The following is a 576,716-nucleotide window of genomic DNA, read 5'->3' on the forward strand; positions in this document are numbered from 1 at the left end:
TGATGGTAGTGGTGGACGGAGACACCAGGCCTTCTCCAGCAGCCTCAGACAGCTGCCCACTGGGGATGCTGCTGACAGTTGTTGTGGCAGCAGCTGGGCAGGTGGCGGTGCAGATGGCAGTGCAGGTGGCAGTGCTTGCGGCGGTGCCTTCAGCAGGGGTGCTGCCGGTGCTGGCCGTGGTGCAGGTGCTGGTAGTGGTGGAGGGAGACACCAGGCCGTCTCCTGCAACCTCAGACGGCTTCCCACTGGGGATGCTGCTGCTGACAGTTGTGGCCGTGGCGGTGCAGGTGGTGGTTCAGGTGGAGGTGCAGATGGGAGAGCAGGTGGCAGTGCCTGAAGGTGAGCCCCAGTCCCTCACCTGGAGCCTCCGAGGCCTGAAGTGCCTTGCTTTGGGTTTTCTTCCCCTTCCTCACCTTGGCAGATGCTGCTGGGACCTTGGCACTGGCAGCTTGAGTTTTGGAGGAGTCCTTGCTGGGTGGGTCGTGCTCCTTGGCTGTGCTACATGTTGGCCCCTTCTTCACCTTCGCAGGTGGTGGTGGCACACTGGCTGCCCTAACAGGTGCCTCATTTGATCCTCTAGGACTTGCAGGTACCACAGCGTCCGCCGACTTGGTGGCTGATGTGCTTGCCTGGGATCTGGACACCCTGGCCCGAGGGGAAGGACAGGGGGGGAGAAGTGTAGGGAAGAGGTCAATGTTTATCAGAAAAAGTTTTTTAGACACACTGGGAAGGGAAGATGGAGAGGGTTTGGGAGTGGAGAAAGAGGGAGTGGTTGTAGGATGTGTACGTCTGCTGGGTTTGGGTGAAGGTGCATGGGCTGGATGCAGTTGTGAGGTGGAAGGCTGTTGGGTGGGTGGGTGCTTGCGTTTGTGTAGTTTGGGAGGAGGGGGTCACAGACACACTGGGAGAGGACATAGGGGATGTGTGCATGGTTGTGGGGTTGATGACTGCTCGTGAGGGCTGTGTTGTGATCGGCGTGCTGGTGATGGAGGTAGTGGATGAAGATGTAGTGCATGTAGGTGTGAGTGTAGACGCTACTGGGAGGGAGGTGGACGAGGAGGAGGAGGGGGACACGGTGGAGGCAGTGGATGTTGGTGTGTTTGCATGGGCCTGGTGCTTGTGTGAGTACCTGTGAGATGAAGTGTGGTGCTTATGTTTGCCTGATCCACTTTTGTTTGGTGATTTGGGTGCATGCTGGTCTTAAGGTGTGCTTGGGATAGGCTGAGGGGATTGGTTCTGGGTAGTGGAAGTTGGAGGTGGGAGGCGGGACACAGGGACAATGGCTGCCATCAGTGCTGAGGCCAGAGCCTGAAATGCTCTCTGTTGGGCTGCCACGCCCGAGTGAATGCCCTCCAGGTATGCATTTGTTTGTTGCAAATGCCTCTCGACACCCTGGATAGCATTCAGAATGGTTGACTGCCCAACAGTGAGGGATCTCAGGAGGTCAATAGCCTTCTCACTGAGGGCAGCAGGGCTGACTGGGGAGAGCCTGATGTGCCTGGGGCGAAGGAGATGCCCACCCACCTGGGTGAGAGGCATGGGAAACACGCTGAGGGGCTGCTGGGAGGGCGGTGCTGGTAGGGGAGGATGGTGGCTGTATCTGTTGTTGGGGTGGGCACAGAGGTGTCTGCCACCGCCAGGGAGCTTCCATCGGAGGAGGAGTCGCTGTCAGTGATCTCCCCTCCCGTCCCCTTCGTGGAGCTCCCCTCGCCCTCCGTCCCACTGGCACCTTCACCCTCTGTGGATTCGGCCTCCAGGCCCATGGGGATGCAGCTTCCTCCGTCGCCAGTCCCTCTGCTCCTCCGCGAGATGATGCTAATGCACACAAGCACAGGGCTACAAAACAAAAAGGGAGGGGAGACAGAGGATACACTTGGTCAATGCCAGCAACACCACTACCATTGACATACACAACACACAGGGAGCAGCCCTATGCACTAGGCCACTTACACCATTTACTGAGACAGTCACCAGCCCATGGGGTACAATGCCTAACACAAGCATCTGCACACCTGAAACCCACAGGACCCTGCACAGTAGTAGATGGCTACTTACACCATTGGGGTAGGAGTGCGCCATAGCCTGCCCAACATGGGCCTACCCTGCCATGATCTCCCCGGACTAGGGGCACCCACAGCCCACATCCCCCGCCCAGCAACCTCCTAGAGCGCGCAAAGTCAGCTTTCAGAATCTATACTCACCCCCTTGTGGCTGCTGTGATGCCCTCAAGTTCCCATCCAATTCCGGATAGGCCACCGCCAGGATGCGGAACATCAGGGAGGTCATGGTGCGACGGGCACCCCTTCCACGTTGGGTTCACTATCACTCTCTGAATGTGCAGATGCTGTGTTTGGCGGACCAGTACATCTCCTATGTGAATGCCAAATATCCTGGCTCTGTGCATGATGCCTTTATCTTTTGAGGAATAGAAGCATCCCATATGTGATGGGCCAACTCCAGAGGCACTGGGTGTTGCTAATAGGTGAGCCAAAGGTCCCCACTGAGTATATGTTGGTGTCTGGGTATGGGATTGCCCCTAAGGGCTAGTGTGTATCTAACAGTTGTCACCTTATTTTTGCAGGTGACTCTGGTTACCCCAACCTTTCATGGCTACTGACCCCAGTGAGGAATGCCAGGGCAAGGGCAGGGGAATGTTACAATGAGGCACATGGGCATACAAGGAGGATAATTGAGAGAACCTTCAGCCTCCTGAAGGCCAGGTTCTGGTGCCTCCATCTGTCAGGTGGGTCCCTGTACTACTCACCCAAGAAGGTGTGCCAGATCATCGTTGCATGTTGCATATTGCACAACCTGGCCTTGAGACGCCAGGTGCCTTTTCTGCAGGAGGATATGCCTGGAGATGGTCTTGTGGCAGCGGTGGAGCCTGTGGACAGTGATGAAGAGGAGGCAGAGGAAGAAGATATGGACAACAGAACAAATATAATACAGCAGTACTTCCAGTGACACACAGGTAAGACACTGTAACTTCACTTAACATTTCAGCAATCTGTTGAGCATTGTACAAGGCAGCCTCTTATCCTATGTCTATGGCCACTGACTGTTCCCTTTGGATTCTCTATTTTGAGATCTCTGTGCCCCATTCTGAATCCTGCTATATGTGCTGCTGCCCACCAAAGGTCATCCTGTAGCATTTTCACTGTACATATACGTTGCAATGCTTTGAGAATGTTGTACTAATACATTTGAGATTCATTACACTGACTTCAGTATGGTATTTGTTTCAAAGATGTATTTATGTGCCAATAAGTATAGGGGTATGTGCAAGGGGCTGGGGTGATGTGGAGGAATGTCCAGTTAGAGTCCAGTCTCTTGGTATCACAGGTGCATTGTCCAAGGGGCCATAGGAAGGGGAGCAATGGCAGTTCAAGGTGGACTGGGTAACAAAGTGGGACAGAAGGGTGATTATCAGAAGAGTCCTATTTCCTGGTGGGGGCCTTGGCAAAGTTCTCTGTCTTCTGCCTGGATCGCAGGGACTATTTGTGGGTTGGTTCTCCTTCTGAAGGGGTGGGGTGCTGGTGGCCTGTTGTTCCTGTGGCGGGGCCTCCTGTCCACTAGCACCGGCGGAGGTGGAAGGCTGTTCCTCGGTTTGGCTAGTGTCAGGCGCCCTTTGTTGTGCTACTGCCTCCCTCATGGTCTTGCCCAAGTCAGCCAGGACCCCTGCAATGGTGACCAGGATGGTGTATATTTTTGTTAGGTCCTCCCTGATCCCCAGGTACTGTCCCTCCTGCAGCCGCTGGGTCTCTTGCAACTTGGCCAGAACCTGGTCCATGCTCTCCTGGGAATGGTGGTATGCTCCTAGGATGTTGGAGAGGGCCTCATGGAGAGTGGGTTCCCTGGGCCTGTCCTCCCCCTGTTGCACAGCAGTCCTCCCAGCTTCCCAGTTTTCCTGTGCCTCTGTCCCCTGAACCGTGTGCCCAGTGCCACTGACCCCAAGTCCCTGATCGCCCTATGTTTGTGGGGTTGCCTGGGGTCTCCGTAGTGGTGGACACACTGCTGATTGACGTGTCCTGGGGACAGTGGCATGGGCCCGCTGGGTGGGTACTGTGCTGGTGTTTCCTGAGGGGGCAGCTCTGTGGTGGGTTGGGACTGTGGCAGGGGAACCGACTGTCCAGAAGCCCCTGATGGGCCAGGTTGGTCATCCTGATCCAGGCGTGCAGAGCTGCTGTCATCATGTGGGCCTCTTCAGGGGGACCGGATGTAGCTGCCACTTCCTCTCCGGTGACATTGAGTAGGGGTCTTGTTGTGATGCAAATGCATTGTTAATGTATCTGCGTGTGCCATCTTTTACATGGGTGTGTTTCCCTGTATGATTGTTCTTTTCCTGTTAGCTTGGCCTTGTGTGGATGGTGAATTTGTGGGCTGGGTGAGTCTCCCTACTGGGCATGCTTTGGTGATGGGTGTCCATGCAGGTCTATGATGGGTGTCCATGCATTGGTGTTGCATGCAGGGCTTGGTATTGGGATGGGAGGGTTGTGATGGTGGGGTATATGTAAGGTGATGGAGTGATGGGGGTGAGGGTAAGTGTGGGGGTATGTGATGGCATGCAGGTAGGGTGGGGGAGGTACTCCTACTCCTGCTAGTTCCTCAGGATGCATTATTGCCAAGACTTGCTCCTCCCATGTTGTTATTTGTGGGGGAGGAGGTGGGGGTCCACCGCCAGTCCTCTGTACAGCAATCTGGTGTCTTGCAACCACAGAACGCACCTTCCCCCGTAGGTCATTCCACCTCTTCCTGATGTTATCCCTAGTTCTGGGGTGCTGTCCCACGGTGTTGACTCTGTCCACGATCCTCCGCCATAGCTCCATCTTTCTTGCAATGGGGGTCTGCTGCACCTGTGATCCGAATAGCTGTGGCTCTACCCGGATAATTTCCTCCACCATGAATCTTAGCTCCTTCTCAGAAAACCTGGGGTGTCTTTGGGGTGCCATGGATGTGGTGGGAGTGATATGTGTGAGGATGTGTGGAGTGATGTGTCGTGGTGTATGCTGTGATGTGAGTGAATGGTGTATGGGTGAGCGTGTTCTGGCTCCTGGCTTGTCTCTCCCTGCTTGCTATCTTTCTTTTTTCTCTGTAAGGGGTTGTGGGTATTGTGGGTGTGGGTTTTATATTGGATTGGGTGTGTGGGTGTGGTGTGTGTATGTGTGTCAGGTGTGTGTAGGTTGAATTGTCCAATGTGGTGAAGTTTTATGAGTGTGTGTGTGTGTATTTTGAGCACGGCGGTACATGGTTTTCCACGATTGAAAGACCGCCGCAGTGATTCGTGGGTCGTGATACTGGGGGTGTATTGCTGTTGGCGTAATGGTGGGGGTTTTGGTACCGCCAGTTTATCACTGACCTTTGGTCTGGCGGACTTGTGTGGGGGTCTGTACAGTGGCGTAATTCTATGTGTGGTTCATAATACCCGTGGTGGATTACCGCCGCAGTGACAGTATGTTGGCAACCGTCAGTACGGCGGTAGATGGCATTTACCGCCAGGATTGTAATGAGGGCCTATATGTCCTACCTTAACCGTACACTGCACCCTGCCCTTGAGGCTACCTAGAGCCTAACTTAGGGGTGTCTGACATGCAAGAAAAGAGAAGGTTTATGCCTGGCAAATGGGTACACTTGCCAAGTCGAATTTACAGTTAAAACTGCACACACAGACACTGCAATGGAAGGTTTGACACATGAATACAGAGCTACTTATGTGGGTGGCACAACCAGTGCTGCAGGCTCACTAGTAACATTTGCTTTACAGGCCTTGGGCACTTCTAGTGCACTGTACTAGGGACTTACTAATAAATCAAATATGCCAATCATGGATAAGCCAATTACATACACATTTTGTAAAGTGTTGTGGGCTATTTGCTTCCAACAATGACCACAGTCACAGTACTGTACTGCATGGGTACTGTGATGGATTCATGCTGTTATGAGCAACCTCTGAAACACCGCCCGCATAACTGTGTGATCTAAATAGGCTTAGCGAGATAACACTGTCAAGATGGTGATGAAGGGCCTACTTGTCAGAACTGGTGTCCGCTGCGTCAGCTGCGGGATGCAGCTGGTGCAACGGGGTACACTCTGTTGTAGTGGTTTTGTCTTAGCCGCAGTGCATCTAAATTTGGCAGGCATAAGACCGCTGACTTGATGGCCTTTCCGGGCACTCCGCTGATGCTTCTTGGTGGTAATACTGACAAGATCTAAATCAGGCCCAATATATTGATCTAATAAACAGCGGTCTTCACTGTGTAGTTATAATTAGATCAGAGTTTCCATACATGGGTATGGCATTTTTTGTTTAGTAAGTAGATATGTTGCCGCTTTATGCATCTGCCTGAAACGTTCTAAAAAAAGTTCATCCACCTCAGCTCCTTCCTGAAATGTTTTGGGGTGATGTTTGAATATTCAGACTTTTTTTCTCACGTGGTTGAGGAAGATAGCGTGAAAATGTGCTCTCATTTTAGCTTCCGGATCCCCTTCATATGAGAACTCATGAAAGTATTTTTTCTCAGACATTTTTCATCAAATCCCAGCAGAGACCAAAGCATTTTTCGTAGGTAAAATCATCTTACATAACACCACAATTCTTAAAGTTAGTTTATTTTCACCAACAAATGATGTTGTGACTAAAATATTTATCCTTTTAATGTACTCCCTTTTGTGATCCTCAGAACAGGCTTTCACTTCATGCACTAAAATGTGGACCTCCAACTCAGCTTGAATTATCATTCAAAAACCAACTTTAAACACATTTTTTAAGTCAGATACCATTTTTCATTTTGAACAAACCAACTCCATTGTCCAGAAGCTAAACCTTTTCTGAAAAAACATACTTTTTGACTTTGAAGTATCACTTTTAATTTTTAAAATTACACAGGCCCCAGACATCAGCTTATCATTTTATTGAGTTCTCACATGTACAAATGCCTTCACCTGGACAGATTTTCTTTCAAATGTCCATGTATTATAATTATACATCTTCAATGTGCACCATAATCAGGGCCACTATAATTTGGCAGCATGGTAGGGCAAAATTATGCTGCAAGGTTGAGTAAATTATGCGGGCAGAAAATGTTAAATATGCAGCGTAATGCAGCACATATTACGACCGTATTACTTCATTATTTTGTCATTTTCCACTTGGTAGCGGAGTCTTGGCATTGGTTGCACCCCATTACTACCTGTTTAATGCCCAAATATTGCAATAAGCAGCAGAAAGGTGACCAGTCAACCTTTGCAAAGGGCTTTCCACTGAGCTGCAACCTGTATCACTGTGACTGCAATACTGGAGAATTCCAGCAGGCCTGACCATAACACCTAGGATGCTTACTGTATGTCAATCCTAACTAATATATGTCATTAATAACTAGACCAAACATGCTCCAAACAGTCAGGAATTACCATTATTATGTGATTGGCACTATTATGACATGAGTGGGCGCAACTGAAACAGGGATGAACCCCTTACGATGCAGGGTAGCACTTACTTTTGGTGGTCCTTGACATCAGGTATAGCTTCTAGGGGGTGACACTGTTCATTAAGAAGGGACACAATGTCACATACGTACACACAGATAAATGTGCCCTGATGCATAACGCACACATGTTTGAACATGACATTGTTAATTGTTTTGGCTCTGGATCCATAACCTGCTGACCTTGGGCTGATCACGTGTTCACTCTGCCTTCCACAGTCCTACATTTCAGTGGTCACCACTAGCTATGGCTGGGGCTAATGCTGGCACTCTTCTTTCATGGTCCATTGTTCACACAAGGCACGACTTATACAGCAGGGCCTTTAACATGCCCAATAGACTGACACAGCATGTGTTTCATTGTTATCATGAGGCCATACTATTGCTTTGGCTGGCTGTCACTTTAAGGGCCAAAAAAGGAGCAATACTGCCTTCTTTAACTAACACAGGCTCTCTAAATGAATACTGGGCTCTTTAAATGAAGTACTGGTCTTGGCTGCACCTCTGGGAGCTACTTCCGCAGTGCTGATGAGTACCAGTTTGGCCCGAGGTATTGTTGGGCACCACTGATCTAAATGTCAAGGGCCGAATGTACAAACAGTTATCACCCATTTTAGGTCTGTTGCACATGCAGTGATGCATAAGGACCAAGATTACGAGATGACTGTATCATCAGTGACATCATTTTAAGGTCATATGCTTTTCATTAACACCCTTCATGCTTTTCAGGAGCTGTCCTGTCTTTCCCACTGGATTGGTTTGAGTAACACATCAAGAATGTGTAAGAATGGGAAGAGGTGGAAGGAATATGACCCCTCACCACAGATTTTTTAGTGAGGGAGGCATAGGGAAAAGACTTGGTACTAAGCAACCAACATTATATCACGTGGTTTCTTTTCTCTGTAAAACAAAACTAACAACGTCTGGGTTCCTGCCTCTGCAAGACCTATTGTTGCCCAGAAGTATCTCAGGGCAAACAGAAGTAATGTTACCTCACACTTGTATGCCCAACCGTTGCCAGAGGAGTGCAGTGGTTAGTGCACAATAGCACTATCACGTTCTGGATCTGAGAAACAACAAAAAGCGTAGGCCCAAATTTAGGAGTGTCTACTGCCTCATTGCACTACATTAGCATAATTTTTTTTATGATGCTAATGAAACTCACGGGGCCAAATTCGCTGCACCAGACTTACAAAGTGGCGAATGCATCCTTTGCACCACTTTGTAACTCCTTGTGCCACACTATGCCTGCGTCAGGCATAATGTATGCAAGGGGGGCGTTTCCCTGTTAGGGGGACCGCAAAAATGGCACAGTGAAATCTATGAGATTCCACTGTGCCATTTTAAGCGCCAGCACAGAGCAAGTGTTAAAAGGGGGCACACCATTATTTATAATGGGGCCCTATGTACCTTGCGGGATTAGTGTCAATATTGTGGCGCTAATCCTGCAATGCACTACAATAGCGTCAACAATTTTGATGTTATTGTCCCTAACCTGAACCATGGTGAGCCATATGTTTAATACAGCACACACATGGTGGCATTAGAGGGACACTCATGGGCGCCAGAAAAGTGGAGCTGCATATAATGAAGCACCACTTTTCTTAAATTTGGGCCTTAATAGTCACTAGATGAATCACACAACGTCCTACATTTCAGCATTTTTAAACAGTCTTTCTAATCTGAATAGACATTTGCTTTTCTTTTGAATTAACTGTGGAACATCCTGAAAAACATGTACATTGGAGAGTATGTCAACCAAGCAAAATGTAAAAATAAAACTAGAAATTAGGTTCACTGTCATAATTCCAGGGGTCTACAGCCTTTCCTGGTAATATTTGCTGCTCATGTTAAATGAAAATCATCCTGGGCTACGAATATTAATAGTGTTATAATAGTGAACACATCGGATCAGTCTAAATTAGTGACCACCAGGTGCAAGATTACTAGTAGCCAACAACCCAGGGCATCAGACATGTAAGAAGGGTTTGCCAATTTCAGAAGACTCTGTCAAGGTCATAGCTCTACTGTCTCTTACATCAAGACAAAATATTGGAAATAAGTCTTCACATGATTTATCATTCAAATATCAACTTTAAATATATTTGGAAATTCCATTTTTTTTTCTCGTAACATCAGCTTACGAGTTCTGAAAATAACCAGATGAAATTTTCATCTTGAATACATACTCACAACTTTTTAGTAGGCTGCACTGCACACAAGAGAGCTACATACAGGTATCTGGAGAGCTTCGGGAAGCTCACAAGCTACTCACTAATAAAGGCTGCATTATACTTTAGGATGACTAATGTTTGTTTGTTTTTGGAATATGGCCAGCTTGTTTCAGAAATGTTGAAATATCTCTATTTAAGAATTGTTGTGTATCTTTATACATAACAATTGTAAAATAGAGAAGTTTCAATGTTCAAGAGGAAGACGTACAACAGTCCAGCTTTACTTCTTCTAGCTCATACTCGAATAAAAAAGAAAAATCACAAGTTATGCAACATGCATGCAAGGCTGAGGGTTGGCAATAACGATTTCTTGAGCAAGTCACTTGGGAAGCATAATTTGTACCCACTACATTGCAGCTAAAGTAGCTTGAAATCTTTACTTCCCTATTTGGACAATCTTAGGCAGATGATCGTCAGCTATTTTCCCACTTCAATTATCTGCAAAACATTTTAGAGTGCCTAAAAGGTATTCTGTTTGCACTATGTGCTACAAATGCAAAAACAACTAGGTGATAATGATTAATCTCAGCCATTGGCAAACTCTCTGGCCCACACACCAATCCATACTTTTTGCCCACCATGCTACCTTAGTTTAGACCCAGCCATATGCAAATCAATCTTGACCCAGCTCCTCATGGGAACAGTCCGGCCCAAACTGCCACGTCAGGTCCTCCCTGAACCAGAACACAAGCAATCTAGGACCAGTTTAACTCTAGTTAGGGCTTGTCAGCCAGATATAGCTTAATTCCAGTGAAGCCCATGACCCACATCTGGGCATACCTGGCGCATTTAGGGCAGCAACTGCAAACACAACAAGAAGGTGGATGAAAAGCTCAAATTAATCTCAGCCACTGGCTATCACTGTGGGCCACATTCCAATCCATGTTTTTTTGCCCACCATGCCACCTCAGTTTGGACCTAGACATTTGAAAATCAGTTTTGACCCTGCCCCTCAGGGGGATAAGTCCAGCATGAACTGCCAGGCTATGTCCTTCCTGAACCATAACACAAGCAACCCATGACTGGTTATGTCCTAGTTAGAGCTGTTCATCCAGGTATAGCTTAGTTCCAGTGGCACAGTGAACCCAGAACCCATGTCTGGTCCTATCTTGCACATTTACGGCAGCAATTGAAAAAACAACAAAGTAATGAATGGAATGCTTAAATTATTCTGAGCCAATGGTAATCACTCTGGGCTGCATTCCAATCCATCAGTTTTTGCCCACCATGCCACCTCAGTTTAGACCCAGCTGATCCTGCTCTGTAAGGAAACAACTCAGCCTGAACTGCCAGGCCAGAAGCTCCCTGAACTGGAACACAAGCAACCTGGGCTTGGTTTTGCCCTAGTTAGAGCTCTCCATCAAGGTACAGCTTAGTTCCAGAAGCACAGTGAGCCAGGGACCCACGCCTGGGCATACGTGGCACACTTAGAACAGCAAATGTAAAAACAGCAAGGTAATGGATGAACTGCTCAAATTAATCTCAGCCACTGGCAATCACTCTGGGACGCATCTCAGTTTTTTTGCCCACCAAGCCACCTCAATTTAGACCGAGCCATATGCAAATCAGTCTTGACCCTACTCCTCATAGAAACAGTCCAGCCAGAAATTCCAGGCTACTTCCTCCCTGTACCAGAACACAAGCAACCTATGCCTGGTTTTGCCTCGTTAGGGCTCTTCAGCCAGGTATTTTTTGTATAGTTTAGTGAGTCGGCCTAAGTGCAATGGGTATGCTGAGACGTGGATCCTCCGCACACTGTTACTGGACTCAAAGTGTACCTGGCTGTTGAATCCCTATCTAGAGTGAATCTAGTCCTGAGTTGCTTGTGGTCCAGTTCAGAGAGGTCCTGACTTGGTAGTTTACGCTTGACTGTTCCAATTGGAGCAAGGTCAAAACTAATTTGCATGTGGCTGGGTCCAAATGAAGAAGATATGGTGGGCAAAATAACAATGGATTGGGATGCTGTTCTGAGTAATTACTAGTGGCTGAAATGATTCTGCATTCCACCTCTCACTTTGCTTTTTTTATACTTTAGTGTGCACTAGGGGCTATGCAAGGAAAATGTATTAAATCACAATGAAGCAATGTCAGGTTCTCCAAAGTAGTAACTTGTTTCTACATAGTGCATTACTCAATAATCTGCTGTTTGTAAGTACTATAAATTGCAGGTGTTCTTGTCACTTAAGTTAATGGTACTCAATGTACTCACCTCAGAAGGAGCTATAGCTGAGTTTACTTTGCTGGTATTTTAACTTGAAACCTGCAGCTCATTACATGTGTATGCAGTTTTCATTGCAAATCTAATACATTTTATTTTTCTTTCATATACTTACAGATATGAGGTTGTGATTTTTTTAGCTTCTATTACTGGCACTAGTTTTTCAACAACATCTTCAATCAGGAGAAACTGCAACACTCTTCTGAAATATTATGGTCAGGACTGTAAGATTGTAAAATTCCCTTTGTGACTGCATATTTTCATCATTTTTAGGGGGTTGCTGTCAACACTCTCAAGAGGGACCCAGGCTCCCTTTCTTGGTGCTATTCGGAGATGGTATTTTACAGACCTCTACTGTCAAAGGCCACCCCTCGTGTTATGTTCACAGAGGCTTACGTAGAGCTATATTGCTATTCGTAAGGGCTTGCAGGGCTGTGATGCATTAATCTGTACGAAAGAGCAAAAATTGATAAAATACCAAAGGATCTTTATGTGTCAGTGTTGGACGTGGCCCTTTTTGCAGGGTTATCCCCCATCTTTTTGTCTCCTTCCTCCTATTTTTTCTGATCTGTATTTGTAAGCTTTAGGACTCTAGGCGCTTTACCACTACTAACCAGTGCTAAAGTGCATATTCTCTTTGTGTAAATTGTATTGTTGATTGGTTTTCCATGATTGGCATATTTGATTTACTAGTAAGTCCCTAGTAAAGTGCACTAGAGGTGCCTAGGGCCTGTAAATCAAATGCTACTAGTGGTCCTGCAGCAGTGGTTATGCCACCCGCATTAGTAGCCCTGTAAACATGGCTCAGACCTGGCACTGCAGTGTCTGTGTGTGCAGTTTTAAACTGCCAATTCGACATGGCAAGTGCACCCACTTGTCAGGCCTAAACCTTCCCTTTTTATAAATGGAAGGCACCCCTAAGGTAGGCCCTAGGTAGCCTCCTGGGCAGGGTGCAGTTTATGTTAAAGGTGGTACATGTACTTATGTGTCTTACATGCCCTGACAGTGAAATACTGCCAAATTCAGTTTTCACTGTTGCAAAGCCTATCTCTCTCATAGGTTAACATGGGGGCTGTCTTTAAATATCATTGAAGCGCAGATTCCCTTTGGGAGCAGATAGAAATACAGTGTTTAGGGTCTCTGAACTCACAATTTAAAAGTACTTCTTTTAGTGAAGTTGGTTTTTAGATTGTGTGTTTGAAAATGCCACTTTTAGAAAATAGGCATTTTCTTGCTCAAACCATTCTGTGATTCTGCATGTTTGTGGATTCCCTGTCTGGGTCAGTTTGACAGTTGGGCTGTTTGCACCTCTCCTCTAGACAATGACACAAAGGGAGCTGGAGTGTAACCTGCATATCCTGATGGGCCATCTGGGCTGAGGGGAGGGAAGGAGTGGTCACTTAGACCTGAAAGGGCTGTGCCTGCCCTCACACAATGCAGTCTCCAACCCCCTGATGTGTGTCTGGGGCCTTGCCTGAGCAAAGGCAGGATCTTGAAAACAACAGAGACTTCTCTACGAAGTAGTCATACTTCAAAGGCAGAAAGGGGTTTAGGAAGAGTACCCAAATCCCCTGAAAATCAGATTACTGCTGAACCAAGAGGAACCTCTGCCCGGGAGAAGAGCTGGAGAAGCTGGAGGAGGAGTACTGCCCCTTTGCCTGTGACTGTGCTTTGCTGGGTTGGCCTGCAGTAGCTGCTTCTGCCTGACTTTTGTGTGACTTCCCACTGGTGAAGAATCTCCAAGGGCTTGAACTGAGCTTGCCTCCTGTTGTTGAAGTCTTAGGGAAAACAAAGACTTCTCTCTGCTAGCACTTGGGCTTTCTGCTGAAAGTCCTGCCTGCCAAGTGGTGCCCTAACCTGACTCTGGGCCCTTGAAAGGTGCAGCTGGTGGAAAAGGACAGAAATCCACACAACGACAACCGTGCGGGGACATTTTCGATGCACCACCCACCTTGCGGCTGCTAAACAACGCGCCGCCGTCCTTGCGGCTAAAATCAACACTCAGCCTGCATCGCGGCTGTGATATCGATGCAGCGCGGCTGGAGAAACGATGCGCAACACCTGCAGCGGCTGCTAACGACGCAAGCCCCCACGCAGCGCGGCTTTCTTGACACCGTGCAACCGGATTTCAACAGAGCGGAAAATCTATGCCCGAGGTGCCCGTCCGGAATCGACGCCTCGCTCTCTGACGGGAGAGAAGGTACGATGCACGCCAACCTGACCGGAGGAGGAACAACGCATGGTCTCGCTTGCGAGTGGGAAATCAATGCAACGCTGGCCTTTTCCAATGCACACTCGCTCGTGCGGATTTATTTTGACGCTACCCAGGCACTTTTGTGGAATAACAGCATTCTCACTATTTTCTAAGCATTTGTGTATGTCAGATTTTTATCGTTTTGTTCTTGTTTTGTTAAGATAAATATTACCTATTTTTCTGAACCTATGTTGTGTCATTCTGTAGTGTTTTCACTGAGTTACTTTGTGTGTTGGTACAAATACTTTACACATTTCTTCTGAAGCTAAGCCTGCCTGCTCGTGCCAAGCTACCAAGGGGGTGAGCTTGGGTTAACTGAGGGTATTCTCATTTACCCTGACTAGAGTGAGGTTCTTTGCTAGGACAGAAGGTAACCTGACTGCCAACCAAAGACCCCATTTCTAACAGTCAGCAAATTAAGGCACTTCTTAAGAAAACTATGAGTAATTTCAGCTGTGTCTGGAATAAATGACATAGTTTCATAGATGTTGTGCCACCAACTCCAGTTTAGTTTTACAACCCTTAACACTAAGCTTTTGTTTCATAGCAAGGAGAAGGATAGGATTTGTTAACTGGGTAGTGTAAATTGGTACAGTAATACGTGAAAGCTTTGAGGAAGAAGCAGGGGTCAAAAGACCAACAAGGCTATGTTTTGTTTTGTGTACACACAAAACCTGTCTCCTTCTGCCAGCTGCTATTGTTTAACAGTGTCGGTAAGAGCTCTAATGGTAGGGCCATTGCTCCAAGCACTATAGAGTGCAGGGAAGAATCAGACAGAAATGCTTAGGACACCAATATCAGCCATGGACCTTCTACACCCTTTGGCTCAAAAGTGCCACTTATATACCCCAGAATGGAGTTGTGTGCAAAGACCAGTCACTAGAGGAAAACATAATCAGAAAGACATACCTGGTACAAAAGTTGAGTGCCGCCTGTCTCAACATTCTAGCCAGACTGGTTCAACCAGCAATTCTGAGGGCCTAAACTGTAGCCTGGCACTGATGCTTACCAAATTAAGATGGAAAGAGAGAAGTAATCAGGGAAGTCCAGGTAAAAGGAGAAGTAAGGGATTTCAGGACTTTTCACCTGCCTTGCACCTTTATGGCCTGGTCTACAGACACTCGGGTGGCTGCCCACAGATGCAAGTCAGTCCAACAACAGATAGGTCCACCTGGATAATAGAGTTGCTATCCTCTACAGCATAGAATGAGAAGACCCTTTGGACTTCAGGCCCTGCAGCATCAGAAAGCACTGTCACGTGTTCTGCAAAATCCACACGAAAAAAAAAAAAAACATGACAGGGTTTTGCAGAAACATGAAACTGGGTGATTCAGGCGGCAGCTACACAAGTAAGCTAACCCACTCTGCGCTGTTTAATGCAGCTTGGAGAGTAGAAGCAAAGCTGGATGTGGTAGAGAAATACTTTAGTGAGGGTTTCAACTAGCAGTAACTTCTCATTACTAGATGGCTCCATCAGTGTGAGTTAATTTCTCCTAGCAATGCCTTTTAGGACTCGGGGAATCTAGCAATGTGAGCATCTTTCAAAAGTGTCTTCTCAGCGTTATGTGATCCCCATGTAAAAGGTAGAAGAGTAGCAAGAGTGCCAAGGGCTCTGTCTCAAATAGGGAAAGTGCCCCTTTGACTGCTATTGGGTAGTAAAATACAGCAATTATCAGGGTTTAATGAGCTCCTGCCTTTGAGCCCCGTACCACTGCACATGCTGCACCAGTAGTAGCTACCCTCCTATGTGAAAGCCTTAGCTGTGGTTTTGTGATCCCAGGAACTATTAGCTCCTTTCAGCAGTACTTTTTGAGCTGTAAGACACGTGCAGCGTGGGCTTTTCCAAAGTGTCTGCCAGTGTTACAGGAAATACTCAGGGACTGGTTTAGAGTTTGGCAGATGGGTTACTCCATCACAAATGGGACGGATATTCTGTCCACTGTAGTACAAGTTCCATAGGTTATAATGGGTCTTTTAATACAGCAGATGGGTTAAGCCCTCTGCAGAACTCTAAATCAGACCCTTAGTGTGATCCTCCTACATCCTTCTCGGTGCCCTAGGATACCAGTTAGGATCCCAGGTAGGATCAGATTTCCCCGGCAATGCCAGGCGACAAAGTTGTGAAATGTTGCTACTTTTTAAACTATTACTGTTTTACACATTTTCCCTTCATTTTCACATCAAAGTTTATGATTTTTCATTTTTTGTGGATGTTTATGAGTACTTCCAGATTTGAGATGTGTTGGTACTAATGACCCAAGGCTTTCCCCAGTGACATTGCAAGGTTGCCAGCGACCCTAATGCAAATAAAGAAAATAGCGCCCACAACTTTTGGTGCACAATAAACAAGCATTTGCAATGCAATAGGTCTCGCATTTGCTTGAGTTAGAGCTATTGGCATTGTGGATTCATAACTGGACTTTTCTTGCCACATAAGTTGGTCAACCCTGCCTCATAATTTTGTCTTTTGCTGCCATGTAATTCCAGTGGCCCTAAATATAACTAAAGCACCTTCTTCCTATATATGTAGCAACAAATGAAAATGTTGCTATTTAGCATCCTTATTTAACTCTGCATGCTAATTCCAATAGAATACCACTTTCACCACTCCAGTATCAGAGTTGCCGTCTGGCTAACACAATTCCCCCCAAAAAAGACACAAGAACGTCACAGGGTAGAAATAAACTAGAAGGGTCACCCCAAACAATTCAAGAGCGTTCAAACAGTCAGAGTGTAAAAAGGATGTTACGTTCGCCTGAATCATGGTCATAATTGTAGTAAGGAGAGAATATTAAAAAATACAATTATCATATAAACCTTTATCAGAAATAAGCTTTTGGCCTTAGACTTTAAGGCTCAAAACAGCCCCTAGAGAGACCATAACAAAAATAGCATTTGTAAGAAACATGGTCATGTAACCACATTGTTAGCCCCTAAAAGGCATAACATCATGAAAAAAAAAACAACAGGAAAAAGTAATGTAGTGTAACCATATACCTATCCCCTAGAAGTTTATTTTACAGCTAGTGGGCCTACTGCAATGATATGACAAACTAGACCTTTAAAACAAAACTTCTCCCAGCTGTAAACCAAATGTTCTAGCCATGAAAACACTGAATGGTGGAGTGGTTATTATTTTGGGGTCCCAACTAACCTAGTGTGGGGACCCAAAAACGATGTAGACAGAATGAGCATTTTGAAGGTGGTCCCATTGTCCTAGCACCACCACAGGCTGAGTTATGAGCAAAAATGTTTCGTAAAAGTAATGTCCTGCAAAGCATTATGGGGCACATTTTCATGCTAACAATATTGCAGTATGGTGATTACACTGCTTAGAACAACCCCTAGATAACACCACAATTCAAACAGCATTTAGAAATAACATGGTCATGTAATCATATCATAGGCTCCTAAAGCATAACCGTCTGAAAAGAAATAAGAAAAAGTAGTACAAAATAATCATACTTTTAGCTCCTAGAAAACATACTACATTACATATATTCAGAACTAGCAGACCTATTATAATCAAAACCCATAAATGATAACTTCTCTCAACTGTAAAACAAAACTTTCAGCTATGAAAGAGTTTAAAAAGATAATGAATGGTGGTAGGGGTTATTATTTTGGAGTCCCTACTAACATAGTGTGGGGACCCAGAGATGATGTACACAGAAAGAGCACATTGAGATCAATGTTTTGAAGGTGGTCCCATTGTCCTAGGACCACCACAGGCTGAATTATGAGCAACATGTTTTGTAAAAATAATTCCCTGCAAAGCATTATGGGGCAAGTTTCCATGCCACAAATATTTTAGTATGCTGATATGACTGTAATGCTTAGAACAGCCTCTAGAGGACACCACAAAGAAAATAGCATTTGTAAGAAATATGGTCATGTAACTATATAGTTAGCCCCTAAAAGGCATAACCACACAACAAGAAAAAAAAGTATTAAACAATGCAGTGTACCATACATTTAGCCATTCATTACACATTTTCATCAATAGCAAACCTATAACAATGATATTACAAATAAGGCCCCTACAACATAAACTATTCCCCACTGTAAAACAAAAGCTCCAACCATGAGAGCACATAAAAAGGCACGGAATAATGGGAGGGGTTATTATTTTGTGGTCCCCACTAAACTAGTGTTGGGATCAAGAGATGGTGTAGACAGAAAGAGCACATTGTGCGGAATGTTTTGTAAGTGGTCCCATTGTACTAGGACAAACACAGGCTGAGTTATGAGCAAAAATGTTTTGTAAAAGTGATGCCCTGCAATGCATTATGCGGCAAGTTTCCCGAGTGCAGTGAATATTGTAGCATTGGTTCTCCTACTGAGCCGGGAGAGCTGCTTTTGCTCTGAGAATTTCTGTTTTACGTAACACATTTACCAATTTCAAGTGTTTTAAGGGGAAGCCACAAGAAATGACTCTGATTAGGTAACTGTGAACAATGTGACCAGCGCTCCTATACCGCCGATCGAGTTCATGCTGTTGTGCCTGTTCGCGCTGTGAGCACCATGGCCACCATGTAGCACGAAGAGGAGAGACAAAAGAAAAAATGAGTTCACCCACACTGAAGTTTATCGGCAATTGTGCAATAATCCATGTAACACGGGAAGTCTGCAAGGCGTAACAAAAACACCCTCAAGGCGGGACAAATGTAAAGCATTTATCAATGACATCAAGTAATTTTTGAAAGGCAAGCCCACGAACGAGTGAAAGTGATGAGCATGAGATGGGTGTGTTTAATTGCCCACAATAAGTACAACAGGTCAAAGCGCTTGTGCACTCAACCTAAAAACAGCCACAACTGAGATGCAAAGGGTACCTGTGGTGGTTCACACAGACTTCGCAAACAGAATATTAGATATTATATCCCACATACATCAAATCTGTACTTTATCCTCCGTGTGAATGACATCTTTGCACACAACAATTGGGGACACATAAGGAGCTTAAAGAGGCCCTGTGGGACCACTGAAGTCAAGGAGCTCTCCTCCTCGAGGGGTAAGCTGTCTGTGGATGAGTGCAAGCACTTCTGTCTTGGATGATGGGGTGCGCCCCTCGTTCAAGTGGATGCTGCTATTGTGTATAGGGCAGCTCCACATTCAGCCCAAGATGTGTTATTTCTTTTAAAGAGTCTGTCATGTTGAAAGATGATGTTATTTTAAGTTCCATTTTGAAGTAAATTATTAGTCTTGATGTTGAGACAGTTTTTTAAAACTGAAACTATTTTGAAAGTAGAGTAGAAGACTAGAAACTGCAGGTTTCAAATATTTTTCTTATAAAAAGCAGTGTGATTAAAACATATCTGCTGAATGTGCGTAGTTTGGAAAAAGTGACACGCACTTTGTATTCATAACTCTTTGGAGAAGGGCACAGTGAGCAACTTGATCTACTTTCCCAGTTCAGGACTTCCCATGCTGTAGTATTCTGAGCTACAGGAAAGGACAGGGATGCTGATAGTACAAGTGCTGGAGTGTCTGGTTCAAGCTCCCGGGATGGTGGATATGGATCTGATAAAGAGCCTTTGCCAGGGAAAGAGTGTTAATGGAGCAGGATTTTTGCAGCATTTGGGGCTCAGGCTCTGATAAGGGGATTTCTTTATCCGGGATAGCTGCCAATTGGTCACTTCCCACTATGAACCTCTTTACTAGAAAGAATGTTTGTTTGCTTCCTCAAAAAAAAACTGGTTACCTTTTTTTAACTTTAAAATAAGATGTCAAGTTCAGAATCCCATAGTTAATATGCCATAGTTGCTAGAGAGCACAGAAAGAACAGCATTATGTGCTTTTCTATGCCACATAATTAAGTTAAGCTTGAAGCAGTGCCGCTTAAGTCTAAATGCCCTTTCTATACTACTCAATTAGAACCTATATTAAGTATTGCTAATTTAAACACTATTGCTTTAACTCTTCCAAAATCAGTTTATAAGTAAATAAGGCGATAAAATAATAGCCTAGGATAATCCTCAATACAATTTCTAGAAACATTGTATGCCTATTTACATATATTAGAACACATGTGAAATAGCTAAATGCTGATCCTTGTCCACTAATCAACAAATAATTTGGAAATTATGATTTAGGCTTCATTTGTCTAACAAAAATGAACCTAAAATTGAGAAAGCATCTCAAAGTGATGAGTAAATAATCCCGAACCAATTTCATTTTCTTAATGTTTATAAAGTAATCAGATAGTCATACTCGAATCATCCTCAAGTCATCAGGAACAATCTAATCTTGAGAAATAATCAAACACTCTTCCTCAGATCGTCAGGAACTATTCCATCTGGTCAAGTCATCAGATACTCATTTCCAAGTTATTTCCAAATCATCAGGTAGAAATTTCTAAACTCTGTTGATGACTTTAGGAGGTTGATGATTGATGATGTGGAAGTGACTTCTACAGTAGTTGTATCATCATCTGGGATGGCTTCTAAAGTAATTCTTTTTGACCCGAACTTAGAGCTCTGTGTCCCGGTGCCATTACACCTGTTGCACTGTTGGGAACTACGCCCAATGACCTCCCTGTTCCCTCAGAATGTCAGTGTCTCTTGCGCTCATGCAGCAAGCACGGAAAAGGAAAACCCAGAATAAAAACACGGGGCTCTCTCTGACATGGAGCCACCTTAGTCTAGAAAGCTTTTAGAACCTGCACTAACCAGGCAATGCACTGTATAGCCAGACCTAAATTAACAATAATGCGTCCACAGAGACCTTTCAGTTTAATTTGCACTACCCTGGCAGAGTGTTACGCCTCTGCAAACCTGTTCTTAAAATACTTCTTAAGAATGTGGAAAAGATGCTGTCATGAGGTCGTAATACTACTTCGTGGCATCTCTTTCATACCCAATTCTTCCTAAATTACCGACGACATATCTATAAGGTCTAAACGCACCTTGATTCTGCAGTTAAATATCTCGATCGATAAGCCGGGGAGGCATGGAGGGGGTGGGGTCTCTGTTAGTAAGCTTTAATGAGACAGACCCACATAAACACACTCCAGTGATGCCAGTTCAAAAATGGCGACGTGTGCCCACCTGATATGCGGCCTGGAAGTACACTCCCTGCCCGTCCGAGGAAACCTAGCGCCTGTCTGTCTGAATGAAGCGCATGGGCGTTGGCATGAGATGGAAGTCCGATGCAGATGAACAAGAAATAGTTCTCATCTTGCAGTGAGCGCGCCCCGTGGGGAGGCGGGGGCTTTTATAAAAAGAAAATCTAAATAAGAGGAACCATTCCGGGATGGAAGGAAATGTCGAAAGAGAAGTAGTGCTCCAAAGGTGCGTGGTTCACCCTCTGCGAGGAAGGGAGGAAGGATACAGTAATCTTTAGAGCGCTTCTGAATGCTTATTACAGAAGTTTATGGATTTTCTGTTCATTACAGGTGTTTCCGTATTTCGTGCTTATTACAGAAGTTTATGGATTTTCTGATCATTACAGCTGTTTACGTATTTCGAGCTTATTACAGGAGTTTTAATCTTCAAGTGCACTTTGCACTGGTGCTAGTGAGACGCAGACTGGTGGGAAGGGACGCGTGTTATTTATGATCCAGCGCAAAAGGTGTTTTGTGTTGGAAGAGTGATCTTTTCACTTTACATCAACGGGATGTTACTGGGGTGAATCAACGCAAATACCTGTAGTTTATGATGCAAAACCCAGCCTACTAAAACCGGGCACTGCGCAAAAACTGAGTACTTGAAGCAGGCTCAGAGAAGGGGGGAAGTGTTAATTCCAATACCAAAGGATGCATTGTGCATGTACGACAGTGCACAGCAGACACCCAGTGCACGGCTGCCTTCAGAACTGGTCTACACATAGGAATGTCTATGGTATTGAAGGGTATGTCTCCAGTACAATTCCTGTGCTAAACAGAGCACACTCATTTCTGCACCATGGTGTAGGGCTGTGCGACGTGCAAGGCAGCTTCGTTAGAGCGCAGGGGACGATAGCAGTGGCTTAGCTAGGTTGCGGTGGGCCCTAGTGCAAGCAAAGAAACTGGCCCCTTCACTAGAATGAAATATTAGTTAGCAGCCCCTGAACCTCCTTGAAGAGAGTCTCCACGTCTGCCCTATCAAAACTCACTACCACTCTCATACACACAGTATTGTATGACTGGTCTTTGTGTTCGATTTCTGCCAATCCAAGCTATAACCCTGAAAAGCATTACCAAAACCAATAGGTTTGACCCTGGTAAAGTGCACGCACACAAAGACCTAAGATGCAGGGACCCCAAACTCACACTGCTGCCCTCTCAGAGGAACATTACTCATGCCGCAATCATACAGACATATGCCTCGTGTTGCACTTACACAGGCACAACTTTCGACCTATAGAACTACTTACCCTGAACTCACAAAATAAAATGTTATTCCTACATTCACACGGGCACATTCCTCTCAATGCACTCCCAAAACATGGTAATTATCCTGCCCTCACACAAGCATGCTGCTCATACACAGGTACACCGCACATTAGGAAGGATAAAGTTTGGAAGACGGGGGCATGGGAGACACAGATTGAGCATCTGGTGCATCTGTTCATTTGTGTAAATCAAAGTCCTTGGAGTAAGCTACACTTGGATTAGCTGCAGACTATGGGGCACTTTTCTTGCTCCTTTTAGCGCCACCATGTGTGTGCCGTATTTAATATATGGTGCACCTTGGCAGTAGGAACTAGCATCAGAATTTGTGATGCTATTTCGGCACTTTGCAGGATTAGCGTAAAAAATTCTGAGGCTAATCTTGCAAAGAACCCAGAGGCCCATTGAAACCAATGAGCTCTGAGCAGGCTTTAAAAGTGCAGAAAAAATGACGCGAAGAAATCTTTTAGATTTTTTTGCACAATTTGTTTGGCCCCTTTAATGGGGAACGACCCCTTTGCATCCATTATGCCTGGCACGGGCCTAATGTAGCACAAAGGGTTACAAAGTGGCTCAATGCATTCTTTGGTGCTGCAATTTTGGCCTCGTTGGGACACATTAGCGTAAAAACAAATGACACTAATGTGAAGCAAGGAGGCACTAGGGGCTCTTAAATCCGCCCCTATGTGAGTTAGATCTCTTTGGACTTTTGCAGGGAAGAGTCTTGGCATTACATAAAGTCTCACTTGCCTTTTAGAAAACAAGTTGCTGGTTTTCTTTGTAGTGACAGTATATGCTAAAAGAAAGAAAAAACAAAATAAAATAAAAATATGCCAACTAAATGTGAAGGACGTGTGCTTCAATAAAACTATTAACAAGCATTTGTAATGCAAGGGGTCTCGCAATTGCTCATGTTAGAGCTATTGGTGTTTTAAATTCCTAAGTGGACTTTTCTTGCCACATATATTGAAAATGAAGTGTAAAATATTTGTTGACATTAGCGAGCTGATTTAAAGTGCCATGGCCACCATTAGCATGAGCACAAAGGAGAGACACAATAGGAAAAAGAAGTTCGCTCACACTCAACAATACTGGCAATCGTGCAATTATCCATGTAACGGGGCAGTCTGCAAGGCTGTATCAAAACCGTCCCAAGATGGGACAAACGTAAAGCATTTATCAATGATAAACGATTTTTGAAAGGCAAGCCCACGAATGAGTTAAAGTGCTGAGCGTGAGGTGGCCTTGGTTAATAGCCCACAATTCTTACTACAGCTCAAAGCGCTTGCACAGTCGACCTAAAAACTGGACCCCGAGATGGGTTACGTGTGTTCATGACTACAAGGTGGAGACACCGAAATGCTGGGCAGCAGGTGGTACATCATTGGCCTGAACTGCCCTTGGAGTGTCAATCGAAGGGGATGTGATTTTTATACCGAGATGTAGCATATTAAACAGCAGATGCGGTACCGTTTAGGAAATTAAATTAAAGAAAACTAATCAAATGACTGATATTGTGCTAAAAAAAAGAACATTAACTGAGCTGGGAAGTCACGTTAATTCAATAATGTGTAACTAGCTAGGCACAGCAGCAATAAAAACCGTGCATGAACAATCATCCGAAATAAAGAAGAAATATCTTTACAAATTCTACTGCGCAGTGACAAATTTGCAATGGCTTGTTGACCATCGGTATAGCAAAAAAAGACATCAGCATGCAGTACTCACCAAACAGCTTTAATGTGACAGTTGATGACAAAACATACGCAGGGCTTGTGGAAGTATGCGTTTCTGAGGCAGCAGTTTTTTAAAATCATATTTATTGATTTGTAAATATAATTAGCTGCTGCATAATCTGCAGATTTTAACAACAAAAATGAATTCTAACTCAAAGGTATCAAAACATAAAAATGTGACGATGAGTGTTTGAATACAGGGGACGGCTCTTCGAATAAGTTACCTGGTCATCTTTCAGTTCCTTACTTCTGTATTGTTTCTATCTTTGATCATTCAGAATTACCAATGTAATTCTGAGACCTGCACGCATCTGGATACCCCCATAGGGTGATTAGCCGCACTTTATAAATCCTGTTTGATTGATTGATTGAATGTGTAAAAATGACAAAATAATGAAGTAATATCAAAAAACTTGACTCAGCCACGATCATGTGCCTTTTCTTGCTGCATAATTCGGTTATCCCCTGCCGCATAATTCCAGTGGCCCAGATTATGTATAACTATGTGTGCTAAACGTGCAAAAATCACAAATTAGAGAATATGAACGTTAATGGTCCGCACAAATAAAAGGCATGTTATATTATGGTATCTGTACTGGGCACAATGTATCATTTTGTGACAACAGAAGCACTTTCAAAGGAGTGGAAATCAAAAACCAAATGGAAACTGTGTGTTGCCCTGATGCCCTCTGTAATGTAACAGAATGACCATACATAACGCTGCTCACTGTACAGTTTAATCCTATATCCAGACACCTGGGATCTAGTCGCCTTTTTTGCGACAGGGAAAAAAAAACAACCATTAGGTCCCTTAAAAGTTTGTGCCTTTTACATGAACACCTCTGAGTATTATAAGCAGTACAAAATAGGCATCAAGTTGTTTAAAAGCTGGACGGGAGGACTACACATCACAACAAAAACAAGACTTGAATAGGTAGCTTTATCAGTACATACATACGCATGCACAGAAGCATTTCACAAAGGATTTTATTACCATTAAGATTTACACATACATCGGCAAAAGAAAAAAATCATAATTTACGCATGACATATTTAAATCCGATTCTGAAAGCGTGGATTTGGTAAATGCAAACATTGTACGTCTCTTCAAGCCTCGGGAAAAACTGTGAAATGTTGCCACTTTTGCAGGTCTAATGACTTCAATTATCCCCAACTATAATGCACTCAACCAATGAACGGGTCACCAAAAACGATTGGCCACCAAGCTATTATCTAACAAAAGTCAAAGGTGAACCTGTACACAGTTCTTTAAGTTACATCGATGACTCCGGGGCAGTTAGGGCCAATGAGACGCGTGGTGCCCTGGCACAGGAGCCTGTGCTTTACACGCACCATGTCCTGCTGTGGTACCCCTTCAGTAATGCACACAACTAGGGGCATGTGGGCATCAAGCGATTCATCGATGGCGCAAAAAAGGGAGGTGGCGCGTAGATCACAGACACAGTTGCTCCAGTGGTTTCTTTGGCCTGCAGCAAAAATAATATTAGCATTAAAAGAGACTGCTGTACAATACAAAATGCAGGAGTTGGAAAGCCTCCCAGAGAGTCTGTATTCCAAGAATTCAAGAAGTCAGAGTCAAGAATTCCCAGTCAAACGTTGAAACAAGCATGGTTAGGAAATCAACCTTAGTATCGAAGAGCATGTTTGTGGTAAGTGCAACTGGAGAATAAACACTGTGGAATCAACAAATTTAAGATTTCAGCCTAGATTAGCTCTTAAAAGATTAGCAGGTCAGACTCCTACTTGGCCCTCATAAGATCACTCGCTACCGTTCGCGGTGCGGTTTCATCATGATCTAAATAACAGGTCATAGTATTACCCATTCAATGCCACACACATCCACCCTGGGGGATGAAAGAGTAAGTGAAGGTGCATGAAGGGTTAAAGGGCAAGAAGATGACTAATTGCGCGATCTTGCCAGTTCATTGACAAGCTTGTGTTTCCTGAAAATGTGACGACGTGTATTTGCAGACAGTGGAAGGCTCTTCGAATAAGCTATCTGGTCATCTTTCAGTTCTTTCAGAGTCAGATGTGTGGCGGTCTTTCTTGGAATACAACAGACTTTCTACTAATAACAAAAAGAACAAATCATTTTTTTTAATAAAACCGTTCACTACACAGCTTACAAGAAAAAAAACGAAAAAAAAACAGCACGATCGCGCTGTACAGTTCACACAAAGTGCAGTTATGAACGTAACCGGCAAAAGTGCAATTAACGAAGCACTCGACTTCTGCCCAGCGAGATCGCCTCCAAAAACAGAGAAAAAGTAGTCCACAACCCCAGCGAACCTCGCATGTTTTCTGTACTTGGTTGCTGCACTCGAGGAGGGCTAACCACGGAAAACACATGACGTATGCATGCCTTCCACTAATCAAAAGAAGCGGATTCTAACAGGCAAGCCAACTTGCCAATGAAAGACACTGACGTGACGTCGACGGGGGTTCGAGCCCTTTTCTAATACCTAAAGTGTCTTGCTAGCGATACGCATGCGGAAGCACATGCGACGCAGGCTCGACCCTAAATAGGGATTTTTGCTCTTTTGTGCCATCCTGGAGCGGTACGCAGAATAGCATTTGTGATGGTGGCATGTATTTAAAGCTTCCTGTAGTGATGCCTGGCACTCTGCAATTGAAAGTCAGGGTCCATTAGCAATGGCAGCGGAGCTGCAGGTACTCTCATTGCTCTGTTAGTACCAGTTTGCATTCTGCTGGTGAGCTGCAGTGTGATGAACTAAAGGAAATATCTCCTCAGGTTGAACTTCTCTGGATGCAGAGTGACCAGGCAGGCTATTATTACTCAGATTACCTGACATCTTAAAGACCAATGATTGTTTACTAGGCAGAGCCAAATTTCAGCAACAGTCAATGGCTGAAGAGGGCTGATGCACTACCCAGCTGTATGCGGGCCATCCTAAAGGGCTGAACTAAATATATTAATGATACTCTGTCTAATGAATAACTGAAGTGGGTTTACCTAAGGACCATTTTCTCTAAGTAAGATTATGTGTTATTTACAAGAAACCATGAGACTGGTGAGGCAGCTAAAGTAGTCTTTTGATTTTACATAAAACATACAGAAATAGAGCACAGGTAGCAGGAACGTAAGAGGTCCTTTGCTCAAATGCATAAGACATAACAGCAATTCCTAAAAGGGACCTAAAAGATAAAATCTCCTATTATCTAATAGTGATGTCAAAGCTCCTATTCTAATCTTTGTATAGATTTGGGATATTCCTACAAAAAGGAATAGTTAAGTCACTCTGCTCAGTGACACAGGGGCGGAAGGCTGGGCTGAACCACACCTCCCAGGAGACCAGAGGGAAGAGGCCACCCAGGACGCTCTGACACGCCCAAAGGGCTTTAATTGAGACTCATGCTTCTGCTGTGGGCATCACTCTGCTCAGTGACACAGGGCAGAAGGCTGGGCTGAACCACACTTTCTAGGAGACCAGAGGGAGGAGGTCGCCCACAACGCTTTGATGCACCCAAGGCGCTTTAATTGAGACTAGAGCTTCCCCTACGCATTTCACTCTGCTCAGTGACAGGGGGTGGAAGGCTGGGCCGAATCACACCTCCTAGCAGACCAGAGGAAGGAGGCCGCCCACGACGCTCTGAAGCACCCAAGGGGCTTTAATTGAGACTTGCGCTTCTGCTGCGCGCATCACTCTGCTCAGTGACACAGGGGCGGAAGGCTGGGCTGAACCACACCTCCCAGGAGACCAGAGGGAGGAGGCTGCACACAACGCTCTGACTCGCCCAAGGTGCTTTAATTGAGACTCGCCCTTCCATTGCGCGGAATGTGTGCGGAATGCGCCCGGGCAAAGACCGGGCCAAGAGTAGGCCTGTCTGTGCCTGTCAGCGGCCGTCAGAGGCTGGGCTGGGCCCGCCCTCTTGTCTTTTTTACCTTTTCTGCTTCTATGCATTATACTCCTATATATTTATTGGCTTTCAGAAAACTCCTCAGTCATTAAGCTGGAAGTATAGCCCTGCAATCTGGGGAGATCTGGCTCCATAGTCCTAGGCTATTGGGTAACCTTCCCCCAGACAGAAGTTACCTACCCAAGGAGGTGGTAACTCTAAATCCTAATTATGGGTAAGAGGAAGGTGGGGGACAGAAGGCATATATGGAAGCCTGCCGTACCATGATTGACTCCTTTTTAGTTAGAGTTGTAGGGGTCATTTCAAAGGAAATTGACCTCGCCAAAAGGCATTTATCCTTAGGGGCAGCAGGATTGGGAGAAGGATTAGAGGGAACCCTCGTACCCCCTGAATATGCACCCGATATTCATCTCACAACCGATACAGTGGTCATGAGGAATGGGGATGCCCAGATAGAGCCTAGAACTCCACCCAGCATAAACCCTGCACCAGTAAGCTAGTCACCCATCATAAATAGGAAAAAACGATGCAGAAGGGGGCTGATAGTAACCTGGGTCCCACCATGTTTGAAAATATGGTATCTACAGATTGGAAATATTTCACATCCCTTCGTGATAACCTGCTTAAACCTATTGATGCAAAATTGGAAAAATTGGAGGGGGAGGTTGAAAAAATACTGGAAATTTGCCAGAAGCTCCCTCTGCCAATGGTGTCCCCACCCCCCCAGAACCCTGTGGCACAGAATACTACTCTTAATGAGTCATGTCATTCACATATATCACAGGGCCCAGATACCTTAGATCTACCAGGAACTGCATTGAGCACTGGTTTTAGGGCCCCTACACAAGGGCAAGTAAGGGAGGCCCAAAATATAGATCATCCCAGGCTAGTAAGGGAGGCCCAAAATATAGATCATCCCAGTGGGTGGTGTATAGTCTCTAAGAAGAGACCATTGGGTCGCACCCAGATGGCTTACGACTTATACAAAATCCTGAAGCATCTGAACGATTTGCCTTGAACTCCCAGAAGAGCGGGTCTGCCCGCTTACATATGATAGAAGAACTGCCTACTGTAAATCTACCCCCATATTCTTGCCCTTATGTTATAATTATGGCCAATGTCCCCCCCTCTACTGCCTGATCAGAGTGAGCAACAGGGGGACCTGAAGAACAAGGTTATGCATTGGCTAGTGCAGGACAATCTGGGGGTGATTCTAACCCTGGCGGTCGGTGATAAAGCGGCGGCTAACCCGCCAACAGGCTGGCGGTCAAAAAAATGGAATTCTGACCCTGGCGGGAACCGCCAACACAGACAGCCACTTTAACACTCCGACCGCCACGGCGGTACAAACAAACAGCGCGGCGGTCACCGCCAACAGGCAGGCGGCAGCCAATGTACCGCCCACACTATCACAACTCACCAATCCGCCACCTTTTCCGGGCGGAAACAGACTACGAATGGGAAAACGCTCACCACTACGCACTCTACGAGGAAGGAGGACAGCATGGAACCCGAATTGAACATCATACCTGCTCTCGTCTACCTTCTCATCTACCACGAGTACGAACTCCGGCGCAGACGACAACGGTGAGCACTGCACCTACGACACACAGGAGGGGGAGGACGAAAGGTTACGGCCACACACATATGCGACCCCCCCCCCCCAACTATGTACACACCAATGCAGAGCAACAAGTCACAGTGACACCACCCAAACACCCCTGAAAAATGCTATGACATAATCAAATTTGGAATAAGTATTTATGTACAAAAAAGCTCCTGAAAATTATCGTACAACCATGAAAAATATTTACAGTTAAAAAAAATATATACACATCAGTGTATAACTGAAGTAACAAGTCCTGCACATCCTACGAATTTATTATGTCCGTGGGCCAAAGTTTTGCGAAACAAGGGCAAAGCCCACACAGGAGACCTGAGTCCTTTGGAGAGAACACTGCAGGGGCATCTGATGTAAAAACTACAGGCACCTCAGGGGGAAGGGAAGGGGGGGGCACCACAGCCACATGAGTCCACGACGCCAGATCCACCAGGAGCCACCATGCCCACTGTACCATCCTGGGGAGTGCAAAGTCACAGTCTCTCAATGTCTCTACAGTGGGTGGGCTGCCCACTGCACCATCCTGGGGAGTGCAAAGCCACAGTCTCTCAATGTCTCTACAGTGGGTGGGCTGCCCACTGCACCATCCTGGGGAGTGCAAAGCCACAGTCCATCAGGTGGATGACAGTCTCCACTGGTCAAGGAGGAGGCATGGTGGGCACAGTGAACCATAAACAGTGCTTGAGATGATGGGCCCAGCGGAGCGGTGCTTGAGATGAAGAGCCCAGCGGAGCGGTGCTTGAGATGAAGGGCCCAGTTCAGCGGTGCTTGAGACGGCGGTGCCCAGTTCAGCGGTGCTTGAGATGATGGGCCCAGCGGAGCGGTGCTTGAGACGGCGGTGCCCAGCGGAGCGGTGCTTGAGATGAAGGGCCCAGTTCAGCGGTGCTTGAGACGGCGGTGCCCAGCGGAGCGGTGCTTGAGATGAAGGGCCCAGTTCAGCGGTGCTTGAGATCATGGGCCCAGCGGAGCGGTGCTTGAGATGAAGGACCCAGTTCAGCGGTGCTTGAGACGGCAGTGCCCAGTTCAGCGGTGCTTGAGATGATGGGCCCAGCGGAGCGGTGCTTGAGATGAAGGGCCCAGTTCAGCGGTGCTTGAGACGGCGGTGCCCAGTTCAGCGGTGCTTGAGATAAAGGGCCCAGTTCAGCGGTGCTTGAGACGGCGGTGCCCAGCGGAGCGGTGCTTGAGATGAAGGGCCCAGTTCAGCGGTGCTTGAGACGGCGGTGCCCAGCGGAGCGGTGCTTGAGGTGAAGGGCCCAGTTCAGCGGTGCTTGAGACGGCGGTGCCCAGTTCAGCGGTGCTTGAGATGATGGGCCCAGCGGAGCAGTGCTTGAGATGAAGGGCCCAGTTCAGCGGTGCTTGAGACGGCGGTGCCCAGCGGAGCGGTGCTTGAGATGAAGGGCCCAGTTCAGCGGTGCTTGAGATGATGGGCCCAGCGGAGCGGTGCTTGAGATGAAGGGCCCAGTTCAGCGGTGCTTGAGACGGCGGTGCCCAGTTCAGCGGTGCTTGAGATGAAGGGCCCTGTTCAGCGGTGCCTATCTTCACGGCGGGGCCCTGTTCAGCGGTGCTCATCCAGTAGGTCAAGGGAGCCAGACCTGTGCTGGACTCCCTGCTCAGTCGCCCTCGGACCGTGACGTTTCTGGACCCTTCGGGGACGGACTCCTGGGCTCTTTAGTGTCCTCCTTCACAGCTGGGATGTGACATGTGGGGCCCACCTGCTCCGCGCTCCTGCTGCCCTTCCGCTCCTTTGATGGGGCTCTCGGGCCCTTGCCTCCCCTAGATGTTGTGGCTGGTGAAGTGGGCGCACATTGCTCCTTGGGGGCAGCCGTGTCAGTCCTTGCACGGCGGCCCTTGTGTTTGCGGGTCCTCTTGCCGGGGGGGGGCTGGACGTGTCCTTACTGCTAATCGAAGTGTCACTGCTGGCAAAGGGTGGACTCCAGTACCCATGCACAACAGTGACACTCGAAGCTGGGCTGGTGGTGGCTGCGGTGCTCTTGGGACTCTTTGCAGATGGAGGGGGTAGGTCATCGGAGGGAAAGAGGTTAAGATTAGCCAGGAAAAGCTTTTTAGGTCCAAGGTAAAGGGAAGGAGAAGTGGTGATGGGAGTGGAGGAAGAGGATGTGGTTGTAGGAGAGTCAGGTGTGCTGTCATTGGGTGAAGGTGCAGGTGCTGTAGGCTGTCGTGAGGTGGATGGCTGTTGGGTGGGTGGCTGCCTGCGTTTGTGTGTCTTGGAAGAGGGGGTGACAGACACAGTGGGAGAGGACACAGGTGACGTGTAAATGGCAGTGGGGGTGGTGACTGCACGAGTGTGGACTGTCCTGGAGGGTGAGGTGGTGATGGAGGCACTGGCTGATGTTGGGGTGCATGCAGGTGTGAGTGTAGACGTCACAGGGAGGGAGGAGGGAGACAAGGAGGAGGGGGACACAGAGGTGGTAGTGACTGCTGGAATGTCTGCATCTGGGTGTTGCTTGGGTGAGTGTTTGTGGGATCTGTGGTGCTTGTGTCTGGAGGAGCTGCCCTTGGGTGTTGAGGTGTGTGCAGGCTGGTCTGATCGTGTGGATGGGATAGGCTGAGGAACAGGAGACAGAGACAGGCTGGAGGCAGTCAGAAGAGGGAGGCTGGAAACAGGGACAATGGCTGCCGTCAGTGCTGAGGCCAGAGCAGTGAACGCTCGTTGATGGGCAGCCTGACCCGAATTAATGCCCTCCAGGTACGCATTGCTCTGTTGCACCTCCCTTTGCACACCCTGGATGGCATTCAAAAGGGTAGTCTGCCCAACAATGAGCGTCCTCACGAGGTCAATGAGCTCCACACTGAGGGCAACAGGGGTAACAGAGGCAGGGGCTGAGGTGCCTGGGGCGAAGGAGACGTGCGCCTTCCTGGGCGAACGGGCACGGAGCAAAGGCTGAGGGGCTGCTGGGAGGGCGGTGCTGGTGCGCTGGGTGGCGGCTGTACCTGTAGAGGCGGGGGGCACGGATGTTGCCGCCACCGCTAGGGAGCACCCATCCGAGGACGTGTCTGTGTCGCTTGTCTCACCACCGGTCCCCGTTGTGGTGCTCCCCTCGCCCTCCGGATCACTGGTGCCCTCGGTGTCTGTTCCTGGGCCCACCGGGGCCTTGTGACCTGCAGCTCCCTCGTGCTCCGATGCCAAATCTCCTCCACCTGATGATGCTAATGCACACATGCACAAGAAGATGAAGAAAAAGGGTGGGGGGAGAAAAAAGAAGACCAGGTTGAGTGCATGCAATGTCAACACCGTTGGCGGAGAGGACAGACACAGGAGCCTCATGCACTAAGCCGCGCATTCGGGGTACACTACTCAGTACTACTGACTAGGACAACAGGTCAAGAGACGTCAAACGCGCACATGGGTGATGCTGGACCATCAATGGCTGTACTTGTCACCCTACAGAAGTGGGGGCCGGGGGCACAGGGCCATGCCTAAGGGAGAGGACTAGACTACAGAAAGCGCCCTGGTCTAATGTCACCCACAGCCCTCCTCCCCCACCCAGACGCCTCCACTGCGCAGAAAGATAGGAGAATGTGCTGATACTCACCCCCTTGTGTCTGCTGTGATGTCTTAAAGCTCCCATCCAATTCAGGGTAGGCCACCGCCAGGATCCGGGACATCAGGGGGGTCATGGTGCGACTGGCACCCCTCCTAGGTTGGGAGGCCATCCCCAGCAGTGATTCTGCGGTCTTCCTTGTTCCGCGGCGGATGTCCTCCCACCTCTTGCGGCAGTGGGTGCCCCGTCTGTTGTGGACCCCCAAGTTCCGGACTTCCTTGGCGATGGCACGCCAAATGTCGACTTTCTGATGGGCGCTGACCTATTTGACATGTACAGGGTGGAAAGGAAACAATCATCAATGACCTGCATGTTAGATGTGATTGCCCCCCCCCACCAACTTAGCTATATGGCACATGCTCTCATCTGTCGTGCGTTGCACTCCTCATTCGCCCCCCGCCCCACCGACTTACATCCACCCCAATCCACACAGGCATAGCCCATTCCATGTGCACCCGGTGTACTCACCTGTTGGTCTGGAGGACCGTAGAGTAGCGCATACTGGGGGAGGACCCCATCCACAAGCTTCTCCAACTCTTCAGACGTGAAGGCAGGGGCCCTTTCCCCAGTCGCAGCAGCCATTGTCACTTCCAGACCGAGGTCACAGCAGCACTTGCAGTATAGGTCCTCTCCTGTGGATGATCAGGTCTCGAGTGATCAATCAGCTAGGAAATGGCGGTCACGCCCGCGGCAGTGCGTACCGCGGCGGTGCGTACCGCGACCGCCGGCGCACATCGTCATTGGCTCCTGAAACCCATAGGCTTCAATGTTGACCAATGCGGCTTCGTATAGCGGTCTTCGACCGCCTACCGCCACGGTGTGCCACGCCAGCGCATTGACCTCACATCCCATTGTCCCACTTCACAGGTCAGGCAGCCGCCAATTCAAGGGGCTACATGGCTTAATTTTGACTGCGTCACACAGGCCTAGGCCTTGCATTGCCACACATACACGCCTTTCAACCCATTGCGATTCTTTAACTGTGCAAGCTGTCTGAACGTACCTGTGGTTTGCCTGACTCTGTGCTCCATGTTGTCCTTCCTAGGCACCGTCCGCTGGGACTTGCGAGGAGAAGGACGAATCCTCGCGTGTACCGTCCGCTGGTGGACCTGTCGACAATGATAGAACGCCATATAATACTACGCTACAGACTTGACCGTGCCACTATACATGAACTGTGTGCCCAGCTGGAGCCAGCCCTGATGTCCCCCATCCGCCAACCCACAGGGATTCCCCCTCTGGTGCAGGTTCTGTCAGTCCTCCATTTTTTGGCAAGTGGGTCATTCCAGACAACAGTGGCCATATCATCTGGAATGTCTCAGCCTATGTTTTCAAAGATTTTGAGCAGAGTGTTGTCTGCCCTGATGAAACTCATGCGGAGCTACATCATTTTCCCAGAGGAGGGTGATTTGCCTACAGTGAAGGGTGATTTCTATGCCCTTGGACATATCCCCAACATCATTGGTGCCATTGATGGGACCCATGTGGCTTTGGTACCCCCAAAAGACGATGAGCAGGTGTACAGAAACAGGAAAAATTACCATTCGATGAATGTCCAGGTGGTCTGTTTGGCTGACCAGTACATCTCCCATGTAAATGCCAAGTTCCCTGGGTCAGTGCATGACGGGTATGTCATGCGTAATAGCAGCATCCCCTATGTGATGGAGCAGCTACAGAGACAACGTGTGTGGCTAATAGGTGACTCTGGTTACCCCAACCTGCCTTGGCTACTGACCCCAGTGAGGAATCCCCGGACCAGGGCAGAGGAACGGTACAATGAGGCCCATGGGCGAACTAGGAGGATCATAGAAAGGACCTTTGGCCTCCTGAAGGCCAGGTTTAGGTGCCTGCATATGACAGGGGGATCCCTGATGTACTCACCAAAGAAGGTGTGCCATATCATCCTGGCCTGCTGTATGCTTCACAATCTGGCATTGCGACGTCAGGTTCCTTTCCTGCAGGAGGATGGTGCAGATGGTGGTGTTGAAGCAGCTGTGGAGCCTGCGGAGAGTGAAGAGGAGGAAGACTCAGAGGACGACACAGACAACAGGGACAGAGTAATAGAACAGTATTTTCAGTAGCACACAGGTAAGAATCAGCCATGCCATTTTACATTTCCTGAAAGCCTCCTGCATCTCAACTTTGTCTGTTTCCCCCCAGAACTTTTAACATGATGTTTGATTTTCCCTTCCCTTTTCAGTGCTGTATGAGCCACTGCGTGACTTCTGCTTGGTTAGCCCATGGACTAATGCTAAGTTACCTCGGTATGTCTTCATCACAAAGTTAACAGAACGTAATTGATATGTAATGTGTTATACATTTGTAAATAAGACAGGCTGAGTCCTGATTGATTTCAGTGCAATGAGTGATTTATTTTTAGTGCATAGATATTGGTACATGATAGTAAAACAGTGATGGGTGGGGGTGGAGTAATGTCCATGGCAGAGTCCAGTTCTCAGTCTGACAGGTGCATTGTCCATATGCCAGTGGCAGGATGGAGCAGGGGCAGTTCAAGGTTTGACAGGGTGGCAATGTGGAACAGTGTGAGGACTTCAGGGGGTATGTGATGCTGGCGGGGGTCTTGACATCCTACTCTGTCGATTTTTTTCCTCTCAGGCTCCTCTTGCGGGGTGGTTGTTATTCAGCAGGAGGTGGGGTTCTGGTGGCCTGTCGTTGTGGTGGGGCCTCCTGTCCACTAGCGCCGGCAGAGGTGGTAGGCTGTTCCTGTTCCGGGCTAGTGACAGGGGCCCTGTGTGATGCCACATGGTCCCGAAACGTGTCCTCTATACGGTTCAGGGCCTGGACTATGCTCCCCATAGCGGTAGAGATGTTGGTTAGTTGGTCGCTGAACCCCATGTAGCGTTCCTCCTGCTGTGCCTGGATCTCCCGGAACCTGGCCAGTACCGTCGCCATCGTCTCTTGTGAGTGGTGGTAGGCTGCCATGATGGTGGTGAGGGCCTCTTGGAGAGTGGGTTCCCTGGGCCTCTCCTCCCCCCCCCTGTCGCACAGCAGCCCTCCGAGTTGCCCGGTTTCCCTGGGCCTCTGTCCCCTGGACGGTGTGCCCACTACCACTGGCCCCAGGTCCCTGTTGTTGTTGGGGTGGTGGGTTAGCCTGGGTGCCCTGTAGTGGCAGACACACCGCTGCTTGACCTGTCCTAGAGACTGAGGCATGGGCCCGCTGGGTGGGAGCTGTGCTGTTGTTACCAGAGGGTTTTGGGTCTGCAGTGGCCTGTGTCTGGGTGAGGGGAACCGACTGACCAGAGGTCCCCGATGGTCCGGGCTGGTCATCAGGGTCCAGGTCGACAGAGCTGCTGTCATTACTAGGGGCCTGTTCCGGGGGTGGGATGGACATTTCTGGGCCCTCCTGACCGGTGTGTTGTCGTTCGGGTCCTGCATGGGGTAAGAGGGTATGGTTATTGTTTCTGTGTGTGCATTGGCTTGCGTTTTATGGGTGCCCGTGTCCCCCAGTGCTGGCATTCCCTTGGGGGAGGTGTTGTGAGGGTGTTTGGGGGGGGGGGGGATGGGTATGTGCAGTGGTCATGCTTAGGTGATGGGTGTCCATAGTTTGGGGATGGCATGCAGGGGTTGGTGTTGGGTGGGTTGTGCTGGAGAGACATTCTCAGGGAGGATGTGTGATGGGGGGTAGGCGGTGAGGGTGGGGGTGGGGGTTAGCATGCTGGGGGGGGGAAGTAGTTGGGCTTGTACTTACCAGAGTCCATTCCTCCGGATACTCCAGCGAGGCCATCAGGATGCAGGATGTTTAGTACCTCTTGCTCCCATGCTGTGAATTCGGGTGGTGTGGGTGGTGGTCCCCCGCCAGTCTTCTGCACTGCGATGTTGTGTCTTGAGACCATCGATCGCACCTTCCCCCGTAGGTCGTTCCATCGTTTGCAGATGTCGTCCCTATTTCTGGGATGCTGTCCCACCGCGTTGACCCTGTCCACGATCCGCTGCCATAGCTCCGCCTTCCTGGCTATCGTGGTGTGCTGCACCTGTGAGCCAAAGAGCTGGGGTTCAACTCTTATAATTTCCTCCACCATGACCCGGAGTTCTTGGTCCGAAAAGCGTGGGTGCCTTTGGGGTGCCATGGGGTGGTGTGTATGAGGTGTGGGGTGGTGTATGTGGTGATGTGTGTGTTGGTGTGTGGTGCTTTGTGCTTCTATGTGGTGTGTGTGATGGTGTAGTGTGCCTCTGTGTGTTGTAGCTCTATTTTCTCTGATGTGTCTCTCTCTCCTTCGTCTCTGATTTTTGGTAGTAGGGGTTTGTGGGTGATGTGGGTGTGTGTTTTATGGTGTAATGGGTGTGTGGGAGTGGTGTGTGTTTCAGGTGTGTGCCTTTCAAATTGTCCAATGTGGTAGGGGTTTGTAAAGGTGTGTGTATTTTGACCACAGCGGTGTGTACCGCCAATGGACTACCGCGGTTGAATGACCGCCGCGTGGATTTGCGGGTCATAATGGCATGGGCGTATTTCTGTTGGCGTGGCGGTGGAGGTTTGGTCATCTCCAGTTTACCACTGGCCGCTGATGTGGCGGACTGCAGTGGAGATCGGATTTTTGGAGGTTTTGCAGTTGTGGGTCAGAATGTCCGTAGCGGCTGGCCGCGGCGGTATTGTGGCGGCCTTCTGACCGGCGGTAAGCGGCTTTTACCGCCGAGGTCAGAATGACCCCCTCTATTCTGAATGGACTATACCTACCAGATAATTCTAACTCGGAGAGTAGGGTGGGTGGGCCCCTGGTGGGTAGGCCCCGGGTGAGTGGGCACCTCAGGGAAAGACCGTGGGGGTGATTGCATAATTATCAATTTTAGAAATCCTTGGCTGGTGAGGGATATCCTGTCCATGGCCTCTTTTCACCCCCAAGCTAGAAACACCCCAGAATTGCTCCCGCTAGGTGTATTCTATAGACATTTGCAAACTAGTCAGCCAGGACACAGACACTCGCCCCATATGCGGCCATGGTTTACAACGGCACACCCAGGCCCCAAACATACCGATAATTTACATTCTACCTCCCCGCTAACACTAAGTAATAAATATCAGGCATTAAGTTCACTGACAGATAATGACTGACTGCCATAAAAGGGTTCTGTAGACAGTGAGATGATGAGGGTATAGACAGAGGGAACAGTCAAATGTAAGATGGTTACAAGCCACAACAAGTCATTCATAGTTCACTAGGGCACAGATGGTATGGGCGCTGGGGATACAATGTACAATGGGGAACCGACTGAATTAGTTCCAAAAGCAGCCACCATCGGTATGGAAGAACCATGGATACAGGTGCTTGTCGACAACACTAATGGGCGCCACTACTTTGCAACATGGAATGTGCAGGGCCTAAGTGGTAAAACTGAGACTGAAGAGTGGGGTTCAATAATTAGCAAGTTAGATGTGGTTTGCATCCAAGAAACTTGGTGTGCTTCACCTGTTTATGTGCATGGATTTACCTCACACCCCCTGCCAGCTACACCATCACAATCAGGGAGGGCCAAAGGGGGCTCCTGGTGCTTATTTCTATTAAGCTCCCTGTAGTGGTTAAAAAGACTTATATGGAGACCGCACACTTCCAATTACTGTGGCTTAAGTATAAGAATATGGCTGATGTGGTCATAATTAATTACTATAACAAAAAATGTTATGCTACTCGTTGTAGGGTTGCCCACACCTTGGACCAAAGTTTAAATACGTTTTTCCGCCCTACCATCTCTAATCCCATTATTTTCTGTGCTGGGGTCTTCAATATCCAGCCTTACCCCCGCACCTCCTCTTGGTCCGATAGGCCTACCACCACGGATGGGACAGGGTTTGACCATTTTTTCCACAATGAGTATGGGGAGGCCCTTAATTTGATGCTGTCCATATTTGATTTAACGCTTATGGCACGTAAGCACGGAGATACCGGCGAGATAACCCCAACTCATAGGGGCCCCAACTCATTCTCTGTTATAGACCATATTATTTTGTCATCCTTTGCACTAAATGTCTGTGACACACCCTATACGGAGCTGACCCTACTCAGTGATCATGATCCGATCATTCTTCCAACCCTTTTTTGGGGGCCAAGGGATGTGTTTTATACCACCCCCAATCAACTGGCACCCCCAAGCAACTGCAATGCCAGCCACTTTAATTTTCTTTCAAAGACATCGAACAAGCATGATGCTACAGGGCCAGTAAGTGGCAGTTTGCTGCAAAGATATAGATCAAATGTTGTACTACAGAGCCAGTCCATGCTTCAGTCAATGCCACAGAACAAGTGTGTTACTGCAGGCCCAGTGCAAGCTTTTCTTCTAAGAGATTGAACATGTGTGGTACACAGGATGAGTGCAAGCTTGCTTCCAAACATGGGACAATTGTGGTATCCAGGTCCATTGCATTTCAACAAACAAGCAGCATTTCAGATGTGGTTCAAATATAAGGAGCAACACTATATATATATGTGCAATCTTGATTTACATGCACAGCTAAATTTCCACACATGAAACAGGTACAGCACCATGCAGGAGTGCACTTTTTCCTTCTCACCCATAAAACACAGACCGTTCTGGTCAGAAACAAGATAAGCTTCCCTCACATTCATATAACATGAACATCATCCAGTCCAAGCCCATGTGTAAACGCACACAAAGTGCAGCATTTGGGAGCAGTGAAAGTTCCTCAAGATGGTCATCAGCAGTGCAAGCTAAGATATCCTCACAGGTATTGAACTGCCCACAGCATATAAACTCATTTCAGACACAGAATGCCCAGAGTAAACAATAAAGGTGGGTTAGCCACTGAAGGCTCAAACAAGTTTAGCTTGTGGTTCTCTTGAGCCCAAAATGAGCTGAACATTCTAGTGGCTTCTGCCTGCTACCCACTCTGTAACCTCATGCACCAAGAATAAAAGACAACACATTAACCTTTGAATTGAAAACAGGAGCGAGTAAGAGATATCAATCTAGTGATTGAATTACACAATATGAGAGAAGAAAACCTGGAATCAGTCCTGACTTAGCCACTTAACTAAATTGTGTGATGCTAAGCAAATATTTTACTGTGCCTTCTATTTTTTTCATTATTGCATATGAGAAAACCTTGAAATTTGTGAGGATGTGTGCTGTAAAGAAATTGCTCGTGTTTGACGTAACAGCCTATAGTGCACATATAGGATGCACTTAACAATCGACTTTCCTCTTAGTTCACTAATGGCATTGTCTCTGGAGTGAGGGCATGAATGTTTTTAAGTACGTTTAAAGCTCTCACATTTAATAATTGCCTCTCATTGCAGTGATATAATATGTTCTAAGGTGAAACACTTGTCAAATAATTTTTTATTTTGAAGACACTTTATCATATGTTTATATATTTGTGGTACAATTCTCATGCCAAATGTTTCCATGGCTGAGCACATGCTAAGTCTCCTAGAGCCAAGACAGACCCTTGACACAGCTCTCCCTGTTAATCTGTTGTCTTTCTCACCTGTAATACTGTACTGAGCACTACAGTTACTGGAGTTCCCCCTACTCAGTATCTTGTTTCCTCAGATTCTGGCCAGTTTCCACAGGTTTCAGAAGAATACCTATTCTTCGTCTGGATATAATAAGGAAGAATTGTGCATTAGTGACCTAAAGGAATTTGTTTAAAGTTGCCTGTGAATTTCATTTGTGTAAAATGAAACAAAAAGCTCTCAAATCATTCATTTTCCCAGTTCCAGCATTCTGTCATGAGTAAGCCTGTGTTCTTTTACAATGTGCCATTGTCTGCTGTCCCCGATCAGGATCACAGCAGTGATTACTATGACAGTCTTGTCCTCAAAAGCCACCCAGCGGCATGAGCATAACTTCTTCTTTGACATCTGCTGGCATCATGCAGCCAGGATCAAATGTCTTGTTCTGCATTTACAAAGGTACCCTCTGCTCAGCCATTCAGTGGATGAACAATGAGCCTTTCGAGTGCCCCGTGGGTGCTTGGGTATATTCAGTAGATTCTGCTCTCTTGAGTCTGACTCCTGCAGCTGAGGAAATCCAGATTGCAATAACAGTAAGCTCCCAGTGCTGTAAGAGCTCTTGTGCCCTTAGTAGGCATCTGTGCTGGAACAATTTTCAGACTGGTGGTGTTGCCATTAATGTTACATCACTGAACTCATAGGAATTCTGAAAAATTCAAGCATTACACAAAGAATAAGTGTTGCAAATGAGCTACGCCCATTCAGCAAGAGTGTGGAAAGAGTGTAGCATGTAGCTGATGTTGCATTTAGGAGCACACTATCACACATGTTTTTTGAAATCATGGTGTGGTAGACACTGACATTCACGGATAGCACGTTTCCATTGACGTTGCTTCTTAGTTTGCACAGACATGCAGTTTTACAGGTAAAGTTACATAGCACACAAACAATAATGCATGGAAAATGGTTTCAGTGAATATTTGTCATTCACCCAAGCTCCTTGATCTGTTTTGATGCTATTAAAATCTTTGTTTCTATCACACTTTAGAATCAGAAAAAAACCAATTAATTTGCTCTTTTTTGCTTATTTATATTGAAATATTTGTACAGCTCATTTATAAGCATTTAAATATTGTGTGTTAGAAGAAAACAGCCTCCCGAAAGCTGCTCCTTTCACATCAGCAAGATTTTCATTAATTTAAAATCAGAGCTTGCAGTAAGCAAAAGAAAAGTAAACACCTGCCTCCATGTTAAAAAAAAAAAGAATAAGCAGCAATTTCCTAGAATACTAAACTGGCATTTGACCGCTCACTTTCAATAGCAATAAAGGCGGGACTGGCCATATGGGCATTTCCTGGTACTCTGTAGGGGTTGCTGCTGGGAGCCTATTGTGAAGCAGTGCAGCAGGTTTATAAGTACTGCAGAGCTCCTTGTATATCCAACAGTTTTCAGGCAACAATAGAAGTGAAAAGATAATTCTGGTGATTAATGTACCTGCTGGAGAGAGGTCGGTTGTTTTTCTAGTGGAAGTTTCGACTCATTTCTGGCAGAGCAGAGGGTTAATATGCCTGCTGCAAAGTAACATGTATTTTGCAGATTACAGAACAGTATTTAATGTGTGTAACTCAGTGGGATACTGCATTTGTCACAGAGCTGTTACTGTGCAGTTCATAAACTACAAACATAATCTAGCACTGTGAGCTATAAACTGCCATCAAACAGCTGCATGCAAACTGCATGGTACAGACTGGAAAGTTATGATTTTTCCCAGTCTTTGATTATCCCAATTTAGCTACAAAACAGGGTTTGTATGGGTAGAAATAAATTGCTGTTAGCAAAGTCAACACTACACACTGCCTTACATTGCAAACCTGGGGTTATCCTTCCCCAGACCAAGCAATCTTAAAAAATACCTACCAGTATAGATGGCATGTGAATCTTACGTCTTGCAGTCCCCTTTGTCAACATTTGCTATACACTGATGTACGCATGTATGATTCACTGTCTCCGTATGTGTGTGTGATGTAAAGTGCTCCAACACCCTACGCTGGTAAGAGAGGCGCTATGAAACAAATGAAATACATGTGAGAGAGGGCTATGGAGAGATAGGAGGCTTTTTCAGGGGGTGTAAGGTTATCATTTACTATTCTTTAAAAATGGATACAATTAGTATATGTGAAGAAAAATGTGTTGTAGGATGCACTGTTTTTGCATTTTTTTCCCAAATGTTCTTGAGGGGGAGGGAGAACCCTCCGAACCCCCATTCTAGTGATCAGGCTCGCTCGCTATGCACCTTATGGGGGTATGGTCTGACAAAATGTGCCAGGGCTGCTTTGGGTTCCCAGTATGGCCCTTATAGCAATGTGATAAGATAAAAGCAATTTTTTTTTAACTGCAGCATGGTTGCTTCTTGCCCGCTCAGGGCTCAAGGGGCTGTTGTAGTTGGGACCCCTCCCAAATCTGGGCTCCAGTGCATTACACCACTGGTTGCTACGACCCTCGACAATATCAGCAAATTACGCTTTGATCTATACTAAATCTAGTAAAACCGGTATTTCCACACTACGAAGGGTACACAAACTTTTCTGTAAGTATTGTTTCCAAGTCAGGCACATTTGTACCAGCAACAGCTGTTTTTTTGTGGTTTGTTAATAGTTTCCTGGATTACGAGACACAGTGGGCGCAGACGATTTTGGCAACCATATTGTACATGTTGTTTCTGTTTTGTCACATGACTAGTACTCTATAAAATGTGCTTAAAAACTTCAAATATGGTGAGTAGAAGCCCTGATATGTCATCAATTTTCCTGCTTGACACATCGAGGAAGTAAGAGGCAGTTTTAGACGACTGAAGTCTAGTCAGAATATATAAGGTGGCAACTGGCAAAAGCCACAGGTATCCAGGCTCCAAACAGGACAGATGCATAGAAAGTAGAGAGACATAGGAAAGGAGGGTTTAAACCAACTCTTCAACTCTTCCATACATACAATTTTTATTAGATCCTTGATGTATTGTATAGCCCCTGTCACGTGGAGGAATTTACCCCTAAAAGATTTTTCTTTTTCTTTTGGAGACTTTAAAAATCTGGCCTGAGAACTGAGTTGGAGCCTAATTCCCCAATCAAATAGGCCTCTGGAAGGACCATCCCGAAACGGACGAGAAAGACATCGAGTTACACTCATTTGGCAATCTGGAGCCACAGTGTGTTACTAATGGGGTCAGATTAATTTAGAGCATCTGCGACTCGTGCAGCAAGCTTTGAATCCCTTGCAGACAACCGTAGCCTGGCTTAAGGTGCCTATGAAAAAAGCACTGCCATAATCATATCTTGAGTCAACAATTACCCTAGTTAAGGTACCTCTTCTACCCTCTGGTAAAGACATAGGCCCTCATTACAACCCTGGAAGTCGGTGTTAAATCGGCGGTAATACCGCCAACAGGCCGGCGGTAAAAAAAAGAGATTATGACCACAGCAGTAACCGCCAACAGAAACAGCCACTTCAACACACCGACCGCCAGAGTGGTATCAGCCGCTGGGCTGGAGACTTCGGTCTCCAGCCTGGCGGGCGTCACAATCCCACGCTCGGGATTATGACCCGGCCCACAGCCATGGTTTTCATGCCTATCTTAACCACCACAAAAACCATGGCGGTAGGCACTATCAGTGCCAGGGAATCCCATCCCTGGCACTGATAGGGGTCTCCCCAACACCCCTCTCAATACCCAAACTCCTTCCCCACCCTCCCCTTCCCTCTGCTGGCCCCCGCAAATTTACACACCCACACGCGCACCCATATACACACATGCACACACGCATACCCACATACATCCACACCCGCATGCATGCATACCAAAACATACACACACACACACCCCTCACACAAAAAAGCCCCCCATCCCCTCTCTTGTCAGAGAAACGGACTTACCTGCTTGCAGGGGGTCCTCTGGCTGGAGACGGGTTGCGGTGCTGCAGTCAGCAGCAGCAGCGTCCGCCAGCAAAACACTGCTAGGCCGTATAATTGCTCATGATACGATCAGCGGTGTTTTTCTGGCCTGGCGGTGCTGCTGTCAGCATCACCACCTTTCCGCCGTCTGCCGCCATGACTGTCGGCGGTATTCCGCCAGCCTTCTGGCGAAATACCGTTGGCGGTCATATTACGCGTGGGCGGATGGTAGCCAAGGCGGCGGTATGTTGGCGCCTGTCGCCGTGGCGGTAGGTGGCAGTTACTCCCAATGTCATATTGAGGGCCATAGGCCCTCATTACAACCCTGGGGGTTGGTGCTAAAGCAGCAGTAATACTGCCAACAGGCCAGTGGTAAAAAAAAAGGGATTATGACCACGGCAGTAACCGCCAACACAGACAGTCACTTCAACACACCGACCGCCAGGGTGGTATCGGCCGCTGGGCTGTAGACTTCGGTCTCCAGCCCGGCCGCCGTCACAATCCCATCCTCGGGATTATGACCTGGCCTACCGCCATGGTTTGCGTGCCAATCTTACCGCCACAAAAACTATGGCGGTAGGCACTATCAGTGCCAGGGAATCCCCTTCCTGGCACTGATAGCAGTCTCCCCCGCCCCACTCCCAATACTCAAACTCCTTCCCCACCCCCCTCCCTCTCCTGCGCCAGCACATTTACACACCCACAACCATATACACACATGCATACCCACATCCACACCCCTATGCACGCATACCAAAACATACACACACACACCGTCACACACACAACACCCCCCACCCCCTCTCCTGTCGGAGAACCCGACTTACCTGCTTGCAGGGGGTCCTCCGGCTGGAGAAGGGACGCAGCACTGCTGTCAACAGCAGCGTCTGCCAGCAAAACACCGCCAGGCCGTATCATTGCTCATGATACTGTTGGCGGTGTTTTGCTGGCGTGGCAGTGCTGCTGTCAGCAGCACCACCTTTCCGCCGTCCGCTGTCATGAATACCATCGACGGGCATAATACGCGTGGACGGCTGGTAGCCACGGCGGCGGTATGTTGGTGGCCGTCGCCGTGGTGGTAGGAGGCAGTTACCGCCAATGTCATAATGAGGGCCATGTACATTGTAGCTTGACTTATTGCTTTAGTTATGGATAACTCAGTAGCACAGAAAAAAATAGCAATTTAACTTATGCTGTTGCTTAGTATCTATTTTTAACTCAGAAACTTTTATTAAACACTTTACACTCAGTGGATGATATCATCAGTGATGTGATCAAATGATGTCACTGGTCATTTCATGAGTGATGTAATATGTGAGGTCATAAGCAGTGCATTGCAGGGGCGTAAGTTATAGTTAGGTGAGGTAACTCTAACTGCTGAAGTTTTCTGTTTTTATAAGTTTTAAATGTTAACTTAACTACAACGTCCCTGTAACCCTTGCTTTTTTCAGTAAATTTCTAAAAAAAAAATTAACCCCTTCGCTGCCAGGCCTTTTCCACCTCAGGTGCCAAGCCATTTTTTGTCTATTTGGGGCAGTTCGCGCTTAGGCCCTCATAACTTTTTGTCCACATAAGCTACCCACACCAAATTTATGCCCTTTTTTCCAACATCCTAGGGATTCTAGAGGTACCCAGACTTTGTGGGTACCCCTGAAGTAGACCAAGAAATTAGCCAAAATACAGTGAAAAGTTTGTTTTTCTCAAACGAATGGGAAAAAAGGGCTGCAGAAGAAGGCTTGTGGTTTTTATCCTGTAAATGGCATCAACAAAGGGTTTGTGGTGATAAAATCACCAGCTTCCCAGCTTTCAGGAGCAGGCAGACTTGAATCAGAAAACCCAATTTTTCAACACACTTTTGGCATTTTACTGGGACATACCCCATCTTTACGATTTTTTGTGCTTACAGCCTCCTTCCAGTCAGTGACCGAAATGGGTATGAAACCAATGCTGGATCCCAGAAACCTGAAAAGTAGATGAAATTCTGAATTCAACAATGGGTAATTTGTGTAGCTCCTACAAGTGGTTTCCTACAGAAAATAACAACTGAAATAAAAAAATATTGAAATTGAGGTGAAAAAAACAGCCATTTTTCACTACGTTTTACTTTGTAACTTTTTTCCTGCAATGTCAGATTTTTTAAACCATTATACCGTTACGTCTGCTGGACTCTTCTGGTTGCAGGGATATATAGGGCTTGTAGGTTCATCAAGAACCCTAGGTACCCAAAGCCAATAAATGAGCTACACCTTGCAATGGGTTTTCATTCTATTCTGAGTATACAGCAGTTCATTTGCTGAAATATGAAGAGTGAAAAATAGGTATCAACAAAAACCTTTGTATTTCCAAAATGGGCACAAGATAAAGTGTTGAGAAGCAGTGTTTATTTGCAATTCCGGGGTGGCTATAGTAGCATGTGGATTACAGGGCATTTCTCAATTACCCGTCTTTTTTACGCACTGTCCTACATTTGGATATTAAAAAAGAAGAGAAAGACAAGGGGCAATAACACTTGTTTTGCTATTCTGTGTTCCCACAAGTCTCCTGATAAAAATGGTGCCTCACTTGCATGGGTAGGCCTGATGCTTGCAACAGGAAAGGCAACATGGACACATCACGTTTTTACATTGAAATCTGGTGTGCTTTTTGCAAAGTGCCTAGATGTAGATTTTGGCCTCTAGCTCAGCCGGCACCTAAGGAAACCTAGCAAACCTGCACATTTTTTAAAACTAGACACCTAGGGGAATCCAAGATGGGGTGACTTGTGGTGCTCTCACCAGGCTTTGTTACCCAGAATTCTTTGCAAACCTCAAACTTTGGCTAAATAACACTTTCTCCTCACATTTCAGTGACAGAAAGTTCTGGAATCTGAGAGGAGCCACAAATTTCCTTCCACGCAGCGTTTCCCCAAGTCTCCCAGTAAAAATCGTACCTCACTTGCGTGGGTAGGCCTAGTGCCCGCGACAGGAAATGCCCCAAACACAATGTGGACACATCACATTTTCCCAAAGAAAACAGAGGTGTTTTTTGCAAAGTGCCTACTTGTGGATTTCGGCCTCTAGCTCAGCTGGAACCTAGGGCAACCTACCGAACCTCTGTATTTTTGAAAACTAGAGACCTAGGGGAATCCAAGATGGGATGACTTGTGGGGCTTTGACCAGGTTCTGTTACCCAGAATCCTTTGCAAACCTTACAATTTGGCTAAAAAAACACTTTTCCCTCACTTTTTGGTGACAGAAAGTTCTGGCATCTGAGAGGAGCCACAAATTTCCTTCCACCCAGCGTTCCCCCAAGCCTCCCGATAAAAATGATACCTCACTTGTGTGGGTAGGCCTAGCGCCCGCGACAGGAAATGCCCCAAAACACAACGCGGACACATCACATTTTCCCAAAGAAAACAGAGGTGTTTTTTGCAAAGTGCCTACCTGTGGAGTTTGGCCTCTAGCTCAGCCGGCACCTAGGGAAAGCTACCAAACCTGTGCATTTTTTTAAACTAGACACCTAGGGGATCCAAGATGGGGTGACTTGTGGGGCTTTGACAAGGTTCTGTTACCCAGAATCCTTTGCAAACCTCAAAATTTGGCTAAAAAAACACTTTCCCCTCACATTTTGGTGACAGAAAGTTCTGGAATCTGCGAGGAGCCACAAATTTCCTTCCACCCAGCGTTCCCTCTGGTGTTTAGTGGTTTCTGCCCCCCCGGGGGCAGATCGGCCTAATTATATTAGGCCGATGGCCTAAAAACAATTTGACCCCCAGGGAGCGACCCTTGCTGAAGGGGTCGCTCCCTACACATAAAAGAAAAAAAAAGAAAAAAAAATTATTCCTGGTGTCTAGGGATTCATGTCTCTGCTGGCCCCCTCCTCCCGAGCGGAAGAGAAATGCTAAGCATTTCTCTTCCGCGATGGGAGGTGACCTCTGATGAGGTCAGCACGCTTTTGCATGCTGACGTCATCCTACGTCACTGGGGGGGTCGGGTGGAAGGGGAAGCGATTCCCCTTCCAGCCCTGACCTGGGGGGGTGGGGTTGCAGCCCTCAGGGGAAGCTCTAGCACTTTCTCCGAGGGTGGGTATATGGACGTAACGGTTACGTCAATGGCGCCACACGGGCGCAGCAATGGACATAACCATTACGTCCATGGCGCCGAACCGGTTAATTCTGTTTCGCCACTATAACGTCCCTGTAACCTCTGTTTTTTTCAGCGAATTTCTAAGGTTTTTTTAAGTTTGTTTTCCTGACTTTATCATGTGTGTAGCCTTTGTTTTCTAACTGAATTTCTTTTTTTTTTTTTTTTAAATGCAGTAGGGGGTTGAGCAGAGGGCCTGGCCTGTGGCTAGACTATGGGGGTCATTCCTACCCCGGCGGGCGCCGCCCGCCAGGCGGTGACCGCCAAAAGACCGTACCGCGGTCAAAAGACTGCGGCGGTCATTTTGACTTTCCCGCTGGGCTGGCGGGCGACCGCCAAAAGGCCGCCCGCCCGCCCAGCGGGAAAGCCCCAGCAACGATGAAGCCGGCTCCGAATGGAGCCGGCGGAGTTGCTGGTGTGCGACAGGTGCAGTTGCACCCGTCGCGATTTTCAGTGTCTGCTTTGCAGACACTGAAAATCTTAATGGGGCCCTGTTAGGGGGCCCTGGCAGTGCCCATGCCAGTGGCATGGGCACTGCCGGGGCCCCCAGGGGCCCCACGACACCCATTCCTGCCATCCTGTTTCTGGCGGTGAAAACCGCCAGAAACAGGATGGCGGGAAGGGGGTCGGAATCCCCATGGCGGCGCTGCTTGCAGCGACGCCGTGGAGGATTCCCTGGGGCAGGGGAAAACCGCCGGGAAACCGTCGGTTTCCCTTTTCTGACCGCGGCTTTACCGCCGCGGTCAGAATGCCCCCTAAAGCACCGCCAGCCTGTTGGCGGTGCTTCCTCCGTCCCCTGCCCTGGCGGTCCATGACCGCCAGGGTAGGAATGACCCCCTATGTGGCCAATCCCCACATGCTTTCAACAGCACACCATGAGGGAAAAACAAGGACAAGGCATCCAAAAAACATGGGAAAAAGCAAGACAACAGCAGTGAAAACTAAGGAAAAGGAAGAACACACACAAAAATGTGGGAGAAAGCTAGAAGAAAACAGTGAAAATGAGGGAAAATCATGGATAGGGCACAGAAAAAGCAGGCAAATAAGCAATATGAAAACAGTGAAATGAGAGAAGTGCAAGAAGAGGGCACACAAAAAGGGGAAAAAGCAAGGAAAAAGCAATGAAAACAGGGAAGGCATGGAGAGGGCTTTCAAAAATCGGCATGGAGAAAGTAGTGAATACGAGTGAACAAAGGAGAGGGCACACAAATGATGGGTGAAAAGCAAGGTGAAAGCAATGAAGACAAATGAAAAGCAAGAATGAGAGTACACAAAAACAATAAAAATACAAGGTGAAAGCAGTGAGGAGATAATATATTTTTATTGTGTATTCTTTATTTTTAGAAACCATTTTTTAGGATCCGTGGTTCCTCTGACGTACTGTAAACATAGAAGGGACATACTTTATGGTTTCTGAGCAGATCACGTGATTGTAATGTTTCTGCGGTTTCCGAATTGTGGATTTGATGATATATATATATATACTACAATAATTTCATGTAGAAGGTCAGTGTCCACATATATAAGTTTATACTTTTATAAGTATATATTTTTTCTAAGGAGTAGTCCTGCAACTACTTTGCCACAGATTCACCCGATGACACTCGGAAACCTTTTGTTATAATTGGCCTGATAACTGCTGCACCCATTTTTTTAGAGTCACACCCAAAATGTGTTATTTCTAACTAAACAGTGCACACAGCTACACTCCTAGGATTAAGGCTTTTGATTTTCAAGCTTTTACGGTTGTTAGAAGTCTTAGGGCCCGATTACAACTTTTGTGGTTAGACTGCCAAAACTGCCAAGGCGATGATCCAAAAATACCCCTGCGGTGGCGGTCCACAGAATGCTGTATTACGATGTATACAGGCAGAACCTCTGGGATCCTTTGCATCTCCACTGAAACCAAGATTTTATTTTGTTCAGTGAGATAAGGCACCCCTATTTCTCACTATCCCTAAAACACCTTTCACGTACTTTACTCCCCACAACACTTTCCTTTTATAAGTAACTTCCCCACCATTTCACATTTCAAAAATCCCCGTTTTTTCAGAGGATAAGTTGAGAGTTATGGTGAATAAAATCATAAGAGTAGAACCACAATTGTTTGGAGCCCAAGTTCAGCATACTCCTCTCAGTAGGAAAATGGAACTGCGGCAAAGGATTGTCAACAGAATAAATGCTGCAGGTACCACCTTGTGCACAAAGGAGGACATTAGGAAGATGTGGAACGACCTGAGGGGCAAATAGTGTACCCTGGCCTCCACGCATCAGATGCAGGCCAACAAGACTGGTGGATGGCCCCCCCAGTGCCCCATTACAAATAATTCAATGTAGGAGAAGGTCTTGGCCATCCTGCATCCTGAGGCCTTGACAATAATTCCTGGGGGAGCGTACTTTGGTAAGTTACAACACAAATACTGTTGCGAAACTGCAATGTCATGCATGCTCACAGCTCAGCTTTTGCCATTGTGCCATTCATTGACTTTAACAACATTCATTACCCAGCGTATATGAGATGTAAGAATGTCAATGTGTGTTGTTGGTCCTAACATCACCTGCTGTAAGTTGGAATGGTGCCTGTAAGTGTTTCATTATCAAAATTAATTCCAGGACTCATGGTATGACTACCAGCCTAGTGTTCACTTGCCCAAATACATCTGTTAGTGAACTCACCTGGGAATACACCATTTGTCAAGTGTTAAGAAGTGGAGGGAGTGATCTGACTGCAAAGCCCAATAGGCCCTGTTTCAGTAACTCCATCCACCAGCCCAGTGTCCACTAGCTCCAATACATTTGTTAGTGAACTCTCAAATGAAGTTCCTTACCTGGGAGTGCACCATTTGTCAAGTGTTGGGAAATAGAGGGAGTGACCTGGCTGCAAAGCCCAAAAGGCCCTGTTACTCTAACTCCAACCAAGTGAACAACCATCCCAGTGCTCACTTACCCAAATACACCTGTTAGTGAACTATCAAACAAAGTTTACCCACCTGGGAGTATACTGTTGTAAAGCTATTTTTGCCATGTTTAAGACACATTGTTTTAGCTAACTAAGCCTGCCGCTGTGCACTTTAGCTCAGTTACATTTTATTCAGCATTGCTTTATTTTCCTAGCAATAAGCCATATTTACGATTATGTTTTCTTTTCTTTATCTTATTGTACTTTCGCCTAGGAAAGCCTCCTGTTCTTAGTTGAACACATATTTCACTTTGTGCTTTCTTCAAGGCTACAGTCAGGTAGGGTTGCCGACAAACGTGGTATGCTGTGTCTCCAACATTCACAGAAAATACACACTCATACATGGGGAACATTTCTAAGAATGTCAGTTGTTTTCTTGTAAAAACACCCCTTCGTCCTAGACACGTTAGAGGGAGATTTCAGCCAGATGACCACGACTGTATGCTGATTGCTTTGCTGTGGCTACTTGTTTAGACGGCCGGACCCCTGATCCATACGGGGACAGTGTCTCTCTAGACTATAGGCTTCTTCCTCCAGTTATGAGGGATGGTGTACCCCCAGAGAAAAACCCAAAGGGCAGATTAGGCTTATTACGTTGTGCTCAAACATAGTGGAGGTAGGAGAAATTTATACATAACACTCCTAGTGAGAGTATGGTAAGACTGTTCTTGTGTTTTACTCTAATAGTCACCTGTTTGTGCGTTTATTGTGTTTTATCATCCTAGTTATTGCAATGCAAGCCTTTTTATGTAAGATGCAGTTACTTCAATAAATCCTTATTAAACTATATTCTGCCTCTGTTGTCTTTCCCTATATGAGACTTTCGGTAACTGAGAGAAAGGGATGGTATCTGATCGACCACGATTCCCCTGAGGAGTCGTCCTTGTCATGAGCCCAGTTGCCACAATCAGCACCAGTGGAGAAAGGCATCCACTCACCAAATCCTTGGCAGGATGAAGCACACTAAGCACACTGGAAACAAAGCCCCCTCCAGAACCAGTGGAGATATGCATCCACTCACCCAATTCTTGGCAGGATGAAGCACACTGGGCACAATGCCCCCTCCAGAACCAGTGGAGGAAGGCATCCACTCACAAAATCCTTGGCAGGATGGAGCACACTGGGCACAATGCCTCCTCCAGAACCAGTGGAGAAAGGCATCCACTCACCCAATCCTTGGCAGGAAGGATGAAGCACACTGGGCACAAAGCCCCCTCCGGAACCAGTGAAGAAAGGCATCCACTCACCTAATCCTTGGCAGGATGAAGCACATTGGGCACAAAGCCCCCTCGGGGACCAGTGGAGAAAGGCATCCACTCACCCAATCCTTGGTAGGATGAAGCACACTGGGCACAAGGCCCCCTCCAGACCAGCGGAGAAGGCATCCACTAGAGAGACTGTGGCTTTGTACTCCCCAGGACCCAGCAGTTGGCAAACCACCCACTTGAGAGACTGTGGCTTTGCACTCCCCAGGACCAAGCAGTGGGCAAACCACCCACTAGAGTGACTTGAGAAACTGTGGCTTTGCACTCCCCAGGACATCGCTGTGGGCATGGAGCCCCCTCGAGGAGCAGTGGCGGTATTCCATCTTCCGGCTGAGGTGCCCCCCCTTTCCCCATCCCCCTGAGGTGCCTGCGTGTTTACGACTTAATGGCCCTGCAGTGTTCTCTCCGTATTGAGGCAAGAGTCAAGTGTGGGCTTGGCCCATGATTTTTGGCCCAGTGGCCCACAGACATTTTGCATGGACAATGTACGGCCTTATGTACATATTGTATGTTTTCGTAAATACTTTTTCTCAAATTGTTACATATATCTGCCCATTTTTAAAATATCAATCATTTAACTCAATTCCTTTTGTCCTTGAGTACTTCCAGGGGGCTACGTGGTATAAATGTAATGCTGATTCATGTGTTTGTGTGTATGGTATTGGGGGTGAGCATGGGGGTATTGCGTGTGTGTGTCACTCTCTTTTTCCTCCTCCCCTCCCCTATGTGCTAGGTGCAGCACTCACCGTGGTTGTCGCCACCGCCTTTCATATTCCTGGTAGATGAGGAGGTAGACCAGCATGGGCAGGACCTGTAGCTCGGGCCCCATGGCGTCCTGGTTCTTCGTTGAGTGTTGAGAGATGAGTAGTTCCCTTCCAAGTCCTGTTTCTGCCGTGCTTTTGATGACGTTGGTACCGCCCCGGAAAAGCTGGCAGATAGGCGGGTTGTGATGTGGTGGGTGGTACATTGTCCTCCGCCTGGCTGTTGGCGGTGACCACTGTGGTGTTTGCTGCTACTGCCGTGGTGGTCAAAGTGTTAAAGTGGCTGTCTGTGTTGGAGGTTTACGCCGTGGTTGTGATCCCATTTTTTTACCGCCGGCCTGTTGGCGGTAATATCACCGCATTAACACCGACTGCCAGGGTTGTAATGAGGGCCTAAGTGTTCACATTCTTAGTCTTCATGTAACCTGGGAAGTGCCTTAATAAATTCTTTACTCAGACTAAGAGTGCTGCATTATTTGCATTCCTTTCACATTGTTCCCTCTAAGTCTGAAGTGAAGCAGAACACAGCTACAAACAGTTCAGACCAAAAGAGTGTTTAGCCAATGTGAAAGGGAACGGGCATGATTTTGGCCAAAGTCTGTGAAATGCATTCCCAGGAACAATCCATGTCTACTTTGTATGCCCAACAGCATGATGTACCTGCTAATGACACAACTCTGAAATGCCCAAATAAAGATCTCATGGTGAAGGTACCTGAACAAAGAACCAATCAAGGAGAATAGTTATGAAACCATACATATGACACAAGTGATATAGCAAATGTCTGGATATCAAACAAATATGATACAAACAAAGCAATATCATCAAAATGTGAATGGGTCAAAAACCCTTTGGCAGATTTTGCCTGAGCGTCAGCTCCCTAACTATTTCCAAAAATATACTCCACACACTATCACAACTACAGTTCATTGTACAGTCAAAGTAATGACATCTCATTACATATATACACTCATGAGAAGAAGCTGTCGATGAGATTTGTCATAAGTCAGCTCATTCCTCTTCATCACTATCATCTACATTTGGCATTTTAGGATTCTTACCCTGTGGCACTGCAGCTCTTCGACCTCTGGAATGTAAGAGATATTACGCTGCAGGGTGGTGTTATGGAGTATGCAGCATGCCACAGTATCTGACACACCTTCCTGTCTGAGTAGAGGAGGGCTTCCCCTGGCTTGTCCACACAGCAACATCTGACCTTCAGGTGCCCAAAAGCCTGCTCCACTGCCTGTCGTGTTCTTCCATTGAAGCGGACTTCACATGGTGTAGTTGAACTCCTTAGTGGTGTGAACAGTCAAGGACGGTTTGGATATGCTGAGTCTCCTATTTTGGAATGAGACATAAGTGCCACAATAAGTTACTCACTTTGTGATTGTAGCACTTGACATTGCACACACAAAATCAGGATAGATGCGACTTACCAACCAGCCAGACCCTCTTTGGTTGCAGTTGTGACATCAGCTGGGTATGGTGCTGTTCCACGTTACAAAGGAATCATGGGCTGAGCCTAGAAACTGGCCACTGATGTTTGAGATGTAGAGATCTGACAAGCAGATAACTTGCACTTTGATAGAATGGAAGTCCTTCCTGTTGTGATAGACTTGTTCACTGGGCTGTGGTGGCTCCAAGGCAATATGTGTGCCATCAACGGCTCCTACCACATGTGGGAGCCAACCAAAACCATGGAAGTCAGCCTTCACAATGGCTAAATCCTCATGTCTGGGGAACATGATATATCTGCCAATGTTTCATCATTGCTGATAGCACCTCCCTTAACACACCACTGAACATGGGTTGGGACATGCCACCAGATATGGCCACTGTATATTGGAAGGACCCTGTGGCCAGAAGGTGTAAACATTGTGTTGTGTAATGTGTGATGAGCCCTGGCTTCTCCTTCTGCTGCATTCATGTATCTAGGCAAGGAGACTTTGCAGCCATACAATGACATATCTTTGGATGAGATGTTTGTAAGTGGAAAACAACATGTATGTGCACTACAGCATGAGCTGTGTATGTATACTGTTTGAGTAATTTAATGACCTTGTTAGCAATGTGTATAGTCCCACATTTCACTCATCCCACACCTGGCCTTACCGAGCCATTGTATGAAACTCATGTAAAACTCACTGTGCCTTTCAGAGTGCCACACAACCCTGAACCCACATAGAAAATGGGTACAGAATGTACTGTCATACGTGGGAGTGATGGAAATGTGGATGTCATGTAGGTTCTGTATGCTCGGCCTGCAGAGACAGAGGCCTGTCAAATGGCTGTGGGGGTGTTACTCTGGCTATACAACTGTTGCAACAGTCCCACTCCCTTTAAACCTGCAGATACTTGGATGTGGCCAAAATGAGTCTTCAGTGGCAAAACGTGGTCTGACAGCCTTTGTTCATTGACAAACTTAGGAATGTGGGCATTGAACCTCATTGTCAAGGTGTGTGTTAGAAATGGGGTCTCCAGGTGGCAGTCAGTTTGCAGCCTGTTCAAGTAGGGACCCTCACTCTAGTCAGGGTAAAGGAGATACTCAGCTCAGATAATCCTTGCTAACCCCCTTGGTAGTTTGGCACAAGCAGTCAGGCTTATCTCAGAGGGAAATGTGTAAAGTACTTGCACCAACACACACAGTAGCACAGTGAAAACCCCACAAAAAGAATCCACACCAATTTAGAAAAATAGACAATATTTATCTAAATCAAAAAAACCCAAAATGGCAAACATCCAACATACACAAGCAAAGATATGAATTTTGAAAGTAAAAAAAGAGTCATAATCCATAGAAATCAATGGATGCGTTGTTTTAGCACAAAATAGCTGGTATGCATGAAAAATAAAGCTGCATGGGTGAGCGTGCATCAGAAAAGCAAGCAATGCGTTGATTCCTTACTCACAAGTGAGGCTGTGAGTTGATTCTTTCTCCGCCGGGTAAGCAATGCATTGGTTTCCGGACCAGCAGCCTCGGGTCTGTGCGGTGATGTTAAAGATGTTGACGCCCAGGGACGATGCAGCAGGAGGGAGTCCGCTCTCAGCTAGCGAAGCGTTGATTTTCCCAGTGCTGCGTTCATTTTTCAGCTGCTGTGCAGATTTTTTTGCTGCTCAGCTCTGATGCGTGGATTTTCTCTCTGGTTCTACCAGCTTCTCCTTCCAGAGCCCCAGGGACTGGATGTGGCACCACTTGGAAAGTCAGGGGTTCTCAGTAAGAGAGTCCAGGTGCTGGCAGATGAAGTCTTAGATGTCCCTGAGACTTCTTAACAAGAGGCAAGCTCAGTCCAAGTCCTTGGAGAATCTTCACAAGCAGGATACACAGCAAAGTCCAGTCTTTGTCCTCTTTAAGGCAGAAGCAGCAACTGCAGGCCAACCCAGCAAAGCACACAAAGCAAAGGGGTAGTACTCCTCCTCCAGCTCTGCAGTTTTTCTCTTTGGCAGAGGTTCCTCTTGATCCAGAAGTGTTCTAAGAGTCTGCGGTACCTCTCTGTATGCAAAGGGAAGGCATGGCAAGCGGATGTCTCACTTATGCCTCATGGGTTCTGACAGACCCATAATCATGCCTTTCAGGGTGTGGTTGAACCTTTCAACCAATCCATTCCCTTTTTTTGGGGGGTAGTGAGGACTGGTAAACTTTAGGTTACTCCACAGAGACTTCACCTAGGTAGATATGAAGTCGGTACCCCAGTCAGATACCACCTCCTTGGGGAACCTCATGTGAGTAAAAATCCCCATCAATGTACGCCCCACCACGGGGGCTGTCACTGACCTAAGACGGATGGCCTCCGGGTACCGGGTGCCATGGTCCACGAAGACCAGGATAAACCTGTTGTCAATGGCTGTCTTGGGGTCCAGAGGCCCCACAATGTCAATTCCTACCTGCTCAAAAGGGGTGCTGAAAACAGGGAATGGTTGGAGGGGAGCCGTGCATCTCACCCCACTGTTGAAAATTGCTTGGCAAGTCTGGCAAGACCTACAATAGGTGTTAGAGTGCCTGCGCATTTGGGGCTAGTAAAAGTGGGTGACAATTGTAGTGATATATACATGCATTAATATTATCTGCATAATGTTGGTAGCATGGTTGTACACATTGTAATCCCCATAATATAGTTGGTATGTTCCTACTCCCCTCCACTCTGTCATTCCATCTGTGTAGTCTCTCCAGAATGTGGAATGTCTTGGAGAGACTGGCAGGATCTGGGAGAGAGCGGAGTCAGCAGATCAAGTTGGTGGATGAAGTTTCCTATTCAAGGATTTATGTGGAAATAAACTTGCAACTGACAACATCATACAGCTTTTATATCCTTCTTCACCTCTGTGGATTAACCAGAGACACTACACAATCCTTTCAAAAGTTTTGTCCTGCCCCAAATGTCCTGCCAAAGGCACATCATGAGCCAGCCGCAGTAGGAAGGTTCTGAAGTATTCAGGTGCCACCAGTATATGGGCTGCCCCGGACTCATCAACCTTAGGCTCACTATACATGAGGTCATCCTCCCAGTAAATTCATTGTGATACAGATTCCTTGCCAGATGCCTTGTCTGCAGCCTGTCACCGCAAACCTTCAAGAAAAGGACATGACTTCTGCGCCTCGCAGAACTCCTCCCTGGTAAACCCCGTTCCTGCTGCCAATGGGTCAGCTCAGGCACATCCCCCAGTTCAGCCATTTGTTCCCCTGTAGGTTCTGGGGTGTCCCCCTCAGGTTCAGCCTCCTCTCGGCCCGTGAGAACTCCTGGGGTGGATTTTCCATGCCTCTTGCCCTTCTTCTTCCTGGTAGGCACCTGCACCACTCTTTCAGGCTTCAGGGCCTCCTGATCACCCTGACTGGCAGCCATAGACCGGGTGGTCACGCATGCCCATCCAGTCAGACCGAACTTCTCCAAGTGTGACCGGCATTCCATCTCACTCCTAGCAGAGTGGCATTCCATCTCACTCCTAGCAGATAATCAACAGGCATGACTGGACTCAGAGCTACCCTCAATGAACCTGTGATCCCCCCCCATTCAAAAGGAACCTGCTGCACCTGACACAGGCGCTCTGAGTTGGCCACGGCCACGACTTGGTGAAGCACATTGGTAATTACTTGCTCTTCAGACACCGGGTGACACCTGAGAGTAGTCACACTGGCTCCAGTGTCTCTCAGAGCCTCCACCCTCTGTCCATTGATGGGCACCCACTGCCAGTACTTAGGGCAAGCATGCATCAGAAAACCAAGCGATGCGTTGATTCCTTACTCACAAGTAAGGCGGTGCATTGTTTCTTTCCACGTCAATTTCACCAGTGCTGCGTCGGTTTTTCAGCTGCGGTGCAGGTGCTGCATCAATTTTTCTGCAGCTCGGCTCCGCTGTGTGGATTTTCTCTCTGGTTCTACCAGATTCCCCTTCCAGGGGCCCAGAGACTGGTTCTGGCACCACTTGGAAAGTCAGGGGGGTCTGAGCAAGACAGCCCAGGTCCTGGCAGACAAAGTCTTTGATGTCCCTGAGAGTTTTTAACATGAGGCAAGCTCAGTCCAAATCCTTGGAGAATCTTCACAAGCAGGATACACAGCAAAGTCCAGTCTTTGTCCTCTTTAAGGCAGAAGCAGCAACTGGAGGCCAACCCAGCAAAGCACAAACACCAAAGGGCAGTATGTCTCCTCCAGTTCTTCAGCTCTTCTCTTTGGCAGAGGTTCCTCTTGATCCAGAAGTGTTCTAAACGTCTGGGGTTTTGGGCCCACTGCTTATACTCATTTCTGCATTTGAAGTAGGCAAACTTCAAAGGAAAGTCTATTATTCACAAGATTCTGCCTTTCCCAGGGCTGGCCCCAGGCACACTCCGAGGGGGGGAGGCATTATGTGAGGACAGGCACAGCCCTTTCAGGTGCAGGTTTCTGCTCCTCCCTCCCCACTCTAGCCCAAAAGACTCATCAGGATATTGTCAGGAATCCCTAAGGTGCCTCCTGCGTTATCTGTCAGCACCCCCAGTGATTAGGGTTAAATCATATCTCTGTTCTTGGTTAAATCTTCATGTTTCTAAGTAAACATAATGTGCTGTGTTACACAATTGGTTTTATCAATGCTTGTTTTACCAATGCTTGTTTGCTAATGTGAGCAGGTGTAGACATGTGCTTCTAATTGGGTGTGGTGTAGCCATGTGCTTCTAATTTGGTGTGGTGACTCATCCACATGTGGAAACTCAACTGCTTTCCTGATTGGCTATAAATAGCAGAGTGAAGCATGCCTCCCTGTTTGGCTTTGTTTTGCTTCCTGATCTCAGCATTTGATTTGACAGTCCAGTCCCTGCTCTTCTCCTCGTATTGAGGACTTTTGAGGCAATTCTTTTCTTCATTCCTGTTCCAGCTGACACCAGGCATTCCTCCAGCACTCCGGAAAAGACTGCAGCTACGTGACTAGTATTCTCCAGGAAGTTTGTTCTTTGAGCGTCTCGCTTTCCTAGAACAGCTGATGTATTTCAGACCTCGTATTTTGGCAGAGTGCTTATCTTGAAGAGACAAATGCATTTCTGAACATTCTACATCATTATTGTAGTTACTTGTCTAAATGTGATTCAGGAAATCTGCTTGAGCTCAAGTACTCCAAAAAGTGACAGTGCAATTTTAAAATAGCATTTATGTGACTTTTTTTTCTCTAATAGCATAACTCTTGGATTTAAATTGTGTCATTCATGCCTGTGTTTCAGGTTTGAGGAATTTGCTTTCGAAGGGTTTTTCACACACACAGTGAAACCAAACCAAACTGTGCCACCCTAACTGTTTAAACCCAGAGTGAACATTTGTATTTCTTGGATTGTTTTTGTTCCTTTTAGTTTAACCCTATGCATGCAGGAAAGTTATATGTGATATAATGAATGCCCTTGTTTGTCTTTCTTGTGCATGAAAAGTGCAACCACAGTTCTAATTGTGGTGTGCAACAGTGAATCTCTGTGAAGGCAGCTCGAGTGTCACAGAACTTATTGTTTGTTATGGTACTCTGTTTGGGTTTTGGTAATGCAGTGTTAGTAATTGTGCCAACAGTTATTATTATCCAAGAAAAATTCTGGAGCCTCCCGGTGTTCTTCTACCGCTTCCGTGCCCATATCAGAAAGAGATATTCAGTTTCAAGGAAGTTGAGTGCACTAACTCTACTATCACTCTATCAACAATGACCTGCCCTCCCGAAGATACAGGGCGCCTGGTTGGACCGGCAAGACGTGGCAGTGTTTTGTCTTTTTCTCTTTCACTCCCCCTTTCCTTTTGGGACACCTGCCAGGGTTTTCTGTGTCCACCAAGAAGTGCCGAGAGGTGTTCCAGGAGGTCGGGGCATATCATCGCCCCTGCAGACATCCTGCTTTTCAGGTGAGTGGCCCGTCTTGACAGATATGGAGGACACACCTCAGCTCCCTTTGTGTCACTGTCTACAGAGAATTCACAAATAACCCAACTGTCCACCTGACCCAGATGTGGATTCCACAGGCAAGCAGAGGCACAGAATGGTTAAGCAAGAAAATGCCCACTTTCTAAAAGAGGCATTTTCAAACAGGCAATATAAAACTAAAAAACAACTCTACTAAAAGTTTTATTTGTAAATTGTGATTTCAGAGACCCCAAATCTATATCTCTATCTGGTCCCAATAGGAAACCGCACTTAAAAGATGCTTAAAGGCAGTCCCAATTTTAATCTATGGGAGAACTAGGCCTTGCAATAGTGAAAAATTAATTTGTCAGGATTTCATTATCAGGAAATGTTAAACACACCAAAACGTGTCCTACCTTTTAAATACACTGCACTCTGCCTATGGGGCTACCTAGGGCCTACCTTAGGGGTGAATTACATGTAGTAAATGGGAAGGCTTATTTGCCAGGTCGAATTGGCAGAGCAGGACTGCACACACAGACACTGAAATGGCAGGTCTGAGATGTGTTTACAGGGCTCCTCATGTGGGTGGCACAATCAGTGCTGCATTTGATTTACAGGCCCTGGGAACCTCTAATGCACTTTACCAGGGACTTACTAGTAAACCAAATATGCCAATCAGGGATAACCAATCATATTCACAATTTATACAGGGAGCACTTCCACTTTATTATTGGTCAGCAGTGGTAAAGTGCCCAGAGTACCAAAAACCAGCAAAACAAATTCCAGCACACAGTCAAAAATAAAGGAAGCAGAGGAAAAAAGACAGTGGAAACCATGCCAAGGATGCCAGGTCTAACAGTGTGTCATTGACTTATGACATGTCCCTTACTCCCAAAGTTCTGCTGTCACGTTTGCATGAGCCATATTTGGACCGTACAGGTGTATTGCCCAAGAGACAAACCTGCAGTGCAGATAGTTGGTTGATTCAGGCAGGCGCATGACATGTGACTCATTAGCTTGGTTGGATGCAACCAATCAGACCAACCATACCTTAGTATGTTGTATGCCATCTCTGTAGGATTCCCACATATGTTAAAAGGTGTTTTCTGTGCAACAAGTACATACCACACAAGCCCACTCTGAAGTGGTATGAGATTGCATTGGTAGATGACATGTCCAATCATGCACAGGGAAGAGACTTTCCGTGCAACCCATAGCAGCCTTTTAATTGTCACTAAAGTCTTAGAGTGTAGTCTATACTATGGTAGTTGCCTATAGGGACTTGTTAGAAATGGGGTTTCTGGTTGGCTAGGGTATGCACCTCAGCCAGGCAGAACTTTCCCACTCTAGTCAGGGCAAGGGAGTTACACGTCCAAGATAACCCCTGCTCACCCCATTGGTAGCCTGGCACGAGCAGTCAGGCTTAACCTGGAGGCAATGTGTAAAGCGTTTGCACAACACACACAACACATGTGATGCAATATCCCCACCACAACGGAAACACAACACCAGATTATATGAAAATATACTGTATTGTACACAAGGCAATTATCAGACCAAACATCACATATCAGTACTATCCTGCTACCTTAGCAGTTGTCAGAACGTTACACATCAGTTTACTCTGCAACCTAGCAGTAGTCACACATAACACACAGGTTACTAAGTATTCTGCAAAATAAGCAGTAGTCAGGAAAACACGTTATTACATCACAGCACTTGTCATAAGAATATCATAAAATGCCCATAGTAGGAACATTAGAAAACATATGGCAAGTTAGAAAGACATATTAGAAAGCATGTCTATAAAAGGAACATTTGCATACACATATGTAAAAACATCAAACGCAGGTAGGTAATATATGAATCAAACAAAAGTCTGTATAAAGAACTTTGGATTGCAACTATATTGGTCCTTTAAGCAGTACCTGGTTGGATGAAGGCACCTCCAGTGCCTAGAAGGCGAACAATGGGGCCCCGGTGCTCCTATGTGCAAAACGGGGGCCTCCCTTATACTCTGGGGTCAGAGGAGGGCGACATGCACCTCCTCTCTTTTATAGACAGGCCCCTCTGGGGACCGTGATTACTGGGGGCCCCCCAGGACCTCAACCGGCCCTCACGTGGGGGGCCAAAGCCAGCAAAAACAACTTAGGGCAGGAGGGGGGCACCACGCACCCCCTCCGGTTTAATGACAGGCCCCTCCCGGGACCCGTGATCTCTGGGGCCCCCCCGGGCCTCCACTGTCCCTTCCATCAAGGGGGGGGGGCACAATAATGCCCGTTTTACCTAACAGCAGAAAAGGAGCATCCTGCTCCTAACGCAGAGGCCAGGGGGCACTCCCCGCGCCTTCCCCTGGTCCTGCCGTGAAGCCACAAGAAGATCAGACCCCTCCTGGGGCCCGAGCAGACACTCGCCTGCACCCGATGTGGTGCGCGAGTGTTCTTCCAGCTTCCCGGGCCGCTGCGGTGATCTTATTTAAAGGGGCACAATGCAGCAAGGAGCCTACGAGCTCCCAAGGCTCCATAAGCACGCTGCAATCAGCGCTATGGCAGCCGCAACCACGGAGAAGCACTCCTTGTGAAGAAATCGATGCAGGGGTCAGGGGCCACAGCACCCTGCCCCTGGGGAGCAGAATCTTAAGACAAGGTCCTCATGTGGAGGGCCCAGCTACAGGCCAGGACAAGGGAAAGGCAGCAAGTGGCAAGTCCTTCACAGTGACCAGGCAGGTCACAGGTCAGCACAGCAGCAGTCCATGGCGGTTCCTGGTGAGTCATTTTAGCCTTTGGTGTCCAGTTCCAAGATGATTCCAAGAGCCTCCAAATTGTGGGGAAAATTCCCCTTTACTTATAGTCAGTTCTTACAGTGTTTTATAATGGTAGGGAGAGGAGGTTCCAGCCAGTTACAACTGGTTCTGGGAGTGCCCCCTCTCTCCTCTCAGCACAGGCTCCAAACATCAGTGGGGGGTTAACGACCCTATTGTGTGAGGCCAGGGCACAGTCTTTACAAATGCAGGTGTGCTCCGCCTCTCCCTTCTCTCAGCCCAGGAAGACTATTCAGTATGCAGGTGCACCTCTGTGACACCTCCACCCTCCCTGTGTACAGGCTGTCTGAAAAGTATGCACAAAGCCCCAACTGTCACTCTGCCCAGACGTGGATTGGAGTCAAGCTGCAAAACACCAGAGTCATAAGCACAGATAAATGCGCACTTTCTAGAAGTGGCATTTCTGTGATAGTAATAAAAAATACACCCACACCAGTAAGCAGCATTTATTATCACCATCACAACCATACCAAACACGCCTACGCTACCCATCATAAATCAGACAATACCCCTTACACATAAGGCAGGGCATTTCTAATGCAATCCTATGAGAAGGCAGCACTCACAGCAGTGAGACACCAGTTAGGCTGTGTGTCACTACCAGGATAGGCCACGCAACTTGGCACATTTCCTGCCTTTCTACATACATGGCACCCTGCCCATAGGGCTAGCTAGGGCGTACCTTAGGGGTGACTTAAATGTAGTAAAAGGGGAGTTCTGGGCCTGGCAAGTAAGTTTAGATGCCAGGTCCCTGTGGCAGAAAACTGCGCACACAGGCCCTGCGCTACCAGGCCTGAGACAGGTTTGAAAGTCTACTTCAGTGGGTGGCGCAAGCAGCGATGCAGGCCCACTAGTAGTATTTAATTTACAGGCCCTGGGTTTAGAGATACCACTGTACAAGGGACTTATAGGTAAATTAAATATGCCAATTAGGTATAAGCCAATCATAACAACTTTAGATGGGAGAGCACCTGCACTTTAGCACTGGTCAGCAGTGATAAAGTGCTCAGAGTCCTAGAGCCAACAGTGAGAGGTCAGAAAAACCAGGAGGAAGGAGGCAAAAAGACTGGGGATGACCCTGCGTAAGGCAAAAAGTCCAACAGGACTGTATAAATGTGTATGTCCAGTCAGACCCAGTGAGTTTGCCCTTCAGAAAGTCACAATGGTGTGTTGTGTTTCATTGTGGCTCACACAGTACATGTTGCTTGAGCCTAGGCTACCTGATGTCAGTGGGCTTGCTTAGTCAGTGTAGGCCTTGAGCAGGGTAGTGGTTTAGTCTGCAGATGAATCCAAAAGTGTATATTTCTCTCCTTGTTCTTATCAGCATGTGTGCTTCACACTTGTGGTATGTTGACAGTTACCATATTTTTGTGCCCGGTGATTTAGAAATGTCTGTAAAACAACCAGTTGGACAAATGAATTGAATTGTAACCTTTCCATGTGTCTTTTGCATCCATTCAGGTCAATGCCCATCAAAAAAAGGGATTTGGAGAGCCATCGCCTGGAAGGCCCTCTGTCGCAAGAGGTGGGAGGACCTAAGACCCTGGGCCCGGAAGATCACAGAAATCCAGCTGGGGCTGTCCTCCCAACATGGTCGGGGCACCTGCTGGAGCCTGCCCCTACCAGATGGCCCACATTCTGGCAGTTGCTTACCCAGAGCTTGATGGGCCTACCCCGAGCTTGATGGTCATTCGAGGAAAACACAGCAGCTACCAGGTGGTGAATCCTGGGCATTTTCCTGCCTGTTACATTGGCAAGTTGAAGTGTTAGAGTTTGCCATTTCCCTCTGAAGAATCGAGATGGGCAATGCGTGACACGCAAGATGAGTAATGGTTTGTGTAGGTATGGAAGTTGGTGCATGCTGATGTGCCTTGCCTGTTGGCCCAGTGACCTAGGACACAACAGAGTACAATCCACTACCAATATACTCTCCGTGGACAACACATTGCTGAGTACAGGGACCAATCAGGTCAAGTTGTTTGTTGTTGTGTGTGTCATTTGTACCCAACAGTCCACTTGTCTTCACTGTGTCAGCCCAACAACAAAAAACATGATGCAATAGATCCCTGTACTCTGCCATGTGTCTTCTCAAGCGAGTGTATTGACATCAGTAATCCACAGGCCACTTGCCTTTAGTGTGTGACGAGTACTGGTGCCTCACTGCTGTCTCACGTGTGAAGATGGCCATCATGCACGTGACAGAGCATACATTGCCCTTTGGGGGCAGTCACAGAGCAATACTTTTCATTGGTAAGTAGTGAAGGTCCACTGACATGATTTTGGTAACATCACTGTTGCCATCATTCCTTGTGCCTCCATGTTGGCATGTGTACTTTTCACTTTTGATATTTCATTTTCACTGTTGTTTCATGCATGGGCTACCTGTCTTCATGGAATGATGCCTGATTCACACACATATATGTGCATGCCAACATATGTTTGGATTTTGACATATATGAAGGGGCTTCAGTTCATGTGGTGCCACTGACAGGAGTGTGTCACCATTGCTTGGTGGCTCACAATGAGAGAGGGCCTCTTTTTGACATGGTTATCCCCCCACGGTTTACCTGATGTTGATGTGTCCTAGAAATTGTAGTGCCCAGGGCCCCTGCTAACGAGGTTCCCTGGGCCAGAGCTCTTTCCTTAAATCTGTTGTGCTGCATTGGCACAATTGGATACACCCTTAGCTACCACTATAAGTTCATAGTAAGTGGGAACCTACGTGCTCAAGGCATGGGGTACTATGGGTAGGCCCCTGAGGGCAGCAGCACTGATTGTGTCACCTTCTAGGGCCATGCATCCAGATGCACCCATCACTGCCATTGCAGGCTGGGAATTCTGAGGCAGACCAAAATACAAACTTGACATGGCATACTGCCTGTGTGCCTGTCCATCATACTCTGCATTTACTATGGGTAAGACACCCCTCTGGCAGGCCTTACAGCCCTAAGGCAGGGTGCTCTATATTATATGTGAGGACATAGCTTCATGAGCAATATGCACCCACTGTGTCCTTGCCAAACCTGGGACATAGTGAGTGAACAGAGCAACCATTTTAATACATGTGCTGTACACCGGTCAACACGAGTTTCCCAAGCTACATGATGGCCACTCAGAACCCTGGGTTGTTTGGTATAAAACAACTCAGAATAATAAATCAAAACTGGTGCCAGTATTGGATTTATCCCCAAAGGTACCATAGGGCTACCTTAGAGGTACCCCCTGCAAAAGCTAACTATCCTGGCATGGTTGCTGACTGCTCTTATCCAGCTGCCACCCCCAGACAGCCAATATACAAACCTTTGGGGAAAGCCCTGCCTCTCCGGTTTGTAAGACAATGCCCTTCCTGGGTGGAGGAGCTAACACCCCCTTCCCTCAGAAATGTGCACTGTCCTGCGGGGAGCTTCAAACGGCTTACCACCCTTGAAACTTGACCCCCAAGCCTGTTAATATGGGCAGCAGCTGGCACCCCCCTTTGAAAACCCCCACTTTTGGTGGGAGCAAAGGCGGGAAACCTAACAAAAGGTAGGAGGAGAGGCCTCACCTGGCGTACCCCACCCCTAAGGTGTTGCATGCGAGGTGGACCCTTTTTTTCATTTTCCTCCATCTTGCATGGAGAGAAAATAGCCAATGAGGTTTAGGGAAGTGACCCTTCCCACTGGAAGTGGTCACCATAGTGGATGAAGCCACCCAAAGGTAAGTGTCCCATTGGACACTACCAGGTTCCCCCTAAAATGCACACTTAATTCAGTATTTAGTGGATTCCCCTAGACCAAGATTTTAGATTCAAAAGGACAAACAGAAGACAGCACCAAGAAGAACCAAAGCCGTAGAACTGAGGACCTGCTGCACCAGAAAAGGTGCCAAACCCTGCCTCCTGCATCTGGGGCCCGACAATCGCCACTGCAGAGGAGCGATCTCAAGAAACCCTGAGGGCCTCCAGACTTTGCAAATCACCCAAGATCTCCCTTCTGAGTGGAGGTTCCACTTTGAAAACCAACAAAGAACAGCAAGCCAGTAAGGGTCACTTCACTGACTGGACAATAGCTCCCAAACCGGAAGTTGCAGATAGACCTGACAACACACCGACCAGGAAATACCCCGCAAGTGTGCCAAGTTTGGTGCACCCTCCAGTGGCAGAGTCGTGCCAGTACCCCAGGTACTTGTCAGTGGATGTCGGACACCAAGAAAACTAGGTCCCCCAGAGCTGAAACTGGACCAGGAGGAAACCCCAGTCAGGGGACTTCAGGAACACCCTTGACCTCCCGCCAGAGTGCCCCCTTTGTCCTGTGAGACACCCTCAATGAGGCTTACCTCCAACTCCAAAGGGCTCCATTGTGCACAGCTCCTGGGTCACCAACTTGCTCTGCACCCGGCAATGAGGAACCAGCTGTGCTCCAAGGGTCCCTCACCCCTTGCTACCTTGACTTACCAAGTGGACCCCAAGGCACCACCTTTAAAGCTGTAAGAACCACGTGTTTTAAGTCCCTTTGTGAATCGGGCCCTCTGTGTGCAGTTATGCAAGATAATTGCTGCTTGGAATATTCCTTTATGCTGTTACATGTTCAAAGCTTTTAGTGTCACATCAACAGAAGAACCAAGGCAATCAAGATATATGCATGCTAGACTATGTCAAGACAATGCATGGATTGTTCACTATGGAGAACTTTTCATCAAAAACTTCAATTGTACTTTCTGTTCTTTATATTGTATGTGTATGGTATTTCTACAGCACAAACCTACCTAAATAGCAACAGAGCACTGTATGTGGTCATAGACAAACATAAAGTCAGTGAGTAAGAGGATAAGATACTGGGTTCTAGATAGTTTATGCACTGTGATGTAATGTTACTTTGAGTCGTCAACACTTTCTTAAATTGGAGTAGTGTTGGGGCAGGCCATATGTTTACAAGGATTTTGTGCCAGATCCTGGGTGAATAGATGGAAAGGGCCTACTGTCTCATTTTTTACTTTCTTAAACTTCTTAGCAGTGGCGACTGGTGACATTTGAAAGTGGTGGGGCGTAAACGTTTGGGACGAGTGCCCTTTGTCAAGCAAGTGTAGGGAGCCCTACTGTCATAAAGGGATTTAGGGAATGGTTCTCCCCCTGAGGAAATCTTGAAAAAATGAGTGGGCAAATGGTGCTTTTTCAAGCAAATTTGAGAAAGCAACAAGGTTAATAAAGCAATTGTGAAATTGTAGGGGATACAAATGAATCAACAAAGGCAAGATAATCAATTTAAAAGAAAAACACATCTTGTCATGAAGGGCCATCTCTGTATGCAAACCATTAATCAACACTTTGGGTTAGTAAGAATGGGGGAGTATTGTCAAGTAGGTGGTGGATCTGAAAGTAAATTGAAATGTGTAACCGTTTTAGCCTCTCTGTTAGCTGTCATTTCTTGTGCACAGGGGCTTCCTATATTCTCCTCAGGTATCCAACTAGAAAATATCTCTAAACACCAGTTCACATTCTTCAGTCACTATAAATCATGTGTCCATCCTCAGAGAACTGGCACTTCAAATGATTTACACATCTTATAAAACATATTGCCATTGTTTTCCCGCTAGGGCTTATTTTTCAATCAGAAGGTAATACAAAATTAAACTGTATATCATTTTGTTCCTAGCCCTAATGTAACATTTGGCAGCAAAGGTTTGTGCTCTATGCCACAGCTCCTATGTGCAAAGACTTGCCTCACAATTCAGATTTGTGATTTTTCCTTTGCCTCTAATTAATATGTTTATCAATATCACTGTGGGAGAGCATCTGAATGAATCATTCATTAGCCTTTGCACAGAGCTTGTCGTCTTGATGTTGGTGGTGTGCCTCAGAAGCAGGCTGCACTTCCCAGTCACACCTCCTGAAGGGTAGTAAATGCTCAAGAATAATTCACACTGCCTTAATGTCTGTATTGTGATCCCCCTCTGGGATGGTACCATGAGGAAGTCCAAGGAGGGGCGAATTATAAAGTATACAAAGGTAGGTGAGATTATTGGTATGACCCTGTATGTCTGTTTGCTAGGGATATAAAAGCTGCTCCCGGATGGTGGGTGGGGTCTTTTATAAAATAAAGTAACATAATCACTCATCCGATTTTCAGCATGATTCTTGAGAGGCGATGAAGGGGTCATGCTATTCCCAAAGTGGGCCTCCACTCCAGCTTGTCTGCCCATTGTGCGCAAGTCTCAGCCTCCCCCAGCCTCACGATCACATGCGGAGTGCGGAGCACTTTAAACCTGCCCCTGGGCCAACTGAACACCACATTCTTCTGCGTAGGCACGGCGGAGTCCAGCATTCTAGAAAGAGGCTGCTCCCCACCGCATGATGGCGACCATTCTGGCGCTCAGTTAACTGTCACAGGGGACCCACCTATCCAAGCAGCCAAATGGAAAGCCTGGGTTGAACACTTAGAGACCTACATCAAAGTCATTGACGATGGCGAAGAGAGAAATCGCCCACTGCTGCTACACCTGGGAGGGGTAGACATCCCCAAAATATCCAAGATGGTTGCAGAAGCTAAACAACCACGCACATATACATGCTAAACAAAAACCACCATAACCGCGCACTTCCAGCCTTACGGCAACCTGGATTACGATTGTTTCCTTCTGTGGCAGCCATGCCAGAGACCAGACGAATCAGTGGATGTCTTCCACAGTCCACCCCGAGCTCAATCTAGGATAGCTACTATATCTCTGAAACATCCACAAAAGTGCCTCTTTCATAGTGAGGAGGTTGTAGCCCTCACTGTGAACAGCTGTCACAGTGCAAGGAGATTGCCAATTATGAAGCATGCAACCTTTGGTGTGTGAGGGAAATCGTCCTTAAAAATGGATATTCCATTACAGTAAGTTATTTTTGTTTCCTCTCTGTTTTCCTCTCTCCTTCTCTTACTAAAGACTCAGGTGTTCTTTTGTGTGTTATAATGGTATATTTTGGGAATTAACACATGCTGGTCTATAAATCTCAAGTGGTCCTCTTTTCTTGAGTTTGAAAAGTTAAACCAATACCACCAGTAGCCATGATTAATTCGAGTTAGAAATACATTAGCACTTACTCGCCATGTGTCCTTCACAGAGAACAGAACATTTGTGACTTTGCCTCAGGTGTGCATGGGAGTTCACCAGCTCAGCCCGCCAGTCCCACCCAGTGACTTCCCAGCCACTCTACGCTGCTCCTTTGCATGAAAGCAGTGTAAGGATTGGCTCGGTCAGGGGCTGCCAGCACTCCTTTTGAGACTTGGGGGCTGTGGATGTATTCCCTTGGGCTCCTAGCATTGCACAGGTAGGCAAGGATTCAAGTGCGCATGTTGAGCTGGTCAGAGCAAGGCACCCATCCTACCTGACATACAGACTTCACCCCAAGGAGGCCCAAGTGAACCTGTATCACTCAACCATTCAAGCTCCACCCAGCCCCCATAATTATATTTGTGCATGCTGTGAGTCCTGGTAAGGTGCAGTAAAATAAATGTCCTCATTAATTTTGGGCATTGTAACATCAAAAATCTATGGAAAAAAACATGACAATGCACTTTGGGACAATACCACTGCTGCTGCTATTGCTCCCTGGTAACTTACAAGGACTAAAAGGTGTAGGCAACACAGTACCTGCATACGGGGTAGAATAGCATTGTGCTTTGTGGGGGGATCTGTAGGCCTAGATGTAAATCAGCAGTCAATTCTAAAATGATTTGACTACTGAGCCTGTATTTATCAAATATCACACCCTCACTTTGATGGAACAGGTTTACCCCAACAATCCTCTTCTGTCTCCTCCTCTCCATACTAGCCAAAATCCATATCCTCCTTGCTGCCATTTTTAGACAGTTTTGATAGGTTGCACTTGACGACCACCTGATTGAAATTGACAATGATTGCATTTCCTAAAACTGCATTTTGCGACTAGTCACAATTAGGAAATGCTTTATACATACAAATCTTGATTTACAATTTGGAAATCCCTATTTGAGATTCCTTATTTGGAATTGCAAAACTATTTCTAACAAATAATACAGCTGATTTGTGGGTTTCTCAAAACATCTCCAATCTTTTTTCGAGAATTTGGAGATTTCTATTGGATATCAACTTTTATGTATTCATGTATTTTTAGATATTTTGTATAGGGTGGATTTTGTTACGTGGTAGATTCTTAAAGGATTGACACTGCTAAGTTCTTAAATATACACATTGGGTAGAAAATAAGTATCTGCAGCAGTCTATAAATTTCATTTTCATTAGGTTAAATGGATGTAATTGTTTAATGTGCTCTATGTTGTGGCCTTGTATGACCTAATACAGTAGACAAGGTTAAGGTTAGGTTATCATGTCATATATAACTCAGTAAAGTTTGATGTAATAAAAAAACACGGAGACAATCAATTGGCATTGACCACTAAATGGCAGCCAGGCATGAAGGGCCACTAACATGGATTACACCTGGTACTAAAGGAAAATGTTCCCAACGCACAGCAAACCAGGCTTGCTAAACAGTTGCCTCATCAGATTTGTACAGTGTCAATAAAATATATTTACAGGCCAAGTCACATGTCAAAGGGGATGTGCATCAGAACTAGCAGCCTGTCTGAACAAGCCAGATAAGATCTCAAATACAACCCAGAAATAACTTACCCATGAAATGCACAGCAATAGCCAGAGCCGAAGGTTGTCTCCATCCCTACAGAAGGCCCTCCACCCGGTCCTCGGCACCGGCTTCCTGGAAGCTGGTGCACATCCTGCAGCGCTGTATGCCATTTCTGAACAGACGTCAACACTGTCCGGCACTCCTTTGGGCTCAATGGAGCCACAAAGCTTCACACTCCTAGGGGCATATTTATACTTTTTGGTGCAAAACTGCACTAACGCAGTTTTGCACCAAAATGTTTTGCACCAGCTTGCACCATTCATGAGCGCCAGCCGGGCACCATATTTATGGAATAGTGCAAGCAGACGCAAAGAATAGGCTAGCGGAAAATAAATAATTATGTTAGCTGGTTGGGGGGGGTTGTATGGGAGAAGGGAGAATGGGAAAATGACCTTAGGCAGTTTAGAGTAAAAGAAAATGACTCTAACCAGTCTAGCGTCATTTTCTGATGCAAAACCATCCATACCACATGACTCGACAGGAGCCATGCCCACCACCTCAATGACCAGCACAAGGGACCAGGGTCCCCTGGGCATGGCCATTGCACCCAGTGCCATGTAGGGGGGCCCATTTCAGGCCCCTGATGGCACTTAAAAAAATACATACCTGTACTTACATATACTTACCTAGGATGGGGTCCTACATCCTCCGCTGTTCCTCTGATGTGGGTGGGGGTGTCCTTGGGGACTGGGGTGGGCACCTGTGGGCTTATTCTATGGTGTTCCACCATAGAAATAGACCCAGAGGTCCCCTAACGCCTGCCCTGACCCAGGCATTAAATAATGGTGCAAAGCAAGCTTTGCACCATTATTTGACCCCTCCTCCCCCCATGTGTGATTTTAGCATGGGGGATAAATATGGCACTTAGGCCATACAGTCATTGTTTGAAGGGGAAAGCCTACCTTGCATCTCATTGAGGCAAGGTTGGTTTCCTTGACCAAAAAATGACTTTAACTCCATAACTGTGGCGCTACACGGGTCTAGCACCAAAGTATAAATATTGAGTTAGTTTTGCACCAAATTTGCTAAAAAAAAAAGACGCAAATTCAGCACAAAACAAGTATAAATATGCCCCTCAATGCCCTTCGGGCCATTCCTTCAGAGCTGACGCCATACTGCTTTGACCCAACACTTGCCTTGATGATGCCACAATAGATGCAGTGAACAGCGCTTATACCGCCTCCACCCCTACCCTTCAACCAACTGCTCCATCCACGGATCCTGAGCCACTGGCACCACAGGCTGATGTTGACTCTTGTCAAGTTCACTGCCACTTCGACTTGGCATTTAAAACCTCTTAACAAGCCTTAAACTCTCTTTTGATTACATATAGGTTACCCCTAAGGACGGCCCTAGGTAGCCCACAGGGTGGGGTGCTATGTAACTAAAAGATAGGATTTATTTTTAAGTTTTACATGTCCTGTTCGTGAAAAACTTCCAGTGTCGTTTTTCACTACTATGAAAATTCAGCACAAACGGCACCATATGATGTGCTGAAAGGCTCAATTTCTTCAGTTTATTTTGCTGTTTGGGCAGGTCTTCTACATGAATGGCAGCCTTTTGACTCCAAACTGTTGCGGCCACCCATGTTGTAGAAATCCCAGTGGGTGCCCATCTAGCAAACCAAAAATCACTCTAGGGGATGCCAAATCTTGCTTGAGCTCGCCAACCTACTAGCTGTTGGATGAATTTGACCTGAACTTCGGATTACAAGGGTAACACACAGTGGACAAAACTCTGCCATCTCTGCCGGTGGATCAGAGTATTTCGCCCATCCAAAATCTATTTGCGACCAAGGACAATGCTCTCCTGCCTCACTTTTGCTCTCTGGGTCCCAATAAGGAGGCCTGGGCAATGGGTGCTTTCGGAGTAAGGTGGCCACAGGGTCCACTGTATTGTCTTGCTCTGATCTCACTGACTCCTCAGATGCAACAAAAGATTTGGGAGGATCAGGCTCAAGTCCTCTTGATTACACCAAAGTGGGTTTGAAGGCCGTGATTCCCAGTGTTGAAGGTAATGGCTGTGTCTCTACCATATTTTTTTCCGCCTCTGCAGTCATCCCCGTTGAGACAACCACAGTTGATTAAGGGTCACTCAGTCTTCTGATTCTGGCGGTTTGGCTCCTGAATGGGAGCTCTTGTCATCTAAATGTTGCCCTTTAGAAGTGGCAAAGGTTATTTAGCAGTCCCATGGACCATCTACATGAAAGTATTACAGTAGAGATTCAGCAGAATTTTGAGAAATGGTGCCTATCCAAAGGCTTATAGGCTTCTCTTTGTGACCCTGTTAGGATTTTGGATTTCCTGCAGTATAGTTTTAGTTTGGAATTGGCAGTTTCCACTATTCAAGTAAGATGGCAGCAATTCTGGCCTTTAGGGGTGAAGTTACAATAGGGATAGCCCCAGTTGCTTCACTCCAATTTAGATGTTTCTTACTTCAGCGTCCTTTGTCATTTCTCTGGTTCCTCCATGAGATCACCCTATGGTTCTGTGGGTTCTCACTCTTGCCCCATTTGATCATTAGATTTGGTGGATGTTAGAAATTGAGTTTCTGGTTGGCTAGGGTATGGACCTGTGCCAGACAGAACTCATCATTCTAGTCAGAGTAAGTCAGATACACACCAAAGATAACCTGTGGTCACTCTGGTAGCCTGGCGCAAAGCAGGCAGGCTTATCATCAGAGGCAATGTGTAAAGCCTTTGTGTAGCACACTCACACAGCAACACAAAGAATACACCACAAAAAGACTCCACACAGGTGTAGGTAGAAAATAAGGAAAATGCATCTATACAAAATAAGACCAAAATGCCAAAAATCCAGACATTAGATTCAGAGATATTCATTTTATAGTGTTAAATATCAAGGCAGTGCTAAATTCAACTGGACTGCTTTTAGAGCCTTTATGGTAACTCTCCTGTGTTAGAATGATAATGACCAGGTTGGAAAAATGAAACTCAATGCGACTTTACCCCCAGTTCTTCGGTTGGTGGATACATACCCTGGGGATGTCAACGAACCTCGCACACAGGGTCCGTGTTGCTGTAAGAGGAGTCGTGCTCCTGCAAAGCTCCATAGACAAAGGCGGGACTGTAAGAAGTCACAGGTGATGTTGGCAGGTCTTGCAACATGATGCCCGCGTTGCTGGGAGGTCAGTCACACTGCTGCATGGCTCAAAGATGCAGGTAGGCCTGGGGCACAAATGCCAATCAGGAGTTCCAGAGTTGCTCATGAGGGGAGTGCTGAACCTCTTATGCTCACTAGTCTGGATGTGCTGCTCCGGCCACATCTCGCCAACAGGCGCACTGCTCCCTGGGCACTCCTCACAGGGAGGGTGGAGTTTGGTTCTCATAAATGAGCAGCTCACAAATCCAGAGCGCTGATCGTCAGGTATGTGTGTAGCATGGAGTGCTCAAAAGAGTGGAACAGTACAAAGGTCTCCTATTAGCACTGTTTTCATGGTTCGGCAGTGTCAGTGTTTAAGAGGTGCATGGAAGAAGCCTGCAGATGGATGAGAGGGAATTGGTTGAAAATGAATGGGGATAAGACAGAGATCATGCTGTTTGGAATGGATGGCTCCATCTAGAATAATTGCTGGTGACCAGAAATGTTTATGAATTACCTATCCCTGTGAGAAGAGCTGAAAACCTTGGTGTGATGTTTGAAAAAGCTTTGGTATTTGACACCCAGGTTAATAGAACAGTGAGTTCCTGTTTCTGGTTGATCAAAATTTTAATTAAAATACTGTGTTATCTCCCTAAAAATCTCAGTGTGGCAGTGGTCATTACTCTTGTCACCCCTCGCTTAGATTATTGCAACACCCTGTATTTTAACGTCAACCAACTATCTCCACATAAGCTTCAAATTATACAGAATATGGCTAGTCGTCTGGTACTGTGACTTCCCAGACAAAGCTCTGTGAGGGATGGTCTCAGATCTTTGCACTGATTGCCAGTTAAAAAGCGTATTGCTTTCCAAGCACTTTGTTTGACTAATAAAGCCCTCTATTCGCAAGGGTCTCAATATCTCAGATCATTTCTGAATTGGTATGTTCTCACCAGGACCTTGAGATCAGCAGGACAGTTTAAGGGGCGGGTGCCACGGTGCAGGAAAGCGAGATGGGGATATCGGGCTTTTTCTGTAGCAGCAGCTAGATTGTGGAATTCTCTTTTTGGTCATATTAGGTGTGTGAGTTCGCACCTGCCTTTTTAGAAGTTAGTGAAAACATGTCTCTTTTCAGGTTATTCTCCAGCACAGGGATCAGTATGAGGTATGGTTATTTTCAGGTTTGACTGGACTGTTCCCCTGGGCCCAACGTGCTTTATAAATGTCAAAATACAAATACAAATACAAATACAAATAAAAGGGGAGTTTAGGGTTTTGCAAGCAGTTTTAAATGCTGAGTCAAAGTGGCAGTAAACTGCACACTCAGGCACTGCAGTGGCAGGCCTGAGACAGGTTTGAAAGGCTGCTTCTGTGGGTGTCACAAGCAGTACTGCAGGCCCACTAATAAAATTTAATTTATTGGCCCTGGGTATAAGGTATATCGCTTTAAAAAGGCCTTACAAGTAAATCAAATGTGCCAAAAGAATTATGCCATGTTTAGAGGAGAGAGCACATGCACCTTAACACTATTAGCAGAAGTAAAGTGCCCAGAGTCCAAAAGCCAACAAAAAGAGGTCAGAAAAATAGGAGGAGGAAGGCAACATGTTTGGAGTAACCCTGCAAAAAAGGCCAGGTCCAACAGTGGATCTCAAGTTATTAACACAAAAAGGCCCAGGTTTAAGAGGGCCTAGAGGTAATGAGGCGTTGGAAGGCCAAAAATCCCAGGCCATATTTACAAAGTGGCACGATGCTTGCATTGCGCCACATTGTAACCCCTTGTGCCACATTATGCCTGCTCCAGGTATAATGTATATAAGAGGCGCGTTTTGGTGCTAGGGGGGCAGAAAAAATTGTCAGTTTTATCAGCATTTTAATGCTTGCTGAGAGCAGGCGTTAAAGGGAGGCTCCCATTGTTTTCAATGGGCCTCAGGGTGATTTGCAGGATTAATGTCAAAATTTTTCAGAAATTATGATGCTAGTAATCCTAACTACTGCCATGGTGCACTGTATTTTAAATACAGCACACACATAGTGGCATTAGGGTGGTGCTTAGGGGTGCAAGAAAAGTGGCACTGCGCTAGGTGCAGCACCACTTTTATTTATCTGCCCCAAAGTGTTTTTAGTGGCCATTGTTTCCGGATGACGGTTTGGATCATACAGTCACATCCAGGGCTTATGCTTCCCTGTTTTGATGTGGCACACCGTGTTTTGGTGCCACAACTGCCTTCATGCCGGTGCCACCTCCACCACCTCTGCAGACCACCACCTTCAACTTTGGCTCCAGAGAGAGCGTCATCCACCCCACAGACCAATGTCGAGCCACTTGTCCATTCCTGCAGGGAAACCCAGAGGTTATTAGTAGAAGAGGCTTTCAAAACACATCTCCCAAAAATATTGTGCACAGAGTCAGACCCTGTGGAATATCTTTCCTAGGGTGAGACAAAAAGGAATCCTTTACAGGAATTTCAAGGCCTGTCTTCAGCAAGTGATCTGCATACTCCCCCATAAGTAGGCATGTAATCACCTACTGGTCCACCTGTGCCTGAGGTAGTGTATATGCTGAAAGCTGCAGGGAACTTGGATTTAAAAACTGCCCCCAGTGAAGCCTAAAACCAATATTCTTAGTGAGATTCCCTTGCCCTTGTCGGCTACTTCAGAACCATTGCTTCCCATTAATGAGGCCCACAGGCACCAGTCCTGGCAACTGTCCTGGCAGCTGGGGAGAAACTATGCCACTAGTGAATAGACTTGTAGACCACCAGATGAGCCAACATTTCTTTTCACACATCCCTTGCCAGAAAGCCTAGTCATCCAAGCTTCTTGCCTTCCTACTGTACCCTCGGACAGTGAGTATAAACATATAGAAGCTTGGGGCAAGAAGGCATTTTCTGCTGGAAGTATGGCCTTAAAATCTTTAAATGCCAATTGCCTCCTAGCCTGCTACATCCATGCTTTGTGGGACATGGCCCAAATGATGCTGCCGCGCATACCTGCTGACACAAAAGATAACTTTCAAGGAGTCCTAGCGGATGATCAGAACCCATCTAGACACATCATAAAGTCTGGGCTCGATACTGCAGTCTCCATTTACCATGTCACATGCACTTCCATCTCACTCCGACATCATGCTTGGCTTCAAACATCCAACTTTTTGTCAGATGACTAAGCAAATCATATGGATCTCACCTTTGACAAGGCTCTTCAATGCCAAAACATACTCAGCACTTGAGGGGTTGAAGGCTTCTAGACACACAGCCAGGTCACTTGACCTTCAGCTCTTTATCACCAGCAAAAGACGTTATATCTTTTCAACATTTTTGTGGCATTGGAAGAGGATCTTCCTTTGTACCCCAGAACCATCAATCACTCCAACAGCAGCCTAACCCATTTAACTGTCAATACAAGGGCTGCAGTAGAAAAAGGGGCCATGGATCCGCCTTGGAACCCTCCTCCTCTTCATCTTCCTTCACCCCTGGCCTTCCAGGAAAGCAGGTCTAATTTGTTTCCCCAGTCTTACACAAAGTCTGTGGGAGAGCAGGTGTCCCACTAGTGGGTCCTTTAAGTAATAGATAAGGTCAACACCCTTCCCCTCATTCAGCCTCCACCCTCCAACCCACCTCCTCCCTCCTCCTTGCCCCCTGTCATTTGACCATTCTACAGCCAGAGGTACCAGCTCTCCTTCAGAAACGAGCAGTGGAGTTAGTGCCAGACAAGGAAATAGGCCAAGGTTGTTAGACATACTGTTTCCTGATGCAAAAGGAGGATGGCCATCTGCATCACGTTCTAGGCCTAGGGAGACTGAACTCCTTCCTCAAAAAGGAAAAGTTCAAAATGCCGACCCTAGCTCAAGTGCTACTGGTGCTGAAGCTTAGAGACTGAATGATTTTCTCAATCAATCAATCAATCACAGACATTTATAAAGCGCGCTACTTACCCGTTAGGGTTCCAAGGCGCTGGGGGGAGGGGGGGGGGGGAGAAGACTGCTACTGCTCGAAGAGCCAGGTCTTGAGGAGTCTTCTGAAGGCGAGTAGGTCCTGAGTCTGTCGGAGGTAGGTAGGAAGCGTGTTCCAGGTCTTGGCGGCGAGGTAGGTGAAGGATCTGCCGCCGGAGGTGGTTCGTTGGATGCGGGGGACGGTGGCGAGGGCGAGGCTCGCGGATCGCAGTTGGCGGGTCGGTGTGTAGAAGTTGAGTCTGTCGTTGAGGTAGGAGGGGCCGGCGTTGTGGAGTGCTTTGTGTGCGTGGGTGAGGAGCTTGAAGGTGACCCTTTTGTAGACGGGAAGCCAGTGGAGCTCTTTGAGGTGGGGGGTGATGTGGCTGTGGCGGGGTGCGTTGGTGATGAGTCGGGCTGAGGCGTTTTGGATGCGTTGGAGGTGTTTTGCTGGGATTCCTGCATAGAGTGCGTTGCCGTAGTCCAGTCTGCTGCTGACGAGGGCGCGGGTCACTGTCTTCCTGGTGTCGGTCGGGATCCATTTGTAGATCCTACGGAGGGTGCGGAGGGTGTTGTAGCAGGAGGAGGTGACGGCGCTGACTTGTCTGTGCATGGAGAGTGCAGAGTCGAGGATAAATCCCAAGTTGCGGGCGTGGTCGGTGGACGTCGGAGCCGTTCCATGGGTGGTGGGCCACCACGAGTCGTCCCAGGCGGAGGGGGATGTCCAGAGGATGAGGATTTCTGTCTAGTCGGTGTTGAGTTTCAGGCGGCTATTTCTCATCCAGTCGGCGACTGCTTTCATTCCTTTGTGGAGATTGGCTTTGGCGGTGGCAGGGTCGTTGGTGAGGGAGAGGATGAGCTGGGTGTCGTCGGCGTAGGTGATGATGTTGAGGTTGTAACGGCGGGCAACTTGTGCGAGGGGGGCCATGTAAATGTTGAACAGCGTTGGGCTCAGGGAGGAGCCCTGGGGGACACAGCAGATGATGATGTTGGCTTCTGAGCGGAAGGGTGGGAGGCGGACGGTCTGTGTTCTGCCGGAGAGGAAGGATGAGGTCCAGGCTAGGGCTTTTCCTGGATGCCGGCTTCTTGGAGGCATGATAGCAGGGTGTGGTGGCAGACCGCGTCGAAGGCCGCGGAGAGGTCTAGGAGGATGAGGGCGGAGGTCTCGCCGTGGTCGAGTTGGCATCTGATGTCATCTATGGCGGCGATGAGGGCGGTCTCGGTGCTGTGGTTGCGTCTAAATCCGGTTTGTGAGGGGTCGAGGACGTTGTCTTCGATGTGGCGTGTCAGTTGAAGGTTGACAATCTTTTCTGCGACTTTTGCTGGGTAGGGGAGGAGAGAGATGGGGCGGAAGTTCTTGAGGTCCTTGGGGTCGGCTTTGGGTTTCTTGAGGAGGGCGTTGATGTCTGCGTGCTTCCAGCTTTCCGGAAAGGTGCCTGTTACGAAGGAGGCGTTGATGATCTTGCAGAGTTGGGGGGCGATGATACAGTCGGCTTTGTTGAAGATGTGGTGGGGGCAGGGGGCAGTCGGTGATCAGGAGTGGATGGAGTTCATGATTTTGCGTGTTGCGTCGTCGTCGACGTTGGACCAGGCGGTGATGGGGTTGTCAATGCTTGAGTTCGAGGTGGTGACGGAGGTGGGCGTGGTCGGGGTGTTGAAGCTGCTGTGGATGTCGGCGATCTTGCTGTGGAAAAAAGCGGAGAGGAAGTCGCAGAGTTCCTGAGAGGGCGGGATGTTGTTGATGTTGGCGCTGGGGGTGGATAGTTCCTTTATGATGCGGAAGAGCTCTTTGCGTTCGTGTGCGTTGTTGTCTAGGCGGTCTTTGAAGGAGGACCTTGTGGTAGTCCTGATGAGGTGGTGGTGTCGGCGGGTTGCGTCTTTGAAGGTTGCGTGGTTGTCCGGTGTGCGTTCTTGGAGCCATTTCTTTTCTAGTTTCCTGCAGGCGCGTTTGGAGGCCAGGAGTTCGTTGGTGAACCAGGAGGCTTTCTTGCTGGTGAGGTTGCTGGGGGGTTTCTTCAGTGGGGCGAGGATGTTGGCGCAGTTGTTGATCCATTGTCTGAAGTTGCATACTGCGGTGTCTGGGTCGGTGGGCTCGTTCGGTGGGTTCTGGGAGAGGGTGCTGAGGAGTTGTTCTTCTGTGACTTTGCCCCAGTTGCGGCGGGGGAGTTGGCGGCTGTGGTGGTGTGCGGTGTTTTTGTTGTAGGTGAAGTGGATGCAGTGGTGGTCGGTCCAGTAGGGTTCGGTGGTGTCGTTGAAGGTAACGTGGTCACTGGTGGAGAAGATGGCGTCCAGTGTGTGTCCGGCGGTGTGGGTTGGTGACGTGACGAGTTGTCTGAGTCCGAGGTTCTTGAGGTTGCTGATTAGCGTGGTGGAGTTGTGGTCGTTGTTGTTCTCGAGGTGAAAATTGAGGTCCCCGAGGAGGATGTAGTCCGTGGAGGCGAGTGCGTGGGTGCTTGCAAGGTCAGCGATGGCGTCGCAGAACTGGGCCCGTGGTCCGGGGGGTCTGTAAACGAGCGTTCCTCTGAGGGTGGTGTTGGGGTCGGTGTGGATCCGGAAGTGTAGAAGCTCTGCGGTGTTGAAGTGGTCGTCAGTGTGGGTGGTGATCTGGAGGGAGGATTTGTGGACGATGGCGAGACCTCCTCCGTAGCTGTTGATGCGGTCCCTGTGGGAGATCTTGTATCCGTCTGGGATGGCAATGGCAATGGCGATGTCTGCCACGGATGAGTCGTTCCACCATGTCTCGGTCAGGAAGGCTACGTCCGGGCGGTGCTGTTGAGCAGGTCCCAGAGTTCTACGGCGTGTTTGCGTGCGGAGCGGGTGTTGAGGAGTATGCAGCGGAGGTGGTTCGGTCTGGTGGTCGTTGGCTTGGAGGTTCGGTCGCAGGAGAAGTGGCAGTTGCGGCAGGTGAAAGGTCCGTGGGTGTGCTTCGGGGCGGCTTGGTAGCAGTGTTGGTTTTGGTTTCGGCCGTTGTTGAGTGCGTGGAGGGAGGCGGCGTCGTAGCTGAGCCTGGGCGGGGTGCGGAGCAGAGGGCGAGGTCCAGGGGTTCTGGCGCTGGGCGCGGTCCGGACGCAGATGGGCGCAGACAGGCTTGACCTCCACTAAGAGGGGGGGAGGGAGGGAGGAGGAGCTGGGGGCGGGAGGGAGCGGGGCCGAAGCGGCGGGAAAAACGGGCAAGGGAGCGGCGAGTGGGGAGGGGGGGTGGTGAAATAACGCTAGGTAGCTAGAGGGGAGGTGGGAGGGCAGGGGGTGTGGAGAAGGGGAAAAAAGTCAGGGAAGCGGGCGGATGGCGCTGGATTGGGGGTGGGGGGGTCAGAGGAGGAGGGAGACGTGCAAGGGGAGAGAGCGAGATGTGGATCAAGTGCACAGAGGGGACAAAAACAATACAATGACTACTAGGCAACAGATACTAGCACAGAGGATACGTGAATGAAATACAGTGAATACAGTGGGCACAACAGAGACAACAAGACAACAGAGACAAAACGAAGAGACAAACAAAGTGAATACAAACACGACAGAAGCAAACCTTACTGCCCACCACTGGGCCACCAGGGATGAGGCGCAGGCGGGGGCCTGCGGGTGGAGGAGGGCCTCGAACACGGGCAGCAGCGGCAGTCAGGGACAGAGCACCTGCAGGGTGCGCTGCGCGGTGGGGGAGCATCCTGTCCCGACAACAGGGTCAGAGAACCTCTTCCATTCTTGGATCTGCAAGGTGGGTACTTCCACATCCCTATCCTCACACCAAGGAAGGAGCTTTCACCTGTACCCACTGCCAGTTCTCCAGCAGTCACACACCAGCTGCCCCCCCACAAATACTAACAACTCCCTCAAAAACCCTTCCCAACATACGTACCACACAAGCACCAGCAACACCTATAGCCCCACCCTACAAAGCAAACCCTCATGTCAACACCCACTCACATGCATGCTTCTCAACACATTCACTCAGCAAACACACAACCCAAATATGGGACTTGCTGAGTAGCAATGCATCTAACATCCTCTTTATCATAAAGACCTGGCTCAACCTCCATCAAATGCAAAACATCCACAAAGAACGTTACCCCATTAGTGGAAAGCCTGCAGTTCAAGCTGACCACCCGGACCACAAACCACCTCTACCAACATCACCAAGTTCTTTGTTCCGCTCATCACAAACTCCATAGCCTACATTCTCCTCAGTTACCTTAATCTTCACCTGGAAGCCCAAAAGGACCCCTGCTCAACAGCACTCCTCGAAAGCTTGATCAACATCAGACTAACCTAGCTCATCTCAGAACCAACACACACCACAGGACACACACTGGATCCCACCTTCACCACAAGTGACAGCATCAAATAACACTCCACCACACTGCTCAAATTGACCAACCACTCCATCATCCACTTCTAAATCAACATACCTCAAGACATCACTCCTATCAGGTTCAGCATTCCAAGCCACAGCTGTGGCAAAATCACAGAAGCAGACTGGCTCAGCGCACTCAGCGTGGATCAACCTAGTCCTACAGGTAACCTTGACAAGGACATGAACTTCAACATACGGATCAAGAACTTCACGGACTCCCTTGCACACATCATTCACAAAAAACATAGTAGACTGTTAGACTTTTCATCCTTGGCGTGGTCTCCCCTAACTTTTTGCCTCTGTTTCCCAGGTTGTTGATGTGTGCTGGACTCTGTTTTTGCCTTTTGTGTTACACTGGGCACTTTACCACTGCTATACAGTGCTAAAGTGCAAGTGCTCCTGTATAAAATATGTATGTAATTGGCTTTCCATGATTGGCATATTTGATTTACTTGTAAGTCCCTAGTACAGTGCACCAGAGGTGCCCAGGGCCTGTAAATCAAATGCTACTAGTGGGCCTGCAGCACTGGTTGTGCCACCCACATTAGTAGCCCAGTAAACATGGCTCAGACCTGCCACTGCAGTGTCTGTGTGTGTGGATCTTAACTGCCAATTCGACTTGGCAAGGGTACCCACTTGCCAGGCCTAGACCTTCCCTTTTCTTACATGTAAGACACCCCTAAGGTAGGCCCTAGGTAGCTCCATGGGCAGGGTGCAGTGTATATTTAAGGTAGGACATATACTAATGTGGTTTATATGTCCTGACAGTAAAATACTGCCAAATTCAGTTTTCACTGTTGCAAGGCCCATCTCTCTCATAGCTTAAACTAGGGGCTACCTTTAAAAATGATTAAAGCATAGATTCTCTTTGGGAGCAGATAGATATGTGGCGTTTGGGGTCTCTGAGTTCACAATTTCAAAATACATCTTTTAGTAAAGTTGGTTTTAAGATTGTGTGTTTGAAAATGGCACTTTTAGAAACTGGGCATTTTCTTGATTAATCCATTCTGTGACTGCCTATTTGTGGATTCCCTCTCTGGGTCAGTTTGACAGTTGGGCTGTATGCACCTCTTTCTAGACAGTGACACAAAGGGAGCTGGTGTGTAGCCTGCATATCCTGATGAGCCATCTGTGCTGGGAGGGAGGGGAGAAGTGGTCACTCACACTTGAAAGAGCTGTTGCTGCCCTCACACAATGCAGTCCCAACCCCATGGTGTGTGTCTGGGGCCTGGCCTTAGCAAGGCAGGGTTTCACAAACAAGAGAAACTTTCCTTTGAAGTAGGCCTACTTCAAAGGCCAAAATGGGTATAAGAACAGCACCCTGGACATCAAGGGGAACCTCTGTCTGAGAAGAGCTGAAGAGCTAAGGAGAAGTGCTGCCCTGCCTGAGACTGTGCTTTGTGGAGCTGTCCTGCAGTTGCTGCTTCTGCCTGTGCAAGATGACAAAGACTGGACTTTGTGTGTCTTCCTGCTTGTGAAGAAATCTCCAAGGGCTTATCCTGAGCTTGCCTCCTGTTGTTGAAGTCTCAGGGCCATCAAAGACTTCTCCTGCCAGCAATTGGACTCTCTGCTGAGACTCCTGCCCTGCCAAGTGGTGCCCTATCCAGTTCCTGGGGCCTTGGAAGGTGAAGCTGGCAGACCAAGACCGAAAATCCACGCACAGACTGCTGTGCCGGGAAAAATTTGATGCACCTTCTGAGATGCGACTGGAAAATCGACGCATGTAGCTGGAAGAACGACACGCAAAACACGCTGACGCAGGCTGTTAACGTCACAACCCACATTGCGCGATTTTGCTGATACCGTGCGGCAGAATTTTTGGCGCAAACCTTGTTGGGTGTGGAAAAATGACACAACGCCTGCCCGGACCCGACTGCTGCCCCGATCGACGCATCGCTCCCTGCGGGGAGGTAAAATGATGCACGCCGACCCCACCGGAGAAGGTGATACGACGCACGATCTTGGTTGCCGGTGAGAAATCGACGCACCGCTTACCTTTTTTGATGCACACTTGCCTGTGCATGTTATTTTGATGCTACCCAGGTATATTTCAAATCTAACAGTGTTTTACCTGTTTTCTCAAGGATTTAAGACTCTTTTTGCTTTTTAACTAATAACTTGACTTGTGTATGTTGGATTTTTGTAGTTTTCGTCTTGTTTTGCTTAGATAAATATTTTTTTATTTTTTGAAACCTGTACTGTGTCATTTTGTAGTGTTTTCATGAAATTACTGTGTGTGTTGGTACAAATACTTTACACCTAGCTCTCTGAAGTTAAGCCTGCCTGGTCGTGCCAAGCTACCAAGGGGGTGAGTGGGGGTTAGCTGAGAGTATTTCTCCTTTACCCTGACTAGAGTGAGGGTCCTTGCTTGGACAGGGGGTAGATTGAATGCCAACCAAAGACCCTATTTCAAACATAGACCATCCAAGCAGGCCAGCTGGTGTACAGAAGACCTAAAAAACACCAAACAACTCTGTAAACAGCTAGAAAGGAAATGGAAATCCAGCAACAAAAACCACCAAGAAAACTACCTACCACTCAGACGCTTTCACCAGCAAATAGGAGACACCAAGAAAAAAGCACAAGTGGACCGCATTGAAGAAAGCTCCAACAGCTGCAAGGAGGGCTTCTTAATCGTTAAAGATTTCTTTTCGCCCTCAGCCACTGTTACCAACATAGCTGCCTCCTAGAAACTCTGCAACAACCTATCAAACTACTCCCACAGCAAAATGTCAAACATCTACAGCAACTTTGCACACCAACCCAACCCCAGAGAACTTGATGCTAACTACCCACTGTAGGAGGCTGGCCTGGCTGATAGTGGGTACCTTGTGGTACTTACACCTTGTGCCAGTTCCAGTTCTCCCTTATTAGTAGATTAGAAGTGTTCTAGCAGCTTAGGCTGATAGAGGTAGCTATAGCAGAGCAGTTTAGGCTGAACTAGGAGACATGCAAAGGTCCTACTGTACCACTTATATCACTTAGCACTATATCATAGGAGAAACAATACTCAGAGTTACTAAAAATAAAGGTACTTTATTTTAGTGACAATATGCCAAAAGTATCTCAGAGGATATACTCCCGTAGGAGGTAAGTAAAATACACAAAATATACACACAGAGCAAAATCAGGTAAGTAAACAGTTAGCAAAGTAGTGAAAATACTGTAGAACACAATAGAATGCAATAGGAGACAATAGGCCTAGTGGCAACACAAACCATATACTCCAAAAGTGGAATGCGAACCACAAATGGACCCCAGGCCTAGTGTAGTGTGTAGAGGGTCGCTGGGAGTGTAAGAAAACACTAAGGGTGACCAAGATGACCCACCCCAAGACCCTGAAAAGTAGGAGTAAAGTTACCCTACTACCCCAGAAAGACAGTAAAGTCGAGATAGGGGATTCTGCAAAGACAACAACTGACTGCAAGGGACTGAAGACAGATTTCTGGACCTGAGGACCTGTAAAGGAAGGTGACCAAGTCCAAGAGTCATGCAAGTGTCCAGGGGGGGGGCAGGAGCCCACTAAAGCCCGGATGAAGGTGCAAAAGGGCTTCCTCTGGGTGGAAGAAGCCGAAGATTCTGCAACAACAGAGGATGCCAGGAACTTCTCCTTTGGTCAGAAGATGTCCCACGGAGTGCTGGAGGATGCAGAGTTGTTTCCACGCAGAAAGACCGCAAACAAGCCTTGCCAGCTGCAAGAGTCACAGTTGAAGGTTTTGGGTGCTGCCAGGGCCCAGGAAGGACCAGGAGGTCGCCCCTTGGAGGAGGAGACAGAGAAGGCACTCAGCAACAGAGAGAGTCATGCATAAGCAGGCAGAACCCGTAGAAGCACCTGAACAGGCGTTCAGAAAATCTGAGCACAATGGTCATCTCAGCACAACAAAAGGGAGTCCCGCGAAGTCGGAGTCCAACTCAGCGAGTTGGGCAATGCAGGCCGGAGTGCTGGGGATCTGGGCTAGGAAGTCTTGCAAAAGTGCACAGAAGCCCTAGCAGCCGCAGTTCACGCAGTACACAGGATTACTGTCTGGCGTGGGGAGGCAAGGACTTACCTCCACCAAATTTAGACAGAAGGGCCACTGGACTGTCAGGGACACTTGGATCCAGCTCCTGTGTTCCAGGGACGACGCTCGTCAAGATGAGAGGGGACCCAGAGGACCGGTGATGCAGATGTTTGGTGCCTGCGTTGGCAGGGGGAAGATTCCGTCGACCCACAGGAGATTTCTTCTTGGCTTCTAGAAGGTAGACAGCCCTCAGAGCATGCACCACCAGGAAAACGTCGAGAAAGCCGGCAGGATGAGGTGCTACAATATTGCTGGTAGTCTTCTTGCTACTTTGTTGCGGTTTTGCAGGCGACCTGGAGCAGTCAGTGGTCGATCCTCGGCAGAAGTCAAAGAGGGAAGTGCAGAGGAACTCTGGTGAGCTCTTTCATTCGTTATCTGATGAGAAACCCACAAGAGAGACCCTAAATAGCCCTCAGAGGAAGATTGGCTACAGAGAGAGGTAAGCACCTATCAGGAGGGGTCTCTGATGTCACCTGCTGGCACTGGCCACTCAGAGGTCTCCATTGTTTCCTCACACCTCTGCATTCACGATGGCAGAGGTCTGGGACACACTGGAGGAGCTCTGGGCACTTCCCCTGGGGAGGTGCTGGTCAGGGGAGTGGCCACTCCCCTTTCCTTTGTCCAGTTTCGCGCCAGAGCAGGGCTGGGGGGGATCCCTGAACCGGTGTAGACTGGCTTATGCAAGGAGGGCACCATCTGTGCCCTTCAAAGCATTTCGAGAGGCCAGGAGAGTCTACTCCTCTCAGGCCCTTCACACCTATTTCCAAAGGGAGAGGGTATAACACCCTCTCTCAGAGGAAATCCTTTGTTCTGCCTTCCTGGGACTGGGCTGCCCAGGCTGCAGGGGGGCAGAAACCTGTCTGAGGGTTGGCAGCAGAGGTAGCTGCAAAGAAAACCCCAGAGAGTTAGTTTGGCAGTGCCCAGGCTCTATGCTGGAGCCCCGGGATGCATGGAATTGTTCCCCCAATTCCAGAATGGGATTGGGGTGACAATTCCATGATCCTAGACATGTTACATGGCCATGTTCGGAGTTACCATTGTGATGCTACATATAGGTATTGACCTATATGTAGTTCACGTGTGTAATGGTGTCCCCACACTCACAAAGTCCGGGGAATTTGCCCTGAACAATGTGGGGGCATCTTGGCTACTGCCAGGGTGCCCTCACACTGAGTAACTTTGCACCTATCCTTCACTAAGTGAGGGTTAGATATATAGGTGACTTATAAGTTACTTAAGTGCAGTGTAAAATAGCTGTGAAATAACGTGGATGTTTATTTCCCTCAGGCTGCAGTGGCAGTCCTGTGTAAGAATTGTCTGAGCTCCCTATGGGTAGCAAAAGAAATGCTGCAGCCCACAGGGATCTCCTGGAACCCCGATACCCTGGGTACCTAGGTACCATATACTAGGGAATTATAAGGGTGTTCCAGTGTGCCAATCAGAATTGGTAAAATTAGTCACTAGCCTTCAGTGACAATTTTAAAAGCAGAGACAGCATAAACACTGAGTTTCTAGTTAGCAGAGCCTCAGTGATACAGTTAGTCACTCACACAGGGAACACATATCGGCCACATACTTATGAGCACTGGGGTCCTGGCTAGTAGGATCCCAGTGACACATATCAAACATACTGACAACATAGGGTTTTCACTATGAGCACTGGGCCCTGGCTAGCAGGATCCCAGTGAGACAGTAAAAACACCCTGACATATACTCACAAACAGGCCAAAAGTGGGGGTAACAAGGCTAGAAAGAGGCCACCTTCCTACACCCACCACCAACGAAGACAACTACCTGACTGAATGGACAGCCCTCACCAGAAACGGCACAACAACAATAATGCAGACCATCCATTCGGGGGCCTCAACGGACCCTTGCCCCCCAACACATCTACAATCTGGGAACATCACCAAACTGACCCACAACATCAACACCTCCCTTACGTCTGCAACTTTCCCGGATGAATGGAAACTTGCAGAGACCAACGCCCTCCTCAAGAAGTCCACAAGCGACTTGAATCAACTGAGCAGCTTCCTACCTATTGCCCTGCTACCCTATCCAGCCAAACTGATTAAGAAGGCCGTCAACAAGCAACTCACAACCCACCTTGAACTTCACCATCTTCTAGACAACACTCAATCAGGATTCAGAAAGAACCACAGCACCAAAACACCACACATTGCAGCCACCAATGATATTCAAATCATTCTGGACCGAGGGGATATGGCAGCCCCCACCCTGCTTAACCTCTCTGCCGCCTTTGACACTGTCTCCCATAACACCCTCATAAGCATACTCCACGAGATTGGCCAACAAGTTTCCTCTCTTAAATAGATCTGTTATTTCCTCACGGGAAAAACCCAAAGGGCCAGGATACCACCCTTCACTTCAGAGACCAAGAAATGGATATGAAGAGTCCAACAGGGATTGTCCCTGAGCCCCATCCTTTTCAACATATACATGACACTGCTCGCCTACATCATCTGATCACAAGACATCATAGTCATCTCCTGCACTGATGACACCCAACTCGTCCTCTTCCTGACGGACAAAACAACCACCATCAGAACCAACTTCACCATCTGTATGGTAGCAGATTGGATGCAAACCATCTGCCTGCAGCTCAACTCCAACAAGGTAGAACTACTGGCATTCGACAACAAGACTTCCCCAGGGGACTGCACCTGATGGCCATCAGAGCCAGGATCAACACCCACACCCACAGACCACACAAGAAAACTAGGGATGATCCTAGACAACAAGCTCAACATGATGGCTCAAGTCACTGCAGTATGCACCTCCTGCTTCACATCTTACGCATGCTGTGAAAACTCTGTCTCACTCTCACTTGCACACATTCCCCGCATCTGCAAAAGGAAAACTGGAGGTTGCTCGTTCTCCTACATCACATCCAAGACATGCAATGATCTACCTCAACACATCAGAACGTCCACACTTCTTGAATTCTGCAATAATCTGAAAACCTGGTTCTTCATATAAGCACCCCTGCTCTGGATACCCTCTCAAGTGATAAGTGTGTTATACAAATTAACATAACATAAAATAGCATAACATAACTAACATAACATAACATATTCTTCAGTCTTATGGGAAGTACTTGCGATTTGTGGTGGGTTTCATGCACTACCAATTTGTGGTACTTCCCTTTGATTTGACATTGACACCTCACGTCTTCACAAAGGTGATGGCAGTGGTTGCAGCCAATCTCAGATGGTCGAGCATATCTATCTTTTCACATCCTTATCTTTTCACCCCAAAGCTACCTTGCCAGGTGTTGTGCCATCTGCAGTCAATTACATGTCTCCTGTTCGACCTGGACTTTTCAATCAACAAGGTAAATTCCCATCTATGGCCCTCCCAACAACTCCAGTTCATATGGTAAGTACTGGACATCACACATCTCCGCACCTTTCCTCCTCCAAAGAGAATCCAAGACATTGAGGAGGTGGTTCAATCAATTCAGCAAGGCGTGAGATTCCCAGTTCTGATAGTCCTGTGATTTTTAGGTCTGCATGCTTCCTGTTTTTTCCTAGTCACACATCCATATTGGCACATGTGGGCTCTACAGTGATGCCTGTGCAGGCAGTAGCTCCAGTACAGGGGAGACGTTTTGGACTCCATCGTTATCATCCCCAGTGCTGCAGTGGAAGTGGCGTCGTGGGGGAGTGATGCAAACCTATTTCATGTGATGGCCTTCACTCCCCCTCTGACACTAACTATGGTAGTGACCCTAGAGAGGAAAGCTCATCTGAGGATTTGAAATGAGGGGCCTGTAGTCCCCAGAAGAACTCCTCAGGTGGACATATTCTCCTTCTTAGAAAATGGTCAGTGGCAGCAGTTCTGCACCCCCCAGCATTGGGTCAGTGATTTGCAAGTCTTTGGCTGTCATCCCCAGTTCCCTACCTTCTTTCCAAACTAATTGGCATTGCAAAGCAGGGCTGTTTTCCTCTCTAATGTGGTCACTCCTTTCCACTTTGTCCATTCCATAACTCTTACAACCTTCTACCCTGACCTATTCCTATGAAAGATGAGGAACAGTTGCCTCGGTTGGATCCTAGAAAGATGGTATATTACTACTTGGACTGACTAATCCATTAAACTTGGTTTGTGCTAATGGTCACTCTGAGCAGATTCAATTTGACTGAAGTGATACTCCAGTTTTTGCAGCAAACCTGGGCATTCCTTGGTTACAACTACACAGCCCCAAAAATTATTGGGTCACAAGAAAGGTAACCCTAGATTACAAACATTTTTGGCATTCTTGTTATCAAGAATCTCTTATTCTGATTACCCCTATGCACTTCGCATCATCACTAATTCCAACAAAGATTGATCCACAAATGCTACCAGCACCCTATAAGGATTTTCATGACGTGTTCTGTGAGCAGAAAGCTACTCAGTTGCCACCCCACAGTTCATATTACTGGTGTATAGACTTACTTCCTGGGGTAACTTTGCCATGCAGTAGGGTTTATGCCCTTTCTGAACCAGAGACTCAATATCTTTGAGAATATCTTGATGATCTGTTGGCTAAGGGGTTTATACGCCGCTCTACATCCCAGTTTTGTCACCTTTGTTTTTGGTGCCAAAACGGAACGGTGAACTGAGTGTTTGCATTGACTATCGCACAGTGAACAAGGGAATAATAAATAGCTACCCTCTTCCATTGATACAGTACTACTGGATCAAGTAAGCAATTCAACTATCTACACCAAGCTGGACCTTCGAGGGGCCTATCACTTAATTTGTGTGCATGAAGGCAATGAGTGGAAGGCTGCCCTTCAGATAAAGTTTGAGCTGTACGAATATACAGTCATGCCTTTTGGCTTCTGCAGTGCTCCTGCAGCCTTTCAATTTTTTATTAACGAGGTGTTGCATGAGTTCCTTGATGTCTGTATTATAGTTTATATAGACAGCATCCTTATTTATTCTGCTTCTACTGAAGAACACGTTGAACATGTCAGAGCTGTACTGCAGCATTTAAGGGAACACCAGATGTTTGCTAAACTAGAAAAGTCAATTTTCCATGCTCAGAAAATCGATTTTGTGGGTTACATTATTACACCAAAAGGTATTTTCATGGATCAATCTAAAGTGCAAGCCATCCTAAACTGGGAGAGCCCAAAGTCAGTGAAAGAGATCCAATTATTCCTGGGGCTTGCCAACTTTTATTGGTGGTTCATATCCCAGTTTTCCACAATAGTGTCCCCAATTACCCGCTTACTGTGAAAAGGTGTGACCTTTCACTGGGATCAGAAAGTAGAAGACACTTTTCAACACCTCAAGGAGGCTTTTACTCAAGCTCCAATTTTTCTTCATCATGAGCCCTCACACCACTTGTTCGTGGAAGCAGATGCATCCCAGATAGCAGTGGGGGTGTCCTTTCCCAACATGACCCTAATACAGGCACTTTCCACCCGGTGGCTTATTTCTCTAAAAAACTACTCTCTGCAGAGTAGAATTACACAGTGGCTGAACATGAGTTGTTGGCCATTAAACTCACCTTCCAAGAATGGCATCACCATCCTTTAGGGGCCAGAGATACCGTAACCATCTACACTGAGTACTGTAACCTTCAATTCTTTCAAGCCACCAGAGCTTTAACACTCTGAAAGCTTTGGTGGTTGTTATTTTTTTAACAAATTTGATGTTGTTATTACTTACAGACCAGGATCAGCCCAACAAAAAGCAGACACACTATCTAGGTTAGGTTTCACACAAGAGGACACAGACTCAGAACAGGTTCATTCTATCATACCTGCTGAGAAGATTGTAGCAGTTTGTTCACCCCATGATTTTCTTCACAATCTACGTATGCTCAACAGGCAGCTGACTGTCCTCCAAACATTTCTTACAATGAGAATTCCTTTACCATGCGGACTATAACTTCCCACACCTGATCTGCAAGAGACCATCTTGCATTGAGGACATGATTCAACCTTAGCTGGCCATTTGGGTGAGAAAAAGACGTTAGACATCTGTAAAAGATGTTTATGTGGCCATCCCTAACGATGCCATGACTTACATCTGAAACTTCTCCTATCTGCATCCAAGCCAAGAGTCCTCACACTCCCACAGTAGGGTTTCTACAACCCTTACCCATCCCACCTGCTCTATGGTACACCATAAGCATGGATTTTATTACTGATCTTCCTGTCTCTAACGGGTACTCAATCATCTGGGTGGTAGTAGATTATTTAACTAAAATGGCCATTTTACTCCCTTGAAGAGGGTCCACAGTGCTTCTGTTCTTTCAAGCTTGTTTATTCAGCACATAATGAGGTTGCATGGTTTGCCTTCCGCGGTAGTAACTGATCACGGTCCCCATTTGTCTTCCCATTTTGGGGACGTTTTTGCTCAATCTTGGGTATTGATGTGTGTTTGTCCTCTGCTTCTCATCCTCAATCGGATGGTCAAACGGAATGAACTAATCAATCCCTGCAGCAGATTTTAAGATGATTTGTGCCCTCATGGTCCAGAGAATGGGAAAAGGCATTAACCCTGGTGGAGTTTGTGTACAATATTAGCAGTAATGCAGCCACAGGTCCCATTTTATTGTATATCTGGTCAACATTCTAGAATGCTTCCCATTTTAGATCCAAATATTCCCACCAAGGTACCTTCAGTACAAGAGCATCATGTTCAGTTACGGGAAATTCAATCACAATGCCCTCAAACAATTAGAGCAGAACAGTAAGCAAATGAATCTGCAGGCTGATAAACATAGACAACCAGCCCCGCTAATCAGAAAGGAAAGCAGGTTTGGTTATCCACAAAGAATCTCCGGCTAGCAGAATCACAAAAGTTGCATCCCACTTCATAGGCCCCTTCCCCATCACAAAAATCATTAATCCAGTAGCCGTTGAATTAGCCCTACCCTCAGACTATAAATTGCACCCTGTATTCCATGTGTCCTTACTCCATCTCAGTTCCCCAGACACTCGCCCTTCACCACCACCTCCCCCTTGAAGATAGCTGGGAACCTGGAATATGAAGTCACCAAAGTGTTGGATTCCAAATGCATCAATGGAGTATTACACTATCTGTTGGCCTGAAGGGGTATGGTCCCAAGGATAATTCCTGGGAACCAGCTAGTTCAGTACATGCCCCCCGACTCACATCAATTCCATCTCCTGAGTCTGACCAAGCCCCCTCCGGTTGGGCTTTTTTTGCTGAGGGGGACTGTTGTGATTCACTCACCTTTATCGGTTACTTGTTTTGTGTGTAATAAACTACCACCGGGTTGTTGGCTTGATCATGCCCAGTTTGGGTAGTTATGTTAATGTGGAATATTTACAGTTATTTGGCCAAAGTTTGTTGCCTTTGCAGACTGAAAAGTATGTACACCATGTTTTTACTAAGGCTTCTTTACTCAGTGTTGCTTGATTTTATCAAGGCTTGTTTACTCAACCTCCAGGAGGTTCTTTGGAGCACCTACAAGGGTTAATTAGAAACACCTGAGCCCCTGCACATTTTTGGACAGCTGCCTTCCCTGATTGTTAGGCAGCACTCTTGTTTCACGAGCCATGTGCTAATCGTGACTCATCACTAATGACTCATTGCTGCACAAATTATAAAAAGCCTCACAGGTTTAAGACAGCGCTTGGCTTCTTCTTGAAGCTGACATCGAAACCCTGCTCCTGGGAATTCCCTGCAAAGCTTCTATACCGTTGCTGGGCAATAAGAGAGGAAACAACTTCTTCAGCCTCTGTGCGCTCGCAGTAGAGGAAGCACGCTATGTTGAGTGAATGTTTTTTTTTTTTTAGATTTAGAACTTCAGTTTGTAACTAAATTACTTTATTTTCAAGAATGAACAAAAGTTTTTAGGTTAATTGAACGAGTGTGTGGAGGTGCTTTAAGCTTTGACATTTATCGTGCCTCTGTACCCTGCCTTTTTGATTCATTCTAAAATCGGAAAAGACATCAAAATGCAAAGAGAGTGTTTTGAGATGAACAACCTTCATATGTGTGTGACTTTCTAATTACATGTGTGTTTCTTCTTATGATAATGATCCTCATTTTGCAGGAACTCTTTTAGTATTGTCTAGAATTGATATTAGTGATTTCTCAAAAACAGAAAAAGCAGGCTTTCACTTGACTGTATAAATCAGCGTACGTTTATTCCTTTTTGGCCTCTTTGGAAATAGTTTTTGTTGTGTGTTTGTGTATTATACGTTTTCAGTGTGAACAACTACACCAAGAGTGTTTACTCTAAGCAGTGTGAGACAGAGAGAATATCCAGGCAATGACGGAGCATTCCTGTAAGTCCAAATGAGTGTGAAGGAAGTGCAAAGAACATGTTAAGTGACAGATGATTAGCTGAGATAATAGACTGTTTGCATAAACACTGTACAAGAGTGCCCTCAACATATCACTCATCCCTGTCCTTTCCCTTATAGCTCTGGACACTCAACAATTAATGTTGTCAGTGATCACCTGCACTCCAGAGCATTGGCAGCCCGGCTGGACCAGGCAGCAGAGGCAATATGTTTATTCTCTCTCTCTCATCTAATCCCCCCAACCTTTTGTGGACACTTGCCCGGGACTCCTGTATTATGTCAGCAGTGCTGAGAGGTGTCCTGGAAGGACAGGGGGAACAGTCATCGCCCCTGCAGACAACCTGCCTTTCTGGTGAGTGGTCAAGCTTTCACACAGGGCTGATTGGGGGCTCTCCTGGCATGCATTGTCCATTTTTGGGTCCTTGTGTTTTTTTTTTTTTACGCTAATGCTGCAAAAATGGCACGAACGTGGTTAGCGTAAAAACAACGTGCCGCTAATTGTACTAACGCCACTTTTGGGTGGAATTAGGTCACTTTCTACATATAGCAATGGAATTGCATTATTTTTGCGACTGCAAGAGCCATGTTTAGGTTTCAGATGAAATTGGATTATTGCGTTTTACTGCATGAGTCTGCGTAACACATCAAAATACCATTGCATTGGAATTGCAATTTGTTTGCATGGGAATGCTCACCGCACCCACGCAGGCCATGAAAAGTCCAACGGTAACTTGGACACAAGATATTTAACTCAGGACATTTGTAAATCTGGTCCCCTTAATCTTTACAGAATTCCAGGAATAAACAAATGGTTGTGACAGTGCATCATGCTTAACTATTTTTTACCACTGAGTGCTCAAAGAAAGCTGATGGGCAGAGTAGGGGGCTGGCCTGGATTATAGTGGGTACCAATGGTACTTACACCTTGTGCCAGGTCCAGTTATCCCTTATTAGTAGATTAGTAGTGTTCTAGCAGCTTAGGCTGATAGAGATAGCTATAGCAGAGCAGCTTAGGCTGAACTAGGATGCATGCAAAGCTCTGTCTATACACTTATGTCCTATAGGTTATATGTCATAAGAAAGACAATACCCAGAGTTACTAAAAATAAAGGTACCTTATTTTAGTGACAATGCGCTAAAAATATCTCAGAGGATATACTCCCTTAGAAGGTAAGTAAAATACACACAATATACACAGAAACCAAAATCTGGTAAGTAAAACAGTCAGAAAGTAGTGCAAAAACTGTAGAATACAATAGGATGCAATAGGCCTGGGGTGACAAAAACCATATATTAAGAAAGTAGAATGCGAACCACGAATGGATCCATAGGCTAGTGTAGTGTGTAGAGAGTCGCTGGGAGTGTAAGAAAACACTAAGGGTGTCCAAGATACACTACCCCAAGACCCTGGAATGTAGGAGTAAAGTACTACTATTTCCCAGAAACACACTAAAGTCGTGATAGAGGATTTTGCAAAGACCACAAGAGACTGCAAAGCACTGAAGATGGATTCCTGGACCTGAGGACCTGCAAAGGAAGGTGACCAAGTCCAAGAGTCGCGAAAGTGTCCAGGGGGGGCAGGAGCCCACTAAACCCCAGATGAAGGGGCAAAATGGCTGTCTCTGGATGGAATAAGCTGAACATTCTGCAACAACAAAAGGTGCTAGGAACTTCTCCTTCATGCAGAAGACATCCCACGGAGTGCTGGAGGATGCAGAGTTGTTCCCTTGGCAAAATACCACAAACAAGCCTTGCTAGCTGCAAGAGTCACAGTTGAAGAAAAAGGGTGCTGCCTGGGCCCAGTAAAGACCAGGATATCGCCACTTGGAAGAGAACACAGAGGGGGCCCCCAGTAACGTAGAGAACTGCAGGCTAGCCCAACAATGCACAGTCACAGGCAGGGGCAGCACTTCTCCTCAGCTCTTCAGCTCTTCTCCATTGGAAGAGGTTCCTCTTGATTCCAGAAGTGATTTAATTTGCAGGGGGTTTGGGTCCACTACTTATACCCTTTTCTGCCTTTGAAGTAGGCAAACTTCAAAGGAAAGTTTCTCTTGTTTGGAAGATCCTGCCTTGAGAGGCCAGGCCCCAGACACACACCAGGGGGTTGCAGACTGCATTGTGTGAGGGCAGGCACAGCCTTTCAGGTGTGAGTGACCACTCCTTCCCTCCCTCCCAGCACAGATGGCTCATCCGGATATGCAGGCTACAACCCAGCTCCCTTTGTGCCACTGTCTAGAGGAGAGGGGCAAACAGCCCAACTGTCAAACTAACCCAGACAAGGAATCCACAGACAGGCAGAGTCACAGAAGGGTTTAAGCATGAAAATGCCTACTTTCTAAAAGTGGCATTGTCAAACACACAGTCTAAAAACAAACTTTACTAAAAGATGTATTTTTAAATTGTGAGTTCAGTGACCCTAAACTCCATATTTCTATCTGCTCCCAAAGGGAATCTGCACTTTAATATTATTTAAAGGCAGCCCCCATGGTAACCTATGAGATTGATAGGCCTTGCACAGTGAAAAACGAATTTGGGAGTATTTCACTGTCAGGACATATAAAACACATTATTATGTGTCCTATCTTAAACATACACTGCGCCCTGCCCACGGGGCTACCTAAGGCCTACCTTAGGGGTACATTACATGTACGAAAAGAGAAGGTTTAGGCCTAGAAATTGGGTGCACTTGCCAAGTCGAATTGGCAGTTTAAAACTGCACACATAAACACTGCAGTGGCAGATCTGAACCATGTTTACAGGGCTACTAATGTCGGTGGCACAACCAGTGTTGCAGGCTAACTAGTAACATTCGATTTACAGGCCCTGAGCACCTCTAGTGCACTGTATTAGGGACTTACTAGTAAATCAAATATGCCCATAATGGAAAGCCAATTACACATACATTTTACATAGGAGCACTTGCACTTTAGCACTGGATAGCAGTGGTAAAGTGCCCAGAGTATCAAACACAGCAAAAACAGAGTCCAGCACACATCACCAACCTGGGAAACAGAGGCAAAAGGTTAGGGGAGACCACGCCAAGGATGCCAAGTCTAACAGCTCCCATACAAGAAAACTGTGTATGCACCTCTTGATTTTGGGGTGAGCCACAACTGTTTTAGAATTCTTTGGGATGCTGCCTGATTTCTTACTGATTTTGACTCACATTTTAGATTGAGCCTTTTTTTACTTTGCAAATTATTCTGCAATGTGCTTATAATTGACAGCCTTGATGACAATGATGTTATGCATTTAAGTGATTTACTATAGCTACACTCTAATATTTCTGTATTCTACCCTTTCGAATGTGTGTAATAAACCTTCATGGTTTTTTATAATTCTGCTCTGGGATTCATTTTTTGAGTGTCTTTTCCTTATCCTCTCTGCTTAGAAATTATACTTTTAGCCTTGATCTGGGACACAACACCTCATGATTAACAATGCCCCTGAACCAACACCTGGGCATGCCATGGAGATGTAATTTTTAAGGGCGATTGAGTCCACAGACATAACATGCACTTCTCTGAGGATTTATTAACTCTTGATAACACCATAACTACCAGGTGTTGAGCAGAGGTTTCCTAAGACTTCTACTGAGACCTAAGCAAGTTGTTTATTTTAGGTTGGTAAGGATCCCCCTTTCCCAAATTAGGAACTCAGTTTCTGATAAGTGGAACTGGGAGAGTATGTTGTAGCATTGTATAAAACAGAGTGAGTAACATATATCTTACAAATATTGGCACTCATTACAACCATGGCGGTAAATACCGCCTACTGCTGCGGCGACTGCCGCCAAAAGACCGTTGTCGCAGCTACCAGCTGTCTGCCGTGTTATGACTACAGCCAGATTCCTGCCAAAAGGATGGCAGAAATCCGACTGTGGCCATGGCCACATATGGCGGTAAGGTGGCGCTGCTGCGAGCAGCAGCGCCACGTCAGTAGACCACCGCAAATCGTGTCATGACATGAGACGGCCTGGCGGTGTTCCGCTGGTGTCCCGTCTCCTGCAGGAGTACCCCCTAAACACAGGTAAGTGGGTCCTCTGATAGGGGAGGAGTTGGAGGTGTTGTGTGCATGTATGTTTGTGCGTGCGTGTATGTGGGTGTGTGACGCATGTTATATGTGTGTGCACGTATGGATGGGTGGGTGCGTGTATGTTGTGTTGTGTGAATGCGTGTGTGATTGAATGTATGTCAGTGTATGTGAATATCTGTGTAAATGGATGTATGAAAGGGTGGATGAATGAGTGTATGTGTGTGTTTGTGTGTGCATGAAGGTGCATGTATGTGTTGGGGGGGCCTGGAGAGTAAAGAGGGGGTTGGGGAAACCTGGGGAAGAAGAGGAAGGGGGCGGGAAAGACCCCCATCAGTGACAGGGAAGGGATTCAGGGATTCACTGTCACTGATAGTGTCTACCGCCATGGTTTTCGTGGCGGTAAGGTTGCCACAAAAATCATGGTGGTAGGCGGGGTCATAATGAGGGTCATACCATTGTGGCGGGTGGAGTGGTACATTGGCAGTTTGGCTTGAGCCATACCGCCAATGTCTTAATATGGGAAAAAGTACTGCCAGCATGTTGGCAGTACTTTTCTCCATTTTACCGCCGTCCGCCGGGGTCATAATGAAGGCCATAATCTATACAAACTAATTAGGGTATAGACAATACCTGAACTAATAGTGTCAATTTTTATTTCAGAAGTAGAACAATAACTTGGGATGAAGCAGAAATTAGTGTGTTGGTGGGCACCAGAATATAAGGTTTAATTTCTCTTTCATTGAACATCAATGTACACAGGAATCAAAATGGTCAAGATTTTACTTGATTGAGAAAGATAACATACAAAAAAGGCAATCAGAATCCATGTCCCCTAAAATCATAGGGGATCATTTCAACCCTGGCGGTACAGGACCGCCAGGGCTGAAATGACGGAAGCGCCGCAAACAGGCTGGTAGTGCTTCTGAGGTCATTACGACTGCAGCGGTTGCGCCGCGGTCGCACCGCCGGGGCCGGCGGTTTCCCACCACATTTGCCCCGGCGGTGATAATCTGCCTGGGCAGCGCTGCTAGCAGCGCTGCCCAGGGGATTACGAGTCCCCAACCGCCAGGAAAAGGCTGGTGGTACGGGGAGTTGCGGGGCCCCTTGGGGCCCCTGCACTGCCCATGTCACTGGCATGGGCAGTGCAGTGGCCCCCTGACAAGGCCCCATGCGGCTTTTAGCAGACAGTGAAAAGCGCGACGGGTGCAACTGCACCCGTCGCACAGCCGCAACACTGCCGGATCCATTTGGAGCCGGCTCCCATGTTGCGGCCCACATCCTTGCTGGGCCGGCGGGGATGTCAAAATGGGCACCACAGCAGTGCGGCCGCATTGGCGGCCGCAGGGGGGTTACAAAGTTGTAATGAGGCCCATAGTGTTTTTTTTCAAGGTAAAAATATTTTCATAAAGTCACAGTACTTTGATAACACTTTGAAATAAAAGAGGCATGCTTAGAACATCAAAGGTATAAAAAGAAAGAAATATATGATGAATCTATGCAATGGATCACATAAACGTCCTAAATTAACATTTTGTCAAATGAATGTTGACAAAAAACAGGATATGGGAAACCTTTTAAAGGCTAGAACTAGAACAGTAATATCCCTGGGGCTGTAACATGATTGACTTTGCTGGTTGAGCGCATATGTGGGCATCTGTTTTTTTATGTACCTACTGTACACAAAATGAATTAATTTAACAGTATATTTCTCTGAGTTAGGCCCAAATTTAAGAAAAATGATGCATAAAATGTCTACAAATGTGATGCCGCATAACGACATTCCCTAGCACCATCCCTGTGCTGTATTTATAAAATTGCGCAGGATGGTGGTAAAGAAAGGTTAGCGTAAATTATTTTTTTCTAAACATTGTGACAGGTCGTAAATAAAATAAAAATGCAGCTAATGCTGCAAAAGTGGCATTACCATGATTTGCGGAACGTTTCTTGACTCTAATCATGCTCGCACCATTTTTGCAATACAAACCATGAGGACGCAAGATAGATAATAATCAGCCCAGTACAAGCCAGGATAGACAGGCAGACTTACAGGAGAAGGGGAAAACAAAGAGGTAGTGTTGTTTTGGTGAGGAGGAGAATACCATCTTGGCCAGGGAGAATACCACCTTGGCCAGAGAGGTGACAGAGCACCAACATCAGCTCTTTGTCACCTCTAAATTGCCAATAGGTAGGAAAGAGGCCATATGGCAGTCAATAATCAATAAAGTCAATAGTGTGGCAGAGGACTGTTACCGATTGTAAGAAGCAATGGCACGATTGCAAGCACAGAACTAAAGAGAAACTGGCCAGGAACCAAAATGCAGCACTGCAGATTGGAGATGGAAGTCTGGCACCCAAGGAGCAGCTGGATGAGCTGGAGGAGATTGTGACAGAGGTCATCCTGGAGGAGGTGGTCACTGGAGTCTCAGGACAGGACAGTGCAGACTTTCTTGTAACTAACAAATGGCAGAAGGGGGAGGCACATAGGACACAAATTGCAAAATGGTTGCGTGGGCGCACGGTAATGTCCAGACTCTTATAATGTGCTCTCACCTTCCGCCCTATATGCACAGACCATTTCCCAACCCTCACATCACTCTCTTCACTGTTGCTACTGAACCACCTGCCCATGTACTACACCTGTTGCACAGGGTGGGCCAGCAAGAACTGGGATACCCCTCCATGGACCATTGGGAATGGGCACAAAAGTGGTTATACACAATAAATGGGCATGTCTGTGATTACCATCTGTGTTGCTGCACAAGTAGCTCCCATGTCACCATGCTGCAAGGTTGCCTGTGTAGTGGGGATGGTTAGTGTCATGCACAAAGAGACACCTTCATGCATAACATCAGCTACAAGGGGTCTCACCAGTTCACTAGGGTCCATATTTACAAGGCCTTAATGCAACATTATCCTCCTACCGAATTATGACAATGTGAACTCAAGCTGCCCATTTCCCATTTGCTACAGTAACAAAGTTATGCAATGCATGGTGCATACTTTTTAAATCCTTGCACCACAATATTCCTGTGCCAGATATGATGTATGCAAGGGGAACATACCAATGCAGAGAGGGAAGGACAAATGGGGCAGACAATTCATATAGATTGCACTTTGCTATCTGTTATTCATATTTGTGAGACCTGCCAAAGGAAGATGTGAAAGTGATGCAACCATTGCACTCAATGGACCTCCCTGTGCTTTGCTGCACTAGTCCCATCATTTATGGGGTCAATGCAGTAAAGCACCACAATACTGCCATAACGGCAAAAACTGACCGGTAATGTAAATTAGGTGCATCCATGGTGTCATTGACTCGGGCAAGGGGGCTGGCAGGAAAGTGGTTCCTCTGGATCAATTCACCGTATATATATCAAGTTTAGCCTATATGTGCTGCACAATGCAACACACATTGAACAACTAAGTTCATAGGACATACTAAGTTGTTAGCTACCAGTTGTGACTCCCACACCACCCTTGAGTTTGTGGTCTACACTGAAGCAAACCCAGATGTGAAAATTTAGGATGGCATCAGAAGCTGGGTGGGTCACACGTGTTGCATGGAAAGTTCCCAACAATACATATAGAATCGCAACTACATGCAGTGTCAGGTGTGAGAGGGGCACATACGTACTAGGCCATTATAAGATATGCAAGGTGCCTTACCTTTGCATGCTAATTATGAGCTACGATTCTCCACCACTGGAGCGTAAAGTAATAATATATGCACTGGTAGAGCACTATGATGTCAGTGTCTGGATATTGTGGCACCACACATTGTAACGGTCAACCCCTCATGTGTATGTGTGCAAACAGGAAGGTCTCCCATCCTGCACAAAAACACTCAGTCCAGAAATGCAAGCATCCTTGTAGCCATGCTACAAGGAATCTTGTGCTCCACGGATGAGTGTTGTTGTGCAGGAAGGGAGAACTTCCTTTTTGCTCACATACTCACAAGATGGTTGAACCTAACAATGGGTAGTGCAGAATGCTGAACACATGACTCAATGTGACAAGGAGGATTCATGGGGACAGCTAACACCCTCACATTACTCTTACAACACACGTAGGGTGGCAGAGGAATCAGTCACTTACTTGAAAATCAGTAAGTTTGATTGCAACATATTCCGTATATCTCCATTTGTGGTGCATGCACTAATCCCTAACAATTCTTATTGCTTGCATATGTAACTGAGTCAAAGCAATGAAAGGGGTACATATGTAGAAGACCATGAGTAGTCATTCAAGTTGTGTGTAACACACTGTGAAATAGGGACTGGCAGATTGTGCCAGTGGTGACTTCATAGAAATGATGCTCAGGTGGCACAGTGTGCCTTTCAGGACCCATAAATGTGTGCCATGATGTGTGGTTCTGTACCATGTTACTAATCCACCAGTCTCAAGTATATAATGACTCATGTCAAAGGCCACTACTGTCCACGATTGATATTTAACTATCGCATTGCAGAGGATGATTCCTTACCTCCTGTGGGGATGCATGGCCTAGATTTTTCTGATGAATTTGTTGACCAGCTGCCAACCATCAATGGTGGCACTTTCCAGGATGTCCTGGGTTCCTTCCAGATGCCATCTCCAGTCACAGGGAGGACGCACAGCATTGGGAGGTCTCCACATGAACCACCCAACAACCAAAACACAGCACCAACCAGTACAGCCACATCCCTGGATGCTCAGGACCAAAATATTATCTTCCAAAAAACAGCAGTAGGAGTCCAGTAGGAGCTGGCACAGCAGGTGTGGGTAGGGATGGAGGCCATGGCGGCCAGTATAGAGGGAGTCCAGAGGTGCCTCAGTCCGAATAAGGGCACCTCTGCTGCCATCAGAGGCACCCATTCTCTGCTATGTGGACTCCAGCAGTCCCTGGACACCATAGCTTGTGTCCTGAGGCAGAGGGTCGAACAATTGCCCTCCCAAAGTAGCACCAGCTTGATAAACAACAGGCTGGGGGCTATCCAAAATGTCTTGGAGTCCATGCAGTGGATGCTGGACTCCCTCGCTGATAACCTGGCTGCCTACCATCGTGATGTTACTGCTGCTTTGCAAAACCAGCAGTTCCTCCTTGGTGTAGAGCTGCCTTACATTTTCCCACAAATGACAGCTGCCGGGAACTTTGATTCCACATCTCTATCCCCTGATGTGTGGGCACCCCCCATGGGCATTCTGACCCCCTTCCCGCCAGCCTGTTTCTGGCGGTTGTCAACGCCAGGAAGAGGCTGGCGGGAACGAGTGTCTTGGGGCCCCCTAACAGGTCCCCGGCCGGCTTTTCACTGTCTGCCTAGCAGACAGTGAAAAGCGCGACAGGTGCAACTGCACCCGTCGCACGGCCGCAACACCGCCGGCTCCATTCGGAGCCGGCTTCTGTGTTGCAGCCCTCCTTCCCGCTGGGCCGGCGGGCGCTAACATAGTTAGCGCCCGCCGGCCCAGCGGGAATGTCAGAATGCCGGCAGCGGTCTTTTGACCATGTAGCGGCCAAACGGCGGTTCCTGCCAGGCGGGCGGCAACCGCCGCCCGCCTGAGTCGGAATGACCCCCTCAATGCCATGGGCTCTCTCATGGGGTCAATATACTGTACTTTGTACATCATGTAAAATAAAACTTGCACATGTAAATACCTTTCTATATTACCAAATTAGCTGTTTTTTTCAGTGATCCATTAACAGCTGGAACTGTATGCATTGTGTGAAGCTATTACACTGAATACTGAACAAAAGGACATGTGTGGATTACTGTCATACACAAAGCCACACACATTGGCTCAAACATGATTAAGGTGACTGATAGCATTCAAGCATGTAATAAACAGATACCATGCAAGGTTACTTATGGCTTGTATGATACAGAACACAAGTGTCTGCGAATATCTTGGATAGTTGCACCAGTACAAAATTGATGTGACACCCAAATCAGACATATGTAAGACTGTGAGGGGCAGCCATGAGTGTGTCAGCATATATTTCCCTATTGAGGTGTAGTGCACGGTTCCAAACTTTTGACCAATGAATGTTACATTACTTTCCAACACAAATAGATGGTGTCCGATTACCTGTTTTGGAATTTGTATCCATGCACAATCATAGTTTCAGGTAGAGTGCTGAACAGTGTATTAAGTAGCTGATGTAATACCGCTGCCAATCAGTCGGGTAATTGGCAGTGGTATTACACCGTCACACATGTATATCACTACTGAATGTACACCCAAAGGCATTTGTCTAATGTGACCTGTGCAGACATGTTAACATCCAGATAGTTAATCACCATGGAGACCATATTGTAGGAAACTAAAAGCTTTATTGAGACTATAAAATTTCCACCTATCAAATACCTAAACTATACACTAACCATCATCATAAACATTTATAAAGCGCGCTACTCACCAGTGAGGGTCTCAAGGCGCTAGTGGGATGGGGTTACTGCTGCTCGAAGAGCCAGGTCTTGAGTTGCCTCCGGAATGCGAGGTGGTCCTGAGGTTGGCGGGGAGGGAGTTCCATGTCTTGGCAGCCAGGTAGGAGAAGGATCTCCCACCTGCCGTGGTGCGGCGGATGCGAGGGACGGCGGCGAGAGCGAGGTTGGCGGAGCAAAGTTGACGGGTGGGTGTGTAGAAACTGAGGTGGCGGTTGAGGTATTCGGGTCCCTTGTTGTGGAGGGCTTTGTGTGCGTGGGTGAGGAGTCGGAAGGTGATCCTTTTGTTGACGGGAAGCCAGTGCAGGTGTCTCAGGTGGGCGAAGATGTGGCTGTTGCGGGGTATGTCGAGGACGAGGCGGACGGAGGCGTTTTGAATTCGCTGCAGACGTTTCTGGAGTTTAGCAGTGGTTCCTGCGTATAGGGTGTTGCCGTAGTCCAGGCAGCTCGTGACGAGGGCGTGGGTCACGGTCTTTCTGGTGTCGGCGGGGATCCAACGGAAGATCTTATGGAGCATGCGGAGGGTGAGGAAGCAGGAGGATGATACGGCGTTGACTTGTTTGGTCATGGTGAGAAGTGGGTCCAGGATGAATCCGAGGTTGCGTGCGTGGTCTGAGGGGGTTGGTGAGGTGCCAAGGGCCGTGGGCCACCAGGAGTCGTCCCAGGCGGACGGGGTGTTTCTGAGGATGAGGACTTCTGTTTTGTCTGTGTTCAGTTTCAGACGGCTGAGTTTCATCCATTCTGCGACGTCTTTCATTCCATCTTGCAGGTTGGTCTTGGCGCTGGTGGGGTCCTTGGTGAGGGAAAGTATCAGCTGAGTGTCGTCGGCGTAGGAGGTGATGTTGATGTTGTGTTTGCGTACGATGTCGGTGAGGGGGCTCATGTAGACGTTGAAGAGAGTCAGGCTGAGTGAGGAGCCTTGTGGGACGCCGCAGATAATCTCGGTGGGGTCTGAGCGGAAAGGTGGGAGGTAGACTCTTTGGGAGCGGTTGGAGAGGAAGGAGGTGATCCAGTCCAGGGCCTGTCCTTGGATCCTGGTGGAGCGGAGGCGGGATATTAGGGTTCGGTGGCAGACGATGTTGAAGGCAGCCGAGAGGTCGAGGAGGATGAGAGCGACTGTTTCTCCGTTGTCCATCAGAGTTCTGATGTCGTCTGTGACTGAGAGGAGGGCGGTTTCTGTGCTGTGATTGGCTCGGAATCCGGACTGAGAGGGGTCGAGTAGGTTGTTGTCTTCAAGGAAGTTGGTAAGTTGCTTGTTAACGGTCTTCTCTATGACTTTGGCAGGGAAGGGGAGGAGCGAGATGGGGCGGAAGTTCTTCAGGTTGCTGGGGTCTGCCGTAGATTTCTTCAGTAGGGCGTTGACTTCTGCGTGTTTCCAGCTCTCGGGGAAGGTGGCAGAAGAAAACGAGCTGTTGATGATGGTCTGGAGATGCGGGGCGATGATGTCGTCGGCTTTGTTGAAGATGAAGTGAGGGCAGGGGTCCGAGGGGGTACCGGAGTGGATGGAGTTCATGGTGGCTTTGGTCTCTTCCGTGTTGATGTGAGTCCAGGCGTTGAGGGTGATGGCTGGGGTTGTAGGTTCTGTGGTGGTTGGCTGGGTCTGGTGTCCAAAGCTGTCGTGTACGTCGGTGATCTTACGATGGAAGAAGGTGGCGAGGGAGTTGCATAGGTCTTGTGAGGGCGTGATGGCGTTGGCGTTAGGGTTGGAGAGCTCTTTGACAATGTTGAAGAGTTCTTTGCTGTTGTGAGTGTTCTTGTTCAGTCTGTCTGTGAAGGAATTTCTTTTGGTGGCGCGGATCAGTTGGTGGTGTTCGCGGGTAGCGTTCTTGAGGGCAGCCATGTTATCTGCGGTGTGGTCCTTGCGCCAGGCTTTCTCGAGGGTGCAGCAGTTTTTTTTAGATTCCTTGAGGGTGTCTGTGAACCAGAGAGGTTTTTTGGTGTCGGTCTGTCTTGGGAGGTGTCTGAGGGGAGCGAGGTTGTCTGCGCAGTTGGTGATCCAATGCGTGAGGCTGAGGGCTGCGTCGTCGGGGTCGGTGGAGAAGGTGGTTTGGTTGTCGCTGAGGGTGGAGAGAAGCTGTTCCGCGTGGATTTTGTTCCAATGTCTGCGTGGTATGGATTGTGTGCGGAGGTGGCGAATCTTGTGTTGGAAGGTGAAGTGGACACATCTGTGGTCGGTCCAGGGTATTACGGACGAGTGGCTGAAGGATACGTGGTTGCTGGCGGAGAAGATGGGGTCGAGCGTGTGTCCGGCGATGAGGGTGGGGGTGTTCACCAGTTGCTTGAGACCGAGGTTGGCGAGGTTGGCGAGGTTGTCGAGCAGGGCGGTGGTGTTGGGGTCGTTGTTCTGTTCCAGGTGGAAGTTGAGGTCACCGAGGAGGATGTAGTCCGGCGAGGCAAGGGCGTGCTGGGAGATGAAGTCAGTGATAGAGTCGCTGAAGAGGGCACGTGGTCCAGGGGGTCTGTAGATGAGAGTTCCTCTGAGGGTGGTCCTGGGGTCGGTGTGGATCTGGAAGTGCAGGTGTTCGGCGTCGAGGGGGGTGTCTTCGGTGTAGGTGGTGACGTTGATGGAGTCCTTGAAGACGATGGCGATTCCTCCTCCTACTTGGTTGGTGCAGTCTCTCCTGGAGATCTTGTAGCCGTCGGGGATGGCTATGGCGATGTCGGGGGCCGAAGTGATGAAGGCGACGTCCGGTGCGGTGGAGTCCAGGAGGTCCCAAAGTTCAATGGCGTGCTTGTGGACGGAGCGTGCGTTGATCAGGATGCATTTGAGGTGGTTGTTGGAGCGTGCGCTGGCGGCCTGGGTGGTTTCGCGGTGGAAGGTGAGTTTGCAGGTGTGGCATGCGAAGGGTCCGTGGGTACGTTTCAAGTTGGCTTGGAAGTAGGCCCGGGGATGAGGGCGTTGAGGGTGATGGGGTTGTAGCGGTGCTGCGGGGTTTGTGAGTGCTGGGGGCCAGGGGTCGTGGCGCTGGGCGTGTTCCAGGCGCAGACAGGTGCAGACGGGCTTGCCTTTGGCACGCTAGCGGCACGGCCGCGCAGCGGCCGCCATAAGAGAGAGGAGGGGGGAAGAGGGGTCAGCTGGGGGGGGCTGGGAGGAGGCAACGAATGGGAGCAGGGGAGGCGGGGCCAAGCAGGAGGTGGTGACGGGAAAGCGGAGGGTGGGGGGGTCAGGTAGAGGGGAGGGGAGAAAAGATAGGGGAGGCGGGGTTAAAGGTAGAGGGGAGGAAGGGAGAGAGATAGGGGAGGGGGGGTTACAGAGGTGGAGGGGAGTAAGGAAGAACAGAGAGAATAGTCAAGAACAGAAGAACAGAAGAGAGAAGAGTCAAGAACAGAAGAACAGAAGAGCCAAGAAGAAGGGTAAAGAAGAAGAGGAGAGAAGAGTCAAGAACAGAAGAACAGAAGAGAGGAGAGCCCAGAAGAATGGTAAAGAAGAAGAGGAGAGAAGAGTCAAGAACAGAAGAACAGAAGAGAGGAGAGCCAAGAAGAAGGGTAAAGAAGAAGAGGAGAGAAGAGTCGAGGAAGAGGAGTCAGGCAGAAGAGGAGAGACCTGAGAAGCAGAGGGGAAAGAAAGAACACAGATGAAGAACACAGATGAAGAAAGAAGAAAGGACACGCCGGTCGGGGTGCAGAGGAGAAAGAAGAACACAGATGAAGAACACAGATGAAGAACACAGAAGAAGGACAAAGAAGAAGAGAGAACACGCAGGACGGGGTGCAGGGAAGAAAGAAGAACACAGATGAAGAACACAGAAGAAGAAAGAAGAGAGAACACGCAGGACGGGGTGCAGGGAAGAAAGAAGAACACAGATGAAGAAAGAAGAAAGGACACGCAGGTCGGGGTGCAGAGGAGAAAGGAGAACACAGGTTAAGAACACAGAGAAGAACACAGAAGAAGACCAAAGATGAAGAAAGAAGCAGGAAGAGAACGCGGTGAGGAAGAGGAGCGGGGCTGAGGAAGAGCAGAACACGCAGCAAGAGGGCTGCAGAAGAGGAGCAGAGAGCGAAGGGAACAAGGACAGCAGAGGTGCGGAGAGAGGTAGGAGGAGAGAGCGGAAGGCAGAAGACAGAGGTACAGGAGAAGAGAGGTGAATAGCGCGGGGCTGGGGGAGGGGCTGGGCGGGGGGAGTACTTACTGTTTTGTAGCAGGTCTTGCTGGGAGGTGTCAGGAGCCTGAGCTGGTGGAGCTGCAGCGGCAGGGGGAGCGACCTACCCTCGGGTCAAGGGTCGATAACTCTGTCGTGCAGCAGCCGCCATAAGAGGGAGGAGGGGGGAGGAGGGGTCAGCTGGGGGCGGGAGGGGGGCGACGAATGGGAGCAGGGGGGGCAGGCCGAGCAGGAGGTGGCAGCGGGAAAGCGGAGGGTGGGGGGGTCAGGTAGAGGGGAGGGGAGAAAAGATAGGGGAGGGGGGGTTAAAGGTGGAGGGGAGTAAGGGAGAGAGATAGGGGAGGGGGGGTTACAGAGGTGGAGGGGAGTAAGGAAGAACAGAGAGAAGAGACAAGAACAGAAGAAAAGAAGAGAAAAGTGTCAAGAACAGAAGAACAGAAGAGCCAAGAAGAAGGGTAAAGAAGAAGAGGAGAGAAGAGTCAAAAACAGAAGAACAGAAGAGAGGAGAGCCAAGAAGAAGGGTAAAGAAGAAGAGGAGAGAAGAGTCAAGAACAGAAGAACAGAAGAGAGGAGAGCCAGGAAGAAGGGTAAAGAAGAAGAGGAGAGAAGAGTCGAGGAAGAGGAGTCAGGCAGAAGAGGAGAGACCTGAGAAGCAGAGGGGAAAGAAAGAACACAGATGAAGAAAGAAGAAAGTACTAACCTAACCTATACTTACTAATCATAACTTATCCATACAGTTTACTAATCTAATCCAAAATGATTTAATACATGTAGTGCCACACAATAAACATTGACTCCTAACCCCCTCAAGAGACATCAGACGACAAGGACAACATTTACTAAAGCTAAACATTGACTAAATGAACCAATTGCCTAAACAAATATATATTTGTTTGTTTTTCTTTTTTTACAATTTAATTTTCAGTTACCCAAAAGCAAAACCCACCCCTCTAAGAGCCCCAAAACAGTAAAAATCCTAAAACCCACTGCCCCTAACTATACCAACTATGTCCTGAAACTAACCAACACTATACTAACTAATCTATGCCTACCTATCAAAAACCCACTATAACTATAAACTATTGAAACTAGGGGAAGGGAATGTACTGGGAAGATAAAATGGTCCAAAGTCAGTGCCTCTTCATCTTTTTCTTGAGGGACTTAGGAATTTTGCAATTCTTATATGTCTGTTCCTCCAATGTGGCCATCCTCAACTTTATCTCTGCCATGTCCTTCCACATTTCTTTTTCAAAATTCTGAGCCGTGATAGCTGGACTTGCCTGGGGACGTGATGGTGTTGGAGTAGGGCCTTTAGATGTTGAGAGGGCGGAACCTGCAGAGCCACCCCTGACCTTCTGTGTTGAGTTTGCACTTTTGTGCGTGCTATTTTCAGCCTGTTTGGCTGATCCTCCCTGAGGAAATGCCCACCACAACACTGATCATTTTTTGACTTTATGCCTCCTTGCCATCCTGCGGTTCACTTTCTCAACAGCACTGATGTGCTTGTTTCGCTCTGCCCTTTTTTCAAAAGCATGGTTCTGGGTATAGAGTCACTGTGGCAGCTAAACCATGAAGGGAATATGTCATCAAAATCTGCGTTGGGCAGAGTTAGAACAAGCATGAAATAGAAAAAGCATCCTCAGATATTCATGTTGTCCACCACAACTCACAAAACAACAGCAAGGCCAAAGTCAATACAATTGCATCCCAAACATCTATAATATATTGTTCATGTTGCAGAGGTAAAGGCTAACCAATGTTGCACACTAGCAGTGCACACGCTTGTAACATCTCCTAATTACCAGGTAAACACTCACAATGCACATCCCATACACCAGTGTTGTGACCATGTTCGGTCACACTCATCATGATGGGTAGATCATGTAGGTCCCTCTGCACACATCTTTTTGCTTTAATCCGTAGACATGTACCACACTCATCAGAAGAAGAGCTGAAACCTCCATGAGGACTCAAACAACTATGGGGCTTCTCAAAAAGCTTCTTGCGTAGCCGGTGCATCACTTTTTTACTAATGATAAGTGTAGCACTGGCAGCACAAGAGGCTTATTGCTAAGCCCTTTGGAGACCTCTTCACATGGTCAATAATGTTAACATGCCCAGAGTTACTTTGTGCTACGTGTGGCATACAGGGCAGTTTCATGTGCTGTGACCAATATGTTGCCAACATCCATACGTCTTGAACCCAGCACCTCTGCCACATATCTTGACTGACATCACTGTGTTGTTGCACATATTTACCTTTTTCAAAAACTCACAAGGCCTTTGCAGCACACATTGCCACCAGTGCATCATTTTGTTGCATTCCACATCCTCAACATGACATCAGAAATACTGTCAATACTCAAGGATAGATAATGTTGTCTTAATTGACACACATGCCATTTTATTATGGCATTGCACACATCATACATCACACACAACCCTTGCTCTACACATGAGGCACACAAGTTAACCCTTACTGTCAGCATCGGGGTCTGCAAATCTTGCAACCTCACCTACGGAGTAGGGGGTAGGTCCAACTGCAAAACATGACATAAAAACATAGATTTGTGATTGTTGAACAAAGAAAAGCATGGGCAACAGTTACATATTTCACATGTTTAGCTGCTTGACCTAGATGACAGGTTAGGGAAAGACCAACTGGCCCCTATAAGTCATGTCAAGTTGACAGACATTGTTAGCCCACACAAACACGTACAGATATGAGCTTGACCCATACGTACATGTCACAAATACAGACGTCACAATTTCCTGGGGACTGTACACTGATAAATGTGAGAAGCATAGCACTTTGATGAAAATATATGTAAAAATGGTGTTCCATCTCTGATGTCCCACTTTTTCGGTGGCCCCCTACCAGCACCTAATGCCGCCATGTGTGTGCTGTATTTGACATACGGTGCACCATGACGCATGTTAGGACAATAGCTGTGTAATCTTTGAAATTATTGTGGTTCTTTGCATGATTTGCACAATACAAGTGAATTGAGGCACATTGTAAACAATGGTAGTGTCCTTTTACCGCCTGCCTCAGGCAGGCATTCAATTAGACGCCTAAAATGGCGCAGTAAAATCTAGTAGATTTCACTGCTCGATTTTTGTGGGCCTACTACCGCTTGAACACACCCCTGCATTACTCATACCTGGGGCGGGCATATTGTAGCTAGGGTTTAAAAAGTGGTACAATGTGTGCATTACGCTACTTTGCACATATGGTGTGGCAATACTTGCCTCCATCTGCCACATTAGCATCAGAAAAAGTGACACTAATGTTACAATAGGAGCCGCTAGGCCCTTCTTACATACAGGTCATTGTTGTGTGACTCTGCACATACATGACTGAAGGAACCCACACATCCATGACTTCCTATACTCATGCATCATGTTTGGCATCACATAAACATGACTATGCAAAATACCACAGTGATCAAGCCCCTGATGGAGATGGAAAGTTGTGCCTGGAAAACATGTGTCCTTGCACCATGGCACATGTTTTCTTTTGTGCACCTCAAAATATAAATGCAATACACAATGTACAAAGACAGAAATGTGCTAATTGTCAGCTTCTCTGTGCATTGCTAACCTTCTCATGATTGCAGGTTGTCAGAGACACACTTCTTGCTATCCTCACTTTTGTCATGACATGGTGAAGTAATCTCTATGGCCTACAGTCATGAAAATGCAAATAAGGATGAGACTGCATTTAAGGGGCACTAACCAACAGTTCCGCCCACCTCACATTCCAGTTGATCCAGGAGGTCCTGTTCCCAGGAGATCAGGTCTGCCTATCGGTGCTTCAGCTGGTGGTCAGTGAGCTGGACAGAGAAGATCCTGGAGCAACACCTTGCCCCAGCTTCTATGCCTCCGTCAGGTAGCCCATGATCAAACAGCCACCCATGGCCACCATGTTTGATAGGTAGTGGCAGACCATCCATATAAACCCTCCCAGTCCATCACCAGTCATCCTCTTGGCCCTTCTCTTCCCTGTCATGTTGCACAAAACCTCCATTGCAGCCTTAAAACCCACTAAAATAAATTACTAATCCTCAACTAACCCCAACTACCCCACCAAACGTATTTACCCCAAAGACAAACACCTGACAATACTAAGACAATAACAGCACAAAATAGATTTTAGGACCAAAACACAGATAGCACACAGCACAGAATACTCCGAATGCACCACTCCTCGTACCAGCACAAGCACCACACAACCTCTACCAAGCACATACTGCAAGATAGTAAATTAAAAATGAACGTAAGTTCACTTTTCCATGTTTGTAGCAAGGAAGTCCTATTACATCTCTTCCTGTGTGTATGCGTCACGTTTTCTGATATGCATCATTTATTTTGACTCATAAAGCCCATACCTGAACTTTTTAAGGATGGCTGACAGGGCATAACGTTTTATTTTAGATGGTTAAAAATGACCGTATGCATCATATTTTTTGACGCATGATGGGCATGCATGATTTTTGAGGGAAGGCTGAAGGCACCCAGAATAACATTTCACAAACAGGTGCAATGCATCTTTATTTTTGAATACTATGGCAAAATAAAAATGCATGTGTATTACACTTTGTGTATGACACCTTTATCCACATACATGTTTCCACATGTGTACAATGTATGAACTGTGAGTGTACATATGTGATGAAACTCATATTGATAGTCTAACACAACGTGTTTCCAGGTTTTCCACTGTTGGTTTTACCACACAGCATATGATAGCTGGCCCATGTGCGAAACATGTGCATTCACATGATATGCTTGACAAATGTTTCGCTAAGGATGGTGGTGACATGGCCTGGTTTATGATCTGATAACCCATAACAATGTAAGTGTAAGTGTTTGACACACTCTGAAGTGTGCTAAGATCCAGACTTCATGATCTAGTGCAACACGTGTAATGTACAGATCCCCATGCATGAAATTCTTGAAGATGGTGTGCTTTCATGTGTCATGGTTAGTATGTACGAGACATGTTGGTGTGTGAAACGTTTTTTTCATATGTGATCAGTAATGCATTCTACAGTGGTGTTTTTAGGGCTATGACAACTACTAATGCTCAATTTCAGCATGAATATTTGTGCACCATTGTAGCAAATCTGCATTCTCATATATGTGTTTACTATGTTCCCTTTTGTGGAAACTTATGTACTGTACTTAAAAGTTTGAAATGTGATCTTTTTTAGACAGACCCCATGACGTATGCAGAATGTTCTCTTTTGTCCATATGCAAATAGACCACACAAAGCCTGGTCCATCTGGGTGGGATGAAATGTTGAGATAATATGGTTGGCACGTACACTTTGACTGAACAATGACTCTCCCTTTTGTTTTGCAAGACTTCCCTTTTAGCACACAATCTGTATGGCAGGCCTACGCTCAGAGAGTGATGGCAGCCTAGTCATCAGTGCTCCAGCAGCACTTTGTACGGCACACATCCCCATTGTTGCTGGTTTTGGCACAAATTAACTATGGACCCATCAGACACAGTTCACTCTACACAGGCAGCAGGCCCCTGACTGTGTCAAGAGTGGATGTAGCCCCCTCGGGGATGAGGGGTGGGTGTTTGCATCCTCAGTTTTATCATCAGCACTGCAATGCATAGTCAACTGCAGACATACAACTGCACAATTGCGGTTCCATGCCCAACTATGTCTTGGTGACTTTTTGGTTGCTGATATCAGGGTGCCCTATTATTTACTAGAGATTCACAGCTAGTTTGTGTTGGACATGTCTCATTATTTGCTATTGTTTGACATGACTATGTATACATATGTGAGATTATTCCTCTGTTGCTTTGTTAGGTCATTGATAGAATGTGTATCCAGCTCAGACCTGCAAACCCAGGTTACAGATGCTGTACATTGTCACTTACTTCTGTAACACTTGCTTATACTGGCCAAGTACACTGTTGCTGTTGTTGGCAATGTGACTAGAATATGTACTGACCTACACAATCTCTGTGAATATGTGCCTGGTGTTACTTGGCAACATTGTTGGTTGTACAGTGTGTATGTGTCAATGTGTGTTCCTTTACACACATTGAAGGCAGATTTTGTGAGGTATGCTTCTAGTTCAATGTTGCTGGCACACTTTCTGATGATTACCCTTAGTACACATCTTTGTGATCCTCACTGTCCCTTCATTCATGTACATCATAGTAAGTCATACTTGTCAACTTTATTGATGACCATAGCTTCTTCTATAGGCTAAGCAATATTTGCTCTAGCTTTGCCAGGGTTTGTAAGATAACACGCCTGACCCCCACACATCACTGAACACAAGCCACGGCACTTGCGTAGTGTCTGAGTCACCTGCACATATTGGATGTCATAGTTAAGTAAGGGAGGCTCTCTACCATATTCCTGGTCCTCAAGCGTGCTTCATTCTAAGCCCTTTCTGCATCAGTTTATGGGTTGCCAAATGGGGTCATGACCCATGGCTGGATGCTGTAGCCTTTGTCTACTGCAATAGAATGTGAGAAACAGTGTCAGACGTGGATATGTGTTTATACGTAAATGCCATGGCACTATTTTGTTTTCGGTGGACTGGTGAATGTGACTTGCATTTGGTATTGTGTATGTTCCTGTTTGAATGCATGGTTGTGTTGGTGTGTGGTAGTGTACTTTACTGTCATGGGTTGTGCCTGAGGTGCCTGGTGATAGCAGAATATTTTCAGGCATGACAATTTACCCTTGCAAAATATGTGTGGTGTTGTCTTTATTTGTCCCTTAGTCCTATTACTTTAGACATGCAGAAGAGTGATGTTGGCTAAATGTGTATCTATTTTGTGTGTTGTGTGCCATGAGGCAGGTGTTGCACCCAGTGTGTTGCATGTGAATCCCACCCCCTTGGATGTGGTAAACCTCCCTTGCACAAAGAGTTGTTGTAGCAAATTGCTGGCTAGCATGCATATTTGTATGAAGTGAATATGCACAGTGTGGCACAGATGTATGGGATGTAGTGCAACATATGCAACAAATCTACAGTCACATGTGGGACAGGACAGAGCATGAGTTGCTTTTCTGCACTGCCCTGCATCACCAGTCCAGCATATCAAAATGCCATGGCTCCTTGATATTGTGTGATTCTAACCTCTACCTGTGCGCTGGCAGTAGTCCAGCTGCCACAGTCCACTGTAGACACCCTTGTATCATGGTAGGGACATGTGGAATATATGGGTATGATTGTTGCTGTGATGTGAGGTGCCCATTCCTACACATGATCTATCAATGATGGTGATGTCCTATTTCAATGTGTGCTGCAATATGCACAACACATGGCAAAAGTAAACACTATGAGTATCAGGTATTTTTGGTAATATGTAAATGGTGATGCCACCACTAGGCTAATATTAATTGTTGGTGCAGCCTCAGCTTTCTACATCATGGTAAATGTGGAGCAGTGCCAATATGCAAGTTGTTTGACGGTGGCATGGCCAATGCAATACACATTGCTTATCTATTTCATGCTAAGTGTTATGTGCGATGGATCTATATCTTCAATACAACATGTGGATACATGTATCGGCTTGACACCAGCTTTTGAATGCAGAGGGGGCATTGCTCTAACAAAGCATCATCAAAAGTATCAGTGAGGTGGAGCTAGGAACTTGTACATGTGGCCATATGTGAGGGTGATGTGCACTGATTGCCTCCTTCTGTTACTGAGCTGGGATATCTGGAGATAAATCACTAACTCAGAGGAGTATCAGGCTAAATAAATTTACTTTACATGTTGTAAGCACATAGAAATAGGTGTTTGGGTCTGTACTGAGTTCATCATGACAGGATCTCATGTTTGGTGCCATATACATGGACTGTCAGATATGCTCACACAATGCAACAATATTTTACAGCAGTATGAAATACACAATGTAATGGAGCAATGAGAAGAAACAAAACAACCATATTCAACCCAAATCTTTTTATTAACTTTGACCATAATAGCTAGAGCATGATTTGCACTAAACACAATTAAATATATACCTAAAATAGGGCTCAAACCACCTCATATTAAAGCATTTATTACCAAGTTGAAATCACATAAGGTGTAGCTTTCAGTATGAGTTCTGTTGAAAAGCTGTTTGAACAGTCAGAACCTCTGTAACAGTACCAGGAACATGTATTCATCTGTTGGAGGGTATACTTTGTTGTGCCCACCAGAAAACAGTGTTTCTGGTTAGAATGCACAACATAGAAATGTGGTGCCATATTGCTTTTCTGATATCCAACTTCAGTGGTTGCTTTTCTAGGACTACAATGGTTCACAAGGGCATCAGTATCCGCACTTATAACAGGACTAAATACTCTGGAGAGCCTCAGTTCATTGCTATATTTGTCCTGGGAGTTTCAGGGGTACAGGCGTGGAGCATTAGGGTGAGGATGGGAACTGCAATAATGGCTCTTCAGGTGAGAACTGCAATTACGATTCTTTCAATGACTGATCTGATTGAAATTGGGGACACTCATGTTGCCCTGGGGTTTATAATTGAATAATAAAATGAAATTATAGAATAACATATTTCAAAATAATATGCGTGAGAGGAGAACACAGGTTTCAGTCACATCAGCACTTCCCAAAACAGCCACTGAGTCAACATTGAGAGTTATTCATCTGGGCTTGTTTCTTCACATGTATTTTCCTGTAGAATTTCTTCATATTCGGATGCAGCCTGGGCGCCGTCAAGGGCGGCATAGGTGTTGTCCATATTTTCAAAAAGATTCTGTCCCTGTAAAATAAAACATGCCTTACCTTCATTAACTTTGCTTTTAATGACAATCTCAGACTTTACTCGACATCTAGTGCGTATCTAAACTCAAAACGATTAGAAGAATTGCTTTAATTTACCCTGTCAGCAAATGTGCCAAATGGCCAGATTCACTATTTCAAGGCAAATATTGACAAAAACAATAGGTCAGTATTTCTAAGGATAGACGGAGTATTTTGTACAGATTGTTGTACTTCGGACAATGTATGGATAAGTTGCGTGACATTTATTTGTATTGGTGTGCTTTTTATGCTTATTACATGCATTTCTGTAGTAATATGTATATGAATACTTGAATGTTGTATAGGGGGACTATCAGTGTTATTAGCAAAAGGACAATGTTAGTCAGGGTAATCAAACATAAGACCATGGACTTTGTTCATGTGTCAGATGTTGGGCATAATATTGCCATGGAAACTGGGTATTCAAACCAGTGGTGTGGAAATGAACATGTACCCTACAAAGTTGTGAAACTTCAACCTTCATAAGCATGGGCAAAGGTGCATTTGATTTCATATAAGGAAAATTCTAGTATCACCTGTTTGGAAGAAGTGCTGTCTTCTGGCTGAAATCAGCTTGACCACCTCAATACTGCATCATGTTTTTAGGTCGCGCCTAGACAGTTCTTGCACTGTCGCTCAGCAACCTGTTGTGTATGCTTTGTGGGGTTGAAGTCTACCCATTGCTTGTCATTTGTCTATGTCAGTCTCCTTTAAAAATACTTTCTTGCTAATGGGCAATCCCTCCTCTTTTCCATCCTTTCTGACTTTCGTTTAGAGCCAGGAAGCAGAGACCAGTTTCTATCTCTTCATGCTATGAAACTTTATCTGTTTCTTGGAGGGAGTATTTTATTGTTCGTTCCCTGTTCATTTACATTTCGGGTGTGCATTTCCAATTCAGTGCAGCACCTGGTTCATGGCCGCTGACCTTCATTTTAACTGTGCATTTCCCTCAAGTGTTTGTATATTTTGGGCTTGATTAGCACAGCACCTGCTTCATGGATCCTGCAAGCCTTTTGTTTTTTTAATTATTTGTTTCCAGCTTGTGTCTTTGGTTGCATACCTTTGGCTCTGCTTGCTTTTCACTTCATCTCCAGGCAGCCCCCCATTTCCCGCCTGTTGCTGCTTATTTTCAGTGTTGACTGGATCCGATTAAAAAAATGCCTCCCGCATGGACCATTTTTTGGCTTTATAGTCTTTAAGAACGTTGGAGTGTGCGGGCGACTCTGAAATTATACAGTTTGTCAAGAACATACTTTTTTTTTCAACTCTTTTTATTAAACATTCTGGGGTGTCACTGGTACAATCGATCACAAATTGATCAGTTCTGGACATACATGTATATGCTTCTCATACGTACAGACAATATTATGCAGTATACACAGGTGGTTGTTGTGGCTTGTGTTGATAGATTGTGTCATTACTATAACATTCCTTAGAATTATACTCATATTGCATAGGTGGTGTCCAGCCAGAGCCCGCTCTGGTTGAGGATTATGTAAGTGTGATTGTATAAATATGTGCTCCCTTCTGTCCTCACACCTAGGTTATACACCAGAGCTCTGTTGTGTAGCACACGATTTCAAGGGATAAGAATGTGTCAGACGGGACTTGCCCTGTGTTTAGGCTGGCCCCTGCCATGTTCATGACGGCCTGACTGGCCACCCCATTTGCTCCCAGCGGAGCGCCAGACTAGATCTGCGTTCAGGCCTCTCCAGGGTATAGTTAGTCTATGGGTGGGGAGGAGTCTGTCATTTGTCCAGTGCAGCGTGTTATGTACCCTATTTAAGGTGGGTGTATGTCATTTTTGGCCTCCAAAGTGACAATGAAGACGCACCCATGTGTCAGAACCGCCCTGTGCTAGTCCACGGCGCTGGAGCAGACGCAGTGTAGATGCCTCTGCCTGCGTGCTTTGTATCAAATCGCGCAGCCAGTTACAGTAGGCCGGTGTGTGTGGGGCCTTCCAATGGGTCGCTATTAAGCGCTTGAAGAGCTTGAAAGCCAAGTCAGTGAATCTGTGTATTTGCTTATCCTTCCTGCTGCGGCAGCGTAGACCAAGCAAACATGATTCCGGTGTCGTTGATAGTGTACGGTTTGTGACCTCAGCTACGGTGTCTGTGACTCATTGCCATGCCACAGCCAGCGGGGAACAGTTCCATACCATGTGGTAAAAATCTGCTGCCGGCTGTGCGCACCTAGGGCATGTCGGGTCTGAGCCCGGGAACATACGTTTGATGAGGGCCGGTGATAAATAGGAGTGATGTATGTAATTAAACTGGGTGTATCCAAGTCTGGTATTTCGGGAAATTCTTTTGATATTGGAGAGCGCTGCCATCCAGGCGCTTCGAGATAAGGGAGCGGGAAGCACCTTGTCCCATCTGGCTTTGCGCGTGACTTTTTGGGACAGACCCGATCTAACAACAACAGGTACACTCTAGAGACTGCACCTCTTGTGTTTCAGAATGATAAAATCGATGTGAGCAATGGAGAATTTGAATGGCTCAGCATTGCCTCGTTCCCATGTGGTTCCCAGCAGAAGTTTGATCGCGCAGTAGGTAATGAAGGCTTGAATCCCTGCCGCAGTAGAGTCTGCATATAGCTCCCCTGAATTTGTTAGGCCCACTTCATGCCACGGGGATGTGCTGTGTTGTCTTATTAGTGTTTGTGCCTTGGGTAACTTAGTCCATGGTAGAATGGGGGAGTATGGCATTGGGTCTCCCCTATTGTGGACATATCTCTGCCAGCACGTCTTTGCAGCCACCAGCAAGATGGAGCTCCTCGTTAGTTGATTTGACCCGTCCAGCAGCCATGTAAGCACTGGAAGCGGTGCCAGCGTCATTATCATTGCCGTGCGCTCCGTCAAAGAGGTTTCACCCAGCCACAAGGCTGGCCATTGCAGTTGGGCTGCAGTGTAATACAATTCAAAATTGGGCATACCCAGACCTCCCTTTAACTGTGGGTACTGTGTTATGGATAGCGCCACTTTACGTCTGTCCTTACCCCGTAGTAAATCAGTCATGATGGAGTGCAAGGTCTTACAAAAAGAGTGGGGAAGAACTATCGGGAGTGCCATAAAATGATATAGAAGTCTCGGAAGGATGAGCATTTTTACAATAGCTATCCTCCCCATTGGAGATAAGGGGAGGTCCACAGCATGATAAATCTGTATGCCCAAATACTTAAAAGAGGTGTGGCTCCATGGTAGCTGGTAATGTGGAAGGTCCGAGCGAAGCTCCGGAGTCACTGGAGATAGGGGAAAAATACAGGATTTTGACCAATTGACTCGTAAGCCAGATTTGGTCGCAAAGGCGTCTAGTATTTCCATTACTCCTTCCATGGAATCAGCATTATCGCGTAAATATACCAGGGCGTCATCTGCGTATAATGAGATGATATGGTATATGTTCACCTCCGGGACACCCCACATATGCACACGTGCATGCAGCCGGGCAGCCAGTGGTTCCATGGCGATCGCAAAAGGAAGGGGAGACAGCGGGCATTCCTGTCTGGTACCCCTGCATTTCGGAAAAGACTCAAAGATAACGTGCCCCGTTTTCATGTGTGCCGTGGGCCTTGCATACAGTGTCTTAATCCACTGCACATAGCCAGCCCCGAAACCCATCACCAAAGTAGCAATAAGAAAATCCCAACCCAGTGTATCAAATGCTGTTTCTATATCTAGGGATAGGGCCACTGCGCGAGCAGGGGGAATATCTCTGTCACCATGTATTATACGGATTAGTCTCCTGATGTTGAGGAAGGTATTTCTGCCTGGTATAAACCCTGACTGATTCTCATGGATCAGATGCTGCATACACGGGAGGAGTCTATTGGCTAAGATTTTCCCCAACAATTTACAATCAGTGTTGAGTAAAGAGAGGGGGCGATATGAACGAACATCCAGAGGGTCGAGGCCAGGCTTGGGGAGCACAACTATAAGTGCCTCATTCATTGAGTCGGGCAATTCCGCTCTATTATATGCTTCATTAAACACCCGCATCAGCAGTGGCAGAAGATAGGTAGCTTGAGATGTCAGATACTCTATTGGTAGGCCGTCTGACCCTGGAGCCTTAGCGCAGGCAATCTGTGACAGTGCCAGACAAATTTACTCCATGGTGATCAGGCCATCCAATGCATCAGCCTGCTCAGGCTGTAAACGTTTTTGCGTGGAGGATATCAAGAAGTCGGCCATTTGTGTTATAGATGGAGGGGGTATGGGCGAGTATAGGGAGCGATAGTACCTGTAAAAGGCCCCATTAATGTCTACTTGTGTGTTTACCATCTGCCCACTGTCCAGCCTGATTGCGCCTATGGGGGAAGGCTGGGAGGGTTGTCGAACTAGCCAGGCCAGTAGTCGACCCGCTCTATCTCCCTCTGCATATTTACACATCATATAGGCCCATATTTATACTTTTTGACGCAAAACTGCGCTAACGCAGTTTTGCGCCAAAAAAATTAGCGCCGGCTAACGCCATTCTGAAGCACCATGCGGGCGCAGTATTTATTGAATGGCGTTAGCCGGCGTTAGCCGACCGGCGCTGCCTGGTGTGTGTGAAAAAAAAACGACGTACACCAGGCAGTGCCGGCGTAGGGAAAAATGGCGTTTGGGCGTCTAAAAATGGGGCAAGTCAGGCTGAGGCAAAAAAATCGTCTTAACCCGATTTGCGCAATTTTTTTACGACGCCCATCCCCCATTGAAATGACTCCTGTCTTAGCAAAGACAGGAGTCATGCCCCCTTGCCCAATGGCCATGCCCAGGGGACTTCTGTCCCCTGGGCATGGTCATTGGGCATAGTGGCATGTAGGGGGGCACAAATCAGGCCCCCCTATGCCACAATTTTTTTTTTTTTTAAATACTTACCTGGACTTACCTTAATGTCCCTGGGGTGGGTCCCTCCATCCTTGGGTGTCCTCCTGGGGTGGGCAAGGGTGGCAGAGGGTGTCCCTGGGGGCAGTGGAGGGCACCTCTGGGCTCATTCTGAGCCCACAGGTCCCTTAACGCCTGCCCTGACCCAGGCGCTAAAATCCGGCGCAAATGCGGGTTTTTTAGACCCGCCCACTCCCGGGCGTCATTTTTGCCCGGGAGTATAAATCCGACGCAATAGCATCGGAGTCATTTTTTAAGACGGGAACGCCTACCTTGCATATCATTAACGCAAGGAAGGTGTTCACGCAAAAAAATTACGCTAATTCCAGGAACTTTGGCGCTAGACGCGTCTAACGCCAAAGTATAAATATGGAGTTAGTTTTGCGTCGAATTTGCGTCGAAAAAAGCAACGCAAATTCGGCGCAAACGGAGTATAAATATGCCCCATAATGCCTGTAATCATGTCTACGTAGTCTAGAGTCTACTTCTCTACAGCTCACCCTTAGCGACTGTAACCCCACAGTGGCCATACTGCTGTTCCCTACAGCAGTCTCTGCTGTACGTAGCTGGTACTCCAGGGCCGAGATTTCTCTTGTCAACACCTGCCTCACCCCCACTGATGCAGCCATGCAGTGGCCACGTACCACCACCTTATGGGCATTCTATTGCACGGCTAGAAGCCGTACCGTTTTTTGTGGAGAAGTGAGTAAACATTGTGTTAGTTCAGCACAGAAGGGAGGGTCTGACAGAGCCTCTACCTGTAAGCGCCATGTGGGGATACGCGTGTGTGGCATCCCCCACCCCAGTGTCACATGCAAAGGACTATGGTCTGACACTGTACGGGCTAAGTAGTCCACTGTATGGAGTTTGGGAATCAATGTAGATCGTGGATGGGGGAATAAAAGGAGTATTCACTCTGTTCTGGGTGTCACATGCGCCAAACATCCCATAGCCCGTTGGACAACCTCCATGCAGTGAGTTTGCATGAGACACAACTGCTTGGGGCAGTCGGGAGTGGCGGGACGGATCTGACCATGTGGGCATCCATGACACAGTTAAAGTCCCCCCCCGATTCAGTCTATTGTTGGATCCCGGAGCAGGCCTGTTGACAGTGTGTGTAGAAAATCGAGCTGATTAAAGTTGGGGGCATAGAGCGCTATTAGTGCCAATGTTATGCCATCCAGATTACCCTCTAGGAAAGATCGGTGTCTGTTCTTTTTTATGCTAAGCTAGTCAAACTATTTTAATACACGCTGAAAATGCATTTTTGTTTTCCAGTGTTCCGTGATCCAGCAGAACAAATGCTACAGGCCTTACTGCACGTTTCTCTTCTAAGTGACCTCTAGAATCGGTAAATAATATTATTTATTTCTCTATTTGTGGGAAAACTTGGCTGATTGCAGAAGCCCCCTAAATTTGTGCCCCTATTTCTTACTCATACTGGTGTTTTTCTGACTCTTGTGGTGCCCTGGGCACTGCTAAACAGTCTCGGAGCCTGTGTTCTGATTCAAATGGAGATGAAAATTAGGCTAATTAATATTGACTGTACATACCTACTTATAAGTCCCTAGTAAATGGTAGAGCATGTAGGTTTAGGGACCAGAGCATAGCTAGTGCACCCATAGGTATACTGCAGTGGTCCTCAGAGTCATTCTAAAGGCAGACCTGCCTTGCTGGCTGCTTTTAAGTTAAAGTTAATCCCAAATTTGGCTTTGGAATTAAAAGTACTTCTAAAGTCCTAAAATACCTTATTTTACATGCAGGTCACCCCTAAGGTTTGCCCCAAGTGCCTCTAGGGTTGGGTGTAGTGTAACTATAAGCAGGGACTTTATAAAAGATGTGTTATAAGTCCTGGTGAGGGAAAAATAGTCAAATTATTTGTTCCCGATTGTAGTGAATGGGCTCCATACCCTAACATGGAGAGACTTTATTTTAAAATATTAACATCTTATTTTCCATTGTAAGGAGCTAGATATTGAAAGTTTAATATCAAATTAAAAGTTATAATAAATTCAACAACTTGCCACTGTTGAATTTAATATAACTTGTACTCTTGCTAAAAGTTTCCAACTTCAGCCCTCTAGTCCACTCTGATTGGTCAGCCTCTGGCCTGGGCTGAAACAAAGGAAGCATCTGGTGGGAGGAGATCTGCCTTAGCAGATGGTAGAACAGATGGGGGGAGAGCAGCCAAACTGGACTTCAAAGGAGGGAAGGACATTTGGGACAGGAACTGACCCTCCCTCATTTCCTGCAGCCAAAGACAACCAGGTGCCCCTGATTAAATTAGGAGAGGGCTAGAGAGGGGTGTGTTAAGGGAAACTTAGCCACACCAGTGGGTGGACTCAGCCAGATCTAAATTTTTGCCATTTTGTTTTTTGGAGGAATGCTGCTCCCTGGAATTGACTTTTGCCACACCTCCCTGGAAGTGTTTACTCTAAAGGGTGGTGGCCTGCACGTAATTGGACAGGAGCATCCACTGCTTGCCACTGCAGGATCAAGGATAAAATTGGCAGAGCTGCCCTACACTTCAGATCCCTACTGGAATAAGACAAAAAGAAAAATGACTGCCCTGATGGACCTCTGACCTACACCTGGACACTGAACTCAGAATCACTGCATCTGTTGCACACTTTAGGCTTCACCAAGAAAAGGACTTTGCCCTACTTCTACAACTTCAAGAAAGGACTCCCTGTAAGCTACAGGTAGCAAGGACCCGACCAGAGTTTCCTGCATGAATTCCTGCAAGAATATCCCAGCTAACCACTGGCCAGTGGTGATTTTAGGATTTGAACCAGGTGCATTCTGGCAGTTGGAGTCCTAACCTCCAAAGAGCAACTCTGGAACCTTGGGGCAAGTTGTGGATACCTAAACAACCTTAAAAGTATTTCTGAAAGAAGATCCAGAAGTTTGGAGAAACTTTAGAAAAAAGCTCCATAAGTGGATTGACCTGGCGACGTGAGTCAAGCCGCCCAACGTCACCCGTGACCCAGCCTGACTTGCAGGTACGTCCTGCTAAAAAGCTCCGGAGCCCCAAACTTCAAGGATTTGACCGGGGCACGTGCAAAGGCAATTCAATGACGTTGCATCGAAATTGGCTTGCTGTAGGGGGTCGTCCATGGTCAGGGGAAAAAAATCTCGAAAAAAGTTTCTAAGTCCGAAGGTATAAGTTTGACAGAGGCTTCCTATGCAGTGTATTTACTGAGGCTTCCATTGAGTTCGGCTTCAACTTTCGTCTTGGTTCTGGGGGAAGATTTCCATACCAAAAAAGTTTCTAAGTCGGAATGTAGGAAACTGGACTGAAGCCTCCAGCAACGTGTTTCCAAAGAGGGCTCCGGTGGGGACGGCCTCAACTTGTGTCATGACCCCTCAAACCTGCCAGTCTGTAATGGTGAAGCATCTAAGAAAAGCAATAAGGATGCAAGCAAAAAGGTATTCACAGTGGAGACAGCAACGTTCTAGCTGGAAGAAGGTTTTCCATGCTGTATTGCTTTTGTTACAAAGAAAAGGCCAAAGCGAGGGATCCAAGATGGCCGACGAGAATCCAGAAAGTTAGGTTGCAGTAAAAGTGTTGCATTCAGTTTAGTTGCTAGGTTACGCGCACGCTGCTTGGAAGCTTTGCACTTCAACTGTAGTCTGACAGGAATCCAGATGTGTGGAGAGAGCGCACTTTTGAGGTAAACGTTTTTGTGAGGAAAACTAGATGTCGCATGCGTTTTTACAGATAATGAGTTAACTGCAGATAATAATTCATGACAAATAAGCATTTACAGATACAGGAAGTTTTGACAGCTCTAAAGATCTTATGGAAGGAACAAACTATTAATGAACAAGCATTTACAGATACAGGAGGTTTTGACAGTTCTAAAGATCTTACGGAAGGAACAAACTATTAATGAATAAGCATTTACAGATACAGGAAGTTTTTGACAGCTCTAAAGAGTTTACGACAGGAACGGACTATTGACGAATAAGCGTTTACAGATTTAGCATTTAAAAGACAGTCAAGAGGAACTCGATACCTCACCTAATTTAACCATAAATGACTACATAAATATATATATCAACCCAAAAGAATAATTAAGAATATGTAGAGAAACGTATTCAGAACGGAAAATTCTGTCACATAAGTAAAGAAGCAGACAACTCTTCGTGTTTATTTGATAACTATTCCACGAAGTTCATTGTCATATCCATAATACTCAAATACACCAACAGAGAGAAGCAAGACCTCAGGGATCACAGGGTGAGTCAGAATAACATTGAATGTCAGAGAGAATAAAAGGTTAATTATTAAGAAAGTATAGTAACTGATAATAGTGTGTCCCTAGTGATTGTGAATTTGATTTTTGCAGGTGGCGTTATCCAGTCATATAAGACATGAGGTGTATAGGAGGCTGGCCCGGCTTATGGTGGGTACCTGATGGAACTTACACCTTGTGCCAGGACGAGTTATCCCTTATTCGTAGATTAGTAGTGTTCTAGCAGCTTAGGCTGATAGAGGTAGCTATAGCAGAGCAGCTTAGGCTGAACTAGGAGGCATGCAAAGCTCTGATTACACCACTTATGTCCTATACGTACTATATCATAAGAAAGACAATACCCAGAGTGACTAAAAATAAAGGTACTTTATTTTAGTGACAATGTGCCAAAAATATCTCAGAGGATATACTCCCTTAGTAGGCAAGTAAAATACAAAAAATATACACACAAACCAAAATCAGGTAAGTAAACAGTTAGAACAATTGTGCAAACACTGTAGAATATATTAGGATACAATAGGCCTAGAGGCAACACAAACCATATACTATGAAAGTGGAATGTGAACCACAAATGGACCCCTAGGCTAGTGTAGTGTGTAGACGGTTGCTGGGAGTGTAAGAAAACACTAAGGGTGTCCAAGATACCCCACCCCAAGACCCAGGAAAGTAGGAGAGAAGTACTACTATTTCCCCAGAAACACACTAAAGTCGTGATAGAGGATTTTGCAAAGACCACAAAAGACTGCAAAGCACTGGAGATGGATTCCTGGACCTAAGGACCTGCAAAGGAAGGGGACCAAGTCCCCGAGTCGCGATAGTGTCCAGGGGGTCAGGAGCCCACTAAACCCCAGATGAAGGTGCAAAATGGCTGCCTCTGGATGGAAGAAGCTGAAGATTCTGCAACAACGAAAGTGCTAGGAACTTCTCCTTTGTGCAGAAGATGTCCCACGGAGTGCTGAAGGATGCAGAGTTGTTTTTTTGGCAAAAGACCACAAACAAAACTTGCTAGCTGCAGGAGTCACAGTTGAAGAATAAGGGTGCTGCCCGGGCCCAGGAAGGACCAGGATGTCGCCACTTGGGAGAGGAGACAGAGGGGGGCATCAGCAATGTAGAGAGCCCATGCACGAGAAGGTGGCACCCACAGAAGTACTTGAACAAGGGTTCAAGAAGTCTGAACACGACGGTCGTCTCTACATTGCAAAAGAGGGTCCCACCCTGCTTCCAGTGCAGGGTGAAGGCAGACAGCCCTCAGAGCATGCACCACTAGGAAACAGTCGAGAAAGCCGGCAGGATTAGGCGCTAAAATGTTGCTGGTCGTCATCTTGCTACTTTGTTGCAGTTTTGCAGGCGTCCTGGAGCAGTCAGCGGTCGATCCTTGGCAGAAGTTGAAGAGAGAAGTGCAGAGGAACTCTGGTGAGCTCTTGCATTCGTTATCTGAGGAGACACCCACAGGAGAGACCCGAAATAGCCCTCAGAGGAGTATTGGGTACCTAACCAGGTAAGAACCTATCAGGAGGTGTCTCTGATGTCACCTGCTGGCACTGGCCACTCAGAGGTCTGTATTGTGCCCTCTCACCTCTGCATTCAAGATGGCAGAGGTCTGGGACACACTGGAGGAGCTCTGGGCACCACCCCTGGGGTGGTGATGGACAGGGGAGTGGTCACTCCCCTTTCCTTTGTCCAGTTTTGTGCCAGAGCAGGGGCTGGGGATCCCTGAACTGGTGTAGACTGGTTTATGCAAGGAGGGCACCATCTGTGCCCTTCAAAGCATTTCCAGAGGCCAGGAGAGGCTACTCCTCTCAGGCCCTTAACACCTATTTCCAAAAAGGGAGGGTGTAACACCCTCTCCCAGAGGAAATCCTTTGTTCTGCCTTCCTGGGACTGGGCTGCCCAGGCCCCAGGGGGGCAGAAACCTGTCTGAGTATTGGCAGTAGCAGTAGCTGCAGAGAAAACCCCAGAGGGCTAATTGGGCAGTACCTGGGGTTGGCTGGAGCCCCGGGGATGCATGGGATTGGCACCCAAATACCAAATTTGGCTTGGGGGTACAATTCTAAGATCTTAGACATGTTACATGGCCATGTTCAGAGTTACCCTTGTGAAGCTCCACATAGGTATTGACCTATATGTAGTTCACGCGTGTAATGGTGTCCCCGCACTCACAAAGTCCGGGGAAATTGCCCTGGCTAGTGCCAGGGTGCCCTCACACTTTCTAACTTTTCACCTAACCTTCACAAGGTGAGGGTTAGACATATAGGTGACTTATAAGCTACTTAGGTGCAGTGTAAAATGGCTGTGAAATAACGTGGACGTTATTTCTCTCAGCCTGCAGTGGCAGTCCTGTGTAAGAATTGTCTGAGATCCCTATGGGTAGCAAAAGAAATTCAGCAGCCCATAGGGATCTCCTGGAACCCTAATACCCTGGGTACCTAGTTACCATATACTAGGGAATTATAAGGGTGTTCCAGTGTGCCAATCAGAATTGGTGTAAATGGTCACTAGCCTGCAGTGACAATTTCAAAAGCAGAGAGAACATAAACACTGAGGTTCTGGTTAGCAGAGCCTCAGTGATACAGTTAGGCACCACACAGGGAACACATATAGGCCACAAACTATGAGCACTGGGGTCCTGGCTAGCATGGTCCCAGTGACACAGATCAAACTCACTGACAAATAGGGTTTCCACTATGAGCACTGGGGTCCTGGCTAGCAGGATCCCAGTGACAAATATCAAACATACTGACAACATAGGGTTTCCACTATGAGCACTGGGACCTGGCTAGCAGGATCCCAGTGAGACAGTAAAAACACCCTGACATATACTCACAAACAGGCCAAAAGTGGGGGTAACAAGGCTAGAAAGAGGCTACCTTCCTACACAGTGTGGCACTTAAAATTGGTAAAAATGGTCACTAGCCTATAGTGGCACTTTTAAAGGCAGAGAGAGCATAAGCACTGAGGTTCTGGTCAGCAGAGCCTCAATGACACAGTTAGTCAGTACACAGGTACACACATTCAGGCCACAGACTATGAGCACTGTGGTCCTGGCTAACAGGATCCCAGTGAGACAGGAAACAACTAACTTACATACATGTAAAAATGGGGGTAACATACCAGGCAAGATGGTACTTTCCTACACAACCCCCCTCCCAAACGAGGGACAATAAGGCGAACCTTGCCCAGATGAGTCTTCATTATCTAAGTGGAAATATCTGGAGAGTCCATCTGCATTGGAGTGGGTACTCCCAGGTCTATGTTCCACTGTGTGGTCCATTCCCTGTAGGGATATAAACCACCTCAACAATTTAGGGTTTTCACCTTTCATTTGTTTAAGCCATAATAGAGGTTTGTGGTCTGACTGAACCATAAAGTGAGTACCAAACAGGTATGGTTTCAACTTTTTCAGGGCCCAGACCACAGCAAAGGCCTCCCTTTCTATGGCAGACCAACGCTTTTCTCTAGGGGTCAACCTCCTGCTGATAAAAGCAACAGTTTGATCCTGGCCCTCAGTGTTAAGCTGTGATAGAACTGCCCCTACCCCTGATTCAGAAGCATCAGTCTGGACTATGAATTTCTTGGAGTAACAAGGGCTTTGCAGAGCACATGGCCTGTTTAAGCTCATCAAAAACCTTTTGACAGCTAGCTGTCCATAATACCTTTTTAGCCATCTTTTTGGATCTGAGGTCATCAAGTGGGGCAGCAATGGTGCCATTGTTCTTACTGAACCTTCTATAGTACCCAGTGAGGCCTAAGAAGGCTCTCACATGGGTTTGAGTTGTAGGGGGAGCCCATCCCATAATGGTTTGGATCTTCCCCTGCAGTGGTGCAATCTGTTCCCCACATACCAGGTAGCCCAGATAAACCACTTTCCCCTGCCCTATCTGGCACTTTGAAGCCATGATTGTGAAGCCTTCCTTTTGCAGGGCCTCCAAAACGTTCCACAGGTGGAGCAGGTCATCATCCCAGGTGGAGCTAAAGACAGCTATATCATCTAGGTATGCTGCACTAAAGGCTTCCCATCCCTGGAGAACTGTATTCATCAACCTCTGAAAAGTGACAGGTGCAGTTTTCAATCCAAAGGGCATAACAGTGAACTGATAGTGCCCTCCAATGGTTGAAAATGCTGTTTTGGGTTTAGCATCTTCTGCCAACTTAATCTGCCAATGCCCTGCAGTTAAATCAAAAGTGCTTAGATACTTGGCAGAAGCCAGTGTATCTATCAGCTCATCTGCCCTGGGTATAGGGTAAGCATCAGTTTTGGTTACTTGATTGAGACCTCTATAGTACACAGAAAACCTAATTTCCTTTTTACCATCTTTACTGTGAGGTGTGGGGACAAGCACTACTGGGCTAGCCCAGGGACTTTCAGAAGGTTCAATCACTCCTAGACCCAACATTTTCTGTACCTCTTGTTTAATGCACTCCCTGACATGGTCAGGCTGCCTATAAATCATACTTTTGACAGGTAAATTGTCTCCAGTGTTGATTATGTGCTCACACCAGGTAGTTGTACCTGGGATCAGTGAGAAGAGGTCAGAGAACTGATCTAAGAGATTTATGCAATTGTCCTTCTACTCAGCAGTAAGGCAATCTGAATTACAACTCCCTCTACTAAGCCATCAGCTTCAGCGGTGGAGAAGAGGTCAGGGAGAGGGTCACTCTCTTCTTCCTGCCCCTCATCAGTGGCCATGAGCAGGGTTAAGTCAGCCCTGTTATATTAAGGTTTCAAGAGGTTGTGATGAACCACCCTAAGGGGACTTCTGGCAGTGCCCAGGTCTACCAAATAGGTGACCTCACCTTTTTTCTCCACTATGAGATGGGGTCCACTCCATTTGTCCTGGGGTGCTCTTGGGGCCACAGGCTCCAATACCCACACCTTCAGTCGTGGGTGATACTGAGTCAGGTCAGCCTTCTGGTCATGCCATTGCTTTTGGAGCTCTTGGCTGGCCTGAAGGTTTTTACTGGCCTTTTTCATGTACTCAGCCATCCTAGATCTCAGGCCAAGTACATAATCCACAATGTCTTGTTTGGGAACTTTTAAAGGTTGTTCCCAACCCTCCTTTAAAAGAGCAAGGGGACCTCTTACAGACTGCCCAGAGATGGGTTCAAAGGGGCTAAAGCCTACTCCTTTTTGGGGTACCTCCCTATAAGCAAAAAGGAGGCATGGCAACAGGAAATTCCATCCCCTCCTGAGTTTTTCATGGAGTCCCATGATCATGCCTTTGAGAGCTTTATTAAACCTCTCAACCAGACCATTTGTCTGTGGATGATAAGGAGTAGGGAACTTATAAGTTACACTATACTCCTTCCACATAACTTTGAGGTATGCAGACATGAAGTTGCTACCTCTGTCTGACACCACTTCCTTAGGGAAACCCATTCTGAAAAAGAATTCCCAGGAGGGCTTTTGCCACTGCAGGAGCTGTAGTGGTCCTTAAGGGAATAGCTTCAAGATACCTAGTGGCATGGTCCACTACCACAAGGATAAACCTATTACCTGAAGCTGTTGGAGGGTCAAGGGGGCCAACAATGTCAATCCTTACCTTTTCAAAGGGCACCCCAACCACTGGAAGTGGAATTAAGGGGGCCAAAGGTGTGCCACCAGTCTTGTCACTGGCTTGGCAGGTCACACAGGAGCGACAAAACTCCTTGGTGTCCTCTGACATATGAGGCCAGTGAAACAATGGAACAAGTCTGTCCCAAGTTTTATTCTGGCCCAAATACCCAGCCAAAAGAATATCATGAGCCAAAGTCAGAAGAAACTCCCTATACTGTAAAGGGATGTCTAGTCTCCTGGCAGCTCCAGGTTTAGGGTCCCTTAACTCAGTATAGAGGAGGTTATCTTCCCAATAGACTTTATGGCTATCAGTGATATCCCCATTCTGCTGTTTGACAGCTTGATGTCTTAAACCCTCTAGTGTGGGACAGGTCTGCTGTGCTACACTCAGCTCTTCCTTAACAGGCCCCTCTGCACCCAAACGCTCAGCAGTGTCTGCTGCCAGCTCATCTGGTGCAGGTTCTGCACAAGGAGAGGATTCATATTCCTCAAAAGGGGGATCTTCTAGAGAGGGAGGGATAGTGGGCAAGGACTTACCCTTTCTACCCCTAGCGTTTGGGAGCACTTGGTCCATTTTTCCAGGATCCAAGTTTTCCTGTCCTCCTTGCTTCTGGGCCTGAGCCCTTGTGAGAGCACAGATATGCCCTAGAATGCCCAGCATTGCTGCATGAGACTCCAACTCCACTTCAGCCCAAGCTGATGTCTCCAAATCATTGCCTAGTAAGCAGTCTATAGGTAAATCAGTGTCTACTCCAACTTTCTTTGGACCAGAAAACCCCCCACACCCTCCAGTTGAGATTCACAACAGCCATGGGGTGGCTAAGCGTGTTGTTATGAGCATCAGTCACTTGGTACTGCTGACCAAGTAGGTGTTGTTCAGGGGGAACCAGTTTCTCAATCACCATAATGACACTGGCTCCTGTGTCCCTCTAGGCCTCAACCTCAACACCATTTATTTGGTGAAGTTGCTTGTACTTACCCATAATAAGGGGACAAGCAACCAAGGTGGCAAAGTCAATACCACCATCAGAGACTAAAACAGCCTCTGTGGTCTCCCTAACAAGACCAACCACAACTACATTACCAATGATGACCCCAGCTACACCCTTTGATTGGCCATTTGTAGTATTCTACCCACTACCACTGCTATTACTAGGGGCTCTAGGGGACGCAGGTGGGGTTGTGGTAGTGGGAGCCTTGGTTTTTTTCTTTGGACAAGTGGAATCACTTACCCAATGGCCTTTACTTTTACATAAATAACACCATGGCTTCTTTTGATTGTTTGAAGAGGATTTGGACCCCACCCTTGTCAGAACACTTACCATCCTTCTTCTTGCCATCCTTGTCACCACTTGTATGAGCTTTTCTGCTCACTCTTGTTCTGACCCATTTGTCTGCCTTCTTTCCCAATTCTTGGGAAGAGGTCAGATCTGAGTCTACCAAGTACTGATGTAACAAATCAGACACACAATTATTCAAAATATGCTCTCTCAAAATAAGATTATGTAGGCTTTCATAGTCAGTCACCTTACTGCCATGTAACCATCCCTCTAAGGCCTTCACTGAATAGTCTACAAAGTCTGTCCTGTCTTGAGAGGGCTCTTTTCTGGTATCTCTAAACTTTATCCTGTATTGTTCAGTGGTTAACTCAAATCCATCTAAGAGTGCATATTTTAAAACTTTGAAGTTGTTGGCATCACTCTCCCTGACAGTAAGGAGTCTGTCCCTACTTTTGCCAGTGAAAGATAGCCACAAGATAGCATCCCACTGCCTTTGAGGGACCAACTGTACCATACAGGCCCTCTCAAGTGCAGAAAACCACTTGTTTATGTCATCCCCCTCCTTGTAAGGGGGGCAATCTTATGCAGGTTCCTTGAATCTGTTTCTCTCACAGGATGACTATCAAGAACACTGCTGCTGCCACCATAGGGAACTAACTCCAACTTTTGTCTTTCCCTCTCTACATCTAGAGACTCCCTGTCGAAGGCCAACTGCTGCTGTCTCAGCTTCAGTCTGGCCTCTTCCAACCTCAGCTTTTTGAGTTCCCTGTCTAGGGTGTTACCCTCAGGGTGGGAGGCTTGGGAATTCTCTGACACAGAGGTGATGTGGGAATGTGCAGAAGTGGACCTATCTCTAACTACCTAAACTCTGTTTACCTGGCCTTTTGGAGTGAAAGGTGCCCTACTAGTGTGTGAGCCCCTCCCACTACCAGTTTCATGAGATGGCCTGTTAGTAGAAAGGTCTTTGGAGGTACCCACCCCAGAGTCCTCTGGGCCCTCCCCTGATTCTACCTGGGTACCCTCCTCCTCTACCTCCTGATCTTGGGTTTGACTAGACTGGTTCTGGTCACTTTCAAGCAAAGACTGAGGAGAAGATCTTTGGTAGGGTTCTTACCAATCCCTAAACCTCTTTCTATGCAGAGACCCCCTCAAACTTTTAAAGTTTAAATTGTCATAAGTTGTCTGTACAACTTTGGGAGTGGCCTCTACTACAGACATAGTTGCAAGAAAGAATTTAGGAAAGTGAGAAAAAGTTTAGCAAACTTTTAAGAAAAAGAGAAAAACTTTTCAAACGTTTCTGAAACTTTGTAGAAAGTTTTTAGAGAGAAAGTAAAACTGTTTAGGTTAACTGTGTATATTTCTAAGTATTTAGAATATGGTTTTCTTATGAAAAGCACCAATGACAAAGTGGTAAAGCAGTTACAAGTACTTATCCCACCGCTGCACCACCAACATAGAAGGCTGGCCTGGCTTATAGTGGGTACCTTATGGTATTTACACCTTGTGCCAGGTCCAGTTATCCCTTATTAGTAGATTAGTAGTGTTCTAGCAGCTTAGGCTGATAGAGGTAGCTATAGCAGAGCAGCTTAGGCTGAACTAGGAGACACGCAAAGCTCCTACTATACCACCAGTATTATATGGGTACTATATCATGGGAAACACAATACTCAGTGTTACTAAAAATAAAGCTACTTTATTTTAGTGACAATGTGCCAAAAATATCTCAGAAGATATACTCCCTTAGGAGGCAAGTAAAATACACAAAATATATACACAAACCAAAATCAGGTAAGTAAATAGTTAGAAAAATAGTGCAAACACTGTAGAATACAATAGGATGCAATTGACCTAGGGGCATCACAAACCACATAACTATGAAAGTGGAATGCAAACCACAAATGGAACCCTATGTATTGTAGTGTGTAGAGGGTCACTGGGAGTGTAAGAAAACACTAAGGACCATATTTATACTTTTTGACACAAACCAGTGCCGGCGCTGGTTTGCTTAACATTTTTTACCGCTGGCTAATGCCATTCCTACGCGCCATGCGGGAGCCTTATTTAAGGAATGACATTAGTTGGCGCTGCGGGATGCTCAGAGTAAAACAAAATGACTCAAACCAGGCAACGTCGGCGTAGGGGAAAATGGGGGTTGTGCGTAAAAAAATTATGCAAGTCAGGTTTGAGGCAAAAATCATGCCTCAAACCGGACTTGCACCCTTTTTTGACGCACAACCCCCATTGAAATGGCTACTCCTCTCAGGCCCTTAACACCTATTTCCAAAAAGGGAGGGTGTAACACCCTCTCTCAGAGGAAATCCTTTGTTCTGCCTTCCTGGGACTGGGCTGCCCAGGCCCCAGGGGGGCAGAAACCTGTCTGAGTATTGGCAGTAGCAGTAGCTGCAGAGAAAACCCCAGAGGGCTAATTGGGCAGTACCTGGGGTTGGCTGGAGCCCCGGGGATGCATGGGATTGGCACCCAAATACCAAATTTGGCTTGGGGGTACAATTCTAAGATCTTAGACATGTTACATGGCCATGTTCAGAGTTACCCTTGTGAAGCTCCACATAGGTATTGACCTATATGTAGTTCACGCGTGTAATGGTGTCCCCGCACGCACAAAGTCCGGGGAAATTGCCCTGGCTAGTGCCAGGGTGCCCTCACACTTTCTAACTTTTCACCTAACCTTCACAAGGTGAGGGTTAGACATATAGGTGACTTATAAGCTACTTAGGTGCAGTGTAAAATGGCTGTGAAATAACGTGGACGTTATTTCTCTCAGCCTGCAGTGGCAGTCCTGTGTAAGAATTGTCTGAGATCCCTATGGGTAGCAAAAGAAATTCAGCAGCCCATAGGGATCTCCTGGAACCCTAATACCCTGGGTACCTAGTTACCATATACTAGGGAATTATAAGGGTGTTCCAGTGTGCCAATCAGAATTGGTGTAAATGGTCACTAGCCTGCAGTGACAATTTCAAAAGCAGAGAGAACATAAACACTGAGGTTCTGGTTAGCAGAGCCTCAGTGATACAGTTAGGCACCACACAGGGAACACATATAGGCCACAAACTATGAGCACTGGGGTCCTGGCTAGCATGGTCCCAGTGACACAGATCAAACTCACTGACAAATAGGGTTTCCACTATGAGCACTGGGGTCCTGGCTAGCAGGATCCCAGTGACAAATATCAAACATACTGACAACATAGGGTTTCCACTATGAGCACTGGGACCTGGCTAGCAGGATCCCAGTGAGACAGTAAAAACACCCTGACATATACTCACAAACAGGCCAAAAGTGGGGGTAACAAGGCTAGAAAGAGGCTACCTTCCTACACAGTGTGGCACTTAAAATTGGTAAAAATGGTCACTAGCCTATAGTGACACTTTTAAAGGCAGAGAGAGCATAAGCACTGAGGTTCTGGTCAGCAGAGCCTCAATGACACAGTTAGTCAGTACACAGGTACACACATTCAGGCCACAGACTATGAGCACTGTGGTCCTGGCTAACAGGATCCCAGTGAGACAGGAAAAAACTAACTTACATACATGTAAAAATGGGGGTAACATACCAGGCAAGATGGTACTTTCCTACACAACCCCCCTCCCAAACGAGGGACAATAAGGCGAACCTTGCCCAGATTAGTCTTCATTATCTAAGTGGAAATATCTGGAGAGTCCATCTGCATTGGAGTGGGTACTCCCAGGTCTATGTTCCACTGTGTGGTCCATTCCCTGTAGGGATATAAACCACCTCAACAATTTAGGGTTTTCACCTTTCATTTGTTTAAGCCATAATAGAGGTTTGTGGTCTGACTGAACCATAAAGTGAGTACCAAACAGGTATGGTTTCAACTTTTTCAGGGCCCAGACCACAGCAAAGGCCTCCCTTTCTATGGCAGACCAACACTTTTCTCTAGGGGTCAACCTCCTGCTGATAAAAGCAACAGTTTGATCCTGGCCCTCAGTGTTAAGCTGTGATAGAACTGCCCCTACCCCTGATTCAGAAGCATCAGTCTGGACTATGAATTTCTTGGAGTAACAAGGGCTTTGCAGAGCACATGGCCTGTTTAAGCTCATCAAAAACCTTTTGACAGCTAGCTGTCCATAATACCTTTTTAGCCATCTTTTTGGATCTGAGGTCATCAAGTGGGGCAGCAATGGTGCCATTGTTCTTACTGAACCTTCTATAGTACCCAGTGAGGCCTAAGAAGGCTCTCACATGGGTTTGAGTTGTAGGGGGAGCCCATCCCATAATGGTTTGGATCTTCCCCTGCAGTGGTGCAATCTGTTCCCCACATACCAGGTAGCCCAGATAAACCACTTTCCCCTGCCCTATCTGGCACTTTGAAGCCATGATTGTGAAGCCTTCCTTTTGCAGGGCCTCCAAAACGTTCCACAGGTGGAGCAGGTCATCATCCCAGGTGGAGCTAAAGACAGCTATATCATCTAGGTATGCTGCACTAAAGGCTTCCCATCCCTGGAGAACTGTATTCATCAACCTCTGAAAAGTGACAGGTGCAGTTTTCAATCCAAAGGGCATAACAGTGAACTGATAGTGCCCTCCAATGGTTGAAAATGCTGTTTTGGGTTTAGCATCTTCTGCCAACTTAATCTGCCAATGCCCTGCAGTTAAATCAAAAGTGCTTAGATACTTGGCAGAAGCCAGTGTATCTATCAGCTCATCTGCCCTGGGTATAGGGTGAGCATCAGTTTTGGTTACTTGATTGAGACCTCTATAGTACACACAAAACCTAATTTCCTTTTTACCATCTTTACTGTGAGGTGTGGGGACAAGCACTACTGGGCTAGCCCAGGGACTTTCAGAAGGTTCAATCACTCCTAGACCCAACATTTTCTGTACCTCTTGTTTAATGCACTCCCTGACATGGTCAGGCTGCCTATAAATCATACTTTTGACAGGTAAATTGTCTCCAGTGTTGATTATGTGCTCACACCAGGTAGTTGTACCTGGGATCAGTGAGAAGAGGTCAGAGAACTGATCTAAGAGATTTATGCAATTGTCCTTCTACTCAGCAGTAAGGCAATCTGAATTACAACTCCCTCTACTAAGCCATCAGCTTCAGCGGTGGAGAAGAGGTCAGGGAGAGGGTCACTCTCTTCTTCCTGCCCCTCATCAGTGGCCATGAGCAGGGTTAAGTCAGCCCTGTTATAATAAGGTTTCAGGAGGTTGTCATGAACCACCCTAAGGGGACTTCTGGCAGTGCCCAGGTCTACCAAATAGGTGACCTCACCTTTTTTCTCCACTATGAGATGGGGTCCACTCCATTTGTCCTGGGGTGCTCTTGGGGCCACAGGCTCCAATACCCACACCTTCAGTCGTGGGTGATACTGAGTCAGGTCAGCCTTCTGGTCATGCCATTGCTTTTGGAGCTCTTGGCTGGCCTGAAGGTTTTTACTGGCCTTTTTCATGTACTCAGCCATCCTAGATCTCAGGCCAAGTACATAATCCACAATGTCTTGTTTGGGAACTTTTAAAGGTTGTTCCCAACCCTCCTTTACAAGAGCAAGGGGACCTCTTACAGACTGCCCAGAGATGGGTTCAAAGGGGCTAAAGCCTACTCCTTTTTGGGGTACCTCCCTATAAGCAAAAAGGAGGCATGGCAACAGGAAATTCCATCCCCTCCTGAGTTTTTCATGGAGTCCCATGATCATGCCTTTGAGAGCTTTATTAAACCTCTCAACCAGACCATTTGTCTGTGGATGATAAGGAGTAGGGAACTTATAAGTTACACTATACTCCTTCCACATAACTTTGAGGTATGCAGACATGAAGTTGCTACCTCTGTCTGACACCACTTCCTTAGGGAAACCCATTCTGAAAAAGAATTCCCAGGAGGGCTTTTGCCACTGCAGGAGCTGTAGTGGTCCTTAAGGGAATAGCTTCAAGATACCTAGTGGCATGGTCCACTACCACAAGGATAAACCTATTACCTGAAGCTGTTGGAGGGTCAAGGGGGCCAACAATGTCAATCCTTACCCTTTCAAAGGGCACCCCAACCACTGGAAGTGGAATTAAGGGGGCCAAAGGTGTGCCACCAGTCTTGTCACTGGCTTGGCAGGTCACACAGGAGCGACAAAACTCCTTGGTGTCCTCTGACATATGAGGCCAGTGAAACAATGGAACAAGTCTGTCCCAAGTTTTATTCTGGCCCAAATACCCAGCCAAAGGAATATCATGAGCCAAAGTCAGAAGAAACTCCCTATACTGTAAAGGGATGTCTAGTCTCCTGGCAGCTCCAGGTTTAGGGTCCCTTAACTCAGTATAGAGGAGGTTATCTTCCCAATAGACTTTATGGCTATCAGTGATATCCCCATTCTGCTGTTTGACAGCTTGCTGTCTTAAACCCTCTAGTGTGGGACAGGTCTGCTGTGCTACACTCAGCTCTTCCTTAACAGGCCCCTCTGCACCCAAACGCTCAGCAGTGTCTGCTGCCAGCTCATCTGGTGCAGGTTCTGCACAAGGAGAGGATTCATATTCCTCAAAAGGGGGATCTTCTAGAGAGGGAGGGATAGTGGGCAAGGACTTACCCTTTCTACCCCTAGCGTTTGGGAGCACTTGGTCCATTTTTCCAGGATCCAAGTTTTCCTGTCCTCCTTGCTTCTGGGCCTGAGCCCTTGTGAGAGCACAGATATGCCCTAGAATGCCCAGCATTGCTGCATGAGACTCCAACTCCACTTCAGCCCAAGCTGATGTCTCCAAATCATTGCCTAGTAAGCAGTCTATAGGTAAATCAGTGTCTACTCCAACTTTCTTTGGACCAGAAAACCCCCCACACCCTCCAGTTGAGATTCACAACAGCCATGGGGTGGCTAAGCGTGTTGTTATGAGCATCAGTCACTTGGTACTGCTGACCAAGTAGGTGTTGTTCGGGGGGAACCAGTTTCTCAATCACCATAATGACACTGGCTCCTGTGTCCCTCTAGGCCTCAACCTCAACACCATTTATTTGGTGAAGTTGCTTGTACTTACCCATAATAAGGGGACAAGCAACCAAGGTGGCAAAGTCAATACCACCATCAGAGACTAAAACAGCCTCTGTGGTCTCCCTAACAAGACCAACCACAACTACATTACCAATGATGACCCCAGCTACACCCTTTGATTGGCCATTTGTAGTATTCTACCCACTACCACTGCTATTACTAGGGGCTCTAGGGGACGCAGGTGGGGTTTGTGGTAGTGGGAGCCTTGGTGTTTTTCTTTGGACAAGTGGAATCACTTACCCAATGGCCTTTACTTTTACATAAATAACACCATGGCTTCTTTTGATTGTTTGAAGAGGATTTGGACCCCACCCTTGTCAGAACACTTACCATCCTTCTTCTTGCCATCCTTGTCACCACTTGTATGAGCTTTTCTGCTCACTGTTGTTCTGACCCATTTGTCTGCCTTCTTTCCCAATTCTTGGGAAGAGGTCAGATCTGAGTCTACCAAGTACTGATGTAACAAATCAGACACACAATTATTCAAAATATGCTCTCTCAAAATAAGATTATGTAGGCTTTCATAGTCAGTCACCTTACTGCCATGTAACCATCCCTCTAAGGCCTTCACTGAATAGTCTACAAAGTCTGTCCTGTCTTGAGAGGGCTCTTTTCTGGTATCTCTAAACTTTATCCTGTATTGTTCAGTGGTTAACTCAAATCCATCTAAGAGTGCATATTTTAAAACTTTGAAGTTGTTGGCATCACTCTCCCTGACAGTAAGGAGTCTGTCCCTACTTTTGCCAGTGAAAGATAGCCACAAGATAGCATCCCACTGCCTTTGAGGGACCAACTGTACCATACAGGCCCTCTCAAGTGCAGAAAACCACTTGTTTATGTCATCCCCCTCCTTGTAAGGGGGGCAATCTTATGCAGGTTCCTTGAATCTGTTTCTCTCACAGGATGACTATCAAGAACACTGCTGCTGCCACCATAGGGAACTAACTCCAACTTTTGTCTTTCCCTCTCTACATCTAGAGACTCCCTGTCGAAGGCCAACTGCTGCTGTCTCAGCTTCAGTCTGGCCTCTTCCAACCTCAGCTTTTTGAGTTCCCTGTCTAGGGTGTTACCCTCAGGGTGGGAGGCTTGGGAATTCTCTGACACAGAGGTGATGTGGGAATGTGCAGAAGTGGACCTATCTCTAACTACCTAAACTCTGTTTACCTGGCCTTTTGGAGTGAAAGGTGCCCTACTAGTGTGTGAGCCCCTCCCACTACCAGTTTCATGAGATGGCCTGTTAGTAGAAAGGTCTTTGGAGGTACCCACCCCAGAGTCCTCTGGGCCCTCCCCTGATTCTACCTGGGTACCCTCCTCCTCTACCTCCTGATCTTGGGTTTGACTAGACTGGTTCTGGTCACTTTCAAGCAAAGACTGAGGAGAAGATCTTTGGTAGGGTTCTTACCTATCCCTAAACCTCTTTCTATGCAGAGACCCCCTCAAACTTTTAAAGTTTAAATTGTCATAAGTTGTCTGTACAACTTTGGGAGTGGCCTCTACTACAGACATAGTTGCAAGAAAGAATTTAGGAAAGAGAGAAAAAGTTTAGCAAACTTTTAAGAAAAAGAGAAAAACTTTTCAAACGTTTCTGAAACTTTGTAGAAAGTTTTTAGAGAGAAAGTAAAACTGTTTAGGTTAACTGTGTATATTTCTAAGTATTTAGAATATGGTTTTCTTATGAAAAGCACCAATGACAAAGTGGTAAAGCAGTTACAAGTACTTATCCCACCGCTGCACCACCAACATAGAAGGCTGGCCTGGCTTATAGTGGGTACCTTATGGTATTTACACCTTGTGCCAGGTCCAGTTATCCCTTATTAGTAGATTAGTAGTGTTCTAGCAGCTTAGGCTGATAGAGGTAGCTATAGCAGAGCAGCTTAGGCTGAACTAGGAGACACGCAAAGCTCCTACTATACCACCAGTATTATATGGGTACTATATCATGGGAAACACAATACTCAGTGTTACTAAAAATAAAGCTACTTTATTTTAGTGACAATGTGCCAAAAATATCTCAGAAGATATACTCCCTTAGGAGGCAAGTAAAATACACAAAATATATACACAAACCAAAATCAGGTAAGTAAATAGTTAGAAAAATAGTGCAAACACTGTAGAATACAATAGGATGCAATTGACCTAGGGGCATCACAAACCACATAACTATGAAAGTGGAATGCAAACCACAAATGGAACCCTATGTATTGTAGTGTGTAGAGGGTCACTGGGAGTGTAAGAAAACACTAAGGACCATATTTATACTTTTTGACACAAACCAGTGCCGGCGCTGGTTTGCTTAACATTTTTTACCGCTGGCTAATGCCATTCCTACGCGCCATGCGGGTGCCTTATTTAAGGAATGACATTAGTTGGCGCTGCGGGATGCTCAGAGTAAAACAAAATGACTCAAACCAGGCAGCGTCGGCGTAGGGGAAAATGGGGGTTGTGCGTAAAAAAATTATGCAAGTCAGGTTTGAGGCAAAAATCATGCCTCAAACCGGACTTGCACCCTTTTTTGACGCACAACCCCCATTGAAATGGCTCCTGTCTCAGCAAAGACAGGAGTCATGCCCCCTTGCCCAATGGCCATGCCCAGGGGACTTCTGTCCCCTGGGCATGGCCATTGGGCATAGTGGCATGTAGGGAGGCCCAAATTCGAACCCCCTATGCCACTTTAAAAAAACATTTTTAAAAATACTTACCTCAACTTACCTGTACTTACCTGGGATGGGTCCCCCCATCCATGGGTGTCCTCCAGGGGTGGGCGAGGGTGTCCCTGGGGGCAGGCAGCTCTGGACTCCTTCCATGGTCAGAGACCATGGAAGTGAGCCCACATATCCCTTAACGCCTGGACTGACCCAGGCGTTAAAAAACGGCGCTATCAGGCTGTGCGCCGTTTTTTAAGGACCGCCCTCTCCTGTGCGTCAAAATGACACGGGAGTATAAATAAGGCGCACAGGCCATAAAGTCATTTTTTGGGCGGGAACGCCTACCTTGCATGTCATCAACGCAAGGCAGTTTCCCGCATCCAAAAAATGACTCACACGGAGGAATTTTGACGTCCGCAGGCTCGGGTGTCAAAGTTTAAATATGGTGCACGGTTTGCGCCGAATATGCATCAAATGTTTTGAAGCACATTCGGCACAAACAGAGTATAAATATGCCCCTAAGGGTGTCCAAGATACCCCACTCCAAGACCCTAGAAAGTAGGAGTAAAGTACTGCTATTTCCCCAGAAACACACTAAACTCGTGATAGAGAATTTTGCAAAGTCCACAACAGACTGCAATGCACTGAAGACGTATTCCTGGACCTGAGGCCTTGCAAAGGAAGGGGACCAAGACCAAGAGTCGGGAAAGTGTCCAGGGGGTGCAGGAGCCCACTAAACCCCAGATGAAGGTGCAAAATGGCTGCCTTTGGATGGAAGAAGCTGAAGATTCTGCAACAACAAAAGTTGCTAGGAACTTCTCCTTCATGTAGAAGATGTCCCACGGAGTTCTGGAGGACGCAGAGTTGTTTCTTTGGCAAAAGACCACAAACAAGCCTTGCTAGCTGCAAGGGTTGCAGTTAAAGAAAAAGGGTGCTGCCCAGGAAGGACCAGGATGATGCCACTTGGGAGAGGACACAGAGGGGGCCCTCAGCAATGTATAGAGCCCACACACAAGAAAGTGGCACCCACAGAAGCACTTGAACAAGGGTTCAAAAAGTCTGAACACAGCGGTCGTCTCAAGACTGCAGAGGAGGGTCCCATGAAGCCGGAGGTCAAATCTGGGAGTTGAGCAATGCAGGACAGAGTGCTGGGGACATGGGCTTGGTTGTGCATGAACGATTCTGTGGAAATGTGCACAGGAGCCCTAGCAGCTGCAATTCATGCGGTGCACAGGATTACTGTCTGCAGAGGGGAGGCAAGGACTTACCTCCTCCAAATTTGGACAGTTGGACCACTGGACATTTTGGGTCACTTGGGTCCACCACCTGTGTTCCAGGGGCCACACTCGTCAGGATGAGAGGGGCCCCAGAGTACCGGTGAAGCTGAAGTTTGGTGCCTGCTGAAGCAGGGGGAAGATTCCATCGACCCAAGGGAGATTTCTTCGTGGCTTCCAGTGCAGGATGAAGGCAGGCAGCCCCCAAAGCATGCACCACCAGGAAACACTTGAGAAAGCCGGCAGGATTAGGTGCTACAATGTCACTGGTAGTCTTCTTGCTACTGTGTTGCAGTTTTGCAGGCATCCTGGAGCAGTCAGCGGTCAATCCTTGGCAGAAGTTGAAGAGAGAGGTGCAGAGGAACTCTGGTGAATTCTTGCAAGTCGTTATCTGAGGAAAAGCCCACAGGAAAGACCCTAAATAGCCCTCAGAGGAGGATTGGCCACCTAGTCAGGTAAGCACCTATCAGGAGAGGTCTCTGACGTCACCTGCTGGCACTGGCCACTCAGAGGCCTCCAGAGTGCCCTCACACCTCTGGATCCAAGATGGCAGAGGTCTGGGACACCCTGGAGGAGCTCTGGGCACCACCCCTGGGGTGGTGATGGACAGGGGAGTGGTCACTCCCCTTTCCTTTGTCCAGGTTTGCACCAGAGCAGGGACTGGGGGTTCCATGAACCAGTGTAGACTGGCTTATGCAAGGAGGGCCTTCAAAGCATTTCCAGAGGCTGGGAGAGGCTACTCCTCCCCAGCTCTTAACACCTATTTCCAAAGGGAGAGGGTGTAACACCCTCTCTCAGAGAAAATTCTTTGTTCTGCCTTCCTGGGACTGGGCTGCCCAGACCCCAGGAGGGTAGAACCCTGTCTGTGGGGTTGCAGCAGCGGTAGCTGCAGAGAAAACCCCAGAGGGTTCGTTTGGCAGTACCCGGGGTCCATAGTGGAGCTCCGGAGATACATGGGATTGGCACAGCAATACCAGATTTGGCATGGGGAGACAATTCCATGATCTTAGACATGTTACGTGGCCATGTTCGGGGTTACCATTGTGAAGCTACATATAGGTATTGACCTATATATAGTGCACGCGTGTAATGGCGTCCCCGCATTCACAAAGTCTGGGGAAATGGCCCTGAACAATGTGAGGGCACCTTTCTAGTGCAAGGGTGCCCTCACACTTAGTAACTTTGTACCTAACCTCCAGCAAGTGAAGGCTAGACATATAGGTGACATATAAGTTACTTAAGTGCAGTGAAAAATGGCTGTGAAATAACGTGTGTGTTATTTCACTCACGGTGAAGTGGCAGTCCGTGGCTATCCAGTGTAAGGTTTGTCTGAGCTCCCTATAGGTGGGAAAAGAAATGCTGCAGCCCGTAGGGATCTCCTGGAACCCCAATACCCTGGGTACCTAGGTAGCATATACTAGGGAGTTATAAGGGTGCTCCAGTGGCTCCAGTGTGCCAATTGGAATTGGTTAAAATTGTCACTAGCCTACAGTATAGTGATTGTTTTAAAGGCAGAGAGAGCATAAGCACTGGTGTTCTGGTTAGCTGAGCATCAGTGACACAGTTAGTCACTACACAGGTACACACATTCAGGCCACAAACTATGAGCACTGGGGTCCTGGCTAACAGGATTCCAGTGAGACAGGCAAACACAAACTTACATACCTGTATAAATGGGGGTAACATGCCAGGTAAGATGGTATTTCCTACAAGGTGGCAGACTGAATATTTGACGAACCATCATCTCTGAGGCAGTCTCTCTGAATCCCATTCCCCTTTTCCCTTCCAGGGTGCTCAATACGAAGATTCTAACTTGTTGCGAGTAGTCTGGGTTGGGTCTGAGGATTTATAATCTGCTCCTGAGGAAATCATATCAAGGCACTCTGACAACTTGTGACTTTGTCCCGGTCGGTGCGAAATCTTCAAAAATTTGACTGAGTGTGAAGGTAAAACTTTGACTGAGGACTCCCGCTCAGTGTAGTCGAGCTGGGCTCCAGCGCGGTCGGCCTCAACTTTTGACTTCGCCCCGTTCGAATGCAATCAGATGTGTAGATTAGCACTTTTGATTTCTAAGCACTAGAAAACATTTAATATTTAAAAATTCATATCTCTGATTCTCTTTATTGGAGTTTTGTTTATTTAGTGTCATTTTAAAGATAAAACTATAATCTATTTTTTAAACTGTTTTTTGATTTTTATTATGTTTTTGTGTTTTACTTATTTATTGTTTTTTTATATTAAATGATTTACATACCTGTCTCCTAAATTAAACCTAACTGCTTGTTGCCAAGCTACCAAGATTTGAGCCAGGATTAAGTTACTGAGACCTTGACTGGACGTAGTGGGAGGTTTGGGGCCCATTGCTAAGTGGAGATACCTACCTGCCCTTACCAATGATCCACTTTCCAGCACTATTCTACCATGCAACATGAGATTTGCATGGCTCTTCGATCCCTGATTACTACTAGTGTTAAACTGACTCCCTGACCTTTGCCCAGCTTATCTGGAAACACAAAAAACTAGTATAAAACCCTTTGTGAGTTTGCTGGGGCAGATCCTTTGCGATTTGGAAGTGTGCTGGATAACAACTTTGGCACCCTATTAAGTCAGAGATGCCAGCACCTATTGCCCCTTTGACTCACTGTCTGGGAGCAATACACAAAGACCAGCTGCATCTAGTTAAGTGACCCAGGATAACAGCTGCAGGTACCAAATGGTTCTGACAAGAAAATACCAACTATCTAAAAGTAACATTTTCAGATTTGTGACTTAAAATCCAGTTTCAATTTAAGAAGATTTTAAATTACAATTCATCAGACATCAAACTTGACATTTTGCCTTCCCCCAATTGAAAGGTATGATTTAATAATTGTAATAAGGTAATCCAATATTATCCTATGAGCGATGTAGACCTTGCAGAGACATTTAAGAGTTTTTTACTAGCAGGACATTCAAAACATAAAGGTACATGTGCAACTTTTTAAAAACACACTGCAACTTGCCCAATGAGCAGTTTAGGACCTAACCTAGGTGTGACTTTATGTATTATAAACAAAGGTTTAGACCTGGCGAAAAGTTCATTTTGCTGAGTTGAAAAGGCAGTTTTAAAACTGCACACAAAGGCTGCAATGGCAGCTCTGAGACATGTGTTGAAAGTCTCCTCAAGGGGTTGGCACAATAAGTGATGCAGGCGCACTAGTAGCATTTAATTTACAGGCCCTTGGCACACGTACTACCACAGTAATAGGGACTTACAAGTAAACGAAGGGGCATATGTACAAGAAAGTGGTGCAGCAAAGCACAGGGAGGCCCATTGATTATAATGAGCATGCCATTTTAACGCCTGCTCCGATAAATTTATATTGGTCTAAATTACAATCTGGGGACTTTATGATGTATGTCCTCTAGGGCTACAATACGGTTCTGATGGAAGCAACATAAAGAGGGTGAGATAATATGTATGTTTCTGAAAAAACTAGATCTTTAGAAAGTATTAACAATGTAAGAAAAGGGGATTAGAGATTCATCGTGATACTATTCACTGTTAAATCTGGCCCAGGCATGTTACACCCTAATGACACCAGAGGGTGCTCTATGGCCACAATTTGGACGCTTATGCATAGGATAACCTATTTAAGTGAGTCATTTCAGCACCACCGGAGAGATGTAAGCAGTCCTCCTCCAGTATGAAAAAGAAGTGAGTGATGCTCGTTTTGCAGCCCTACAATATGTTAACCTTTTGCAACAAGCTCCACTAGACAAGGGCTTTTCTGGGACAGAGAGAATCCATAAACGAGGTTGTAATTTTATGTTTTTAATGCACTTAACTGTTTTACCTGTATGACAAATATAATGGGCATTAGACATCCTTTTGTTTATGAGGGGCTGATGCACTGTTTGTATGCATATTTTGTTAATGTTTGGAAGGGGCTGTAAATAGCTGCAGGAGACAGGATGTTTTTTTCAGGAAAGCGAAGCCGCAAATTCAGCTATAACATTCTGTCTAAATTAAATTATATAATTGTTTTACCATCAAGCTGAGCAGCTTTAACCCCTTAGCTGCTGGGCCTTTTCCCCACCAGGGCAGAGCCCTTTTTTGGCGATTTGGGGTAGTTCGCGCTTAGGGCTTCATAACGTTTTGTCCACATAAGCTAACCACGCCAAATTTGCGTCCTTTTTTTCCAACATCCTAGGGATTCTAATGGTACCCAGAGTTTGTGGTTTCCCCTGGAGGAGACCAAGAAAATAGCCAAAGTACAGTGAAAATTTCGTTTTTTCCAAAAAAATTGGAAAAAAGGGCTGCCGACGAAGGCTTGTGGTTTTTTCCCTGAAAATGCCATCAACAAAGGGTTTCTGGTGCTGAAATCACTATCTTCCCTCCTTTCAGGAACGGGCAGACTTGAATCAGAAAACCACATTTTCCAACACAAATTTGGCATTTTACTGGGACATACCCCATTTTTACTATTTTTGGTGCTTTCAACCTCCTTCCAGTTAGTGACAGGAATGGGTGTGAAACCAATGCTGGATCCCGGACAGCTAAACATTTCTGAAAACTAGACAAAATTCTGAATTCAGCAAGGGGTCATTTGTGTAGATCCTACAAGGTTTTCCTACAGAAAATAACAGCTGAAATAAAAAAATATTGAAATTGAGCTGAAAACAACAGCCATTTTTCTTTATGTTTTACTCTGTAACTTTTTCCTGCGATGTCAGATTTCTGAAAGCAATATACCGTTTTGTCTGCTGGACTGGTTTGGTTGCGGGGATATAAAGGGCTTGTAGGTTCATCAAGAACCCTAGGTACCCAGAGCCAATAAATGAGCTGCACCCTGCAGTTGGTTTTCATTCTATACTGGGTATACAGCAATTCATTTGCTGAAATATGAAGAGTGAAAAAGAGGTATCAAGAAAACCTTTGCATTTCCAAAATGGGATCAAGATAAGGTTTTGAGGAGCAGTGGTTATTTGCACATCTCTGAATTCCGAGGTGCCCATACTAGCATGTGAATTGCAGGGCATTTCTCAAATAGACGTCTTTTTTACACACTCTCTTATATTTGGAAGGAAAAAATTTAGAGAAAGATAAGGGGCAATAACACTTGTTTTGCTATTCTATGTTCCCCCAAGTCTCCCGATAAAAATGATACCTTACTTGTGTGGGTAGGCCTAGCGCCCACGACAGGAAATGCCCCAAAACACAACGTGGACACATCCCATTTTTTGACAAAATACAGAGCTGTTTTTTGCAAAGTGCCTACCTGTAGATTTTGGCCTCTAGCTCAGCCGGAACATAGGGAAACCTACCAACCCTGTGCATTTTTTAAAACTAGAGACCTAGGGGAATCCAAGATGGGGTGACTTGTGGGGCTCTGACCAGGTTCTGTTACCCAGAATCCTTTGCAAACCTCACAAAGTGGCTAAAAAAACAAGTTTTCCTCACATTTCGGTGACAGAAAGTTCTGGAATCTGAGAGAAGCCACAAATTTCCTTCCACCCAGCGTTCCCCCAAGTCTCCCGATAAAAATGATACCTCACTTGTGTGGGTAGGCCTAGCGCCCGCCACAGGAAATGCCCCAAAACACAACGTGGACACATCCCATTTTTTTACAAAATACAGAGCTGTTTTTTGCAAAGTGCCTACCTGTAGATTTTGGCCTCTAGCTCAACCGGAACATAGGGAAACCTACCAAACCTGTGCATTTTTGAAAACTAGAGACCTAGGGGAATCCAAGATGGGGTGACTTGTGGGGCTCTGACCAGGTTCTGTTACCCAGAATCCTTTGCAAACCTCAAAAAGTGGCTAAAAAAACAAGTTTTCCTCACATTTCGGTGACAGAAAGTTCTGGAATCTGAGAGGAGCCACAAATTTCCTTCCACCCAGCGTTCCCCCAAGTCTCCCGATAAAAATGATACCTCACTTGTGTGGGTAGGCCTAGCGCCCGCGACAGGAAATGCCCCAAAACACAACGTGGACACATCCCATTTTTTGAAAAAATACAGAGCTGTTTTTTGCAAAGTGCCTACCTGTAGATTTTGGCCTCTAGCTCAGCCGGCACATAGGGAAACCTACCAAACCTGTGCATTTTTGAAAACTAGAGACCTAGGGGAATCCAAGATGGGGTGACTTGTGGGGCTCTGACCAGGTTCTGTTACCCAGAATCCTTTGCAAACCTCAAAAAGTGGCTAAAAAAACAAGTTTTCCTCACATTTCGGTGACAGAAAGTTCTGGAATCTGAGAGGAGCCACAAATTTCCTTCCACCCAGCGTTCCCCCAAGTCTCCCGATAAAAATGATACCTCACTTGTGTGGGTAGGCCTGGCGCCCGCGACAGGAAATGCCCCAAAACACAACGTGGACACATCACATTTTTTCATAGAAAACAGTGCCTACCTGTGGATTTTGGCCTCTAGCTCAGCTGGCACCTGGGGAAACCTAGCAAACCAGCACATTTTTTAAAACTAGAAACCCAGGGGAATCCAAGATGAGGTGACTTGTGGGGCTTTGACCAGGTTCTGTTACCCAGAATCCTTTGCAAACCTTAAAATGTGGCTAAAATAACACGTTTTCCTCACATTTCGTGACAGAAAGTTCTGGAATCTGAGAGGAGCCACAAATTTCCTTCCACCCAGCGTTCCCCCAAGTCTCCCGATAAATATGATACCTCACTTGTGTGGTTAGGCCTGGTGCCCGCGACAGGAATAGATCACACAACGGTCAATGTTGGTCCTTACGTGAGGCAGCTGTTGACCCTGGGGTGATCCATTCCTGACACAGGCACTAGGTGTAGGCACTCAAGTGGGGTAGTGTTTTTATCAGGACAGGTGAGGAGTCACTGGGTGGTAGGAATGTTGTGGATCCCAGCATATTCCTGTAGTTTGTGTGACAGAAATGCAAGAAAAATTGAGGTCTTTTTCCAACATTTCAGCTTTGCAGGGTATTCTGGGTAAGAAAACTTTGGGGAATCCACACAAGTCACACCTCTGTGGACTCCCCCGAATGTCTAGTTTCCAGAAATGTTTGGGTTTAGTGTGCTTCTCTATATGGCTGCCAAATCCAGGACCAAAAACACAGGTGCCTGCCTTACAAAACCAGTTTGTTTTGCCATACATAATTTTGATGTCTCCACAATATGATTTGGGTGGTGGAATTTGGGGCTGAACTAAATTGGGGAGCTCCCAAGAGAGCACTCTCTCTCTCTCTCTCTCTCTGCTTGCCGCCGCATTCACCTGCTCTCTGGGTTGGCCTAACCCACTATTACCCAGTTGCACGAACAGCTTGCGAAGGGACAGCAGGACTGTCCTCATCACCTCCCTCATAATGTACTGGAAGAGGAGTTATCGAATGGGACTCCTCTGACTGAAAAATCACTCCCAGAGTCTGCGCCATTGTCCTATCCCTCAGATGCTGTCTCAGTATCTGATGTCTCAGTCTCTGATCCTATGTCAGAGCGGTCCTCTATAACCCGAGTGCAGGCAGCAGTCATCCATCAAGATGCCATCTCTGCTATTGGCTAAACTGTTGCTCTAAAACACTAGCCTACGTAGACAGTCACAAAATCGATGGTGTGTGTGAGATACGTGCAACAGTAGAGGCCACCTTACCTGCGCTTCTTCCCTCAATCAGCACGTACTTTCAAGACACCCAAAAAACACCTTGTCACATACCATTCATCACAGTCTTTAGCACCTCCTGCGCCCAGTCCAACAATCATTATTGGTGCTCCCACTCCCTCCTCCTCGGATTCCCTCATTACCACCCAGCAAAAGTGCCCTTCATCTCTCCATAGCCGCCCTCCACCCCGCACATACATTTCATTGGTATTATAGCGCAGGTAATGGCTGACTTTACTAATGTACTCAGCTATTTACATAAAATACAGATTTGCTCTTTGCAGTAGGCATATAAACCTTCTGCGCTTCTTTATGGCACTAAAACTGCCACTAGACAAGTCGGACCCTTTTCCCCCCAGGGAAACCACACACACATATTGACAAAAGTGATATATATATGACAGCCAACCACCTGAAACTCAACTCAAGCAAAACCGAAATAATCCTCTTTGGCCCACACAAAAACACCTGGGACCCCTCATGGTGGCCCACCACGCTAGGCCCTGCACCCACCCCCGCCAACCACGCACGCAACCTCAGCATCATCCTAGACTCCTCCCTCTCGATGACCCAACAAATCAACGCTCTCACCTCCTCATGCTTCAACACACTCTGTATACTGAAAAACATTCAAATGGATCCCCACAGAGACCAGAAAAACTGTCACTCACGCACTCATCAGCAGCAGGCTTGATTACGGAAACGCCCTCTACGCCGGCACCACCCTAAAACTCAAGCGCAAACTACGCGCATCCAGAACTCAGCAGCACAACTCATCCTCGACCTCCCCCGACACGAACACATCTCTCCACACCTCAAATCCCTCCACTGGCTCCCCACTGACAAAAGGATCACCTTCAAGATCCTCATCCTCACACACAAATCACTCCACAACACAGGCCCTGCCTACCTCAACGAGAGTCACCTTCCACACCCCCACACGAAACGTCCGCTCAGTTTCTCCCCAGAGTCTCCCCTTTCTTACGAGGCCTTCTGAAAGTGTTTCCTGGCCCCCGATCGCACAGCTGCGATCGGGGGCCAGGAAACACCACTAGACGCCAGGGATTTCACTTTGGGGGGGTTGGCAATTAATGGGTAATTTTGTCCCACATAATTTTTAAGTTATTTTTCTACTTTTAAATTGCCCTGAATCTTTAGGGTTCCTTTAGCTGTTTTTAGAAGGGGGTGCAATGAAAGTCTATTTGAGTAGCTTGGGTACACTCTGTAAGAGAAGAGATAGGCTACCACACATGTGAGGTCAAACATTAAAGTTGTATTAAATTCTTTAATTCAGACAAAAATGGAAGATCCACTATCCAGATTCAGGGCTTCCGTTTGGAAGGTAATTCCCAACATTCCTCATCTTTAGGGATTTGAAAGCTGAAAATGATAGTTTTAATTAAGGTGGTGAAGTAGAAGGAAAAAGATTTTGGACTATGTCAACCTTGATCACCTCTCGGATTTTGGAATTTTGTTCTGTTAAAGAATTTCATAAGCTCATCGCATTATTGTGAAAGGAACAGAGAACATTTTTCTGGGTTCTGGATTCATCAATTCTTGAATTTGTATTATCACTTATTATTATTATTGTTTTTATAATAATTATTATTATCTATATTATCACGCATTACTACTACTATTATTATTGACAATTATTATTAGTATTATTACTATTATTATTATTATTATCGTTGCTGCTGTTGTTACTATTATTATTATGCAGAAGAAGAACATATTTTTATCAGTCAATGATTATAATCAATAAGGAAGCCTCACGTGCTAACCAACTCCCTGGGTCTTTATCTCTTTACAAAATACTGAATCACTCACCCCATCATGACGTGGCAGCTGTTTCAATTGAGTGGAAACGTTGTTATTTTTCTTCTTGTTTCTGAAAGGGAAAATCATTGATATAAACTCTATATCCACAGTAATATTTACATCAACCACAGATATTGGACAACTGCATGTTTCCTGACTACTTGAGATCTGTTGCTGAGCTATTTGTTTTTTCTAGGTTTGAGGTAAAATTGTAAACAACGTTGGATGTTGTACTTAAAGGTTCGTGATGAGGGCACATGGGACTAGTGTTTTACACCCACTGGAACAATGGACATGTTTCTGCAGCTGATTGATTACAATGTTGTTATGTCCTTTCTTTATGTCAGCGGTTAAGTGGAATGTGCATTTGTGGTTTATGATGTCATGTTTCTAGGGTCACCAGAGGTGATGCTTGCACTGCTGCCTGCGGAGAACAGTCACACACACAGAGTGCTGTTTTCTTCATTATGAAATACATTTTCATTAGAACTCTACAGTGTTCCTCCCTCGCTCTTTTGAGAATACAACATAAATTGGCGATGAGCGGAAGAGGAATCCGGTACAATATCTTGAACCCACAAACTGCATTTAACTTGTCTGTGTTTGAAGAAGGTGAACGATGCGTGGATGAGTCCAGAGCGTTAATTACACAAGAACTTCTAAAATTATCATCTTTAGCAAGAGCATAGCTATATTTGAAGTGCATGCTGGCAGGAAGCTAGATCTCACACTTCTGATTCTGCACGCCTAAAACACATCTGCTCAGCGTGATCCCACACACTTCAGCCAGCGCATCTTTGATGTTTATGGGCACCCCCCGTGCAGAGAGTTCACGCTTGTTTCAGCCAGCGGGTATGTTCAGGTGTACAAGTGTACAATAAAGCTTGCACAGTGCCAATTATTTTTTAATTTCTACAATGCTGTGCCTTATGCTTCAAAGTACGCTCACTGCCTGCCATGCCCACGAGTTAACACAGTGCCTAACAAGTATAATTTCAAGATAAACACGCTTTAAGGAACAGTGGCTATAATAAAAGTTTTACAGTCACCAAGCTGAGTGGTTGCCTTCATCTCTTGTGCTGAAGACCACCCTCTTCTTTGAAGTAATTATTCTCTCTCAGGGTTGGTCAACATAATAGATTATTGGATGGGACAAATATTCAAAGTTAGTTTTATACCTCTAGCAGCATCCTTATGTGGTTTACCCCATAATAAAGTATACTTAATAACTGGGGTTTTTAGGGTACTAGTGCCTTACAAGTTATGTGCATACACAGGAATTTACAATGCAGACTGCTAATCTTCCAGTTTCATTTCACCAGAACCAGGCTCTCCAAGAATGAACTGGCAACCATAGTACTGGACATTTGAAAGCTATCATTTGGACATTGATGGTGCAAATTTCACTGCAGGTAGGAAAAAAGTGTTATTATACAATTGTTTGAGGACGGAAGGGCCTAAAGATTTTTGACCATCTACCACAAATATATCTTCTACCTAAAGTTGAATGGAATACATTTACAGAGGTAGTAAAAAGATTTGAACATCATGTTAAAGAGGAGTCCAGCCTAATTGTTAAAAAGCATGACTTTTTCACAAGAAAACAATATGCACACAAGACCATTGAAACTTATTTAGCTGAACTTCGCATTCTGGTTGCATCTTATGAATTTGTTGGTCCCATCAACCATTATTTAAGAGATCAGTTGGTGGTTAATTGCTATGAGAATAAAGTCCAGGAAAGAATTTTGTGTTCCAAGAATTCATCTTTAAGTGTAACAATAGAAACCACAAGAGGAACTGAAAGATCAGTGGCTGCATCAAAAGAATAAGGAAGAGCAAAACAAGATAATGCTGAAAGTGTAAAAGCTGTAAATTTGGAGGAAAACTGCATGTATCAGTCAAAAGACAAGTTAAAACCATTCCAATTTTTTTCAGGGAGTTTTTTCAGGTGTGGATCTAAAAATCATATGGCCAAGTCTAAACAATATCCTACAGTAGGGAAAATGCATTTAAAGTGCAAGTGAAATGGTAATTGTGCACGTCAGTAGAAACACACAGAAACTGAGTTATGTAGGTAGTCAAGAAGAAGCAGTTGTGGTGAACCAAGTGAGAGAATCAATTGACAAGAGCAGAGATTGATTGATTGATTGATTGAGAGTGGTGCTATCAGTGAGCAGAATTTCACCAGTTAAAATGCTATCAGAGGAGGAAGCTTCAGAATGCTCAAGAAAGACCCAGTATGTGAAAATAATTGGAAAAGCACTTTTAGGTCTCACAGTGGGTTCTAGTTCCCCAATAACCATTGTATCAGACAAGCTGCATGATTGTCCACCAGACATTCACACCGTGCCTTTTGGTGGTCAAGAAATTGACATGATTGAATATTTTTGTGAGGTCATCACTTATAAGGAAAAAACACTTGACATTAATATTTATGTTGAAAAGAGAGGTTATAACATTCTAGGGTGGAGAGATCAAGGGAGGTTTGGGATCTGGCATTTCTCATCCTATATCACTGGTGGGAATTGGAAATGGAGGTGTCGTCCCTTGCCGAAGTAATGGACAATCATAAACCTATTTTTAAAAAACAGATTGGGAGTGATGTACGGGTTCAACCATAAAAACATCCTTCAATCCAATGCCATCCCTGTAGTACACAAGATTCACAATATACCCCTGAGTATAGGAAGTAAATTAAAAACACATTTAGAGGAATTGTGTAAAGAAGTGGTTATTAAACCAGTACATTAATCACAGTAGATCCCATCTAAGAAATCTGGAGATAGACTATGGCCCTCATTACAACCCTGGCGGTAAATCCCGCTTTCCGCCGTCCTGAAGACCGCCAACATACTGTTTCGGCGGTGGAATTCTGCTACAGGTATTACGACCCACAGCTTGGAATCTGCCACAAGACAGACACCCACACAAGTCCACCACACTAAAGGTCAGTGATAAACTGGTGGTACCAAAACCTACACCGTCATGCCAACAAGAATACGCCCACACTATCACGACCCACGAATCAATGCAGCGGTCTTTCAACCACGGTAATCCATTGGCAGTACACACCGCCACGCTCAAAATACACACACATTTACAATACACAACCACATTGGACAATTCAAAATACACACACCTGATACACATACACACACCAACACACACACACCCACAACACTATAAAACACACACCCACATTACCCACAAACCCTTACAACCCAACACAACACCAGCACCCACAGACACACAACACCATCACTTATACACATCTACACACCTCAAACAACACACACCAACACATCCCCCCACACATCACAACAGACAGCACCTCACACATCACCCACACCACATCATGGCACCTCAAAGACACCCCAGGTTTTCAGAGGAGGAGCTCAGGGTCATGGTGGAGGAAATCATCCGGGTAGAGCCACAGCTTTTCGGATCACAGGTGCAGCAGACATCCATTGCAAGGAAGATGGAGCTATGATGGAAAATCGTCGACAGGGTCAACGCAGTGGGACAGCATCCAAGAACACGGGATGACATCAGGAAGAGGTGGAACGACCTACGGGGGAAGAGACGTTCCGTGGTATCAAGACACCGGATTGCTGTACAGAGGACTGGCGGTGGATCCCCACCTCCTCCCCCACAACTAACAACATGGGAGGAGCAAGTCTTGGCAATAATGTATCCTGAGGGCTTTGCAGGATTAGCAGGAGGACTGGACTCAGGTAAGTCATATCTTTACTACTAAATCCCCCACCCCACCTGCATGCCATCACATACTCCCACCCTTACCCTCACACCCATCACCCCAACAACCCACAGATACCCCACTAACACAACCCACACATCTCAAAATCAAGCCATGTATGTAACACAAATGCATGGACACCCATCACCCAAGCATGTCCAGTAGAGAGACTCACTCATGCCCCAAAATCACCAATCACACAAGGACCAAGCCAATAATGCAAGCACTGGAGTACAGGGTCACTCACCCATTGCACAAGATAGCACACACACATGCAATAACTATGCATTTACACCCCAACAGGACCCCTACCCAACGTCACTGGGCAGGAGGCACCAGACATATCCAGTCCCCCCACAGAAGAGGCCCACAGTGATGACAGAAGCTCTGCACAACTGGATCAAGATGACCAGCCCGGCCCATCAGGGACCTCGGGACAGTCGGTTCCCCTGACACTGGCACAAGCCACCACAGAGCCTCCCTCCTCAGGAAACACCACCACAGCACCCACCCAGCGGGCCCATCCCTCTGTCCCCAGGACACGTCAATCAGCAGTGTGTCCACAACTACAGGGAACCCAGGCAAACCCACCAACCCAAGAAAAGCAGGGACCTGGGGGCAGTGGCAGTGGGCACACAGTTCAGGGGACAGAGGCACAGAATAACAGGGAAACTGGGAGGACTGCTGTGCGACAGGGGAAGGACAGGCCCAGGGAAACCACTCTCCATGAGACACTCTCCAACATCATGGGAGCTTGCCATCATTCCGAGGAGACGATGGCAACGGTATGGGCCAAGTTTCAGGAGACCCAGCGGCTGCAGGAGGAACACTACCTTGGGATCAGGGAGGACTTGAAGTCCATCAACACCACCCTGGTCACCATTGCAGGGATGCTGGCAGACCGCACCAACACCAGGAGGGACACAGCGGCTCAGCAAGGGGCCCCTGACACTAGTCTGGATGATGAACAGCCCTCCACCTCCGCCGGCGCTAGTGGACAGGAGGCACCGCCACAGGACACCAGCACCCCACCCCCTGCAGATGGAGAACCATCCCGCAAACGGTCCCTGAGATCCAGGAACAAGACAGAGAACAATGCCAAGACCCCCGCCAGGAAATGAGACCCCCCTGAATGTCACCCTTCTGTCCCACTATGTCACCCTGTCATTGGTCGACTTCCTATGCCCCTTTGGACAATGCACCTGTGAAACAAATAGACTGGACTCTGCCATGGACATTCCTCCACCATCACCCCAGCCCATTTTACAACCCCCTCCACTTATTTGCACAGGAATAAACACACTTCACTCACAAAACAATCTGGAGTCAGTCTGTTCTTTCACAAATGTGTAATTGCAACAACTATAGAATATAGCAATGTCAATTTACTTGTTCACATACCAATGTAACACAGCTGTAGGCCAGCAGTAAACATAGCAGAGGGCACAAAGTGGGACCCAGATCTGTGAAATGGAAAGTCAAAGTGACAAGTCAGGGTCCATACACTAAATGAAAATGACACACTTATGCTAGTTCCAACAACAGAATGAGATGTGGGAAACAGTGGCATCTTCTTACCTGTGTCTCACTGGAAGTTTTGCCTGATGATGTTGTTTCGGTTGTCGATATCCTCTTGTTCTCCCTCCTCTTCTTTACAGTCCACAAGCTCTACAGCTGCTACAAGACCTCCATCTGGCCCATCCTCCTGCAGAAAAGGCACCTAGCGTCGCAAAGCCAGGTTGTGCAGCATACAGCAGGCCACGATTATCTGGCACACCTTCTTCGATGAGTAGTAGAGGGATCCACCTGTCAGATGGAGGCACCAGAATCTGGCCTTCAGGAGGCCGAAGGTGCGCTCGATCACCCTCCTAGTTCGCCCATGTGCCTCATTGTAGCATTCCTCTGCCCTTGTCCTGGGATTCCTCCCTGGGGTCAGTAGTCATGACAGGTTGGGGTAACCAGAGTCACCTGCAAATGTCGAGGGACAACTGTTAGACACACACTAACCCTTAGGGACAGCCCCATACCCAGACACCTATGTCAACTGTATTGGGACCTTGACCTCACCTATTAGCCACACACGGTGCCTCTGGAGTTGTCCCATCACATAAGGGCTGCTGCTATTCCTCAAAATGTAAGCGTCATGCACAAAGCCAGGATACTTGGCATTGACATGGGAGATGTACTGGTCTGCCAAACACACCATCTGCGCATTCATCGAATGGTAGCTCTTCTGGTTTCTGTACACCTGTTCATTCCTGCGGGGGGGACAAATGCCACATGTGTCCCATCAATGGCACGAATGATGTTGGGGATATGTCCCAGGGCATAGAAGTCACCTTTCACTGTGGGCAAATCGTCCACCTGAGGTAAAATGATGTAGCTGCGCATGTGTTTCAGCAGGGCAGCTAACACTCTGGACAACACTTTAGAGAACATTGGCTGGGACATCCCTGATGCCATGGCCACTGTTGTTTGAAAAGACCCACTGGCCAGGAAATGGAGTACAGACAGGACCTGCACTAGAGGGGGATTCCTGTGGGATGGCGGATAGCTGACATCAGGTCCGGCTCCAACTGGGCACACAGTTCCTGGATTTTTGCACGTTCAAGTCTGTATGTGACCAGGATGTGTCTCTCTTCCATTGTCGACAGGTCCACCAGGGGTCTGTACACCGGAGGATGCCGCCATCTCATCACCTGCCCCAGCGGACGTGCCCAATGGAGGAGAATAGCGAGCACAGAGTCATCCAACACTGAGGTATCACAATGTTTACTTTTCAAAAGCGTAACAAATCCCCAATGTGCCAGTATCTGTCTATATTCCCGGCTTAGATAGGTGTGACGCAGTTAACATCCATCCCATGTGGCCTCCTGAAATGGCGGCTACCTGACCTGTAAGGTGGGACAAGGGGATATGAGGTAATTGCGCTGGCGTTCTACACCGTCGTGGTGGGCGGTCGAAGACCGCAGCACTATTCAGCTTTGGTTAACATTGGGCCCGATGGGTCTCAGGAGCCAATGATGATGTACGCCGGCGGTGATGGTACGCACCGCCGCGGATGTGACCGCCCTTTTCTGTCTGTTCACTCACTTGATACCTGACCTTCAACAGGAGAGGACCTACACTGCAAGTGCTGCTGTGACCTCAGTCTGGAAGCGACGATGGCTCATGTGCCTGGGGAAAGTGCCCCTGCCTTACCTTCGGAGGAGTTGGAGAAACTAGTGGATGGGGTCCTCCCCCAGTACACGCAACTGTACGGTCCTCCAGACAAACAGGTGAGTACACTGTGAGCATGCTGCATGGGCAATGCCTGTTTTAAGTGGTGTGGATGGAAGATACATGGGGTTGGGGGCTGAGGCCTGCATGTGCGGATGAGGAGTGTATGTGCGTCAGGGCAAGGGTGGGAACTGGGGGGCAATGAGTATGACGGTCTGGACGGGTAAGTAATTTCCATTTCCCCCTGTACCATTCCTCTACGTCAGCGCCCACCAGAAGAAAGGTATTTGGCGTTCCATCGCCAAGGACGTCTGGACCCTTGGGGTCTACCACAGACGGAGCACCCACTGCCGGAAAAGATGGGAGGACCTGCGCCGCTGGAGCAAGAAGACGGCGGAGGCCCAGCTGGGGATGGCCTCCCAACGTGAGAGGGGTGCCCGTCCCACCATGTCCCCCCTGATGTTCCGGATCCTGGCGGTGGCATATCCGGAGTTGGATGGGCGCTTGAGGCCATCACAGCAGCCACAAGGGGGTGAGTACACTCTCATTCAGCTGACTGGGAGAAGTTTTTAGGCAAGGTCCCTTGTGAGGCAGGCTATGTGGCACCCCAACCCCAACAGTGGTAAGAGCCATCTACATCTAGTCAGGCTCCCGTGATTTCCAGGTGTGCAGCAATTGGTGTTAGGCTTGTACCCCATGGTCAGGTGAAATTTCTAGGAACTGTTAGTGCATGGCGTAGTGCAGAGGGCTGCTCCATGTGTGTTATGTCCGCCAACGGTAGTGGTGTTGCATGCACTGAACATGTCTTTCTTCTGTCTTCCCCCCATTTTTGTGGTCTCCCTGTTCTTGTGTGCAATAGCATCCTCAGGCGGAGGAGCATTGGCACCGGAGCAGGAGGGAGCTGCAACCCACTTGTCCCTGGAGGGTGAAACAACGAAATCTGAAGCCACCAGTGGGATGGAGGGCGAGGGGAGCTCCATGGCGCGGACAGGAGCAGACAGCAGTGACAGTGACTCCTCCTCTGATGGGAGCTCCTTTGCAGTGGCATCCACCTCTGTGCCCACCGCATCTACAGGTACAGCCGCCACCCCCTACCAGCACCGCCCTCCCGGCCTCCCTCAGCGTGTGTCCTGTGCCCGCTCACCCAGGAGGGTGGGCATCTCCTTCGCACCAGGCACCTCAGGCCCTGCCCCAATCAGTCCTGCTGCCCTCAGTGAGGAGGCTACTGACCTCCTGAGATCCCTCACTGTTGTGCAATCTACCATTGTGAATGCCATCCAGGGTGTCGAGAGGCATTTGCAACAAACAAATGCGTACCTGGAGGGCATTCATTCTGGGCAGGCAGCCCAACAGAGAGCATTCCAGGCTCTGGCCTCAGCACTGATGGCAGCCATTGTCCCTGTGTCCAGCCTCCCCCCTCCAACTTCCTCCACCGAGACCCAATCCCCTGTACCTCAGCCTATCCCAAGCACACCATCAGACCAGCATGCACACTCATCAACACACAAGAGTGGCTCAGGCAAACATTAGCACCACACACCCCACAGGCACTCACACAAGCATCATCCCCATGCAGACACACCAACATCCACTGCCTCCACTGTGTCCCCCTCCTCCACATCCTCCTCCTCCCTCCCTGTCTTGTCTCCACTCACACCTGCATGTACTACATCCTCAGCCACTGCCTCCATCACCAGCACGCCCATCACCACACACCGCTCACGTGCACTCACCACCTCGACTACCATGCACACATCCCCAGTGTCCTCTACCAGTGTGCCTGTGAGCCCTCCTCCCAAAGTACACAAACGCAGGCACACACCCACCCAACAGCCATCCACCTCACAACAGCCTCCGGCCCATGCACCTTCACCCAAATTCAGCAGACGTACACCTCCTACAACCACTACCTCTGCCTCCACTCCCAACCCTCCTCCATCTTCCCTTCCCAGTGTGTCTAAGAAACTCTTCCTGGCTAACATTGACCTCTTCCCTACACCTCCCCCCTGTCCTTCCCCTAGGGCCAGGCTTTCCAGGGCCCAGCCCAGCACCTCAGCCACCAAATCCCCTGCCACAGTGGTGCCAGCAACTGCGGGGTCATGGAGTGCGCCACCCATCAGGGCTGCCAGTGTGCCACGTAGTGAGGGCAAGGACATTCCGCCACCTGCCAAGGTGAAAAAGGTGCCCACATCCCGGAGGGAGAAGCCTAAAGTACCAGCCACCAAGGGCTCAGCAAAAACCAAAGGGGGTAGTGGGAAGACAACTGCGGCACCTTCAAAGCTGGGGAAGGGCCAAAAGCTGAAGAGCAGGTCAGGAGAGGGCATGGTGGCACCGACTGAGGGACCAGTGTCACACTTTCTGTCCACAACCACGCCAACCTGTACGGCGGCGCACACCGCTAGCTGCCCCGCCACCACAACCGCCACCACAACTGCCACCTGCACCATCACCTGCACCGCCCCCGGCATGTCTACAGCCTCAGCAACAGTCCCCAGCCTCTTCCCCAGTGGGCAGCCGTCTGAGGCTGTAGGAAACGTCCTAGTGTGTCCCTCTGCTGGTACTGACCCATGCACCGCCGCAAGCACCGCTGCGTCATACACCGCCACAAGCACCGCCACCTGCACCGCCCCCGGCACGTCCACAGCCTCAGCAACAGTCCCCAGCCTCTTCCCCAGTGGGCAGCTGTCCGAGGCTGCAGGAAACATCCTGCTGTGTCCCTCTGCAGGTGCTGACCCATGCACTGCCACCAGCACCGCCGCAAGCACCTCCGCAACAGACACCACCGCAAGCACCGCCATCGGCCCAGCGGCGTCCTCGGACACAGGCACCACCGCTGACATGGCTACCATCCCCAGTGGTCAGTCGTCTGAGGCTGGAGGAGAGTTCCTGGACCCTGGGCAGCTTCCATGAGGCATTTCTTCCATCAATGTTTACACTTGCAGGTGGAAGGCGCAGCCGCAGCAGTGTGGGGTATGTTGCTGCCACCATGGCATATCATGCTATCTGAACCTCACCAATCTCGTGGCACGCACGCGCAGGTGAGGGAATTGTACCGGCCACACTGCACGTGGAGCACTCTGGGCACCAAGCCCCCTCCAGAACCAGTGGAGAGATACATCCACTATCTCTGTCCTTGGCAGGATGAAGCACTCTGGGCACCAGTCCCCCTCCAGAACCAGTGGAGAAAGACATCCACTACCTTTGTCCTTGGCAGGATAAAGGACTCTGGGCACCAGGCCCCCTCCAGAACCAGTGGAGAAAGACATCCACTACCACTGTCCTTGGCAGGATGAAGCACTCTGGGCACAAGGCCCCCTCCAGAACCAGTGGAGAGATACATCCACTTGAGAGACTGCGGCTTAGCACTCCCCAGGATAAAGCAGTGGGCAAACCACCCACTGGAAAGACTTGAGAGACTGTGGCTTTGCACTCCCGAGGATAAAGCAGTGGGCAACCCACCCACTGGAGAGACTTGAGAGACTGTGGCTTTGCACTCCCCAGCATAAAGCAGTGGGCAAACCACCCACTGGAAAGACTTGAGAGACTGTGGCTTTGCATTCCCCAGGATAAAGCAGTGGGCAAACCACCCACTGGAAAGACTTGAGAGACTGTGGCTTTGCACTCCCCAGGATAAAGCAGTGGGCAACCCACCCACTGGAGAGACTTGAGCGACTGTGGCTTAGCACTCTCCAGGATACATCAATGGGCATGGAGCCCCCTCGTGCACCGGTGGCGTCATGCGTTTATCCGGCTGAGGTGCCCCCCTCCCCTTCCCGCTGAGGTGCCTGTCTATTTTCGATCTGATGCCCCAGCAATGTTCTCTCCGTTTCGAGTCAGGTATCATGTGTGGGCCTCGCCCATGCATTTTGGGCCCAGTGGTCCACGGACAATGATTAGTACACTATCCGGACTTGTGTAGTTGCTGTACATATTTGTATATACAGATTTTTGAACTTGCACTATCTGATTTTTCTTGATTACAATTGTTACAATCATTTCCTTTTGTCCTTGTGTTCTTCCAGGGGGTGGGGGGGTGTATATGTAATGTTGCTGCATGTATTTGTGTGTATGGTGTTGTGGGTTAGGGTGGGGGTGGGGGTATTGCATGTTGCGTGTGTGTGTGTCACTCTCTTTTCCCTCCCACCCTCCCCTGTGTTGTAGGTGCAGTACTCACCGTGGTCGTCGACGGTGTCTTTTCTGCTCCTGATACAAGAGGAGGAAGACCAGCATTGGTAACACCTGTAGTTCGGGCTCCATGGCGTCCTGGTTCCTCGTTGGGTGTCGAGAGGTGAGTGTTTTCCCTTCTGTGTACTGTTTCCGCTGTGCTTTTGATAGCGTTGGTTCTGCCCCAGAAAAGGTGTCGGATAGGCCTCTTGTAATAAGGTGGGCGGTACTTTGTCTCCCGCCTGTCTGTTGGCAGTGACCGCCGCGCTGTTTGTTTCTTCCGCCGTGGCGGTCGGAGTGTTAATGTGGCTGTCTATATTGGCAGTTTCTGCCACGGTTGTAATCCTACTTTTTTTTCCACCAGCCTGTTTGCGGTATTACCGCCGCTTTAACACCGACCGCCAGGGTTGTAATGAGGGCCTATGTTATTAAGGGTGTATATTCTGTTGGAGTATTCATGGCATTGTCGACAACAGCTAGAGCCTTTTCCAACTTTTCCTTATCTATCTTCCTCAAACATGCAGTCACGTCTATTTGTGAAAGCTTCCAGATCTCATTGTATACAGCGTACAAGAAAGTCTCAGAGTGGGGCTTTCTGGGACCTAGCAAGAAATCCTGCAAGTCCATTTCCTCTGAAATGAGATGAAGATGTATGTTCTTTTACTGATGTTAAGGAATTAGTCGGTAACCATTATTGGCACAGCTTACCCACACTGTATGTGGTAACTATACCTGAGTTTTGACCCGAGACGAAGCAAGGGTCTGGCCGGATAATCTTGAAACCCCCTGAGGAATTAACAAAATGCACTTGACACTCATTTGTGTCCATTGGCCACAATAACCGCCAACCGGGACTGAAAAGTGATGAATTATAGGTACCATCCTGAACCTTTGCATCTAATTCTTCCTCAGTGACATTTAGGAAGGATTGTCCATGGGTGAATTTGGCTGGTGTGGGGATCTTGGGCACGTTCAGTTCTTTTATTTTTGCTAACCCATGACAGGATGTCTGTTGAATTGTGTCATTTAAAGAGATCATTTGAACAGGAATAAGGCATGCTCTAAACCAAGCTTTCCGACCCTGAATATGCCAATGTTGTGATCCCCAAAGATTTTTTACATCAATAGTGTTCTTCCAGTATTCGTATCCTTCAACTGCAAGTCGGGAAACAAATGAATCTGAATAGATCAATTTACTGTTAGTTAGCAAAATGTTCCGTATTTTTGAAGGTGGTAACTTGAAGTAATATGACTCTGCATTTGTACTGGCATGCACAGAGAAGTATGCAAATGTATCCAAATAGTGCTTTGGGCTCCCTACAGGTGGAATTTAATAGTGTTCTGACTGTGTGTAATTCAAATCAAATCAAAAACAGACTTTATTCGGCTTTCAACCAGCTATAAAATTATCAATTAATAACACATTTAGTAATAAATAAATATACATAAAAGAAATAAGTAGTAAAAAGAGGGGAAGTACAAGCACATTCTAAATTAATTCAATACTGGTATATAAACCCCTAATAGATTTACACCAATACCAAGTCAAATGTCCTTACAGTTTTTGTTTTTCTCTTTTGTGTTTTCCATAAGGTAAAAAATTCCAAACAGTCCAATGAAATTAGTCCAAAACTCCCATAGACTTCCTTACAGTCAATACTGAGCATAAAAAGTTTGCTAAAATTCCACACATTTCAATTGAGGATAAAAGCTGTAAACTAAAATACGAGTCGCGGCACCAACGCAAATTAATCAACCTTAAAAGAGGCAATAAAAGCTGTTGTCTTTGTGAGTTATAAAATTTACAGAAGAGGACCACATGCATTGTAGATTGGGGGGCCTTCGCGTCACAAGGACAAACTCTTAAACTCTTAAAATTGTACTCCAGTCATTCATAGTCGGGAAAGTTACTAACCGATGGAAAATATCTAAACGGAGTCTTGTAAGAACAAATCGATGTCGGGGTTTACCACTCTTACTAAGTAAGGCTGGATGGCATCTGTAGACAAAATTAGTTGGTTAGACATTACGGTGGATTTTTTTTATTCCTCTTCCCATCTCTGTTCTTCCAAATGCTTCAGTGACAAGGCCCCTCAGTTCTCTCCTGGTTATTTGTTCCAGTAATTGTGGATTTGAATAGTAATCTTTGCAACCCATTTTTTTAAAAAAAAGTCATAATATAGTTCAACCAGGGATCTCTGAGCGAGTATGTTAGCCTTGTGCAAACAGATAGAATGGCCTTGTTTAGTCCAGTATATTCAGTGGTCCACACCTTGTGCCATAATAATAATGGCTGGACTGTGTGTAATTAAATATTGATCTATGTCTTGTTGCTCGGTGCAGGAAGTAATGTCCCAAATTATTATAACATAACATTTCCCCATAAATCTTTGTGTTAATGTACACATCATCAATTTCAAATACAGTGTAGTCTTGCAGCTCAACAAGCATTGACAATTCCATGCGACAATTCCTGGGGTTGGAGATCAAGTGATCCCCAACCAAGACAAGAGAATAGAATAAATCAAAGCAGCACATGAGGGTGTTGCATCCACTCATGCTGGTGTCGTAGCCACAGTATCACTCCTGCAGAAATGTTTCTGGTGGCCTGGTCTATGGAAACAGACCAAGCAATATGTTCTTTGCTGCAACATTTGCCAGCAGATAAAGGGCTCAAACATCAAACGCCCACTGCAGACATCCCTCTTAGTGTCCAACAGTGTGTATACCTGAACCATTGTGCTCCCTCACAACCTCATGGTACATACAAATACATCTTAGTCGCTGTAGATTCTTCTTTTAGATTCTTGTGGGTATGGCTTCAACGGTCGTCTGACGCTTGATTTGTCATAAAAGACTTGCTGATCTTTATCGGTACATATGCGGTTGCAGAATTTTATTCAGACCAGGGCCAAGCCTTTGCCTCTAAGACATTCAGGGACACCATGGGGATGATAGGTGTTAAACTTCATTACTACTCACCCTACCATCCCGAGGGTAATTTGGTTGTGGAGAGAAGGAATGGAGAGCTAAAGCAGTCCTTAATAGCTAGAGTATTAGGTTCAGGCTGCAGTTGGCTTCATCCCTTATATGGGGTCCAGAGAGCACTGAATAATTACCAAGACTCACTCCTTGCAAGGTCTTCTTTAGGATATCTAAGTATGTCTCAGATCAAGATGGCCCTTGTATGGTAGCAGCAGACACACCTTTTGACATAAATGAACGTCTCACTGTTTTACAGGAGCTTCACCAATTTTGTGATGATAAATCATCTGCCAGTGCTGCCAAAGTAGGAGTAAGGGATTTGCCAACAAACCTCTACAGGCTGGATTACTAATCTTGGGGATCTGGTTCATGAGAAGATTTCTTTGAAAAAGGAATTTGGTCCATCCTACAGAGCACCTATACCAGTCCTGGGAATATAAGGCACCTGAACTATCATTTTACCACCGCTGCCAGGTTCCAAAGGCAACAGATTTATCTCCATTGACAACATCAAATTGCACCGCGTGGCTTATCCTGCACAGTAGACCCTTGGTTAGTTCCCGGTTCCCTCTCACTACCCAACAGGACTTACCTCTTCAAAGAAGAAACAACAACTCTTCTGACTACACCAGCATGTACAATGATGCTACAAATACCTCCTTGAGCATGGGGAGGGTGGAAAATGAGCTTTTGCTGAATCCTGTTATCACTTCAATGACAAGAACTGTCCAAGATGTGGCTGTTTTCTACTCCAGTGCAACACAAGTTGACAACACTGTCTACTATAAACCCCTACACGAAGTGCACCTGTCCTCCAGTAATGCACTAACTCTTGTGTTTCCAGAAACTGCTTCATCCACTAAGATGACTTTTCTTCAACTTCATCCGCGCCTGCATATGAAACTGTTTCAAAGACACATAAACTGTACATATGGCTTAGAAATAAATATTTGGTTTATCCATATACTTATCTGTGGATATTCCTGACATTGCTTGCCTTTCTGATGTGGACTGGTTTTGTAACTGTTTTCTTTCTCTTGATAAATGGACATTATCTTCCTGAACACTCTTTTGCTGAGCCAGTGGATGAAGGTTTAACTCCATATCCTTCATCACAAAAGGTCCGAACAGAATTGTCCCTTGTGAACATTTCAGCAGTACCAATTCCACATGGGATTGTTTGGGATAAAGTTCCCTTTTTTATTTACGGGCCTATTGAGGTTATACAAATTCCTTATGTTTTCAAAGTTTCAATGACTGATGTAATTACACCTGCTGTTGTTTCTGATGACTGGAATGTTCAAGCTTTCACGTCAGCCAGAATTTCATTGTCCAATCTCATCTGAGAACGAGTCACTGCAGCAACAGAAGCCGCAGTTACTGTGGATTAGGCTGTTTCATCAGCCAAGGTATTTCCAATAACGTGTACTATTACACATAGATGACCCAATGTATGGACTGCATGAGTCTCAGTTAGCTTATCCTTAAGATCTGTGTTCAATGGGGTTCCCTTTTGATTCTCCGAACCCGTTAAACCGCTAAGGATTGAGATAATCATTGTAGGACAGGTCACAGTAGTACAAATCACAAACAATCAATGTGAGCTGTTCAGGATCCGTATGTTCCAGTGCCAAGATAAGAGCCTTAAGCTCAGCTAACTGTGCTGTGCAGCCCACTTGGGTCTGCGTTTAGGTACTGTGAAGGTGGAATACACCATCCTTCATCACTCCACTCCCAGCTGCGCAAGTATTGATGTTTTTTACCTACAGCTGGTTGTGCTAAACCATCAGTATAAATGACAGTTGATATCTGTCAAGTGGCAAGATGTTAAGAGGAACGGGGTACTCCTGTTAGTACTGGAGAAATTCTTGTGTTTGAAGTTTTGGGTCAAAGATGTAATGAACAACAGTGGCAGTCAGGGAGGTTGTTCATTGAATCCAAAGTGGATATAATGCTTTTGGTTATGAACAATTGTTTTGGTGATTGCCTCTAAAGCTGGCACCGGGGTAATGACGATAATGCGTTTGCCTTGGGCATGTGGCCTCTCCTTGATGACAGCCATTTGTGCAGCAGTTAGAATTGTCTCTGGTGCAAAGCTCTATTCTGCATTAGAGTATAAATGTGATTTATATGCTATTGCCAGTGTCGCCCTCATTAAAGGTGACATAGGTGAACTCAATGGCACCAGCAATTATTATGATGACCAAATTTGTTTTGTTGTCATGTGTGTAAGTGTTTGCTTCTAGCATGTCTTGCTCAAATCCTCAAAGGAAGTGCATGTGTTCAATTGTCCAGTTCCTAAAATTAAATTTGTAGCTAAAGTCTGCGAATCCTAGAGCGATCCGATCGACCCAGACAAGATGAATGTTGAGGTCGCCATCTCTGAGATAGATGTCATCCACATAAGACAACACCTCAGGGTCAATATCATGCAATATTGATGTTACACGGGCTGAGAACAACCCTGGGCTGTTCTTTAAGCCCTGGGGAAAACAACAGAAGCGTTTTTCTGAGCCAAATGAGAATGCACTCAGTTCCCGACTTTCATGTGCTAAGTTCTGGCAGTAAATACTATTGTGTGGTGTGTGAATTTTATATGTGTGTGTGTGACTGTTTAAGTGTCTGTGGTCTAAGACTATCTTATATGAATGGTCTGGCTTTGCAAAGTCAGAATAACGGGTTACTCATTGAAATGACATAGGGCTCTATTACACCCTGGTACTGAGGATCTCCCTCACTGGAGCTTTAGCCTTGTGTTTAACATGATACTGGGGCTAAGGCTGGGGTACAGACCTAATCGGTATTACATGGTAAGGTGAATCTCTATTCCACCCAAGGTTGTTGCGGTATAGAGCAGGTGCCTGCACCAGAGCCCAGTTGACATTGTGGGCTTGTGTTACCGCTTCCGGAACAAGATCAGAGAAAGAAGGCAAACTGACATCTTCCCCATGTGGGAGTTTACAGACGTGCTCGGGTGGCAAATCTTTTTCTGGCAATAAGATATCACAATTAAGATTATCCCTAAAGAGTACACTCATGGTGCTCTCTATGTCACCCTCATTTTGGATATTTAGAGCATAAACCCAGTCAGGTGGAGAATGTGTCTGTTCGCAATCTCGACTGCAAAAAAGTTGTTAGTTATTGATGCATCCAGATGATCTTTCAGACTCTGCGGACATATTGTGTTTTTTGCTGTGCTGTCCAGCAAGGTCACTGTCCCCGTCTTGTTCTTCAGCAATGTTCTCAAGTTTGCTGCCATGTGTAATTGAAATTGCTGCCACCATTTTCTTTTTAAACTGTAGCTTTTGTTGTGGGGACTTGACTTCTTTTTTGTCTGAAGACCTCTGTGAGTCTTTCTTCTGCTTCACGTAGAGAGGACGTTGCTCTGACCGGTCCACTCTCTTGCTACATTTCTCTGGTGCATCCTGAAAGGAACAAGAGCAACGTGAATCAGTATATCTGTCAGGAGCCCTAAACTTTTCCCTATTTCTGAAATATATCTCATTTCAGAGTTCTCCGGATGCAGAGAATCTGCTCTCTGACTTCGAACGTCTTTAATTTGTTTTTGTTTATAGCAGTTCTTTTTAGAACCCTCCTGTGCTTGTTTGCTACCTTCCTTAGGGGTGTTACTCTGAATGTCAGGTTTTTTCGGCTTGAATCCCAAACTATTCTGTTCTATACTAGTACAGGTGTCAAAAAATTATTTTCTGTAGTTGACGCTCCTATTCCAACTATGGAATCTCCCAGAGTCGTTGGCAATTAGCCAACGCTACTACTTCCCCTTTAATGTTACTCAGTATTATTGAGGAGACTGTGTCAAAGTTACACATCGGTTTCATCCCCAAATCAAGGGCTGGGGCATCGGTATGTTCATTTTGAATTTGTTTTAACACTTCCGGCAAATTGGCAAGTGTTGATGTACCATGAGTGATAGTGTATATTACAGCAAAGACTGTACCCCATGTGGTGCAGCAGTCCACCGAGGGAACCATTGAGAATTCTATCCCAGAATTCTATCCCAGAACAGGATTGTCTCTCATTACGTGGGCACCTTGCCCATGATAGGATGTACTGTTTGTGGGTTAATTGCAGTAACGGCCAACCGGTATCCAGCTGGTGCTAGTGGTGCTGGGTTTTCTGGTGTTGTGTTCAAAGTTTGTATTACAAATTGAACAAGTTGACTATATACTGTTACTAGCTCATTGTAAAGATTGTGTAGATCAGCTTCCTGCATGTTTGTACACCTCGGTGCAGTGTGTTGTGGCAAACAATGGCCACATTTGTCCGTCATTTCCTAAGGGACCGATTCTCACGGGTTGTATTACATGTGGTAGGGCGTCATTCAACCAGTTCTGATGTTCTTGATAAGTAACCACTATTTTAAGATACTGGCAAGCTTAGTACCACTGTGGTACGTTTGCAACTCTGTATGTGTGGAATGTGTATGTTGTAGAGTCTTCATCAAGAAAGGTGACCCAGGAATAGAATGTTTATGTTTAGTAAGCTGTAGGAGGCTGGCCTTGTTTGTAGTGGGTACCAAAGGTACTTACACCTTATACCAGGTCCAGTTATCCCTTATTAGTGAAATGTAGTCAGTGTCCAGAAGCCAGGCTCTTTAGGGGTAGTGAGGATGAGCAGCCAAGGCCTAACTTGGCCTAACTAGGAGACATACAAAGCTCATGCAATACTACTGTGTCACACAGTACTCACACACATGAAAGAAAATACTCAGTGTTACAAAAATAAAGGTACTTTATTTTGTGGACACATATGCCAAAAATACCATACAGACTATACTCCCTTAGGAGGTAAGTAATACACAAATAATATTCACTAGTATGCAGAAATAGCTGTAAGAACAGTTAGAAAACAGAGCAAATAGTGAAAATAACGATAGTTAGAAATGGGCCAAGGGGAAACACAAACCATATACTAACAAAGTGGAATGCAAAAGTCGGTTTCCCACCTAGGCAAGTGTAGTGTGTAGAGGGGTGCTGGGAGTATTAGAAAACACCAAAGGTAAGTAATAGAACCCACCCCAGAGTCCAGGAAAGCAGTAGTAAATCACAGTAACTTTCCTATAACACGAGAAAGAAGATTATGCAAGAACCAGAAGAGGCTGCAAGACACCAATGATGGATTCCTGGTGAAGACCTGTGGAAGTCGAAGAAGCACTACAGAGTCCAGGAAGAACAGGATCCCCTGCTAACCAGGATGAAGGTGCAAAAGAAGAACCACAGGTGAAGACGAACAGTCAGTACTCCACCCAAGAAAATGGATGCGGGTTCCTGGTTGGTGCAGATGATGTCCCACGCTGGATGGATGATTGCAGTCTGTTTTCTATCACTGGATTTCGCCAACAAGCCTTGGCACACGCAAAACTCACAGTAAGCGAAAAATGGCACTGCCTGGGACCAGGAGGGACCTGGTGGCCTCTACCCAGGAGGGGGAGACAGGGGGCTCTAAGCAGCTCAGAGAGCCCTCAGAAGACCAGGCAGCACACACAGGAGTGCCACAGCATGGGGACAAAGAAAGTGCAAAAGGAGGCCTATGCAGTACTACACAAAGGGATCCCTCACCACCGAAAACCACGCAGGAGGCTGTGAGTTGCAGGAAGGTATGCTGGGAACCAGAGCTGCATGGTGCACAAAGAACTTTGTGGAAAGATGCCAACAAGCCTTGGCAACTGCAAAATATGCGGTGCATGGGGGTACTGTCTTGTGTAGGGAGGCAAGCTCTTACCTCCACCAAAGTTGGACAGGTGGACGTCAGGACTGTTGTGACCACTTCAGTGCACCACTTGTGTTGCTGGATCCAAGTACTTCTTAAGGAGAGGGGACCCAAGCCACCGGTTGTCGCTGCAGAGGGGTGCCTGCTGAAGCAGGGAAGTGATTCCTTCACTTCAAGGGAGATTTCTTAATTTTTCTGGTGCAGGCTGAAGACTGGCTGTCCTCTAAGGATGCACGACTGGGAAACAGTTGTAGTTGCTGACAGGAGCATAAGATACAATGTTGCAGAAGTCGTCTTTGCTTCTTTGTTTTAGTTGTAAAGTTCCTGGAGAGTCCAGATGCAGTTTCTTCGGTAAGACTGTGAAGTAAAGGAGGAAGAGGATTCCTGCTGGAGTCTTGCAGTCTGAATCTGAGGAAACACCCGGAGGAGAGACCCCAAATATCCCTGAAAGGGGGAATTGGTCAGCTACACAGGTAAGCGCCTATCAGCGGAGGGCTCTGACATCACCTGCTGACCCTGGCCACTCAGATGCACCCAGAGGTCTTTACCACCTTGGGATCCTAAGTCACTCACCTTTCCTTTGTCCAGTTTCACATCAGAGAAGGGAATGGGGGTCCCTGAACTGGTGTACACTGGTTTATGCAGGGAGAGGACCATATGTGCCCTTCAAAGCATTTCAAGAGGCTCTGGGAGGCTACCCCCCCCATGCCTGTAACACCTATTTCCAAGGGGAGAGGGTGTAACATCCCTCTCCCAAAGGAAATCCTATGTTCTGCCTTCCTGGGCTTGAGCTGCTCAAGCAACAGGAGTGCAGAAACCTGTCTGTGAGGTGGCAGCAGCTGGGGCTGCCTGGAAAACCTCATAAGGCTGGAATGGCAGTACTGGGGGCCCTCACACACAGGTACTCTGAACCCAGCCTTCAGGGTTGGAAGGCCAGATATTTGGGTGACTTAAAAGTGACCTGGTGCAGTGAAAATGGCAGTGAAAGGGTGCATGCACCATTTCACGCAGGCTGCAATGGCAGTCCTGTAGAAGAGTTTGCATTGGCTCCCTATGGGTGGCAAAAGAAATGCTGCATCCCATTGGGATCCCCTGGAATCCCAATGCCCTGGGTACCTAGGTACCATATACTAGGGACTTATAAGGGGGGGAAGTATGCCACATTTGGGTGAAATACTGGGTTACCAGTATACAGTAACAAAGGAGAGAGCGCATAATCACTGAGGTCCTGGTTAGCAGGATCCCAGTGAACACAGTCAAACACACTGACATCAGGCAGAAAATGGGGGTAACATGCCAAAAAGAGGGTACTTTCCTACACAAACTCCCCCCACCAAACAAGGTACAATAAGGCGAACCTTGCCCAGATGAGTCTTCATTGTCTACGTGGAAATATCTGGAGAGCCCATCTGCATTGGAGTGGTTACTCCCAGGTCCACGTTCCACTGTAAAGTCAATCCCTGTAGGGAAATGGACCACTTCAACAATATAAGGTTTTCACCTTTCATTGGTTTTAACCATAATAGAGGTTTGTGGTCTGTCTGAACTATGAAGTAAGTCGCAAAGAAGTATGGTTTCAACTTCTTCAGGGCCCAGACCACATCAAAAGCCTCCCTCTCTATGGCTGACTAACGCTTTTCTCTAGGGGTCACCCTTCCACTCATAAAAGCAACAGATTGATCCTGGTCCTCTGAATTAAGTTGTGATAGCACAGCCCCAGCCCCTACCTCTGAAGCATCAGTTTGGACAATAAACTTCTTTGAGTAGATTGGGCTTTTTAGGACAGGTGCAGTACACATAGCCTGCTTAAGCTCATCAAAAGCTTTTTGACAGCTAACTGTCCATAATACCTTTTTAGGCATCTTCTTGGATGTGAGATCATTCAGAGGGACAATAATGGAGCCAAGAACAACCTGCAATACCCAGTGAGACCAAGAAAGGCTCTGACCTGGGTCTGTGTTGTAGGAGGAGAACAGTCTAAAATAGTCTGGATCTTCCCCTGTAGTGGTGCAATCTTTTCTCCACCTACCAGGTGTCCCAAATAAACCATCTTCCCCTGCCCTATCTGGCACTTTGAAGCCTTGATAGTGAAGCCTGCCTTTTGCAGAGCCTCCAAAACTTTCCAGAGGTGGACAAGGTGGTCATCCCAGGTGGGGCTGAAGACAGCAATATCATCAAGATATGCTGCACTAAAAGCTTCCGGACCTTGAAGGACTGTGTTCACCAGCCTTTGAAAAGTGTCAGGTGCATTCTTCAAACCAAAGGGCATAACAGTAAACTGATAATGCACTCCAATGGTACAGAAAGCTGTTTTGGGCTTTTAAAAAAGCATGGATCCTCGTTTAGATTTTCTGTCTTCATTTATTCTGGATAAGATATATGCATCCAAACCTTGGCAGATCACAACAGCAACGGAGTCCACCTTACAATCTATTTTATCATTCTAAATTCCATTCCTAGTTGCTAAGCAACTACCAAGTATACCTCTCTGAATACAACATATCTCCCTCCATATAATAACATTAACCAAAACATATTATGAATGAAATACTACAGAGGGAGAAACAAAACTAAATGCAACATAAAAAATATATCTATATACATTATTATCCACTAAATAAACATTATCACTTCCAACTATATATACATCTTACATACTGTAGGAAAGTACCGTCTTGCCTGGCATGTTACCCCCATTTTTACATGTATGTAAGTTTGTTTTTGCCTGTCTCATTGGGATCCTGCTAGCCAGGACCCCAGTGCTCATAGTTTGTGGCCTGAATATGTGTACCTGTGTGGTGACAAAGTGTGTCACAGAGGCTCTGCTAACCAGAACCTCAGTGGCAATGCTCTCTCTGCATTTACAATTGTCACTATAGGCTAGTGACCACTGTTATCAATTTCATTTGGCACACTGGAACACCCTTATAATTCTCTAGTATATGGTACCTCGGTACCCAGGGTATTGGGGCTCCAGGGGATCCCTATGGGCTGCAACATTTATTTTGCCACCCATAGGGAGCTCAGACAAACCTTAACACAGGACTGCCACTGCAGCCTGAGTGAAATGATGCACCCATTATTTCATAGCCATTTTACTGTACTTAAGTAACTTAAAAGTCACCTATATGTCTAATATTCACTTGTTGAAGGTTAGGTGCAAAGTTACTAAGTGGGAGGTCACCCTTGCACTAGCAAAGGTGCCCCCAAATAGTTCAGGGCCATTTCCCCGGAATTTGTGAGTGCCAGGACACCATTACACATGTGCACTACATATAGGTCAATACCTATAAGTAGCTTCACAATGGTAACTCCGAATATGGCCATGTAGCATGTCTAAGATCATGGAATTATCTCCCCATGCCAAATATGGTATGGGGTGCCAATCCCATGCATACCCGGTGCTCCACTGTGGACCCCGGGTACAGCCAAACCAGCTCTCTGGGGTTTTCTCTGCAGCTACTGCTGCTGCCAACCCACAGATAGGGTTCTGTCCTCCTGGGCTCTGGGCAGCCCAGTCCCAGGAAGGCAGAACAAAGAATTTCCTGTTAGAGAGGGTGTTACACACTCTCCCTTTGGAAATAGGTGTCAAGGGCTGGGGAGGAGTAGCCTCCCCCAGCCTCTGGAAATGGTTTGAAGGGCACAGATGGTGCCCTCCTTGTATAAGCCAGTCTACACTGGTTCAGGGAACCCCCATTCCCTGCTCTTGAACGAAACTGGACAAAGGAAAGGAAGGTGGAAGTGACCACTCCCCTGTCCATCACCACCCCAGGAGTGGTGCCCAGAGCTCCTCCAGTGTGTCCCAGACCTCTGCCATCTTGGAATCAGAGGTGTGAGGGCACTCTGGAGGCCCCTGAGTGGCCAGTGCCAGCAGGTGACGTAAGAGAACCCTCCTGATAGGTCCTTACCTGACTAGGTGGCCAATCCTCCTCTGAGGGCTATTTAGGGTCTTTCCTGTGGGCTTTTCCTCAGATAAAGACTTGCAAGAATTCACCAGAGTTCCTCTGCACCTCTCTCTTCGACTTCTGCCAAGGATTGACCGCTGACTGCTCCAGGACGCCTGCAAAACAGCAACAAAGTAGCAAGAAGACTACCAGCGACATTATAGCGCCTAATCCTGCCAGCTTTCTCAACTGTTCCTGGTGGTGCATGCTTTGGGGGCTCCCTGCCTTCATCCTGCATTGGAAGCCATGAAGAAATCTCCAGTGGGTTGACAGAATTTTCCCCCTGCTTCAGCAGGCACCAAACTTCAGCGTCACCGGTACTCCGGGACCTCTCTCATCCTGACGAGTGTGGCCCCTGGAACACAGGTGGAGGACCCAAGTGACCCAGACTGTCCAGTGGTCCAACTGTCCAAATTTGGAGGAGGTAAGTCCTTGCCTTCCCTCTCCAGTCAGTAATCCTGTGCACCATGTGAACTGCAGCTGCTAGGGCTTCTGTGCACCTTTCCAAGGAATCCTACATGCACAGCTAAGCCCATGTCCCCAGCACGCCGCCCTGCATTGCTCAACTCCCTGAGTTGACCTCCGGCTTTGTGGGACCCACTTTTGTAGTGTTGAGACGACCGCCATGTTCAGTCTTCTTGAACCCGTGTTCAAGGACTTGTGCAGGTGCTACCTTCTTGTGCATGGGCTCTCTTCATTGCTGTGGGCCCCCTCTGTCTCCTTTCCCAAGTGGCGACATCCTAGTCCTTCCTCGGCCCAGACAGCACCCTTATTCTTCAACCGTGACTCTTGCATCTAGCAAGGCTTGTTTGCGGTCTTATGCCAAAGAAACAACTCTGCATCCTCCAGCACTCCGTGGGACATCTTCTGCACAAAGGAGGCAGCCATTTTGCACCTTCATCCGGGCTTTAGTGGGCTCCTGCCCCCCCTTGACACTATTGCGACTCTTGGACTTGATCCCCTTCCTTTGCAGGTCCTCAGGTCCAGTAATTCGTCTTCAGTGCTTTGCAGTCTGTTGTGGTCTTCCTCTATCACGACTTTAGTGTGTTTCTGGGGAAATAGTGGCACTTTACTCCTACTTTCCAGGATCTTAGGGTGTGGTATCTTGGACGCCCTTAGTGTTTTCTTACACTCCCAGCGACCCCCTACACACTACACTAGCCTAGGGGTCCATTTGTGATTCGCATTCCACTTTCATAGTATATGGTTTGTGTTGCCCCTAGGCCTATTGCATCCTATTGTATTCTACAGTGTTTGCACTACTTTCTGACTGTTTTACTTACCTGATTTTGGTTTGTGTGTATATTTTATGTATTTTACTTACCTCCTAAGGGAGTATATCCTCTGAGATATTTTTGGCACATAGGGCCTGATTCTAACTTTGGAGGACGTTGTTAAACCGTCCCAAAAGTGGCGGATATACCACCTACCGTATTACGAGTTCATAGGATATAATGGACTCGTAATACGGTAGGTGGTATATCCGCCACTTTTGGGACGGTTTAACACCGTCCTCCAAAGTTAGAATCAGGCCCATAGTCACTAAAATAAAGTACCTTTATTTTTAGGAACCCTGAGTATTGTGTTTCTTATGATATAGTACCTAAATGATATGTGTATAGTAGGAGCTTTGTGTGTCTCCTAGTTTAGCCTAAGCTGCTCTGCTATAGCTACTTCTATCAGCCTAAGCTGCTAGAACACTACTAATCTACTAATAAGGGATAACTGGACCTGGCACAACGTGTAAGTAGCATTGGGACCCACTATAAGCCAGGCCAGCCTCCTATATATACTGCCACATTATTCAGTGTAATAATCTCTTAGATACTCTGGCCTCTTAACCACCCTCTTTTCCATATTCATCTTCTCCAGCACTTCCTCGTCTCTTGCTTCTGACTTTCCATACTGGTTTTCCATCCACCCTAGTATTTCCTGTCCACCACATTTAACCACACTCGCCATATTCCACCTCCTACCATCCTCCAAATCTACACTGAATCTCCTTACCCTGACCGCACGTTTAGGTTCTGACCACTTGGACAAGCTTTTTTTGGTTCCTTGCCCTAATCTCGTCCGCACCCAGTATCCAACAATCACTTTGCACTCCTTCACCTTACCTTTCATCCTTCCATCATATTTCCCTTGCATCCTCTCCACTCGACGTGGCAAACTCTTGCCATCCACCCTTATTTTTACCTGCCCTACCTATCGAACCAGGTGCAGCTTTAGTACAGGGTTTCCTGCCTTTCAACAACATAAACGGTGTCTCCAACGTCAGGGAATGTGGAGTAGTCCAATAATTCCACAATAAATTCTTTATCCCCCTCTTCCAATCTAAACCATTTTGGAGTGACAATTGTATATTTTCACCTAAAACCCTATTGGACCTTTCTACCAAACTTTTCTCTCTGGGGTGTGCTACTGGAGTTCTAATGTGCTTGTCACTGCATCCTACTAAATACTCTTCAAATTTGCAGGAAGTGAACTGGGGACCGTTATCCATCACCACCGCCTAAGGATAACCTTCCCTTCTTCATACTTCCTCACAGAACGCTATGATCAAACCTCCCTTAATATCCTTCACCACACTAACTTCTAGCCATTTAGAATGATAGTCAACCATAACAACTGCAAAATTCTTCCCACTTCCAACCAATTAAAATGGACCACACACATCCATTCCCAGCTTCTGGCATGGTATGCACGGGAAGGGGATAGGAACAACAGACGTTCTCTCATACTATGCGCACAACTCAAACAATTTCTCACATACCTTTCAACATCCTTATCCATACCTGGCCACCACAAATCTTCTCTCGCTTTCCTCTTCATACCAGACAAGCCCCCATCTCCATCATGCAAAATTCCTAACACATCCTGATCTTGCCGTTCGGTTTAAGAGCTAAAACCACTGGACTCAACCACTTCGAAGATTCAATCTTCTCTGTTACTCCTAACTCCAGTAATCTTGCCAGCTCCTCCTTCAAGGCATCTTTCAACACCACTGGTACATTCCTCAACTTATGCACCTTTGGCACCGCACCTTCCTTCAGCACAATTTTATGATGAAATGTTTTTAAACAACCCAATTTATTACTGAATAGGGTAGGAAAGTCCACCTTCCATCTTTCTGCCTTTTCCTGTAATATGGTCAAAACTTGTTCCTCATCATTGGGATTCAACAATATTTGTAATGCCTTTTGTTCCTTCCAACCCCAACAAACAACAACCATTCTGCACCACATACACCCAACACACAGTTTCTCTTTGTTTGAATACCACTTCTCCACAGAAACAACCCACAATTGGAATTTTGTTACCCCCATACCTCACCAATTCTATGTTTGAACTGGATAAATCACACTGCCCTAATTTGAGCCATGTCATTTTATCAATGAGTGTATAAGGAGAACACAAATCTGCCAACACATTCACTGACACACCACTGATGCTGATCACACACTTCGGAGGTTTATATTGATCTTGTTCCAACTTAGAAATTCTGTTTTCCTGAATTTGTTCACATGTGGAGATGTCATTAAGCATAAATACTGCTATAAAATCGTCAACATCCCCATCCTCATTGGAAGGACTATGGCCCTCATTATGACATTGGCGGTAAGTCCTGCTTACCACCATGACGACTGCCGCCAGCATACTGTGACCGCGCCAGTAAACTGCTATCTATATTATGTCCCACACATAGCAATCCGTCACTATGCAGACACAAACACAAGTCCGCCAGACCAAAGGTCAGTGATAAAATAGCGGTAGCAAAACCCACACTGTTACGCCAACAGAACTACACCCACAACATTATGACCCATGAATCACTGCGGCGGACATTCAACCGCGGTAAACCATTGGCAGTACATACCGCTGCGCTCAAAATACACACACACATACAAAACAACACCACATTGGACAATTCAAACTACACACACCTGACACACATACACACACCACACCCACACAGCCACACCACTATAAAACACACACACACGTTACCCACAACCCTTTCAGACTACTAACCATTTCCAACAGAGAGAGAGACACACCAAGAGCACCCACAGAACCCGAGCCACAGAACACCATCACACATACACCATCCATGCACCTCACAGCACACACCCCAACACATCATCCCACACACCCTCACACAGAACGCTCACACTACACCCATTGCACCACAGAGACACCCCAGGTTCTCAGAGGAGGAGCTGAGGGTCATGGTGGAGGAAATCATCCGGGTAGAGCCACAGCTATTCGGATCACAGGTGCAGCAGACATCCATTGCAAGGAAGACGGAGCTATGGCAGAGAATCATGGACAGGGTCAACGCCGAGGGACAGCACCCAAGAACAAGGGATGACATCAGGAAGAGGTGGAATGACCTACAGAGAAAGGTTTCAGTGTGTTCAGTGGTTGCAGGACACTAGGTAGCTGTTCAGAGGACTGGCGGTGGACCCCCACCTCCTCCCCCACAACTAACAACATGGGAGGAGCAAGGCTTGGCAAAACTGCATCCTGAGGGCCTGGCAGGAGTAGCAGGAGGTTTGGACTCTGGTAAGTCAATTCTCTATTACTATCACCACCCCTATCTGCATGCCATCACATACCCCCATCCCTACCCTCACCCCTATCACCCCACCACCTCACATACACCCCACCATCACAACCCACCCATCCCAATACCCTGCACTGTAATCAACAACAATACATGGACACCACTCACAGCCCTGCATAGTCACCTATCACCACAGCATGCACACTAGAGAGAGTCATCCAGCCCACAAAATAACTATTCACGCAAGACAGGGCAGTCACAATCATATAGGGCAATACACCCATGCACAAGATGTCACACGCAGAAACAATAACACTGCATTTACATCCCCACAGGTCCCCCACCCAACATCACCGGAGAGGAGGTGCTAGCAACAACCAGTCCCCCCCAGAAGAGGTCCACAGTGATGACAGCAGCTCTGGACGCCTGGATCTGGATGACCAGCAAGGCCCATCAGGGTCCTCCAGACAGTCGGTTACCCAGCCATAGTCCCATACCACCACAGAGCTTCCCCCTCAGGAAACACCACCACAGCACCCACTCAGCTGCCCATCTCTCTGTCCCCAGGACACGTCAATCAGCAGTGTGTCCACCCCTACAGGGACCCCAGGACACCCCACTAACACCCCACTAACACAGGACGATCAGGGACCTGGGGTCAGTGGCAGTGGGCACACGGTTCAGAGGACAGAGGCACAGGACAACAGGGAAATTGGGAGGACTGCTGTGCACCAGGGGGAGGACAGGCCCAGGGAACCGGCACTCACCAACATCCTGGGAGCATACCACCATTCCCAGGAGACGATGGGAAATATACTGGTCAAGTTGCAGGAGACCCAGTGGCTGCAGGAGGGACAGTACCTGGGGATTAGGGAGGACTTGAAGGACATCCACACCACCCTGGTCACCATTGCAGGGGTGCTGGGTGACATGGCCAACACCATGAGGGAGGCAGTGGCACACCAACGGGCCCCTGACACTAGCAAAATGATGAACAGCCCTCCACCTCCGCTGACGTTAGTGGACAGGAGGCCCCGCCACAGGACCAACAGGCCACCTCCACCCCTCCCCCTGCAGAAGGAGAACCACCCAGCAAACAGTCCCTGCGAACCAGACAGGAGCCAGAGAACATTGCCAAGACCCCTGCCAGGAAATACGACTCTCCTAATTGTCACCCTTATGTCCCACTCTGTCACCCTGTCTACCTTGAACTGCCATTGCTCCCCTTACTATGTCCCCTTGGACAATGCACCTGTGATACAAATAGAATGGACTCTATCCTGGACTCTCCTGCACCATCATCCAAGCCCATTGCACATCCCCATTTACTTCTCAGCAATTAAAAAAAAAACCTTTGAAAAAATACAAGTATGTAGTATGTCAAATGATTTAACTATGTATTCCTTTAGCAATCTGTATACATTGCAATTAGACTGTACAGTAATGTATACATAGGTATGACCTGTATTGTGCTGCAGTCAATACACCAGGTGCCAGAGTAGGGCACAGATATCTGTGAAAAGACATGTCAAAGGGTACAGTAAACGGCCATAGTAGTGGGAACAGCAGCCTGCCAGTGGAAATTTACAACACAAAACTGCAATGGAAGGTGAAGTTACAGGGTCTTACCTGTGTGTCACTGGAAGTACTGTTGAATGATAGATGTTCTGTTGTCCACATCCTCATCCTCTGCCTCCTCTTCGTCACTGCCCACAGGTTCCACCTCTGCCACACGCCCATCTCCAGCCTCATCCTCCTGCAGAAAAGGCACCTGGCGACGTAAGGCATAGTTGTGCAACATGCCACGATGATCTGGCACACCTTCTTGGATGAGTAGCACAGGGAACCACCTGTTAGATGCAGGCACCAAAACCTGGCCTTCTGGAGGCCAAAGGTTTGCTTTATAATTTTTCTTGTTCACCCATGTGCCTCATTGTAACGTTCCTCTGCCCTTGTCCTGGGATTCCTCACAGGGGTCAGTAGCCATGAGAGGTTGGGGTAACCAGTCACCTGCAAATACCGAGGGATACCAGTTAGCCAGACACTAACTGTTAGGGCCAATCCCACACCCATATACCAACATACACTGGGTGGGGACTATGGGCTCACCTATTAGCCACACCCGGTGCCTCTGGAGTTGAGCCATCACAGAGAGGATGCTGCTATTCCTCAGGATAAAGGCATCATGCACAGACCTAGGATACTTTGCATTGACATGGGAGATGTATGTTTCAGCCAGGCACACTATCTGCACATTCACAGAGTGAAAGCTCTTTCGATTTCTGAACACCTGTTCATTTCTCCAGGGAGGGACAAAGGCAATATGTGTACCATCTATTGCCCCATTAATGTTGGGGATATGTCCCATTGCATAGAAGTCATCTTTCACTGTGGCCAAATCCTCCACCTAGGGGAAAACGATGTAGCTGCGAATGTGTTTCATCAGGGCACACAACACTCTGGTAGGCACATTTGAGAACATTGGCTGGGACATTCCTGCTGCTAAGGCCACTGTCACTTGGAAGGAGCCAGTTGCCAAGAAATGGAGCACAGATAGGACTTGCACAAGAGGGGGGATCCCAGTGGCCTGACGGATAGCAGAGATCAGGTCTGGCTCCAATTGGGCACACAGTTCTTGGATTGTGGCCCAATCAAATCTGTAGGTGAGGATAATGTGCCTGTCCTCCATTGTTGCCAAGTCCAACAGGGGCCTGTACACGGGGGAATGTGTCCATCTCCTATTCATCCTCAGCGGTTATAATCTAGGGGGCAAAACGATGAGCAACTGGTCAGTTTCCGACATTTCCTCAGTGTACAATGCATTGCATGTTGTGACAGAAACAGTATGTTGATGTTTAGTCCCAAAATGTGCTTATGTCTGCTGTTACGCAGTTAGGTGCCATGGCCTGCCCCCCCTGAAGTGGTGGACGCTGTCCTGTGTGGATGGACGGGCGGAAATGAGGTAATGCCGCTGAGATTGTGCGCCGTTGCGGAAGGCGGTTGAGTACCGCCATGCACCTCCTCATTGGTTATCATTGGGCCCTATGGGTTACAGTATCCAATGGTGAAGTACGGCGGTGGTGACAGTACGCACTGCTGTGGACGTGACAGCCATTTTCTATCTGTTCACTCACTTGCTACCTGATCTTCAACATGAGAGGACCTACATTGCAAGTGCTGCTGTGACCTGTGTCTGGAACCGACCATGGCTTGAGTCACTGGGGAAAGGGCCCCTGCCTTCACCACTGGGGAGTTGGAGAGACTGGTGGATGGGGTCCTACCTCAGTACCGAATGCTGTATGAGCCTCCAGACCAACAGGTGACTACACTGTGAGCATGATGCATGGGGCATAAATGCATGGAGTGCTGTGTGTGAAGGCCTCGTGTAAGGGGGGTGGTTGAGGGGTCCTGGGCAGCTTGCCACGCGTATGGTGGGCAATGTATCTGCGTAAGGGGATGGGAGGGATATGGTGGGCCATGACTGTGACAGGCCAGACGTTATGACTGATACCATTTTCTATTTTTATTTTTCTGCAGGTCAGCGCCCATCAGAAAAAGGGTATATGGTGTGCCATCACCAAGGACGCGCGGACCCTGGGGGTCTACGGCAGACGGAGCACCCACTGTCGGAAACGGTGGGAGAATCTGAGATGCTAGGCAAGGATTACGGCGGAGGCCCACCTGGGAATGGCCTCCCAATGAGGAAGGGGTGCCCATCGAATCCTGATTCCCCTGATGTTCCGCATACTGGCGGTGGCATATCCGGAGCTGGATGGGCACTTGAGAACATCACAGCAGCCACAAGGGGGTGAGTACAGTTCCCACTGGTTCTGGAGGGGGCCTTCTGCCCAGTGTTCTTCATCCTGGCAAGGAGAGGGTAAGTGGACGCCTTCTTCTGCTGGTTTTGGAGGGGGCCTTGTGCCCAGTGTGCTTTATCCTGGCAAGGAGAGGGTGAGTGGATGCCTTCTTCCACTGGTTCTAGAGGGGGCCTTATGCCCTGTCATGCAGCACTTGGGGAGTGCAAGGTCACAGTCTCTCACCTGTCGGTCATACTCACAAGATTGGCAGTGGGCAGGATGCATAACACTCCATGGAGGCAGGACTGCAGTCCATCTGAGGACATATTTCTAGTTTTTTATCTTATTACACACAGTTAAATCACATCCTTTTGTCCTTGCATTATTCCTGAAGGGTACGGGGTGGATGTGTATTGTTGTTGCATCTATATATATGTATGTATGGTGTTGGGGTGGGGGATGTTGCATGTTGCATGTTAAGTGCGTGTGTCACTCTCTTTTCCCCCCTCCCATTGTGCTAGGCGGCAGTACTCACCGTGGTCGTCGTCGCCGGAGTTGGTATTCCTGGTGTAGGAGGAGGTAGACCAGCATGGGGAAGATCTGCAGTTTGGGCTCCATGGCGTTGTGGTTCTTCCTTGAGGCTCCAGAGGTGAGTCCTTTGCCTTCTGTGTGCTGTTTCTGCCGTGCTTTTGTTGTCGTTGGTACTGCCCCGGAAAAGTTGGTGGATAGGACAGTTGTAATACTGGGGGCGGTACATTGTCTACCGCCTGGCTGTTGACGGTTACCGCTGCGGTGCTTGTTGCTACCGCCGTGGCGGTCGGTCTGTTAAAGTGGCTGTCTGTGTTGGCGGTTTCCGCTGTGGTCATAGTTCCATTTTTTTACAGCCGGCTTGCTGGCAGTATTACTGCCGCTTTATCACCGACTGCCAGGGTTGTAATTAGGGCCTATGTTCCTCCTTCTGAACATTATTACTTATACAATGTACACTTTTCTTCCTATTTAAACTTTTCTTTTGGTTACACACTTTTGAAAAATGTCCCACTTTGTCACACAGGAAACACTTGGCGTCTCTCGCAGGGCAGTTCATTGAAAATGCCAAATGTTTTACACTTCAGCATCACTAGCATTTTTTTTTTCTTGTCCTCTTTACTGCTGTTAACTGTTTGTACCAACGAATCATCTGCAACATTTTTTCCTAACTCCTTAAAATACCTTGATGTATCCTTTACTCGTTCTGCCACTGCTATAGCTTCATCTTCAGAATGAGGCTTTCCATTTTGAGAATGAGGCTTGGGTACAAGCACCACTGGGCTGGCCCATGGGCTATCTGAGTGCTCAATCACTCCCAAGTCAAGCATCTTTTGAACTTCAGATTTAATGAAGTCTCTGTCATGGTCAGGCTGTCTTTAAATGTTACTTTTGACAGGTAAACTGTCTCCAGTACATATGGGCCCTCATTCTGACCTTGGCGGGCGGCGGAGGCCGCCCGCCAAAGTCCCGCCGTCAGGTTGCCGTTCCGCGGTCGAAAGACCGCGGCGGTAATTCTGACTTTCCCGCTGGGCTGGCGGGCGGTCGCCTTCAGACCGCCCGCCAGCCCAGCGGGAAAGAGGCTTCCACGATGAAGCCGGCTTGGAATCGAGCCGGCGGAGTGGAAGCTGTGCGACGGGTGCAGTTGCACAGCACAGCAGACAGTGAAATACATGTAGGGGCCCTCTTACGGGGGCCCCTGCAATGCCCATGCCAGTGGCATGGGCACTGCAGGGGCCCCCAGGGGCCCCGCGACCCCCCCTACCGCCATCCGGATCCCGGCGGTCGGACCGCCGGGATCTGGATGGCGGTAGGGGGGGGTCGGAATCCCCGCGGCGGTGCAGCAAGCTGCACCGCCGTGGAGGATTCAATGGGGCGGCGGTACACTGGCGGGAGCCCGCCAGTGGTGCCGGTCCGACCGCGGCTTTACCGCCGCGGTCGGAATCCCCATTGGAGCACCGCCGGCCTGTCGGCGGTGCTCCCGCGGTCCTCCGCCCTGGCGGTCAAAGACCGCCAGGGTCAGAATGACCGCCATGGTGTGTTAACACCAAGTGGTCTGACCAGGTGTCAGAGAATTATCCTAGAAGATTCCTGCAATCCTCCTTCTGTTCTTCAGAAAGACAGTCTGCAAGAATAACTCCTTACACTGAGCCAAAAGCTGCAGTGTTGGAGAAGAGATCAGGGAAAGGGCCACTCTCATCTCCCTGTATCTCATCAGTGGTCATGAGTAGGGTTAAGTCAGCCCTATCATAGTAGGGTTTCAGGCAGTTCACATGAAGTACTCTAAGAGGACTTCTGGGAGTGCCTAGGTCCACTAACTAAGTAACTTCACCCTTCTTTCCCACTATCAGGTGTGAACCACTCCATTTGTCCTGGAATGTCCTGGGTGCCACAGGCTCCAGTACCCACACCTTCTTTCCTTGTTGGTACACTGTCAGGAGAGCCTTCTGGTCATGCCATTCTTTCTGTAACTCCTGGCTTGCCTGAAGTTTTTGGTGGCCGTTTTCATTTACTCAGCCATTCTAGATCTCAAGCCAAGTACATAATCCACTATATCTTGTTCAGGGAACTTCAAGGGTTGCTCCACCCCTCGTTCACAACAGGTTGACCAAAAAGGAGTTCAAATGGGCTGTAGCCCACTCCCTTCTTGGGAACCTCCCTATAGGCAAAAAGGAGGCATGGTAACAGGACATCCCATATCCTTATGAGCTTTTCAGACAGTCACATAATCATAGCTTTGAGAGTTTTGTTTAATCTCTCAACCAACCCATTTGTTTGGGAATGGCAAGGTGTGGTGAACTTGTAGGTTACACCTCACTCTTCCCATATTGCTCTAAGGTATGCAGACATGAAGTAACTACCTCTGACTGACACCACCTCTCTTGGGAAGCCCACTCTGGAAAATATTCCCAGTAGGGCATTTCGCACTGCAGGTGCTGTAGTACTCCTCAGAGGTATTGCTTCTGGATATCTAGTGGCATGGTTCACTGTCACCAAGATAAACCTATTGCCAGAAGCAGTAGGAGGGTCAAGGGGGCCAAGTATGTCAACCCCTACTCTTTCAAAGGGTACTCCAACCACTGGTGTGGGATCAAGGGGGCCTTTGGGGGACCACCAGTATTTCCACTGGATTGGCAAGTGACACATCTCTTTTGTGTCTTATGCCATGTGAGGCCAGTGAAAGTGAGGGACCAATCTGCCCCAAGTCTTGCTTTGCCCCAGATGTCCATCAAGGGGAATGCCATGTGCAAATGTCAGAAGAAACTCCCTATACTGCAAGGGAACAACCAGTCTCCTGGTAGCACCAGGTTTTAGGTCCCTTGCCTCTGTGTATAGGAGATTATTTTACCAGTACACTTTGTGCGTGTCACTGACATCCCTTGCTTCCTGTTTCACATCTTGCTGTCTTAAACCCTCAAGTGTGTGACAGGTCTGCTGAGCCATTCTTAACTCCTCCCTGGAAGGCCCCCCTGCACCCAAAATCTCAGTTGTGTCAGCCTGAAGCTCCTCTGGTTTAGGTTCTGCACAGGGAGTAGACTCTTCCTCCTCAAAAGGGGAATCTTCAGTGGAGGGAGGGACAGTGGATAACTTTTTACCTGTTCTAACCCTACTTTCTGGGAACACTTGGTCCATTGTTCAAGGATCTAAGGGCCTGATTCTAACTTTGGAGGACGGTGTTAAACCGTCCCAAAAGTGGCGGATATACCACCTACCGTATTACGAGTTCCATAGGATATAATGGACTCGTAATACGGTAGGTGGTATATCCGCCACTTTTGGGACGGTTTAACACCGTCCTCCAAAGTTAGAATCTGGCCCTAAGTGTCCTCTTTGCTTCTTGGCCTGAGCCCTAATTACAGCAAAGATATGCCCAGGAATGCACAGCATTGCTACATGAGCCTCCAACCCCACCTCAGCCCAAGCGGAAATCTCTTGATCATTGCCTATTAGACACTCTATAGGTAGGTCTGTGGATACCACAACTTTCTTTGAACCAGTAACTCTCCCAGTTGAGAGGATTAACAACAGCCATGAGGTGGCTAACAGTGTTATTATGGGCATCATTCACATGGTACTGATGGCCAAGTAGGTCTTGCTCAGGGGCTAACAGTTTTTCCATAACCATTGTGACACTGGCACCTGTGTCCCTGTAGGCCTCAACCTGAATACCATTTATTGGGGGTTGTTGCTTGTACTTATCCATATAAAAGGGACAAGTAACAAGGGTGGCAAGGTCAAAGCCACTATCAGAGACTAAAACAGCCTCAGTGGTTTTGCTAACTAAACCAACCCCCACTACATTGCCCAGAGTGAGCCCTGCTACAGCCTTGGACTGGCTATTGGTAGTGTTGTTTTTCCCACCGTCACTGATATTACTAGGGGCACTAGTGGAAGCAGTGGGGATTGTGGTGGTGGGAGCTTAGGTGTTTTTCTTTGGACAAGTACTGTCACTTGCCCAATGGTCTTTGTTTTTACACATGTAACACCAAGGCTTTTTATTCTGTTGGTTCGAAGAGGATTTAGACCCACCCCCAGAGGATTTGTGTGTGCCTGATGAAGACGCCTTGTTATTATCCTTGTCCCCACCTTTGTCATGTGACTTGCCATCCTTCTTCTTGTCTTTGTCACCCCGTATGAGCTTTCCTGCTCAACGTTGTTCTGACCCATTTGTCTACCTTCTTTCCCAATTCTTGGGGAAAGGTCAGATCTGATTCTACCAAGGATTGGTGCAACAAATCAGGCACACAGTTATTTAAAATATGCTCTCTCAAAATTAGATTTTAGAGACCCTCATAGTCAGATACTGTTGCTGCCATGTAACCAACCTTCCAAATCCTTCCCAGAAAAGTGCACAAAGTCTATCCAATTTTGTGTAGAGTCTTTTCTGGTTTCTCTGAACGTTATCCTTTATTGTTCAGTGGTTAAGCCAATTCCATCCAAGAGTGCAGTTTTAAGAGTAGTGTAGTTGGGTGAGTCTTCTTCTCCGACAGTGAGAAATCTATCCCTCCCCTTGTCAGAAAAGGGCACCCACAGAATAGCAGCCCATTGCCCTTGAGGGGCCCTCTGAACTTTGCAGGCCCTCTCAAGTACAGCAAACCACTCAAAGATGTCATCCCCTACCTTGTATGGGTAACACTTTTGTGCAGATTTCTGGAGTCAAAAGTGTTCTCCCTAACTTCATAACTCCTGAAACCGCTGCTGCCACCATGGGGAACTAACCCGAACACCTGCCTTTCCCTCTCTACAGCCAAGGCCCCCATATCTAGGGCTAGCTGTTACTGCTGCAGGCTCAGCCTGGCCTCCTCCAGTCTCAGTTTCCTGAGCTCCGTATTTATGGAGTCATCACCTGGAGTTGAACCATGGGATCCCTCAGAAACTAAGGTAATATGAGAGTGGGCAGAGGTAGATCTTTCCCTAACTTTACTAACCCTAGTAACCTAACCTCGAGGTGTGAAGGGAGTCCTCCCGGAGTGACTACCCCTCCAATGCCAGCTAAACTAGGAGGTTTGCTAGGGGAAAGATCTTTGGAAGAGCACTCCCCTCAATCTTCAGGATGATTCCCTGACTCTAAGGGTATGGAATATTCCTCCTCCTCCTCATCCTGGCTACCAGTATGTTCCTGGTCATACTGAATAAGGTGGCTCAGAAGAAAGTTTTTGTTAGGGTTCTTCCCTACATTTAAGCTTCTCTCTGAGCAAAGCCCCTTTAGTTTTTTGAAGGTCATGCCCTCATAGGGAGTACCCATGACCTCAGAGCTAGGCCCAGACATGATGTATTGTGAGTGTTAGTGTAGTGTAAGGAGAAACCTACCCTACCTAACTTCTAGTCTCTTAGAAAGGAAGGTAAGAGACTAGACTAGGTATATCTATGTATAGCTCTAGGTACAGGATATTCTTTCCTGTGGAAAGCACCAGTGACAGAGTGATAAGGCGATTGCAAGTACTTATCTGGGTTCCAAAGGTACTTAACCTAATACCAGGTGCAGTTATTCTTTATTAGTGAAATATAGTCACTGTCTAGAAGCCAGGCTCTCTAGGGGTAGTGAGGATGAGCACCCAAGGCCCATGCAATACCACTGTAGTCACACTGTATTCACACACATGAAAGAAAATACTCAATGTTATAAAAATAAAGGTACTTTATTTTGGTGACACAAATGCCCAAAATACCATAGAGACTATGCTCCCTTGGGAGTTAAGTAATACACAAATTATATACACTTGTATGCAGAAATAGCTGTAAAAACAGTTGGAAAACAGTGCAAATAGTGAAAATTAGAATAGTTATAAATGGGCCTGGGGGGACACAAACCATATACTAAGAAAGTGGAATGCGAAAGCCAGTTTCCCACCTAGGCAAGTGTATTGTGTAGAGGGGTGCTGGGAGTATTAGAAAACACCAAAGGTAAATAATAGAACCCACCCCAGAACCCAGGAAAGTAGGAGTAAATCACAGTAACTTTCCTAGAATACGAGAAAGAAGATTATGCAAGAACCAGAAGAGACTGCAAGACACCAATGATGGATTCCTGGACCTGAGGACCTGTGGAAGAAGGGGCCCAAGTCCAAGAAGCACTGAAGAGTCCAGGGAGAACAGGAGTCCCCGCTAACCTGTATGAAGGTGCAAAGGAAGAACCACTTGTGAAGAAGAACAGTTAGTACTGCACCCAAGAAGATGGATGCGGGTTCCTGGTTGGTGCAGAATGGATGATTGCAGTCTGGTTTGCGTCGCTGGATTCTGCCAACAACGTTGGCACACGCAAAGCTAGCGGTTAGCGGAAAATGGTGCTGGCCGGGGCCAGGAGGGACCCGGTGTCCTCTGCCCAGGAGTAGGAGACAAAGGGGGCTCTCAGCAACTCAGAGAGCCCTCAGAAGACCAGGCACTGCACACAGGAGTCCCACAGCATGGGGACAAAGAAAGTGCAAAAAGAAGCCCACGCATCACTACACAAAGGGATCCCATGCCACTGAAGAACCACGCAGGAGGCTTTGCATCACAGGAATGTGTGCTGGGGGCGGGAGCTGCAAGGTGCATGAAGAACATCATGGAAAGGAGCCAACAAGCCTTGGCAACTGCAAAATATGTGGTGCACGGGGATACTGTCTTTTGTGGGGAGGGAAGCTCTTACCTCCACCAAAGTTGGACAGTTGTACATCAGGACCTTCAGGACCACTTCAGTCCATCACCTGTGTTGCTGGATCCACACACTTCTTCAGGAGAGGGGACCCAAGCCACCAGTCATTGCTGCAGAGGGGGGTGGCTGCTGAAGCAGGGAAGTTACTCCTTCACTTCAAGGGAGATTCCTTCATTCTTCTGGTGCAGGCTGAAGACTGGCTGTCCTCTGAGGATTCACAGCCAGGAAACAGTTGCAGTTGCTTGCAGGAGATGAAGATACAATGCTGCAGAAGTCGTCTTTGCTTCTTTATTGCAGTTGTAGAGTACCTGGAGGGTCCAGATGCAGTTTCTTCGGTAGGAAGGTGAAGTAAAGGATGCAGAGGATGTAGAGGATTCCTGCTGGAGTCTTGCAATCCAAATCTGAGGAAATACCCAGAGAGGAGACCCTAAATAGCCTTGAAAGGAGGATTGGGCCGCTACACAGGTAAGCACCTATCAGGGGAGGGCTCTGACGTCACCCGCTGGCACTGGCCACTCAGATGCTCCCAAAGTTCCCTACCACCTTGGAATCCAAGATGGCAAAACCCAGGGACCCTCTGGAGAAGCTCTGAGCACCACCCCTGGGGTGGTGATGGACAGGGGAGTGGTCACTCCCCTTTCCTTTGTCCATTTTCGTGCTAGAGTAGGGACTGGGAGTCCCTTAACCGGTGTAAATTGGATTACGCAAGGAGGGCATCATCTGTGCCCTTCAAAGCATTTCCAGAGGCCCTGGGAAGCTACCCCTCCCATGCCTGTAACACCTATTTCCAAGGGGAGAGGGTGTAACATCTCTCTCTCAAAGGAAACCCTTTGTTCTGCATTCCTGGACTTGAGCTGCTCAAACATCAAGAGGGCAGAAACCTGCCTGTGAGGTGGCAGCAGCTGGGGCTGCCTGGAAAACCTCAGAAGGTTGTAATGGTAGTACTGGGGGTCCTCTAAGGAGCCCCCATAGTGCATGGAATCATACAACCACTGCTTGCAAAAGCCATGGGGTATGATTCCAACATATTTGATACCAAACATGACCATATTTAGAGTTACAATTGTGAAGCTGTACATAGCTAGTGACCTATGTCCAGTGCATGTGTAAAATGGCATCCCTGCACTCACGAAGTCCGGGAAAATGGTCCTGGACGATGTGGGGGCACCTCTGCTATGTGCAGGGGTGCCCTCACCCACAGGTACACTTCACTCATTTGGGTGACTTATAAGTGACCTGAGGCCAGATGTAGCAAAGATTTTGCGCCTCGCAAACAGCGAAAATCACTGTTTGCGAGGGGCAAAAGCCACATCGCGATGCCCATTCCCATTTTGCGAGTCAGTAACGCGGTTACCGACTCGCAAAATGGGAATGCGAGTCGCAAATAGGAAGGGGTGTTCCCCTTCCTATTTGCGAGTCGCATCGCAATGCAGAATTGCTTTCTGACCGTGAACGCGGCCGCAAAGCAATTTGCAGTTACCACCAGTGTCACACTGGTGGTAACCCATTCATAAAAGAGAAGGGGTCCCCATGGGACCCCTTCCCCTTTGTGAATGGCCCTGAAAACATTTTTCAGAGCAGGCAATGGTCCTATGGACCATTAAACTGACACGTTTCATTTTTTCGTTTGTAATGCATCTCGTTTTCCTTTAAGGAAAATGGGCTGCATTACAAAAAAAAAACTGCTTTATTTAAAAGCAGTCACAGACATGGTGGGCTGCTGTCTCCTGCAAGCCACCATCCCTTTGAGTGCTGCGACTCGCAAGGGGGTCGCAAATTGCGACCCACCTCATTAATATAAATTATGTGGGCCTTTGCGACCCCTTTGCGACTCGCAGGTGGTGTCAGTGACACCATCCTGCATCCGGCTTTGCAACTCGCAAATTGCGAGTCGCCAAGACTCGCAATTTGCGAGTCGCAAAGCCGGAATTTGCTACTGGTGCAGTGTAAATGGCAGTGAAAGAGTGCATGCACCATTTCACACAGGCTGCAATGGCAGTCCTGTAGAAGCTCTTGCATGGACTCCCTATGGGGGGCAGAACACCCTCACCATCTTGTGAAAAAACATGAAATGTAAAATCCCTAAAACCCTCTAACCTAACGTGAGCTAGGTGTGACACACCTAATCTGCCAGTAGCAGGTCCATGAGAAGCACCTTGTTAGCTTGGAATGAGGTCTCTAGATCAGACTCCATAGTGACACGAAGGCTGGGTCTGAATCAAAGCGACGAGCAGCATAGATCGAGTCGATAGCATCTGGTAAGAATCCCTCTAATAACCTTGTCGGTGTGAGATGTACTTATACAGTTCTTGTAGGACCCCTGAAGCTTGTAGGACCCTTGTTCTCAAACAATAAATAAGAAGTCATGCTTAGAGCAGCATTTATAAATGGGAAAGTGAGTTGATGTGAATACCTACGTATTCTCACTTGACTTTAGCACTGATAAGGTCACCTTCACAGAATGGCACTGATAACGTAAATTCAAAACATTTCACTAACTTTAAGCATAGCAGGCATTTTGAAATAAACAATTAAATAAATAGGCTAAGAAAGAGCTAGCTAAGTAGGTGAAAAGTCACTAGGTGTCGAGGGCACAGGCCTGCAAGCCAGAAGGCTAAGCTAAACTCCTGATTCCCATTAAAACTAAATAGGATCCACTACAGGCATGCAACATCTCCTAAATGCAATGCAGGCTTTCACAGGGGAGAACGTCTTGGAAGTAAACCGTGAGAAATCTAAAACAATGACAAATTAACAGTGTCAAACAGAAATTCCCTGCTTGGTATCTGGGGACTACACAGATTCAAACTAGGTCAAGCTACAAGTAACTAGGTATTGAAATTGACAAACGCTCCATTTCACCAAGCAGAAGGAGGCAATAAAAAGAAAAGGAATGGCTCTGGCAGTGATGCTGAGGAACCTTAAACTGAAGCTAACTGGCACAATGCTGTCACCCGTCCTCCAGGCAGCTCAGCCAAAACAAATTGCAACAGTTGCCTATGGAATTGAAGCTCAGAGAGGTAGAGACTCTAAGATTCTAGACAGTACATTAGTCAGGGTTACAGACTCATATTCAATATTCCAAACTATTCCTCAGTGGTGCAGAACCAGTTGGAGTTCGGTCTAATGAAACAGGTTCTGGCAAGACAAGGCACATTTATTGTCTGCTAGCGCAAGATCAGGAATGCCGCTCCGAACCACTTGAATCATCTTTTGTAGCAAGAGCTGCAGCAGTGGAGTTCGTCGCCGGCCAGAAACTTTCTCCAGGAAGGTCCATTAAACACTGGGCTGGCACAGGCATGGGTTACACCAACCAGTCAAAGGGCCTCATTACGACCCTGGCGGCCGTCGGTAAGCTGGAGTTGTTCCGCCAGCTATTATGATTGTTGCTCAATAGCCACAGCCATACCGACAGCCCTTCCACTATACCGCCAGGTGGAAGCACTGCTGCCCTGGGGATTATGAGTCCCCAACCGCCAGGCTGGCCACAGCAGTAAACACCACCATGGAAAGGCTGGTGGTAAGGGGGACTTGGGGTGCCCCTGGGGCCACTGCACTGCCCATGCACTTTCTGCACCCGCTACACGTCAACATTGCCGCCAGCTCTATTACAAGCCGGCTGCAATGTTGATGTGACTTTTCTGCTGGGCCAGCGGACGGTAACACTGTTACCGTCCGCTGGCCCAGCAGAAAAGTGAAAATAGGGAGCCAGATATAGCGCCAGCATTTATGCTACTCGTGATGCTGTCCCGGCAATTTGTTAATTGGTATACCTTAGTTAATGGGTCAGGAAGTATAGCCTCACTGATCCATTGGTGTAATAAACTATGCCAATAGCCGACACCTCCCAACATTTTCTCATATAAATGTTAAACAATATCATGAGCTTTATGCTTTATTAGGGTATAATTATTCTTTGAAAAGGTACATATCTGAAGGAAACTGAACCACAATGGAGTAATCTGATCACCAAATTGTTGAATTAAAGAATCACAAGTTATGAGATTTGAGCCACTGTAAGAGTCCCCACATTTACTAAAACCTAGATCTTGCGATGCCTGGACTGCCTTACTAGAGAGATTCAGCCCCCAAACTTCGCCATCGAGCAATGGCATATTATCAATGACATTGGGTGATTTCCCAAAGTTTGAAAAGGATCTGCAGACAAGAAGCAAGCATCAGGAGAGTCGTATTTCGCAATTTCTTGGGGTGTTTGTCCATGCTAAGAAAAACAGGTAAACGTATTTGGCTCTCCTCAGTCATGAGACCCACTAAGAAATTGCCACAGACTGAGCAATTTAACAATATGTGGACCACCTTATCTATCAAGGCCGCTTGATAATATGTTTTAAAGTTAGGCAAGGCCAATACCCCCTGTTGAATATCCAGTCGCAAAACAGACATTCTGACTCATGCTTTTATTTTGCCCAGACAAAACTTCTAATTACAGCATCTAGCTCTTTAAAATAAGCACCCGGGTTTTTTAAAGGAAGATTTGTAAAGAGGAATAGAAACAAAGGAAGAATAGACATTTTAATTAATGCCACTGAGCCAACTAGGGAAAGGGGCAGCAAGGCCCACCTTTCCAAAAGTTCTTTGGTTTTGGCAAGGGTTTCACCATTAATTTAATGGGAATAACTGTGAAAAATCATACATCACGTAAATGGCCAGATAGCTTGTGGGGCGTTGTGGAACCTTCAGCAGAGCCGAGGGAAGTACAGTGTGAGGTGCATCAAATAATTGTTGATCGGTCTTAGCTTGATTGACCTTATAGCCTCCTATTCAGGTAAAATGACCAATTTCATGCATGACATTCATAATAATACAATCCTCAACTTTTATAAATAAAATCATGTCATCAGCGAATAGCTTGACTTTAGCCATTCCCTCCATAGGTGATGAAATAGTCTAATTCCAGTTAATCCTGGAGGCTAGGGGCTCTAAAAATAAAATAAAAAGGAGTAGTGCAAGGGGGCAGCCTTGATGGGTGCCTCGCTTAATAGTACCCACCCCTGCCTCATGGGCATTAATAATTATTTTAGCTTTGGCGCCCTGATAAACCCTCTGAATTATCTCGATTACTAATGGCGGGATGCCAAACTTAACAAGGCTATAGAAAAGAGTTGCACAATTAAAAGTCTTTTCTGCATCCATTATTACTATAGCTGCCTTTACCTTATTAATAGAAAAATAATCAATAGCTGGCATACATTGATGGGTGTTTGTAGCCATGGACCAGCCTGGCAGAAAACCATTCGGATCAGGATGGATTACTGAAATGCAAACCTACATGCCAGGATCTTCATAAAACGTTTGTAAGCAGCATTCAATTAGCTTATGGTGTGGTAGGAGCTATAGTTTTAAGGATCCTTACCCTGTTTTAAAAAGCTAATTACAACTAACTCTTTAAAAAATTTAGGAATGGCCTTTCCAACTTGAATGCTATGGAAAAGAGTTCGAAGAAATGGCAGAAGTTCCTCTAAAAAGGTTTTATATACCTCTATGGGATAACCCTTCCCCCCCACACGCCATTGTGTTAGCCATGCTATTAGGGGCTGTAACAATATCTTGAGGCGCTATCAGTCCCATTAATCTCTCTTTCTGGGAATCTGAAATTTGTGGAACCTGCTGCCCCTTTTCCAGTATATATTTATAATACTTAAAAAAGACATCTGCAATCCTAGAAGATTGTGGGGGTCATTCTGACCTCGGCGGTAAAAGGCGCTTACCGCCGGTCAGAAGCCCGCCATAACACCGCCGCGGCCGCGGTAAACCGCCACGGTCATTCTGACCCGCAACTGCCAAACCGCCGAAAACCCGACATCCTCAATAATCCGCCACACCAAAGGTCAGCGAAAAAATGGCGCTGACCAAACCTCCACCGTCACGCCAACAGAAATACGCCCATACCATTCCGACCCACAAACCACGCGGCGGTCTTTCAAACGCGATATTCCATTGGCGGTACACACCGCCGCGGTCAAAATACACACACCCATAGAAAACTCAGCCACATTGGTCACTTCGAAATACACACACCTGATACACATACTAACACCACTCCCACACACCCAACACAATATAAAACACACACCCACATCACCCACAAGCCCCTACCACCCAAAATCATTGACGAAGGCTAGAGACAGAGCACAGAATAGAGAATCCCACAACACAGAGGCACACAACACCATCACCCACACAGAATCCACGCACCAAACACCACACACCACCACACGCACCACACTCATCACCACAAACGCCACCCCACACCTCAACCACACCACCCCATGGCACCCCAAAAACACCCCAGGTTCAGTGACGCCGAACTCAGGGTCATGGTGGAGGAAATAGTCCATGTAGAGCCCCAGCTCTTCGGGGCACAGGTGCAGCACACCACAATTGCCAGGAAGATGGAGCTATGGCAATGGATAGTGGACAGGGTTAACGCGGTGGGACAGCATCCACGCAATCGGGAGGACATCAGGAAGAGATGGAACGACCTACGGGGGAAGGTGCGTTCCATGGTGTCAAGGCACAACATAGCGGTGCAGAAGACTGGCGGCGGGCCCCCACCTACTCCCCCTGAATTTACCGCGTGGGAGGAGGAAGTCTTGCACATCCTGCATCCTGAGGGCCTCGCTGGAGTAGGCGGAGGAATGGACTCAGGTAAGGCAAATCTTCACTACTGCTTCCCACCCCCACCCCACCTGAATGCCAAATCATACCCCCACCTTCACCCCCTCCCCCATCACACCAACCCCTAGCAAAAGCCTCACCATCACAACCCACCCAACCCAACACCAAGCCCTGCATGCGACCCCAAAGCATGGACACCCATCACCAAAGCATGCCCACTGCACACACACATCACCCCCACAAGCCACCCTCACAAAAGCCCCCACAAGGAAATGCCTGCAGATGGGTACACGGACACCCACCCATCACACAAAATCCCACACACAGAAGCAATAACCATACCTTTATACCCCTGCAGGACCCGAAAGCCACCACACCGCCACGGAGGGTCCAGAGATGTCCATCCCACCCCCAGAAGAGGCCCCCAGCGATGACAGCAGCTCTGTCTCCCTGGAGCCAGACAACCAGCCCGGCCCATCGGGGACCTCTGGACAGTCGGTTCTCCACAGACAGCCACAGGCTACACCAGACCCAACCCCCTCTGGGAACACCAGCACAGCTCCCACCCAGCGGGCCCATGCCTCTGTCTACAGGGCACGTAAATCAGCAGTGTGTCCACCACTACAGGGCACCCAGGTTGACCCACCACCCCAACAACAACAGGGACCTGGGGGCAGTGGTAGTGGGCACACCGGCCAGGGGACAGAGGCCCAGGGACACAGGGGAACTGGGAGGGCTGCTGTGCGACAGGGGGGGGGAGAGGCCCGGGGAACCGACTCTCCAAGAGGCCCTCTCCACCATCATGGGAGCATACCACCGCTCCCAGGAGACAATGGCGACGGTACTGGCCCGGTTCCAGGAGATCCAGGAACTGCAGGAGGAACGGTACATGGGGTTCAGGGAGGAACTGAGGAACATCGGTTCCGCAATGGGGACCATCGTCCTGGCCCTTACCCAGATCGTCACCACATTGCGGGACCATGTGGCACCCCAAAGGGCCCCTGTCACTAGCCCAGGCCAGGAACAGCCTACCACCTCCGCCGGCGCCAGTGGACAGGAGGCCCCCACACAACGACAGGCCACCAGAACCCCACCTCCTGCAGAAGAAGAACCACCCCGCAAGCGGAACCTGAGATCTCACAAGAAGACAGAGTAGGATTGCAAGACCCCCGCCAGCCTAAGATACCCCCTGATGTCATCCCACTGTCCCACATTGTCACCCTGTCCAACCTTGAACTGCCCCTGCTCCATCCTTCCACAGGCATATGGACAATGCACCTGTGCGACTGAGAACTGGACTCTGCCATGGACATTACTCCACCCCCAACCATCCCCGCTTCCCAATCATTTACCTATATCTAGCACTTTAAATACATCACTTATTCCACTTAAATAAACAGGAGTCTGCTTGTATTCTTAACAAATGTATTACACATAACGGTTCAATAATGTCCAGTTACTTTGTGATGACAACATACCAATTTCAATAAGCTTTAGTCCATGGGCAAACAAAGCTGAAGTCAGGCAGTGGGTCATACAGCTCTGAAAAGGGAAGGGAAAGTCACAAATCAGTTAACAGGAACTGGGGGGAAACACAGACAGTGGAGACGCATGAGGCCTCAAGTAAATGTAAATTGGGGTGGCTGTTTCTTACCTGTGTGCTACTGAAAGTATTGTTGTATGACTGTATCCCTGTTGTCCGTGTCGTCCCCGTCGTCTTCCTCTTCTTCACTCTCCACAGGCTCCACAGCTGCAACAACACCACCATCTGGACCATCCTCCTGCAGAAAAGGCACCTGGCGTCGCAATGCAAGATTGTGAAGCATACAGCAGGCCACGATGATCTGGCACACCTTCTTTGGTGAGTACATGAGGGATCCCCCTGTCATATGCAGGCACCTAAACCTGGCCTTCAGGACCCCGAAGGTCCTTTCTATGATCCTCCTAGTTCGCCCATGGGCCTCATTGTAGCGTTCCTCTGCCCTTGTCCTGGGATTCCTCACTGGGGTCAGTAGCCACGACAGGTTGGGGTAACCAGAGTCACCAATTAGCCACACACGGTGTCTCTGTAGCTGTTCCATCACATAAGGGATGCTGCTATTTCGCATGACATACGCATCATGCACTGACCCAGGGAACTTGGCATTTACATGGGAGATGTACTGGTCAGCCAAACAGACCACCTGGACATTCATCGAATGATAACTTTTTCTGTTTCGGTACACCTGCTCACTGTCTTTGGGGGGAACCAAAGCCACATGGGTCCCATCAATGGCCCCAATGATGTTGGGGATATGTCCAAGGGCATAGAAATCACCCTTCACTGTAGCCAATTCGCCCACCTCAGGGAAAATAATGTAGCTCCGCATGTATTTCATCAGGGCAGACAACACTCTGGACAAAACCTTTGAAAACATAGGCTGAGACATCCCAGATGATATGGCCACTGTTGTCTGAAACGACCCACTTGCCAAAAAATGGAGTACTGACAGAACCTGCACCAGAGGGGGAATCCCTGTGGGTTGGCGGATGGGGGACATCAGGTCTGGCTCCAGCTGGGCACATAGTTCATGTATAGTTGCTCTGTCAAGCCGGTATGTAAGTATGATATGTCGTTCTTCCATTGTCGACAGGTCCACCAGCGGTCGGTACACGGGAGGATTCATCCTTCTCCTCGCAAGTCCCAGCGGACGGTGCCTAGGAAGGAAAACATGGAGCACAGAGTCAAGCAACCCACAGGTTCGTTCACACAGCTTGCACAGTACACGAATCGCTATGCATGGAACGGCTTGTATGAGTGGCAATGCAAGGCCTAGGCCTGTGTGACGCAGTAGAAATCATGCCATGAGGGCCCTTGAAATGGCGGCTGCCTGACCTGTGAAGTGAAGAGTGGGATGTGAGGTCACTGCGCTGGCGTGGCACACCGTGGCGGTAGGCGGTCGAAGACCGCGGCGCAAAGCAGCATTGGTTAACATTGAACCCTATGGGTCTCAGGAGGCAATGACGATGTGCGCCGGCGGTCGCAGTACGCACCGCCGCGGTACGCACCGCCGCGGGCGTGACCGCCATTTTCTATCTGATTAATCACTCGAGACCTGATCATCCACAGGAGAGAACCTATACTGCAAGTGCTGCTGTGACCTCGGTCTGGGAGATACAATGGCTGCTGCGACTGGGGAAAGGGCCCCTGCCTTCACTTCCGAAGAATTGGACAAACTTGTTGATGGGGTCCTCCCCCAGTATGCGCTACTCTACGGTCCTCCAGACCAACAGGTTAGTACACAGGGTGCACGCTGAAAGGGCTATGCCTGTGTTGAGTGGGGTGTCTGTAAGATGGTGGGGAGGGGAGCGAATGAGGAGTGCAACGCACGACAGATGGGAACATGTGCCACATGGCAAGGTTGGGGAGGGGGGGCCACTCACATCTACCATGCTGAAAAGTGATGATATTTCCTTTCCCACCCTGTACATGTCAAATAGGTCAGCGCCCATCAGAAGGTCGACATTTGGCGTGCCATCGCCAAGGACGTCCGGGCCCTGGGGGTCCACAACAGACGGGCACCCACTGCCGAAAGAGGTGGGAGGACATCCGCCCCGGGACCAGAAAGACCGCCGAGTCTCTGCTGGGGATGGTCTCCCAGCCGCCAATTGACCCCCCTGATGTCCCGGATCCTGGCGGTGGCCTACCCCGATTTGGATGGGTGCGTGAGGACATCACAGCAGACACAAGGGGGTGAGTATCAGCACATTCTGCTATCTTTGCGCGCAGTGGAGGTGTCTGGGTGGGGGAGGAGGGCTGTGGGTAACTCAAGGCCAGGGCGCTTTCTGTAGGCTAGTCCCCTCCGTTAGCCATGGCCCTGTGCCCCCGCCCCCCACCTCTGTAGGGTGCCAAGTACAGCTATCCATGGTCCTGCATCACCCATGTGTGCATTTGTCGTCCATAGACCTGTAGGCCTAGTCACAAGAACTGAGTACTGTACCCCGATTGCGCAGCGTAGTGCAGGGGGCTTCTGTGTCTGTCCTCTCCGCCAACGGTGTTGCCAATGCATGCACTCAACCTGTCTTCATTTCTCCCCCCCACCCATTTTCTTATTCTTCCTGTGCATGTGTGCATTAGCATCATCAGGCGGAGGAGAAGTGGCATCGGTGCACGAGGGAGCTGCATCTCACATGGCCATGCAACGGACTCCGAGTTCAGCAGTGAGATGGAGGGTGATGGGAGCTCCACAACGGGGACCCGTGGAGACGTCAGCAACACCGACACGTCCTCGGAAGGGAGCTCCCTTGCGGTGGCGGCAACATCCGTGCCCACCGCAACTACAGGTACAGCCGCCACCCAGCGCACCAGCTCCGCCCTCCAAGCAGCCCCTCAGCGTTCGTCCCGTGCCCGCTCGCACACCAAGGCGGGCATCTCCTTCGCCCCAGGCACCTCAGGCCCTGCCCCAGTTACCCCTGCTGCCCTCAGTGAGGAGGTCATTGACCTCCTCCGGACGCTCATTGTTGGGCAGTCTACCCTTTTGAATGCCATCCAGGGGGTGGAAAGGGAGGTGCATCTGAGCAATGCATACCTGGAGGGCATTCATTCGGGTCAGGCTGCCCATCAGCGATCGTTCAACGCTCTGGCCTCAGCACTGACGGCAGCCATTGTCCCTGTCTCCAGCCTCCCTCTTCTAACTCCCTGCACCCAGTCCCAGTCTCCTGTTCCTCAGCCTACCCCATCCAACCATCAGACCAGCCTGCACACACCTCAACACCCAAGGGCAGTTCATCCAGACATAAGCACCACAGATCCCACAAGCATTCACACAAACAACATCCAGATGCAGACATGCCAACAGTCACTACCACCTCTGTGGCCCCCTCCTCCTCGTCTCCCTCCTCCCTCCCTGTGACGTCTCCACTCACACCTGCATGCACACCACCATCAGCCAGTACTTCCATCACCAGCACACCCTCCATTACAGTCCGCACACGTGCAGTCACCACCCCAACTGCCATTTACACGTCCCCTGTGTCCTCTCCCACTATGTCTGTCACCCCCTCTTCCAAACCACACAAACGCAGGCAGCCACCCACCCAACAGCCATCCACCTCACGACAGCCTCCAGCCCAAGCACCTGCACCCAAAGACAGCACACTTGACTCTCCTACAACCACATCCTCTTCCTCCACTCCCGTACCCACTGCACCTACCCTTCCCATTGCTCCTAAAAAACTTTTCCTCTCCAAAACTAACCTCTTTGCATCATCTGACCCACCCCCTCCATCTGGTAAGAGTCCAAAGAGCACCTCAGCCACCACCAGCCCTGCATCTAGTATCACCATAGTGCAGGGCTATTGGAGTCCACCAGCTCCTAGGGAAGGAACATCGGCCAGCAGCAAGGGGACAGCCAGCCCACCCCCTGGGAAGAGGACAAGAAAACTTAAGGGCCGGCGCGAAAAGCCTGAGATGGCTGCCACCACGGAGAGTGGCCTTGCCACGTCACCTGCCACATCATCTAAGGGAGGCAAGGGCCCGAGAGCTGCAGCGAAGGAGGGCAAGGGCAGCAGGGCGGAGAAGACATGCAGCAGCCGAGCGCACCAGGAGGGCCCCACCAGCCCCATACCGGGTGTGACGGACGACACCCACGGGCACAAGACTCCATCACAGGAGGGCCCCGCTACCGCAAGGTCGGAGGGCGACTAAGCAGGGAGTCTTGGCCAGGTCTGGCTCCCTTGAAAGACAGGACAAGCACCGCTGAACAGGGCCCCGCCGTGAGGAGCACCGCTGAACAGGGCCCCGCCGTGAGGAGCACCGCTGAAGAGGGCCCCGCCAAGACAGGCACCGCTGAACAGGGCCCCGCCGTGAAGAGCACCGCTGAAGAGGGCCCCGCCAAGACAGGCACCGCTGAACCGGGCCCCGCCGAGAAGAGCACCGCTGAAGAGGGCCCCGCCAAGACAGGCACCGCTGAACAGGGCCCCGCCGTGTAGAGCACCGCTGAACAGGGCCCCGCCAAGACAGGCACCGCTGAACAGGGCCCCGCCGTGAAGAGCACCGCTGAAGAGGGCCCCGCCGTGAGGAGCACCGCTGAAAAGGGCCCGCCGTGAGGAGCACCGCTGAAGAGGGCCCCACCAAGACAGGCACCGCTGAACAGGGCCCCGCCGTGAAGAGCACTGCTGAAGAGGGCCCCGCCGTGAGGAGCACCGCTGAACCGGGCCCCGCCATGAGGAGCACCGCTGAAGAGGGCCCCGCCAAGGCAGGCACCGCTGAACAGGGCCCCGCCGTGAAGAGCACCGCTGAAGAGGGCCCCGCCAAGACAGGCACCGCTGAACAGGGCCCCACCGTGAAGAGCACCGCTGAAGAGGGCCCCGCCAAGACAGGCACTGCTGAACAGGGCCCCGCCGTGAAGAGCACCGCTGAAGAGGGCCCCGCCGTGAAGAGCACCGCTGAAGAGGGCCCCGCCGTCTCAAGCACCGCTCCGCTGGGCCCTTCCTGTCAAGCACCGCTCCGCTGGGGCCTTCATCTCAAGCACCGCTCCGCTGGGGCCTTCCTCTCAAGCACCGCTCCGCTGGGGCCTTCATCTCAAGCACCGCTCCGCTGGGCCCTTCCTCTCAAGCACCGCTCCGCTGGGGCCTTCCTCTCAAGCACCGCTCTGCTGGGCCCTTCCTGTCAAGCACCGCTCCGCTGGGCCCTTCATCTCAAGCACCGCTCCGCTGGGCCCTTCCTGTCAAGCACCGCTCCGCTGGGCCCTTCCTCTCAAGCACCGCTCCGCTGGGGCCTTCCTCTCAAGCACCGCTCCGCTGGGGCCTTCCTCTCAAGCACCGCTCCGCTGGGCCCTTCATCTCAAGCACCGCTCCGCGGGGCCCTTCCTGTCAAGCACCGCTCCGCTGGGGCCTTCATCTCAAGCACCGCTCCGCTGGGCCCTTCCTGTCAAGCACCGCTCTGCTGGGGCCTTCCTCTCAAGCACCGCTCCGCTGGGCCCTTCCTGTCAAGCACCGCTCCACTGGGGCCTTCCTCTCAAGCACCGCTCCGCTGGGCCCTTCCTGTCAAGCACCGCTCCGCTGGGCACCGCCGTCTCAAGCACCGCTCCGCTAGGGCCTTCCTGTCAAGCACCGCTCCGCTGGGCCCTTCCTCTCAAGCACCTCTCCGCTGGGGCCTTCCTCTCAAGCACCGCTCCGCTGGGGCCTTCCTCTCAAGCACCGCTCCGCTGGGCCCTTCATCTCAAGCACCGCTCCGCTGGGCCCTTCCTGTCAAGCACCGCTCCGCTGGGGCCTTCATCTCAAGCACCGCTCCGCTGGGGCTTTCATCTGAAGCACCGCTCCGCTGGGCCCTTCCTGTCAAGCACCGCTCCGCTGGGGCCTTCCTCTCAAGCACCGCTCCGCTGGGCACCACCGTCTCAAGCACCGCTGGTCCATTGACAGTGCCGGTTCTGTGTCGAGCAGGTGTTCACGAAGCACTCTGGGCACCATGCCTCCTCCAATACCAGTGGAGTCGGTTATCCATCTGATGGACTGTGGCTTTGCACTCCCCAGGATGGTACAGTGGGCATGAAGGCCCCTCTTGGATCTGGCGTCGTGGAATCATGTGACTGAGGTGCCCCCCTTTCCCTTCCCCATGAGGTGCCTGTTGTTTTCTCATCTGATGCCCCAGCAGTGTTCTCTCCAATGGTTTCCGGTCTCCTGTGTGGGCTTTGCCCATGTGTTTGTACACATTGGCCCACGGACTATGGATATTGAACGGACTGTGCAGGACTTATTGACTATGTTTATACTTTGCACTATGTTCATTATTTCTTTTGTATATTTCATATGGCATATTTACCATGACTTAAATGAACCTATTTTATCCATAAATTTTACACTTCATTTGAATTATGTCTTTGCATTCTTCTGGGGGGTTTGGGGGGTGTCACTCTGACTTGTTGCTCTGCATTGGTGTGTAGGTATTGGGGGGGTGGGTTGGGGGTGTGTGTGTATCGCGTATGTGTGTGCCCGTAAGCTTTCCTCCTCCCCCCTCCCCTGTGTCGTAGGTGCAGTACTCACCGTTGTCGTCTGCGCCGGCGTTTGTACTCCTGGTAGATGAGCAGGAAGACAATAGCCAGTAGGATGTGTAATTCGGGCTCCATGCTGTCCTCCTTCCTGGTGGAGTGGGTCTAGGTGAGCGTTTTCCCGTTCGTAGTCTGTTTCCGCCGTGTTTTTATCGGCGGGGCTCCCGCCCCGGAAAAGGTGGCGGATTGGTGAGTTGTGATAGGGTGGGCGGTACATTGTCTGCCGCCTGCCTGTTGGCGGTGACCGCTGCGCTGTTTGTCGGTCCCGCCGTGGCGGTCGGAGTGTTAATGTGGCGGGCTGTGTTGGCGGTTCCCGCCATGGTCAGAATTCAATTTTTTGGACCGCCTGCCTGTTGGCGGGTTGGCCGCCGCTTTATCACCGACCGCCAGGGTTAGAATGACCCCCTGTGTCTCTAGGACCCCGGTAGTAGGGTCTGTAATTTTATTAATCAGTTGTTTATTTCCATGGGTCTTTGCTGCCTGCGCCAAGAATTTACACACCTGCTGACTTTCTTCATAGAGCCTCTGCTGATATGCCATTCCTCCTGCTATTTCATCCAAAAGAAGAAAATCCCTGAATTCTTCCTCTGCTGTACACACTTGATCCTGTAGTGCCTGACAGGCTAATGTAGAAAGCATCACTGAGCATCCCCCTTCAGCTCCTGGTCGTTTTAGCCAATTTTGTTTTGGCTTCTCCACAATAATTTGCCCTCTAAAAGGAGCTTTGAAAGCTTCCCAAACTGAGAAGAATGGAGCCAAATTAACATTGGTTGTAAAGAATTCATGGAAACATTGCTTAGTACCTTTCACCCATGTCTGGTCTTAGAGCAGTGCCCTATCAAACTGCCACTGAGGTCGTGCCCTAGGTTTGAAATAAAAAATGAAAGTTAAGGAAACTATTGAATGGTCTGAAAAAAGATGCACTCTTATCAAGAAAAAAATTCAGCTGAGAGGGTGTCTGATATCTTATAGAGTAGTAAGTATATTGGGATAACCCAGGATGGCACGTACATCAAGGGTTCTCCAAAGCAAGGTCCTGGTTAATTATGGCCATCAATTCAGCCATTCTTGGCTTAGCTTGCCTCCTGCACTTATTCAAGCTATCACGGCCCAAACTCTGAATGAAGTTAAAATCACCACCTAAAATCAGAGCACTCTCTGCCTTCAAAACCAAATCACAGATTTGTTGCAAAGCCTCTGTGTCATCTACTATAGGACATAGTAATTGCAGAAGTTAAGGGTCTCTCCCGATATACTTATTGCTACCCAGACCCATCTAACCTTATGATTCCTAAAAAGTGACTTTATCTCCCATGGGACTGACCGCGAAAGCAATACACCCACACCCACCTTCGTCGCCAACACATAGAAAGAGATAGAGTACTTTGAGGGAATATACAGCTGTATTATTTTTAAAGTGCGTTTCCTGTAGGTAGATCACCTCAGGATTAAAAGATGTAAGCCATTTCAATAATGCCCCATGCCTTCTTCATATTCAGCAGCCCATTCTCATTAAATGTAATAAGTTTTATCTGTTGAGCCATATTTTGAAACACCTATGACCCCTCAGCCCTCTTGAAAAATCCAGACCTCCACCCTGGGCATTCATTATTTTGTGTCTTTTGTGCCCAAATGTCTGCCTGCCTAAGACTATCTGCTTGCTTGCTGCTTGTGATACAAATACAGTGAACAAAATCTAGAGAAACCTGCTCAAGACCCTCTCCCACATATCGCTTATTTTTACTGCTACCATGCTCCCTTCCCGCTCCCCCTCCCTACTCCTATGGCCCCCCGACACCACTCTCCTAGCCCTTGGTTCAGGGTTTGGCACACTTCCCCCACCCCTCCAAGGTACCCCTTCCTCACCAGGTGCCGTCTCGTTACACCCTTAGACTCCTGTGAAAAACCCTACATCCCTCAAGACTCCCCTTGAAAAGAAAGTGCCGAAGGTATATCCCCCTACCAATTACAACTCCCAACTTGCCTCCTACAATGTAATACTAAAGCCTCACACTGACACATTAGAAAGACACCTTACTGACTATGATCCATAAACTGTCAATTAGTTTTTAGATAATTTTGACAATAGAGTCTGTGCCTCTTCCATTGTTCTGAGAATGTGAAATTGGCATTCACAAAGGATTAAGGCCCTCATTCTGACCCTGGCGGTCGGCGGAGAGACGGCGGTCGGACCGCGAACAGACCGGCGGTATTAAAAATGGCATTCTGACCGCGGCGGTCCCCGCCGTGACCGACCGCCACTTCTCCACTCCGACCGCCACGGCGGTCATGACCGCGGGGCTGGAGTTTGCGCACTCCGTCCCAAGACCGCCAAGGGTATTATGACCCTGCCTACCGCCGCGGTTTCTTGCGGGCGGGAACCGCTGTGCGAACCATGGCGGTAAGCACTATCGGGGCCAGGGAATTCCTTCCCTGGCACTGATAGGGGTCTCCCCCACCCCCCACTACCCACCCGAGTCCTCCCCCCACACCCTCCACCCCCCTGCCACCCCCCAGAGGTGGTACGAACCCCCTCCCCACCCCCACCCCGACATGCACATACATGCACCCCGACATGCACACACCCCCAACATGCACATATACACACCCCCTACACACACATACACAACGGGGACACATACCCGCACACATACATGCAGACATGCGCACCTGCCGAACAGCACACATTACCCATAGACACAGCAGCACCCCCCGCCCGCATACACGCACTCACACACCCCCTCTACACACTCACACGCACACCCCCATGCACGCCCACATCACACAACACCCCCCCACCCCCTCCCCTCACGGACGGTCAACTTACCTTGTGCGTTGGTCCTCCGGGAGGCGACGGGAGCCATGGGGAGGTGACCGCCAACAGAAGACCGCCAACAGAAGACCGCCACACAGAAATGTGGGTCGTAATTCTGTGGGCGGTGTTCTGCTGGCGTGGCGGTGGAGGTTGACCAGTCTCCACTTTCCCGCCGACCGCCAGTGTGGCTGCTGGCGGTTTTCCGGCGGAACGCTCCCAGCGGTCAGAATGCGCACAGCGGCATACCGCCGCGGTCGGCGGTCTTCACCGCGGCGGTAACTCGGCGGTCTTGCGAAAAGACCGCCAAGGTCAGAATGAGGGCCTAAGTCTAGATTTTTGTACTAAACAGGCTTGCACTCCTTTCGCTGGAAACTCTCGGATCATCCTCTGGAAAAACTCCCACCTTTGTGCTGCTACAACTGATAGGTCCAAAAAAACTTGCATCTGGCTAACGCCTGATAATGGTAATTATATCTTCTGAATATCTACATAGAGTATCTTTTCTTTTAATCTATAGTCCGGAAAGTTCACTATAATTGTCCGAGGGTACTTCATATGTGTATGGCAAAGTCCTGGAGCACTATGAGCCCTCATAATTGTTAAATCAGGGCGTGCATCTGGTAAAATATGTTGTAGCTTCTTTTTGGTTGTTACTATTTCTTTATCCATTGAGGTCAACTTATCCTTTAAATCCAAGATTCTCTGCTCTGCTTCCACCAATATCTGGGGAATTTGCGGAAGCTTTTGCTCAGTCAGGGATATCCTTTGGTTAAGTAGTTTTATCTCACGAGCTTGCTGCTGCTTCAAGTCCCAAATTTCTCCCAGAATAGTCTCAAGTAGAGTTTTACAGAGTTCCGGTTGACTCAATGAAGCCCAGTCCTGACTTTGATCACTAAATATTGGCCAACATAAGGATGGTGGGGTAGATGCTTGATTCTCATCTATTCGATCCTCCAGATTATGATCAGGATTCTCCACCTGGCCCACAGCTACCTCTTTTGATCCCCTCACCACCTCCTGTAATTGCATGCCAGTACTGGATTCCAGATACTTGTCCTTGTCTTGACGTAGCTTTATCCCCTCATCCTTATCAGAATGATCAGTCAAGAATTTATGAAACACTGAATAATATTTCAATTTATATGCCAGGGCTATAGTCTTAACACAAGTTTCAGTAGCTGGAACACTCTGCATTGGGCCCACCAGCTGTCTCCCATTTACCTCCTCCACTCGAGAAGCATCAACCACGGTGCCCACCCCCTTTGTCAGTGGGGGAGGAACGTCCCCTATCTCATCCATTGGGGCTTGTGGACTTTCCGCAGCAGATATTGATGCCATCACTTCAATTTCCATCATAACAATGCTTTTCCTGGCCATTGCCACTAGCCAGCCTTGCACTGTGCATCACTTAAACGTCTGTGTGGAATGTGCCCCTTGCGTGGCAGCCACTACTGTATTCAACCCTGATGCCACCTTTGAAGATACATGACTCATCTTGAGAGGCGCCTTAATAATGATACCACCACGTCTCATACAGTCTTTGCAGTTCTAGCACCAAAGTGAAGAAGGCAACCCACTCCTCTCATCCTCTACCTGGAAGGAGCCCTTGCCACAACTTCTCACAACAGACACTCACTCACCCTGGCGGTAGGCAGGTAAAGGACAAGCCTCACTCATTTGATACAAGCAACTCTTCACTGTAACCATGAGCAGAGGTATCCTTCTTTTGCCTCAGGGGACACTCCTTTCTCTGTGGCGAAGCTGATCCTGAGCTAGTGAGATCCCTTAAGCCGCTGTCATTCTAAGCTTTTGCTTGGGGTTCAATGCCTGACATGGCGTGCGCCATACTTTCCCTGAGCGCCGGTCGTCACGGAGCTGGGGGGGAGGGGAGTCATGCAAGTACGCTAGCGGCCGGTCATGTGGGCCGTCTAAACATGCAATATAAGTGGAGAATGGGGAATGGTGGTGCAAGAGGAGTGTGCCTAAGGTGAAAAGGGAATGTGGAGAGAACCAGGCTCATCAAAAAAACATTCATGTGTCCGTGGAAGGGAGGGAATTGTTCGGGTGGTGTTTGGACTTTGGTAGGTGTCAGAGAGGGGTGGAGAGTGAAGGAAGCAAAAGACCAGGAGCATTAGGGACCCCAGCAGACAATGGTAATGATGCTAGGTCTGACCACGATGCAGGAGTGGATAGTTCTCAGATGGGATGTGATGGAATTTCTGACATGTGTACAACCAAGTATTGGAGGAGAGATGAACAGAAGCAGGTAGAATTGCCCAAGTATGTGAGTGATTATTATATTCTATCATGAATGTTTTCCCCTTTTTGACCTTTTGGTTATCCTTATTACTTTTTGTTCCTTTACAGATTAGTTTTTTATTTCAAAATTTGCTGTTATTGCATTTCTTTGTTTTTTTTAGTCTGTGTATAGTCTATAGTCTTTCCTCTGTGTTTCATGCTTAGTTTTGTGTTAGTTTAGATGGGGGTTTGTGTGGGCTTAGTATTATTATTACTATTAGAAAAGATTTGCATGTCTGTGTTTGGAGGAAGGGATTTGTGAAATGTACTTTCTTTATGTCAGGGTTTAAGTGGAATGTGCATAGGTAGTTTATGATGTCATGTTGTCATCTGTACAACTGGCTCTGGAGGTGACGGTTGTACTGCTGACTGAGGAGAACAATTGCATCTATAGAGTGTTGGTTTCTTCATTATGGAATAGATCATGATTAGAACTCTACAGTGCATCTTCCTTGCTTTTTGGAGAATACAACAAATGTGCATCATTACTGCATGAGTTTTATGGAACTGCAGGTGATGGTACACCATCATAAACCACATCTTGTACAGTATCCAATTGAAGAACATCAGAACTAGACTGGGAAATCATGTGTATTAGTGTTTTATTTTTCCCATATGTCCCGTGGAAGCTGCCCTGGATGTATACGTTTTCTACAGTCTTTCTAGGCATGAATCTGGGTGTCTCCATCCTCATCAGGTTCATAACTAACTTGTGCTTTGCCAGATGAAACCATTTTTTTTTGCTAAAGAGCTAATATTTTTTTTTAAACAGAAACCCTGATCTGATGTGAACTGCAGCAAGAGCTGAATACAATTGCCTCTGCAAGTGACCCATGGCTTCCTGTGAACATATGCAGCCAAGAACAACTCTGTCATTTTAATGTCCCAGGTGATAGCAACTTTCAATACATTTTGATTGCCAAAAGGCTATATACCTTAAAAGTAATGTATAGATGGTTCATAAAGTTCAAATCTGATTTGTCCAAAATAGTTTACCAAGGTCTCTTAAGAAAGCATATTTGAGCTAATTCATAAAATGTATGTTTTTTTTTTTTTTTGGGCTAACGATTCCGACCCCCTGCCATTGAACACTCAGAATGCTGAGTAACAACTTGTTCAATAATGCAGATGAGGCTGTAAGCAGGGAGGGATCTGGGAAGGAAAGGGCTTCTTTTGAGCATAAGGGGATTATTATGACCCTTGCGGTCCTGCCGCGCAACACCGGCAGTGGTGGTCAGACTGCTGACAGCGTGGCGGTGCAGGACTGCCAAATTATGACCACTGCAGTGAACTGGCTGAATCGCAGCCAGTTCACTGCCTATACCCCCAGGGGGATGGGACCGCCTAACCGAAGGTTAACCACCTTTGGCCCAGCAGTCCACCTAACACCGCCTGTGGTATAATGAGTATCCTTACCATCAGGAATTTTGTGACAGCAGCCCCACCACGAAATCCCTGGTGGTAAGGACACTGGCGACAGGAATACCAATTCCTGTCACCACAACAGGACTCCCCAACACCCCCTCCATGTAGCAGCCCCTCCCCACCCCATCAGAAGTCCCCCACCCTTGCCAAGCAGTGATGCCCCCGCCCCGATTCCCGTATTGACCCCCTCGCCCCGGATCCATGCATGCACACACCACACATACAGACATAGACACACACATCCGCGCTCACTCATTCACACACACATGCACAAATGCATAAATGGCCACGACACTCCCCCTACCCACCACATACACGCACACATACTACCCCTACCCCCAGCATACACGCATTCACACAAGCACACGGACACTTGCACACACACGCACACAAACACACACAACACCCAACCCCCTCCCCTGTCAGTCGATCACCTTACCTGGTGGTCACGGTGGTCGTCTGGGAGGGAACGTGATCCATGCTGCTTGCTCCGCTAACACAACACCGCAGTGCCGTCTACAATGTTGTAATACGCCGGGCGGTGTTGTGGTGACGTGGCGGTGGCGATGGAGAAAGCTCCACTAGACCGCCGACCGCCAGTATGGCTGTTGGTGGACAGCAGCCAGCAGCCATAATATGGTGGTCTGAAGACCGCCAACACTGGTGGTCACATGGTGGGAGTGACTTCAGCGGTCTACTAAAAAGACAGCCAAAGTCATAATGAAGGCCTAACTCTCACCTTATGTTGGATTTCTGTCCATATATATTTGTGACCCTTTGAGGAAGGGTTAGCATCATTTGGTTGGAAGAAAAGCAACAGGTCAGTCATTATAGTAGCTGAGCCTCTGGAGCAGTTTATGTGATCAAGCTTTATTTTGCCATTAGTAGCTTAACGTCATAGTATCAGCAAGTGATAACTTTGCAGCTTTACTATTGAGTGACGCATGAGGTGATTTCCTCTCTCTCTGTTTGATTTATTGTATTATTATGTTTTTATCACATTTTATAAATTAGAGGGCTTATTTACAAGCCCACTGCGCCGCCGGTGCGTCCCTATTTATATGGGAAAAAGTGACTTACCGATGGCCAAAGGGCTGGTAAATAAACCCAGATGTTTTAGATGTTGCAGTGCTTTAGGGGGTGGTACTAACATTTTCTCGCAAAAGTCATTACAATGCAAGACATCTGATAAAGATATTGGACATGCATGTGAGCTTATGACAGTCTTATACAAGTTGACATAAAAATGTCACAAAAAAAACAGGGATGTTGATTATATGTTTAAAAGCTAGATTTCCTGTGTAGATTTTTTTTTAATTTTGTAAACAATGAAGTTTTAAAAAATTCAAAGTTTAGTGGAATTTGAATAAGGCAACAGAAAAACTGGCAAAATAATGTGTTCACATTGTAGCATCACAGTTCAGTATATACAATTATCCAAAAAAGCAATCACTGTGGGGAAAATCAGCATGAAAACGCATTAAAAAATAAACTTGAGCGGTGGACAGGGCCGGCTTTTGGGTGGTGCGAGCGGTGCGACCGCACCAGGCTCTGATCTCAAGGGGGGTACTGTGTTTAGCAATTACTTACGAAGCTTGCGATCTGAGTTTTGCCTAGTGGCAGCTTTGACACAATATAAAGTAGCAGAGAGGGTTAATAAGCCTGCTGCATAAAACAGAACTATGGGGCATGGTTAAGAAAAGTGGTGCTGCATACAATGCAGCAACACTTTTCTTGCACCCCTTAGTGCCCCCTAACGCCACCATGGATCATATTTAATAGATGGCTCACCATGGCGTTAGAGGACTAGCATCAGAATTTTTTACTCTACTCTGGCGCTTTGCAGGATTAGTGCAAAAAACATTAATATTGCAAAGCACCCAGAGGCCCATTGTAACCAATTGAAGCCTCCTTTTAATGCCTGCTCTAAGCAGAAGTTAAAAGTGCTGGAAAAAAATGACACAAAGAAATCTGACAGATTTCTTTTCGTCATTCTTTTGGCCCCCCCTAATGGGGGATGCCCCCTTTGCATACATTATGCCTGCCACAGGCATAATATAGCGTAAAGGGTTACAAAGTGGCGCAATGCATGCATTGCGCCTCTTTGTAAATATGGTGCAGCGATTTTGCCATTCTAATGCCGCATTAGTATATAAAAATGACAATAAAGTGGTGTTAGAATGGCACTAGGACTCTTAAATATGGCCCTATGGCAGTGTTTAATGTGTGCTTGTTGTTTCCAGTGCAGAGCACTGGCACTTATTTTTGAGGGCCTGCGCTTATTTTTCTGCCTCAAGCATTGACTGCGAGAAAAAGACACATATAGGAAAGATGGAGGAAAAGAAAAATGAAAACTCGTCACAATGATGAAAAAGCAGAAATCTGCAAGAGTGAGCTGAAGGGGCAGGGAGTGCCTGTAAATGGATTGAAGCGGCCCGAGATGGCTTCAGTATTGCGCTGCCTCTGTATTACGTGTTCACACATTTAATTGGAGCAGCTGCATGTTTAAGAGGAGGGCTTGGGCACCAGCACCTTTTTATTTACAAATTAGGCACTGCCTTATGGGGCATATTTGAAAAAAGTGGTGCTGCAGACAGAGCTCCGCACACTTTTGTGTGCCCCTTAGTGCCCCCCTAACACCACTGTTAGACCTGACAGCCTTAGGGTGGTCACCCCTAACTTTTTGCCTGCCTCCCTCCACTTTTTGGACACTGTTTTTGCTGGCTTTTAGACTCTGCGCACTTTACCACTGCTAACCAGTGCGAAAGTGCATATGCTCTCTCCCTTAAAATATGGTAACCTTGAATCATACCTGATTGGACTATTAATTTACTTATAAGTACCTAGTAATGTGCACTCTATGTGCATAGGGCCGGTAGATTAAATGCTACTAGTGGGCCTGCAGCACTGGTTGTGCCACCCAATTAAGTGGCCCCTTTCCCTTGTCTGAGGCCTGCCATTGCAAGGCCTGTGTGTGCAGTTTCACTGTCACCTCGACCTGGCATTTAAAAGTACTTGCCAAGCCTAAACCTCCCCTTTCTCCACATATAAGTCACCTCTAATGTGTGCCCTAGGTAACCCCTAGAGCAGGGTGCTGTTTGGGTGAAAGGCAGGACATGTACCTGTGTAGTTTACATGTCCTGGTAGTGTAAAACTCCTAAATTTGTTTTTGCACTACTGTGAGGCCTGCTCCCTTCATAGGCTAACATTGGGGCTGCCCTCATACAGTATTGAAGTGGTAGCTGCTGATTTGAAAGAGGTAGGAAGGTCATATTTAGTATGGCCAGAATGGTAATATGAAATCCTGCTGACTGGTGAAGTTGGATTTAATATTACTATTCTAGAAATGCCACTTTTAGAAAGTGAGCATTTCTTTGCACTTAAATCTTTCTGTGCTTACAATCCACGTCTGGCTGGGCTTAGTTGACAGCTCCTTGTGCATTCACTCAGACACACCCCAAACACAGGGTACTCAGCCTCACTTGCATACATCTGCATTTTGAATGGGTCTTCCTGGGTTGGGAGGGTGGAGGGCCTGCTCTCGCACGAAGGACTGCCACACCCCCTACTGGGACCCTGGCAGACAGGACTGAACTGAAAGGGCACCTGGTGCACTTCTTAGCCACTCTTTGAAGTCTCCCCCACTTCAAAGGCACATTTGGGTATAAAACAGGGCCTCTGCCCTACCTCATCAGACACTTGCTGGAGAAGAAACCTGAACCAGAAACTACATCCTGCCAAGAAGAACTGCCTGGCTGCTCAAAGGACTCACCTGTCTGCTTTCTACAGAGGACTGCTGCCTTGCTGTTGGCCTGCTGCCTTGCTGAACTCTTGTCTGGCTGTGAAAGTGCTCTCCAAGGGCTTGGATAGAGCTTGCCTCCTTTTCCCTTAAGTCTCAGGACCAAAAAGACTTCTCTTTTTCACTTGGACGCTCCGTGCGTCTAAATTTTCGACGCACAGCTTGTTCCGCGGCGATAAAAACGCTGCACACCGACGCTGATCGACGCGATGCCTTCGGGAGGACCGGAACTTCGACGCACGGCTTCGCAAGGACAACGCCGCCCGACCTCCAGAGGAGAAATCAACGCGACGCCTGCCGTGAGATCGAAATTTCGACGCGCAGCCCCGCAGAATGACACGCAGCCGGAAAACAAGCAGGAAAATCCACGCACAGACCCGGGACATCTGGTAATCCCCGCGATCCACAGAAAGAGACTGTCCGCGCGCCGGAAAACGACGCACGACTTCCCTGCGTGAAAAATAACGACGCAAGTCTGTGTGTGCTGGGGAGAAATCGACGCACGCACCCTTTTTCCACGTATCTCTTCTTCTGTAGCCCTCTGAGGAGATTTTCCACTCCAAACTAGGTACTTTGTGCTTGAAAGAGACTTTGTTTGCTTTTTAAAGACTTAAGACACTTTGGGGGTTATTCTAACTTTGGAGGAGGTTTTAATCCATCCCAAAAGTGACGGAAAAGTGACGGATTTACCACCAGCCGTATTACGAGTCCATTATATCCTATGGAACTCGTAATACGGCTGGTGGTATATCCGTCACTTTACCGTCACTTTTGGGACGGATTAACACTCCACCAAAGTTAGAATAACCCCCTTTATATCACTTTTCAGTGATATCTCTACAAATTCACATTGCAACTTTATTTGTTTTGACCTACAATTATCCTGATAAATATTATATATTTTTCTAAACACTGTGTGGTGTATTTTTGTGGTGCTATATGGTGGTATTGTATGATTTATTGCACAAATACTTTACACATTGCCTTCTAAGTTAAGCCTGACTGCTCGTGCCAAGCTACCAGAGGGTGGGCACAGGATAATCTTGGATTGTGTGTGACTTACCCTGACTAGAGTGAGGGCTTTTGCTTGGACAGGGGGTAACCTGACTGGCAACCAAAAACCCCATTTCTAACATTGGTGATCAGCGGTGAGGATAGGACTTGTATTTGTGCAGTGACATACAGTAGCTAAGTATTTCACTACCTACCCACAGTTGAAGGTCAACTTGATTTTTCTCTATTTTTGCAAATTCGTTTTTTCCTGACAATTTTCAAAAACTAAATCCTCACTCAACATGTCTCTGACTGGGTCTCAGATAGGAGACTTTGACCTAGTCCTGTTGGATACATATACGGTCAAACAACTAAAAGGATTCTGCAGGGCAATGAGGGTACCCACCGAAGGGGCCTCCAAAAAGGAGGATTTTCAAATGGCGCTGAGGGCCTGGGCAGAAGCCCATTTAGAAGAGGATGATGAGGAAGAGGAGCCAGAAAATGGCGCCTCAGAGGATTTGCTACTATCTGTGGATGGTGTTACCACTGCAATTGTGCCCCCTTCCAGACCAGGGAGCAGTGTCTCTGTGCAAAGCCTGACCGCAGAGGAAAGGAGAGAGGAAAGGGAGTTCAATTGCAAATGGCAAAACTGAAAATTGAGGCTCAACAGGAGGAAAGAAGGGCAGAGAGAGAAGCCAAGCAAGCTGAGGCTGAAAGAGCAGCCAAACAGATTGAAGCTGAAAGAGCTGAAGCTGCAGCCGAGAGCCTTGGCTGAAAAGAAACTGTTATTGGCTCATGAACTGAGTCTCAAGGAGCTGGATCTCAAGGCAAAGCAGTCTGAATCCAGCAATAATGGTGGCAGCATACTGACAGGACCTGCTGGAGAAAAGAAGGTTTGTATACCCAAAAATGTGGTGTCCAGTTTTGTGGTGGGAGATGACATAGACAAATGGTTAGCTGCTTATGAAGTTGCACTAAGGGCCCATGAGGCTCCTGAAGGGCAATGGGGGGTAGCTATGTGGGGTTAAGTACCGCCATTGGGGAGGGACACACTTCTCACATTGGATCAACCTGATCAAAACACATACCCACTTCAGAAAGCCACTTTACTTGCCAAGTTTGGGCTGACCCCTGAGGGATACCGTCAGAGGTTCAGGGACAGCACCAAACAAACCACACAAACATGGGTAGATTTCTTTGACTTCTCCAGTAAGGCACTGAATGGATGGGTGCAGGGCAACAAAGTAGATGATTATAAAGGTTTATATGACTTGATTCTGAGAGAGCATATGCTTAATACTACTTTTACAGAGTTGCGCCAGCACTTAGTGGATAGTAAGCTGACTGATCCCAGGAAGCTTGCTGAGGAGGCGGACCTCTGGGTTAGCACCAGTGTCCAAGAAGGTACCTGGGGGGGACACCCACAAAGGTGGTCAGGGTTCCAAACCGAAGAAAGAGGGGGGAGATAAACTTACAGATAAGGAACTCTCCAAAGGCCCCCAAAAGAATTCCCAGGGAGGGGTTGGCAACCATTCCTTTTCCAGATTTGGGAAAAAGCCAGGGACATATGATAGGTCAGGAAAATCCAACCCCAAATGCATGGAGTGTTACCAGTATGGTCACTATAAAGGCGACCCCCAGTGCTCCAAGAGAGCACCGTCCACTACCGGACAGACACCTGGGTTGACTAGTGTAGCGCTCGGGGGGAGATGGACCCAGATAGCTTTGGGGAACAGGTAGAGATTTCCCTAGTGTCCCTGGGTGAGGGAGAAATGGTGCCCAAAGCCCACATGCCCCAAAATACTTCCAAGTACAGGCAGTGGGTCACCATTGATGGACAGAAGGTGGAGGCTCTGCGTGACACAGGAGCCAGTATGACTACTATCAAGAGTCAGCTGGTGTCACAGAACAGATAGTCCCTAATACATTCCACCAGGTCATAGTCGCTGACAATCGTGAGAGTCACCTACCGGTGGCTCTGGTTCCCTTTGAGTAGGGGGGGGTCTCTGGTACTCTGAAAGTAGCTGTGAGTCCTGCCATGCCTGTAGATTGTCTGTTAGGCAATGATCTTGAGCATACTGCTTGGAAAGAAGTGGAGCTCAGATCTCACCTGGAGATGTTAGGGTTACCTGAGTGGGTCTGCATGACCACACGGTCCATGGCTGACCGAGAGGGAAGTCAAGGGCGTCTGGAGCCTGGAACAATGGCCCAGAGAGCTGCCAAGAGGAGGGGCGCGGGAAACCGGCCCCAGAAGTTCCCGCAGTGGTTGACGGGCCTCCTGAGGAGGAGGCTCCCGAGCCACCTGGGGAAGAAATTGCCACCCTAGGTGACCTACCTGAGCTTGCTGGCTGGCAAGTTGAGGGTGGACCCACCAGGGAGGAATTCTGCAAGGCGCAGAAAGAATGTCCCACTCTTGAGGGTCTGAGGAAGCAAGCCTCAGACCAGGCGGCAGATGAAGCCTCTGGCGATCACCACATATATTGGGAGAATGATCTCCTCTACAGTGAGCCTAAGGTTCCGGCCTTTGGGGCAGCGCATACGCTGGTGGTACCCCAGTGTTACCGAACCTTCCTACTGGGTCTGGCTCACGACATTCCCCTGGCAGGACATTTGGGGCAAGGCAAGACTTTTGACAGGCTTGTCATCCACTTTTATTGGCCCAGAATGAGGACAAACTCAGATAAGTTCTGCAGATCTTGTCCTACCTGCCAGGCCAGTGGTAAAGCAGGAAAAAGGGTTAAAACCCCCCTGATTCCACTTCCTGTCGTTGGCACCCCCTTTGAAAGGGTGGGCATCGACATTGTTGGACCATTGGACCCCAAAACTGCCTTAGGCAACAGGTTCATCCTGGTTTTGGTGGACCATGCCACCCGTTACCCAGAGGCAATCCCTCTGAGGACCGTAACTGCACCAGTGGTGACCAGAACTCTGATGGGGATATTTACCCGTGTGGGATTCCCAAAGGAGATAGTGTCTGACAGAGGCACTAACTTCATGTCTGCATACATGAAGTCTCTGTGGGATGCATCTGGTGTAACCTACAAGTTCACCACACGCTATCACCCCCAGTCTAATGGTCTTGTGGAGAGATTCAACAAGACCTTGAAAGGCATGATTGGTGGCCTCTCTGAGGCCATGAGGCGTAAGTGGGACGTCCTCTTACCATGCCTTCTCTTTGCTTACAGAGAGGTCCCCCAGAGGGGGGTGGGGTTCAGTCCCTTTGAGCTTCTCTATGGGTACCCTGTCAGGGGACCCTTAAGCATTGTCAAGGAGGGGTTGGAGAAAGCTCCAAAGGCACCCCCTCAGGATGTTGTCAGCTACATGTTGGCCCTCCGCAACCAGATGACCCGCTTCTGGAAAGAGGCCCAAATTAACCTTGAGGCCAGTCAAGAGGTAATGAAACGCTGGTATGACCAGAAGGCCACCCTGGTAGAGTTTCAACCTGGAGACAAAGTGTGGGTAATGGAGCCAGTAGAGCCTCGAGCTCTCCAGGACCGCTGGTCTGGCCCATTTGAAGTAAAGGAGCGGAAAGGGGAGGCCACTTACCTAGTGGACCTCCAAACCCCTAGTTACCCCCTAAGGGTGCTCCATGTTAACCGACTAAAGGCTCATTTTGAGAGGTCTGAGGTCAACATGCTTCTGGTCACAGATGAAGGAATGGAAGAGGAGAGTGAACCTCTCCCCGACCTCCTCTCTGCCTAAGAAGGTGATGGGTCAGTGAAAGGGGTCATTCTTTCTGACTCCCTGACTCCAAACCAGAAAGGAGACTGCTATGAGCTGTTGGAGCAGTTCTCCCCCCTGTTCTCCCTTACTCCTGGACTGACCCACCTCTGTGTTCATGACATTGACACCGGTGACAGTCTCCCTGTGAAGAACAAAATTTACAGGTTATCGGATAAGGTGAAGGCCAGCATCAAGGAGGAGGTCTCCAAGATGTTAGCTCTAATGGTTATCGAGAAATCCAGTAGTCCCTGGGCCAGCCCAGTGGTGTTGGTCCCTAAGGCTACTGCCCCAGGTGCGAAGCCAGAACTCCGGTTCTGTGTGGACTACCGGGGTCTCAACTCAGTCACACGAACTGATGCTCACCCCATCCCCCGAGCGGACGAGCTCGTTGACAGGCTGGGCGCTGCCAAGTTCCTGAGTACGTTTGATCTTACTTCTGGGTACTGGCAGATCGCCCTGACTGAGGGGGCTAAAGAAAGATCCGCATTTTCAACCCCTGATGGCCATTACCAGTTCCGGGTGATGCTGTTTGGATTGAAAAATGCCCCCGCTACCTTCCAACGGTTGGTTAACGGGGTCCTGGCTGACAAGGATGCCTTCTGTGCAGCCTACCTGGATGACATAGCTGTCTACAGTTCCAGCTGGGAGGAACACCTGCTCCACCTCAAGGAGGTGCTTCAGGCCCTGCAACAGGCAGGCCTGACCATCAAGGCTAGTAAGTGACAGATTGGGCAGGGTTCCGTGGTGTATTTGGGACACCTAGTGGGTGGTGGCAAGGTGCAGCCACTCCAGGCCAAGATTGAAACTATCAAGGCCTGGCAACCACCTAGAACTCAGACTGAGGTGAGAGCCTTTTTAGGCATCACAGGATACTACCGCAGATTTGTCAAGGGCTATGGTACCATTGTGTCACCCTTGACAGAACTCACTTCCAAGAAACAACCTAGGTTGGTGAATTGGACAGAGGCTTGTCAGAAAGCCTTTGACTCCCTGAAGGAAGCCATGTGCAAGGCCCCCGTGCTCAAGGCCCCTGACTACTCCCAGGAATTTATTGTGCAGACAGACGCTTCAGAGCATGGCATAGCGGCAGTCCTAGCACAGCTAAATGAGGAGGGCCTAGACCAACCAGTAGTCTTTATTAGCAGAAGGTTATTACCACGGGAACAGAGGTGGAGTGCTATTGAGAGAGAAGCTTTTGCTGTGGTCTGGGCACTGATGAAGCTAAGACCCTACCTGTTTGGGATTCACTTCCGGGTTCAGACAGACCACAGGCCCCTCAGATGGCTCATGCAGATGAGGGGTGAGAATCCAAAACTCCTGAGGTGGTCCATTTCCCTACAGTGGATGGACTGTACAGTGGAACATCGCCCAGGGGTTGACCACGCCAATGCTGATGGTCTCTCCAGATACTTTCGCCTTAGCGATGAGAGCTCCCAGGAGGTTGGGTAGCTCTCCCCACTTTCAGCTGGGGGGGGCACATGTTAGACCTGACAGCCTTAGGGTGGTCACCCCTAACTTTTTGCCTGCCTCCCTCCACTTTTTGGACACTGTTTTTGCTGCCTTTTAGACTCTGCGCACTTTACCACTGCTAACCAGTGCTAAAGTGCATATGCTCTCTCCCTTAAAACATGGTAACCTTGAATCATACCTGATTGGACTATTAATTTACTTATAAGTCCCTAGTAATGTGCACTCTATGTGCATAGGGCCGGTAGATTAAATGCTACTAGTGGGCCTGCAGCACTGGTTGTGCCACCCACTTAAGTAGCCCCTTTCCCTTGTCTCAGGCCTGCCATTGCAAGGCCTGTGTGTGCAGTTTCACTGTCACCTCGACTTGGCATTTAAAAGTACTTGCCAAGCCTAAACCTCCCCTTTCTCCCCATAAAAGTCACCTCTAATGTGTGCCCTAGGTAACCCCTAGAGCAGGGTGCTGTGTGGGTGAAAGGCAGGACATGTACCTGTGTAGTTTACATGTCCTGGTAGTGTAAAACTCCTAAATTCGTTTTTGCACTACTGTGAGGCCTGCTCCCTTCATAGGCTAACATTGAGGCTGCCCTCATACATTATTGAAGTGGTAGCTACTGATCTGAAAGGAGTAGGAAGGTCATATTTAGTATGGCCAGAATGGTAATATGAAATCCTGCTGACTGGTGAAGTTGGATTTAATATTACTATTCTAGAAAGGCCACTTTTAGAAAGTGAGCATTTCTTTGCACTTAAATCTTTCTGTGCCTTACAATCCACGTCTGGCTGGGCTTAGTTGACAGCTCCTTGTGCATTCACTCAGACACACCCCAAACACAGGGTACTCAGCCTCACTTGCATACATCTGCATTTTGAATGGGTCTTCCTTGGCTGGGAGGGTGGAGGGCCTGCTCTCGCACGAAGGACTGCCACACCCCCTACCGGGACCCTGGCAGACATGATTGAACTGAAAGGGGACCTGGTGCACTTCTTAGGCTCTCTTTGAAGTCTCCCACACTTCAAAGGCACATTTGGGTATAAAACAGGGCCTCTGCCCTACCTCATCAGACACTTGCTGGAGAAGAAACCTGAACCAGAAACTACATCCTGCCAAGAAGAACTGCCTGGCTGCTCAAAGGACTCACCTGTCTGCTTTCTACAGAGGACTGCTGCCTTTCTGTTGGCCTGCTGCCTTGCTGAACTCTTATCTGGCTGTGAAAGTGCTCTCCAAGGGCTTGGATAGAGCTTGCCTCCTATTCCCTGAAGTCTCAGGACCAAAATGACTTCTCTTTTTCACTTGGATGCTCCGTGCGCCTAAATTTTCGATGCACAGCTTGTTCCGCGGCAAGAAAAACGCCGCACACCGACGCTGATCGACGCGACGCCTTCGGGAGGACCGGAACTTCGACGCACGGCTTCGCAAGGACAACGCCGCCCGACCTCCAGAGGAGAAATCGCTGCGACGCCTGCCGTGAGATCGAAATTTCGATGCACAGCCCCGCAGAACGATGCGCAGCTGGAAAACAAGCAGGAAAATCCACGCACAGACCGGGGACATCTGGTAATCCCCACGATCCACAGAAAGTGACTGTCTTCGCGCCGGAAGAAGACGCACGACTTCCCCGCATGAAAAATAACGACGCAACTCCGTGTGTGCTGGGGAGAAATCGATGCGCGCACCCTTTTTCCACATATCTCTTCTTCTGTGGCCCTCTGAGGAGATTTTCCACTCCAAACCAGGTACTTTGTGCTTGAAAGAGACTTTGGCCCTCATTATGACTCCGGCGGGCGGCGGAGGCCGCCCGCCAGAATTCCGCCCTCCGTAATACCGCTCCGCGGTCAGAAGACCGCGGAGGGTATTATGAGTTTTTCCCTGGGCTGGCGGGCGGTCTCCAAAAGATCGCCCGCCAGCCCAGGGAAAAACTCCCTTCCCACGAGGATGCCGGCTCGTAATAGAGCCGGCGGAGTGGGAAGGTGCGACGGGTGCTGTTGCACCCGTCGCGTATTTCACTGTCTGCAAGGCAGACAGTGAAATACATTTTGGGGCCCTCTTACGGGGGCCCCGCGACTCCCCCTCCCGCCATCCGGTTCCCGGCGGGAGAACCGCCAGGAACTGGATGGCGGGAGGGGGAGTCGGAATCCCCAAGCCGGCGCAGCAAGCTGCGCCAGCTTGGAGGATTCCTTGGGGGCAGCGGGAAACCGGCGGGAGACCGCCGGTTTCCCTTCTCTGACCGCGGCTAAGCCGCCGCGGTCAGAATGCCCCGCGGGGCACCGCCGGCCTGTCGGCGGTGCCTCCGCGTCCAGCGGCCCTGGCGGTTACAAACCGCCAGGGTCGTAATGAGGGCCTTTGTTTGCTTTTTAAAGACTTAAGACACTTTATATCACTTTTCAGTGATATCTCTACAAATTCACATTGCAACTTTATTCGTTTTGACCTGCAATTATCCTGATAAATATTATATATTTTTCTAAACACTGTGTGGTGTATTTTTGTGGTGCTATATGGTGGTATTGTATGATTTATTGCACAAATACTTTACACATTGCCTTCTAAGTTAAGCCTGACTGCTCGTGCCAAGCTACCAGAGGGTGGGCACAGGATAATCTTGGATTGTGTGTGACTTACCCTGACTAGAGTGAGGGCTTTTGCTTGGACAGGGGGTAACCTGACTGGCAACCAAAAACCCCATTTCTAACAACCACCATGTGTGCGACATATTTAAAATATGGCGCCCCATGGTGGTAGTTAGAGGACTAGCTTCAGAATTTTATATGCTAGTCCGGCACTTTGCAGGATTAGCATAAAAAATGTTGACGCTAATCCTGCAAAGCACCCAGCGGCCCATTGTAACCAATGGAAGCTTCCTTTAAATGCCTGCTCTGAGCAGGCGTTAAAAGTGGCAGAAAAAAATTATGCAAAGAAATCTGTCAGATTTCTCTGCACCATTTTTTGGGCCTCCGTAAGGAGGGGATGCCCCCTTTGCATACATTATATCCGGCGCAGGCATACTGTAGCGCAAAGGATTACAAAGTGGCGCAAGGCATGCCACTTTGTAAATATGGTGCAGCATTTTTGGCCTCCTAACGCCACATTAGCTTAAAACAAATTACACTAATGTTGCATAAGAATGGCACTAGGGGCTCTTAAATATGCCCCTATGGGGCATATTATAAAAAAGTGGCACTTCACACAGTGCTGCACCACTTTTCTTGCACCCCTTAGCGCTCCCCTAACGCCACCATGTGTACACTGTATTTAAAATACGGTGCAACATGGCGGTAGTTAGGGGACTAATGTAAAAAAAAATGACGCTAGTCCGGCGCTTTGCACCATTAGCGTAAATAAATTTTAGGTTAATCCTGCAAAGCACTCAGAGGCCCATTATAACCAACAGATGCCTCCTTTTAATGCCTGTTTTGAGCAGACGTTAGAAGTGCCAGAAACATTTTTTTGGCACCCTCTAACGGCGGAACGCCACCTTTGCATACATTATGCCTGACGCAGGCATAATGTAGCGCAAAAGAGATACAAAGTGGCGCAATGCATGCATTGCGCCACTTTATAATAATGGCACAGTGCTTTTGGCCTTATAATGCCACATGAGCGTAAAAAAGTGACGCCAATGTGGCGTTAGAAGGGCGCTAGGGGCTTTGAAATATGCCCCTATATTTTTTGTGGCTAGCTGAGTGGTTTAGTAAAGCCAGCCTTTATAAGTGCTTTAAAACACATGAATATATGTGAAAGGGGAGCGACGGAGAGATGAGGGGCACATTTGCCGGTGGTACTGAGTGAAACCGAGGAGGAGGTCATGGGGTGAACAGCGCCACAGTAAACTGCCGCACAGGGCGCCATCAGTCCTAGAGCCGGCCCTGGCAGTGGATCTAACAATTATTTTCCCTTGCAGTATTACAGGTAGTCGGCTTCTCAGTTACAGGGCAAGAGTATGATTTTGAATACTTGGAGGGTTATTTTATGATCTGCGTCATTTCAAATATGCAGTTAACACAAGCTAGGAACCATAAGCCTTTTTGGACTAGAAGATCAGACCCATTCGTGATAAGGGGCCCTGTTGTCTATGTAAGCCTGCTAGATAACAAGCATGGAATCACAGCTTCCTAAATGTAATATATATTGTGTGCATTCAGTAGTATGGGTGATTATTTGACCTGGTGGTTGCAAATGGGGCCCACCGGTCACTCATTTTTAGGGGCTGGTATTTGTTTTTCCTCATCCGACTTTGACACAGCGAGAGAGAGAGAGAGACACAAAGGGAAAAGAAGGAGAAAGACAAAAAACAACGACAAAGAAAGAAAGCAAGCATGAAAAGGGAGCTGAAAGGGTGAGTTAAAGAGAAAGGGAGGAGTGTCTAGTTAAAGAAAGAGGCATGAGGTGGACTCAAGATTACACAGCCTTGATGTTCAGCACCCCAACATCCGATAGCCCTGCTCATGAGCAAAAACCCTGCCCCCGGCACGTATTCTTTTTCAAATTAAGGACTGAGTACAATGCATAGAAAAATGAGACCTTATCGGTACTCACACTTACTTGAGATATCTCCTGGTCAACAAAATTGCTCCAATCGCTGCTGCTGCCAACACTGCAAACACAACTCCGATGACGAGAGGAACAATTAAAGAGCCACTGCTCGCTGAACAGAAATTGAGAAGATAAGCGTCAAAGAGGCCAGAAAACGCATACACAAGCACGCTGTGGTGGAATTTTTAACGCGGGTGGCATATCACACAACGGCATTGCAGCTATTTTGGAATAGAGGCAGCTTCTGGACGGACACAAGATGCTTCTCGTAGGAGTTGGAACTATTATCAAACAGTGGGTGGGACATCCTCGAATACAAATCTTTACCATATACCACCAGCGTTATGAGGTAGGGTCAAGAAGGCGCACCCTGGTTCAAAACGAGGAAGACAACTCTCTGTAGTACCTACAAGAGGGACGGGTGATCTGCAGAGGGCTCACGCTCACCACATTTCCATAATCTCTTTATTCGAATGATTCATTAGAATCTTAGCACTACAGAGGACCTGATTAGCTTTTAAAATAAACATAACATCCGTAAAATGTGTCCAGTCATAAAATCACAAGTATAGAACACATTTCACCCTGAATACATAAAAATGAAAATACCATGCAAATAGATATCTTAAAACACAATTACAGAGAATTTCAGTCATACTTGGCAATAAAAAACACTTAATATTGGTGGAAAAAGCAGCAATACATGGAGTTCGCTCCTGCTGTACCTCAAAACCTATCCCTATTAATACCTTTCATAATGGGCCACAATTAGTTCAAAAGAAGTAATTTAAGGCCAGGGTCCTTCCTGCCCTTACAGTTTTTGCTACTAATTTTAAATACTTTATATACCTGCAGCTCAAAGGGGCGTCTGACGATGTGAAACATGCAATTACTGCTGACAGTTCTCACACCTGCTGATTGAAAAATGGTTTTAACAACTTCTTCCTTTCTGTCAGAAAAGCTAGGCATATACATGTCAGATGGATGAAATTTTCCTCTCTTAATAAACACAATTTGCAGAGAGTGCTTTCTATATTCTGGATCCACGAGATTAGGGAAAACTCCAAACCTCATCCTGAGAAACTCGTTTTTTGAAGGGTTTTGTATTACTTTACTATTGCCCAAGCATATGATCTATTTGCAAACGTATCTTTTCTTTTAACAATGAGATTTTCTTCATACAGCCATTACTAGCTCTTTTTAAAGGACTCTGGAGGTATGGACATTTCCCACAATGGACGATCCATCAGATCATTAGCACCACAGCTATCCTCTACTACACATACGCTACAAAGAACAGTGACCAAATGTTTGATTTATGAATCTTTTTACCAATCATTTTTAGGTCTCGGCTCTAGACGGCGTGCATGTGCTGTCTAGAACCAAGACATGCTGTATCCTCTTCCGGGGTTAAAGCCTGCCCATAGACTGCCCTATTGCTTGAACCATGGTCGCTCCATTACAGCCTCCCCATTTGTCAAGGGCATGTATACATCATGCCTCTTTTGGTGTTCAAAGCAAACAAACACAAATGATGGACGGAATGCAGAATCAATCAAACATTCACCCTCAGTCACAGATCTGGGTTTAATCCATCAATTCTTTTGTTCACCATGCCACCCCAGTTTGGACCCAGCCATATGCAAATCAGTCTTGACCCTGTTCCCCATTAGAACAGTCTAGCCCGAACTGCCAGGTCAGGTCCTCATGCTCACCATGCCACCCCAGTTTGGACCCAGCCATATGCAAATCAGTCTTGACCCTGCTCCCCATGGGAACAGTCCAGCCCGAACTGCCAAGCCAGGTCTTGGTGTTTAGCCAGCCCTCCTGTGCGACTTCCACCTACTTTTAAACAGGCATTGTAGGGAATTGTTTCAGGACTACTTTTTTATTTTATTTCTGGGAATGGGTGACCGGTCCCGCCACAAGTTAGGAGCGCTGACTGAACACAATGCAGAATTACACAGCATGCTCAACAATTATCTGACTCTTCCTGTGAGCTCAAGAAGTACTTTATTTATTATTTGTGCCCTGTCTGCTGTAGGGATGCGTGGGGTTGCTTAGGCACCTTCTTGGATTCCTAGGTAACTGCATTTTTTTTCTTTCTTTAATACTAATGATTGCCTTGTGGGAATCGCAGCTGCTTTCTCCTTCGCTGTACAGTTTACTTCGGGAGCCACCTCTTACTTCATGGCAGCTTCTTGAATACCGCTTTCCCTGGATGAGTGCGACTACTCGGGCCACATTCTTTCTCAGAAACAGCTGCTTGTGCACAGCAGATTTTCTTTCCTAGCACCTATTCAGTAACACATTCTTTCAGTGAAAGTGGCTGCTTAGGCACCACATTCTCTCTTCCAGAGCGGCTGCTTGGCCGCCACATCCTCTGTCCCATAGCAGTTCCTGGGCTGCGTTCTTTCCCTGAGTGAAGCTGCAGGAGTATTGCGTTCTTCACTGAAGCGGGTGCTCTGGTGCTCTGTCTTAATCTCTTGGGTAATTTCTGTTAAAGTGTTTCCCTGCTTTCATCTCCCAGCAGTAGTATTCATTCACAGGCAGTGTCCCCCTCCCCTAAAGATGCTCACATCACAACTTGGATACTTTCTCTTTCGTAACTGCTTTCACTTGAGCCTAAAAAATTCACAAAATAAAACTGGGCATGTTTGTGTTTCAATTGTGGCTTCCCTCATTTAAAATAAACACACAATTCCATTCCTAGTTTTCTTATCCTGCTTTGTGTCTTTTGGAGCAGTGCTCACTTGTGAGTCACCTCCCTTTCCCTATAGGTAAACTGCACCAGCTCCTTCTCCTCTGCTGCCCTCTTCCCCACTTCATTCAGTCTATTTTAGTGTATAATTAGCCAGCGTTTGCTACCCCCAACTCCTCCCTCACCCTCTTTTGGTGTCCTCTGTGTATATGATCAGTTCTCTTGCTATGCTGCTACACTGTGCAGCGCCTCTGTCATCCAATAAGACCCAATGGTATGTTATTCATCAATCTGATATAGCGTGTTAACAGCTCTAAGAAGTAGCAGAGAGTTGCACGGAGGAGAACATTGTATTGCTTCAAAAATAGTTCAAACATGAGAAACTGTACTTTTAACAGTTCACAAAAACCAGATGTGAAGAGGTCAGGAGGAAGAGGGTGGGAAGATACTGGACTCTGTTTTTGCTGTTTTTCGTACTCTTGGCACTTTACCACTGTTGACCAGTGGTAAGGTGCAAGTGTTCCCTGTGTAAATGTATATGTAATTGGCTTTTCCATGATTGGCATATTTGATTTACTAGTATGTCCCTAGTAAAATGCACTAGAGGTGCCCAGGGCCTGTAAATCAAATGCTACTAGTGAGCCTGCAGGACTGATTGTGCCACCCACATGAGTAGCCCTGTAAACATGGCCCAGACCCGCCACTGCAGTGTCTGTGTATGTAGTTTTAAATTGCCAACTTGAACCGACAAGTGCACCCGCTTGTCATGCCCACGCCTTCCCTTTTTATACATGTAAGGCACCCCAAAGGTACGCCCTAGACAACCGCATGGGCAGGGTGCAGTATATGTTAAAGGTGGGACATGTACTGATGTGTTTTACATGTCCTAATACTGAGATACTGCCAAATTCGTTTTTCACTGTTGCAAGGCCTATCTCTCTCAAAGGGTCACATGGAGACTGCCTTAAAATATCTTTAAAGTGGAGTTTCCCTTTGGGAGCAGGTAGAAATGTGGAGTTCGGGGACAACTAGTAAAGTTGTTTTTTAAATTGTCAGTTTGAAAATGCCACTTTTAGAAAGTGGGCATTTTCTTGCTCAAACCATTCTGTGACTCTGCCTGCTTGTGTATTCCCTGTCTGGGTCAGACAGACAGTTGGGCTGTTTGTGAATCCCCTCTAGACAGTGACACAAAGGGAGCTGGGGTGTAGCCTGCATATCCTGATGGGCCATCTGAACTAGAGTGGAGGGAGGAGTGGTCACTTACACCTGAAAGGGCTGTGCCTGCCTTCACACAATGCAGTCTCCAAGCCCCTGGAGCCATGCCTGGGCAAGGCAGGATCTTGTGAACAACAGAGACTTCTTCAAAGGCCGAAAGGGGCATAAGCAATGGACCTAAAACCCCAGATTTTCAGATTTACTTTGGGAACCAAGAGGAACCTCTGCCAAGGAGAATAGCTCAGGAGAAGTGCTACCCCTGCCTGTGACTGTGCTTTGTTGGACTATCCTGTAGTTGCTACATCTGCCTGAAGAAAGGGGACAAAGACTGGAATTTGTATTCCTGTTTGAGAAGAATCTCCAAGGACTTGGACTGAGCTTGTCTTCTGTTATGAAGTCTCAGGGCCATCAAAGACTTCCCCTGCCAGGACTTGGACTCTATGCTGAGACTCCTGCCCTGCCAAGTGGTGCCCTAGCCAGTCCCTGGGCCATTGAAAGGTGAAGCTGGTATAGCAAGGACTGAAATTCATGCACAGGAAGTCGTGTGGGTAAAGTTTTGATGCACCATCTGCAACACGGCTGAGAAATCAACGTATTACCTGCATCGCGGCTGGAGAAACGACGCAACACACCCTTGTGGCTGCTGATAATTATGCAAACCCCGCACAGCACAGTTTTCCAACACCGTGCAACTGGATTTCTCATGCATCATCGCTGGGTGTTAAATTCACAGTGAACCTGCGTGGATCCGAGGTGCCCCGTCCAGAAATCGACGCATCGCACTCTTGCAGGAGAGAAAAACGACGCATCGCCTACCCGACCAGAGAAGAAACGAAACACGGCCTCACTTGCGATTAAGAAATCGACACATTGCTGGCTTTTCCGGTGCACACTCGCCTGTGCAGCTTTATTTTTGATGCAATCCAGGTACTTTGCGTAACAACGTTTCCATTGTTTTCTATGGAATAAGACTTTTTTTATTTAAAAAAATTAATATCTTGGATTGTGTATGTTGGAATTTTGTCGTTCTAGTCTTGTTTGATTTAGATAAATATTGGCTATTTTTCTAAACTGGTGTGGTGTCCACTTTGTAGATTTTTCACTGTTTTACTGTGTGTGGTGATACAAAACATTACACATTGCCTTTGAAATAAGCCTGACTGCTTGTGCCAAGCTACCAAGGTGGTGAGAAGGGTGTTGTGGACTTGGCTGGTCTCTGACATCATTGGATCGATGATGTCAGAGAATAGAAGGGAGATGTCCTGAGGATTCTTGGAGGGACGGTTGAGAGTGGAAGGAAGCAGCTAGTAAGCAGCAGGCACTGTTGTGGATGCTGTGTAATAAAGACTTACCAAACAAGTCTTGGATCCATGGACTTACTTTGTAACAGTGGCGACGAGGATGGGATGTATATGATATGTCAGTTATGATATTGAAGAAACATTTTGATATCCGAATAAATGTAGTCACGGAAAGACATAACTTCTTCATGAGAACACAAGCTAGAGATGAAAGAGTGGGAAATTACGTTGCTTCTCTTAAGACACTAGCGCAGACTTGTGAATTTGCTGGTTTAACTGATTCTCTTATCAGGGATCAACTGGTAAGATGTACCAATAATCCAAGAGTGCAAGAAAAGTTATTAGCAAAAAATCCCTCTCTAGAAGAGGCTGTTGCTATTGTGGAGAGTTTGGAGCATGCCGCTTCCTGGGTCAAGGAAATGAAGAACACCACTTCGAACTGTTTAGCTGATTCCTCGGTTAATCCGGCAGTAGCTAGAATTTCCACCCAAGAAAGTTTACAAGAGAGGAATATCATACAGAAATCAGCGGGAAGTCATCTGAAAGGGGGCAGCGAGATGCCCAAAGAGCCCAAACTTAAATGTTACAAATGTGGCAGCTCTGGACATTTAGCAAACAATCCGAGATGTTTTGCTAGGAATGTCAACTGCAGAAATTGTGGAAAGAAAGGACATTTAGCAAAAGTTTGCAAAAATCTAAAGATAAATGTGATAGATGAAGCAATGTCAAGTCAACAGTTGATCTTAAATGTGAAGTGTCCTGATACTCAGAATTCCTCTATAAGTAGTGACACCAAGTTAGTTATGCCAAAATGTGATATAGAGATTGATGGTAAAGTTGTTCCTGTCCTTGCGGATTCAGGATCTCCTTTTACCTTAATAGGTGATAAAAACTGGGAGACAATTTTTGGTAATGACCACATTTAACTTTTCCCTCCTGACATTAACCCCATAGGCTATGGTGGACAGAGAATTGATTTATTTGGCTATTCATTGATGACAATCAAATTCAAAGGTCGTGAAACTGTAGGGAAAATTTATGTGGCCAAACGAGGAGACAACTTGTTGGGGTGGAGACATCAAAAAGATCTGGGCATTATTCTCAACCCAAATTCCCCCGAACAAGTTCTTTCCATATCTCATATAGGAAGTGATGCTTCAATTGTGAATGAATTTCCTGAAGTGTTCAGTGACAAATTAAGGTTGTTGGCAGATTTCAAGCATAAAATCATTTTGAAATCTTCTGCTGAACCAGTGGTACATAAAGTAAGGAAAGTGCCTCATTTGATGTTGTCTCCATTGCAGGATGAGCTTAATAGGTTGCTGAGTTTGGGAGTTATAGAAGAAATTGAAGCTTCGGAATGGTTGGCTCCCATTGTTCTAGTCCCCAAGGACAATGGTTCTAAAATTAGAATGTGTGTGGACTTGAGAGGTCTCAACCAGTGCATATGGGTAGATCGCCAACCTTTGCCGAACATTAATGAAACCTTAACCATGCTTTCACAGGCCAAGGTATTTAGTGTGTTAGATTTATCTGCCGCCTACCATCAAATTTTACTTCATGAAGACTCAAGACACTTAACTTCTTTTGTTACGCCTTTGGAAGCTTTTAGGTTTATTAGAATGCCTTTTGGCTTAGCGTCGGCAGCTGCGTGTTTTAAAAGAATAATGAAAGAATTGCTTAAGGGTTTGAGTTCTGTCTTATTCTTTCAAGACAATATGCTAATTTATAGTGAAGATGAAGAGGAGCATGACATTGCTCTCAGGAGATTAAAGGAAAAAGGGTTAACCTTAAAGAAAGAAAAGTGCAAGTTCAAGGTTGGAACAGTTTCTTATCTAGGGCACACCATTTCTGGCGATGGTATCAAACCTAAAGTGACACTGGCCAAATCTATTATATCAATGCCCACTCCTTCTGACAGAGATCAAGTGCGCTCATTTCTTGGTCTAGCAGAATACTACTTGAAGTTTATTAGAAACTTTGCGAGTGTAGTACAACCTTTAAGAGCCATGCTAAAGAAAGGTGAGGATTTTGTGTGGTCCTCGGAGTGTGAAGAGGCTTTTAACATTGTTAAATCCAGAATTGGAGAGATGCCTACACTGGGCCATTTTGACACAAGGAGGAAAACTTTGCTGTCCACGGATGCTAGCCTGAAGGGTTTGGGTGCAGTTCTCTCGCAGTTGGTTGATGGTGAAGAGAAAGTAGTGGCTTTTGCCTCTCGTTCTCTTAGAGAGGCAGAAGTCCGCTATTCAGTAATAGAGCGGGAAGCTTTGGCATGCAATTGGGCCGTTAATCATTGTAAGTACTACCTATGGGGGTTACCGTTTGTACTTAGAAGTGATCCCAGACCTTTAGTGCAGATGTTTTCGTGCCGTAATATAGAAAACACAACTCCACGTATCAAACGTTGGATAGAAGATCTAATGGAATATAATTTCCATGTGGAATACCTACCAGGGATAGAAAACATTCAGGCAGATTTCCTTTCTAGATTACCTTTGTCGGACCATACTACGGATGATCAAATTCCAATTTTGTGGATTAAAGAACCAGCTATTGATAAGGAAGGATGGGAGTCAGAATGTGAACGAGACACCGTTCGCATACTGGTTTCAGAATATGTTGTGAGGGGTTGGCCTGATTTATGCAACTGTCCAGATGGTGTTAAAGCATTTTGGAACGTCAAAGATGAATTGAGTATTGTTGGAAATGATCTCTCCAGATGTGATAGGTTGGTTCCTCCAGTTGGGTTGTACGAGAAACTGGTCAATTTAGCTCATGAGGGACATTTAGGCAGGAATTTAACCAAAGCTAGTGTCAGAGAATGCTACTGGTGGCCAGGCCTAGATAGAAAGGCTGAGGCGGTTGTAAAAATTGTTTGTATTGTGCAAGGAGTGATAAATCTAAAAGTGTAAGAACTGCTCCTTTATCCCCGGTTCGTGTTCCTGATGAACCATGGTGCAAACTTGGATTAGATATTGTGGGACTGTTTGAAACTCTACCTCACATATGTCCAAGTGGGTCACTGCTAGTTGTGTGAGTGCTATCACCACTAAAGTTGTCATAGAGTTCTTAACTGATGTTTTTGCATGTGAGGGTATTCCAAAAGTGATAGTCACTGATAATGGTGTGCAATTTATTTCACTGGAAATGAAGAATTTTCTTAACAATTTGCCTATCTCTCACTTTCGCACCGCTTTATATTCCCAAGCCAATGGGTTGGTTGAAAAAATGAACCAGTTGGTGGTAGCTAGTGCACAGACTGCCATGGGCAATTGTATCCCTTTAAAAACTGTCCTCAGGGAAAAATTATGGGCCCACAGGAATGCTCCTAATGCCGTTACAGGTATGTCTACTTTTAGAATATTGAGAGGTAGATTGGTGGGTTCTAAACTTAATCCCTTGTGGTTGTTAGCTGATAAAGAGATTAGGGATTCACCAGATAGTAAAGATGCTATCCGACACAAAGTTATTGCGAATCAAGCAAAATATAAGGAAGCATTTGATGTAAAACATGGTACTCATCAAAGGTTGTGGCATGTAGGTGACATGGTGTATGTTAAAAAACCTTTTTGGTCAAGAAAAGGGGCGTTTAAGTTTATGGGACCGAAGAAAATTGTGCAAGTGAGAAGGAATGTTGTTGTTCTGGAAGGGGGTGATGTGTGGAGCATGTCGCGCTTAGCCAAATGTGTGAATGACAGACCAATGACTGAGGGAATGTACAAGGAGGAAAATATTGGTGGATCTGATCCTGATCCTGGAGAGAAGATTAGAAGGAGTGTAAGGAATAAAACAACTCCCAAATACTTAGAGGATTTTACATGTTAAGGAAGCTATGACAGTAACATTGTGTGTGTGATTACGTATTGTTCATATTTGATCATTTATCGTTATTCCATTTTTATTTCTATTGCATTAACTATAGTTAAATTTTTGAGAAATGAACCCACTATATTTTGTTTCCTTTTTGTGGTGTTGCATTGTGTTGATCTCCTTTTCTTTCTTTGTATTCTTTATATCAATGTGTTGTAATGTTATTGAAATATAGATAAGTTAAGTATTTGCTATTTCTACGGGAGGGAGATGTGTTGTGGACTTGGCTGGTCTCTGACATCCTTGGATCGATGATGTCAGAGAATAGAAGGGAGATGTCCTGAGGATTCTTGGAGGGACGGTTGGGAGTGGAAGGAAGCAGCGAGTAAGCAGCAGGCACTGTTGTGGATGCTGTATAATAAAGACTTACCAAACAAGTCTTGGATCCGTGGACTTACTTTGTAACACAGGGGTTGTCTTAGGAGTGTTCCTCCCTTACCCTGACTAGAGAGAGGGTCGCTGCTTGGACAGAGTGCTAACTGACTGCCAACCAGAGACCCAATTTCTAACATTTACATTTTACACACTTAAGTTATACACAGTTACATTATTGTAAACATTCCTGTAATGTGTTGCATTTCCCTGTCGTTTGACTTTGCTGAGTTTCATATCCCCACAAAGAGACAATGCTAAAACGGAGCTCCATTACTTATATTTAGGGCCACTGGAATTATGCGGTTCTGTGATGTTTTTTGCACAATTACGGATCTCCCACATAATCATTGTGAGGTGCATAATTTGCAAATTTCAGAAAAAACTAACCCAATATGTACCTAAGGAATCTCCAAATGAGATGGCATGCTGTGACAGACTTTGGGCAAAGGTTAACTGGCCTCTGTTTCAGTTGCTGATTGGTATAGTCAGGTGTTAAACTGATACCAATAAAGTGAATCCTTTGCCCGAACAGTGTTAACGGGTCTTAGTAACAGACAATACTGCCACAGAATATGCTACATAAATTACAGTTTCTTGTCACATAATTAAACCCTGCTGCCTAATGTGGTACTCCATTGCCACATAATTCCACATATGGCCCTACTTATACTATATGGCAGTTGAATCTGCCCCAGTTCAAGTGGGGTTCACAGTGCAGATATTGTATTTTACAATAGGCCTATGTCATTTTAGGATTACTATTTCTGGTTCTAATAATTTTTTTGGGATAGATCTGGTTTTCATCTTCATTAGTTTTGAATCACAAGTTTTTGTTGGGGGTCCTCTGAGTTTCTTTGTTTTAATACTTTTACTCTTTTCAGTTAACTTACTTATGCTTGTTGAGTTTGTGCGTCTGTTTTATTGTGGATGGCTAAATGTATTATGCATTAATGTGTGTCTAAAGTCACCAAGAGTGAGAGGCAGTTTCTATTGTAGGACAGGCCAATACATATTTAAAATGCAACCAAACACTTGCTATGAGTGATGTTCTCTGCACCCAAGTCAAGGAGATAGCTATACGTAAAGAGGCTATCAGAATCGGTGCTGAACTTCCTCTCATGCGCTTGCATTCAGGGTATATTAGAGAGGTGGGTGGACTCCTACTGCTTTAGTATTCATTGGCTCCTATGAGACACAATGGTGGATGAAGCAGGGTTTTGCTCCAGATAGCATGTTCCTACTTTCTCAATTCATGTGGTTCAGGGATCACATTTGCACGTATGGCACATTCCTTAAATGGATGCCTGAGGCCCAAAGCTTTTCAATGTGTATGTAAGGCCATTTACAGACATTGTAGAAACATGCGGCCTCACTCTCTTGTCTTATGCTGACGATATTAAGATCATGTTCCCTTGTCCTCCCGACGAGAAGCACAGTGCAGAGGCTTTAAAGAGCTGCCTCAATCAAGTTTCCACCTGGATGAACACAAATTTGCTGAAACTAAATGGAGACAAGATAGAGGTCTTACTGTTTGGCAGTGGTCAGCAACTCTGGGGGATCCATTTGTGGCCAGATGTAATGGGTGCACTACCAATGCCAGACCCAGTATTGATGGCTCTTGAAGTGAGGCTTAATGACTACTTGTCTATTCGCCACCAAATTACCAAAGTGTCGGCGACCTGCTTTGGCATCCTGAGATTGCTTAGAAAGATTTTAGGCTGCCTTCCGTTTTCGGCCCAGAGAACAGTTATCCGGGCCTTAGTCATGTGAAGGCTTCATTGCAGACTCTAGGTAGTGCAAAATGCTGCCACCAGATGCCTTCTCCACCCTCCTAAATTCCATTGCATGGCCTGCTTGCTGCATGAGTTGCACTGGCTTCTGATTGAGCATCAATTGATATTGAAAGTGCTCTGCTATGTACACAAATGCCTCTCAGATCCCTGTGTTCTATACCTATGATCTTTGTTGTCACGCTATACACCTAATCGATCTTTGCCTTCAAATAATGCAGACCAAGCTGCAGTTCCCAGAGAGAACCAGCCAAGGACAGAGTGTTACACTTCATAGGCCCAACATTGTGGAATTCTCTCCCTCCTCAGTTGAGAGAATGTAGATCACTTTCACTCTCCTGTAAACAGCTTAAAACGTGGCTGTTTTAACCATTGACTTCAGGACCAATAATTAGGACATTTTCTTGATAGTGCTGTGGCTTACAGCCAGATGTAGAAAGCATTTTGCATGGTGCAAACTGTGAAAATCGCAGTTTGCGCCATGCAAAATGCCGTTTGCAATGCTCATTCACAACTTGCAAGTCGGTACCAACTCGCAAATTGTGAATGCGACTCGCAAATAGGAAGGGGAGCCACCTTCCTATTTGCGACTCGCATCGCTATGCTAAATTGCTTTGTGACCGCGAATGCGGTCGCAAAGCAATTCTCAGTTACCACCAGTGTCACACTGGTGGTAACCCATTCGCAAAAGGGAAGGGGTCCCCATGGGACCCCTTCCCCTTTGTGAATGTTGCCCAAAATGTTTTTATCAGAGCAGGCAGTGGTCCAATGGCCCACTCCCTACTCTGAAAAAACGAAACCAAATGGTTTCAGTATTTTTTTATTTTGCAACTCGTTTTCCTTTAAGGAAAACAGGATGCAAAATAAATAAAAAAACAGCTTTATTTAAAAAGCAGTCACAGACATGGAGGTCTGCTGACTTCAGCAGGCCACCATCCCTGTGAGTGCAGGGACTCGCTATGGTGTCGCAAAATGCGACCCACCTCAATAATATTAATGAGGTGGGTCTTTGCGACCCCATAGCGACTCGCAGACGGTGTCTGAGACACAGTTCTGCATCTAAATTTGTGATTCGGAAATTGCGAGTCACACCGACTCGCAATTGCCGAATCGCAAATTCGGATAATGCTACATCCGGCCCTTTGTGCTGGGAAACCCTTGATTGATGCGCTCAATAGATCCCAGCTAATAATAATAATAATCATAATAATCATAATAACAATAATAATAATGTCCTTGGAAATGTAAATTATTTCATATGTATTTCTAAGTTACATATTGAATTGAAATAAAACGCACCATGATTCATCATCCACATCAGTTGTCAGATAAAGAATGCTTAAACACGCATTGTGCCTTCCCTTGTAAACGTTCTAGCCAGGCTAGAAATTATGTTTGTTACGGCAAAGTGAGACAGCTGTAGATTTGTGTTATATCTCTATTTCTTCCTGAATATTCAGGTACTAAGCTATGTTTCTGTCCTGCCTCCCAGCTCCATCCCAAGTGCAAGTTCTGTGCATAAGGCATATAAACATGCACCATTTATATTGTACACAGATTGTAAATTGTGCATATTACAATTTCATTTTTTCTAAAACTGTTCATGAATCAAGTCCCTTGATTTATTGGAAAGATCTAAGGATTCCATTATGCTCAACGATCTTGAACATGGAGAGGTTGGGGACTGGTGCCCTAATATCACAGAAAATGGCTGGATGGACCACATTGGTATATTGTATGGTCCTTATGACACCTTTACTGATCAATCTCATTCTATGGAAAATTGTACCTGTTATTTATTTAAGTCATCATCAGGAAACAAAGCTGCCAATCGTACATTGCCTCAAATGAAGCTAAATAGTCTTTCTGCCCCAGCAGCATTAATATATCGGGCTCCCTTAAAGAAAGAGGAAGTAACTACTTTAATACAGCAGATTAAATTAAATCTGGGCCTGAGTCCAAATAGTCTTCATAATGCTATTTTTAGAGCAAATCCAGAAGTGGGTGCTTATTTTTGCCTCCCCCCCCTATTTAATGGGGTTCTATTGAGGAAAGTAGTTCAGAAGATGTGGAAAGGAAGTATATTGCAACCTATTTATAAAACCGGCCCCTCGAAAATCCAGCCAATTATAGATTAATAGCCTTTACAAATGTTGAGGCAAAGGTTTTTGCATCCCTTCTATTAAAAAATCTGGAGGAATGAGCCGAAGCCACAAATCTAATCACATTTAATCAATCAGGCTTTCACAAGGGCAAGAACATGATTACTAATTTACTGACCCTAACCCTAAGCCTGTGAGCAGAAAGTGCAGTTTTGAAAAAACAGAATCTCTGCATCAGCTTTATTGATATAAAAGCTGCATTTGATTCTATTCCTTGTATCAGGATAGGGCATTCCTCAATATTTCTGGATGCTATAATTTCATTGTACACAAATACTTGGGTCCAAGTAAAACAACGGTCTTCGTCTGACTAGGCAAATCAAAATGTTTAAAGGGCTTAAACATGGGTGTGTACTTGCCCATGTTTAGTCAATCTTTTTATGGCAGATCTGAGTCAGCATCTGGTTACAATTAATGCCCACCCTCTAAAAATGTCAAATTGTCATATAAAATATCTATAGTATGAAGATAACACAATTCTACGTGCTCTTACCCCCACAGGGCTACAGTGTCTTATTGATTCCTTCGAAAAATATATAGTTATGAATGGTATGGAACAAATATCAGGAAAACTAAGATTGTGTCAATAGGGTTATTATTTGCTAAGACTAGAACATGGTATGTTAGAGGAAAGTCAATGGATGTGGTGAGAAGTTATAAGTACTTTGGTGTTCTATTGGATGATAAAGTTTCTTTTAAAGGTCATTTTAACACTGTAAGAGCAAAGACTTCGGGGGTCATTCTGACCTTGGCGGTCCATGACCGCCATGGCGGAGTGTGGCGGAAGCACCGCCAACAGGCTGCCGGTGCTTCCTTGGCGATTCTGACCGCAGCGGTAAAACCGCGGTCGGAAAAGGGGAGCCGGCGGTTTCCCGCCAGTTTCCCGCTGGCCCAGGGAACCCGCCATGGCGGCTCTGCTTGCAGCACCGCCATGGGGATTCCAACCCCCTTACCGCCAGCCTGTTTCTGGCGGTGTCCACCGCCGGAACCAGGATGGCGGGAACGGGTGCCGTAGGGCCCCTGGGGGCCCCTGCACTGCCAATTCCACTGGCATGGGCAGTGCAGGGGCCCCCTAACAGGGCCCCACAAAGATTTTCACTGTCTGCTTAGCACCCGTCGCACCCCTTCAACTCCGCCGTCTCCATTCCGAGCCGGCTTCATTGTTGAAGGGGCTTTCCCGCCGGGCCGGCCGGCGGTCTTCTGGCAGTCGCCCGCCGGCCCAGCAGGAAAGCCGGAATGACCGCCGCGGTCTTGTGACTGCGGTGCGGTCTTTCGGCGGGAACCACATTGGCGGGCGGCGACCGCCGACTGCCGCGGTCAGAATGACCGCCTTCATCTTTTCTTTATGCTTTTAAATGATAGTGAGACAAACTCAGATACCAATAGTACAATCACCTGGTGAAACATATGAAAACTAACCTGATGCCAGCCTTCGCTTATGGTTCAGTGATATTTAAAGGGCAGGACGCCAAATTATGGATTTACTTCAGATAAAAACATGTAAATAAGTCATTATGATTCCAAATTATATTGGGCATGCTGTAGTTCATCTGGAACTAGGTTTTCAATACAAGTTTTAGTTAGAAAGGGCCGCCTTTCTTAAATGTATGCATTCCCTATCTTTATTCAACCAGCTTCTCTGGCTAATATGTGCTGGCAGGAAATAAATCATTCAACCTAGGCAGGTGCTTGGAGATTGTATTTGTTCAACTGTCTCCATAGTTTTGAGTTGCAATCTGAGCTTCAGGTAATGACTAAAACATCATTAAAAGTGCTTTAACCCTAAGAATTAAAGCACTTATGGTAAACGGGGATTCTCTGGCACCAAGGAAGCATGCATGATCAGTTATACATTCATTTGATAAATTAGAACTTCACCCTTATTTTTCTGCATATTTCCCCTCAAGTATGAGTGATCCTTCCTTAAAGGTTAGTTTTGACAGACATCCAACCAAGGTTGGTATACAGATTTGGATTCAACAATGGCCATCTAACTGCTGCAGACTTTGTGGTTACACTCAAGAAACCTTGTTGAATATAGTTTGTGTCTGTCCTTACCTTCTCGATGCACGGCACATTCTTTTAAAGCCATTGTTTCTAAATGCTGGTGTGAGAACATATCAACAAGCTGTTAAATTTTATTTACTGGCCAAATGAATTCCAATGATCTGCCGGTTTTTACGTTTCTGATCTTGGCTGAAAGATTGCTTACATCCTCATCTTAGATCACTGGTACTGATTTTATTACTTTTTGTATTAAGATGTTAAGCTATAAATACTGTGATTCTTAAGCTTTCTCATCCCTCATATTGATATTCAATGTTTTAATATTAATTTATTTGAAATCACTTCATGGATAATTGATGGATTGAAAATGAATCTTCAAACTATAGGCGCTTACACACTTTCATATTACTATGTGTTAGAAATGGGGTCTCTAGTTGGCAATGTGTTTACACCCTGACCAAGTAGGTACCCTCCCTCTAGTCAAGGTAAGGGAGATACACAGCTCAGATAACCCCAGCTCACTACATTGGTAGCTTGGCATAAGCAGTCAGAGTTATCTCAGAGGCAAAGTGTTACGTTTTTGTACAGACAACACATAGTAACACAGTGAAGACACTACAAATCAATGTCACACTACTTTAGAAAAATGGCCAATATTTATATAAATAAAACAAGGCCAAAATGACAAAACTCCAATATACGCAAGAAAAGATAGAAATTTCTAAAGTAAAAAGAGACTTTTAGGGGGTGATTCTGACCTCGGCGGTAAAATGCCCTTACCGCCGGTCATAAGACCGCCATAACACCGCCGCGGCCGCGGTCAACCGCCACGGTCATTCTGACCCACAACGGCCAAACCTCCAAAAATCCGTCCTCCACTGCAGCCCGCCACATCGGCGGGCAGCGATAAACTGGAGATGACCAAACCTCCACCGTCACGCCAACAGAAATACGCCCATGCCATTACGACCCGCGAATCCACACGGCGGTCATTCAAACGCGGTATTCCATTGGCGGTACACACCGCCGCGATCAGAATACACACACATCACCAAAACACAGCCACATTGGACAATTTGAAATACACACACCTGATACACATACACACACCACTCACACACAATCAACCAACTATAAAACACACACCCACATCACCCACAAACCCCTGCGACCAGAATTACTGAGAGAAGGAGAGACACAGCAGACAATCCATAGCAAGACACACTGAGGCACACTACACCATCACACACACCACATAGTAGCACAAAGCACCACTCACCAACACACTCCTCATCACATACACCACCCCACACCTCACCCACACCACCCCATGGCACCCCAAAGGCACCCACGCTTTTCGGACCAAGAACTCCGGGTCATGGTGGAGGAAATCCTAAGAGTGGAACCCCAGCTCTTCGGCTCGCAGGTGCAGCACACCAGTATAGCCAGGAAGGCGGAGCTATGGCAGCGGATCGTGGACAGGGTCAACGCGGTGGGACAGCATCCCAGGAATAGGGAGGACATCCGCAAAAGATGGAACGACCTACGGGGGAAGGTCCGATCGATGGTCTCCAGGCACAACATCGCGGTCCAGAAGACTGGCGGCGGACCCCCACCCACCCCTCCCGAATTTACATCGTGGGAGCAAGAGGTCTTGACCATCCTGCATCCTCAGGGCCTCGCTGGAGTAGCCGGAGGAATGGACTCTGGTAAGTCCCATCTCAACTACTATATCCCCCCCACCCCACCAGCATGCCAACCCACACCCCCACCCTCACCCCCAACCCCCCAGCACATATCCCCCCTGACAATGTCTCACCAGCACAACCCACCCATCCCAACACCAACTCCTGCATGCCAACACAAATCATGGGCACCCATCACCTATGCATGACCACTGCACTAACCCCTCCCCCCCACTAAATACCCTCACAACACCTCCGTCAAGGGAATGCCTGCACTGGGGAACAAGGACACCCATAACACGCACGCTATTGCACACACAGAAACAATAACCAAACTCTCTTACCCCATGCAGGACCCGAACGACAACACACCAGCCAGGAGGGTCCAGAAGTGTCCATCTCTCCACCGGAACAGGCCCACACTGAGGATAGCAGCTCTGTCGACAGTGAACCTGATGACCAGCCCGGACCATCGGGGACCTCTGGGCAGTCGGTTCCCCTCAGGCAGCCACAGGCCACACCAGACCCGACCCCCTCTGCCGACACCAGCACAGCTCCCACCCAGCGGGCCCATGCCTCTGTCTCTAGGACAGCTCAATCAGCGGTGTGTCCGCCACTACAGGGCACCCAGGCTAACCCAACACCCCAACAACAACAGGGACCTGGGGGCAGTGGGAGCGGGCACACCGGCCAGGGGACAGAGGCCGGGGGAAACCGGGCAGCTCGGAGGGCTGCTGTGCGACAGGGGGGGGAGGAGAGGCCCAGGGAACCCACTCTCCAAGAGGCCCTCACCACCATCATGGGGGCATACCACCACTCCCAAGAAACGATGGCGACGGTACTGGCCAGGTTCACTGAGATCCAGGCACAGCAGGAAGAACGCTACATGGGGTTCAGGGAGGAGCTGAGAATCATCGGGACCGCAATGGGGACCATCGTCCTGGCCCTCCACAGGATAGAGGACGCGTTGCGGGACCATGGTGCACCACACAGGGCCCCTGTCACTAGGCCGGACCAGGAACAGCCTACCACCTCCGCCGGCGCTAGTGGACAGGAGGTCCCAACACCTCGACAGCCCCCCAGAACCCCACCTCCTGCTGAAGAACAACCACCCCGTAAGAGGAGCCTGAGACCAAAGAAAAAGACAGAGTAGGATGTCAAGACCCCCGCCAGCAGGACATACCCCCTGAACTCTTCCCACTGTCCCACATTGCCACCCTGTCCAACCATGAACTGCCTATGCTCCATCCTTCCACAGGCAAAAGAACAATGCACCTGTGAGACTGAGAACTGGACTCTGCCATGGATATTCCTCCACCCCCACCCATCACCCTTAGAATCACATGTACCGATATCTAGCACTGTAAATAAATCACATTTTGAACACTAATCTGTTTTGAGTCATGCTGTCTTATTAACAAATGTATTACATATTACTGTTCCATTTCTGTTCTGTCAATTAGTCATGACAACATACCAATGTCAATACGCTGTATTTCATGGGCGAACCAAGCAGAAGTCAGGTACTGAGTCAGACAGCACTGAGAAGGGAAGGGAAAGGCAAAAATTACTGAAAAACATCTGTGGGGAACTACAGAAAGTACAGATGCAGGAGGCTAGAAGCAATTGGGAAATGGCGTGGGTGAGTCTTACATGGGTGTCACTGCAAATACTGTTGTATCACTCTATCCCTATTGTCTGTGTCGTCCTCTGAGTCTTCCTCCTCTTCACTCTCCACAGGCTCCACGGCTTCTACAACACCACCATCTGGACCATCCTCCTGCAGGAAAGGCACCTGGCGTCGCAAAGCCAGGTTGTGAAGCATACAGCAGGCCACGATGATATGGCACACCTTCTTTGGTGACTACATTAGGGATCCACCAGTCATATGCAGGCACCTAAACCTGGCCTTCAGGAGTCCAAAGGTTCGCTCAATCACCCTCCTAGTACGCCCATGGGCCTCATTGTAGCGTTCCTCTGCCCTTGTCCGGGGATTCCTTACTGGGGTCAGTAGCCACGGCAGGTCGGGGTAACCAGAGTCACCTATTAGCCACACACGTTGTCTCTGTAGCTGCTCCATCATATAGGGGATGCTGCTATTTCGCATCACATACGCGTCATGCACTGACCCTGGGAACTTGGCATTTACATGGGAGATGTACTGGTCAGCCAAACAGACCACCTGGACATTCATCGAATGATAATTTTTTCTGTTTCGGTACACCTGCTCATCGTCTTTTGGGGGTACCAAAGCCACATGGGTCCCATCAATGGCACCAATGATGTTGGGGATATGTCCAAGGGCATAGAAATCACCCTTCACTGTAGGCAAGTCACCCTCCTCGGGGAAAATGATGTAGCTCCGCATGAGTTTCATCAGGGCAGACAACACTCTGCTCAAAATCTTAGAAAACATAGGCTGAGACATTCCAGATGACATGGCCACTGTGGTCTGGAATGACCCACTGGCCAAAAAATGGAGGACTGACAAAACCTGCACCAGAGGGGGAATCCCTGTGGGTTGGTGGATGGGGGACATCAGGGCTGGCTCCAGCTGGGCACACAGTTCATGGATAGTGCACGGTCAAGTCTGTATCGAAGTATTATATGGCGTTCTTCCATTGTCGACAGGTCCACCAGCGGTCGGTACACGCGAGGATTCCTCCTTCTCATCGCAAGTCCCAGCGGACGGTGCCTAGGAAGGACAACATGGAGCACAGAGTCAGCCAAACCACAGGTACGTACAGACAGCTTGCACAGTTAAAGAATGGCAATGGGTTGAAAGGCGTGTATGTGTGGCAATGCAAGGCCTAGGCCTGTGTGTCGCAGTCAAAATTAAGCCACGTGGGCCCTTGAAATGGCGGCTGCCTGACCTGTGAAGTGGGACAATGGGATGTGAGGTCAATGCGCTGGCGGGGCACACCGTGGCAGTAGGCGGTCGCAGACCGCGGCGCAAAGCCGCATTGGTTAACATTGAAGCCTATGGGTTTCAGGAGCCAATAACGAAGTGCGCCGGCGGTCGCGGTACGCACCGCCGCGGTACGCACCGCCGCGGACGTGACCGCCATTTTCTATCTGCTTAATCACTCGAGACCTGATCATCCACAGGAGAGGACCTATACTGCAAGTGCTGCTGTGACCTCGGTCTGGAAGATACAATGGCTGCTGCGACTGGGGAAAGGGCCCCTGCCTTCACGTCTGAAGAGTTGGAGAAGCTCGTGGATGGGGTCCTCCCCCAGTATGCGCTACTCTACGGTCCTCGAGACCAACAAGTGAGTACACCGGGTGCACATGGAATGGGCTATGCCTGTGTGGATTGGGGTGGATGTAAGTTGGTGGGGTGGGGGGCGAATGAGGAGTGCAACGCCCGACAGATGAGAGCATGTGCCATATGGCAAAGTGGGTGGGGGGGGCCAATTACATCTAACATGCAGGTCATTGATGATTTCCTCCTTTCCACCCTGTACATGTCTAATAGGTCAGCGCCCATCAGAAGATCGACATTTTGCGTGCCATCGCCAAGGAAGTCCGGACCTTGGGGGTCCACAACAGACGGGGCACCCACTGCCGCAAGAGGTGGGAGGACATCCGCCGCGGAACAAAGAAGACCGCAGAAACACTGCTGGGGATGGCCTCCCAACCTAGGAGGGGTGCCAGTCGCACCATGACCCCCCTGATGTCCCGGATCCTGGCGGTGGCCTACCCTGAATTGGATGGGCGCTTTAAGACATCACAGCAGACACAAGGGGGTGAGTATCAGCACATTCTCCTATCTTTCTGCGCAGTGGAGGCGTCTGGGTGGGGGAGGAGGGCTGTGGGTGACATTAGGCCAGGGCGCTTTCTGTAGTGTAGTCCTCTCCCTTAGGCATGGCCCTGTGCCCCCGGCCCCCACCTCGGTAGGGTGACAAGTACAGCCATTGAAGGTCCAGCATCTCCCATGTGCACGTTTGACATCTCTTGGCCTGTTGTCTTAGTCAGTAGTACTGAGTAGTGTACCCCGAATGCGCGGCTTAGTGCATTAGGCACCTGTGTCTGTCCTCTCCGCCAACGGTGTTGACATTGCATGCACTCAACCTGGTCTTCTTTTTTCTCCCCCCACCCTTTCTCTTCATCTTCTTGTGCATGTGTGCATTAGCATCATCAGGCGGAGGAGATATGGCATCGGAGCACGAGGGAGCTGCAGGACACAAGGCCCCGGTGGGCCCAGGAACAGACACCGAGGGCACCAGTGATCCGGAGGGCGAGGGGAGCACCACGACGGGGACCGCTGGTGAGAGCAGCGAAAGCGACACGTCCTTGGATGGGAGCTCCCTAGGGGTGGCGGCAACATCCGTGCCCCCCGCCTCTACAGGTACAGCCGCCACCCAGCGCACCAGCCCCGCCCTCCCAGCAGCCCCTCAGTCTTCGCTCCGTGCCGGTTCGCCCAGGAAGACGCGCGTCTCCTTCGCCCCAGGCACCTCAGCCCCTACCCCTGTTGCCCCTGCTGCCCTCAGTGCGGAGCTCATTGACCTGGTAAGGACGCTCATTGTTGGGCAGACGACCCTTTTGAATGCCATCCAGGGTGTGCAAAGGGAGGTGCAACAGAGCAATGCGTACCTGGAGGGCATTCATTCGGGTCAGGCTGCCCATCAACGAGCGTTCACTGCTCTGGCCTCAGCACTGACGGCAGCCATTGTCCCTGTTTCCAGCCTCCCTCTTCTGACTGCCTCCAGCCTGTCTCTGTCTCCTGTTCCTCAGCCTATCCCATCCACACCATCAGACCAGCCTGCACACACCTCAACACCCAAGAGCAGCTCATCCAAACACAAGCACCACAGATCCCGCAAACACTCACCCGAGCAACACCCAGATGCAGACATGCCAACAGCCACTGCCACCCCTGTGTCCCCCTCCTCCTCGTCTCCCTCCTCCCTCCCTGTGACGTCTACACTCACACCTGCATGCACCCCAACATCAGCCAGTGCTTCCATCACCACCTCACCCTCCAGTACAGTCCACACTCGTGCAGTCACCACCCCCACTGCCATGTACACGTCCCCTGTGTCCTCTCCCACTGTGTCTGTCACCCCCTCTTCCAAGACACACAAACGCAGGCAGCCACCCACCCAACAGCCATCCACCTCACGACAGCCTACAGCACCAGCACCTTCACCCAATGACAGCACACCTGACTCTCCTACAACCACATCCTCTACCTCCACTTCCATCTCCACTTCTCCTACCCTTTACCTTGGCCCAAAAAAACTTTTCCTGGCTAACCTTAACCTCTTTCCCCCCGATGACCTCCCCCATCCATCTTCAAAGAGTCCCAAGAGCACCGCAGCCACCACCAGCCCAGCTTCGGGTGTCACTGTTGTGCCTGGGTTCTGGAGCCCACCCTTTGCCAGCAGTGACACATCGATCAGCAGCAAGGACACGTCCAGCCCCCCCCCCCGGCAAGAGGACCCGCAAAAACAAGGACCGCCGTGCGAGGACCGACAGGGCTGCCCCCAAGGAGCAATGTGCGGCCACTTCACCACCCACACCATCTGGGGGAGGCAAGGGCCCGAGAGCCCCATCAAAGGAGCGGAAGGGCAGCAGGAGCGCGGAGAAGGTGGACCCCACATGCCACATCCCAGCTGGGAAGGAGGACACTAAGGAGGCCAGGAGTCCGTCCCCGAAGGGTCCAGATACGTCACGGTCCGAGGGCGACTGAGCAGGGAGTCGAGGCCAGGTCTGGCTCCCTTGACCTGCTGGATGAGCACCGCTGAACAGGGCCCGCGGTGCAGAAGAGCACCGCTGAACAGGGCCCCGCCGTGGAGATAGGCACCGCTGAACAGGGCCCGCCGTGGAGAAGAGCACCGCTGAACAGGGCCCGCCGTGGAGAAGAGCACCGCTGAACAGGGCCCGCGGTGCAGAAGAGCACCGCTGAACAGGGCCCCGCCGTGGAGAAGAGCACCGCTGAACAGGGCCCGCGGTGCAGAAGAGCACCGCTGAACAGGGCCCCGCCGTCTCAAGCACCGCTCCGCTGGGCCCCGCCGTCTCAAGCACCGCTCCGCTGGGCCCTTCCTCTCAAGCACCGCTCCGCTGGGCCCTTCTTCTCAAGCACCGCTCCGCTGGGCCCCGCCGTCTCAAGCACCGCTCCGCTGGGCCCTTCTTCTCAAGCACCGCTCCGCTGGGCCCTTCTTCTCAAGCACCGCTCCGCTGGGCCCTTCCTCTCAAGCACCGCTCCGCTGGGCCCCGCCGTCTCAAGCACCGCTCCGCTGGGCCCTTCTTCTCAAGCACCGCTCCGCTGGGCCCTTCTTCTCAAGCACCGCTCCGCTGGGCCCTTTTTCTCAAGCACCGCTCCGCTGGGCCCTTCCTCTCAAGCACCGCTCCGCTGGGCACCGCCGTCGCAAGCACCGTTTATGGTTCACTGTGCCCACCATGCCTCCTCCTTGACCAGTGGAGACAGTCATCCACCTGATGGACTGTGGCTTTGCACTCCCCAGGATGGTCCAGTGGGCAGCCCACCCACTGTAGAGACATTGAGAGACTGTGGCTTTGCACTCCCCAGGATGGTCCAGTGGGCCGCCCACCCACTGTAGAGACATTGAGAGACTGTGGCTTTGCACTCCCCAGGATGGTCCAGTGGGCAGCCCACCCACTGTAGAGACATTGAGAGACTGTGGCTTTGCACTCCCCAGGATGGTCCAGTGGGCAGCCCACCCACTGTAGAGACATTGAGAGACTGTGGCTTTGCACTCCCCAGGATGGTCCAGTGGGCAATCCACCCACTGCAGAGACTTGAGAGACTGTGGCTTTGCACTCCCCAGGATGGTCCAGTGGGCAGCCCACCCACTGTAGAGACATTGAGAGACTGTGGCTTTGCACTCCCCAGGATGGTCCCGTGGGCATGGTGGCTCCTCGTGGATCTGGCGTCGTGGACTCATGTGGCTGTGGTGCCCCCCCCTTCCCTTCCCCCTGAGGTGCCTGTAGTTTTTACATCTGATGCCCCTGCAGTGTTCTCTCCAAAGGACTCAGGTCTCCTGTGTGGGCTTTGCCCTTGTTTCTCAAGACTTTGGCCCACGGACATGCTGAAATCGTAGGTTGTGCAGGACTTGGTACTTCAGTTATACACTGATGTGTGTGTCATTAGTTTTGTTGTGGATATCTTTCATGGTTGTACGCTAATTTTCTGGAGCTTTTTGGTACATAAATATTTATTCAAAATATGATTATGTCCTAGCATTTTTCAGGGGTGTTTGGGTGGTGTCACTGTGACTTGGTGCCCTGCATTGGTGAGTACATAGTTGGGGGGAGGGGGGGTCGCATATGTGTGTGCCCGTAACCTTTCGTCCTCCCCCTCCCGTGTGTCGTAGGTGCAGTACTCACCGTTGTCGTCTGCGCCGGACTTCGTACTCTTGGTAGATGAGAAGGTAGACGAGAGCAGGTAGGATGTTTAATTCGGGTTCCATGCTGTCCTCCTTCCTCCTGGAGTGCGTAGTGGTGAGCGTTTTCCCGTCCGTAGTCTGTTTCCGCCGTGTTTTTATCGGCGGTGCTCCCGCCCCGGAAAAGGTGGCGGATTGGTGAGTTGGAATAGTGTGGGCGGTACATTGTCTGCCGCCTGTCTGTTGGCGGTGACCGCCGCGCTGTTTGTTTGTACCGCCGTGGCGGTCGGAGTGTTAAGGTGGCTGTCTGTGTTGGCGGTTCCCGCCAGGGTCAGAATCCCATATTTTTTACCGCCAGCCTGTTGGCGGGTTGGCCGCCGCTTTAACACCGACCGCCAGGGTTAGAATCACCCCCTTAATCCATAAGAAAAAATGGATGCGTTGTTTTAGCACAGAGTATCTGGTATGCATCAAAACTACAGCCGCAGGGTTGAGCATGCATCAGAAAAGTGATGTGTTGATTTCTTACCCACAAGTAAGGCCATCTGTCAATTCTTCTCTGCTCGGTAAGCGATGCGTACATTTCCAAACAAGCGGCCTCGGGTCCATGCGATGATGTTTAAGATTTTGACACCCAGGGACAATGCATGGAAAATACAAGGGCACAGCAGTGAGAACTTCTGTGCTGAGCTGGCGATGCATCGAGTTCGCTGGAGCTCGGTTGATTTTTCAGCCATGGTGCAGGTGCTGCATCGATTTTTCTGCCACTCGGCTATGGTGCATGGATTTTCTCTCAGGTTTCATCAGCTTCCACTTCCAAAGGTCCAGACACTGGAAAGGGCACCACTTGGCTGGGCAGGGATCTCAGGGAGAGAGCTAGGGTGCTAGCAGATGAATTCTTTAATGTCCCTGAGACTTCTTAACAGCAAGCTCAGTCCAAGCCCTTGGAGAAACTTCACAAGCAGGATACACAGAAAAGTCCAATTGTTGTTCTCTCCAAAGCAGAAGCAACAGCTGCAGGCCAGCCCAGCAAAGCACACACAGTGGAAGGCAGTACTCCTCCTCACAGCTCTTCAGCTCTTCCTCTTGACTGAGGTTCCTCTTGATCCAGAAGTGTTATGAAGTTGTGGGGTCAGCAGTCCAATACTTATACTCATTTCTGCCTTTGAAGAAGGCAAGCTTTAAAGGAAAGTCTTTGTAGTGCACCAGAGCCTGCCTCTTCCTTGCCCTGCCCCAGACACACTCTAGGGGGTTGGAGCCTGTATTGTGCGAGGGCAGGCACATCCCTTTCAAGGCCAGGTGTCAGCTCCTCCCTCCCACTCTAGCCCAGGAAAACTCATCAGGATATGCATGACACACCTCAGCTCCCTTTAAGTCACTGTCTACAGTGAATTCACAAATAGCCCAACTGTCAGTCTGACCCAGACGTGTATTCAACAGCCAGGCAGAGGCACACAATGGTTAAGCAAGAAAATGCCCACTTTCTAAAAGTGCCATTTTTCAAACTAACAATATAAAACCAACTTTACCAAAATATGTATTTTTAAATTTTGAATTCAGAGGCCTCAAACTCCACATAGGTAGTTGCTCCCAATGGGAAAATGCACTTAAAAGATATTTAAAGGCAATCTCCATGATAACCTATTGGATATGTAGGCCTTGCAATAGTGAAAAATGAATGTGAGAAAACAGGGCTGATTGCAGAGGCCCCATAACTTTTTGCCCCCATTTTCCACTTTTTGCTGGTGTTTTCCTGACTCTGATGATGCCCTGGGTACTGCTAACCAGTCCCAGGGCCTGTGCTCTGTGTAAAATGGATATGCAAATTAGGCTAATTATAATTGGCTAAGTTAACCTACCTATAAGTCCCTAGTATATGGTAGGGCATGTAGGTTTAGGGACCACAGCATAGGTGGTGCACACCTAGGTGCACTGCTGAGGTGCCCAGTGTCATTTTAAAGGCAGGCCTGCCTTGCTGGCTGCTTTTAAATTAAAGTTATATGCAAATTCGACTTTGGAATTAAAGGTACTTCCAAAGTCTTAAACTACCTTATTTTTACATATGTCACCCCTAAGGTGTGCCCTATGTGCCCCTAGGGCTGGGTGCCATGTAACTATAAGCAGGGATTTTATAAAAATAGATTTATAAGCCCTGGTGAGGTAAAAACAGCCAAATTCGTTTTTCCCTCATTGAAGTAAATGGCCTTCATAGGCTAGAATGGGCAGACTTTATTTTAAATTTTAAAGTCTCCTTAAATGTTACATACCAAGAATTTGGTATCAAATTGATTGTTGTAATAAATCCCACAACTTCCAGTTGTTGGATTTAATATAACTTGTCCAGGTAAAAAGTTTAGACTTTACCTAAAAAGTTGCCAATTTCAGCTCTGCATTGTTTTTGCTGCTGTGCTCTGATTGGCCAGCCTGCAGCAGCTTCTGCCAGGCTGCCTTGATTAGGTGTGAAGTGGCCTGGCTTCACACAAAGGAATGTGCTTGGGGGAGAGAATCTCCCCTCAGCAGATGGTGAGGCAGGAAGGGGGAGGGCTGCCAAACTGGTCTTCAAAGGCAGAGAAGGACATTTGCAACACCCAGCAACACCCCCACATCCTGCAACCCCAGACAATTAGGTGCCCCCTTGATTAGATTAGGAGAGGGCAGGAGAGGGGTGTGTTTATGATTTTTAGCCACACCAGTGGGTGGGCTCAGCCAGATGTAACCTCCAAAAATCAGATTCATCCATGTTGGATTTTTAGAGACTGTTGCCTTCTGGGATGGATTTTTGCCACACTTCCCAGGAAGTGGTCATCACAGGGGGACGACCCTGTCCCTGATTGGAGAACCAGGGCCCCCCTGCTTTTCACCCAGGAGCAAGGATAAAACTGGCAGACCTGCACCCACGCCTCATATCCCCTCCAGAATTCAACAAGAAAGGAACTAAAGAAGAAGAAGGACTGCCCTGCTGGACCCCTGGCCTGCACCTGGACCCTGCACTCAGAAGGACTGCACCAGCTGCACACTTGGGCTTCACCACAAGAAGGACTTTGCCTGGCTTCAACTGGTTCAAGGAGGGACTCCCTGTTTGCTACAGGTGAAAAATTGCTAAACCAGAGTCCCCTGCACCAACTCCTGAAGAAAGCGACCAGCTGACCACTGTCCAGTGGCCAAAAAGGAGTTTGCGCCAGGTGCATTCTGGGAGTTGAAGTCCGCACCCCCCAAGGACCATCACAGAACTTCTGGACCCTTGGGGTGAGCTGTGGACCCCAAAAGAACCTTAAAAGAACATCTGGGTGAAGCCCCAGAAGTTTGGAAAAGATTTGAGAATTTTTGGAAAAAAGCTCCAGAGAGGGACCGACCTGCCGCGGAAATTCTAGCCGGCTTGCCTCAACCGCGACCCGGCCTGACTTCGTGGTTCGTCCCGGTAAAGAAAAACATCCAAAAAAGAGACTATGGGGGTTATTCTAACTTTGGAGGAGTGTTAATCCGTCCCAAAAGTGACGGTAAAGTGACGGATATATAACCAGCCGTATTACGAGTTCCTTAGGATATAATGGACTCGTAATACGGCTGGTGGTAAATCCGTCACTTTTCCGTCACTTTTGGGACGGATTAACACCTCCTCCAAAGTTAGAATAACCCCCTAAGTCCGAACGTAAAAAGTTGACCGGGACCTCCCAGCCATCGTATCCGAGAAGGGCTCCATGGTCGGATCAAGATCCAGGTTTACCCCGGTCGAAGGATTTTCATCTCGAAAAAACGACTAAGTCCGAAGGTAAAAGTCTCCACCGAGGAAACCCACATCGCGTATCCGGACAAGGGCTCCAGGAGGTCGGATTCAACTGGCAGGTTCGTCCCGGTGAAGAAAAACTTCAAAATAAAGACTAAGTCAGAAGGTAACTTTTTAACCGAGGCCTCCCGCGACCTGTAGCCGAGCAGGGCTCCATTGCGGTCGGCCTGAAAGTTTGACTTTGCCCCGTTCGAGGTGCAACCAGATGACCCGATTGGCGCTTTTTGTTTCTAAGCGCTAGAAAAGTAATAATTCTTTAAAAATTCATATCTCCGGTTCCCCTGAACCGATTTTAATCGTTTTTGTGTCATTTTAAAGATAAAAATATAAACTATTTTTATAAATTGGTTTTGGATTTTTAAACTGTTTCCTGTGTTTTATTTAATTACTGTTTTGTGATATTTGAATGCTTTACACTTTGTCTCCTAAGTTAAGCCTTGACGCTCGTTGCCAAGCTACCAAGGGTTGAGCTGGGATTAATTTACTGAGACCTAACTGTACCTATGTGGAGGTTAGTGGCTTGTTGCTAGGTGTAGGTACCTACCTGCCCTACCAATAACCCATTTTCCAACAATGAAGTTAGCAGTATTTCACTATCAGGACTTGTAAAACACACCAGCTCATGTCCTACGTTTTAAATACATTGTACACTACCCATAAGGCTGCCTTGGGCCTACCTTAGCGGTGCCTTACAAGTACAAAAAGGGAAGATTTGGGCCTGGAAAGTGGGTACACTTGCCAGGTCAAGTTGACATATTAAAACTGCATACACAGACACTTCAGTGGCAGGTCTGAGACATGTTTACAAGGCTACTCCTGTGGGTGGCGCAATCAGTGCTGCAGCCCCACTAGTAGCATTTGATGTACAGGCCTGGGCACCTCTAGTGTACTTTACTAGGGACTTACTAATAAATCAAATATGGCAATCAAGGATAAGCCAATTACCAACACAATTTAGACAGGAAGCACTTGTACTTTAGCACTGATCAGCAGTCCTCTTTCTGACTGCTCACATCGAGTTAGGTGCATTTAATTTCAGACCATACTATTCTGATGAGGTTGTATGAAGCTTACATTTTCGCCAATTAATATTTCCGTACCATTTTGACTTTTCCATGTGGTTGGGTGTGCTCTAAATGCCTGGGCACCAAGCTCGTTAGAGGCTTTCTGTCAGACACACACAAACATGCTTGCTTTCCCTCCCACCCTCGTCGTAAGTCAGAAGTTCTATGTGTCTCCAGCACCACTTTCCTCATCTTCAGCCTTCTGTGCATGGCCAGATGCAACCACACCCCAACCACCTACACGCTTCACCTCTTTCTGGCTTTGTTTACAGTGAAGGTGTCACATCTTCACAGAGGTATGTTGTTGTCACTGAAAGGTTTTATGAAAGATATTTGCCAGTCTTTTAGGGATACACTGGTTTTCTAGACTATATCTGCTTGTATTAGTTGTGTTCCCACTTCTTTTATGTAGGATTCTGGAAATCTCCTTTATGAAACAAGATTACAAACAAATGAGAATGTTAAGCTCACTTAAAAATAACCATTATTGCAGGAAGTTACAATTTGCCTGATTCAGGTTTATCCATCAGAGGCCCTCGTTCCAGGTGTTCTGGAAAGATATCTCCAAAAGGAATACTGGTCTTTTCCATTTGAACTTTCCTTGTGTTTCCAGGCCTGAAATTAGTGTGTGTGAAATCTTCCAACCCTATATTCTGGAAACAACAAACATTGATGATGGAGTTTAGCTTTGAGTGTTAGAGCTGTGATGGTTAGACCGAGCTCCTGTTCCAGCCTGCTAAGTACAGAGTGTGGGAGCTTCTAAATTTAATCTGCCCACACCCTCTATCACAGAGCAGCTCTCCAAAGGTCCACCACACACCTTGAACACCTGCCGAAACAGGTGTAGATTTGTGTGAATATTGGCTAGGTATTTCCCCTGGAATGAGGAAAGCAGATGGATTTGAATAATTATAAGACCCTCCAGTCTTATGTATATAGAAATCTAGGCAAGTACTTATAGTAATTAAATATATAGGCACATATAGGCTCATATTCCGACACATTGATGAAAATGGCTGACGCAAAGTGCGAGTTAAAAAATGTTGATGGTACAGTTATAATACTAATAAAACAGTGACGTTATAAGAAAATGGAAAACAAGAATGAGGGATTAAAGACAGCTGAATTTGTATTGTCATTATGACTACATTAAAAAAAACTGTGCTTATATTGACTTTAGACTCATACAATATGAACAATGTCCCAGATGGCAAATGAGAATGGTAAAGCTTCGTACCACAGCCAGGTGAACCAGAATCTTCCTGAGTGAAGTGAGTGGAAGCCTTTAAGGTGTAAATAGCAGGATTTAAATGAACTGATAATGGAAAACAAGGTAACAGGTTACACTATTTAGGTAAGGAATGTGTGAAAATGTATGACACCTTTCCATCTCTGACATAAGAAGAGAAAGATACATTTTTTTGTATACAAAGACAACAAATCAATAAACCAATTAGAGTTGTATTTCACAAGCAGAACCAATATTATACTAGAGCACTATAAATCCTTCCCAATAGTACAAAGGTAAGATGAATCCATTGACAATAGTGTCACTGATCTAAGAGCAATATTAGTTAAATGTGGATTAAAGGGGTACAAGATGAATACATTTGCAAGCATTTAATGATGATCACGTCAAAGTAATTCAACAGAGGTTATGAAATGCAAGGAATGTCACTTTACCTGGATCCCTAAAAGTATCCATGGAGAACTGACCAGTAATTGTGTTAAGAGCATTAATAAACAATCACAAGGGAAGCAAACCTATTGGGGGAGGAATGTAATCAATTTCTGCTGTAAAGTCAAAAGGCAAAGTTTCAAGAATTGAGTCTGCAGGTGGTATTGGCTGTAAATCAGTTAAAAAGAACTATAATCGATGAACATGTCTAAGGTGTGGCAGCTCTTGTGATTGTGCAGATGATTCCCTGCAAAGAAAGTTACGTGTTGTAAAACAATTGGCCATTATGCATGTGTATGTCAAACTACACAAGGGGAGAATCTGGAAACAGGAGTGTAAATTTACTGGAGGATGTTGATCAAGATAGTGATGATAGTGAGAACTACATAGTAAACAACATAACTGATATAAATTAAAGAAGTGAAGTAATAGATCAGGGTGCCTGCAGGGAAAAAGTGTTAGCGACCAAAAATTTATTTTATATGTAGATGATGTTGAGTTTGATTTATTGGTGGATATTGGCCACTATATACCATCACGTCTCAGAAGGATTCTGATGAAGTCTTACATTTTAGAACATAGAGTCGTTTATAAAACTAATATAAACCTAAAAGGATAGGGTGGTAAAATGATTGGGTATTTTGTATTGGATATTGTTTTTAAAAATAGAAAGATACAAGTAAGAGTTCATGTAGCAAAGTAAGGTGCCCTTATCTTGGGATGGATATATCAAGCTGCTCTGTGAGGGCACTTGTGACCAGGAGCAAAGAACAAATCTTGCTCACTGAGAGTTGGGTCAAGAGATATCCCCAAGTATTCAGTAAGAGATTGAGAAAATTAGTGGGTTTTAAGAATAAAAGTTTATAAAAAATTAATGCAAAACATAAAGTCCATAAGTTTAGAAATATCCCACTAGCCATCAGAGAACAAGTCAAATGCAAAATCAAAAACTGTGTAATAATAATATTATATTGGAAATTGAATACTCTGATTGGGTGATGCCTATTGTAGTGACACTTAAACTGGATCTCTCGGTAGGGATGCATTGATCTTTGCTATCTTAACAATGTCATATGTATCAACAGGTATCCTCCTCCAAAATAAATTAGATGTTGGCCAAAATATCTCAAGCTAGTTGGTTTTCCACCATCCATCTATCCTCGGCATACTACTAGATTGAATTATACCCAACGTAATGCCACCTAATGTCCTTTGTTACATTGCTACGGGTGTTTAATGAAAACATATGCCCTTTCGCCTTGCTTCAGCTAGTAGTATCTTCCGAAGAGTAATGCAAAAAATATTTTGTAATAAATTTGGGGAATGTTATTCCAAAGGTGATAACTTGGCATTTGCAAAAACCCAGGTGTAATGTGTAGAATGACTGGAGAAATTATTGGATACTTTTCAATAAAATGGGTCAAATCTTAAAGCCGAGAAATACAAACTGAAGGTAGATAGTATTACATATCGGGGACACATCATTAACAGTGAAGAGACTAGTCTGGGACACAAGCTGATTGATAGTATTCAGAATGCTGCAATACCAAATAGGAGTGGTTGAATTCTATTTCCAATTTGTAAGGCTGTATGCTGATACAGCTAAACATATTCAGGAGTTATTAAGGAAGGGGAAAATGTATGGTGTCAGGTGTGCCAGAGTGAGTTTGAAAACCTTAAACATGAAGTCAAGAAAGCAACACCTTTAGGAATGTTTGATAGTACAAATACAACCATACAAAAAACTTATGCAAGTGGTAACAGTCTTGAGGCTGTTTTAGTTAACCTAGGGATGACAATAAAGTTTGTGCTGCTTATGTATAACGTACGCTAAATGATACTGAAAAACATGACTGTATTAGAAAGTGAATCGGTTGCTGTATTTTTTGTAGACATTTCAGGACATGTTTGTGGGGAATTCCTTTTAGAGGGTGTACAGATCACAAAAGTGTTATACAATTGTTGAACATAAGAAGGTCTGGCCTCATTAGGGATTGCAGCGAAGTTGGCAAATATGGAGGAATTCAATTTTGTGTTGCACTTGGTGGAAAGAAAATACACTTGTTTGCAGATAGTCTGTTAAGGATAAAAGTGGTGAATGTACAAAATCAGGTCAACTGCATAGACAGCATTTTATAACAGGAATGAGTAGCTAACATAGCTAATTTAGATTTGAGTGCTATATGAAAATGAATGGAGACAGACATATGACGAAGATGAACAGCTTCTCACATTGGCAAAATGGGTCCATTAAGGCAGCCCACATATCATAAAAGATGAGTTACATTAGGATGTGTGAGGCTTCAGGAGAGGCAGTAAACTGATTGCAGCAAAACTACTCTGTAGATGAGCAATTGGATTGGTCCATCAGGGTCACACGGGATGGCTCAGATAGAGAGATTGAAGGTGAGGTAAAAGAGTGTTGCCTAATCACAAAGTTTGATAAAGGACATAAAACACATATACAACCTTTAAAATCTCGTGGAAGGAAGGGTCCTTCTTACAACCTGGGCAAATGTTACTGTCAATATAATTAGTTCATTGGAGAAGCTACAATTGCAGCATAGGTATATCATAGTGATGGTAGAGAATTTCTTAAAATGGGATGAGATTGATTTCTTAGTGGAAACCACATTCAGCAAAGTGATAAAATTCCTACAAATCATGTTCATGTTTGAAAGCTACTTGGAGGAAGTGATCCCAGACAATGGTGTTTTCCAGTGAGATGGAGAAGTATCTAGTAGATTGTAATAGTGCATTACGAACACTGCAGTTTACAAACCAAAGAAATAATTTTAGTAGAAAGGATGAATTGTGATATTAAAGAGAATATTTACTTGGAGATTTGAAACTGCAGGTCAGTGAATGAACATGCACATCAGATAGTGTAGTCTTATAGGATGACTGTTCATGATACCACAAAATATACTCCTTTTTGAATTAGCAAGAGGCAGAAAAAACAAATACTATTTTGTATCGATTTAAGTAGCATCAAAGGTACTTTTGAAATTGGAGGATGTGGGAAAACTGGGCCGATTGCAGAAGCCCCCTACCTTTGTGCCCCCATTTTTCACTTATGCTGGTGTCTTTCTGACTCTGATGGTGCCCTGGGCACTGCGAAACAGTCCCAGGGCCTGTGTTCCGATTAAAATGACATATGTAAATTAGGCTAATGATAATTGGCTGTTCCATCCTACCTTTATGTCCCTAGTATCTGGTAAGGCATGTAGGTTTAGGGACCCCAGCATAGTTAGCACACCCAAAGGTGCACTGCTGTGGTGCCCAGTGTCATTCTAAGGCACGCCTACCTTGCTGCCTACTTTTAACCCAAAATTTGACTTTGGAGTTCAAAGAACTTCCAAAGTCCTAAGCTACCTTATTTCTACATATACGTCACTCCTATGGTATGCCCTAAGTGTCCCCAGGGTTGGGTGTAGTGTAACTATAAGTAGGGACTTTATAAAAGTTGATTTATAAGCCCTGGTGAATTGTGCCAACTTCCCAGGAAGTGTTTACTAAAGAGCGTGGTGGCCTGCACATGATTGATCAAGAAGCCATCCTTGCTCTTCACCGCAGGGGCAAGGATAAAGTTGGCAGAGCTGCATCCCCACATCAGATCCCTATGAGAAGGAAGACAAAGAAGATGGCCTGCCCTGCTGGACCCCTGATCTGCACCTGGACTCTGCACTCTGAAGGACTGCACAAGCTGCAAACTTGGGCTTCACCACTAAAAGGACTTTGCATGTTTTCAACTGCTTCAAGAAAGGGCTCCGTTTGCTATGGGTAGAAAATAGCTGACCAGAGTCCCCTGCATCAAGCCTTGAAGAAACTAACCAGTTGACCAGTGATTAATGAATTTAAACCGGGTGCACTCTGGAAGTTGGAGTCCTAACCCTCAAGAAGCAACTCAGAGCTCTAGAACTTTGGGGTGACTTGTGAACTCCGCAAGGACCTTCAAAGACCTTCTGGAAAAAGAGAACAGAAATTTGTAGAAGTTTGGAGCAACTTTGGGAAAAAACTCCATAAGTGGACCGACTGGACGTCATGAGTCAAGCCAGATTACGTCAAGCGTTAGCCAACCTGACTTGCAGGTTCGTCTCACTGAAAAGTTCCAGAGCCCCAGAATTCCCGGATTTCAGCAGGGGCTCGTGGAAAGGCAATCCAACAACATCGACTCCAAAAACGTTTTTAAGTCTGAAAGTTGACAGAGGCTTCCCACGCAGCGTATCTGAAGTGGGCTCCAAGTAGGTTGGCTTCAATTTCAAGTTTGTCCTGGATGAAGATTTCCGTCCCAAAAAATCATCTAAGTCCAAAGGTATTCTTCCCCGAGGTCCCTGCAATGCGGATCCAAAGAGGGCTCCAGGGAGGTCGGCTCTGACTTGTGACTTCGTCCTGGTGAAAAAATTCTTCTAGAAAAAGACTAAGGAGGTCATTATGAGTTTTGCAAGTTTCGGGACTGCCATGTTGGCGGCTGCAGTCATACTGCCAATAGATTCTCACCATGGTAGTACCACTGTGCAGATTTGTGGGTCGTAATCTGGTGGGTGGTAAGTTGTTGGGCTGGCCGAGGACTCCCACTCACTGTAGCTTAGCAGGGAAATCAGTCTCAAATTTTGACTTTGTCCCGGTCAAATGCAACCAGATTGGCGCTTTTGTTTTCTAAGCACTAGAAAACATTTAGGCCCTCATTTTAACATCGATGGTACAAACCGCCTGCAGCTGCGGTGACGGCCGCCAACATATCGCCACCGCGGCAACCATCCATCCACCATATTATGAGCAATGCCTGACTTCCGCCACAATAAGAGTGGAAATCCGGCAGTGCTCTTGGTGGTGGATGGTGGTAAGCTGGAGCTGCTACCACCAGCACGGCCACGCCAGTAGAACACCGCCAGCTGTAATATGTCCAGTAATATGGCTTGACAGTGTACTGCTGGTGGGGCGCTGCTGGCGGTAGCAGTGCCCCTTCCCATTCCCTGCTGGAAGACCACCTCGCCCAAGGTAAGTCGGGTTTCCGACAGGAAAGGGAGGTAGGAGGGTGGGGGATATTGTGTGTGTGTGTGTGTGTGTCAGAGTGTGTGCATGAATGTCTGGGGGTGTGTGTGAATGCGCCTGTGTGTGTTTGCGTGGGTGTATGCGTGTGAGTGAACGCGTGTAAGAATGGTGACATGAGAGCATGTCTGCATGTCAGTGTGATGGTGTCTAAGAATGTGTGAGCATGTCTGGTAGTATGCGTGAATGAATGTGTGTATGTCAGTGTAAGCGAATGGGTGTATGTCTGGTGTGTGTGGGTGTATGCAGGGAGGGGGTGTGGAGAGAGGGGCGCTGTGACTGTTGTAGGGGTGGGGAAGGGGGGTGATATGTGCATGTGTGGCTGTTGCTGGTGGGGTCAGTTGTGTGGTGTGTGTGTGTATGGTGGGTGAGTGAGTGAGTGGGTTGGAGGGGTAGGGGGGCCAGTCTGTATATCGGGTGGGTGGGGGGCTGAGTTTGGATAGAGAGGGGGCATCAGGTGAGTGTTGAGGGAAGGAATTCCCTGTCACCGGTAGGGCCTACCGCTCTGGTTTTCATGGCGTTGCTAACGCCGCGAAAACCATGCTGGTAGGCCGGCTCACAATGCCATGGGCGGTACTATGTCAGCCGCTGTGCTGGAGATAGACATTTCCGGCCCGGTGGCAGTGGAGAAGTGGTGGGTTGGCCACAGCCAACCCGCTAATCTCATATTGTGGCAGTATGTACCGCCAGCCTGTTGGCGGTGATACTGCCACATTAACCCTGGTGGTCAAAAGTCCGCCAGGGTTAAACTGAGTTCCTTAATCTTTAAAAAAAATCCTATCTGTACCCTTTATTGGATTGTTGTCATTGTAGTGTCATTTTAAAGATAAAATATTATCTATTTTTATAATTTGGTGTTGGATTTTTATTGTGTTTTAGTTAATTACCGTTTGTGATTTTTAAATGCTTTACGCACCTGTCTCCTAAATTAAGCCTAACTGCTCATTGCCAAGCTACCAAGTGTTGAGCTGGGATTAATTTATTGAGACCTAACTGGACCTAGTAGGGGTTTGTGGCCTATTGCGAAGTGTAGGTACTTACCGGCCCTTACCAATAATCCACCTTTCAACAGAGGAAAAAGGGAAAATATAAGTAATGATTTGATAACTGAGAATTCTACATACCTAGCATGAATGTAGAATCTAACACATACACAACACAGATGAGGAGTATATATATGGGTTTGGTCAAATACGTTTTAACAAAAAACAAACGCAGGTGAAATTTCAAGCTACTTAAGAAGTACAATTCTGTGTGTAGCCAAATGAAATTGTTGATACAGTTGTTGAAACACTTTTCCACTCTTTACTAATACGCCATTCCTGGTCATTACTTCTCCCGAACATGTCTTGGAATACTGCAAGAATTTTATTTCCGCTCCTGTTGTTCAACCTGCTCGCAAGCGACTGGACTTGCAATGCCCGCAATGTCTTCACTATATTCAGTGGTAAAACCTTCTTCAATTGATCCTAATGTTAGGTAAAGAAAAGATACCAAGAAGAGATAGATCTCAAGAAGGGAAATTGTTTACTTTTTAAGACAAATTATTAGACAACATGGGCCCTTGACCTTTAATTTTGGTTTAGCTAGGAAGCAAAATGATGGATCTGACACCATTGATCCTTATGAACGTGACCCAGAGGTTTATATATTTAGTACAATATATGAGTGCTGATATTTCAAATAAGAGATATAGGTCCTCACTTACAAGGTCCGTGACGCAGGGCGGCACACTCCTGCACAATTAGGAAAGGGCAGAAATGTGCTGTATTTACAAACTGCACCATATTTCTGTCCTCTCCCCATGTGCTGGCGCCCAAATTGCTGCCCATGGTTCAAGGGTGACTGCATTGTGGAGATGATGGTTTTTGTGCAGGAATGGACACCTTCCTCCACAAAAACAATCACAAGAGGTGTGTTTGGTCTGTCTATGTGTGCTGCAGAAGATATTTCTCCCGGTTGCTTCACTCTACTCCACCCCTGAAGTGGCATAGGAATCTGATGCATTTCCAGAGATGTAAACCTGGGACTGCATCAGGTTCCTTTGGGTTCCATGGGTATTGCATGGGAACACCCCAAGCATCACCCAAGGAATGACAATTTCACACAGTTTTATGCGTGAAAGGGATGCATATTTACAAGGTTAGGAAAAGCCTTACAAGGTGGCTTTGCATGCCCTGGCAAATATGGGTTGGCACAGTGTGCCAGGGGAGTATCAAAAATATTATGCTCCAGTGCCACAGTATGCCGCTCGGGCCTAGTAAATGAGGCCCCCAGAGTCTTCTGAAAAAATATGTTACTTTGCCATCATCCAAAACTAGTTGGCTCTCTAGGGACAACTTTTTTTTTTGTGTTGCACTTTTTTTATTGACATATTCAAAAACATTACACAGAAGACAATTTACAAGCCATTAGGACTCATGTACAACCTACATCTTGAAGTCCGATAGAACAACACAGAAAGTGTCACACAGATTATGGAAGTGTCTATGCCTACGGCACACAACTACTATGAGGAATGAATAAAGAGAATAATCACAGTACGTTAATACAATAAGACAACCGTACCATACCCCAACACAGTAGAGTAGGAACATACTAACATAATATGGTAATAAGGCTGCTTTACCGTATTACTATGAAAACATAATAACGTTCCAACATTCTAACATTCTAGACCTCTAATATTCCCCCCCTTTGACTCTCCATAGGCTCCTCTGTAGGGCATGTATATAGATACTCCCGACGAAACCTACCGGTCCGCCTTCTCTAGCAACCCCGTCCCCAGGTGTCCCAAAGGGATGGAAGGCAGTAGGATATCACATGGGGGAAACTGGAGATGGAAAAAAGACAGCTGCATAGGACCGTCCGCTCAAAGACACAAGCCAAAGGCGGAGAACAGCGTCCCAGGTGGGCCGCAAGGAGAGGCAACATCCTATCCTCAAATTGGAGAAGGAAGGACCCAATAGGAGCAGAAGTAAGACTACGCCCCAGTGATATTGATACGACTAAGAAGAGTAGATGTCATTGAATACCGATAAAAAGTAATATGAATGGGGTCAAAGTTAAGGGGGGTGTACTTGAAGGAAAAATAAATAAATAAAGAAATCTAAAAAAGCACGAAGAGAAGAACATAATTATGGGGTTGCAATAAGGGAAGAGACAGGAGAGGGAGGAAGCGAAAAAAGTATCAACGTGGGGAATAGAGGAGGGGTAAACGGAAGGGAGAGGGAGACGAGGTAGATAGGGGGTGAGGACATAGTTGTGAATGGAAATGAAAAAGAAATTAAGAACGATAATAATGGTGGTGGTGACCGGGGGGGACAAGAATAACATAAATGCGAGAAATAATGAAGAAAGAGAAAGAAGAAAAAAAAAGATGAATAAGTGAAAAAAGCGGGGAGAATGGAGGAACAAAGAAGGGAAGGGGAAAGATGGGAGAGTATGCGGGCGGTGCATTTTTGATAAGCCCGGACGGGGGGCAAGTGGTGGGTGGATATGTGCACTCCGCCGAAATCGACACGAAACAAAGAGGTGTAATAATACACTGATGATATGTGATTGTAGATGTGCCAAGTAAGCGGAGTCCATCCTGATCAGTTGTGTTGCGACCTCTGTAGGGATTACTCGACCCAATGGCCATGAGAGAAAGGCGACCAGGTTTGTAATTACACGTCTGTTTGATCCTGCAAGACATATATGAGACGTTCATGGGATGCAGCCTGATACATTGCAGTGATCCATTCCCCATGAGAGGGGGGAGATGCTGCCCTCCAGTGCCTGAGAATACATAACTTTGCTGTGGCCAATGCAGTTTGCAATAAACGACGTTGCGGCCAAGAGAGATCAAGGAGTTCTCTGGTATCATGCAGCAGTAGGAGGGGAGGGGTGAGGGAAGACGGAAAGGGTAATACTTCTCCAAGGGTGTCCCCTACTGATCGCCAAAAAGGCTGAATGGCCGGGCAGTCATGTAAAATATGTGACAAATCACAACAAGTGTGTGGACACCTCCAACAGAAGGCGTGGGATAATAACCCTGCAGTACGCAGTTTCTGGGGAGTCCCATACCAATCATGTAATATTTTGAAAAGACTGAATTTCAAGCGGGCCTCCCGTGCTCCGCGGCCACTGGCCTCGATCAAATCAACCCAATCCTCTAGTTTGCATTCGATCTGTAAGCGTGCCTACCATTTATTTTTGAGGGAAATGAGGAGTGGGAGTGAGAAGAAGTGCCGATTCAACAATGCCTGCAGCCCTGTTATTGCCCCTTGCAATTGACCCCAAGTTTCCAAGTAGTGGAGTATCAGGGATTGAGGAAGTTGCCGGGGGGTGTCTCCTAGGCATTTCGCCAGACAATGTCTAAGCTGTATAAAGCACCAAGAGTGATGGGCGGGAAGATCAAATTCCTCCTCAAGCTCCGAGAACAGTTTCCATCTGTCCCCCGTTAGAAGCTGATCCACTCGTGTGAGACCTTTCAAACACCACTCTTTCCAAAAGATTGTCTGTCCCCTGATCTGAAAACCTTTATTGCCCCATATTGGTGCCATGTCATGTACTTGGGGGTCTACTCCTATGAGGCGATGTGCCCGTTGCCATGCATTTCACATGGCCCTAACCATGGGATTGCTGGTGTAATGGGTTACCAGACCTGCATTGTAAAGTACTTGGAGTCCAGATGCGGAACGCGAAAGCGTCCGTTCAACTTCCACCCATAGCGGCGGATCTCGTACTCCCGGGAGTAAAAAGACCATCTGTGAGAGCTGCAAAGCTAAGGCATACTGTTCCACTGAGGAAAGGCTCAAACCTCCAGACTCACGTCTGGCGAGTAAAGCAGATCTGGGTAACCGTGGACGCATGGATCCCCAAACAAAAGCCTGGATATGGCGGTCTACCTCTCGGAGGACAGACAAGGGTATCTGCAAAGGTAGCATGCCCAATACATAAAGTAATTGCGGTAAGGTCACCATTCGTACTGCCTGCACTCTGCACCACATAGAAGGGCCTAATTGGGACCATTTCTCAAAATCTCTTTTCATGCTACAAAGCAAGGGATCTAGGTTATCAGTCACCATTTTTTTCAAGCCTCTGTTAATGTCAACACCCAGATACCGAAGACGTGATTGTTTCCGTTTGATTGAAAATTCCCGGACTGAGACGCTTACCGTCACAGGGGATAATGGAAGCGCCTCGCTCTTATCCCAATTGATTCGGTAGCCCGAAAGGTGTTCAAATTCCATCAGGCGAGCTCTGAGGGCTGGGAGGGAGTTGGACAAGTCGGTGAGGGTGAGCAAGATATCATCAGCATATAAATAAATGACGGAGCTGCCGCCCGGGACTGAAACTCCGGATATCAAATTGGAGATGCGGATTGCTGCCGCTAAGGGTTCCACGGCTAATAGAAATAATAACGGGGATAGGGGACAGCCCTGAAGCGTCCCCCTGTTGACTGAGAAGACGTCTGACAGAAACAAACCACAATTCACCTGAGCTATCGGGAAGTCATACAGCAAGTGTACTCTGTTAATAAAACTAGTCCCTAGACCAAAACGTTTTAATACTTCAAAAAGGTACCACCACTCTATTCGATCAAACGCCTTCTGGGTGTCTAATGAAAGGGCCAGGGCCTCCTTCTGTGAATCCTGTGTCATCCATATGGTATGGAGTAGTGTGCGTAGGTGATTTCTAGATGAGTGGTTCAGTACAAAGCCAACTTGAGTATGGTGCATCGGGGGGATGACCTTCTTAAGGCGGGATGCCAAGATCCCTGCCAGGATCTTGATATCTCCATTGAGGAGAGATATGAGACTGTAGCTACTGCATAAAAGAGGGTCCTTACCCGGCTTGGGTAGAACTGTGGTAGAGGCTTTATTAGAGAGAGGATGTAAAGAACCCGTACGGTCGGCACCCTGGAATGCCTCATATAAGGCATCTTCAGTATCAGCTCCCACCCATTTATAGAATTCGGATGAACCCATCCTCCCCGGGCACCTTGTGGTTTGGCAGGCTGGCTATCGCCTGCAGTATCTCTTCCTTACTGATGTCACCCTCCAAGAGCACTCTACCTGCATCAGAAAGGCATGGAATATTCGCCCCTTCTAGGAAGGCATCCAGACGGCCAGTATCCTCAATCGTTTCTGGAGTGTACAGAGTTCGGTAATAATGACCAAATTCCTCCGTAATTGCCTGAGGGTGTGTGATGAACGTGTCATCGGGTGTGTGAAAGGCTGGTACGGCCAATGCCGCCTCTCTTTGACGGAGCTGAGCGGCTAATAGACGACCCGCCTTTTCCTATGCTCATAGTGGCGACCTCTCAGTCGTTGTAAGGCATCTTCTGCCAGTGATGTGTAAAGAGAATTGAGCTCCACTTTGGCTAATTCTAGGAGGCGGCGAATGGACTGAGTGGGTGTTCGGGTATACTCCTGGGTGGTCTGGGCAATACAATCTTCTAGTATGCTCTGTCGTTATTTCCTTTGAGCATTGAAAATGGCTGCATCTCTCATGAGCTATCCTCTAATTGTTGCCTTTGCTGCTGCCCATAATAACTGGGGCGAAGAGACCGAGCCCTTATTGTTCTGAAAATACGCTGCAACATGTGCCCTAAGCTGTTCTTTGCCCTTTGGGGTTCGGTATCTGGGATTTGGAAGATGCTAGGGCTTACAACCAGGTGAGACCATCCCCAGCTCCAAAGCCAGTAAAACCGGAGAGTGGTCAGACAGAGCAGCAGGGAGAATTTCAGACGTTCGAATCGATTGTAACAACCAATGACTGCTCAGAAAATAGTCTGATTGAGATTAGGTCCCATGTACTGAGGAAACAAAGGTGTATTCATGATCGGCAGTGGTCCAACAGACCATGGTCTGAGGGAATGTCACGAAGAAGTGACCGGTCCGCGTTGTTGCCCGCGTCGAGGCCACTTGATCGATCCAAGATAACATCCTGCACTACGTTGCAGTCCCCGCCCAGCAGATATTGGGAGGTGCCAATCTCTGTCAATCAACGATTAAGAAAAGAACGTTTGAAGCCCGTGGGAGCATAGATAGAGCCAACACAGATTGTAGAAGAGCCCAAGGTAAGTTTGGCAAGAATGTAACTTCCCTCCGGGTCGCACCATGTCTGGAGTAGCCTGAACTGTAGGGACCGACGAATAAGTATCGCTACCCTGCATTTTCGTCCCGAACCCTGTGCCTCACCGTGCATATATGGTGTTCCACTGAATAACACCTTGCCCAGCCAGCCTCCGGAATTTTTTGGATTCTGATGGGGAAAGATGTATTTCTTGTAGTAGGGCAATGTCATTTTTTTTTTTATCAGAGATAAAATAGGACGTTCTGACACTTGATATAGTGCATCATACTGTGTACGTTCCAAGATAGGACCGTGAGTGGGGTTGTTGACCCCATTACTAAGAGGGATCTATTCCAAGGGGGAACAAGGAACTGTGCGTTCGGTAAGAAAAGAAATGAAAGGATGGGTTAGGAGAAAGGAAACTCTGAGCACTTGAGGTCTGGGAAGGCACAAATAAATAAGGGGGAAAATATGGGGGGAACCCTCGGTCACAAAGGATAAAAAAGTCCAACGGATGAAGGAGCCAGGTGGAGAGAAGAAAAAGATACAATAGTGGTGGGAGGGAATGGCAATAATAATAAATAATACTCACCAAGATAGAAGGAAGAAAGGACAAAAATAGAAAGACACAGAAAAGGGAGGGGTAAAGATCGAAGAAAGAGCTGAAGAAAAGAAACAAATATAGGGAAGGGAAGAAAAGGTGGAAACTACAGTGAGCGTGAGACAGCTCTCCACCAAAAGCCCTGTTAAACTGTGGGTCAGAAGTTGTAAGACCTGCGCGCTGGGTGGATGCCATGGGGGGGGCAATAGGAAGAGGGGTGGCCCATTGCCCACTAGGACTGACAGGGAACCCCCCCTGAGATATATTACCGAGCGATAGTGTGTGAAGAGCAAAGAGCCTGGAGTACCACGAAATATGAAATATGAAACATGTCGGAGGGCCATACCAAAGAAAAAAAAGAAAAGGAGAAGGTGCGGAGGAGAAGGAGACAGGCCAGCCAATCATCCAGATAGGTAGCTGCGAGATAGCACTCCTCTAGATAGAAAAAGGATGAGGTATATACTATATCATAAAAGAATCGGCATCGCCAAAAGGATCTGTCACAGGGCTCATGCAGAGCAGAACCGCCAGTATCAGGAGCTTCAATGGAGGGTTAGTCCAGGGCCCTAGGACTATTAAAAGGAGGGAGTAATCATACAACATGACCTAGGAAGTGCCCAGGAAATGCAGTATGATTTAAGAGAAACAAGGAATGCAGACTAATTCCCATAACTCGTGACATGCCATCGGTGCATCAGCGCCTTTCCCCAATTTGAGGAGTGGGGATAAATGTGGCAGGGGAGGAGAGATAAACCTCCCTAGTAGCAGGGGTGTGTCGAATGCCAAAGGTTCACTGGGGACCCCCCTACGAACTCACCCCATGGCTGCAAGATTACAGGGGATAGAAAATAAGAAATACGGGGGGATGGGGAAGAGAAGAAGGAGAAGGTGACATCTGGCAGCCGGAGTACAGCCCACAACTGTTGACCAGAGGCATGACACATGTAATACAGTTGATATCATACAAAAAGCATTAATAAGTAGAAAGAAATATCTCTGCACAGATTGCATCAAAAATCCTATGGAATACTACTTCTATAAGACAGTCGTATCTGCTGCTGCTCCATATTTCCGATCATATTGTTATCCCCAGTGCAACATTGTGGTCATAATGAGGGTAGCCTTGTCTCAGGCCCACAAGCAGTAGAACCCCATAACAGACATAGCAAGGACATGAAACACAGAACACCAACTCAAACCCTTCCCTGAAGAAAATGTTAGTAATAGTCTCATATGGCACTTAGCTGTCCATGCAAGAAGAACTCGATGCTGGGTTGAGAGCGAGGAATCCTCATGACACCCTGGGATCCAGTGCTATGGGTGCTCTTCGAGGGCTGGCTTCAAAGGGGAACGTGACTTGTCCTTACCCTGTTCCTGAGTGTGATCAATCACTGCTTGTAGAACATGGTCGCGATCCTCCAGGGATTTAACCAAGCGGTCATATATCCTGCCTCTTTTTTTGTGAGGCTGGACGCTGAGGTTGAGACATCAAGGGCAAAGCAGCGGAGAGATCCTCAGGAGTAAGGGTGTCAAGTTCGGAATTCACGGAGGCAATATCCATGGGATGAGGGAAAAGACCGTTCAGGAAGGAGCTGAGATCTGCTGGCTCAGTGAAGTCCCTGGATTTGCCATTATATGTAATCCACATACTTGCCGGTTCAAACAGACCATATTTAACATCTAGGTTTCGGAGTTGTGGGCAAAGAGCCAGGAACACCTTCCGCTTATCATTGGTCAGTCTAAAAAAATCCGCTGCCACCCTGATCTCGTGTCCCTCTAGAGAATATGGGCCTTGGGACTTGGCTGCTGAGATGACCTGACGGGCCTGCTCATGCCGCAGGAAACATGCGATGATAGGACGGGGCTTGTCGGGGATGCTTTATGTAAAGGACCAATCCTGTGGGCCCTTTGGAACTCCAATGGTGGTGAGAACTCCAGGCCAGTAAGCTCGGGCAGGAGAGATTTGAGAAAAGTTTTGATGTCAGAGCCCTCTTTGTGTTCCGGAATGCCAAAAAGTCGTACATTATCTCTGCGGCTCCTACCTTCCAAGTCAGTGACATTTGTTCATATAAATTGCAACTCTGCCTCGTGGTCGGGCATAGCTGCTACCTGACCCTCCATAGTCGTGAGGCATTGATTCAAAGCATTCACCATCTCCTGGAAGCCAGCAATGTCAGCTAGGATGGAGAAGGAGGTCACCGTCAGGTCTGAGATCTTAGAATCCATTACCTCCAGATGACGTTCCACAGCGGCAATCTCCAAAAGCATGCGGTCCGCTGCCTCCAACGTAGGAGGGTCAACTGGTAACGTTGAGGAGCATGAAAGGACTGCCTGCACTGCCATGGTTTTTGGTTGTGCAATGGCTTCCGAAAACAACAATTGGCGGGAGTGTTTACAGACAGACTTCCCATTTGGCATGGCCCCAGAGTGACGAAATTCCTGAAGAGTAAGTGCCAAGTGGAGACATAACTGCTGGGCCTTGGTCCCGCTGGAGATGTGCTGATATCTGTCACGGAGCCAGCAAAGTTAATGGTACCATAGCTGTCGGAAGGGATCCATCAAGCACACGGAGGGGCCCCATGGCTGCATAAGTGGATCCAGACGGGAGGTTGTGTTCTCTCCTCCACCTTCAAACAGCCCAAGTGGGGACAGACTCCGCCATCAGGACTTCTGGGGCTAGTCTGTGCTAGTGCCAGTTCAAGGCCCAGTAGCGGTGGGACAACTGAAACAGTGAAGAAGGAATGGAGGTTAGAGGGGTGGTAGCTGCAGAGATGAGCTCTAGGTGATCTGGCTGATTAGGGCCTCAGTCACTGCTCCTTGGAAGACGGGCAGGAGGGGGGAATGAGTCACTTTTCAGAGGTGGGCCCCCTAACCAGGTCTCTCGAGTGTGGCGCCCATCTCTGCCCAAGGAATTCTAGGTAGGTTGGTGCTACCTCCACCTGTTCACCCCCTGCAGAATGCTCCTTGCAGGCTCAGTGATAAGTTCCCAAATTTAGATAAGCAGGATCCCAGAGGAGCTCAACACACAACCTCACGCTGTAAATGACAAGTGGAGCTTGCCCAGCATACCTTCAGGCTCCCGTGGGGCCCATCAACTGAGCCGAGATGCACCATTACGTGCCGGGCCGCCAGCCGGTCCTCCACACGGAGAGGAAGGGCAGACAGCCCTCTCCTCCTCCTCCTGAAAAGCCCTGATGTATATCAGAGAGGTAGGTCGCGCGCCATTCAGCGCGACCAGAGAGAGGTGGTCCCGGCCTCTCAAAATGCTGCTGCCGTCTTCAGACCTGCTCCAAAATTGAGGTTGCGGCCTGGCGAGCCTTGCTAGGCCATACCCGGCCGTCAGCGGCTGGAATAGCCGTTGCACGGGCCAGGACTCCCCGTTGACTGGGCTCGGCGCTCTCTCAGGGGGCTCCGGTGTGACGAGAGAGCCTCCAGGCATGCAGTAGTGCCCCCTCCGCCGGCCTCGACCCAGGCGCAAGGAGGACTCTATTCAGGCGGCCATTACAGTCAACGGCCAGACCTCGCCCCAGGGACAACTTTTTAATGTTAAATATTTAATCATTTTTACAGTCGAGTGTGCAAGCCTTCTGTCCCTGTTGTAATCTCTCTGTGGGCTTTGAACCTGGCCCATGTCATGCCCATCACTTTCGTTGGTTTGGGGCTTGCCTTTTAAAATTCGCTTGATTTCATTAGGGAAAGGCATGCATACATTTTGCCTTTTTCCAGTGGTTAGCCTTCCTCCTCCTCGAGAGCACTGGCCAACTACTGAAAACATACAAGGCTCCATTTTTTCCGTATGGTGTCTGGACTAATTTTTCTTTTTATTTTGTAGAAAGCACAATCTCACTGGGCAGTAATCGATTGCTTTTCATGACTACCAGTTTAATTCTACAGTTTATCCTTAGTGCTCCTTTGCAAATTCAAGGTTTTACACAGCGTGATCGCGCTCGTTTTTTCTTTTTTATTACTATGCAAAGGCAAAACCGGATCGGTCTTTTTGTTCTGATTAGTCACCTTGTTGGAAAATGGGTTATTGGTAGGGCAGGTAGGTACCTACACCTAGCAACAAGCCACAAACCTCCACATAAGTACAGTTAGGTCTCAGTAAATTAATCCCAGCTCTACCCTTGGTAGCTTGGCATCGAGCGTCAAGGCTTAACTTAGGAGACAAAGTGTAAAGCATTCAAATATCACAAAACAGTAATTAAATAAAACACAGAAAATAGTTTAAAAATCCAAAACCAATTTATAAACATAGCTTATATTTTTATCTTTAAAATTACACAAAAACTATTAAAATCGGTTCAGGGGAACCGGAGATATGAATTTTTAAAGTATTATTATTTTCTAGCGCTTAGAAACAAAAAGCGCCAATCGGGTCATCTGGTTGCACCAGGACCGGGGCAAAGTCAAACTTTCAGGCCGACCGCGATGGAGCCCTGCTCGGCTACAAGTCGCGGGAGGCCTCGGTTAAAAAGTTACCTTCTGACTTAGTCTCTTTTTTGATGTTTTTCTTCCCCGGGACGAACCTGCCAGTTGGATCCGACCTCCTGGAGCCCTTGTCCGGATACGCGTAGTCGGTTTCCTCGGTGGTGATTTTTACCTTCGGACTTAGTCGTTTTTTCGAGATGAAAATCCTTCGACCGGGGTAAACCTGGATCTTGATCCGACGTCCGTGGAGCCCTTCTCGGATACGATGGCTGGAAGGTCCCGGTCAACTTTTTACGTCCGGACTTAGTCTCTTTTTTGGATGTTTTTCTTTACCGGGACGAACCACGAAGTCAGGCCGGGTCGCGGTTGAGGCAAGCCGGCTAGAATTTCCGCGTCGGGTCGGTCACTTTATGGAGCTTTTTTTTTCAAAAATTCTCCAATCTTTTCCAAACTTCTGGGGCTTCACCCAGATGTTCTTTTAAGGTTCTTTTGGGGTCCACAGCTCACCCCAAGGGTCCAGAAGTTCTGTGATGGTCCTTGGGAAGTGCGGACTTCAACTCCCAGAATGCACCTGGCGCAAACTCCTTTTTGGCCACTGGACAGTGGTCAGCTGGTCACTTTTTCAGGAGTTGGTGCAGGGGACTCTGGATAGCAATTTTTCACCTGTAGCAAACAGGGAGTCCCTCCTTGAACCAGTGGAAGCCAGGCAAAGTCCTTCTTGTGGTGAAGCCCAAGTGTGCAGCTGGTGCAGTCTTTCTGAGTGCAGGGTCCAGGTGCAGGCCAGGGGTCCAGCAGGGCAGTCCTTCTTCTCCTTGTAGTTCCTTCTTCTTGAAATTTGGTGGGGATCTGAGGCGTGGGTGCAGGTCTGCCAGTTTTATCCTTGCTCCTGGGTGAAAAGCAGGGGGGCCCTGGTTCTCCAATCAGGGACAGGGTCGTCCCCCTGTGATGACCACTTCCTGGGAAGTGTGGCAAAAATCCATCCCAGAAGGCAACAGTCTCTAAAAATCCAAAATGGATGAATCTGATTTTTGGAGGAGAGATCTGGCTGAGCCCACCCACTGGTGTGGCTAAAAATCATAAACACACCCCTCTCCTGCCCTCTCCTAATCTAATCAAGGGGGCACCTAGCTGTCTGGGGTTGCAGGATGTGGGGGTGTTGTTGGGTGCTCCAGATGTCCTTCTCTGCCTTTGAAGACCAGTTTGGCAGCACTCCCCCTTCCTGCCTCACCATCTGCTGAGGGGAGATTCTCTCCCCCAAGCACATTCCTTTGTGTGAAGCCAGGCCACTTCACACCTCATTAAAGTAGCCTGGCAGAAGCTGCTGCAGGCTGGCCAATCAGAGCACAGCAGCAAAAACAATGCAGAGCTGAAATTGGCAACTTTTTAGGTAAAGTCTAAACTTTTTACCTGAACTAGTTATATTAAATCCAACAACTGGAAGTTGTGGGATTTATTATAACAATCAATTTGATACCAAATTCTTGGTATGTAACATTTAAGGAGACTTTAAAATTTAAAATAAAGTCTGCCCATTCTAGCCTATGAAGGCCATTTACTTCAATGAGGGAAAAACGAATTTGGCTGTTTTTATCTCACCAGGGCTTATAAATCTATTTTTATAAAGTCCCTGCTTATAGTTACATGGCACCCAGCCCTAGGGGCACATAGGGCACACCTTAGGGGTGACTTATATGTACAAATAAGGTAGTTTAAGACTTTGGAAGTACCTTTAATTCCAAAGTCGAATTTGCATATAACTTTAATTTAAAAGCAGCCAGCAAGGCAGGCTTGCTTTTAAAATGACACTGGGCACCTCAGCAATGCACCTAGGTGTGCACCACCTATGCTGTGGTCCCTAAACCTACCATATACTAGGGACTTATAGGTAGGTTAACTTAGCCAATTATAATTAGCCTAATTTGCAGATCCATTTTACACAGAGCACTGGCCCTGGGACTGGTAAGCAGTACCCAGGGCACAGCCAAGAGTCAGTAACCACCAGTACCTATCCAGAAAGAGTGGGGGTGATCAGGCAAAAAAAAAGGACTTTCCTACACTGCCCCCCCCCAGATGAAAGGTGATGGGTACTAACCTACACCCTGGTAGTCCTCATCAGCTAAGTGGAAAAACCTGGAAAGGCCATCTGCATTGGCATGAGCAGTCCCAGGTCTGTGCTCCACTGTGAAGTCCATCCCCTGTAGGGAAATGGACCACCTTAACAGTTTTGGGTTCTCCCCCCTCATCTGCATCAACCATCTGAGAGATCTGTGGTCAGTTTGTACACGGAAGTGAGTGCCAAACAAGTAAGGCCTCAACTTCTTCAGGGACCAAACCACAGCAAAGGCCTCCCTCTCAATGGCACTCCATTTTTTCTCTCTGGGGAGTAGTTGCCTGCTGATGAAGGCAACTGGGTGATCATGGCCCTCTTCATTAACTTGTGCTAACACTGCCCCAATCCCTTCCTCTGAAGCATCTGTTTGCACTACAAACTCCTTGCTATAGTCAGGGGCCAGTAACACTGGTGCTGAACACATAGCCTGTTTTAGGGTGTCAAAAGCTTTCTGACACTCTGGGGTCCAAATGACCTTCTTGGGTTGTTTCTTGGAGGTAAGCTCAGTCAGAGGGGCCACTATGGTCCCAAAATTCTGAACAAACCTCCTGTAATACCCAGTCAGGCCAAGAAAGGCCCTGACCTGAGTCTGGGTTTTTGGAGCCTCCCAATCCAGGATAGTCTGGATCTTGGGCTGGAGAGGTTGTACATGGCCTCCACCAACAAGGTGGCCCAGGTACACAACAGAACTTTGCCCTATCTGGCACTTGCTTGCCTTGATAGTCAGGCCTGCTTGAAGCAGGGCCTGAAGCACTTCCTTCAGGTGGACCAGGTGGTCCCTCCAGGTGGAACTAAATACAGCTATATCATCCAGATAAGCTGCACTAAAATATTCCAACCCAGATAGGACTCTATTCACCAACCGTTGGAAGGTGGCAGGAGCATTTTTCATCCCGAAGGGCATCACCTTGAACTGAAAGTGGCCCTCTGGTGTGGAAAATGCTGACCTCTCCTTAGCTCTTGGACTTAAGGCAATCTGCCAATATCCTGAGGTCAGATCAAATGTGCTCAGGAATTTGGCAGCCCCCAACCTGTCAATGAGCTCATCAGCTCTAGGTATGGGGTGAGCATCAGTCCTAGTGACTGCATTTAGACCTCTGTAGTCCACACAGAATCTTAATTCTTTCTTCCCACCTTGGGGATTAGCTTTGGGCACCAGTACCACTGGACTGGACCAAGGACTATCAGAGGGCTCAATTACCTTCAGGTCCAACATCTTAGCCACTTCAGCTTTGATGTTGGCCTTGACCTGGTCAGACAGCATGTACAGCTTGTTCTTGACAGGCAAGCTGTCACCAGTGTCAACATCATGGACACACCAATTGGTGAGTCCAGGGCTCAGGGAGAACAGACTAGCAAACTGTCCCAAGACTTGCTTACAGTCTTGTTTTTGCTGATCTGTCAATTTGGGAGAGAGTACCACTCCCTCCACTGACCCAACTTTTGCCTTTGAGGACAGGAGGTCTGGCAGAGGTTCACCCTCCTCCTCCTTCCCTTCATCAGTGACCATCAGCATGGTCATGTCTGTCCTGTCCTGGTGGGGTTTCATCCTGTTTACATGTAGGATCCTGTGAGGATTCCTGGGGGTGCCAAGGTCCACCAAGTAGGTGACCTCACCTTTTTTCTCTAGGATTGGATAGGGCCCAGTCCATTTGGCCTGTAGTGCCCTAGGAGCCATGGGCTCCAAAACCCACACCAGCTGTCCTGGGTGATACTCAGGCATGGTAGCCTTTTGATCATGCCAGAGCTTCATGAGCTCCTGACTGGCCTCCAGGTTTCTGCTTGCCTTCTTCATATACTCAGCCATGCGAGACTGCAGGCCTAGTACATAATCCAGCACATTCTCCTTGGATTCCTTGAGAGGCTTTTCCCAAGACTCTCTCACCAAGCACAATGGGCCTCTTACAGGGTGCCCAATCAGTAAATCAAAGGGGCTGAATCCAACCCCCTTCTGTGGCACCTCCCTGTAGGCAAACAGCAGGCATGGGAGGAGGACATCCCATCTCCTCCTGAGTTTGTCAGACAAACCCATGATCATGCCCTTCAGGGTCTTATTGAATCTTTCCACCAGACCATTGGTCTGTGGATGGTAGGGTGTGCTGAACTTATTAGTAACACCACACTCCTCCCACATGGCTTTCAGATAGGCTGACATAAAGTTTGTGCCCCTATCTGAGACCACCTCCTTTGGGAATCCCACTCTGGTGAACACACCAAGTAGGGACCTAGCCACTGTGGGAGCAGTGACTGTCCGGAGGGGTATTGCCTCAGGGTACCTGGTGGCATGGTCCACTACCACCACAATGTACCTGTTACCTGAAGCAGTTGGTGGGTCTAGGGGACCAACAATGTCAATCCCCACCCTCTCAAAGGGAGTCCCAACCACTGGCAGTGGAATCAAGGGAGCCTTTGGCTTGCCCCCTGTCTTGCCACTGGCTTGACAGGTGACACAGGAGCTGCAAAACTCCCTGACTTTTTCTGACATTTCGGGCCAATAAAAATGGTTGACCAGCCTGTTCCAGGTCTTGGTCTGTCCCAAATGACCAGCTAAGGGGATATCATGGCTTAAGGTAAGGAGGAATTCTCTATACTTTTGGGGGACCACTACTCTCCTAGTAGCCTCTTCTTTAAGGGCCCTTGCCTCAGTGTAGAGAACTCCATCCTCCCAGTAAACCTTGTGGGTACCACTGGTATCCCCTTGTTCTTGCCTGGCAGCAGTCTGCCTCAGGCCCTCAAGAGTGGGACACTCTCTTTGTCCCTGGCACAAATCTTCTCTGGTGGGCCCACCTGCCCCTTGCAGTTCTGCCAAGTCAGGCAGAGTTTGCAGGGAAGGTGTCCCTCCCTCAGAGTTCAGATCCTCCCCCTCAGGGTTGGATTCTTCCTGACCCTCTGTACTTGTTGGGGCTGGCAAGCCAGACCCAGTGCCTTTTCTCTTTTTCTTGGAGGCTTGGCCCTTTGTTCCATGGTCCAAGTGTCCAGCATTCCCCTGTTGTGCCGCCTGTGACCTGGTCACAGCACACACCCATTCAGGGAGGTCCAGCATCTGTGCATGGACCCTTCTTTCCACTTCTGACCACTCAGATGCTTCAAGATCATTCCCCAGTAGACACTCTACTGGGAGGGCAGGAGCTACAGCTACTTTTTTAGGGCCAGTCACACCTCCCCATTCCAGACTCACCATAGCCATGGGATGGAGTTTGGTTCTGGTATCTGCATAAGTCACCTGGTGGAAGACACCAGGTAAGACCTGCTCTGGAGAAACCAGCTTTTCTGCGACCATTGTCACACTGGCTCCTGTATCTCTCAGAGCTTCCACTTCAGTCCCATTGACTTTAGGCCTCTGCCTATACCTCTCCATGATGGGAGGTAAGGTGGCCATAGTTGCAATGTCCACCCCACCCACGGATACTAAGGTGACCTCAGTGTACCCTGATTCCACCCCTGGGCCAACTTCCACCCCCAACCCTACACTAGCAATCCCCTGGGATTGCCCACCAGGGGGGGGCTTCTTGGTGCAGATAGCATCTCCTCTTTTATGTCCTGGCTGATGACAGTCAAAACACTTGCCGGCCTTAGCAAGCTCCTGAAACTTTCCTGCTTTAGCAGGATCATAATTCTTTCCCTGATACCCTTTCCCTTTAAAAGTGAATTGGCTCAGGGTTCCCCCTCCCTGAGAAGTTTTTGGGGACTCTTGTGAGGACTCTTTGGGTTTTTTGTCATCTTTCCCCTGGTTCTTCCCCTGAGAAGAACCATGTCCTCCCTTTTTCTGATCACCCCCTGGGGGTTTCTGGTTAACCCTAGTTCTTAACCAGTCATCTGCTGCCTCCCCCAGCTCTCTGGGGTTGGTCAACCTAGAGTCTACTAGATACTGGTGGAGCCTCTCTTGGACACAATTAGTTAGAAGGTGCTCCCTCATAATCAAATTGTACAGCCCCTCAAAGGTACTTACCCTGTTGCCCTGTATCCAGCCCTCCAGTGCTTTTACTGAAATGTCCACAAAGTCCACCCAGGACTGGGTGCTTGTCTTTTGGGTGTCCCTAAACTTAAGCCTATACTGCTCTGGGGTTAGACCAAACTTTTTAGTCAAGCAACTCTTCATACTGGGGTATGAGTCTGCATCCTCCCCACTCATGGTTAGGAGCCTATCCCTCCCAGAGTTGGGAACTAACTCCCAAAGGAGTGAACCCCAGTACTGAGGCTTGACTTTCCTCATCTGGAGGGCCCTCTCAAAGGCCCCCAGCCACTTATCAATGTCATCCCCCTCTACATAGGCAGGAACCACCCCTTTGGGTAATCTGGGGGCAAAACCCCCACCCAGGGACACCTCAGTTTCTTTCCGTTTGCCTCCATCTTTTTTTTCTTTGCTTGCCCATTTTTTCTTTTCTAGGGCAAGCTTATCTGCTTCCAAAGCTATGTAGGCTAGCTGGGCTTCCAGCTCTCTTTCCCTGATGGATGGGTTCTCTCCTCCTGAAAGGACCCCCTTCCTACCACTAGCTTTGGGTCTGGCCCTAGTGACTGTATCCACTGAGGACCGTTCCTCCTCTTCCTCACTTGGGGTCTGATGCCTTCCCTCCCCTGAAAGGTTAGAGCTAGCATCTTCCCCTTTTTCTTCCTCCTCTGGAGCTTCCTCTGTCTCTACCTCTTGGGCCTCAGCCCATGCTGTCAGGGATTTAATCAGGATTTCCTTCCTGAGATTAGTGGTTGCAGGCAACCCTCTTTCAATACACAACCCCCTAAACTGGACTACTGTCAGTGTGGGTAGGCTAGCCAGATCAAGCTCCATGGTTCCCTAGTTTTGTGTTAACAAAAACTTTTTGCAAAAATTGGAAACAAGAATTTAGAAAAATTACAAAAATTCAATAATTGAAATTAATCCAAATTAATAAAAAAAAAAAAATTAAAAATTAAAAACAATTTTTGCACTAGGACAATTTAAAGGATTTTTAATTTGTTTTACCTAAAACTGTAACGTGATATTGAACACAAGTACAGGATCCCGTCGCTGCTTCCAATTATGTTGGAAAATGGGTTATTGGTAGGGCAGGTAGGTACCTACACCTAGCAACAAGCCACAAACCTCCACATAAGTACAGTTAGGTCTCAGTAAATTAATCCCAGCTCTACCCTTGGTAGCTTGGCATCGAGCGTCAAGGCTTAACTTAGGAGACAAAGTGTAAAGCATTCAAATATCACAAAACAGTAATTAAATAAAACACAGGAAACAGTTTAAAAATCCAAAACCAATTTATAAAAATAGCTTATATTTTTATCTTTAAAATGACACAAAAACGATTAAAATCGGTTCAGGGGAACCGGAGATATGAATTTTTAAAGTATTATTATTTTCTAGCGCTTAGAAACAAAAAGCGCCAATCGGGTCATCTGGTTGCACCAGGACCGGGGCAAAGTCAAACTTTCAGGCCGACCGCGATGGAGCCCTGCTCGGCTACAAGTCGCGGGAGGCCTCGGTTAAAAAGTTACCTTCTGACTTAGTCTCTTTTTTGATGTTTTTCTTCCCCGGGACGAACCTGCCAGTTGGATCCGACCTCCTGGAGCCCTTGTCCGGATACGCGTAGTCGGTTTCCTCGGTGGTGATTTTTACCTTCGGACTTAGTCGTTTTTTCGAGATGAAAATCCTTCGACCGGGGTAAACCTGGATCTTGATCCGACGTCCGTGGAGCCCTTCTCGGATACGATGGCTGGTAGGTCCCGGTCAACTTTTTACGTTCGGACTTAGGGGGTCATTCTGAACTCGGCGGTAAAAGGCGCCTACCGCCGGTCAGAAATCCTCCATAATCCCGCCGCGGTCGCGGAAACCCGCCACGGTCATTCTGACCCGCAGAAGGCAAACCTCCGAAAATCCGACCGCCACAACAGACCGCCAGACCAGCGGTCGGCGGAAAGGTGGAGGTCACAAAACCTCCACCGTCACGCCAACAGAAATACGCCCATGCCATTACGACCCACGAATCCACGCGGCGGTCATTCAAACGCGGTATTCCATTGGCGGGACACACCGCCGCGGTCAGAATACACGCAAACGAACAAAACTCAGCCACATTGGACGATTTGAATCCCACACACCTGATACACATACACACACCACTCCCACACACACAATACAATATAAAACACACACCTACATCACCCACAAACCCCTACGCTAAAAAATTCGTCAAGAAGGCAAGAGCGAGACACCAGCATCCAAAAAATAACAGCCACAGCCACTCAACACCATCACCCACACACTATCCACACACAAAACAACACACACCACCACACTCAACTCACTTAAATACACATACTCCACCCCACACATCATACACACCACCCCATGGCACCCCAAAGACAACCCCGCTTCACAGACGAAGAACTCAGGGTCATGGTGGAGGAAATCGTTCGGGTAGAGCCCCAGCTGTTCGGCACACAGATACAATACACCAGCATTGCCCGGAGGACGGAGCTATGGCAGAGGATTGTCGACAGGGTGAACGCAGTGGGACAGCACCCCAGAAATCGGGAAGACATCAGGAAGCGATGGAACGACCTACGGGGGAAGGTGCGTTCCATGGTATCCAGGCACAACATCGCCGTGCAGAAGACTGGCGGAGGACCCCCACCTCAACCCCCACAATTCACATCATGGGAGGAGGAAGTCTTGAACATCCTGCATCCTGACGGCCTCGCAGGAGTCGGCGGAGGAATGGATACTGGTAAGTTGAAGCTTCAATACTGCTTCCCCCCCACCTGCATGCCAAATCAGACCCCAACCCTCACCCCCATCCTCGAACCCCACCCTCACCCCCACCCCCATCCTCACCCCCACCCTCACCCCCACCACCATCCTCACCCCCACCACCATCCTCACCCCCACCACCATCCTCACCCCCACCCCCAGCACACCTATTCCCCGCCAATGTCTCACCATCACAACCCACACATCCCAAAACCTAGGCCTGCATGCGTCCACTAAGCATGGACACCCATCACCAAAGCATGCCCAATGCATATACACATCCCCCCCACAAGCCACCCTCACCAAAGCCCCCACACACGAATGCCAGCACTTGGGGACACGAGAACCCACAGTTACACCCATATGCCACACATTGAAACTATAACCATACCTCTATACCCCTGCAGGACCCGACCGTCAACACACCGCGGCGGAGGGGCCAGAATTCTCCACACCCCCCACCCAAGAGGCCGTCAGCGATGACAGCAGCTCTGTCGACCTGGACACCGATGACCAGCCCGGACCATCGGGGACCTCTGGACAGTCGGTTCCCCTCACACAGGCACAGGCCACTACAGACCCTAACCCCTCTGGGAACACCAGCACAGCTCCCACCCAGCGGGCCCATGCCTCTGTCTCCAGGGCGCGTCAATCTGCGGTGTGTCTACCACTACAGGGCACCCAGGATAACCCACCACCCCAACAACAACAGGGACCTGGGGGCAGTGGTAGTGGGCACACAGGCCAGGGGGCAGAGGCCCAGGGAAACAGGGGAACTCGGAGGGCAGCTGTGCGACAGGGGGGGGAGGAGAGGCCCAGGGAACCCACTCTCCACGAGGTCCTCACCACCATCATGGGAGCATACAACCGCTCCCAGGAGACGATGGCGACGGTACTGGCCCGGTTCCAGGAGATCCAGGCACTGCAGGAGGAACACTATTGAGGAAATTCGATTTTTAATACGATCGTATCGACCCGCCATTTTGTGGCCCGCCGCCATTTTATGTTGCCTTCACTCAGGCAGCACAGCGAACGAAGTCCATTCTGCCTTTTCTGCTTATTCTGCAACATGGTGTTCAAAACAGCCTTCTGCCTCTATCTTTACAAGGCTGGTATTAAGGTCTGACCGAGTACACTAATCCCTGTCTGGTTTTCTAATCCTTGTTTCAACTATCTGTAGGCTCACACTATTCTCCGCCGATCTTATCTTATCGTCTGGCCTTCGCTGTCCTTTGCTAGTATTCTCTCATTTCACAACTGTCCTCCAAACGCACACAAACTTATCGCACCACATGCAACTTCGTTGTGGATCGGTTAATGAATTAGTTCAAGGGAGGGGTGACAAACACAGCTGGAGGGGAGGCAACCTTAAGTCACTTGATACTTTGTTTTCCAATTCCTTCTATTGGTGCTGTCTTGTTTTCCGACATTTCTATTGGCTCTGTTCTATCTTTACATTATTCTTACTGGACTCCTTTCTATGTGTTCTGGGAGTGTATGTAGTTAATAAATGGTTTTTATACGGTATATAAGATTGTGCGCCACAAAGTAAAGTGGCAGTCTCCTGAGAACATACCTTGTGTACTTCTTGGACAACTGTACTAGCTGCAGCTAATAAAATCTGATCTTTTACGCCTGACAGAGTGTCCCGTGTCTCTGTTAGTTGAGGCAGGTGAATCCAAGGAGATTTCAGGCGTACCCTGCGCCGCCAGGCCCATAAGGTTCTGGTTCTTCAACTGGCGCCCAACGTGGGGCGGCTTCAGCGGTACCGGTTCTGCCTGAAGGTCGTGAGGAACCCCGCAAGAAAATTCTGGAGGAATCGCGAGCCACGTCAAGCGACCCCTGTATGTCGAAGTGGTCCGAAGGTCTTTTTCAGCGCGGTTACTCCTTCCTGACGGCTACTGGCGACTGCTGCCCTGACTGCCGCCCTGCCTTGGCCCTTTCTTTGATGATGTATGGTAAAGCGAGACGATAGACGGGCCTCTGTTGGTGTAAGAAGACATCCTTAGTTAAGTATTTGGTGGGTCGCGCCCACAACATTTTGGTCTTTGTTTTGTCCTTAGGTCCTTAGATTTGGCCATTGCAGTGGCCAAAGCCGAGGGGTAAGTGCATTTGTGCTGTGTAAACTGAAAGTTTTACCCCCTTGATGTTTGTGAACAGCCAGTAAAAATCGTGAGATGTCTGGTCTGACTAAGTTTGGAAAACTTTGTTGCTTTGGTTGTAATAGGGACTCCCAGCTTGAGGACTCCTGTCCGATTCCTTCGGTTGGAACTCCCACATATGAGCTCTATTCTAAACATGGTGTTGGTCCTATTGCCTTTAATAAGACATGGACCCGATATACAAAGAAAGATGGTGTTTTAAAATGGCCAGAAAATGGTAGTTTCGAAACTGATGTGCTAGATAATTTAGAAGCAACGTTATTTAAAAGAAAAGCCCGGCCGGCAATGTTTGACTCTTTTCGCCTTTGGCGTAAGGAAGCCAAACAGAGAGAAATTAAACAAGCGAAACGAGATAGGAAAACACAGGGAATGACGATTATACAGGCTGCTCAGCAATTCAAAGATGATGAAATAGATAATGCAATGGAAATTTCAGACAGACAGCATCGAATGGCAATAGATAAATGCTATCCGACGTTGCCTATCTCTTCCCTTGATAAGAGAAAAGATTTTGAGGAAGATTCCTTAATGTCCCACTTATTGAAATTGCCTCCGCCCTATGTACAAGGTGCTAATGCACCCCCGATGTTACAGCCTGTTCAGCCGCCAGTTGTGCTTCCGCCTGCTCCAGCTTTTCCACATTTGCCTCCTCAAGTATTGCCTATGCCAGCTTTGCCTTTAACTCCTTTGCCTTCTGCTCCTTTGGCAATTCCTAATGCTCCTTTAGTTAATTCACCTAATACCTTGTCCCCTATCCTTATGTCAAATTCTCCATCTATGCGTAAGCGATTTGCAGATACTGTCTCTGGTCTCTTATCACCTTTCTTTGAAGCTTTAAACGTGTCTCCAGCTTTTTCTCGAAGACAGTCTCGTAGTCAATTCCCAGACTCCGAAGAGCGAGAAAAATTGGACTCACTTGCTTGTAGATGGATCAAGAAGGGTCCCCAATATAGTACGTCTGATATTATGTCCACCTTTCTGCAATGGAATGCACCTACGCAGAGATATGTTTTTAAAGTTATGTGCGATACTCTCGCTAAAGAATGGGAGGATATGAATTTGGGTTCGGTCCCACAGGATCTGTTAGATGTTCAGGCTGACTTTGACAAAGGACTTATTGTGGGTCCTAAGGTTGAAAACGCTGTCAGAACACTTATTTCTTTCAGATCCCTATTGTTCTCACAGACTTTTCCTGATTCTGATCCTTCAGTTAGGACAGCACTGAAAAACTATCCCATGAGAGAGGTTTCTCCAATATGGAAGGAAGAAGTTGCAGCAGCAGGTGCTAATCCAGCTATTCCTGCGCATTTTCAGCGCATATGGATACATGTCCCCTGGAAAAGGTCTGAAGTTTTAGCACTTAAACAGTCACTACCAGATCCACGCAAAAATCCTGCTGGTTACTATAAAGAGTTGTCGCAAACAGTTGATGCATGTACTATGAATCTAGCAGATATTGACATGTTGATGGGAAATGTAGTTCCACAGACAATATGGGCTAAAATTCGTAGAGAGGATCACGCTCAAGAATTAGGCGGCGATTGGAACGCTATTATTGCCGCAGATAGAGGTCAAGTAGGTGGTGCAAAGCCCGACGCTTTGATCTCAGAACTCCCTGGTAGGATTATTACATTAATGAAAACAATGATGCCTGCTTTGAGAGTTAATTGGGATAAGCTAGCAGCATGTAAACAAAAGAAAGATGAAAGTGTTTCCGATTTCTTTACCCGATTCGAGGAGACATTCATTGATCACAGTGGTCAAGATATGGCTACAGAAGGAGGACAGCGATTATTTGTGGATAAGTTCGTATATAACTTGCTTCCTGAACTATCACACAAGCTAAAAGACTCCGAGAGTTCATGGGCAGTTTCTTCTTCCGCCCAGATATTGGCTACTGCACAATATTATGAAAATAGAGACAAAGAAGAAAGGGAAAAACAAGAGAAAAAGACGAAAGAATTAAAAACTAAAGTTCTCTTGCAACAGGCTTATCCTCCTCGTTATGTTCAGCCTCAGTTTCAACAGCCTCCGCAGTTTCAGAGGTTGTATCAAAAGCCTGAACCATTCATTCCAAGACCTTTGCTAGGTCCCAATCAATGTGCTTATTGTAGGGAGGAAGGTCATTTTAAGAACAGTTGTCCGGCATTGTTGCAGCGTAATGGAGCAACATCTGCTTCACGAGGTCGTGGTGGTCTTCAGTCAGCAAATAGAGGTAGAGGTCGAGGTGTGTTAACCCAAGGGCAGCGTTCTTTTGTTCCTCCAAATTCCGGAAATTACTTTGACCAGCAAAATGTTAGGTCTACACAGTATTACAGTGAGGATCAGTATATTGAAGGAGGGAATGAAAGTCTTCATTTTGAATAGGACAGCCATGGACAAAGTAAGGGGGTTACGTCAATTCCAGTGGATCAGAATGGACCTTATGTTAATGTCACTACAATGGGTGTTTCAGAGCCATTTCTTTTAGATACTGGTGCCATGAGAAGCTCTATCATTCATTCTAAACTCCCTGGCGCACCTTTGTCTGGCTTAACGAATGTATCTGTAGGATTTTCTGGCGCCCCTGTTCGCAATCCAGTTTCTTGCCCTTTGCCTGTTTCAATAGGCCCTTATGATTTAGAAGCTCCGCTTCTTCTGACGAATGGTTGTGGTGAAAATCTGTTGGGTTTAGATCTATTAAAAAGAATGCATGCTACGATATATTGTTCACCTTCTGGTGTATACCTCACTCTAGGACAGAAAATGACTAGTCCAATGTACTTATCAAAAGATCAATTCCCACCTGAATTGCTTTCTCTTCCCGAAACGCTTTGGGCTACGGGTCCAAATGACGTTGGTTGTCTTGAGATCCCACCTCATGTTGTTACTCTTAAGCCCAATGCTGAAATGCCACGTATTCCGCAATACAGAATCTCTACTGAAGGTGAGAAAGCACTTCTGGAAATTGTCCATGATTTGATTCAGAAGGGTGTGGTTGAGGAAACGAGAGGAAATACATGTAACAGTCCTGTTCTTCCGGTTCTTAAACGCACTGATCCTTCTCAGCCTCCTGTTTATCGTTTTGTAATTGATCTTCGGGAGGTAAACAAGATTGTCGTACCGCAGTTTCCTGTAGTCCCAGATATCACTGCTCTGTTGACGATGATACCTTCTACAGCGACTTGGTTTTCAGTTGTTGATTTAAAGAATGCTTTCTTTAGTATTCCCATCGCCGAAGAGAGTAGAGATATTTTTGGTTTTTCCCTCGGAGGCCGAAGCTTCCGGTTTAAACGCGCACCTCAAGGTTATTGTGAAAGTCCCTCTGTTTACAGTCAAGCTCTAAAATGTCATCTTGATGCCTTTTCCTTACCGTCCGGTGCCGCTCTCATTCAGTACATGGATGACTTATTAGTTGCAGCTGATTCAGAGGAGATTTGCAAAAACGTGACCGTTGCACTGTTGCGTCATTTGTTTGATCTGAATCACAAGGTTTCTCCTTCTAAATTACAATATGTATGTCGCGAGGTGACTTATTTGGGTCATCTCTTGTCAAAGGAGGGACGACGATTGACCCCCGAACGAATTCAGGCAATTGCACAAATGTCAGTGCCATCCACACAAAGAGAGGTACGTGCCTTTTTTGGGCATTACTTCTTATTGTAGACAGTGGATTCCGAGTTTCTCTTTATTGGCTAAACCGCTGTTGGCGCTAACTTTAAAAGATACGCCTCAGCCTCTTCCGTGGACTGACGAGTGTCAGAAGAGTTTTACTGATTTGCGTATTGCTTTGTGTTCTGCTCCTGTATTGGGTACTCCTGATTACAGTAAGCCCTTTACGCTCTATGTCCACGAAAGAGAGGGTTGTGCATTGTCAGTCTTAACGCAGCGTTTTGGAGATCAACAGCGACCATGCGCATATTTCTCAGCTACGTTAGATCCAGTAGCTAAAGCATTGCCTAGTTGTCTTAAGGCGACAGCGGCAGCAGCAATTTCTATTCGACAGTCTGCTGGAGTAGTACTAGATAATACTCTCATTGTTATGGTGCCACATGCAGTGGATATTTTACTAAATAGGACAAAAACGCAGCATCTTACGAGTGCTCGGTTGTCCGGATATGAGCTGACGCTTTTGGCTAGTCACATACACATCAAACGATGTAATACCCTGAATCCAGCTACTTTGTTGCCTCTTCCAGAAGAGAGAGATGTCTCTGAACAGCAGGATTGTTTTCTCCGTACTGAAGAAGAGACTAAGGGTAGAATTGACCTAAAAGACACGCCATTAGTGAATCCAGATGGAACACTATGGGTAGATGGTTCTTGTTTCAAGCTCCCGAATGGAGATACAGTTTCAGCCTACGCTATTACTACTTTGCATACGATTGTGGAGACAGCACGCATTAGACATAATTCAGCTCAGGCAGCTGAATTGATAGCCTTAACTAGAGCGTGTGTGTTATCCAAAGGAAAAAGAGTAAACGTGTACACTGATAGCCAATACGCTTTTGGTGTAGCGTTTAACTTTGGGCGCTTATGGAAGGAAAGAGGATTCTTTACTTCCCATGGTACTAAGATACAACATGGTCAATTAGTGACTGAACTTCTTGAGTCACTTACAATGCCTACTCAGATAGCGATCGTGAAGTGTAGTGCACACAAAAAGATTGTGGACGATGTTGGTCGAGGAAATGCATTTGCAGATGAGGTAGCGAAAAAGACAGCCAGAAACAACACAAGTCGAATGTATGTTGCAGGTCCCGCAAACTGCGTAAGAAAAAAGGGAATGTGTGAAGATACAGTAGAGAGTGTGAAATCAATTCAAGGAGAGGCTACGGAGAATGAGTTGAGAAAGTGGAAGGAAAGTACAGGAATGTTAGATGAGATGGGATGTTGGGTTGAATTATCAGAACATCAACGTTGGCTGTTACCAGATGCTTATGTACTACCTGTAGTTACTATGGCACATGGTCCAGCTCACCTAAGTGCAAAAGGAATATGTAAACTTCTGGCTCCAGTGTGGCAAAATGAGGGGATCCCAAAGTGTGCAAATAATGTAGTAAAACATTGTATTGTTTGCTTGATGTACAATCCGGGAAAGGGAACCCCAACTCCAGCAGGTCATTTTGCTCCTCCAACATATCCATTTGAGGTGTTGCAGATCGATTATATTCACATGGAACGATGCAACAACCTCAAATATGTTCTGGTGGTAGTATGTGCTTTTTCAAGATGGGTAGAAGCCTACCCTCTGAAGGACAATACTGCTTTATCAACTGCCAAAATACTTTTGAAAGAATTCTTCCCTAGGTTTGGTTTGCCGCGCATTGTCTGGAGTGACAATGGGAGCGAATTTGTGGGTCAAGTCATGCAAAAAGTTTGTGCAGGTCTTGGCATAAAACAGAAGTTCCACGCGGCGAATCACCCACAGTCGGCTGGTTTAGTAGAATGCTACAATGGAACCTTGAAGCTTAAAATTGCTAAGGTGCAAGCTAGCACAGGACTTAATTGGCCTGATGCTTTACCATTGGCTCTTCTGTCCACCAGAACAGCAGTACACTCTCGTTTGGGGCTTAGCCCTTACGAAGTGATATTTGGTCGCCCAGCTAATGTATGGGGAGTTCCTCGCCCTAAGAAATACTCAGACTTGCCATACCCGATGTTGATTGACTACTTGCATGACCTTACAACTAAATTGCGTGTTCTTCATCAACAGGTTCAGAGTGCTCTACCAGAGGCTTCCACAGACCCAGGTCATTCCATCCGACCAGGTGACTGGGTCTGCACGAAAAATTTCCAACGACAGAGAAATTTGGAGCCCAGATGGAGAGAGCCACGCCTGGTTCTTTTGACCACAAGAACAGCAGTTAAAGTCGAAGGAAAGAAAAACTGGGTGCATGCCGTGCACTGCAAGAAAGTGCCTTTGCCCTTGCCTTTCGATCAGTGGGTCCGTAGAGGCATCAGTGACTCTGAAAGTGAGAAAGTTCCGCAATTTGTACCATTCAGTGATGCGCGTCTAATTGGAACACTTTCTGAGAAAGAGGACGACGACATCCTTCAAGAAGCAATACCATCGCATCGTCGCTTGAACACGACAAATCCAGGAACATTGTTTCAAAACCAGACTGCCTCTGGACAGGAACGCTATAATTTGAGACCAAGACCAAAGAACTTGTAAATTTCTCTCCTATGTAGTACTCTATCCCGGTTGCAGGGTCACGGTAGGAGTCTTAGTTACGACCTGAGTAAGTGGCAATAGGCCTGCAGGACCTCACAGTGTCATAGGACGGTAGATAATCGTGACTACAGTGATTGAGGAAGATTGCCGTGAGCATCCACTTAGAAAGATGGAGGCTACATTAGATAAAAGAGAAAGTAAAAATGTAAAGAATAATTGTAAAGAAATATATAGTCGTTGTAGTATTGCTCTATGCGTCATTATATTGTCGTGTATTCTTTTGGCATCTGTAAACTGGATCATTATTACTCTGCAGCAAAAAGTTGTCTCTTCTCCTACCTCTACATCTTCTTCTACTATCTCTCCGCACCTATTTCACACTCTTCCCCAGCATGAACTCATCAGAAGAACTGAATACTTTAACAATTCCTTCGTCCAGTTGTTACATCAACATCAGTTAGTGATCAATACAACTGACTGTTGGGTGTGTGGACTCATACCACATATGGTAGAAAAAGGAATGCCATATTTAGTTCTTCCATTCTCCTATGAAGGTTCCGCTTGGGCTTATTTTGTCATTTTCAATAATGCATATCAAAGTAAAATTAAACAACCTGTCAGTTCACATAGTGTTGGTTCAGATTTCAGTCATAGTTTATTGATAAAGGGAATGGTAGCTATGGCTAAAATCATGGAAAAAAGTGAAGCTTCCATAGATGAAAGAAAAGCATATACCAATTGGAACATAACTAATTACTTTTCCAGCCTCAATGATAAGGTTAAGCAAGGAAAATCTCCTCCGATACGGGTCATACCCCAACAAGGAAATTTCTGTCTGCAAATAAATGGTAGAACTCCAAACACCGGACAAAGAGAAAGTTTATGTTCCCATACATATGTTTATTCAGCCCTGAATTCACCGCCGTTAGTACCATCTCAAGGTACATACTTCGTTTGCCACGATAGGGCTTATACATGGTTGCCAGCTGATTTCTCTGGTACTTGTTATATAGCCTTTCTTCTTCCCCCTACATACACCGCTCCTGCGAACCATCATAAAAATAGATATGGCAGAGGGATTGTGGATTCGAAAGACACAGCAGGACAAGAGGGAGGAGATTTCCTCAAAGGATTTCTTCCCTTCTGGGGTCCAATGGCCAACAGCAGAAATATAAGGCAATTGGTTCGTGTCGTAGAAACCACCATAGACATCACTGTAGGAGCTTTAAGTAACATTACAGCTGAACTACAGGCTGATCGTCTTATGACCTTGCAGAACCGTGTTGCCTTAGACTTTGTTCTTGCGGACCGTGGTGGAGTATGCAAATTGATCGGATCAAGTTGCTGTATTTTCATACCTAATGACGCTCCGACAGTATACCAAGCTATCTCTAAGTTACACATAATCTCCGAGTCGATTCATCAGGACGAAGGAGATTGGTCCTTTTCAGAGTGGTTTTGGGGATTACTGTCCAAATGGGGTTGGAAGGTATTGACATTCTTTGGAGTAATTTTAGCTTTTATATTCTCTTGTTGTCTTTGTATGCACTGCGGTCCTGCCATCTGCAACCTATGTGCTACTGCATGTATTCCCAAACCCAAGTCACAAAGAGCAGAGAATATCAAAATGATGGTACAGCAACAGCTTGATGACCTCATGGCCATAGACATCGACTCAGATTAACATGAGTTTGTGTATCTTGCCTGAGTTCTGGCAAAAGGAGGGTCTGAGGAAATTCGATTTTTAATACGATCGTATCGACCCGCCATTTTGTGGCCCGCCGCCATTTTATGTTGCCTTCACTCAGGCAGCACAGCGAACGAAGTCCATTCTGCCTTTTCTGCTTATTCTGCAACATGGTGTTCAAAACAGCCTTCTGCCTCTATCTTTACAAGGCTGGTATTAAGGTCTGACCGAGTACACTAATCCCTGTCTGGTTTTCTAATCCTTGTTTCAACTATCTGTAGGCTCACACTATTCTCCGCCGATCTTATCTTATCGTCTGGTCTTCGCTGTCCTTTGCTAGTATTCTCTCATTTCACAACTGTCCTCCAAACGCACACAAACTTATCGCACCACATGCAACTTCGTTGTGGATCGGTTAATGAATTAGTTCAAGGGAGGGGTGACAAACACAGCTGGAGGGGAGGCAACCTTAAGTCACTTGATACTTTGTTTTCCAATTCCTTCTATTGGTGCTGTCTTGTTTTCCGACATTTCTATTGGCTCTGTTCTATCTTTACATTATTCTTACTGGACTCCTTTCTATGTGTTCTGGGAGTGTATGTAGTTAATAAATGGTTTTTATACGGTATATAAGATTGTGCGCCACAAAGTAAAGTGGCAGTCTCCTGAGAACATACCTTGTGTACTTCTTGGACAACTGTACTAGCTGCAGCTAATAAAATCTGATCTTTTACGCCTGACAGAGTGTCCCGTGTCTCTGTTAGTTGAGGCAGGTGAATCCAAGGAGATTTCAGGCGTACCCTGCGCCGCCAGGCCCATAAGGTTCTGGTTCTTCACTATCGGGGGTACAGGGAGGACATCCGAGCCATCAACACCACCCTGGTTACCATGGTAGGGCTGCTGCAGGACCTCGTCAACACCAGGGCGGACACTGAACAACACCCAAGGGCCCCTGCCACTAGCCTGGACCAAGAACAGCCAACCACCTCCGCCGGCGCTAGTGGACAGGAGGCCCCCGCACAGCAGCAGCCCACCAGACCCCCACCTCCTGCAGGAGAAGAACCACCCCGCAAGAGGGCCCTGAGATCTCGCAAGAAGACAGAGTAGGATGTCAAGACCCCCGCCAGCAATGGATACCACCTGATGTCATCCCACTGTCCCACATTGTCACCCTGTCCATCCTTGAACTGCCCATGCTCCATCTCTCCACAGGCCTCTGGACAATGCACCTGTGTGACTGTTACTCTGGACTCTGCCATGGACATTCCTTCACCATAGCCCCCACCCACTTGAAACCACCCATCCCATTTTGAGCACTTAAATAAACACCTATTTTGCACCAAAAAATCTGGAGTCTGGCTGTGATTTCAATAGATTGTAATTGACATGACAGTGCAAATATGTCCTTGTACATGGTGAAGTCAACAAACAGCTGCCACAAAGCTGTAGTACATGGGGAAACGAAGCACAGGACTCGTAGTGGGGACCCCAGATCTGAAATAGGGAGGGAAAAGCCAAAACTCAGTCATCATACACTGGGGCAAATAGACAGGCAGCAGAGATGCAGGAGAGTAGTTAACATTTACTAAATTATCTTTGAAATGTTACCTGTGTCCTATTGGAAGTACTGTTCAATGATTCTGTCCCTGTTGTCTGTTTCAGCCCCGTCGTCTTCCTCCTCGTCACTCTCCTCAGGTTCCACCGCTGCCACAACACCACCGTCTCGACCATCCTCCTGCAGGAAAGGCACCTGGCGACGCAAAGCCAGGTTGTGAAGCATGCAGCAGGCCACGATGATGTGACACACCTTCTTAGGTGAGTACATTAGGGATCCACCTGTCATATGCAGGCACCTAAACCTGGCCTTTAGGAGGCCAAAGGTGCGTTCGATCACCCTCCTAGTACGCCCATGGGCCTCATTGTACTGTTCCTCTGCCCTGGTCCGGGGATTCCTTACTGGGGTCAGTAGCCACGACAGGTTGGGGTACCCAGAGTCCCCCACTAGCCATACACGGTGTCTCTGTAGCTGTTCCATCACGTAAGGGATGCTGCTATTCCTGAGGATGTAGGCGTCATGCACTGACCCTGGGAATTTGGCATTTACATGCGAGATGTACTGGTCAGCCAAACACACCACCTGGATGTTCATTGAATGGTAATTTTTTCTGTTCCTGTACACCTGCTCCCTGTCTCTTGGGGGAACCAAAGCCACATGGGTCCCATCAATGGCACCAATTACGTTGGGAATATGTCCAAGGGCGTAGAAATCACCCTTCACTGTAGCCAATTCGCCCACCTCAGGGAAAATGATGTAGCTCATCACGGATTTCATCAGGGCAGACAACACTCTGGATAACACCTTCGAAAACATGGGCTGAGACATCCCAGAAGCAATTCCCACGGTTGTCTGAAATGACCCACTTGCCAAGAAATGGAGTACTGACATGACCTGCACCAGAGGGGGAATCCCTGTGGGTTGGCGGATGGGGGACATCAGGTCGGGCTCCAGCTGGGCACACAGTTCATGGATAGTGGCACGGTTAAGACGGTAGGTCAGGATAATGTGGCGTTCTTCCATTGTCGACAGGTCCACCAGCGGTCGGTACACGGGAGGATTCATCCGTCTCCTCGCCCAACCCAGCGGACGGTGCCTAGGAAGGACAACATGGAGCACACAGTCAAGCAACCCACAGGTACGTACTCACAGCTAGCACAGTAAACGATTCTCTATGCAGTGAATGGCGTGTCTGAGTGGCTATGCAAGGCCTAGGCCTGTGTGACGCAGTTGAAATTGAGCCATGTGGGCCCTGGAAATGGCGGCTGCCTGACCTGTGAAGTGTGACAATGGGATGTGAGGTCAATGCGCTGGCGTGGCACACCGCGGCGGGCGGCGGGCCAAGACCGCGGCGCCAAGCCGCATTGGTTAACATTGAAGCCTATGGGTTTCAGGAGCCAATGGCGAAGGGCGCCGGCGGTGGCGGGACGCACCGCCGCGGTACGCACCGCCGCGGACGTGACCGCCATTTTCTATCTACTTATCCACTTGCGACTTGAACTTTCACAGGAGAGGACCTATACTGCAAGTGTTGCTGTGACCTCGGTCTGGAAGGGACAATGGCTGCTGCACCTGGGGAAAGGGCCCCTGCCTTCACTGGAGAGGAGTTGGAGAAACTTGTGGATGGGGTCCTCCCCCAGTATGCGCTACTCTACGGTCCTCCAGACCAACAAGTGAGTTTAATTCTATCTGGATTTGGGGCCACTGGCTGGCTTGGGGGCATGGCGGGGGGCCTGGCGGGGATGGGGGGCATGTTGGGCCTGGCGGGGGGCATGGCGGGGGGCCTGGCGGGGATGGGGGGCATGTTGGGCCTGGCGGGGGGCATGGCGGGGGGCCTGGCGGGGATGGGGGGCATGTTGGGCCTGGCGGGGGGCATGGCGGGGATGGGGGGCATGTTGGGCCTGGCGGGGGGCATGGCGGGGGGCCTGGCGGGGATGGGGGGCATGTTGGGCCTGGCAGGGGCATGGCGGGGGGCCTGGCGGGGATGGGGGGCATGTTGGGCCTGGCGGGGGCATGGCGGGGGGCCTGGCGGGGATGGGGGGCATGTTGGGCCTGGCGGGGGGCCTGGCGGGGGGCCTGGCGGGGATGGGGGGCATGTTGGGCCACTGGCAAGGAAAATGCTGACAAACTTGAACGTGGTATTTCTCCCTCCCTGTACGTGTCACATAGGTCCGCGCCCATGAGAAGATCGGGATTTGGCGTGCCATCGCCAAGGAAGTCCGGACCCTGGGGGTCCACCATCGACGGGGCACCCACTGCCGCAAGAGGTGGGAGGACATCCGCCGCGGGACCAAGAAGACCGCCGAGTCTCTGCTGGGGATGGCCTCCCAACGTAGGCGGGGTGCCTGCCGTCAACTGAGCCCCCTGATGTTCCGGATCCTGGCGGTGGCCTACCCTGATTTGGATGGGCGCGTGAGGGCAGCACAGCAGACACAAGGGGGTGAGTACAAGCATTATCTACTCTGTTGTCGCGCAGTGGAGGTGTCTGGTTGGGGGAGGAGGGCTGGGGGTCCCCCTAGGCCAGGGCGATATCTGTAGGCTGGGCACCCCCGTAAGCCCCTGTGTCCCCAGCCACCACCCTCAGTAGTTTGTCAGTACAGCCATCCCTGGGCCGTGTCATCCATGAGTGCAGTTGTCAACTCTAGGCGTGTAGGGCATGTTCCACGGAATGCGTAGCGGACCCCAAGTGCGCAACTTAGTGCAGGGGGCATCTGTGTCTGTCATGTCCGCTAACTGTACCGGAGATCCATGTACTCAATATCCCTTTATTTCTCTCTCCCCCCCCCTTTTTGTTTGTCTTTCTGTGCTTGTGTGCATCAGCATCATCAAGCGGAGGAGAAGTGGCATCGGGGCAGGAGGGAGCTGCATCTCACATGGCCCAGGAGGGCCATGCCACAGAGTCAGACTGGACCAGTGAGACGGAGGGCGAGGGGAGCTCCACGACGGGGACGACTGGACCCTGCAGCGACACGGACACGTCCTCGGAAGGGGGCTCCCTTGCGGGGGTGGCACCATCCGTGCCCCCCGCCATTACAGGTACAGCCGCCACCCAGCGCACCATCTCCACCCTCCCAGCAGCCCCTCAGTGTTCGCCCCGTGCCCGCTCTGCCAGGAAGCCGGGCATCTCCTTCGCCCCAGGCACCTCAGGCCCTGCCCCTGTTACCCCCGCTGCCCTCAGTGAGGAGGTCATTGACCTCCTCCGAACGCTCATTGTTGGGCAGACTACCCTTTTGAATGCCATCCAGGGGGTGGAGAGGGAGGTTCATCGCAGCAATGCGTACCTGGAGGGCATTCATTCGGGTCAGGCTGCCCATCAGCGATCGTTCCAGGCTCTGGCCTCAGCACTGACGGCAGCCATTGTCCCTGTCTCCTGCCTGCCTCTACTAACTCCCTCCTCCCAGTCTCCTGTTCCTCTGCCTGTCCCACCCACACCATCAGACCAGCCTGCACACACCTCAACACCCAAGAGAAGCTCATCCAAACATAAGCACCACAGATCACGCAGACATTCACACACGCAACATTCCGATGCAGACATGCCAACAGTCACTACCACCTCTGTGACCCCCACCTCCTCGTCTCCCTCCTCCCTCCCTGTGACGTCTACACTCACACCTCCATTCACCTCACCATCAACCAGTGTTTCCATCACCAGCACACCCTCCACTCCAGTCCGCACACGTGCAGTCACCACCCCCACTGCCATTTACACGTCCCCTGTGTCCTCTCCCACTGTGTCTGTCACCCCCTCTTCCACACCACACAAACGCAGCCACCCACCCACCCAACAGCCATCCACCTCACGACAGCCTATCCCTCCTGCACCTGCACCCAAAGACAGCAAACGTGACTCACCTACAACCACATCCTCTCCCTCCACTCCCATTCCCACTGTACCTACCACTCTCCATTGTCCCAAGAAGCTCTTCCTCGCCACTACTAACTTCTTTCCTGACCCTGAGCCCCCCCCTCCTTCTCGTCGGGGTAAGAAGAGCACCTCAGCCACCACCAGCCCTGCAGCCCCCTTGACAAGGGTGCAGGGGTATTGGAGCCCGCCAGCCCGCATGTCTGGATCTTCGCCCAGCAGCAAGGGGACAGCCAGCCCACCCCCTGGGAAGAGGAGCAGAAGGCGGAAGGGGCGCCGCAGGAGCCCGCCTTCTACATCCCCCCCGGACACCACCCAGAGACAGTCACCAGCCACAGCTCCAAAGGGAGGCAAGGGCCACAGGCCCACGACTAAGGAGGGCAAGGGCAGCAAGTCGGAGAGGTCAGGCAGCAGGCCTGCTGCCCAGGAGGAGCCCACAACCCCCATAGCCGCTGCCCCGGGAGGAACCGGCACAGCTGCCCCGGGAGAGCCCACCACCCCCATAGCCGCTGCCCAGGGAGGACCCAGCCCAGCTGGCCAGGAGGGCCCCACCACCCACAGCCCAGTTGGGCAGTGAAGGATCACCATCCCCGCTGCCCAGGAGGGCACCACCAGGCAATTAGCAGTTGGCCATAGACCGTCCGCCGTCTCAAGAACCGCTGAACTGGGCCCTTCAGGGCAAGGACCGCTGAACTGGGCCCCGCCGTCTCAAGAACCGCTGAACTGGGCCCCGCCGTCTCAAGCACCGCTCCGCTGGGCCCCGCCGTCTCAAGCACCGCTGAACTGGGCCCTTCAAGGCAAGGAGCGCTGAACTGGGCCCCGCCGTCTCAAGAACCGCTGAACTGGGCCCCGCCGTCTCAAGCACCGCTGAACTGGGCCCTTCAAGGCAAGGAGCGCTGAACTGGGCCCCGCCGTCTCAAGAACCGCTGAACTGGGCCCCGCCGTCTCAAGCACCGCTGAACTGGGCCCTTCAAGGCAAGGAGCGCTGAACTGGGCCCCGCCGTCTCAAGAACCGCTGAACTGGGCCCCGCCGTCTCAAGAACCGCTGAACTGGGCCCGCCGTCTCAAGCACCGCTCCGCTGGGCCCCGCCGTCTCAAGCACCGCTCCGCTGGGCCCCGCCGTCTCAAGAACCGCTGAACTGGGCCCCGCCGTCTCAAGCACCGCTCCGCTGGGCCCCGCCGTCTCAAGAACCGCTGAACTGGGCCCTTCAAGGCAAGGAGCGCTGAACTGGGCCCTTCAGGGCAAGGACCGCTGAACTGGGCCCCGCCGTCTCAAGAACCGCTGAACTGGGCCCCGCCGTCTCAAGCACCGCTCCGCTGGGCCCCGCCGTCTCAAGCACCGCTCCGCTGTGCCCCGCCGTCTCAAGAACCGCTGAACTGGGCCCTTCAGGGCAAGGACCGCTGAACTGGGCCCTTCAGGGCAAGGACCGCTGAACTGGGCCCCGCCGTCTCAGGAACCGCTGAACTGGGCCCTTCAAGGCAAGAACCGCTGGCCCTTTGGCAGACGTGGCAGGGCAGGATCTATCTCGGGCAGGGCTGCAGGATGTCCTCTGGCCAACTTGCCTCCTCCAGTGGCAGTGGGGTCTGTTATGGACTGTTTGGACTGTGGCTTTGCTCTCCCCAGGATGGCCCAGTGGGCAGGCCACCCACTGTATGGACTGTACGGACTGTGGCTTTGCTCTCCCCAGGATGGCCCAGTGGGCAGGCCACCCACTGTATGGACTGTATGGACTGTGGCTTTGCTCTCCCCAGGATGGCCCAGTGGGCAGGCCACCCACTGTATGGACTGTATGGACTGTGGCTTTGCTCTCCCCAGGATGGGCCAGTGGTCATGGAGTCCCCTCGTGGATCTGGCGTCGTGTACTCAAGTGGCTGAGGTGCCCCCCCTTCCCTTCCCCCTGAGGTGCCTGTCCTATTTTCTTTCTGATGCCCCTGCAGTGTTCTCTCCGTGGAGTTCTTGTCGTGGGACTGGGCCTTGCCCCTTTGCACAGGACCCCTGTGATCCACGGACAGTGGTTGGACTACATTTAGTAGCTGTATATATTTTGTACATAGTTTATTTATTTATTGGGATTACTGGTGTACATATTTCAATATATCTGTCCGTTTATGATCTCTTCTTTTGGTCTTTGCATTATTTCGGAGGGGGGTGGTTTGTGGGTTGTGACAGTGATCTGTGGGAATGCATTGATGTGTGTGTTGTAGTGGGTGTGGGTGGGTGGGTGTGTGCCGGTAATCTTTTCCCTCCCCTGTGTCGTAGGTGCAGTACTCACCGATGTCTTCCGCGCCGCCGGGCGTGCTCCTGGTATATGAGCAGGAATAGGAGTGCGGGGATGACCTGCAACTCTGGTTCCATACTGCCGGAATCTCGCGTGGAGTGCGTAGAGGTGAGCGTTTTCCCGTTCGTAGTCTGTTTCCGCCGTGTTCTTATCGGCGGTGCTCCCGCCCCGGAAAAGGTGGCAGATTGGTGGGTCGTAATAGGGTGGGCGGTACATTGTCTGCCGCCTGGCTGTTGGCGGGAACCGCCGCGCTGTTTGTTTGTACCGCTGTGGCGGTCAGAGTGTTAAGTTGGCGGGCTGTGTTGGCGGTTCCCGCCAGGGTCAGAATTGCATATTTTAGACCGCCGGCCTGTTGGCGGCTTGGCCGCCGCTTTATCACCGACCGCCAGGGTCAGAATGAGGGCCTTAGTCTCTTTTTTGGATGTTTTTCTTTACCGGGACGAACCACGAAGTCAGGCCGGGTCGCGGTTGAGGCAAGCCGGCTAGAATTTCCGCGTCGGGTCGGTCACTTTATGGAGCTTTTTTTTTCAAAAATTCTCCAATCTTTTCCAAACTTCTGGGGCTTCACCCAGATGTTCTTTTAAGGTTCTTTTGGGGTCCACAGCTCACCCCAAGGGTCCAGAAGTTCTGTGATGGTCCTTGGGAAGTGCGGACTTCAACTCCCAGAATGCACCTGGCGCAAACTCCTTTTTGGCCACTGGACAGTGGTCAGCTGGTCACTTTTTCAGGAGTTGGTGCAGGGGACTTTGGATAGCAATTTTTCACCTGTAGCAAACAGGGAGTCCCTCCTTGAACCAGTGGAAGCCAGGCAAAGTCCTTCTTGCGGTGAAGCCCAAGTGTGCAGCTGGTGCAGTCTTTCTGAGTGCAGGGTCCAGGTGCAGGCCAGGGGTCCAGCAGGGCAGTCCTTCTTCTCCTTGTAGTTCCTTCTTCTTGAAATTTGGTGGGGATCTGAGGCGTGGGTGCAGGTCTGCCAGTTTTATCCTTGCTCCTGGGTGAAAAGCAGGGGGGCCCTGGTTCTCCAATCAGGGACAGGGTCGTCCCCCTGTGATGACCACTTCCTGGGAAGTGTGGCAAAAATCCATCCCAGAAGGCAACAGTCTCTAAAAATCCAAAATGGATGAATCTGATTTTTGGAGGAGAGATCTGGCTGAGCCCACCCACTGGTGTGGCTAAAAATCATAAACACACCCCTCTCCTGCCCTCTCCTAATCTAATCAAGGGGGCACCTAGCTGTCTGGGTTTGCAGGATGTGGGGGTGTTGTTGGGTGCTCCAGATGTCCTTCTCTGCCTTTGAAGACCAGTTTGGCAGCCCTCCCCCTTCCTGCCTCACCATCTGCTGAGGGGAGATTCTCTCCCCCAAGCACATTCCTTTGTGGGAAGCCAGGCCACTTCACACCTCATTAAAGTAGCCTGGCAGAAGCTGCTGCAGGCTGGCCAATCAGAGCACAGCAGCAAAAACAATGCAGAGCTGAAATTGGCAACTTTTTAGGTAAAGTCTAAACTTTTTACCTGAACTAGTTATATTAAATCCAACAACTGGAAGTTGTGGGATTTATTATAACAATCAATTTGATACCAAATTCTTGGTATGTAACATTTAAGGAGACTTTAAAATTTAAAATAAAGTCTGCCCATTCTAGCCTATGAAGGCCATTTACTTCAATGAGGGAAAAACGAATTTGGCTGTCTGGGGTTGCAGGATGTGGGGGTGTTGTTGGGTGCTCCAGATGTCCTTCTCTGCCTTTGAAGACCAGTTTGGCAGCCCTCCCCCTTCCTGCCTCACCATCTGCTGAGGGGAGATTCTCTCCCCCAAGCACATTCCTTTGTGTGAAGCCAGGCCACTTCACACCTCATTAAAGTAGCCTGGCAGAAGCTGCTGCAGGCTGGCCAATCAGAGCACAGCAGCAAAAACAATGCAGAGCTGAAATTGGCAACTTTTTAGGTAAAGTCTAAACTTTTTACCTGAACTAGTTATATTAAATCCAACAACTGGAAGTTGTGGGATTTATTATAACAATCAATTTGATACCAAATTCTTGGTATGTAACATTTAAGGAGACTTTAAAATTTAAAATAAAGTCTGCCCATTCTAGCCTATGAAGGCCATTTACTTCAATGAGGGAAAAACGAATTTGGCTGTTTTTACCTCACCAGGGCTTATAAATCTATTTTTATAAAGTCCCTGCTTATAGTTACATGGCACCCAGCCCTAGGGGCACATAGGGCACACCTTAGGGGTGACTTACATGTAAAAATAAGGTAGTTTAAGACTTTGGAAGTACCTTTAATTCCAAAGTCGAATTTGCATATAACTTTAATTTAAAAGCAGCCAGCAAGGCAGTCTTGCTTTTAAAATGACACTGGGCACCTCAGCAATGCACCTAGGTGTGCACCACCTATGCTGTGGTCCCTAAACCTACATGCCCTACCATATACTAGGGACTTATAGGTAGGTTAACTTAGCCAATTATAATTAGCCTAATTTGCATATCCATTTTACACAGAGCACTGGCCCTGGGACTGGTAAGCAGTACCCAGGGCACAGCCAAGAGTCAGTAACCACCAGTACCTATCCAGAAAGAGTGGGGGTGATCAGGCAAAAAAAAAGGACTTTCCTACACACCTTCATGCTCATGGCATGGCCCTTTAAATTGGCTCCCTTATGTGAAATTGTATTACCTTTCATTTTCATTTTATGTGGCAAGAAAAGTCCGGTTAGGAGTTTACAACGCTGATAGCTCTAACTCGAGCAAACGCAAGACCCAATGCATTGCAAATGCTTGTTACTTGTGTTATTAAGACTCAGCCCTCCTTCAAAGGAGTCTTTGGAAAACCAAGCTTATTATGTATGAAAAACTTGTATCTGTATTCTAATAGAAGAGATATTGCAGCCTAATATCAGCAATGAACAACAATACCAACAATTCATCAGGGGTCAGTGTAGAGCACCCGTAAATGTTGGTGTTTCAATTCAGAATCAACAGTAACTGAGGAATTTCCTTATTTCTAGCAGAGAATTACAGAAAATCCATGAGTTCTACATTCAGCTCAAAACGTTAATGTAAAATTGTTTTCCCCTCTATTAGAGTACAGTTGTCCTCGCTCACTACACTTTTCACACATGGTTCACTCTCAGTAGAGCAGGAAGTAGCAAGCCTGCTGTCTAAGGACACCTTACAACTATGCAATTTGCACCTTTTTCAACATGTTTTTAGACACAAAAGAAAGCAAAATACATAGACCCTAACTAAATCTTCTATACTTCAATTTATTTATTCATCGTTGTGTGGAGAATGGACTTTGATAAACAAGAATGGTTTTTCCATTTCTGTAGTTTGAACTCACACTTCCTGCACCAGACAAGGAGCAACTAAGCAGTTAATTCCAAGTGTGTTGTTCAGCTTTGATATGTACACAGGTTTTGAATCCTGACTGTTTACTGCTATGACATGCTATGTAACTTCAGACAATATAAGAAGGAAAGAGACAATCACAGAGAGAAGGAGGACTACCTCGGTCAGTTCTCATCTCCGCAAATGAGCCATAAATTTTTAGCAATAGATCTATAGAACACTACTCAAGCTTCAGAAATGCTTCAAAAGTACACGTTTTGATTTTGATTTGGAAGAAAGTTGAGTTATTGTTCTTGAACATTATTTTCTTGCCATTCTTGATGCTAAGTCTCATAATGCGAGTAAAGGTAATATCTTACCTTGAGGCCACTAAAGGGAGCAAAATTGTGTGAGAATGCAATATGACAGAACAGGGCTCCAGTTTACAACAAAAGGAATACAAATATCCTTGTTGAAATTTTAGGGGGCACTCATATGGCAAACTCTTTCTTTGCCAGGGAGCTGTTGTAATCCTTGCATAGTCACTGCTTATCTTCCACTCACTGACCAGTGAGTGGAAATGCAAAATGTGGAGCATTATTCAAATTGAAATCAACTATGAGTAACGGATATGAATGATAATTAATGTCATTGCACGATAAATGTCTTCTCCTCTGCTGCCCTTAAGTGAATTGTGTGATTTTGGTTTTAGTGATACATTAACTCTACTCAGTAAGTAGCAGACGTGGCGTAGGACAAACATATCTGGTGCTCTATAAGGTCATATTTCTCATGGCACAATGAATACCTTTACATTAAATGCAGTGTTTTGAATGTGTATTTATTCATCTATTCAATCAAGGTGGAAGTAGTGAGCTATAATTATTCTTATTATGATTCAAAATAATAGTACTAATAACAAGAACATTACTAGAAGCAATGCCATGCTTATTAAATGGCTAGTATGTTCAATGTGTGAGGCAATAAACAGTGTTTTTCTTATTACCAGTTTTGGGTTAATAAAATCGAATTTGACTTGTGCACTGTATTAATAAATGTCGGAATGTGGGTTTGCTTGGACAGTTGTCCCTTATAACCAGCATCCGGGACAAATGTTTTTTCGTTGCCATGGGAAGCACGCATGTGTACGGGATTATATCATCAGGTACTGCTTTGTGTTAATGGTTACGTTTTTTTAGGACAATGCAAACTATTAATTAACCAAGGAAGAATCTAAGATAATTAAAGTCTAAACATTGAGAGTGTTGAATGGTGGTGGCCCGAGTGGTCAGCAGAGGACCTAGAGATGCTTCTAAAGATTAAAGAGAGTGGAAGCAAGAATGTATCCTTGGTGAACCCTACAAGTTACCAGGAGATTCAGCCTGGCTTCAATGGGTGTCAGTAAACATACCCAGGAGTTCTGAAATATCATGCAACATGTAGGGGAATATGCTGTATAGCTAATATGTTGGGTGCAGGTCAGGAAAGTAGCTATCAGTGGTGTTGCCAGTGAAAGGCACCAGGGCCCAAAGGTGTGAGGGAGGCTCAATTACACAGTAGCAACTTGAGTTCTGGGAGGGCTATAGTTAGAAATGGGGATGGCAGTCAGGTTACCCCCTGTCCAAGCAAGGACCCTCACTCTAGTCAGGATAAAAGAGAATCACACTCAGTTAACCCCCTCTCACCCCCTTGGTAGCTTGGCACGAGCAGGCAGGCTTAACTTTAGAGACAATGTGTTAAGGATTTGTACCAACACACACAGTAAAACAGTGACCCACTACAAAATGACACCACACAGGTTTAAAAAAATATTAAATACTTTATCTAAATAAACAAGACCAAATACAACAAAAATCCACCATATACATTTCAAAATACGAATTTAGCACTTAAAAGCAATAAAACAGTGATTTGAGGTGAAAAAACTGCAAGTTGGTAAACTACGGCGTCGTAATGGAGTAGTTTTTTACAATGGAACGCTAATGGTACCATTCACAGAGTCAGTCGGCCCCAGGTACAGTACCTTCAGAACAAGTAGAAAACAGGCCGGTGCATGGAGTCGGGAAGAGCGGCTTAGCTGGATCCGATGCGGCGTTGGTTCTGGTGCCACGGGGATGGAAGACTGCGTCATCGTGCAGTGGCGTCTGGTCCTCTGTCCACAGGGCGGTGGAGGTGAGGCGGCATTGGATGCAGAGTCGTCCCTTTGTTCCAGCAGATGCGAAGTCCGGTGGGGTTACGATGCTTTGGGACGACCTCACGGGGTTGTGTTGACGTCACAGGGTAGAAGGTGCTGCGATGCCCTCAGATCATCACGGATGTTAAACTTACGACTCTCCGGTGTCCGCAAAGTAGGGCAGGATCAGGGACTGCAGCAACCCCAGGCCTACAGGGTTGTTGGACTTTTACAAGGTTCGCGGCCTCGGGGCAGGCAGCGTCATGGTTCCGGGGTAGCGGCGTCCTTTGCGAAGTCGCATGGCGTCGTCCGGCGTCGGTAGACTGTTTTTCCACCAGGAATTCACTTCCAGGGGTACAGGAACGGGAATGGCACCCTCTGGCAAGCTAGAGTCCACAGCAAGTAGACTCAGGTCTGGTTGGTGAAGCCTGTGCTGTCCCTGAGTCTTCAAAAAGGAGGCAAGCTATACTCCAAGCCCTTAGAGTCACTTCTCAAGCAGGAATGCAACAAAGTCCAGTCTCTGTCCCCTTTCACCGGCAGAAGCAGCAACTGCAGGATAGCTCCACAAAGCACAGTCACATGCAGGGCAGCACATCTTCTCAGCTCTTCAGCTCTTCTCCAGGCAGAGGTTCCTCTTGAATTCTTGAAGTAATATGATTTCTGGGGTTTGGGGTGCTCTTCTTATACCCCTTTCTGCCTTTGAAGTAGGCCTACTTCAAAGTAAAGTCTCAAGTGTCTGTGAGATCTTTTCTTGTCCAGGCCAGACCCCAGCCACACACCAGGAGGTTGGAGACTGCATTGTGAGAGAGCAGGCACAGTGAGCTAGGTGTGAATGCCCACTCCTCCCTTCCCCTCTAGCACAGATGGCTCATCAGAATATGCGGGCTACACCCCTGCTCCCTTTGCCTTTGTATCACTGTCTAGGGATAGGTGCGAGCTGCCCAACTGTCAAACTGACCCAGACAGGGAATCCACAAAACGCACAGAGTCACAGAATGTTTTAAGCAAGAAAATGCCTACTTTCTAAAAGTGCCATTTTCAAACACACAATCTAAAAACAGCCGTTACTAAAAGAGATGTTTTTAAATTGTGAACTCAGAGATCCCAAACTCCACTTCTATCTGCTCCCAAAGGGAACCTACACTTTAATCATATTTAAAGGCAGCCCCCATGTTAACCTATGAGAGAGATGGGCCTTGCAACAGTGAAAACCGAATCTGGCCATATTTCACTGTCAGGACATGTACAACACATAAGTACATGTCCCACCTTTAACATACACCGTACCCTGCCCATCGGGCTACCTTGGCCCTACCTTAGGGGGTCTTACATGTATAAAAGGGAAGTTTAGGCCTGGCAAGTGGGTACACTTGACAAGTCGAATTGGCAGTTTAAACTGCACACACAGACACTGCAGTGGCAGGTCTGGGCATGTTTATAGGGCTACCAATGTAGGTGGCACAACCAGTGCTGCAGGCCCACTAGTAGCATTTGATTTACAGGCCCTGGGCACAACTAGTGCCAATCATGGATAAGTCAATCAACAATACAATTTACACAGAGAGCATATGCACTTTGGCCCTGGTTAGCAGTGGTAAAGTGCTCAGAGTCCTAAAGCCAACAAGAAGAAGTCAGAAGAAATAGGCGGAAGGAGGCAAAAAGATTGGAGATGACCCTGCAAAAGGGAAAAAGTCCAACAGCTATTAAACAATCATCCTGGAGATCTGACGGGGAATGAGCATTGCATTTTATTTTTATCCTGTCACATTTGCTGGCCGTTCAAAGTCTGAGGTCAAATGACCATCTAGCCTACTGACAAAATGCTAAGTGTTATTTCAACATGGAGACAAGTGTTATCATACACTTACACCAAAGTTTGAGGATTTTGTAAAATGAACTGGGCGACAATCATGCTGGTGTGAAAGAAAAAGGCTGTAGGGTGTAGTTTTCTTTTAACACAACAATATTTAAATACCTATAAATGAACAATACAAATATTGCAAAATAAATAAACATCACGGAATGCAAAAAAATACGTGTTTTTTTCCAATTCTGAAATGTAATGAGAACAAAGATTTCAATAGGATGAAAATAAATCAAGACAATTTAGTTTGTGATGCACAAATGGTGATGCCCAAATGGAAAATATAGGTGAAAATCACATTTTTGCCCATTTGCTTTTGAGCACGATATTGCACAATATTGTTTTATCAGTAAAACTGTATGTCTATGCACATTTTGTGGTCATTTCAATGGAAAATATGCTGTCTGTCAACAACAGTGGCTACCATGACAGTACTATTAGTGAAGTAATAAGTAAGTTAGTTACCATATGCAACCTTTATGTGTGCTATATTCTTATTTTACACAGCAATATTAGAGTCCATTAAGTCATACAAAAGATAGATTTTTGTACAAAAACCATCCTCATATATTTCAAAGTTTTATCATAAGACATAATGAAAAAAATAGGAGGGAGGTTAGAATGAAATAATGACCCAGAATCACACAATTGATCAAGGGCCAAGCCAGGATTGATCCCAGGTTGTGTGCTACACCCTGTGTAATTCAGCCACTAGATTGGTCTGCCTTTCTCGCTCCTATTTCACATCAAACCTTAATGGTTTGTCTTTCATTATTGGAGCATGAGGTTAGAGCATGAGTCTCCAACCTTTTCTGTAGTAAGAGCTACCTGTGTTCAATGAAAATCATTGTGAGCTATTATTACTAATTGTTGAACCTGCCCCTTTTAGCAGGGTCATCCCCAAACTTTTTGCCTCCTTCCTACTTTTTCTGACCTGTTTGTTTTGGCTGTTCGACTCCAGACACTGTACCATTGCTAACTACGGCTAAGGTACATACTCTCTTTGTCTAAATTGTATTGGCAATCAGTTTATCCATGATTGTAATATTTTATTTACTAGTAAGTCCCTAGTATAGTGCACTATGTGTGCTTCGGGCCTGTAAATCAAATGCTGTCAGTGGGCCTGCAGCACTGATTGTGCCACTCACATGAGTAGCCCAGTAAACATGTCTCAGACCTGCCTCTGTAGTGTCTGTGCATGACGTTTTGCACTGCCAATTTGGCCTGGCAAGTGGACCCACTTGCCAGGACCAAACCTTCCCTTTTACTACATGTAAGTCACCCCCAGGTAGTACTAAAGGCAGGATTCAGAATATTTAAAAGGTAGGACATGTACTGATGTGTTTTACATGCCCTGGTAGTGAAAAAGTAATTTTTCACTATTGCAAGGCCTATCTATTCCATAGGATAACATGGGGAGTGCCTTGAAATATCTTTAAAGTGCAGTTCCCCATTGGGAACAAATGGAGATGCAGAGTTTGGGGTCTCTGAGCTCACAATTTAAAAATACACCTTTTGGTAAAGTTGGTGATTAGATTGTAAGTTTACAAATGCCACTTTTAGAAAGTGGGCATTTTCTTGCTTAACCATCCTGTGCCTCTGCCTGGATACTGAATACCCGTCTGGGTCAGACTGACAGTTGGACTGTTTGTGAATTCACTCTAGACAGTGAGACAAAAGGAGCTGAGGTGTGTCCTGCATATCCTGATGAGTCTTCCTGGGCAAGAGTGGGAGGGAGGAGCTGACACCTGCACTTAAAAGGGCTGTGCCTGCCCTCAGACAATACAGTCTCCAACCCCCTAGTGTGTGTCTGGGGCAGGACAAGCAGGAGGCAGGGTCTTGTGCACTACAACGATTTCCCTTTGACGTTTGTCTACTTCAAAGGCAGAAATGAATATAAGTATTGGGATGCTGACCCCACAACTTTAGATTACTTCTGGATCAAGAGGAACTCGGGCCAAGAGGAAGAGCTTGATGCTTGAGGAGGACCTGCTGCCACTCTGCCTGTTGCTTTGCTGTGCTGGCCAGCTGCTGCTTTAAGATGGAAGGGACTGGACTTGAGTTTCTGAAATCCTGCTTGTGAACTTTCTCCAAAGGCTTGGACTGAGCTTGCCCCTTGTTCTGAAGTCTCAGGGCCATCAAAGACTTCATCTGCCAGTGCCTGGGCTATTCTGCTGAGAGTCCTGACTTGCTAAGTTGTGCCAAATCCAGTCCCTGGGCCCTTAGAAGTGGAAGCTAATAACCTGAGGGGGAAAATCCACACACCGCTATGTGCACATCAGGAAAACTGACCCAGCGCCTCCACGCAGCTGAAAATTCAGTGCAACACCTGCCTCACAGCTGGAGAATTGACGCAGAACTTGTTCTCAAAGTGGATCCTTCGCACAGCGAGTCGGAATTTTCCATGCATTGACCCTGGGTGCCAAAATATTCAATATCACCGCACAGACCTGAGACTGCTTGTCTGGAAATCGACAAATTCCTTCCCTGCTAGGAAAGAATTTATGCATGGCTTACCCAGCAGAGAAAGAGTCAACGCACGGCCTCACTTGCAAGTAAGGAATCAATGCATTGCTTGCTTTTCCAATGCACGCTCACCCGTGCAGCTTTATTTGTGATGCATACAAGGTACTTTGTGCTAAAACAACGCATCCATTGATTTCTATAGCTTAAGACTCTTTTACTTTAATTATTCATATCTTTGCTTGTGTATGTTGGATTTTTGTTGTTTTGGTCTTGTTTGATTTAGATAAATATTGGCTATTTTTCTGAACTGGTGTGGAGTCCTTTTGTGGTGTTTTCACTGTTACTGTGTGTGTTTGTACAAATACTTTACACATTGCTTCTGAGATAAGCCTGACTGCTTGTGGCGAGCTACCAAGGGCATGAGCAGGGGTTATCTGAGCTGGGTATCTTCCTTACTCTGAGTGAGGGTCCCAAATTGGACAGGGTATAAACTGACTACCCACTAGACACCCCATTTCTAACACTAAGGCCCATATTTATACTTCTTTTGCGCCGCATTTGCGTTACTTTTTGATGCAAAAGTGGTGCAAACTTACAAAATACAATTTTGTACTTAGCTTTCTTGTGACTTCTTGTGGATTCTGATGCTATGCAAAACTCTAACCTAGGCATCTCTAACAAGTAACTTGTGAGCTACTGGTAGCTCTCCAAGTACCTGTAAGTAGTTCTCCTGTCTGCAGCCCCACCGACTAAATTTGAAGCTTCTTGCTTGACTGAATATAAAGAAACCACAATTAAAAGTGTGTAGCTGAGACGGAAATGTGTCAGCTGATATTTGGAAAAAATTGTCTGGGTTTCCAAAACATATTTAAAGCTGACATTTGAGTGATAAATCATGTGGCTATCAGGAGACTTATTACTAACAGTTTACCTTAATGCTCTAGCATTGCAGCTTTGGGTGTTATGTTTTACCCATGTAAAGGAGTTCCAAACTGACAACGCCTTTTTTACACAACTGCTGACAATCATCTTGATGCATGGAGGAGATCACTGCTGGTACTGACTCTTGCATAGGGTGGCCACTAAGGTAACCCTGTCTGATGTGATCATTGTTACAAAATTAGGCCCATATTTATACTTTTGTTGCACCGCATTTGAAAACTTAGACCAAAAGTCTAAACTTAGACCAAAAGTCTAACTTTACTCATCGTAAAGTTAGACTTTAGGTCTAAACTTAGACTTCTGGTCTAAACTTAGATTTTTGGTCTAAGTTTACCTTTGTGAATCGGGCCCACTGTCTTTTGCATGTTAGTTGAGCTCTTTAAAACAGCATACATACAATTGTGCAGTGGATCAGCCCTCTTCAGCCATTGGCTTTGGTGCCAATGTTTGGCTCTGCCTAGCAGTCAACTGCTGGTCTTTAGGATGTCAGGCAGCCTAAATAACAGTATTTTGCCTACTTACTGTGTGCTACTCTGCATCCAGAGGAGTCCATCCTCTGCATGTATTTCCTTTAAGCTCATGTCCCAGTGGTTCATGCAAAAGCAGACTAGTGCTAATTAAGTAATGATGATACCAGAAGCTATGCTGCCATTCCTACTAGACCACAACTTTTTTATGCAGAGTATCAAGCGTCATTGCTGCAAGCTTCAGAACTATGGGCCTGATTTAGATATTGGTGAACCGGTCACTCCATCACAACAGTGACGGTTATCCTGTACATTGAAATCAAAATCCCATTATGTCCTATGGGATTTAGATTTTGGAGAATGGGACATCCCTCACCATTGTTGCGGAGTAACTCATCCACCAATATCTAAATCAGGCCCTATGCCACTATCCTGAAAGGGTATTCTACATACTCTGCATAAACACTTTATGGTTCCAAGATGGCAACGCAGTGTGATACTTTACTTTTTCATTTTCTATTGAAGGACATGCTTTCCACATTTAGTTGCCATTTTCTTATTTTTCTTTATGTATTGTAGCATATGATTATACTATATAGAAAACAAAATTTTTATGCCAAAGATCAGACTTGAAATCTGCAGTGCGGTTGATAGAAGATTAGTTGACATTCAGGCTTCTGTGTAGTTTACCTCAACAGGTTTGAACTGGGGGGTCTCTGCATGTTGTGTATTTGTATGTGAGAACTTTACAAGGGCCTAGCCAATTGGCTTTATTAATGCTTTTTGGGACTATGGCTCTGACTTGCAAAAATACTGTGCAGAGAGTGCAAATACAATAGTGTGTGTATGAGAGTTGGACACAGTAGATGCAGACTCTGTCGAAGGAGGTTGAGGAGCATCAGAGGCAGCTGACAGACTGAAATGTTACCCTAGTGAGGGGGTCCAGTAACGTTTCTCACACTAAGGCCCATGGCAACCATGCTATATCACTCACTGGTGCAGGTGATCAAATCAATCAATCAAAAAATCAATTCTTAGGATCAAGGTGATGAAATATGAATTACATGTAGGGGCCTGTTATACATAACATGCTTAGTCTGCCAGCTGAAGTAAATGTGAATATGGCTCCCTGAGAGACAAACAAGTCTTAGGAGAATATTAGAGGTGATGCCCAGTGCACACTCTCAGAATGCATTTTCCACACAAAGCACACAGCATCTATCACTATAAATGGACATGTGAGTAGGCAGGACACTTAAGCATGGAGATCTAACCCGTACAAATGATCCCTACTGCTTTCAACGTCTTCCTCTATTATGCCTTTTTGGATTACAGTTATAGTGCTCTAACTGATGATACTTGACTGCCTGTCTATGGGAGTGGTGGTATAACTGAGGGAAAAACCTTTGAAGTGCTCCCAAATATTCAGGCTAGGGATAATATTTTGGTAGAGTATATGTTCTAGACTCTTTTGTCCTCTCAGTATGCAGGCGGGAGAAAACACATGCATGCCATGGCACATGCATGCAATGAATTCCAATGTAGAACAGAGGCTTTGGGTTACTGACAGAAGGAGCACCATTTTATTTGTATGGCCTGTTTATTAGAGGGGTCCCAGGTGACCCATCCCACTCCTCAGTAGATAAACGTATCCTTTTGATGTGCCCATTGCATAATATATGCACAATTATCTTCTTAGGATGTTTACCATTAACAGCTGTAAATACAGTTAGAAAACAGTGCAAATAGTGAAAATCACAATAGTTAGAAATGGGCCAGGGGAAACACAAACCATATAATAAGAAAGCAGAATGTGAAAGTCGATTTCCCACCTAGGCAAGTGTAGTGTGTAGAGGGGTGCTGGGAGTATTAGCAAGCACCAAGGGTAAGAAATAGAATCTACCCCAGAGCCCACACACCTGGCAAATGTGCCCCTCATCTCTCCATCGCTCCCCTTTCACATACATTCATGTGTTTTAAAGCACGTGTAAAGGCTGGCTTTACTAATCCACTCTGCTAGCCACATAAAATACAGGGGCATATTTAAGAGCCCCTAGCGCCATTCTAATGCCACTTTAGCATCATTTTTTTACACTAATATGGCATTAAAAGGCCAAAAACGCGGTGCCATATTTACAAAGTGATGCAACGCATGCATTGCGCCACTTTGTATCCCTTTGCTCTACATTATGCCTGCGCCATTAGTGGGGGCCAAAAATTGGCTCAGAGCAGGTGCCAAAAGGAGATGTCTGTTGGTTACAATAGGCCTCTGGGAGCTTTGCAGGATTAGCGTCAACAGTTTTGATGCTAATCCTGCAAAGTGCCGGACTAGCGTAATAAATTCTGACGCTAGTCCCCTAACTACCGCCATGGTGCGCCATATTTTAAATATGATGCACACACGGTGACGTTAGGAGGGGTGCTAAGGGGCGTAAGAAAAGTGGCGCAGCACTGTATGCAGTGCCACTCTTTCAAATATGCCCCAAAGGGCAGTGCTTAATTTGTAAATAAAAATGTGCCGGTGCCTAAAGCCCTCCTCTTACGCACACGGCTGCTGCAATTAAATGTGTAAACACGGAATACAGAGGCAGCGTAATCCTTAAGCCATCTCGGGCCTCTTCAATCCATTTACAGGCACTCCCTGCCCCTTCAGCTCACTGTTGCGGATTTCTGCTTTTTTCCATTGTTACGCTTTTTCATTTTTCTTTTCCTCTGCCCTTCCCATATGTGTCTTTTTCTCGCAGTTAATGCTTGAGGCAGAAAAATAAGCGTCGGCCCTCAAAAATAAGTGCCAGTGATCTGCACCGGAAACAACAAACACACATTAAATTAAGCACTGCCATAGGGGCATATTTAAGAATCCCTAGTGCCATTCTAACGCCACATTAGTGTTGTTTTTTTATACTAATGTGGCGTTAGAAGGCCAAAAGGTTTGAGCCATATTTACAAAGAGGCGCAATGCATGCAATGTGCAACTTTGTAACTCTTTGTGCTACATTATGCCTGTGCCAGGCCCAATGTATGCAAAAGGGGAATCCCCCCGCTAGGGAGGCCCAAAAAATGATGCGTCATTTTTTTCTGGCACTTTCAATGCCTGCTCAGAGGAGGCATTAAAAGGTTTCCATTGGTTACAATGGGCCTCTGGGTGCTTTTCAAGATTGGCGTAAAAATGTTTGACGCTAATCCCGCAATACGCTGGACTAGCGTAAACAGTTCTGATGCTAGTCCCCTAACTACCATCATGGTGCGCCATATTTTAAATATGACAAACACATGGTGGCGTTAGGGGGGTGCTAAGGGGTGCAAGAAAAGTGGTGCTGCACTGTGTGCATCACCACTTTTCTTAAATATGCCTCATAGTTCTCTTTTTTGCAGCAGGCATATTAACCCTCCATGCTACTTTATGTTTAGTCAATGCTGCCACTAGGCAAAAGTCCCATCACTCTAGCAGGAACATTAATCACAAGAGGTATCTTGACATTTCAATTGTTTCTTGAAGGCTAAACGTACAAGAAACTTTTCAGCAGGTGTTTTTAAATCTCAGGTTTCTGGCGTTATTGCTAAACACAGCGCCCCCCTGAGGTCAGCGCCCGGTTCGGTCGCACCACCCAAAAGCCGGCCCACTACAGTGATATACATTTAAAAGAAAATTCTCCTCAGCCACCTTGTGTTTGTGCTAGTTAAATAGATCATGCATTCTGAGCCTGAGCAGGAAGACTCAAAGCACCACAAACTATGTGTTCACATTCACACAAAAACGAACAATAACATAATAAGATAATAACATTTCTCCCTCTAGAGAATGTGGCACCAAAGAACACAATATCCCACCATAACAACACTGTAGGACAATAAAATTCATATAGGATCAAAATACAGGCAGAAGGCAAAGGGTAACACACCACTCCTGGCACACAGTAAAGAAGTCAATATTCAAAGGTGCCCAACCCAGCAGCAAATTTGGAGATATTCTCAATACAGCAGTAGTAATGGGGGATAGCAAACAGGTGATTTCTTCACCAAACACCAGAAATCTAGTTTGATGAGAAAAAGGTAGTTTATTTCAACGACCGACCCACAACCCTTGAAGCGTCTGGCAGGCTCAGTAACTTTCAGACAACTGAATTCCAAAATGTAGAAACATTAATACATAACAATACCATACATAATGTAAAGAGAGGTAATGAAATACATAATACCATAAGTGACATAGAGTAAGGTAATGGTGATATGTTACTTGTACATGCCTATTACTCAATACAACCTACTGCATACCACATTACTCCCCTTCTTTATGGATGAAAGTTTATATAGATCATAATCGTGCAGTATGAGAAATAATTTAATGTACTAGGAACACTAAACCCGTGTGTGCACACATTCACCCTCCACCATTTTGAACCACACCATTTTGAGACCAGTTGATGCAAACCTCAGATTTTGGGTATGGTGTTTGGACCTCAGAAACATGATTGTCTGAACTGAAACATGTACATGCTGTGAAATGTGCTTTCAGACATCAGGAATATGTGATGGAACAACTAGGTCCTAAACAACTACTTGCCTAAACCACTAATGCTAAACAACTAAAAAGTCTCTACAACAAAGTACTGAACAGCCACTGTCTAAATAACGATTTTGCCCGAATAACGATTGCCTGAACAATGAATTTTAAGGCAAGTTTTTCTACTTTTTTTATAGTCTAATAGTTGTTTACAATATATATATATATATATATATATATATATATATATATATATATATATATATATATATATATATATATATATATATATATATATATAGATGCATTGGCACATCTTTCGGAATCGAATGTGGGGGGCCGCCCATAGTTACTTGAGATAACTTTAAATATAACAGGTGAATTTCTATAGTTTTGTATATATATATATAAATATATATATTAATTTCATCAAAACAAGGGTCGCGCACTCAAGATACTTTCTAAATTGTTTACTTTCTCAATGTGTTGACATATACAAATATAGATTTATACATTCACTTAAAAAAAGGTTACAGGGACATTATACACATTTTAAACGTAGAAAACCATAGAACTTCACCTGTTATAGTTAAAGTGTTCTCAAGTAACTATAACTAGTGCACTAAAGAAACAGCCTTAACAACGCGACTCCAACCACACTGTGCATTTACAACACGGCCTGAACCACTAATGCATCTTTAAAATGCATTGCTTAACCACACAAGTTTTTACGACTTGCCTTGGGGAAAGCTTTGTTGCACTGATGTTGGACTTTAACTCCAATACGTTTCCTACTGTGTCGCAGACTGGAGATGGAATAGTAAATTATACTATTCCAAAGTCCAGCGCTTTCCCCAAGGCAAGTCGTTGTAATAACTTGCGTGGGGAATGAGTTGTAGAAAGGCATTTGTGGTTCATGACGCGTTGTTAAGACAGGCGTGGTTAATGCCTGCATTGTTCCAATGTAGAACCCACCCAACCCCATGCTGTGCAACGCCCTTTGGCTGTGCACAGCGGGAGTTGGCCTTGCCCTGTCTCTGTGGGTGTGAGAATTGGTATGAGAGGGTGTATCTTGGAGTGAGAGTAGCTGTGAGATTTTCTGTCTGGGTGTAAGAGTGGGTGACTCAGTGGCTCAGTGGGTGCGTCAGTGGTTGTGTGGGTCTGTGAGTGGGTGCATAAGTATGTGAATGAGTGAATGAATTAGTATGAATCATTCTCTGAAAGGTTTTTTATTGTCCCGTAATTCGCGGATTGGTAGTGACTTTACACAGGGGGCCATGCTGAGCTTCACAACATATTTGCAGATATTGTGTGTCGTGAAAAAAAAATTAAGGGTATAATTTGAGTCTTAAAGACTCCTATATCACATCCCTGCGGTCAGGATACCTCCACCCTGACCCCTTGTGCCACTTCTCATTTTATTTTACCGCCCCAGGGACCTTGCTAAACGGTGGCTGCAACTTTCTGGTCAAGTTACGGCCAGCCAATCACTGCATTCCTAGTGGCGCAAGCATTTGCAAGTATACGCCGCGATCACCGAAAAATCGTTGCAAAGGATCTGCGTCCCTAGATTTGTGAATTTATTTTACCTTTATTATCTCCACAACTACTGGACAGATTTACACCAAATAAGTGAAAGCGTAATCTGCATACCAAATGCTAGCTTTCTGCCAAATTTGGTGCAATTCTGTCCAATGGTTCAGGCTGTAGTCATTTTCAAAGGACCTATGGGAACTAATATGGAAAACACATGTTTTTATTCCCCTTTTTCTCTGCCCACACTTGACGGATCACCCCAATCTTTCCATGCACAGAAAGATTCACCAGCACACTTTTTTTTAAAGAAGATTTTGTGAATATTTGTCAAATGGTGCCAAAGATATAGTCAAGTCCAAAAATGTTTTTTCTATGGAAACATGGTCCTAACTATACTGTAACTACCTAGTGGTGCCTGCCACTAGGTAATATATAGATATATAGACATCTATATAGATATATTGATATATGTATATGTATTGTTGTGGGTTCATTTTAGCACCTTGCTTGGGCACACATTTTTCTAGCGTAGCTTAGGCCTGTGGCCTATGCCCTTTTATCCAGATATATGCTCTGATTTCATTTATTCATTTCAGTTCAGCCTGCTTTTAAGCGGGAATGTTCTATTTTTTTCGAATCAACTGTTAATTTATGAAAGCTTTGTTATTATTTTTTGTGCATGACATTTCATCATGTACTTCTGCACAAGGCTGGCAAGAACAGTACATGATAATCTGTCTAGTATTACCATCGCAAGAATGCGCAGATAGTCCGACACTTAGGGGCCCACGTTCATGTTAGGTGTGTTACACAGAACGTAAACATGTTTTCCTATAAAAAAACATTATATCGTATGGAGAAGGTTAGAGAGGTAATTATGGCCATAATACCCATCCACTTTGTGTGCCATTTCATTGCTAATCTCAGCCTTGTCTCTACAACCAGCGAAGGAGAAGATGGGCAGACACCTATTCTCAGGTAATGGAGGTGGGTACTCCTCTCTTGGACCAAGTACGAGCAGATTGGGCTATCACCGCTATGCTCTTGTTAGAAGGTAGGATTCTTATACACATGTTGTTCCAATATGCTTGGGCTGTTTATTTTCCTTTTCACTGATCATAACTATCCTAATCTTGCTATGTCTCATTTCTCAAAATAATTGCAGCTCAAATACTTTACCATAGATTGCAGTCTATTCAATAAATATATTGAAAACCATCCTGCCTTTCTTCCTTTTGTCTATGTGTGTATATGAGACTGCTAATGAAAGAAAGGGGTGAGATTTGTCGACCACAACTTCCCTGAGAGTTCACAAGTGTCAAGGGTGGGTGAGGTGCCAATAGCTAGCATTTGGCCAACAACTGCCAACTTAATTGTATTTTATTTCCTATTGAATTCTATTTTAAGTCTCTGCCTCCATTATTTTCTATGGGAGAGTATTGCACTATCAATGGTTGGCCATGTGTGACACTGAACTTGCTACTCCGCTTTTCTGGCAACATTATCATACACTTGTAAATTTGGCTTCACCTCTTGTTTCAGGAGTTGGAGGCAAGCATGTTTACACTTTTGAGTAACTTCACACTTGTTAATTGTAAAAAGCCAAAAGTAGTAGCATTTCTCAAACGTGAAAAAGTAAACGTAACTGACATGTGAACGTTATCTGTGTAAATTGCTTGGTCTGCTTTTGCTTTGCTCTTGCTCCTATTGTTTTTTCAGTGACACTATTACAAGGATGAAGATACATTTCAGAGACAAGTAGAAAGTGGACCGGGAGAAGACTTACTGCCTGACAAATTTATGGTAAGATATAATTGATCATAAGAAATTCCCATCTAACCACTCACGGTGTTTGACATAACAATAGTACTGTTACATGTAAAGAGTTAGTTGCCAGTAAATGGAGCACTGAGAGTACCTGCGAAGAAGGGGTATTACTGTGGTGCAACGGATGGTAAATAGCAGATCAGGCTCCAATTGCGCGCATAGCTCTGTGAGCTCTGTGATTGTGGCCCTGTCCAGATGATAGGTGAGTATGATGTGCCTGTCCTCAAGTGTAGACAAGTCCACAGTGGGTCTGTACCCGGGTGATTGCCTCCTCCTCCTATTCCTCTGCTGTGGTTCATACCTTAGGGTCCCAAAAGTAAGAAGGGTGTGACTACAGGAACCTGAACACACTACAGCACTGTATAAAGAGCATGCTTTTATGTTGGACACTGGAATTGTAAAGGTGAGAACATTCGACTACAATGACGCAGTGATCAATCTGTACATGTGTACCAGCATTAAAAAATGGCACCCACCTGTCCTGAATTCAGGGACAGGTGTAAGTGACCTAACTCCGCTAGTGTTCGCGTCATGGTGGAGGCGGTCTGCACCGCCGTGCAATTCCTCATTGACTAACATAGCCCTCTATTCAGTATGGGAACCAATGATGATTAACGCCGGCAGTGACGGTGTTCACCGCCATCATCTGGTGAAGGAGCAAGGGCACTGGCGAGTGAGGGAGCTGTAGCCCACAGGACCCAGGAGGCAGAGTGCACTGACGCCGAGGGGACCAGTGGCCAGAGGGTGAGGGGAGCACCACGGCCAGGACAGGAGGTGATACCACTAACACTGATTCCTCCTCCGATGGGAGCTCCCTGGTGGGGCAGACCCCTCTGGGACCACCCAGCTACAGGTTCTACTGCCACCCCCAAACCAGCACTGCCCTCCTCGTAGCCCCCCACCGAGCTGACCGTGTCCTCTCACTCAGGGGCTGGCATCCCAGATGCAGCAGTGCAATGCCTTCCTGGAAGACATTCACTGTAGCTTGGCAGTGCTACATAGATCATTTCAGGCTCTGGCCTCTTTCTTGATGGCAGCCAGTGTCGCTGTTTCACCCGTCCCCCCTCCAACTACCACTTCCCAGTCCCAGTCTCCTCACCCCCAACCCATCCCACGCACACATTATGACAGGCATGCACCCAAAACAACACACATGACTCACACAGACAAACACAGGCAGCACACTTCAGTCCACAAGCACTCACACAGCCAACATCCAGATGCACATGCAACATCATCCAGTGCTTCCTCTGTCTCCCCCTCCACCTCCTCCTCCTTATTTCATCACAGCCACATCCTCACTCACACCTGCATGCACTGCATCAACAGTCTATGAACCTGCCACCTGCACAGCCTTGCTCACAGTCACCACAACAGCAGACCTGCAGGCATGCACCCACACACCACATGTGCAGTCACCACCATCATCACTTCATGCAACACACCCACCTCACTTGCGGACACCACCACAACATTCATCCACACATCATGTTTGTCCTCCCCCACCCTGTCTGACCCCCTCCACAGACACACAAACACTCACACTCAGACCCACGACAGCCATCCACCTCACACATGCACACTGTCCATTCACCTGCAACCAAGTCCAGCACACCTCCTCCTCCTACAACCCCTCCCTCTACCTCCACTCCCATCCTTCCTCCCACATCCCACCCCATTGGCCCTAAGAAGCTTTACCTTGCCCACCTTGACCTCTTCCTTCCTCCTCCTCCCACACCCCTGGCTGTAAGAGGAACGTCCCACCCCCCCCAGCCCAGTAGCTCAAGCAGCCAGTCTGACACTGCTCTTTCCCCAAAGTCTCCAGCTGCCACTAAAGAGTACTTGAGTGTGACGCCAGCCACCGCACCAAGGACACTCCTTCCCCCCGAAATGGAGAGCCAAAGTTCCGCCCCCTGCCAAACAGACTACTAAGACCATGGAGCCACCTCCAACACCTAGGTCCCAGGAGGCCCCACCCACATCCAAAGCCAAGGAAGGAGGCCCCACCCAGATCCAAGGCCAAGGAGGCCCCACCCAGATCTAAAATCAAGGAAAGGAGGCCCCACCCAGATCAAAGGCCAAGGTGGCCCCACCCAGATCCAAAGCCAAGAATGCCCCACCCAAAACCAAAGACAAGGAGGCCCCACCCAAAAGTGAGCCCAAGGAGGACCCACCCAAAACTAAGGACAAGGAGGCCCCACCACCGAAAGCCAAGGACAAGGGGGCCCCACCCAAAAGTGAGCCCAAGGAGGACCCACCCAAAACCAAGGACAAGGAGGCCCCACCCAAATGTGAGCACAAGGATCCCTATCCTGAACCAGAGGCCAAGGAGCACCCTCAGTAACCAGTGGGCAGGGAGCACCCTCCAGAACCAGGGGGCAAGGAGCCCCCTCCAGAACCAGTGGGTAAGGAGCTCCCTCAGTAACCAGTGGGCAAGGAGCCCCCTCCTAATGATATGGCCCCTCACCCCGAGGTGCCTGCCCATTTCCAACATGATGCCCCTGAAAAGTGGAGTCCCGATATTCTCAGGAGTCAAGTTGGGGTTTGGACTTTGCCCTGTGGGCATTTGTGATGTTGGGCTGGCCTTTAAGCCCACATGTATGTATATATGCAGTTGTGTATGTTTTTGCATTTTGAATATTCATCCAACAGGAATCCAGTGCTTGGAACAGTGTATGTGTCCTGGCTTTATTTGCTCCGGGGTTCTGTTACTGTTGTTTTACTCTGTAGCTGATTCTGGGTGTGTGGTGTGTGTATATGGTATGTGTTGTGCATAAGTGTGTCACTCTCCCTCCCTTGTATACTAGGTGGCTCTACTCACCGTCGTTGTCTTCGTCGAGTTGGTGCTCCAGGACGGCCATGGCATGGTACAGCATCGGGAAGACATGCAGTTTGGCTTCCATGGCGGCGCCAATTCCTGTGTGTCCCTAGAGGTGAGTGTCTCCTTTTATATGATGTGTTTCTGCCAGGCTTTTGATGCTGTTGCTAACGCCCCGGAAGTCCTGGCGGTGTGCTGTGTCATAATATGACAGGCGGATCCTTATCATCCACCTGCCTGTAGGTGGCTACCGCTGTGTTCAGTGTTCGTACCGTGCTGGCGGTGAGTGTGGTACATTGGCTGTCTATGGGAAGGTTCACCGCCATGGTCATTATTTGGTGGCCATTACCGCCAGGCTGTCGGCGGTGATACCGCCACGTTAACCATGGCAGTCAGAAGACCGCCAGGGTCATCATGACCACCTAAGTCCGAAGGTAAACGTTTGACTGTGGCCTCCCGCTTGCTGCAGCCGAGTAGGGCTCCATCGAGGGCAGCCTCAAACTTTGACTTTGCCCTGGTCTAGTGCGACTGGATTGGTGCTTTTAGTTTCTATGCGCTAGTAAACATAAATGTTTTGAAAATGTATATCTCCAGTTCTCCTTATCCGATTTGAATCATTTTTGTGCCATTCTAAATATAAAGATATACTCTATTTTCATAAATTGGAGTTTGATTTTTATTGTGTTTTCTGTTTTACTTATTTTTTGTTTTGTGATTTTTAAATGCTCTGCACACCTGTCTCCTAAGTTAAGCCTTGTCACTTGTTGCCATGCTACCAAGTGTTGCGCGGGGATTGGTTTATTGAGACCTGACTGGACCTAGTGGGGGTTAGTGGCCTATTGCTAAGTGTAGGTACGTACCTGCCCTTACCAAAAGTCTACTTTCCAACAAATCACACATCCCTGCAAAACTTATATGCCATCCCACCACTCCACACTAATTTCTGCAAAGTTTTAAAATATTTTCATTATTAAAAGGTGTATATGAAACCATACTTACCTTTGACATTGACAGAGACAGGTGTAGAAGACATGGTGCCTATGGCATTGTGGGCCATGCAGTGGTAGACCCCAGCATCATCCATGGTTATTTTCTCAATCTTCAGAGTTTTACCTTTCTGTATCATTTTCTCATTTTTATACCAGGTAAAATTAGTTTCTCTTGGGTTACTGCTCTTAGTCGCACATGACAATTCCATTGTTTTTCCTTCCTCTGGGTCCTCAAATAGCACAACATCTACACCTTTCGGAGCATCTGTGGTAAAAGGAAAAAGGAATTATATTGATGTCTGCAAGTGTTTAACAATCTCAAATGATTGGCTGTGCTGTGCCAACTCACCACTAGGATTATATTTCTGGCCATATCTTGCAGATATATTTTCAAGGGGTGAACACACTGGTAATCAATTGGGAATAAGCCTTGGTCTGCAGGGATCTTCGGTAGGCCTGCACAATTTTACTATTTACATTTATTTATATGTTGCATGCCACAAGCTGTCACTCAGGGGGTCATTTTGAGTTTGGCGGGCGGAAAAGCCTGCCGGACAAACTCCTGCAGTCAGGTTGCTGCCAGTGCAGCCACCTTCCTGCGGGCCCCATTACAAGTTCCCCACTGGGAAACAGCCCACAACATTGACGCCGGCACATTATGGAGCCAGAGGCAATGTTGCGGTGCTTAGGGTGCAACAGCACCAATCACGCTTTGAACTGTCTGGAAGGCACTACGGGGCTGTCCATGGGGGCCATTTCACAGCATCCCGTCTCCGTCAGCTTTTACATGGTGGTGCAGCCTTCGTGTAAAAGCTGGTGGAGAGGGGCCTCATAATCCTCCGGATGGCGCTGCATGCAGCCCTGCCCTTGCGGAATAGGACCACCAGCACCACCAGTCCCTCCAGTGCAGGGAAACTGGCAGTGCTGGTGGTCTGACCGTGGTCGAACCACCATGGTCATTATGTGGCGATTTGACCACCACCAAAGCGGTCGGACTGCTATGGCGGCAGCCACACCGCCATTGCGCCCCTTACAGCCCTGGCGGTCTATAGACCGCCAGGGTCATAATGAAGGCCTTAGTGTCTCAGCCGTATTCAGTTATGTGTCGGAATAGTCCTAGCAAAAATATTGTCTGACAAATATTGGCCTAATATATCCTTTCCCAAATACAGGATGTAGATATTATATTAAATATATTATATTAATAACTCTTTGTAAATACTGTGTAGGATATTTCTGTTAGACAAGCATTTGGTTATTATAGCCTGGTACCAGGTCTCCCTGTTTGTCATACAGAGTCTTAGGATCATGTCCAACAGCTGTGCCAATGAAGAAATTGCAACAACCATGCATTTCATACACTCTGGTGCACCCTCAGACTCCTAACCTCACCATACCTTCATCAAAAGTCTGGGCTCCATCAGCACAGCCCTCACCCCCATTCTGAATGATTCAGTCATCACAGCCACCTACCTGGATTCCTGGAAACACGTGACAGTACTCCTTCTACTCAAGAAACCCTCAGCAGTCCGGGAGGCACTAAACAACTACTGGCCTATCTGACAAACTTCATGGAAAAGATGATAAACAAATACCTAGCCAACAACCACCGGCTCAACACCAGTCCGGATTCAGTCCTGATAGGAAAGCACTTCACTAAAGTCAAAAGATGAATTCACTACTTGGCTAACAGGTTGAAAGCAGTGGCAGTCGATGCCAGGCCGAGCAGCACTGGGGATTTTGGAGGTGACCAATCACCTTCACATACAATTCAATCCAACTGTAACTAAAACCCCATGAAGCTCATAGTATTTCTGACTCCTTGGTGGACAAAAAAATCATAATGCTCACAAGGAATGTATATCGCTCCCAGATATTTCTTGTGTCAATAAAGTTTGTCGCCTGGCCTCTTTCACTCTCTTGCCCAAGCTCACCACAGGAAACTTGTGAAGGGCAGGTGAGAGCCATGACCATGTCCACTGTCTTGATCAAGGTGCGTCTCTCTCAGGTACATGATGACTGGTATGAAAAATACACCTAATACTGTGCAATGTAATAACACCATAGGAGATAGCATAATACATCCTTCAGCTGATACCATGGCAGTATGACGTATAATTTCCTCTGTACTGCTTCAAGACATGATTGACACATCCTTCAGGAGTCATAGAAAGGAGCTGCTCCAAAGCAACCGATGGCTAATAAGGCCTACTCTAGGCCCCTCTCTGTGTTTCCTTCGTGAGTTATAGCCAGACCAAAAAATTGTATATTGCCCAACATGTCAGTCCCCAACTTACAATATAAAGGGGGACCCCTAGCCTTGGTACCCCAGTTCATAACAAGCATTTCATTGTACTACCAAAGTGTGGTATCCCCAACTGGGGGTGCAGGTTAAAAAGCTTGTACCTCATTACTATAGGTTAGTTGCATTTCCTGTGAAGACCTGGACATTGGGATGTTAAACATCCATATTATTTGGTTTTCCTGCAAAGGGAAATGTGCTGGGACTGTCAAACATGTTTAAAGAAAAACCTGGAGCCTAAAGGTCTGCAGATCCCAGGATTTTAAATCCTGTAAATGATAAAAGTTATTATGAGATTCAGCACTGACTTGCTTGGATTATTTTTCCTTGAAATTTACTGAACAACTTTTGACTAGATGCTGTTATTCTGTGCTAATTTCACTGGAAAATAGAATCGAAAACGCCTGTACATTGTTTCAATAGATAATAATGTCAAACGTGAATGTCTACAAGTAACTACTCTGAAATTATCAACAGCTAAGGTACATAATAAGTGCAAGGCAAAAGACATTCACCACAGTGGAAAGCATCTGCCCCTTGCCTTCAGTAAATCTAATCCCCATTACTTCCTGTTAAACACTTCTCACTCAAGAGCTTTCAAACCTTGAGAGCTCTGTAAAATGACAGAGCGATGCTGTTTTTTAAACAATGTTTGGATGATGTTTTAGAGCGACAAGAGGATGCTGGCAGTTGTTTATTTCTAGGTCTGGGTTTTAACACCACCACTGTCAAACAGACCTTTTGTTTCTAATAATCTTAGAAGAGTCTTTGGGTCCACTGGCTTTTTCGGCAAGACTCTTTAGGTTACAGGCTGAAGACTTTGTCAGCCCCATCTTTGCACAGGACAGAGGTGTATTTCCCTCTCACCTGATGGTTTTATTTGTTAGGGGGTATTCTTCTGCCTCAAATGGCGTGTCTGCTTTGAACTGCATGCAAGACTATTTTAGAACAATAGACCTATTGTTTTACCTTCTCAACACCCATTTGTCTCCTTTTACTTTCACCTCTTGCACCCACTGTTGTCTCGTTCCTGCCCTCCCAATACACTGTGTGAATGACCCTTCATTATGCCGACTCACTACCCTTCTCTCTTTCCTCTTTCCACCCTTTCCTCTTTCTCCTGTGTGCTGCTGCCCCCACCATCTGCCAACCCCTCTAGTTCTTTCCTCCTGCCCCTCAACCTGTCACATGAGTGTTCCATGTTGAACCAGCCACCAACCTTGTTGTTGCTTCCACCTGCCTTCTTTTTTCTCTTTTTGTTTAAATTTGAAAAAGCTTTATTGGAATAGCATGAATGGAAGGTATATAATAAACATGTCCATAGATTATGTCAGTAAATTAAACAGAAACAAGGCAACATTCAAAAAAGCACAAAAGACATCCCAAATGCCCTCTTTTGTGGTAATGTGGTTTAGCAGTTAGGCATATCAGAGGGTAGTCTGAAGCATGTAAGTCACAACCTCATAAAGTAAGTGAGACACACATTCAATAAAGAAATCTACCATCAATTTATAAAAATAACACATACTTTTAGATGAATTTAGATACCAAAGTCACCAGAGTCATGTGACTACTTTTCAAGTTATGAATTTTTGGAGTTTTTGAAAGTCGACAGTGCATTTTTAGGAAGTTACAATGCAATCTTATGGAGAAAAACAAATACAGCAAACCAGGTAGAACGCAACGACTTAGGGACCAATCTCCTGGACTTAGTGTAAGTATGGGCACGATCCAAGGCTACACCCACAGGTCACCTTGAGCGGCACTGAGGAATCTGGGTGAAGGAGTGCAGTTCAGCATCGGGTGCTGCGTGTAAATCTATGGGGATCGGTCTGGTTACAATGTTGCTGCAGGGAAGGACTCAGAGGTCAGTCCAGGGGAACCCACAGAGGGGCTTGACCCTTCAGGTCCTTGGACATGTGGGGGAACTATTGGTCCTCTCTTCCCCAGGCTGTAGGGAACAGGTGCAGTGATGTCTACTGGCATTGGGTCCGATGCTGGAGTTCCTTGCAATTGCAGGGGGGCTCAAAGAAACAGTCTGCAAGTATCGATTGGGGATCCAGTCCAACCAAGCCTACAAGTGTGCTCAGGTCTCATGAGGCTGGGAGACGTGGGGACATCCTTGGTTCTCTTCTCCTCTGTCCGGGTTGGATGGGTGCAAAGGTGTCCTGAGGTGTCTTGTCTTTGTCTCCTGGTCACTTGCTATTGCTGGGGGTCTGTAGAAACAAGCTGAGGACGCCATTGGGAAGTCTACAGTGGGCACACTCTAGGTGGCTTTAACCTCTGGAGGGTCTGGGGACTGCGCTGGCACTGTTGGCCCACTTCAGCATGCGCTAGGTGGCTCAGATGCATTGGTGATGTCCGGTGTCAGGCTTTTTACAGTCCAGATCCTCTCACTTCATTCTTGGGTGGCTTCTGATGCAGGGGACCATCTCCTCTACTCCAAGGGAGTTCTTCTTAGTGATTTACGAAGCACTGGCAGCTCTCCTGGTTTCTTGAAGGCTGCATCGGCAGGACAGGTCAGTTGCTTCTCGGGTTGGGTGCTGACAGGCAGGGTTGGCGGCAAGTCAGTTATGCTCCTTGGTTCTCATGTTCATATTTAGGGGGCATTAAGAGGGGTGAGGGTTCGTACCCAATCGTCTTCTTATCCTTGGGGTGACTACACCCCCTAGATGACCGCTTTCTGTGGGGAGTGGGCATCACCCCGTCCAGAGATCCTAAATTCCACAACACACAAGATGGCAACATTTCCTAAGTCATGTCCACTTCTCGCTGGTCACCCTAAAGGTGTATACAGCATGGAAGTACAACACACCTCCTGCATTGCTAAGGCGTTGGCCTTCTTTGAAGATCCCTGCTTTTGGAGTGCTGATCATCCTATTGGGAGGGGTGTCTTAACACCCTGACCAGAGCAGACTTTCCTTCTGACCTACAGAGGCTCTCACCCTTGGAGGTCGGAAACCCATCTGTTGGTGGCAGAGTGGCTGGATCTGGTCAGTGAGATCACCATCAGTGGGTGGGCTTTCAGGGGGCACCGTTAAGGTGCCCTCTGGGTGCATGTATTAATAATTCCATCACTGGAATTAGTGAGGGTTTATTGATACAAGATGTTTGATACCAAACATCCCTAGTTTCAGTGAAGCCATCACGTAGTTGGGGAACTCATATTCACCAGTGTCAAGCACATGCATTTAAAATGACATCTCCAGGCACTTACTTTGTCTGAGAATGGACAGAGTCATAGCAGGGTCATAGCTGCCCACGCATGAAAAATAATGCATGCTCCCTTCGGGCTGTAAGGCCTACTGTAGGAGTGACTTACAAATATGAAGTGTTTAGGGAACATGGTGCACAGTGTGTGTACCATGTTGTGCTTTTAGTTTTAGGGAGCATTTTGTCATGTAGCCTTCACTGGCAGTCTGCATGAGTTTGGTGTTGGATTCCTGAGAGTGAGAGTTGTGCTGCAGCTATCAGGACCCCACTTCAGTACCCATGCCTTAGTTACCAGGGGTACAATTTACTAGGGACTTACAGAGGTGCAAAAGGGCCTGGCAACTTGGAGATCAAGTGCCCAAGGAGCACTGGCACTGGGGACCTGGTTAGCAGTGAAAGGTACATCAAAACTCAGGTAAAGGTGTGGGGTGGTGCCAAACCAGAACCCAGCTTCCTACAAATCAAATCAAATCAAATCATTAACATTCATAAAGCGCGCTACTCACCTGTGCGGGTCTCAAGGCGCTAGGGGGAAGTGGGTTACTGCTGCTCGAAGATCCAGGTCTTGAGGAGTCTCCGGAATGCGGAGTGGTCCTGGGTGGTCCTGAGGCTGGTGGGGAGGGTGTTCCAGGTCTTGGCTGCCAGGTAGGAGTAAGACCTCCCAACCGCCATGGAGCGGCGGATGCGAGGGACGGCAGCGAGCGCGAGGCCGGTGGAACGGAGGAGACGGGTGGGGGCGTAGAAGCTGAGGCGTCGGTTGAGGTATTCAGGTCCCTTGTCGTGGAGGGCTTTGTGTGCGTGGGTGAGAAGTCGGAAGGTGATCCTTTTGCTGACTGGGAGCCAATGCAGGTGTCTCAGGTGTGCGGAGATGTGGCTGTTGCGGGGTACGTCGAGGATGAGGCGGGCGGAGGCGTTTTGAATACGTTGCAGACGTTTTTGGAGTTTTGCGGTGGTCCCAGCATAAAGGGTGTTGCCGTAGTCCAGGCGGGTAGTGACTAGGGCGTGGGTCACGGTTTTTCTGGTGTCGGTGGGGATCCAGCGGAAGATCTTGCGGAGCATGCGGAGGGTGAGGAAGCAGGAGGAGGACACGGCGTTGACTTGTTTGGTCATGGTGAGAAGACCCTGACTTACATACCCCGACCGGCAACCAACAGGCCAGGAGACCCAACCACAGCATGGGAGAGTCTTCCTAGTCTGTCAGGAAGAGTAAGTAAGCAAGCAGGATGTTTGCAGGGCCTTCTCTGACTCACAACCTAATGTTCAGGTCATTTCCTTTGGGAAGATGACCTCCCTCAACAGTATTAGGGCCCCATTTAAAATGTTCTTTGTCTGCTTTCTCAGCTTTCTTGCCCAGATTATTTTCTTTGGGATGAGAGGTGTCCACCTTTGCTAACCCTATCTTAGCCAGGGAAACCCCTAGCCTTCCCAAAGAGGTCACCCACATGTGGCGTAACCCCTCCATGAACAGCAGGTCAGGGAGCCTAACTTGCTTTTAACATGGGGTCAGACCACCATGCCAAGGCCAGTGCAGCCATAAAGGCTAACATCCAACAGAGGCCCTTGACAGCTGTCAGTGTCCAGAACCACACCTTTAGCTCTTCAAGTGGAGAAGTGTGGCTCAATGGTTAGAGCGGCAGACCCTGATGCAGGAATCTTGGCGGGTCATGGGCTCAATTTCCTCGGACCTGATAATTCTTGCATCGGTGCCTAATCTAATTCATAGGTCCCACTCTGTAACTCTGGGCAATAGCTTGCTTAATCTCCACAACAGCGCTGGCATGCCTGGCTTCACCTTGGAGGTTGCCCAGGAGTGGGCACCTCACAGGGAAAAGCCAGGAGGGGTTCCACAGCGGTATGCGTACAGCGCCTTGAGACCCTAACAGGTGAGTAGTGCGCTATATAAATACAAAGTTTTTTTTACAGTTTCACTGACAGGTGAAGGAGCTAGGTTGCAAGCTTCTTTGCATTCAGGGTGCCTGTTTGCTATTTTAGAGTGGGTGGCTACCACATCCTGTAGCAAACACTCTCCTTCAACTCTCACTTCTGTTAGCTGAGTAGCCACCATCTCAAGCTTAACAGCTGCCTGACAAGTCAGGACTTCTTTTGGATCATGCTGGGCTTCACCAGTGGCAACTTTGGAGTTCTTCCCTAATGGAGCAGAATCTCTTTGGGTAGCTGGATCTTGGGGTAAAGGTTGCCCACCTTTCTACATGTGAGACCTGGCATCCTTTACGTGATCTCCCCAGTCTTTTTGTCTCTGCTTCCTGTATTTTTGACTGTGTGCTGGACCTTGTTTTAGCTGTTTGATGTTCTAGGCACTTTACCACTGTTGACCAGTGCTAAAGTGCGCATGCTATCTGTGTAAATTGTATTGGTGATTAGCTTTCCATGACTGGCACATTTGATTTATTGGTAAGTCCCGAGTAAAGTGAATTAGAGGTGCCTAGCGCCTGTAAATCAAATGCTACTAGTAGGCCTGCAACACTGATTGTGCCACCCACACAAGTAGCCCTGTAACCATGTCTCAGACATGCCACTGCAGTGTCTGTGTGTGCAGCTTTGCACTGCCAATTCGACCTGGCAAGTGTACCCACTCACCAGGCCCAAACCTTGCCTTTTAGTGTATGTAAGTCACCCCTACAGTAGGCCCTAGATAGCCCCATGGGGGTGGTGCAGTGTATTAAAAAGGTAGGACATGTACTGGTGTGGTATACATGTCCTGATAGTGAAATACTGCCAAATTCCGTTTTCAATATTGCAAAACCTATCTTTCCCAAAGTTAACATTGGGGCTGCCTTCAAATATCTTTTAAGTGGAGTTTCCCTTTGGGAGCAGATAGAGATGATTAGTTTGAGGTCTCTGAACTCACAATTTAAAAATACATCTTTTGATGGAGTTGGTTTTTAGAAAGTGGGCATTTTCTTGCTTAACCATTCTGTGCCCCTGTCTGTTTCTGAAATCCACGTCTGGGTCAGACTGACAGCTGGGCTGTCCCTTAGACAGTGACACCGAGGGAGCTGAGGTGTGTCCTGCATATCCTGATGAGTCTCCTGGGCTACAGTAGGGAGGGAGGAGCTGACACCTGCACCTGAGAGGGCGGTGCCTGTACTCCCACAATGCAGGCTCCAACCCCCTAGAGTGTGCCTCGTGTGAGGCCTGGGCATGGCAGGATCTTGTGAACAACAGAGACTTTCCTTTGAAGTTTGCCTACTTCAAAGGCAGAAATTAATTTAAGTAGTGGATCCAAAACCCCAGACTTTTAGATTACTTCTGGATTGAGAGGAACCTCTGCCTAGGAGAAGAGCTGAAGAGCCAGAGGAGTACTGGCCCTTTGCCTGAGAGTGTACTTTGGTGGGTTGGCCTGCAGTTGCTACTTATTTTAGAGGACAAAGATTGGCAGTTGCTGTGTTTTCCTGCTTGTGAAGTTTCTCCAAGGCCTTGGACTGAACTTGCCCCCTGTTTTGAAGTCTCGGGGCCATCAAATACTTTTTCTGCCATCATCTGGACTCTCTTGCTGAGACTCCTACCCTGCCAAGTGGTTCCCTAACCAGTCACTGTGCCCTTAAAAGGAGAAGCTGGTGGAACCAAGCCTGAAATCCACACACCAGAGCCGAGCGGAAAAAAATCAATGCAGCAGCTGCATTTAGGCTGAAAAATCGGTCCAGCACTTCCCCCGCAGATGAAAAATCCAAGCAACACACGCTTGCAGCTGCAGAAATCGACTCATCACCCACTCAGTGTGGCTTCTTCACCATTGTTCATCAGAATTTCACATGCATCATCACTGGGCATCAAATCCACAGTGAACCTGCACGGACCCGAGGCTGCTTGTTTGAAAATCGACGCATCGCTGTTCTGTGGGAGAGAGAAATTACGCATCGCCTACTCGACCCGAGATGAATCAACATACAGCCTCAGCTGTGAGTCAAGAATCGACGCATCACTTACTTTTCCAATGCACACTCCCCATTTATTTTTGACGCATACCAGGTTTTTTATGTAAAAGCAACACATCTATTGATTTCTATGGATTAAGACTCTTTTTAATTTAAAAATGAATGTCTTTGCTTGTGTATGTTGGTCTTTTGTCATGGTGTCTTGTTTTATTTAGATAAATATTGGCTATTTTTCTGGTGTTGTGGCTCCTTGTGGTGTTTTCACTGTATTACTATGTGATTGGTGTAAATACGTTACACATTGCCTCTAAAATAAGTCTGACTGCTTGTGCCAAGCTACCAATGCAGTGAGCAGGGGTTGTCTTAGGAATGTAGCTCCCTTACCATGACTAGAGTGAGGGACCCTTCTTAGACAGATTGCAAACTGACTGCCAACCACAGACCCCATTTCTAACACTACACTTGCTCGTTTTTCTTTTCCTTTGGGGCTTACTTGCACTAACTGCAGGTTCAACACCTCCAGAATCCTTGGGTGGGGACTGGCACTGGACCAGTTCCCCTTTTGGGTTCTGACCAACCTCTTCATCTGAGGAGTCATCCCCAGAGGCTATACTGGCAATCCCTTGGGGCACACTATTGGGTTTGTTTTAGGACAGGTAGTTTCCTTGGTTTGATGCCCTGTCTGTTTGCAGTCAAAGTACTAAGCCTTTAAGGCATCCCAGATTTTTTGCTGGTTCCTACTTTTGTTTTGAGAGAAGCCTTCGGCCCACATTCCTGAACAGGTTTTGGGGGGCCTACAGAAGATGCCTTTTCTTTATTTTTTTAGGGTTGTCCACCTTTTTCTCTTGGGGGACTTCCCTGACCCTTTTTAGTCACCCCTTCCATTACTTTTCTTGGTCACCCTAGTTCAAATCCAATGATCAGTCTTTCTCCCTAGCTCTTGGAGAGAGACTGGCCTCAGGTCCACCAAGTATTGATGCAGCTTCTCAGAAGTACAGTTACTCAACACATGTTCCTTCATAATCAAAAATGTAAAGCCCATCTAATCCTGCACCTGACTTCCCTTCAACCAACCAGCTAGTGTTTTGATTGAAAATGCAAACAATCATCCCAGGTGTGACTATTGTGTATTTTGTCAGTGGTGAGTCTACAGGCCTCAATTGGGATATCCTTTGTGAGGTCATAGAACTCACCATCTGCCTCTCCAAATGTCAGGAGTCTATCCCTGCACTTGCCTGAGAACAGCTCCGAGAGTAGAGAGCCTCAATACTTTTTATTGAGTTTCCTTATTCTACAAGCCCTCTCAAAGGCTGAGAACCATTTGGTGATATCATCACCTTTCTGATATTTGTCTGGATCCTCTAGCACTACTCTGGGCCTGAAGGAGCCTGGCCGACCTGAAGGTACAGTCTTGGGATAGAAGTTTCAATTGTTACCCTCTCTCTCTGGGGTATTGGAGCACTGTCTTCACTGACTAGGTCATCCTCCTGACTCTCCTCATTGTTTACCTGGAGAGCCTGGAACCTATTGACCTCAGCAAGTAATTATAGATAATAGAAATCTGCAATATAGGGCCTGATTTAGATCCTGGCAGTAAAGGTCCCACGGTGGGGTTTCCGTTGGAAAACCCGTCTGCCACCTCAGTTGTCCACCCGCTCAATTTAGATGTTGGCGTGACTATAGGCGAAAGGGTGCCTGAGTCCTGCATACTCCACCAAGAATCTCCAGCTGCCTTGATAGCAACATTGGTAATAGGGGCTGATGGCGCGACTTCAGCCACATTTACCACAGAGCAAATTTGGATGTACCCTACTGCCAAGCCAAATGTGGTGATCTGACCTCCAAACCTGAGTTGGTGGATTGGAGGGGGGAAAGGGCACCAAACATACCTTTTTCCATGTTTTGGCTTCCGTTTTGGACTGGACTTAAATGGACATTGCTGCTGCCACTGGACCACAGAGGACACACAACCCCACCACCACCAGACTCGAAGTTAGGGATACTGCATGTACTATGCACATTATGTGGGCACTGCATGAGCTCCAGATCTCTGCAGAAATATACATGCCACAGGTATTTTTTGAAATACCTCTAACATTCATATGTTAGGAATACAATTGTTTCAGGGATTAATGGGGACACAAATTAAATGCTGGCATCACAATAAGGATGGCATCACAATTATCACCATGTGTGTGTGTATGCACATTGCTTGTGAATCAGCATCTGTTATATTATGAGTCCAGTTGTGTATGTGAGTGTATATGTGTATGAATACGTGAAACTGGATTGGTTGGTCGAGGTGGAGGGAGCTGGAGTGAGTTAAGTGGTTATTTCTGTATGTATGCCACATGCATGTGGGTTTAGTGTTGCTGTGTATGTTTGGGTGTGTTGTGTTCCTTTGTGCAACATTCAGGTGAGTGTTGTTGTTGTGTGGTGGTCGTTGTGATGTGTGTAGTTGTGCATTTGTGAGTGTCTTTGTGTAGCTGAGTGTGTAGTTGTGTCAGTTGTTGTGTTTGTGTTGTGTGTGGGTGTAGTTTCAATAATGTATGAGTTTTCTGTCATGGATGTATGGTAATGTGTGTTTTCAGTATGTACGTGTTGTGGCAATTGGTTATTGTGTGTAAGTGGTGCGTTGTGTAGTGTAATGTGCAGATGGGCACATATGGCAAAGGTACACTGTGTGTGTGTGTGTGTGTGTGTGTGCAGCTTACCTCTATTCCATTGCTACTCCATTGTATGATGTCCTTTGGTCCAACCAACAGTCTCCCTCTGTAAGTACACTGCCTGCAGGATTGTAACATTTAAATGTGGTCAGCGGGACCTGCCAGCCTGATGGCTAGGAATAGCACTCCATTGTTGCGGTCTCCAGCTCAGCCGCAATAAATCTAAATGTGGCGTGCGGAACACAGTCAACTTGACGGTGTTTTTGGGTCCGCCTCTTTCTCCTAATACACTCTTTATTTGTGTACGTCGGCTCACCCTCTTGCCCAACCATCCTATCCCTCCCTTCTTCTTCTGTGTTTTCCTTAACTTTTTCACCCACCCTTCTTTCTCAGTGGTTAATGTCGGCAGGGCTCACTTAGAAATGAATGCTGTGTATAATGGAGACTTCGGTGGCTCACTGAGTCTTCCTTTTGTTTCCATATCAAAAGAGTTTTAGGTGGCAAGGTAGCTCAATATATTTCCTCCATTTTTCTGTGTCATAGAAACCAAAGAAGGAATATTTTAGAACATGCTCAACAATTTGATTTTATTTATTTTCTTCTTTGTCATTCTTACACAAGAACGTTGTTTTCCAATACAATTTTTGAGACATGTTAATTTATTTGTGTTCTCGTTTCAAATATTGTCTCCACATACTTCATTGATTTCACCACTTCTTGGTCTGATTTTTACTGTTGGTAGAGGATGGCTGATTTCTGTAGTTTTTTATGAGTGAGAGAAAAAACCACATGCTTCTGTACTTGTGAGCCATGCGCTGTATTTGTCAAATCTGAAATGCACATTTTTCTGGGCAGTTTCTGCGGTTTGTCGACCAGGACAACCCTACATTTGTGCTCCGAGTGCTATATTGGTCACATAAAAATTGCATGACATTTCATGACTGCTTTGGGGGAAGTGCTACATGGTTTTTGGATGAGAATGCACTTTTGAAGTTTGTTAAGACTGTGACTGAGCACAACCTTCTCCAGTGTTTGCGCTCCAAGTGTGATAATGGTCATACCCGAATCCCCTGAATATTACATGTCTACTTTTAAAGGTGTGCATCCCTCCAAACGTTTCACTAACTAAAGACAAACTCACAATAAAGTAAGATTTCCCCACAAAAAAAACTTTCCCAATTAAAACATAAAAAAAAAAGAGTTTACTGTATTTACTCCAACCACCATACTTTCTCTGTGGCTGTCATCCTTCCTAAAGCCTAATCATACCCTTAAAGGAACCATGAATTCGCCGAGCTACTTAAGATGGCAGAACATGCCTCTTCACAGCAACTAAATCAACCAGCACACCTGCCTGCTTCACCCGACCCTCGAGGAGCAACTGACCTGTAACTGTTTGGGATAATTTAGGACAAGATGGGGCATATTTGCATGCCCCTAGTGCCACCTTGCACCTTCCTAGTGTCATTTATGTTTTATGCGAGTGCGGCATTAAGGAAGCCTTTTCCTGTGCCTTTTCCTGTGCCGTATTTACACTTTGTAAACCCTTGTCCCACATTATGCGAGCACCAGGCATAGTGTATGCAAGGGGGGCATTCGGACGCAGGGAGGCCCAAAAAGATGGCGCAGTGAAATTTAGTAGATTTTACTGCACCATTTTTTCCGTCATTTTTAATGCCTGCTCAGAGCAGGGGGTAAAATGACACACCCATTTTAATCAATGGGCCTCCCTGTGCTTTACTGCACTAGTGCCAAAATGTTTGATGCTCATGTCATGTAGCAATGCACCACAATAGCATCAAAAATGTTGATGCTATTATCCTAATGACCGCTATGGTGCGGTGCATTGCAAATATGGTGCAACTATGGTGTCATTAGGTGGGAAGGGGCAATGCAAGAAAAGTGGTGCATCAGGACCGATCTGCCACTTTCTTGTAAATATACCCGGATGTCTCTAAGCATAGTACCCAAACACAGTTGCACCAAGTCGCAGCTTGTGGGGTTCACAGGTAGTGGGGCAGCCAGTACGTGGGGAAGGGGGATGGGGGGACATTAAAAATATAAAGATAAAATCACTTTTTTTTAAATGTACCTCCGCTCCATGCGCCACTCCTCTCCTCTGTCGCTGCAGGCACAGGCTCCCAGGGTGCCCTGTGGCCAATCCTGACACTGCTCAGAGCAGTGTCATGATTGGCTGGGAGCTCCCAGCCAGGGCACTCCCAGGCAGACTGGGAACCTGTGCAGGCTCTAGTTGCCGGGCTGGAGAGAGCCTACCACACGTGTGTTTTACCGGCCCAAGAAGGCCGACCAAAAATACATGCACAGTGAGGGGACTGCACAGTGCACTCCCCTCACTACTCGTCACCACTCATGCCCCGCCCTTTAAGAAGGAAAGAATAATAAACAGAGGGGTATATTTATATTTTTGGGTGCAAAGCTGCACTAATGCAGTTTTGCATCAAAAAGTTTTGCACTGGCTTGCACCATTCTTGAGTGCCAGCCAGGCGCCATATTTATGGAATGGTGCAAGCTGGCGCAAAGGGTAGGTTAGTGTAAAAAAAAATGACAGTGGAGGTGGGGGTAGAGGTATAGGAGAAGGGGTTTTTGCACCAAAAAATGACGTTAGGCAGGTCAGAGTTAAAAATAATTGACTCTAACTACCCTAGTGTAATTTTCTGATGCAAAACCATCCATACCACATGACTCCTGTCTTAGGAAAGACAGGGTTAATGCCCACCACCCCAATGGCCAGCACAGGAGACCAGGGTCCCCTTTGCAAGGCCACTGCACCCAGTGCCATGCAGGGGGCTCATTTCAGGGCCCCCAATGGCTTTAAAAAAAAAGAAAATACTTACCTGTACTTACCTGTTCTTATCTGTACTTACCTGGAATGGGTTCCCCCATCCTCCTCTGTCCCTCTGGTGTGGGTGTCCCTGGTGCCTGAGGAGGGCACCTGTGGGCTTATTCCATGGTGTTCCACCATGGAAATAGTTCCACAGGTCCCCTAACACCTGCCCTGACCCAGGCGTTAAATAATGGTGCAAAGCAAGCTTTGCACAATGATTTGACCCCTCCTCCCCCCGTGCGTGATTTTAGCATGGGGAGTAAATATGGAGCTAAGGCCATAGAGTCATTTTTTGAACATGAACGCCTACTTTGCACCTCATTGACGCAAAGCAGGTTTCTATGTCCAGAAAATGACTTTAACTCCATAACTTTGGTGCTAGACGGGCCTAGCGCCAAAGTATAAATATGGAGTTACTTTTCCACCGAATTTGCGTAAAATAAATGATGCAAATTTGGCACAAAACAAGCATAAATATTCCCCTCTGCTCGCTAGGTGAACATTCTGTTCGCTAGGTGAACATTCTGTGAGCTAGGTGAATATTCTGTTTGCTAGGTGAACATTCTGTGAGCTAGGTGAACATTCTGTTAGCTAAGTGAATATTCTGTGAGCTAGGTGAATATTCTGTTAGCTAGGTGAACATTCTGTGAGCTAGGTGAATATTCTGTTAGCTAGGTGAACACTTTGTGAGCTGGGTGAATATTCTGTGAGCTAGGTGAACATTCTAGTTCATTATTGTAACTCTAGAAGGCAAACAAAGTGCAGTATGTTTGCTAATGTACAGCTGTGTGATTTACAACGTGCAACACTTTGGTGCATAAGTCAGCAAGCGAGTATCTGATTCATGTTCAAGAGCCATTTCTTCTTCAAAGGCCCCCAAAATAACTGTTGTTCTCATCAATTGATTATGTGAGCCGACCTTATTGCAGGTTTCTGCAGTGGCTATTCTCAAATATCTGTGTGGCGACTGTGCAGCCACAGATTAAGACATCTCTTAGGGAGAAGTCATAAAATGCCACGCCTAAAATGATGCACGTCCATTTTTGTAAGTGAACAACATCGATGTTTTAAGAAAATGAAAAAATGAGAACCGAACTTGCGTGAGGGTTCTTTCAATTCTATGAGCAAAAAAATGAAAGCAGATCAATGAGGTTTGTAAAATTAACTTTGGAACCAATGTTTGGGGCTAAAAGAAGATGGTATGAAAATAAGGATGAATCTCAGATGCTAAAGCTGGCGGTCAGAACTTAAACATGATGCAATCCGCGGAAGTTTTATCTTTTATGGCTCATTAAGGGGCATATTTATACTCCGTTTGCGCCGAATTTGCGTCGTTTTTTTCGACGCAAATTCGACGCAAAACTAACTCCATATTTATACTTTGGCATTAGACGCGTCTAGCGCCAAGGTTCATGGAGTTAGCGTCATTTTTTTGCGTGAACACCTTCCTTGCGTTAATGATATGCAAGGTAGGCGTTCCCGTCTTAAAAAATGACTCCGATGCTATTGCGTCGTATTTATACTCCCGGGCAAAAATGACGCCCGGGAGTGGGCGGGTCTAAAAAACCTGCATTTGCGCCGGATTTTAGCGCCTGGGTCAGGGCAGGCGTTAAGGGACCTGTGGGCTCAGAATGAGCCCAGAGGTGCCCTCCCCTGCCCCCAGGGACACCCCCTGCCACCCTTGCCCACCCCAGGAGGACACCCAAGGATGGAGGGACCCACCCCAGGGACATTAAGGTAAGTCCAGGTAAGTTTTTTTTTTTTTTGTGGCATAGGGGGGCCCCCCTACATGCCACTATGCCCAATGACCATGCCCAGGGGACAGAAGTCCCCTGGGCATGGCCTTTGGGCAAGGGGGCATGACTCCTGTCTTTGCTAAGACAGGAGTCATTTCAATGGGGGATGGGCGTCGTAAAAAAATGGCGCAAATCGGGTTGTGGCGATTTTTTTGCCTCAGCCTGACTTGCACCATTTCTGGACGCCCATACGCCATTTTCCCCCTACGCCGGCGCTGCCTGGTGTACGTCGTTTTTTTTAACGCACACCAGACAGCGCCGGCGGCTAACGCCGGCTAACGTCATTCAATAAATACGGCGCCCGCATGGTGCTTCAGAATGGCGTTAGCCGGCGCAATTTTTTTTGACGCAAAACTGCGTTGGCGCAGTTTTGCGTCAAAAAGTATAAATATGGGCCTAAGTTGGCAGGTTTTTCGCGTTGCTGTTGTTTATATATTTGAAAAGACCTCTCCTGAGTGTTGTGTTTAGTGTTTGTGTAACTCACGTTGAATGTTTAGATGCAGCGGTGGCGACTCTCCCGTCCCCAGGTCATTCTCTGCGGTGCAGACGTAGGGTCCCCCGTCCCAGCTGATGTTCCTCAGGATGAAACACGGTCTATGGCCCAGAATGGGCGTCTTGTGTGGACCCTTGAACCAGCGATAGGTGTTCACTTCAGGATATCCTCGACTGAAACACGCTAAAGTCACAGTGTCTCCTTCTTTAATGCTTTCATTACGATAATGTTCAGCAGCAGTGGTGTTCTTGGGAGCAGTGGTGTTCAGCAGCAGTGGTGTTCTTGGGAGCAGTGGTGTTCAGCAGCAGTGGTGTTCTTGGTAACAAAAATAAAGTGTTAAAACACTAAAAATGATAGTCCTGCCTGTGATGGAGGACGTGTACAACCCTTAGAACCGAGAACAAAGACTTTTACTGAGTGGAAGAAAAGGAGGTCCTCTGTCTGCGGTGCAAGGTGGTGGAACCAGGGCCCTGTCATGTCACCACAAGTGACTGATCCTGGAGGGCTCAGTGCACATCTCATACATCTGTGATCCACATTCAAACAGCATCTTCCTCAGTCCTCTTCAACGAGGCCCCCCACTGAGGAAACCTCATCTACGATTCTGACGCTTCCCTTTAAATGTATTCTTCTTTTCACTCTCCCACTCCGATGTTGTAAGCTTCTCCCTCACCTCCTCTCAAAAGAACACCACGCTGCTTCAATCACAATCCCTCTCGCTATCAGTCCGGCTTTGTCTCACTGTTTCAATATGTCTCTGAATACCTTTATCTATCCTTCAGTCTTACTTTCTCTCTCGGTGTCACCGAGCTCTATCTCCTTCCTTCCTTTCTCCTTCTCTTTCAGTCCATCCGTGTTCGCTCGGGTCCCCTTTTGTGTCTTTCACTTTTTTATTGTACGGCTAGCAGCCAATTACATATCTCTCCTCTTCTGGCCTTGTTTCTAAACTGCTTTTCTTTTCTACCTTCCGCCTTTTATTTCACTATTGTTTTTACATTGTTTGCTGTTTTATTGGATCCGCCTCTCTACTCACGTATCGTCTCTCTTCCCAGTTAGTTTACTTAATCACTCATACTCCCCCTATCACATCGTTTCTCTTATCCTACTCGATTCCTCATCTTTGTGTCCCGTCTTTCATTAGAATTACTCCTTCCTCTCATTTATTTTCGCTTTGTGCAGCTTTGCCTATTTTTTTCTCTCTTCATGTGGTTATTTATTTAGTTCCAACAACTCACAGTAACCAAGCAGTGTCATGACAAGCAGTATTAGGACGCTACAAAGAAGCACCTGTTATTTATGATCTATTTTATCTTGAAATTTTGATTAGATCTTTTTAGAATTACTTTTGCTCCCCACTATTCATTATTTTTAGTTACACAACACATTGACAGCACCAGACAAACCACTGCCATTCCATTCACCTCTTTATACAACACACCCGAATACTCACGTTCACGGCATTGTCAGTTCTGTCAGATACGTTGTTCAGCTCTCAAATCAAACACTCAAAATGTGCTCCCCTTGAAATCTCGAGACACTCATGAAGACAATGTGCTTCCCTCAAAACTCCACAGTCCCTCTGCCACTCATGAAAACAACTTTCTCACCTTGAAATTATGAAGTCCCTCAGCCGCTCATGAAGCCAATGTGCTCCCCTTAAAACCCTAAACTTCCCTCAGCCGCTCATAAAGACAGCGAACTCTCCCCGAAATCCTCAAATGCCCAGCCACTCATGAAATCAGTGTTCTGCCTTCGAAATCATAAAATCCGTCACCACTGATAAAGATTAAGTGTTTCCCTTGAAATCAAAATATCTCTCAGGCACTCACAAAGACAACAGGCCTCTCTTGAACCCCTAAAATCTCTCAAATGAAAAGTGCTCACACCAGTTCCTCACACAAACATCTTTTGTAGGAATTTGGATGCATTCCTCCACTAGATGAGAGAGCCATTCTGGGCCATGCTAGACTATTGGTATGTCACCCAGCCCACCCTACCATTCATTGGAAATAATAGTAGAATAGCCACATTTGCACGTGGGCTCGCTTCTTCTGCTCATTACTCAGTTGCTACCCCTCTGGGTTGGCGCTATTGATACATAGATACATATCATCTAATTACTGGAACAGATCAATGCAAAATGCTTTCCATACAGCTTTGAGTCCACAGCACTGACAGGGTGAGGAGCTTGGGAGTTGCAACAGTGTCATCATCAAAGACAGTAACAATCTCAGAATCTTTTAGCACATTGTTCATAAAGCATTTATCACTATCTTCTCATGCTTGGGATTTGTTAGCATCTCTTTTGCCTGATTCTCATCCTACCTCTCCAATCAACACCGATCCCAATAAGCATCTCCCAGTCCTACCAGCCATCAGAAACATGCAGAGTTCAACAAGGATTCTTCATCTCTCCTGTGGAGTTCAACATTTTTTAATGTAAGTACTACGTAGAAGTCAAATCTCATTACAGGACGAGAAATCCTATAAATAATTTAGTTTCTCTCAGTAATTCAATATTTAGAGTGTTTTCACTATTATGCTTTGTACCTTAACTTTGGAAGTTCAGCCAAGAACTCATAGAACAGGAGTCAGTTGTATCAATGTTTGTGTGGTGTCAAAAGTCTCAAAATTGTATAATGTAGTTGGTCGAGGCAGTGTAGAAAGAGGGACCCAATTGAATTCAGAGGGGATTATAAATGGCAAAGGCCTCTGCAGTAGAGAGGGCCATTGTCAATGTTCTATCGCCTAAGCAGGGAATCCCATTAGGGTATTGATTACTCTCCTCTGGCTTTTGGCTGGCAAGTGGTTGTGTTTGGTTTGGCCCTTTGCAGGGTCACCCCCAAACATTTTGCCTTCACCCCTACTGTTTTACGGAATTCCTTTTTGTTGCCCATAGGACTCTGTGCTCTGCTAACAGTTCTAAAGTACGTGCACTCTCTCCTTTAAATAAGGCAAATTTGGTTTGCAACTGATTGGCATATTTAATTTAGTTATAGGTTTCTTGTAGAGTGGTATACCATATACCTAGGGCATGTAAGTTAAATGCTACTAGCAGGCTTGCAGCACATACTGCAGCACCCATTTAAGTACCCCTTTCAGCCTGAATGAAGTTTTAAACTGCCAATTCGATTTGCCAATGTAACCCCCTTGCGAAGCCTTAAACTCCCCTTTTATTACAAATAAGGCATCCCTAAAGTAGGCTCTAGGAAGCCTATGGGGCAGAGCGTATTGTAATTAAAAGATTGTACATGTATTTGTAAGTTTTGCATGTCCTAGTAGTAAAAAACTCCTAAATGTGTTTTTCAGTACTGTGAGGGCTGCCTCTCCCATTGGGTTGCCTTTTTATATTTGCTGATATTTGATTGGGAACAAGTAAATATTTCATGCTTCAGACCTCTAAAATTGTTGCTTCGCCTTATATATGTAGAGAGAGACTGATGTGTTCTAGTAAGTCAGTTAATTTTGTTGTCACATTTCATGATCAGCTTGAGGATAATACCCGTTTCAGGGCTGTCAGTTCATGTCGTGACTCTTTAATTTCTTGTTATGGCCTTCACTTACAGACTGTACACAGACACACCAACTGAATATAGACAGAGGGCCTCATTTAGAGTAGGCTGGAGCAGTGTTATGCTGTGTTTTGGCTGCCGTTGTGTATTAAAATTGCACCACCTGATTCTGAGTATGTTTCTGCAACATACAAAAATAATGCGAGAATTGAAACGGTGCTAAGACAGCAGTTCCAGTCATTGCAATTCACTTGGGCATGATACAAATGGGTTGAAATATCCTGGAAGAATCCTCCACTTCAAAACAGATGCCAAATAACCAAAATCACACAAAGAAGATTATGAAAAATGTTGCCCAAAAAATGCGTAGGTATGGCTGCCTTGAAGACCAGTAAGTACCATTTGAACATCACCAACCATCAATAGGTAAGTCCCGGGAAGCAGAGCAACACGCACCACAGATGTATCCTATGTTCAATATATGTGCAGAATGCCATGCTTTCCACAAAAAAAGACACTTATTTGATGCATTAGTTCTCACTGCTGCAAACCATAACCCGCTGAGCCTGATGCATAACATGCCACTGTCTACGTTTCCATTGCTCCTTAGACAGAATATGTACATTGATGCATTTAGGGGCACACCACTGGCAGTCCTGCTGCGAAAACATTATTTCATGCAATGTGCGAACGAGCATAGGTTCTACCTACTGATAGGCAGATGTATAGATGGCCTGTCCACAAGCCTGACATTCACATATTACTGTGCTAGGTTTATAGTGTCCACGATGATGCAGAGGGCAAGCTAAATATTTTACACCATGGAGCTACACCAGTGCTCTGGAGATGGCTTCTTGATGAGTACATCATCCCCTCCCTCCATCACAGGAATGTACATTATGGGCTGATGGAATACATTGGGTTAAATCACAGAGTGGCACCACACTCCAGGGCATATTGGCACTTGTCTGCTGTCATCAAGGCAACATAATCACTAAAAAGTCTGAAATCACCAAGAGCTGAATGTACTTTGTAATAGTAAATACAATATTGCACAAAAGGGTTTGGACCCTATTCACTAAGGTAAACATACATGACATTATAAACATGTATGAGTTTACTCTTAAACTTTTGAGTAACTTAACTACTTTGAGCTATTTACCATTTATGAGTGGAAAGTTACATGTCTCCACCTCCTGAAATGGGGAGGTGGAGATGTGCAAAATTATGAATGTAAAGTTGTTACAGCTAAAAAGGAGCAGTAGTAAGTCAACTCTTTTATTTATTTTTCCTGCTCTCCTGGGGGGCCGAGGAGGACACGCCAGCCGATCGGTAAAGGGCAGGAGCCCTTTAAAAACAACACAGCGCTCCCGCCTCACGGGACGCGCTTTTATTTTTTTTCTGCTCTCCTGGGAGGCCGAGGAGGACACGCCAGCCTATCGATAAAGGGCAGGAGCCCTTTAAAAACAGCACAGTGCTCCCGCCTCGCGGGACGCGCTTTTATTTTTTTTCCTGCTCTCATGGGGGGGGCGAGGAGGACATGCCAGCCTATCGGTAAAGGGCAGGAGCCCTTTAAAAACAGCACATCGCTCCCACCTTGAGGGATGCTCACGGGCGGCGCCCGGGCGAAGCCCGGGCCAAGGGCGGGCCCGTCCTGTGCCCATCAGAGACCGGAGGAGACTGGGCTTGGCCCCCCCTCTTTCATCTACAGTAAGAGACCAGACTGCTACCCAGTATTGAGACTTTACATAATTTAATTTGGTCTATAGTATCTCTAGGCAGCTTTATTAATAGTAGCCTCTCCCTTCCAGCTCTCCTGTTGTTTGACACCTAGAATAACCTAAATAGTGTCACCAAGTAAGAGCCTAGAGCCCCCATATTAGATATTAGATTTAGTAAAAAGCGAAGAATCAAATAGTTGGCAAAGAGGTATGGGGAAACGCAAGGCACTAGAACCACAACAGGGAAAAGAAAAAACTACAAAAAACTTAGAAATTCGGGTGAAAATTGTACGATATCCGAAATTGATGACCTCATAGAGGAGGTAGAATCTTTACTAAGTAATAGGACTACATCTCGGGAGGGTTCGGATAAAAAGATAACTTCATAGTATACAAAGAAAATAGAAGTAGGAAAAGCGGAACCAATTGATAGGAAAGAGAGTGACAGCCATCAAGAGGAAAATGTATCCCCCGTTAATAGGATAACTAGTCACAAAGATGATATAATTCGGGCCAAGCGCCATTCTCTAATTAGATTAGAAAGCATTAAGAAGAAGGACCATGTGCATAAGAGTAACATAATGTGTTCTAACAAGTATGCAGTTCTGGCAGAACCTGTTATAAGTAAAGCGCAGAAGGCCCAAGAGAGGAAATCTGTGGGTATGCACGATCAAATCACCCTCTTGGAACAGAAAGCTATAGATAAGGCACCATTAGCTAATCAAGATCTAGAGACCTGCTTAAAATGCAAAACAATGAGTTTAACAGATCTTTATGATCTAATGACGGGACTAATGCAGGAAGTTAGAGAGCTTAAATCCGAAGTGGGAAAACTATCAGCTCTTGTGAAAAAGGGGGGGAACACAGGAACCCTTAGAGACCAGAGCATAGAGGAGACTTTATTAGTATCATCACATGTACAAGGTAGATGCATGTCCCCCCAAACTCTGAATGCCCAGCCCAACTCTATTTTAACTACAGCCAGTATAACACATGCACCACAAGAATGTGTGAGAGGGGAAAATGAGTGTAGTAGAGGGACTCGTATTTACTCCGTAGTTAAGGCAGGAGAACTACAACAAGAACCTGTGAACCCCTTAAGGGAGTCACGTTTGGGAATAGGACCACAAGAAGAGAAGATGGAAAGTATATTTAAACCCTATACTCTATCACAAAATGGTAGCATGCATCCTCTTACAAGGAGTAGACACCATGAGGGAAAAACAAGGTCCCCTAGGACTGATGTAGTTTACTTGTTAAATGTTTTGAAATTGGCTCAAAATCGTATTGAGGATGAGGATTCCCTAAAGAAGAAACGTACACATTGGATCAGACATAAACAACACTGTTTATCCTTAATCCGCTCAGATATTATGAGGGCGGAAAGGATTCCAGGAGAGGTTGGAGTGCAAGACGCTGTCGCTCTGACATTAAGGGATGAAAGACTAATTGAAGGTTTGATCATCATGGAACAGAGAGCCAGCGCACCCATGGAAAATACTATGAGATTTAGCCTGGATCCTTATAATTGTAAGTCTATAGCACAGAGGAGCAAATTTGGGGATGGGAGAGCGCAAATGAGAAAAAAAGATTCTCACCTTGAAACAGTTGATTGACTGAATCAAGCATATCTGAGACCAATCAGAGACCCAACAGTAACAGAGATCCAGGAAGAAACTAGTTATCAAGACACAAGGGGAGGAAGCATTGAGGAGTACTTACCCTGTAGAAAGGAATTGACTATATCTCAGAGCCCTACTACCAATGACATGACTGCAATTAGAAGGGGGTTGGTCTCTATGGTCTCCTGGAATGTAGCAGGCTTAAAAAGTAAGCTTATAGATCCTGACTGGCATGATTACATAGAACAGTTCCATGTCTGTCTCTTTCAAGAGACTTGGCTAATTGATCCACCGCATAAGCTGGGATACAAAACTTTTTTTATTAGCGCAACTGCTGCAGCAAGAGGAAGGCCGTCTGGGGGGCTGGTTATATGGGTAAAAATTTCCCTTAATATCGAGATATGTAAACATGATACAGAGTCTGCTGATATTCTGTGGCTAGAATTAGGGGATAAAAATAAGGTGCTATCTCACTTGTTTAATGTGTATATAAGGCCCAGAAGATCAAACCTGGAGTCACACGAAATAGGAATATAAGATGGCACGCTGAAATTTCTTTCGGTAGGAGAGTCAATCATGATTGGGGGAGATTTTTATTGCAACTATGAGCCTATAATTGGTCTTGAACATCTGTCAGAAGAGGAAGACCTAGCAAGAGCAGTCCCCCGCCTTTCAATCGAAGAGTCGATCCCCGGTACAGTTGCTGCATTGCAACTCATGGGCCTCACATTAAAGCATGGATTGAGGGCGTGTAATGGTAGAGTGGGCCAAGTTGGTCTTAATATGTACACTTTTCAAAGAGGTAATATAGGTTCAAAATTAGATTATATTATGCATTGCACTAGTACGTGGGAGAGAATGGTGACCTTTAAAATAGATAAGAGGAGGGAAAGTGATCATTTTCCGCTAGTAGTTGAACTCAAGGGTTACCTCACGGAATTGAATTGCATGGAAAAGGATAAGGTGGAGTTGCAACCAACTCTTAGTAATAATCGAAGGGCAGTAAAATGGATGGTGATATTGGGCAATTTGGGTGTCATGACTAATATTTATAATACATACATAGAATTAATGGAACCCCACGCCCAAAAAATTTGTACTGATATCCCAATCATGGATATTTATCAATCCATGAGTATTGCACTAAGACCTTATTTCACTAAACAGGTACAACAAAATAATAAAAAGGGCAAGGAGCAAATTACCTCATCTAATCCTTGGTATACCATTGAATGCAGAGAGAGGAAAACATTATTGGTAGAGGCCCTCAAACAGAAAAACCCAATAGCCGTGCAACAGGCAAGGGCTGGTTATAAGAAAATTTTGGCTACAGCACAAAAAAACAGGGAAGATCAAAAATGGCATGACCTCTTAGAGGCAGCCAAACGCAATGATACAGCTACTTTCTGGAAAATAGTTACTCACGGCAGGAAAGAGGGGATATACAGCACTGAACATCATATAGATCCCAGTGCCTGGGTCAACCATTTTACGTATTTCTACTCTGACTCGCCCAACTTTGATGCATATCTTTCCTGGACCAAAGAAGTATATTTTTGGAGTAGTTTTCCTATTATACAGTTTAGCCTGAAAGAAACGGTGGCTGCCATTGAAGCGATCAAACTAGGCAAAGCCCCAGGTTTGGACAAAATCCCTGGGGATCTGTTCAAGCATAGCATAGAAATCTGGGCACCTTATGTAAATTTACTCAGTAACGCCATAGCAAGGGGGGAGCAAGTTCCTGAGACATGGAAAGGTGCAGAAATAATCACTGTCTATAAAAAAGGATCTAGGGAGGACCCTGGGAATTATAGGCCAATTAGCCTTATTGATGTTATGCAAAAAATGTATGCTAGGCAGCTGCTGAATAGAATAGGTTGTTGGATAGAGGAAAAAAACATCTTGACAATATACCAGGCAGGCTTCAGGCAGCAGACAAGCACAATTGACCAGGTCTTCAGGCTACTAGCAATAATGTGGAAATACACAAAACTAAAGAAGGGCCACTTGTACATTGCGTTTGTGGATTTACGTGCGGCCTTTGATCTGGTTCCAAGAGACTCTCTATGGACTGCATTGGGGAAGCAGGGTATGCCAGGGAGTCTGCTGCTCCAGATAAAGAGGTTGCACGAAAATACTTACGCAAAAGTACAGTGGGACCAAATGGAGAGTTGACTGATTCAATACTATAATATTAAAAGGGGAGTGAGGCAGGGCTGTGTGCTTGCTCCGACTCTCTTTTCGTTGTATATCAGCGACCTGGTAGAGTATTTAAAAGAGAGTAATCATGACTCGCCAAGATTGAATGGAGAACCAGTTCCTGCTCTCCTCTTTGCAGATGATACTATCTTATTATCGCAAAATCCCATGGGTCTACAATCCTTATTAGGAATGTTTAGCAAATACTGTAACCTGAAGGGGCTGGAGATAAACGCAAACAAAACAAAGTATTTGACTGTTAATCCTCACAAAGCACTTAAAAGGAGTATTGTGGTTAATGGGCATGAACTAGAACGTGTAAAAAAGTTTAATTACCTAGGGATATTGCTGGATGCTAAGTTGTCCTGGACGCCACAGATCAACAAAGCTGCAACTTCTTTAGTCTACAGCTCTGCGGCTATAAACAACAACTATAAAAGTTCAAGAACTGGGATTGTTTCACCAGTGTTTGAGGTCTATAGATAGAAAGTGCTGGCTGCTGCCTTATACTGTGCCGAACTTTGGGGAATTGTAAATCTAAACACACTAGTATACCAAGAAAACAGCTTTTTGAGGGGGGTATTGGGATTGCCACCATCTATTCCGTTAATCCCTCTCATTTATGACATAAATGTGAAGCAAATAGGTAAAATGGCAGTTTTGAGGCCATTACTTTACTGGTGTAGACTTTGGACAATTCCAGAACTGACTCATTACAAGCAAGCACTAATGGAGATAATGGACCTTGATAAATCAGTCTCTCTCCCGTGGCTACATCATGTAAGGTACTGGTTCTATAACATAAGGCTGTAACCCTATTGGGACGAACCCCATACACTTACGCTACAATCCAAGATTCGATTAAAGCAAGTATACTGGGAATTTTCCTTGAGTACTCTTTTTCGCAACAAGGATTTGGGTAGATTGACGTTGAGCTTTTTGGATATTAAACCAATACCAAGAGCTGAGGACTGGTTAGATAAAATCTACCCTAGGCGAGAGAAAACACTATTCATGAAGTTTCGATATGGGATCCTTCAGATTAAGGCTTTTACTATTAAATGGAGTCCCCAGAGTGAGAATAATCATGAGGTGAAGTGCGGGTTATGCAATATGGAGGCTATTGAAACGGTGGATCATGTTTTGTTATTCTGCAAAGCCTACGATAAACCAAGGAAAAAATGGATTCAACCTATCTGTAGGAATGAAGGATTTAGAAATTACAATGAAGATACCAGATTGCTTAGGTCTACCATCACCCCATCCATTGTCTTTGGAATTAGTCACTTTCTTTTAGCAACTTCATTTGTCAGGGACAAGGAGGGCCTGAGGTTTTAATAAGCTCAGATTTAATAAACATCTACAGATACATTTTTATGAAGATTAAGCTGTTAATAGGTTCTCCTCCAAGCAAGTTAACAGACCCTGGGAAATTACCTTGCCTAAAATGTAATTTTAGTCTTTTATATGAAGGAAAATATAGGTATTTATGCATTTTATCAATATTTCTTCTTATCTATTTATTGTCTTATATAATGGTCAAATAGCTCTCTATTAGCTAGCTAATAAAGTAGTGGTAGTATTTTAGGCAGGAGATTAATTTTAGGAATTTTTACAACTCTCAATCAAAGTAATGATGAAAATGAATGATTGTTATTTATTGATTTTAGGAGCGTCATCTGTTACTTATTTATGCAAACTGGTTTTACTATTCATGTGAATAATTGTTGCTGAAACGATGTTGTTTTTTTTTTTATTGTACTTTCCTTTTATGGCTCATAGCAGAATAAAGGTGTGATGATGATGATGAAGTCAGCTCCACAGATGGCCAACCACTGATACTGCAACACCCTTCCACAGAAATAATGGAGTTAGGTACTAAACATAAAACCCATAGGAAAAAATGTTCAATTCAATTAAATTATTCAATATAATTACAATATAAATAAATTGTTTAAAAAATCTGAACATTAAGCATACTTTTTTTTATTGTAGCATATATTTATTAAAATTAATATACCATTATTTCCTATTGAACTATTATTAAAATAACTTAGGGCCAGATGTACGTAGCTTTTTTCTTGTCACAAACATCCCGATTTGCAGAATCGGGCAATTTGCGACAAGAAAAAAGCATTTGGGTGTGTACAAACCCAATTTTGTGATTCGGTAATCTATTTACTGAATCACAAAATAGGTTTACAAGTCGTTATTTGGAAGGGGCGTGCCAAGGGCTCCCTGCCAAATAGCGAGTCACAGTGTTATGTAACCATGAAATCAGTCACAATACAATTGCAGTTACCACCAACTCATTTGCAAACTGTAAGGGGTCCCTGAGGGACCACTGCCTGCTCTAAAAAAATGAAAAGGAAACTTTTCATTTTTTTTTGGGTGATGCATCCCGTTTTCCTTTTAGGGAAACGGGCTACATAAAAAACTGCTTTATTTAAAAAGCAGCTACAGACATGGTGGTCTGCTGTCCCCAGCAGGCCACCATCCTTGTGAGTGCGGTCATTTCCAATTTGACCTACCTCATGAATATTGATAAGGTAGGTCATTTGTGACCCCATTGGGAATCAAAAACAGTGTGATTGACACTGTTGTCCATTTTGTTTTGCGGCTAGCAATTTGTGATTCCCAATAGGATCGCAAATTGCGAGTCACAAAATAAAATGTCACACATCTGGCCCTTAATTTATTACATTAATTGTTATTATATATAATAATAAATATACTTTTTACTTTAGGTGTGATTTTTAAAAGGAAATCTTTAAAAATATTTGCAAATTATATTTAATATATTTATAGTAATTAAATATGAAATTCAGAATTAAGGTTATAGTTGTATAGCATTTTTCAAAATGTGTTTACGATAAATATATAAAATTAATTTACATTAGAATTTGACATAACAATATTTTAAACGTTTTTCAAGCTTGATAAACATATACAATTTTTCTCTATACTGTACTGTAGGTATGCAGAGTGCTGGGTATGCAGATTTGGCTGGTGCAAGGACAAGGTCAATGATGCTATAGCTATGTTGATTAAGGCAGCCCTTGTGAGAGCTAAAGCCTGGTTGGTTGAAGTCCCTTCCTCTTACTATGCATTGACCTTTTGAAAGGGAGGTGTTGTTAATTACTGTGGAGCTACTGTAAAGAAATCTCAGCCAACCAGTGACAGTTTACACTGAGGTCTGAATACGCAATGTATGGTGTGCTAGTGTTCAGTCACAGTATCATCTGTGGTTTTTATTCACATTTTGTTTGCATTCTTGTGTCCTGACACATTCATGTTATATCGGACACATTATTGTGATAGGTTGGTAACCAAGGTTACCCATTTTCCTATACAATAACAACTCTACGCTAAGAAAATCCGGAACTTCCTCAAATTCATAGGTCATCTATACGTTTGTACTACTAACAAGGGGTGCCATTTAGCATTTTACATTTTACCTCAGTCAGTGTACTTTTGTCCCTTCCACATTCCTACCATTGCTGCATCCTCGCACGTTCCATAACCCCCTCCCACACATAGCAGATTTTTATCATTGATCCTTTCATTCTCCTCACAATACATCACATGCCCTCACCCACTCATGCCCATATATTATTACTGACCCATGGGTTAGTCTTCTTTGATCACTTTTTGATATCTAACTTGCATGCTTGTATGTTTTGAATGTGCTGCTGAAGTCTAAGACAGACATTTTTCATAATCAAAGTTGTACCCATATTTCCCAATTCATTTATTTTACCACAAGCCTGTTTGTGCAGATGATAGCTTGCAAGAGACTGGATGTATGTAAAAGTTGTGTTACACATCATTGGCAATATATACTCTTCTCCACATACCACAATGTATGGGAAAGCCCTGTGAAGGTTGTAGTGTAGTGGAAGTAGGCCTCTAGGTGATCTTGCTCAACGCACAATAAACAATTTGTGATGCTGCATCTGTGTGATGTGGCCATATGGTATATTCATTATGCACTCACTACGCTGAGTGGTTCCTACTATCCTCTTCCAATGATTTCTACAATAGCCAAATACCCATAGGTTCATGATGAAACAGACTGTCTCCCACCAGAGTGTCAAGTAAAGTTTAGAGGACAGGTGACTACTGTCTAATGACCAGGATATCATGCTTGTGTTTTCATTCTGGTTGAGTACTACCTACTTGACTCAGTTCACCTCTTCCTATTGTCTCTGTCCTTGTAGGTGAGGAACATGGTACTGATCTTATCAGTCATTTATCAGTCACCTGCTGACAGAGGTTTCAGAGATGTCTTCATCATGAGATGTCTGAAGGACCAATTCTTTCCCTTCAACACCTCCTCTGTCATCATGAACTCTGGTTCGGAAAATGCCATCTTCCTTTTCCTTCTGGTGGCCCTGGTGTCAGAAATAGCCAGTCGGAGTACACACATGATAACTGGTGATTGGCTATGGTAGAGATGCAGTTCGCTGCACCCCTATGCATATAAAATGGCAACTTTATTCATGCTGAGGATTTGGGGCTCTTCAGCACTCTAGAGGAATTGCCTCATAGTGTCTGGGGTGTTCTGTTGGCTGACCATTCTCCCTGTCTTCTTCCACACCCAAAATATGTGTGACATATGACAACAGAAACCAGCGACTATCCTGAAAGTGTACAAAACAATGTTTTCTGTACCTTGTTGAGGGGTAGTCACCACTACTTGGTTTGCCAATTCTGGCACATTTTAGAAACATCTGGCACTGGCAAAGGTGATAGGAGGTGATGGCAAAATGACAACAGTTGACTTTACCGCCCAGCCAATGCTTTTTGGTATCTGTAACAGTAAAACTACTATTAAAAAAAGCTACAAGAAGGGTTGGCTTTACTGATTAACCAATGCTTTTTGATATCCGTAGCAACGAAACTACACTAAAATAAAACAATATATAGTTTATATTGCCTGAAAGTCAAGCAGAATAAAAACAGAAGTATTCACCTGTTGTTGTTGAACCGCATAAGGGAACCCAGGCATACTTTGAGCTGCACACTGAGATGCCAAGGACGAGTTGCAGCTCTTACTGAAAGGAATGCAAGAAATTAGCAAGTTCTTCAACCTTTGGGAGTGTTTCACTCTGTCAACCTATCTACACTGATTGTAGATTGCCTCTATTCTTTGGTGTGGTGCTGCAGTAACAGCATTTCCAATAGCGGAATGTGATATTTACCAGCTTTCTGGTGTTTGGGGGGCCTGAGGACTGCAAGGCTCATAATCCCCTGCCTAGTTAGGAGGAGAGGAGGAAAGGAAACGGAGCCTCCAGAAGCAGCACTATGTACAGCATTCATTGCTACTGCACTGGGTGATATTTATCAGCTTTCAGGCATCCTAGGGACCTGAGGAAGAAAAAGCCCACAACCCTCTGCCCAGTGAGGCAGAGAATAGCACAGGAGGTGGGGCCACCAGTAGCAGCACTATATAGCGTGTTCATCTCTCCTGAAGGAGACTGCACCTCTTTGATCTGTTTGTGGGAAATGTGAGCAAGCAGAAAGCAGTTGATCCATGTGGCAAAGAACCAAAAAATACAACCATAGATGGTTTTCTTGCTAGAGATGTGGGTGGTATTTTGAAAGAGATCGAGCTTGCTGGAAGGCGCATATCTTTTCACAGTGACCTGGCTGACATAAGATCACCCCCAGCTCCTTTAAACTAGGATCCCATCTGCCCTGTAACCCCGGCCTCCACACTAACCTTTGCTTGTACTGCTTTAGGGGCTTCTTCACTTACCCTCCAAAGGACCAGAGTCCAACCCCGAAGAGCCTGAGAAGATCCGCCAAAGGAGGATGAACCAACCAAGAAGTCAGCCAATGTGGATCCCAATGGCAGGGGAATTGCACATGATACTGTGCCTGTTAAGGACTATGTAACTTTGCTCGATCTACTGTGCATAGAGGTTAAAACTATTCAAAATGATTACTTTGGTTTCCTGTGAGCACAGCTGTAGTCCATAGAAACATATTTGACAAAGCTCACCTGTACAAAGGAAGTCCATATAATTATCATGCCTAGTGCAGGCATTGGTTATTCTACAACCTGTAAGACATCACCAGCAGAAGGGGGAGCTCAGAAGTGGGTAGGACAAATAGTGCATATAATATTGATATATCTGTCCTTGATCAGCAAGCAGGCCAGCTTTAGCACTGTGGCACCTTGTGTGACAGTCTTTTTTGGTACCCCTCTCCCCCATGAGCTCTTCCTTTGATTCCCTTATTACCATCCCGCAAAAGTTCCCCTCATTCTCCATAGTCCCTCTCTCACATACATTTAATTTGTTTTACAGTACTGGTAAAGGCTGACTTTACTCCTCCACTTAGCTAGCCACATACACTACAGATCTGTTACATGCAGCAGACGTAATACCCCTGTGCGTTACTTTATGGCAAGTCAATACTGCTACTAGACAAACGTCGGATCTCTCTCTAACAGGAACATTAATCACAAGAGTTATCTTGACATTTTTATTGCTATCTGAAAGCTAGGCACAGAAGGAATTCTGCAGCAGCTACATTTAAATCATAAGTCATTGCTAAACACAGCGCCACCCCTGTGGTCAGTGCCCACCTCCTTCCAGGTCAGCGCCTAGTGCAACTGCACAGGTTGCAGTGCCCTAAACCCAGGACTATCAGCAAGTAGCAGTATTCAGGACCAGTGATGCACTAAAACCACTGTGTGAGTTACCTCTGGAAAGATTAGTTCCACCATTGCTCCCATCTCAGTATCCCACCATTAATCCATCTTTGCAGCACATTGTAAATATACCACTGGCTGCCTGTCCTATAGTGCTTGTCCTGGTTAATGTCCCGAGGTTAAGACCAATCCAGACAGAATCAGTGGCACAACTTAACAATAAGGTCGCAGACTGGCTGCATAGAAATTTAAGATCAGATCTTAATAACCATTTTGATATCCTAGTGGTGTGTAGAGTAGCCGGGATAAGTCCCTTAGCAAAGTCAATTGATGGAGATTTTTTGTGGTAAATCTCTTCTTGAATGGGAAAGAGTCTTGAAAGCCTATGTATTTTCCAATAACTAGGTTACAGTACTGCTGCCAGTTTTCTTTTTAATAGACATTTGAGACTCGAAGTGCATCCATCTGATCGGATTTTCAAGCCTAGCAGAATGCACTCGCCAATCGGTAAACCACATATTTGTGCAGAAATTACAACCTTAAATAGATTTGAGGTACTAGCAGATTTAGGAGATGATGGATGTAATTCAGAGTAATTCAGATTTGAAATTTATTGTGGAGCCTATTAAACCACTCACATCTTTGATGGGCCTTGAAGGGATGAACCAATTTGCTAACATTAAAACAGTCAGCTGCAATATTGCAGGGCTCCTAACCAAACTAGGGTTTACCAGTGTATTTAACATTATCTTGTTACAAGAGACATAGGTTTTTGAGGATACATTTAGGAATGGCCACATGTGTTTTAGCCAACCCGCTATCGCACCAGCTTCTGGCATAGCTAAAGTGGGGCCTGCATTATCTTGCACTGCAATGGAATTGCAAGTTAATAGTCAGTTGATGCAACCTTTTTTTTTTCCTAAATGGCCAATAAGTTTTATGTGGTTTCATTTAATATTTTTTATAATACCAATTCCTCTGGTATTAATAATCAAAATTTCCTTTTTACTTTTATTGAGGATCTGCTTATTTTAAATATTGATCTACAGGAAACATACTATCTCTTATGGGGGTGATGTTAATGCCAAGTTGGGCAATGGAACCCTGTACTTCTATGTTAATCACTTGATTTGTTTTGATGAAAAAGTTTGCCCTACGAAATTATTCATTCATTATTTAGCACAGTTGATTTATATATTTCCTTTGAATCTTGCAAAGTTGGGTTTCAAATGCTCCGTACGTTTCTGGGAGATAGGGAAGCCTGAACAATAGATTGTGTTTTTGTTTAACCCCGTGAGTGCCACAGGCAAGCTGGTCTCATCCAGGCACACGGTTGCCGTGTCCCTGGGACGAGACCAGCTCATCCTGTACCCGGCCCACACCCCCCAGTTGGGGATGGAAGGGGAATCGCTTCCCATTCCACACCCGGCCCCCTGCTTCCTCCTGTTGACGTCTAATGATGTCAGCACGCAAATTGCAGAGGTCACCTCGGATTGCGCTGGAAGCATGCTTCCAGCGCTATCCCGGAAGAGAAATGCTTTTGCATATCTCTTCCGACCGGGAGGTGGGGCGGGAGAGACAAGAAAGGAAAAGAAAGACCTTTCCTTTCCTTATTTGTCTCTCACAGCATTTCTGCTGCCCGATCTCGATGCGATTGGGCAGCAGAAATGCCCACTAGACACCAGGGAATTTAGTTTTTTTAGGGATTTTCAATAAAGGGAGCGGCCTGGGAAAGGGTCGCTCCCTAGGGGACCATATTATTTTTAAGCCATTTGAGGCTGATCTGCCCCCGGGAGGGGCAAAAATCACTAGACACCAGGGCTAAAAAACGTTTTTGTTTTTTTTTATATGCGGGGAGCGACCCCTAAGGCAATGGTCGCTCCCCCCCTAAGGCAAGGGCCGCTCCCCAGGGGCCAAATTATTTTTAGGCCAATTCTGCCCCCCCCGGGGGGCAGATCGGCCTAATATAATTAGGCTGATCTGCCCCCGGGGGGGTGCAGAAACCTCTAGAAACCGGGGATATATATATATATATATATATATATATATATATATATATATATATATATATATATATATTATTTACTTTATGTTTTTATGTATGGGGAGTGACCCCTTAGGCAAGGATCCCTCCCCTGGGGGGCAAATTTATTTTAGGCCATTTCTGCTCCCCTAGGGGGCAGATCGGCCTAATTTTGTTAGGCCTATCTACTCCCAAGGGAGGCAGAAACTACTAGACACCAGGGATTGGTGTGTGTGTATGTGTGTGTTTTCTTTTGGGGGGCAGCCCCTTGGGCAAGGGTCACTCCCCATTGGGGCACGTTACTGTTGGCCATACCTATTTTTGTAAGGCCATCTGCCCCCAAGGGGGGCAGAAAGCTCACCAGAGACCAGGGAAGATTTTTTTTCAAAATAAGAGGGTGGGGTATGGCCATACCCCGACCCGAAATAAATGGGTCCAAAGTTTTGCTGCCCACCAGTGGACAGGTGGGGCAATTACCCCCGATCCACACCCCGGGGGCAGAAACTCTACTAGATGCCATGGAATTAAAAAATAAATGGTGGGGTGGTGGCTACCAACCAGTATGGGCCTGGTTATGCCCCCTCCCCAACTGAAGGGGGTAAGTCTTTCAGCCCTCCCCCCACACACTAAAACATCTTATCCCACGACAAACAAGAGGACATTTGATTATTTTGGGTTTTGTTTTTACATTTTGGCTATGAGAGCTTGGTAACTCTCAAAATCGTCCCACTAGGAATGGTGAGGGCTGCAGTTTTTTGGCTTTGGGATGCTGCCATGTAGAGAAATCCACAAGACACATCTGAAAACTAAACATCTGGTTGATTCCAGGGTGGTGTGCTTCACATGCACCCGCACCATTTTCTTATCCACAATGCCCTGCAAACCTCCAACTTTGCTGGAAATCACACATTTTTTCCACATTTTTGTGATGGAACCTTCTGAAATCTGCAGGAATCCACAAAAATCCTACCACCCAACATTGTCTTATCTATACCAATAAAATTTCTGCTACACTTGTCAGCCTAAAAATGTTTTTTTTTTTTCAAACTGCCCTTTTGGACCCGCTTTGGTTCCCCTTCAATCTCAACATGTTTTTGGCTCTTCCCTGTCACAGGCACTTGGTCCACCTACATAAGTGTGGTATCATTCTTACCTTGAGACTGAGGGGACTGTTGGGTGGTAGGAAATCTGTCCCGGTGCAGAGATCGCACACAGAAATGTGGGAAAAAGTGATTTTTTAGCTAAATGTGTGGTTTGCTGAGGATTCTGGGTAAGAAACAATTGGGGGATCCACGCAAGTCACACCTCCCTGGACTCCCTTGGGTGTCTCCTTTTCAGAAATGTCTGGGTTTGGTATGTTTCCCTACATGGCAGCTGAGCCCAGGACCAAAAACGCAGGCTCCCCCGCAAAAACAGGTAGTTTAGTATTTGATCATTTTGATGTGTCCAGATAGTGTTTTGGGGCATTTCTTTTCACAAGCACTAGGCCTAACCACACAAGTGAGGTACAATTTTTATTGGGAGACTTGGGGGAACGCTGGGTGGGAGGAAATTTGTGGCTCCTCTCAGATTCCAGAACTTTCTGTCACCGAAATGAGAGGAAAAAGTGTTTTTTGGGCCAAATTTTGAGGTTTGCAAAGGATTCTGGGTAACAGAACCTGGTCAGACCCCCACAAGTCACCCCATCTTGGATTTCCCTAGGTGTCTAGTTTTCAAAAACGCACAGGTTTGCTAGGTTTCCCTAGGTGCCGATTGAGCTAGAGGCCAAAATCTACAGCTAGGCACTTTGCAAAAAACATGTCAGATTTCAATGTAAAAATATGATGTCCATGTTGTGTTTCCTGTTGAGAGCATTAAGCCTACCCATGGAAGTGAGGTACCATTTTTATTGGGAGACTTGGGAGAACACAGAATAGCAAAACAAGTGTTATTGCCCCTTGTCTTTCTCTACTTTTTTTCCTTCCAAATGTAAGACAATGTGTAAAAAATACGTCTATTTGAGAAATGCCTTGTCATTCACAGGCAAGTATGGGCACCCTGGAATTCAGAGATGTGCAAATAACCACTGCTTCTCAACACCTTATCTTATGCCCATTCTGGAAATACAAAGGTGTTCTTGATACCTATTTTTCACTCTTTGTATTTCAGCCAATGAATTGCTATATACCAGGTATTGAATGAAAACCCACTGCAAGGTGCAGCTCATTTATTGGCTCTGGGTACCTAGGGTTCTTGATGAACCTACAAGCCCCAAATATCCCCGCAACCAGAAGAGTCCAGCAGACGTAATGGTATATTGCTTTGAAAACTCTGATATTGCAGAAAAAAGTTACAGAGTAAAACGTGGAGGAAAATGGCTGTTTTTTTCACCTTAACATCAATATTTTTTTATTTCAGCTGTTATTCTCTGTAGGAAACCCTTGTAGGATCCACACAAATTACCCATTGCTGAATTCAGAATTGTGTCTACTTTTCAGAAATGTTTAGCTTTCTGTGATCCAGCATTGGTTTCACACCCATTTCTGTCACTAACTGGAAGGAGGCTGAAAGCACAAAAATCGTAAAAAGGGGGTATGTCCCAGTAAAATGCCAAAATTGTGTTGTAAAATTGGGTTTTCTGATTCAAGTCTGCCTGTTCCTGAAAGCTGGGAAGATGGTTATTTTAGAACCGGAAACCCTTTGTTGATGGCATTTTCAAGGAAAAAACCACAAGCCTTCTTCAGCAGCCCTTTTCCCCATTTTTTTTTACAAAAATGAATTTTTTGCTTTATTTTGGCTAATTTCTTGGTCTCCTTCAGGGGAACCCACAAACTCTGGGTACCTCTAGAATCCTTAGGCGTCGGTAGCTTATGTGGACAAAAAGTTATGAGGGCCTATGCGCGAACTGCCCCAAATAGCCAAAAATAGGCCTAGCTCCTGAGGGGGAAAAGGCCTGGCAGCGATGGGGTTAAAGATCACTTGGTCACTGTATTTTAACACCATATGTCGTTTCTAATATCTATAGTGGAAAAAAACCCTGACTGTGACCCTGATTACCCTCAAAGACAGAACATTTGTGAGAATAGAGGGCTGGATCAAGCTGAAAGCTAAAGACAATGGCAGAACACTATAATGGAAGGGGGCAGATAGGACTCAGTTGCTCCAAAAGTGAATTAGGGACAATTGGTACCTTTTCAATCAATCAATCACTCAATAAATCAGTCAATCAATCAGTCAAGGATTTATAAAGTGCTGCAAATCACCTGTGAGAGTCTCAAGGTGCTGAAAAAAATAAGACAACAGGATCAAGAACGATGTAGCAGCAAGGGGAGAGCTGGGCCTGGGAGCTTTTGCTTAGCTGTGTGTCATTAGATATCACTCCAGCGGATGTCAGTAGGATAGGTGGGGCAATTCAGGACCTCCTTATGAGACCTACTAAGGCATCTAACCAGAAGCACATTGTGTAGTTTGACAACACATGAACAGCTGCAAATAGGCGACTCCATGAGGCCTTGAAACGAGAACTCAAAGATAGACTTCTAATTGCCCGGTGTATTTCTGAGTATAAAAGCACATGTAAAAAAACGAAGAAAGAGACAGGGAACTTGGAAGCCTTGGTTGTCTTGTGTCAGTCTAGAGATGTAAGTTATTTCTAGAAAATGTCTTATTCAATTAACACTTTAGGCACCCCAGTCCCTGATGCATGGGTAGAACATTTGAGCAAAATCTATGCCCCGACAAGAAACATTGTTGAGTTTGAGACAGCTGCCCCTGCTTATACAGTCTCAATTGAATTTACATTGCCTGAAGTCACCTCATACTATGAGGAGTCCTTCAAATAAAGCCGAGTCCTGATGGGGTCCCTATGGATTTATACAGAGGAGAGACTGGGTTGTATGCACCTCTTCTTACCAGTTGTATTAATCTAACATGTAAAGTGGGATTACCAAAATCCTCAAGAACAGCTGCACTAGTCCCTATTTTTTAAAAGGACAACCGGGAAGACCCACAAAGCTAATTCCCTATTTCATTGGTGGAATGAATGGTTAAAGCTATAGGGCATGTTGTTATGGATAGACTAATTGCCTGGGCCACAGAATCAAACATCCTGGATGAGGTTCAGTATGAGTTCAGGAGAGGCGTTGGTACTTTAGAACAATGCCTGAATCTTTATTTAGTAATCAGGAAATACACCTGTGCAAAATTCTGACTTTATACCCATCATTTATGGATTTGTCTTTAGCCTTTGACAGTGTAAACGGATCAAGATTTTGGACTATTCTTTGGGCTCATGGATCAGATAAGGATTTGGCTGATTTCTTCAGAGCATTACATACAGATGTGTTTGCTGCAGTGGGAATCAGAGAGAATGGAGAGTGCACCTGCACAGTCAAATTATCTAGGGGGGTTACAATTGGGATGCACCTTAGTCCCTATCATGTTTCTTTTTTATGTAAATTATATGGACAAACAGACTGTTTAAGGGGTGACAGAAATATCCATAATGAAGATGAGACCCCAGTCAGTATGCCTGTTTTTGGACGACACATACCTTATATCAAGAACCCCTAATTGCTTGAATAAACGAATTGATGCCTTTGTGGACTTTATAGATAGTTATGACCTACAAAACTATACGAGTAAAAGTTTGTATATGAATTGTGGTCATTAACAAAATCAGGTACTAGGATCTTTCAACAGCCATTGTCTAGAGGAGGCACATTACTTTCCTTACATTGGTGTAACTTTTGATGATGCTCGAACTTGATAACCTTGCTTCAGTATAGGAGCACAAAGCTGCTTGCATCTGTAGGGTTTTTGAAAAATGTGGCATCTGGAGTAAAACGATGGCAGCCCTCATGAAAATTTTGTATCATATTTGCATTCCTGTGATGTCCTATCTCTCTAGCATTTAGAGGTATGGGAACTTTACTTGTTTACAAATAGTGGAAAACTGCTTTTTTCATCGTTGTAGGGGTACCCCTTGTACACACAGTGCCATTATCCATGAGGTCAGGCTTTATAGAAGATCAAATGTTACAGTACCATTTCTTATGAATACAGTACCATTTCTTATGAACACCACCGCACCCCTCTACTGCCTCACCGCCGCTGGGGAAAAGTCACTGAAGAACAACTAGCCAGCACCCTCGCCAAAAACCCACCACCCGACCCCACCGACCCGGACTCCGCCGCCATCAAACTCCATCAATGGATCCTCAACTGCTCCAACATCCTAGCTCCACTCAAGAGACCCACCGCCAACCAAGATAAGAAAAAACCAGCCTGGTTCACAGACGAACTGACCACCTCCAAACGCACCTGCCAGAAACTCAAGAAAAAATTGATCCTCGAGCGTACACTCGACAATCTTGCCACCCTCAAGGAAGCCAACCGCAGACACTACCAACTGATCCGACTCGCCAAGCGCTCCCACTTCACAGAACGCCTCAATAACAACGCTCACGACTGCAAAGAACTCTTCTGCATTGTGAAGGAACTTTCCAACCCCAACGCCAACGTCAACGACGTCCCTCCTTCCCATGAACTCTGCGACGAGCTCTCCACCTTCTTCTACCAGAAAATCGCAACCATCCACGACAGCTTCAACACCTCACCTCCGCCGGACCCCACCCCCAGCAACTCCTCCCACGCCTACCGCATCACCACCTGGACTCAAGTAGATGACGCCGAAACACGAAAAACCATGAACTCCATTCACTCAGGATCCCCCGCTGACCCCTGCCCACATCACGTGTTCAACAAAGCCGACGCCACCATCGCCCCCAAACTCCGCAAGATCATCAACCTCTCCTTCGACACCGCTACTTTCCCGGACAGCTGGAAGCACGCAGAAATCCAACCCCTCCTCAAGAAACCCAAGGCTGACCTCAACGATCTCAAAAACTTCAGTCCGATCTCCCTCCTCCCTTTCCCAGCAAAAGTCATTGAGAAGATCGTCAACGCACAACTCGCCCACTTCCTAGAAGACAACGCCATCCTAGACCCCTCTCAATCTGGTTTCAGACGAAACCACAGCACTGAGACCGCACTCCTCGCCACCACAGATGACATCAGACAACAAATGGACAACGACGAAACCTCAGCCCTGATCCTCTTAGACCTATCAGCCGCTTTCGATACAGTCTGCCACCGCACCCTACTAAACCGTCTCCACGAGGCCGGCATCCAAGACAAAGCCCTCAACTGGATCTCATCCTTTCTCTCCGACAGAACTCAGAGAGTCCGACTCTCACCCTTCCGCTCCAAAGCCACCAACCTCATCTGCGGCGTCCCCCAAGGCTCCTCACTCAGCCCAACGTTGTTCAACGTCTACATGGCCCCCCTCGCACAACTGGCCCGCCAACACAACCTCAGCATCATCTCCTACGCCGACGACACCCAACTCGTCCTCTCCCTGACCAAAGATCCTCTCACCGCCAAAACCAACCTCCACGAGGGACTGAAATCCATCGCGGAGTGGATGAGCAACAGCCGCCTGAAACTCAACTCCGACAAGACGGATGTCCTCATCCTCGGATGCACCCCCTCGGCCTGGAACGACTCTTGGTGGCCCACCGCCCTCGGCCCGCCACCCACCCCTGCCAGCCACGCACGAAACCTGGGCTTCATCCTCGACTCCGCTCTCACCATGTCCAAACAGGTCAACGCTGTCTTCTCTTCCTGTTTCAACACCCTCCGCATGCTTCGCAGGATTTTCAAGTGGATTCCAACAGGAACCAGAAAGACGGTGACCCAAGCCCTTGTCAGTAGCAGACTCGACTACGGCAACGCACTCTACACAGACATCCCAACGAAAGACATCAAACGACTCCAACGCATCCAGAACGCAGCCGCCCGCCTGATCCTCAACGTACCCCGCCGGTGTCACATCTCCCCCCACCTGAAGAACCTCCACTGGCTCCCCGTGGAAAAGAGGATCACCTTTAAACTCCTCACCCACGCACACAAGGCACTCCACAACACCGGACCCACCTACCTGAACTCCAGACTCAACTTCTACGTTCCCTCACGTCAACTACGCTCTGCCAACCTCGCCCTCGCCATCGTCCCCCGAATCCAGCGCAAGACCTCTGGCGGCAGAGCCTTCTCCTACCTCGCCGCCAAGACCTGGAACTCTCTCCCCACCTCTCTTCGCCAGACCCAGGACCTCCTCACCTTCAGGAGACTCCTCAAGACATGGCTCTTCGAACGCTAGCAGCCCCCCCCCCCAGCGCCTCGAAACCCTAACGGGTACATAGCGCGCTTTATAAATCTTTTGATTGATTGATTGATTGATTATGTTGTGCTCTATATGGTCTAACCAGTTTGTGCACTGAACTAGGATACTATTCAGGAATGTTTGTCTTGTGAATAGGGGTTAAAGATTCCCAAGCTTTCATATATTAGGTACAGTCTTGAGTCTCTTGGAAGGGACAAACTATTTTCCAGAGCAGCAAAGATTGTGAGTTCAGGTAAATTGTAGGTAAAAGCAAAGTCCTAGTGAAAAAGAGTGAAGAATGGAGTTTGTTGATATTTTTAAAAAATGTCAAACTCGATTATGTGGGAATTGTCACAGCTTCTGGAATGAAGCCATATCCAACCTTGGTCAGTAAGTCATGGACGCGCCCTTTTTTCACAAGGTTCAGAGTAGGCACTATCCACTGACAATTGAGTGTACCCATGTACCAGTTTGGTTCATGCTCTTTGACCCCTTGGTCATGCGATGTTTTGGCACGGAAAAAACAGTTGTCTTTTATGTTTTTTTTGTGTATGTTAACACCTCATTTACAAGTCCCTAGTAGCACACTGTGCCACCCGAGCATCATGTTTTATGACGCTCTGGCGATGCAGTGTGCAGGCCCATATATAGAAGACCACGCAAAGCCACCTAGCGTGGCTTTTCATGGCCTTGTAAATATGGTCCCCTTTCACGCATTACTCTGCGTGAAAGGGGCATTTCATGAGTGTTGCTGTGGGTGTTCTCAAGAAACACCTATGGAATCTGACATATTTCCAGATTTACAAAGCTGCGATTTAGTCAGATTCCTATGCCACCTCAGGGGTGGCGTTAAAGTTGCCATAACATTATTTCTCTCTGTTTTTTCCTCTTTCTGTGTGCTGTATTCTGCTATTACTTCCCTAGTATCTATTGGCTTTAGAAAAATCAGTAATGTTTTAATCCAGTTGTCATATATTTTTAACCTGATGAGTTTTGCATCTAGTGGTGGATTACCTGATTAATTGGTATATTTCATAATTATCTGGGATTTTAGTGTATTTTGAATGCACTTTTATGATTATTTTAAATAATCAAATAAAGGTTTTGACTAACTGACCTGTCATTCCCCATTAGGCAAGAAGTGTTGCTTTCCCAATAAACAATGCATCAACCTCTGAAGACAGGAATAATATAGTGCAAACCCTAACCACTTATCTGGAATTGACTACTGGAGGCTGACGGCAACAGATGACATTACAAAAAGATGAAACTGAACTTTCCTTTTCACATGAATATGTCCGAAGAAAAGAAGACCCAATTGACAGAAATCTTCCAATAGGATGGGTTCCTGTGACATTCATAACTGCCTACAGCAGGTGAGGGCTGTAATGTACACTGAGAAAGCCCTGACTGGAGCGAATTGAACCCATGAACCTAACCACAGTACCTGAGAGCTATAAGAGAGACCTGGAGTAACCTTTCCATCACCTTCAAAAAATTGCAGTAATTGGCATGTACCAGCAGAGAAAGTTAAGGTACTGCTGATGATTTTCTGGCCTCTGTGATTTACACTTTTGATTAAGTTTACCAGTTTTCGGTGTTCACAAACTGTTCTTTTACAATTTTTAAGTAATTTCTAATCGAAATGTGAGAATACCAAAAAGTAGTAAATTTACTCAGTAGTTTAAACTTATTCAAAATGTAAGTTACCTTTGTGAATCAGACCCGTTCCTTTTAACTTTTTGTCTCCATTTGTTCATTTAAGAGTGGTCTCTGGTGGGCAGTTACCAGTCATGTACATAGATGAACAATTACTTTTACTCCTCACACTAAATAATAATTTTGTGATATTTTCTTCTATGTTTAATATCTCTTGTTCCATTGATCCATTTTTACCAATTCTGTGTTATGTTTCATATTACATTTTTCTGGATTTGTCAAAATTGATTAGGTAATTATATTGTTTTGTGCTCTTAACTTTATTATTGTTTGGTTCTTCTACCTATAACACACTGCTCTGGTCAATAGTAGGCTGTGTGTGCCACAGACACAATAGTTTGAGCAGCGTTCTTTCAGTGAACTGCATTGTAGCCCAACATGCTTGTGTTTCATTAAGTTGTTAGAGCCACCCTCTCCAAAATTAATAATCCGCTTTGTGACAGAACACGATTAGCCCCCCTCTGCACCTCTCCCAAAAGAGAAGGGCAGTGGGAGCAAGAGTTGAATCCCACAGAAGTAATTATTTTGCAGTAGAGGAGTCCCAGAAATAATTTTGCTTCATTGAGGGGAAAATGAGGTACTGTTAACTACAGAGAAGAAGAAAAAAAACTGTTAATTGTTTCTGAATGCTCTGTGACACTTGGGCAACCCACCTGAGTGAAGGAACAGCTGCTTTACTGTGAGTTGGGCACCTAGACAAAGAGAACCAGTGCTGTAGAGCAGTACAGAAATTCAGCTATTTGTGTACCACATTGAATAGAGCGAACTCAACTCCTAGGTTCATCCTTTAGGCCACTATTATATTGACTGCTATGGGAGAGGCTGATTCCACTCCCAGCTCACTCCAGCTGACTGGTGTGTGTAGGGCTTACTCCACTCATATGTTCATCCCCTAGCCCATTAGCCAATATGATACTGACTGACGTGGGTAGGGCTAACTGCACTCTTTGGATGATACCATACAGCAGTGACCAGTATTATTTTGACTGCTGTGGGTTCTAGGAGATCATTACTCAATATCATCTTCACCACTATGTGAACTGTCAGCTCAATTTCTGGATTCAACCAATATTTAATTCCCAAGGTTAAGATACATGCTGTTAGTGTCAACTCCACACTTGGGCTGCCCTCACGAACACTGACCCATTGTCCTTTTAGCCTTTCTACATTGGATTATCTCAGGGGTACACAGAACATCAAAGAAGCAAAGCTATAAAAACAGCACATTAGAGGCTCCATCTGAATAACCCTGGAGCTGAGCATCTGCTAAACTAGAGAAGGATGCAGAATTTAACTGATGTAAAAATGGTAAAAGTAAAACAAAATAATGAATCAACCTCATAGTTACTTAATTACAGATGTGTTATGTATCATTGCCAGTTCATATAACAGAAAGAAAGGCTGCAGGTGAGATTTCAATTGGCACACAGGTTGGTCCGCTCAGGTTTCTCCCTCGAGGCCCCGAAATTCCACTATAATCAACATGGCTGCCCTCGTTCCACACACACCCCTGCACTCTAATAACCACCATCCACATCCTCCTCTTCCCGATGCGGTGTCTTAAAACATATTACCTGCCTTACTCTAGCCTCACTTGTTCATTTATTTTTTACACATTGTTCTTGACCATCTCTGTTACAGTCAGTCATCCTACACAAATACTCCTTTGCTCAATCACCATAGCCACACTTTCTGCTCACTCTCCCCTTTTATTTTAACCACATTCGGAACCCACACTTTTCTTAGCTATGCAATCATCCCACCCACTTCCACAATTCACTTCAAACCTACCTTCCAAAATGGCTGTTCCCTACTCGTTAATTAACCTTCCCAGCTCCTCCACTCCCTCCCCCACCAGCTCCCGCTCACCACTCACTCTGCCCCTGTAAAGTCTCTAATTAAAATAAAACTGTGATAGTCAAGCTAAATCAAATAAGCTTACTTGAGACAATTTTCAAGGTCAAAACGATAAAGGTATTTTTTTTTAGATCTAAGATCATTATAGAAACCATCAAGTAGTTAGTTAGGAAATTAAATATAAATTTCACAATAACACATGGGGATCAACATGAGGTCATCTCCCAAGCAAGTATGCAGCCAGAACCAAATATATTTATGCAAGAGGACTGACAAAGAGTCTGCTCTCCAAGCAAGTGGTCAAAAAAAGTATAAAACAAATGACAGACTAGTGCAGTCTGCACAGAAGTCAGGAAAAAAGGCTGGCTTGTATCTCCAAAACATATTTGTTATACGGTTTTAGACAGTAAGGTACCCAATTTAGTGGTGGGAGATGAGAACAGGGGTTGTTATAGTCATGCTAAACATACCACATCTAATTTGGTGCATTAACCTCTAATTAATACAAATGTTTTTACAATCCCACCCTTTGAAAGGTCTTGAAATCATTGTACTCTCTGGAGTTTATAATATCAAGTTAAATACCCTCCTTCCTTTGTCTGAATATTTTCTTCTTTGCACAACCACATTTTAAACCTCCTTAAATGCAAATAACTTCTAATAGCTTAAATATGAATGACATGCCCATTATGATTAGTGTTGTTATAATTAATAAAGTTTGTATTCTTTTTGGTAAACCTCCATTGATTTCACTAATCCATTCACCCACTTTACCAAATTAGTTATCAGTTTCACAGAGCGATCCACTAGCTGTTTCCCACACACCAGTTTCGCCTAAAGAGAAAACGTCACTCAAAATGTTACATTAACAATATCTTTTAATACTCATGCTGTTATCTGCCACATACATATAGCATTGCTAAAACGTAATTACATGACACACAAAGCATTTTGTCTAAGACCATGGAACAACGGCTCACATGAAACTAATTTGTCATGTACATATAATGACAGTGGAAATCCTGCATAGAGTCAATTAGGATATAAGAATATCTTCATTAAAATAGTCTACATTCTGTCAGGCATCAATCTATAAAACAACCACTACCAAACTTGTAATAAAGATTGAACAAGTTTTTTTTTTTTTAACTTACATATCCAAAGGAGGAAGTCTCCCACATCATTGACCCAACAAAGAAGTGAAAAAGTGCACACTAATACTAAAATCCAAAGAGGAATATTAGTGGACAACTTCTTAATCACTTGTTTGTTCAGAATGCCTACAACTGGGACTTTTTTCCCAAAAGGCGTAGGTTGGGGATTTCTAAGGGTCTAACCATTGAGCCGGTAGCACCTTGATTAATCAACAATGATATTGGATGGCCATTAACCTCTCCTTTCTTAAATGGACCATCCTGGTCTGCCTCCATGATTGCACTAAGTATGCAGTTCTCCTTCCCTCTCAGGCACAGTCATTGCCACTGAGTCCTGTAGGAATTTCGAATATGGTTGCAAATTGTGAAACAATTGTGAAATTTTTTGCTGAAATTTAAATCTTGGCTGAAATCCTGACATGTTATTCTACACAATACATATGCCAAAATATCATCTTAATATATTCCCCTAGCAGGGACATTGCTTAGTCAATAATTTAAGGAGGTGTGTGAGTCTGAGCAAGCAGCAAGGTGTGTCCAACTGAAAAGGAGAGATCATGCTGGCACCAATGGATGGTGTTAATGGATAGGGTTTGGTGCTTTAGTTTTCAGTTATTTATAAAAGTAAGGCAGGCCACTGTAGGGCCTCTGTGGGATAGCATGCCCTATGTTGTGCGCTTCGGTCCAGTTCCTATGCATGTCAATGTAGACATAGAGGCCCAGGAGTGTATGCTGACAAATCTCACACCTAACATCAGCAGACTAGGTTCAGGTTCATCTGTGAGAGTAGCCCCTTCAGCTGCCCAGGCCCAGCAGCAGACCATGCTTGTTAGAAGAGAAAGAATCAGGGACAGCAGCTTATATGAAAGCTGCAAATAGTAGAAAATGCTGTAGACCACTTAGCAATGTGTAAAAACATAGGGCACCTAACTGTAAAACTCCAGGAAAAGAACATTTGAAACTACCTGGAACATTAAACACCTCCTTACTGAGGTGAGCCACACAGCAATGAACCAGTGATCACTCATTCTTTCTTTATTTGAATAAATATAGAAATGGTTTAAGAAATGTAAAGGTATGAAGAGTATATGTGTAGGTTTGCGGGTTGAAAGACATTGCAATTTGTTCCTTTCTACTGGACGTACAGTTGTCCATTACTCAGCTTCAAGGGGTTGTTTTGAGCTACATTAAATTATGTAGCTTTAATGTTGTTCTAAGTGTTTGTGGGTGTCGTAAGTTTAATCTACCTTTAACAATGGAACGGTTGATCAATGATGGGATATCATATGTCAGTATGTCAGTATAACTTGAACTTGCATCCCTAAGAAAGCAAACACTTTGACAACTGTATGGCTTTGAGCTGTATTGTGCATATGGCGGTGAAAGGAATTGAGCCTTATGAACCTGTTGTTGTAGGGGGATGACTTAGAATGGCTTCACCTAGATGCACTACTGGCCACAGGAAGAGTTGTCTCCTCACTCACTGGCATGTGACAGGACACCATTATGCAATGACTTAAATTTAAGGCAACAATAGAAAAGGAAGATGGAACCAGGCTGAGGCAGGGAGAGGATGGGTGACTACAAGTCAAGCAGCCCACCATCACCTTCTACGCAGCAGATGATGAGGGGCCTTTAGGTAGACACAAATGGAATGAAGTAAATGGGGGCACAGGTTAGACAGGGATATCTGTAACAAAAGCATGTACCCATTAACCTATCTTAATTATAGCACCAATGTGAGATCAACCATTTATTGCATTGAGCTGATGAAGGTACATTAACAATCTAAGCTATTATAAAAGAAACTATGACCCCAGCAACGCCAGTATTTTCATACCATATCAGATAAAAAAGAATCATAAAAATCATCACAATTCAGTCATTTCCCCTTTGACAATAAAACTGCAAATACAAGATGAAATCAAACGTTTTTTAGAGTTGTCTAGACTATTCCTAAATAGTTTAGTGCAAACAGAGGCAGGAATAATACAGGATATGTTACACAAACTGCTATTTAAGTAGCTCCTTGACCTTCCATAATCTGAGCACATACAGACATTTTGAGTATTCTTCTCTGAAAAAGGTGGCAATCACCAAGCACTACCAATAAGAAAAGAAAAGGTAATCATTTCAGGAAATGTCATCTACTGGAATTTAAAGGCATGCAAAATCTAGCAGCAATACCACCATTCACTTCAGCTCCTTACACCTCGCATTGAGACATTCCGAAAGGTTCAATGAGTTTGTCACTCCTATTTGCTCTCAACCTCACCCCTTTATCAGACCCAATCTGCTCATGCAACCTTACTTGTAACACCTACACAGGCAGGTAAAGCCCTAGCAACATAGACCTACCTTGACTTCACAAATGTCTCTGTGCCACTCAGTGGTGTAATGAAACTGGAGACCCTCCCGCAAAGAACATAGATGGGGCCCCCCTCCAGAATCACTCAGGCCAGGTGCTGTGCTGAGAGGGCCCCCTGGAACAGGGGCTGTGGGACCTTTATTATGCCACTGGTGCCACTGATTAATAGATGATGACCAATTACCTTAAGATTAACTCTGCTAAATTTGCAATTATGACACATGGAATTTGAAACAAGTGCCATCCTACAACAATTTGGCCAAAAGAACTGGAGACTCCATCTTTGAAATATGCAAGACCAACCGAACTTCAGAAAGGAATGAAATATACAAGCCCATCCATAAATATCTGGCTCCTCCAGAGATCAAATGAGATCAGAACAGAGCACATCATTTAAAAGAGTTAGAAAACGCCACAGAAAGTACCACAACTTGACAATACCGGAGCCATCAGTAATCAGTGCGCACCTTTGGTAACATTACAACCCCAAATGGCAGTCCAGATAAAACATACTGTTTTGGGGACAGTGCACAGCAACATAAACATGACACACTCTCAATGCTAGTTTTTGCCCCGTTGTGATTCACGTTTCTGTTTTTTTTGAGCATTTGTCACCTATAACTGCAGCGCTGCTTAACTAATTGCTGCAATGCGTACGGATAATTGTTCGGCGACATCATAACTGCAGTACAAAGTCCACATACCAAAAGGTCTGACCCAGGTTCCGATAACCAGAAATGACTACATCTTACTTTCCGATTCCATGTTCACACTTGTAGAACAATCATCCGAGGCAGCCTGAAATCAAACACCCATAGGACAGTAGTCTTTAAACTTTTGACTTCTGTGGATGCCCACTTTTTCATTACTGGAACCCAGGACCGCCAATAAATCACTAGTGGACTCTAGGGACCCCCACTGACTCATTACTGGAAGCTGGGAACCCCAGCATAAACACTGTTGATGATTTGAAACGCAAAACAATACACAAAAAATACAGAAACAAGCATTCATCAAACACATACACAGATGACAGCACATTTTATTTAATTTGCAAACAAATATAAATAAAAAATAAAAACATAATTTTAATAGGAAGATTTGAGCTTTTTTAAATGCATTTGAGCTACACATCGTCCATACTATATTCTGTTTGATGGACCTGCACTGCTCTCGTAAGTCAATCTGAGAATACTAATTGAATTTTTAGCCTTCGATTTGAAATTTCTTAACATTTTAAATTGTACATGTAGCCACTTTATTTATATACACTTCATCAATCTGTTAATAATATTCAATTTTATAAACAGTCGCAGACCCCCTGAGGAGGGTTCACGGACCCCCAGGGGTCCCCGGGCCACCCCTTACGAACCACTGCCATAGGACAACCCTACTCTTTCCGGCAGCCTCCACCAACCTACCTACAACACTGCTGAATACAAATGAGGACATGCACCAAATGATCTGCCCAGTAACACAGCAGATCTTTATTATTGTATCCACACAGGATGTGTGTTAAATGCTCAGTAGTCACTAAAATCTCCTGTACCTGGAGGGTACCTCAGAACAGCTGACAATAGTGGACTGTGTGCACTTTGTCTTCTAATGTCTTTCTTTCATCACACTGTTAAACTCTGTGACTCGAGACAGGATAAGATGTTTCTTGGCCACTCACACATGACACCAAAATGATTTCCACAAAGGACTCATTACAGTTACAACATCCTTCCAAACAACCAAGGTGCAGCATGCCCGATAATGTATCTTACTGCCTCGCAGCGTTATATGGAGTCCTTCACATATGCAGTCTCAATTAGAATAGCAAGATTCATCTTTCTCTTCCCTCATAGGCTGAAGAAAACTAATGTTTAGGAGAAAAATACTACAGAGCGGCAAGAACACTCCAGGAGACTGGAGGAACAATGAGCTTGCGGCCGCTGAATGCTTCATAAGAGCAGCTATATCAGTGGCTAGAAGCTCTCACACTTCTAATCCAGATGACTATACATTTTAACACAATATCGTTTCAATTTCCCTGTAATGGCCACATTACATAATTACAAATCCTATAATTAATGTTAAAAGACTTACGTCGAATGAACAATGTAATAGTTTTAGATGCTGATTTGCTAGTTGGGTACGTAGCTGAACAGACAATGTCCTCCATATGATGCTCTGCGGCGGGGGTATAATTCAACAGCAACACAGTTCTCCATATTCCAGCCCAGAGTGCTTCATGGTAAACGCTGACATTGGTCTTAATCTTGTCCCAGGCCAGGGTTGGAGGTTGAGCAGGGCAGGTGTGCTCCACAGAGCAGGTGATTGATACTGGGAGCCCTTCAGTCATTGTTCGCGGGTAGGTCACTTTTGGCCGTGCTGGGGTATCTGCACAAAACACAAACAGACACATTTAACTATTTTTGTGATGAAGAAGCCCCCACTGAAATTGTGTTTGGGTCCCATGTGATGTGTATTTTTACATCAGAATCAAACAGAGAAAAGTTTATTTGAGATGACTACACACAAAGTGTGATTATTCTGTTAGTGGCATGTCTGAGCACCTGATTCATTGTACTAAGACTGATTAGGTCAACTCCATGGTGGGCACAATTAGCAAGGTCTATTTTTAACCTTCCTTTAGAAAATGTACCTCTTATACCTCAGACTCAACCAATCAAAACCTACCTACCATCATGTTCTAGGCACAGCTGGCAGACTTCAGCCTTCACATCCTCCCAGCATCCTTGTACCCAATACTCTACTGCTATTGGCCATTCTCTCTTTGTACTGTATGTAGGGCATGGCCTTCAGGGAAGTCCTGCCCCCGTGTCCCCCAGTACTATGTGCAGAGGGCCACCTCAATTCCCCGTCCAAGTTCTCACTGTGCATATCCTTCAACTGTGCTCTGCAGAGAGTTTGAGGAAAGAATATCTTTCTGCCAGGCCCTCTGCCCCTGCATAAGTGCCAGCTATGCAAATCCTGCGCCCACACTAAGCTGTTGTAGCACACATCAGTGACACCTTGTGCACAGAAAATGACCTTAGTACCCGGAACGTATGGCTGTTCCTTGCAAGTGATAAATTAATGACTTGACTTTTGGCCACATCCTGTGACCTGAATATCTAAAGGAATAGTGACTGGACTTGTTCTTTGGGTGGAGGAATTGTTTTTATGTATTTAATAGAATATATACCCTTAAGGCGTTCCCTGTAGCTTCCTCCCCATTGACCTAGCTACACACGTTTCCAAGATCAAAAAACTGAACAACTATGGGTTTTCAAAGGTTTATGAAGCTTCTTTATAAAAGTGAGAAGCAAATTAAAAAAGCTTTTTCTATGGCTGCAGACAGTGCCATTAGGCACCAGTACTAACCAGAGAGAGGTACTGGGACTTGCAATCAGCTATACTTTTCAGACTACAATCTGGTACCAATCCAGAATTCGAGTTAGTTTTATAGGTAAGAAAAGTACTTGCATACTTGAAATGTAGTTTTCATAAGATGCATAATTTTATCATTTGTTGCTGTGAAAGAAGGGTATCATATTGTCCCTATGGGTGAATAGTCCCTTCCCCTCTCCTCCCATATGGGAGAGGGTTTCCACAATCACAGCAAATCATCTGACATCACAAAATGGTGAATGGATCAAAGAGTCAACCCTGAATAGTCAGTTAGACTACACATTGATTCATGCTTTTAAAAGTTGTCAGACTTTTATGGACTTCAAAAATCTTTTTGTCAGGATATACATACATTTTCTTTTTAAAACTAGCACAAGGCACCTGAATGTGAAATAAGCACACAGAATACATTTGTTTGTGCAGATTGAAAGCCATCTTGGCAGACCTTCTTTGGTCCTGTCACAAAATCCAAAGGGGCTGATGGGAGGGTGCAAGGGGTGCCATAGTTATCCAAGGAAAGTGCCCTAAGGGGACTACGGGGGTACTAGCCAATGGGCTACTGGGAGCCCTCTCTTCTGGTGATGTGATTCATGCAATGAGTGGCACTGACTATACCTGAGTGCATTATTCCACCCACTCTCAAGATGTCAGGACCCCTTTTTGGTAGTTAGGAGTTTTGATGCCTACCCTTGAGATGTAGCTACCTAAAGGCTACATGCCCACAGGAAAAGCAATTTAGGCACTAGATTTCTCTCTCTGTCACTCTCTACAATTTGTCTACTTGAGCAAAAGGCAGCCTGCTCCAGGCGTGTCACCACTATTTGCCCAACAAAGGTGGCTTCCCTTTGAAGCTTGCCTTTTGGGCCAACATCCTGGGTGGCCGTCCTGGGAGAGGAGGTTACACCTCAATCTATGGCAACTGCCTTTTTTCTGAGCCTGGGAGTCATTCACAGTTCTCCCCAGGTGGGCAGACAGCTGTCTGTGTGTCAGAGCTCATGTGAGGCTACTGGACCAGCTGGAGCATAGAGTGCCAACTTTCTAAAAGATGCAGAACTTTAATTGTGACATCAAATTTCACCTAGGAAAGCCAACTACACGGAACCCCTATAAACCAGTTGAGACCCGGGTACAAAGGAGTATCTGCAACAATGTCTCAATAGGTGTTATTTACAGCCAGAATTTAGATACTTAATAAATAAGAATACCACAAGGAAGCACTCATTATAATATTACAGTCTATATTGTTACTTTCAAAACAATGAAGAGTATAACAGCATCAACATTTCTCAAGAACAAGTGATGTGAATCATACAACATGAACACACAGTGCTTGTAAATTAGTGCTTGTGAACAGCGCATGTGAAACACAACAAGAGATAAAATACAACATCATATGGACTACAAAAATATTTACATATCCAATTCTAATACATGGGAAGGGTGTTCTCATAATGACAGCTTGTTGGGCCTGGCCCTTTTTGCAGGTTTATCCCCAGACTTTTCACCACCTTTCTCCTATTTTTTCTGACCTCTGGTTGTTGGCTCTAGGACTCTGAGCACTTTATCACTGCTGATCAGTGCTAACGTGCAGGTGCTTTCCATTCTAAAGTTGGTATTATTGGCTTACACCTAATTGACACGTTTAATTTACCTCTAAGTCCCTTTTACAGTGGTATCTCTATGCCCATGGCCTGTAAATGTAATGCTACTAGTGGGCCTACAGCGCTGCTTGCGCCACAAAATATATAAAATCATGTGCAAAGATAGGATTGTAAATTTGGGGAATTTGATTTTTAGGGAACATAACAGTCTTTCCAAATATACATTTAAATCGTTACGATGAGCGAATAACATTACAAATAAATAAAAAGAATAAAAAGACATCTTTCTTCCGGCAGCTGAACTTTAACAAGATAAAATAGGCATCTTTCTTCAGGCAGCTGCACTGCAGCTTGCTCTTCTAGTTAGTGCTTAACAGTGGAGGTACCTTCAGTACCATTGTTCCCTCAGTGATGGCGCATTCCTTCAAGCCTCCTTCCAGCAGTACTCCTAGCAAGTTTGTATCAGAACCTCAGGTCATGTCCCTGACCTGGGAAGGAAGCTGGCTCCCCAAAAAGCACCAGCCCTGGAACGCCTCTATATTCCCCAGTATCCTTCCGTGCACTGCCTGGCACTGCTCAGTGGCAAACCCCTTGACTGTAATATGTGCATGTGTGATGAGTACACACCTGATTTTAGTGTATGTGGAAATAAAATCAGATGCCCCTTTCAGCCATGCAGGAGCTCTATCCACCACAAGAGATATTTTTTCTGATTCATTGCAAACATCCCCAGTTCACTTGCACAGTACCTAGAATAATGTAAGCTATGGAAATTGTACGGAAATGGCTGATATTAAAATAGATTTCTAGATGAGATCACAATTGGCTTGTCATCTCATCTAGCTTGACAATTTTCTACCTTGCTGCATATCATACACCTAGGGGCATATTTATTCACTGTTTGCGCTGGATTTGCATCATTGTTTACGCAAATCCGGCAGGAACTTAACTCCATATTTATATTTTCACGCTAGACCTGTCTAGTGTCAAAATATTGGAGTTAACGTAATTTTTTTTACTGTGGAAACCTACCTTGCGTCAATGAGATGCAAGGTAGGCGTTCCCGGGCAAAAAATTACTCTAACGCCTTTGAGCCTTATTTATCCTGCTGTGCAAAAAACACGCACAGGAGGAGGAGGGCCTTAAATAATGCCGCTAAGCCTGTTTAGTGCCCTTATTTAACGCCTGGATCAGGGCAGACGATAGGAGACCATGGAAGCAGTCCACAGGTGCCCTTCCCTGCCCCCAGGGACACCCCCAGCCACCCCCACCCACACATGGAGGACACCAAAGGATTGGGGGACTCACCCAAGGTAAGTCCAGGTAAGTTTACATATATTTTTTTCAAAGTGCCATAGGGGGACCTAAGTTGGGCCCCCCTACATGGCACTGTGCCAAGTGGCCATGCCCGGGGGACATAAGTCCCCCGGGCATGGCCATTGGACTGGGAGGCATGACTCCTGTCTTTGCTAAGACATGAGTCATGTCCATAGCGGTTATGTGTCCAAAAATGACACTAGTCAGGTTAGAGTCAATATTTTTTACACTAACCTGACTAGCGCTATTCTTTGACGTACAACCTCCACTCTCCCCTACGCCTCCCCTACCCGGTTAGCATAATATATTTTGATGCTAACTGGGCCTTAGCACCGGCTAGCTTAATTCAATAAATATGACGCCAGGCTAGCGGCTAGGAATCGCGGTAGCCGGTGGTATACTTTTTGACGCAAACCTGCGTTAGCGCAGGTTTGCATCAAAAAGTATAAATCAGTGCCCTAGTCACCAGCTTACTCTGTCCTTCCCAGCGAGCCTTACTGAAGATGGATACTTGTGTTATGGCGCCACCTACTGGGAGACAGCAGGCAAACGGCAATTCACAAAGTTATGTGAGGCTGTAAATCTGTTTAAGGATGAAAAGTCTCCTTTACGCCTGTCAGATGTTCATGAAAGGATAAGTGTGGGCAGAGTCCTAACTCCCAATGACGTAGCAGGTGAAGTGGCCCCAGGGCCTACAGGCCTTAGGCACCCAACGAACCACAATTAGGCCTGGTTTTTCTTACCCAAGCAGCGGATGAGGACTAGTTCGTTTCCTTGCTTGCATCAGGACCAACAACGTCCTTGCCCTGCTCCTGTGTAGGTCTATAAATCTGCAATTGTTGTGCGAATCAGGCCCGTAAAGTACTCTGGAGTTTATAATTGCAATATTCCAGTCTTCACTATGGCCTGTGGCAAAACACTTACCTGAAACTGTGACAGAAACGCTGCCGTCGTAGTTCCGTCCAATCAGTGGGTAATATGTATCAGCATCTTCTTTAGTCACGCTGTTTATCTGCAGGGTACAGTTGTGATCGAACAAGTCACCAACGAGGAGAGCGCGTCCCTTATACTGAGGTAACACGTCTGTCGGATCCTTGTTGTAAACCTCTGGGTACCCGGAATAGCTCCACAGGCACCAGGTGAATGCCTGAGGTCTTTCCGATCTAGGAAATGGACCGGTGAAGGTGCAGGGGATCACCAGGCAGGACCCCTCGAGCGCCGTGATCTCACCTGGCACCGAGAAGGACCACTGCAGGAGGACTGGCTGGCAAAGGAACACTGCAAAACGAAGAGAGAATGTAGCCGTGGTTAGTTCACTGTAGTATACGGTACAACCCACCACGTGCACAATGAGACTGTGCCTTACTAGCTGCAGCTTTCTGATCAGAATAGGAGAGAACGACGTGGGTAATGATCGATGGACGAGTCAGGAAAAGGCCGTGCTCTTCCTGAACTAATTATGCAATTTCCATTCATAAAAAGTAGATATATCCTAAACAAGAAAAAGACACTGACACTCCAAGAAACAACCTACTGTCCATCACGCCTCCGCCCATCCCGCTAACCCACAGGCGCTATCATTAAGGGCCTCGTCACAAGGTGGCTACTAAAATGAGGTCGTAAATACCGGGCGGGTATTTTAGCTATCGGCTTGTATTACTCCCTCACTTGCTGGTGAATATGAGTTAGAGATACTGAATGGGGAATAACATGAGAGTTCTGGTATCACCAGGCCTTTTACCCCATGTGTTCCCTAATTACAGGCACCTTTCTGTTCCCAAATGTCACCTGTTCCCAGCAGGTGGAATTTGTCACTGGAATAGCAGGGGGCAGTATTATGTGCAGCATTGCTAGGTCACTTACAAACCACGCACCTCCTAATATTTGTAATTCTGTGCAGTTGCGTTACCTTATAAGGTGAATCACAACTACACCTTCGAATGCCATCCTACATTCCCACAGCCACAAAACACCCAACATGTCACTCTTTGATACCACAGAATAGGCATCACACGATTACAACACACCACACCATGACAAGGAACACCACTACAACAAAGCTTATGTCCAGCAGTACAAAAGACCATTCCACGGCTAATCATAACCGGCGATGCCTTACCCTCCACGTCACAGCAGACCAGGTATATAACTTCAGACCGTATTTTACCTTACTTGACCACTCAATGAGCAAATTTAGGGGCATATTTATACTCCGTTTGCGCCGGAATTGCGTCGTTTTTTTTGACGCAATTTCGACGCAAAACTAACTCCATATTTATACTTTGGCGTTAGACGCGTCTAGCGCCAAAGTCCATGGAGTTAGCGTCATTTTTTAGCGTGGACACCTACTTTGCGTTAATTATATGCAAGGTAGGCGTTCCCGTCTAAAAAATCGACTCTGAGGCATGTGCGTCGGATTTATACTCCCGGGCAAAATTCACGCCTGGGAGTGGGCGGGTCAAAAAAAATGACGTACGGCCGCTTTTGCGCCGCTTTTTAGCGCCTGCAAAAGGCAGGCGTTAAGGGACCTGTGGGCTCTGAAGGAGCCCAGAGGTGCCCTCCATGCCCCCAGGGACACCCCCTGTCACCCTTGCCCAACCCAGGAGGACACCCAAGGCTGGAGGGACCCATCCCAGGGACTTTAAGGTAAGTTCAGGTAAGTGTTTTTTTAAAAAAAAATGTGTGGCATAGGGGGGCCTGATTTGTGCCCCCCTACATGCCACTATGCCCAATGACCATGGCAAGGGGACATAAGTCCCCTGGGCATGGCCATTGGGCAAGGGGGCATGACTCCTGTCTTTGCTAAGACAGGAGTCATTTCTATGGGGGTTGGGAGTGAAAAAAAATGGCGCAAATCGGGTTGAGGCGAAAAAATTGCCTCAACCTGACTTGCCCCATTTCTTGATGCCCAAGCCCCATATCCCCCTACGCCGGCGCTGCCTGGTGTACGTTGTTTTTTTTAACGCACACCAGACGGCGCCGGCGGCTAACGCCGGCTAACGTCATTCAATAAATACGGCGCCCGCATGGCGCTTCAGAATGGCGTTAGCCGGCGCTAATTTTTTTGACGCAAAACTGCGTTAGCGCAATTTTGCGTCAAAAAGTATAAATATGGGCCTTAATTTTTTTGGCTCTTCGCAACCACGAAAGGGCCATTTAGCACCAAAATCTTGTCGCTTTCACATCCCACCAATGCGAAGTTCTGTCAACCTGACTTGAGCATTGATGCTCACGGGGCACGCGCCACTCAGAGGCACGGGCCCAATTGTTCATGAGGACAATAGGATCTTCATGCTACAGTGACTCCTATCCATGATGGGAGGTCTCTCTTTGCAATACATCGACAACCGCCTGTGACACTTCCCAGTTCCTCACGGCCCTCCTCCACCCGAACAGGACTCTTTGCACTGTATTGAGAAGGTAACTTTTTAGTAGGGCTAAGCTAGTCCCTGTATCCTACCCGCACTTCATGCTACCCAGTCTTAACTAGTGACTTCCACCCAATCTTGCTTGACCAGAAAGCCGCAAGTGGTGCTTTCGGCCTTTGGGAGGTATTTTACACTTAAATGAAATCACAACTTCAGCTCTTTCAATTGGATTTTTGTCATTTTGGTCTCATTTTATTCATTACATTGTACTCTAATTTTCCAAATTAATGTGAGATTTTTCTTGTGTTGTGTTTTCACTTTGTTACTGTTTGAAGTGCTACATAAGTACTTTACACATTGCAAATATTGTCATTGCTGCTTGAGTAGTGTTTTGCCCTCCAACTCAACCAGTAACCCAATGTCCTACAGGCATTTTTAATTATGATTTATTCATGAACAGCTTGATGGTTAATTTAAAGGAGTTTTTCCTCTACTTTTTAAAATCGTGGAGGACAGGGTGTTTGCAATTGAGTCCAAGCTGTGCCTAGAAAAGCAATCTTCTTGTGAATGTGTTTCCAGAGGCGCATCAGCTGAGCTTAGTGAGACAATCACTGAGAAACTGCAATCCCCACATTTGTCACCAGCCTCACAACCTGCATTTAATAACTTCAAGAAGGACAGACCGAATCATACCTAATAGCAGTCCTGTAGATTCAGTTAATAAATACATCAGCTTGTGACATATTAGCAACAATGAGTTACAGACGCTTCATCTACTTCCCAAAACTTCTCTCCATGCTATGGTGTCGGTCAGAGTGTCGCCCATATCACATATCTGATACTGTACATCTAAAAAATAGGATCATCCATTGGTTGCTTACTCCCATGGCGGGATGGCTTATAATCAGGTTTGATTATGCTAAAATTATAAGAAGTGTCTACTGGCGTTTAAAATTCGACCAAATCCATGCCTGGTGTTTTTGCTGTGGTACATTTTGGAAGTACTATTTTTTCAGAATGTATTGTTCACTTATATTGATAGAGCAATCTATCTATCCTTCAAAATAAAAGCAGTTCCTTTGGAGTTCTTCGTATTCCTCTACCATTTCTTGTTACCCCTTGTTGGACCTGGCCCTTTTTGCAGGGTCTTCCCCAATATTTTTGCCTCCTTTCTCCTATTCTTTCAGACCTGTTTTTGTTGGATTTATGACTCTGGGCACTTTACCACTGCTAACCAGTGCTAAAGTGCATATGCTGTCTATGTAAATTGTATTGTTGATTTGTTTTTCCATGATGTTTGATTTACTAGTAAGTCCCTAGGAAAGTGCACTAGAGGTGCTCAGGGCTTGAAGCACTGATTGTTCCACCCACATAAGTAGCCCTGTAACATGTCTCAGAGCCGCCACTGCAGTGTCTGTGTGTGCAGTTTTGCACAGCCAATTCGACCTGGCAAGTGTACCTACTTGCCAGGCCCAAACCTTCCCTTTTTATACATGTAAGGCACCCTTAAGGTAGGCCCTAGGTAGCCCCACGGGCAGGGTGCAGTTTATGTTAAAGGTGGGACATGTACTGATGTGTTTTACATGTCGTAACAGTGAAATACTGCCAAATTCTGTATTCACTGTTAACGCAACCTCAGCTTGTGGCTGCTGATAACAATGCAAACCCCAAGCAGCGTGGTTTTCTAACACCGCGCAACCAGATTTCTCACGTGGCGTCAAAGTCATCCTGGACCGGCATGGATTCTGGGTGGCCTGTCTGGAAATCGATGCATTGCTCTCTTGAGAGGGAGAAGAACGATGCATCGCCTTTCTGACCGGAGAAGAAATTACGCACAGCCTCACTTGTGAGTAAGGAATCGACACATCACTGACTTTTCCAATACACACTCATCCGTGCAGCTTTATTTTTGACACAAACCAGGTACTTTGTGTAAAATCAATGTTTCCATTGTTTTCTATGGAGTAAGACTCTTATTCTTTTGAAAATTCATATCTTGACTTGTGTATGTTGGAATTTTGTCATTTTGGTCTTGTTTGATTTAGATAAATATTGCCTATTGTTCTAAACTGGTGTGGTGTCCATTTTGTAGTGTTTTTACTTTATTACTGTGTGTGTTGGTACAAATACTTTACACATTGCTTCTGGGTTAAACCTTTCTGCTCATGCCAAGCTACCAAGGGGGTGAGTGGGGGTTAATCAGGTGTGTTTCTCTTTTACCCTGACTAGAGTAAGGGTCCCTGCTTGGACAGAGTGCAAACTGACTGCCAACGAGAGACCCCATTTCTAACATTGGTGATCAGCGGTAAAGATTGGACTGGTATTTCTATTTGACATACAGTGATTAAGTGTACACTACTGTTTTCAGTGCAGACCATGACTTGACCACATACTACTTGTTTTTTGCTTTTTCTCTTTTTGGACTTTTTCCTGGTTCCTTATTTTTTGTTGATTCTTGAAATTCTCATTGGGAACTTATTTTCCTGCCTTGGAACTATGCACTTTTGACTTGCCATCATGTCTCAATCTGGAGATGCACCAGCTGAGAGGGCTCACCAGCTGGAGTTAGAGAAGTTTAGGATGGAACTGGAGATGGAGCAGAGAAGGCTGGACTTAGAGGAGAAAAGGGTAATCTTGGCTTATGAGCTAAAACTGAGAAAGCTGGAAGCATGAGGGCTGAATCCAGTTCAGATGGTGGCAGCAAAAGTTTTATGTTCAGTACTGATAATGAAGTGCACCTGCCCAGAGACTTAGTGCCCCACTTGAAGGAGGGGGCTTACATATACCAGGATGTTCAGGGGTATGAGTTAGCTCCAGTGGTGCGCAGGATCCCTGAGGTGGATTGGGGAACTGGCATGGGGAGTCCTATTCCTAGTGATGGGAGGGACACTCTACTGGCTCTAGGTGAGAGTACAGGGAGAGGGGTTCTTCCCAGGTAGAGGTCCTCGTTATGAAGTGCGGAGGCACCCCAGAAGGATGTGAGTTATGAATCAGGGACAGTCAGGTGCTGTCTCACCAGTCTCAGGAGGGTGATGTGGGGTACTTTTTTTTAAAGATGAAGCACTGAATGGTTGGGTGAAGGGTAGTTTGGTTAACTCATGTGAGGGGTTGTGTGATGATTGCAGGAGAGCATATGTCCAGTCCTTGTTTTCCAGAGCTGCGCCAACACCAGATAGACTGCAAGTTCTCTGACCCCAGGGAACTTGCACTGGAGGCAAACCTCTGGGTGAGTAGTAGAGGGTCTGAAGAGGCATTTGGAGATGCTCCTGAAGGGAGTGGCTTAGGAATTTCCCAACCAGGTGAGGTGGGAGAGGCTTGCAGTGTCCCAGGTAGGTCCCAGTGTAATGGGATGGGTGATTGATCCCACGTCCATTCTCAGAGGAGAGGGAATGGGGTGGGCTAAGTCCCAGGGTGCCCGAGATCAAGTCCCAGAACCTGGAGGGTTCCCCAAGTGAATACCAGGAGGGAAGCCTAGCTTGTACCATTGGGCCATCCGAGGAGGGAGACCCCATAGTGTCAGGAGAACTTGGGGAGGGTGGCTGTAGCTAGCATCCCACCAGTTCTGTTGTCTGGCAGTACCACTCCTAGTGAGGGGGTGTAGAAGTCCAGACAAAGGGTTAAGAGGGGGTTGTGGGCTCTAGTGGAGAATCTGGAGGGTCAGAGGTTAGCTCTGAGGTCAGAGCCCCCCAGAATGACCTTGGTGATACCATTTCTGGGCTACAGGGGATCCAGGCTCTGCCAGGTGGGCAGAGGTCAGGGGACAAGCCAGACTCCCACGTAGGTCCTAGGGAAAGTGTTTCCGTTGTGGGGGGTAGGTGTGCACCATAGGAAGTCCTGGATTGCCAGGCAGTGGTCCAGCCTGAGGATACAGAACATAGGCTGGAGGGTCACGTGCACGGGGTACAATCTGACCTGATTGGGGAGGGCAGTTTTCCCAATCACTCTCTCCAGTGTGACTTCTATGGGTAATCTCCATGGTGGGGGGGGTGCAGAGCCCTGGGATTAGGGGCAGGGAGAAAGAGACCCACCCCGAACCCCAGTTCAATCAGAGGGTACTGACCCTGGATTGAGGGGCCAGGTTCAGGGAGTCCCCCCTGACCTGGAGGGAGGGGCTACTGCTCACAGTGACACTACCATGATGGATTCTGGGGGGCACTTCTAGTGGGGGGGGGGTGCAGGGCCCAAGAGGGAAAGATAGAGGGAGGGAAGCCTCACCCTGACCCTGGTCCAACCTGAGGGTACAGACCCCAGGTTGGAATACCAGTTACAGGTTAACATCCCTGCAGTGGTGGGAGAATTGTTCAGGACTGGTTCCTTAAGCCCCCTGAGAGTTCTGGATTCTGGGCGGTCACTCCTATTGGGGTGGTGCAGGACCCCAGAAGGCGGGATAGGGGGAGGGAAGCCTCACCCCTGACCCTGGTCCAACCTGAGGGTACAGACTCCAGGTTGGAAGACCAATTGCAGGTTAACATCCCTGCACTGGTGGGAGAATTGTGCAGGACTGCTTCCTTAAGCACCCTGACAATTCTGGACTCTGGGGGTGCCACTTCTATGGGGAGGGTATAGAGCCCCGGAAGGGAGGACCAGTGTCAGGCTGCCATCCCTGACCTCGTTGAAGGGAGAGTGGTCAAAGGGTACCAGGCACCTGGGCTACTGCCCCCACTCACCACAGTCACAGTGATTGGAGAGCCTTGAAAGACCTGGGGCCTGGCTCTCATCCCTGTCAGCTGTCAGTGGCCACTGTGGCTTGCTGTCCTGGTAGACAGAGTTGCCCCTGAGAAGGAGTAACACTCTGGGGGTAGAGTGGGTAACACTATTGTGTTGGACACTGTGGTACTGTCTGTCCCCTGGGATATATCTGCGAGCAAAGTAAGGTTCGGTGCTGCACAGATGGTATCTGCAGGAGAAGGGTTCCCCATGGGTTAGCTTAGTGGGCCCTGAGAGTATGGACAGAGGGATCCAACTGGGTTCAGGAAGACGTAGAACTGGAACATGCCCCTGTTGTTGCGGGCCAGGCTCCATGTTCTATGCCCCAATCAGGGAAGTCCATCAAGGTATTGATTGGTCTCCTCTGGCTTTAGCCTTTTTGCAGGGTCATCCCCAATCTGTTTGCCTCCTTCCTCTTATTTTTTCTGACCTGTTTTTTGTTGTTATTGTTGGATTTAGGATTCTGGGCACTTTACCACTGCTAACCAGTGCTAAAGTGCATATGCTCTCTGTGTAATTGTATTGTTGATTGGTTTTGCAATAACTGGCTAATTTGATTTACTAGTAAGCCCCTAGTAAAGTGCACCAGAGGTGCCCAGGGCCTGTAAATCAAATGCTACTAGTGGGCCTGAAGCACTGATTGTGCCACCCACATAAGTACCCCTGCAAACATGTCTCCAAACTGCCACTGCAGTGTCTGTGTGTGCAGTTCTGCACTGCCAATTCAACCTGGCAAGTGTACCCACTTGCCAGGCCCAAACCTTCCCTTTTTATACATGTATGGCACCCCTAAGGTAGGCCCTAGGTAGCCCCATGGGCAGGGTGCAGTGTATGTTAAAGGTGAGACATGTACTGCTGTGTTTTACATGTCCTAATAGTGAAATACTGCCAAATTCAGTTTTCACTGTTGCAAGAGCCATCACTCTCATAGCGTAACCTGGGGGCTGCCTTTAAATATTCTTAAAGTACATATTCCCTTTGAGAGAAGATAGAAATGTGGAGTTTGGGGTCTCCGAACTCACAATTTAAAAATACATCTTTAAGTGGAGTTGTTGTTTTTATTGTTAGTTTGAAAATGCCACTTTTAGAAAGTGGGCATTTTCTTGCTTAAACCATTCTGTGACTCTGCCTGTTTGTGGGTTCCCCGTCTGGGTCAGACTGACAGTTGGGCTGTTTGTGAATCCCCTCTAGACAGTGACACAAAGGGAGCTGGGGTGTGTTCTGCATATCATGATGAGCCATCTGAGCTAGAGTGGAGGGAGGAGTGGTCACTTACATCTGAATGGGATGTGCCTGCCCTCACACAATGTAGTCTCGAACCCCCTGGTGTGTGTCTGGGGCCTGGCCTGGTCAAGGCAGGATCTTGTGAACAACAGAGACTTTACTTTAAAGTTTGCCTACTTCAAAGGCAGAAAGGGGTATTAGTAGTGGACCCAAAACCCCAGAATTGAGATCACTTCTGGAACCAAGCGGAACATCTGCCAAGGAGAAGAGCTGAGGAGAAGTGCTGCCCCTGCCTGTGACTGTGCTTTGTTGGGCTATCCTGCAGTTGCTGCTTCTGCCTGTGAAAGGGGATGAAAAGCGGACTTTGTTGTGCATTCCTTCTTGAAGAAGAATCTCCAAGGGCTTGAACTTAACTTGCTTCCTAATTTGAAGTCTCAGGGCAATCAAAGACTTCCTTGGCCAGGACCTGGACTCTCTGCTGACACTCCTGCAATGCCAAGTGGTGCCCTATCCGGTCCCTGTGCTCTAGAGAGGTGAAGATCACAGAACAAGAGCTGAAATCCATGGACAGAACGCCATGCGGGGAAATCTGCAACGTGGCTGATAAACCATGCGCCACCCGCTTTGCAGCTAAAATCGATGTTCCACCTGCACCGCGGCTGGGACATCGACGCATCACGGCTGAAGAAATGATGCAACACCTGCTTGTGGCTGCTGATAACGACGCAAACCCCACGCAGCACGGTTTTCTAACACCCTGCGACCAGATTTGTCACGCATCATCCCTGGGCATCAAAGTCATTGTGAACCGGCGCGGATCCGAGTTGCCCTGTCTGGAATTCGACGCATCGCTCTCTTGCAAGGGAGAAAAACGAAGCATCGCCTACCTGGCCGGAGAAGAAATGACGCACAGCCTCATTTGCGAGTAAGGAATTGATGCATTGCTGACTTTTCCGATGCACGCTCGCCCGTGCGCCTTCAGTTTTGACGCAAACCAGGTACTTTGTGTAAAATCAATGTTTCCATTGTTTTCTATGGAGTAAGACTCTTATTCTTTTGAAAATTCATATCTTGACTTGTGTATGTTGGATTTTTGTCATTTTGGTCTTGTTTGATTTAGATACATATTGTCTATTGTTATAAACTGGTGTGGTGTCAATTTTGTTGTGTATTCACTGTTTTACTCTGTGGGGGTTATTACAACTTTGGAGGAGTTGTTAATCCGTCCCAAAAGTGACGGTAAAGTGACGGATATACCACCAGCCGTATTACGAGTCCATTATATCCTAAGGACTTGTAATACGGCTGGTGGTATATCGGTCACTTTACCGTCACTTTTGGGAAGGATTAACACCTCCTCCAAAGTTGTAATAACCCCATGTGTGTCGGTTCAAATACTTTACACATTGCTTCTGATTTAAGCCTTTCTTCTCATGCCAAGCTACCAAGAGGGTGGGGGTTAACCAGGCATGTTTCTCCTTTACCCTGACTAGAGTGAGGGTCCCTGCTTGGACAGAGTGCAAACTGTCTGTCAACCAGTGACCCGTTCTAACACCCCTCTACTTCTAATGAGCCAAATTGTTTAAACTGTAATGCTGTCCTTTTTTGCCCTGCTTTTGTTCTTGTCAGATTTACTCAGTTATTTCAGTGGACACTACTAACTGACTGCTGGATATTGGGCATGTCACTGATGATATGGCACTTCATATAGATGCCTGTGATACCTCAATTGTGTCAAACTTCATTGTTTCAGATATTTTTGTGGCTGACCGAATTCCATCAAGTATCAGATCTGTTTCCTGGAACACCGATGGGATGTGCAGAAAATTGCTGAATCAGGATTAGATGCAACTTGTGAAGAAGAATAATACAATTCTTTTTTAAGAGATTTGGGGAACAATCGAAAATTATTTGATGTAATGCATTCTATGTGATTTAAAGCACCCCATCTCTAGTAGTAAGGAGGTAAAAGCTGGATGTCTCTTTGGAAGATAATACTGCACAAATGATGAGCATATGATTATCATTATACAAGAATAGACAATATATTGAAGACCACATCGCCACATCACTCAACATTAGCAAGTCCGCATCAGTATGCCTTCAAGATACTTATATGATTAAGATACATATATATGGAGTTAGGGACACCAAAGCTATACTTACCTCTCAATATTTTGCCTTTGATATTTTGCCCTTGGTATGTCTATATATCAATATTCCATCTTCAGTATGCAAGGGTCACACCCTTTGGAGTGTAGCATCAGCATTATAAATACAAGGTCATCAATCATTCAGACACTTGTTCTGGCATTTAGAAACAATGTTCAGTTATTCTTTATACATTTTATGATAAAAATGTCACTCATTGTTAATCTACCAACGGCAAAAGAAAATCCAACCATGTTGGCTGCCATGCTGCCATATAGCAAGTAGAGTCAAGGGCATATAAAATTATGGATTTATATAGTATGTATATATCCTTGAGCCCAATGGAGTTTAGTACGAGATAGGCCTCTAGAGGGTTAAACTCTGGCAGGATCTCCATTAGATCATATAGGGGTGTATTTGGTGTCACAATTGGCCAACAGTAATTCAGTTATTCCAGCTTTGTGTCACTAGCCATCATTGTCCTGCTTTATAAGGAGGGGATAACTTTGTTTTCTTTATAGAAGATCATGACCTAAATTCCAGCCTCTCAAAAACATTGTTGGGAATTTGGTTACTGTTTGAGTGGTGGGGTGGGGTGAAAACCTATTCAAGCAGCAGTCACAGTCTCTATCAGGCTGAAACAGAAGAAACCCCCAAATTAACATGTGCTTAACCTTCTGGTAGCTTGGCAGAAAAGAAGTTTAAGTTAGAGGCCTTGTGTGAAGTATTTATGCACCAATTCAAATAAAGTGAGAACACAACACCGGAAAACCCCCATACCAATTTAGAGAAATAAAGTGAAGTTTAATACATTATTTGAGATCAAAATGCCAAAAAGCAAACTGGCTTACCCAGAGGTATGCAATAGTTAATATTTAATTGAAACTACTGCCGAAAAAATTCAAAGGCCCGCTGTGGTTATCTGGTCATGCCGCTCCAGGCCAGCACACAAGTTCCAGCCAACCACTATGAAGTGCAGGCTGGCTACAGGTACCGATTTAAGCCAGCTGATCTAGAGAACCTTAAATTCACTTTGCTTGAGCACTGCAAGATCCTGCATTGAGGGTTTGTTGCAAAGTGGAAGTTCTGAGGAGCTGCGAAGCTAAGATGCAGGGTCCTGTGCCATCGTCAAGGATAATGTCAATGAGGAGCTTGTGAAACAAAGTCCTGCATTGAAGCTGCCTCATGCACTGGTGGTTCTGAAAAACTTGCGGGGCTTGCTGTGCGGAGATCATCATCATCTTCGAGGATGCCATTGATAAGAGGCTTTCAATGCGAAGGCCTGTGTTTAAGATGCTTTGTGCAGCTGAGGTTCGTAGGGGACAGCAGGCTGCAATACAAAGTTCTGCATCAGGGATGCATCACAGAGAGGTGGTTCAGAAGCTGAGCTGCAAAGAGATGCACCATGTTGCATTGGCTCTGCTTACAGGACCACAGCTAGGCTGGCAGAGCACCTTCAGTTCCAATTCCAAGTGTCCAGAACTGGGGTAGCACCACTTGGTGCGCCTGACCCACAGCAGACAGAGTTGAGGTGCTGAATTCAAGGTAGTTGAAGCCTTTTCTGTCCCTGAAAATTCTGATCATGAGGCCAGCCAGCTGGCCCCTGTAGTCACTCTGGTGGTACTGGGATCAAGAAGCCGGTCCAGTCCTTCACTCAGGCAGCAGGGCATCAAAGTTACAGTCCTCCTGGCAGAGCAGCACAGCAGTCCTTCTGAGTCTTCCACAGGTTTAGAAGTGTACTGAAGAGTTGTGTCTGAAGGTCCATTACTTAAACCTGATGCTCACTTTGAAGTAGGATAAGGTTTTGAGGTTTCCACTCCCCTGGTCCCAGACACAAAGGACAATTGATAAACCCTTTGTGAATGTATTCAGGCACACTCACAATAGGTCCTTGTATATTGCTCCCTGATAGCAAGACAAAAGGAGACTAGGTGGTGGCAGGATGGGGCACTCTGCCTTAACGAGGATTAGGAGTTGTCACCCACCACCAACACATCACAAAGGCTCTGCCTGAACACATTCAAAAAGGGGTTGTCACTAGTCTTCTTTCCCTCTTGATTTACACTGTATTTTTCTTGCATTTATAAATATAGGTTGCCCTGGGTATATGGTATAGCACTCTACAAGGGACTTCAAAGTAAATTAAATATGCCAATCAGGTGTAAACTAGTATTTACATGTTTTTAGAAGAGAGCACAAGCACTTTAGCACTGGTTAGCACTGGTTAAAGTGTGCAGAGTCCTAAAACACCAACAACAATGAATTCAGCAAAAATAGGAGGGGTGAAAGCAAAATGTCTTGGGGTGACCTTGCAGAGAGTGCCAACTCCAACATATGTATATCATGGCCTTGGGCCATAAATCCATTAAATTTAGAACCTTCTTTATTGATAACCAGATTTTGTAGATTTTGTTATAATTTTAGACTTTTTTTGCCATTGGTTAACATTCGTTCAATCATGAGCAGCCTTTGGTTTTGCAATTAGATTAGGAAACAAATCACTTGAATACCTATTTGGGGGTCTCAATGTGGGTAAACCTGGTGGTTTCATAGAGTTGTGAGATATGAAAAAAATGATTGTTAAAATGCAAATACCCGCTTAAGAATCTTATGTCACGAATATGTACATGCTTTGGATTAGGGATGTCAGAATTGTTTAAGACCCCTTGTATTATTGGGAAAAAATTGAGAGGAAGTATTTAAAGAAACAATTGTCAATACACATGTTGTAGAAATTATTTCTTATTCTTGCAGTGTTGGAAGATGGGCACACGACCACCACTGTGAAACAAACACCCCATTGTAGCGCATGACTCTCATAGGGTAGCGTTGCAGAGCAGTCTAAGGCTTACTCAAGGGAAGTGGTGTGGGCTAGTAATCCCCAAATCCAGAGCACACAAGCATGACACTGAATAAATGATTGTCCAGTCTGTTCTTTTTCTTTTTATAAAGTACAAGTACGTCTATTACACACACACTACTCAATACTATGCAACAATTTACAAGTATTCACAAATTGATGACATTACTCTTGGAAGACCTTGTGTAATCATTTTTATCTCCCACAAGGTGAAATATAACACAATAACCCACATGACAAAACATTTCCTGGTATTCCAATAGAATATTTTACTGTAAGATGGAGTGAGAGCACCTAAATCTGGCAATAAAGTACATCTACTAAAATAAGAGGTGGCTGTCAGTCTCATTACTTAAATAAACAAGAAACATGTAGAGGCGTGTTGGAATAATTTGGAAGCTAGAATTACTTTTAGATTACTCTCAGATTACTCTCAGTTTACTTTTGATTAACCTTGTGTAATACCATCCTACACCCCTAGAGGGCACAGTTCAACACGCAACAAACAAAAGTTCCAAAAAGTTTGCTCTCCACATTGCACTGAAACCATTTGCGGATGGGGGATTACAATTCTTTTGCCCCACCCAACCTAGCATAGGGACACAAACTTTGCGGTGCAGGGAGCTGCACTGCTCCTGCAGTTCCCCCTGTCCATGGGTGCTGGGTTGGTGGTGGTCCCATCTTCCTGTGGCCACCAGAAGCTGAGCACAAAGCTCATAAAGACGTTGGACCTCGCAAAGCCTTGTGGGTAATTTGCATCTGTAATGAGTGGCTCTCCCACTGTGCCAGATAGAGACACGATTCTGCCCAAGTTGGAATGCTGCAGCTGGGGGGTTCCCAGTCCCACCCAGACACCCCAGGGATTGTTTCTCTCTCTGGGGGGCGGCACAGTGAACCCACCCCTGGATGCCCTGCCGGCTCCCCGCTCGGCCAGCACATCCAGGTGCTGCCGCAGGAGCCGGTCCATCATTTGGTGTCAGCCCAGCCCTGCGGGTAGATGTGTGCTGCTGCTGTGGCCGGGCGGCTGCTTAGGGGAGTGTGACAGCACTCCTCCCTCCTCTACTATAACATTGGGGCCATGAGATGGTGTCTGGGGCTTCTCCTCACCTTTCTGGGGAGCACAAAAGCGATCCCCGCTCTCCTCCTCTTCAAGGGGCCCTTGGATGGGGTATAGGGCCCCTCGTGTGGCTTCATGGGGGAGCAACAGCACCCCAACTTTGTCTTCCATGTGGGGCTCCAGGATGGGGTCTGGGGCCCATTGGGTATTCATGGGGATCGCAACGGGCTCCCTGGCTTGGTCTAAGCCGCTGGCCCCTCTCTCTACAGGTGGCCATCTTTGCAGGGGATGCAACGGCACCCCCCGGCTCATCTCCTGATATCTCAGGCCCCTATGGGATATTTTTAGCTATCGTGGTGCTGTTTGCTCCTGGTGGCGAGCCCTAGCCACCAGGAGCACTTTCAATAGGCTGCCTGGTCTAGAAGGTCCCCAAATTGTAGGGAAACAGTCCCCACTGACTCCCTGCACCAGTCTTTCCTCTGGGTGCCTTCCTTTTCATCTGGGCAGCTTGCTCTCTCTGCGCCAGCCCAGTCTTTCCCCCAACTGGTCCTCCGGGGGTTAAAGAGGCCAGCTTACTTGCCCCTGGCATGAGCCTCGCTGGGTCTGAAGTCATTCAGGGGCAGAGTCCCTGCCCCAGTGGGCAGTCAGGGGGTTCTTCTTTCCAGTTGTCCATGACGCCCGTCTTCAGTCCCAGTGTCCAGCAGTGAAGCACATCCAAGAGAGAGAGAGAGAGATCTCCCCAGTGCAAGACATTTTAAGTGGGGGCGGAAGTGTCCACAAGGTCTGTACCTCTGATCAATCCAGATGTGCCACATCACTTCCTTGGCCCTGTCCCCTCCTTCCTGCACAGTCTTCTGGGATAGCTCAAACTGGTGTCGTCCAAGAGCTAGTGCCATATGTGCTCTAAAACTCTCAATACCTGCTGTCCCTTACATTTCTTCCATGACCTCTCTGCCCATTTCCAGGCAAGGGCTGACACCTGGCTGATTGATGCAAGGCCCTGCTCAGGCAGCTGGACAAAGCAGTAATTGGCCTTATTCCTGAGCTGAGACAGAGAAAGCTGACTTTCCTTGATGACCCATAAGTTGTGTAGCTATGCCGTTGTAACCTACTGCATTATTCTTTTCATACAGGTTAAAGTGTACATTGGTGTGACTCTGGTCTCTGTGAGCCCTAGGGGATCTGAGTCATGCCCTTGGCCACTCTTTCCTATTGACATTTGATGGAGTGTCCTTACAGTGAAACAACAGTAAGTACACTAACTATCCCTCACGTCTACACCCATCTCATGAGGCCTACTCCAGGCCACCACCCACTCTGCATAGTTCCTTCTGTGCCAGGCTACCTAAGCGTATGTCTTGGGATGCGCACACAAGGAATCTTCTCCATGCACTGATGATCATGTGTAACCAGCACAGGGCCTCCTGCTCTTGCTGTGCCCCGGCAGCCTTTCCTTAGCAAGACGGCACCGGCAGTAAACATGCGCAGTTCATTTTAGCATGAGTTTACTGTGGGTGAGTTCCCAATTATGAGGCGCCTCACAGTAAAAGGTAAAAATAAGGTGATCCAGAAGAGAAAAATCATAGAGGACCAGATAGTCAGAACCATCCTCTCACATACATCTACTTTTGTACCTTCCTAATGTTGTGGAATGTTTCTTGCCTCTAGTTATCAACAGTAGGGCTGGTCTTGGAGAATGTTATATTAGTTGTTTGATGAATTTATTAAGATTGGTTATTGTTTTAAATTTAGGTTTTTATGTCTGTACTTATTTGTTCATTGGGTCTCTTTTTAACCAAAATAAACTACATTGACTAACTGATTACACTGCAGAAGTTTGTTTATTGCAGTGCTCTGCTGACAAATGAGAGAGTGGCAACAAAATATTATGATGTGGGGCAATGTTACAGCTGTAATCAACACAGATATGAGAGAAGAGTTGCAAAAATTCCAAATTACATGTACATGCGTTTACATCATCAAACATTCATGAACATGCATCGTCAATGTACTGCTGCTCAGCATATGTATGTGTATGCATTACTACGCATGCACACACGCAGGAAGATGCCATTGTCTTTTTTATTTATCCTTCTAAGATGGGAAAGCTAATCATGGAATGCTAAATAAAAGCTTTGACTTAAATGTGCTTTAACCCCTTGGGTACCTGGGGTGAGCTGGTCTCGTCCTCGGCCATGGTAACGGTTACTTCCCTGGAAGGGGAGACAAATTTGTTTTAGGCCATTTCTGTCCCCCTTGGGGGCACATCAGACTATTGAAAGGGGGGCAGAAACCTCTAGGCACCAAGGATATATTTTTTTTTTATTCATTCAGACATGGGGAGCGACCCCTTAGACAAGGGTCGCTCCCCTTGGGGAGGGGGGGGGATACTTTTAGGCCAATCTGCCCCCAAGGTGGGCAGAAACCACTAGACACCAAGGATTATCAGTTTTTGTGTTAATTTCACGCAAGGGGAGTGACCCCTTAGGCAAGGGTTATTCCCTGGGGGGAGGGGCAAATTTATTTTAGGCCATTTCTATTAGGCCGATCTTCCCCCGGGGGGGGGGGGCAGAACCCACATAGGCACTTTGGGATTGGTTTGTGCGTATGTGTGTGTTTTGTTTGGGGCGGCAGCCCCTTGGGCAAGGGTCGCTCCCCATGAGGGCACATTACTGTTGCCCATAATTGGCCTATTTTTGGAAGGTCCGTATGCCCCCAAGGGGGGCAGAAAGCCCACCAGAGACCAGGGAAGATTTGTTTTTTGTTTTTTTAAAGGTGTGGGTATGGCCATACCCCCACCCCAAATAAATCGGGAAACAGTTGTTCTGCCTACCGGTAGGCAGATGGGGAAAATACCCCCGATCCATTCCTGGGGGATGCAGAAAGCCTACTAGATGCCAGGGAATTAAAAACAACAAAAATAAATAGTGGGCTGGTGGCTACCAACCAGTATGAACATGGTTATGCCCCCACCCCAACTGAAGGGGTAACAGTCTTTCAGCACTCCCCCACACACTAAAACATCTTATCCAACGGCAAGCAAGAGGACATTTGATTATCTTGGGTTTTGGTTTCACATTTGGGTAATTAGAGCGTGTCTTACTTTCAAAATCATTCCACTTGGAATGGTGAGGGCTCCAAGTTTTGGACTTTAGGACACTGCAATGTAGAAAAATCCCTAAGACCTAGACACATCTGTAAACTAAACATCTGGGTGAGTCCAGGGTGGTGTGCTTCACATGCACCCTGCACTATTTTCTTACCCACAATGCCCTGCAAACCTCCAACTTTGTTGGAAGTCACACATTTTCCCCACATTTTTGTGATGGAACCTTTCGGAATCTGCAGGAATCCACAAAATTCCCACCACCCAGCATTGTTGCATCTATACTGATAAAAATTCTGCCCCACTTGTCAGCCTAAAAATGTTTTTTTTCAAACTGCCCTTCTGGACCCGCTTTGGTTCCCCCTCAATTTCAACATGTTTTTGGCTCTTCCCTGTCACAGGCACTTGGCCCACTTACACAGGTGAGGTATGATTTTTACCAGGAGACTGAGAGGAGCGTTGGGTGGTAGGAAATTTGTCCTGGTGCAGTGATCCCACACAGAAATGGGGGAAAAATGTGATTGTTTAGCTAAATTTCAGGTTTGCTGAGGATTCTGGGTAAGAAAACACCAGGGGATCCACACAAGTCACACCTCCCTGGACTCCCTCGGGTGTCTACTTTTCAGAAAAGTTTGGGTTTGGTTTCCCTATATGGCTGCTGTTAGAAATGGGGTCTTTGGTTGACAGTCTGGTTACCCCCTGTTCAAGCAAGGACCCTCACTCTAGTTAGGATAAAAGAGAATCACCCTCAGCTAACCCCTGCTTACCCCCTTGGTAGCTTGGCAGAGCAGTAGGCTTAACCTCAGAGTGCTGGGCGTAAAGTATTTGTACCAACACACACAGTAACTTAATGAAAACACTACAAAATGACACAACACCAGTTTAGAAAAATAGGAAATATTTATCTAGACAAAACAAGACCAAAACGACAAAAATCCAACATACACAAGTCAAGTTATGATTTTTTTAAAGGTTTAAAATAAAAAGAGTCTTTAGGTAGTTGTAACACCACACTAGCGCTGCTAGCGTGAAAATGTACCTGGTTTGCGTCAAAAATAACCCCGCACGGGCGATGTGCGTCGAAAGTAACCCTGCACGGTTATATGCGTCGAAAACAGCTCGGCACGGCGAGGCGCGTCGAAAAAGCCAGCCACGCGACGGTCCGAAAGTCCCGCGGCGCTGGTTGCGATCTCTCAGCCTTCGTCAGCGATGCTGCGCGTCGTTTCTCCTGCTCCGGGCGTCGATTCTCCGGTCGCGTTTCCTGCGGCGTCGTTTCTCAGCTGCGGAGCCGGCGTCGCGTCGTTTTCTCAGCCGCGATCGGATTCGCGTCGATCTTTTCTCCGCACGGCACTCGGTGCGTGTATTTTTGTCCTTAGGCTGCCAGCCTCTCCTTTCAGGGTCCCAGGAACTGGAAGGGCACCACAGAGCAGAGTAGGGGTCTCTCCAGAGACTCCAGGTGCTGGCAGGAAGAAGTCTTTGCTATCCCTGAGACTTCAACAACAGGAGGCAAGCTCTACATCAAGCCCTTGGAGATTTCTTCTTCAAGATGGAAGGCACACAAAGTCCAGTCTTTGCCCTCTTACTCAGGCAGAAGCAGCACTGCAGGAAAGCTCCACAAAGCACAGTCACAGGCAGGGCAGCACTTGTTCCTCAGCGATCAGCTCTTCTCCAGGCAGAGGTTCCTCTTGATTCCAGAAGTGTTTCTAAAGTTTGTAAGTTTGGGTGCCCTTCTTATACCCATTTTAGTCTTTGAAGTCACCTTCCTTCAAAGGGGACTCACACCTTCTTGTGAAATCCTGCCTTGCCCAGGCAAGGCCTCAGACACACACCAGGGGGCTGGAGACAGCATTGTCAGAGGCAGGCACAGTCCTTTCAGATGAGAGTGACCACTCCACCCCTCCCTCCTAGCAGAGATGGCTAATCAGGAAATGCAGATCACACCCCAGCTCCCTTTGTGTCACTGTCTGGTGTGAGGTGAAAAACAACCCAACTGTCAAACTGACCCAGACAGGGAATCCACAAACAAGGCAGAGTCACAGAATGGTTTAAGCAAGAAAAATGCTCACTTTCTAAAAGTGGCATTTCCAAACTCACAATCTCAAAATCAACTTTACTAAAAGATGTATTTTTAAATTGTGAGTTCAGGGATCCCAAACTCCACATGTCCATCTACTCTCTAGGGGAATCTACACTTTAATCATATTTAAAGGTAGCCCCCATATTATCCTATGAGAGAGAGACAGACCTTGCAACAGTGAAAACGAAATTGGCAGTATTTCACTGTCAGGACATATAAACCACATTACTATATGTCCTACCTTATCCATACACTGCACCCTGCCCTTGGGGCTACCTAGGGCCTACCTTAGGGGTGCCTTACATGTAAGAAAAGGGAAGGTTTAGGCCTGGCAAGTGGGTACACTTGCCAAGTCGAATTTACAGTGTAAAAATACACACACAGATACTGCAGTGGCAGGTCTGAGACATGATTACAGAGCTACTTATGTGGGTGGCACAACCAGTGCTGCAGGCCCACTAGTAGCATTTGATTTACAGGCCCTGGCACCTCTAGTGCACCTTACTAGGGACTTACTAGTAAATCAAATATGCCAATCATGGATAAACCACTTACATACAATTTAAACAGGAGAGCATATGCACTTTAGCACTGGTTAGCAGTGGTAAAGTGCTCAGAGTTGAAAAGCCAACAGCAACATGTCAGAAAAACATAGGAGGCAGGAGGCGAAAAAGACTGGGGATGACCCTGCATAAGCAAAAGTCCAACACGACCCCCTACCAGCCTAAAGCCAGGGGAGAACAATCAATACCTTGATGTACTTCCCTGATTGGGGCGATAGAACAGGGACCCAGGCCCACAACAGCAGGGGCATGTTCCAGTTCTACGCCTTCCTGACTCCAGTTGGATCCCTCTGTCCATACTCTCAGGGCCCACTAAGCTAACCCATGGGGAACCCTTCTCCACATCTACAGACACCATCTGTGCAACACCTAACTTTACTTTGCTCACAGATGTATTGCAATGGGCAGATAGTACCACCAGGGCCGACACAGTGGTGTTGCCCACTCCACCCCCGGGGTGTGACTCTCGTCCTCCCCCCCCCAGGGGCAACTCTGTCCACCAGGACAGCAAGCCACAGTGGCCCCAGACAACTGTCAGGGATGAGAGCCCGACCTCAGGTCTCTCTAACCACTGTGACTGTGGAGAGTGGGGGGTGGTAGCCCCAGGTGCCTGGCACCCTTTGACCACTCTCTCTTCCACCAGGTCAGGGATGTTAACCCGACCCTGGTCCTCCCCTCTGGGGCTCTGTACCCTCCCCGCAGAAGCGGCACCCCCAGAGTCAAAAACTGTCAGGGTGCTTGTAGAAGCAGTCCTGCACAATTCTTCCATCAGTGCAGGGATGTTAACCTGCAACTGATCCTCCAACCTGGGGTCTGTACCTTCAGGTTGGACCAGGGCCAGGGGTGAGGCTTCCCTCCCCCTGCCCTCTCTTCTGGGGTCCTGAACCACCCAACTAGGAGCGGCCCCCCCAGAAGACAACATGGTAGGGGCACTGTTAGCAGTAGCCCCTTCCTCCAGGTCAGGGGGGACACCCTTAACCTGGCCTCCCAATCCAGGGCCTGTACCCACAGACTGGATCACTGCCTGGCAAACCAGGACTTCTTGGGGGGCATACCTACCCCCTACCAGGTCAGAGTTTACCCTCTGAACCTGGTCATCCAACCCAGGGTCACCACCCTGCGGTTGAACCACTGCCTGGCACACCAGGACTTCCTTGGGAGCACACTTACCCCCCATCAGGTCAGAGTTTACCCCCTGAACCTGATCATTCAACCCAGAGTCACCACCCTGCGGTTGAACCATTGCCTGGCACACCAGGACTTCCAGGGGGGCACACTTACCCCCCTCAAGGGACACACTGTCCCGAAGGGCCACACAAGAGTCTGGCTGGCGCAGGTCTCCTGACCTCTGCCCATCTGACAGAGTCTGGATTCCCCCCAACCCAGAAATGGTCTCACCAAGGTCATTCATGGGGGGCTCTGCTCTCAGAGCTGACCCCTGACCCTCCAGGTTCTCCACTGGGGTCCGCAACCCCCTCTCAACCCTCTGTCTGGACTTCTGCACCCCCTCACTAGGAGTGGTACTGCCAGACACCAGAACTGGTGGGACGCTGGCTACAGCCGCCCCCCCAAGTTCTCCTGACACTGTGGGGTCTCCCTCAACAGATGGCCCTATGGTACAGGCTAGGCTCCCCTCCTGGTGTTCCCGCAGGGAACCCTCCAGGACCTGGGACCGGATCTCGGGCACCTTGGGCCTCAACCCATCCCCATTCCCTCTCCTCTGAGACTGGACATGGGGTCCCTCACCCATCCCACTACACTGGGACCTACCTGGGACACTACAATCCTTCCCTACCTCACCTGGTTGGGAACTACCTAGACCACTCCTCTCAGGAGCACCCCCAAATGCCTCTTCAGACTCTCTGGTACTCACCCAGAAGTCTGCCTCCATTGTAAGCTCCCTGGGGTCAGAGAACTCACACTCCACCTGGTGTTGGCATAGCTCTGGAAAATAAGGACTAGACATATGCTCTCCAGCAATTACATCACTCAGCCCCTCACAGGAATTAACCAAAGTATCCTTCACCCAACCATCCAGTGACTCTGCTTTGAAAAAGCACCCCACATCACCCTCCTGAGACTGGTGAGACAGTACCTGACTGTCCCTGACACTCAACCCACACTCTTCTGGGATGTTTTCACACTCCATAACCAGGACTTCTACCTGGGGGGAACCCCTCTCCCTGTCACTCTCACCTAGAGTCAGTAGAGTGTCCCTCCCATCAGTAGGAATATGACTCCCCATGCCAGTTCCCCAATCCACCTCAGGGACCCTGTGCATCACTGGAGCTACCTCATACCCCTGAACCTCCTGGCGTGTGTTAACTCCCTCCTTCAAGTAGGGCACCACCTCCCTGGGCATGTGCACTTCTTCAGCAGTACTGGATACAAGATTTTTGCTGCCACCATCTGAACTGGACTCAGCCCTCATGGCCTCCAGCTTCAGCTCTTCACAGCTCAGCTCTTGAGCTGCAATCCTTTCTTTTTCCAGGACTAAGGCTCTCTTCTCCTCAGCCCTCTCAAGCTCTGCATCTAGCTCTTCCAGACTCCGGATTCGAGCTAGGAGCCAATCATCTCTTTCTGTTCCCTCCTCAGGGCCACTGCCCTCCTCTTCGGAGTAGTCCTCCTCCTCAGAGTAGTTATCCTCCTCAGACTCATTTGGTGGTGTTGCCTGACAACGTTTCAATTCATACTGAAACAGGGCTGACTCAAGATCCTCCCTTCTGGATTTCCTGTTCACAGCCAGTCCCCTTTCCATGCAGAATGCTTTAAGCTGCCACTTTTTATACATAAATAGGTGCCAGAAATTGACTTCCATTCTGCCAAGGCTTCACAACCAAAAAAACAAAGTCCAAAAATATTAGCAATACTTCCAGGAGGACATCAGAGAACAAAAAGCAGAATCACAAGACAAGTAGTATGTGGTCACGTAGTGGTCTGAACTCAAAACAGTAGTGTACACTCAATTACTGTATGTCAAGTACAAATACAAGTCCAATCCCGACCGCTGGTCACCAATGTTAGAAATGGGGTCTTTGGTTGACAGTCTGGTTACCCCCTGTTCAAGCAAGGACCCTCACTCTAGTTAGGATAAAAGAGAATCACCCTCAGCTAACCCCTGCTTACCCCCTTGGTAGCTTGGCAGAGCAGTAGGCTTAACCTCAGAGTGCTGGGCGTAAAGTATTTGTACCAACACACACAGTAACTTAATGAAAACACTACAAAATGACACAACACCAGTTTAGAAAAATAGGAAATATTTATCTAGACAAAACAAGACCAAAACGACAAAAATCCAACATACACAAGTCAAGTTATGATTTTTTTAAAGGTTTAAAATAAAAAGAGTCTTTAGGTAGTTGTAACACCACACTAGCGCTGCTAGCGTGAAAATGTACCTGGTTTGCGTCAAAAATAACCCCGCACGGGCGATGTGCGTCGAAAGTAACCCTGCACGGTTATATGCGTCGAAAACAGCTCGGCACGGCGAGGCGCGTCGAAAAAGCCAGCCACGCGACGGTCCGAAAGTCCCGCGGCGCTGGTTGCGATCTCTCAGCCTTCGTCAGCGATGCTGCGCGTCGTTTCTCCTGCTCCGGGCGTCGATTCTCCGGTCGCGTTTCCTGCGGCGTCGTTTCTCAGCTGCGGAGCCGGCGTCGCGTCGTTTTCTCAGCCGCGATCGGATTCGCGTCGATCTTTTCTCCGCACGGCACTCGGTGCGTGTATTTTTGTCCTTAGGCTGCCAGCCTCTCCTTTCAGGGTCCCAGGAACTGGAAGGGTACCACAGAGCAGAGTAGGGGTCTCTCCAGAGACTCCAGGTGCTGGCAGGAAGAAGTCTTTGCTATCCCTGAGACTTCAACAACAGGAGGCAAGCTCTACATCAAGCCCTTGGAGATTTCTTCTTCAAGATGGAAGGCACACAAAGTCCAGTCTTTGCCCTCTTACTCAGGCAGAAGCAGCACTGCAGGAAAGCTCCACAAAGCACAGTCACAGGCAGGGCAGCACTTGTTCCTCAGCGATCAGCTCTTCTCCAGGCAGAGGTTCCTCTTGATTCCAGAAGTGTTTCTAAAGTTTGTAAGTTTGGGTGCCCTTCTTATACCCATTTTAGTCTTTGAAGTCACCTTCCTTCAAAGGGGACTCACACCTTCTTGTGAAATCCTGCCTTGCCCAGGCAAGGCCTCAGACACACACCAGGGGGCTGGAGACAGCATTGTCAGAGGCAGGCACAGTCCTTTCAGATGAGAGTGACCACTCCACCCCTCCCTCCTAGCAGAGATGGCTAATCAGGAAATGCAGATCACACCCCAGCTCCCTTTGTGTCACTGTCTGGTGTGAGGTGAAAAACAACCCAACTGTCAAACTGACCCAGACAGGGAATCCACAAACAAGGCAGAGTCACAGAATGGTTTAAGCAAGAAAAATGCTCACTTTCTAAAAGTGGCATTTCCAAACTCACAATCTCAAAATCAACTTTACTAAAAGATGTATTTTTAAATTGTGAGTTCAGGGATCCCAAACTCCACATGTCCATCTACTCTCTAGGGGAATCTACACTTTAATCATATTTAAAGGTAGCCCCCATATTATCCTATGAGAGAGAGACAGACCTTGCAACAGTGAAAACGAAATTGGCAGTATTTCACTGTCAGGACATATAAACCACATTACTATATGTCCTACCTTATCCATACACTGCACCCTGCCCTTGGGGCTACCTAGGGCCTACCTTAGGGGTGCCTTACATGTAAGAAAAGGGAAGGTTTAGGCCTGGCAAGTGGGTACACTTGCCAAGTCGAATTTACAGTGTAAAAATACACACACAGATACTGCAGTGGCAGGTCTGAGACATGATTACAGAGCTACTTATGTGGGTGGCACAACCAGTGCTGCAGGCCCACTAGTAGCATTTGATTTACAGGCCCTGGCACCTCTAGTGCACCTTACTAGGGACTTACTAGTAAATCAAATATGCCAATCATGGATAAACCACTTACATACAATTTAAACAGGAGAGCATATGCACTTTAGCACTGGTTAGCAGTGGTAAAGTGCTCAGAGTTGAAAAGCCAACAGCAACATGTCAGAAAAACATAGGAGGCAGGAGGCGAAAAAGACTGGGGATGACCCTGCATAAGCAAAAGTCCAACAGCTGCTGAGCCCAGGACCAAAAACGCTGGTGCCCCCAGCAAAAACAGGTAGTTTTGTATTTGATAATTTTGATGTGTCCACATAGTGTTTTGGGGCATTTCCTTGCACGGGCACTAGGCCTACCCACACAAGTGAGGTACCTTTTTTATGGGGAGACTTGGGGGAACGCTGGGTGGAAAACAAATTGTGGCTCCTCTCAGATTCCACTTTATGTCACCGAAATATGAGGAAAAAGTGTTTTTTGGGCCAAATTTTGAGGTTTGCATAGGATTTGGGGTAACAGAACCTGGTGAGAGCCACACAAGTCACCCCATCTTGGATTTCCCTAGGTGTCTAGTTTTCAGAAATGCAGAGGTTTGGTAGGTTTCCTTAGGTGCCGGCTGAGCTATAGGCCAAAATCCACAGATAGGCACTTTGCAAAAAAACGGTCAGATTTCAATGTAAAAATGTGGTGTGTCCATGTTGCGAATCCTGTCGCAGGACTTAGGCCTACCCACGCAAGTGAGGTACCATTTTTATTGGAAGACTTGTGGGAACACAGACTAGCAGAAGAAGTGTTATTGCCCCTTGTCTTTCTCTACATTATTTCCTTCTAAATGTAAGACAATGTGTAAAAAAGACGTCTATTTGAGAAATGACCTGTAGGTCGCATGCTAGTATGGGGAACCTAGAATTCAGAGATGTGCAAATAACCACTGTTTCTCAACACCTTATCTTGTGCCCAATTTGGGAATACAAAGGTTTCCTTGATACCTATTTTTCAGACTTTATATTTCACCAAATGAATTGCTGTATACCCGGTCTACAATGAAAACCGATTGCAAGGTGCAGCTCATTTACTGGCTCTGGGTATCCAGGGTTCTTGATGAACCTACAAGCCCTATATATCCCCGCAACCAGAACAGTCCAGCAGATGTAACAGTATATAGCTTTCAAAAATTTGACATCGTAGGAAAAAGTTACAGAGTAAAATGTGGAGGAAAATGGATCAGCCAATTTCAATAATATTTTATTTCAGCTATTATTTTCTGTAGGAAATTCTTGCAGGATCTACACAAATGACCCCGTGCTGAATTGAGACATTTGTCTACTTTTCAGAAATGTTCAGTTTTCCAGAATTCAGCATTGATTTTACACCCATTTCTGTCACTAACTGGAAGGAGGCTAAAAGCACAAACAATAGTAAAAATGGGGTATGTCCCAGTAAAATGCCAAAATTGTGTTGAAAAATGTAGTTTTCTGATTTAAGTCTGCCTGTTCCTGAAAGCTGGGAAGATGGTGATTTTAGCACTGCAAACTCTTTGTTGATGCCGTTTTCAGGAAAAAAAAACAGAAGCCTTCTTCTGCAACCTTTTTTTTTATTTTTGTTTTAAAAAACAAACTTTTTGCTATATGGCTAATTTCCTAGTCTCCTTCAGGGGAACCCACAAACTCTGGGTACCTCTAGTATCCCTAGGATGTTGGAAAAAAAGGACGCAAATTTGGCATGGGTAGTTATGAGGGCCTAAGCGTAAACTGCCCAAAATAGCCAAAAAAGGCCTGGCATCTGAGGGGGAAAAGGCCTTGCAACGAAGGGGTTAAAGCAAAAAATTCATGCACTTCCATGGAGTGAAAATTATTCGTAACCAAAGAAACCACACAAAGCCTGGTTTAAATATTGGTATTGGTCATTGTAAGGAAATGCCTCCTTGGCATGGTTGCCCCCTGACTTTTTGCCTTTGCTGATGCTATGTTTACAATTGAAAGTGTGCTGAGGCCTGCTAACCAGGCCCCAGCACCAGTGTTCTTTCCCTAACCTGTACTTTTGTATCCACAATTGGCAGACCCTGGCATCCAGATAAGTCCCTTGTAACTGGTACTTCTAGTACCAAGGGCCCTGATGCCAAGGAAGGTCTCTAAGGGCTGCAGCATGTCTTATGCCACCCTGGAGACCTCTCACTCAGCACAGACACTCTGCTTGCCAGCTTGTGTGTGCTAGTGAGGACAAAACGAGTAAGTCGACATGGCACTCCCCTCAGGGTGCCATGCCAGCCTCTCACTGCCTAGGCAGTATAGGTAAGACACCCCTCTAGCAGGCCTTACAGCCCTAAGGCAGGGTGCACTATACCATAGGTGAGGGTACCAGTGCATGAGCATGGTACCCCTACAGTGTCTAAACAAAACCTTAGACATTGTAAGTGCAGGGTAGCCATAAGAGTATATGGTCTGGGAGTCCGTCAAACACGAACCCCACAGCACCATAATGGCTACACTGAAAACTGGGAAGTTTGGTATCAAACTTCTCAGCACAATAAATGCACACTGATGCCAGTGTACATTTTATTGTAAAATACACCCCAGAGGGCACCTTAGAGGTGCCCCCTGAAACTTAACCGACTATCTGTGTAGGCTGACTAGTTTTAGCAGCCTGCCACAAACCGAGACATGTTGCTGGCCCCATGGGGAGAGTGCCTTTGTCACTCTGAGGCCAGTAACAAAGCCTGCACTGGGTGGAGATGCTAACACCTCCCCCAGGCAGGAATTGTCACACCTGGCGGTGAGCCTCAAAGGCTCACCTCCTTTGTGCCAACCCAGCCGGACACTCCAGCTAGTGGAGTTGCCCGCCCCCTCCGGCCAGGCCCCACTTTTGGCGGCAAGGCCGGAGAAAATAATGAGAAAAACAAGGAGGAGTCACTGGCCAGTCAGGACAGCCCCTAAGGTGTCCTGAGCTGAAGTGACTCTAACTTTTAGAAATCCTCCATCTTGCAGATGGAGGATTCCCCCAATAGGGTTAGGATTGTGACCCCCTCCCCTTGGGAGGAAGCACAAAGAGGGTGTACCCACCCTCAGGGCTAGTAGCCATTGGCTACTAACCCCCCAGACCTAAAACACGCCCTTAAATTTAGTATTTAAGGGCTACCCTGAACCCTAGAAAATTAGATTCCTGCAACTACAAGAAGAAGGACTGCCCAGCTGAAAACCCCTGCAGCGGAAGACCAGAAGACGACAACTGCCTTGGCTCCAGAAACTCACCGGCCTGTCTCCTGCCTTCCAAAGATCCTGCTCCAGCGACGCCTTCCAAAGGGACCAGCGACCTCGACATCCTCTGAGGACTGCCCCTGCTTCGAAAAGACAAGAAACTCCCGAGGACAGCGGACCTGCTCCAAGAAAAGCTGCAACTTTGTTTCCAGCAGCTTTAAAGAACCCTGCAAGCTCCCCGCAAGAAGCGTGAGACTTGCAACACTGCACCCGGCGACCCCGACTCGGCTGGTGGGGATCCGACACCTCAGGCGGGACCCCAGGACTACTCTGATACTGTGAGTACCAAAACCTGTTCCCCCTGAGCCCCCACAGCGCCGCCTGCAGAGGGAATCCCGAGGCTTCCCCTGACCGCGACTCTTTGAACCTAAAGTCCCGACGCCTGGGAGAGACCCTGCACCCGCAGCCCCCAGGACCTGAAGGACCGGACTTTCACTGGAGAAGTGACCCCCAGGAGTCCCTCTCCCTTGTCCAAGTGGAGGTTTCCCCGAGGAATCCCCCCCTTGCCTGCCTGCAGCGCTGAAGAGATCCCGAGATCTCTCATAGACTAACATTGCGAACCCGACGCTTGTTTCTACACTGCACCCGGCCGCCCCCGCGCCGCTGAGGGTGAAATTTCTGTGTGGGCTTGTGTCCCCCCCGGTGCCCTACAAAACCCCCGTGGTCTGCCCTCCGAAGACGCGGGTACTTACCTGCAAGCAGACCGGAACCGGGGCACCCCCTTCTCTCCATTCTAGCCTATGCGTTTTGGGCACCACTTTGAACTCTGCACCTGACCGGCCCTGGGCTGCTGGTGTGGTGACTTTGGGGTTGCTCTGAACCCCCAACGGTGGGCTACCTTGGACCAAGAACTAAGCCCTGTAAGTGTCTTACTTACCTGGTTAACCTAACAAATACTTACCTCCCCTAGGAACTGTGAAAATTGCACTGTGTCCACTTTTAAAACAGCTACTTGTGAATAACTTGAAAAGTATACATGCAATTTTGATGATTTGAAGTTCCTAAAGTACTTACCTGCAATACCTTTCGAATGAGATATTACATGTAGAATTTGAACCTGTGGTTCTTAAAATAAACTAAGAAAAGATATTTTTCTATACAAAAACCTATTGGCTGGATTTGTCTCTGAGTGTGTGTACCTCATTTATTGTCTATGTGTATGTACAACAAATGCTTAACACTACCCCTTGGATAAGCCTACTGCTCGACCACACTACCACAAAATAGAGCATTAGTATTATCTATTTTTACCACTATTTTACCTCTAAGGGGAACCCTTGGACTCTGTGCATGCTATTCCTTACTTTGAAATAGCACATACAGAGCCAACTTCCTACAGTCATAATAGATCTTCAGCAACAGACAGCTAACAACTGTCTGTATGCAGAATCTAAACACACGTTCATATCTGGCATTCGCTGCACAGAAATGGAAAACATACTATCTCAGGATCTGCTAGAGAGTGATGGTGAAGTACCTTGAAGAAGAAAGCACAATAAAGCTCCCTGCTTGTAGTCCATTTTTAATGAGAAGCTTAGCAGCTCTTTTATAAAGCTCCTCAGGAGGCACTTGTCTGAAGAATCCTTAGGTTGAAGTCTCATCATTTTGTAGCCCTAGAAAAAGAAATAGACTGAATTAAACAAGATATAGACCATGGAAGATAAGACGCAATTTAGAGCTGACACTTTACTGATTGTTTGATGGCCATTTAAACATAAGAACATAAATCAGGGGTGTCCAGTATTGGTCCACACCTAACATGTTGCAAGATAACGTATGTTTCAGCGGGGATTGGAAACGCAACTACACTACACAACATGCTAGCCCAATGTGCGATTACCTGGATGTAGAAGGCCACTGCATAGTATACATTAGTTTACTCTACAATGCTCACATCACACAATTTTGTCAGCCAATTGACTTTACCAGGTAGGGGAACTTTTGGAAGAGTGAGCAACCATTCACCCAAGCAGTACGGAAATTTAAAAAAGGCATATACCAAAGAAATTTACTAGGCCCTTCCTAGTGCATGATTTGCATTTGTCATATTGCATTTATGTCTGGTGTCCAGCTTTGCTCCAGAAGGGCACGCCCATGCAGTTTTTTCAGAATATGAAGCAGGAATAAATATATAGACAGTAAAAGTAAAGTAGATTATTGCCCATCTGATAACATTCAAGCTGCTGTCATCTAATATCAGTCGTTAGCATACATAACACATCTTGCAATGCATGACATATGATGCATTGACCTTTGCAAGGCACTGTGTTATATTGTTTGCCACACAAAACTGCAGATATACATATATATATATATATATATATATAATGTATTTATGTATATATTTTACATAAGCCATACATTGTTAGATCTTCTGACATTGCTAGTAACAACAGCAAAATAATGAGCTTAAACTCTATGGGATTTGTTACTGACCTCTCCACAACCAGTCATTTGAAACCATCCAGTAGATTCAGTCCTCAGTTACTCAGTGGAAACCTTGTTGATATTTATCATGAGTTAGTGGTGGATGACATTAACAAATTACGATCGGCAACAAAAAGAAAGGATATAGTAACATCACTTACAACGACTGGAAAGAGATTGATGCCTTAAAGAACAACGATTCAATCATCAAAAAATCTTCAGACAAGGGTGGTAATGCTGTGAACATGGACACTGTTGAAGATATCAGGGAAGCCCAGAAACAAATTCAAAATTGTGATCATTACAAGAAATTGTTGGAAGGTGGGTCATTAGTTGTGTGGCCTGCACAAGTAACAAGTCCGCACACGACCGCCACTGGGAACCAAACACCCCATTGTAGCACTTGACTCTCATAGAGTAGCGTTGCAGAGCAGTCCAAGGCTTACTCAAGGGAGGTGGTGTGGGCTAGTAATCCCCATTCACGAGCACACAAGCATGACTCTCAATAAATGAATGTCCAGTCTGTGCTTTTTCTTTTAAGAAAGTAAAAGTACATTTATTATTCACACACACTACTCAATACTATGCAACAATCTACAAATATATACAAAGTGATAGAATCATTCTGGGCAAACATTATGTAATCCTTCAGGTCTACTCAAGGGAGAATATAATCCAACAATCCACATGGCAAAACAATCCCAGTGCCCCTCTTGCGACATTTGAACATTTTGACAGTAAACAACAGTACAGTGCAATGTGATTAAATACTTCCATCTTGTCAAGAGATGGTTGTCAGTATCATTATTCAAATTAGCATAATCAGGCAACATATGAGACCAAATTGTAACATTATAACCATCAGGATTACTTTTAGATTACTCCTAATTGACCATAAAATAACAATACAATACATGGGGCCATACCAACCTACACCTATGGTAGGCAACCTTGCACAAACAGGAACAAAACTTCACTGAAGCTTGTGCTTCATATACCAGTCCAACCCTTGAGGGGTTATCTCTCATGTGTCCCACCCTACCTAGGGTGGGGACACCAACCGATGTTGGGGGGAGGCTGCGCTGCTCCTGAACCTCCCCCTGTCTCCTGGTACTCCTTTGGTGGTGGCCCCATCTCCCTGGGACCACCATAGGCGTTTTGGGGGCTCAAATAGCAGCACCCTGCCCCGCAAAGCAAGCTGGGACAGCTGCATAACTGATGAGCGGCTCTCCCGCTGCGCTGGGGAGAGTCGCTGTGCCATTTCCCTAGGACTTTTCTCTAGGGGGTGCCGGTCCCAACCTGACACCCACGCATCACACAGATCCCTCGTTGGGGGGCGGCCCAGGGAGCCCACCCCTGGCCGCCCCGCCGGCTCCCCGCATGGCCAGCACCTCCGGGTGCTGCTGCAGGAGCCGGCCTGCTGCTTTGGGGTCTGCCCGCTCCAGCGGGCAGACACAGAGATGCTCGCGGCTGGATGGGCCGCTTGGGGGAGTGCAGCGGCACTCCCGCTTTCTCCTTGCATCTTCGGGGCCCCGGGATGGAGTCCGGGTCCCCTCCTCCTCGTGGCGGGGAGCGCGACGACGCTCCCTGAGGTCGTCGTCTTCTCGGGCCCCCAGGATGGGGTCCGAGGCCCCTCCTCTCTTTGGTGGGGAGCGCGACGCTGCTCCCCCAGGCCCTCCTCTGCTCGGGGCCCCGGAATGGGGTCCGGGGCCCCTGCTGGCCACCTTCACGGGGAGCGCGACGGCGCTCCCTGACTTCCGCTTCGGATGGGGGTGCGCGACGGCCTCTTCACGTGGACTCGGGATGGGGTACGGGGCCCCATTTGGCAATCTTGTCTTCGCCGCCGGGGGCCCCGGGATGGGGTCCAGGGTCCCTTCCCACAGCGGCAGGGGGGTGCGCGACGGCGCCCCCCCCCCATCTGATAACAAAAAAATGAACCAGGCTTCACGGGGCCCCGGGATGGGTTCCGGGGCCCCTTCCTCTGCTGAGAGGGGGAGTGCGACGGCACTCCCCTTTTCTCCTCTTCCTCCTGGGCAGCCCTCAGGCCCTGGCCCACCCTGGGGGCACAGTCTCAAGCAGCTGCGGAGCTCCACGCGCTTCGTAGCTGCTTTCTCAAAGATCAAAGGTCGCCATCCTTTGTCCTGTAATATCTCGGGCCCCAAAGGGACGATTTTCATCATTCTTGTGTCGTTCCGCTCCTAGTGACAAGCCCTTGCCACCAGGAGCACTCTCCTTATGCCTCCTGGCCTGGAAGGGTCCCAGATCATCAGGGAGCCAGTCCCACTGACTCCCTGCGCCAATCTCTCCTCTGGGTTCCCTCTGTTCCTTCTGGGCAGCGCGCTCTCCTTGCGCTAGCCCAGTCCTTCCCCCAACTAGTCCTCAGGGGGGGGAAAGGGGGCCAGCTTGCCTGGCCCTGGCATTCGTCTCGCTGGCCTGGAATCCTTCAGGGGCAGAGTCCCTGCCCCAAGGGCAGTCAGGAGGTTCTTCCTTCCAGTTGTCCATGACGTCCGTCTGCAGTCCCAGTGTCCAGCAGTGAAGCACAGCCAAGAGAGAGAGCTCTCCCCTGTGCAGGACCTTTTAAGTGGGGGAGGAAGTGTCCAGCAGGTCTGCACCTCTGACCTATCCAGATGTGCCACATCACTTCCTTGCCCCCATCCCCTCCTTCTTGCACAGTCTTCTGGGATAGCTCAAGATGGCATCCTCCAGGAGTTAGTTGCCACATGTGCTCTGAAAGTCTCAGCCCCTCCTCCCTGAAATTCCTCGCAGGGCTTCTCCAGCCTGCTCCTGGCACGGGATAACAGCTGGTTGATTGATGCAAGGCCCTGCTCCATCAACTAGACAGAGCAGTAATTGGCCCTAATCCTGAGCTGAGTCAGAGAAAGATGACATCCCTGGATGACCCATAAGTTGTACAACTATGCTCTTGTAACCTACTGCATCATTCTTTTCTTACAGGTTACAGTGTCATTTGGTGTGACTCTGGTCTCGGTGGACCCCAGAAAACTGGAGTTGCACCCTAGGCCCTCCTTTCTCCTTGACATTCAATGGAGTATCCCTCCAATGCAAATATCTTAAGCACCCTGACATTGGCATTGAAATGAGTGACCCTACAGTGAAAAGACAGTAAGCACACTGACTCTCCCTCACATGTATACACCCCTCTCATGAGACCTACTCCAGGTCACCACCCACTCTGCATAGTTCTTCCTGCACCAGGACTACCTAAGCGCAGTCCTTGGGCTGCGCACACTAGGAATCCTCCTCCAACAGCCCTCACATGGGTGCACATCCATGCGCACACATGATCACATGTAACCTGCCCGGGGCCTCCTGCCCTGACTGCACCACCGCAGCCTTTCCTTAGCACGGCGACACCAGCGGTAAACACGCGCAGTCCATTTTACCATGTGTTTATTGTGCGGGAGTCACCTCATAGGAGGCTTCCTCACAGTAAACAGTCAAAAACCAGGTGGTCAAAAATTGAAAAATCAGGGCAGACCTGATGGTCAGAACCGTCCTCTAACATAAATTAAAAAGGGATCCCACTACTTTACACCAACAAAATTACCTTGATATGCTAAAAAACTGGTTGAGTTGTGGGCTCTTTGAATATGAGGAATTTACCTATTTGAAGGTGGACTTTCCTAAAATTCCTTGCATATATTTTTTACCTAAGATCCACACAAACAAAAATCATCCTCAAGGTAGACCCATTGTCAGCATGATTGGCTCTCTCCTAGAAAATACATCCAAATATCTTGATCTCTTCTTATGTCCTTATGTTACACAGCTCCCGTCATATTTATGTGACATAACCGATTTTCTTTCTAAAATCCATGACATTTCTTGGCAGGATACATTTCTCTTGGTGACTATGGATGTGGCATCTCGCTACATGTCAATTAAACACAAATGTGGTATAGAGGCTTGCAAATATTTCCTAAAAATGAGCTCTATAGAGTTTACACAGCACACTGAGATGTTGATGACAATGCTATCATTTTGTCTAACACACAATGTTTTTTTTGTTTGACAAGGAATACTACCTTCAGAAACAAGGCACGGCAAAGAGAGCTTCATTTGCGCTGACCTATGCCAACCTCCACATTTGATGGTGGGAAAAGGAGGTGGCATGATCGGATGAACTAAGTCTCTATATGGAGAGAGTGGTGCTATGGGTGCGCTTCATTGATGATTTATTTGTCATCTGGCATGGCCGAGATAATCAATTATGTGAGTAAATCAATATATTGAAAAATACATAAACATACAATTGGTGGCCACCTGGAGTGACACTAAAATTGAGTTCTTAGATGTCCAGATAGAGGCAAAAAACAGACAATTAGAAACATCTATCTATTGCAAACCTACAGTCTGTAATTTGATTCTACGTGGGAATAGGGAACATCCGAGGGCCTTAAAATGGAGCATCCCATATAGCCAATTTTTACGAGCTCGCAGAATATGCTCTTCCAATGCAATGTTTGAGAAGGAAATATCTGCTATGACACATAGATTCCTTCAGAGAGGACACCCTCACAAAGTGCTCATAGATGCAATTGAAAGGGCAAAATGCCAGAAAAGAGAGGACCTGCTCTTTAAATATCAGAAGTCCAGGACACAAAAAAATATCGAATCCTCTCAACTCAGATTCTTTTTTAAAATTAATAATGAACACAAGGCACTGGAAACTATTTTGCAAGTGGCATGTTTTTCAACAAGATGAGCACTTAAGGACCAGGATTGGCCCACACCCGCACATTACATATCATAAAACTAGATCATTGGAAGATATTTGAATGAAAACTTTGTTTGTGCAAAAGGAAAGTGCGATATGGCTAGCAAAAACCAGTTTGGGATTTAGAAGTTGTGGCCACTGCAAAGCATCCAACTATGTCCTGAAGACACAGGGCCACATGTATCAAGCGTTTTGGCATTCGCAAACGGTGTGAATTGCAAAATTTGGCCGTTTGCAAATGCAAAAATGCCCTTCACAATGTATGAAAGGCATTCGCCGTGCAATTATGAGGAATTGCAAAAATAGCGATTCCTTTAAATTGCGACACCATTTACAGAATCGCAAATTGCGATTCTCGAAATAGGAAATCACAAATAGAGAATTTCTATTTGTGATTTCCAAAGCACATGTATCAAGCATTTCCTAAATGCAAATTTGGCATTTAGGAAATGCAATTACTACAAATTAAAGTTTGGTAGTGAGCATGTGCAAATTTGAAAAATGTATTACAAACACATTTTTAGAATTGACATGTAGCACACACATGCCCCTAAGGCATGCGTGTGCTTCACATGTCTGTAAAAAAGAATTTTGGCTGCATCAGAGGGGGCCTTAGGCCCCCAGCACCCTGGGATTTGCATTTCCTAATTTGTGAATTCCTAACTGGAATTCGCAAATTAGGAAATGCAAAACCATTCGCAGCTATGGGCCTACAGGCCCATAAGGTTGAATGGGGTTCCATTCTATATTTGCGATTCGGTCATAGCATTTGCGAATTTTACGAAATGTACCGAATCACAAAATTCATACATACCATTTTGCATTTCTTAAATAGTGATTTCTTGAAATTCACTATTTAAGAAATGCAAATTGTTTTTTGATACATCTGGCCCACAGTCTTTTGTGACATTTGAGGAAAAGTTGTGCCCCATCACAGAGAGGATCACATGTGACACTGGTCATGGAGTGTATGTCATCCAATGTGCATGAGCAAAAAAATATGCAGAGAGTACCATTCACAAGTTGAAGATCCGATTCTTCCAACACCTTTGAGCAATTAAGAATCAAGACAGATCATATCCCATAGCGAAACATTTTTGGGAATTTCACGAAGAAGATTGCAAGAGTTTGACCGTCTTTGGAATTAAACATGTGAAAGTAGATCCCCGTAGGGGAGATAGGGTACTGGAAATGAGGAGAATGGAATCTAGGATGATTTTATTTAATGTAGATGCAGAATTAGATGTGCATATCTAGAAATAAATAGTACCTACAAGTAATTGCAATAGGCTGCAAATGTTACAATTATTTCATTCTACCTGGTGGATCCCCTCAACAGATGCAAGTTAGATCACTGACTTTATCTGGAAAATAATATGTAGACATAGGTTGGTACCCCAGTAGTAAGGCAATAGGTTGGAAATGCAATAGCAGTCTTACCTGCTCTTTCCTTTAGTGGTACTCTGTAGCCGGTTAATTTTGATCACTCTCGGGAGCTGCCCATATCGAAATGCAATATTCTAATGATAAAAAATGCAATACATGTACTACAAATCAATAGTGAGTAAGAGGTTCATGGGGTATTAATTTTATTGCTTATTTTGGTCCTGGGGCATGTATTTTTGCACTTTGTAAATAACACACTGTTAGGAACTACCTTAGGTGGTTACTCTTATAATTTTGCAACTTCACAACCTTTCAGATTTCAGTACAATAATCAGGTCATTATCATTCACTATATGTTGTCCTTATACTTTGTAGCATTTTGAGGAACATCCAGAATTATTTTTTTTTTGACTCACACATTATTCCTTTATGGCTAGTCTGAATATATATTTTTTGTCAATAGACATTGTGGTACGGATATATCTAATTCGATAATATTGCCTATTATTAGGATGTTGCAATCCATAGTACAATGCACTTTAGAAGTGAATGGGTGCAATCCAATTGTGCGATGCTCTGTATTGCAGAATTAGATAGGATACTTTGGGGGTCATTACAACCCTGACGGACGGTGTTAAAGCGGCGGTAAGACCGCCAACAGGCTGGCGGTCTTTTTTTGAGTATTATGACCATGGCGGTTACCGCCATGGTCATCCGCCGCTTCTCCGTACCGCCCGCCAGGGCAGAGACGACCACTGGGCTGGAGACCTGGGTCTCCAGCCCGGCGGCCGTGACAATACCGCTGCCGGTATTTTGACCCGGCTTACCGCTGTGGATTTCCAGCAGTAGGAACCGCCATGAAATCGATGGCGGTAAGCACTATCAGTGCCAGGGAATTCCTTCCCTGGCACTGATAGGGGTCTCCCCCACCCCTGACCCCCACCCCGACTCCCTCCCCTACACCCCCACCACCCCTGCCACCCCCCAAAGGTGGCAGGGCCCCCCCTCCCCACCCCGCCCCCTGACATTACCTTACACATACGCACCCGACACGCACGCAGGCACCAACACACATACACACCGACATACATGCCAGCATCCACACACACAGTCAGACACGTACACCCACATTCACACATTCACGCACACATCCACACAGACATACCCACAGGCATACACGCACTCATTCCCAAAACACGCAACACCCCCGCAAGCATACACGCACTCACACCCCCCCACGTACACAGATGCACACCCCCATGCACCCACACAACACACAACACCCCCCCACCCCCCTCCCCTAACGGACGATCGACTTACCTGTTCCGTCGATCCGCCGGGAGGGGACGGGAGCCATGGGGGCAGCTCCGCCAACACCACACCGCCAACAGAACACCGCCGTACAGAATCACAGGACGTGACTCGGTGGGCAGTGTTCTGTTGGCGTGGCGGTGGAGGTGGAGCAACCTCCACTTCCCCGCCACCCGCAAGTATGGCTGTTGGCGGCTCTCCGTCAGAAAAACAACGAAGGGCAGCCAACGGTCATAATACGCCGAGCGGCAAACCGCCACTACTGGCGGTCTTCTGCACGGCGGTCCCTCGGCGGTCTTGCTAAAAGACCGCCGAAGTTGTAATGACCACCTTTATGTGTTAGGCAATTTGGGTTTACACACATTATGCGCAAAACACTAATGTCTGTAGAGAGATTAAGTGAAACAGCACATGTCTATTGAATTCCTCAGATTTTACTTTTTAGTGATGTGATATGCAGGGCACAAGCCACTTTAGATATTTGGAGCTTGATATGTGATTATGTGATTATGCTAAGAGAAGTACAAACTGGATATTTATCACATTAGCAACAAAGATGGGATTTCACAATTTTGAACAATATTAATCATTGCTCTAAATGTTTTGGTCTATTCAATAATGCAGTCTGCAATGGAACGAGTCACTGGGTGCTGGATATCGAACCATCATCAATGAATTTAGCCACATTATAATCTATTTTACAGCTACTGAACTCCATATTTTTCACCTCTAAGTGATGTAATATGCACACCACGAGTCACTTTATATATTTGGAGCTCAACATGTGATTATGCTAAGAGAAGAGCAAACTAGATATTGATCTTATGGGTTACATAGATGTGATTTCATAATTATGAGGAATGTTAATCAGCCTGTGTTTTATATGTCATGTTGAAATGTTGGTGCTACATAGCTGTATGTTACAATGCACACCAATATCAATGGCATTGCTCAAAGTGTTTGTGTCTATTCAGTATTGCATTTGCACAGCAGGAGTCACTCTATGTATTCAGTGCAGGATATTGAACAATCCTAAAAGAAAGATTTGTCATTTACCCACTTTATGGGTAACATAGATAACATTCTAAACAAGTACAGTCACTCAATTGTTTGTTACGATACACATTAATATCAACCTCATTTCTTGAAATGTTTTTATTTGTTGAACAATGCGGATTGCACAACACAAGTCACTTTATGTATCCTGTGCAGGTCTTGGAACTGTTGCAATAGAAGCACTTGTTATGTAGCCACCTTATGGGTAACACTGATGCGATTTAAATACATTTGAGTGGCTCTATAGAGCCTATATGCCAAGAGTTGACAAATGATGCAATAGCAGATGAAGATTTATGATAATTTCAATTCATTCTTTTCCAATATGGTGCTCACAATACCATTATGAGCAATGGGATAGTATATGAACATGGTGGAGTTGCAAAAAGAAAGGACGGACAAAGCTGTTTTTTGCTTGCCTGTATCTTTGGTGGCACTTGACAAATCTTCACAAAAATTTCCCAAACAATTTGACAGTCACATGACCTTCTGTCCAGAAAATGTTGGGGTGATCCGTCAAGTGGGGGCTGAGATAAAGGGGAGATGAAATTGAGAGCGTTTCCAATGTTAATTCCCTTGTTGTTGTTTGACCATGTGGATGGCAGCCATTTTGTTCATTCAGCCAGTGTCCCTTTGCCATAAGCTTGCATGTGTTATTTGCTTGCTATACCTGCTTGCTTCTTGTTGTTTTGCCATGTGGCTGGCATCCAGCCAGTATTATTTGCCACTGGCTCACATAGAAACATCATTAATTATTGATAATTTGTTTAAATTTATATGTTAGTGATTCATATTTTCTATTTTATTATTTTATTTTATATTTTACTTTTGATTTTATTTTTTATTTTATAAAAAAATGGTATTGTTTTATTTTAATTATTTATTTTATTTCTTTTTTATTTTTATATGCATTTGTTTATTTTTTTAATTCTTGTTTTATATTTTAATATTAATTTTAGTTTTTTACATTTTTCATTTTTTTATACTTATTTTTATTTCATTTTATTTGATTCTGCATTTTGCCTTGATCTATCCATCCACATCCATTCCTCATTCCATCCATCCAGCCATCTACCAAAGTCGCAGAGCCACAATATACCATTCAGTTTCTTTAGATGTATTATTATTCCTTTTCCTCCTGGACACCCTGGCTGCAGTGCACTTCAGACAAATCAGCAGCATAATTCATTTTTTTAATGATTGTTCTATTTCCCCTAGACCACCTTGCTGCCATCGTTTTTTTAAGGATCTTTGGATTTACCCATGTACCGCTCTCTGTCTAACACAGATGTCTCCTTTAAAACAGATGGAGATAAATCAAAGAACTATATCAGCATGCTGTGCTGCCTGATTTGAAATGAAATTTTATGGCGTGGCATTGACTTAACAATGTTTGATTAAATTGGTATTTATTACATAAGTAACCAATTACACTAATATTGCATTTGTATGTACTATTTCAACCTGCAACAATGGCACTTTCACTAACTACATGTTTGTCTTGCTTGGTTACTTTTAGGTACACAAAAGAAAAGACGTCACATCACCTGCAGTATTGCCAAAGAGAAGGCCTGTACAGTTAAGTCCTCAAATCATTTGCACTTTTGCAGCTTAGTGCCATTGCCAACTGAGACTTTTAGGATGGCCCCAAAGAAAGTTGCTCCCAAGAAAGTGGTAAGTGAGAAGAAGCAGCTTTTCACCAGTGGTGTGCAGACTGCAACCTTTTTCGGGAGACGTGTACCTGTTTCTGAGGAGGAACCTGGGAGCAGCACTCCTGCATCTACAGCCCCACCCCAACCTAAGCCCAAGACCATGTCTGTCAGTGAGGCAGCCACTGCAATCATGGTGACGTCGACAAGCAGTGATGTTGAATTGGATTTGTCTCTTTCGCAACGTAGTACCCAATTGTTTCAGGAAACAGACAAAGTGGACTGCAGCTGCAGCCAGCAATAGTCGATCTTCCTGAAGTTGGAGCAAAACAGAAGGTCAGGCTTCCTGCCGAGCAAGACCCTCCTCTTTTAGAATCAATGGCTCCCAGATCTCCAGCAAGAAAAAAGGAAGGGTACTACTCCACCATCTTCTCGAAGCACCACTTCTGATGACGATAGAGTGGACGCACGCAGAGTCCGGGAGATACCAGGAGGGTCAAAGGAAAATAAAAGTTCCAGAAAGCCTTAGAATCGTGGAAGGGGAGGATGGTGGGAGGATGATGACAACTAGGCAGTCATTGTGGAAACCGGTACAGAGTAGTCCGACATTACTATACAACTTGCGCCGAGTGATGTGGCACAGGCAGCACCGCTAGCTCCCATATCAGGCACCAGCAGAGACCTGCACCAACCCGTACCTCAATAGAAGTATGCACTGCAGAGAGGCAATCAACACACCCACCTAACTCCAGTTCTTCAGGCATTGGCAGTGGCCAAGTAAAAAGTACTTCTGCCCAGTTTGGGACTTTTTTAAGATTAGCAAGCAGTAGGAAAACATTGTAATATGCTCCATTTGCCTTGCAAGCCTGATTCACATTATGGTACTGGAGGCCAAATGTCCCATATGAAAAAACAATCACACAATCCAGTGGGAGGAGCGCCTTAAAAAAAATGGCTGAACATGGGCACAGTGGTGTAGGCGAGGAGAGCTGGGCAGCATCAGCTGCAGCTGGTCAAATCATGGTGAAAGGTGAGGAAGAAGAGGGTGACATCCTCACACAAAGCAACCTTGTCCCCAGCAGTGCACCAGAATCACCTGCCTCAGAAAACTTACAATGGCACAGGAAAATCAGAGTCAGATGTATAAACACCACAGCATACGGTGACTGCACCACAAAACACATCAAGCCTACCACCACCCACATCTCAAAAGTTACCTGCATCAGTGGCCCAAAAAAGAATAAAATCCAGGCTACTGTTACTGGCATGTTTAGTGAGGAGGGGCCCTAATACTTGTTGGAATGTTTGTACAATGTGAAGCTGGCAAAAATGTTAGTGATGGACCTCCTCCCCTTTTCTTTTTTGGGAGGAGTGAGATTCTTAGAGTTAGTGGCAGCAATCTGCCCGAAATGGAAGGTTCCAAGTCGGACCTATTTTGCCAGAATTGGTGTTCCTGCACTGCACCACGATGTGCTGCAATTGATTGGACAAGCTTTGCAGCAGAGTGTTGACCATATCATCTACTTGAAGACATATATGTGGACCAGTCGTCAGGTTACTGATTACACTGGCTTCACTGCACACTGCTTCTCCTTTGCAGGGGGGAAGCAAAAGCTAGCTACAGGTTCTTGGACCTGATGAAATTTATGAGAGCGTTCGGGGGCATGCAACAATTGCCTTGCTCGCCATGGAGAAATCACATACATCTGCAAACATCTTAGGAAATTTTTTGTCTGAATGCCTGCGACACAGTGGTCTCCAAACTGAAATTGTTGCCACGGACAATAGCAGTAACATAGTCAAGACCATGGCAGATGGTGGCAATTGGGAAAGCTATGACCATGGACTAGGATAAGTGGGGATTAGTCAAATGCCTGACACAGATGCTGCTCTCTTTTGTGGTTTTCATGTGGGAAGTTTGCAAGGCGGACAGTACAATGGGGCAAGCTATCCTTTTGTTGTATCTGCTACAGAAGTAGCTAAAGAAGATATAAAAAAGCTTCACACTCAGAGCTGTGAATGAAAACTAAGAAGCGTTGACTTGGTTCAGAGCCTAAGCTATAGCTTGACTTGTAATGCAACGGTGCAGACTTACATTATAAATTACAAAGAATAGATCTGTGCCACCCTTCTTCACCAACGCTACAAATAAATTCTTGCCACTTTAATTTCTTTTTCTGAACGGGATGTTTCAAACTACAAAAGGTGGATTGTTGAACAAGCCGGGTACCAGGAAGAAGAATGGCTGGAACTTAGAGTCCCACTCCACAGTTCTGGGGTGCCACCTTCAACTTCCAGAGAGGGCAGTCTAGTCTCACAGCAGCCAACACCAGGAACAAGAACACCAGCAACAACGGCATCAGAAGAATCACACCCAACCTCTGCATTGTCTTTGTTTCAAATGGCAGGTATTACGTCCAGTGCAGAGGCAAAGACAAATGAGGTCGAGCAAGTGGCAGCACCAATGACACTTCAGAGGATGTTCCAGAAGTATCAGGATGACACAAAATTGGTGTATGTACATCAAAACCCATTGGTGTATTGGTATGGGAAGATGCGCCAGTGGCCAGAGCTCAGCAGGCTGGCAATAAAGTATCTTACTTGTGTTGTAGCAAATGTGTCTGCTGAAAATGTGTTCAGTGCAGCTGGCTCAGTTGTTACAATAAGGAGGACCAGTTACTTGCCTCAAAACATAGAGAGATTAACCATGATCAAAATTAACTAACATTTTTCACCACCTGTTTACACCATTTGCGAAACACCACAGGAGGAGGACAAGGATGACTGGTCAGAATCAAGTGTTTTTCCTGACCAGCTTCTGGGAGAATTACAGGAGTTTAAGGACAAACTTTACTTCCCAGACTGAGTATGCCAGTGCCACCATAGAACTTTTTAATTACTTCTCATTAAACTTCTTTCTTTTTTTGCAACAAAGAAAAATAGCTAGTGGAACATTATGTTTATGCTGCGCCGCCATTTCTTTGTCACATACATGGCCGAATTGAAGTTGGACCCATGTACAGTGAAAAAGCCCTCACATTTCCTTCAGGACAGGTCACCTGACTTGTAGCTACTATTTGTGTAGCAGGTGCAGTGCACAGGAACCCATAGCCCTAGGGGACCATTAACTCTAATAATTGGAGCTTTTTTACTATCTCAACAGAGGCCAAATGGTCCAATTTTCTTGCTTGCAGCTTGGCCTCTCCACATCCGAGCCTCCTCTCCTTTTCTTGAATTCCACAAGAAGCTGAAGACCTGCCATTTCAATTAACCAACGTACCCTAGGCAGGGCTTGGTACACACACCTGTTCACCCCCAGTATACCCTCACAGAGATAGTATGTTTTACAAATTAACATAACATAGCTGTGTGTGAGAAATTGAATTGTGGATTGAGGGGGTATGAGCCCTTCTCAAGTAATAGCCCTAATCCTTGTTAGAGTGTACCACAAAGTCAGTAAATTAGCTTGTGGTTAGCCCTCTGATAGCTTGGTACACAACAGTTCATTACGACTTTGGTGGGCTGACCATCAGACCGTCAAAGCCAGAGGGATGAGGCAGCCGTCAAGCCAGCTGCCTCACCTCCTGTCGTATTACAATGTTTCCACTGGGATGCCCACAGAAACTTTGTATTATGCTGTTTCTGCCAGTCTGTCTGGAGAAACAGTGCAGCGACTTTGTCTTTGGCTCCCTTAAGGCAGCCAAGGCTAATGCCATTGGACACCAGCACCCTTAGACAGACAGTGCGCTTTCCGAGGGAGCTGGCAGGGGGGTCCCTGTACTGCCCATGACCCTTGTGGCCCCTAGCACTGCCTTTGCACCATCCTTTTCATGGTGGTGCAACCGCCATGGAAAGGCTTGTGGGAAGTGATGTTGTGATCAGCACGCCGTTGCTGCCATGGGCACTGCTGTGGCTGACCACGACTTTGACCTCCAGCAGCCCATTGGGATCCGTGATCCCGGTAGAGGCGGCAGTCTCCTGGTGGCCCAACTGCCAGGATTGTAATCTGGCTGTCTGACCACCAGGAGTGGGGTGGTCCCACCGCCACCACATGTTTAGCAGTCTGAAGACCGCCAAACTCGTAATGAGGCCCTTAATTTTGAGGCAATGTGTAAATTATTTATGCAGTACTTAAACTGTGATGAAGTGAAAACACAGCACAATAAAACCCCGACATCAATTTAGCAAAGTAGAGTAAATTTTTATAAAGGATTTGACAACAATACATAAAAAATCAACATGCCAACTGTTAGAAATGGGGATTCCGGTTGGGTAGGGGATGCACATCAGCCAGGCAGAACTTACCCACTCTAGTCAGGGCAAGGGAGTTACACGTCCAAGATAACCCCTGCTCACCCCCTTGGTAGCTTGGCACGAGCAGTCAGGCTTAACCTGGAGGCAATGTGTAAAGCGTTTGCACAACACACACAACACATGTGACGCAATATCCCCACCACAAAGGAAACACAACACCAGATTATATGAAAATATACTGTATTGTACACAAGGCAATTATCAGACCAAACATCACATATCAGTACTATCCTGCTACCTTAGCAGTTGTCAGAACGTTACACATTAGTTACTCTGCAACCTAGCAGTAGTCACACATAACACACAGGTTACTCAGTATTCTGCAACATAAGCAGTAGTCAGGAAAACACGTTATTACATCACAGCACTTGTCATAAGAATATCATAAAATGCCCATAGTAGGAACATTAGAAAACATATGGCAAGTTAGAAAAACATATTAGCAAGCATGTCCATAAAAGGAACATTTGCATACACATATGTAAAAACATCAAACGCAGGTAGGTAATATATGAATCAAACAAAAGTCTGTAGAAAGAACTTTGGATTGCAACTATATTGGTCCTTTAAACAGTACCTGGTTGGATGAAGGCACCTCCAGTGCCTAGAAGGCGAACAATGGGGCCCCCGGCGCTCCTATGCGCAAAACGGGGGCCTCCCTCATACTCTGTGGTCAGAGGAGGGCGACATGCACCTCCTCTCTTTTATAGACAGTCCCCTCCGGGGACCGTGATTACTGGGGGCCCCCAGGGCCTCAACCGGCCCTCACGAGGGGGGCCAAAGCCAGCAAAAACAACTTAGGGCAGGAGGGGGGCACCACGCACGCCCTCTGGTTTAATGACAGGCCCCCCGGGACCCGCGATCTCTGGGGGGCCCCCCGGGCCTCCACTGGCCCTTCCACCAAGGGGGGGGCCCACAATAATGCCCGTTTTACCTAACCGCAGAAAAGGAGCGTCCTGCTCCTAACGCAGAGGCCAGGGGGAAGGGGGCACTCCCCGCGCCTTCCCCTGGTCCTGCCGTGAAGCCACAAGAAGATCAGACCCCTCCTGGGGCCCGAGCAGACACTCGCCTGCACCCGATGCGGTGCGCGAGTGTTCTTCCAGCTTCCCGGCCCGCTGCGGTGATCTTATTTAAAGGGGCACAATGCAGCAAGGAGCCTACGAGCTCCCAAGGCTCCATAAGCGCGCTGCAATCAGCGCTATGGTAGCCGCAACCACGGAGAAGCACCCCTCGTGAAGAAATGGATGCAGGGGTCAGGGGCCACAGCACCCTGCCCCTGGGGAGCAGAATCTTAAGACAAGGTCCTCAGGTGGAGGGCCCAGCTACAGGCCAGCACAAGGGAAAGGCAGCAAGTGGCAAGTCCTTCACAGTGACCAGGCAGGTCACAGGTCAGCACAGCAGCAGCAGTCCATGGCGGTTCCTGGTGAGTCCTTTCAGCCTTTGGTGTCCAATTCCAAGATGATTCCAAGAGTCTCCAAATTGTGGGGAAAATTCCCCTGTACTTATAGTCAGTTCTTACAGTGTTTTACAATGGTAGGGAGAGGAGGTTCCAGCCAGTTACAACTGGTTCTGGGAGTGCCCCTTCTCTCCTTTCAGCACAGGCTCCAAACATCAGTGGGGGGTTAACGACCCTATTGTGTGAGGCCAGGGCACAGTCTTTACAAATGCAGGTGTGCCCCTCCTCTCCCTTCTCTCAGCCCAGGAAATTCAGTATGCAGATGCACCTCTGTGACACCTCCACCCTCCCTGTGTACAAGCTGTCTGAAAGGTATGCACAAAGCCCCAACTGTCACTCTGCCCAGAAGTGGATTGGAGTCAAGCAGCAAAACACCAGAGTCATAAGCACAGATAAATGCACACTTTCTAGAAGTGTCATTTCTGTGATAGTAATAAGAAATACACCCACACAAGTAAGCAGCATTTATTATCACCATCACAACCATACCAAACACGCCTACGCTATCCCTCATAAATCAGACAATACCCCTTACACATAAGGCAGGGCATTTCTAATGCAATCCTATGAGAAGGCAGCACTCACAGCAGTGAGACACCAGTTAGGCTGTTTGTCACTACCAAGACAGGCCACGCAACTTGGCACATGTCCTGCCTTTCTACATACATGGCACCCTGCCCATAGGGCTAGATAGGGCGTACCTTAGGGGTGACTTACATGTAGTAAAAGGGGAGTTCTGGGCCTGGCAAGTAAGTTTAGATGCCAGGTCCCGGTGGCAGAAAACTGCGCACACAGGCCCTGCGCTAGCAGGCCTGAAACAGGTTTGAAAGTCTACATCAGTGGGTGGTGCAAGCAGCGCTGCAGGCCCACTAGTAGTATTTAATTTACAGGCCCTGTGTATAGAGATACCACTGTACAAGGGACTTATAGGTAAATTAAATATGCCAATTAGATATAAGCCAATCATACCAACTTTAGATGGGAGAGCACCTGCACATTAGCACTGGTCAGCAGTGATAAAGTGCTCAGAGTCCTAGAGCCAACAGCGAGAGGTCAGAAAAACCAGGAGGAAGGAGGCAAAAAGACTGGGGATGACCCTGCGTAAGGCAAAAAGTCCAACACCAACCATGGACATCTATTTGTACAAGACGAGTGTAAAGTGGAAAGTTATCGCTGACTGCAATGGAACATGAGTCAGATGTTCAAAATGGATATTGGTCCCAGTCTCTGAATACCTTAGCACTCAGAAGAAATTAGACAAAAATATGTCTGAGTTGAGTGTGGCAAGACAACTGGCGATGTACGAGGAGGAGACGTTGATATCAGGGATTCAATGGACGAAGTTGCAGTGAAGATTTTTACCTTATTGGAAGTCCAAAATGTCCTGTAGGATGAAACTGCTAGCAATAGACTGCAAGGGATCCGTGAGGCCTGATACCCCTTCTGTGCAGAGCTGCTGAATAGGATTTGCTGCTGTGAAGCAGAATGTAGTTGCAATTTCAGTAAAGTTAGGTGATGTATTTTGGGCGGATCAATGCACAAGTGAGTCCAGGTGTCCTCTCAGATCTCGGAGCACTTTTTGAGCACCTATAGCATCACTTCTTAGAGTCAAGGACCGGAGAAGCACCCCTTTGAGTGTCAGACCTCACTCAGACTGTGTCCAGGTGGGTGTTCAAGATGGTTGGATCCTTTTATGTCCCTGAGGTTTTGAACACGAGGACAGACAACTAGCCCTTGGAGTCACTGTGAAAGTCCTGGGTTTAAGTAGAAGAGGTGGGCTCTAGCAGAGTTCTGGTAACAGAGCAGTCATTTTTGGTGCAGTAAAGTAGTCCTTTCAAAATACACAGCAGGCCACAGCAGCAGACAGTCCACTGAGAGTCCCTCTGTGGGCCGAGAAGCCAACTGAAGAGTGGGTCTGAGGGTCCTGTTTTTATACCTGGTGCCTACTTTCATGTGAGAGAAACTTCTGGAGGTTTCTCCTCACAGAAGGGTCTGGATGTTCCTGCTTGCCTGCACTGTAGACACAATAGTTTAGTGTGAAGTTCTTCATGAGAAAGGACACAGTCTCTTGAAGTCCAAGAGTTGCTGTGCACCACTCCGTCCCCATCCTGCCTTAGATGACCCATGCAGACACACCTAGGGCTGTATTTATAGGCCCCTAGTGCCACATGAGTGTCACTTTTTGTGATGTTCCTGTGGCGCTAAGCACAGCGACATATTTACAAGGTGCCATTAAGTCACTTTTTGTGGCTTAATGCCACCTTGTCAATATGGCCACTTCCCACACAGCCCTGTCCGTGGAAGGGGCGTGAAATGGTTGTTGCTGTAGGTGTGCCATAGCAACACTTATTGCATTTTGACGCTGCCTCAGATTTATGAAATCTCGTAAACCTGAGGCAGCCCCAATATCTAATGCCACCCACAGGGGTGGTGTTAGAAGGGCGTAACAAGGAGGGAAACTTTTATATGCCCTTGTTTTTTGCTTTTTCTATGCGTACTGCATTCTGCCACATGCATAGAAAAAGCAAAATGCCAAGGTGTCCCTTCCTGCACATAAACAATCATTTGAAAATTACTCTTTGGCACTTCTGTGTGTGCTGCATTGTGCAGCACACACAGCAGTGCCAAAGCTCCATTAGTGATTGTTTATGTGCAGGAAGGGACACCTTCCCGCACATAAACAATCACACTCCTCAATGCAGAGATCCTTGCACGATCGTGCAAGGATGCCTGCATTGGCCCTGGCAGCTAAATTTAGTGCAAGCCCAGGGGGAAACACAGGGGTGCGCTGTATTCCCTTAACTACGGCGCATCCCTGCGTTTCTAAAGTGACGCAGCGCGGCGCTGGCAGTTGTAGCGCAGCACCGCGTTGCACCACTTTTCGTTAAATCTGGCCCCTAGTCCTCCTGTTGTGTGGCTGTCTGGGAGGAATGCATAAAGCACAACCATCAATTACAGGCAGTCATGTGACCCAGGAAAAGACTGCAGGCACTAAATCCTTAGGAGAAGAAAATGCCAACTTTCTAAAAGTTGCATTTTCAGAATTGTAATTCTTTGGTAAACCAAACATGGCTTTTTTACAAGCTCCCAATCAAATGTTAGCACTGATTAAATGTAATAAGGTAACCCAATGTTATACTATGGTAGCGGTAGGCTTCAGAGTACACACAGTAATACAGTGAAAACACTACAAAATGAACACCACACCAGTTTAGAAAAAGAGGCAATATTTATCTAAATCAAACAAGACCAAAACGACAAACATACAACATACACAACTTAAAATATGAATTTTCAAAAGATTAGGATTCCTACTCAATAGAAAGCAATGGAAATGATTATTTTGCACAAAATACCTGGTTTGCATAAAAAATAAAGCTGCACTGGTGAGCGTGCGTCAGAAAAGTCAGCCATGCATCGATTCATCCCTTACAAGGGAGGGCGTGTGTCCTTTGTTCTCTGGTAGGGTCGGCGATGCGCTGTTTTTCTTCCTCGAGAGAGAGTGATGCGTCGATTTCCGGACAGGGCACCTCAGAACCACGCAGAGTCAAGTTGACTTTGATGCCCAGGGACGATGCGTGGACAATACAGTCGCACATTGTTAGAAAATCGCGCTGCATGGGGTTTGCGTCATTATCAACAGCCGCAAGCGGGTGTTGCGCGTTGTTTTTCCAGCCGTAATGCATCAATCTCCCAGCTGTGATGCAGGTGGAGTGTCGATTTTAGACACAAAGCCGACAGTGTGTTAATGCCGATGGTGCGTCAAACATTTCCCCGCACGGCATTCTGTGCATGGATTTTCAGCTCTTGTTCTGCCAACTTTACCTTCAATGACCCAGGGACTGGATAGGGCACCACTTTGCAGGGCAGAAGCCTCAGCAGAGAGTCCAGCTGCTGGCAAAAGGAAGCCTTTGAAGGCCCTAAGACTTCAAAACAGGAGGCAGCAAGCTCAGTTTATGCCCTTGGAGATTCTTCTCAAGCAGGAACGCACAACAGTCCAGTCTTTGCCCCATTTCACAGGCAGAAGCAGCAACTGCAGGATAGCCCATCAAAGCACAGTCACAGACAGGGGTAGCACTTCTCCTCAGCTCTTCTTCTTGGCAGAGGTTGCTCTTGAACCCAGAAGTGATGTAATTTTGAGGGGTTTTGGGGCTGATACTTATACCCCTTTCTGCCTTTGAAGTTGGTAAGCTTCAAAGGGAAGTCTCTCTTGTTTGCTAGATCCTGCCTTGCCCAGGCCTGGCCCCAGACACACACCAGAGGATTGGAGACTGCATTGAGACAGGGCAGGCACTGCCCATTCAGGTGTAAGTGACCACTGCTCCCTCCACTCTCGCACAGATGGCTCATCAGGTTATGCAGGCTACACCCCAGCTCCCTTTGTCCCACTGTCTAGAGGGGATTACAAACAGTCCAACTCTCAAACTGACTCAGACAGGGAATCCACAAACAGGCAGAGTCACAGAATGGTTTAAGCAAGAAAATGCCTACATTATAAAAATTGCATTTTCAAACAAACAATCTAAAAAACAACTTTACTAAAATATGTTTTTTTAAATTGTGAGTTCAGAGCCCTCACACTCTAGATTTCTATCTGCTCTCAAAGGGAATCTACACTTTCACAATATTTAAAGGAAGCCCCCATATTAGCCTATGAGAGAGATAGGCCTTGCAACAGCTTGAAGAGTGAATTTAGCAGTATTTCACTGTTAGGACTTGTAACACACATCATTACATGTCCCACCTTTAACATACTCTGCACCCTGCCCATGGGCTAACTAGGGCTTCCTTAGGGGTCCCTTACATATATGAAAAGGAATGGCTTAGGCCTGGCAAGTGGGTACACTTGCCAAGTCGAATTGGCAGTTTAAAACTGCACCTACAGACAGTGCATGTTTACAGGGCTACTAATGTGGGCGGCACAACCAGTGCTGCAGGCCCACAGGTAGCATTTGATTTACAGGCCCTGGGCACCTCTAGTGTACTTTACTAGGGACTTACCCGTAAATCAAACATGCCAATCATGGATAATCCAGTTACACATACATTTTACATAAGAGCACTTGCACTTTAGCACTGGTTAGCAGTGGCAAAGTGCCCAGGGTATCAAAAACAGCAACAACAGAGTCCAGCATATATCAACAACCTGAGAAGCAGGTGCAAAAAGTTAAGGGAGACAACACCAAGGATGCCAAGTGTAACAGCAATCAAGATCCACATCAAACACACAATTAAAATCCCTGCCCCACAAGCAAGGGACCAGTAAGTCTTGAAAGAGAACAGGGTAAAGTGTGTTTAGAAAGTCACCTTGCGCATGATTAAGAGAATAAAGTCCCACTATCGCCAAAGGCGATCCATCCAATGTTGCCTCCAAAACAATGATCGGCCCCCTGTGTCAAACCTGTGGTGGTGTAGGATGTACAGTGCTCCTGGTGCTATCCATATTAGTACCCCTTTAGCGAATGCTGATGATGACGTTCCGTACACTTGACCATGTCACCTAGTCTTGAGCTTCCGAAGCTCTCTGTCTGTCAGATGAGTCTCTTGTAGAATGGAAAAATGCACCCGGTGGCATTTGAGGAATGCATGTATGCGATATCTTTTAGTTGTCATTGCCATACCGTGCATGTTTCATGTCAGTATAGTGAAGCACGGTACAGCAGTATCAGTGGGAACATGCATTGTGGAATGTTGCTTGGTAAGAGGTCTGAGTTGCGAATCGAACATGTAAGGAGCAGTGGCCCTCAACACCTTCGCATTGACGAGGATTATGTCTAACCTTTCTGCACCCCGTGATCCCATCTTCAAATTCTGGCCAGCCCCACCTGGCATGCTAAAACAATTTGAACCGGTCTAACATTATAACATCAAACAAGAATTTCCTAAGCGGGTAACAAATGAGCACACCGCTAAGTACCCACATTACACAACAGACACAAATCAAACAAAAACTGAGGGTAGAACCCATCCGTGCAGTATCCATTGAGTGGGAGGGGGGTGCATTTAACAGGTACTTATATTTCAATGGAAGGTCAACCCCAAAGGTTATAGCCTCCTCCAGACCTTGTACAGGGACAATCACAAGTGGTTCGGGCAAGAACACTAGGGGTTAAACAGGGCTGAGTCTGCAAGAGTATCAAGTTGTGCCAATGTGATGCCAGGCATTGCTGAAAGGCATGAAAGCCCTGCAGTGACCTGGGAGAGCTAAGAATGTTGCATGTAGCAACACTATTATCCCCCAGGACTCCGGAGATTGTACATTCCTAGTTGAACACAGCATTAAGGTTAAAAGGAAGTTGCAAACACTGTATTAGTAAACAGTTAGTGATCATCTGCTGTGCGTGGAGTAATTCCTGGGCCTTTAGTCATGTCAGTGGATGTGGTATGGAAGCTTTCTGTATCTAAGCTGGAGATTTGGGGTGGTCAAATATGGGCCATGCTCTGTTTCTCCTGTCGAAGACAGTGCTATACTTTTGACAATCATCCACATCCAGGCATCCTTTTGTGTGGAAAAGATGTGAGTCTTTTCGCAGTCTACCACTCGAAGCCTGGCAGGAAACCTCAAAGAATACTTGAAGTTCTGCTTCCTTAGGCGTTCCTTAATCTTCGTGTAAGAGCTGCATTAACATTTCACCTCTGATGTGAAATCTGGGTATGCTGTAATAGATGTGTCCTCATATTTCCATGGTCCATGGGTTCTAAATCGTTGCAGGATCATGTCTTGATCTCGAGAATTAAGAAGTTGAGCTATTAGAGGACAAGGTGCGGCACCAGGTGGGGCGGCCTCCCTGGAATTCTATGCACTCTTTCAACTGAGAAGAATTTGGGGGTTTTCCCAGTCAATGCGGTGTCCAATTGCCAGTTTTCTCTGGAGAGCTCTGCACTCTGGCCTTCTGCTTTTTCAGGAAGGCCATGAAGCGAATGTCCTTTTGCAGAGAGCGACACTCCGTGTACTCAACCCTGCGGTGTAGTTCCGCCACCTCCGTACTGAGATGCTTCATTTGGGTTTGCAGCTCTTGAACAGTGTGCCTCATGGCACCCAGGGAGGATTCATTGACTCCGACCCTGCTGGTCAGCTTGTGATGATCCAGATGTAGGAGGTTGGCATCCTGTGAGACCGAGTCAAACTTATTTTCTAGTGAGGTTTTAGTGTCCTGTATAGCCTGCAGGGTTTTCTCAAATTGATTGGAGTGTGACTGAAGCATAGCTTCCATTTGGTGTAGTACCATGGTGGCGCCGATGTGGCAGATGTCATTTGGAACTGGTCCAATTGTTCCTGTGCTGTGAGCCTAGAGGGTTTGGTTTTCATCATTTTGGCTTTGTATGGTATAATTTGGTAGATAAATGTAAGGATGAGTATTGGCACCTTCCAGTCAGTGAAGGGATGATATTATTTTTGTTCATAATGACAATAGTTTCACGGGATAATGAATGGGTCAAACTTTGTACAGGGACCTGGGTTTTGGTAACTACGTGTGTCTGAGAGTGCCTGATTCTGGAGCAGTGCAGGGTATGCCAGTAAGTGCACAGCTGTCGCTTTTGGAGTCGGCCTCCAACTGATGCAGCGCAATCAGTAAGGAAAATGCATGCTGCAGGCACGGTTTCCAAATTGTGCTGCTTTCGCAGGGCCATGGATTAGACATTGTGTCAAGAGAAGTGCAAGCAGCTTCAGAGGCCACTGTACACTTGTCCGCATCCGATGTTATACCTTGAGGTGTTGCCAAAGTGTCTTGGTTTGCACCAGTCACAGGCTTGCAATGTAGTGCCACGTGGATGGAGAGATCCTAAGTGCACAGTCCGCAAGTGGCTGTGCACATACACACACTCATGCATCACACAGCCCAGCTCGCACCCAATCGGCTCGTTGTTCTGTGAACGTTTGTTTCAGATCTCTTCTGCATGTGTGCGCAGTGTGTTCTTCACAAGTTCTATGCATGCTCTGAAAGATCTGGCCCACGATCGGTGCACTGCAGATTCCCCGAGTTGCCCATAAGGTCTTGCCACCGACAACGGTGATTCAGCAGCAGTTTGATGGGGCACAGCTCGTGTATAGACTTGGGGGCACACTTTAATGCTTTTGCACTTTGCACTTCCCTCTTCTCAGCTGCTCCATCTCTGCACCCAGGGTGTCTCGCCCTCTTGGTTAAATGCCCAGCAGCAATGGTCCTCCGGTGCCGGCAATGAGGAATGCAGGGGTGGGATCTCTGAGGAGTGTTGTGTGTGGGTCCGCAGCTCACCTCTGTATTACAAGCGACTGCTGCTCCACCCGTGGCCACACCCAGCAGTTGGACCAGCCCCCGGAGCAGGCCACACCCCCGTTCACTCCCGTTCCCCTCTTGAGGGACCTTCACCGTGCTGGCAGCGAAGGTCCAATGGTGTTAGCAAAGAGGGATGTGGTGATGGGGTCCCCAGGAAGTGTCACCTGTATGCCCGCAGCTCATCTCTTTGTCTCATGCAGCTGCCGCTCCACCTGCGGCCTCCCTCAGCAGTTGAGCCATCCCTGGCCATGTCAGGTGCACTCCCGTTCCTCTTAGGTTGGACCTTCTTGGTGTAGGCGCTGCAGAGGCAGACTCATCAGTCCCCAGCAGACTCTGCAAGGTCAAAAGCATTGGGTTAAAGTGCCAACGCAGTGGGCTTGGCTGTGAGGGATGCGTACCAAAGTTGGCCGCCCCACCCCCTTGCTTGCAGCCCCCTACCAGCACCTAACAACACAATGGTTATGGCACACCATGGCATAGGATGTGTCTCAGTGTTGTCCGAATTGCAGAGTTCTTGGCTACTATGGTCAGATAGGTGAGATTTAGCAGGATACTCTTGGGGCAGGAGCTAATTACAAAGTGCCTGCCACGGCTGCCATCTTGGCCACGCCCCGTGCCACTCAGACCAATCCTGGTGTTGCTCTCAATCTAGTTATGGCATGAGAGCAGGACCAGGATTGCATGGGGAGCCTGTGCTGGTGTCCCAGGTAATGCTGGGACACAATCAGAATGGGAGAGCGAAGCAGCCGGCGGCGGTGGAAAGGTAAGTAAATTTTTTTATTAGTAATATGCATTTTGTTTTTTATTATTTATTGGCCCCTCTCCCTGCCTCCCTGCCTGCCCCTCCCCTTGAGATTTTTGGCAGCTGCCGCTGAGTGTGACCTTTCAGCAGTAATGCCTTCTTGGTGTCCGAGGATACTAGCTAAGATCTCGGGTAGTATTAGATCTCTTCAGCAGTGCCAGATGACCTGTTCGTAAACTATTGCCAATTTTTAAACTATAATTCTTTTACAAAGATTTACTTTCTTTTTCACTTCAAACCTTGTGTTTTTTTCATTTTTATCGATGTGTACAAATGTACGCTGCTTTTTTTGCAGGACAGACTGGCAACAGTAGTTTTGTAATATGATACGGCCAAGTGGTAGTGTTCCTTAGGGGGCTAGATCCTACATAGTAAAGCAGCTTTACACTGCCCTCACCAAAGCCTCCCTGGAACACTGGTTTTATTGGGTTTCACATGTAGCGCTGCCTATCAAATAAACTGAGGCCCATATTTAAGACAAAGTGGCACATCAGCTATGATGCGCCACTTTTCTTGCATCCCCCTACCAGCACCTAACAACACCATGGTTATGGCACACCATGGAGATCGTTAGCACAATAGCGTCAACATTTTTGGTGGGCTATTTAGGTTCTTTGCTATACTAGCATCATCAATTTTGACATTAATGCAGCAAAATGCAAGGAGGCTCACAGGTTACTATGGGAGCATCATTTTAACACCTGGCTCTGAGCAGACTTTAAAAATGACGCCAAAAATGACGCAGTGAAATCCTTTACATTTCACTGCTCCATTTATGTGGGCCTAATAGCACCATAATGCCCACCCCTGCATACATTATGCCTGGCATAGCATAATGTGGCACAAAGGGTTACAAAGTGGAGCAATACATGCATTGTGCCACTTTGTAAATATGGTGCGGCAGAAAATCCACTTTAGCATCGCCTTAGTGTAAAAAGAATTATGCTTGGCTGTGCTAAGGTGGCGCTAGGGGCTCTTAAATATGCTCCTGAGTGTTTTAGGTAAATTAGCCATGTGGGGTAGTGCACATGATACAGAAAGTAGCCTGCAGAGCACTGGTTAGAGTCATTGAGTGGCTGGCTCAATCTTCCATTGAGTTGCACCAAGGTGGTAATAAAGTTGCAGCTTGTTCTGTGGTGTACCTGCTGACACCTTATTTGTGTCACTTCATGCATCTCATTCTCTCGGCCTCTGCATTTCTTTCCCTTTATCTATTCCCTCGCTTTCCCTCTCCATCTTCTTTTCCCTGCTGCATCTCCTATTTCTTTCTTCTGATTTGTTTTTGACCGGGTTCACCTTGTGCCTCTTCTCCATCAATCTCCTCGTTAATTCTTTTCCTGTCCTACACATACTCTCCCCCTTGTCTTCTCTCAAGTCTAAACCCATTATTTCTTCCTGTGTAACTTATCACCATCTCGGTCATAAATCTGTCCGCTCACAGATGACACTCAACAGTGTACACAAATGCAGCAGCAAGAACTGTGATTGTTTTCGTCAGGTCGATGTTGAATCGATCGCGATTAACAGAATTTCTCTTTAAAAACTTTGTAGTCACCTTGCAAGACCTATCCTTATCACAGCGCTCTGCTTTGTTTATTTGTAGGTAGTCCTACTAGTTAGGTCGAGCTTTTGAGACCTCTTGTATATAGTTTAGTAAATACTTCATTGTGAGCTTACTGCTTTCCATTGGCTTGTTCAGTGTCCTTCAAAAATCCCTGCTTGCTATTGGTCAATTTTTCCTATTTGTCCCTCCTTTTCATTTCCAGGAGCAATGCCCCAGTGTACTTGTACCCTTCCACTTGTGTCACTTTAGGATGTGTTTAGGGACTACTTTTCCCTTTCTCTAAGAGCATTTGACCAGAGTGCTTGATTTCTTCCCTGCTCCTGTTACTGTTTGCATGTGCTCTGACTTCTGTTTATGAAAACAGAGCTGTAATTCTTGTTATCCCCTCACATTTGCTGTGCCTTCAAAGACAAGGTGGAGATCAAATGCCGGATGCAAGATAAATTTCTTTCTCTGAAGTAAGACGATTTCCCCCGTCCCCCAGGCCCCTCCCAGTTTGCTGCTTATCTTTGTTTCCTGCTTGTTGTCCAACTCCTCCAAATGGCCAGTGGAGGCCCCTTTAACAATTCTTGTGCTTGCTTTGCCTTAAACTCTACATCCTTTTTTTAGTGTCACTCATAAGGTGCCCGGCTTCTTCAGTTTTCTGTTACAATTACAACGTGTAAATGAGTTATTCGCTGTCTCCTGCTTCGTGCTCTGCTTCCTAGCCCAGGCCCCTGGTGGTCACCATACGCCTTCAGCTTTGGCTGCACCACACACTTCTGCCCTCATGTGCCGCCTCTAGACAAGCTTCCCTGAAAAACTCCCTTCACGTTTGAACAAGTCAGACCACTAAAGCCATATAAAGACAGGCACAACGTTCCCCGCTTTCTGCACAGCGCTGCCTTCATTTATGTTCCTAGCACGTGTCCTGCTTGTGAATTGTAATTGGTGCTCGTGTTTAAAATGCTCAAATACCTTCATATTGAGTTCACCTATATAAAACTGTTGGACTTTTTTTGCTTATGCAGGGACATCCCCAATCTTTTTGCCTCCTGCCTCCTATTTTTTCTGACCTGTTGCTGTTGGCTTTTGAACACTGAGCACTTTACCACTGCTAACCAGTGCTAAAGTGCATTTGCTCTCTGTGTAAATTGTATTGTTGATTGGTTTATCCATGATTGGCATATTTGATTTACTAGTAAGTCCCTAGTAAAGTGCACTAGAGGTGCCAGGGCCTGTAAATCAAACGCTACTAGTGGGCCTGCAGCACTGGTTGTGCCACCCAAATGAGTAGCTCTGTAATCGTGTCTCAGACCTGCCACTGCAGTGTGTGTGTGCGCAGTTTTAACTGTAAATTCGACTTGGCAAGTGTACCCACTTGCCAGGCCCAAACTGTCCCTTTTCTTACATGTAAGGCACCCCTAAGGTAGGCCCTAGGTAGCCCCAAGGGCAGGGTGCAGTGTATGGTTAGGGTAGGACATATAGTAATGTGTTTTCTATGTCCTGACAGTGAAATACTGCTAAATTTGTTTTTCACTTTTGCAAGGCCTGTCCCTGTCGTAGGTTAACATGGGGGCTACCTTTAAATCTGATTAAAGTGTAGATTCCCTTTGGGAGCGGATGAACATGTGGAGTTTGGGGTCTCTGAGCTCACAATTTAAAAATACATCATTCAGTAAAGTTGATTTTAAGATTGTGTGTTTGAAAATGGCACTTTTAGAAAGTGAGCATTTTCTTGCTTATACCATTTCTGTGACTCTGCCTGTTTGTGGATTCCCTGTCTTGGTTAGTTTGACAGTTGGGCTGGTTGCACCTCACACTAGACAGTGACACAAAAGGAGCTGGGGTGTAGTCTGCATTTCCTGATGAGCCATCTGTGCTAGGAGGGAGGGGAGGAGTGGTCCCTTACACCTGAAAGGGCTGTGCCTGTCCTCACACAATGCAGTATCCGAACCCCTGGTGAGTGTCTGGGGCCTGGCCTGGGCAAGGCAGGATTTCACATTCAAAAGAGACTTTACTTTGAAGTAGGCCTACTTCAAAGGAGAAATTGGGTATAAGAAGGGCACCCAGAACCACAGACTTTAGAACACTTCTGGAAACAAGAGGAACCTCTGCCTGGAGAAGAGCTGAAGAGCTGAGGAGAAGTGCTGCCCTGCCTGTGACTGTGCTTTGTGGAGCTATCCTGCAGTTGCTGCTTCTGCCAGAGTAAGAGGGCAAAGACTGGACTTTGTGTGCCTTCCATCTTGTGAAGAAATCTTCAAGGGCTTGCCTCCTGTTGGTTGAAGTCTCAGGGACAGCAAAGACTTCTCTATGCCAGCACCTGGAGTCTCTGGAGAGACTCCTGCTCTTACAAGTGGTGCCCTATCCAGTCCCTGGGCCCTTGAAAGGAAAGCTGGTGGAAATCCAAGGAAATCGACTTCGGACGACTTCGAACCGACGCCGCTGCTGAATTCGGTGACGCCGCCTGCAACCGTCTCCGTGACCTTTGCTGGAATGCAACGATCTTCACAGGCCCGACATTGCTGCAGCCCCGCCACAGTCCGCGACTCCGTGGAAGTCGCCGCACCACGTCGTGATCGACGCCGCTTGAAGTGCACGGATTCAACGCTTCGCACCGACGCCGCGATCCCCAACTTTGCGCATTTACTTGTTTTCACTCTTCACCAAATGTACTGTACTTGGGGGTCTACGCGACTTCGTGTCCGGCGCCGCTGGTGCCAGCTTGTTGGGAACGACTCCGTCACGATGCCGTGTTATCACCTCATCGAAGCATTTTGTGTTTCTAAGTGCTATTTTTGAGTTTAATCTTTAAAAATATATAACTTGACTTATGTATGTCGGATTTTTGTCGATTTGGTCTTGTTTTGTTTATATAAATATTCCCTATTTTTCTAAACTGGTGTTGTGTCATTTTGTAGTGTTTTCATTAAGTTACTGTGTGTGTTGGTACAAATACTCTACACCTAGCACTCTGAAGTTAAGTCTACTGTCTAGACTGAGGGTCCTTGCTTGAAAAGGGGGTAACCTGACTGTCAACCAAAGACCCCATTTCTAACAAAAACTAACAGCCCGCACTCCTTCCTTTACACTCACCAGTCACCCACACCCAATTGCACTTTACTCCTGCCCTTTACCCTCTCTCTAAGTCCTTCTCCCTACACCAGGATAACTTCCATCTGTCACTTTGCACAGGGCTTTATTTGCCAGTGTTTAGGTGTGAAAGGCAGGGATGAAATCACAGGCACCTCTCCCATCTCTCTGCTGAGAATAGCACTGATATTGCTTTTATCCACAAAGATGTGGGTGAAGATAATAAGTGAGGCTGCTTAGCCTACGCAGCTTGTAGGAGAACTACCCCTGGCAACTGAGTATATGCCTACAACCCAGCGTGCGGGGGAGATGGAGTTGTATGCCTAGGTAAGAGTCTGTGTCAAAAATGTGGGCAAGGGTGGAACCACGTCCAAACCAAACTGTGTGCAACAATAGCCAAAAAAGTTGCGTTTACAGGTCATCAAACATTTTTTAAGAAAGATGCTTTAGCTGTGCTACTTCTATGGATGTTATTCTGTTTCATGTTTATGTTTTTTTTTATCCTTATGTGATCACAGAAGACACGTGTTACTGCTGGACGTACTTAGGTGCTGTGCACTAACTACATAATCAGAAACTTTACAAACACACTCATTCTCGTTTGAATGGAATTTGCAGTCCAGAAGAAGGTTGATTTTTGTCACAAACAGCCTGCTGACTAAGCTTTAGCCATCCCAGCTGTGGTGGGGTGGCCCATGGAGGTGGTGATATTTTGGTCTTGCCAACCCTACATATCCCCTAACTCCCTAGGTTTGCTGCTGGTGAGGGGCACCCTTGTGTATATTTTGCTAATGGTGGCCTTTACCTAAAATATTGGCATGCCTTTAAAAAAACACATATGCTGTTTACAAGAACGATCACAATCTTCACATCAAGGCTAATTCTCTCTTTTATTCAGCATAGCTGTCTGTTTTCTAAACAAAGCTTTAAAGGATTTACCCGTGATGTTGCGCAGGGATAAAAATGTTTCTGCAATCGGCTTAGAAGGTTATTGTATATGTAGAAGTCTTTAGGTTATGTTTAGCAAATTTGCACTTTGTAGTAGGCTTTCACCTTATATTTCTACAAAACAAAAAGGATGCAACAAGGAGTCTGGATTCCCACAAGAAGGTTACCTACTTTGTACTTTGGTTAAGAAAGGCGAGACCTATGCTCTATAAAAGAGGAAATTAGCCTAATTGTTAAAATCGCTATCACTGTTAAAGTTAGCAAATGTGTGTGTTTTTTCCATGTATATATGGTGCTATTTGCCCGATTTTAACGCATGTGAAGCTTTGCACACAGACTCAGATTTTTTTCCTAAATTGCTTAGTTTTTTTGTGGTAATCGTCAATGTTTTTGGGGTGGGGGGTTTATTGAAAAGTATAATTTTATGTAGGGTAGTGAAATAATTATACTATTATTGTACCGAACAGCAAAGTAACAATCAAAAGGGTGGGTTTCCTGTAAACAAATAACCCCCGCACTTGGCCCACTCCAATTAATGTAATTCCCCATATACGTTTTTGAAAAACTCACAACAACTGTGTGTTTGCATTTCGCTGTGGGAATACTTGGCCGCAGTTTTATTACATGCATAAACTTTTGCGACACAACATCTTTTTACAAGACCGCCGAGGGACCACCGTGCTGAAGACCGCCAGTGGTGGCGGTTTTCCGCTCGTCGTATTATGACTGTTGGCAGCTGTACGTTGTTTTTCTGACGGAGAGCCGCCAACAGCCATAGTGACGGGCGGCGGGAAGTGGAGGTTGCTCCACCTCCACCGCCACGCCAACAGAACACCGTACACCGAATCACGTACTGTGATTCTGCACGGCGGTGTTCTGTTGGCGGTGTGGTGTCGGCGGAGCTGCCCCCATGGCTCCCGTCCCCTCCCAGAGGATCGACGGAACAGGTAAGTCGATGGTCCGTTAGGGGAGGGGGGTGTTGTGTGTTGTGTGCGTGCTTGAGGGTGTGCGTGGGTGTATGTAGAGGGGGTGTTTGAGTGCGTGTATGCTAGCGGGTTGCCTGTTTTGGGAATGAGTGCGTGTATGTCTGTGGCTATGTCTGTATGGATGTGTGCATGTATGTTTGAATGTGGGTGTGCGTGTCTGACTGTGTGTGTGGATGTTCGCATGTATGTCGGTGTGTGGGCGTGTATGTGTGTTGGTGGTGCCTGTGTGCGTGTCGGGTGTGTATGAGTATGGTAATGTCGGGGGTCGGGTGGGGAGGGGGGTCCTGCCACCCTTGGGGTGTGGCAGAGGTGGTGGGGGTGTAGGAGAGGGAGTCAGAGTGGGGGTGGGGGGTGGACGAGACCCCTATCAGTGCCAGGGAAGGAATTCCCTGGCACTGATAGTGCTTACCGCCATGTTCCTACCGCTGGAAATCCACAGCGGTAAGCTGGGTCACAATACCGGCGGCGGTATTGTCACGGCCGCCGTCTCAGCCTGTTAGTGGTCTTACCGCCGCTTTAACACCGTCCGCCAGGGTTGTAATGACCCTCACAGAGTTCAGTCATAAATCAAGATGACACGGCCATAAAAATTAATACAGTGTCATAAGTCATTCTGAGTGCCACACATTGCTTTCGTCATGATCGTAAATTGTAATTCGGAGACAGGTCATAAATCACAGTTGACAGGTCATACATAAATCATTTTGCCAGGATCATAACTTTGCTGCATGACATCATCTCTGCTATAAATCACTCAAGTCCTGGTCATTTGCTTGTCATTATTCTGACACCTATTGTTGTTGAGGCCATCCTCCATGCCGCTTTTGGGGTCATCCAGTTTTGTTGGTTCTTTCTCTGATCATGAGGGGGTAGCCTCTTAGTGCTGTTAGGCTCAACTCGCTACCTTGTCTATTCATTTTGTGCCCTGCCAACAGGCGGGTCTGGGCCGCGAGTGCCGTGCTCCGCTTACTCCCCCATCGGCCTACTTACCCTGCCGTAAGGCATCCCAAGGTTAGTAGCCTTTCTCCAGCACACCGCCCACCGGTGTGCCTCTTTTACCAACGAAAATGCACCTTTTACTGCCATCTGCTTGCCCTCTCAGCCCTGCGACAATGCTGCTGTTCTGGTGTGGGTGGGTGGGTGGGTCTCAAAATCCTGCGCGCTGTCCCTCCTGTACCACAAAGTAATTTCTGCATGGGCAGCAGAAATCGTTTTAGTCCGCCTTCCAAGCTGAGGGTGCGACGGTGTCCCCCCATAGGGGGGTTTAAAAAATTTCTTTGTCCTTGCTGGGCTCTCATTGGCCAAATGTCATTGGGCCAGCCTTGGTCCCTTTTCTTGGTTTGCTGCTGAAGCGGCTTGAACCGGTAATTTCCAGGTCCCCGGCTGCTGTTAATGCACCGGCCCCTGATGCCCCCTTTGTGGGCGGCCTCTGCCAGAAATCTTCATCTATAGAGAACTAATGTGACATTAATGATACACGCTGTGCTCTTTAGCGCTGCAAACCAGCGTAGTCAGCATGCAGCTCTGCACTGTTTACATATATTAATGGTAAAGGGCAACTTTTGGAGTATATTTCCTTCTAATCTTATTGTGCGGAAAACAGATCTGAGTTTGTACTGTATGGTGGGAAGCTCTCAGCTGTGTCACTCCTCGGCATTTGAAAAAGAAAAACGAAAATGCTTTTGGTAAAAAGGGCCAAGCTACACTGGTTTTATGCTTTTTTGGACTGCGTGAATGTGTGGAGGGGCGGCGGGTTAGTTTGATCGACGGTATGATTACTAGAGTGTGAAAGTTCAAGGAGTGCTTTTCGTCTGATATGTTGCCTTTCTTGACATGATCTAGAACAGAGTTTCAGTAACACACATTGCACAACTATTCACCAAGCTACAACTTACAACAAAAACAGCTTATTATTAATTACATAGGGGAAATTTAATGCATGTACTAATGCTTTCTTAAAAGGAAGGCAAATGGAAGTGCTTTATGTATATGCAGGGCCACTGGAATTATGTGGCAGAGAGGACCAAATTATGCGGCAGGGTCGATCAATGTAAGTGGCAAGAAAAGTCCAGTTATGCATTTACAACCCAATAGCTCAACTCAAGCAGTTGCGAGACCTACGGCATTGTAAATGCTTGTTTTATTTAATTAGTATACGGGGAGATTTAGTGATTTGCCCTGAACCCAGGATGTTGAGCCGGTACCCAGACTCCTGCCTTCCTAGCTCTATTGTCGGCAGCTGTGGCCTTTACGCCACATCCTTCCCACTTTAATAGGCATTACCCAGGCAGAGAGAGTTACAGCTCCCTGGAAACTAGACCTGAAGCAACTTCTAACGTATGTGTAAGGTATACTGCTATCGGGTCGTGACACTCTTTCGAGCGTCGCTTGTAGTCCCGAACTTAAAGCCGAGCCTTCCTAAATCGTCGACGACATACCCACAGCTAAGGTCTATAAGGGCATCTTTATTCTGCAGCGAACATATCTCGATAACAGGTGGGGAGAGAGGGGGCGGGGAAGGTGGAGGGTGGGTTTGGGGGACAGTGAATCTCTGCGACGTGTACCTGGTCAGCGGCCTGAAGTACAGACAGTCCATCCAAGGAGACCAACCTCATCTTCGGCGAAAAACGCAGCGCCTAGAAACGGCTCTGTCAAGAGATACAAGTCCGATGCGAAGGATTAACGAGTACGTCTCATCTTGCACTGAGCGTGCACTGCAGGTGAGGCGGGTGTGGGAAGGGGTGTGGGGGCGCAGATCAGAGGGTTTCAGAAGAAAAACAGAACATGGCGATAAGAGGAACCATTCTGGGAAGGAAGGAAATGTCGAAAAAAGAAGTAGTGTCTGAACGTCCGTGGTTCACCCTCTGCACAGGAGACGCCGTCTATCCAGCGCGCGCTGCAACCGAGATCAATTTTCGTGCTTATTACAGGAGTTTCTCCTATTCAACTGAATGCTGTAAAAAACTAGGTATTAATTAAGAGGGTGAGTATCCACCCTAAAATACAAAAAAATGAACAATAGTATAACACTGTTTTTAGTAGGTAAAAGGATGCAATACATTGATCGATGCCAACATGTATGACGGAACGTACTCATCAATGAGTCACTATTATTAATCTGTCCCTTGCCTAATAAAATGTAATCAGTAAACTACAATGTATGATGCTTTTCACAGATTACAATAATGTTCAGTGTCCCCCAAGCTCCCACCCCTTCAAATCTCACTCCCCCCATTCCTGAGCCTACCATCCTGCATATTGTGGTCTCTTGAGGGCTTCTCCTTCCCTAACCCGTCCTGCAGTAGAAACTCATCTGCCATTGTTCAGACATCTTTATCTCAAATAGACCCAATGCTGCCCCAAGGGTGGAAACTTCTGCTCTAGGATAAGGACCATTGGGCTTCACACTTTCTTGATGGATTCAGTAGTTTGTTGACTATCAGGGGTCATCTTTTCCATAGCTATGGCTGGTCATAAGACTTCATTCCATATGGCCAGGTAGGCGCCAATGTCCCCTGAAAACCCTTCAGCCCCCTCCCGCCCCACACACCCACGTCAATTACATAAATCCCCAAGTCCAGTTCTTTTGGTTAGTGGTCATAAGACCCCAAGACTTACTTATTTACACGTGCATACAGTCGCAGCTTGCAACAAGAAGGGGTGATGTGGCACGCATGCGGGGTTGTAAATAAAAATTAAAAAGAAAAAGAAAAACATTTACCTCCTCCGCCATGCGCCACTCCTCTGTCCCTCGTCATTCCAGGACAGGCAGGCACTGGCTCCCAGCATGCCCTGCAGCCAATACTGACACTGCTCAAGGCAGACTGGGACCCTGTGCAGGCTCTCTCAAGCCCGGTGTAGGAGGCTGGCCTGGCTTATAGTGGGTACCAGGTCGTACTTACACCTTGTGCCAGGTCCAGTTATCCCTTATTAGTAGATTAGTAGTGTTCTAGCAGCTTAGGCTGATAGAGGTAGCTATAGCAGAGCGGCATAGGCTGAACTAGGAGACATGCAAAGCTCCTACTATACCACTTATATCATATAGGTACTATATCATAAGAAAGACAATACTCAGAGTTACTAAAAATAAAGGTACTTTATTTTAGTGACAATGTGCCAAAAATATCTCAGAGGATATAGCCCCTTAGGAGGTAAGTAAAATACACAAAATATACACAAAAACCAAAATCAGAAAGTAGTGCAAACACTGTAGAATACAATAGGATGCTATAGGCCTAGGGGCAACACAAACCATATAATAATAAAGTGGAATGCAAACCACCAATGTGCCCCTAGGCTAGTGTAGTGTGTAGAGGGTCACTGGGAGTGTAAGAAAACACTAAAGGTGTCCAAGATACCCCACCCCAAGACCCTGAAAAGTAGGAGTAAAGTACTGCTATTTCCCCAGAAACACACTGTTAGACCTGACAGCCTTAGGGTGGTCACCCCTAACTTTTTGCCTGCCTCCCTCCACTTTTTGGACACTGTTTTGCTGGCTTTTAGACTCTGAGCACTTTACCACTGCTAACCAGTGCTAAAGTGCATATGCTCTCTCCCTTTAAACATGGTAACCTTGGATCATACCCAATGGACTATTTAATTTACTTATAAGTCTCTAGTAATGGGCACTATATGTGCCTAGGGCCTGTAGATTAAATGCTACTAGTGGGCCTGCAGCACTGGTTGTACCACCCACTTAAGTAGCCCATTTACCTTGTCTCAGGCCTGGCATTGCAAGGCCTGGGTGTGCAGTTTCACTGTCACCTCGACTTGGCATTTAAAAATACTTGCCAAGCCTAAACCACCCCTTTCCCTACATATAAGTCACCTCTAATGGGTGCCCTAGGTAACCCCTAGGGAAGGGTGCTGTGTGGGTAAAAGGCAGGACATGTACCTGGGTAGTTTACATGTCCTGGTAGTGTAAAACTCCTAAATTCGTTTTTACACTACTGTGAGGCCTGCTCCCTTCATAGGCTAACATTGGGGCTGCCCTCATACATTATTGAAGTGGTAGCTGCTGATCTGAAAGGAGTAGAAATGTCATATTTAGTATGGCCAGAATGGTAATACAAAATCCTGCTGACTGGTGAAGTTGGATTTAATATTACTATTCTAGAAATGCCACTTTTAGAAAGTGAGCATTTCTTTGCACTTAAATCTTTCAGAGCCTTACAATCCATGTCTGGCTGGGTTTAGTTGACAGCTCCTTGTGCATTCACTCAGACACACCCCAAACACAGGGTACTCAGCCTCACTTGCATACATCTGCATTTTGAATGGGTCTTCCTGGTCTGGGAGGGTGGAGGGCCTGCTCTCACACAAAGGACTGCCACCCCCCCCTAATGGGACCCTGGCAGACAGGATTGAACTGAAAGGGGACCGGTGCACTTCTAAGCCACTCTTTGAAGTCTCTCCCACTTCAAAGGCACATTTGGGTATAAAACAGCGCCTCTGCCCTACCACCTCAGACACTTGCTGGAGAAGAAACCTGAACCAGATCCTGCATCCTGCCAAGAAGAACTGCCTGGCTGCCCAAATGACTCACCTGACTGCTTTCTACAGAGGACTGCTGCCTTGCTAAACTCTTGCCTTGCTGCAGAAGTGCTCTCCAAGGGCTTGGATAGAGCTTGCCTCCTGTTCCCTGAAGTCTCAGGACCAAAAAGACTTATTTCTTTCAACTGGACTCCTTGTGCGGCGAAATATTTGACGCACAGCTTGCTCCGCGGTGAAAAATTCACTGCACGCTGACCCAGGCCGCCGCCGCTTGACTTCGCAAGGAAAAGATCGACGCGGCACCTGCGGTGTGACCGGAACTTCGACGCACGGCCCACCTGGACAACGCCGCCCGACTTCCAGAGAGGAAATCAATGCAGCGCCTGCCGTGAGGAAGAAAATTCCACGCACAGCCCACCGGAATGACGCGCAGCCGGACTACAAGCCCAGGATTCCACACACAGACCCCGGAGCGTCTGAAAACCCAGCAACCCACAGAGGAGACTGTCCGCGCACCGGAAATCGACGCAACGTCTTCCCCGCGTGAAAAATAACGACACAAGTCCGTGTGTGAAGGGGCGAAACCGACGCACACACCATTTTCCCCGCATCTCCTCCTCTGCGGCCCTTTGCGGCCCTTTGAGGAGATTTTTTCACTCCAAACCAGGTACTTTGTGCTTGAAAGAGACTTTTTTAGCTTTTTAAAGACTTAAGACACTTTATATCACTTTCCAGTGATATCTCTACAATTTCTTATTGCATCTTTTATCGTTTTGACCTGCAAATACTCAGATAAATATTATCTATTTTTCTAAACCCTGTGTGGTGTATTTTTGTGGTGCTATATTGGGTTATTGTATGATTTGTTGCACAAATACTTCACACATTGCCTTCTAAGTTAAGCCTGACTGCTCAGTGCCAAGCTACCAAAGGGTGGGCACAGGATAATTTGGATTGTGTGTGACTTTTTTCAAAACCTAAATCCTCACTCAACATATCTCTGGCTGGGTCTCAAGCAGGAGAATTTGACCTAGCCCTGGTGGAGACATATACTGTCAAACAGCTAAAAAGGTTCTGCAGGGAGATGAGTGTACCCACCCAAGGGGACTCCAGAAAGGAGGACTTTCAAGTGGTGCTGAGAAGAAGCCCATTTAGAAGAGGAGGAGGAGGAGGAGCCAGAAGATGGCCCCCCCCAGAGGATTTTTTGCCATCAGTGGGTAATGTTACCACTGCAATTGTGCCCCCTTCCAGACCAGGGAGCAGTGTCTCTGATCAAGGCCTGACCGCAGAGGAAAGGAGAGAGGAGAGGGAGTTCCAATTGCAAATAGCAAGACTGAAAATTGAGGCTCAACAGGAAGAAAAGGGAGCAGAGAGAGAAGCCAAGCAAGCTGCAGCTGCAGCTGCAGCTGAGAGAGCCTTGGCTGAAAATAAACTTTTGTTGGCTCATGAACTGAGTCTCAAGGAGCTGGATCTCAAGGCAAGACAGTCTGAGTCCAGCAGTGATGGTGGCAGCATACATGCAGGACCTGTTGGAGAGAAAAAGTTTTGTATACCCAAAAGTGTGGTGCCAAGTTTTGTGATGGGAGATGATATAGACAAGTGGCTGGCTGCCTATGAATTTGCACTAAGGGCTCATGGGGTTCCTGAAGGGCAATGGGGAGCGGCCTTGTGGTTTTATGTACCCCCAGAGGGAAGGGACACACTCTTTACACTAGACCCACGTGATCATTATAACTATCCTGTCATGAAGACTGCTTTACTGGCCAAGTTTGGACTGACCCCTGGGAGCTACCATCAGAGGTTTAGGGACAGTACCAAACTTTCCACGCAAACCTGGAATGATTGTTTTGATTTCTCCAATAAGACAATGAAAGGTTGGGTGTGGGGCAGCAAAGTAGATGATTACAAAGGGTTATATGACTTTATTCTGAGAGAGCATATGCTCAGTATTTCTTTTACAGAGTTGCGCCAACACTTGGTAGATAGTAAGCTGACTGATCCCAGGAAGCTTGCTGAGGAGGCGGACCTCTGGGTTAGCACCAGAGTGTCCAGAAAGGTATCTGGGGGGACACCCACAAAGGTGGTCAGGGTTCCCAGCAGAAGAAAGAGGGGGGAGATAAACTTATAGATAAGGAACTCTCAAAAGGCCCCCAAAAGAATTCCCAGGGAGGGGGTGGCAACTATTCCTCTTCCAGATTTGGGAAAAAGCCAGGGACTTTTGATAAATCATCAGGGAAATTCACCCCCAAATGCTTAGAGTGCTACCAGTATAGCCACTCTAAGGGCGACTCCCAGTGTTCCAAGAGAGCACCGTCCACTACTGGACAGACACCTGGGTTGACTAGTGTAGCGCTCGGGGGGACACAGACCCAGATAGCTTTGGGGAGCAGGCAGAGGTTTCCCTAGTATCCCTGGGAGAAAGAGAAATGGTGCCCAAAGCCCACATGCCCCAAAATACTTCAAAGTATAGGCAGTGGGTCACCATTGATGGGCAAAAGGTGGAGGCTCTGCGTGACACAGGAGCCAGTATTACCACTGCCAAGAGTCAGCTGGTGTTAACAGAGCAGATAGTCCCTAATACATTCCACCAGGTCATCGTCGCTGACAATCGTGAGAGTCACCTACCGGTGGCTCTGGTTCCCTTTGAGTGGGGGGGGGTCTCTGGTACTCTGAAAGTAGCTGTGAGTCCTGCCATGCCTGTAGATTGTCTGTTAAGCAATGATCTTGAGCATACTGCTTGGAAAGAGGTAGAGCTCAGATCCCACCTGGAGATGTTAGGTTTGCCTGAGTGGGTCTGCATGACCACACGGTCCATGGCTACCTGGGAAGGGAGTCAAGGGCGTCTGGAGCCTGGACAATGGCCCAGGCAGTTGCAAAGAGGAAGGGTGCGGTAAACCCGCCTCAAATGTTCCCACGGTGGTGGACGGGCCCCTGAAGAGGAGGAGGCCCCTGAGCCAACTGGGGAGGACATAGCTGACCTGGGTAACTTACCTGAACTTGCTGGCTGGCAAGTAGAGGGTGGGCCAACCAGGGCAGAATTTTGCAAGGCGCAGAAGGAATGCCCCACCCTTGAGGGTCTGAGGCGACAGGCCACAACCCAAGCGGCAGGTGACGCCTCTGGCACTCACCATATTTACTGGGAGAATTATCTCCTTTACAGTGAGCCTAAGTTCCAGGTCCTGGGGCAGCCCATGTGCTGGTGGTCCCCTAGTGTTACCGGGCCTTCCTACTGGGTCTGGCTCACAACAGCCCCCTGGCAGGACACCTGGGCCAAGACAAGACCTTTAACAGGCTTGTCACCCACTTCCATTGGCCCAAAATGAGGATAGCCTCAGATAACTTCTGCTGAGCTTGCCCCACCTGCCAGGCTAGTGGGAAGACAGGGAAACAGCTTAAGGCTCCCCTGCTCCCACTCCCGGTCGTTGGCACTCCCTTTGAAAGGGTGGGCATCAACATTGTTGGTCCCTTGGACCCCAAAACTGCTTTGGGCAACAGGTTTATCCTGCTTTTGGTGGACCATGCCACCCGCTATCCAGAGGCAATCCCTCTGAGAACAATGACTGCACCAGTGGTGACCAGAGCCCTGTTGGGAATATTTACCCGTGTGGGATTCCCTAAGGAGGTTGTGTCTGACAGGGGCACAAAGTTCATGTCTGCATACATGAAGTCCATATTGGATGAGTGTGGGGTGACCTACCGGGTTACCACCCCTTATCATCCTCAATCCAATTGGCTTGTTGAGAGATTCAACAAGACCCTGAAGGGCATGATTAGTGGCCTGACTGAAGCCATGAGGCGTAAGTGGGATGTCCTCTTACCCTGCCTGTTGTTTGCTTACAGAGAGGTGCCCCAGAAAGGTGTGGGGTTCAGCCCCTCTGAGCTTCTCTATGGTCACCCTGTCAGGGGACCGATAAGCATTGTTAAAGAGGGCTGGGAGAAAGCTCCCAAGACACGTCCCCAGGATGTGGTCAGCTACATGCTGGCCCTCTGCAACCAAACCCAACGCTTCTGGAAGCAGGCCAAGAGTAACCTCGAGGCCAGGCAAGAGGTGATGAAGGAGTGGTACGACCGGAAGACCACTCTGGTTGAGTTCTCACCTGGAGACAAAGTTTGGGTGATGGAGCCAGTAGAGCCCAGGGCTCTCCAGGACCGCTGGACTGGCCCCTTTGGGATCAAGGAGCATAAAGGGGAGGCCACTTACCTAGTGGACCTCAAGACCCCTAGGCACCCCCTAAAGGTCCTCAATCACAACCGGGTCAAACCTCACTTTGAGAGGTCTCAGGTCAGTATGCTCCTGGTCACAGATGAGGGCATGGAAGAGGAGAGTGAACCTCTCCCGACCTCCTCTCTGCCAAAGAAGGTGATGGGTCAGTGGAGGGTGTCATTCCCTCTGACTCCCTGACTCTAAACCAGAGAGAAGACTGCTATGAGCTATTTGAGCAGTTCTCTTTTACTCCTGGACTGACCCACCTATGTGTTCATGACATAGACACAGGTGACGGGTCCCCTGTGAAGAACAAAATTTACAGGTTATCGGATAAGGTAAAGGCCAGCATCAAGGAGGAGGTCTCCAAGATGTTGACTTTAGGGGTTATTGAGAAATCCAGTAGTACCTGGGCCAGCCCGGTGGTGTTGGTTCCTAAGGCTACTGCCCCAGGTGCGAAGCCAGAACTCAGGTTCTGTGTGGACTACCGGGGTCTCAACTCAGTCACACGGGCTGATGCTCACCCCATTCCCCGAGCTGATGAGCTCGTTGACAGACTAGGCACTGCCAAGTTCCTGAGTACGTTTGATCTTACTTCAGGGTACTGGCAGATCGCCCTGACTGAGTGGGCTAAAGAGAGATCAGCATTTCCCACACCTGATGGGCATTACCAGTTCCGGGTGATGCCATTTGGGTTGAAAAATGCCCCCGCTACCTTCCAACGGTTGGTTAACGGGGTCCTAGCTGGCAAGGATGCCTACTGTGCAGCCTACCTGGACGACATAGCTGTCTACAGTTCCAGCTGGGAGGAACACCTGCTCAACCTCAAGGGGGTGCTCCAGGCTCTGCGACAGGCAGGCCTGACCATCAAGGCTAGCAAGTGCCAGATTGGGCAGGAATCCGTGGTGTACTTGGGACACCTAGTAGGTGGTGGCAAGGTGCAGCCACCCCAGGCCAAGATTGAAACTATCAAAGCCTGGCAACCACCTAGAACACAGACTGAGGTGAGATCCTTTTTAGGCCTCACAGGATACTACTGCAGATTCGTCAAGGGCTATGGTACCATTGTGTCACCCTTGACAGAACTCACTTCCAAGAAACAACCTAGGTTGGTGAATTGGACAGAGGCTTGTCAGAAAGCCTTTGATTCTCTGAAGGAAGCCTTGTGCACGGCCGCATGCTCAAGGCCCCTGACTACTCCCAGGAATTTATTGTACAGACAGACGCTTCACAGCATGGCATAGGGGCTGTTCTAGCACAGCTAAATGAGGAGGGCTCAGACCAACCAGTAGTCTTTATTAGCAGAAGGCTATTACCACGGGAACAGAGGTGGAGTGCTATTGAGAAAGAAGCATTTGCTGTGGCTGGGCACTGAAGAAGCTGCGACCCTACCTGTTTGGGACTCACTTCCGGGTTCAGACAGACCACAAGCCCCTCAGATGGCTCATGCATATGAGGGGTGAGAATCCAAAACTCTTGAGGTGGTCCATTTCCCTACAGGGGATGGACTTTACAGTGGAGCATCGCCCAGGGGTTGACCACGCCAATGCTGATGGTTTCTCCCGATACTTCCGCCTTAGCGATGAGAGCTCCCAGGAAGTTGGGTAGCTCTCCCCACTTTCAGCTGGGGGGGACACATGTTAGACCTGACAGCCTTAGGGTGGTCACCCCTAACTTTTTGCCAGCCTCCCTCCACTTTTTGGACACTGTTTTGCTGGCTTTTAGACTCTGCGCACTTTACCACTGTTAACCAGTGCTAAAGTGCATATGCTCTCTCCCTTTAAACATGGTAACCTTGGATCATACCCAATTGGACTATTTAATTTAATTATAAGTCCCTAGTAATGGGCACTATATGTGCCTAGGGCCTGTAGATTAAATGCTACTAATGGGCCTGCAGCACTGGTTGTGCACCCACTTAAGTAGCCCCTTTACCTTATCTCAGGCCTGCCATGGCAAGGCCTGGGTGTGCAGTTTTACTGTCACCTCAACTTGGCATTTAAAAATACTTGCCAAACCTAAACCTCCCCTTTCTCTACATATACGTCACCTCTAATGGGTGCCTGAGGTAACCCCTAGGGCAGGGTGCTGTGTGGGCGAAAGGCAGGACATGTACCTGGGTAGTTTACATGTCCTGGTAGTGTAAAACTCCTAAATTCGTTTTTACACTACTGTGAGGCCTGCTCCCTTCATAGGCTAACATTGGGGCTGCCCTCATACATTATTGAAGTGGTAGCTGCTGATCTGAAATGAGTATGAAGGTCATATTTAGTATGGCCAGAATGGTAATACAAAATCCTGCTGACTGGTGAAGTTGGATTTAATATTACTATTCTAGAAATGACACTTTTAGAAAGCGAGCATTTCTTTGCACTTAAATCTTTCTGTGCCTTACAATCCACGTCTGGCTGGGTTTAGTTGACAGCTCCTTGTGCATTCACTCAGACACACCCCAAACACAGGGTACTCAGCCTCACTTGCATACATCTGCGCGCACCGGAAATCGACGCAACGTCTCCCCCGCGTGAAAAATAACTACACAAGTCCGTGTGTGAAGGGGCGAAACCGACGCACACATCATTTTCCCCGCATCTCCTCCTCTGCGGCCCTTTGCGGAGATTTTTCACTCCAAACCAGGTACTTTGTGCTTAAAAGAGACTTTGTTTGGTTTTTAAAGACTTAAGACACTTTGGGGGTCATTCTGACCATGGCGGTAATTACCGCCATGGCGCAGGTCGGCGGTAGCACTGCCAACAGGCTGGCGGTGCACCGCTGGGCATTCTGACCGCGGCGGTTCAGCCGCGGCCAGAAACGGAAAGTCGGCGGTGTACCGCCGACTTTCCGCGGCCCGTCTGAATCCTCCATGGCGGCGGAGCGCGCTCCGCCGCCATGGGGATTCTGACACCCCCTACCGCCATCCTGTTCATGGCGGCTCTCCCGCCATGAACAGGATGGTGGTAGGGGGTGCCGCGGGGCCCCTGGGGGCCCCTGCCGTGCCCATGCCAATGGCATGGGCACGGCAGGGGCCCCCGTAAGAGGGCCCCAAAAAGTATTTCAGTGTCTGCCCAGCAGACACTGAAATACGCGACGGGTGCAACTGCACCCGTCGCACCTTCCCACTCCGCCGGCTCAATTCTGAGCCGGCATCCTAGTGGGAAGGTTGATTTGCCCTGGGCTGGCGGGCGGTCTTTTGGCGGCCGCCCGCCAGCACAGGGCAAATGTCAGAATCACCGCCGCGGTCTTTCGACCGCGGTGCGGTGTTCTGACGGCGGTACCTTGGCGGACGGCCTCCGCCGTCCGCCAAGGTCAGAATGACCCCCTTTATATCACTTTCTAGTGATATCTCTACAATTTCTTATTGCATCTTTTATTGTTTTGACCTGCAAATACTCAGCTAAATATTATCTGTTTTTCTAAACCCTGTGTGGTGTATTTTGTGGTGCTATTTTGGGTTATTGTATGATTTATTGCACAAATACTTTACACATTGCCTTCTAAGTTAAGCCTGACTGCTCAGTCCCAAGCTACCAGAGGGTGGGCACAGGATAATTTGGATTGTGTGTGAATTACCCTGACTAGAGTGAGGATCCTTGCTTGGACAGGGGGTAACCTGACTGCCAACCAAAGACCCCATTTCTAACACACACTAAAGTCGTGATAGAGGATTTTGCAAAGACCACAACAGACTGCAAAGCACTGAAGACAGATTCCTGGACCCGAGGACCTATAAAGGAAGGAGATGAAGTCCAAAAGTCACAAAAGTTCCAGGGGGGGCAGGACCCCACTAAAGCCCGGATGAAGGTGCAAAATGGCTGCCTCCGGATGGAAGAAGATGATGATCCTACAACAACGAAAGGTGCTAGAAACTTCTCCTTCATGCAGACTATGTCCCACTGGGGGTGCTGGAGGATGCAGAGTTGTTTGTTTGGCAAAGGACCACAAGCAGGCCTTGCTAGCTGCAAGGGTCACGGTTGAACAAAAAGGATTCTGTCCGGGCCCCTGAAGGACCAGGATGTCGCCACTTTGGAGAGGAGACAGAGGAGGCCTTCAGCGACGTAGAGAGCCTATGTACAAGAAGGTAGCACCAACAGAAGTACTTGAACACGGGTTCAAGAAGTCTGAACATGGCAGTCATCTCAACACTGCAAAAGAGGGTCCCACAAAGCCAGAGATCAATTCAGGGAGCTGAGCTGAGCAGGACAGAGTGCTGGGGACCTAGGCTTGGCTGTGCATGAAGGATTTTGTGGAAATGTGCACAGAAGCCCTTGTAGCTGCAGTTCATGCGGTGCACAGGATTACTGTCTGGAGAGGGGAGGCAACGACTTACCTCCTCCAAATTTGGAGAGTTGGACCACTGGATAGTCTCGGTCACTTAGGTCCACCACCTGTGTTCCGGGGGCCATGCTCGTCAGGATGAGAGGGGTCCCAGAGTACCGGTGACGCTGAGGTTTGGTGCCTGCTGGAGCAGGGGGAAGATTTCATCAACCCAGGGGAGATTTATTTGTGGCTTCCAGTGCAGGATGAAGGTAGACAGCCCCCAAAGCATGCACCACCAGGAAACAGTCGAGAAAGCCGGCAGGATTAGGTGCTACAATGTCGGTGGTAGTCTTCTTGCTACTTTGTTGCAGTTTTGCAGGCGTCCTGGAGCAGTCAGCGGTCGATCCTTGGCAGAAGTCAAAGAGAGAGGTGCAGAGGAACTCTGGTGAATTCTTGCAAGTCATTATCTGAGGAAAAGCCCACAGGAGAGACCCTAAATAGCCTTCAGAGGAGGATTGGCCAGCTAGTCAGGGAAGCACCTATCAGGAAGGGTCTCTGACATCACCTGGTGGCACTCGCCACTCAGAAGCCTCCAGAGTACCCTCACACCTCTGGATTCAAGATGGCAGAGGTCTGGGACACATTGGACAAGCTCTGGGCAACACCCCTGGGGTGGTGATGGACAGGGGAGTGCTCACTCCCCTTTCCTTTGCCCAGTTTCACAGCAGAACAGGGACTGGGGGTTCCCTAAACCGGTGTAGAATTGCTTATGCAAGGAGGGCACCATCTGTGCCCTTCAAAGCATTTCCAGAGGCTGTGAGAGGCTACCCCTCCCCAGCCTTTAACACCTATTTCCAAAGGGAGAGGGTGTAACACCCTCTCTCACAGGAAATTCTTTGATCTGCCTTCCTGGGACTGGGCTGCCCAGACCCCAGGAGGGCAAAACCCTGTCTGTGGGGTGGCAGCAGCGGTAGCTGCAGAGAAAACCCCAGAATGCTGGTTCGGCAGTACCCGGAGTCCATAGTGGAGCCCCGGGGATGCATGGAATTGGCACCCCAATACCAGAATTGGCATGGGGGGACAATTCCATGATCTTGTTTTGTAGCCATTTTAGTTATAGCTCCATGCACGTTAGTTTAACATACTAGGCTGCTGTGCACTTTGACCTAGGTATATTTTATTCGGCTTCGCATTGTTATTTTTACAATAACTAGTTTTACTGTCTTGTTTTATTTTCATCTATCTAACTGTTTTTGCTTAGCCCAGCACTGTGTTCTCAAACAAGATATTCTTGATCACTTTGTGCTTCAATCAAGGCTACAGTTTGGTACATTGCCGGTGAACGTGGTAGAAGTTTAGTCTCCAAAATTCATAGAAAATACACATCCTTACGTAGGGCCATTTTCTTAGAACATCAGCTGTGTTATTATAAAAACACTTCCTACTCCCATTACACGTTAAGAGGGAGATTACAGCCAGGGAACCACGACTGTATGCTGATTGCTGAATGCTTTGCTGCAGATGCTAACGCAGACTACAGGCCTTTGCTCAGGTATGAGGGTTGATGACCTCCCGGAGGAACCTGAACGGCAGAATTAGAGCTTAAAATGCTGTGCTAAGATTATGACTTAGATAGGAAATAGTCCATAGACTCTAGTGACAATATGAAAGCGTTATTCTTATGCTTCACTCCCCTCTTCACCATTTTAATATTGTCATGTTTTGTCGTCCTGGTTATTGCAGCTCACGCTTTGCTTTCTAAAATGCAGTCGTTTTATTAAACCAATCTTTAAAACTCATACTGCTTCTTATTGTCTTTTATATATGAGACCAAATTGTGAATAAGAGAACCGGATGCGACATGAGTGACCACGACTTCCCTGAGAAGTATAAAATGCCATGCGCTTGGCTGCCCAATCATCTCCATCTCTTGGTAGAGATGAGGCACTGCTAGTTAACCAGAGCAAAACCCGGATTTAGAGCGACAGGTGTCACCCGCAGTGGGTCAGACTCAGTCTCCCACACCGTGAACGATCTTGCTGCTCCAAATCCAGTAGTCTCATTAGAATAATGAGAGCCTACGCGACAATCTTAGACATGTTACATGGCCATATTCGGAGTTACCATTGTGAAGATACATATAGGTATTGACCTATATGTAGTGTACACATGTAATGGTGTCCCCGCACTCACAAATTCCAGGGAAATGGCCCTGAACTATGTGGGGGCACCTTTGCTAGTGCAAGAGTGCCCTCACACTTAGTAACTTTGCACCTAACCTTCAGCAAGTGAAGGTCAGACATATAGGTAACTTATAAGTTACTTAAGTGCAGTGAAAATGGCTGTGAAATAATGTGTGAGTTATTTCACTCAGGCTGCAGTGGCAGTCCTGTGTAAAGGTTTGTCTGAACTAGGGAATTATAAGGGTGTTCCAGTGTGCCAATTAAAATTGGTAAAAGTGGTCACTAGCCTACAGTGACAAATCTAAAGGCAGAGAGAGCATAAGCACTGAGGGTCTGGTTAGCAGAGCCTCAGTGGCACAGTTAGGCACTACACAGGCATACACATTTAGGTCAAAAACTATGAGCACTGGGTTCCTGGCTAGCAGGATCCCAGTGAGACAGGCAAAGCACACTGACAAATAGGATTTTCACTTTGAGCACTGGGGTCCTGGCTAGCAGGATCCCAGTGAGACAGAAAAAGCACACTGATATATACTCACATACAGGCTAAAAGTGGGGGTAACAATGCTAGAAAGAGGCTACCTTCCTACACCCGGTAACACAGAGCCTACTGTGCATGTTTGTTTGGCTTGCCTGAGACGGCTGGCCAAACATAAATGTGCAGTCAGGGGGAGTGCTGAGCACTCCCTCTCGCTGCTCTTCACCCCCCTGGCCCGCCCTTTTGAAAGAAAAGGATAAAGGTGTTGCAGCTGCCGCTGCTGGCGGGAGGGCAATGCTCCTCCGCCCTTATGAGGAGCCACCCCTGCATTCATACAAAAACACAATTCCATCATCTTATACACAGTAACCCACAGTTTTACACCTTGTTTACAGAATTGAGACCTAGCCTTAACAGAGGCACGACTACATCAGAGTTACCTAGCCATAATAAAGATCTTCCTGTGCATCCATCAAAAAACATAACCTTTACGAGTGAAATCATGACTGGTTTTGCAACCCTTCCTCTTAAAACCCCGTTCATAAATGGACATGGATGGGTCCCTTCTCAGGGAAGGACCTACCAGCTGTCCTCCCATACTGGGAGTTCTGTACAGGGGACCCGGCTGCCCTTAGGATACCTAGCTCGTGCACCCCATAACGCCACCAAACTCTTCCCCCAAGGACCTGTGCTAGCTTGCGCCAACTGCGCAAGTAGTTGCCAGATAAAGACCACATGTTAAGGACCACCCAGCCCCCACACCACTGCAAACTCATTTAGACTTGCTGCCAGTACCCCTTGGAGGGTCCAGTGATGCCACTGTTATTTTGGTCTAAAAGGATGTCGTACTTGGACCCGAAATCTCCCCTTCAATCATGTCCTCACCAGTCAACCAACATAAATACAACATACTAATATGACCTGTAGAAGAATGAGGGTAATAAACCTGACACTGAACAAGCACAATGACTTTGGATAATCCCAGTCGAATCCTTGAAAGGAAATGGAATAACCATACATCAGCCTGCCATGCTACAAAACCACACCTGAGCTCACTCCCCTGTGCCCATTGCTCTGGGGATGGTGAGTGGGGAAAACAAGATCTCAAACCTGTGTGGCTTCTAGGGCATCCTAAAGGCATGGACAGGAGCTGTGGTGCAAAGTCACTGCAGCAAGAAGCATACAGTTGCAGGGAAAGCAGGGGTGAGGGAGTGAGGAGGACGTTTCTGGCGGTGCATGATTCCAAGGCGACAAGCAGGAAACAAAGAGAGCCACTCGCATCCACACGTCACATTTTAAGGAGCGGGGCTGACCCTAGTTGACAGGACTGACCCCAGGAGCACTTTAGTCCTTCCTGGGCCACACCAGGCTGGCCAATCAATGCCCCAGCTGTCCCCTGAGGCTACCACAGTTCGCGCTGTGACCCTGGTTTGGGCCCCAGCTCCCTGCCATACTCCAGTCTTCCCTGAGGTGGGGGAGCCTCTGCAATATGGCGAGGTAGTCACTGTTGTCCCCTGAAACCACCCCCAAGCCTCACCCGCCCCCACACACCCAGATCAATGACTGAAAGCTCCATGTCTAGTTCTTTAGGTTAGAGGTGATGAGACCTTCAGCCGTATTTATTAACACATGTATACAAAAACACAGTTTAATCATTTTATGCACAATAATGCACAATTTACATCTTGTTTACACAATTGAGACTTAGCCTTAACAGAGATGCTAGTACATGGGAGTTACCTAACGATAACTATGTTGTTCCTGTGCATCCATCAAAAAACAAAATGACCAATGTGGCTGAGTTTTCTATATGTGTGTGTATTTTGACCGCGGCGGTGTGTACCGCCAATGGAATACCGCGTTTGAAAGACCGCCGCGTGGATTCGTGTGTCGTGATAGTGTGGGCGTATTTCTGTTGGCGTGACGGTGGAGGTTTGGTCATCGCCATTTTTTCGCTGACCTTTGGTGTGGCGGACTTTTGTGGATGTCGGGTTTTTGGCGGTTTGCAAGTTGAGGGTCAGAATGACCGTGGCGGTTTACCGCGGCGGTGTTATGGCGGTCTTCTGACCGGCGGTAAGCGCCTTTTACCGCCGAGGTCAGAATGACCCCCTTAATCTCACGTAGCACTTGCAGTAGTCAGATCTCTACTTGCCAATCCTTTGAGCTGTAGGCCCACCCAGCCCGATCCCGGCAGCAGCAGTAGCAACCCCAATTTTAAATGAATGGGATCTGTATTCAGTAGAGTCGAACCATGCTTCCCTCAGGGCATTGCTAAGCATTTTTGTTAGAAATTGGGTCTCTGATTGGCAGAGGTATGTAACCTCTCCAAGTAGGGACCACAGTCCTAGTCAGAGTAATCAGTTACACTCCCTACATTAACCTGTGCTCACCCTCCGGTAGCTTGGTACAGAGCAGTCAGGCTTAACTTAAGACACAATGTGTGAAGTCATTGTTCAGCACTTAAATTACATTAACACAGTGAAAAACACCACAAAAAGTCTACTCACCAGTTTTAAAAAATAGACCACACAATAAAAATCCAATTGATAGATTGATGTATGAATTTTTAAAGATTAAGGGGGTCATTACAACATTGGCGGTAAAAGCCACTTACCACCGTGCAGAAGACCGCCAACACACCGCCGCAGCCGCGGAATTCCACCACGGTCATTATGACCCAAAGTCCGGAATCCGCCAAAATTCAGACACCCACACAAGTCCACCACACCAAAGGTCAGTGTGAAACTGGCGATAACAAAACCTCCACCGTCACTCAAACAGGAATACGCCCACACTATCACGACCCACGAATCCACACGGCGGTCTTTCAACCACGGTATTCCATTGGCGGTACACACCGCTGCACTCAAAATACACACACATGTACAAAACACTACCACATTGGACAATTACAAATACACACACCTGATACACATACAAACACCACTCCCACACATCCAATACAATATAAAACACACACACACATCACCCACAAACCCTTACGACAACAATTGCGACTGAAGGCCAGAGAGAGACACCATCAGAAAGAACAATAGCATCCACAGGCACTCAACACCATCACTCACACAACATCCACGCACCTCACACAACACACCTCAAAAATCACCCCACACATCACCCACCCCACCCCATGGCACGGCAAAGACACCCCAGGTTCTCTGAGGAAGAGCTCAGGGTCATGGTGGAGGAAATCATCTGGGTAGAGCCACAGCTATTCGGATCACAGGTGCAGCACACCTCCATAGCTAGGAAGATGGAGCTATGGCACATTCATCGAATGGTAACTCTTCTGGTTTCTGGACACCTGTACACTCCTGGGTGGGGGGACCAAGGACACATTTGTCCCATCAAGGACACCTATGATGTTGGGGATATGTCCCAGGGCATAGAAGTCACCTTTCACTGTAGGCAAATACTCCACCTGAGGGAAAATGATGTAGCTCTGCATGTGTTTCAGCAGGGCAGACAACACTCTGGACAACACGTTTGAAAACATAGGCTGGGACATCCCTGATGCTATGGCCACTGTTGTTTGAAATGACCCACTTGCTAGGAAATGGAGTACTGACAGCACCTGCACTTGAGGGGTTATTCCTGTGGGATGGCGGATGGCTGACATCAGGTCTGGCTACAACTGGGCACACAGTTCCTGGATTGTGGCACGATCAAGCCTGTAGGTGATGATCACATGTCTTTCCTCCATTGTCGATAGGTCCACCAGCGGTCTGTACACCGGAGGATGCCGCCATCTCCTCACATGCTCCAGCGGACGGTGCCTATGGAGGGGAACAGCGAGCAAAGAGTCAACCAACTCTGAGGTACGTAAACACAGCTTACTCTGAAAATATTCATAAATCTAAATTTGCCTGTATGAGTGGTTAGGCAAGGCCTAGGCATGTGTGACGCAGTCAAAAATAATGCCATGTGGGCCCCTGAAATGGCGGCTGCCTGAACTGTAAAGTGGGACAGGGGGATATGAGGTAACTGCGCTGGCGTTCTACACCGTTGCGGTAGGCGGTCGAAGACCATGGCGCAATTCTGCATTGGTTAACATTGGGCCCTATGGGTCCCAGGAGCCAATGACGATGTACGCTGGTGGTGATGGTACGCACCACCGCGGACGTGACTGCCATTGTCTATCGGTTCAATCACTCGATACCTGATCTTCGACAGGAGAAGACCTACACTGCAAGTGCTGCTGTGACCTCATTCTGGAAGAGACAATGGCTTGTGTGTCTGGGGAAAGGGCCCCTGCCTTCAGCACGGAGGAGTTGGAGAAACTCGTGGATGGGGTCCTCCCCCAGTACACGCTACTCTACGGTCCTCCAGACAAACAGGTAAGTACACTGTGAGCATGCTGTATGGGCAATGCCTGTGTGGAGTGGGGTGGATGAAAGATGGGGGGGGTTAGAATGAGGCATGCATGAAACGACGGTGAGTGCATGTGCGTCATGGCAAGGGAGGGATGTGGGCAAATGACTGTGACGGTGCAGTTTGGTAATTACTTCTCTTTTCCCCTGTACAATTCCTGTAAGTCAGCGCCCACCAGAAGAAGACATCTGGTGTGCCATCGCCAAGGAAGTCCGGACCCTGGGGGTCTACCACAGACGGAGCACCCACTGCCGGAAAAGATGGGAGGACATTTGCCGCTGGAGCAAGAAGATGGCGGAGGCCCAGCTGGGGATGGCCTCCCAACGTGGGAGGGGTGCCCTTCGCACCATGACCCCCCTGATGTTCAGGATCCTGGCGGTGGCGTTTCTGGACTTGGATGGGCGCTTGAGGGCATCACAGCAGACACAAGGGGGTGAGTACACTCTCATTCTGCTGATTCAGTGCGCATTTTAGGTGTCTGGGTGGTGGAGGTGGGATGTGGGTTCCCCTAGGCCAGGGCGAGTTTGCTAGTTAAGTTCCCTACTTCAGGCAGGCCCTGTGGCACCCCACCCCACCTGTGTACAGTGCCAACTACACCTAGTCAGGCTCCTGTGACATGCATGTGTGCAGAAATTGGCCATAGCCTTGTAAGCCATGTCCCAGGGATTGAATAGTGGACCCCAAATGCGCGGCGTAGTGCAGGGGGCTTCTGTGTCTGTCGTGTCCGCCAACGGTAGAGGTACATGCACTGAACATGTCTTTCTTCTGTCCCCTCCCCACTTTTTGTGGTCTCCCTGTACCTGTGTGCATTAGCATCATCAGGCGGAGGAGCAGTGGCACTGGAGCAGGAGGGAGCTGCATCCTACATGGCCCTAGAGGGCGAATCTATGGATTCCGAATTCACCAGTGGGACGGAAGGCGAGGGGAGCTCCATGGCGGGGAGAGGAGCTGACACCAGGAAAATGGACTCCTCCTCTGATGGGAAACCCTTGTGGTGGTGGCCCCATCTGTGCCCCCCGCACCTACAGGTACAGCCGCCACCCCCCGTCCCAGCACCGCCCTCCCAGTAGCCCCTCAGCCTTTGCCCCGTGCCTGCTCACCCAGGAGGGTGAGCATTACATTCGCCCAAGGCACCTTAGGCCCTGCCCCTGTCACCCCTGCTGCCCTCAGTGAGGGGGCCATTGACCTCCTCAGGTCCCTCACTGTTGGGCAGTCTACCATTTTGAATGCCATCCAGCGTGTAGAGAGGCAGTTGCAACAAACCAATGCATTCCTGGTGGGCATTCACTCTGGTCAGGCAGCCCTTCAGCGAGCTTTTCAGACTCTGGCCTCAGCACTGATGGCAGCCATTGTCTCTGTCTCTATCCTCCCCCCTCCATCTTCCTCCACCCAGACCCACACCCCTGTACCTCAGCCTATCCCAAGCACACCATCAGACCAGCATGCACACATCTCAACACACAAGGGAAGCTCTGGCAAACATAAGCACCACACATCCCACAGGCACTCATGCAAGCATCACACACACGCAGACACACCAATATCCACTGCCTCCACTGCGTCCCCCTCCTCCTCGCCTCCCTCCTCCCTCCCTCTCTCGTCTCCACTCACACCTGCATGCACTACATCCACATCCACTACGTCCATTACCAGCACACCCACCACCACACCCCGCTCACGTGAACTCACCACCCCACTACCATTCACACATCCCCTGTGTCCTCTCCCAGTGTGTCTGTGAGGCCACCTCCCAAGGTACACAAATGCAGCCACACACCCACCCAACAGCCATCCACCTCACAACAGCCTCCAGCCCATGCACCGCCTACAACCACTACCTCTTCCTCCACTCTCAAACCCTCTCCAGTGTTCCTAAGAAACATTTCCTGGCCAGCCTCGACCTCTTTCCCTCACCTCCCCCGCCCCCATCAATCTCCTAGGGCCCGGCTCTCCAGGTCCCATCCTAGCAGCTCAGCCACAACATCGGCGGGACCAGTGGTGCCAGTAGTCACCGGATTATGGAGTGCACCAGTGCAAGGAGCCAGAGCATGGACAGTCCCCCACCTGTCAAGCATAAAAAGTTGGACAGTGCCCGGCGGGAGAGGGGAAAGAAACCAGCCACCAAAGCCTCTCCCAGGGGTCCAGTTGGGAGTGTGGAGACAGCTGCGACACCATCCAATGGGGGAAAGGGGCACAGTAAAAGTGGCAATTCTGGGAAGATCAGCATGGCGGACAAAACAGCCAGCAGCCCCACTGCCCAGGAAGCGACCGCCAGCAGCAGCCCCGCTGCCACAGACAGGACCGCCAGCAGCCACACTGCCCAGGAAGTGACCACCAGCTGCAGCCCCGCTGCCACAGACAGGACCGCCAGCAGCCCCGCTGCCTAGGAAGCGACCGCCTGCAGCAGCCCCACAGGGCAGAACAAGACCCCCAGCAGCTGAACCGCTGCCCAGGACACCACCGCCAGCAGCCCCGCAGGGCAGAACAAGACCGCCAGCAGCTGAACCGCTGCCCAGGACACCGCCGCCACAAGCAGCGCTGCCAAGGACACCGCCACAAGTACCGCTGCCCAGGACACCGCCGCAAGCATCCCCGCAGGCCAGTCAGCGCAAATGATTCCGACGCTACTGAGTCCGCCACGGGCAGGATGAAGCACTCTGGGCACAAGGCCCCCTCCAGAACCAGTGGAGAGATACATCCACTACCTCTGTCCTTGGCAGGATGAAACACTCTGGGCACAAAGCCCCCTCCAGAACCAGTGGAGAGATACATCCACTACCTCTGTCCTTGGCAGGATGAAGCACTCTGGACACAAAGTCCCCTCCAGAATCAGTAGAGAGATACATCCACTACCTCTGTACTTGGCAGGGTGAAGCACTCTGGGCACAAGGCCCCCTCCAGAACCAGTGGAGACTGTTATCCACTTGAGAGACTGTGGCTTTGCACTCCCCAGGAATGAACAGTGGGCAAACCACCCACTGTAGAGACTTGAGAGACTGTGGCTTTACACTCCCCAGGATTGAACAGTGGGCAAACCACCCACTTGTGAGACTTGAGAGACTGTGGCTTTGCACTCCCCAGGATTGAACAGTGGGCAAACCACCCACTGTAGAGACTTCAGAGACTGTGACTTTGCACTCCCCAGGATTGAATAGTGGGCAAACCACCCACTGTAGAGACTTGTGAGACTGTGGCTTTGCACTCCCCAGGATACATCAATGGGCATGGAGCCCCCTCGTGGGTCTGGCATTGTGCACTCAACCGGCCGAGGTGCCCCCCCCTTCCCTTCCCCCTGAGGTGCCTGTTTTATTTCTATCTGATGCCCCTGCAGTGTTCTCTCTGTTTTGATCGAGTATTGAGTGTGGGCCTCACCCATGCCTTTTGGGCCCAGTGATCCACGGACCATGATGGTGGAATCCCTTGGACTTGTTTTCTTGGTGTATATAATTGTATATCGTATAAATGTATATATTTGTATATATTTTAGATTCATGTCGTTGAATATATCCAATTATTTGACTCATTTCCTTTTGTCCTTGCTTTCTTCCAGGGGGGTTGGGGGCTGTAACTGTGATGTATCAACATGTACTTGTGTGTATGTTGTAGTGGGTGAGGGTGGGGGCGGGGGTGTTGCAGGTTGCGTGTGTGTGTGTTACTGTTTTTTCCCTCCCCCCTCCCCTGTGTCGTCGGTGCAGTACTCACGTTGTCTTCGCCGCTGGCGTTCGTGCTCCTGGTAGAGGAGCAGGAAGATGAAGGCTGGCAGAATTTGGAGCTCCGGTTCCATGGCGTCCTGGTTCCTCGTGGGGTGTGTAGAGGTGAGCGTTTTCCCTTCGAAGTCCTGTTTCCGCCGTGTTTTTGTTCACGGTGAATCTGCCCCGGAAAAGGTGGGTTGTAATTCTGTGGGCGGTACATTGTCCTCCGTCTGTCTGTTGCCGGTTACCGCCGCGGTGTTTGTTTGTACCGCCGTGGCGGTCGGAGTGTTAAAGTGGCTATCTATGTTGGCGGTTTCCGGTTGTAATTCAATTTTTTTTACTGCCGGCCTGTTGGCAGTTTTACCACCGCTTTAACACCGACCGCCAGGGTTGTAATGACCACCTAAATGTGAAAGCAGCGCTTAGAAATCACTGGCGGTGAAAAGGTCACTTGAGGTAGCGAGAGACCAGTGCAAAGCCAAAATCCAGGCCGACGATGGGTAGGCCGGCTAAAGAACCCACACAGGCTCCACTGAAATAGTACCTGTGAAGGCGCAAAGCATCAACACTGAGGACTCGATGCAGTGGTATTGCCCACGCAGTCGGGTCATTGCATCATCGTCGGGCTTCACTGAACTGAATGAGATGCATTGTTGTTAAGCCATGCAGAGCATCATTGTCAGGCCACACAGGCTGTGAATCCATTGTTGTCCAACAGCCTCTGCATTGGTGTCGAAGGAGCGATGCAGCAGAATTTCCCATGCACTTGAGGTGATGCATCTGTTTTTGCAGAAATTAGGTGCAGAAGCCACTTCTGAGACCCAGGACTGGAGAAGGTACCTCAAGCAAGTGTAGGCCTTACAGATAGTCCAAGAGCACCAGGAGAGTTGCAGGCAGTCTTTAATGTCACAGAGACTGCAGAGAACATGGGGCAAGCCAACAAGCCCTTTGAGAATCTGGGGTAAAGGAGGTCCAGCCCTTCTCACACCAGGCAAGAAACAGTAGATAACGGGCTAACACAGCAAAGCAAGTAGCAAAATGGCAGTCCCTCCTACAGCACAGCATGCAGTAGGCCAACACAGCAATACCGTTACAGAGTGGCAGTCCATCCTGGCCATACCGGAGTCATTCTTACTGGTAGAATGTCCTTGATTCCAGTAGAAGTATGAATTTACTGCCGTTTGGGGTCCCAGTTGAGCGTTTGATATGAGTGAGACTTCAAAGAGAGGCCTTTGAAGTGCAGAACGTCCCTGACCTTCCTTTCTAGCCCCAGGCAATCTACAGGGAGTTTTGCAGCCCTTTGTGTGGGGAGAGACACAGCCCTATTCAGGTGTGTCAGCTCCTCCCTCCCATCTAGCCCAGGAAGACCCCTCAGCCTGGTGATGGGCCCATCAGAATGCAAATGTCACACCTAAGTTCCCTTTTGTTCATGACTATCTAGAGGGAATGCACAAAGCCCAGCTGTTCTCTACCCCAGACATGTATTCAGAGAGAGGCAGGGGCACAGAATGGTTAAAGTATGAAAATGGTATTTTCAGACTTACAATTTAAAATCCTACTTCACCATAATTTGTGATTTTAAATTCCAGGGACACCAAACTCCAAATTTCTATTTTTTTTATTGGAAGATACATTTAAAGGATGCTTCAAGGTAACTCCAATGTTAACCTATGGGAGAGCTAAGCCTTGCAGTAGTGTAAAACAACTTTAGTAGTTTTTCACTACCAGGGCATGTTAAACTTAAAAGTACATTTTATCTTTTTAAATACACTGCACCTTGCCCCTGGGGCTATCCAGGGCCTGCCTTAGGGGTGACTTATGTGTAATAAATAGGAAGGTTTGTGCCTGGCAAGTGGGTACACTTTCCAGGTTTCAATATCAGTTTAAAACTGCACACACAGGCTGTGCACTGGTGTAGGAAAGTACCATCTTCCTTGGCATGTTAACCCCAGTTTTACCTGAATGCCAGTATGTTTTTGCCTGTCTTACTGGGATCCTGCAGGTCAGGACCCCAGTGCTCATAGTTTATGGCCTAATGTGTGTGTCTGTATAGTGCTTGACTGTGTCACTGAGGCTCTGCTAATCAGAACCTCAATGCTTATGCTCTCTCTGCTTTTAAATTTGTCACTGTAGGCTAGTGAGTTCATTTACCAATTTTAATTGGCACACTGGACCCCCCCCCTTATAAGTTCCTAGTATATGGTACCGAGGTACCCAGGGCAATGGGGTTCTAGGAGATCCATATGGGCTGCAGTATTTCTTTTGCCACCCTTAGGGAGCTCACACAAACCCTTCCACAGGCCTGCTGTTGCAGCCTGCGTTACATAACGCACATTATTTCACAGCCATTTTCACTGCACTTAAGTAACTTATAAGTCACCTATATGTCTAACCTTCACTTGCTGAAGGTTAGGTGCAAAGTTACTAAGCGTGAGGGCACCCTTGCACTAGCAAATGTGCCTCCACATAGTTCAGGGCCATTTCCCTGGACTTTGTGAGTTCGGCAATGCCATTACACACGTGCACTACATATAGGTCAATACCTAGATGTAGCTTCACAATTGTAACTCCAAATATGGCCATGTAACATGTCTAAGATCATGGAATTAGACCTATTCTCTACATCCTTTAACCCCCATTCAAAACTGGTATTGAAGAGCCAATTCCATGCATCCTGGGGGCTTCACTATGGACCCCAGTACTGCCAAACCAGCTCTCTGGGGCTTGCACTGCAGCTACAGCTGCTGCCACCTCACAGACAGGGTTCTGTCCTCCTGGGGTCCTAGCAGCTCAGTCCCAGGAAGGCAGAAAAAAGCATTTCATCTGAGAGGAGGGTGTTACACCGTCTTCCTTTGGAAATAGGTGTAATAGGCTGGGGAGGGGTAGCCTACCCCAGCCTCTGGAAATGCTTTGAAGGGCACAGATGGCGCCCTCCTTGCATAAGCCAGACTACACCGGTTCAGAGACCCCTTGTCCCCTGCTCTGGCACGAAACTGGACAAAGGAAAGGGGAGTGACCACTCCCCTGTCCATCACTACTCTAGGGGTGGTGCCCAGAGCTCCTCCAGTGTGTCACAGACTTCAGCCATCTTGCTTTGAAAGGTGTGGGGGCACTTTGGAGGGCTCTGATTGGCCAGTGCCAGCAGGTGACATCAGGGACCCTTTCTGATAGGTCCTTACCTGATAAGCCGGCCAATCCCCCTCCCAGGGTGGGAAACGCTCTTAAGGCCAACTCCGGAACAACAAAGTCCTGGTTAACGAATGCGGAACAACACTTTCCTTAACCACGAATTTGTTGTTTTGTGCCTTAACCACGCATGTGCTGAACAACGCACATGCGTGGTTAAGGCACAAACAACGGAGTGGGCTGAGCAGGACGACGAGGCGACTACTCAGGTAAGTGGGGCGGGGGTGGGGGGTCGGGGTTTTAGTTTTAGGGGCGGGGTGAGGGTTCGGGGTATTTTCTGTTTTGGGGCAGGGGCAGGCGTGAGGGATCAGGGTTTTAGGTTTAGGGCTGGGGGTGGGGGGTCAGGGTATTTTCTGTTTTAGGGGCGGGGGTCGGGTTTTAGGTTTAGGGCCGAGGGTTGGGGTATTTTCTGTTTTAGGGGCGGGGTGGGGGGTGTGGGTTTTATTTTTAGGGGCGGGGGTGGGTGGTCAGGGTATTTTCTGTTTTAGGGGCGGGGTTGGGGGTTTTGATTTTAGGGCCAGGGGTGAGGGGTCGGATATTTTCTGTTTTGGGGGGGGTGGGGGGTTGGGGTTTTAGTTTTAGGGGCGGGGGTGGAGGGTTGGGGTATTTTCAGTTTTAGGGGCAGGGTGGGGGGGGTCAGGGTTTTAGTTTTAGGGGTGGGGTGGGGGGTCGGGTATTTTCTGTTTTAGGTGCGGGGTGGGGGGGTTGGGGTTTTAGTTTTAGGTGCAAGTTGGGGTATTTTCAGTTTTAGAGGCAGGGGTGGGGGGTTGGGGTTTTAGGTTTTAGGGGTGGGTTGGGGGTTGGGTAAATTAAGGGGCAGGGTGGGGGGTGGAGGGGTTAAGGTTTAGGGGCAGGGTGGGGGGCTCGGAGTAGTTTTAGGGGCAGGGTTGGGGGTCAGGGTATTTTCAGTTTTAGGGGCGGGGGTTGGGGTTTTAGTTTTAGGGGTGGGGTGGGGGGGTCGGGGTAGTTTCAGTTTTAGGGGGTGGAGGGTTGGGATTTTAGGTTTTAGGGGTGGGTTGGGGGTCGGGTAATTTTAGGGGCAGGTGTTGGGGAGATTTAGGTTTAGGGGCAGGGTGTGGGGCTCGGAGTAGTTTTAGGGGCAGGGGTGGGGGTCGGGGTATTTTCAGTTTTAGGGGCAGGCGGAGTGGAGGGTTGTTGTTTTAGGTTTTAGGGGTGGGTTGGGGGTTGGGTAATTTTAGGGGCAGGGTGGGGGGTTTAGGTGCAGGGTGGGGGGCTCGAGTAGTTTTAAGGGTGGGGGTTGGGGTACTTTAGGTTTCAGGGATGGGGTGGGGGTTGGGGTTGTTTTAGGTTTTGGGGGTAGGGTGGGGGTCAGTTTTAGGGGCGGGGCAGGGGAATGGGGCTTTAGGGGTGGTTTGGGGGTCGGGTAATTTTAGGGGTGGGGGTGGGGGGGCAGGGGGGATGCATGCAGGAACAATGGATGCCCATCACTAATGCCTTTACCAGGAATGCATTTACAATGAAAAATCGTTGTTAAGGCATTCGTGGTAAAGGCATTAGTGGTAACAACGAGGTCGTTGTTCCGACCTCGTTGTTCAGGCATTCGTTGTTCCGGAAGGCGTGGTTCCGACATACATTCTCCAAGGGCTATTTAGGGTCTCTCGTGTGGGTTCCTGAGTACGTATGATCTTACTTCAGGGTACTGGCAGATCGCCCTGATTGAGGGGGCTAAAAAGAGATCAGCATTTCCCACACCTGATGGGCATTACCAGTTCCGGGTGATGCCATTTGGGTTGAAAAATGCCCCCGCTATCTTCCAACGGTTGGTTAACGGGGTCCTAGCTGGCAAGGATGTCTACTGTGCAGCCTACCTGGACGACATAGCTGTCTACAGTTCCAGCTGGGAGGAACACCCGCTCATCCTCAAGGAGGTGCTCCAGGCTCTGCGACAGGCAGGCCTGACCATCAAGGCTAGCAAGTGCCAGATTGGGCAGGAATCCGTGGTGTACTTGGGACACGTAGTAGGTGGTGGCAAGGTGCAGCCACCCCAGGCCAAGATTGAAACTATCAAAGCCTGGCAACCACCTAGAACACAGACTGAGGTGAGAGCCTTTTTAGGCCTCACAGGATACTACTGCAGATTCGTCAAGGGCTATGGTACCATTGTGTCACCCTTGATAGAACTCACTTCCAAGAAACAACCTAGGTTGGTGAATTGGACAGAGGCTTGTCAGAAAGCCTTTGATTCTCTGAAGTAAGCCTTGTGCACGGCCGCATGCTCAAGGCCCCTGACTACTCCCAGGAATTTATTGTGCAGACAGACGCTTCACAGCATGGCATAGGGGCTGTTCTAGCACAGCTAAATGAGGAGGGCTCAGACCAACCAGTAGTCTTTATTAGCAGAAGGCTATTACCACGGGAACAGCTGTGGAGTGCTATTGAGAAAGAAGCATTTGCTGTGGCTGGGCACTGAAGAAGCTGCGACCCTACCTGTTTGGGACTCACTTCCGGGTTCAGACAGACCACAGGCCCCTCAGATGGCTCATGCATATGAGGGGTGAGAATCCAAAACTCTTGAGGTGGTCCATTTCCCTACAGGGGATGGACTTTACAGTGGAGCATCGCCCAGGGGTTGACCACGCCAGTGCTTATGGTTTCTCCCGATACTTCCGCCTTAGCGATGAGAGCTCCCAGGAAGTTGGGTAGCTCTCCCCACTTTCAGCTGGGGGGGACACATGTTAGACCTGACAGCCATAGGGTGGTCACCCCTAACTTTTTGCCAGCCTCCCTCCACTTTTTGGACACTGTTTTGCTGGCTTTTAGACTCTGCACACTTTACCACTGTTAACCAGTGCTAAAGTGCAAATGCTCTCTCCCTTTAAACATGGTAACCTTGGATCATACCCAATTGGACTATTTAATTTAATTATAAGTCCCTAGTAATGGGCACTATATGTGCCTAGGGCCTGTAGATTAAATGCTACTAATGGGCCTGCAGCACTGGTTGTGCACCCACTTAAGTAGCCCCTTTACCTTGTCTCAGGCCTGCCATGGCAAGGCCTGGGTGTGCAGTTTTACTGTCAACTCAACTTGGTATTTAAAATACTTGCCAAACCTAAACCTCCCCTTTCTCTACATATACGTCACCTCTAATGGGTGCCCTAGGTAACCCCTAGGGCAGGGTGCTGTGTGGGCGAAAGGCAGGACATGTAGCTGGGTAGTTTATATGTCCTGGTAGTGTAAAACTCCTAAATTTGTTTTTACACTACTGTGAGGCCTGCTCCCTTCATAGGCTTACATTGGGGCTGCCCTCATACATTATTGAAGTGGTAGCTGCTGATCTGAAATGAATAGGAAGGTCATATTTAGTATGGCCAGAATGGTAATACAAAATCCTGCTGACTAGTGAAGTTGGATTTAATATTACTATTCTAGAAATGATACTTTTAGAAAGTGAGCATTTCTTTGCACTTAAATCTTTCTGTGCCTTAGAAACCACGTCTGGCTGGGTTTAGTTGACAGCTCCTTGTGCATTCACTCAGACACACCCCAAACACAGGGTACTCAGCCTCACTTGCATACATCTGCGCGCACCGGAAATCGACGCAACGTCTTCCCCGTGTGAAAAATAACGACACAAGTCCGTGTGTGAAGGGGCGAAACCGACGCACACACCATTTTCCCCGCATCTCCTCCTCTGCGGCCCTTTGCGGAGATTTTTCACTCCAAACCAGGTACTTTGTGCTTAAAAGAGACTTTGTTGGCTTTTTAAAGACTTAAGACACTTTATATCACTTTCCAGTGATATCTCTACAATTTCTTATTGCATCTTTTATTGTTTTGACCTGCAAATACTCAGCTAAATATTATCTGTTTTTCTAAACCCTGTGTGGTGTATTTTGTGGTGCTATTTTGGGTTATTGTACGATTTATTGCACAAATACTTTACACATTGCCTTCTAAGTTAAGCCTGACTGCTCAGTGCCAAGCTACCAGAGGGTGGGCACAGGATAATTTGGATTGTGTGTGAATTACCCTGACTAGAGTGAGGATCCTTGCTTGGACAGGGGGTAACCTGACTGCCAACCAAAGACCCCATTTCTAACACACACTAGGGTCGTGATAGAGGATTTTGCAAAGACCACAACAGACTGCAAAGCACTGAAGACAGATTCCTGGACCCGAGGACCTATAAAGGAAGGAGATGAAGTCCAAAAGTCACAAAAGTTCCAGGGGGGGGCAGGAGCCCACTAAAGCCCGGATGAAGGTGCAAAATGGCTGCCTCCGGATGGAAGAAGCTGATGATCCTGCAACAACGAAAGGTGCTAGGAACTTCTCCTTCATGCAGACTATGTCCCACTGGGGGTGCTGGAGGATGCAGAGTTGTTTGTTTGGCAAAGGACCACAAGCAGGCCTTGCTAGCTGCAAGGGTCACGGTTGAACAAAAAGGATTCTGTCCGGGCCCCTGAAGGACCAGGATGTCGCCACTTTGGAGAGGAGACAGAGGAGGCCTTCAGCGACGTAGAGAGACTATGCACAAGAAGGTAGCATCCACAGAAGTACTTGAACACGGGTTCAAGAAGTCTGAACATGGCAGTCATCTCAACACTGCAAAAGAGGGTCCCACAAAGCCAGAGATCAATTCAGGGAGCTGAGCTGAGCAGGACAGAGTGCTGGAGACCTAGGCTTGGCTGTGCATGAAGGATTTTGTGGAAATGTGCACAGAAGCCCTTGTAGCTGCAGTTCATGTGGTGCACAGGATTACTGTCTGGAGAGGGGAGGCAAGGACTTACCTCCTCCAAATTTGGAGAGTTGGACCACTGGATAGTCTCGGTAACTTAGGTCCACCACCTGTGTTCCGGGGGCCATGCTCGTCAGGATGAGAGGGGTCCCAGAGTACCGGTGACGCTGAGGTTTGGTGCCTGCTGGAGCAGGGGGAAGATTTCATCAACCCAGGGGAGATTTATTTGTGGCTTCCAGTGCAGGATGAAGGTAGACAGCCCCCAAAGCATGCACCACCAGGAAACAGTCGAGAAAGCCGGCAGGATTAGGTGCTACAATGTCGGTGGTAGTCTTCTTGCTACTTTGTTGCAGTTTTGCAGGCGTCCTGGAGCAGTCAGCGGTCGATCCTTGGCAGAAGTCAAAGAGAGAGGTGCAGAGGAACTCTGGTGAATTCTTGCAAGTCATTATCTGAGGAAAAGCCCACAGGAGAGACCCTAAATAGCCTTCAGAGGAGGATTGGCCAGCTAGTCAGGGAAGCACCTATCAGGAAGGGTCTCTGACATCACCTGGTGGCACTCGCCACTCAGAAGCCTCCAGAGTACCCTCACACCTCTGGATTCAAGATGGCAGAGGTCTGGGACACATTGGACAAGCTCTGGGCAACACCCCTGGGGTGGTGATGGACAGGGGAGTGCTCACTCCCCTTTCCTTTGCCCAGTTTCACAGCAGAACAGGGACTGGGGGTTCCCTAAACCGGTGTAGAATTGCTTATGCAAGGAGGGCACCATCTGTGCCCTTCAAAGCATTTCCAGAGGCTGTGAGAGGCTACCCCTCCCCAGCCTTTAACACCTTTTTCCAAAGGGAGAGGGTGTAACACCCTCTCTCCCAGGAAATTCTTTGATCTGCCTTCCTGGGACTGGGCTGACCAGACCACAGGAGGGCAAAACGCTGTCTGTGGGGTGGCAGCAGCGGTAGCTGCAGAGAAAACCCCAGAATGCTGGTTTGGCAGTACCCGGGTTCCATAGTGGAGCCCCGGGGATGCATGGAATTGGCACCCCAATACCAGAATTGGCATGGGGGGACAATTTCATGATCTTTAGTTATAGCTCCATGCACGTTAGTTTAACATACTAGGCTGCTGTGCACTTTGACCTAGGTATATTTTATTCGGCTTCGCATTGTTATTTTTACAATAACTAGTTTTACTGTCTTGTTTTATTTTCATCTATCTAACTGTTTTTGCTTAGCCCAGCACTGTGTTCTCAAACAAGATATTCTTGATCACTTTGTGCTTCAATCAAGGCTACAGTTTGGTACATTGCCGGTGAACGTGGTAGAAGTTTAGTCTCCAAAATTAATAGAAAATACACATCCTTACGTAGGGCCATTTTCTTAGAAGATCAGCTGTGTTATTATAAAAACACTTCCTACTCCCATTACACGTTAAGAGGGAGATTACAACCAGGGAACCACGACTGTATGCTGATCGCTGAATGCTTTGCTGCAGATGCTAACGCAGACTACAGGCCTTTGCTCAGGTATGAGGGTTGATGTCCTCCCGGAGGAACCTGAAAGGCAGAATTAGAGCTTAAAATGCTGTGCTCAGATTATGATTTAGATAGGAAATAGTCCATAGACTCTAGTGACAATATGAAAGCGTTATTCTTATGCTTCACTCTCCTCTTCACCATTTTAATATTGTCATGTTTTGTCGTCCTGGTTATTGCAGCTCACGCTTTGCTTTCTAAAATGCAATTTTTTTATTAAACCAATCTTTAAAACTCATACTGCTTCTTATTGTCTTTTATATATGAGAACAAATTGTGAATAAGAGAACCGGATGCGACATGAGTGACCACGACTTCCCTGAGAAGTATAAAATGCCATGCGCTCGGCTGCCCAATCATCTCCATCTCTTGGTAGAGATGAGGCACTGCTAGTTAACCAGAGCAAAACCCGGATTTAGAGCGACAGGTGTCACCCGCAGTGGGTCAGACTCAGTCTCCCACACCGTGAACGATCTTGCTGCTCCAAATCCAGTAGTCTCATTAGAATAATGAGAGCCTACGCGACAATCTTAGACATGTTACATGGCCATATTCGGAGTTACCATTGTGAAGATACATATAGGTATTGACCTATATGTAGTGTACACATGTAATGGTGTCCCCGCACTCACAAATTCCAGGGAAATGGCCCTGAACTATGTGGGGGCACCTTTGCTAGTGCAAGGGTGCCCTCACACTTAGTAACTTTGCACCTAACCTTCAGCAAGTGAAGGTTAGACATATAGGTAACTTATAAGTTACTTAAGTGCAGTGAAAATGGCTGTGAAATAATGTGTGAGTTATTTCACTCAGGCTGCAGTGGCAGTCCTCTGTAAAGTTTTGTCTGAACTAGGGAATTATAAGGGTGTTCCAGTGTGCCAATTAAAATTGGTATAAGTGGTCACTAGCCTATAGTGACAAATCTAAAGGCAGAGAGAGCATAAGCACTGAGGTTCTGGTTAGCAGAGCCTCAGTGGCACAGTTAGGCACTACACAGGCATACACATTTAGGTCACAAACTATGAGCACTGGGTTCCTGGCTAGCAGGATCCCTGTGAGACAGGCAAATCACACTGACAAATAGGATTTTCACTATGAGCACTGGGGTCCTGGCTAGCAGGATCCCAGTGAGACAGAAAAAGCGCACTGATATATACTCACATACAGGCTAAAAGTGGGGGTAACAATGCTAGAAAGAGGCTACCTTCCTACACCCGGTAACACAGAGCCTACTGTGCATGTTTGTTTGGCTTGCCTGAGACGGCTGGCCAAACATAAATGTGCAGTCAGGGGGAGTGCTGAGCACTCCCTCTCGCTGCTCTTCACCCCCCTGGCCCGCACTTTTGAAAGAAAAGGATAAAGGTGTTGCAGCTGCCTCTGCTGGCGGGGGGGGGGGGTGACGCTCCTCTGCCCTTATGAGGAGCCACCCCTGCATTCATACAAAAACACAATTCCATCATCTTATACACAGTAACCCACAATTTTACACCTTGTTTACAGAATTGAGACCTAGCCTTAACAGAGGCACGACTACATCAGAGTTACCTAGCCATAATAAAGATCTTCCTGTCCATCCATCAAAAAACATAACCTTTACGAGTGAAATAATGACTGGTTTTGCAACCCTTCCTCTTAAAACCCCGTTCATAAATGGACATGGATGGGGAGGACCTACCAGCCGTCCTCCCATACTGGGAGTTCTGTACAGGGAACCCGCCTGCCCTTATGATACCTAGCTGGTGCACCCCATAACGCCACCAAACTAGTCCCCCAAGGACCTGTGCTAGCTTGCGCCAACTGCGCAAGTAGTTGCAAGATAAAGACCACATGTTAAGGACCACCCAGCCCCCACACCACTGCAAACTCATTTAGACTTGCTGCCAGTACCCCTTGGAGGGTCCAGTGATGCCACTGTTATTTTGGTCTAAAAGGATGTCGTACTTGGACCCGAAATCTCCCCTCCAATCATGTCCTCACCAGTCAACCAACATAAATACAACATACTAATATGACCTGTAGAAGAATGAGGGTAATAAACCTGACACTGAACAAGCACAATGACTTTGGATAATCCCAGTCGAATCCTTGAAAGGAAATGGAATAACCATACATCAGCCTGCCATGCTACAAAACCACACCTGTGCTCACTCCTCTGTGCCCATTGCTCTGGGGATGGTGAGTGGGGAAAACAAGATCTCAAACCTCTGTGGCTTCTAGGGCAACCTAAAGGCATGGACAGGAGCTGTGGTGGAAAGTCACTGCAGCAAGAAGCATACAGTTGCAGGGAAAGCAGGGGTGAGGGAGTGAGGAGGACGTTTCTGGCGGTGCATGATTCCAAGGCGACAAGCAGGAAACAAAGAGAGCCACTCGCATCCACATGTCACATTTTAAGGAGCGGGGCTGACCCTAGTTGACAGGACTGACCCCAGGAGCACTTTAGTCCTTCCTGGGCCACACCAGGCTGGCCAGTCAATGCCCCAGCTGTCCCCTGAGGCTACCACAGATCGCGCTGTGACCCTGGTTTGGGCCACAGCTCCCTGCCATACTCCAGTCTTCCCTGCGGTGGGGGAGCCTCTGCAATATGGCGAGGTAGTCACTGATGTCCCCTGAAACCACCCCAAGCCTCACCCGCCCCCACACACCCAGATCAATGACTGAAAGCTCCATGTCTAGTTCTTTAGGTTAGAGGTGATGAGACCTTCAGCCGTATTTATTAACACATGTATACAAAAACACAGTTTAATCATTTTATGCACAGTAATGCACAATTTACATCTTGTTTACACAATTGAGACTTAGCCTTAACAGAGATGCTAGTACATGGGAGTTACCTAACGATAACTATGTTGTTCCTGTGCATCCATCAAAAAACATAACTTTTATGAGTATGATCATGGCTAGTTTTGGAATCCTTCCTCTTAAAATCCATTGTCCATTATAGGACATGGATGGGTCCCTCCTTGTGGCAGGGCCCACCAACTGCCCTCCCATACTGGGAGTTCCATTGCAGAGAGCCTGGCTTCACTTATGTTCCCTACCTCAGGAATCCCCCACAGCCATCTTCCTGATCCCAGAAGGGCCTGTGCTAGCTTGCGCCAACTGCAGCTGTGCAGGTGGTTGCCAGGTAAGAACCAAGTGTCAGTGTCTGCCCCAACTCCCTGGCCAATTCAGCCTCCTTTTGACTTCCTGTCAGCACCACTTGGAGGGTCCAGTTACGGTGCTGTTATTTTGGTCTAATAGGATGCCATGAATGGACCTGAAATGTTCCCACCAATCATGACCTCACCCGGAATAGGCCAGTATAGTTCACCTACTATCTGATCCCCCCACCATACCATGGATGATGGGCTAACCACATTAAAATCGTCAAGGAGCATTTAATTACCTCCCTTAGACAAGTGGGCCCCATCCTGCAAGAAAAAACATTCACCCTTGATGCAACCATGAGGTACAGATGACAGCCAGGCTGTTTTAAATAACTTACCAACCTTTCTGCTCAACCGCTTAACAATGTTGTTGAGGGCTCTGACCAACTCACCACCTCTCCAGTTTAACCTAGTTCCAATATTTGACCATATGATTACAGTCTCAGGAAACCTTTTCTTGAACCAACCAATCTGGGAAATAATCAGATCAAACAAGTCCTTCCTTACAAGCTCTGTCAAGTCCTTGACTCTGAGCTGCACCATTATAACCCCTGCGAGCGGAAACCCCTGGGGCAAGATTCTTTCCAATGCAGTCCTCAAATGGGCCAAGCGCAGCCCTCCTTGACCACAGAAAGTCAGCTGATGTCCTACTTCATTTGCCCTTGCTGTATAACCACCTGTGGAATAGAAAGCCTTTGCATGCCTCACTGAAGAGTAGCCTGATAACAGTACCTATGTAACATTTCTCATGCACGCATTGGCAGGAGACAGCGAGATATCCACTGGCCAATTCAACTCCACACAGCTTTCACCTGCGTCACCATGAGAATCCAAAAAAGGAATAGGAAGTCAGTAGCCGAACCCTACAAAAGATTTAAACTCACGTTGCACTTGCAGCAGTCAGATCTCTACTTGCCAATCCTTTGAGCTGTAGGCCCACCCAGCCCGATCCCGGCAGCAGCAGTAGCAACCCCAATTTTAAATGAATGGGATCTGTATTCAGTAGAGTCGAACCATGCTGCCCTCAGGGCATTGCTAAGCATTTTTGTTAGAAATTGGGTCTCTGATTGGCAGAGGTATGTACCCTCTCCAAGTAGGGACCACAGTCCTAGTCAGAGTAATCAGTTACACTCCCTACAGTTTACTCCCTACCTGTGCTCACCCTCCGGTAGCTTGGTACAGAGCAGTCAGGCTTAACTTAATACACAATGTGTAAAGTCATTGTTCAGCACTTAAATTACATTAACACAGTAAAAAACACCACAAAAAGTCTACTCACTAGTTTTAAAAAATAGACCACACAATAAAAATCAAATTAATAGATTGAGGTATGATTTTTTAAAGATTAAGGGGGTCATTACAACATTGGCGGTAAAAGCCACTTACCACCGTGCAGAAGACCGCCAACACACCGCCGCAGCCGCGGAATTCCACCACGGTCATTATGACCCAAAGCCCGGAATCCGCCAAAATTCAGACACCCACACAAGTCCACCACACCAAAGGTCAGTGTGAAACTGGCGATAACAAAACCACCACCGTCATTCCAACAGGAATACGCCCACACTATCACGACCCACGAATCCACACGGCGGTCTTTCAACCACGGTATTCCATTGGCGGTACACACCGCTGCACTCAAAATACACACACATGTACAAAACACTACCACATTGGACAATTTCAAATACACACACCTGATACACATACAAACACCACTCCCACACATCCAATACAATATAAAACACACACACACATCACCCACAAACCCTTACAACAACAATTGCGACTGAAGGCCAGAGAGAGACACCATCAGAAAGAACAATAGCATCCACAGGCACTCAACACCATCACTCACACAACATCCACGCACCTCACACAACACACCTCAAAAATCACCCCACACATCACCCATGGCACGGCAAAGACACCCCAGGTTCTCTGAGGAGGAGCTCAGGGTCATGGTGGAGGAAATCATCTGGGTAGAGCCACAGCTATTCGGATCACAGGTGCAGCACACCTCCATAGCTAGGAAGATGGAGCTATGGCACATTCATCGAATGGTAACTCTTCTGGTTTCTGTACACCTGTTCACTCCTGGGTGGGGGGACCAAGGCCACATTTGTCCCATCAAGGGCACCTATGATGTTGGGGATATGTCCCAGGGCATAGAAGTCACCTTTCACTGTAGGCAAATCCTCCACCTGAGGGAAAATGATGTAGCTCCGCATCTGTTTCAGCAGGGCAGACAACACTCTGGACAACACGTTTAAAAACATAGGCTGGGACATCCCTGATGCTATGGCCACTGTTGTTTGAAATGACCCACTTGCTAGGAAATGGAGTACTGACAGCACCTGCACTTGAGGGGTTATTCCTGTGGGATGGCGGATGGCTGACATCAGGTCTGGCTACAACTGGGCACACAGTTCCTGGATTGTGGCACGATCAAGCCTGTAGGTGATGATCACATGTCTTTCCTCCATTGTCGATAGGTCCACCAGCGGTCTGTACACCGGAGGATGCTGCCATCTCCTCACATGCTCCAGCGGACGGTGCCTATGGAGGGGAACAGCGAGCAGAGAGTCAACCAACTCTGAGGTACGTAAACAAAGCTTACTCTGAAAATATTCATAAATCTAAATTTGCCTGTATGAGTGGTTAGGCAAGGCCTAGGCATGTGTGACGCAGTAAAAAATAATGCCATGTGGGCCCCTGAAATGGCGGCTGCCTGAACTGTAAAGTGGGACAGGTGGAAATGAGGTAACTGCGCTGGCGTTCTACACCGTCGCGGTAGGCGGTCGAAGACCACGGCGCAATTCTGCATTGGTTAACATTGGGCCCTATGGGTCCCAGGAGCCAATGATGATGTACGCTGGCGGTGATGGTACGCACCACCTCGGACGTGGCTGCCATTGTCTATCGGTTCAATCACTCGATACCTGATCTTCGACAGGAGAGGACCTACACTGCAAGTGCTGCTGTGACCTCAGTCTGGAAGAGACAATGGCTTGTGTGTCTGGGGAAAGGGCCCCTGCCTTCAGCACAGAGGAGTTGGAGAAACTCGTGGATGGGGTCCTCCCCCAGTACACGCTACTCTACGGTCCTCCAGACAAACAGGTAAGTACACTGTGAGCATGCTGTATGGGCAATGCCTATGTGGAGTGGGGTGGATGAAAGATGGGGGGGGTTAGAATGAGGCGTGCATGAAACGACGGTGAGTGCATGTGCGTCATGGCAAGGGAGGGATGTGGGCCAATGACTGTGACGGTGCAGTTTGGTAATTACTTCTCTTTTCCCCTGTACAATTCCTGTAAGTCAGCGCCCACCAGAAGAAGAACATCTGGTGTGCCATCGCCAAGGAAGTCCGGACCCTGGGGGTCTACCACAGACGGAGCACCCACTGCCGGAAAAGATGGGAGGACATTTGCCGCTGGAGCAAGAAGATGGCGGAGGCCCAGCTGGGGATGGCCTCCCAACGTGGGAGGGGTGCCCGTCGCACCATGACCCCCCTGATGTTCAGGATCCTGGCGGTGGCGTTTCCGGACTTGGATGGGCGCTTGAGGGCATCACAGCAGACACAAGGGGGTGAGTACACTCTCATTCTGCTGATTCAGAGCAAATTTTTGGTGTCTGGGTGGGGGAGGTGGGATGTGGGTTCCCCTAGGCCAGGGCGAGTTTGCTAGTTAAGTTCCCTACTTCAGGCAGGCCCTGTGGCACCCCACCCCACCTGTGTACAGTGCCAACTACACCTAGTCAGGCTCCTGTGACATCCATGTGTGCAGAAATTGGCCATAGCCTTGTAAGCCATGTCCCAGGGATTGAATAGTGGACCCCAAATGTGCGGCGTAGTGCAGGGGGCTTCTGTGTCTGTTGTGTCCGCCAACGGTAGTAGTGCATGCACTGAACATGTCTTTCTTCTGTCCCCCCCCCACTTTTTGTGGTCTCCCTGTACCTGTGTGCATTAGCATCATCAGGCGGAGGAGCAGTGGCACTGGAGCAGGAGGGAGCTGCATCCCACATGGCCCTAGAGGGCGAGACTATGGACTCCGAATTCACCAGTGGGACGGAAGGCGAGGGGAGCTCCATGGCGGGGAGAGGAGCTGACACCAGCAAAATGGACTCCTCCTATGATGGGAAACCCTTGTGGTGGTGGCCCCATCTGTGCCCCCCGCACCTACAGGTACAGCCGCCACCCCCCCTCCCAGCACCGCCCTCCCAGCAGCCCCTCAGCCTTTGCCCCGTGGCTGCTCACCCAGGAGGGTGAGCATTACATTCGCCCAAGGCACCTTAGGCCCTGCCCCTGTCACCCCTGCTGCCCTCAGTGAGGGGGCCATTGACCTCCTCAGGTCCCTCACTGTTGGGCAGTCTACCATTTTGAATGCCATCCAGCGTGTAGAGAGGCAGTTGCAACAAACCAATGCATTCCTGGTGGGCATTCACTCTGGTCAGGCAGCCCTTCAGCGAGCTTTTCAGACTCTGGCCTCAGCACTGATGGCAGCCATTGTCTCTGTCTCTATCCTCCCCCCTCCATCTTCCTCCACCCAGACCCACACCCCTGTACCTCAGCCTATCCCAAGCACACCATCAGACCAGCATGCACACATCTCAACACACAAGGGAAGCTCTGGCAAACATAAGCACCACACATCCCACAGGCACTCATGCAAGCATCACACACACGCAGACACACCAACATCCACTGCCTCCACTGCGTCCCCCTCCTCCTCGTCTCCCTCCTCCCTCCCTCTCTCGTCTCCACTCACACCTGCATGCACTACATCCACATCCACTACGTCCATTACCAGCACACCCACCACCACACCCCGCTCACGTGCACTCACCACCCCACTACCATTCACACATCCCAGTGTGTCTGTGAGGCCACCTCCCAAGGTACACAAATGCAGCCACACACCCACCCAACAGCCATCCACCTCACGACAGCCTCCAGCCCATGCACCGCCTACAACCACTACCTCTTCCTCCACTCTCAAACCCCCTCCAGCTACCCATCCCAGTGTTCCTAAGAAACTTTTCCTGGCCAGCCTTGACCTCTTTCCCTCACCTCCCCCGCCCCATCAATCTCCTAGGGCCCGACTCTCCAGGTCCCATCCTAGCAGCTCAGCCACAACATCGGCGGGACCAGTGGTGCCAGTAGTCACCGGATTATGGAGTGCACCAGACAGCAGGGCAGGCAGTGTGGCAAGGAGCCAGAGCATGGACAGTCCCCCACATGTCAAGCATAAAAAGTTGGACAGTGCCCGGCGGGAGAGGGGAAAGAAACCAGCCACCAAAGCCTCTCCCAGGGGTCCAGTTGGGAGTGTGGAGACAGCTGCGACACCATCCAATGGGGGAAAGGGGCACAGTAAAAGTGGCAATTCTGGGAAGATCAGCATGGCGGACAAAACAGCCAGCAGCCCCACTGCCCAGGAAGCGACCGCCAGCAGCAGCCCCACTGCCACACACAGGACTGCCAGCAGCTCCGCTGCCCAGGAAGCGACCGCCAGCAGCAGCCCCACTGCCACACACAGGACCGCCAGCAGTCCGCTGCCCAGGAAGCGACCGCCAGCAGCAGCCCTGCTGCCACAGACAGGACCACCAGCAGCAGCCCCGCTGCCACAGACAGGACCGCCAGCAGCCACACTGCCCAGGAAGCAACCGCCAGCAGCATTCCCGCTGCCACAGACAGGACCGCCAGCAGCCACACTGCCCAGGAAGTGACCACCAGCTGCAGCCCCGCTGCCACAGACAGGACCGCCAGCAGCCCCGCTGCCCAGGAAGCGACCGCCAGCAGCAGCCCCGCAGGGCAGAACAAGACCCCCAGCAGCTGAACCGCTGCACAGGACACCGACGCCAGCAGCCCCGCAGGGCAGAACAAGACCGCCAGCAGCTGAACCGCTGCCCAGGACACCGCCGCCACAAGCAGCGCTGCCATGGACACCGCCACAAGCAGCCCCGCAGGCCAGTCAGCGCAAATGATTCCGACGCTACTGAGTCTGCCACAAGCAGGTTGAAGCACTCTGGGCACAAGGCCCCCTCCAGAACCAGTGGAGAGATACATCCACTACCTCTGTCCTTGGCAGGATGAAGCACTCTGGGCACAAAGCCCCCTCCAGAACCAGTGGAGAGATACATCCACTACCTCTGTCCTTGGCAGGATGAAGCACTCTGGACACAAAGTCCCCTCCAGAATCAGTAGAGAGATACATCCACTACCTCTTTCCTTGGCAGGGTGAAGCACTCTGGGCACAAGGCCCCCTCCAGAACCAGTGGAGACTGTTATCCACTTGAGAGACTGTGGCTTTGCACTCCCCAGGAATGAACAGTGGGCAAACCACCCACTGTAGAGACTTGAGAGACTGTGGCTTTGCACTCCCCAGGATTGAACAGTGGGCAAACCACCCACTTGTGAGACTTGAGAGACTGTGGCTTTGCACTCCCCAGGATTGAACAGTGGGCAAACCACCCACTGTAGAGACTTCCGAGACTGTGACTTTGCACTCCCCAGGATTGAATAATGGGCAAACCACCCACTGTAGAGACTTGTGAGACTGTGGCTTTGCACTCCCCAGGATACATCAATGGGCATGGAGCCCCCTCGTGGGTCTGGCGTCGTGCACTCAACCGGCCGAGGTGCCCCCCCTTCCCTTCCCCCTGAGGTGCCTGTTTTATTTCTATCTGATGCCCCTGCAGTGTTCTCTCTGTTTTGATCGAGTATTGAGTGTGGGCCTCACCCATGCCTTTTGGGCCCAGTGATCCACGGACTATGATGGTGGAATCCCTTGGACTTGTGTTCTTGGTGTATATAATTGTATATCGTATAAATGTATATATTTGTATATATTTTAGATTCATGTCTTTGAATATATCCAATTATTTGACTCATTTCCTTTTGTCCTTGCTTTCTTCCAGTGGGGTTGGGGGGCGTAACTGTGATGTATCAACATGTACTTGTGTGTATGTTGTAGTGGGTGAGGGTGGGGGCGGGGGTGTTGCGGGTTGCATGTGTGTGTGTCACTGTTCTTTCCCTCCCCCCTCCCCTGTGTCGTAGGTGTAGTACTCACCGTTGTCTTCGCCGCTGGCGTTCGTGCTCCTGGTAGAGGAGCAGGAAGATAAAGGCTGGCAGAATTTGGAGCTCCGGTTCCATGGCGTCCTGGTTCCTCATGGGGTGTGTAGAGGTGAGCGTTTTCCCTTCGAAGTCCTGTTTCCGCCGTGTTTTTGTTCGCTGTGAATCCGTCCCGGAAAAGGTGGGTTGTAATTCTGTGGGCGGTACACTGTCCTCCGTCTGTCTGTTGCTGGTTACCGCCGCAGTGTTTGTTTGTAGCGCCGTGGTGGTCGGAGTGTTAAAGTGGCTGTCTATGTTGGCGGTTTCCGGTCGTAATTCCATTTTTTTTACTGCCGGCCTGTTGGCAGTTTTACCGCCGCTTTAACACCGACCGCCAGGGTTGTAATGACCACTTAAATGTGAAAGCAGTGCTTAGAAATCACTGGCGGTGAAAAGGTCACGTGAGGTAGCGAGAGACCAGTGCAAAGCCAAAATCCAGGCCGACGATGGGTAGGCCGGCTAAAGAACCCACACAGGCTCCACTGAAATAGTACCTGTGAAGGCGCAAAGCATCAACACTGAGGACTCGATGCAGTGGTATTGCCCACGCAGTCGGGTCATTGCATCATCGTCGGGCTTCACTGAACTGAATGAGATGCATTGTTGTTAAGCCATGGAGAGCATCATTGTCAGGCCACACAGGCTGTGAATCCATTGTTGTCCAAAAGCCTCTGCATTGGTGTCGAAGGAGCGATGCAGCAGAATTTCCCATGCACTTGAGGTGATGCATCTGTTTTTGCAGAAATTAGGTGCAGAAGCCACTTCTGAGACCCAGGACTGGAGAAGGTACCTCAAGCAAGTGTAGGCCTTACAGATAGTCCAAGAGCACCAGGAGAGTTGCAGTCAGTCTTTAATGTCACAGAGACTGCAGAGAACATGGGGCAAGCCAACAAGCCCTTTGAGAATCTGGGGTAAAGGGGGTCCAGCCCTTCTCACACCAGGCAAGAAACAGTAGGTAACGGGCTAACACAGCAAAACAAGTAGCAAAATGGCAGTCCCTCCTACAGCACAGCATGCAGTAGGCCAACACAGCAATACCGTTACAGAGTGGCAGTCCATCCTGGCCATACCGGAGTCATTCTTGCCGGTAGAATGTCCTTGATTCCAGTAGAGGTATGAATTTACTGACGTTTGGGGTCCCAGTTGAGCGTTTGATATGAGTGAGACTTCAAAGAGAGGCCTTTGAAGTGCAGAACGTCCCTGACCTTCCTTTCTAGCTCCAGGCAATCTACAAGGAGTTTTGCAGCCCTTTGTGTGGGGAGAGACACAGCCCTATTCAGGTGTGTCAGCTCCTCCCTCCCATCTAGCCCAGGAAGACCCCTCAGCCTGGTGATAGGCCCATCAGAATGCAAATGTCACACCTAAGATCCCTTTTGTTCATGACTATCTAGAGGGAATGCACAAAGCCCAGCTGTTCTCTACCCCAGACATGTATTCAGAGAGAGGCAGGGGCACTGAATGGTTAAAGTATGAAAATGGCATTTTCAGACTTACAATTTAAAATCCTACTTCACCATAATTTGTGATTTTAAATTCCAGGGACACCAAACTCCATATTTCTATTTTTTTTATTGGAAGATACATTTAAAGGATGCTTCAAGGTAACTCCAATGTTAACCTATGGGAGAGCTAAGCCTTGCAGTAGTGTAAAACAACTTTAGTAGTTTTTCACAACCAGGGCATGTTAAACTTAAAAGTACATTTTATCTTTTTAAATACACTGCACCCTGGCCCTGGGGCTATCCAGGGCCTGCCTTAGGGGTGACTTATGTGTAATAAATAGGAAGGTTTGTGCCTGGCAAGTGGGTACACTTTCCAGGTTTAAATATCAGTTTAAAACTGCACACACAGGCTGTGCACTGATGTAGGAAAGTACCATCTTCCTTGGCATGTTACCCCCAGTTTTACCTGAATGCCAGTATGTTTTTGCCTGTCTTACTGGGATCCTGCAGGTCAGGACCCCAGTGCTCATAGTTTATGGGCTAATGTGTGTGTCTGTATAGTGCTTGACTGTGTCACTGAGGCTCTGCTAATCAGAACCTCAATGCTTATGCTTTCTCTGCTTTTAAATTTGTCACTGTAGGCTAGTGACTTCATTTACCAATTTTAATTGGCACACTGGACCCCCCCCTTATAAGTTCCTAGTACATGGTACCGAAGTACCCAGGGCATTGGGGTTCTAGGAGATCCATATGGGCTGCAGTATTTCTTTTGCCACCCTTAGGGAGCTCACACAAACCCTTCCACAGGCCTGCTGTTGCAGCCTGCGTTACATAACGCACATTATTTCACAGCCATTTTCACTGCACTTAAGTAACTATAAGTCACCTATATGTCTAACCTTCACTTGCTGAAGGTTAGGTGCAAAGTTACTAAGCGTGAGGGCACCCTTGCACTAGCAAATGTGCCTCCACATAGTTCAGGGCCATTTCCCTGGACTTTGTGAGTTCGGCAATGCCATTACACACGTGCACTACATATAGGTCAATACCTAGATGTAGCTTCACAATTGTAACTCCAAATATGGCCATGTAACATGTCCAAGATCATGGAATTAGACCTGTTCTCTACATCCTTTAACCCCCATTCAAAACTGGTATTGAAGAGCCAATTCCATGCATCCTGGGGGCTTCACTATGGACCCCAGTACTGCCAAACCAGCTCTCTGAGGCTTGCACTGCAGCTACAGCTGCTGCCACCTCACAGACAGGGTTCTGTCCTCCTGGGGTCCTAGCAGCTCAGTCCCAGGAAGGCAGAACAAAGCATTTCATCTGAGAGGAGGGTGTTACACCGTCTTCCTTTGGAAATAGGTGTTATAGGCTGGGGAGGGGTAGCCTCCCCCAACCTCTGGAAATGCTTTGAAGGGCACAGATGGTGCCCTCCTTGCATAAGCCAGACTACACCGGTTCAGGGACCCCTTGCCCCCTGCTCTGGCACGAAACTGGATAAAGGAAAGGGGAGTGACCACTCCCCTGTCCATCACTACTCTAGGGGTGGTGCCCAGAGCTCCTCCAGTGTGTCACAGACTTCAGCCATCTTGCTTTGAAAGGTGTGGGGGCACTTTGGAGGGCTCTGATTGGCCAGTGCCAGCAGGTGACATCAGGGACCCTTTCTGATAGGTCCTTACCTGATAAGCTGGCCAATCCCCCTCCCAGGGTGGGAAATGCTCTTAAGGCCAACTCCGGAACAACAAAGTCCTGGTTAACGAAAGCGGAACAACACTTTCCTTAACCACGACTTTGTTGTTTTGTGCCTTAACCACGCATGTGCTGAACAACGCACATGCATGGTTAAGGCACAAACAATGGAGTGGGCTGAGGAGGACAACGCGACGAGGCGACTACTCAGGTAAGTGGGGCGGGGGTGGGGGGTTGGGGTTTTAGTTTTAGGGGCGGGGTGGGGGTTCCGGGTATTTTCTGTTTTTGGGGCGGGGCAGGCGTGAGGGATCAGGGTTTTAGGTTTAGGGCTGGGGTGGGGGGTCAGGGTATTTTCTGTTTTAGGGGCGGGGGGTCGGGTTTTAGGTTTAGGGCCGAGGGTGGGGGGTTGGGGTATTTTCTGTTTTAGGGGCGGGGGTGGGGGGTGTGTGTTTTATTTTTAGGGGTGGGGGTGGGTGGTCGGGGTATTTTCTGTTTTAGGGGCGGGGTTGGGGGTTTGGATTTTAGGGCCAGGGGTGAGGGGTCGGATATTTTCTGTTTTAGATGGGGTGTGGGGATGGGGGGTCGGGGTTTTAGTTTCAGGGGCGGGGGTGGTGGGTTGGGGTATTTTCAGTTTTAGGGGCAGGGTGGGGGGGTCAGGGTTTTAGTTTTAGGGGTGGGGTGGGGGGTCGGGTATTTTCTGTTTTAGGTGCGGGGTGGGGGGGTTGGGGTTTTAGTTTTAGGTGCAAGTTGGGGTAATTTTAGTTTTAGAGGCAGCGGTGGGGGGTTGGGGTTTTATGTTTTAGGGGTGGGTTTGGGGTCGGGTAAATTAAGGGGCAGGGTGGGGGGTTGGAGGGGTTAAGGTTTAGGGGCAGGGTGGGGGGCTCAGAGTAGTTTTAGGGGCAGGGGTGGGGGTCAGGGTATTTTCAGTTTTAGGGGCGGGGGTTGGGGTTTTAGTTTTAGGGGTGGGGTGGGGGGGTCGGGTATTTTTAGTTTTAGGGGGTAGAGGGTTGGGATTTTAGGTTTTAGGGGTGGGTTGGGGGTCGGGTAATTTTAGGGGCGGGTGTTGGGGAGATTTAGGTTTAGGGGCAGGGTGGGGGGCTCGGAGTAGTTTTAGGGGCAGGGGTGGGGGTCGGGGTATTTTCAGTTTTAGGGGCGGGCGGGGGTGGAGGGTTGTTGTTTTAGGTTTTAGGGGTGGGTTGGGGGTCGGGTAATTTTAGGGGCGGGGCGGGGTGGGGGGTTTAGGTGCAGGGTGGGGGGCTCGAGTAGTTTTAGGGGTGGGGATTGGGGAACTTTAGGTTTCAGTGATGGGGTGGGGGTTGGGGTTGTTTTAGGTTTTGGGGGTAGGGTGGGGGTCAGTTTTAGGGGCGGGGAATGGGGCTTTAGGGGTGGTTTGGGGGTCGGGTAATTTTAGGGGTGGGGGTGGAGGGCCAGGTGGGATGCATGCAGGAACAATGGATGCCCATCACTAATGCCTTTACCAGGAATGCATTTACAATGAAAAATCGTTGTTAAGGCATTTGTGGTAAAGGCATTAGTGGTAACAACGAGGTCGTTGTTCCGACCTCGTTGTTCAGGCATTCGTTGTTCCGGCAGGCGTGGTTCCGACATACATTCTCCCAGGGCTATTTAGGGTCTCTCCTGTGGGTTCTTTTCAGATTCTACTTGCAAGTTTCCAGCAGGAATCCTCTGCATCTACTACTTCATCCTCTGACCTCGGATCAACCGCAGCCTGCTCCAGGAACCGCTGTAACAGCAACAAAGTATCCACAAGGGATACTTTTCTTCTGCAACTTCAGCCAGCAACTGCAATAGTTTCCATGCTGTGCATGCTCTGAGGACTCCCTGTCTTCATCCTGCACCAGAAGGACCGAAGAAATCTCCCATGGGGTGACGGAGTCACTACCCTGCTCACACAGGCACCTTCTAAGATGACGACCGTTACACTTTGACTCCTCTCATAGCGACAAGCCTGCTCCTAAGGACACAGAGGGTAGACCCCATCGACATAGACTGTCCTGAGGTCCTGCTGACGCAATTTGGAGGAGGTAAGTCCTTGCCTTCCCTGAGAGCGACAGCACCCCTGTGTGCTGCGTCTTCTTCACCTCCTGAGGCCTCTGTGCACTATTTACAAAATTTCTTCGTGCACAGCCTGGCCCAGGTCCCCAGCACTTAATCCTGCGACGCTCAACTCGCTGAGTTGTTCTCCGGCGGCGTGGGACCTTCCTTTGTTGTGCTGAACCAACTGCATTTTGCACCTCCTTTGTCCCTGTGTCCTGGGACTCCCGTGGGTGCTGCCTGGCATCCCGAGGGCTCTCTAAAGTGCTGAGAGCCCCCTCTTCCTCCTCACACACAGTTGAGGCCCCCAGGTCCCTCCTGGGTCCAGCCAGCACCATTTTGATGCAAAATGCTTACTTGTTATAAAGAAGGCTTGTTGGCGACTTCCAGCACAAAATCACGTCTGCATCCATCTTCACATCGTGGGACATCTTCTGCATCATGCAGGAACCCGCTGGCATCTTCCTAGGGTGCATTCCTGCAGTCTTTGTTCAACTGTGGACTCTTCTTTTGCACCCTCGTCTGGGTTGGCAGGGGCTCCGTCCCTTCCTGGAACTTCTTTCGACTTCTGAACTTAGTCCCCTTCTTTTGCAGGTCTTCAGGTCCAGGAATCCAGCACTTGTTGTTTGCAGACTTGCTTGGTTACTGCAAAAATCCTAATCACAAGGTGTAGTGTGTCCTAAGGAAACTTGCAGTACTTTACTCCTACTTTTCTGGGCTCCGGGTTGGGGTAATTTACTTACCTTTACTCTATTCTTACTCTCCCAGCGATTCTGCACACACTACACTTGTCTAGGGGGGAATTCGTTATTCGCATTCTACTTTCTTAATGTATGGTTTGTGTTGCCCCTAGACCTATTTTATCCCATTGCATTCTGTAGCATTTCATATTGTTTGTACCCTCCTATGACTAATTACTTGTCTAATTTTGGTGTGTAGTGTATATATTTTGTGTAATACTTACCTCCAGAAGGAGTATTGCCTCTAAGATATTTTTGGTACTGTGTCACCCAATTAAATACCTTTATTTTTGGTAATACAGAGAATTGTCTTTACTTGTGTATAAGTACTGTGCAACTATAAGTGCTATTGCATGAGCTTTGCATGTCTCCTAGTTCAGCCTAAGCTGCTCTGGTACAGCTATCTCTATCAGCCTAAGCTGCTAGAACACTACTACCTCACTAATAAGGGATAACTGGACCTGGTATAAGGTGTAAGTACCCAAGGTACTCACTACAAACCAGGCCAGCCTCCTACAACTGGCAGGCCTGACACATGGTTGAAGGTCTATTATAATGGGTGGCACAATCAGTGTTGCAGGCCCGCTAATAGCATTTATGTCTACATGCTCTGGGCACACAAAGTACACTTTACTAGGTTTCTACAAGTAAATTGAAGCTAAGCCAATGTTACCATGTTTAGAGTGCAAAGCACCTGCACTTTAGCACTGGTCAGCAGTGGTAAAGTTCATAGAATCCTAAAGCCAGCAAAAATGAAGTAAGAAAAACAGGAGATCAAAGGGCAAATGTTAAGGGAATCCTCACCACAGATGCCAGGTCTAACATGTGTCCCCTCCATCTGAAAGTGGATAGAGCTACCCAGCCCTTGAGAGTTCTCCTCACTAAGGCAGAAGAACTTGGACAGACCATCAGCATTGGCGTGTTCTGTTCCAGATTGGTGTTCCACCAAAAAGTCCACCACTTGTAGGGAAATTGACCACCTCAACAGTTTTAGATTCTCATCCTTCATCTGCATTAACTATCTGAGTGGGCTGTGGTCGGTCTGAAACTGGAAGTGAGTCCCAAACAAGTAGGGTCTTAGCTTCTTCAGCACACAGGCCACATCAAAAGCTTCACACTCAATTGCACCCCACCTACGTTCCCTGGGAAGTAACCTCCTACTAATGAAGGCTACAGGTTGATCTAGGCCCTCTTCAGCTGTGATAACACTGCTCCTACACCATGCTCTGAAGCATCAGTCTGCACGACAAATTCTTCAGAGAAGTCAGGTGCCTTCAGCATGGGTGCGTACACATTGCTGCCTTCAGGTCATCAAAAGCTGTGTGGAAGGACTCAGTCCAGATCACCTTCTTTAGCTGTTTCTTAGAAGTTAACTCAGTCAAGGTAGCAAGAATAGTGCCGTACCCCTTGACAAACTTCCTATAACAGTCTTTGAGCTGAACATAGCAATGTCTTCCAGGTAAGCTGCACTGAAATCATCTAGTCCAGCCAACAACTGGTTAACCAGCCTCTGAAAGGTGGCAGGGGTATTCTTCAACCCAAAGGGCATCACCCTAAATTGGTAGTGCCCATCTGGGGTGGAAAATGCAGACCTCTCCTTAGACCCCTCAGTCAGAGCAATCTGCCAATATCCAGAGGTCAGATCAAATGTACTTAGATATTTGGATGAGGTGTGCATCAGTCTTAGTGACCGCATTAAGTTCCCGGTAATCCACATAGAACCTGAGTTCTAGAGTGGCACCAGGAGCAGCAGCTTTTTGGACAAAGATCACAGGGCTGGCCCAAGTGCTGCTGGAAAACTCAATAACCCCTAAGGCTAACATCTTGGATACCTCATCCTTGATGTTAGTCCTAACCTTGTCAGTCACTCTGTAAACCTTATGTTTAACAGGAGGACTGTCCCCGGTGTCTACATCATGTGTACAGAGATGAGTGATCCCTGGGTCAAGGAAAATGTAGAGGCAAAGCGTCCTAACACTTGGCGACAGTCGCTCTTTTGCTCTGGGGTCAGTGAGGGGGAAAGGTTCACACCCTCCACAGACCCATCCTTCTCCTTAGCAGACAGGAGGTCAGGAAGAGGCTCCCTCAATTCCTCCACCCCATCATCTGTTGCGAGGGCATTGTCACCTCTGTCCTCTCAAAATGAGGCTTGAGGAGGTTTACATGTAGGACCCTCAAAGGGTTCCTGGGACTCTGCAAGTTCACCAGATAGGTGACATCACTCATGCGCTCCACTGCCTCAAATGATCCAGTCCACTTGTCCTGGAGAGCCCTATGCTCTACTGGGGCCATAACCCACACTTTTTGGCCATGCTCAAACTCAAACAGAGTGGTATTCTGCTCATACCAGCGCTTCATATCTTCCTGGCTTACTTCTAGGTTCTTTTGGGTGAGCTTCCTGAAGCGGGCTGCCTGGTTCCTAAAAGCCAGCATGTAAAAAAATACATCCTGGGGGGGTGATTAAAGGTCCCCTGACTGGGTGCTCATAAAGTAACTCAAAAGTGAAGAATCCAAGACCCTTTTGAAGCACCTCCCTGTAGGTGAACAGAAGACATGGCAAGAGGACATCCCACTTACGCCTCAAGGGATCTGAACAGACCCATGATCATGCTCTTCAAGGTGTGGTTGAATCTCCCAACCAGACTGTTAATTTGGCAGTGGTAAGGAGGGGTGAACTTATATGTCACCCCACACTTTTTCCACAGAGACTTCATATATGTTGATATGAAGTTGGTACCCCTATCAGATACCACCTCCTTCGGGAACCCCAAGTGGATAAAACCCCCATCAATGCATGTCCCACAACAAGGGAGGTGATTGACCTCAAAGGAATGGCTTCTGGGTACCGGGTGGCATGGTCCACCAAGACCAGGATAAACCTGTTGGCCATGGGTATCTTGGGATCCAGAGGCCCCACAATGTCAATACCAACCCTCTCAAAAGGGGTGCTGACCACAGGAAAAGGTTGGAGGGGAGCCTTACATTTCCCCCCACTCTTGCCACTTGCCTGACAAGTTGGCAAGATCTACAATGCGCATCTGAGTGCCTGCACATTTGGGGCCAGTAGAAGTGGTTGACAAGCCATTTAAAAGTCTTGTCCTGAACCAAATCTCCAGCTAAAGGCACATCATGAGCCAGACCCTTAGGAAGGCTCTGAAGCACTGGGGTACCACCATCACAGGGGCTGACCCAGGCTCAGCAACCTTAGGCTCACTACATAGGAGCCCATCCTCCCAGTAAATCAAGTGTGCTCCAGACTAGCTAACAGATGCCTGGTCTGCAGCCTGCCACCGCAACCCTCCCGAGTAGGGCATGTCCTCTGTGCCGCAAAGATTGCTTCCCTGGCGGGTCCCCTTTTCTGCTATCACTGAGTCAGCTCAGGGACCTCCCCCAGTTCAGCCACATGTTCCCCTGTAGGCTCCGGTGCATCTCCCTCAGGTTCAGCTTCCTCCCGGACTGTTAGAACTTCTTGGGCTGGTTTCCCATGCCCCTTTCCCTTTCTCCTTCTGGCAGACACCTGGGCCACTCTTTCAGGCTCCAGGATCTCCTGATCACCCTGACGGGCTGCCATTGACTGGGCGGACACATACACCCACCCAGGCAGACCCAACATCTCCAAGTGAGACCTGTGTTCCACCTCCTTCCAAGGGGACTCTTCCAGGTCATTGGCAAGTAGACAATCTACAGGCATGGTTGGACTCACAGCTGCTCTCAAGGCACATGAGACCCCTCCCATTCAAAGGGAACCTGCACCACTCTGCACAGATGCTCTGAGTTGTCCACTGCATCTACTTGGTGAAGTACATGGGGATCTATCTACTCTTCAGACACCGGGTGAATTCTCACAGTAGTCACACTGGCTCCCATGTCTCTCAGAGCCTCCACCCCCAGTCCATTGATGGTCACCCAGTACTTGTTAGTGTTCTTAGGCACAATGGTTCTCTGGGCCATCTCACTGTCCCCTAGTGAGACAAGGGTCATCTCAGCTGGCTCCCACCCACCTGGAACCAACTCCTCCCCAAGCGCTACACTGGGCAAACCCTGTGATTGAGTACAAGTGGGTGCCTGTGTCCACTTGGGGCATTTGGGATCCCCCCTCACATGACCCACCTAGTCACATGCATAACACTTGTGGGGACCCCCCTTTGCAGGTTCCCCTTTAGAAAACAAACGTTTCTTTTCAACTGGGGGCTTGGAATCCTTACCCTGGGAATTAGGTTTGGGCCCTGTTTACCCTTACCCCCCACTTCTGAGAGGGACCCTGCCCACCCTTGGCGTGGTCTCCCCATATCTCTTTTGTACACTGGTGCGCTCCCAACGGTCCACTTCCTGCGCAAGCTTCCTGGGGTCAGTCAGCTTGCTGACAATCAGGTGTTGGCGCAGCTCTGGTAAACAAAGACTGTACAAGTGCTCCCAAGCAATCAAGTTGTAAAGCCCCTCATAAGTTGTTACCTTACAGCCCTTCGATCGACCATCCAGTGACCTTCAAAAAGAGTCAACACATTCCAACAATGTTTGGGACTCCTTCTTTTTGTAGGGCCTAAACTTGTCCTTGTACTGCTCAGGGGTGAGACCATACCTTGTGAGTAGGGTGTCCTTCATGATAGAGTAAGTGAGTCCCTGAGGATCCCCTAAGGATGTCAGAATATCCCTCCCCTCTACCTCAAAGTGATTCCACATACCCGTCCCCCAACGTGCTTCAGGGACTATGTTCATGTGGAGAGCAGACTCATACCCGTTCAACCACAGATACATGTTATCCTACCTCTTGTGACCCTTAACTACGTTTTTGTGAGTGTGCACCCTCCACTCAGGCTGCACTGTGGTACTGCTGCCACCATCTCTACTAGACTGGCTCCTCTGATCTAATTCCCTCAAACTAAGCTCATGAGCCAGGAGCATCTTCTTCTCTTCTATGGTCAGCCTCCTCTACTCCCTTTCCCTCTCCATTTTTATCCTAAGCTTCTCTAACTCCAACTGGTGAACCCTCTCTGGTTGTCTATCCTGCAACTCTTCAGGAGTCAGACTCTTAGAGGACACACTGCTACCCACCCTGGAGATCCACCCCCCAGGCAGTACAGGTACCTCTACTACGCCCTCCTGGCTGTCTTGCACCTCCTCGCCCTCATTCTTCTCCTTTGTGTACCCCCCAACTTCCTTGGCTGTGACCAAGGCCCTCAGTGCCTTTTGCAGCTCCTCTTTCCTGATGTCGCTCCTAATGGGACAGGCAAGATCCTTACTGAACTGCTACAGTTGAGCCACTGTATAACTCTCCAGCTTCTCCAACTCAAAAACAGCTCCAGCTGGTGCATCTCCAGATTGAGACATGATGGCAAGACAAAAGTGCAAAGTTCCAAGGCAGAGTGAAAAAGGAGTTCCCAATGAGAAGGTCAAAAATCACAAAAAAAATGGAAGCAGATGAAGTCCAAAATAATAGAAAAAGCATAAACACAAAAACAAGTGGTATGTGGTCACGTAATGGTTTGCACTGAAAACAATAGTATGTCACTGTATTTCAGGTACAAATACAAGTCCAATCCTCAACGCTGATCACCAATTTTAGAAATGGGGTCTTTGGTTGGCAGTCAGGTTACCCCCCGTCCAAGCAAGGACCCTCACTATAGTCAGGACAAAGGAGAAACACACCTGATTAACCCCCACCCACCCTGTCGTAGCTTGGCACGAGCAGAAAGGCTTAACCCAGATGCAATGTGTAAAGTATTTGTACCAATACACACAGTAATACAGTGAAAACACTACAAAATGGACACCACACCAGTTTAGAAAAATTGATAATATTTATCTAAATCAAACAAGACCAAAATGACAAAAGTCCAACATACAGAAGTCAAGATATGAATTTTCAAAAGAATAAGGGGGTCATTTCAACCCTGGCGGACGGTGTTAAAGGTGCGGTAATACCGCAAACAGGCCGGCAGACAAAAAAAGGGAATTATGATCCTGGCGGAAACCGCCAACAAAGACAGCCACTTTAACACACCGCCTGCCACGGCGGTACAGACAAGCAGCGCGGCGGTTACCACCAACAGACAGGCGGGAGACAATGTACCGCCCACACTATTACAACCCGCCAATCCGCCACCTTTTCAGGGGCGGATGCACCGCGGATAAAAACACGGCGGAAACAGCTTTTGCAATGGGACAACGCTCACCTGAACACATCCCACAAGGAACGAGGACACCATGGAGCCCGAACTCCAAATACTCCCTGCGCTTGTTTTTCTGCTCCTTTACGACCAACAGCTACGTAGGCGCAGAAGATACCGGTGAGTACTGCACCTCTGACACGGGGGAGGGGGAGGCAAAAGTTAGGGGGACACCCACCAAACAACCCCACCCTCGCATTATACAACATACACACCAATGCATTATCAAAAATCACAGTAACAACCCACAATCCCCCCGGAAGAATGAAAACACAAAGCCAAATTCGGGCAAACATTGTAATGTGCCAATATACATGTCATAAAAAAATATACAGATAAATATATCTCAAAATCACTCTTATTTACACATACAATCCGAGAAGTAGTGCAGCTATGTACACAACAATGTCCGTGCACCAACAGTCCAAAAATGCATGGGCGAGGCCCACAATAGATACCTGACCAAAATCGGAGAGAACACTGCCGGGGCATCAGATGGAAATAAAACAGGCATCTCAGGGGGAAGGGAAGGGGGGGGCACCTCAGCCAGATTAATGCGAAGCCAGATCCACGACGGGGCTCCATGCCCATTGATGTATCCTGGGGAGTGCAAAGCCACAGTCTCTCAAGTCTCTACAGTGAGTGGCTTGCCCACTGTACCATCCTGGGGAGTGCAAAGCCACAGTCTCTCAAGTCTCCCAAGTGGGTGGCTTGCCCACTGTACCATCCTGGGAAGTGCAAAGCCACAGTCTCTCAAGTCTCTACAGTGGGTGGCTTGCCCACTGTTCAATTCTGGGGAGTGCAAAGCCACAGTCTCTCAAGTCTCTACAGTGGGTGGCTTGCCCACTGTTCAATCCTGGGGAGTGCAAAGCCAAAGTCTCTCAAGTCTCCCAAGTGGGTGGCTTGCCCACTGCTCAATCCTGGGGAGTGCAAAGCCACAGTCTCTCAAGTACATGCAGGTCTCCACTGGTTCTGGAGGGGGACTGGTGCCCAGACTGGATGAGTCTCCACGTGAAAGTACCTGTCCTGTCACTGTCCCAGCTGCACATGGGATAAGGATGCCTGATGTGGCGGCCTTTTCATTCCTACACGGTGCATGCCCTGTTCAGCGGTGCTTTGCCATGGCGGTCTTTGCCCTGTTCAGTGGTGCTTTGCCATGGCGGTCTTTGACCTGTTCAGCAGTGCTTTGACACGGCGGTTCTGGACAGTTCAGCGGTGCTTTGCCATGGCGGTCTTTGCCCTGTTCAGTGGTGCTTTGCCATGGCGGTCTTTGCCCTATTCAGCGGTGCTTTGCCATGGCGGTCTTTGGCCTGTTCAGCGGTGCTTTGCCATGGCGGTTCTGGACAGTTCAGCTGTGCTTTGCCATGATGGTCTTTGCCCTGTTCAGCGGTGCTTTGACATGGCGGTTCTGGACAGTTCAGCGGTGCTTTGCCATGGCGGTCTTTGCCCTGTTCAGCGGTGCTTTGCCATGGCGGTTCTGGACAGTTCTGCGGTGCTTTGCCATGGCGGTCTTTGCCCTGTTCAGCGGTGCTTTGACATGGCGGTTCTGGACAGTTCAGCAGTGCTTTGCCATGGCGGTCTTTGCCCTGTTCAGCGGTGCTTTGCCATGGCGGTCTTTGCCCTGTTCAGCGGTGCTTTGCCATGGCTGTCTTTGCCCTGTTCAGCGGTGCTTTGACATGGCGGTTCTGGACGGTTCAGCGGTGCTTTGCCATGGTGGTCTTTGCCCTGTTCAGCTGTGCTTTGACATGGCGGTTCTGGACAGTTCAGCGGTGATTTGCCATGGCCGTCTTTGCCCTGTTCAGCGGTGCTTTGCCATGGCGGTTCTGGACAGTTCAGCGGTGCTTTGCCATGGCGGTCTTTGCCCTGTTCAGCGATGCTTTGCCATGGCGGTCTTTGCCCTGTTCAGCCGTGCTTTGCCATGGCGGTCTTTGTCCTGTTCAGCGGTACTTTGCCATGGCGATCTTTGCCCTGTTCAGCGGTGCTTTGCCATGGCGGTTCTGGACAGTTCAGCGGTGCTTTGCCATGGCGGTCTTTGCCCTGTTCAGCGGTGCTTTGACATGGCGGTTCTGGACAGTTCAGCGGTGCTTTGCCATGGCGGTCTTTGCCCTGTTCAGCGGTGCTTTGACATGGCGGTCTTTGCCCTGATCAGTGGTGCTTTGCCATGGCGGTCTTTGCCCTGTTCAGCGGTGCTTTGACATGGCGGTTCTGGACAGTTCAGCGGTGCTTTGCCATGGTGGTCTTTGCCCTTTTCAGCAGTGCTTTGACATGGCGGTTCTGGACAGTTCAGCGGTGCTTTGCCATGGCGGTCTTTGCCCTGTTCAGCGGTGCTTTGCCATGGTGGTCTTTGCCCTGTTCAGCTGTGCTTTGCCATGGTGGTTCTGGACAGTTCAGCGGTGCTTTGCCATGTCGGTCTTTGCCCTGTTCAGCAGTGCTTTGCCATGGCGGTTCTGGACAGTTCAGCGGTGCTTTGCCATGGCGGTCTTTGCCCTGTTCAGCGGTGCTTTGCCATGGCGGTCTTTGCCCTGTTCAGCGGTGCTTTACCATGGCGGTCTTTGTCCTGTTCAGCGGTGCTTTGCCATGGCGGTCTTTGCCCTGTTCAGCGGTGCTTTGACATGGCGGTTCTGGACAGTTCAGCGGTGCTTTGCCATGGCGGTCTTTGCCCTGTTCAGCGGTGCTTTGCCATGGCGGTTCAGGACTGTTTAGCGGTGCTTTGCCATGGTGGTTCAGGACTGTTTAGTGGTGCTTTGCCATGGCGGTCCTGATATGGACATTGGTGTGTGGCATGACGATCTCCACACTGGACATTGGTGTGTGGCATGACGATCTACACACTGGACATTGGTGGGTGGCATGACGATCTCTACACTGGGCATTGATGTGTGGCATGACGTTCCATCATTGCCCAGCGGGGCTGTGGCATCCTGGCCCCTCCTGGGCTGTGACTCCGGTGGTGGTTTCTGGACCAGTGACGATACTTGTGCACTCCTGGGCTGTGACTCCGGCGGTGGTCTCCTGACCAATGACGATACTTGGGCCCTCCTGGGCTGTGACTCCGGCGGTGGTCTCTGGACCAGTGACGATACTTGTGCCCTCCTGGGCTGTGACTCCGGCAGTGGTCTCCTGACCAGTGACGATACTTGGGCCCTCCTGGGCTGTGACTCCGGCGGTGGTCTCCTGACCAGTGACGATACCTGGGCCCTCCTGGGCTGTGACTCCGGCGGTGGTCTCCTGACCAGTGACGATACTTGTGCCCTCCTGGGCTGTGACTCCGGCGGTGGTCTCTGGACCAGTGACGATACTTGTGCCCTCCTGGGCTGTGACTCCGGCGGAGGTCTCCTGACCTGTGATGATACTCGGGCCCTCCTGGGCTGTGACTCCGGCGGTGGTCTCTGGACCAGTGACGATACTTGGGCCCTCCTGGGCTGTGACTCCAGCGGTGGTCTCCTGTCCAGTGGCGATACTTGGGCCCTCCTGGGCTGTGACTCCGGCGGTGGTCTCCTGACCAGTGACGACGGTGCTGGCGGTTGTGTCTGGACCACCGGACATGATGGCGCACTTCTCTGCCGTGACACTCACAACAGGCTGGGCAGACTTCCTCTGGACCTTCCCCACCTTTGTTGGAGTTACAGATGACTCACCAATCCCCTTCGATCCCATGTCACTTGTTGTCCCACCAGGGGTCTTAAGACGGTCATGTCGTCCACTCTCCATTTTAAAAGCCTTTACAGGGGGTGGGCTGCCAGTGTCTTGGCTCCGGGTCCTACTGCCTGCCCTGGTGGATGGTGCACTCCAAAAACCTGGAACATGCACCACTGGTACTGGAGGCTTTTTGGCTGAGGCGCTACGACAGGACTGATGAATTGGAGGGGGGGGGGAGGCAAAAAGGTCAATTTGACAGAGGGACAGTTTCTGACGAACACTGGGATGGGTAGCTGGAGGTGGTCTGGGAGTGGAGGAAGAGGAGGTGGTTGTAGGAGGTGTCACTTTAGCTGTTTTGGGTGCAGGTGCAGGTACTGGAGGCTGTTGTGAGGTGGATGGATGTTGGGTGAGTGATTGCCAGCGTTTGTGTACTTTGGGAGGGGGCGTCACAGACACACTAGGAGAGGACACAGGGGACTTGTAAATGGTAGTGGAGGTGGTGAGTGCAGGTGAGCGGCTTGTGGTGCTGGGTGTCCTGGTGCGAGTCCTAGTGCCTGTAGATGTGGTGCATGCAGGTGTGTGTGTAGACGAGACTGGGAGGGAGGAGGGAGAAGAGGAGGAGGGGGACACAGTGGAGGCAGTGGATGTTGCTGTGTCTGTATGTGGGTGAGGCTTGCGTGAGTGCCTGTGGTGTGTGTGGTGCCTATGTTTGCCTGAGCTACTTGTGTGTGTTGACTTGTGTGCATGCTGGTCTGTAGGTGTGCTTGGGATGGGCTGGGGTACAGCAGATTGGGTCTGGGTGGAGGAAGTTGGAGGGGGGAGGCTAGACACAGGGACAATGGCTGCCCTCAGTGCTGAGGCCAGATATTGCAGGGTTCGCTGAAGGACAGCCTGACCAGAATGAATGCCCTCCAGGAATGCATTACCGTGTTGCAACTCCCTTTCTACACCCTTGATGGCATTCACAATGGTAGACTGCCCAACAGTGAGTGACCTGAGGAGGTCAATGGCCTCCTCACTGAGGGCAGCAGGGGTGACTGGGGCAGGGCCTGAGGTGCCTGGGGCGAAGGTGATGCTCACCCTCCTGGGTGAGCGGGCACGGGGCGAACGCTGAGGGGCTGCTGGGAGGGCGGTGCTGGTAGGGGGGGTGGCAGCTGTACCTGTAGAAGTGGGGCGCACAGATGGTGCCGCCACCACAGGAGAGCTCCCATCGGCGGACGAGTCGGTGTTGCTGGTTGTTGATCCGGTGGCCGACGTGAAGCTCCCCTCGCCCTCCGTCCCACTGGTGCATTCAGAGTCTGTGGTGTGGCCCTCCATGGCCATGTGGGATGCAGCTCCCTCGTGCTCCGGTGGCACTGTACCTCCGCCTGTTGATGCTGATGTACAAAAGGACAGGGAGAGAAGGAAAAGGGGGGGAGACAGAAGAAAGAGAGTTTTAGTACATGGCATTCCGCTACCGTTGGCGGACAAGACAGACGCAGCAGCCCCCTGCATTACGCCTTGCTCCTGACCTCTGCACATGCAATTTCTGGGACATGGCCTACATGGCAATGGTGGAAATCTGTGCACATGGATGCCACAGGGGCAACTATACCTCAACTTGGAACTCTGCTGAGGTGGGGTTGAGTGCCACATGGCCCACATTACGGAGGGGCCTTGCCTACCTAACTTGCCCTGGCCTAGGTACACCCACAGGCCTCCTCCCCCACCCAGACCCCTCTAATGCACGCAAAGTCCACAGAATGAGGTTGTACTCACCCCCTTGTGTCTGCTGTGATGTCCTCAAGTGCCCATCCAACTCCGGGTAGGCCACCGCCAGAATCCGGAACATCAGGGGGGTCATGGTGCGACGGGTGCCCCTCCCACATTGGGAGGCCATCCCCAGCTGAGCCTCCGCCGTCTTCTTGCTGCAGCGGCGAATGTCCTCCCATCTCTTACGGCAGGGGGTGCCCCGTCTCTGGTGGGCCCCCAGGGTCTGGACTTCCTTGGCGATGGCACGCCAAATGTCCCTCTTCTGGTGGGCGCTGACCTACATGACATGCACAAGGGAAGAGGAACAGTCATTACCAACTGCACCGTCAATGTGAGTGGTCCCCTCCCTACTCTGGCCATGTGGCCCATTCATTCCCATGCATTAATGTTCTATGAACTCTGCCCCCTTCCCTCTTCCACCCAGCCCTCTCCACCCAGGCCTAGCCCATACAACGTGCTCCCTGTGTACTAACCTGTTGGTCTGGAGGACCGTAGAGTAGCGTGTACTGGGGAAGGACCCCATCCACAAGTTTCTCCAACTCCTTTCCAGTGAAGGCAGGGGCCCTTTCCCCAGACGCAGCAGCCATCGTCGCTTCCAGACAGAGGTCACAGCAGCACTAGCAGTGTAGGTCCTCTCCTGTCGAAGGTCAGGTATCTAGTGATTGAAGAGATAGAAAATGGCGGTGACGTCCGCAGCGGTGACGTCTGCGGCGGTGCGCAACATCACCGCCTGCGCACCTGTTCATTGGCTCCTGGGACCCATAGGGCCCAATGTTAACCAATGCAGCATTGTGCCGCGGTCTACGACCGCCTACCGCGACGGTGTGCAACGCCAGCGCAGTTATCCCACAATCCCATTGTCCCAGTTTAGAGGTCAGGCAGCCGCCATTTCAGGGGCCCACATGGCTTCATTTACTACTGCGTCACACATAGCTAGGCCTATACTCAACACACATACAGGAAGGGGTTTTGTCTGGTGTAGTCTTGTGTATAACTGTGGGTACATACCTGGAGGAATAGTGACTGGTTCTTCGCTGTTGTCCTTCTTAGGCACCGTCAGCTGGGACATAGGAGAAGATGGCGGAATCCTCTGGTGTACCGACCACTGGTGGACCTGTTGACAATGGAAGAAAGACATATCATTGTCACCTACAGGTTTGACCGTGCCACAATCCAGGAACTATGTACCCAGTTGGAGCCAGACCTGATGTCACCGATCCGCCATCCGACTGGAATCCCCCCTGACGTGCAGGTGCTGTCAGTGCTCCATTTCCTTGCAAGTGGGTCTTTTCAGACAACAGTGGCCATGGCATCAGGGATGTCCCAACCTATGTTTTCCAACGTGTTGTCCAGAGTGTTGTCTGCCCTGCTGAAACACGTAAGGAGATACATCATTTTCCCTAAGTTGGAGGATTTGCCTACAGTGAAAGGTGACTTCTATGCCCTTGGACATATCCCGAACGTTATAGGTGCTCAGTGCATGACGCCTACATCCTGCGGAATAGCAGCATCCCTGATATGATGGGCACCGGGTATGGCTATTGGGGGACTCTGGTTACCCCAACCTTTCCTGGCTTTTGACCCCAGCGAGGAATCCCAGGACCAGGGCAGAGGAACGGTACAATGATGCCCATGGGCGGACTAGGAGGGTTATCGAACGCACCTTCGGCCTTCTGAAGGCCAGGTTCAGGTGCCTCCATATGACAGGTGGATCCCTATTCTACTCACCGAAGAAGGTGTGCGACATCATCATCGCCTGCTCCATGCTCCATAATTTAGCATTGCGACGCCAGGTGCCTTTTCTGCAGGAGGATGATCCAGATGACGGTGTTGTGGAAGCTGTGGAGCCTGTGGAGCGAGTAAACAGTGATGAGGATGAAGCTGAGGATGAAGTAAACGACAACAGGGAGTCAGTCATACAGCAATATTTCCAGTGACACACAGGTGAGAACATTTTCTGGTTTAACATTACATTAACTTTCACACGTCTACTTCTATCCTGTACCTACATTTCACTCACTATTTTTTAATTGAGTTGTACCCTTCCATTTCAGTTTCACAGGTGTGGTTACCTACGTGTCAACTGCTTGCATCCTTGAAGGGCTTGTGATGTGTGACATTGGTATGTTAGCCTTACAATGGGTAACCCATTATGACACTGTAATTGATAATACAAAGTTCCAAATCATAGACTGACTCCAGATTTCTTTGGCTTTCAAGGGTGTTTATTTAAGATTAAAAAAATCAAGGAAGGTTGTAAACTGGGGATGGGTGATGGTGGAGAAATGTCCATGGCAGAGTCCAGTCTATTAGTCTCACAGGAGCACTGCCCATCTGGGCATTGGAAGTGGAGCTGGGGCAGTTCCAATCTGGACTGGGTGACAAAGTGGGACAGTGGGGGGACAATCAGGGTGGTCTTATTTCCTGGCGGTGGTCTTGCCGTCTTGCTCTGTCCTGTTCCTGGATCTCAGGGCCCGCTTGCGTGGTGGTTGTCCGTCTGCAGGGGGTGGGGTGCTCGTGTGGTGGTCCTGTGGCGGGGCGTCCTGTCCACTAGCGCCGGCGGAGGTGGTGGGCAGTTCGTCGTCCTGGCTAGTGTCAGGGGCCCCTTGGAGTGCCACGGTGTCCCTCAAGGTCTTTTGAATGTCCGTCACCACCCCACGATGGTGCCCAGGGCGGAGCTGATGGTCCTGAGCTCCTCCCTGAACCCCAAATAAAGTTTGTCCTGCAGACGCAGGCTCTCCTGCAGCTTGTCCAGGACCGTGGCCATCGTCTCCTAGGGGTGGTGGTATGCTCCCATGATGGAGGAGAGGGCCTCGTGGAGAGTTTGTTCCCTTGGCCTGTCCTCCCTCTGTCGCACAGCAGCCCTCCCAGTTCCCCGGTGTTCCTGTGCCTCCGTCCCCTGGACCGTGTGCCCACTACCACTGCCCCCAGGTCCCTGTTGTTGTTGGGGTGGTGGGTTAGCCTGGGTGCCCTGTAGTGGTGGACACACCGCTGATTGACCTGTCCTGGGTAGGGAGGTTTGGGCCCGCTGGGTGGGTGCTGTGCTGGTGTTACCAGAGGGTGGCAGCTCGGTGTTGGGCTGTGGCTGGGCAAGGGGAACCGACTGTCCTGAGGCCCACGATGGTCCGGGCTGGTCATCAGGATCCGGTAGGGCAGAGCTGCTGTCGTCACTGTGGGCCTCTTCTGGGGATGGAGTGGTGTTGTCTGGACCCTCTGGTGTGATGACGTTCCTTCGGGTTCCTGCAGGGGTAGAAGAACATGATTATTGCATGTGTGTGGATGTCATGGTGTGCAATGGGTGGGTGTTTGTGTACCCCAGTGCTAGCATTCCTGTGTGGGGGCTTGTGTGGTGTTGGTTGGGGGGGTGTTCTGGGTATGTGCAGTGGGCATGCTTTAGTGAGGGGTGCCCATGCTTAGTTGTGTCATGCAGGGCTTGGTGTTGGGATGGGTGGTTGGTGTCATGGGTACATTACTGAGGATTTGGGGTGATAGGGGAAGGTGTGAGGGTGGGGGTTTGTGATGGCATGCAGGTAGGGTGGGGGATGTGATAGTTAAGATTTGACTTACCAGTGTCCGTTCCTCCACCGACTCCTCCGAGGCCCTCAGGATGCAAGATGGTCAGGACTTGCTCCTCCCATGTTGTTAGTTGTGGGGGAGGAGGTGGGGGTCCGCCGCCAGTCCGCTGTACCGCGATGGTGTGCCTGGAGACCGTGGAACGCACCTTCCCCCGTAGGTCGTTCCACCTCTTCCTGATGTCCTCCCTATTTCTTGGGTGCTGTCCCACTGCGTTGACCCTGTCCACTATTCTTCGCCATAGCTCCATCTTCCTGGCTATTGATGTGTGCTGTACCTGTGAGCCAAATAGCTGTGGCTCTACCCGTACGATTTCCTCCACCATGACCCTGAGCTCCTCCTCGGAGAAGCGGGGTGTCTTTGGCGTGCCATGGGGTGGTGTGTGTGAGGTGTGGGGTGGTGTATGTGGTGATGAGTGTGGTGAGTGTAGTGGTATGTGGTGTTTAGTACGTGGATGTAGTGTGGGTGATGGTATTGTGTGCCTCTGTGTGATGGGGTTGTCAATAGCTGTGCTGTCTCTCTGCCCTTCTCTCAGAAATTCAGGTTGAAGGGGTTTGTGGGTGATGTGGGTGTGTGTTTTATATTGTGTTGGGTGTGTGGGAGTGTTGTTTGTATGTGTATCAGGTGTGTGTATTTCGAATTGTCCAATGTAGTGGTGTTTTGTAGATGTGGGTGTATTTTGAACGCGGCGGTGTGTACCGCCAATGGAATACCGCGGTTGAAAGACCGCTGCGTGGATTCGTGGGTCGTAATAGCATGGGCGTGTTTCTGTTGGCGTGGAGGTGGAGGATGTGTTTCCGCCAGTTTATCGCTGACCTTTGTTGTGGCAGTATTGTGTGGGTGTCTGAATTTCGGCGGATTCCGTGATGTGTGTCATAATAGCTGTGGCGGTCTACCGCGGCCGCGACGGTGTATTGGCAGTCTTCTGCACGGCGGTAAGCGCCTTATACCGCCAATGTTGTAATGACCCCCTAAGAGTCTTACTCGATCGAAAATAATGGGAATGTTGATTTTACACAAAGTTCCTGGTTTGCATCAAAAATAAAGCTGCACGGACGAGCGTGCATCAGAAAAGGCAGCGATGCGTTGATTCCTTACTCGCAAATGGGGCCATGCTTTGTTTTTTCTCCAATCGGGTAGGCAATGCGTCATTTTTCTCCCTTGCAAAAGAGCGATGTGTCTATTTCCAGACAGGGAACTTCGAATCCATGCAGGTTCACAATGACTTTGACAACCAGCGACAATGTGTGAGAAATTCGGTTGCATAGTATTAGAAAACAAACTGTGCTGCGTGGGGTTTGCATCATTATCAGCAGCCGTAAGCGGGTGTTAAGTCGTTTCTGAAGCCGCAATGCATCGATATCCTAGCTGCGATGCAGGTAGGGTGTCAGTTTCAGCCGCGAAGCGGGTGGCGTATCGTTTTTCAGCCTCGTTGCAGGTGGTGCATCACAAATTTCCCCACAAGGTGTTTCTGTGGATGGATTTCAGTCCTTGTTCTGCCAACTTCGCCTTTCAAGGGCCCAGGGACTGGATAGAGCACCACTTGGCAGGGCACGAGACTCAGCACAGAGTCCACATGCTGGCAGAGGAAGGTTTTGATGGTCCTGAGACTTCAAAACAGGAGGCAAGCTCAGTTCAAGCCCTTGGAGATTCTTCTCAAGAAGGAATGCACAACAAAGTCCAGTCTTTGTCCCCGTTCACAGGCAGAAGCAGCAACTGCAGGATAGCCCAACAAAGCACAGTCACTGGCAGGGGCAGCACTTCACCTCAGCTCTTCAGATTTTCTCCTTGGCAGAGGTTCCTCTAGGTTCCAGAAGTGATCTTGAAGAAAAATCTCAAGTCTGGGGGTTAGGGTCCACTATTTATACCCCTTTCTGCCTTTAAAGTAGGGAAACTTCAAAGGAAAGTCTCTGTTGTGTACAAGACCCTGCCTTGTCCGAGCCAGGCCCAAGACACACACCAGGGAGATGGAGACTGCATTGTGTGAGGGCAGGCATAGCCCATTCAGGTGTAAGTGACCACTCCTCCCTCCACTCTAGCCCAAATAGCTCATCGGGATATGCAGGCCACACCCCAGCTCCCTTTGTGTCACTGTCTAGAGGAGATTCACAAACAGCCTAGCTGTCAGTCTGACCTAGACAGGGTATCTAGAAAGAGGTAGAGTCACAGAATATTATAAGCATGAAAATGCCCACTTTCTAAAACCGGCATTTTCAAATTTACAATCTAAAAACCAACTTCACTAACAGATCTATTCTTAAACCGTGAGTTCAGAGACCCCAAACTCCATCCTCCCATCTGCTCTCAAAGGGAAACTGGACTTCAAGAATATTTAAAGGCAGCTCCCATGTTAACCTATGAGAGAGATAGGCATTGCAACAGTGAAAACCAAATTTGGCAGTATGCCACTGTTAGGACATGTAAAACACATTAGTATATGTTTCACCTTTAACATACAATGCACCCTGTCCATGGGGCTACCTAGGACCAACCTTAGGGGTGCCTTACATTTATGAAAAGGGAAGGTTTGGGCGTGGCAAGAGGGTATACTTGCCAGCTCGAATTGGTGCTTGCACCGACGACCAACAAGAGTAGGGCACTCTCTCTGCACCTTGCAGAACTCCTCCCTGGTGGGAACCCCATACTGTTGCTAATTGGACAGCCCAGGCAGGTTACGCCTCAGGGTCAGCATCCTCCCAGACCATGGGAATCTCAGCAGCAGGTTTTCAACACCCATTTTTTTCTTTTTTTGGCAGGACCCTGGGTCATTGTTCCAGGCTCCAGGTCCTTCTGACCACCCTCTCGAGCTGACATAGCTGCATAAAGAACATACGCATAGTAACACAGTGAAACCACCACAAAAGTACTCCACACCAGTGTAGAAAACAGGCAACATTTATCTGAATAAAACAAGACCAGCACATGAAAAATCCAACATACATAAGCAAAGATACTAATTTTGAAAGAGTAAACCTCAGTAAAGCGCTTAGAAACGCATTAGCGCCAACTACTATAGCTCCATTGTGTCATCCTCGGGCTCCACTGAAGTGAATGCAATGCAACGTCGTCAAGCTGTGCAGAATGTTGCCATCCAGCCACGCAGGCTGTGAATCCAGTGTTGTTGAACAGCCTATGCATCCGAATTGAGGGACTGATGCAGCAGAATGTCTCACACACTTGAGATGATGAGTCAGTTTTTGCAGAATTCAGCTGGAGAACCCACTCCAAGGCCCAGGTCTGAAGGGGGTACTTCAAGCAAGGGTAGGACTCACAGGTGGCCGAGTCCAACAGCACCAGGTGAGTTGCAGGCAGTCTTTAATGTCCTTGAGACTGTGGAGAACAGGGGCTAAGCCTACAAGCGCTTGGAGAATCTTGGGTTCAAAGATGTAGAGATTCACTCCAGGCAAGAAGCAGCAGGCCAACACAGCAAAGCAAGTAGCAAAGTGGCAGTCCCTCCTACAGCACAGCACACAGCAATGCAGTTACAGAGTGGCAGTCCCTCCTGGTGACACAGCAGTCCTTCATCCAGGCAGAATGTCCTTGGTTCCAGTAGAGCTCTGATTTGGTGGGGTTTGGGGTCCAGTACCTATACCCAGTTGAATCTTTGAAGTGCTTGGCTTTACTCCACAGTTTGCACTTCTCTGTAGCATCTATCCAGTCAGGAAATGGCAGAGGGCTTGAAGTACGGAGCAAGCAGCTAGAAACTGGAGTTTGAAGAGTGTACCATCAAAGCCTGAACTGGCCCACTACTCATTCTCCAGTGCTTGGCTTCCTGTCTGCACCCTGAAATTCCACCCTTTCAAAACTTGTCACATGGTGGGTGAGGTGAGTTCAGTGAGGCTAGCTGGCCCCACCTCTCCCTGTAATGAGCTGTGAAAGGATTTTGTTTCTGCGATGCCTCTACCTGACTGACGTGAAGCCTTTGGAGCTGTAGGGCTTTAGGCTAATGCAACCTGGGCTAACTGCATTACAACATTTTCAGGGGGGGTAGCTCAGACCATGAGGCAATGAGTTTGCCAAACTGATAACCTCACAGGCCTCACAGGCCTCAGCCCAGCTAATGTATGACTAGCTAAGATTGGCTCACATGCACGTCTGTGCTTAACAGGCTGCAGGGTACACAGGGAAGCAAGCATGGCTGTGGGTGAGGGCATCTTCTATCTCTATTTGTTCAATCACATTAAAATCTTTTATAAAGAATGGAATTTTGATTTTTTGGGGGGAAAAATTAAATAGGGGTGAGGGGAACCCTGAAACTCATGAAAGGTAACCACCCCTGATGCTGGGTGATATGTCAAACATGGATATGTGGGCTTCTGGTTAGTGCACTGTTATGTTTCTTTGCCCTAGGAGGCCTGTGTCATAGGTCGCCAGCAGCAAATCACTGCAGACATACACAGTGGTCTCTCCCACTAGGATGCCAGTCTTCTTTAATTACCTCTGACCACCCATGCCCTTTTCTCCTGAATCTTGCAACCACTGGATCCCTGCAAGGTCTTCATTGGTGGTTCTACTGATTGTCACTGTCTGAGCAGCCAGCTTCTCCTCCCTCATGGTATGCATTTCTACCAAGGTTTGCACCGAGTACAGAAAGATGACCTGATCAAGTTGTACAGTCCAGGTAGTGCTGTGGCGACCCCAAACCTCACTGATGAATGCTAAGTAGGTCCAAACTGACATGGAGATCCTTGTGTTCCCATCTGAAGCTGACTTGGCTTGGCAGTTCAGACTGGACTGTAGCTATTGAACCACAACCAAGACTGAATTGCATAAGGCATGTCTCTATCTATAATGGCACCGTGGGCCAAAATACAATTGTCTGGAATGAGGCCCAGATTAATTGCCAGTGGCAGAAAATAGTTCAAGCACTCTTTACATCATCTTGGTTTGTTTCAGTGCCAACCCTTCAGGGATGAGATATTGAGCCAAAGGCCAGTGAATATCTGTGAGATACTGGAGACTCTGAGGCTCATCATTACATTCTTTGAGGGGGCATTATTTTGAGTTACACGCCTGCCTGGTAGCCTGGTCGTGGCTGGTTCCAAACTATTACACGCAGCCCATCAAGCCAATCACTGAAAGGAGCTTACACACACAAGACAATAGCTGAGAAAGAAGCTCAGCAAGGGCCTCTTGTGCATATTGCATTTATTGTGTGATATGGTGACATGAGCTCTGGCAAATTTGGTCAGCCCGGCTTACAAGCTATAACTAAAAGGAGATAAGAGGGTGCCCTAGTGATGCATGAAACCAAACCCCAAAAGTTAATGTATGTGTTAAGCAGAGAAGGTAGCTAACCAGATCTTTTGATCTAACTGCAGCTTCTCTTCCAGAGTGAAACCTACCGTTTACAGTCCAAGATCTGTGCACTTTGGCATATGATCTCTGTGTCTGGAGTCTTAGACATATCAGTCTTAGGGTGGTCATCCTCCAAACATTTTGCCTTCATGCTTCCTGTTGTGCTGGACTTTCTTTTTGTTGACCTTATGACTCTGTGCACTTTCCAACTATTAACCAGTGCTGAAAATACTTGTGATTTCTCCTCTGAACCTGGTAAAATTGGCTTACACACAGAATTGCCATATTTAATTACCTAGAAGTCCCTAGTGGGGTGGTATTACATGTATCCATGCCTTGCAAATTAAATGCTTCTAGTGGACTGCAGAACTGATTTTGCTACCTATCTAAATATCCCTTGAAAATATGTCTCAGGCCTACTATTGCAGCTGTAGACAGTTTTAAACTGCCAACTCAACTTAGCAAATAACCCTTTTGCCAAACCAAATCCTTTCTTTTTAATACATATAGGTCACTGCTAATATAGGTCCTAAACAGCCCTTAGGGCACAGTGCAGTGTATTAAAAAAAGTTGCAAATGCACTTTACCTTTTACATGTCCTGGTATTGAAAAACTCTTAAATTAGTTTTTCACTACTGCAACGTCAACATCTACCATGGGATAACATTGGGTTGCTTTATAACATTAATTAAGTGATAACTATTGTTTGGGAGTAGATAGAAATTTCATGTTTGGTCTCTTAAGAACTGTAATTTAAAATCCTCTTGATTGGTAAAATCAGACTTTAAGAAACAAATCTGAAAATGTCACTTTTAGAAAGTTGGCATTTTCTTGTCCTAACCATTTGATAGATGCAGCCTGTATCGTGGGTCACTTGACTATGTGTAGTTGGCAGTGGCCTTTGTGTAATCCTACCAGACAGTATCACAAAGGGGACTAGCTGTTGGCAGGATGAGCCATCCTGTCTGGATGAGAGGGCTGGAGCTGCTCTCCACCCCACTTACATTTCAAAGGATTTGCCTCAGCAACCTTACAAAGAACTTGTCACCAGGCTTTCGTCACCCCAGACATGTTGTGATCAGGGCAAGGAGGAAAGAAATTCCAGAACCATCTGTGGGGGTAAAACTCTGGATGTTTCTTCCACTTCAAAGCTGGCACCGGGTATAACAATAGGATCCTCAGACCCACTCTTCAATATACTTCTGGACCTGCAGAGGACACTCAGAAGGTCAGAAGGACTGCCTTTTATTTCAAAAGACAGCCCTTCTGCTTGAGGCCTTTATTGCATTTCAGTGGACTACCTTACTGCTACTAAATACTTGCCCTTCTGCCTAAAGCCTGTCTTGTAGCCTCAGAGGACTGTTCTGCTATTTGAGTCCTGGACTACCAGAGTAACTCTAAGGCCTAGCTGACTGGCCTCCTGTTCTGACCTATAGGGATACAAAAAGCTTCAATAACTTTTAACTTGCACCTGGGCCCAGGCTGAGGTAAATCCTACGCTCCAAGTGATGCCTGCGTAGTACTGGATCCTTGGAAGTGGTGCTAAATGTTCTGAAATAGCTCAAAATCAAAATTTAAGACTAAAAATTGTGAGTTAAAAAGTGCTCTGAGAAGCAACAGGTGACGGGGACCAAGCTCTCACTGATGCACCCGGGGTGCATTGCCGGTTTATCACACTTCATGGCAACTCTTGCTATGTTCTTCTCCGCTGCAGCAGACCCTGTTTAATGGCTTCTCTTCGTAAAGGTTTCTGGCCTAGTGGAGCCCTTGTCTGCTACAGCCTGCAGCATCACCCCACTGTGATTTTTTGAATTCCAAAATAAAGGGTTGTTAGACCTGACAGCCTTAGGGTGGTCTTCCCCTTAACTTTTTGCCCCCCCCCACAGTTTTTTGCTGAATTTGTTTTCACTAGTATTAGGACCCTACTCACTTTACCACTGCTAACCAGTGCTAAAGTGCTGGTGCTCTCTCCTCTAAACATGGTAACACTGGCTTATACCCGATTGGCATATTTAATTTACTTTACGTCCCTAGTAAAGTGGTACTTCTTGTACCCAGGGCCTGTAAATTAAATGCTACTAAGGAACCTGCAGCACTGATTTTGCCACCCACTCAAACACCCCTTTAACCATGTCTCATGCCTGCCGTTGCAAAAGTCTGTGTGTGCAGTTTTAAGCTGCCATTTTGACCTGGCAGCATACCTTTTCCCAGGCCAAAACCTTCTTTTTTTATATATATAGGTTACCCATAGGGTAGGCTGTGGACAGCCCAGAGGGCGGGGTGCAATGCATTTAAAAAGTAGGACAAGTACTTTTCAGAAAATGACACTTTTAGCAAGTTGACATGTTTTTACCTACCCTGCAACCTGTCTCTCATCGCATGACTTGGTGTAGTTGGCAGTAAGTCTTTGTGTATTCCTCCTAAGCAGCTACAAACAATGGGCAGGATGGGAGGGAGGAACTGGATCCAGCTTCACTTACACCTAAATAGTCTGTGTCCTGTCCACAAACAAAGGGCTCCCCCGTATTTAGCCTGCAGCCAGATCAGGAAACACAGGGAATCTGGGCACTTCTAAGGGATGCCTTTAGAAGTCTCCCCGACTTCAAAGGCATCACTGGGCATAACTACTAGACCTCAGACACCACCACTTCAGTACTCTTCTGGACTTGTAGATACTCTACCAGAAAGAACTTCTGTGCTTCTGAAGGACTGACACTCTGCTGGACTGCACTCTGCAGGACTCCTGCTTTGCTGGGATGCACTGCTGCTTGCTGCCCTCTTTCATCAGTGAGGACAGAACCTGCATCTCTTGAACCTAGAATCCAAAGTGGCTGCAAGGGCTAGTTAGCTTGCCTCCTGATCTGAAGTCTCAGGGACATAATTGACTTTCAACAACCATGCTTCTGCACCTGGTCTTTGTCATCTGTGAGTCTATCCTGCCAATTGGAGACACCCCAGTCCTGGAGCCTTGGAAGTGGGCCTAAGGGTCTTGCTAGTTGAACTGACTCATCCCCTCTGCTCAGTGATGCATCCCAGAGTGGAACCGACTTATCTCCACAGCTGAGTGCCACACCATGTGCACAACCAATGCATTGCCGCTGCTTTATGGATTGGACCCATCGCAAAAGACTCACCCAAGGTAGATCCTTGCATCTCTCATTGACAGCAGCCTCAACGATGATGCTAAACCTGAACATCACTGCTTCGGAATCAATGCTTCACCTTAACTGTGCATTGCATGATTGACACCATTGACGCAACAGGAACTATTCCACTTCGACAGGTGTTAAAATTGGAAAGGCATAGCAACAGGATCTTGCACCAAGCCTTGCTGCATCTCGGAATCATCGCATTGCCTCGGCTGCCCAATTCATCTTTGACACAGATCCATGAAATACTCCGCAAGCAGGATTTAAGGTACTTTGTTTTTCGGGTCTAACTGGGTCCCTGTAGCTGACTCTTGCTCAATCATGGTTGGCCTGAATTCATGACTTTGTTCTGGCACGACCAGATATCCCCAATAGCGATATGTGCTTTTTGGTTCTATTTTTACTTAAAACTTTGAAATTTGAAACCTCTAGTTCTACTAATTGAATTTCTGTGGTTTAGCCTTGTGTTACTTCATAAATTTTATTCAGTTTTTGCTAACCTGGATTGTAATCATTTTGTGTGTTTTTTTTTCACTGTTTTACTGTTTGAAGTATTCCACAAATACTTTACATATGCATAAGTTTGACTGCTCTGCTCCAAGCTACCAGAGGGTTGAGAACACAGGTTGATTTGGGCTTTGCCTGTGCCTTACCCTGACTAGGATTGTGGCAGTGGCTTGAACAGGGCTCACACCTTAGTCAACCACTAACCCAATTTCTAACAAGGGCCAAAGTCCAAACGGTAAAAAATCTTTACCACAACTTTGTCCGGCCATTCATTGATGGCTATGTTTCCTCCTCTGGCTGCATTCTCCCGCTGAACTTTACCTTCTCAGATTTTATTTTCAAAATTTCTTTTAAGACTGAATGTAAGCTAAGACCGGGCCCAATCTACTCTCTGTATCTGAGCTATGCTCCATTATGGTTGGCCTTATATCTTGATTTTGCACCGGTCTCGAATGACCAGATGCCTGTGGTTGGTGCTGCAATCATTTTGGTGCTAATGCAATTTAAACTTTAAAAAGTCATCACTCCTGATCTACTGATTGGGACTTTGTTGTTTTGGTCTCAAGTTATTCATTCACATTTCCTCTATTGCTCTAAATTTTCCTGTATGGTATTTTCACTTTATCATTGTTTCTCTGCTGCATAAATACTTAACACAATATCTCCAAGTCAGGCCTGACTGCCTTTGTGCCTAGATACCAGAGGGTTAATCACAGGTTAATTTAGTGACTTTTGTAGTTCACTGTGATATGGATTGTGGTTGTTGCTTGAGCAGGATATTCACCCCCTTCACCCCCACAGTCAAAAACCTAATTTCTAACATGGAGCCATTGCATTTTTCATCTAAGCTATTTGATCTGGTGTTGTGAGGGGCAGTAGGGCTGTGTACGGTTGATATGAGCTGATCAGTTGGGCCCAGGTCCCTCCTGGATTGGCGTGGGTCCTATAAGCACAAAATATCTACAAAAAAAGGTCTACACCACTTAAATGCCCAGCTCTGCAATCTGAGAATGATAGTGGCCTTCCCCCTTGACCAGTAAGCTCTTCAATGTTTCGGCAGGCCACCAAAGAGGACTTGGGCCCCAACAAAGGAGAGAAAAGCAGTGAAGTGAAACTGTTCATGCATCTCTACTCTCCCTCCAGACTTGACTTCTCTCTGGTAAGTGTACAAAGTCACCTAGCTTCCGAAACTTAAAAAAACTCTGAAGAAAAGTAGGATGGAACCTGCCCAGAGAAAGTTACATGCTAGGAGGTAGTTACCTGACCCACCTATGACAGTAATGGCTCAGCTGAACACTGAGAGGTCCTGTGGAGGACCTCTCACTGGACTGAGGCTGGCGAGGAGCAGTGAGGTTCCCCCAGCCCACTACCAAGGAATATGCAACAACATCAGGGTCAAAGGGTGGGTTGATTACCTTCACAAACTGAGATGGGTGAGCTTGCAGACATCCAACCCCATTGTTCACCTAAGGACCCACAGAGTGAAGTGACATTGTAGTCAGTCACTCTCCCCTGCAAAGTCCGATGGCTATTGGACTTTTGGAATCCACTAAGGTATGACCGTGCATGTCAAAAGATCATCAGGGACCCAACACTGGGTCAACCTTGAACACCACTAAAGAAAGACCTAGGAAGCATCTTCTATATTTTGTTTTGCAGGAGAAGCTCCTTCTACTTTGCATTGTGGGAATTGTGGTCTGAAACAAGGATTAGAGCAGGGGCGCCCAGTGTATTTCTGGCCACATTCTTTTAGAGTTCATCATCCACAATTACTGGATGCTGAAAATACAGACCTGTTAGTTAAGGCCTTCAAACTAAAGCTATTTTCAAAATTTGGTAATATGACAAGAACATTAAAAATAATTTACTTTACATTTTTAGTTTATTATGAAAGGTCTAAGACACATTAACATTGATTAAAAACATTGGTTACAAGTTACAAATAGAAATCTTAGTGAGGATAGGTAATTCTAATGTTACAATGTTGTGCAAAATGTAATATTAACAGATAATGAATTTTAATGGATTTTCAATTTAATGCAAAATAAATTTTAGGAGGAAATGTGTTTTATTTTATATTACATCTGTAAGGAGATCTCCAGCCTGATGGCAAAGAAGCCCACGTAGAGGTTGAAAGTTATTAATAATACTTTCACACCTTTAAAGGCAGCAGTAGCAGTCGCCACCTGCTCTTCGGGGAGAGTGTAGGCTCCTAAGCCTACATACCTAGGTATGTATCCATCTTTTGATTTGTTAATTGGCAGTAGCTGAAAAATGGAGAGTTACAAGTAAATGCTGGAGCAGATCTGTCCATGAGTAGACCTGCACATACAATCTTACCTTTGTGAATCAAGCCCACGAGTATACTGTTGTGTGGCAGGAAATTCTAGTTGACTCATTTCTTTCTACTACATTTATCACTGAACAATGACTAACAAACATGTCTCATTTTAAAATTTCATGCCATGTGTTATTCCCTCATAAATGCATACACAGACTAAAAGTTACAATTGTATTGTAATGAGACTCTTGTTGGCGTAACAAGACTGCTGGTTTTTGGGTTGCTGCACCACTGAGTATGGGGGACTGAGTCTGATTCCACACCATGTTACATCTGTCAGCTTAACCCTCTGGCTAATTAGCATTACCTCACCAATACCAGGGGAAAAGGTAATTTGTGACAGCCTATCGCATGATACTCAGACAGTTCAGGGAAGTCGTGGTAGAATAGATTGTTCCCCTTTCTCTCAATTATACAAGTATCATACATGTAAAGACAAACAAAACATAATCTTGGTTCAATAAGTTTTATTGAAGCAACTGTATGCTATGTAGCAATGCAGGAATTGCATTTATAAAGGTAATGAAACATAACACTATTACAACGGTGACCAAGTGAGTGAAACACAGAAAGAGTCCCACCATGTTGTCATAATAGTGTACCTAACATTCCTGCCCTCATAGCAGTTGTAGCCCTAATCCGCCCTTCTAGTCCAGAGAAGGAAGCCCAGACCCCATACCTGTGTTAGAGGAAAAGAAGAGATCTGTTGATCTGCTGGAAATCCTCCTACATAGACAAAGAGGAAGTGTGAGTTTCAGCTGGGACTGCAACGACGTGCAGCATGAGATGGCAAGCTTCCTGGAATGTCCTCTCTAAGGTGGTGTGGGGCAGCATGTTATTTTATCATAAAACATCTTGTTGTTCTGAGAACTGCAGTGATGTGATATCGCATATTTTTCTGTGTATGGTAGACATTGTACACTCTGGATCGACAATACCTGGTAAACTATGATAGTTAGCCCTGGAGTGAGCACAGGATGAAATGTAGTGTGTGAAGGGGCAGCGGGTAAAATATAATAAAATATCACCACTGAAATAAAGCCTTGCTAAAATAATAAGAACAATAGAATGACAGCTCACTATGTGAGAGGCCACAGGCCACAGACTCAGGCTAAAATAAATGTGCCTACAGAAGCGCAAAAATAACCTCACAAAAGTATTTGCACATCTGTGTCAGTTTGTACATTTGGAGATAGATCAAATGCAACATTCTGCTTTTATAGGTTCCGCTTGCGTTTGTGCATTTGTTTAATAGACATAAACTCACAACGCTGATGTTACATGCAAGTTATGATTATGAGTATGATTATGGGTATGGGATTGGAGCAATTATCATTTATTCAAATATACTTTGGTGAGCATGAGCTCAAGGATCAACTATAGCAAAAAAGTGACCTAGCAACTGGAGCATATGTTGAAATTTTAAAGAACATGAAGTAGTCTAAAGTAATTTTTACTTGCATTTATTATTTTACTTTTATAAATATTTTACATTACTAGTAGGTAATCACAGATTAATTTAGTGACTTTTGTGGTTCATCCTGACATGGATTGTAGTTGTTGCTTGAGAAGGATTTTCACCCCTGCAATTAAAACCCCAATTTCTAACATGGAGCCATTCCATTTTTCAACTTATTTAGTTGATCTGATGTTATTAGGGGCAGAAGTGCTGTGTTCCGTGGGCATTAGCTGATCATATTGGGACCAGGTACGTCCTGGATTAGAGTGCCTTTTAAAGGACATTAGGTCATGATCTTTTTGAATTTTCAGGAAATGTGTGTCAAATAGGGATTTTAAAGCACTTCTGGCCAGTAACATCGATGAAACATGAATCCAAGTTAAATGCAATTATACTTTCACTTTTCAACTCTCCAACAAAGCTCTTTGGGGAAAATATGTGACAAATTCGTCATTGTTAGGCACATTTTACCAACATTGAGAATAGCTAAAAGGGATTTAAATGCAGTTCTAAAGATGTTGGCTGGTAGTTATGAGCACACAGATTTAGGGCCTGAGTTAGATCTTAGAGGTAACAGCCCTGGTTTTCTGTCTAAATACCCATCCACCGGCTTGGGGGTCCGCCTGCCCGCCTGTCCAATTTAGATGTTGGTGGATTCATAGGCCATAGACTGCCCAAGTCCCAATGTCTCTGCCAGGAGACTCAACCCATGTCATTAGCACCATTGGAAAAAGTGGCTGCCGGCTGCCGGTGGGACTCCAGCCACACTTATTGTTGGGAACTTTTAGATGTGCCTTCCCACCAAGCCAACCGTGGTGGTGCTACCTCCATGCCTGAGTTGGCAGATTGGAGGGGAAATGAGGTAAAAACCTAACTTTTTCCCAATTTCACTTCCATTTTCAACTGGACACAACTGGACAAGACCTTCTGTTGCTATTAACACTGGACCACAGAGAAAACATGACCCCCCCCGTCGCTGGACTCAAAGATAGTGAGTCTGCTTTGCCAGTGTACATTGTGTGGTCACTACAAGTGAGCTCATGACCACTGTGACCACATGCCTCCTGTATTTTTTTTTATTACTGTGACATGAATATGTCGGGAACACAATTGTGTCTGACATGGATGGGAACACACTGGTAAAAGACAAATTTTGTACACATAAAGAAATGTAATTTTGGTGTCAGTATGTATTGCTGAATGAATGCTGGCACCACAATGATGTTTCAATCACACTTGTCAGCTATGTCCATGTGTGCACGTTGCAAGGGAACTTGTTCCATGTGATGTTGTGTTTCCAGTTGTATATGTGAGTCACTACATGTATGTCTGTGTGTGATTGGCTGGTTGAGTGGAGGGAGCTGGGTCCAAAGAAACTTTTAGACTGGAGAGGGGCTGAGGTGTGTTCCGCCCACCGTGCTGAAGGCAGTCTGCAGCTTTCTGAGCAGGTCACTGTTAGGGCCAGTGGTGGTGCTGTTTACCTCAAGCCGAGAGTGGTCAAAACTGCGATAAATTTGATAATCATCAACAAGTGCATCACTCAAAGCTGAATTAAGCAGGTAAGCCAGACAAACACAGTGCTAGACATCCATCTCATCTCCTTCTTCACCAGGCTTTTGTAAAGCTTCTGTCAGCGCTGCATCAGCAGAAACATGGCCACTGCTTTTACATGATTCCTGCTTTCTGCTTCTCATTTTCTTGTCTCTGCTGAAGGAGCTTAAATTTTACTCCACCTCTACACATCACAAATACGTAAAATATATGTGTGCATTTAGCACTGCATACCCTATGTTATCTAACGTTTTTAATGTAAAGTGTTGCACTTGAGCACAATACTGGAGTGCATTCACTATAGAACTGGAGAATCATATTCTGTGTACCTTAACTTTACAGTATTAAATGAAATGTTGTAATTTGAAGTGATGTAAAAAACAACCTCATATTATTACTACAAGTGAGCTCATGACCACTGTGACCACATGCCTCCTGTATTTTTTTTTATTACTGTGACATGAATATGTCGGGAACACAATTGTGTCTGACATGGATGGGAACACACTGGTAAAAGACAAATTTTGTACACATAAAGAAATGTAATTTTGGTGTCAGTATGTATTGCTGAATGAATGCTGGCACCACAATGATGTTTCAATCACACTTGTCAGCTATGTCCATGTGTGCACGTTGCAAGGGAACTTGTTCCATGTGATGTTGTGTTTCCAGTTGTATATGTGAGTCACTACATGTATGTCTGTGTGTGATTGGCTGGTTGAGTGGAGGGAGCTGGGTTGTATTAATATCAGAAGTGAGGAGAATTCATGTCAACGTGTGCACTAATATTTCATATTGCATTTAACTGTAGTTTTCAGTTGCATTTATACGTGTGTATTCAAAAGTTGCATTGCTCTTATCTAAACTGCAATATCATTCTAATTTGAACTTATATACTGACATTTTCATTTATTTGGAGTTATATATACACAGTTGACACACATTTAAATTTGCTCTGTTGCATCATGTGTTTGAGCTTAGCCTAACTAGGCCTGCATTTCTCTCAACATGAAATGCTGTTTTTCATCTTTGCTTGCATGTCTTTTTTTCTTTGTAGAAATTTTCATGTGAAATGTTAGCTTGAGAATAGATTTTAGACTGTCATAGTCTTAGAGATCTTGAGAAAAAGACCTTTATGAAAGAACTTGGAAAAAGTGACTGTGAGCTGACAGTCTCTATTCAGTAAATTTTGCAGATGACCAAGGTCAACTTCATTCTCAGGACTTCTCTGAAAGAGACTGTAGACATTGCACCTTACAACGTGAGAATGGAAAAGACAATGAAGCTCCCGATGGAGTGAGCATGGGGATGTTATGGGGTTATTTTAGCTTTGGGTCTGCGGCCTGTGCCCTGTTACCTAGTTTATTTAATGTATTCCTTGTTATTATTTTAGCATGGCTTCATTTTAGCAGAGAAGTTTTTTTTTAGTTTTATCAGGTGCCCTTCAACACAGAATTTGTAATTAGTTCTTTTTGCACAACATTTCATCCTGTGCTCTGCCCAACACTGTACATGGTAAATTGCCAAGTATTGCCTGTCCAAGAGTACAACGTCTACCTTTTACAGAAAAAAACAATTCATCACATCAGGGCAGTTCTCATAACAACAACCCATTTTGTTATAAAACAGCATGCTGCAACAAACCAGATTAGAGTGGACATTCCAGTGAGCCTTCTCATGCTGTACATTATTGGTACAGCTCTGCTGAACTTGGTCTCATCACTCCATCCACTTAGGAGGACTACCAGAAGATCAACAGGCACCCCTGCTCATTTTTATTTACGTATGGGGCTTCTTTGCAGAAACTAGTATAGGCAGATTAGGGCTAATACTGCTAACGCTCCCATGTAGATTTTTAGTAGTGCATGTAGGGATTTTAGATTCACTAGTGTAACAAAATACTGGGACTTTTTATCCGTTTCACATTTTTGGCCACAGTGATAATTGTGTGGTGTTTCATCTTCCTAATAATCACAATTAATGTATTTCTACAAAGAACATAGTTGCTTCACTCAATGTATTGAACCAAAACCTGCTTCTGTTTGTGTTTGCATGTACAAGACTTTTGTAACTGAGAGAAAGGGTTATGATCTGTTCTACCATGACTTCCCTGAGGAGTCACAGAGTGTCATGTGTCAGACTGCCACAATTCACCTTTACTTTTGGGTTTGGGTGAGGTGTTGCTAGCTACTTGAAAAGATTAGGCTGACAGCTACCAGATGGTGTGGGATAGACTCAGTGCCCCACATGTGGTGGTGCTGCTGCCCTAAACCAGCAGTCTCGTCCCCATGATGAGAGTCCTACAACAGGGTATTGTTTAGAAGGATTTGTGTGATATGAATTAGCGCTCACATGGATATTTAGGCAGATCATGTTTGGACTTTGAGAGGTACAGACCTCTAGTTCCCCCACTCATTCTGTCCTTTATTTGCTCAGTGTGGCTTTAGCTAACACTTAATTTCTGATTCCAAGAAGCTCCTGGTCAAGCATATAAAATGCTGACACCTGTACAAGTATATATAGAATGTTCCCCTTTTTTCTAGCATTTTCTGAATTTTTTGAGATATTTCCCTATACTTAGAAACTTTGAATAATTTAGGTCCTAAGCTAGATGACCTTAGAGATGATTCATGTTTAGGAGAGAGAATTGAAGATTGATCTCTGAATACCAAATGTTATTGTTAAGTTTCTGTATTCCTGTAATTGAACTTCTTGTATGCTGTATGCTGAAGTGCCTAAATGTCTTTAGAAGAGTTGGTTATCGTAGTCTGGTCTTAAGTCTTTACAATACGTTTTTGAGACTGATTTACATACATTTGTAATAAAACTCCTTAAATTGATTCTTGATTCTTGGCCCTTATTGTGTAGCCAAATGTGTTAAACTGTTATTGGGAAATTGTTTGATTAATTCTAACACCCCTCATCCCTCGACTCGACAAGAAAGGTCCATCAGATAGCTGAATTTTGGAAAAGTGAGTGAAGAGGGGCCCAGCACTCCATCACTGCTGAATAGGTAAAGTTCTAGTGTCATTTGTCAACAGTGCACAAAACAATCATCAGTTGCTGTGGCATAACGCAGGAACACTTGACTCCAGTTCAACGCTCCCAGGATCTCTTTCATTTCCTAAGCATCATCTGGGACATAGACGAATTCAGCAAGACAAGCACGGACACACAATCAAGTGAGCTGAGGCAGTGCCACCTTCTTCGAGTGTTGCTCAAAACCAGCTGTTCCCTCAACTCCCCTTCCAAAACAAAGCAATGCACATAAAAAAACAACCTTGTCTATCCTTTCCACTGCTTTGGCATGACGTTTTCGTATCTACCAGACTAGGGCCCTCATTCTAAGACTTCCCCCCTCCAAAATACCGCTCCGCGGTCCAGAGACCGCGGAGGGTATTCCAAGTTTTCCCCTGGGCTGGTGGGCGGCCGCCAAAAGGCCGCCCGCCAGCCCAGGGGAAAACAACCTTCCCACGATGAAGCCGGCTCGTAATCGAGCCGGCGGAGTGGGAAGGTGCGACGGGTGCTACTGCACCCGTCGCGTATTTCACTGTCTGCTATGCAGACAGTGAAATACTAGCGGGGCCCTCTTACGGGGGCCCCTGCAGTGCCCATGCCATTGGCATGGGCACTGCAGGGGCCCCCAGGGGCCCCGCAACACCCCCTACCGCCATCCTGTTCCTGGCGGGCAAACCGCCAGGAACAGGATGGCGGTAGGGGGTGTCAGAATCCCCAAGGCGTCGCAGCATGCTGCGCCGCCTTGGAGGATTCATTTGGGCAGCGGGAAACTGGCGGGAGACCGCCAGTTGTCCTGGTCCGACCGCGGCGTTACCGCCGCGGTCGGAATGCCCAAGGGAGCACCGCCGGCCTGTCGGCGGTGCTCCCGCCCCCGTTGGCCCTGGCGGTTCTGTACCGCCAGGGTCATAATGAGGCCCTAGGTCACAGGTCACTCAGGTGTCCCATAACCTCTATTATCCAACAATGGCACAAAACTCTCTCAGTTTTCATCAATTCTGCACCCAATCAACCCATCCAATAATCTATTAAAGTTTGGCCTAAACAGCACGAGTCTGCTGCAAGGATCAGAGGTCTCCTCTGGCAGGGGGAGTGGAAGGTCCACATCTCCAACCCTGTTTTCAACTCAAACAGGTTCAGCCTCTCAGCTGGCTGATTCATCAAACCCACTCTCACCTCTGCATCTCTTTCATCATAGCTCCCATTATATATCTGAATCAGGATCAGTTTTGGCTTCAGAAGAGCCCATCAAACTACCACAACTGTCAGTCCTCACCATTTCCATATCAGAAAGTGATTCAATCTATGGCAGAGAGGATCAGGAGGATGTACGGAATGTGTCAGAAATGCCTCCACAGAGCCCCTGAAACTGACTCAGACATACCTGCTAGCTTGGTGGACAACAGAGATCTATTGATCAATATGGAGGGATTTGCCCCTTATTCCACCATTCACTTGCTCGGGCAGATTTTGAAAGTAGGGGCAATAGTAAACAATGGGCCCAATTCAAGCACCTGCAATCTCACTGAGGAGTCGATTCCACCTGTGTACTCAGTGCTTTCAGCAACAAGTGTGATAAGCGCTACCCTAACAAAAATGGCAGGCACGCTAGAAGCTCAATCACTTTTGATTTGGGAAAGAGACCGCCCTATTGAAAACTGTCCATGCTGATCTCACACTACTTCACAGCTCCAATAAAGTACTTGGAAAATTAGAAGAGAAAATGTGCACCAAAGTTACGTCAAATTGGTCTAGAATGGACAATATTTTTAGTCTTTTGCAACTATTTCCGATGAAAATAATTGAAGCTCAAATTTAGATACTTCTCAAATTACTCCAGTTTCTAAAACACTTACACCTACAGCAGTAATCTCACTAATGTCCGTGAATGACTGCTGTTTTCCTGGCACATCAGTTACCAAGCGATATGATGTGTCTTTGTCCAAAGAGAGAGGGTTGGGCGGAAGGAATAAAATGCAGTGCACAAAGAAGAGAGAGCAACTTGGGAGGGAAGAGCAACATGGGGCACTCAAGGTGAAGGCTGCAGGGCTTGGGTGGAAAGAAAGCTGCACACAAGCCATCTAAACAGCAGTCCGGGCTGCAATCACTATTGGAAGGCCAGGAAAGCTGAGCGTCACAATGCTGGAGGGGAAAGCAAGTTCGGTTGAAGCTCTGCCCTGAGCCACCTCTATTTAGAACAAGGACAGCTGGAGGTGGCTCCGAGGCAGGAAAGAGAGAAGTGGCATGCCACAATGGGAGTGAGGGCGGGTGGAGAGACGGGCAAGCCACAAAGTGAAATTTGACACTGGAACAGAAACAACAAGACTACCAAAAATAGAAGAGAAAGGTCAGGACAAATGATGTGGTGTAACAGCCAGTCTAGATGTCAGCTCAGCATCCTGTACAAGCATGCTTGACATGAGGCTAACACAAAAACATTAAATCAAAGACATCGGACAAACAAAAAAATCATGCAGACAACAAGCATGCTTCAAATGTGTGCAGGCACGGAGAGATAGGGTAAATATAAACAAAAAACATGGTGCAGACAATACCAAATAAAAGAAGTTTCAGTGGATGAAAAGGAGTACTTGGGCCATGAAACAGCAGGAATCAGCATGCAACAACCAATAGAAATGGAGGAAAAGTAGGTTGCAAGAACACAAACCAATAAAAAGTAAGGGCAAAATGAAAGGCGCTTTTAGGATTTATATTTAATACAATAAATTATTGTAAAAAAAGCAGGGACATTATGTCCCTCTTTACAACATTGTCGGTAAGTGCCACCTACCGCCACGGGGGGATGTTGTGTGTGTGTGTGTAGGAGGGTGTGCATGAATGTGTGAGTGTGTGCGTGAATGCAAATGTGTGTGTAGTGTTGTTTGCGTTTGTGTGTGCATGTGCGAGAATGAGTGTATGAATGGAAATGTGAGTGCGTGTCTGTGTGTCAGTATGAATGTACGGATGCATGTGTAAATGAATGGATGCATGCGTGTATGAATGTGTGTTTGCTTGTGTGAGTGAGTGTGTGAATGCATGGTGTGTGCCTGCCAGTGCGCGTGTATGGGGGAGTGGATTGGAAGGGGGCAGCGTGGATGGAGTGGGGGTGGAGGGCATCTGGGGAGTGTAAGGGGGTGGGTGGGCCTCCTACTAGTGACAGAGAAGGAATTCCCTGTCACTGATAGGGCCTACTGCCATGGTTTTCATGGCGTTATGAACGCCACAAAAACCATGGCGGTTGGCAGGGTCAAAATGTCGGCGGCGGTGCAGTAGCGGCCGCAGGTTGAAGAGTGCTATTTCCGGCCAGACGGCTGCTACCGCCATGGCGGTCAGTGTGGTTATTGGCGGGTTGGCTTTAGCCACATTTACACCGACCGCCAATTACATAATGACCACCTATATGTTTATATGCCCTGGTTAGGAAAAACAGCAAGTGACATTTTCATTATTGTAGTTCTGCTAGCCCCACAGGCTCACATGGAAAGGACTTAGTAAACCTAATAAAGCCTTACTCTTGACGGAAACTAGCTAGAAACCTCACTCAAAATATCAAAATAATGGCCACAATAAATCCAAGAACTTGCTAAGGTTGGATTTATTATAACTATTATATGAAAGCAGTTTTAGAAAGCACTATCCTAAAGTTGCCCAAAGCAGCCCTTTAGCAGCCTTGTCTGATTGGTAAACCTTTTACAGCCTGAACCAATGTGCTCCCCGAGTAGGTCTGAAGAAAGCTGGGGCTGATACCAGAAAGCCATTTGGTAGGAGGATATCTGCTCTCTGAAGAAGCCAGGGAGAGGAAGAGGGCTGGGGAGATAAGCTGGACTTCAAAGATAGGAGACTAAAGGTCTTAGGATCAAGACCAGCCTTCACTTCCTTGATCCCCAGCCAGATGTGTACCCCCCTGTTGGAAAGTGGATTATTGGTAAGGGCAAGTAAGTACCTACACTTAGCAATAGGCCACTAACCCACACTAGGTTAAGTTAAGTGTCGAGCAATTTAACTCCAGTTCAACCCTTGGCAGCTTGGCAACGAGCAACAAGGCTTAACTTAAGACAAAGTGAGTAAAGCATTCAAATATCACAAAACAGTAATTAAATAAGTCGCAGAAAACAGTTTAAAAATCCAAAACCAATTATAAAAATAGGAAATACTTTAATTTGACAGAAATTTTTTTTCTCTATGACGTCAGACGACCCTCCACAGCAAGCCAATTTTGAGTCCACATCGTTGGATTGCCTTTCCAGGATCCCGCAGGGAGATCCTGGAGGTTCGGGACTCTGGAGCTTTTCAGCTGGATGGACCTGCAAGTCAGGTTGGGTCATGGTCGACGTAAGCCGGCTTGACTCTCAATGTCAGGTCGTCCCTTTAAGGAGCTTTTTACAACAAAGTTCTCCAATCGTCTCCAAACTTCTGGATCTTCTTCCAAAAGGACTTTGAAGGTCCTTTAGGAGTCCACAGCTCACCCCAAGGTTCCAGAAGCTCTGAGTTGCTCCTTGAAGGTTAGGACTCAAACTCCCAGCATGCCACTGGCTCATACTCCAAAATGACCTCTGGACAGAGGTAAGCTGGTCGGTTTTTCAGGATCTGAGGCAGGGGACTCTGGTTAGCTATTTTTAACTTGTCGCAAGGATGGAGTTCCTTCTGGAACCAGTTGAAGCCAGGTGAAGATGAAAATCCTCGTTTGGGCCAAATCTGAATCTTGATCTGACGTCCCTGGAGCTCTCTTCAGGTACGCTGCACGGGAAGTCCTGGTCAACTTTCTGCGTTCAGACTTAGTCACTTTTTTGGAGCTTTTTTCCTTCCGATGGGGGTCGACCCTCCTCAGCAAGCCGATTTCGATGCAGATGTTGTCAGATTACCTTTCTCAGAGCCCCTGGTAAAGGCCTGGAAGTCCGGGCCCCAGAGCTTATGAGCAGGATGAACCTGCAAGTCAGGCCCTTTATGGAGCTTTTTACTAAAAGTTCTCCAAACTTCTGGATCTTCTTCCAGAAGAAATTTGAAGGTCCTTTAGGAGTCCACAGCTCATTCTAAGGTTCCAGAAGCTCTGAGATGCTCCTTGAGGGTGCGGACTACAACTCCCAGAATGCACCTTGCACAAACTCCAATTTGGCCACTGGACAGTGGTCAGCTGGTCAGTTTCTTCAGCAGTTGGTGCAGGGGACTCTCTCTTGTTAGCTATTTTTCACCTGTAGCAGGCAGGGAATCCCTTCTGGAACCAGTTGAAGCCAGACAAAGTCCTTCTTTTGGTGAAGCCCAAGTGTGCAGCTGGTGAAATCCTTCAGAGTGCAGTGCCAAGGTGAAGGTCAGGGGTCTAGCATGGCAGTCCTTCTTCTTCTGATGTTCTTCCTTCTAAGGATCTGCGGTATGGGTGCAGCTCTGCCATATTTATATCTGCTCCTGGTGTAGAAAGTGGAAGGAGGCTGGTTGTTCAATCACAGGCAGGCTACTTCCCCCTTTGATACCCACTTCCTCGTAAGGGTGGCAAAAATGAATCCAAGGGAGCAACATTCTTCAAAAATCCAACATGGCTGAAAGTGATTTTTGGAGGTTAGATCTGGCTGAGCCCACCCACTGGTGTAGCTAAAAATCCTAAACACACCTCTCTCCTGCAATCTCCTAATCTAATCAAGAGGGCACATAATTGTCTGGGGTTGCAGGGAATGGGGGAGACCATGAGCTGCTCCAAATGTCCTTCCCTGCCTTTGAAGACCAGTTTGGCTGCTATCCTCCCCCCCCCCCATCCTGTTTCACCATCTGCTGAGGTAGATCTTCTCCCACAGGCACATCCCTTTGTGTTCAGCCCAGGTCACTTCACACCTCATCAAGGCAGGCTGCTAGAGGCTGGCCAATCAGCGAAAGGCACTACAGAGTTTTACAACTCTTTACCTGGACTATTTATATTAAACCCAACAATGGCAAGTTGTGGGATTTATTATAACAATTAATTTGATACCAAACTCAAGGTATCTGTCTCCTATGGGGACTTTGTTAATTAAAGTAAAGGCTCCCCATTTTATCCTATGAAGGCCATTCACTACAATGAGGAAAAAATGAATTTGGCTATTTTATCTCACCAGGGATTATAAAACAATGTTTATAAGGTCCCTGCTTATAGTTACATGGCACCCAGTTCTCGGGGCACATAGGGCACACCTTAGAGGTGACCTATGTAAAAATAAAGTAGTTTAAGACTTTGTAACTACTTTTAATTCCAAAGTCGAATTTGCATATAACTTTAGTGTAAAAGCAGCCAGAAAGGCAGGCCTGTCTTTACAATGACACTGTGCACCTTCGCAGTGCACATATGGGTGCACTACCTATGATAGTGTCCCTAAAGCTACATGCTCTACGATATACTAGGCACTTCTAAGTAGATTGATTAAGCCAATTATAATTAGCCTAATTTGCATATCCACTTTACACAGAGCACTAGCCCTGGGACTGGTAAGCAGTACCCAGGGCACAGCCAAGAGCCGGTAACCACCAGTATCTGTCCAAAAAGTTTGGGGGTGACCAGGGCAAAAAGGAGGACTTTCCTACACACCCTAATTAGATTAGGAGAGGGGCTGGAAGGAGATTGTAGTCAGATGTTAAACAAGCCTCTGGGTTGGGATACACAGACACACACTCCAAGGGAGAATTTCTCCATTTTGACTTTTGGAGAACAGTGCATTTTGGGTCAAAATATGCTTCACTTTGCAGGAAGTGGTTATGACTGAGACGGGTAGCTTTACCCCTACTGGTACACCTACACCTACTGGTACACCCCTACTTTACACCTCCTGCCAGCCTACTATGAAGGAAAACATGTGAGAGCTGCTAGAGCATAGAAAAGAAGAAAAGAAGGACTGCCCTGCTGGACCCCAGGACTGCATCAAAGAAAGCACTGCATTCTGAAAGATGGCGCCTGCTGAAATCACAAGGCTCCACAAAGAAAGGACTGTGCCTGACTTCAGAAGGGCAGAAGTTGATTCCCTGACCAGCAACAGGTGCAAAAGAGCTGAAGAAGCAACTTGCAAAGCCAAACAGAGGACACCCAGGCTGACTAATTGTAAATGGACTTGTCCTGGACTGCCCAAGTGCATTGTGGGAGATTAAATCCTTGCCTCCTGGTGGCAATATGGAGCATCTAAACCTTTCGCCAGAGCTAGAGGACACTTAACTCCCCAAAGGAACCAAGAATCAGCTGACAGCATCATGGGTATCCAGCGCGAGAAGATGTGAAGACGCAAAGTCTCACTGCTCAGCTGCCAGCTTCTACAGAACCGAAGTATGAGGACGCAAAGCATCACAAAGCCTCACCACACAGGTTCACCAGAACTGATGCAGTGAAACACAATACGGGACCTTGCACACGGCCCTCGCAGCTCCTTGGAACCAATGCTGGGTGAAGTCTCGCAAAACTTCACGAAACAACACCACACGGACTGCGCACCGCAGCCTGGCTTGGCCTTGTGCCTGGCCTGCACACCATCATTTTCACCCTGAAACATTGGCTGGATGGCCATCAGTGGCGCGTTATACTTTTTGGCAATAGAATGAACAATTTTTTATTTTAACTTTAAATATTAATCTCTCCATTATAAAGTTGTGTATGATTTTTATTGTGTTGTGTCTTTTACTTGTTTACTGTGTTTTCCACATACCGGTCTCCTACAGTAAGCCTGACTTCTTGTTTGCTAAACTACCAAGGGTTGAGCAAGGATTAATTTACTGACCCTTGACTGGACCTATTAGCGACTGTGGTATTATTAATAGACGAGGGTGAATACCCCAACCTACTAGTATACCACCTAGTAATAACCCACTTTCCTACCGGAACGAAGGGCGTTGGTGAGAGTTCCACCGGGAGGATCCAACATGTCTACCATCAAGTGCGATTAAAAAGACTGAAAAATAAAATAAAAAACTTAAGGAAATATCCTCGCTCGTGCAATGACTCGCGTGCTCACTGTTTTTAAAACATGATGCATTGCTTTGGAGTCGGATACAATCAAGTCCTCGCCTCGGGTCAGGTTCCTGCGTCTCGGCAGGGGGCTGAGATCCAAACCACACACAACGGGACACCAGATGTGATCCAGACGGTTGATGCTCGATAGTTCTTTTGGATGCAGAGGGCAAACTACTTGCCAAATACTTACAACTCTTCTCTGTGACTAGTCTATTGCAAATAATCTCCTTTCACACGGCCCGGACCCGGCTGTGCAACAAAACAACAACATCATGACTCATTCTCTTGATCCTGAAAGCAGTGTATCAAAGAAAATCCCTCTGTGTCCGCCTTGTAGACCACTCTGTGGCATCGGACAAGGTAAACAGAGACTGATTCTGGCCCGAACTATCGACCCGCGGAACTGACTATGCTTTATTACATCTGATCTTGTCGCTCCCTCTGATACCTAGCTGCGGGCCACACTGTCAGGGCCAAAGTTATATCTGTTCAGTCACCCTGGTTCTTCTTGCAAGTTGGGTGACAATTTTGATGATGCGTCAGAGCACGTTGAGTGTTTTTGCCCGGGCCTGAGTGACATTCAGAGCATGTGTTTGTTAACAATCTTCAGAGAGTTTTTGTTACAAACAGTATAGAAGCGACAAGGGCGCGCTTTATGCTAAATCCAAGGCCCATATCAGTAAATTAATGGATTTCCTCGACATAGCTTAACAGAAGCTAAAAAATCCATCAGCAATAGTAGTGACTGTATTCTTTCTCTTGCTTCAACTTTTTAAGCTCGCCTGTTTATGGTGTTGTGTAGTTTTAAGTGTCTCATCTTTAGACGTTTGACTGTATTGACAGCTCATTTTAGTCTGTAACTGTTTTTATTCTCCGTATTTACTAAACAGCTAGAAGACAGGTGCACAAGGTACCACTTGGAGGAGCATTGACACAGACAAGGAGCGAGTGCACCCAGTCACGGTTCAGCATCCTTTCACAAACCTCGGACTCAGTGCTTCATTATGCAGATTGTGGGCACTGGCACTCGTGTCTGTGGATCAAGACTTATTTCTCATCAACAGGGTTTGACCGTGACCATAAAAAGAATAAGGAAAAGACGTAGAATGCAGTGGCATAAAGTAGATTATTTCACAGTAGAGTGAGGTGGCCTAGAGTGGAGAGGTACAGGGTAGAGTGGACTTGCATAAAGTGTCATAGAGTGTGATGGCATAGAGTAAAGTAGTGTAGAGTGCTGTGGCATAGAGTGCAGAGGTGCAGAGTAGATTATAGTGATGTACAGTGTATTGATGTAGAGTGCAGGGGCATAGAGTTGAGTGTTCCAGAGTAAAGTGCATCAGCATAGAGTGTATTAGCTTAGAGTGCAGTGGCGTACAGTGCAGTGTTGCCGAGTGGCAGAGAGTGGAGTTGTGCGGATTAGATTGGTGTTGCCTAGACTGGAGTGGTATGGCGTGCAGACGAGCAAAGCGATGTGGTGTAGAGAGGCGTAAAGTGCAGTGGCATAGAGTAGAGAGGCATAGTGTGAAGTAGCATAGAGTGCAGTGGCATAATGTGGAGTGGTTCCGAATGGAGAAGAGTACAGTGGCATGGAGTGGAGTAAGTAGAGTGATACAGAGTAGGGTGCAGTGGCGTGTAGTGGTGCAGAGTGGAGTGGAGTATGGATGGTATGCCAACACACTGCCATTACAGACAACACATTTTTGATTGAAATGACCATTACATTTGAACAGATATACAGTTTTTCAAATCAAACTATACTGTGCACAGACGATGATGTGTGGAAATTGCATCACCTAATGCAATGATTTTTTTTAATCATGTAAAGGTATTTGTTTCCAGCACAGTTCAGAATTAACAAAAATGTGCTTGATTTGTACTTCTAATTCTGATATATTCTGAGGTTTATTTAAATGTTGTCATGTGATAGAAAAAACTATTTCCTAACCCCAGTATCCAGCAAGATTGTCGCATAAATCCGATCACTTTGAAGTCAGAGAAAGGAAAGTAAACACTAAGTTCCCACCGAAGACAGAGCCTGACATTTGACTTTGTTCTTTGAATGCACAGCAAATATGACAAGATAAGAACAAGATTTACAGGCCTGTTTACAGAAAGGGAGCACTCTGCAGGATACTGTAAATAAGGTTTTGGCAAGGGAAGGGACGGATTCAAGCTGCATAGCCTAAAACAAATAAAGCCAGCAAATTGAAAGCAACAAATTGTGAGTTACAAACCACAAGGCCAATGGCAAGCAATGGGCAGAATTTACTTAAAGTGACAGCTGTGGGATACTTTGTGGGGAAAGTCCGGTATTTTAGTCCATATCTTGCAGAGGTTTGGCCACATCAATCACCCAGGTAGTATGACAAGAAGACCTGGAGTGGTTTCCATGTTGCAGGATAGGTCTGTACACCCATTCTATCAGTTTGCCACCATTTCCTATGATACAGAGCTTCTGGCACACCTATTGTAGGGTTAGTGCTCGGTGGCAGACATGAAATAGGGCATTTAATGATTATTTAAGGTGGTTGTAAGTAAGGAGTCGACCGGGGTGAAGATGGTAGTCTGCCACAAGGGTTTGGAAATTTAGTGGCTCACTGTTCAGAAACAAAGTCCCCAATTTTAAGACACCTGCAACATGCCACTGATAGAGTTGCTCTGAGCACAGCCATCCTGTGCGAGTGGGAAGGCTTCGCAAAGGTAGTGCAGGAGCATAGGGTTTCTTTGTGTAAGTGAGTTTACAGGTTCTGGCAAGGCAAGAGAAAGCTGTGCATGATAACCCCGCATGGTGATCCGTAGAATGGTCAGTAGGAAACAATGAGCAGTGCATTAAGACTTTCTTAAAAGTCTTTATTGGTAAACCCCATCTCATGCAGGGAGGTGGGCAGAAAGCCAGCGAGACACCCATTGGACCTGTGCAGCTGAATAATAGCATTCTAAGTCCAGAAGATCTAATCCACCCGCAGTCACAGTTAGCTTTAGAGTGGAAAGAGCTCCTGATGGTGCCGCAGTGACCAAATCAGATGTGTGGCCTGTCTGAAGAAGGATGACCAGGGGAAGGTTTGCAAAATAATACTATCATTTGGGTAGCACACCATCTTCACTAGTGCCACATGGCCTCTACAGAAAGCAGAAGAGAAGACCAAAAAGCAAACTGGGCTTGAAGGGACCGTTCGCTCTGCCGAGATTTTCATCCTGGAAATCAGTGTAAGAATGATAGATATTAATCATTAGGTATCAAAAGGTAACTGGTTCCCAGTTCAATCTGAGATCCAATTGTATATAAAGGCAAAAACAGTGCCATATGTTTAAGAAACACTAATAAAAATTTGAAATTTGTAAATTTTGTTTGTGCAATTTACATACCAAATATTTTGAAGATTCTATGTGTACTTGACACTTAGGGATAACCCAGATCTCTAGTTTGGCTTTTGCTCAATTTCAAAACCATATAAAGCCATGGACAAAGCGGGCAATTGCCTTGCACAACCTTGCAAGGGGTGTCTGGCCCCTGCTCACCCTTCAAAAGCACTAACTGCGGATCATTGCACCAGAAGAGTTTGCCAAGGTGGATGGGTGTTGCTTGTTCAACCACTTGACAGTGCCCCTTCTGTTTCGCTCCTGTCTGCAGAGACAACTCCCCAGGTACCCAATACCTTCCAATAGTCTTGGTGGACCCATCTTGTCTTATTTTAGGAATTGTCCCACCTTGTTCTTCTCTTCTTTATTTATCCAGTTATTAGCAACAACTCTTTGAATTACTTGCCGTGGATCTCCCATTTGCTCTCGATTTCATCCTCCTCTTTTATTATCTTTGATTGGTAGTTCGGGCTCCCATTTCTGAGATAAATGTAGAATCCCAGGCATACACTCTAGTGCAGTGAGACTACAGACAAGATATGGGTACATCACATCCTGACATTAGGTATGAGACTATTGCCCACACCATCTGCCTGGCCTCTTTAAAAAAAAATAAGGTTGAAAGTCCATGGGCGGTTGGGGTAAGCCAGATGTTTTTGTTCAATTTGTTTAATCTAGCATAAGGTTAATTACAAGAATGTTTCCCAAAGTGTTAGCCAGGGGTTTTAAAATGTTCAGAAACAATCAAAATGTTGCTGTTACTTCTCTTCAGGAAAGACCAGGTAGATTTGGGTTGGGGTGATGGCCTTGCCGCAGAACTGAAGGGCATTAATTTACTACTGAACAAGGACGTAATGTGACACCTGAATGTAGCATACCAGGAGGCAATCACAAAAAGACCACAGTGAATAAATAGTGCTATGTTAAAAAGAGTGAATAAATGCACTGACAACATAGTGAGGCATGGCCTCTCTTGCATGTGTCTGTAAAACTGACGTTTGTTCTTGAATTTTTGCCCTGAATTTTGACCCTTTGTCCTGAATTTTTGTCTTGAATTTTGGCCCTTTGTCCTGAATTTTTTACAGTCCTGTCCAGAATTTGCCTCAATGCCAGGTGGTCACCCTACAGTCACGTGGTTAAGAGGAGAGCTTTGAGCACCAGCACGTTTTTATTTTCAAATTAAGCACTGCATGTGGGTATCCCCCAGTCCTGGAAACCAAAAAAAGGCGAGGACATTGAGGTCATTTTGGGCAGGACTGAGAGGTTAAAGTGCAAGGAAGCTAACAGGCTGCCTTATTGTCTCAACATTAAAGGGTGTATTGATGACGAGCAGTATTTACCAATATTGTGCCCTCTTTATTCTGATGGCTGTTAACGTTTTTTTTCCTTTCCCTATTTGGTCCCATAGACTGGCTTGTTCCTATGTCCATAGTCCGAGTGTCTGTTTTTCCCGGTCTGCCTTCCTGGCCTAATCTTTGTGCCCTCGCCGTGTCCTCTTATCCCAGTGGCAGTAACTGGGTGCAAGTTTCAAAGCCCATGTCAGTGACGCTGTGTCCCTGTACCCCCCGACTCCTTGTCAATGTTACATTGACAGCCTCAAGGTTGCAATGCCAGTCACAAGGTCCACCTGTCAATGTCTACATATCATTGTCCTGTTTCAATGTTGGTGTCCCCCTGCCCACACACGTCTCTTAGCCCCTTGGCCAGTTTCAATGCCCCTTCGCCATTCTTCCAGTGAGAATATCACCAACTCTACGTCTGTGAATGAAACCAGTGTTGCCTTAACAATAGCAGTGCACCCTTGGAAGTGTCCATGTGTCAGTGCCCCATCCTATCTCTGGCTGGTTCCCAGTGGTTGTCAATGTTCATGCTTGTGTTCCAGTGTGGTATTAATATCCCTGTGTTCCTGTGTTAATGTATGACTTGTGCCAGCGTCCCAGTGACAGTATCCCCTCTGTCTGTGGTTCACTGTTGGTACTCATGTGCACATGTTGGCCCACCGATATCAGTGCGCCTCTGTCAGTTTTCTTGCATGTGAATGTTAGTACGTTAGTGAGAGTGACAAAGGTCCAGTTGGAAAACTGGTGTCATGTCAGTTCCCAGTTTTACTGTCAGTATCTGTGTGTCAAAGCATCCCTATGTCACTGTTTCCATGCTTGGTGCCCATATGTCAGTGTCTCAACAACAGTATCAGTGTTCCTAGATCAGTGTCTAATATCAGTGCTAAAGCGTCTGTGTCAGTGTCTTCCTGCTTTGTCAGTCTTCTGGTTCAATGTCCCTCATCTACCCTTGACCCATTTTCAGTGCCCTGGTGAAAGCCCCATGTCATAACTTTCATGTCACTGTCCATGTGCAGAGTTCGGCTCCCACTATCAATTTTCCCATGGTCTCCAGCGTCCTCTTTCTCCTTTGGAAGAGTCACTGTGGCAGTTACCCTTCTCAGTATTGCAGTGCCCAGCCTCCATACTGGTTTCCATGCCTCTGGTACCTACACACCCGTCTCCATCTCAGTGTCTCCATACAAGGCCATACAGTCTCCAAACAGGGCCAGCTTTAGCCAAACCTGTCCCTCACTACAACTCTTCAACAGTGCCCCTCCTTTCATCTTACCCCATCTTTCATATGTATTTCATTTCTTTTATAAAGCATACTCTAAATGTAGGATTGTTAAGAGTGTTTGATCTGGAGAAGCACAAACTCAGATTTCAAATGTAGCGCAGTAGGTGGGATTGGCTTTACTAATAAGAATGTATTTCTACCACAGTGTTAGAAATGGGGTTTCTGGTTGGCTAGGGTATGCACCTCAGCCAGGCAGAACTTACCCACTCTAGTCAGGGCAAGGGAGTTACACGTCCAAGGTAACCCCTGCTCACCCCCTTGGTAGCTTGGCACGAGCAGTCAGGCTTAACCCAGAGGCAATGCGTAAAGCGTTTGCACAACACACACATACATGTGACGCAATATTCCCACCACCAAGGAAACACAACACTAGATTATATGAAAATATCCTGTATTGTACACAACGTAATTATCAGACAAACATCACATAACAGTACTATCCTGCTACCTTAGCAGTTGTCAGAACGTTACACATTAGTTACTCTGCAAACTAGCAGTAGTCACACATAACACACAGGTTACTCAGTATTCTGCAACATAAGCAGTAGTCAGGAAACACGTTATCACATTAGAACACTTGTCATAAGCATATCATAAAACGCCCATAGTAGGAACATTAAAAAAACCTATGGCAAGTTAGGGAAACATATTAGCAAGTCATGCCCATAAAAGGAACATGTGCACACATATGTCAAAGCATCATAAAACAGGTAGGCAATATACCATAATGGCAAAGTCTGTAGAAAGAACTTTAGATTATAATGGTCCATTTTAAAGTACCTGTTTTGCTAGAGGCACCTCCAGTGCCTGAGGAGCCGAAACAAGGGGGCCCCCGGCGCTCCATGCGCCAAACGGGGGCCTCGTGATCCTGTAACGGGAGAGGGGCAGCACGCACCCTCTCCGATCCTTATTGGGTCCCTCCTGGGGACTCGGGGCCTTTAGGGCCCCCCCTCGGGCCTCAACCGGCCCTCTCCACAAGGGGGGAGCCCAAAGCGGTAAAGATTAGAGCTGGAGGGGCGTTCGCGCCCCTAGCGCAGTGACCGGGGGAAAGGGAATCCCCTTCCTCCCCCGCGTCCTGCTTGTCGGGAGGCAGCCGCCCTTGTCCTCGGTGCGGCTGCCAAAGTAGTGGGAGAAGCAGGGGCCTCCGTTGAGGCACTGCCCCTGCTTCTGGAAGCGGCAGCACCCGGTCTGGTGCGCGGCCGCTGTGCTGCCTTCCCTCGTCCTCTGGGAAGGCAGCGCCGAAGGTGACGGTCCCGGTGTGCCCCGGGGGCGCTCCGAAGAGTGCGCGTCCCCCAGGGGCACGGTAGGAGCGTGCTGCTCCTTCCTTTACTTCTTGAAGTGCCCCGGGGGCACTAAAGTCAGCGCGATCCTTGCGCTGGAAACAAAAAGCCCTGCCCGGGCTGCGGCGGTGATTCTCTGCCACCACGATGCGCTTTTAGAAGCGCTTTTGAATAGAATAGAGCCCAGGTTGCGGCGGTGATGTCCCCCTGTAGTAGAGCGCTTTTTCAAGCGCAATGGCACAACAAGGGGCAGCGCTTAGAAACGCTACTTTTTGATAGAGAGGTGAAGCCCTCCCCGTGCAGAGGATGGCTACAGGGGTCAGGGGCCACAGCACCCTGCCCCTGGGGAGCAGGTCCTACGAAGCAGGTCCACAGGTGGTGGGGGGGCCAGCAACAGGCCAGCGCAAAGAGGGTGCAGGCTAGTGGCAAGTCCTTTGCAGTGACCAAGCAGGTCACAGGTCAGCACAGCAGCAGCAGTCCATGGCGGTTCCTGGTGAGTCCTTCCAGTAGTCTGTGTCCAGTTCCAGGTAAGTTCAAAACGTCTCCAAATTGTGGGGAAAATTCCCTTGTACTTATAGTCAGTTCTTACAGTGTTTTACAGTGGTAGGGAGAGGAGGTTCCAGCCAGTTACAACTGGTTCTGGGAGTGCCCCCTCTCTCCTTTCAGCACAGGCTCCAAACATCAGTGGGGGGTTAACGACCCTATTGTGTGAGGCCAGGGCACAGCCTTTACAAATGTAGGTGTGCCCCGCCTCTCCCTTCTCTCAGCCCAGGAAGACTATTCAGTATGTAGATGCACCTCAGTGACACCTCCACCCTCCCTGTGTACAGGCTGTCTGAAAAGTATGCACAAAGCCCCAACTGTCACTCTGCCCAGACGTGGATTGGAGTCAAGCTGCAAAACACCAGAATCATAAGCACAGATAAATGCGCACTTTCTAGAAGTGGCATTTCTGTGATAGTAATAAAAAATACACCCACACCAGTAAGCAGTATTTATTATCACCATCACAACCATACCAAACACGCCTACGCTAGCCCTCATAAATCAGACAATACCCCTACACATAAGGCAGGGCATTCCTAATGCAATCCTATGAGAAGGCAGCACTCACAGCAGTGAGACACCAAGTTAGGCTGTTTGTCACTACCAGGACAGGCCATGCAATATGGCACATGTCCTGCCTTTCTACATACATGGCACCCTGCCCACAGGGCGTACTTTAGGGGTGACTTACATGTAGTAAAAGGGGAGTCCTGGGCCTGGCAAGTAAATTTAGATGCCAGGTCCCTGTGGCAGAAAACTGCGCACACAGGCCCTGCGCTAGCAGGCCTGAGACAGGTTTGAAAGTCTACTTCAGTGGGTGGCGCAAGCAGCGCTGCAGGCCCACTAGTAGTATTTAATTTACAGGCCCTGGGTATAGAGATACCACTGTACAAGGGACTTATAGGTAAATTAAATATGCCAATCAGGTATAAGCCAATCATACCAACTTTAGATGGGAGAGCACCTGCACTTTAACACTGGTCAGCAGTGATAAAGTGCTCAGAGTCCTAGAGCCAACAGCGAAAGGTCAGAAAAACCAGGAGGAAGGAGGCAAAAAGACTAGGGATGACCATGCGTATGGCCAAAAGTCCAACACAACCCCCTACCAGCCAAAATCCAGGGTAGAACAATCAATACCTTGATGTACTTTCCTGATTGGGGCGATAGAACAAGGACCCAGGCCCACAACAGCAGGGGCATGTTCCAGTTCTACGCCTTCCTGACTCCACTGGGATCTCTCTGTCAATGCGTCCCAGGCAGCCTAGACCAACCCACGAGGATTCTCTAGCTGCCAATGGCCAGAACCAGGCCCCAGGCCATCTAGGAGCCTCTGGTCTCTGAAACCATAATGAGTGGGGGGCGGTAGCCCCAGGTGCAAAGCAACCTGTCTCCACTCCATTTCTGATCAGTTCAGGGGCTCTACCCTGCCACTGATCCACCAACCTAGGGTCCGCACCCATAGGTTCTACAGGGGCTAGAGGCGAGGCTCTCCTCCCTCTACCCCTCCTTCTAGGATCCCGCCCTCCTCTCCTAGGAGGGGTATCACCAGAATCCACACTTGCCAGGGTGCTGGGTACAGCAGCCCTGCACAACTTTCTCGCCAGCCCAGGATCACTACCTGGCGACTGGCCACCCAACCTAGGGACGACACCCTTGGGTTGCACCGGGGTCCAGGGCGGGCTTCCCCCTCCCTGAACCCCACTTCCAGAGTCCTGCATCTCCCCACCTCGGGAGAAGCCACCAGAAGTTTCACACGGGGAGGTGAGCGCACTAACCGCCCCCCCAACCAGGTCAGAGTTTACCCCCTGAACCTGTCTATCTAGTCCAGGGACGACACCCTTAGACTGGACCATTGCCCAGCGAACCAGGACTTCCTTGGGAGCACACCTACCCCCTACCAGATCAGAGCTTACCCCCTGAATCTGGCAATCCAACCCAGAGTCACTACCCTGCGGTTGAACCACTGCCTGGCGCACCAGGACTTCCTGGGGGGCACACCTACCCCCCATCAGGGAAACACTTTCCCCAAGGGCCACACAAGAGTCTGGCTGGCGCAGGTCTCCTGACCTCTGCCCATCGGACAGAGTCTGGATTCCCCCCAGCCCAGAAATGGTCTCACCAAGGTCATTCCTGGGGGGCTCTGCACTCAGAGCCGACCCCTGACCCTCCAGGTTCTCCACTGGGGCCCGCAGCCCCCTCTCAACCCTATGCCTGGATTTCCGCCTCCTCCGCTGTAGAGCGAGACTACCAGACACCAGGACCGGCGGAACGCTATCACCAGCCACCCGCCCAAGTCCTAATGACAAAATGGGATCCTTCTGAACAGCTGGCCCTACGGCACAGGCTAGGCTCACCTCCTGGCGTTCACTCATGGAACCCTCCAGGACCTGGGACTGGAGCTCGGGTACCCTGGGCCTCAGCCCAACCCCATTCCCTCTCCTCTGAGACTGGACATGGGGTGCCTTACCCGCCCCAATACACTGGGACCTACCTGGGACACAAGCCTTTCCCACCACACCTGGTTGGGAAACACCTAGACCACTCTCATTAGGAACGCCCCCTAAGGTCACACCAGACCCTCTGGTACGCAACCAGAAGTCTGCCTCCTTTGCAAGCTCCCTGGGGTCAGAGAGCTCACACACTGACAAGTGTTGGCGTAACTCTGAAAAACAACAACGAAACAGGTGCTCTCTGAGAATCAGATTAAACAGCCCTTCAAAATTGTTTACTGTGCTACCCTTCACCCATCCATCTAATGCAATGCAGCAAGCCTCCACAAACTCCTCCCAAGACTGGTGGGACAGTTTCTTACCACCCCTAAACCTTTTTCTGTATTCCTCAGGGGAGAAACCATACTTCACAATCAGTGCGTTCTTCACAGCGGAGTACCCCTCCCTGTCACTCTCTTCTAGAGTCAGTAGGGCATCCCTCCCCTCCTCAGGAATAAAACTCCCTAGGCCAGTTCCCCAATCCTTCTCAGGGATCCTGCGCTCTACCAGAGCCTTCTCATATTCCTTTAACCACTGACGTATGTCACCCCCCTCTTGGAACCTAGGTACCAGATCTATGGGTATGTGAGTAACCTCTTTGCTACAGCACTGTACATTGCTGCCACCACTGGACTCCACCTGCAACGCTGGTGAGTCCAGAACCTTCAGACTGCGCTCTAGAGCGAGTCTTTCTCTGGCAAAGGCCCTCTCTGCCTCTGCCATTCTCTCCTGTACTAAGGCCTTCTCTACCTCAGCCCTTCTCTCCTCAACAGCTAGGCGCGCTAACTGCAACTTCAGGTCCCTCTCTTCCCGCCTATCTCTTAGCTCATCAGGCGTCAAGGAATGAGAGGTAGCCCTGCTTCTTACACTGGACCCAGCAAGGGACTCCCTATCACTGGGGCCTTCCCTGTCAACTGGCGTCCCCACCCGGTCATTCTCACCCTCCTGATCAGTCTCTCTACCACTCTCTAGGGATGAGGTCTGGGAGCCCTCCCATTGGGAACCCTCGCTACACTCAGGATCCTCTGGGTACCCCCTACGCACACTCCCTCCCTGGGTAAATGTCACAAACCTTTCAAAGAAATTCAGAGATCTCCTGAGGTCCCCTTCTACAGGCAGCCCTCTCTCTCTACAGAACCCCTCTAATTCCCCCTGCGTGTAAAACGGCAGGTCCTCTAAATCAAAGGTAAGCCCCATCTTGAAAAGGTACAAATAACTCAACTGTGACAACCACACTACCCAAGCGTGAGAACTGAAAACAGGAAAAATGACCAAAGAGAGAAAGTTAAGAGAAGCCAAACATGTGATGGTCTAAACGCAATCCTTGTAGTGAAATAATGAGTCACAATGGTATTGTGCAAGCGCAAGTCCTATCCTCACCGCTGACTTCCAATGTTAGAAATGGGGTTTCTGGTTGGCTAGGGTATGCACCTCAGCCAGGCAGAACTTACCCACTCTAGTCAGGGCAAGGGAGTTACACGTCCAAGGTAACCCCTGCTCACCCCCTTGGTAGCTTGGCACGAGCAGTCAGGCTTAACCCAGAGGCAATGCGTAAAGCGTTTGCACAACACACACATACATGTGACGCAATATTCCCACCACCAAGGAAACACAACACTAGATTATATGAAAATATCCTGTATTGTACACAACGTAATTATCAGACAAACATCACATAACAGTACTATCCTGCTACCTTAGCAGTTGTCAGAACGTTACACATTAGTTACTCTGCAAACTAGCAGTAGTCACACATAACACACAGGTTACTCAGTATTCTGCAACATAAGCAGTAGTCAGGAAACACGTTATCACATTAGAACACTTGTCATAAGCATATCATAAAACGCCCATAGTAGGAACATTAAAAAAACCTATGGCAAGTTAGGGAAACATATTAGCAAGTCATGCCCATAAAAGGAACATGTGCACACATATGTCAAAGCATCATAAAACAGGTAGGCAATATACCATAATGGCAAAGTCTGTAGAAAGAACTTTAGATTATAATGGTCCATTTTAAAGTACCTGTTTTGCTAGAGGCACCTCCAGTGCCTGAGGAGCCGAAACAAGGGGGCCCCCGGCGCTCCATGCGCCAAACGGGGGCCTCGTGATCCTGTAACGGGAGAGGGGCAGCACGCACCCTCTCCGATCCTTATTGGGTCCCTCCTGGGGACTCGGGCCTTTAGGGCCCCCCCTCGGGCCTCAACCGGCCCTCTCCACAAGGGGGGAGCCCAAAGCGGTAAAGATTAGAGCTGGAGGGGCGTTCGCGCCCCTAGCGCAGTGACCGGGGGAAAGGGAATCCCCTTCCTCCCCTGCGTCCTGCTTGTCGGGAGGCAGCCGCCCTTGTCCTCGGTGCGGCTGCCAAAGTAGTGGGAGAAGCAGGGGCCTCCGTTGAGGCACTGCCCCTGCTTCTGGAAGCGGCAGCACCCGGTCTGGTGCGCGGCCGCTGTGCTGCCTTCCCTCGTCCTCTGGGAAGGCAGCGCCGAAGGTGACGGTCCCGGTGTGCCCCGGGGGCGCTCCGAAGAGTGCGCGTCCCCCAGGGGCACGGTAGGAGCGTGCTGCTCCTTCCTTTACTTCTTGAAGTGCCCCGGGGGCACTAAAGTCAGCGCGATCCTTGCGCTGGAAACAAAAAGCCCTGCCCGGGCTGCGGCGGTGATTCTCTGCCACCACGATGCGCTTTTAGAAGCGCTTTTGAATAGAATAGAGCCCAGGTTGCGGCGGTGATGTCCCCCTGTAGTAGAGCGCTTTTTCAAGCGCAATGGCACAACAAGGGGCAGCGCTTAGAAGCGCTACTTTTTGATAGAGAGGTGAAGCCCTCCCCGTGCAGAGGATGGCTACAGGGGTCAGGGGCCACAGCACCCTGCCCCTGGGGAGCAGGTCCTACGAAGCAGGTCCACAGGTGGTGGGGGGGCCAGCAACAGGCCAGCGCAAAGAGGGTGCAGGCTAGTGGCAAGTCCTTTGCAGTGACCAAGCAGGTCACAGGTCAGCACAGCAGCAGCAGTCCATGGCGGTTCCTGGTGAGTCCTTCCAGTAGTCTGTGTCCAGTTCCAGGTAAGTTCAAAACGTCTCCAAATTGTGGGGAAAATTCCCTTGTACTTATAGTCAGTTCTTACAGTGTTTTACAGTGGTAGGGAGAGGAGGTTCCAGCCAGTTACAACTGGTTCTGGGAGTGCCCCCTCTCTCCTTTCAGCACAGGCTCCAAACATCAGTGGGGGGTTAACGACCCTATTGTGTGAGGCCAGGGCACAGCCTTTACAAATGTAGGTGTGCCCCGCCTCTCCCTTCTCTCAGCCCAGGAAGACTATTCAGTATGTAGATGCACCTCAGTGACACCTCCACCCTCCCTGTGTACAGGCTGTCTGAAAAGTATGCACAAAGCCCCAACTGTCACTCTGCCCAGACGTGGATTGGAGTCAAGCTGCAAAACACCAGAATCATAAGCACAGATAAATGCGCACTTTCTAGAAGTGGCATTTCTGTGATAGTAATAAAAAATACACCCACACCAGTAAGCAGTATTTATTATCACCATCACAACCATACCAAACACGCCTACGCTAGCCCTCATAAATCAGACAATACCCCTACACATAAGGCAGGGCATTCCTAATGCAATCCTATGAGAAGGCAGCACTCACAGCAGTGAGACACCAAGTTAGGCTGTTTGTCACTACCAGGACAGGCCATGCAATATGGCACATGTCCTGCCTTTCTACATACATGGCACCCTGCCCACAGGGCGTACTTTAGGGGTGACTTACATGTAGTAAAAGGGGAGTCCTGGGCCTGGCAAGTAAATTTAGATGCCAGGTCCCTGTGGCAGAAAACTGCGCACACAGGCCCTGCGCTAGCAGGCCTGAGACAGGTTTGAAAGTCTACTTCAGTGGGTGGCGCAAGCAGCGCTGCAGGCCCACTAGTAGTATTTAATTTACAGGCCCTGGGTATAGAGATACCACTGTACAAGGGACTTATAGGTAAATTAAATATGCCAATCAGGTATAAGCCAATCATACCAACTTTAGATGGGAGAGCACCTGCACTTTAACACTGGTCAGCAGTGATAAAGTGCTCAGAGTCCTAGAGCCAACAGCGAAAGGTCAGAAAAACCAGGAGGAAGGAGGCAAAAAGACTAGGGATGACCATGCGTATGGCCAAAAGTCCAACACACAGGAACTCGCTTTTGCACCCTTAGGATAACGAAAGTCTGAGGAAAAAAACATAAGTATGTAACCTATGTCTTGCAGTTTGCATGCAGCTCTTTAATGCCAATTCGTAGCTCACTGTGCTATATTAGGACTGTAACTTATAAACTGTAAGTAATAAAGTGATCTCTGTGACAAAGGTAGTATTCCACTGACCTGTTTACATTCAATCAAATTCTGTCCTCTGCATGGTCTACATGCTTTGCACGAGGCACATTAACCCTCAGCTCTACTTTGTGGTGAGTCAAAATTGTGTCTACACAAAACTCTATCTCTCTACAACAGGTATATCAATCAGCTATCCAGTGGCATAACAAAGTCCCCTGCAGCCCCTGCAGTGTGGGAGGGCGAGCTTGGCAGGGGGGCTCCCTCCAGTTTCCTCAGACCACTGCTGCTATCTTGATGTTGATATTATTGACTGACAATTGCTGGGGAAGCAAAGAGCTCTGCAGCAGGTTCTTTTAATTCAATAAGACATTTCATAACACAGCACCTCTCCAGCTCCCGAGATTGGAGCCAGTGCGGTGGCACTGGTTGTCTCGCCCTAAAGCCCACCATGTCTCCATATTAGTGTCATTCTGTTAGTATAACTGTGTCAGTGTCCCCACACCAGCAACCACACGCCAGCAACCCAACGTGGTGTACCCTCGTCATGTCCCTAGTTTTACAGTCCCTGTGTCTTGTCAGTGCCCCACTGTTGTGTCCAAGCATCAGTATCTTGTTATGTCATTATCCTAGTGCTCCTGTCTCAGTCTCCCAGTGTCATTGCTTCACATCATTGTTCCAGCATCTATTTGGATGCCATCTGAAAGTGTTTACGTGTCAATGGCGTCAAGTCAATATCCCCTTCTTGCTGCTGGTCCACCTTTATTACTCTCGGAGTATATATGTCCTAGTGACAGTGTCCCACTGTGTTACACTGTCAGTGGCCCTGTTTTAATATTGCTGTGCATTTTTAAATGCTGTTGTCCGAGTGGCAGTGCGACAACTTTAGCAACCTTGTTTCAGCACCAGCGGCCAGTATCCGCATGTCAGTACACTGGTGTTGTGTTCCTCCTGACTGTCCCCTCTGTTGTCAGGAAATACAATAAAAAAAAAGCAGAATTTCTGCCAATCTTGCATTACATCAGTTTCTGCCTGCAACGCACAGGAAACCAATCACAAAACAAAGCCAAGTACTATACAAAATCCATTAGTGAAGTAGTAGGAGAAGCAGGATACAGTAGAAGACTTGCATCCAATCCCTACCTGAACTTAACTTTCACACTCCACAGATAATTGTAATACTGTGGTCCTCTTCTTTCTAAATAATCAGAAATATTGACAGCAAAGAAACAAAATGAAGCCTGCTACTGCTTTTATACCCACAGCCCTGCATTGCATTCCACAATGGTCATCCTTTAAAATATTGTCTCTTTCAGATACATGCCAACATCTTCAGCTCCCTCAGAAACACCTTCTAAGAAGATGATGTCTTGCCTGCATCCATCATTAAATCCCTCCCTGGAAAACTTTCTTACAATAACCTCACCATCGCTAATGCCAAGGTCACAAAAGGCACCTTCCCAGAGGTTCTCAGATCACCCGTCTCCTGAACAATCCAGAATAGACTCAGATGACGTGCAAACTAGTAAACTATCACTCACCTACCATTCTTCTATAAAATCATTGAAAAAGCAGCCTATGTACAACTCTAAGATTATAAACAATGTCATGAATGATAATCTTACTTCATGTAGCACACTGCAGCCCACAACTGCTACCTTTCAAATTGTGGACGACTGTCTTCACTGGCCGGAGATAAAGATGAACCATGTCTTTTGATACTGCCGGACCTACTGGCCGTTTTTGACTCTTAGAATCTGTTAATCATCCTACTCACAGTGTGAAGATTTAAATGAGAATCACAAACTAAAGCCTCCCATAGTTATCCTCACCCTACTCGAACTGCATCTAGTTCAGTCAGATGGGTTGCTCAAAATTCCAGAGGTTCCTCACTACCTACAATGTCTCCAAAGATTTATCTTGTTGTTCACTTTTGTAAATTACCATATTTTGTGTGGTGCTCCCCATATTTTTGCCTGAAAAAATGTTTGTTGGTTTTAGGACAAGTCACTCCTCCTAAACTGTAAGAAAGTGCTGTGCTAAACCTTATAACTGGCTGAAATTGGCATGCACCTGATTGGCACATGTAATTTACTTATAAGTCCGTATTATATGGTACTACAAGTTTACAGTATAAAGACAGAATATCAGAAACAAAAATATTGTGGAATAAAATATTGTGGCAAGAATATTGAGACAAAAATGTCATGAAGATAAATTTCAATAGGAGAGCAACGTTTTACTATGTATAGCTCCATATAAATGTACCTTGACAATATATATTTTAAAGGCATGTATATGTAGAGTTAAGAATAGTAAATCTATACTTACCTATTTGCCCTTAACCTTCTTGATTTTTTTGGTCCTTAATATTTTTGCCACAATATTCTGTCCACAAAATATTTTTGTTTCCTGTATTCTGTCAGTTATCCCAAGTATCCATGGCCTGTCAATTAAACACTGCTAGTAGTCTGCAGCACTCATTATGCCATCCAATATGGTAGCACTTCAAAGCATCTATCCAGGCCTGCACTGCTGCCTGGTTGCACAGTTTCTTCCTGCCAATTAGACCTGTCAAAATAACCCTTTGACACGTCTAAACCATTCTATTAAATATTTATAAGCCCCCCCAAAAAGCCCTAAGGTAGAACTTCATGGAAGGATGGCAAAAAGCACTGGCAACTGCAAAACACGCGGTGCATGGGGGTACTGTCTTGCATGGGGAGGCAAGCTCTTACCTCCACCAATGTTCTACAGTTAGACGTCAGGCCCATCAGGACCACTTCAGTCCACCACCCGTGCTGGATCCATGCACTTCTTCAGGAGAGGAGGCCCAAGCCACCAGTTGTCTCTGCAGGGGTGCAGGGGTGCCTGCTGAATCAGGTAAGTGACTCCTTCACTTCAAGGGAGATTCCTTTGTTCTTCTGGTGCAGGCTAAAGACTGGCTGTTCTCTGAGGATGCATGACAGGGAAGCAGTTGCTGTTGCTGGCAGAAGCTGAAGTTTCAATGTTGCAGAAGTCATTTTTGCTTCTTTGTTGCAGTTGTAGAGCTCCTGGAGGGTCCAGATGCAGTTTCTTCGGTAAGAAGGTGAAGTAAAGGATGCAGAGGATTCCTGTTGGAGTTTTACAATCCAAATCTGAAGACCCACCCAAGAGAGAGACCCTATATAGCCCTGAAAGGGGGATTGGTCAACTACACAGGTAAGCACTTATCAGAGGAGGGCTCCGATGTCACCTGCTGGCACTGGCCACTCAGATGTTCCCTGTGTTCCCTACCACCTTGGAATCCAAGATGGCAAAACCCAGGGACCCCCTGGAGGAGCTCTGAGCACCTACCCTGGGTTGGTGATGGACAGGGGAGTGGTCACTCCCCTTTCCTTTGTCCAGGTTCGTGCTAGAGCAAGAACTGGGGGTCCCTGAACCAGCGTAGACTGGATAATGCAAGGAGGGCACCATCTGTGCCCTTCAAAGCATTTCCAGAGGCTCTGGGAAGCTACCCCTCCCATGCCTGTAACATCTGTTTCCAAGGGGAGAGGGTGTAATATCCCTCTCCCAAAGGAAATCGTTTGTTATGCCCTCCTGGGCTTGAGCTGCTCAAGCAAAAAGAGGGCAGAAACCTGTCTGTGAGGTGGGAGCAGCTGGGGCTGCCTGGAAAACCTCAGAAGGCTGTAATGGCACTACTGGGGGTCCTCTAAGTAGCCCCCAGAGTGCATGGAATCATACAACCAATGCTTGCAAAAGCTTTAGGGTATGCTTACAACATGTTTGATACCAAACATGGCCATATTCGTAATTACAATTGTAAAGCTGTACATAGGTGGTGACCTATGTTCAGAGCACCCGTAAAATGGTGTCCCTGCACTCATGAAGTCTGGGAAAATGGCCCTGGAGGTCTTGGGGGCACCTCTGCTAGTGCAGGGGTTCCCCCACACACAGGGTTGGAAGCCCTGCAATATGGGTGACTTATAAGTGACCTGGTGCAGTGTAAATGGCAGCGAAACGGTGCATGCACCATTTCACACAGGCTGCAATGGCAGACCTGTAGAAGCGTTGGCATGGGCTCCGTATGGGTGGCAAAAGAAATGCTGCAGCCTATTGGGATCCCCTGGAACCCCAATGCCCTGGGTACCTAGGTACCATATACTGGGGACCTATAAGGGGTGACCAGTATGCCAATTCTGGATGAAATACTGGGTTATCAGTATGCAGTGACAACATTTAGAGGAGACAGAGCATGATCGCTGGGGTCCTGGTAAGCAGGAACCCAGTGAACACAATGAAACACACTGACATCAGGCAGAAATTGGGGCTAACATGCCGAAAAGAGGGTACTTTCCTACATGTGGCTTTTAACATGGGTGTGCCTGCCCTGCATACATTATGGCTGGTGCAGGCATAATGTGATGCAGGCCTCTACAAACTGAGATATTGGGCTCAATGCGTCAGTTTGTAAATATGGAGCAGTGTGAAGCACTGATTGTGCTATAGCTGTGTAAAAAAAATATGACACAATGATGGTGCAAGCTCCTTGTAAATGAGGCCTCGTTATAAATCTGACGGACCCCAACAGCTACCACCCTATTTCTCACCTTCCGCTACCTGCAAATATTGTAGAAATGGCTGTGGATCAGCAGGTTGCACATTTAATACACATTAATCAGCTGTTGACACTACCCAGTTTAGACTCACAAGCAACCACAGCACCAACATGGCCCTGATTAAAACACCTCGGATGTCAAGCACTGCAATTTAATTTACTTGTTTGATTATTTATAGACTACAGAGGAGGAGAATGCAGTTAATTCACAATTCCATTCTCAGAAGTCCTTTCACTCTCCTACAATTGTATATACTGGGGTCAAGAGGACTTTAAGGGGGGAACACGGATGGGGAGATAAAAAGAGACTGTTTAGTCAAGTTTTCTGGTTTCTCACTCTTTCTTTTCTGTAAGTCTTTTCTTCTTATACGTATTATTTATTTGGAGGAGATAACTACAAAAAAACACACCCCCACCATGCACAGTTTTTTTTGTCTAAATTTTAATGCAATTATTAAATTGAAGTTATCAATGATGTTATCGAAGGTGTCATTTGTGCCGTAATTTGTGGGGAGGTTAGTAGTGCATAGCAAGGGCGCGAGTTATAGTTACCTTAAAGCATGAGTTATAGTTACTTGAGATAACTTTAAGTATAAGAGGTAGATTTCTATGGTTTTGAGTAGAATATGGGGATACTTTTCCTCATCATACTCAAAAGTGACAGTTGTCCTGCCCTGGAAGTGATGTCACGTCCGTTAACAGGGCTTCCGGTCCCCTGAGAGCCCGCCCTGGAACTGACATAGATGTAGGTGAGTCACGTGGGTTGTGATATCGTGTGATCACATGTTAGTCTTGTGTCGGGGTCCTTTCCATAGTGTCTAGTCCTATGTTTGTGTAAAATGGCAGCCGTGCATGTGTGCACCATGTTTTGGCACCTAAGAGGACAAGTCTGGGCATGTTCAGGCCCTCATGGCCCTGTGGCTGTTGTATGCCTCCTCAGAGGGAGGAGCAGTGGAAATGCACAGCCCACCCCATTGCAGCATACCCTTCCCGGAACTGTTGTAGGTGTAGGAGGGCCAGATGGGTTGTGACAGCAGCTGATCACGTGTTAGTCATGTGCCAGGGTCCTACCAAGTGGTCGGGGTTATGCTGCAACCTTCAGCGAATCAGAGCCACCATGGAGATCATGTGTCAGTGATATGCAGTAGAGGAGTACACCTTTTTGACCCATTGAATACATATAAGGAGCTTCCTAAGCATATTATGTCGAACGCGGAGCTCTAGCCTGAAAGAGATTACGCTGTCATTATCAAGAGATACAACCTCCTCATCAAAAAGGCTGCCTCTGAGGGTGGATTGAACACTATTGATAGATGTTATCGTAGCCTAACACCTCAGGTATTGGATGAAAATGCACAGCAGGGCGCTCCTAAAGATAGAGGTTACAATGTTACAGGTTTTCAAGATAACTTCTGTCATTGGCTTAAAACGCTCAGCCACAAGGATTTATCTCACCTGATATCCCCGGTTAAGTGTGACAGCAGCTGCCGTGACGCAACGTGCGAGAAATGAAATGCTGGAAGCATTTTCAATGACACGGGATATGTTGAAGAATCTATAGCACCTCCTAACTCACCTTTCTATGAAGATAGGGGGTTTCAAGAGGAAACTGCTCCAGCAACTGCATGTAAACAGTGATGCCTGTTATGCACCGATGGACCTCTGCGACTCTCAAGATTTCAGAGCTGCCTCTGAGGGCCACGAAAATGAAGAGGTTAGTAAAATGCACTATAGACGGTTAATGTAAATATAGGTATTTCTTTACTTTTAACTAATAGTTTGTCTCTTTTTCTTTTTTGAACCATAGAAAACATCAACAAAAAGAGCCGTGGTAGATGGCAGCCATCAAAGGTTAACAACGTACATTTTTACTGCTTGTGTTGTTTAAAACAATCTGAAAGTTCCACAAACCAAAACAAAGAGCTGTGTAAGAAATGTGTTTGTACCTTTGATAGCGTTGCTTTTGAAAAAGGAACTCCTATGATGCCATATGGCCTGTTAAAGGCTTTGCAGCGACTGTTGTGAACACATGTGTCAAACGTGAATATTATAGCCCAGGTTACAGCCATAAAATTAATGAAATGCAGCAGGAAGCTCACGAATGTCTATACGAATCATACATGTCATGAAAAATCCAACATATGTACCAGGCTGGACCCGTACAAGGTATATAAGCTGTTGAGGGTAGTGTAGGGGCTGTCCGAGGAAAATAAATATGTCTACCCTGATGTGGTTAAGGCCTTGTCAGCAACACTCAAAGAGATTCAATATTTGAATGAACCATGTTCAAAACTCGATCGTATGCAAGGGATATGTACGTATTTTGACAGAAGAATGACAGAAAAGGACATAGAAAAACATATTTGTGGTATATTTTAACAACAGAAGAATAAGCTCATTAGCCCCACGAAGACTGTTTAAAAAAAAAAAAAGCTGAGTCCATGGTAGCGGGTCATCACTGTGTTATTTAACGTACATACTTACTCACTTTTAGGAGGTGTATCAAAAGGTTGCTGTGCAAGATGTCTATGAGTTACACCCAGGATACATATGTATTGCCAGATTGGTATATGTGTTGGTCAAAGAAAGAATAGCCAGAATACACTCTGTAACTCTGAGTTATCTGAAGCTTTGTGAGCCGCCCCCGGAGATGCAGTGCGACAGTTCGGAGTGTATCGCCAAAAGGTGCATCCTAAAACGGATGAATATTGGAGCACGTACAATGGCCGTATACATGAGTTAAGATTATCACAGTTGACCAGGTAACACAGCACCTTGGAACTTCTGACCAAAGGTTATTTCACAAATAAGGATTTTGTATTGTCTGGCCTAGAACTGTACGAACTGTTGAATGCCTTCAGCATCCTGAGTGTACAAAGCTATAGGAGGGGTGAGCAGGAAATCATATCTAGAGCTATTGAGTATATATCTATAAAAATATCAAAACTTGGGACGCTGAGGCAGAAAAATGGCCCAGCCCCTAGTAAAGTATGTAGAGTGTGTCAGACTATATATAAGTAGTGAAAAGACAGCAAGCTATCCAACAACGATGATAAGCTGTGTACAAAGAAACTGTAAAGTATGTCATGCTTATGTTGTGCTAACATTCTTTATTTTTAATAAGATGTCCTTACACAAAACAGGCATCTTTCATTTCATGGGTTGTAACAGATGATAACATGACGGTGGACGGGTATAGGAAGCTTTATTACGATACAAGAGGTGTCAGTAACTTTGGGAGCGCTGAAGCGCTGTTTAGAAGGGCTCTAGTTGAAAATGAGCTGGTAAACAGGGCACTGGCGAAGATTTGGTTATCTGGGGACGAGGAGTATGCACTCCACAAGCGAGCCAGGAAGCGTTGTAAGAGGAGACCTACCATTATTAATGTGCAAATAGATTATCAGTGGAAGGCAGACATAACCAGTCTTCAGGATTTAGCAAAGCATAATAATAGTGGTCAATATATATTAACGTTCATAGATGTATTGTCCTTTGCAGAGGAGCCAAGAGATAAAAGTGGGACTAGCGTCACCGAGGCCTTTAAAGTCAATTTCAGGAAAGGTCGAACCCCTCAAAAACTACAAATACTACAAATAGACACAGGAAAATAATTTTTAAACAAATCATTTCAGAAATTATTGAAACAGCACAATATTTATCATCTTTTACAAGGAAGAGTTACAAAAGGTACCTGACGATCTGCACAGGGTGTATAGGGTTGAAAAGATTCTGAAAAGTAAAAGTAGCGGGGCAAAGAGAGGTCTTTGTCAAATGGGAGGGATGGCCTGAGAAATGTAACAGTTGGGTGTTGGCCAGTTCCGTGCAGGGTGTGTGAGTACGGAGAGATCATGCTGTAGGCGTCAAGATGGAGACAACACCATTTTATATTATTCTACCATCCAAAGCCTCAAGGGACATGTTGCATGACAACCAAATTTCTAATTATAACATGAAAATGGCTAAACCTGTGGACCTGAAAGGAGATTGGGAGGTAGTCCTAACAGAAATCCAATACCCTAGAACATGCAATACATTTGTGATGCTTTAGGCCACATTTACTATAATGTGTGATCAGGACCCTTTGAGCATTCATGCCTGATTTCCTCAAGGATATTACCCATCAGTTGCCGCAGTGGTGGAAGCCATCAACAAATCCATTGCCAATATTGAAAAGTACACGAATATTCAGCTAGAGTTAGCTAACGTTAGAAGGAAGGTGTTTGTTAGTGGTCCAAATCTCAATACCGTGTTTAGCTGTACGGGTAAATTAAGAAGGGTTTTAGGAACAGTACAACATATAAAAAGCCAAGAAGAACCAGATCTGTTGTGCCCCGATATTACCATAGGGTTCTATACACTATACGTGTATAGCAACATCGTAAAGCTGCAGAGGACTGGGGATAGGTATTCACTGTTGGTAAGATGGGTCCAGGTGAAGGGTGAAAATAATACAATGGCTAACATTCAATACAACAAACCCAACTATGTGGCAGATTTTTTAAAACATTTTGACACTATTTCGATCATGATCTGCAATGACCAGACTGAGTTGATGTCCTTTAAATATGGGAAAGTTATTGTTAAGCTTCATTTAAGACTGAGATGCGACAGCAACTATTAACAAGTCATCATGGTGATTCTGAAAACATACGGCGACCCCTCTATGTACAGGGATTATTACATAAACCAGGCCGGATATGGCAGTCCGCCACCATACTTTCAAGGGGCCCCTGTTATGTACGGGCCTGTTTGTGGGGCTTCTACCATAGTTTGTTTAGATGAGCCATGCCGTTTTTGAGAAGAGGCTACTACATTGCAAAACCCCACGTTAAAATGGCTGCTGCGAACATAGCACAGGATGTAGTGAGTTCTGTGACATCTACTATTGTCAAATACATGAATAAACAACCCTAAGAAGAAGCAGGGTTGGTGATCAAGGGCAAGGGCACCCCAGCCCTCTATAAAAAAAGACGCCACTCTTCAAAAAGTGCTCTCAAAAGAAGATTCGTAAGTTGGAAGAGAGCTCAGAACGAGAAGAGAACAGGCACTGAGCATCAGGTGAATGTGATAAATCAGAGTTCGACTTGTTTTCTCTAAAACCCACCAAAACCAGCAACAAAAACATTTATTTCATGGAGGTGTCGCCACTATCTGCTTTGATGCTTTTGGCACCTGTAGAGATCCTTGTGTCTTGATCCACGCATATGTATCTGGACCTGAACAATATGCTGCTGCACCTCCTCTTTAAAATTGTAAAAGCGGACGGTTCCAACATAGCGAACAATGTTAAAGTGGCGACGATCGCCTACCCCATCGCAACCATGTTTATTCAGCTGGACATCACCCTAGGTGACCGACTTATCACGCAAAGTGATAACATGTACCCATATAGGGCCTACATCGAAAGTATTCTAAATTACAGCTGTGATGCCTTGGACACCTAGGTTTCAATGGGGCTCTTCTACAAAGATACTTACGACCATTTTGAAGACAAGGAGCTGGACAAGCACAACCAGGCTTTTATAAAAAGAGCAAGGTTTGCCACAGGCAGTAGACAGTTTGATCTACTAGTTCGTATATATTCAGACCATTTCTACCAAGATAAACTGCTCATCAATGGTATCGATCTTAAGGTCAAACGTAGCTGCAATAAGGACACATTCTACCTCATCAGTGGGGATGCAGAACAGTATAAACTGGTCATACTATTCACTAGCCTGTTTGTAAAGAGAGTGAAAGTGTCACCAAGCGTCAGACTGGCTCACGCCATAGCCTTACAGCTATTAAACGCCAAGTACGCCTTTGAATTAGTAGCTCTAAAGATATTCAGCATTCCAGCATGTACCAGATTAACCCAACAGCAAAATGTATTTCTGGGGCAGCTACCAAAACTTATTATTAGGTTTTGTGGACAGTACCTCTTTAGCAGCCTGTACACCTCAAATCCTTTTAATTTCAAGTACTATGAAATCAACTACTTCGCCGGTCCATGAGGGGCCTGTGATTGTATCAGGGAATACCTCTGTTTGGTGTCAATAACTGGGAAACATCTGTGGGACTCGGGAGTCGTCATATCAAGAGAAGGATATGAGGCTGGCTACACACTGTTTGCTTTCGATCTGACACCTGACATGGAAGATGGCAACCACTATAATTTGATTAAAAATGTAAATCTAAAAGCTGAAATACGTTTTAGTCAATCTCTGGTTACTAATGTGAACATAATTGTATTCTCTGTGTTTGACAGCGTCATTCAGGTCAACCACACTCACCAGATTCTGTTTGACTATCTTCAAAATATTGTAAAAAGGACACTGTTCAGATTTGCGAGTTTTTAAGGCACCATAAACATGCTAAGAAATACTTTGTGGGTGTTTTTCCAAGTGACGGACTACCAGTTCAAATATGGGTAGAAAGACCCTTCTCACTCGTCTTTAACACAGATCTGCATTACAAGGGTGGAACACACTGGGTGGTCCTGTTTTTGGATATGGACAAGGTTACAGTGTTTGACAGATCAGCAACGTTCCCCGAACATAGCATCTATACAAAACCTGTATTCAAGTATATAAAAAAAGCTGCGGCTAGGGTAGAGTATAACAATATGTGGGCACAGGATCCTCTAGCCATCACATGCAGGAAGCATTGTATATATTTTATTAGTAAAATGTCTGAGAGCATGACGTTCAGAAATTTTCTAAATCAATATTCGAGTCATCTAGTAAGCAATAATCGTATTGTTGTGAAATATGTAACAGAAAACACTAGGGGACATTTTTATACTCCATTTGTGCCAAATTTGTGTAATTTTTTTACACAAATTCGGCGCAAAACTAACCCCATATTTATATTTTGACGTTATACCCGTCTAACGTCAAAATATTGGAGTTTGCACCATTTTTTAGATGCACAAACCTACTTTGCATCAAGGAGGTGCAAGGTAGGCGTTCCCATCTAAAAAATGGTGCTAACCCCATAGCCCCAATGTTAGAAATGGGGTCTTTGGTTGGCAGTCAGTTTACCCCCTGTCCAAGCAAGGAGCCTCAATCTAGTCAGGGTAAGTCACACACAATCCAAATTATCCTGTGCCCACCCTCTGGTAGCTTGGCACTGAGCAGTCAGGCTTAACTTAGAAGGCAATGTGTAAAGTATTTGTGCAATAAATCATGCAATAACACAGTATAGCACCACGAAGATACACCACACAGTGTTAAAAACTAACCCCATATTTATATTTTGACGTTATACCCATCTAACGTCAAAATATTGGAGTTTGCACCATTTTTTAGATGCATGAACCTACTTTGCATCAAGGAAGTGCAAGGTAGGCGTTCTCATCTAAAAATGGTGGTAACCCCATAGCCCCAATGTTAGAAATGGGGTCTTTGGTTGGCAGTCAGTTTACCCCCTATCCAAGCAAGGAGCCTCAATCTAGTCAGGGTAAGTCACACACAATCCAAATTATCCTGTGCCCACCCTCTTGTAGCTTGGCACTGAGAAGTCATGCTTAACTTAGAAGGCAATGTGTAAAGTATTTGTGCAATAAATCATGCATACACTGCACAGTGTTTAGAAAAATATATAATATTTATCTGATAAAATACAGGTCAAAAATGATTAAAATGCAATAAGTATATGTTGAGATATCACTGTAAAAGTGGTATATAGGCCCTCATTACAACCCTGGCGGTCGGTGATAAAGCAGCAGTAATGCCGCCAACAGGCCGGCGGTAAAAAAAAATGGAATTATGACCATGGCGAAAACCGCCCACACAGACAGCCACTTTAACACACCGACTGCCACGGTGGTAGCAACAAGCATCGCAGCGGTAACCGCCAACAGCCAGGCGGAAGACAATGTACCGCCCACACTATTACAACAGGCCTATCTGCCACCTTTTCCGGGGCGGTAATAATGACATCAAAAGCACAACGGAAACAGTACACAGAAGGCAATGGACTCTCCTCTGGAGACTCAAAGAAGAACCACAACGCCATGGAGCCCGAGTTGCACATCTTCCCCATGCTTGTATACTTCTTCATGCATTACGAACAGTAACGCTGGTGAAGATGACCAGAGTGACTACTGCCACCTAGCACACAAGGGAGGGGGGAGGAAAAATAGAGTGACACACACACACAACACCCCCAACACCATAGACACAAACAGATGCAATAACATCACATATCTACCCCGTACCCCTCAGGAATAATGCAGGGACAAAAGTAATTGATTAAAGTGAGTGTAATAAGATAAAATAGTAGAAATCCGTGCTTCAAAATCAAAACAGTATATACACATATACAAATGGAGGGACACTGCCCAGTCCTCAATGTCCGTGGGCTACAGGGCCACATCACATAGGCCAAGGCCCCACTTGCCTCCTGCAACAACACCGAGAGAACACTGCAGGGGCATCAGGTCGAAAATACACAGTCACCTCAGGGGACGGGGAACGGAGGGGCACCTCAGCCGGCAGATAGAACAACACCACAGGTCCTGGAGGGGACAACATGCCCTGTGCTTGGTCCTGGGGAGGGCAAGGCGACAGTCGCTCAAGTGGGTCATGCCCTGTGCTTGGTCCTGGGGAGTGCAAGGCCACAGTCTCTCCGGTGGATGGCTTCTCCACTGGTTCTGGAGCGGGCATCGTGCCCTGTGCTCTTCATCCTGGGGAGGATTGGGTGAGTGGATGGCTTCTCAACTGTTTCTGGAGGGGGTATTGTGCCCTGTGATCTTCGTCCTAGGGAGGACAGAGTGAGTGGATGGCTTCTCCACTGGTTCTGGAGGGAGCATCGTGCCCTGTGCTCTTAATCCTGTAGAGAACGGGGTGAGTGGGTGACTTCTCACTGGTTCTGGAGGGGGCATCATGCCCTGTGCTCTTCATCCTGGGAAAATGGGGTGAGTGGATGGCTTCTCCACTGGTTCTAGAGGGGGCATCGTGCCCTGTGATGCAGGTCTTGGGGAATGCAAGGTCACAGTCTCTCAGCTGTGTGTCAATCCCACAGGATTTGCAGGGACAGCCCCCACAAAAGCCCATGGATACAGGACTACACACTGTGACAACCCTTCCCCTTGGCAGCTGGTGGTGCCTTCTTGCCCTTCCCCTTGGCAGCTGGTGGTGCATCCTTGCCCTTCCCCTTGGCAGCTGGTGGTGTATACTTGCTCTTCCCCATGGCAGCTGGTGGTGACTCCTTGCACTTCCCTTTGGCAGTTGCTGCAGGCACACTGCCAGTGCTGATGGCTGGTTCCCGGGATCCCTTCCCACCACGAGTTTCTGTGGACACTACTGGGCCTGTGGACTGGGTGGCTGAGGTGCTCGCCTGGGTTCTGGCCACCCTAGCCAGTGGCCAGACGTGAAGGACGAGGGGAGAGGGAGGAAAGAGGTCAATGGTGGAGAGGAAAAGCTGCTTTGGGAAATTGGGGCGGGAAGAGAGAGAAGGTCTGGGAGTGGAGGAAAAGTGAGTGGTTGTAGGAGGTGCCTGTCTGCTGCGTTTGGGTGAAGGTGCATGGGCCGGATGCTGTTGTGAGGAGGATGGCTGTTGGGTGTCTGAGTGCTTGCATTTGTGTACTTTGGGAGGAGGGGGCACAGACACAGTGGGAGAGGACCCAGTGGACATGTTCATGGCTGTTGGGGTGGTGACTGCCAGTGAGGTGTGTGTTCTGATAGGTGTGGTGGTGATGGAGGTAGTGGATGAGGATGTAGTGCATGCAAGTGTGGGTATCGACAGAACTGGGAGAGAGGTGGAGGGGGCCACAGTGGAGGCAGTGGATGTTGGTATGTCTGCATCTGGATGGTGTTTGTGTGAATGCCTGTGGGATGATGTGTGGTGCTTGTGGCACTCTTGTGTGTTGTCTTGTCTGCTTGTTCGTCTGCCTGTGTTTGCAATAGGTTGTGGTTGAGGGGAATGGGATTGGGTAGAGGAGGTTGGCAGGGGAGGGTGGAAACAAGGACAATGGCTGCCATCAGAGAGGAGGCCAGAGCCTGGATTGATCTCTGTTGGACCAACAAGCCAGTGTGAATGCCCCCCAGATATGCACTGGACTGTTGCATTTGGGCTGCCAGCCCCTGGATGGCATTCACAATGGTTGATTGCCCAACAGAGATGGATCGCAGGAGATCAATAGTCTCTTCACTCAGGGCAGCAGGGCTAACTGGAGCAGGGCCTGAGGTGCCTGGGGTGAAGGAGATGCCCACCCTCCTGGGTAAGCGGGCACGGGCAACTCGATGAGGGGCTGCTGGGAGGGCGGTGCTGGTACGAGGGTGGCAGCTGTAGCTGAGGTGGGCACAGAGGTGTTTGTCACCACCAGGGAGCTTCCATCAGAGGAGGTAACCATGTCCAAACTGTCCCCTCCAGTCTCCGCCAGCAACTTCTGTGTCACCAGGGCATGGGGAGGGACACATACCGCCACTGCAGTATACCTGGGACCCACAAAACCCCGCCCAGTAGTGGATGCCTACTAGCTAGGTTGGAGGAATATCACATGAGAACCCTGCCCAACAAGGGGACCTACAATGCAATGTCCCTGGCATAGGCGCACCAACAGGCACACTTCCCCCACCCGGATACCACCCCACCAGGTGTAAGTAGTAATGATGGGCACTGTACTCATCCCCTTGTTGATGCTGTGATGCCCCCAAATGCCCATCCCACTCTGGATAGGCCAACGACAGTATGCGGGCAATCGGGGGGTCTGGGTTCGCCGGGCACCCCTTCCTCGTTGGGAGGCCATCCCCAGCTGGGCCTCTGCCATCTTCCGTGCCCAGCGTCTCAGGTCTTCCCACCGTTTCCGACAGTGGGTGCTCCGCCTGCTGTAGACCCTCAGGGTCCGCACGTCCTTGGCGATGGCACGCCATATACCCTTCTTTTGATGGGCGCTGACCTGCAGAGGAGAAATACACAGGGAAAGGTATTATTTAGTCTGTCCTGCCTGTTACACTCATGGCCCACCATAGCCCGCCCATCCCCTCACGCACAGACATGGCCCAGCATACATATTGTACGCTGCCAGGGCCCATTCACCAAACCCCCTACATGAGGCCTTCACACACACCACTCCATGCATTCATGCCCCAATCATCGTGCTCACAGTGTACTCACCTGTTGGTCTGGAGGCCCATACAGCAGTCCATTCTGGGGTAGGACCCCATCCACTAGTCTCTCCAGCTCCGCCGAGGTGAAGGCAGGGGTCCTTTCCCCAGTCACACGGGCCATGGTAGATTCCAGACACAGGTCACAGCAGCACATGCAGTGTAGGTCCTCTCCTGTTGAAGGTCAGGTAGCAAGTGAGTGAACAGATAGAAAATGTCGGTGACGTCCACGGCGGTGCATACCGTCACCGCCGGCCTACGTAACCATTGGACACTGTAACCCATAGGGCCCAATAGTAACCAATGAGGAGTTGCACGGCGGTTTCTGACCGCCTCCCGCAACGGCGCACAACTTCAGCGGAATTACCTCAATTCCACCTGTCTCTCTATGCAAGACAGCCAAACGCTATTTTGGGGGGGTGGGGTTAGACCATGGATCATAACTGCGCAACAGATCACAACTGTACATTCAAGACATATGCCACTAATACATAAAAAAATCACATCATGCATTGAACTGTAGTGGCTACAATGTACAAAATATGACCGGCTCATCACTCTTTTGCCCCATAGATTGCAACCGCTGCGGATGTATAGGAGATGGAGACATTCTCCCCGTGTACAGACCCCTGGTGGACTTGGCAACAATGGAGGACAGGCACATTATCCTCACCTACAGACTTGAAAGGGCCACAATCACGGAGCTGTGTGCCCAATTGGAGCCTGACCTGATATCTGCTATTCGTCACCCCACTGGGATCCCCCTCTTGTGCAAGTGCTATCAGTGCACCATTTCTTGGCAACTGGTTCTTTCCAAGTGACAGTGGGCTTGGCAGCAGGAATGTCATGACCAATGTTCTCAATAGTGCTGACCAGAGTCTTGTCTGCCCTGATTAAACACATGTGCAGCTACATCGTTTTCCCCCCAAGTGGAGGATTTGTCCACAGTGAAGGCTGACTTCTATGCAATGGGACATATCCCCAACATAATTGGGGCGATTGATGGAACACATATTGCATTTGTCCGTCCCCCCCCGGCAAAATGATCAGGTCTTCAGAAATCGAAAAAGTTTTCACTCGATGAATGTGCAGATGGTGTGGTTGACAGACCAGTATATCTCCCATTTCAATGCTATGTATCCAGGCTCGGTGCATGATGCTTTTATCCTGAGGAATAGCAACATCCCAAATGTGATGGCTCAACTACAGAGGCACAGGGTGTGGCTAATAGGTGAGCCCTGGTTCCCACCCAGTGTATGTTGTTGTATGGGTATGGTGTGGGCCATATGACATAGTTTGTGGCTAACAGTTGTCCCTCGATATTTGCAGGTGACTCTGCTTACCCCAACCTCTCATGGCAACTGAGCCCTGTGAGGAATGCCAGGACAACGTTACTATGAGGCACATGGGCGAACAAGAAGGATAATAGAACGTACCTTCGACATCCTGAAGGCCAGGTTTCAGTGCCTCCATCTAACAGGTGGATCCCTGTGCTACTCACCCAAGAAGGTCTGCCAGATAATCGTGGCATGCTGCATGTTGCACAACCTTGCCTTGAGATGCCATGTGCCTTTTCTGCAGGAGGAGGAGGCTGGAGATGGCCGTGTGGCAGCTGTGGACCCTGTGGACAGTGAAGATGAGCAGGCAGAGGATGAGAATGAGGACAACAGAACTGCAGTGATTAGACAATATTTTCAATGACACACAGGTAAGACAGTGTAACTTCACATTTGATTGACAGTTTGGTTTTGACATTGTCACTTGCAGGCTGTGAATTACCACTTCTATGCCCACTCACTGTACCCTTTGGCAACTCTGTTTGCAGATGTTGGTGCCAACTCTGTTTGCAGATGTTGGTGCCCCACTATCGCTCCTAATGCGTTCACTGCAGCCAACTACAGGTCTTTGCTATGTATACATTAATGTATAGTTGAATTGCAATGTTTAAACCTTGTTAAACAAATACATACTTAACTCATTTGACATACTCCATACTTGTATTTTTTCAAAGTGTGTTTATTGCAGTGCTCTGAAGAAAAGTGGGAAGTGCAATGGGCTGGTTTGATGATGGAGGAAAGTCCAGGGTAGAGTCCAGTCTCTTGGTAGGACAGGTGCATTTTCTAAGGGGGCATAGGAAGGGGAGCAATGGCAGTTCAAGGGTACAGGGTGACAGAGTGGGACACAAGGGTGACAATCAGGAGAATCTGATTTACTGGCGGGGGTCTTGCCAATAGTCTCTGGCTTCTGCCTGGATCGCAGGGAACGTTTGTGGGGTGGTTCTCCTTCTGCAGGGGGAGGGTTGCTGTTGACCTGTTGGTCCTCTGGCAGGTCCTCCTGTCCTCTAGCGGTAGAGGAGGTGGAGGACTGTTCATTAGTTTGGCTAGTGGCAGGGGCCTGCTGTTGTGACACTGCCTCCCTCATAATGTTGGCCACGTCTGTCAGCACCCCTGCAATGGAGACCAGGGTGGTGTTAATGGACTTCCAGTCCTCCCTGATCCCCTGGTACTGTCCCTCCAGCAGCCACATGTGCTCCTGCAACTTGTCCAGGATCTGGCCCAGCGTATCCTGGGAATGTTGGTGTGCTCCCAGGATCGCGTGAGTGCCTCCTGGAGAGTCGGTTCCCTGGGCCTGTCCTCCGCCTGGCGCACAGCAGTCCTCCCAGCTTCCCTGTTCTCCTGTGCCTCTGTCCCCTGAACCATATGCCCACTGCCACTGACCTTAGGTCCCTGAATGTCTTTGGTTTGTGGTGTGCCCTGGGGTCCCCAATAGTGGTGGACACACTGCTGATTGACGTGTCCTGGAGACAGAGGTATGGGCATGCTGGGTCGGTGCTGTGGTGGTGTTTCCTGAGGAGGGAGGCTCTGTGGTGGTGTGGGACTGTGCCTGGGTAACTGACTGTCCGGAGGTCCCTGATGGGCCAGGTTGGTTATCCAGATCCAGGCGAGCAGAGTCGCTGTAATCACTGTGGGCCTCTTCTGTTCGGGGACTGGATGTTGCTGACACCCCTTCTCTGGTGACATTGGCTGGGATACCTGTGGGGATGTATATGCAGTTTTATTATTTCTGTGTGTGACATATTGTGCATGGGTGGGTTGACCTCTGTGGTTGTTATTGCCCTGGCAGCTTTTCCTTGTGAGTTGTTATGTGGTGGGCTAGGTAATTCTCTAGTGTGCATGCTTTAGTGATGCAGGTCTGTGAGTGGTGTCCATGCATTGGTGGTGCATGCTGGGTTTGGCATTGGGATGAGTGGGTTGTGATGGTGGGGTGTGTGGGAGGTGGTGGAGTGATGGGAGATTATGGTGGGGTTGGGGTATGTGATGGCATGCAGGTAGGGGGTGATAGTAATAGAGAGATGACTTTCCAGAGTGCAGTCCTCCTGCTATTCCTGCCAGGCCCTCGGGATGCATTTGCCAAGACTTGCTCCTCCCATGTTGTTAGTTGTGGGGGATGAGGTGGGGGTCCACCGCTAGTCCTCTGTACTGCGAGCTGGTGTCTTACTGCAAAAGAACAACCTTCCCCCGTAGGTCGTTCCACCTCTTCCTGATGTCATCCCCTGCTCTGGGGTGCTGTCCCACGGCGTTGACCTTGTCCACGATCCTCCACCATAGCTCCATCTTCCTAGCAATGGATATCTGCGGCACCTGTGATCCAAATAGCTGTGGCTCTACCCTTATGATTTCCTCCACCATGACCCTTAGCTCCTCCTCAGAGAATCTGGGTGTCGTTGTGATGCCATGGGTGTAGTGTGAGTGGTGTGGGTGAGGGTGTGTAGGGTGATGTGTTGGGGTGTGTTATGTAAGGTGCGTGGGTGGTATATAGGTGATCGTGGTATGTGGCTCTGGTTGTGTGAGTGTTCTTTCTGTCTCTTTTGGTGGCAATGGTTTGTAGTCGTAAAGGGTTGTGGGTACTGTGGGTGTGTGCTTTACAGTGGTGTGGGTGTGGTGTGTATATGGTTGTCAGGTGTTTGTAGATTGAATTGTCTAATGTGGTGTTGTTTTGTATGTGTGTGTGTATTTTGAGCGCGGCGGTATGTACCGCAAATGGTTTACCGCCATTGAATGTCTGCTGTGGTGATTCATGGGTCATTATGTGGTGGGTGTAGTTCTGTTGGTGTAATGGTGTGGGTTTTGATACTGCCAGTTTATCACTGATCTTTGCTGTGGCGGACTTGTGTGTGTGGCTGTATAGTAACAGATTGTTGCGTGCGTGTCATAATATGGTGAACAGATATCTGCTGCGGCGGCGGTATGTTGGCAGCAGTCAGCATGTCGGTAAGTGGGATTTACCGCAAATGTCATAATGAGGGCCTTAGGCCCATATTTCTACTTTTTTTTGCGCCGCATTTGCACCGCTTTTTGATGGAAAAGCGGCGCAAACTTACAAAATACAATTGTATTTTGTAAGTTTGCGCTACTTTTGCATAAAAAAATGACACAAATGCGGCGCTAAAAAAGTATAAATATGGGCCTTAGTGTTTTGGGATACGCAAGACCTTTGATCATAGATGTGGAACCCAACAACCGGTTGACCTTTGCAGAGGAATTTGCCCGCTCGTTGAAAGAGGTCAGGGCTTTAGAAGCTGACTTTTGGGCCTTTGTACCTTTGACTTATATTTTTTTAAAGGTCTGCAAGAAAGACGTCTTAGGATGGTGATGGTGGGGACGGCATTGGTGGTTGTTGATCCTGAGGCTTTGCAGGGTTTGGCGGAGGTGGTTCAGAGTCAGGGGAATATAGAGTCAGCTAGTTTTTGTCCGTATACCATTGCTTGTAATATTGTAGAAAGTTTTGTGGAGCTCTAGAGTAAAGATTAGCTTTACTGTGAGGTTTCAAATTAGTATGGTTCAAAATGTCTTTAATCTCAGCATCTAGATGCATAGTTTAATTTTTCCGCACATCCCAGGTGTCGCCCGTAGACGGTCCCAACTGTTCCAGCTGCTGGCGTAGCACCATCTTTTGGGCATACTCCATCAATTCCCCGATAGGAGAATTTTAATTAAAGTTATTGCTATTCCCAGTAGTGAACCTATAAAACCAACTGACTGCTTCACGAGTTTCTTCTCAGAAATGAGGGAAACCCTTTCATTACTAAGCTTTTTAATAAGGTGGCGCTTCTTCTTCAACACACAGAAGTGGCTCTCTGATATAGGGACGTTGCCTTTTAGGGTGTTTAGGGCGATTTCTGAAATGGCAGCCACTAAGTCGTCCAAAGCTGTGCACAGGATGGCCTTTCTTTGCTGGTGGCTAGCTGTGACTAGCATTTTAAGGACGGCTAAATTATGGCATACACGCGCAGACATGGTCAACACCTTATATTAGAAGGTTTAGAGTGTAAGTGTCACAAAAGTCTATTTAACAATTCTTTTTATAGACTTTGGATATGGTTTTAGGTGTGTAAGTGTAGGAGGCTGGCCTGGCTTAGAGTGGGCACCTGATGTTCCTTACACCTTAAGCCAGGTCCATTTATCCCTTATTAGTAGTGTTCTAGCAGCTTAGGCTGATAGAGGTGGCTATAGCAGAGCAGCTTAGGCCGAACTAAGAGACATGCAAAGCTCCTTCTATACCACTTACATCATGTAGCATTATGTCATAAGAATCACAATACTCAGAGTGCCAAAAATAAAGGTACTTTATTTTAGTGTCAATGTGTCAGAAAAACCTCAGAGGATATATTCCCTTAGGAGGTAAGTAAAATATACAAAATATACACACACACACCAAAATCAGGTAAGTAAACAGTTAGAAAAGTAGTGCAAACACTGTAGAATATAATAGGATGCAATAGGCCTAGGGGCAACACAAACCATATACTCTAAAAGTGGAATGCGAACCACGAATGTACCCCAGGCCTAGTGTAGTGTGTAGAGGGTCGCTGGGAGTGTAAGAAAACACTAAGGGTGTCCAAGATAACCCACCCCAAGACCCTGAAAAGTAGGAGTAAAGTTACCCTACTTCCCCAGAAACACACTAAAGTTGTGATAGGGGATTCTGCAAAGGCAACAATTGACTGCAAAGCACTGAAGATGGATTCCTGGACTTGAGGACCTGCAAAGGAATGGGACAAAGTCCAAGAGTCACGAAAGTGTCCAGGGGGGCAGGAGCCCACTAAACTCCGGATGAAGTTGCAAAAGGGCCGCCTCTGTGTGGAAGAAGCTGAAGATTCTACAAAAACGGAAGGTGCCAGGAACTACTCCTTTGCACAGTAGATGTCCCACGGCGTGCTGGAGGATGCAGAGTTGTTTCCATGCAGAAAGACTGCAAACAAGCCTTGCTAGCTGCAAAGGTCACAGTTGAAGGAAATTGGTGCTGTCCGGGCCCAGGAAGGACCAGGAGGTCTCCCCTTGGAGGAGAAGACAGAGGGGGCACTCAGCAGTACAGAAAACCCACCCAGAAGCAGGCAGCACCCGCAGAAGCACTTGAACAGACGTTCAATCAATCAGAGCATGGCGGTCGTCTCAACACTACAAAGAAGGGTCCCTCAAAGTAGGTGGTCAACTCAGCGAGGTGAGCAATGCAGGATGGACTGCTGGAAACCTGGGCTATACTGTGCATGAAAGATTCCTTGCAAAAGTGCACAGAAGCCCAGTACACACGATTACTGTCTGACATGGGTAGGCAAGGGCTTACCTCCACCAAATTTAGACAGAAGGACCACTGAACTGTTGGAATCACCCGGATCCAGCTCCTGTGTTCCAGGGACCACATTCGCCGAGAAGAGAGGGGACCCAGAGGACTGGTGAAGCAGAAGTTTGGTGCCTGTATTAGCAGGGGGAATATTCTGTCGACCCACAGGAAATTTCTTCTTGGCTTCCAGTGCAGGGTGAAGACAGACAGCCCTCAGAGCATGCGCCACCAGGAAACAGTTGAGACAGCAGGCAGGATTAGGCGCTACAATGTTGCTGGTAGTCGTCTTCCTACTTTGTTGCGGTTTTGCAGACGTCCTGGAGCAGTCAGCGGTCGATCCTTGGCAGAAGTCGAAGAGGGAGATGCAGAGGAACTATGATGATCTCTTGCATTCGTTATCTGAAGAGAAACCCACAGGAGAGACCCTAAATAGCCCCAGAGGAGGATTGACCACCTAACCAGGTAAGCACCTATCAGGAGGGGTCTCTGACGTCACCTGCTGGCACTGGCTACTCAGAGGTCTCCATTGTGCCCTCAGACCTCTGCATTCAAGATGGCAGAGGTCTGGGACACACTCGAGGAGCTCTGGGCACCACCCCTGGGGTGGTGATGGACAGGGAAGTGGTCACATGTAGGAAAGTACCATCTTGCCTGGCATGTTACCCTCATTTTCACTGTATGTATGTTTATTTTTGCCTATGTGTCACTGGGATCCTGCCAGGCAGGACCCCAGTGCTCATAATGTATGACCTGCTTGTGTTCCCTGTGTGGTGCCTAACTGTATCACTGAGGCTCTGCTAACCAGAACCTCAGTGTTTATGATCTCTCTGCTTTTCACAATTGTCACTGCAGGCTAGTGACTATCTTCACCAGTTCTCATTGGCATACTGGAACACCCTTATAAGTCCCTTGTATATGGTACCCAGATACCCAGGGTATTGGGGTTCCAGGAGATCACTATGGGCTGCAGCATTTCTTTTGCCACCCATAGGGAACTCACACAATTCTTACACAGGACTGCCACTTCAGCCTGCGTGAAATAATGTCCATATTATTTCACATATATCACAGCCATTTTTCACTGCACATAAGCAACTTATAAGTCACCTATAGGTCTAACCCTCACTTGGTGAAGGTTAGGTGCCAGGTTACTTAGTGTGTGGGCACCCTGGCACTAGCCAAGGTGTCCCCACTTTGTTCAGGGCAAATTCCCCAAACTTTTTGAGTGCGGGGACACCATTACAGGCGTGCACTACATATAGGTCACTACCTATATGTAGCGTCACAATGGTAACTCCGAACATGGCCATGTAACATGTCTAGGATCATGGAATTGTCACCCCAATAACATTCCATGCATCCCCGGGTCTCTAGCACAGAACCCGGGTACTGCCAAACTGCCTTTCGGGGGTTCCCACTGCAGCTGCTGCTGCTGCCAACCACTCAGACAGGTTTCTGCCCCCCTGGGGTCTGGGCAGCCCAGTCCCAGGAAGGCAGAACAAAGCATTTCCTCTGAGAGAGGGTGTTACACCCTCTCCCTTTGGAAATAGGTGTGAAGGGCTGGGGAGGAG

At 47.3% G+C, this 576,716-nt stretch overlaps 1 protein-coding gene across 3 annotated transcripts; it reads right to left on the reverse strand.

Annotated features, from left to right (window-relative positions):
* Window positions 1-118,890: 118,890 nt before the first annotated feature.
* MAG (myelin associated glycoprotein) lies at window positions 118,891-450,321 on the reverse strand. 3 transcript variants are annotated; one of them, XM_069201178.1, is made up of 9 exons: window positions 450,141-450,321; window positions 422,169-422,248; window positions 415,041-415,176; window positions 385,212-385,565; window positions 380,062-380,355; window positions 328,733-328,987; window positions 231,130-231,232; window positions 156,082-156,142; window positions 118,891-119,714 (listed from the first exon to the last, which is right to left on the reverse strand). In XM_069201178.1, the coding sequence occupies exons 3-9, from the start codon at window positions 415,165-415,167 to the stop codon at window positions 119,592-119,594; spliced, it is 1,317 nt and encodes a 438-aa protein (XP_069057279.1). In that variant the 5' UTR covers window positions 415,168-415,176; window positions 422,169-422,248; window positions 450,141-450,321; the 3' UTR covers window positions 118,891-119,591. The 3 variants fall into 3 exon arrangements, with proteins under 3 accessions (XP_069057279.1, XP_069057280.1, XP_069057278.1); XM_069201179.1 differs by lacking the exon at window positions 422,169-422,248; XM_069201177.1 differs by lacking the exon at window positions 422,169-422,248 and having other exon boundaries at window positions 450,095-450,321.
* Between the last annotated feature and the right edge of the window lie 126,395 nt (window positions 450,322-576,716).

The sequence above is a fragment of the Pleurodeles waltl genome, chromosome 7 (genome assembly GCF_031143425.1).
Source record: "Pleurodeles waltl isolate 20211129_DDA chromosome 7, aPleWal1.hap1.20221129, whole genome shotgun sequence".
Lineage (NCBI taxonomy): Eukaryota > Metazoa > Chordata > Amphibia > Caudata > Salamandridae > Pleurodeles > Pleurodeles waltl.

What these genes read in the sequence shown, in the direction of transcription:
- MAG (XM_069201177.1), bottom strand. Translation starts at nt 450,145, where the DNA reads ATGAGGTTGGTCTCCTTGGATGGACTGTCTGTACTTCAGGCCGCTGAC. An exon ending in ATTGTGCTTTCTTCTTCAAG is followed by an intron (nt 385,566 to 415,040) that starts GTACTTCACCAT and finishes TTCGTTTTGCAG; the next exon opens with TGTTCCTTTGCCAGCCAGTC. An exon ending in CGTTTCTGTCACAGTTTCAG is followed by an intron (nt 380,356 to 385,211) that starts GTAAGTGTTTTG and finishes TGTTTTGTGCAG; the next exon opens with ATACCCCAGCACGGCCAAAA.